Raw genomic sequence first — 487,587 nt, 5'->3', positions numbered from 1 at the left:
CACCGCAAAAGTAACTACGTTTGTGGCCGCGGCGTTAAGGGAACACGTGGTGGCGTACGCGCGCGAGCACTCCGCCAGGGCTTAAGGGATGCGAATCGGTTTTCAGGCCTTGCCCCGAGGAGGAGACGTCGGCAGAGGCGGCCGTCAAAGCGGGAGAGACCGTTTCATCGCAATAGAAAAGCGCATAACCGCACGGCATAGAGAGGCTCCGTGGCTCACAATGCCGGTCACATGTCACCATCCTCTTTGAACTATGCCGACGGCCTCTTTCTTCTAGTCTCTCGCCACTACACATCCCCACTGCTCACCCTGTTCGCTGTCACAGCCAATGAGCACCTCGTATGCTCGATTTCGGTCCCGATCGGTTATGCCTGCTCAATGCGAGAGAGGTAAGCGAGCTCGGAGAGAGGGCAGATTGTGTCCGTGCTTCGAAGAGCACGACCTTCCAGCTCCATTGCGTTGCGGTTAGAACTGAACGAATGGAAGACTGACGAATTAGCAGGGAAAATGTTTAAAGTTTAAGTTGTGAAGAGTCGACGAAGAATTTGGTATGGAGGACGTTGGATGGAAGAGAGTTTGGATTTTTTTCCAGAGATTTGGGCTCGTTTTCGGACACGTACGAACTTTTATTGGAGAATTACTCCAATAGATTTGTATTACTCATTTATTTATTTGACTGTTGTATCGATCTTATGGTTGTATCAGCAAATATTTATATAATACTAATAATTTAACAATATAGAAGTTATATAGAAATTAGAGCAAAGTGACTTCGAATTTGAGTAATCTTAATTTACAATGTAAATCGTAATACATGGTGTATTTTTACATCGTAAAAAAAAAATACAGGAGATTTTTATGTGATCTTTGATTATTACAAACCGAATGAGACTTGAGTGGGAAATGAAAGGTTTTTTTTTAAGAGAAGCATTTCTGCACCTTGATAGATGAACTACTCCTATAACTAATATTGACGTTAAAAATTAAATTGGATAACGCTTTGTCTTCATATTCTAAGGTCCGAAAAAACAGGACGGGCATCAAAGAAACCCATCCCTTTCGATCCTAAGTATCCACTGCCTAGTTTGTTCGCGAGTGGTAGCAAAAATCTAATTAAAAATCCTGACTGCCAAGCGGAGGAGCAAGCGCTAAAAAGAGCGAAGCTTATAAGGACAAGAGTCTTCCGGCACGGCGTGTGCGCGGGTCCGCGAGTGGGAATATTCAAAAGATCGGAAGCTGCCTGTGATGTCCCGGCATGGCCATGAACGTGCTATGGAAACGACCACGAATACGGGCTTCCACGCGGCAGTGCGCGCCTTTTTTCACGGATAAAAACCGCGTAATCGTATACGACGACCGATCATGTAATGTTTTCGCGAGTCCCACAGCCGCATCGAGAAATCCGCCGGCGCTTAATTAGCCGACGGCTTCGTCGGCTGCTCGAAACCGTGCTTTGATCACCGACTGGATTATTCCATCGGTGGATCTTCCTTTTTATTTGCATTCGACGTTTCTCCTCTTTTTTCTACCTGTGAATTTTTTACTGTGCGAAAATAGCTGATTCTACATATAATAAATCGAAGACTCGTCTTTTGACGAGCATCCAGTATTTTATTTACAGCATATTCCGTGGCTTCAGCGGTCTCTTATAGCTTTTTTAATATTCGAAGTCGTAATTTAAAAAATATTGCAGTATACGTAAGGAAATAAAGAAGGTTTATTATCGATGATGCGGTCGTATTAATAAACATATTATTATATCCTACTTCGTTATACGAGAAGAAGCAGTAACATAAATAAGGTGATTAAAAATGACATAAATGTATATTGTAAAAAATAAGAAATTAAAATTAGTTATTGAACATTCTATGTCATTCAATTACTCGCCATCGTATGAATCCTCTTTTATTGTCTCGAGAGATCAGGATAAATTCGAAGTAGCCAGGTTTTCGCGGCAAATAATCATACAGACTCGTATATCGGCGCAATAACAAAGAAAGGATGGAATAATTCGCGAGCAACATCCAATTAATAAAGATTACCGGACCGGTTTGTAAAATTGATAAGAACCTGGTTCTAAGAAGCCATTACGATAAGGAAATGTCCACGTCGCCGTGATCGGCATTTGTCGGCTCGTCAGATCCGACCCGACAAATTCGTTCGAAAGGCATTTCCATTCGCGTGCACTAAATCGGTGGATCCTGCGGAGAAGAAATCGTTAAGAGGCGCTTATAAATGAAGGAGATTTAAAGACCGAGATCAGACGATAGCCGGGGCCAGGCCGCTTGGCGCTTGCCGCTCCAAAACAAAAGCGAGGCCGATTACAAAAGCCTCCCTTAGAATACGCGAAAGGTTACGCGACGGGAATTATTTAAATTTATTAATAGGATCGGAGAAGAACTAGATTTTTGCATAGAAGAGAATTTAATTAATTTTCGCTTTTTTTTTTGTTGTAGGCTGTTGGCTGGTGTCATTCGAAATTAATAGTCTTGGAAGGAGTTCTGTAAATAAATATTCTTTGGTTATATACATGTTTTTTGTATGCTGCTCGTGCTGATGAATATTTTGACTCGTTTATAATTTATGTATAACGTGATCATATCCTGTAATCTGCAAATTTCACGAAGTACGAATTACAAAAATTAATTGGATGAAAATAGGAGGAAAATAAAATTCATCGATTTCGTAATTTTTGCAGTGAAATCATCTATAGTGCTAGAAATTAGAACACGAAAATTAATTAAATAAAAATATAAAGAAATCTAAATCCATCAATCTGATACATTTAACAATACACTTAGTTTATAATACATTTACGTAGGATTATGAAAACAATTATTCTCTCGATTGATAATTATCAATCATGCATTAATTGCGTCATAATAAATATCCATATAAATACTAAAAGACAAAAAAGAGTGATTCAGTCTCAGTTCATTAAGTATCAGTTTACGATATTTACGTCCTGGGTTATATGTATCGTTTTTACGGAACCCTCGTTATCGAGAGTGAAATCCACAGCATGGCGGCGAAAGTAAAACACGTGGATCGTTGAAAGAACGACGGAATTCAGGTGGGAACGATAAAAAGGGGAAGCGGCGATCGGCTTAAATCTACCTTAAAAATTCCTGAAGCACGTTCACTGGATTACGCCCGGTGGCGAAGTTTGGACAGAAGCGAAACAATTATGGCGCCTGTTGGGCCGGATTAGGGATACGTAATGCTCGCAAAAACGGGTCAACGTGGCAGCAGTCACGTGGCAGTGATTATCTCTCGATGCTTTGCACACGTCTGCCGCTTTTTATCCACCAACGATGCATTGCATGTCCACCGGCCTCTACCGGACGGTCGAATGCCTCTACGACTTTGTAATTAAGCCTCCGCGTTTCCTATCCTCTCGCATTGTTCACCGTCTCGTTCGGTATAACCGGTCCAACGATCTTAAATTGTTTCTTCCTCTCTTGTTTATCTTTTTATTTTGCCATATGTACGCGTGTATTTTTCCTTCTATTTTTTAAATTGGTCTTTTGAAGAATTTTGAGTAATACAATAGATAGAAAATAATGGTTTAAATACGTTTGATACGATAATAAAAAAGATACTTTACATTAATAATTATACAAATTATTAGTCTGAAATATATAAAACCTTACTTTTCTTACATTTATTTAAAACATTTTTCTTTTCTAACAAATAATTTTATGTTTATACATACGTTCTAGTATATCGTTTTAAAGCTGAGAATTTCCTCTCCAATATGTGATTTAATTCTGTAATATCTTTCAGTATTCAATAAAACATCAACCATTGAAAATCGTACATTTCGTGTTACAACCTACTAATATTTAAAATAAATAGATGTAAATTGACTTTCATACAGCTTCTCACCGCAAGATTAGTAAATACTACCGCGAACGAGGTACTTACAAAGCACACAACGACAGCCCATGTTCCAGTATCACAGCTCGACGCTTAATCTCGTTAACGATCATGCAAATAGCATTAAAAGAGACCTTGTTTCTTCGCGACTTAAAAGAAAGCATGAAAAAATGCTGTCAACCAACAAGTGTCGTGTAACCGTTTCAAGCCTTTGAAACCTTAAAACGTGATGGCTTACAGGTTACGTTTAAGCGTATTTTAATAACGATAAACAGCATAGTGGCCGATAAGCGCGAGGCTCCCGTTCTCTTGTGTAAACGTTATGTGGGTGACCGGCCCGTTCGTGCAAACAAGTAGCTCGTGTTGGTTCCCTGTAAGCTGCTCCCCAACAAACTACCTTGTCTTGGCTTCTTCCTTTGTGGCTGGCCGCCTCTAGGCCGGTGGAGCACAGTAGACACGTTTTTCGCTCCCTAATAAACACAACTGATATATAATATATGCCTAGTGGGCCGGTTGTATCCAAAAGCGGATGTCCGAGAGGAGAAAAAAAAAAGAAAAAATAAGAAGAAAAGACACAGGGAAAGGGAACACAGGGCTGATATACGATGCATCGTGAATTACCATAAAACGATATTTCACTTTTTTAGGGGATACGCCGCCTTCTAACTGGCCGCCATAGCGAGGCGATATTAAAACGAGCAGAGAAACGAAAATAATAATCGGGGCCGATAGGAACCCAATCTGGATAGAGAGAAAGAAAGGAGAAAGGAAGGGTTGGCTAATTGAGGATTGCTTATCGGTTCGCTCTTAACGGTCGTAAGAATTGGATAATTTTGTTTCGTTCGAACGACCAGGAAAACTATTTGGGTCAACTTAGCTTTTCAATTATGGAGACAAGTTTCTTCCAGAAGTTAATAAGAGTTTGTTAGAGAACGAGAAGTAATAGAAGAAACCGAGCTGTCTCTGCGAAGTTTTGTCTTGTTTTCGTATACACTTTTAACTTGGATTTCGTTCGAACTTGGACGAAGTTATTGTAAAATGGTGACAGGTTTGACACTTGTTAACAGTGGAGATTACTGGAAAATTTTTAATAACGTTTCTGGTGCTTATTAAGGGAGTACAAAATGGCACAGATATTAATTTCCGTTTTATTTTTGTTGTAGTCTGTTATTAGATTTCACAATTTTGACCGACGACGAATTAGAAATTTTACGAAAAATTTCCACGTAGTTAATAATAACAATAATATAATTTCCAGATTTAAGGAAAATGTCAATAAGACTGTGATTTTGAAACCGTATACGAATTTTGAAAAATTATTCAGTACGCGCCATTTCTGCTCTTGTGTTCTAGGATGAAAGCCTGTCATGTACAAGTTACAATATACTTACTGTCGTACGTGTGTTTAGTAAAGAATTAGTTAATATGCAGCATGATGTTTATGCTGAGCACATTGAATACTATATGTTTTCAATTTTATATTATAATAGAGTGGATTTAGTTTGACAGTTGTACTGTCAGATGTACATTTATACATATGTACATTTACAGATTGGTTTCAAACTGTACCAATATAATCACGATAATCGAGTTTTATTACAGCACTAATAGAATTTCACTGTAGTCGCGATAGTATCCATGTCCTTGAAATCATTGAATTCGATGATTTGTTCGAATTTCCATTTACATTATAACGCACTGCAATAACGCACTTCAATAAACAATATATATATAACAAAAGCTTAATTATTACGTCATGTATTATTATTGATAAATATCGTAGTTCAAATATAATGAAAAAATGTTAATTGTTTAATAATTGTAAAAGTACGAACACTTCTGTATATTTATAGAAACTTCCTACAAGTGTTCGAATATTTTTTCCGAGCTACCGTATACATAGCCACAAAAAAGACCGACTAATCATTCTCCGTGGATGATGAGGAAGTTCGACCGTCTCGAAATCGGTGCACGAGAGCCGATTCGCCGCGCGGTCGAATCCGTGACGCCACTTTCGGTACAGGGCCATTACTTCTCTTACTTTTTAACGATCCGTCTGGACGCGCGGTGCTTCGGAAGAGGAGCTCGCGCTCTCTTGGAGGTTCGCCGCCGAGGGAAGCACCCCGCTGCGATAGTCTGGAGTCCCCTTAACAAGCGGCGATACCATCGTGAGCCTGGTTCCCCGGGACTCGGCTTTACATACCGCTGCGCGGTGCCGCGCCGCGTCGGGACGCCTCCTACGCTCGGATTCCGACGGTGCACCGTCAGCTATGAATGAGCGTGCCCATTCTTCCGCCGCCCAGAAATTTTCATGGCTTCCTGCGTTACGCTTCTTACTCTGGTTCCCTTCAACTCGACGCGCAAATTGATGGAGTTGACGAAGAAAGTTCAACGTTTTTTTTTTAGATTTTTTTTGGAACTGGGATGGTTGCGAAAAGAAAACAGTTGAGCTCCATTTGAGTCTTTCAGGAGCCACATCAACTAACTTGTTTTTTAATTTTTTATTTATTTTTCAGCTTCTCAGAAAATAAATCGCTAGTTTTTGTAAATTGACGAAGAAAGTTTAGTGTGTTTGCTTCTTGGACATCTTCTGAGATGGTTATGAAGTAGTACGGTTAAATTCTACATTGATTAACTTCGTTTTCTGTATACACTTTTCAGTTTCATCGCCAGAGATATGTTAATATTAATTTCTGAAAAAAACAATCTACTTATTTTTATAAATTCCTCTGTCTCAAGGAGATGGTATAAGTAATGGTACATTTTTAGATAAATCGTTCAAAGTAATGCTTATAACATCATTTTTTTCTATCTTTTAATTTATAAAGTTTAATTCATGGTTCATTTATCCGAACGAAATTTTAGTTAGTGCTCGATTAAGTGAACTATCTATTGAACCTACTGATCTGAATAAGGCAAATAGACAATTTAGATAATACAATAGCAGTCGACAGTGTATTGAATTTTGAAATTGCTTTCCTATAAAAATTAGGAAATATGACTTATCACGTGTATTATCGTTATAGGTTCATTCACAGCGATTTTGCATCGTTAAACTTCCCACAAAGTCTAGTGACAAACAATTTTCTATTTAAATAATCTGTCCGCTACAATGACAAGGTGGTTACATTCATCTTGTAGAATTTAGTTCTGCGTAGAATCGGAATATGTCGAGGTGTTGGGGGATGCCTGGGACACCTTCGAATACATATTATTCCGCAGTGTGTATTCGCAACAAAAGACGCCGCGCATAGTTTGCTTAGATCACAGGAATTTCAGCGTGGGAGGTGGTCTATTAGTATGCAGAGCGAAGTGGGAACACGAAATATGTTGAAACTATTACTTTATAATTTAGAGCGACAGCTATTAAACCCAGACATTTGGACGGTCGACGAAGAACCTGCCGAGAGTAAATGGAAATTAGTCTTTGCCTTTAGAATTTCTGATTAGTCAGCGTTCAAGTTAAACTTAACTACGTGAATATGTTTAAACATACGTATACATAGGTATGTTGACTATAAATGCATGCTTAAGAATGAACTGCTGACCCGTTGCACACGAGTGACACGTGTTACTTTTGCATTTACGTCAATTTCACACTGCGTTCTGATGATAGTATGAAAAGTTCGTAGCGAACCTCAAGGAAAATTGAAAATTAATGTGTTACTATAGAAGTTAGAATTTTATCAAATTCAATTGTGAATAATAAAAATGTTGTTAAGTTGTTGAAATAATAGGAGTCCGATTGTAGCTCAAATGATTAGACACTAAATAGAATTTCGTTCATACAAATAGTTTAACAGCAAAAAGAAAAAGTATAAGGGGGGTTTATATTAATAGTAGTAGTAAATTTATTATTATTATTTATTATTATTTATTATTATTTATTAATATTCTGCAAATTTCCGTGCAAGATACGATTCTTTGAAAATTTTCAAGTGTTCAATCGTTTCGCAAAATGATCGTTATAAAACGCAATGCATCATCGTCTATCTAACGAAGAAACTAAACAATAAGTGAACGTGCAGCATAGTCCAGTCGTTTGTTATTCGTTTCGCCGAAAGGATCGTGTACCGATATAACAGCGGTGTACTCACGAATTCGAGCGAAAGTTTCTTGAATCCCTGAACGATTCCAGCAGGTAGGCTTCCTCGAAGCGAAGTCCAACTCCCTTACCAGGAAGCCCAAGTATAGAAAGATTCCGGAAGTTCTGGAGTGGTGCCTACCGGGTGGTCTTGCTTCTCTAACGATTGCCGTCTGTCATAAAGGGCGCGGGGCCGGTGACACAATGGAAAAATCTGACGAGTCCGCCGGTAATTCCATGGTTAGTGAACGACTACGAAGATGCTGTTACCAGGACAACATGAAAGTGATTTTTGGACAGTTACAAGAAGTGGGAATTCTTCGTAACGCAGAGCGCTAAGGATTACCGAGGATTTATTCGTTCGAAGTTCTAGGATATAGAGAAGCTCTAGAATATGTAAAAAAATTTTCGTAAAAAGAATTTCGTTGAAATTTAAAGAGGCATAAACGTTACTTTCTATTGCTTACAATTTCTTTTTATTTTGAAGAAAATAAATCAATAATTCTGCTCATTATAAATTCTCATCCATAAAAAAAAGATCTCCAATCACCAAATTATCTAACTGCTGAGTTAACAACCGCTACTAGCTACGCTATTAACTTCATCCCATACCTCCAATTCCAAACATAAACACGATACACCAAAGATTAACAATCAAGCAGAAACTAAACGTCAGTTTTCCGCGCAAGCCCTAACCAAACCTCAGCACCATTAGCCCCATTAACAAGATAAACAATTCATCGCTACGATCCTCCTCCTCTAATTCCACCCACTTCATCACGTTGCCAACCCTTCAAAAACCAGTACCATCATCCTTCAACCACCCCCTCGAGGTCTCTTCATTCATCCCCTAGCGAGCACTCGTATCGTCGGCAAGCTCGGTTCAACTACGAAATTGATTCCACACCACCGCAGAGACACGATGGAGGGGCGACGTATGAACGAGAGGAGAAGAAGAAGAAGAAGAAGAAGCAGAAGAAGAAGAAGAAGAAGAAGGAGCTGAAAAGTCTGGATTCCCTCTCTCCCGCTGGTAAAACTCGCCAGGAATTCCTGGGCCACGGCCGACTCGAAACCTCTTGGTCCGACTGGCGGAGTCCGGGTCCTGGCTACGGGGGCAAGCCTCTTATCCACGCAGGATCGGTCCGTGACTTTTGTCGGTGCGCGTTCCCCGGTCCTCTTTGAGTAATGGAAGTCGACCGAAATCAATTTCAATTCCTACGAGCCGGCGCTCGCTTGCCGTGCGCGGTTCCCTCTTTGAGAGAGGCACCGTTTCAGCTTCCATGCGCGCCTCCCCTTGCTTAACACCTTTGGATTTTATGTGGATGGTCTCTTCGCTCGCCGATCGGGCGTAGGGTACGTGGACGATTGGTATGCCGACAATCTCGCGAATCCAACTCTTCTTGGTACGGAGCCGACTGATACCGAGTCTTCGACGGTTTATCTACCGATATCTATCGCTCAGAGAGGGTTGAGACGTTGGTGCTGGGAAAAGGGTTAATGGAGCTTTCGTTGGCAAGGAAGCGGGGTAGATTTAAGAGAATCCGTTAGGTTCCGCTGTATGATCAGTTATGTTTCTTGGATTCTTTTAGTAGAGATTCGCTTTTAATTCGTTTCACGGACCACTGGCTTTTCAGAGGAATTTGAATCTTCACTTCATCACTCGTTAAACACATTGTCTAATTTGGTTACTTAGACACAGTGCAGAAGTTTGGAAGATTTACTGTTTGGGTACCTTCAATCGGGAAAAGAACCTTAGCAAATGGATATTGTAATTTAAAAAATGATTATGTATTGTTGAGGTTGACTGATAGAGGAACGAGTGGATAAATTTGTAATAGAAAAATATATTGATATAAGCATAGGTACAAGTATAAGTATGGTACAGGTATAATGTATACTGATTCATATCTTCACTCTTACGGTGTTACGATACAATAGGAAACTATAATAGGGAGCACGTTTATATATTTATAGCAAAGAACATTACCAAAACGTTAACCGTAGTGTGTAGCTCTAGCTGAAGGCTACAAGAAACAACAATAGAAATCTACTTATATCTCTTTTGTTTCTAGACCTTGTAACCCAAAACAAAATTTATATTCAAGGGCACAATAATATGGACCTCTCCTTATTTTCAATATTTTTCACAAAATTCTATTCTCTTCGTAACAGCGGTCTCTTGGTCACGGATATTGAGAAGAAAAGTTGTAGAGTTTTTCTTGAAGTAATTACTTCAACATATATTAGATTAAGTTTTATATTAGCAATAAATACGTAGATATTTGGGAAATCAGTGGAGTTCATGTTAACGTCCACCATTTTTTCTCATCTATTACAAAATTGACAGAAATCAATTTTTCTTCTTATGTCAGGAATCTTCACTTCCAGCACTTGCGCCAGGAAAATTTGCGTATATACAACATAGACTATTATATCTTAAAGTAGCTCTCAAATGATCTTCTTTGATATAGAATTTACTGATTCTCTACATCGTTTACCATTTCAATTTCCCAATTTTAACTATCATTTATTGATCGACAAGATATTATCTCTCTGTACAACCATCTAGCATGATCAACGTTAAATTATCTCGTCGAGATACCAAAAACAAGCAGATGCAATATCGTCGGGCAAAGACGAGGACACGGTCGTACGATTCTATTTAAAATTCGGCGTGGTCGTAAAGAAGAACAAGAAAGTCGTCGGTAGATCTCGAAGAGGGTGCCGTGATTTCGTACACCTGTTGTTTTTCGCCGTGACGCGATAAGATCGCGAAGGAGCGCGCGAGCGCGTAGCATCGGCAGGATGCTTCGATCGGCCAAGTTAGCGTCGCCAAGATGAAGATGTATCGTAGATAACACGTCGGGTACGCATGCATAACGGCGGTTCGGATGCCCGTACTATAAAACTTAATTAAACCCTCGCAACGATTTATTCTGGCGTCGATTAAGGGGATTCCTTCGATAATCTGAATCCGCTAGCCGCTTAAATCCCCGCTCGTTTGAATCGCATCCGACTGCGGTTTCGCTAGCCGCTCGTTCCCTTGGATTTACCTCGATACTCCGCGAGAGAGATGTGTTTTATTGCTGGAAAGCATCGTTAAGGAGAAGGTCAACATGGTGTTATTAAAGCGAAAGATTCCCTATGGAGAACGATTCGTAAATGGATGGAGAAATATGTAAAATCGTATGCGAATAGCGTCGTAGTAAACTAGGCGAAATTGTGAAAAATATGGGATTGCAGTAACAGTTGCTACGTAAGGTACAAAAAAAGAAAAAAAAAATAAAATTAAACATCGCTAAACTAAATTGTGGCGTATTTTACAACTGTACCACACTAAATTGAAAAGAAGCAACTTTATTGTTTATACGTGTGTGGTACGTTGAACGTATGTGGTATGTTGTAATTATTTGTATTCTTTTCTTTTTCTTTATGCGTATCCCTATAATATTACAAATCCTTTCTTTCAAAATTTCCAAATATTTTTCTGAAAGAGATTGTAGCAAATATAATTACAATTTTATTCCAAATAAATCAGACACCATAAGTTCTTAATTTAATACACTTTTGGCGCAATATGTTAAAGTGTGCAACAACCTCTACATATATATATATACGTTTCAGTCCGCAGATTTCTCATTTATCTCATAGTCGGTAAACTCGGTGAAATATTCACAATGTTCAGCTAAAAACGTGACACGCAACTGTTCAGTTAATAATACACCCACTTCCATATCAGGCTCTAAACACGCGCGGCTCATAAAAGACGCGTCAGTACAGCCGTAAAAAGAAGAAAGTTTCGTTTCATGAAACGCTCGCGATTATGAACGTCTCGTTGCAAAAATACCGTACAGTTAACAGCTCGTTCGGCTTCCGTAAATGTTGCCTGTAATCGTGTTACCCGCTTTAACTACAGCTATGAAAACGAGTATTAATCGATGTCCTTACACCTTTATCACCAAACTGCCGGTAGCTGTTGCTTATACGACTTCATACTTCGGAATCCATTCCTTTCTGACGCCACGAATTAGTCGTAATGCTTTTCCGCATTCTGGTCATCTTGACGTAGTGAATCGAATCGACCTCGGCATATTTTTCGAGCAAAAAAGCTTCGCGTTCAAGAGCCTTAGTAGACGACGTACTGAATGGGATATAGAAAAGATTTAAACATATCTTTAAATCCTAGTTTTCTTTCAATTAGTAATTTAAAGATTGAAATAATTCTAATTAACGATTTTAAAGATTCCCAGACGTAAATCATGAAATGAATTAATACAATTATTCGAGATACATTTTTAGATTAAATTCAGGTCGTTCCCATATCTCTCATCTATTCAGCTTTTAGTACCGTGTCTATTGGACATGCTTAAAATTAATACAATCGTATTTCTAGAAAGAAAAAAACTTCCAACATTTCTTTTCGCCAATAATTTTAAAATTATACGATTTTTCATATTCGAAATTCATGCTGTTTGAAACCAGCGATTAAAATGTCCAACTTATGAAATGACTAAAAGGAGAAAGAAGTACAATCTTTGACAAACAATCTTCGATAAATAAAGAAGTCACATCAAAACTTTTACTCTTATTCAACGTGCTAACGTAGTTTAAATAGTTTCCATTATTTCCCAAAATAAATGAAAATACAACACTGGAAGGATAATTCAGTTTTTCAGAGAATTATTGGCGTCGCTTCAGGGGCCAAGTGTCCATCGACTTTTCTTTGACGCGAACGACGTCAGGTCGGTAAAGTTAAATGTGTCCTCTTGCCAAAGACCAACGTTTACGTCCCTTGGTAATAATGACACAAAGATGCCGCTTTGCTCCCAGGGGATGCTGGTATCAGGAAACCTGCAGGTGATTTCTAGGGATGAAAATTTCCTAAACCAAGGGCACGGTTTGTCAATGCCATTGTAGCCGAGTCTAAATATTGTTGAATTTCTTTCTTATTGGACCTACAGCGAAGATTTCTGCCTTCCATGACGTCGCTATTCTGCGACTAGTCGAGAGAATGACGACTTTATGCGCGACGGCACAGGATGGTCTTGACGGTGTCCTTCCTTCTCCTTCTTTGTTCTATGCTTCTTTAAATATTACCGACGAATTTGTTTTCTTTCTGTTGTCCTTATTATTGTAGATTATCAGTGGTTATATTATATGATTTTGTCGTAAATGAAGCAATTGTTATCGAACTTAATTATACAGTTTATTTGTTAATGAAGCCACAGAAATTAGTAATTGATACTATGAATTATAGTAATAATAGTAGTAACAAATAAGAAACAAATTTTGAAAAATTAGAGATGAGAAAAAATTTCACAAAAGATAAAAATCTTAAGATTAAAATCTGTTACAGTGTGCGTAATCTTCATGAAGAATAAAATATCATGTTGCAAAAATTAGCACTTAAATTGTTCACCCTCAATTTGTAGCATAACCAGCTTAATGTATAATGATAGAATGATCGACAGTTTGCTGGAATTTTAGTTGATCTTGCGATCGTCGCTGTGATTATTGGTATTGTTATCTTTATCGAATTTGTCGAGGATGTCGAGACGAAGGAACGAGCCAACGATTGAACGAGCCGTGGATGCCGCCCGACCGATGCCGCCTTCCATCGAACTCGTGCCGCTGCTTTTCGAGATTTTAACGGGTTTCGTCTCCGCCCAAATGTTCACGGCGAATTTCAATTCTGCTACCAGCGCCTCCCATGGTGTAACCTGCAAAAACGTCCACAAGAAACTGTTACAAGTCGGTCCATTGCTTAATTCCATACTCTCGAATCTAATTTGAATAAAACCCCGATTAAAAGTATTGCTGCTGCTTTAATTAATATTTACCAAGATAAGAAAGAAATTACAATAATATAAGTAAGATAGCGAGTCATCCAAATATGATTATACAATCCATTGGTTATAACTTATCTCATTTAAAATTGTTATTAACGAATTTTGTTTTATTCCTTAAAAATTATTCTTTCTACGAAGTATTCTAAATCGATGGTAATCGAACACTATTGCAAAATTCTGTTAAATAAAAATATTCAATTTAAGCGAAGCAATATACTTTAAAATGCATTTAAACTTGCAGAGACGGTCAAGATAATCTAATAATTATTATTTGTCATTTCCTTCTTCAAGAATAATTTAAAGACAATTTTTATGAGAAAGAATGATTCCTTCGCTTTCTTATACACGCGACGCAGAGGAAAATTTATCACTGGTTTCGGGGTAAAAGAGATCCAAGGGTGAGATAACGGTCTTGTGAGCAGGAGGAGATGCGGCTGAGGAGACTCACCTTCTCCCTCACGGCGACCTTTCGTACATTCCACAGGAATTCAAAGACAGCGATGATGAACGAGCCGCAAGTTCCGATCAGAAGGACTAAGAAAACACCACCGACGTTGGCTATTCCTAATTCACCTGACGATGACGGTTCTTGTTCGGCTTTCGTGCACAACCCACCGCCCCGATCCACCCACCATTTTTTCTTCAGGTCTTGGAGCACCCCTTTCTCTTGCAGCGTCAATATCGCGCCGTTTATGGGTGTTCTATACTCAGAATCTAACGAAAAAGGATCATATTTCAAAAGATTCGCACCGATATGATTTGAAATAACATTGAAGGATTGTGGTACATACTCCGTGGCAGGGCGATACCATATCCTTTATTATCGATAAGACCTCCAATCTTGTCGAGTTCACAGTTTCTTTCCATTCTGTACTCGATCGTGGTAGACTCCATAAGAAAAGCATAGTCGCGTTTCTTCAACACTCGTTCAACGCCTTCGTCGTTCGTTTTCGTGAACACACTTGGTCTTGCTTCCTGCATGGTCGCCCACATGCGTTGATATGTCGTATAATTGGAGTCCTGTAATCGAAATGACATTATTGTTAAACGGAGATAAATATTTAATAGATTGCGGATGTTTGTACATTTTTTAAATTTAGAAACTTAAAAATGTACAGAATGTACGTAATATGCAAAGATATATAAAACATCTCAAGTGTAGTATTCGCTATTATATTTCCTGTATGAAATGAATTTTTAATTACGTTCCACTTCTTTATATGTTTTATATATGAACTATATGTTTTATATATCTTTGCATATTGCACGTGCATACTGTATATTTCTGCGCATTTAAATAAGTAAATTTTCCATAAATGTACAGATATTCGCAGTCTAGATATTAGAATATTCCGAAATGTCGGAAGGTAGAAATTTACCCTGAAGAAAGTGGACGTGGATCCACCATCCACGGCTCCGTATCTGACTTTCGTCTGTTTAGCAAGATCTTCGACACCTTGGATTGGATTTTCTTTCTTGTCGTACGTCAAGAAGGCGGCCAAATTGGCAGTATACGAAGAAACCATAATCATAATGAAGAACCACCACATACCAGCCACCATTCGAATCGAAGGTGTTCTAAGTGAAACAACAGAAATACAAGAGTGATTGGAATTTGAACGTGTTTGATCCAAGTAGGCTGACAGGAGTTACAAATGTTCCAATTGAAACTAATTGGATAGATCGATGTGAGTTGGAGTTGATCAAAATGAATTTATACTAGTTGAAGCTAACTGGAATCAGAATTGGTCGAAGAAGGTCGATGGAAATTGCAGTTGGTCGAAGTTGGTTGATTTGATTTGGGACAGTTTGAAGCGGATCAACGTAAATTGGGCCTGGTCAAAGCTGACCAATGGAAATTGGAACTGGTCGAAACGAACAGATGAGAATTGGAGCTGATCAAAGAGGATTGACGTGAAGTAGAACTGATCGAAGCTGATCGATGCAAATTAAACAGGTTGAAGCGAGTAAGAATGGGTCGAGGTGGATTGACGCGAGTTGGAGTTAGTTGCATCGGATCTATGCTCATTAGAGATCATTACAGTCAAACGTAAAGTTAGTTTTATTTAGTTCTTTTTTATTTGTAAACACAAATATTTCAGCTTTCTTTCATTTATTACAGTTTAGTCGACTAAATATCTTAATTTCCTAAAATTACAGTTGCATTATTCTATTTTTCGTATAGTTTTATATCAGTTCATATTATCACGAAGATAAACTTTTATGTTTTCGATAATGTCAAACACAATAGATTTACGAGCTTAGAATATAGTATCTAATAGAATCGAATTCCAAAATCCAACTGTTACATTTAAGACTGATAAACTCCAATACAAAATGGTTTATGATCTATGCTTTTACAAAGATCACGCTATGAATTTTCGTTCAACATGAAATCTGTCTACGGTTCAGCCAATCGCGGTCTACGTCGTCTAGATAAATCGTCCGGTACTTACGAGATGAGTGGATGAAGCATCTCGACGATACGCTAGAAGCGCAGAAGCGGCGACAGAGACAGCGTGCATCGCGTTTTCCTAATTAAGCGCGAGCTAAAGAGCCGCGTATGCAAATGACTCCTGTTTGCCGAGCATGGCGCGCGTGCGGATATTCTGTGTCACGCGAGCGTGTACAGGACGCCGAGTAAACAGAAACAAAGGACATTGTTTCCTCGCGAGGCTAGCTTGCCTTCGCCGACAAATGGATCGCGATTAAATTGCCGCCGCGCGAAATCGATAAGCGATACTCCCATTTATTCTACAGAAATATTCCACGAAATTTTGGCAACGAATTTTTTCTTTTGATCCGTGACTCTTTAATAATGTAAAGTAAATTTTATGGTGAATAGTAATTGCATTTAATTACACATAACTATAATTCCAATGCGTAATTTTAACAAATGTGCGTACAACAGTATATCTACAAATTTAACGAACAATTTCTATTGCGATTATTTCACACAATGGTGAAAAGGAATTTTCTTAAACTCAAGCCGCTTTTTTCTTAATATCTAACACACAAGTTAGTAATTGATTTGTAAAGTAGTTTACAACAGTTTTTAAATTATCTTACCTACAGTAGAATAAATGAGAGCGACTCATCAACCCGCTAAAATGTAATGACTAGACTGCAGATGTTTATGTAAGCATTTATGTGAAATTGAAGCGTACGAAAATCTACAGAATACACATAATGCGCAGATGTGTATATAAAATATTCAAGGTATAGTACCTTGTTAGTTACGATATTTGTATAATAAATCTTTAGTTAAATTCTATTTCTTTAGCGCATTCAGTTATGCATATATGTGCATAAACATTCGTAGTCTAGCAACGACGATAATACATAAATTATTCTACAGAAAATCATTTGCTGACATCGATGTCATGGATTTTTCTCAAAAATAATAAAAATCTTACCCTTAGACCATTTCTCCTTTAGATCCAAGTCGGTTGTAAAAGACATTCAAATATTACTTCTATGCAAATCACGACGATTCATGCTACCTTCGCGTAGCATAAACAAGCGGCTAGGAGGCAGTTAGGAGGATTCACCGTTGTTAGCCGTCAGCATCGTCGTCGTGGTCGTCGTCTTTAGTCGGAACGTCGTCAGTATGTAGCGAGCAAACACGCGCGACGTTACGAGCGGAGAGTTAGCGCCGTGCCGGCGTTAATAAGTGGGAAGCCGCCTCAAATATGTCCGGCAAACAGCGGCTCGTTAAGCTTAATTGTCGTGAAAAAAAGAGGATAGCTGGGAGACACGGGAACGGCTGCGGGGGAGAGAAAAAAAGGGCCGCGTCTGCTTTTGGCACCGTCTCTGTACACCTTTCTACAAACGATCCGCAATATTTTATTTCCTTATTTTCCTTCTAGCTTCTTTTAGTTATCAGAATATTTTAGCCTTTGTGTTCAGAGGAATTCGTCTCGTTTCGACCGTTTGACGCGGTCTCTTGCTACTTTAAGCCAGAGATTCTTTTAAATAGGTTTTTTATTAAATTTGACTATCAAATCTAAATCTTATGTAAACTTAACAGTGTATTGATATTACAACGAGCAAGTTCATTACAGTATTCATGGAATACAATTCGTGGTGTGTTTGACAATGAATATCTTGAGAAAGATACGACATACTTTCTAAAATATATTAAAATTCCGTTTGCGAAAAATTTATTTTGTGTTGAATAGTTATTAATAAACCAACAAACGTCCAATTTGCTGGAACTCTCGCGAGTAATTTCAGAGTTGTAGTTACACAAGGCAAAACAGACACAGTAGCATCTCTTTGCGGTGGTGTTGCGGCTTGTGTTTCACGATTATCGCACGGCTTTGCATGCATGTAAGACAGGCTGCGGTAGCATAGGTGCTTTGTTAAGTTTGCCGGTTTTGAACTTACTTGGGGAGTATATCAGAGCCTTGTTGTAGCATAGAGCCGACAGTGAGCCACATAGAGTTTTTCAGGTCGAAACTATTTTCTAATTCTTCTGGGTCTGGATTGCAGGGATGCGGATTGTCCCATTCGCCTGGCGCTATTCTGTAAATAAACCTTCTTTTTAAGCACGGATTCCTGTAAGCGCACGCTATTCTACTTCTTTAATATCGTTCTCTTAGAAGTTAATTTTGTTACACTTTTCAGAAACATAAAAAACGTACTTTAAAGAAAATTTTATTTTCAGAAAAGGAAAACTTGGTTTATGTAGGATATCTCAGTATTTAATAGCCAAACTTTGTCGGTATATACTACGGATATAATCAAGCAAGACATCTTATACGAATATTGGTTATTTAAATCATTACTGAAAAGTTACAGTAAAAGTACGAAATACAAAGAGACTTCGATCTCCGACATAAACAACATAAACTTTTATGTGTGAATAACTTTAAAAAAGAAATATATATTAAACAAGTATAAAAAAGAACAGGTTGATTCACTGAGGCAAACCAAAATTAAAATAAGCTTTATTGAACAATAAATGCAACTTTTTATCGCGATCAGCTTCCCATTGATATAAACGGTAAGATATTTTGAAATGGAATATTAAAACTGTAGAAATGTGCCAGAATCCGAAAATAACAGGATCCCCATGCTTGGGATGGGTCGGTACGACATCGGGTTGGTACGGGTCAGGACGGGTTTCGAAAGTATTTCGTAATGCGAGATTGTCGGGATTTGCTAGAATTTCGGGATTCTCGAGAATTATAAAATTATATAAAATAGAATACGGAACAGAGATAATAACGAAATATGCATGATAGATACAATATTTTATAATAAAACATCTTTATTATTTCATTTTAGTACTTTATCATAAAATAATTTATTATAAAATATTATATCTCTCGCATATTTCGTTATTATCTGTTCCATACTCCAGTCTGTATAATTTTAAAATTCTCGGGAATCTGGAATTACGAGATATTTTCGGGTTTTCAGATACCTCTAATTGACAGCTAATGATTATGTTGATTAAATGTATTCTTGTCGTATAGCATAGTAAGTACAAGTCTGTTACTGTTCTCTTTGTATGTTGTATTTTATAAGTGTAATAAACACTTATAACTGATAAGATATATATTTATATGTATAACATTTTTTGTTTGTTTACACCTATCTATAGAATATACTAACAAAGTTTAGCTATTAAACCCTGGAGCACCGTTCTTGTATAAAGTTCTTGTTATCTTTCTTTAAAATCTCACCTAGCTTGCACAAATAGCATTATCGAAACAGCTAAGAAAGCGGTCGCCATGTAAATCCAGACGTCGAGTGACAGTGGTGACAGGAACGAGAACAGGTCCGGTTCTTTTTCCTCCGGTGTTCTGTACAAAATGCTGATACCTGACTTGGACATATCGGATAAAATAGCAATGTCACGAGATTTATTGCAAAAATAGAACGCGATAAGAAATTAAAGATACCGTACCTAGATTCATGAAGGGCATCGTGAAATCGACCGCATTTTCTCGCTCGTACGTGATTGTCAGGTCGCAAATAGCTAAATCCGCGTCCTGAAAGGATTTCATACGCTTTTAGTTTGTCTTGAATTTTTGAACTTTCTTTTAAATTACTAAAGGAGAGAAAATAATTTTTTGTATACATATAAAATATATATGTATAGATGCAAAACTTCAAAATTATACGGAATGATATAGATATAGGTTATAAAGATAAAAATATTTATTCACAAATTTATCGTAATATTTAGAAAATTGGTACAGTAGAGTCGGATGTTTCATATGAAACAATCTGATTAATAGTAGTTGTTTTTCAGTTTTTTAATATTGTCTGAAAGATATAATAAAATATAATAAAAAGTAAAATTTAGTTTATTTAGTGATATATGGAAATCTGTTGGTCACCATACGCCTAGAATTAAAAGTGAAATAAAAAATTGAAATCTTTGAAATCTTTGCATTAATCATCTTTAATTACATAGAACGTGGTTGCAAGCAATTACGTACATGATCCAGCAGACGTCTGATTAAACCGTTCCATTGCTTCGTTTCTTTATCGTACTTGCCGTAACTTCCATCCGGTACTAATTCGAACTCATATTTAAATTTCAACAGCTTGGCAATCTCGTCGATGAGATCAATGCAGAAACCCTCGTACCGTCTTTGGTCAATCAGTATACCTCGATTTGAACCTTCCGGCACTTCCATGATATACGGTGGTCCCTGATGAATTACAGTTAATTAGCACGTTCGAAAAATATCAATATTACACATCTACACGCTCTTTTTCACAAAGCTTCTTAATTAGTGGTTTTGTCGCCAAACGACCATATTGCTTCTCAAACAAATTCAAGTCTCGGTATTTTATCAACAAGAATATTCTAATAATTACAAATATCTAAGAATGTCAGAGAATACTCACTACTTTAGTAGTAATCTTGAACTTCTTCAGTTCAATGGATTTGTACAAGTAACGTTCACGTTCCTTTTCGCTTTTGATCGAGTGAAGACCATCTGGGCGCCAATATCCTGTTTGTACATTTTCACCCGGTCTCACGTCTATAATTTGTATTTGGAAGGATTGACGTCGACCATTTTCGTCGATCGTTATTGGCCCTGTGAGCTTCCCTTCGAACTTTCCTTCGTCGGATAGCTGTAGGAACCGTGGCCATTAAATCTATGCTTTATTTTCTTATTAACATAAAGTGTCAGAAAGCGTTCGGATGACTTGTAACAATGGTTTTTGTTTAAAAATTACATATGGCTAGCTTGAGTGGTTGTAGGAACTGAGTTCCATCAAATTAATTTTTGAAAATTTACTGACATTGACATAATTCATTAACATTTATTATGACAATTTTTCGTTTTTATTAATACATTAGTACATATCAATATCGCGACAATGAAGTTTCATATTTTTATTATAAATCTTCTTAACGTTAAACATACCTAATTTATAGTGAATTTCTTCTTCCTTAATACGGTTGATAATCGACGATAGGACAAAGTTTAATGAGTGGCATTGGCAATTTCAAACGAACAATATTTCATACGAATGTCTCAGGAGAAAAGCATGATGATTACGTTTTTCTTGATTTCTTTATCTTATTAAAAGGACTTTGAGCGGGAGAATTTTCAAAGATGCCGGTCTTTTATAACTAGTTGATAAGTTGATAAAGTTTTATGATTGTCAAAGGTACAATTATTACCAGCAATATTTTGTTCGAGTAATATTTTGGAAATCTTGAAGGTAACAAAAGAACGCATATTTAGATCAAAGACCAAGTGAAAAGGAAATTTTGTTAACATGGAATTAATTAAAAATGTATTAAATCCTAAAAAGGTTTCTCTGTAAAAAATAAAAGATGTAACTTATTGTGCTCTTCCCCTATAGTCTTCATATGAATCAATTTAATATGTTCGTATGTACGAGAAGGCTTTACCTCGCGCATTAGGTTGATAATGTCGAGACCTGCGCTGTATTTCTTTTCCCCTTCACAAGAGAGCGGTAGCGGGTCAATATCTACAGACATGTTCCTTGCGTTTAAGGTCTCCAGCGTGTTGTAGAACATGAAGACGGCATCGTATAGAATAGCGGATTCCACCTTTGCCAAGAGAAAATGCACGATACCGTTTAGTAGAATCAGAGGATACTTGACTATCGTTAATAAAATATACAGTTTGCAATGATTCTATCCTTCCTGGTTATTACGATTATGTATGATATTGCGGAATATCGTGACGGAATAAAATTGACACTTAGTAGCTACCAGTTTTAATAAGTAATTGTAAAATGTCGTAATATTGCTTCGTTGTTTGAAGAACACTTTATCTTCAGGTTATTGCATTTTTAAATTACAAGTGAAACGAAGGAGATTCCTTTAAATTAATTCAACTATTTCATAAACTTTTGTAACAAACTAATTGTACACTCTAATAAAATTTAAATGCTGTCATACGAAATTTTCAGCTGTTATTTCACTATGTGGACATAATGTTATTATTTATCGAATTTTCGAAATATTAATATTTTCAAATAAAATATTCAAAAAATAGTAAACCCACACCATTGAACGTATTGCAAGCTCATAAATTATTCTTCGTTCCTTTTTTATAACTTTAGACTGTACAAACTAATGATACAACCATCTTTCAAACACCTCAACAAAATCTCAAACGAAGATCTTCATGACTGTGAAACTATCTGCACCATAGAGGAATTCCTTGACCTAAAACGCAAGAACGTTAAAATTACCTTCATATCTCCAAGAAGACCTGCAGTCAACAGTCACAATAATTTCTCGGAACAGTGAGAAAATTCCAACAACCTCGATCTTACACAACTTGAAGAAAGAATCTCAGTCATCAGACATGCACCGTAATATTTGTAATTCAGCAAGTTTCGTTCTACTGTTACAGCGGTTCTTTGTAACGAGAAATGAAACATTAAGCCGTCCAATTTCCCAAAATTATAAAACAACGCGCTTAATCGTTTCATGGGGGCCCGTGTTAGCATATGGGAGAAAGGGAAACGATATTGCGAGCGTGTAGTAACGCCTCTCTATTCAGCGAGGGGCCGCGATACAAAGTGAATTGGCGGGAGCTAATGAAACGAAAATTAAGGCAGGCCGTCAGCTGCTCGGAAGTACCGTGTCGCGGGTAGATTTTCAGGAAAACGGAAGGCCTCACGTTGTTGTATCCTCGAAGCGGAACACGCGATACTCCACTGTACCATGGAGTTAATGAAGAAATTACTTCGAACCTCGAGGTCCGATAGACCACCGTTTAAGCGACTCTTTTCTTATGAAAAACATTGTGGTTGAAAGTTTGGAAAAACGTACATGAAAATTGATTGAAGAAATTGGGGATAGATACCGAAGAGCTGTTTGTAACTTTCTTCTAACTCACTTTTTCCGATGTGGTGTAATCTCTATTACACCACTTAGAAATAAGTCTCTACTTATTTCTAGCTTTTTAATTTTTTTTCTATTGATTTCATACTAACTGTACGTTAGAATTACTGCAGTGTTTTATTGCAGTGAATACTTTGAAGAAGAATGTCGTAGGAAAGGATGGGCAAAATTGGTTCAACGTTTTTTATCATATTTTTCAATATGTACGTATGCATTAATTATAAGTAATACATAGATTTATTTGTATTGTTTGTTTGAAGAAACTCTCGAAGATACCTTTATTTTTCAAGCTAGAAAGGATCAGTCAAATAATTTCACCGTGTGCCTTTTTCTGTTTTCTCTGTTAAGAACGATAAAGACAGACACTTGATCGCAACGATATCGCACGGCAAAATGTCGCTCGTGGAGTTTCTGCATAAACGTAGTATTGTTGAAAAATAGGTATAAATAAAGTAACATACATATGGTTTTGTCAAGGCAGAAAACAAATTGTGACGAATTTTAATTAGAACGGAACTTCTAATGACTGAAATCTTACAAGCTTGTTGTAAGTTGATATATGGCTAGAGAATATGTTTGAATAAAGAAATTTTTAATTTGCTGATTACAAGAAAAGTCTTCCCCTCGTTCAAGAAAAATGAGACGCAATTTAAGGCTTTATCGAACGTTCATTTATCTTCTGCTTTTTTGTCGTATCGACTGTTATGTCCATGGTTGTTCTTTATAGTTCTTTACGTGGAATTTAATATTACAGAGTGCAGGATAATGGAGAAAAATTTAAGGAACGACAAAATCAATTTTCATTTAATGTAAAATATATTGGATTATACGTACGCCATATTATTATCAATTTTTGAAGATGAAATTCTTAGCAAATTTTAAATTCTTAAGAGTAGTTCATAACATATATTAATTTGATTAAGAAAATATTATATGAAACGTCTGAGCTATAAAATTCTACAATCTCAAGAAACATTCTTGAGAGCTTAAATCAAGTTATTTTAGTCCCGACAGTGCCAATTCATAAAAAAACCATCATGTACTCTACGTTCATTGAGTACCAAAAATATCAACACCTAAAATATGCATTTGCTATATATGAACATCGCCATCAGAAATAACGACGATTACTAAATTCATTTTTAAGAATTTCTAAGAATAAGTTTTAAGAATATTAACACCACTAAATTAATAATTTTGTTAAAGGTTTCTATTACTAAATAAAAGAAAGAAACCATTTTTCAAATAAAGAGTAACTAAATGAATTTGTTCTGAAATAAAATTTAAATTACGTGAAATAAAGAACATTTAAATTTTAAAAAGCAAACTTTTTATATTTACCCAATTAATTCCTTCTGCGTCATTTTCCCGCAAGTTGAGTCCTGTAATGTTGGTCGTTGTTTTATTCCGCACTTCCCAGATGGGTAATTTCGTCGAGTCCTACAATTCATAGAAGTATTGAACATAATATAACAATAGCGTTGAAAATATAGAAAGTTATATATGCTGCAATATAGAACAACTATGACATAGAACAAAAATTAGTCTAACAATTTAGCTTAAGTCTTACATTCTTTTAGCTTAAGTTACACTCCTCCTTTGCAATTACGCGATATAAAAATTATTAGATTACAATCGACGTTTGTATATGGGCCAGAGAACACTACAAAAATCACAATAATTTCTAATACTAAATTTGCATTTATTAAGTGACATTAAAAATTAATTTATACCGAAGTAAGAATTTTGTTTGTCGTTTCAATTATATATTTATAACGCAACTAAAAGAATACAATCTAACCAGAAATTTGTTTCATCCTCTAAATGTAACGAGTACATTAAAATTTCCTATAAATGCATAAACGTTCATGGTCTATTTATGACAAAAAAAATCTCGGTCAGTCCACTAACAGCGAAAATAATGGAGGTGATTAAAACCTGTGGTTCACCCTATATACTATGTTGCACGCAAATTGTGTATAATTCCTAGCTTTAGTCGCGACATAATTTTAAAAAGTGTCAATTGCCAGCCACGTCCCATTTTTACTTGGCGGCGGAGCCAAACCTCCAAATAGTGCGTCATCTATCTCGGACGTTTCGGCCAATTCACGCTGACCTCTGAAAACGCGATCCATCATAGTGTACACGCGTCTCAATGGGCTCGACCTGATTCGACGAGGAGCGATCACTATACACCAGCAACCGTGAAATCTGGAATCTTAAGCGGACCAACGTTTGAACGGTCGTTCGCCTTGCTTCCTTGTTATCTCGATGCAACAAGCGGGAAATAACTTGGGAACTCTGTGCTAACTATAAGAAGTGTGTCTGTAAACGGAGGCCAGACGTATCGCGGAAGTGCTCTGATGGTTTGTTGACTAACTGGTTTTTTTTTAGTAATTTTTGTTCGGAAAGTTGAGAAACTGTAGATAAACGTCTTTAGGCGATGCCTGGTTCTTGTATAGCGAAGTAATCAAGGATGTTGATCGAGGGTTCAATGCTGTGGGTGGAGATAAGAAATTATGAGAAGGTGATTATGATAAAAGATGAAGTGAATAAAATAAATTGTACACATAGTTACAATTTACAGTTATTAAATAAAAGATATTTATAAAGAAATACGTTTTCTTCCTTTTTCATTTCTTTGCTTCCCTTTCGCTCTTTCCTTTCTCATTTCCTTCTTCCCTCCTTTACTTTTTTGTGCTTTCCTTTTCTTTCCTGCCCTATCTACTCCTTTTTTCTTTCTCTTTTTTCTCTTAATATTGGACGATTCACTTCCTTTCTGCAATTTCTTTCCTCTTTCCTTTCTTCTTGCCTTCGATTTATCTTTCGTTTCCTTTCTTGTCATTCCTTCCCTTCCTTCCATTTTACACTGTCTTTCGTCAATAAAGAAAATTAGTTTTCATATTGCATGTACAAATAAATCCAGTTGTACCTCTCTACGATCGTAGTTCACCGAATTACAACTTTTTGGTCATAAAATTAGTACATTTTTAGACAGGAGATGATTTTGTTATGTTTCTATCTATTGAGAAATGGCAAAATACGATATGAAATAGCGCGACTTGGGTCAGCTTCGCACTAACACTGTTACACTCTTGTTGTTACCAACCTTCTTGTTATGAAATGTAATAAGCTTCCCCGATACTGACGCCAAGCTATCTACAATTACAAAGTTGTAATCTTCTCCGAAGTAATCAAGTCAATCCTTTCATTTCGTAAAAACAATTTAAATAAACTAGATTATTAAATTTAAATTAAATTAAATACCCGTCTAATAAAAAACACTCGTTTCCAAAAGCTACCATTTAAACAAATTCTATCTGAAACAATAATTTCAAATAAAATTCATAACTAAGATTAAACTGAAATAAATAATTATCCAATAAAACGAACCATTACCCATGAAGCACTGTGTATTTCAATAAATTCTCTCTGAAACCATTAATCTAAAGCGGTCAGAAGACAAACACGTTGTTGTTTAACTACATTCTCTGTGCTGTGTACAACCCTTCCCATTCCATTGAAACTATAATTAGAACATATTTGCTGACTCGTAAAGGTCGACCCTGCGGAGAAGGAGGAGAAGGTATTCAGGGTTATCGAAATCGTAGCATCGCATCGGGCCGGCAGATACAGTGACGTTGATGTGGGTCCACTTGGTGTCTCGGGTTTGGCTTTAGCGCCGTTCAACGAGGTGTCTTCCACGAATTTCTCGACAGCCTGGACAAATATAGATGCATCGTGAAATTCCTCACGAATTCATACGACACGACACGCCTTTTTCCTCCTAATGCTTCGCCCTCTGTATACACAGACAAATTTCGAATATTTGCGAACGCCAGAGAGGAGCGTCCCTACAACTTCTGTCGAACTGTCGCCGTGATCAAAGTGCTTCATCTATAGCTTAAAGCTAGAACATGGCAATTTTAAAGAGGAACTAGAGAAAAATAACCGGCGGACGCGTTTGAATGAAAGTGAAAAGGAAGCCGAATTTTTGCTTATTTGAAGTAGAAGAAAATTTTGTTATTGTTCAAGGATGAAAATTTACCTCAAACAATTTTATACAGTAGCGGGCAAAAGTTTAAGACGAAATGGAAGAAATAAATAATTGATTTACTTTCCATAAAAAATATAAATACAGTGTTATACTTTTGATATTAACTAATTAGACATTTGTTTGAACACTTACAAAAAAAATTTCATTTTGATATTTTGCTCAGTAGCTAAGTTACAAAAAAGGAACGAAATCTGTATAATATTTCGTCGGTCAAAAGTTTGACTACATAAAAAATATTAATTTTTGGTAAGAAAATATACACAATTTTTGTTGAAATTCAATATTTTGTCCAATATCCGTTATTTCTTATCACTTCGGTACATTTTCTTGGCATAGAAACTATTAATTTTTTACATTGATCTACCGTAATATTACTCCAAGCTGTTTCAATTGTAAAGTTCATTCAAATTTTTTGGTTTATAATCTTGTACTGTCTTTTTTCCACAAATTCTCGATTGATTTAATGTCTGGTGATTGCGACAGCCACGGCAGCAAGGTAATATTTTCTTCTTCAAGAAACTGTTTCACAACCCGAGCCGTGTGCTTCGGGTCATTATCATTTTGAAAAAAAAAAAAAAATAAAATTATCACTCATATTGTTGCGTGCAAAAGGCAACATTGTGTTCTTGAGTATGTTCATGTATTGAAAACGGTCCATAATTCCATTGATACGACGTATCGGACCGCCTCGAGAAAAACACGCCCACACCATAACGTTTCCACCACCATGTTTAAGAGTTTTTAAAACGCACTGTGTTTTCAAACTTTTGCCAATTTGACGTCTAACATACCATATCCCATCAGAAGAGACGCGATTGAATTTCGATTCGTCCGAAAGCAATACCTTTTGCCAATCTTCATTTGTCCAATGCTTATGAGCTTTAGCAAATTCAAGTCGTCTTTTTCGATCCGTAGAACTCAGCAGTGGTTTCTTTTGGGGTCTTCACCCACTTAAGTTAAAGTCTTCTAATCTTCTCCTAACAGTTCTAGCACTAATTTGTGTATCGTTTTTGTAGTTTATCTCCGCAACAATATTATTTGCACTACGAAAACGATACTTTTCGCTCAATCGATGAATCCGGCGATCCATTTTCGGCGTTGTTTTCCGTGGTCTTCCGTTTTTCGGTTAATCGCAATATATACCTGCCTTTAAAAATTTATACCAAGCTTGCTTACAAGCCGTTTCTGACCTGTTCACTATATTTGCTATTTCGGTGAAGGTTTTACTTTGCTTTCGCAGCCTTACGATTTGTTCCCTTTCGTTTTCAAGTAAATTCTTTGATTTACCCATAGTCTGTTCCTACCTAAATGAATTTTAAGCAATAAAAGGTACACTAAACAATAATTTTGACATTCCAGAATCAAAATGTTCAAAAACTGTACTCATACTCACGTTTTACACAGATCGTCTTAAACTAATGTCCACTGTTTATCAGGCCTGTAAGTATGAAACCGGAAGTTGCCTAATTTGCCGGAATGGCCCTAGCTGATAATGTAGTTATCACTAAACTGCGTCATCGATGCCAAAAGTCTTTGTTGACATCTCACAAACATTTTCGACTCAGAACAATACAAGTTTCATACAACAGCATAGTTTATAATAGCGTTGAACATGTCAAATTTTGTGCCTGGAAACTACAATTTGCGGATAGCATTGATTTTCTGTTACCATTTGAAGAAAACTGCTACAGAATCGCATCGAATGCTTGTCGAAGTTTACGGTGAGCATGCTCTTGGTAAATCACAGTGCTTTGAGTAGTTTAAAAAATTCAGAAGTGGCAATTTTGACGTGAGGAACGAAGAACGTGGAAGACCACCGAGAAAGTTTCAAGACAGCGAATTGCAAGCATTGTTGGATGAGGATGACGCTCAAACGCAACAACAACTCGCTGATCAATTAAACGTGACACGAGAAGCCGTCTCCATACGTTTGAAAGCCATGGGAAAGATCCAGAAGGTGGGAAAATGGGTTCCACTTGAACTGAATGAAAGACAGCAGGAAAACCGAAAAACCACTTGCGAAATGCTGCTCACTAGATACAAAAGAAGGTCATTTCTCCACCGAATTGTGACTGGTGAAGAAAAGTGGATATATTTTGAGAATCCTAAGCGTAAAAGATCATGGGTAGCTCCAGGCGAACCAGCGACATCGACTACAAGACCAAATCGTTATGGACGGAAGACAATGCTGTGTTTGGTGGGATCAGAAGGGTGTGATCTATTATGAGCTGTTAAAACCTGGCGAAACCGTTAATACTGAGCGCTACCGACAACAAATGATCGATTTGAATCAAGCTTTGCGTGAAAAATGACCACAGTATCAAAAAAGGCAACACAAAGTAATTTTGCTTCATGATAATGCACCATCAGATACAGCAAAACCGGTCAAGGAAATGATTGAAGCGTTCAGTTGGGAAATACTTTCGCACGCGGCTTACACACCAGACTTGGCTCCGTCCGATTACTATTTATTTGCATCGATGGGACACGCACTTTCTGACCAGCATTTCACTTCTTACGAAAATGTACGAAAATGGCTCGATGACTGGTTTGCCTCACAAGAGCAACAGTTTTTTTTTGGCGTGGCATCCACCAATTGCCAGACAGGTGGGAAAAATGTATAGCTAGCAATGGGCAATACTTCGAATAAAATATTTTTAATCATTTTCATACAATAAACGTGTATTTTCTATACAAAAATTCCGGTTGCATATTTACATACCTGTACAAGTGCTAAGCGGTATCTAACTGTTGTAAGTTCTACATTGTTTGTATTCAACAACTGACGGTCTGAGGTTGTGAAGGTCAAACATACAGCTAGGTTATTTCAAAGAGACAAACCGAATAGAAGGACAATATGCGTATAAGATGTTTGTAATCCGGTTTACAAATCATCGTTTTAAACTTTTGTCCGCTACTGTAGATAGATGTAGTTTTTATAGGGCGAATCACATAAAATGCCCTTCACGTTCAAGCTGTTCAGAGGTCACATTGACCAACTGCATAAATTTAAAGGTAGAGAGCAGTGATGATCTTTTTAAGTTTATTTCACAGTTTACGATTATTTATACCACTTCGTAAAGATTCACCGATTGATTTTTGGGAACGAAAAAGATGATTTGAAAATATTTAAAGACAATAAAAATATAAACTCCTATTATCTAAAAAATTGACACTTATATATATCGTGTCAGTGATATGTATCGAACGATTCTTTTATCTAAATTACCTTCCATCGTTTAACCTAAACAATCATCTAAAATTCCCACTCTGAGAGCCTAACCAACCCCCATGCATCACCCTCCACCATCCACCTTCATCAAACGTATCTTTAAAAAGACACAGCGCTAGTTTCCTTTTCCAGTCGAACTCCCCCGTAAATCGCAAAAGTTCGTAACTTTCCCTGAAAGTTCGCATTGTCTTTAGATACATGCACAATTCGACAAAAGGGACGTTTCTACGCGTCTCCCGGAGGACGTCGATACGTTGTTCCGCTTTGGAACAAAAAAAAAGCGCGGAATAAAGAAAGTAAGGAGGGTGAAAAAAGAAGAAGAAGAAGAAGAAGAAGAAGAAGAAAAAGAATAAAATGGAGAAACGATATGCCTCGCGCGAAAACCCTCGACGCGACGCGAACGTCGTTATTTGTGAAGGTATTGTTACGTGCTCGATGGTAATGCCTCATAAAAAGCGTATTCCGCGGGAATGATGGCGAACGATGGAATGTTCAGACGGCACGCTATTACCGGCGTATCGTTGAAAACAATTACTCACGGCGATTTATGGCTACGTTTAATAAAAAGCCTGGCGATTTTAACCAGCTAATGCAGTCACTACGCCAGGCGGTGAACGTGACCGCAACGCGTTTCATGGATTTATTAATGAAATTCCCTGGGAAAGGCCGCCATCAAAAATCCGTGTTCGATTCACGATTATCTCTGCTAATTGTCCGCGGTTCCAGAAAATCTTTAGGACACCAGTGACTGGATACGTGTCGATTTTGGATGAATAGACGAGATTATTGGTATTATTGGCTTGGTTGGAGTGAGTTAACACATTTACTGTCCACTACGATTAATTCCTAGTCGATAAATCTTGTCCGTGAAGCGAAAGTATTGTCATACGAACTTTCTACGGACACACGCCTAGCATATTCTCTTTCGTTCCATGTGTCGAGGATTGTAAACTTGAGGATTGTAATTTGACTATAAAACGAAGCCATTTTTGCGCGCGTGAAATGAACCTGAGATCCGTGTAATGTTTTAACGATTAAATACAATCTTGCAAGAGTTGAAACAATTAATAGAATAGAAATATTTCTAATTATTGGATAAGTCAATTTTTAAATGTATTTAAATTTCATAAAACGCGGAGTTCCCAATTTTTACACTGTCTACCCAGTTTCCGATTTAACGCGCTGTAGATTTTGTTGAATTATTTGAACAAATGGAACTGACGCGGGCGTTGTAGAATCTAAAATAAGCTCGCAAAACGCTCATTGTTCAAAGTCGTAAATTTCTCTCCATCGTCTAAACTTCGTTACCTCTAAATGCGGACAAATGAATTTTCCGAAACATATCCGTTGTTAAAAAACGAGACCACGAAACGTAGGAAACGTATTTGCAGTTTCTTGTACGGATAAACAGAAGAGAGCAAAATGTTTGTTCCGTTTAGCCGTTCGCGATTAGACACACTTTATAACTATCGTATTAACTTACTCTAAAGATAAACTTGTAGTTAAGCATGTTTAAGGAAACACATATAAGATTGGTGATAGTTATCAATCATTACCGATATTATCATAGATTTCAGAACAATTTGGAAACTTCTACATTTAATCCGAAGTTTTAATTACTTTCACCATAAAAATGGATTTTTCTCGATCTTGTAAAAACCGTTTTTAAACTATGTTACAACGAACAGACGATGTAACCAGGGACAAATTTTCTTCCACTTGTTATTTTATTCTATGACTAATTATAGGAAGTCTACTTATCTTATAAAGAAATTTAATTAACAAATAATAAATTTGATAAACTTACTGTTAATCCTGAAAAATCTTAATTTTCATTATGATAAATAAAAGCTTATGAGTAAATTTCTAAATCAAAATGCTCTCGGAACTTGATCTACGAAAGACTAATCAGCAACCCCATGTTATTCTACGACTAATTGTAGGTAGATTGGGTCGATCATTAGAGGGAATAGTTACAAGTTTCTCGACAAGATCTACGCATATAATGTAGAATGTGGTGTAATACCAGGTAAGTAATTAAGAAATTACAGTAGTCCGCCAGCAGCTTGACCTCCATCGCCTGATAGAGCACCTCGATGATGTTACTCGGCTTGACGTCGATAATCACGTTGCAGATGGACATTGCGCGAATCTCCTTCAGAACTGGTCGATTATCCACCCCTTCGCTGAGTTTCTTTATCGTGATAGCGCTGTCTTTCGTTCGCTTGAGTGACAGAGCCTTTTGAATCCGCGATAAACCGTCGTTGTCTTCGTACACAGCCGCGAATGAGTTCCATTTCATCGATTCGACCACGTCAGCGATCGCCTGGGGAAAATATTATGTATCCTTTACTGGGAATGATATTCGATTTCGGTCGGGTCAGTGTTATTTCCGATAGAGCAGTTAAGTTCGCACATATGCTGCTGTTAAACGGTTATAGCAATCCTCTAGTGCATGCACAATAGTGTACTTTTAATAGTACACGTGCAGTTGTGCAAGTGAAATCATACAAATTTAACGAGATATAAGCAATGATGTAATTGCAGCAGTAGAAATGCAATGCTATAAGTGCAAGTGCGATATTATTGTACAAATATAACGCTCCAAATACAGCAGTGCAAATGTGCGGATATTTATAGAAATTTATATTTTTGGAAGCACAACCGAAGAGATGAAATCTGCGTAGAGATTTGTTTTACTCGCTAAATTTCGTAACGAATGTATTGATGTGTTTAAAAATCTTTCGAAAACATATTCGCAGCCTAGCGACGAATAAAATGTAATGGTGAAGGTGCAGTAATGTAACGACGAAGTAAATGCAATATCGTGATTGTAATAGTGAAAATGCAACGATATAAGTATTTAAGAAATAACGATTCAGCTGCAAAAAATATACAGTAAAATCGCGATAGAGTATGTATTCGTGTTTCTCTTTTTTATTTTGTTTTTTCAATGAAACTGTGCGCTTTTTGCGCAACAGATGTTAAAAGAAACGCTATACACGGAGTAGAAAAAAAAAAAAAAAAAAAAATAGAAAAGCAAACGTGCAATTGCGTTCCGTACCCTGAATATTCAAGTGTTACGAGAGTTTGACGTCACTTAGCATTCTATTCTAATTACCTGCTAAACTCTCGCGTTTTAATTACCTCTATGTTAAAAAAAAAGAATTGTTGCAATATGTTCGTGTATTGTACGGAAGAAAAATGAAATAAAACTTCATTTTACACAACAAACATTTCTATTATACCGTAATTGTCTTTTTGAATGGCTTAAAATAGCGAAAAAGCTTGAAAACTGGATTTAACTTGGTTAATTGTTCTACATTCACTTAGTATAATTTTGTTTTCTATCTTACGACAGATGATTCGAATATATTACGTACGAACATGCTTGATGTTTATAATTTGCTATTTAAATAGCAATCAAAGCTGCTAAATTGCTATAAATTTAAGTAATTAATTAATTTTGATTCGCTTCAAGTATCCAATTGTGGAAAATGAAAATTTATATTATTATTGCTATTATTAAATGCTTTTATTACATGTGCACATATAATATATATATTTTTATTATTTATTTATATTTTCAATGGCAATATCATCATTAATAATTAACGAATATACCGTGAAGCTGTTACACGTGAAATGACCAATTACCTTCAAATGGTTTCACGTTTTACAGGAGGTAATGTTAAACTTTAGTATATTGTTAATTAATCTCATACCAATGATACTATGCTTTTATTCGACTTTTGAATGAAATATTTCTGCCGTCTTCTTGATCGTTTCAATGATATTTACATACCCTAAATTATGCGAACTAGTATTAATTAAGCTAGATTAATTTAATATTACTAGTTTTTTATAAAATATTGCAAATTTATTGCCTATTTCCAAGAAGTTTATATCTTCGAATTTATCTATTCTCACTTTCAACAATTTCATATTAAAATACATTTCTTAGCTACTAGAGACATAGAAACCAGGAAATCGACAAATATAGATTTAACACGTTTTTCCTGCGTGATCTCCAAATGAAATGTCAGAAACATTAGTTTTCCGTGAAAAATGAACGTAAATGTTCGAATTTGTGTTTAAACCTAGTAATTTGTCGGGTATTAGTTACATGTGGATTGTTGTCAGTTGAGAGAACGTCGAACGTCGCAATGTCTGCGATAAATTAACGAAACTACCGTCGAGTTTGTTTGAACAAGCGAAAATCCAACGAGCGAAAATTCGGTTGTTCTTTCCTGTGGCAACTGTGTAAAAATGCCGCAAAAGGGGCATCACGATAACGAAACAAAAACGAAAAAGAAAAAATATATATACATATCAAACAAAATAAAAGCCTCCAAAGGTTGCAAGGGCCAGAGAGAATATTGAAATATTTTTACGCCTCTGGAGGGAAGAATTTTCTGTTAAAACCGTGATATTTCGCGATCAGCAACATATGGTTCGGAGAAGAATCAAAAAGGGAGCGTCGATGCATTTTGTAATGGTTTAAAAGTTCGTAATTATGGAGTTCAAATGTCACATGAATTTACGAAAATGTAAAAATATATATTTATATTTTATATTTATAAAACATTTTAATTTACGATTTGCTATGACTATATACAGTGACTGGTGGAAATATTTGAGTAATTACCGCAGAAAACTTTTATCGATATATACGTCATATGCATTTTATGAAACTGTAATGAAATATGATTATATATCAGTTAATATATCGATAAAATATGAAACCAATATAAAAATGTATATTTGACATAAATATGTATTTTATACCTTCTATTCGCATTTGTTTCAAACTTTTCGAGTATGGTCGTGATAGTGACGTCGATGAGACATTACAGAACTAACGAGATTTCAAAATGTTTTATACTGCAGATATGAAACATTCATAGAAAGTTTCTATACCTAAATGTTCAAACACTTCTGTTAGTGGATGTATCTTCAAAAACGGGAAAAACTTTAAGAAGCAGGCAATAAAGTTGTTGCTTCCATAAATATTATCATATCGTACAATTCATTAAACGATTCCCTTATTTCCTAAAGATTAATCGCCGTTAATATTCTTAGCCGCGAACGGTCGTAAGCCGTTTATTGTTCATCGATATATGTATAATATTAATTGCTGCCTTTTTCTCCGGCACAAGACTTTTTATACGTTTCATGCGTTTAACATTTCCTTTATAATTTCTTATCCCGTTTTTTCTTTCCGACATATCGATGCATATTTTTGCATCAAGCATGAGCACCAACGTACTGTATCAATTACCATGAGATTTAAATTTAACTAACCTCGCATACATACAGGAGCAGGAACTGCGCTTAAAAAAATTTTAATTGCGCCATAAAGATAAAGAAACGTTAAATAATCCTTTACGCTTGTCACGCACGTTCGTCGACAATTTTAATTAGACTTAATCGGCGAACCCCGTTCGATTCGTATCAACCCGCGTTCGTTTGTTTTTCCGACGCTGTGTCCATGAAAAGACCGGCAGAATAAAAACTCATCCGGCGTCGTTAGCCGAAGTTTGGTCTTTGATCGCGCTCATTAGCTTCGACTAGCCGGTTTAATGCACCAGCTACTTCAATCCCGCTCGATTTGCCTCATTAAACGAGTAATTTAAAATGCATCGAAACGCCACCTCCGCCCTGGTGCTCGCCCATTTCGCTGCCTTCTCTTCACCCCATCATTTTTTCTTTCATTGGTTTTCCTTTCCGAAGGGTTCCTGTCGCGTCGCGTCACCAGGTAAAAGTGACGCGGTGAAAGTTTCCATATATGTATACAGTGTGTTAGAAAATGTGGGTGATACTTAGAATTTAGAACACGTGGTTCTAAAAGACGAGGTAAGATGCACAAGATTGTCGATCGAAGCTTATTTTACAAAATATGTATCAGTTACAGTTTACAAGTTAATTTTGTATGAGAAACACTCTCGTAACAGTGCGAGTCAATAAATCAGCTGACGAATCTTTATTTCTATTTTACTCACATTTTATATTTCTTTTTCAAATTATGTTGATATCTCACGTATTATGTTGTAATTACACTGTGTAACAGGCATCGTATAAATACTTGTTACATATATTAGAAAGGGAGTTATTTGAATATCGATTCGTGTCTGAAGTCGTAAAAACCTTGTCTAATTAGTCAGGTTATTTGAATTCAAATGACTTGATATCAAGTGACATGTCAAATGAAAAGAAGAATAGAAAATTGAAAGGATATTTGAGGACAACTAACTAACAGATTTATGCTCGAGTTGCTTGAATTCAGATAATTTGACTAATCTGAACGAAGTTTAACTTGCAAATTTAGATGAAAAATAATAATCGACAAATTCATTTTAATTAATTTTTCGACGAAAATATGTTCCACGTCATGAGACAGCAATTAACTTCAGCCCTTCCGACGCCAACACTTCGATTTTCGCTTACCTTGCTAACCATGTTGCTGTCAGGGAACACGTTGATCGTCATCGGTGTCGGGTTCTTCGGTTCTTGGCCTTCCTGCAGCTCCTCGTTCTGTCGCCAGAAATAGTCCATGTGCGGCACGTCGAACCGTGCCGCGATGCTTGCGACAATTCCGTAAGTGTACGAACTCGAAGGACCGAAGATTGCTGCCACACCCTCCTCCAAAAGCTCACAGGCTGCAATGTTAAAGCGTGTTACCTCGGCTTGTCCGGTTCACCAAATTGCATCTTGTAAAGTGCACGAACGGGGCTATCTTGGAATTGGCTGCGGGACGAAGACCACTACGTAAGTTGCTATTCGAGGGAACGCGATAACCATGATGCTCGAGATTTGATAAATTTTGATCAGGTTAAATCCTGGTCGTTTCAAGAATATGCGTAGAAATTTTACATTTTGTAAGCACGGCACAAAAATGAGGAAAAAATAAAATAATGGTAGAAAACTAAATAAGGGTAATATTATTATACTGAATATATGAATTTTAATAATTTCCTAATTATCTTTAAGACTCGATTCATTTTCTATCTTAATATCGTAACATTTATAAATGACGTTTTGTATACAATACTTTAGTAATTAATGAATTTTTGTATTAGAATCCATTGAAATTTGTTAAGAAACATGAAATACACTGAAACTTTTCGTCCGAATTCAATGACTTTGAAAATGTGTATAATTTCAAACGAAAGTTAATTAATATCTTATTCTTCGAGTTCTTCGATATAAAAAGAGCGGTGCTCGATAGATACAATCGTATTAAAAATAATCTTATTACGCGCTTCAATTTCAAGGAGACAACAAAAAAAAGAGAAATTATTTAAATATCGAGTTGCATCGCGAGGCACAGACGTCCAATTACGCTTTATTATCGCTCCACCTCTCGATCAGTTCTCTTCGCGACAGGATTTAACGTGAAATTTATCGCGTCGATCGGATTCAAGGAGTTCGATCGCAAGAAAATCGTAGACTATCTTACTCGTTAGATTCTGTTCGTTTAGCATCGACGATGCTCGTCGCGTTTCCTCTGCAATTAACTGGAATTAAACGTTTAAATTTCTCGCGATCGATCGGTCGTATATGTTCGCTTGTTAATTGGTTCATTAGCAGCTTTGAACCTTTCTAGTCAGCTGATTTTGTCACGCGGCTATCTCGAATGTAAACTAAAAACGATTCGTAGTAAATGTACTTCCATTTAAAAGTCTTCCTATTAGGGCAGTTATTATAAAGCATGACTCATAATTTGTGGTTGAAGTCAGGGAGATTCTATATGACTTGGAATAAGGCAAAAATCGAGAGTAATGAAATTCGTTTGGAGACTGTTTGTGAGAAAATCGAGTTTGAAATTTCAAATTCTAGTATATGCGAATTTAACTAATTTCCAATTGAGTAGGAGTGGCTATTTGATAGCAAGTAATTCTATATACAAAAATATTTGTACCAAATTTAATTACTTTGTTTGACAATAAAGAAAATATTTGATGCTAAATTGTGTAATTAAAAATTTGTACCTTACAAGAAATACAAAGTTTCATTAGTCCTGTTTCAGTCTTTGAAATTTTATGTTTCAATCGTGTTTTAATCGTAGAGTATACATTTAATATTGAAATAAATCAATATAAACCAAATACTCTATTAAAGAAACAGCTAAAAACTTATTAGTTCGTGTGCATAATTATTAGAAAATTCTTAATTTAATTTGATTTAATTTAATTTTTTCGTCAATTTCCTATCCCTTTAAACAGCGTAGGTGAACGGAGATTAGGAAATACTTATGAGCAGTATGACTAGTATGTGCATATATATACATATATGTAGATATATATATATATATGTATTGAGTATTCATACAAACCAGCAGCGGCGGTCCTGAAGCTGTCGGTATTAACCTCTACCTGCTTTATGATGGACTCCAGCTTGAATGCGGGTGCGACGTGCTCGAATTTCGTCTTGTATATCGCCGATTGAAACGCAGCTATGTGCTCCTCATCGCCTGCATGAAAGATTGCACCTGACAACAACAGAAAACGTGACGTATCATCCGACCATTTTACCGGAGTCATTACTGGCAGATTATAAAGTCTTTTTTTTTTTTTAATTTCGGAGAGATTGGACAAGTATAAGATTTCAAAGAAATAACATAATTTCAAAATAATGTTTGCCGTTTAATATTTCTAAAGATTGCTGTGAGATTACCGCTCTAGTTTGTCAGCCTGTTGGTATCTTGGTGAATATAAAGTACGAATCTTGTTGCGTTTCAGGGACTGTTATTCGGGCGTTGTTTATAAATAGCATAAAGGAAACTGGGTAGATTGTGGTTTCATTTCAATTATGAGTTTCTTAGAAATTAAATTTTCGCTGTGAGAGAAGTGGCTGAGAACGAAATTTTTCAATGAACATATATCCTTACAATTGTGAGGAACAAAATGAAAAGTAGAGTAGCCGTAAAGTAGGTTAACTAGAACATCAAATTTTACGATATCGTAATTCTGCAGTTTGCAATTCGATTCCCAGTTTTGCATCCGTATATCAGCCATCTGACAATTACGAACTTTTGAAGTAGACGCGATGAACGTCGAAAACAATTCAATCAAAGGCAGAGCAATCGACTCACGTCAGGATGATCAATACGAATCGAAGGACAATCGAATTGATTGTTTTGTGAATGGTATATTAATATTCCATGAATAGCAAGATCAATTTCTCTTCAATTATCAAAAGTGTTTCGATTACCTATATTGATTGTGAGTTATGGGACTTCGATAAATCATAGAATGCAGCAAAGTTATGGTAGTTGAAAAATCGACAATTCCCTTAAGAAAACTTACAGTTAGCAACCCTTTAATATTGTCACGTAGCGTAAATACAATTTTACACGTCATACAAACGTGTCCTTCCACTTCGTTCAAATTCAGTAAACTAGAGCGACGAAAAATCAAGTTGCCTGCATTTACATTTGATCGGAAGTTGCAGGCAGGAAAAGGTCCCCAACCCTCGTCTGACAAAGCCGACGTCGACGTTTCTAATTAAATTCCGGCAGCGTGAAACACGGGATCGTTTCGTGGTGACGCGAACGAATTTTCATTCGACGAAACACCGGGGAACGATCGCTTTCTCTCGCAAGCGTTTCGACGTCGTTTCAGCCGAGGAAGACGACGACGACGACGACGACGACTTTCGAACTCGCTCGAGCGTGCCGGCGAAAGATTGGTCGAGATCGCGATGGAAGGCACAAGCTTCGACGAGATTGGACAATTTCTCGCCGGTGAAATCGCTTTCTTCCGGTAGAAATTCAACGACGTGCGAGCGAACGCCAATAAAAGAAACAGAAGTTTGAATTTATCCCGCCCGGCTGCTCGAGATCTACGGCTAATTCGTGTTAAATCGTTCTTCGTGGTTTCGATCACGTTGTTTGCTATCACCTCGTGTCTCGAGATTTCCTGTTTTCAAGTGAAAGGTAATCGATACAAAAGGATTTGGGAAATTTTCTGTGAAAATATAGGAGAATGATTGTAGTCCCTTGACAGGGTATTAAAATGACGAAGAATTTCGAACGAGCGATTTAGAAAACATTTCTTTACTCTGAAGATTCATACATTTATAACATCGGATGTAAAAAAAATGCGTATTGTTATCTTTTTATAGGAATAATTGTGTCGCGTATGATGATGTTTAAGATGCGAAATTTATACGACTATATCTGACTACTTGCACTGACTACAGTTTTGCCTAACCTTCCTATAATCCTTTTCTCGGGCTGCGAGAGTTGAAACGTACAAATTGTGAAAGGATTAAAATAGTATATTTAAAATTTCAAATGAAAGAATAATTCTTAAATATACTAATAAATTTTCATTTATTTCTAAGAGTTGTTTGAATTTCTGTAAGTGTGATAATATTTATGAATGAATATTTATGAATTTGGTCGAATGAAGATTGGTATAATGAGCATAGTAGATAATCCGTCAGATAATTAGGTACATCAGGTAACAAAAACATAAATTTCCAGGACAATGTAATATCTCAATCGATACAATTCAACTCTTCCTTCAGACATAAAAAAAAGGAAAAAAAAAACTAAAAATGTTGAACAATCTTTAAGAACATGTGTTTAAGAACGACAACGAATATTAAACATCGCTAGGATTATTCTAGTATCTACATTGGAGTAACTTACGAAAAATTGTATAAATGTGATAATTCGAACGCTGTAATATTTCAGCAAGATTCCAGTAGCGTGTGACGTCTATTACGTTAGCAAGTAAATCGCATTAAAAATATTGCGCGTCAGCAAGTACAAGTGGAAGCACGCGTCAACGCGGATTTTCGCGGTAAAAAGTCAGAACGCGTAGTTTTCACGAAATAATCCAAACAGATGCTCAGTTACATGCCTTCTGTTTTAAAACGAGATTGCGATATTGAATTCTGAATTACGTATTGTAGTTCGATATATTCTCATCGTTCTCTCGTTCACATTCGATGACTGATCAGTTTGAAACGTATAAAATTTTCGTAACAAAACAACGTTCACAAAGGACCAGATCAATTGCCTGTGTGTATCTTTTGTTTCATAGTGGCGCCAAATAAATTCGTAGAAAGCATTCGAGACTGAAGAGATACGAAAAAATCAGTGGAATGTCAAAAAGAAACAATGTCAAAAAGAAACAAATATTTTCGATGAAATATCAGTCGTTAATTCGAATCATTTAATGTTTCAACATCGAACCAGACAAATTTCTGTATGCATAACACTCAGATAAATCTCGTTTCATTAAATATTTTCAATTAAAACGAATTTATTAAACCCGTTTTTTTTCTTCCGTTATTTGCTGTTTCGCTACGATTGTCACGGTGTTCCGATTGAAATTTTCGCGCAACCGATACCAACTTTAATCGAAGCACCTACAGGCTTGATGAAAAATTCTGTATAAAAGAAAAACGGCGCCACTGCGTCGATATCGGTCTTCGAAACGCGCTCATTCGTGTTTCACGAATTTCGAAAATACTTTAACGCTGATACATTTTTTACAGGCGATCAATTTTTGATATACAGTCTTGTCTACAGATATTAAAACATTTACTGGTTTCATACGACGATTAATTTTTATATGTCGATTCTGATAGTACTGTAACCCAATTTGCGTTGCAAAAGTTTCAACTGAATTTGTTCAATAAATCTAAATGTGTATGTAAAATAGTTTAAAACGTGTATGGGGTCGAATAGTAACAAATATCATAATAATACGAATACTAAAATTAATTAAAAGCGGTGATCAACAGATAACAAATATAGGCAAAGGATTAATTTTATCATATCAGAAACCGATGAAATTAATTATTACTGTAATATTGAATACGAGTTTCGTACAATTTAATGTTCCGGAAATGATACAAATTCTTAAACCCGTCAATAATTTCATCTAATGAATTTCTAGATTTACTTTAATTTTCGTGAACCTATCGGTACGATACGTCATGCGATCGTTTGCATAATTTTTTCTATTTTTCACGCGTACTTTTATACAAATCCATCGACGAAGAATATCGATAACAAGCAGTGTACGTCGGTTTCACGGTCGAAACTATGTCCCATAGGAACGTTCGAAATCTATCGACGTTAATAATAAACGCGACGTTTAATGCATATTTTGTCATGCTAATTATATATTTGACATGTTACTGGATTGTTATGCACGCCCGCGCGATCTCACGAGTATATAGAATAGGTTTGGTAAACGGGATCTCGACATCAGTCATGAAGATAATTTCAATCATTCAGCTAACACAGGATTACGCGGCGAACCCATCAGCCAGTGGTCAAACCTGACTGACTGGCAGCCCACTACATGTCCAGTTTCATATCGATACTTAGACACAGACTCCATAATCTCCGGCCAACTGTGGTGATTCGACGCCCATGATGGGATTACGCCGACAATAATGGCTCCTGATTGTCGTGAAATCAATAAGTGCTGGTGGATTGCCACGTTTAGTGTTCCCAGCAATATTGTTTCTACAAGAAGAATCGTTAAGATTCGATTTTCTATCGGGTTTCGAAATAGAAGACGAATCGAATGTCAGACGATTGAGAATTCTCCGATGTAATATATGGCCATTTATATGCGGCAAATCATGCGGTAGAAATTCGTAAAAATTGTAATAATCGCGATAGAGAGAACGATGAAAAGATAAATTAAAATGAAAATGATTTTCGGTTATCGCTAGATCGTTACATAAAAATGTGAGATAAAAGTGAGGGAGAATTGGTATGATTATTTTTATGATAACTCGATCTTTACCTTGTGTTACGTGCGCAAATAAAAATTGCGGAAATAGAACGTATTTATATATAGCGATAGAATAAGCATCTTGAAACAATTTTGTGCATTTCCCTTTACCGGCTTATCCGCTTTGACCGCCGTGTTCCTTTTTTCTTATCTTGTACTTAACATGCATAGAAATTTCGACGATGAATGTTGTTATTCAAAACAGGGTGCCGTGTTTGTTCTTTCCTTTTGGTGATGCCACGGCACGTGGGTTTGATGTAATCTGATTTCCATGAGATTAAAGGCGTTGCAAGGAGCATGACGAATCGAAAACCTGGATACAATCTGTCTCAATTTGCTGGGTTAACATTGCGTTCCTGAGTCATATGGCGCCGTAAATTCGAGCCTGTGACACGAGGATGGTGAATGGTCTGGTATATTGCGAATCAATGGAACGTGATGCTTCTTCGTTTAACGAACTAGACATTTACCGTACTATCATTAGAGAGAAAAAGATGGAAGAGAATTAATTAACGTTTATTAAATTTCACAGTAAATGATGTAGGGATTTTATTTATTAAACAACTCAAACCGGTATCGTTCATTACGATAATTTGAAGGTGTAAAAGTATAATAACATAGTAGAACAAACAATAAAATAATAGATTCAGTAAAAATATTATTTACAATAAATAATTGCATTAAAATCTCGACAATTATTCCTATCGCTATGAAGATAGTCACGAATTATTGTATGCATTACAATAGCGTAATCATTTCTAGTAAATTATTATTAATCTCCTATTTCCTCAACAACTTTGGTCTTTACATTATATCATGAGAAATTTATTATTCTACTCCAACGTTAATCTGTCATTTTACGTATACGGTGCTACGTACGCGATATTGACTTTCTGCATGTTACACTCATTGTTTGATCACATACACTTCAATTAGCTGCGACACTAACATGTCATACCAAACTGGTTAATGCATCATGTCTTCTTGAAGTTCTCCGTTATCAATGCCTTACTTGAAGCCTCGACAGACAATCACTTAAGACTAATTTATTATAAATTAAATGAAACCCAGAGATTGATCGATAATGAGAAATAACTCGAATAGCTTCCAAAATACATTTCAAGAAATTATAGGAAAATAAGTAACGCATGGATTCATCGCGAAAAGATTTGTCGAATTTTGCAACATCCATTTTCAATATAATTAATTATGATGGGCAAAATAAAGATCATTTTTAAATGTTTGAATGTAGACAATAATTTTCATGCTCTTCTTTAGGCGTTATAGCTACGAATATACATAATTGTCTATTATTCCCAATTAGATATAGTTTCTAGTGAACTTTTAAATAAATAAATTGATAGATAGTAAAGATAAACGTTGCTTATAATCGCAGAAGGGTACATACGACTTCTAGATACCATGTACACTTTTTTCACGAAGTGTTACAAATTATTGCAATTTATTTTAAATTTACAATAAATATTGGGCCTTCGTCTGATTTTTAACTCGCCATGGAAACTATTTTTTGAGAATTCATTAACCGTTTCAAAGCACGTATTATCATTTTTTGATAAAATAAATACTACACAGTACATCTTTATCATCCTTATAAATATGTTAAATATTATAAACTCATTACGAGAGCGATTAATGAAAGTAACAACCCCTAAATCTACAATAAACACGGTCGAAATTATTATGCAATGCAATTAGTTGTCAGAATGAGTTAATTAGCATTTATTTACACCGGTGCGGTGTGGCGTGTTGGAAACACACCGCGGGCCAACCAAAGCATAGGAAGAGGCTCTCGCAAATTCAACTGCTCGTATTTCGAGCCGATGTGTCGGTTGTTTCGCACGACTAGAACCTAAATGCTGTCGGTATTACACGGAAGAAAGGATGGTTGCGTGGTTGCGGATAAATCCAGATTTTCGACGATTAGAAACAGTCGACGACCAGGACGGGACGCAACGACCAAGCTGCATACTGGTTGTACGATAAATGTGAACTTACTGGAACGTCTTAACGTCTCGGAAATTGTTCTCCAGCAGCTGTGGTCAACCAAGGAACGAGCAGCGCTACAGGCAAATTGTAATTGTAGTCGTACTGTGCACATAAGATAACGTAAGTAGACGGGACAGAGTCTCTTCGAATGAATAAAATACATCGTTCTTTGTATTGGTGATAATGACAAAATCCGCAATCACTTAGTTGCCAACCCAATACGTGTCTAGTGAACACAAGTGACAAGTGACAAATTTTTTATGTGGGAAGCTTCGTTTGTCGTTAATATAAGATACGCTGATACAAGACTGTTAAAAAGTTGTAAATATTCTTCATCTTCCTATTATGCATCGTTGAACAGTAATTTGTCAACTAGGAACACTAGTGGATTGATAAATTACAAGTAATAGGTTATAGACTTTGTTGTTCGTATTTTACAATTTTATATCCAATAAGATAATTAGATAACTTGTTCGCAAAATTTACTACGAAATTGCAGTTTGTTATATCATTAAATTTGTAATGCAAGGAGATTCTTTAATACCTATATCTTGTAACTTGAGACTTCTAAAGTTTCATAGACAAAGAGTACTCGTATCTATTATTTCTATCGTGGTTCCTTTAATGGAAATGTAAAAACTGCTTCGGGAAATCATTACAAATAATTTACGATAACGAAATATCTAGCGTTTGATAGTAAATTGAATTTTCCTGAAGACTATCCGAATAGAAGAATGGCGCATCAAATGGAATCATTTTTTATGGATTCGCATTAAATTCTACACGTGCTGGATGCTTTGGGTGGATATCAGTCGAACGAACGTATCGTTCAGTGATCGATCATTCGCTTTTCCTTCTCTCACTCTTTTATTTCGCTGAACCTGCTCCATTCGCCTTAATTCCATTACGATTGATCCAGAATCGTGAATCGACCTGGAATCGATTAATTTTGACCTTGGATCAATCGACGATATATCCTGTCTGGGCGTGCAGATATTTTCGTAATGAGAAACTCGATAAAATTTCGCCGAATTCATGTAAAACCTCGCTATGGATAACTGAAACGATAACTTGGATAAATTAAATACAATCGACTGATGGAGAAACATCGTTCGTCGAAACAGACCGAACAATAAATAATGAAAGTTAATAATATGTGTGAAATTTCGCCAATGAAGCATGTGAATTTAATTAAAACGCTGTTATTTTTTCGCTCTCCTCTTGGTATCAATATGTAATGATCGGTTATGAACGAATTTATGAAACGCGATAGAAAATTCGATTGGTTGGTCGTCGAGTGCTTTTAATTTATTAAAACGGAATGTTTTTACTAAATTAATTCGTTAAAACACTGCCGGAACGTGATGGCTTTAAAATTTTAGCTTCTTTAATGTATTTTCGACCGAACCGGAGACAGCAGTAAATATTTGACGAACCGGAATTATAATTCATACAATTCCCATTCTATTGTTAAATACCGGGATTCTCGACCGTGTGTGAATTAAATAACAAATTGTTAATTTACAGGACATACCAAACTGTACAAGAGGACAAAAGCAAGAATTTTCACAAGGAAAATAAAATGACAATGCCGATAAAGCGGAATTAATTGAATTCCGAAATTATCCTGAAAAGTGTGACTCAGTGTGTTCTTACACTATACATAGTCTCTACACGTATAATCGTTTGTCTTTCAAAATAGAAATAGTACCTTCTCGAGATTCGATTGTTTCAAATAGCAATGCGCCAGTACTTCGTTCTGGAGTTTGAAATCCGCTTGTACAATATAATCTGAATACTTTGCAAATATAGAAAATAAAACATCACCTCTTATGAATAAGGGCAACTCCCCCGTCGAACGTATTAACGACTTTTATCTTTATTTTGAACATTAATAACAAAGAAAAATCGGCAGAAAATTGATTTTTGCAGAATAAAGGGAGAACAATGGTGGTCTTTGGAACCACAATATCCCGAGGCAAACGTGAATTTCATTCACTGTTCCGTTTGACCCGTCTGCTCGCAAAACGAGCCGTGGCACCTAGAAACTTTTCCATTCGAAGGCGAGGCGTTTGCAAGCGCCGCCACCGTAATCGAAAACGGAGCGGCGGCTGATCGATCTGCACCCTTTGTCTTCCCTATACTTTTGCCGGGCGAAACTTTCATCTCCTATCGCGTGATAAAAGTTCGGTCCAGCGACGGGCGATATGGAAAATCGATGTTGCGAACGTGACGTGTATTCGGTTGGGAAAAATCGACTAGGAACCCCAACCGATGCACCTGTCGAGGACTGACGCTGTTCAACAGGTCTTGCGAAAATTATCCTCCGTGTCAGTCAAACTTTTTTGCAATTATGAACGTTGCTTCATATCTCCTTGATACTCTCTTGGTTATAGTGCAATTCAAACGAATTAAGTTCGATATTTGACGAGGGAGTGTCAAAGAAAGAGATCCATTCCGGGAAATCGTCCATAAATATGTATTAGGATAGCTACTGATTTCATATGAAAAATGATAGTCTAAATTAACTCATACGATTTTTGTTTTAATATTATGGATACGTAATGATATCGTCATAATGTTATTATTTGTAATCACTGCAAATAGTAATTTTTCTATCACGCTTACACTAAATAACAATAAATCTCTTGTTTTATTTTATTAACTTTTAATTGCAAATATGTTAAAACAAGTTAGAATAATCATTGTTATTTAAAATAAATGCACTTGGAAAATTTACTTCTTGTAAAATATATTAATACTCACTGCGATTATTTTGTATTATACTCGTAGAGTATTTTTATGTGGCGAACATTCGGACAAGAAAAATAGAGCAATTTCCTTTAAAGAAAATGTGCAATCGCATCTCACCACCGTGTTTCGAAAACAAACCACGAAATCTACAAAATACACGGATAAACTTGGTTATACTGTCCTAAATAGTAAATTTTGTTAAATTATTGTTCTCTTTCGAACAAGAAGTTCTGTTCTCCCTCTCCTTTTTACAATAATAATTCATCGCACACACGAGCAACCAAAACGAAAGAAAATAAAAATTTCTAACTTACTTTATAAGACGAAGAAATTAAAATTTTATTATGCCAAGGCGTCCGTACGAAGTCGCAGCCTTCATTAAAATGTTATTCAGTAATTAAACATTCCAAACATGAGTTTCATTTTTCTTCTTTCACTGTTTTCATTCGCCGCGTTAATTAAGCGGAATATTCGTACGGAATAATAAAAAAGGAAAGACGCGCGTTCGAGAAATGTATGTAATAAATACACGGTAGCAAACATCGTGCGAACTGCGAACTATGAAACGAAATCACGCGCTTTTTCTCCATTCTAGTTTCGCCTGTGTCCTCGTTGATACGTTGCGTAAACGCGGATGGATCTTGGTGTCACGGTTGACACAGGTCCCGGCTGTTTTTTCATCCACGGAACAATATTATTCCGTCCAGAGGAGCGTCTCGAAAAATCGAATAATCAATATCTACAACGTGATTCGCCATCTCTGTTATGGAAATCGACCACATCCGATATATCGTCTATACGTATATCTGTAGATATATCTATGTGGGTCATCAGCTTCCGGTGAATGCGCGACCCTCGTTAAATCGATTGAACATACGATGAAAATATTTGCGGTCAGTATCCGGTCCGCGTTTGCGGTTCGAAACACGCTCCCCTGTCGATTATTTCACTTTAATTCGTTGCAAAAATCGACCGAAATTTAATTATTAGAAGGGTGTCTCCGCAAATGCGACGAAACTCTTTGATCGACTGATTTGATTGCATTCCTTTGTGTGTCTAAATATATATGTTAAACATGTACATATAGTAGGTTAAAAAAGAAAAAAGAAAGACGATGACAATGTTTGATTACTTTAGGCGCTTCGTACAAGACAAATGGCTTTCAGGAGGGGCAAAAGTTATACCTTTTCTAGTGTCACGTTGCGTATACAGGGGAGAAAGTAACAAGTCATTAAGAGGATCTGGCTTCGTTCAAGTGCAAGAAAAACTTCAGCAGAAGAAAGTGAACTGCTGTCAACCTTGGCTCAAGAGTTCGCACGTGGAGATAAAGTTTCGTGGAAATGACGATACTGCTTCACACGTGTCACCATATTTTATAAACGTCTTAATGAAAAGAAGAAACTTCGTGTATAAGTGATACTGGATTTTCTTTTTTGATCTCCGATTCCTATTTTGATATAGTTTATTTCGCCTGACGAAAGAAGTGTAAAATTATTTGAGACGTTTTAATCTTGCTGTATTGTAGGACAGTTTGCAAGTAGTTATTTTATAAAAGATTTTAAAGTGTTTTGTGCAAGTATCGTTCTGAAGATTATAGAAGACAGGTCAGTTCCAGAGTCACAAAGGTGGAAAGCGACCAAAGGATACGGATCTTTTGTTACCTCTGATACATAATCTACGACGCAAGTTAATAATTTGCGGAGCCGGCGAGTTTACGACTGCATTAAATTGCAACTACATCGCTTCCTGAACGAGCAGAGAGTTAACGGCAACCTTTATGGCATAGTCCTTCGTTTCAGTTGTACGTACAGCCCTCTGGTGATAGCGAGAACTATACGGAAGTTTTCTAAGAAAATTGTCTCACGTCCTCACACGGTTGGCCGTTTTTCGTTCCAGCCGGAGGTGGTCGAAGAAATTGAAAATAAGCGAGACGCCTTTTAGCTGTCGCTGCTGGCGTCGACTTACACTACTTTAAACTTCTTGATGAAATGCCATTGCCATCACGAGCAACGTCGCTTTCATGAAAATAGTAATTTAAGGTTTACATATGTTCGCAAACACCTTAAATTTTGAATTGCATCATCTGTTTGTTGTTATTTAATGCTTACACAAATCCAAATTTGTCATTACTCTTTGAATATTTTTTATGCTTTTACATATAGTTGTGCAATATTTCTGTGTACTTTTCCAGTTTCTGTATATTTTTCAGTTTTCCATAAATCCATTAATATCTGCAGTGTACTAACAATATTAGTCAATCGACAAGTGACAAGCCGTAAATTGTACATTTTTATTGATAAACAATTTTTTACAATTTTACGGCATGATATTGAGCAAAAGAATCATCCGACTTGTAAGTCATAAAATTCTCTTGTTAAAACTTTACTCGTTTTAATCCCCTGATATATTACTGTTAACTAAATTTATTAGCACCGGTAACTTGCACTAATTGTTTGTCAAATTTCAGTAGACTAGTTAGCAACATACGAATTAAAAAATTTGTATCATAGGTAAAACTAATAACAAGGCAATAACATTAAGAATTAATATTAGAACTTCTTCGTAAAATTTTATGAGAACTTATATACATACGTGTTTTACTCGAAACTAAACTTCAACTACGAACTCGATTTTGCCCAACATGCTTGTCATCTCCATTCTACGCTGGAGAATTGTTCGCACTTGTACGAACTGCTTAATAATTGCTAAGCTTAACTATACGTACTTCGGAGAGTACTTCAGATCATAGCGTCTGGTATCTTGAGAATTATTCTTACGAACATGCTTCTCTACATATTGCTCTATAAATCGTTAATATTTCAGACTCAGCTGAAAATTCTGTTACTTTAAAATAATAATAGAAGGATAACAAATTTTACTACATATAATCTTGTGATACCATAATTTTTACAGTATCAAAGAGAAAATATCTGTTAAATTAATCGTTCTCGGACACAACCACGTCATTTTCTACACTATTTTTTATACGAAATAAAAAAATTCACTGATTCGTGCATAAAAAAAGAAATGTAATTCTGCTTCAGCAAATATCAACAATATAAAAAATTCGAAAAAAGTGATCTCGAGGGAGAAAGTCAAAGATCAGAATTATTCATGTCGCTGTTCAACTACTGCTTTTTCCTGTTACAATTTTTTTTTATTGATTAAAGCAACTAAAATATTAACGAATTTGAATTAACAAAGAAGAAATGTTTACTCTAAATCTTAAAAATTCCCTCGTAAAAATTCGTTATGCGTTGCATTGAAAAAAGAAAGAGAAGGAACTACTTGGTGTACAAAAAGCAGGAAGCTGTATGATGTAATTCTAATGGAGTATAGTTGCGGGATTTGCTTAGTTCAACTCGGTCAAATCGCGGGGAAGTTAATTTCCGCAGGACACTAGTTGAACCGCGCACTCGTTCATACGCTAGCCAATGGTATCTTCTGTTAGATGGAAAATCAAGCACACAAAGCCCCGAACGCGGACGTTATTGCTCTGCACGAAGCTTTCGTGCTTCTAGCTTCGCGCACACTTCATAACTGCTGTGTAATTGTTTGGGAACGGAAATTATGAAAATTCGTGCCGCTATCTGAACGGGTCGCAGCAAATTTAACCGAGAGAACTTTCGACTCGCGTGAAACTACTTCGACCATTAGAATCCGATAAGACAACGTTATTTGATCATCTTTATTCATCAACCAGTGAAAATTCATTTTATATCGCAATGATTTTTTATGGGGAATATGTAAAAAACTTTAATTACTTCTCGGAAAAACTGTCACAGGGAAAGATTAATGTCACCGTCAAATTCCACTAACAATGATAATCACCCCGAAAGAAACTCATTTATTAAACAATAGACTCATAAATCTTGTTTCAGCTTGACAAAATGGGCTAAATTTTATTTGCTTTTTTCATACATAGCGGTTACTCTGAATTAAACAAACCAAATGTGATCTCTGTTGTCTTTTAACCCCGTGGTGATCCTAGAATTTCTATAATCTTGATTTCGTGTTAACAAATAAAATGAATTCGTAACGTGTAAAATACTGGCATTTTGTACATATAATGTTTAGGAAGTTCATAGAATGCATGTCGTTTTCAGGCAAAGCATGAAATGCCTGTGTTATTTTAATATATTTGTGGCGGATCGGTACCAACAGGACGCCGACAGGTCGAGGCATCAACGCGGCGCAACACCTCCCGGCCGATCCGCGGGTACCAACCGCCAACACCAGAAGGCTACAACGACGACGACAACGAGTCTGTCTATCTCGCTAGCGGTCGAATATGCGGGTGCACGATACAAATACCACACCTAGCGAGACTCCCTCTACGTCTAAGGCAGGGACTACCGGGCATAGCCTTACTGACGAGTCCACCGGTAGTCCTGGGACGAAACGCGAACTCTCTTTTCACCTAGCTCCAACCACGCCTCCTACATATTTTATACTTTCCTTAGGCATTGTATATGTCGGAGATGAAAGGACACCCCGGAGCCTTCCCTTTGGAACTTCGGGAAAATCCGTAAAATTGTAATGTGAAGTCTACCATAACCATAATTAAACAATTGTCGTCATTCTATCCAATTGTATTTGTTTGAGATTTGTGATAATGAGCTTGGGCTCGAGGCGACAATCAGTCACTGAACGTAGCCACGGTCACGGGATGAACGCTTTGTCTAACAAAGGTATGGAATAATTCTATAACTCTCCTTAAAAGAAATATTTGTAGCGGCACGCGACAGTAAACATTCCAACGGTTTCTGTTCCGTGGCTCGCCACACGCAGACCCTATTCTTTGGTTATGATGGTTACCAGATGCTGACGCATCTCCACAGTACATGTTCAGCTAGCCTGAGGGCCGTTATAAATATTAAGATTTAGTTATCTAAAGTCCTTTGAACAGACAAACAGTCTTTGTCCCAACTACGGGAAGATAGGGGAGATCTATTTTTTCAACGAACGACGCTTCCCGCTAGCAACCTTCCCTCATGGACGGCTAACATCTTTTTCTAACCAATAACATGGAAATTGGCCAATTAACAGCAACGTCAATTTCCCTCACTTTCCGAACGAAGGCTATCCTCGACGAATCCAATGATCTCGTGTCCTTAGACACACCCCATCATAGTTTTCCTTTGCAGCATCATCGCGACGGAAAGTCATTCTCTCGTGAGATCGTATTAGCGAGTAACTTATCGTCTTGGATATTCCAACTTATCGGTGGATATTCCACGTTTTAACAAAGAGTTAGTTTAGTAATACTTGCACCGTAGCCAAGCAAGTCGAGTACGACTTGGGCTTTGGAAGAAAGCGCATTCTGTTATCCCGTTGATCGCGGATTCGTTATTGGACCTAGGATCATTGTCATTAGCTTCTCGAGTATCTAATTACCACGGTTACGTGTCAAATTCTGTAATAGTCGTATTTGCACTAGGCAATGTTTTCTCTATTGCATAACAACAATGTGTAATCCAAATGAAGATTTGTTTCACGTCCCTAACCCTAATCATAATGTGAACCCGACATATATAATACTTGTGGAGGCTTACGTGTAGAAGATGGTTGATCGTGAGATTTATTAGACGAGATTGCTCGTTGTTGAAACCGTTAAGTATATTTAAAATGTTAAATAAATAAATACAGTTACTGTTCGCAAAGATGCTCGTACTAACGGATTCGCAAAGACAGTGTATAAGTCGCAAAATAAGATCGTTAATAACTCATTGATAACTGATCGATACTCGGTAGATACTCGTAGATACTCGTAAATACTCGTAGATACTCGATACATACTGATTTGCGCGACTAACTGATAACTGATAGATAACTGGTTCTAACTGAACTGCTTACGATCGCGTCCGTTTATTTACACTGGTCGGGGGAGAGCTGGAAAATTCAAATTCGTCTTCGCTTGACGGTTGCACGTAGCGGCGATATTGTTTAGCCCGGAGTTTATTATTACGTTATGTGTATCCTAACGATATTGATACTCCGAGGCAAAACAACAACATGACTTGAATTGTCCTCTAGCTCATGTGCCGCTACATACCTAGGCATTATACAGAACGACGAGCAATGTTCAGGCAAATGGAAAAGAGATATGAAAAAACTTTCATTGAAAAGATATGTGGCAAAAACAAAGTATATGGGCAATGAAAGAAGTAAAGCACAAAGAATTAAAATACAAAGTACAGGATCTTCTTACTGAAAAAGTAACAGAAAAGGACGAGAACTGCACATAAAAGGATAGTACACTTCACTCATTTTGATAAAATTTAAGCATCTTGTAAAACTCAACATACTAAACAACTATATCCTATGCATATAACCGCCGCTTGGTTTTAGTTTCTCAGATATTCGGCAAACACTGTCGATGCCATTACAGTGAATTCTACTTATAATTGTGTGTTCGTGACAATTATGCGTTATGAGTTAGTATTGGTTGTCGGTCGCCTTACCGCGGCCAGCTACCAACTCTCACAAATACGTTGCTACGGTAGTACAATTATAGGCAAAATTAACTGTGATAGTACAGACAGTTTTTGCGAATATCTCGGAAACCAAGACTAAGCGTCGGTTACATTTATAAGAAAAAATAGATCAAAATCTTCACTAATTATAAAAACGTCTTTAAGACGAGAATTTTATACTCTACCGGTTTGCCTTTTGGCAGTTCGTAGAATGTCCAAGAAATGTGTAAAATATTAAGTGTTTGATACTTTGTCGTTTCACTTATGGTATTCTATAAATTTTCTAGACGTTATATAACATAATATAACATAAGACGTTGCCGGTAACATACATCCTAAATAGTAAAATATTTTATTGTCGTGACCTTTAAAATGTATCACTGGTGTACTTTTCGGCGAGGTAAGGGTCGCGACGAGGATGATCAAAGCCGCGATCGTGCTTATTTCAGAAACAGCTGGAATAATAGGTCGTGTAATTAGATCCATGGTATGTAATTGTTGCTTTGTCACTATAGCGCGGACTAGCGGTGTGGCCAGTTCATTACACGTCCGGATAAGCGACGTGCCGTCCGCTCCTTCTTCCATCCCCTTTGAGCTCTCGTCCTCTGTTTCGCTAAGCCCTTATCCGGGCGTAGATTACTGAGTTTCCAAGTCGATGTACCCACCGCGTACGGCAGAATTTAATCGAGAACCAAGGCAAGTTAACGCTAGACGAGAGGTTCAATCGCGCCGGTTTGACGAACATCGAGCTGACGCCTGTCTCGCCGCGAGACGAGAAACAAAGGGCGAATCGGATAACGAGGGATGGAGAAGATAATGATTTGGATCAGAACTATAGTTTGAGAGTTTATTTATTTGCCAACTGGTGATTAACTGTCGATAGTGCCGATCAGTTCGTTGATGAACGAGTAATAAATAAGAAAATTAAGCAATATGAAGCTTGACTTTGTCTTGCAAGAAATTCAAGGATAGTTAAGAATAGTGAAAATGGAAAAAATAAGTAATATTATATGCACTATTATATTCACGATATTATATGAGTAGTTATTCAATCTTAAAGTACATCAAACAAATCTTAAAATCATAATAATTTGTTAAAAATCTGTAAACATTTGGAAACATGGGATGATAACTCAGCTTCTATCCTACGGCATTTTACGTACTATTCAAAACCTACCGTAACACATTGACTCTCGCCATCATAGATATTGAGTTTTAGAAGTTCGATAGCGAGAAAATCGAGTTCTGTAGAACTACGATATTCTATATCAAATCCGCTGGAATCAGATCGTTTATATCAAGATCCACGTTTTGTAGACACGCCGTATTTCATAAATCTTGAATCATTTATTTTACACTACGCAACTGTATCGGTTACGAATTTTCTACGCTGAATTCTGTGAGTTGTGATCTGTATGTGTCGATATTATAAACACAGTGAATCGTTTGTAATGGAATTCACCATTTCAGGTTTCCTGATATCATCTCCAACGTGCGGTCGTCTTTGAATCCCTGTAAAGCTGAGTTGTTTAAGTTCTACAGCACCTTTCGTTCGCCGTGGGGAATCAAGTTGAGTTCATAGCCGTATTTAGTGAAGTTTGTTCACAGTAATTCTGTTTATTCGCGAGTTCACTCAACGGTGTTCAATTATAATAAAACAAAACGCCAAGAATTATTGTTCATTTTTCACAAGAATTAAAATAAATATGGTTCATTTAATAAAAGAGTTGTTAATAGAACGAAAGAATTATTCCGGTGAAGAAATCTGGGTAGGAAGAGGGTGTCAATATGTGAAGTTGTTATCTCGGCTCGTTTTAATTGAAATTTTTTCAACGGCTGCGCGAATGAGTCAATAAGCATTGGCAGCAACGTCGCGTATAAATTTTATTGAAATTCATTCGGACAAAAAGTGAATTGTTTCGCATATACCGGGAGAGGGGTCAAATAAATCGCCGGTAATAAACGAGGCGGCACTTGTTGCTTTTAAAAGGCATTTAATAAAAGTTTATCAAACATTGTCGCATCCTGCCTCCTGGAAGCAAATTTCCTTCCATTAAACTTTCCAATTATTCCACTACGTATTAATTTATACATTGCCAATTTTTATATTTCATATTTTATCTAGCAGCGGTGAAAAGCCGAAGCGTTTTCATACACATTTCAATTCTGCCCCTCACGAAGCTTGTATCTTACTTTACTTGTATTTTCCCATTTTACATCGAAACGTGACTTCAGAGAAGTATCGATATTAAAAAAAAGACTACAAGTTTAATCTTTCATGTGCTATTCTTTTATCTAAAATTTTTAATTAAAACAATACTTCAATACCTTTTTATGAAAATTGCGGTTCTTCTCTTCCAGAAGTGGTGTTGAATGCAGAAGCTTGGATTTAAAAAAGAGAGGTAAAGAAAGCAAGTATAAGACACGGATAAGTAAGAAAAGAAAGGGAAGTACATTTCATTTGAGACTTTGCTAATGGTCTTATCAATAAGACTTTGGAGTAAATCCATGCCTTGTGCGCTACGACAGAAGATTAGGCCAGGCCAATGTATTTACATGGACAGAATGGCTAGACGGCGACTTTTAAAAATTTACTATAAACTTTTCTGAAAACTACTGCATTAAGACATACACTGCTTCGATATATTAAATTTCCTCCTACCACGATACAAATTAGCAGCTTAACTGTTATATTCGGTTTGACGATTTTCTACGTATGCCACGTGACGTGATCGGCCGACAGTTATCTACAAATACACTGGTTATAAACACTGATAAACTAGAAGTCAATAAACTGATTATTATTGAATTACTAGTATAATAGCTTAATTCGGTGTATTTTATTTTCCCATAAAATAAAAGTAATAGTACAAGATGGGTATGAGAGCAATACATTCCGTGAAATACATTCTCAACTTGTTAACGAAAGCATATTACGTTTTTATTATTAGTATTATGGTTAGTAGTCTGGTTAGTATTCTATAAAACACGGAATCTTCGAATTCTCCGTGAAATTCCGACAAGCATTGATGACATTCAACTACCAACGACGAACCCATCCCGCTTGCTCTCGTCTATATTGTCGGTCGGTGGCAAACAAAATTTGCATAAAGCTGTTAATAGTACCGGATAATGGTCCAGGACGGCTGAAAGCATCGCCGTGGCCAACGAAGTGAAACTAGCCCGAAGTGTCGCGGCGCATTAAGCGAGAGTTGCGTCTGTAAAAGGGCTACTTTGAGGTCTTAACGGCGTTCTCGTTGCCTTTCACAGGATTTCTAGAGCTTGTATATGAAAAATAAAATAAAGCCGACGCAGCGTATCCCGCTAGTCTCAGCCCAGATCGTCGAATCGATAGTACCCAATCGACCGGAACCTTTCGCGCGCTATTCAAAAGGGGTAGCTGAGAGTGGCCGCTTGTATAACTCGATAAATCCTGTACAGACATTTCGTAGATTGAATCTCGCCTGGCTACGCAGACAGATTAAATGTACATAGAAACGTCTTTATTCGTTGGCTTTCAAGATTTCTTGTATTCTGGTTCTATTGTTCCATTTGTTATTGTCTACGAAAATCGCACTGCGGATATTTATGCGAAACCAGACTTTCATAAATACAATTAAATAAATTTGGTATTTTTTAATTTCACACAAATCCATATAAATTCGCAGTGATAATGTTTAGTTACGTATTTCAACCGAACAGTCAAGCATTATGGAGCTTAAAATCGTTAACAATATAACGAGTTAGTTATTCTGTGATAAATTAATGGAACAGCTTGGAAATATTTTTACTCCGATTTTCTTTTCTTGGTTCTTTTACGTTTTCCCATTTTCGCTACAGAAATTTTTGAGCAAATAATAAACATATAGACGAACTATTAAGAAGATTTAATGAACACTCAAACAGCACACTTTGGTCCGATGTTTTTCTCCGAATGCACAACATTTGGAAATCTCGCCGTTACCACTTAGCCGTTTCGAATTGCTAATTAATCCTACAATTTGTCCACGACGAAAATTGCATAACACATTTTAATGACGCATCAACGTTTCAACCGGCCTCTTTATGGAATCATTTCGGATCGTCAACGAAAAACCATGAAATACCACGTTATTGATATCGTTGCTGGCAACCGTGGCTAGCAGCTCGAGATAATATAATCTCGTATTAGTACACCGATCCATTTAATGTTTCATCAATTAAAACAACATTACAATGGCATAAATTGTAAAACATGGTTGGTTATTATGTGGGATAGTCGCACCGGTTGCTATGGTAGTGGGTGCAGTTGCCTATGATAATCATCCCCTGTGCCTGCTTTATTTATAACTACATTAAAATTTAACAGTATTCGACTGGTATAGAGCGTGGCCTCGTAACCCAATGTTACTAACCGTGTCCACCTTGAATCTTTTAATAGAAAAATAAGCAAACATCGACAGAGAGTCGCAAGTCCTGTGTGCGACCGCTTGTGAAAATTCCTCGTGACTTTTTACGAGCGTCCTCTTAAAGAGACTTTTCCTTCTGGAAGGAAATTTACTCTCGTGTGATAGCAATAGAAACATCGTGATAGATCTTTAGAGCTAAAGCTAAGAACGCTTTATGTATGCTGGAAGAAAAACAAACTATATGTACTTTTACATTACCGCTTATAAGTATCAAGACACTTTATTCGATTTTGGCAATCGTTTACGAATATTAATGAAATGTAAAATCTGTGAATCAATAGCCTTTTGTCTTTCGAAATTGAAATATTGTTTTTCTGAGATTCAATTATTCTAAATATCGAATTACTTATGCTGATACATATTCAAATTCTATGACACTTATTCTGCAAGTTAAACACTTTGTAAATATAGAAAATAAACTAGTGTATTGGTAATGACTTGTATAATTTATATAATTTATAAGTATACATATATTCGATTGAATTTCATCGTTAGATAACTTTTAGAACTTTGAAACATGCTCAAACGAATGTAAAATAAGTATAGATATTTTCCTTACTGAAATGAAGAAGAATTAACGCAATCTCGTAATCCCAGTCGGTATCTCATTAGCGAAATGTTGCAAATAGAGAGAGACGTTAAAGTCACGAAAGTCGCAGTATCAGCAAGAAAAGCCATGTTACTTTAAACATAAACTTTTAAAGCGGTCATAATCCCGATTATCATTTGTGAAATAATCTTGGACAGCATCGTCTCCCTTAAACGATCGAATAAAACGGCGTTGACTATTTCGAAGAATTTTATCTTTGATCGTTATACCATTCGAAAGAAACCTTTACCAAGAAAATTTTATAAAAAGATGTCGAACTACTTCGTCAAAGAATTTTCAAATGACGTCGTTGTTTTCGATGGTATCGTTTATAGCAGGTCATTTCATAAGTAATATTATCGTTGATACCAAATGAAAATAAAGAATTATCTGTTGGCAATTGATAAGCGAGGAATCTTTCTCTATTATTTATAACTCTTTATCTTGAAGTTTTCTATTTCAATTTTATAAAATTCTGATAATAACAATTTTCATTTAAACTCACATCCATTTTACGCGTACGCAAACAGTATTATACACTTATGAAATAAACCAATATTAATATTAGTATCTACAACCAGGTACTCGAGTATAGATTCTTACATTGCTTCTATCAATTTGTTATTTTTTAATAAAAATAGCGTAAAATCACTTTGAATTCACATTATTCGAACATATTTACATCGAAATTTATGCAAACCTTTGAAATATCAAAATTTCAAACTAATTTATTCGTTTGTTATTTATTGTCATCACATAACGATAGCCCCATGTTGGTTGCTTGCATAAGAATTAACAGCTATGCACCAGATTTTTCTCTGTATCGAAAGTCAAAAAAGCATTGAATCGAAAGAAAAGACAGCAAAATGTAGATCTCCTTCAAAGTGTTGGAATAAATAACGAGAGAGTATCCTCATTATCCTATGACGGATCGTTTTCTCCGCTCAGCTCTATTCATTAGTTCGCTTCATGCTTAAAACATTCAGCGATAAATGAAAGAATCGCTCGAATAAAAGGAAGAATCACGAAGCAAAAAAAAAAAAAAAAAATGAGCTTTGTTTTACCTCCAGCAATTAAATACCCTCGGCGAAACTTCGACAGCTTTTGTAACTCGAATTTTTATTGCTTGCCTATCAACGTGTTCGACGAACATCTGTTATTCGATGCCAGCTGGGTCTCTTTCATTTGCTGGAACAGTACATTCAGCAACATAGATTTAAAGAGGCAATGTTGCTCGGTTTTCGTCCATCGTCCAATTATTTTCGCTGATTTACTGCGTGAGGTTTGCGTCTTCAAGCGCGGATCGGAAAGAACGTTTTGGATAATTGCTCGTTCCCTATCGCTTGAGAGAAGTTAAGTGCGGTAAACAAACGAGCATTCGCTAGGGGCTGCTCTTTAACGGACGATTTTCACCTTGGCAAAGAATAAAACGGATTCGTTATGATTCAACGCGATGATGTTCATTCAGTTGAAGAAATGAAAGAATTTCGTTAGCGATATATCTGCATGAAGCAGATCGTTGTATGATGTAATGTGAAGAAAGATCAAAATGACATATCCTGTCGAGGAATTAAACGTAATAATTTGATTGAAGAGCTGTCTGGAATTTTAATATTCCTTACGGGTCTAATATTATTTTTATGATATGAATTTTGATTTCACAAGGCTATTGAGATATTCTGAAATCAAACTGACTAATTCTTTTCTTGGGAAACGTTTTAAATTCAGTGTTGAAATATGCCATTGATGTTTAATGTTTCGAAATGTAATCTGATCAATTCTGGCTTTTGGAATTTTATTTGGGATTTTGAATTAAACAGGCCGTTCAACTAATTTCTTTGAAACATCTTTATTTTTGAATACCATTTTACTTTTAATAAGATCCTTAACTTTCCTTCTGCAACCTTATTTTTACTGACGTCGTCTGTATACTGGGTCGTTTAAGTCCATACTGTCTCCTTTTTAGGTTTTTGTGCCCTAAAAAATCCTCCGAAATTCTTGTATCTCTTCCAAGTTTCCAGAGTATCAACGAAATTTTTTTATTGTCACGTGTTACCTCAATTTATTTAAGCAGAGCAAAATTTAAGGAAAAACATGGAAAAAATGAAAAAGTATCTTAAGATTACTTATTCGAAAACGATCAGTATGCAGATGAAGGATTAAGATACAAACTTCATAATGAAGAGCAAGTTCAAGTTCGCAAGCTAAACATTTCTTAGCTCTTGAATTAAACAGATCAAAACGTGGAATTATCTTTCTTACAAAATTAATCAAAACGACCACTTATACTGTGTAAACAACAATCTTTCAAGCGAATCACGTTTTCGCAGTTTAACACTGGTTTGATGTTATTCTAAGGAGGAAACTTAAACCTGACCAGAAGGGTTGTCATCCCGGCTGTCTGTGGTGCCTTTTACCGTGTCCTCAAAAAAATCCTCGCCGCCACTCCCGCCCCTTTTTCATCCGCTCGAAAATACCAGGGCGAATACGCTTTTAAACGAGCTCTTTCTCCGGGAGTCGTTTAATTTCATTCGTTGGAAAAACTCTACTTCCCCTCGCGGATTCTTCCGCCGTTCCCCGCTTCCTCCCTTACCACTTTTCCTGAAGGTTCCTTTGACGTGGTTGGGAAAGCCCAGATGAGGAAAAATATTTCCTTTTAACGGCCACTCGTTCAAACTTCGACGCCCAACCGTTGAAAAATCGGACCAGAGATTCAGTAGTTCAGCCCGTTCGACGTTGTCCGCGAATGTTCAAGCCTCATTAATGTTTTCTCACGGAATTATTTTCCTCTTTCTTTTTCCTTCTCTCTTTATCTTTCTCTCCCACTCCGTCTGTCTGTTTGTCTGCCTGTCTCTCTCCCCCCCCCCTGCCCTTATCCCGATTTCCTAGCCACAGGTCCTGGTCTCGACTTACGTGCTTGTCACGAACAAAAAGCGCGAATTGCACTCTGATTCCATGAATATCTAACGAGTGTCAGCGAAGCGCAATATTTTTCTCTTTTCGACAGGCAAAATTTCACCGGTGAACGATTACCAGGCTGTTGTTGTTGGAAACATCCTTGCTGGAAAGTGTAGCGTTTCACGGCTGGTTCTAGAACCAGTTGTAACGCGCTCTGCAACGCATTAGGCTTTCGATATTTTGCTATCGGATCAGCCAGAGGAAACGGCTTTGCGAAAAGAGTTTAGCGGCGAAAAACAGGGATTTTGCGTGCCGAATTTAATTTTGGTAGGTATGTTTACGGGACTAATAAAAGTGTTAAACAAATCCAAGACTTTTATGATCGTGAAGTGAAAAATTGACGAAAACGAATCAGTTTTAGTTAGGTCAATTCCGTTTGGGGTTAGATTCCAAAAATTATGAAACTTGACAGTGGTTGAAGCAACGGGAAACCGCCAATTGAAATGTGATGGATGGTGAGACGTGTTGCTGGTTAAATTAATAACGAGACGAGTTGATTTCGTTAACTATATTTACAGATATTCTAAAATGTAAAATACAAAGTTAATCGTAAGTGTTGCTCGCTCAATGATATTCGTTACAAGATTGCGCGATACTGCAGTACCGATACTAATTGTTATGCTGATTCGTTAGACTGATTCGCTATATTCATTCGCTCGACTGATGATCTTGATGACTCGATACTGATATTGATTCGCGCGACTGACTATGTCTGGAGAACATGGTCGTCTATTTATACTGGTCGGGGGGGGGGGGGCGGAAGGTTTGATCTTGGCTCCGGTTGACGGTTGCACGTAGCCGCGATATTGCTTTGTCCAGAGTTTGTTTATTACATTATGTGCGTCGTATAGTGTTAATCCTCTGTGACAAAACAACTACGTGAGGCATCTTCGAATCGAAACGTCCTGTGACGCATGTGCCGCTACAGGAACAGAATAATGATAATACGAATCTCTGAAATCTTTGGACGTTTCGTATAGAACTTTCTCGGTTTCCAATCATATTTTCACACGTACAACATATACAACGTGCAGTTTTAAATTTAAGTTTACAGCAGTTTTAAGTTAACGTGCAAATTGAAATGGAGAAAACGTGTTTCTACAGAAAATGATCGTGCTTAGTGTATCTCGGTATAAGTGCGTTTCTTTAATTTCTCCTCGTTGTACTTATATACAGTTTTACTACAATGTTGTTCTCATTTTTGTATAGATTACCAAGATTTATAAAGCATCGAGGGCGTATCTTTTGCTTCAGGAGCGATTAAAATTTCTTTGTAGATTCGCCATGGTTGCCGGAATTTTCAAAGAAAATGCTCGGAAAGGGAAGCATGCAGAGAGAGAGGAAGAGAAAGGGAATATACGCCCAGCGTCCTGCAATTTTTCTTCTTTGATACGGGAATCATCTGCGCTTCGCGCGGTACGATATCCCAGAGGAAGAATGGAGGGTTGCGCTACGAAGGACTGGTTTAATTAAACTTATAACTATTATCCACAAAGTCGAGCTTAGCCGTGCTATTATCGGGCCCGCAATAGAGTGACGCAAAGGGAGTAAAGAGCGGCAAGAATATAAGACGAAACGAGGAACTTCCGTATCTCCTTCGACGATAATATCGGCGAAAGAATTATAATGAAAAAGAATGAAAGCTGGCGACGATATTATTTTTCGACGTTACGCCATATTCCTGCCACCCTCCTTGCTTCTTTTCTCAAACCGTTATATTTAATTGTAAAAAGAAAAAAAAAAAGAAAAAAAGAAGAGAAGAGGGAGAGGAAAAGAAAAGCGGAGAAGAACAAATACAATTAAATTCCAGTTCTCATTATTAGAATTTTCTGGACGCCTTTAACGACATCTCTCGTCGTTACAGACAAGTGAAACGCTTTAAACATTTGCATACGCATAACTAGTCGGTTATAAAAATAAATCATTCCACCCTCTTTCACCATTCCGGGGGAGCGGTATTCCATGAAACAAATTTCATGCTTCCATCGCGCAGGGAAAAAGTCTCTGGCAGCGTAAATACAGACATGGTTTCGGTTTGAAATTGAATGAAACTTTTCTCGTTAAACAATTTCAGCTATGCAGCGCGAAATACTGCTTTGATAGGTAGACAGAGTCATAGTTGGATTTACGGGAAGGTAGGCCCTTTGTAACGTTGATCGGTATGAATAGCCGGTGATTGGACTAATCATTATCCTTCATTAGGCGCTCTATGATCAACTCTTGTCCTCGGGATATCTATAATGCCTGTGAATTATTCCACGGAGCAATTACAATTCCCGAGGAGAAATTGTAGGACAGGCGTGAACCAAATTGTTATTAGGAACTTCAGTCTCCAAAGGTTAGGCAGCTTCGCGATTTGATATTTCCCAGCAGCTTCTCCTATTCCGTCTGTATCGTTCCCAAACAATTGTATTCTCCATCTTCCTCCTTGCAACGGTGCAACAAAAACTTTGCGAAACTTTGGAACAAGTTGTACGCGGTGAAAGTTCCGAGTTGGAGCTAGGAAAATTTTTAGAGGGGCCATGTAATCAGTATGGAAGGGATTCCGGTTAAGAACTTTCAACTTTTTCGAATAGAAAGAAGTCTTGTGAAAATTTTGATAAGTAGATGGAAAATGTTTAAAATCTTTTAACACGACATAATGATATTTGAAATTTCAAATTGAACATCGATGTTGTGAAAATTTGAAACAAGTCTACGTGGAAAGTTAAATGGAACAGAAATTCCCTTAAACATTTCGACCCTTGAAATATGCGTGTTTCGGTGAACGTTTTTGACCCCCCGTGGGACTGTACATATAAGTATATGGAACTGTGGGACTGTATATATTTTCTACGCTTTTAGTATGTCTCACACTGCTTTTGTGGTGTGTTAAACAGTTTTTTGCTTAGGCAGTGATTGCGTTTGTAGAGTTACAACAGAGATGTTGCTTGTTTTACACACATTATCAAAGGTTCTGTATGATTTTGAAGAATCTTTAAGATGCAAGATCTGTAAATCATTCTGTTCTTCGGTTCATAGTACAAAGTCATTAATCTCTTACAGAAAGAACAGGAAGTGGATAGAAAAAGAACGAGTCAAAAGAGTCAATGGGCGAAATCAACGATTAGCTTCGTCGATGGATTTCTCTAAACGTATTCTTCGTCCGGGATTCACAGGTCATTCCAGCAACACCGACGTCCGTCACCGATGTCAGCAGCAACCAGGCCGTTTCCACATTCACCGCGACGATATATCACACCTTTATCTACCGTTGAATATCGATCAAGCCATCCTGGCTCTGTCTCGTCGTTTCTTCGATTTCTTCTCTTTATCTGTCCTCAGTGGACAACTTTATTTCTCCCAAGTGAACCGCGAGGAACCATTTCGCTAAGCTGGAATCGTTGGCTCGACTGGCGAACAACTTCTAATAACGTTATCAAAAGTTCACGGTTAGAACGGGACGAGGAACGAGAGCGGAAGAGGGGCAGTTTTCTACAGGAAACGCCAATGAAAAGGCGTCTCTCTATTTCCATTGAATAGTGGCACACGCATACCCGATCCGGTTACACGTTTGAAAGGGAAGTAATCACTTACTGAGGGAGGAAGGGTATTTTCGCGATGGCATGCGCCTGAAAAGAGTGGTCTACCTTCGTGGGAAGGCAAAGGAAGTCGCTACCTGGCGCGATGCTCGTCTCTTCCGGATGGTGGAAGCCCCGAAGCCACAGCCCCCGACGGTACAGGAAATCGACGATGTCTACGATACAAGGCTGACTGGCTCATGCCGCACGCGCTCCTTCAATCGTTTCTCGTGATTCCTTTTCACTTGATTCCCTTCCTCGTGCTTTCTTTGTGCTTTCTCTGTTTGCTTTATACCGATATCAATAAACATCTGACGGCTTGATAACATGAATGAGCTCAATGATGTTTTCAAGATATACTTTGACTGCTTACTGTATAAGGTGAATTGTGGCATTTTATAGAGTATTGGTGAAAAAGTTTACGATGCAGGAAACTTTCGTGTGACAAAGTGCAGTGATAGTCAAATCTTGTCGTAATAGAGATTACGTATGTATCGTCTGTCGAGAATTGTTGAAAATTGTATCCTTTTGTTGTTAAATATTTACGTGTGCATACATTCATGAAAGTATTTCAATGCTTGTCACAGAAAATTTTCACAAACATATAATACGAGATATGTCTAAAAAGTAATCAGGTTTCGATTCTCGGAAATCCGATTGTATCAATGCTGCGATGCTATTTGTGACGCAGTATCCTCTACTTTAGCTTTCAATGTTAATCTGAACTCGATTCAGTTAACACGAGCGATTTCGTAGCGAATTTTATAAAAGTGTGTTTCAGTAACGCGTTGTGGAAATGAAACTGCGTCGTATCGTGTAGTGTCTTACACTGCACTCTCTGTAAATGAATCTTTGGCCAACAAACGTATTCTTGTGGTTGCACAGCCTTCACGTTCCTCAGAGTTCAATCTACATCACTATTATTTTTTTCGCTTGAGCTTTTTCGAAAATTAAAAATCTTAATCACACGACATCACTTTGAAAATGTGGACAACACCCAAAAGGTTGTAACTGACCAACTGAAAGCAGTTTCGCTAAAAAAATTCCTTCGCTGTTCCCTGGAGTGGGAGAACCGCTTCCGGCGGTGTATAGCTTCCCAAGGGAACTATTTTGAAGGGTACAATGTACATTTTTCATTAAATGATATATAAACATTTCTACAGGACCAGTCCCATTACTTTTTCGATACACCTGGTGTGTGTTATGCATCAGCTTTTAAAAATGTCATTAGCTGTAACGAGACACGATTATCGTGGTCATATGGATGAAATTTGAAATCAATTCCAAGATATACCATAGTATACGTACAACATGTACCTAATTAATAATAATTGATTGGACAAATACTGAATAAGATCCGCAATTTGGTCATCACTGATATGAAAAAGCGTTATTTTCAATCGAATTTCGGACGGCTCATCGATCGAGAGATTCACCTCGTTGAAATATTAACGACGATAAACTATACGTTGACCTGAATTTTCCAATAAAATGTGAACGCAACACGGGATAGTATCATGAAACAATAACACAACTGGATCAACGAATAAGTTGAAATGGTTAGGTTCCGCTAGCAATCTGAGTTACGAATATTAGCTATGTTTGATATTTCCCACTTCGAATAAATAAATCAGAATTTATGTATGCGGAGATTGAAAAAACTTTACCCGTTCGATGTTAAAAAGCGTTACAAATGTATGTATCTCCGTGCAGTATTTTTACAGTTCTGTTTACCGGCGTACGAAATAGAATTCGAATATCGTTGCAACCATAAAAAATGTATCGCGCTGAAATCGAAGAGCGTGAGCTTCAAAATGCACTACACGCAAAATTTTTTCTTTGCCACGAATTTTTTAATTCTTCCGTCGTGTATATTGGGTTATTCGAATCAGTCAACTTTCAATATTTTAAAATTCAACCTTGAACTTTGCATAGAAAACTCAAATTTGTTATATATTATGAGACGTTATTAATAAATAATATGCGTATTAAATCGTTGCCTATAAAATGTCATAATACATTTAGTCTAAGCAATTCCCACATTCGATGATTCGATGTACCTTCTTGGTGATTAACTACTTTCATTATTCCATACTTATAAGAATTATCGATTCTAAGATTCACAAATTTTTTGAACGTTGTGTCGTATGTTATGGTTCCTCCGTTGTACTTTTAAGCTAATTTATGCGATAAAAGATACATAATTATATTTAAATGGGTAAGTGATATACCCACGAAGTATTACACAAAATCAATAGCATAATTTATTATGCATGCATTTATTATATACAGATTTATAACCAAATTTGGTAAATTCTACCCATTTGGTAACTCTACCTTAGCCTGGTATTGTGAATGTGACAACGAAATCGTGAAATCGTTGTCAGAAAGGACTGGTTAAACTTTTAGAACGGTGTGGATGGGTTCCTGGATTCGCTTGTTTGTTACTTTCGAATGGAATTACACACGGCAGACCGTAAAGCTGCCTGTTCGAATGGCAGGCGAGGACGTATAATTTTATACACGCGACACGTCGTACGCGAATATAATCCTTATTTATAGTCACATCGCGCTGGCACGCTGAAACTTTTCACGGTTCGCCCATGAGGGTTTCTTACACCCTTCGAATGACCAGTAATTCTCGTGAACAACGCTGGCTTTAGTGGAAAAGGCGAGACGTGTGCTGCCTGGCTTGGGGCTCGTAAACCAATGAAAACTAGTCTCGCATGGACGCGCTTACGTGTCTTGTTCGCTAATAATTCAATCTCGTTCGTACGCCACGTGTCGCTTCAATTTGTAGATTATTTCGAAGGCAAAACAAAAGGGCGAAAGAAATATTGATAAATACTCGCCACTTACATGTTTCTAGTCACGTAGTTCATTCAAGAATTATTTATCTTCCGACGGATACCTATTTCGTGGATTATGTAATATGTAATTATATTTTCGTCCGATCTTCTGCTTTAAGTATTTATATCGCTCTTTTTTAAGGAATTATGCTAAGTTATTGATCGAAATTGCTTAAATCTTTTTAATTAGAAAAATGTATTATTTCCCTGATAATACATCTTTATTATTCTATTAATAATCGGTAATAATAGCGACATTAGTTTTCAAATGTTAACATTTCAGCACAATATGTACAAAAATGTAACAAAATATTACGAACTTTAGAAGGTGAATAATAATCGTCTATACGCAGTCCCGATTCAACGATGAGTGACTATAATTAATAAAAAGATCAATAAAGTATTACTAATAATCCTATTAACAATAATACTAGTCTTTAAGGATTATCATTTACATTAAGCTTGCACATACAATAAATTGCTATGATTTTTGACGAGCAACTATAGCCATCTACAGCAAGTATACTACGGACATTCAACGATGGATTATAATGACTGGTATTAACGAAACGGATAATCAACTGAATCATATCTGGGACAATGCCGATATTATTTATCTATACGTGTCATGTATTCTGGGTATTGTCTAATTTAAGATGACAAAATGTACAATTTAAAACGATAATAATAACAAAAATGATTGCTGTTTTAATTTCCTGCATCCCACTGGCTGTAAATTTGAGTGCCGCTTATTAGGGTTGTAAAACAAATTGTTATTGCGGCACATTTCGGCTGGGTGTGCATCATCGAAGGATATTTCATTATTTGTACTCGAGTCGCTCGATAACGCTGCATTGATGAATGGGATTCGACTTGAGGCACTAGAATGGCCCATTCATAGTCAGCCATACGGAATGCAGCCTCGCTTAACGCAAGGAGTTGAAACGGTTGTTCGAATTTGCGGTCCGTGGTTACCGTCTATTTATCTTGATCGCGGATTGCGGTTAAAATATCTCAAAAATGTTGAAATTAATTATTGGATGGGTTCACGGTGCAAAGAATAATCCCAGGTAGGAGAGATAGTCAAGTCATTGCGGGTTTGAAACGATGTCATAATTTTAAGAAGACGATGATTAATGACTGTATAGCTTTTTATTGGCTTGTATTTTTTTGAAGTATCTTCTAACATATAATTACCATCGACATTCTCATTGCATCGATTATGTATATTGCATCCGAAATTTTAAAAATCGAAGCCTACAAATCCTCAGTTGCATCGAATGAAAACATCAGGTGTTGTCAATGTATTCTGTACACGTCTCTGAATATTGTATAATGATGTTTACTTTTTTTACAATTCTTGCATTAATTAGATCATAAAGCTCGCTTATTAGATTATTCAAACTGTGCTCGATGATTCTTTTGTCGTGTGACTTTACTTTTCTTCCATCGAGGCAATTTTAATCTCTGCGAAGAGGTTATTTTCCATTATATACATTGATGTAACATTAAAAACCTTCCATAACCCTGCGCTGAAGCGAAACTCTAGCGGGTATCACAAAAATTGAGACTGTAGCCTTTTATCATTTTTATATCGAAAGAGAAATACTTTTCAAGTAAAGAATATGAAACGTGTAATACAAACTCGAGATAAGAAAAGGGAGTTGGCGATCCGAAATTGATTTCCTCGGAGGCAGCTTTTTAGGCTACGCATACGGATATCGGAAATGCCTGATACAAGAAAAAGGGAAGCGTATCAAATATTGGAAGTTCATGTTCGATCGTAGCAATACGTTTCGTCGACGTAGCAAAAAAAATCATTCAACATTCAAAAAATTTATTCAGTCTTACATTTCATGCTTCTTTTCTATATTACATGATTAATACTAAAAATGAACAAACATCTCTTCAGTTTCCATTAACATATTCACACTATCGTAAGACTTTCAAATACTGCAATTCAAAGTTAGTTCAAATTTTCAGTCCTTTAATTACACAGCCTTATACTACCTTAGAGAGCCTATTCAATTTTAATTAAACATACATCCTTTCGTTCTAGAAACGGGCCGGTGAGAACGGACGGCAATGAGAATTCTGCTCGATCGTTCAACCAGAAACTTTAAATAATTTCTTGTCAGAGGAGAATTACGGTAGCCGTATGAATCAGCTGGTACATACGCGTTACACGTATGTTGAGGGATTTTCAGCGAGGCTACTCAACGAAATATCCAGTCCGCGTCGCATTCACCATGGTGGTTGTGTATACGAATGTGTGCGCGGCTCGGTGTGTACATATCATGGTAAATGCAGCTACTGCATACGCTAGAACAGACCTCTTATGAAACCCATCCGTTCTTCTCTAAATATTTGGGCATTTTCATAAGGGGAGTTTCTACTAAGCCGGCGCCATGACAAACGCGCACTTCTTCGGTAACCTGCGGCCACGTACGTGACTTCCGTGAGAGCAGTCGTGTAATACGCCTATAAAGTGCAAACACCGTCGGTGTGCTTGCGGTTCTAGTGTGCGGTCACGTTGGGACACGTGCAATTTACGTTTTGCCTCTCCCCGATCCGCCCGCTATCGGACGTACATTTCGTTCGACGAGTTATTTGCATTGGATGGAAATGAACTGACTGAAAAAACTCTCCCTGTTTTACTGTTTGATCTTATACTGGAACTGAAAGGTGTCGCGTCTTTTGTTCGGAACACAAGTACGTAGGCACGTGGTTACGATTATTGCAGAAATATTTTTACGCCGCCTCGTTCTTTTGGAAAAAACGAGTTTTTTCCAGTGTGTTCGTTCATCTTTTTTAGGAGCGCATAGAGGACGGAGGGGGGATGCTTTGTCTCGACACTGGTAGAAATTTAATTTGCACCCGCGCATGTTCTATTTTACTTCTTCGTTTACCTTTTGCTCGACACGAAATTCGTAGCACACGGTGTTTTTGTCGAAAGTGACATTTTGTTGTAGATTTTTCGCGTACTTTTTTTTTGAGAGGTTCTGTTTTGCAAATTGCTGCCGTTACTGGAATTCTCGGAACTCAGTAGATTCGGTAATAGTTCTCATCGAGATACGGGTAAATTGCTTGAATGGAAAAATACGTTGACGAGAAATTAGATTAGGTTAGGTTCGTTAATATTTAGATTTTTGTTTTTGTTACTCACCAATTTTAATTGTACGCGGTACACCGGGAGTTCCTGGAACTACTGTCAACAAAGCGATAACGATGACAGCAGCATATTTTGAATCCACGCTAACAGCCATTTTGTGATCTGAGGAAAACACATATTAAATAATTAGCGGATAAATTAATTAGAGATAGTACTATTTTTTTCTAGTAGTGCAAAATAATGTTAAACTAAATATTTTGCAAAACTGTGCTATTTCTCGACAGGTTAGATTCGTCTGATGCAACGAACGTGTGTTTCGTAGACAGTTATTGCAACTAGTCATGAGAGTTACATTTCATTCAACGTAAAATTGTTTTTCATTGCGACGTCACAACAGAGTTTTTAGCGAGAAAGGACCCACAGAAAAACATAGCGTCAGGTACAATTGTGATTTTCCAGTAAAAGTCGATATCCGCTTTTTAAATCTTGTAATGGTTCTTGTAATGATTTATGTATTCTCATCCTGCTTTCTCATTTGTTTGTTCGATCTCCTTGCTCGAACTATTCGAGCAGAGGTTTTTAGGGATAGAACTGAAAATTAGAATTTTTTTTGGTAGGTGGTGAAGGTATTAAAGAAGTACCTGACCAATTTCTTCAAACTTTAATAAAGTTACGAATGTTAAATTTTCAGATAATTATGTATTGTATTTTGGTATGGAGTAATTATGTCATTCAATGTGAACTAATTACGGATGGATAAAGTACGGATAAATACGAATGAATTTCAGATATTATTTACTCATTTTCAGAAATATAGTTTTAAATCTTAACCTTTATTAAATAAAGGTATTCATATTTTAAGTAGTATAATCTTTGATATGTCAGGCAAATACCTATTTTATTAATATAACCATTACTTCTACTTCTTTCTAACATTTTTTGTTAATTTTTCTAACAATCTACGTCCAAATACTTGAATATGTGAAAAATATAAATTTGTATAATACAACTAACGATTCCTAGAGCTTAAAAATTAATTTCAATATTTTAATTTTTCTTCAATTCGAGCAAGATTTGTAAAGGTACAACGAATATCATTATGATTAACATTTCTCAGTATAATTACTAAGCCATGAATAATTAATTTCAACATTCAATAGCTAGACTTCCTGCAAGAGAAATAGAAAATAATAATTATCTCCTGGTTTTAATAAATTCGTTTTTGGTAAATCTCAGAAATAAATCTCAGTTTTTCTTCGTGTTCTAAATCGGTCTATAAAATTTCACACACGAAGGCAGAAGCGGAAGAATGTACGACTTGGTGGACGACAGCGCGCGATTTTACGATTCGAGGATTTTTCTGATTTCCGAATTTAAGAGGCATTGAGTACTTGTCACGTACGGTTTGCGTTCGAACTCGAGTGAAATCGGTGCACTCTTGTGTCGATGGAATGCGCGATTTCCCTGGCATCAATCGTTCTGTGTGAAAACCTGTTTGATCGCTCAGAATGATCGGGAAGTATTTCGGGTAAATACGTGACCGCACATTGCCCTCGGTCGTTTGCTTCTTGTCCGGTGGTTTACTTCCTTTTCCAGGATAAACCCTTGATCTCACATTCCAAGTTTCTTTTATCATTCTTTCGGTTCTCTCGCATTATATTTCTTATGTTTGTGTTAATTCTGTGATTGATTTCTTAACTATAGACCGTGTGAATTAATTACCTTCGTTTCCTATAAACTTATCTAATTTACTATAGGAAACTTTATCCAATATTGGATTGTATTATTATCATTTGCACTTGCATTCGCAATATGAATATGCACTTGCACTTGCACTTGTACTTGCACTTGTACTTGCACTATGCACCTGTGCTTGCAGAATACACTTGCATAGGCGCTATAAACTTACTCTAACACTTACACCTATATCGTAACCCTTGTACTTACACTCATGTTTGCACATGCGTAAAGCACTTGCTCCCGAACTTGTATTTGCATTTGAACTAGCATATACATTGCGTAGCTACTCTTGCATTATTTACTACTTCTATTATGCACTCGTAGTATGCATTTGCACTGACACTTCTATTTGAACGTCTACTTATTAAGTTCATACATAATTATGCATAATTGCACATGTACACACACACACACACACACGACACATACACACAATATTTGTAATGTATGCAGTACATGAAATGTGTTGTATGCCTGCAATATATACAATACAATTGAGCAAATATTCACATGATGAAACAACGAAACAAATTATAATATGTAAAGTCTAGAATGAGGTACGATGAATGTCTCATTCACTATGATACGTATCATTATTTTCTTGTTAGACCAGCGGTTTCCAACCGGGGAGGCGTGGACTATTGGCATGTTCATACCATAATATCTACAAATAAATAAAACTTCATATCGCAACGCGTATATTTATACCAAAACCTTGTTATTATTCTATTAATTGTAGTTTATTGTTTCCTTGTGTAATAAAGTTTTTATTATTTAAAACGTATATATATTATTATATCTGTTAAAAGAATAATAGGTCGGAAGGCGCGGAATAAAATTTTTTTTCAGGGAGGCGTAGCAGCATAAAGGTTGTGTAAAGTCGACCAGTCGCAGAGAGACGCGATCGCGAGGAAGCGCGTCAACGGGAGTCGTATATTCTCGTTACGATTATAATAATCGACGCCACGAACAGATCGATCCCCTTATTTCTGTTGGGATAATAGGGGTAGTTGAGTTGGTATAACACTGCGGTTAATAGGTTATAATGTATATTTTATTTCCAACAACAGATTTCACTGATTATATGAATATGTGGAGATACTCATGAGTTAGGCTACGATGTCGAATTAGAATATCTTTCACAATCGGGTTCAAAGTGTTCGACTCGTATAGGTATTAGCAACTTGTCGAGTGGTGACTAAGTTTTTGATTCTTTTCGAGTTGGTGTTTGAATGTTGAGTCCTTCCGAGTTGGTGTTTGACTCTTCTCTCGCCGAGATTTGACTGACTGTTCGCTCTCATGTAATTACGGAGGAAAGCTGGGTGTGGGTGTGATTTTTGAACGAAGAAAGCGGATTCGTTGTTCACACTTTTCGTTAGGAAAAGTGAGGGTAACGATCCGCGATGCCCATTGGTTATAGCCAACGTTAATGAATGAAGATAGGAGGAGGAAACCTCCTACGAATGTGGCTCGTGTGTGACTTGTTCATGGGAAAAGCCTGCTTTTCCCATTAGGTTTGTGAGAGCGCACAATAAACCTAAGGATTGCTCTAAGGACCACCCATAAACCGAAAATGCTTACAGGATTAAGTTAAAAGATTCAGTTTATGGTGGGGCCTTAGGTTTATTGAGGGTCTGAATGACGGTACGCGGACCCTTGGCGGCCAGACCACGAGGGACGTCGCACGGACCATCTCACGCGACGTAACAGGTTGCAAACCGCTGTGTTAGACGATATAATCGATCCTTGAAAGTGACAATAGAAAAGTATGTCCCTGAAAATTCAGAAATTCTCAGATTGCATAAACCTTTCTCAACACTGGTACAAGTCTTGAAAATAAAATACGGCCTTTATGCAGCCTCCAAAAGTCTCCAACTTTTTCCGTCAAACGTTGTCAATATATTCTATAGGTTCAAACAAGGAAAGAATGTCATATAAACATATGTCATTGGAAGGATTGTTAAAGAATTCTAACAAAAAAATTATATATGAAATACGAACGTGCGTTACTAAGGTACAAAGTATGAATAGACCAGAAACATTTATATCTAGTAGCAGTGAAAAGGTATCGTAATACACCTATAACTCCAGCTAAAACTCCATTTCAAAATGTTCAGCATTACTGTCAATACAACATTGGCATACAGCAAAAAATTGAATTTATTACTCTTTGAAGTTCTCGTTTATTACTCGTGAAGCTGGAATCATAAAAGTATTACGATACTTTCTGACTACTACTGAATGCAAATATTTCTGACTTATTCATATTTTGTACCGTACCAACGCACGGTCGTTACCGCTCTTTTCATATATCGCTTTTTGCTATAGTTCTTTAACAATGCTCCCAGTGATATATGTTCATATGACTTTTTTCTCTCGTCTTGACTTACAGAATATGCTAACAACGTTTGACCGGGAAACGCTGCGACACCCCCAGTATAAGGATTTAACACATACAGAACTTTTAAAACTACTTCCAACTTAAGAATCGAACTTTCGGATCTTTAGAATTAGCATTTTTGTGCACAACTCTCGAAAAGTTTGAACTACGCACAAATCAGAACTTTGAATTAAGCAAGAACTTTACAAGTTGAACTTTCTGAACTTTGGACCTTAAGACTTTGTGAATTGTTGGAACTTCCGAATTTTATATCTATAGTTCAGAGTCAGAAATCGTAAGACGAGGAAACTGGAAGCTTGGCTTGTGATCCGTGCGCTGCAACGACGCGTAATCTGAAGCGGAACCTGCCGGAATTGCAGCACAGTGTAAATTTGAATGTTTCAACTGCGAACATTTCACGGTGGAAAACGACCAATGGTTTTAATGTCGGTTATTTAACGACGAGATCGCGTGACAAGTTTCCTCCGCGGCTGACGTTCTGACCCTCTTAAAAATAACGAATGGCATCAGTGCGCTCGTTGGTTGGACCCGTTCGCTTAGAGTTTGCGTTCGTGAAACGTATACAGGTAGCCGGAAACCCGTCCCGTCCGACGAGTCTGAATGGAACAAATTGAGGTAATTCATATCCGTAGTGAGCGCGAGCCGGGCCGATCCAAACATTTCACGCGATTTTTAATTAAGTAATGAAATCCACGATTAAAAGGTTCGCGGAAGAGCAGATCCAGGCTATTCCTAGGGGAGTTGATATTGGAAAGCGAACTGCATCTATTGAATGAGAGCATTATAGGAACTGCAATCACGTGGAACATAGAGAATCTTTTAATCGATTTAAAATTTATCAAAACGACTGGGAACGGTTGAATGCGAGCTGCGTGCTTGTCGAACCTCGCCCTTTCATATTTTCTAGCATTTTCTTCTCTTTTCGTATTTCATCTGTATTCCTTTGTTTTATTCGCAATCCATTAGATCGTGTAATAGATTCGTTCGTATTTCTTTAAAAAAGCATATCTATAACATTGATTTATGTAATATATATGATATATAACGATATGTGTATTCTTTTGTAGGTAGGTCAGGTAACTTATTTATCCTGTTTTTTCAAAGTCTTCGTCCATTTATCAAAAGATATAATGCATATTTTTACATTTTTCAGATTATTTAGTGATTATTTGTAAAGAAATTGGAAAAGGATATTATTACTTTAAGGTTATATACTACTACGTAGTTTGTGTAGAAGTTTCCCAAAAATATTTTTAATTTCTATCATGTTGGCATTAACGAATTGTAATCGCACAAGAAGAACACGTCCGAGTGCGTAAAATGGATTAAGGGTGTGCAGGAAACGCGTCAGAGTTTGCATTGTCGATTATTGAAAGCTGGCCGAAAACAACTTCCGTATTCTCGTCGAAAGTTAAATGAACTAACTCAGTCAAAATTTTATTTTTTCCGGACAAATCGTGCATTTTACGTTTCGATGAGAGTTACATTTCAATAATACGATTCAGGATTCCCTACAGAACAATGTGTTCGGAAATTTAACAAAAAAATCACTTTAATTGAAAACGTGTAAACCGTTTCGCAAAATTGTTTTGCAATTTTTCCTAAATTTTATTTTATGTTAATATGATATTAATACTCGACACCACCTGTACTTGGCACAATGTTCCAAAAAATATGCAATAAATGCAGAATATTGAAACTTATTAATATAATGAGTAATTAACTGTCTCGATACTTTTATGATATCTGTGAAACCTATACTTGCACCATACATCATATAATTTTTATACCTACTTTCAGTCTTCATTCCAAATTTTGTCGATATAATTATGATAATCGTGTCTCTTTACGATCTAAATGAAACTTCAAAGTGTTTCGCGTAACGTATATAATATATTACACGAATACTTTCGTGAGCCAATGTAAGCTACAAAGAAAATTCAAAGTGAAAGTTAATGCCGAAGTTCGAAACCATTTGTTTGATTTCGATTGGACGCTTCAAAACGAACTTTCCTGTCCTCACCGATGGAAACGGAAGGGGCCATTTATTTAACAGAAAAGTTGGCCATTCACGAGTTTTCTGTACTCTGGCGAAAAATACCGGCGAATTGATTCGAGCTCGAGCGAAAGAAGGTCAAGATGAAGAAAGCCCGACAGGCGGTCTGAACTGGGTGCGATTTTTATCGGATACAGAAACACCCTCGGTCACCCTTTGGCTCGTTGAAAATCTGTGTCAACCTTCATTAAAGTCGCTGTTCCGTCGGTAGGGAGCTGTTGGGCACTGTAATGATCTGCGAACGGTGAAATTCATTCAATTGACACTTTTCAACCCTCTCGAGTTTTTTTGCTTCCTCTTGGGTCATTGCAATGCCGCCGGCCACATCAAGTATATCGATCGACCGTTCGTATCTTATCGCAATTATCATCGGCTACATTTGTTCTTCAATAGTTGTTTTCAAGTGTGAGAATCCTGCGTTGTCGACACGACCGAATTCGGTATTCGCGAGTATTCACGAGTGAACGAGACGGATAACGTGAATCAATGATTCTATGTGAAATTGTGGAGAATCCGTTATGTACATGTAGATTAGATACATGTATAATGTATATAGGTTGGATATGGAGCATTAGGAAGCTAGAGTTGTGATTTGTAGGCTTGGAGAATTGAAATGTCAAATCTAGAATCCACACATTGGAGAATTTGTGACGGAGCTCGAAAATTAAGAAAATTTTGATAAATTATTACTAATAACTAGACTGTGGATATTTATAGATTTTTAGGAAATTCGTGGTTCCAAAAATCTACGAAATGCTATTGCAGGAATATATAAAATAATCAAAGTACAAGGAACACTTATTGTAATATGTAATAGACGAAACAAATTTCTATTTAGAACCTATTTCTTTAGTTATGTTCATAAAAATATAAAATTGCATAAACATTCTCAATTTACTAGCAGGAACACTACCCTTTTTAGTTAAAATATTGGTTCAAATAATTACAAATTATTGTAGTGACTGTCCTCCTTAGTTAAAATGTCCTGTATAAAATGTCCTTTATTCATTTATTGAAGAACAAATATAATTTGTTCAAATATTTCAAGTTCTCCGTTTTAACTTTGAAATAAAGTTACGTTATACAGGTTGTTACAGAGTAGCGATCACATATTTCAAAATTGAACGAAGAGAAAAAAATGCTTACTTAAACTTAATTAAAATCTTAATTTAAAAGGGTAGAATAAATCAATAGAGAAAGGATATCAATAACTGTTGATAATAGGTGCAAGATACATTGCAATTATTGGAATATTTCATGTAATTCTTTAATTTAATCCAAACATGTATTCAATTAAAAGATTTTTAATAATTGCTTCTTTTTTCTGATATGATACGTATTATAAAATGGGCTGCACTCCATTTAATTAATTGTGATTGAGATTCTTACCTAAATTACGAGAAAAAACGTTTATTCTCTGTAATTTCGCTCATATTATTCGTATATGTACATATACGTTTTTCCAACATATTGCAAGTCGTGGATTAAAGTAGGACAGAGTTTTATTAATTTAGCCATGTATCTCTCTAAAAGGAACAACGTAATTATTCCGTCGCACTATCGAAATAACAAGAAAAATTCTTTTCACGTGAAATAAATTAACGGTATTCGTTTCAATGCATACCCAACGATCTAGCAAGCGTATAATCATAATTCCATCGTTCGTTATCGATGATTAATTCCTGAAATTTTTCAATGCCTTTTATCCCTTGATTTATTACATTATACGTATACAGTGTGAAGGGATAGTCTGATAAAATTAATGCTTGCATCTCATATTCTCGTTGATTCGTCTTTCGCTACTTATACTACCGTTCGAAAATATCCGGATATTTTAGCCGATTGGTGGCAAAAGTAGATGAGTGTTGACGAAATATACAAATTAATAAATAGCTAATAGTTAAAAGCAATATTTATTATTTAAAAACTGATCAACGGTATGTTAAAATTGAATACGTGATTCATAAAGAATTCTGTCAGGATATTTTGATAGAAATTTTGTTAAAAAATTATTTTTTTTTTACACCGTAACGTGTTTCGCACTTGCAGATACCATTATTTCATTGTATATCTACTAATCTTTTAAAATAAATGTTATCATATAAAAATATAATAATATAGCAGAATAATAACACTTTGTCACCGCTGCATGCATCCAGCAGTGGCATCGATACCAAACAGTTGGCGATGTAATTGGCAATATAATCATTATTTATCAACACATAGTTTTTACTTGTGATTTTGTAATTAAATTACATTTTATTCAAAATAGGTGAGTGCAGGGATACTTTTAACTGAATACCACTGTACCAAGCAATGTATCTTGATGAAAACGTAACTGAAATCGATGTGCAAGATACACGTGGGAATGAAAGTGAATCGAACCATATCAAGGAACAGATTCGATGTTACCCTCTGGGTGTAGCCAGTTATTGCGTCGATTTTTTCGTTCTCTTCTACTCTCTTAATTGCTCGTTTCCTTTTATTTCGAATTTTAGAATCTCGACGAAATTGAAGTTTTCCGCATTTATAGAGAGGAAATTTTTCTTGTTCCTCAATTACGTGTTCCCGTTTTGGAACTTGAAATTGCCAGTCGATAGTTGAACGGGCATTGTGCTTCTAACGCATTCTTCGTGCTTCATCGACATGTTCGAGTGGCTGAAGTTAATTGCAGTATTATTCGCGAAATGTCTGTGCGCTTCCTTTCCTTTGATAAAACTTGAATGCTGGTAGAATGACTATCGTTCCATGTTGTAGGTTTAGTTATGGAATGGGGAAGAAAGAAATACGGTTTTATTTAACTAAACCCACATCGTATGTTTGATGACGTGAACGTCGATGACATAAATTTCGACTATGAAAAAATAATGTGTTTCCATTGAAATATCGTAAAATATCAAACGTATCATGAATGAATATATTGTATAAAGAAATCTATTTCGATCATTAGAATTTTTCTTTGGATTTTAGTGTTATACTGAGCATATTAAAGTCAAATATGTTTCAAAAATTTGATCGTAATTATCGTCATGATAAAGTAGAAATTGAAACAGGCTGCCGTCACATGTACTTCTTGTCTCCATCGTTTAAATAACGATTTCAGTCGTATATCACGCGATATAACACGAGAAAGCTAACGGAAAGACAACATAACTGTATTTCATACAAAGCTATAAGCAAGGCAAATGGCAAAAGAAAGTGAAGAAAGTTCTCGGTGAAACATTCGTTATGAATTATGACTTAAAATTCAATTTCTGATCGAAACTTTCGGTAATTTTGATTCGATGCTAGTTTAACAACGCGATTGTTCCTGACATAGCCAACAGAGTTGTGATAAGTTTCATCGAGATAACGACTCTGTATTGTGTGCATTACTTCTATAGAGAAAAGGCAATTTATTATTATACATACTTGACTGATATTAAATTCAGAAATTTAATAAACTAGCATTAATAATTCTGTTAACTTCTACTAATTACTATACACTAAGTGAGTTCATACTTCGCAGAAGAAAATTCTCTTTCAAGAGCGACTCAACGAAACGGGAGAGTCGGAAGAAAAGGATATTCGGTGAATTTCGATTGTAAACAAAACCGCAAATCCGTACTAAGCGTTTTCCTTTCCAAGAGCATAAAGCGTTGCAAACACTGCCATATTCACTGTGGTTGACATCAAAGGACTACTTTCACGCTCTTTTCGCGCTCTGTGTACTTTGTCGCAGGACAGTCGTGGAGAAACGGCGCGCGGCTGACTAGAAACTTGTGAAAATTGCTTTATATCATCCACTCCTTCGTTTTTCACCAATCTTCTATCCTTTACTACTCGTTCCAAAGAAATTATAACCAATAATATGCGATTCTTCGAAAAATCGTTTAATTAATTATCATTTTATTCACGGCCAATTTTATCGAAAGCGGATTTTGCGTATAATAGTCTCGATCAAAATTAATAGTAACAAGAAGAAAAAATTAAGTTTCAATTCAATGTTGATTTAATGTTACATCGGCATTTAATTAAACAATGAAATAAATGACGATATGATATTCCAATTCATAAATTTAATTTATGATGAAGATCTCCCATGGGTATTGAAACAATATCATTTAAAAGGACGCTGAGTTTATTGGTAACGTATAATTATTTATACATTGCATCGAATCAAGGGTAACGGTAAGCGAACTATCTTTGTAGCAATTAAAATATAATTTTGTTTATTACCTGAGATACGTCGTATCAGCGTGAAATTACGCTTGAAATCTAATCAAATCGCTGGACAGTATTGTTATCGGAATGTTTTCGCAGGAAAGGCGCAACGATACAACGGTTTGTAGAGAGATCGATATCCAACCGACTCGTCGAATATTACAGATATTTTTATCGTTTCGAGACCGAACTAACAATCGTACTTTTATTGTCGTCGACAAGGCGGCGCACGACAAACACAGGTCCATTTTTGCGTTTCATAGAGACTTCCTAAAAATGCCAGTGAAAAGTCTAAAATTGCCGTGAAATTTCTACCGGTTTCAAACCTTTGGCAGTGCCATTCGCAATATTTTTCTTGTCAAGTCAGGCCCCAAAGAGTGTTACTCGGCACGTTTGCCTACGCTTTCCAGCTATTTTCTCCCGCGATCGATATTAAATCTTACGCATTGTTCCGAAAACTGGCTGTGCCATTACAACAATGCCGTTTGCTCATACGAGTCGAAATTTACGATAATAGGGGCTGCGATGCAACATTGTTGCAACGAGCATTGTTGCATTGCGGCAAATCTCTTTTCTCTGCTGTTCTCGCATACCGGTCCTTTGTCACGTTCAATGTTTGGAAATGAGATTTCGCAAGATGTCAGAGCAATGTCTGCAATTTTGGCCAACAATCGCGTAATGTGTTTCGTTCTTACAGAACGAACGTTCTCTTTAAATATTTACTTGTTTACTCCGAAACATGGGTGCAACGTGATTAACCTAGTCTGACTATATTGCCATAATTACATTTTTTTATTCGATTCACCGGCCAGGATATGCTATCCTTCTATTCGCAATTGACAAATTAAGTACATTGCATACTACTACATAATCGAGATGTACAAGTATTACATTGATGGATCTTTCCGTACAAATACTCGATATTGTTCATAAGTGCTAGGATATTTATACGAAATGTGATAATTAACGTAAAATATCAATCTGATATGATGATCAAGTATAGATCTGAAAGAACTAATCTGCTAATAAGAATTTTATATTCATGCATGGTTGCGATTCGATATACGTAAGTTCACGAAAGTATACGATTACTTGTGAAAATTTGCATGATATGATTTCGCATGATACGATTATCATGATCGAAGTTTGAAACAAATCCAAGTTTACGATGCGGACAGCACATCTGCTATTTTTTAGAAGTTAGAATTTTTCCACATTGCACATTATAAAGTTTACGATTCGGACCACGTCGACGATTTAATTAACGTTTTAAGCGCTTGACGGGTCCGCTCAGTAGCAAACGACGTATCGTAAACTTCGATACCAGATGAGAATTCGACAATAAATTATCAGACGATGTCATTAACGGGATCTTGCGCTATGCACCCTCGACCAGGTACGCACAAGACGCACCACTTGTGAGATACCCACGGACATTTCGACACTCAGGACACGTTGACGAAAACACACTCCTAGATCAAACAACACTTCAGAAGACACTTCAGGAGACACTTCAAAAGAGACTTCGAAGTAGACACTACTTCAAAATCACAATCATACTAGGAGACTTCAAAATCGCAATTATTCTAGAAGACTTCAAAATCACAATGATACGAATACTTCAAAATAAAGATCCAACAAAATCATAATCATACTAGAACTCTTAATGAATCTTCCACCTTGGGCGATAATATCGTTCAAGGTTCGCGACCCCAACCGAACAGTTACAATTTAACTGATAGCCAACTACTAGTTGAGAGGTCGCAACAAAAGTATTTATTGCAAACGTACGCTTAAATCAAATTCATGAAATTATTTAAACGGTCAATTACCTATCTTATGATAAAAAGTTTAAGGCAACTGTTAATGCTGTGAATTTTTATAAATTACTAATTCTAAGTATATGTTTGAAGTAAACCTTGTAACCAGTATAATCATGGCAATCGTGGCCCATCACGGTGCTATCGAAATTTCAAAATGTTTTATATGACACATACAACGTGAACATAAAAATTGTCTACGTTAAATATTCATTTACTTTCACGAACCAGTGCATGATCGTAGATATATCTAGGATCCCTTACATTTTCTTGATTATCCAATATATCCGTGAGGGTGTAAAAAGAAACGTAAAAATCAAGAGATAGTAGTCCCAGTAAACAATACACTGCCTAATTTACTTTTCACCTATAAAAATTAAACTCCGGAGAAGATTACAAAAAGGAAAGGAAAAAAAGGGTGGAACAAGAAAATATCCCAGCCATGGGAACTGCCGGTTAAAAACAGGTGGCCGATACGCTCACGATCATAAAGTCGACTCTTCTTTTTACGCAGCAGAGAGTTCAGCTAGCGTGAGATACTCGCGTTCGATCGAGGCTCGATTCGAGCACTGGACTGGAAACGGCCAACACAGCACAGCAAGCCATTGGTCTCGTTTCGAGCCCTTCTGACCACTGCTACCCTTCGCAGAAATTGAATCGAATATCGGACTTTAGGTTCGTCGAGCAACCTTCACTGGAATTTCAAGTCCTCCCCTTTCGCATTGCCTGGATTATGAATATCACGATTTCTCATGGCCGCAAAATCAGAGGAAAAACACCGATCGTACGACGGGAGAACGTACGAGGGCGTCTCGAATGCTGCCGATTCGAAAGAGTGAAATGGCAAGGGGCACGAGTTCACGGAGAATTTCTAGAAGCTTTTGATCTTTACGGTTACCGCCAGCTACGCCGAGTGAATTGTTACAATGCAACGAGGGAAATTGGAACTAGCGATGTCAGCGGACATGAAAACAACAGAACGCGAGAAATTAGAATGTTCCAATTAGCCGGGGTGCAACGCACGGAAACTGGCTTCTAACGCGGATAAAGTCGAAAATAATTGGAATAGGGGAGGAGTTCTCCGCTTATATGAATTTTCAGTTCCTACGGAAGAACGAGCAATTCGTGGCAAATTTTTTCTTATTTGTGTTAGAAATACGTAATTCGGATTCTGCTGAGTAGCTAGACACCGCGCAAGTTATATGGCCTGTAAATTCAAAGATCAAGCTATTTTTTGAAAAGTAATTTTAAGTCTAAAGCTTGATCTCTTCTGTGAGTTTTCTGAAATTTATCTTTTAAAAGTTCATTGTTTCGTTGGTATTAACTGTTCCAAGTTCCTTTCCAATTAGAAAAACCTAAAATCAGCATGATACACTTTGAGGGATCTTATTCTTCTCGTAAATAATTAACAAATATTTTCGGTATGTTCAAGTTCTTGTTTCTCTCTTCTTTCATCGCTTTAATAATTCATAAATGGGCAACGTAAAATTTGTTATGCGTTTTCACAATCGATTTTATATAATCGTGTTCAATAAAATGTATATGATACCACAAATACTGGAAGATGGAGAATCGATTGCAAGAACTAATCGATGATACAAGAAACCTAAAATTGACGCAGATGTGCTCTTTTCATTGAATCTGTCGATTCTATAAAGCATTATTTTTCAAAAAGGCTTTGATAAATACCAATTCATCGTAGCTTCGAAATCTGTCGTTTTAATCACGCTCATGTCTCTGCATTCCACACTGCCAACACCAGAAATTTGTACAGACCTCTAACAATTTCCATTAACAAAGAAGATTGTTTGTTTCATAAATTTCACAACAAATTCTCGCCAAGTTCTCCAATCGATTCGATCGCTTTTTCCCATTCGTTTTTTGATCAATAGATACGTTATTACGAGGCTCGAGTCCTTTCGTCGACAATTTACATTTACCCGATCCGTAACTAGCCTCCCCGTGCTTATAAGATATCGATAGGCCATAAATTTATCGGTAATAGTAGCTCTAGATGCGCCACTTACGGGCCGAACTGGAGCTTAATTGCAGCTGAACCCAACATAATTGCCGAGTCGAAGGAACGGGCGAGGAGAAGCTCGGCTGAACGAGTACGGAGAACGGGGCTCGGATATTTCCCCAGAATTACGTGGATCACGATCGTTAAAAAGGCAGATGTCGAGTGTCGGTGTTGTTAAAGACGTACTGACGGCCTCGTTTCGATACGATCGACGCGATCGAGTGAAAACTCGCAGTTATCGACAGGCTGGTGTTCTGGCGCCTTTCGATGAATCTTCACGAGTATCTGCCACGATTTTTCCTGTTTCTTCAATGCCATTCTATTTTATCATTTCTAGCTTGTTTATTTCGAAAGTATTAAATACTCTTCAACCTAAATTTTATTCCGAAGAACGAAAGGAAGAAATATTTCAAATGCTCGGTAATGATTGTGCCAAATAAAAGTAATCTGAGGGTGAATCGTTTATTCGTTGTTAGATGAAATTTGTATTGAAAAATTTTTCGTTAAATATCGCGTGTCATGAATCTGCCACGAGCATTTTTTTTTGTTAACAAAGCGTTGGTGTATCTCGCTTTTACATCGAATGAAACTTTTTGCACAAAACGTTATTCTTTTTAAGCGAAATTTCACCAACTGTATCAGCGATCAAGTGAAATCGTTTTGTCCGATCTGTTCTTTTAATCTGCGCCAACATCGAGACCAGATTTTCTGCATGATAAATCGCAAACAATATAATCGCAGTCCAATGAAATTTCGTTTCTACCCGAATGAAACTGTGTTCACATATTCCACCCAACGAACGTTATTCCGTTACACTCGACATAACTAATAAAACAATAAGAAATATTATTTCTTTATTATTAATGACTTAATATCTAGTATTATATAATTGCTTAATATTCTAGCTATACCACAAATAAATAGCTACATATCACAGTACCAAATTTTACACATGAAATGAACCTCGAGTAGATTCAAACGAACAATTTCTTATTTCATTCGATAAAACTAATAAACTAACAAGAAATATGTATTTTCTATTACATAGAACTCGAAACTCACTTCAATTACCCCACGAATATATCCAAATACGAATTCCAAACACGAAACCAAAAAGCAAAAGAGACACTTACCTAATTACTTGCAGTCATTCATACACCGCGGAACACGCGGCTCCCTTCATCCTTCCATTTCTGACCGTGTGTTCAATTCGAATACAAACTAATCAAGAATATTCACCGCGTCTCGATTTCAGCCCCAGAAGATTCTCGAACAGCGAGACACCTCGAACAGCTACGGGAAATCAATGGGATGGTGGAGTATCGCGTTCGGTGGCCTCGCTACGAACTGATTTAAATTTAGCATGGACCAGCCTAAATACACAGCTACCGACGTCGACCGTCTCGACTCGCCCCGAGAAATACCTCAACACGCGTCGCGATTCTCCTCGTGCACATCCGAGTTTATTCATTCGTTCGATTTCCTTTTAGTTGTTCGATTATCGTTCGCGGGCGTCTCGATCAAATTAACAAGGCACCGAATTACAGAGGGGAATTGCAAAATTCGATTAAAAATTCCCTTGCCGGAGGCACTCCAATTATGAAACTATTATGCGGTCGAAATGCTTTTAGTTGTTGAACGTAAAATTACCGAGTCATTGAATTATAAACTGCGCCGGGGCTTTTTGCGCAGCTGCGAAACTACAGATACGCAAGAAACCGCGAGAAGCGGGAAATTAATTGGACGCCACGTGGTTGTGTTACGACACATATTTATTTTCGTCAAATTCATCGGTTTCGTAGAGTGAGGCTAAGAGCGCGTTCATTGGGTCGGCTAAGTAAGACGAGACAAACATAATGAACGAATGTAGATAAATTTTGGTAAATGAGAGGAATAATAAGACGTGTGAACTGAATCTTGATAATGAGGCTCGAGAATGAATAGGTGTGTATTTTGCTCAATCGATTTAAGGTGTTGAAATGTTATACCGCGGTAGAAAAATGGTAGTATTTCATCCTTGAATGTTGTGCACTACATTCATCGGGCGTAGAAAGAATATGAAATTGAAAGTAGAAAGCCGGACTCATAAAATGTAGCTCGAATGTGTCACAAACGCGGGGAGGGCAGAACGAGGAAGTTGAAAAACTGTAGGAAAAATGGAGGCCTTTCCAACGAATCTATAAAATGTTTGAAAAATGGCGTAAAGTAATACCGTAATAAACATAAGAATGAAATGTGGCCAAGAATTTCATTATGAACACCCCGTATATCAAGCAATGCATCTAAACGTATGTGCTTCTCAAGAGTGCATAACCTAAAAAGGATTTTACATTTTACCATCTATTCTTACGTTCAAACCTCTCGACGCTCGATAAACCGAGCTTTCAACTCAAAATCCTGACACTTCAGCGGTGTGTGAAAATAAAATTTTTATCGCTAATCAGGTCAAAAAGCAGTCGCTCGGGCAGTATCGATCTGAAAATGAAGATCACGTGAGAAAGGCATAAAAATGAATTGGAATTTAAAATTCTTCTCATATAAAAAAGAAATATGACTTATAATGTAACATCGTATAAATGAAATGACTTAATAATAATATTGGGTTGTGACATAAATTCGTCCAGTATAATATATGCGATATGTTTATAAAAACAGGACGAATTCATGGTATAACACGATAAAATGATTTGTAAAATTACTCTTTTATAAAAAATAATAAAAACGTATTTCATCACCTTTCTTCGTAATCTTCGCAATCTTCAAATATAAAAACGATTCACAGTCGAAATCGTAACCTAATTTATCAACGATATTTTACAAAAGATATTGTACGCAAGAATTTATACGACTAGTCCAGAGAAATTCAGCGAAACTGGAAACACGAAGAATACAGCAAGCACCGGAGTGTTTTCGCATTGTTGGAAACACCTACGGAGAGCAATTAAGTGGCGATTACGAAGGATTTCCAATGATATGTTTCATCTATTCCTCTCGCGAGCCTCTGGAGTTGCACCTGGATATTATCTACTTATACCACGCGACGGTTAATTGCAATTTCATTGATTCCCTCGGTTGGGATGCTGACACGCGTTAATTGGTTAACTGCAAAAACAAACACGCTCGTACGCGGTGCGATGCGTTTCTATCGACGCAGTCCCAAGTTAATTGCTCCAGAGTGAGTTGGGTTCCGCAGTCATGCAGTGTCAAAGTTAAAGTAACTGTGGCCCTTTAATAGGTCCGCATATGCAGGAAGTAATTTAACGAGGATTACGATTTTTTAAAAAGGCGTCGCACCTTCGCGTAGGAAATTCAAACTCGACCAAGTCTGCGGAAAAGAGCCTGCTGGAATTACACGTGACAGAAGTTCGCGCGTCGATTTTAAGAGCGAAAACTTTCATAACGGCCGGAAAGGGAAAGAAGTATTCTCAAAGGCGTCTATTTGTCGCTACAATGTAAATTATTTTTCTAGACTTGTGCGGTGGCGTTATTTGATACGTGGCAAACGACGTTAAAATTATTCGGTGAATATAATTTCTCCGTTGCTCGTTGAATCGTTGCGACAAGGAAACGAAGCCGGAAGATGTCACGAAATTTCATGGATACGCCATTCATTCTATAAAGCCGGCTACAAACGTCCCGGTAAGTCTGTCAGTTATGACTGCACAGACACGGTTGCGCAAGTACGTGTGTATGATAAAACTGTGCAGTTATTTTAGCCTGTGAAGGCAACCGGAGCAAATATGAAAAAACATTCGATATGACTGTGCCAAAATAGCCTGTACACTCCGGAGCGTGCGTACCAACGTTTGTTAATTGTTGGAACGCCGTAAATAAAAGTTCACAATTTACGCGTAATCAAAACATGCAATAAGATACGAAATAATAATGAATGTACGAAATTATGTCCCCCACCCATCAAGAATGGGTGGAAAAATTCGTCGAAATTTACAAAAGCGAACCGTACTTACGGAATTTGAAGCGCAAAGATTGCTAAAATCGTGTGAAAAAAAAGCGTATTCGAAATTCATAATCAAATTAAAAGAGCTTGACGCTTCTGTGATTAGAAGAAGCGCAGTAAAGAAAATAAATAACATTTGAAGCTGCTATCGAAAAGGATTAAAAAAATGTGAAAGCATCATCGAAGTGGGGGTACAGATTATATGTACGAACCAAGATCTACTATTTTAAAGTGCTGAATTTCTCGAATGATCAAGTCATTCCTCGAAATTCTCGATCAAATATTGAAAGCGACGACGATAAAAACACAATTTAGACAAGTTAAATAAAATAATTTAATTATTTATGAATATTATATATACATTATAGCAAATATATCCACTTTAATTCATGAAAATATTTTGCTGAATGAGGAATGTTACGTCGCGTGAGATGGTCCGTGCGACGTCCTTCATTGTCCGGCCGTCAAGGGTCCACGTATCGTTATTCAGACCCTCAATAAACCTAAGGAACAATCATAAACAGAATCTTTTTAACGTAATGTTTATAACTTAATCTTATTCACTTACAGGAATCTCTAATCCTGCAAGTATTTTCGTGTGAACAATGTCATTCACGAGCCACGTTGGTAGGAGGCGTCCTCCTTCATTAACGTTGGTCATAACCAATGGGCATTGCGGATAGTTACCCTCACTTTCCTAACGAAAAGTGGGAGCAACGAATCCGCTTTCTTCGTACCTAAAACACACTCACACCGAGCTTTCCTGCGTAATGACACGAGAGCGAAGAGTCAGTAACAGATCGAGTAACAGATCGAGTAACAGATCGAGTAACAGATCGAGTAACAGATCGAGTAACAGATCGAGTAACAGATCGAGTAATAGATCGAGTAATAGATCGAGTAACAGATCGAGTAACAGTAAGAAGTCAAGTCATCACAGTCGCCAACACGAAAGGAGCCTCAAGACGTACTCACTCGTAGTTTGGCAGTCAATATACACGCAATGGTATCCAATATTAAAGTTATTTAATTGTTGGAAATATATATATTATAACCTGTTAAAATCAGCGTTATACTCACTTAACCACCCCTATTATCCTAATCGAAATAGGGGATCGATCTATTCGTGGCGTCGATTATTCGAATCATAACGGGAATTTACGACTCCCTTTGACGCGCTTCTTCGAGATCGCGTCTCTCCGCGAACGGTCGAAACAAGGAATGTTCCCTTTATTTATGAAGCAATTTACAATAATCACTAAGAAAATATCCTCTTTTTCAGCAGTATTAGCTGTATTTCATAGATTTCTTCGATCAAAACCTTCCATACTAGTCTTTTGTGTGAAGCTCTGATGCAATAAATCCATCTTTCTTATTTTCTCGATTAAAACATTCTGATCGAGAGTAAAAATTCTGCACCGATTTAATTAAAAAATTGTATAATACATACTTACCATTACAACAATATTGATCTTTTTTTAGATCTACAATTATGTATTAATTTTGTCGACCTTCATATAATTATAAAATTCCAACCCATTGCTATTTGGAGGAATGATCTCAACATGTTTCCCATCGATTACTCCAAAACAAAGCGAAAAGTTCCACCTTCCTTAAACAAATTTGGCTTCATTCTATCATTCTCCTTCTGTGCGCGGAAACTAAAAGGAACGAAATATATATATACTGTAGAAATATAGCAATAAATCACTTTATCCGTATAATTTGTCAGCATCAGTTCCATTAACTTCTGCATCTACACCTGAATACAATCATCCAACACAACCAAACAGGAGTTTATAGATATCAACGTAACGACTAACGAATAAAGTACTACTAGCTGTTAAAAATCATTTTAGGTGTCCACCAAATGAAGAGGTTCATTTTGATATCTGTGGGAAAAACGTTGTCATGAAATTACGCGGTCTGTCTAAACAACAAAGACTTATATCAGAGAACATTTGTTTCAAGCTGAAATGAGCAATTTAAATATCCCACCAATTAATTTGTCAGGACCAACAGTAACTCCCACACTCAGACCAATGCAATATTACCAACAACAAGTGTACTTTGCAACTGCCATGTCAGTACATCCTTCCACTTCGGAAAATTCCGCAAGCTCGTTTGTATCTAATTTTAATACTGATATGTAAAGTAATAAATCTTAGTAAAAAGAAAATTATTTTTTTTTCGTATCTTTAAATAATCTTTATTGGGAAAGTCTTAGATGATACTATTCTTGAAAATTTTGAAGTAACTTATTCCAGTAGCAAGAAATCTTAGAGTCGTAGTTAATCTGCCGTACGGTGAAATGACGTTTCTAATAACAGTACCAGTTTTTTAAATTAATGGAATAACTAAAGAGGGGAATATTACATTGGTTCTTTCATTCGTGTGTAAATAACTATGCCAATCTTTAGGTGGAAACCGTAATTCATTTAACAAGATGTGAATAAGCTTCTCTCCTCTTCAGCCATTCTTTACACCATATACGGTGATACATAAAATTTTCATTATACATATAACTGACATAAATCTTCAAAATTTCTTGTTTAACTTTTCTTTAGGTCATTTTCTTAAGTTTTCTACAGGCACAGATAAAAAAGTTGTAAAACACGATTTTTACTTTTTTACTTTTTTCTTCTCGACTCCGACCAATTGCAACTTTTTCAAAATTTTCGTTGCTCGTCATGCTATAAACTACTCCTTCCAACTTCGCAAAAAAGAAAAGAAAAAAAGATAGAATCAAGTTGTTTGGACCAATTTTGGAAAATTTATTCCGTTTTAAAGTGGGTATGAATACTTTCTACACTCACTGTATCACGTTTTATTTTATGTTTAACACGCCTTTTTGTAGCTAATAATAAGTCTAGTAACGCTAAGATATCCCGCCATCACACGATGCCATGTTCAACTAAACTGACGGGTTTGCCATAGTGTGTGGTTGCTCTACGGACACCAGGAAGGCTTGCAAAGCCGTGCCTGTACAGCAATAACTGACAGACTTACCGGAACGTAGCCAAGTTAACGGTGACTTTTTGTTATGACTAGTTTAGGGTTCGTGATTTTGCAAAGTATATGTAATAAATATCTTGTAACTTCTATATACATTTTCAGATTCATAACATAGTATTCATTATTTAATTCGTAAATTAATTCAATAATGTAATTGTGATGGTCTTGTCTCCATATATACATAACTTATATATACATTGGATGTCCCATTTTAATCGGTCTAAAATCTAAACTGTACATTATTCGAAAAAAGAGTTTCAAATAGAACTTGTCCTATTTCGAGAGGGATATCTGGCGATGGTCGCAGATCTTATCTAGGTAGATGCACTTTCGAGACTTTAGGGTAGTCTTTGTTTTTCTAAATAGTACGATACATTTTTTTAGACACCAGTCAATGCAGTTTACTATTCCCTACAGAAGAGTATACATGTACTTGACTCGAAAATTGATTAGTTTAAAAGATATCTGAAATTTAATATTGTAAGACTTATCGTATGAATGGCAAGGAAATTTGTATTAGTTTTTATTCAATAATAATATGTGGAGGATTGGTCGTTGTTAGGTTGAGCGAAATAACGAGAGCAAAATATTGCTGTCGCAGTCCGTCAAATATATTTTGAATAAATAAATAAATGAATTATTTACAGACGAATTTGTGAGTCGTTGGTACAAATACAAGTCGCGGAATAAATACTGGATAAATACTCGGAGAAACTCTGTAGATTCACTTCGATACTCATTTATACTCGTTGATGCTCTTCGATACTGTTCGAAAACTCCTCTGCTCGCGATCGCGTCCGTTTTTTTATACTGGTCGGGGGAAAACCGGAAAATTCGAATTCGTCTACGTCTGACGGTTGTATGTAGCGGCGACATTGTTTTGCCCGGAGTTTATTTGTTCTTACATTACTTGTAACCTAACGATCTTGATACTCCGAGGTAAAACAACAACAGGATTTGAATTGTCCTCTGACTCGTGTGCCGCTACAAATACTAATATACAGTTGGTAACTGGTGGTACAAGCGGAAAGGGGGCGATTCTACGCGAAAAATGAAGTCGAAAATATACAATAAAAATATTTTTTTAAAATTTTTTTTTTAATTTTTCCATCGAGACAACGATCTACAGTGAGATCCGTTATAACATACCGCACGCGTACCGAGTGAAAATTCAAAGTCGATTTTCTCGAAAACAAAGTTTCAAACGAAAACTTTTTATTGTATATTTTAGACTTCTTTTTTCGCGTAGAATCACCCCCTTTCCGCTTGTACCACCAGTTACCAACCACCCTGTATATACAAAAATACGAATATATACATAAAACAATACATATAACAAACAAAAAAAGAATTTTGCAAGAGTAGCGATTATTCAGGATCGAGGTAACCTAGCTCCAACCAGTGTGCTCCCATGTCTCTCGGGGATTCTCCCGGCTCCTGGTCCAACAGCAACCTTGCGGTCATTGCTTCTTCTGGGGAAGGGTCGATGTTCACCAGACATCCTGACCGTCTCAACATAGTAAGTTGGGCCACACGGTGTCTCAGCGCTTGGTTCACTTGGTCGCGCACGTCTGACAGGCGGATTTTCCTGGCACATGGTGTCATCCTCGCAAATTTTGTTGACCACCAGCGACTAAGAACGACTATGAACAACTAAGAAACGACTATGATGCACTATGGTCGACTATCTCGCATTTTTCCTCGTTTGCCTTTTTATAGGGTGCCGGGGTCCTCGGAAGAGCAAGTTTTCTTCCGAGGTGGGGATGGAAGAACCCGTAGGCAAGAAAACAATAAATCTTCTCTTCGAAGGCCCATGGGTTTTTTTAGTAAGTCCCAGCATTTATTCTTTTACGTCATCTTGTCCTCAGACGTCATTTCGCGAGCCATGTGACCAACACATGTGCTTCAACCCTGGAACTTTCTCTACGGCCATGGGCCGCTACAATAGTAAGCATCTCGACTCGTACTATCCCGACACGAATCTCTTCTCGAAACCGATCGTTCGTACGTTGCAAGATTTCCATCTTCCGGAAGTCTTACTCTACTGAGTGGCTCACTCTACTACTCGTTCGCTCATCGTTTGAACTAAATGATCTTTTTCATTTTTCTTACTTCACACTTTTCTTGTCCTCGCAACATTTTATAACAGTGTTAACAATATACAGACAGAATATATAGTCTTTGTTTTTGATACGCCAGTGTCAGATATCAATTGTTGCTTTTCGTTAAAATAAATATACAATTATTAGATGCTGTTTTTAACATGCCGAGTATCTAAATATATAAAATATTCAAATTTAATTTTCATCTCTGATGTTATCATAAAGGACTATATACAGTTAGGAGATATTGATAAAAAGGATAATTAACATTAACTACTACAAATAAAGAAATATTGGAGATAAACGTATAATATAAATGATGGAGATGTAATTGTTTCAGTTTAAATTTAGTAGAACATTTGATCCCAGTGATAGCGAAAAATAAAGAATTAACAGTAGGGGGAGATTATTTTATCATAACGTCGGAAACATAATAAAAATATCAACATTTTCATCGATTTGCACCAGGTGTCCAAATACTTATGCGTAGTTTTAAAACCTTATCAAAGTGGCACGTAATCCACGGCACGTTGTCGCACAGCAGTATGGTTCAATTTGCAGCAACAACGACGTTTTTCCATACTGCCGTCCCGAGAGAAGTTTCGCTGCGAACGTAATTTCCTCGGTTGGGGTAGTTACCAGCGCTAACTTTCCGATTGTTTCACCGTGATTCACATTGGTTACTGGCCGAAGGGGCGGCCCCGTTGAATTGTAAAACTTGGATAGAAATTTTGAGTACCGCCGCGCCCTAGGAAAATTAAAGTCCGTTGTACTATATCACCGACTGGCTCAGAATTCTTGTGCGAAAGTTTTTGCGGCGTATTCCGTAGCCGCGGAAGTTTGCGGGAACCAACGAGAAGTTTTCCTCTGTGTGTTGCGTAATTTTGTGTGCCAAGGGCCATACGAGGAAGAAAACGGCAAAAGAAGGCAGAGAAAAGATAAATGTATACATAGAAATGTTCGATTAAGTACAGCCAAGAATAGGAGGAGGAAATTAAACACGAGAAGTCGTGCAGCAAAAGAACTAATTGCTTAATAACCGAGAACGACAAAATAAATGAAGTCACACTCCCGTGTGAATATTGTATTCCACGCCGCGTTAATTCAATCTTCAATTAATCATTTGGAGTTCAATTGGCGCACAACGATCTTGTTACCGTTTGCCAAATAATTTTGATGTTTCTTTTGTCGCTTTTTTAAGGTTGGAAATCTTGTGAAATTAAACATTACTTGTTATGTGTAACATTAATAAATCAAGATAAACGACCTATTATTTGTTGTTGGTTTGATAAAAGAGTGATGTAGTTAGAAAGAATACATTTTTCAGGAAATTACAGACACGACCATTTAATGGTGAAAAATAATTCTTTCTATTACGATTTAGATAATAATCTTTGAGTTTTGAAAATATCTAATAATCTTACTATTAAAAACAGAACTGAAATAATTTTTGAATTCTGAAATTCTGTTTATTAAATAATATAATTTTTTTTTAGATAAAATAATGAAATTGTTCACTTTTAGAGTTGATACTTACAGATATTTTAAAATAGGCGATCTTGTAGCGAATCAACGATATGTATAGAGTATAATTATTTATATGGAGACATGACTGAAAGCTAAAATACTTCAGCTTTTCAATGAATATGAAACAATTACTTGAAAATTATACAAATTCTACAATAAATATAATTTATTGAAATTTTGTACCATATTTGTTATAGCACGTAGATGTATCTTTCTTTTTATGCGGTTTTAAATATTTCTTATTATACATATTTTACATTTGGACCAGTGTCAAGATAACACGCGTGGTTGTTTCAAAATGTATCTGGTTGGTAGTAGCAGTCGTTTGTCTGAAACTTTATGTACTCTATCCTTTATCTTCCGTTGAACTTCGTGAGAAGTGGAAAACAGTTGAATTCCCAACGACAGTAAGTTGAATTTATTATAATGTGCAGTCACGTATTTAGTTATACGAACTATATATACTATTTCTTCGATCTGATACCAGATGGGAGCTAACTAAATTTTCCTTATCTGTTTCTGGAACTTCAGTGTGGGAACGATTTACGTCGCACCGAAATCAAAACGGCATCTTGCTTTCTTCCGTTTTAATCAACCAGAATAATTAATAACAACTTCACTTTGTCAACAATAGTTAATAGAAAATATGCTACAATGAGAAATACAGTCGAATTAGAAAAAAGTACGAGATTCGTATATAATCTGAGGTGGATAGGTCGTGATAGGTGCGAAAGAAACACTTGAGTATATTTAACAATATATATTTATTAACATATACTCTATATGTACATTTTGCATAGAACTCGCAATTACTATTAGCGGTTCGCGATTCGCGATTACAAGTTCGACTTTTGGTCGATGCGTTTCGATGCACGATACAAATTCGGATGATGTGTGGTAGCACTCGACAGCAAATACCATCACTCGACACTAACTAGAATCGGACGACGGCAGCGCAGTGTCTACAACAAGGTAAATTCCCCGTTACTTTTCAGTATTTACAATAGTGACTTACTAAACCTCTTACATCTCAATACATCTACCCATAAACGCTCCATAGCCTTCGCAGATGACCTAATCATCTACGTAACAAGCCGCAAAACCAAAACAATAAAAACGGAACTGCAAGAACTTTTTGAGAAAATTAACGATTACTACAATACATGGAAACTAAAAACCAACGCAAGCAAATGCGAAACCATACTGTTTAGACCCAAATCAAGCAAAATCGGCCCAATAGAAAGAGAACACGGTACAAAATTTCAACTAAAGGAAAAAGCAAACGAAGGGGAGCTCATACCACACAAAAACTGTGTAAAATACCTAGGCATAAATATAGACGAAAAATTAAACTATAAGCAGCACATCGAAATACAACTCTCCAAAGCCAGCAAAGCATTCTGGCACACAAAAAGATTATTCTACTCCAAACATCTCAACAGCAAAGTAAAAATCCTGTGGTACCAAACACTAATCAGACCGATCATAACCTACGGCTGCCCAATCTGGTACAACATATCAGCCTGCCAAATGGAAAAAATTCGCATATTCGAAAGAAAATGCATCAGAGCTTGCTTGAGTACTTACTCAACACAGCGGATTCAAAAAATATGTTAAAAACAAAATAATCTACGACCTAGCCAACATTCACCGCATAGACTGTCACATCTTAAAATTAATAAGAAACCACTTCGCGCAAACGGCAAAAATAAAAACAAAATAGCTTAATCTTCAGTTGCTTATTCCCAAATGACGCATATTACAAAAACACTCTGGTAACAGGCTACATCCCCCCAGAAACTTTCCTATACCTAGACAAAAAACACTACCTCCAAGACCAAAATAATATTCCAATAATTTATCACATAAAAAGAAAAATAGGGGCCAAAACTATACTCTACGAAGAAAATTTAAACGGACAAACCGCAGACACTAGGTGGAGATACAACATGGCTCTCCCTCTAAAAGACACTAAAGACAAACACGAAAAAACAAGAAAATATTGGTGGATACCGAATCCATAATAAAATAATAGAGAAAATCATTAAACCGACAGAACTCAATTCTGCCCCTGTATAACACAGGTGTAATCATTGTAAATATTGTAAATATTGTAAATAAACCTATTTAAAATCCCCCTCCCCCTCCCTATCATTCTGCCTCACCCCAAAGTTATACAGCACCCAAAAAGTAGACTACCGAAGCGTCTTGTTTTGCGACCAAGTTTTCAGGACAGAAAAATCAACCAAAAACAAAATTACATAAAAGCTCCGCTCCCCAGCGGCTTAAATCCAAAGATTAGATCTTAACACAAAAAAATGTAAAGCGCCGACACATAATATAGTATGGCTATGTCGTACCGTTGCGTATCGGTACTTTTGCCTAACACATATTATCAAATTCATAGTTTATTGTGAATACCCAAATGTATTAATATGTAACTTGGTTTTAATAAACGAAAAAAAAGCGCCTTAGGTTACGAACGTTCTGGACCCAGGTTCAAATCCCGGCGACCGTGTTCCGATTTTTCTTCCACGATTCTTACATTAGAAGAAACAACGGTACCCCAACAGCGACATCTACATCCGCAGCAAAACCTATCTCAGCCAGCGGAACACACACCAGCGGAGTTACACACAGCCAACAGTTAGCGCACTATCACGACCTATCCACCTCAGATGATTGCTTAAGATGTCGAGAAACTCGGATCAATTATTACTGCTAACTACCAACAGGCGTCTAACGACTGACTTTCCGTCACGATGATGCTGCAAAGGAAAACTATGATGGGGTGCATCTAAGGATACGAGATCATCGAATTCGTTGAGGAAAAGTCTTCATTCGGAAAGTGAGGGAAATGGACGTTGCTGTTAATTGGTTAATTTCTGTGTTGGTGGTTGGAGAAGGATGCTAACCGTTCTTGAGAGAAAGTTGATAGCGGGAAGCATCGTACGCGAGAAAAGCAGATTTCCCGTATCTTCCCGTAATAGGTGATAGATTTAGGGACTGTTAAGACAAAGACTATTTGTTCCATTGGAGAACCTTAGGTAAATAAATCCTCAGATTTATAGCAGGTCTTAGGTTAGCTAAAAATATTCTGTGAGGATGTATCGACATTCGTCCGTAGAATTTTTAGGGCCTTTGTGTAGCGAGCCACGGGACAGAAGCCGTTGGAAAGTTTACTGTCGAGTACCGCTACAAATCAGTAAAATGCAAATTTTTTATAGATTTATGAAAAATTGAAAGATGCAAAACACAGAATGTATATATTAAGTTGTAATGTTTGTCCCTTTTTCTAAGCTTGAAAAGCTACGAAATTTTAAGCGTATCAGAAAATAAAGAGAATTTTCGAAAGGCAAAGATATTGTACAAAATTGTGAACATTTTCTAATACGTACGAAGCCAGGACAAAAAAGATTACGACACAATAATATACAGAAATATATAAATCCAAAGTATGATATTCATTATAATATTTAGTAGGCGAAATAATCTTATTTATTCGCTTGCAACCATAAAAATTACAATTTACATGTGCATTCGAAGTCTAGTAATTACTCTATGAGTTGTTTCGTTATATACTACTAATGGTAAACGTTTCAAAGCTTCGACGAGTTACAAATTTATTCGATTATCTGACTGCGCTCGCGAAAGCGATAATTCATTGATCGATCATGCTACCAAATCTACGCGTTTCAGAACCCGAAAGCACCGTTTATCCACTAATAATTCGCGGTTAATGAATTCGCAACGAGCGAAAAGGGAACTTTGAAACAGAAAACATTTAGTCGGCGGCTTTTTCACGACGTCATCGTCGGTTTGTTTATCTTAATTGAAACTCCATAAATCGAACAGTAGAAGCATTTTTTAATGCCAGATTCGTGTGAACCACCGTTCATTTTTCTATCGATTTTTATCCTGTTTCACGCCACGGGACGAAATGACAAAATAACCTTAAACGTCTATCGAAAAACGCGCGCATATTGGATGTAACGTCTTATTGATGGCCGAAGCTGGCGAATCTTTTTTGTTTCGTAAAACAGGCACGCTCGTTTAACTGGTCGCCTTAATGGCTTCTCCACGTGCAAACACGTTCGTATTTTTCACTATCAATCATCGGCCAATGCTCTTCTTCACAGTTCTGTATCGCCCAACGTCGTCATCTATCAGAAATGCTAGACCTTACGTTGTCTATTGCTATACGTCTAATTTTGCTTCGTAGATTTAAGTTTATCACTTTTATGACTATTAGACTGCTGATGTTTCTGCAAATTTTTGAATATTTTTACCAACGTAAATAAACAAGATCTTTTTAGATATTCTTTTCGTACATTTTCTGTATTACGTGAGCTCTATGAATTTTTTGCACGCTTAAATTTTCCATAAACGCATGCATATTCGCGTGTCATTTATGATAGAAGATCAGTTTCTGTAACGAGTTCTTTTATCGACTGCTATTTTATTTAGAGAAGGAACGTTTTGAACGATCTTAAGAGAAGTTAGCGTTGTTATCAACGATACGAGAAACAAAACTTGTATTCGCGAAGAATTTAACACCTTCGAACAACCCTCTCGGTGGTGGCAGGATTTAAGGACTTGTAAATTCTGAGCAAGGGCATAGGTCGTAGTGAGGTAGCCACTTCAGCGGGTAAACTTTCGTGTTTAAGATCCTCGCTCTGGCTCCCGAGTTTCCCCCTTGCTGGAGGAAACGCGTTAAAGAAGGGGAATATGAAATTCTCGTGGCCAGACTTTATGGCTTCTACACTCTCTTCTTTCCCTTTTCGTTTCTCCTGTCTCGCTTATACTATTATTTCATCGAATGTCTTCTTTTCTCCCGCTAACACCAATGTTACCCGTTTCATTTTTTCCCGCGTGTATATCTGTTTCTTCATACTAACCATCTCGAAGTTTTTATCCATCCTTTTCTTTCTTTCTTTTCCGGTACACGACCATGACTTTCTTTCTTCATTCTTCCCCTTTTTTTTCGGGGTACATTTTATATTATCGTTCTGTATCTTCATCTCTATCAACTTTTCACCGTGCACTCTCCCCCTCTGCAGTTCCATTTAATATTTATCCTTACAGCCGCCCCCTTCTCGGTTCTCCGTGTTTTTCTCATTTTCTTCACTCTAACAATGAGTTTCTTTCGCCGTTTCTTTAATTTTCATCCGTGTCTCTCACTCTCTATCCAGCCTCCTCGTCTCCATATCTCTGAGTACGCCTCTGCTCTCGTTCCTTTTCCGCCTTTTGTTCCTTAATAGTCGTAGTTCTTGATGTACGTGCCCGGAGCACGACTTAAGCGCGAGACCGAAAGAGCAGCGAAATTTTTCCGTGTCGCTGGGCAAAAGTCCGGCCAGGGAGAGATTGACTCGTAGCTCGCGCTTTCGTGGCTTTTAATAACAATCATTTTCCCTTCCTCTTCTTCCTGCGATGTCTCGCGCTCTTTTCGCTCATTCTGTCCATCGCTTCTTTCCTTTCTTCTTTACCCTGCGTTTTTTAATCGTATCCGTCGCGCGGCTTCTTTAAAATCGTTTCCCCGACGGGGCTCGTTCGTCGAATCGCCAAACCGGCAAATTCGACGCAACGCGTCATCTTAAACGTCTTGTGAAATATCTTGCGAGGTAAAAAATTGCACGATAATGGCATAATTTCTCGAGGGGATAGGGGAAGACCGGTGCGTTCCACGGATCTCAATTATTCGCATACGCGAAGAACAGTACGAAACGGAACTGAGCGATCCGATGAATTAACGAGAAATTGGACGCGAAATTATAGGGCATTTGTCGAATGATGTAAAGAATTTCTATTGTTTTTGCGCTGCGGGCAGTGAAGTTGTCTACGTGAATTTTTTTCCCTTCTCAATGTGGAAAGTTTAGGCAAAAACATTGAACTGGCTCACGAAAGTATCTCAACATTTATCATAAATTACTTTTACGTATTTAGTATGTGTGTATATGTATACACATAATACATTAAAAGTAGCATTAAATATTTCTGTAGGCGTTCGAATATTTTCGTGAGCCATTGTATTGGGTTGGCAACTAAGTGATTGCGGATTTTGTCATTAGGTGGCAATATCTATTACGTTCGTTTCACGAACAACATCGAAGGATAATTATTAACGCAAACGAAATATACACGTTGACGTGGGATTCGCGTTATTTAAGCATTTATAACCAAATTAAATATTCCTGTGTACAAATCGACTAGTCGACAGAATAATCAATTGCCTGAATGCTATATTCATATTTTGAATATTGAGTTATTTTCCAACGATAAATCGGATGGTTGTAATGATCGCTACGTGTTATTCATAATTGGGAAATTAGTAGGAGATGTTTGGATTGTAAAGCGAAAGCTAAGCGCGCAAAGCAGGGGAAAATCAGAAGTTTTGTGCATAGTAAGGAAGGAAGGAAGGAGGGAATGCAATACAAGTGTTTATTCGGATCGCAGGGCGAGCAATTCTCAAATAACCGGCGAACAAACGAAAATGTTCTTCTATTTGATTGAACTTTCTTTACTTTCAAGCTTTGCCTTCTTCCTTCTTTCATTTATGATAATTTTCCTTCTCGCAAAATAACGTAATATTTACAGCCAGTTACAGACATCTATGTACGCTCACCGAAAAATCACGCGTATCAATAACAATTCTTTGTTCTCTTCAAAGTTAAGAAATGTTCCAATGATAAAAAGATACAACTCGAAGATAATTCAAACAAAACAAAATTAAAAAGCGTATGTATGAAGAGTTAAGAAGAGTTATATATGAAATTTGTAAAATACAATTTTCAGCCGTATTTTGAGCAACACGTCGTCATATCAAGACTCACAGAATTCATGGAATTCTTCGATTAGTTTCATTCTGAGAAAAAATTTCCCTTCATTCTGTTCGAAAATAATAAATGTTAGGTAAACTCTGATATTAATCGTTGATAAAACTGTATGTGCAAAACGAATCATGAAAAATGGTTGAATATAAAACGATCGTTGAATGTAATTTATAGAACGGTTTGTTAAAATCGTTATCGCTATCGTAACAATTCTACAAATTACAATACGATCAATTCGTATCGAAATGTATCCAGTATCTTTGTCATTCAGAATTTATGGAAGACAGTACTTACAGCCGTGAACGCTTTGCAGTTCGTTAACGATCGCGCAATGGGAACCGTATTATTGTGCTGGCAACAATTACTCTGATATTTTATTGCAGGAATAATTATGTAAAGCGAACTAAACCGTGAAGCAATTAATGTACACGCTGCAGTTGCAACAAATGTCTCTTGTACGTTACATGCCCGCGTGTCTATGTTTGTTGGAACGTAAATTTATTAGTTAATTACAGTGGCACTATGTTTATCAAATTCCATTTCGTTTACTATTTGTGTGATTTATAAGCGTTTAATTAAAAAGTCATAAGTACCCTATCAATTTCCCCTTGTACATTATTTAAAAAGCGACCTCTAACGTAAACAATACAAACTAACTTCTTTTCGTGAAACATAACAGAATTTAAAAAAGAAATTTTTTAAATTCAACCTATGAATCCATTTCTGAGTCTTCGTCCTAATTTGCAAATATATTTCTTCACGATGATTTAGTTTACGTAGTTTCCGCGAATAAAACTGGTAAGTAATTGGCCATGTTTTATTGTATATTTTGCAATTCAACCACGAAGCGCTTGCGCGATAAATAAAGCAAGAGAAATATGAAGAACGATATGGGTGTTACGTCGCGTGAGATGGTCCGTGCGATGTCCCTCGTGGTCTGCCCGCCAAGGGTCCGCGTACCGTCATTCAGACCCTCAATAAACCTAAGGCCCCACTATAAACTGGATCTTTTAACTTAATCCTGTAAGCATTTTCGGTTTATGGGTGGTCCTTAGAGCAATCCTTAGGTTTATTGTGCGCTCTCACAAACCTAATGGGAAAAGCAGGCTTTTCCCATGAACAAGTCACACACGAGCCACATTCGTAGGAGGTTTCCTCCTCCTATCTTCATTCATTAACGTTGGCTATAACCAATGGACATCGTGGATCGTTACCCTCACTTTTCCTAACGAAAAGTTTGAACAACGAATCCGCTTTCTTCGTTCAAAAATCACACCCACACCGAGCTTTCCTCCGCAATTACATGAGAGCGGACAGTCAGTCAAATCTCAGCGAGAGAAGAGTCAAACACCAACTCTGAAGGAATCAACATTCAAACACCAACTTCGAAAAGAGTCAAAAACTTAGTCACCACGCGACAAGTTGCTAATACCTATACGAGTCGAACACTTTGAACCCGATTGTAAATGACATTATAATAACCCACGAGTATCTCCGAATATTTATATAATCAGTGAAATCCGCGGCAACAATGACAAGCGTAGACAGACTCACCGCCTTGCGTCGAATCCGAGGCTATTATATCGCTCGACTCACATGTTTATCGAAATGTCTGGACGAATACGAAGAATCCAATCATCAGGGAGAGTCTGACTTAATAGTTATTGAGAGGCGGCTGAAAGAAGTTTGGACGGGATTTGAAGCCAACCACCACGAGATACTAAAATTAGACGAAGAGGAACATACCTCTCGGCCTCGAAATAGCGGACCAGTATGATGATTTAGTAATGGGGGTAAGCCGTCATCTAAGTTGCGTACAACAAGCATCGACGTCGATACCGACAAAATGTGAATCAGGCACTGGTTCCGGGCCGATATCAACACCACCATGTAATCAAACACCACCCTTGTTTCCGCGGAGAGGTCGAAAATTTACTCCAAGACCCACATCTAACACTCAAGGACAGAGGAAACAATTTCAACGAAAGCCCACGACTTCGAAAGAGATCGACTCACTGGTTACGTCTCCATCTGACCCAGTGCGTCACGACTTGTTAGTCACATCCCAAATGAACATTTTTAATCACAAGACACAACCAATCCGATGTAGAGCTCTACTAGACACCGGCTCAACCATGAACTTCATGATCGAAAAGTTTGTCAAATCACTCAGCTTAAAGCATTGGAAATGTTCGATCCCAATCGGAGCCCTTGATACCCTAAAGACGACTGCAAAGCTCCATATCACGGCCACGATAACCTCCATGGAAGGCACATACAAATGTACATTGACGTTTTTGGTAACACCGGCAATAGCGACATTGGTCCCAGATCAACCCGTAGATCAATGATCCAAATACCCAGGAATCTCCAACGAGCCCATCCAAGATTCCATAAGCCTGGCCCGATCGACATCTTATTGAGCGCGGGATCAACACTTTCATCACTATGCGGCGGACAAATTATCAATCAATCAAACGATACCGACTTGTATCTGCAAAAGACCCGATTCGGTTGGGTCATCAGGGGGAGCCTAACTGCTCCATCGACGTCACGCAACCACAACGGATCTATACAGGGACCTCACTATCGTTGGTGAAATCGACGAAGTGTTTGTGACAACGACCATACGCAAATCCACGTCATTCCATACTACCTGACAGTGAACCGTTAGGCTTTGACCTGACCTTTGCACGTGTCCCAACATTACATTTTGCCCATTACCTAGGGCAATCAGGATCCTTTCCTTGCTCCTCAACACCGAAAAACGCAACATATAAAAGCTGCAAACTGTGATACTGTAAATATGTGCTCTCGATGTTAGACATTACAGAAACTACAGAAATGTGTAGCCGTGAGTCTTATTGAGATATGTATAATTTTGTGTGCTAGACTAGATTAGCCGGGTAGTAGTGACAAACGTATGTGAATATGAATGTGTGGAAGTATGTGTATGCGCGGCGTCTCGAAAAACAGATGAATGTAATTGTTCCGTTGGCAGTGTGTTATAGTTGATGGTGAGACAAAGAGAGTGCTGAGACGCGTGCAAATGTATATCGACGAAGATCCTGGCAATCGTTTATTAAATAATTCTAAAACTATTTTAATAGGAATTGTAAGTGTAACCTTACTGTTCCTTTACTTTTATTACGGCAATTAAGATCCACAATTCTTAAGAAGTCTTGCTAACTATAGTCATCTACAGGGTGGTTGGTAACTGGTGGTACAAGCGGAAAGGGGGTGATTTTACGTGAAAAAAGAAGTCGAAAATATAGAACAAAAATCTTTTTTTTTTTTTTCAAATTTTTCCATCGAGACAACGATCTACAGCGAGATCCGTTATAACGAGACGTGATGAAGTGCACGCGTACCGAGCGAAAATTCAAAGTCGATTTTCTTGAAAACAAAGCCTCAAACGAAAAAATTTATTCTATATTTTCGACTTCTTTTTTCGCGCAGAATTACCCCCTTTCTGCTTGTACCACCAGTTACCGACCACCCTGTATATTATTTCCATTTTTGTTGAAGCTTAAAGATAAAGGAAAAGCAACTGAGAATTCTATAATCAATTTGCATTTAGTTATAATGAAATGCCTCGGGAACACCATGGAGGTCATTTCAAGGCTACGATGTTGTAAGCCGTTGAACTAGTTTCAATATCGTTCAATTGAAAAAATAAATGATATATTCAGTCCAAAAAAGTTGATGATTTTAAAGTGACTTTTAGGATTACTATGAAGGAAGAAAAAAAGGAAAGTTTTTCCTTTTTTACCATCAACTAAAGGTCCTCGAATAACGTAATCTCATTTTATCTATGTTTTCCCATTACCAAATAACAGTGAAAATAACCCTCATATTTATGTAAATGGTAGACGTTGTATATTCAATTTTTTTGTATTATTTAGGAAGAGAACAATATTGATTTTCAATAGAGATTATTTATTCAACATAAAGGATTGTGAAAATTCAGGAGCTTTCAGGATGATCCAATAAATATCATTTCACGCAGCATGTATCGGTCAGAGACGTTTCCATCGTTATATCTGAGTGAAACGAAACGAATTTACTACGGATTCGAAGGCGGAATGGAAAATTGTTCTATTTTCGACTTTGCGCCCCAAACGAATACGTCGGATTTATAAGCGTCGATTGTGTCAGGACGGCATGGCAGCGGTTCATCAAAAAACGATTCAGTTTATTTTTCTGTTCAATGATTCGTTCCAAAAGGTTTCCTTTATTCCTGGGAATAACGTTAACCGTAGCCCTGGTTAACCTTATCATCAGGTGGTAGAAGGTGGCGCCTAAAGAAATTCGAAACGAAATTCGTTTGAAAGTATTTTCTGGCAAATATCCCTTTACATGGCAAGTTTCGAGAGAGGTTTTTAAATTACGAAAGCTAAAAATCGAGGGGCGACAAATCATGACAAGAATTGTGTGCCGCCAGCTCATAATAGTCGAAACGATTCTGTGTGTATACATATGTCGCCGCTGGATTATAGAAGTCTCGCTGGCTGAGAAAAGTTAGCAACACGTAAAACCGACGCTCGACCCGTTTTCAAATTAAAACCGCGTTATTCTTCCTCGTTACGGACTTGCTGAAACTCGTAAAAACGCATTCCAATATTTTGTGGCCAATTTAAATATCCGCACGTATCTTTTAAATTTACCTGGCGGATACGTAAAATGAAATATTTTGCAAGGTACCTATTAAAGGTAAAGTTAGAGATGTTTTAAAACTTTCGTCGTTCGTAATGTTGGAAGGTGATTTATTGAAAATAATGTAAATATAATATATTTGTAACTAATATTTCAATGTGCTATCTTTTGCGGTAATTTACTGTATAATAATATTTTTATTTATTAATATTTCAATTTGTTCTATTCTTTTACGTGTACATTTTTAGAAAAATGTAACTATATCATATTTATATTTGCTAGGATTGAAATCGAACCAATTGAAATCGATTCTTTTCTATTAATTTTTAATTACACGATTGCACAAGATTCTAATTAAACGACTCGATTAATAATAAGTTGAGAACGCTTTCCGTGGCTTATTATTCTGTAGTCGCGCAGAAGATATAAAAAAGTGTTGTGGAAAATTTCAAGACGTTTAATAATTCTTTAGGTACAGACGACTTAAACCGTTGTTTTGTTTTTTTGAAATAAATTGCCACGCGTTCACCCGGTTCCCGTTACCCGAATAAAGTGTTACGAGTTGAAAGACTACAGGTGGAAGTAAATTGCGCCTTTTGATATACGTGTTTCTCGCGGACAAGCTTCGACGATTTATCTTTAGACCTTCTACCTTTTTACGGTTTGTCTTTATATAAGTGTCGAATTTAAGATCGATGGCCATACGCTGTTCCGTGCCCCTTCACCTTTTTTCAACAAGCAAACGCAATATTCATATATTTTATCACAATATCAGGCTATATTTAAACGTAAATTATTCAACGAAAATGCATCCAATTCAATTTTGTCTACGTTTCTACAGGAACAAATCGCGATCCAACCGGCCATTGTCTAACAAGATTAAAGAGCATTGGTCGTTTAAAATTTCATTGAATTCAATTCACCCTTCCTCTGACTTCCGATTTTCATTCGATTATCGTCGAAACCTCCGATCTTAAGTCTCAATTCGATTTAGATTAAATTAGATTCCCTAAAAATTTCGCTCGAGAATCAGAAAAGAAACACAAATCGGACGATACTCCTAGTGAACGTTTCGAACTTCTATAGGAAAGACACGTAGCATATTCTTTATCGCGCAATCCGCGACGAAGGCAACGAACGAAGGAGAACTCGCAGTCGGATTCGCAAGTTCGCGCAAAGTTTTATACGCAGATTAAATTGTACGTCGCAGGTAATCCCATTTCAACGTAGGTTAAAAATTCCAACTGCATCGAGTTCTCTTGTTCCGCAATCCTCTTATCCTGCAATATCGTTACATTAGTACGCATATTCTACGAGTTCAATGTTTACGCGGAGCTCGCTCGATGAACAAATGAAAATTGCGAATACGCCCAACATCGAACGACCCAGGGACTAGCTGGGGATCGAATAGAAAAGCGTGAGTAACGTCGGCTTTCAAAGTCTAAGTAGTTGTCGCTCGTAACGTTTATCACTCTCTTTCTGTTCCCTGTCCGTTTTGTTCGCGATTTTCTACTCTCGATGCCTCGGATGAGACTATTATTTCTCAACGTTTTTAACCATTGAGTGGCCCATGCACTGAGTTATTGTTCGGTCGTAACGGCGATCCCGAATAAAAGTCCTCGTGTCCATACAGTTTCCAACAAAATCGTCGAAAAACTCGAACAAAGTTTCTTTTGAGCGGCAATATTAATGTTGCACTCAGACTCGCCTTCCGTTACCCCTTGAGACCGTTGTCAACTGACGCTGATACAACACTGAGTATTCCAGCAAAGCTGTTGGGTATCGTTACACAAATAGCATGGTTCTTCCCAAGATTTTACTGAATCGCTGTGAAATCACGTCCCGCTACAACCTTCGGTATACCGGTTTCCCCGAGGTGGTGTCATATATCTTGGAAATGATCGATGGACCTCAATTTTTCTGCTACAAATAACGTTATACACCATGGAGTTAAAAAAACAAGTGGACGATATTTATAAGATGTGGCTCTAGACATCAAGGTAATAGGGAAAAAATTCATGTACGAAGATATCGTCCCAGACTTATTTTTCAATTTATGAAGAATTTGATATTGACCCTGAACCAGAGAAGAAGAAAAGTAAAAGGTCGTCGAAAGACAACTGCGAAGGTAAAGTAGCTGCATCGAGCAAAAGTAAATTATATGCAGAAGATAATGAATTGCGTTAAATAATGAAATTTATTATATAATATTATATAATATTGTAATAGTTAATAGAATATCAAATAGATTATTGATTACTTGCTGCACATAACGATTTCGCCGCATTAATATTACTCTAATCAAGCCTATCCAGCGGTACGAGCTAACCAAGAAACCCAATTTTCGCGTAAAAATCTCCAATCAAGGTGACGTGTAATAAGAAGACGAGTATCACGAAGGAATTCATGGTGTTAACGAGGGGAGGAGACTTAAAATACCTGTAACAGGGTTCGGCGCTTCAATTAATCTCGGCAAGCTGAGTATCTAGTCGGCGTCTATTCGGGGTTGAAAGGAGGGGTACCCATCTTTAAAATACCTGGTCGCATTCCAGCGCGGATTCCGGCCTATTTGACTTGCCAGGAAGTCGAGGAATGCACTTCTGCAGGGATAGCCGCGGCCGCGAAAACGAACAAGCTCGCCTCGGCAAATTGAAAGCCAATATCTTCAAGTGCTTCTGGCCAGGATATGAAATGTAATAATCGACGATCCCACCCAGGAACGAATACATCATCGTCGTTTTCGTTAGTCACGCCACAACGGCTTTACTTGCGAACGATAAATTTCTACGTCCACCGACCAAACTACCGCCGAATTCACTGCAACTACCATGAGGCGAGCACTCGAATATTAAACCCCTGTGTCTGGTTTTCGCGCTACACGTCGACGAATTCCTAGTGCAAGCGAGTCGGCGACGAGCAACGCGTGACGTAACTTACATATTTCTTGACACGTGCTCCCGACATGAGTTCCGGAAGATCATGAGATACATGGGCCAACTGATGGAGAATATGATTCATCCCTACGTGTAGAAATTGTTCATCGCATTCTCACTTATTTCGTAGATTGAATAAGAAATGGGTGGCAACTTTAACACCGGTTTTCTAGTTTGTCGTTTTATTTATTTCCTTATGTCGTCGGTGGTTCAAAGTGAAATTCTAAACTTTTCATAGATGTAAGAAATTAATTCTATTGATGAGTGATAAAGAGTAGGTTCATTCCTACGTGGAATGGAATTTATTCATTGTAATTCCAAATTATTTTATAGATTTTTGAATAAAAATTAGTTGTCGATTGCAACCTCGATTTTCAAGGTTCTGATAGACATAGAAAGTTGATTTAACGCTTCTTCAAAATCTTTTACCTTGTTTATTTCTACATGCATCATGCTTATTGGCGAACAATATTCGAATGATTTACTATGAGGTCCAGTGGAAATTGAATTCGTATAATATCAGATATCATCGATGATACATTTGTATCGTCGTTGAAAGGAACGAACGGATAGTTTTGTAGAATCTTGACAGAATTACAAGACTGCGATAACAACTGAAGGTGCAATAAGTTTTCCGAAAGTGGAGCACGAAAGCGATCAAAAATACGACTTCCGTTCTGCTACATCCCTTTCGCCAACCATGAAACACGTACTAGGAAACGCCACGAACCGACTACGAAGATAGCATGAGTGATTTCATTACGTCACGAGATAAAACCCTTTTTACGGATCGCAAGGTGCAAAAATCAAAAAATGAGAAACATCCTTCTTTTATTAAAAATTTTGTTACATCCCAGAATACAAAATTTAAGTATAAAGATTATTAATAGAGATTATTGGTAAAATTTATTGTACAAAGAGACTCAAGGATAAAGTAATATACACACATTCTTAAATTAAAATAATTACAATTTAAAATATTAACATTAGTCGAGCGAACTTTTTACTACTTGATGAATAAAAATTATATCCTGGTAGAAAACTATAACGTGCTGTCGAGTGTACACAATGCACTTCATTGTCTGTCAAAATTACTCGCATCAACCACATAAACTCATTAACAATGAGTTAAACAATCTGCTTTCAAATATAGGTCGCGCGGAAATTGTTCATAATTAGGTTCGGCGAATTATACAGTAAATTACTTTTGTACATATAATGTAATCTAAATATCTCACTTCTTCAAATAACATTATCGCCTATGACATAGTATTTGCAGCGGATTGAAATATCAAACTTGCTTTCTGCGTAAAATAAAATCTGATTTTTCGTGAGGAAACACGGGTGCGAAGGAATTTCAGTAGCGTTATACAGACGGGCAACCTTCTCAGGGGTTGTTTCCGGCCCGAGAGGTACGGAATGTAATAAAGTACGATGTCGAAAGCAACAAACTATATTCGGGGGTTCCTCGACGATTTCAATCTCATTGTTTTGCAAGAACGTCGCATTAGCGAGTCCGAATAATTTGCCGTGAAATTAGCGATGTTCGAAGCGAAAACTCGAAATTACCGGGTTAATTAAATTTGTACACCTGTGCATTAATGACGGACAAATTATCTAATATTACCAATAAAGGGTGCAGTTAATTAGCTACGAATCTAATTACGTCCGATAAGTTAATTCATCCTTACAATGAAACGTCAAATCAAATTACGATTAGTACTAATATCTAATTATTTAAGTAACAGTAACTTCTAACTGATTAAATTTTCTAATGATTACATTCATAATTTTCAAGCTATGTTTAATAATTTACCGAGAATTTTGTTAAAAGCTTGTTCCAGTTTCTGTCATCTTGACAAGATTTATCATATCATACGATTACGTTTCCATTTTGTTCACGAAACAGCCACTCTTTCTTACTGTTTCAAGCTTTCAACGTTTCATTCAGCACGCCCTTCCTATTACTCATTGTCAGTTACCATGTTGGTGACTCATGCAGTTCTTAATACTTACAGAACCAACTCGGATATAAGCGCTATTATCGGAACATGATTTAAAGAATTTCCTCCTGCATTTAATGCGGAAGTGTCTTTCGGTGTTCTTCTCAAATAAGAACATTATACCAGCTTTTCGGCTTGTTTGTGGAGTTCTACAGTGGTGAATTGAACACATCTTCTATCAAAATTTTGTGCTTATATTCCAAACAGAATAACTTCTCAAAGAATGATTAGATTGATTTTATTTTTATTTACTTCGAGTTATTAATTCAAAAGTAACTATTTAATAAAAAAAAAGGGAAGCATTAAAGAGAAAGATAATAAAAGAATTTAGCACTCATTAAAAAAATTGTAACTGATCTCGAAATTTCGAGAAATCAATAGAAAAATGTCGGATAGTGCACTAAGTGGTCTTCTACAAACCATATGCAACATTCACCTGAATAAAATAAAACCATGGCTTCCTGAACTATCCCAAAATGGTTGTGTGGTGGACGGTGGGACGTGTTGTTGGTTAAATTAATAACGAGATGAATTGATTTCGTTAACTATATTTACAGATATTTTAAAATGTAGAATACAAAATCAATCGCAAGCGTTGCTCGCTCGATGATATTCGTTATAAGATTGCGCGATACTGCGGTACTGATACTAATTGTTATGACTCGATACTGATATTGATTCGCGCGACTGACTGATTGACTATGTCTGGAGAACATAGTCGTCTATTTATACTGGTCGAGGGGAGTACCGGAAGGTTCGAACTTGTCGCCTGTTGCCGGTTCCACGTAGCAGTGAAATTGCTTTGTCCAGAGTTTGTTTATTACATTATGTGCGTCGTACAGTGTTAATCCTCTGTGGCAAAACAACTACGTGAGGCATCTTCGAATCGAAACGTCCTAAGACGCATATGCCGCTACAGGAACAGAATAATGATAATACGAATCTCTGAAATCTTTGGATGTTTCGTATAGAACTTTCTCGGTTTCCAATCATATTTTCACACGTACAACATATACAACGTGCAGTTTTTCCATATATTTCCATTATATACCTCATCCCGCACATCAGTTCTCAGCCGTTCAACTAACAACGAATTTCCTTAAACGAAGATAGATCACATAAATAAAACAGACAAGTTTAGTATGAACATTCGATCTTACAATTATTTGATACGGTGGTTCAACGTTGTTCGTTTCCTTAAAAAGAGAAGCGTGACAAGACCTTGCGCGATGGAAACGCGCCAAAATGGATGCGCATGTTTGTTTTCATTACACCGAAATGTCACGTATGTCCAGGCTTGGCTTTAGCGGCGCAAGTGATATAGTCGCAGTGAATAAGCTAAAGCGCGCGTTAAACTCAGTCAAGCGAGGAGTGGCACGTGTGCGGAAATCGTCCGAACGCGGTTAATCTTCGTGGCCTGGCCGTATATTTACGTTCAGCGTGCCTCTGATCCACGAACAATGTTGGATCTTGCGCGTGGAAATTCTGCGTTCTGGTCGCGAAATTATCGCTCCGTTAACAGCTTCATACACGAAGCGTTCCATTAGCGTTTCTCAGCACTGAATCGTATTGAAATCGCCCTGATACACGAACTGTGCCACGTTGTAATATTTCTAATAAGGTTGTAAGGTAAGGTTCTTTGCGTTACCTAAACTTCAACATCTTAACTTCAGTATTGAGCTTTGTTCAAAATAATCAAACTTGTTGTACAGTATTAATTACATTTACACTATTACACACTGTTAATTACACTTATTAACTTTTAATGTATTAATTTATACGTATACTTTAGTTGTACAGCAAGAGAATGCGTCAAAAACGGATGATTTCGATTTGGATAATCGTACGGTAGGTATATAAGGTACCGTGGAGGAGCTCGTGAGTATGCTATAGCGGTTCCAGGGTCTCCCCGCAACGCGCTAGGTACGACCATCGTGGTGTTTTAGTCGGTACGAGCCCGACACTACCCCGCTGCTTCCCCCAGAAGAGCGGCGGAGTGTCCATGAAGATTTCTCCACGTAAAAGAAGAAAAGAAAAGAAAAAGTATATAGGGTACTAAGTTATAAAAATTACAGTTGAAAACATTAACATTACATGCTAATATTAGCCGAACATATTCTTTTATTTTAATGGGTAAAAGTTACATTCTCGTAGAAAACTGTGACCGACAAGCTGTCAATTAATACAACGTATTTCACTGCTTACAACGCCACTAATACGAAGCTGAACATGTAGTCTGTTTTCAAATAAGCCCTTTATATTATTTGACAAGTCAATTAAGTCCTACTTCACTGAATTTACGCCACTGGTCAGTTGAGAGGCTCAAACGTAGATGGCTTAACAATTATTGGGAATCAAGGCAAATTGCTTACAATTAGCTTGACTCAAATAACCGGACTTCACTTTACAATAGAAATCGAAGAAAAACTAGTATAAGAAACATCACAGGACATGAAAGGACTTATTGTTCGAGGTCAAGAATTCCTTTGTAAATCCACTGGCCCTTTGAACCGGCGAATCTTCTCTTTTTATAAGATTCAGTATTTTTTACTTAAGTTCCTTAAGACGGAAAATTTCTCCGAGATAAAAGATACGCCCGAGTGAAGATCCCCATTGCATTGCAAAGGAAAGCACGTCTAGCTACAAAGAAATCTAGTCCGCTTCTTGTTCCTTGCTCTTCGAGATTGCCAATTTATTGGCTGCGGAAGCGTTTGAGCAATGGACAGTTTGAAAGAAAGGAACGGTAGGTACCTTTGCTCTTAAGCTAGTTAGTAATTATCTTAATAAGTCTATTTGGAGATTGTAGTTCAGATAAATGTACGTGTACTTGATGTTAGGATAAAGGATTTGCATTGTACGTGAACTATTTACTTATGTTTCTATATATACAGGTTTATTCTGATCTACGTGACATGTTGTAGGAATTGAATTAGATGCGTTTCTATGACGATCGATTATGGATTGTTTATGTTGTGTGCCATAGAAACGGCTTTAGATAACGCTAAACTAATCTATACAGTTGGATCTATCAGGCAAGGACTTATGGACCTATTGATCGAAAGCTCGCTAGCGCAGCGTCAAACTGTCGAGTTTGATACGTTTAGTACGGTAACATATGTGAGCAATAAAATTTCCGTTTTAATCGTTACGATTTATCGTAAATGTTTACAGCTTGATATTTCTACCTTTGAGTCACGAGAAAGGTAAGATGAAATAGCCGCAGTCTATCGAATCAGAACCACATTCAGAACGTCACTTTCTCAACGTAACAATATTATGTATTTATATAATATATAATTATTATTGAGATATGTGTAATTTTGTGTGCTACACTAGATTAGCCGCGTATCAGTGACACACATATATGAGTATGAATGTGTGGGAGAATGTGCGTGCACAGCGTCTCGTAAAACAGAAGAATATGACTGTTCCGTTCGTAGTGTTATAAAGAAGATGGTGAGACAAAGAGAGTGCTGAGACGCGTGCAAATGTGTATCGACGAATATCTTGGAAATCACATATCACATAAATCTGAAACTATTTTGATATCAATTCTAAGTGTAATCTAAGTGTTCCTATACATTTATACACAATTCTCAACAATTATATATTGGGTTGGCAACTAAGTGATTGCGGATTCTGTCATTACAACATAATTACCACTTAGTTGCCAACCCAATAATACCATTTATACAGGGTGGTTGGTAACTGGTGGTACAAGCGGAAAGGGGGTGATTCTACGCGAAAAAAGAAGTCTAAAATATAGAACAAAAATTTTTCGTTTGAGGCTTTGTTTTCGAGAAAATCGACTTTGAATTTTCGCTCGGTACGCGTGCGGTACGTTATAACGGATCTCACTGTAGATCGTTGTCTCGATGGAAAAATTAAAAAAAAAAAAATTTTTTTAAATGTTTATTCTATATTTTCGACTTCTTTTTTCGCGTAGAATCACCCCCTTTCCGCTTGTACCACCAGTTACCAACCACCCTGTATATTATATATTTATATAATGCCATTGAGAATGTGTAATACCTGCTCAAAGTACCTACTTTTTATTACACCGAGACAATAAAATCTAAAAAAATGAGAATATAAAGTATGGTACATAGAGATCACATCAGAAAGGACACGAGTTACAATCGAGCCAAGATGAAAAACACCATCAATTATTAACATCATTTATATATTTAGTATCTTAGGAATTAATAAATTTCAATAATACAGCGCGCTCACGTCTCTTAATTTGATTAAAAAAGTGAAAGATATTGAACGTTTTAAATGGTCCTTTCTCTACTCGTTTCCACCGATAAATCCAATTAGAGTTGCTAACTGAACGTGGTATATAAATTTCCAGAATATTTAATCGAAACTAAAATATACTAAGAAGTAAAAAATGTACTAAATGTGGAGGTTAAATTCTGGGCTTAAAAATATAGAATCAAACACCACGTCAAGATCAGAGAGCGAATTGATTTTCCACGAGACGGAATTAAACGTTCGCTTTGAGATTTCATTGTAGCCACCGTTCTCGTGGCCGGCACCGATCTTAACCAGGGTAAAATTTTTATCGCAGTGTGAAACAGCTGGTCAACTTCCGCTTCGCACGATTACCCACGCTGCAATTTATGGAAGTTATAAATGTTGTGCCGCCACGAAAACATGAAAAGCCTATATGCTTCTAAGCGAGAATTTACGTTTTTAACTGAACGCTATAGTAATCGTAAAGCGCATTGGTTTAATGCAGTTTGCATTTTATGTTTCATCGTGATAACTAAAAATATATTTATACGCAAATCGGCTTTGTACATTACAAAAAATTTTGAACATCGATTGGCGAATTTCATTTTCCACAGATGTTATTTACGGCGCTACGGAAATAAAAATTTAGTGCAATGTTTGTCTCTAGAAACTGAATTCCGAGATTTAGAGATGTGAGGAAGCATCGACTAGTTGAGATTATAAATCGAAATGTGAAAGAAGAATTTATAGATACCAAAGGTTTCTGGGCGAACGGATATATCTTGACAATGTGGAAGTTTATCTGGATTGAGTAAAAGAGATTGTAAAATAGAAAGAAAGGAAGAATGTGTGAGTAAAAGTTTATATCCTGTAGAAACTATGTGTGCGGGATAGAAGTTAATTGGAACTGAGAATGGAACAGATTTAAAGTCGGGTAGCAACGACATGGCTTATAAAAATCCTACGTTAACCACATATTGGATCATTCTTTTTTAAACCCCGAAACTAGACCTATATTATTTGTTATGACCTTTCGTTTAAAATTACCTTATCTTATTTTCGTATCTTATGATCTCACCACGCTTAACCATTCGATTCGCTGTATCATCAAACACCTTCGAAGAATCAAACGTGAGATCGTCATAATATTTGCGGGGCAACAAGCGCGTATGTTGAAAACCACGTGCATCGTGGATCTCGTTATCGATGATACTCGACATCCGAGATTTTTTACAACTCACAGCTCGCAGCCTCCACCAAATACATACGCATTCCCCGTATGGAGAAATAAAAAATAGCCTAGCCTTATTTCTTCTCTCGTACGATTATATTCGCCATCTGCATCCGGATGGAATTTTAACGCGGAGGATCGTCGCACCGTGGAGTATTAAGCCCAAAATGCGGAGTAAAATTTTTTACTTGGTTTCCAACATAATTAGATACACACATGAAATGTAAATATAAAAGAAACATAAATATAAAACATAATACAATTTTGTACGAGAACGCTCAGGAAATTTAAAAAATGAAGAAATAATTTATTATTCATTACCATATATATTATTCGTATTTTTTCTAGTATAGAATTTTCATATTAAAAAAAGAAAAGATTTTACTGTTAATTTTAAGATGATTTTATATTTAATAAATCATTAATGTGTGCGGAAAATGCTTTTTTCACTCTTGTAAACAAGTTCATAGCATATTATCCATAACGTACTAGATATCCCTACAATCTCCATATCTTATAAGAAATGAACATACTTTTGTTTTTAAATGACTTTTAACAATATAGATTCTGTTTAGCTTTTTCCACCGTGTATTTCGCGATCGAACCGTGTCGCGTGATGGATATATGTGAACGAAAGATTCGTTCTCCTCGTTACCGATAATACATCTCAGCCGCATATATCCGGTACCTGCAAATTACGTGGAGCCTACCTATACAGTTGACAGCGAACACATCCTTCTTCTAGGTTTCCTATTTTCCTCTTGATATTTATGCAATCTCTTCGACCGCGCACCACCCGATATGGCCGTAACGAAGCGGATTTACAGTCGAAGATAAGTCGTCGACCGCGCGCGCGGGGGCGTTCTCCTATCCAGGAAGTTATTCGCGTCACCAGGCGATAGTTCGTCGGGAGAGTCAGCTGAACTTACAGGCCATTCCGCGCGTCGCAGTTTGCGCGATGCAGTCTCTGGTACTCCGGCCTCGCATCGGTTCCACGCCTCGCCAAGATTTATGAAGCGCGATAACCTAGACGGTATCCACCGGAGAGAACAGAGCTTGGGACACTGGATTCGCGCAATAGAATGCTCTCAGCGTGTCTCTTCTGTCCGGAGATGCGACAAACCTTTCCGTCAACTGCCAAAGTTGTACATACTGCGGCGTTTCTTTCAACTGGGGTGATTCCCGATGTGTCGACGTGTTACTTCTGCTTGTAACGATGACACACGCCTACAGGGATTTCTTGCAAACGTGGCACTAAAAGAGAGAGCTTTTTCTTCGATAGTTCTTGAAGTTTTTCGCGGAGAATACATATTTGTCTTTTCCCTGTCGGAAACGTTGAATGACAATATTTTTTTCCGATTGGTCAAACACGCAGTCTGTGTGATCGTATTAACCCATTACAGTTTTCATTTGGGGATTATACAGAAAAATTTTGTTTTTTATCATGTTTGGTAAAAACTTATGTATTTTGTATGAACGTATTAACCCATTATGGTTTCCATTTAGGGATTATATGAACAAATTTTATAAACTTCATAACGATCATGATGTGCATTAAAAATTTGTTTTTAAAATAAATAGCATTCTGAAGACATATTCATATACTGAACATCTATATTTATACTGAATATCTATAGGATAACTTAAAAATAGAATGTAATAATAATTGGATTAATAGAAGGTTCTGTTATTTCATCGAGTTCTTTTTTTTTGGAAAGAAATCAATTAAATTTCAATATAACATCGCTATGTGGCAACTTTCTATATGGCAATTAATTTATTTCGTCACTGCAGAATTCTTCCTTTTCATTGATAAAACATTCAAACAACTAAATCCAGAATATCAAACATTGTTTCAATCAAAAAGTTCTACAAAGATATAAATAAGGTACCAATCTATCCGAATAAAGCTCTTCTTAAATCATCTGTAGCACATAATACAATGATCTAAGATATCATTTATTATAGAACAATTTATTGATCTAATTTTCAATAAGAAAATTTCTCCAGCAATATTTTCTTCTTTTCACAATCTTCTTTCAATAATTCATATTTTGGCAATTAAGATATATATACGCTTTAACGTTCATAATAATCTGTATGCTTTAGTCGATTTGTGATAACGTTATTTAAATTTGACAAAAATTTGTACAAATTGATGATGAATTATTAATTAGAAGTAGAATTTATTAACTTTGTATGAAGTAAAAAATTTTGTAGCAGATAGAGTACATTTCAACTACCTGTGATATGTAAAAATTTTCAAATGAGGTTGTAAGCATACAAGCAATATTCCTATTAATCTAATATCATAATCATTAACATGGTTATTATCTTGCTTGTGAAAGTCATGTTGAAATATGTTTCCCTTTTGATAGGTGCAAATAAGGTAATAAAGTGAATTTAGTTATTGAGGTTTCATACGCGCACATACATAGATGGCCATGTATCGAACATAAATTCTTGAAATGAAAGATATTCGGAATATTTTCCAACGGCGTAGATCATATTCTCGATCAAAACACTCGATTGTATTCGTTGAATACACCCGTGTACAATACCGTGAAAATCACGTACATTGCTGCACCTTATTTTCGTGTTCCGTCAAGCAAACGGAAATGTTCATCAAACAAGTTTCCAACTAGTGTTATTAAATGTCATTCATTTCAGTCTGTAACCTTTTGCATAATTGCTTCGTTTTCAACTCTAATTGCAAAATATTTTTCGAAAGTTTCCTCGACAAAAAGAAGCAATTATCTCGTTGTAATTTAGTAAAGCTGCAAATTCATGAGGCAGTCGTTTGCAACAAATTACATAATAACGAACTCCCAGTTGTAGAAAAACGAACCTTTTTATCTCCCACGTTTAATTCCGCATCGAATATCGTCCCTCCTATAGAAAGAACTACGACAGCAATTCACGGAAATATTCGAATACTCATCACAGACAATTTTTATGATTATATTATGTGCGTTATACGAAACATTCCGCAATTTCATTGGTACTGTGATGAGGTACGCCTGCGATTATATTCAATTACATTATTAAAATTTGAAACCAATCTGAAAATTTATATAGAAGATATAAAACATTCCTTGCAAATATACACGTAGTAAAAGATTATTATAGAATAATGATCATGAACATATAATTAACGTCAAAAACGATCTTACTAAATATTGTGACTTACTGATATATTAAACAATTGAATGTCGAAATACTTCAGTGATTTTGCAAAGTATATGCAATAAATATCTTGTAACTTTTATATAGACTTTCAGATTCATAACTTAGTATTCATTATTTAATTCGTAAATTAATTAATTAATGTAATGATGATTTGTCTCTATATATGTCTTGGATGTCTCATTTTAATCGATCACAAAATCTAAACTGTACATTATTCGAAAAAAGAGTTTCAGATAGAACTTGTCCTACTTCGAAAGGGACATCTGGCGATGGTCGCAGATATTATCTAGGGGGATGCACCTTCGAGATTTCAAGATAGCTTTCGTTTTTCTAAATAGTACAATACATTTTTTAGACGCCAGTAGATGCAGTTTTTTATTCTCTACAGAAGAGTATATAGGTACTTGATTCGAAAAATGATTAGTTTAAAAGATATCTGAAGTTTAATATTATAAGACTTGTCGTATCAATGGCAAGGAAATTTGTATTAGTTTTTATTCAGTAATAATACTAATATATATACAAAAATACAAATATATACATAAAACAATAGATATAACAAACAAGAAAAGAATCTCGCAAAAGTAGCGATTATTCAGGATCGAGGTAACCCACTTCCAACCAATGTGCTCTCATGTCTCTTGGGGATTCACCCGGCTCCCGGTCCAGCAGTAACCTTGCGGTCATTGCTTCTTCTGGGGAAGGGTCGATGTTCACCAGACATTCTGACCGTCTCGACATAGTAAGTTGGGCTACACGGTATCTCAGCGCTTGGTTCGCTTGGTCGCGCATGTCTGACAGGCGGATTTTCCTGGCCCATGGTGCCGTCCTCGCAAATTTCCGTGGCAACAACCGATTCAAACTTTTGTTCCAAAAGAATAGCTCTGTCCCAAAAGCTAGCATCCTCAAAATTTGCTACCACGGCGACCAGCATGCCTGATCCCAAACTTTTAGCCTTCGGCCAGTACGCCATAGGCGGCACGAGCATCTTCCAATTGAGCGTCTCGGTTATTTTGGGCCATTCTTGTATGCGAACTCAAATGATAGTCAGCATCTCGGCTCGCACCACCCTGACATAAATCTTTTCTTGGAATCGATTATTCGTAAGTTGTAAGATTTCCATCTTTCGGAAGTCTCGTCAAAAATTTTGAATGTCAGTATTCCGCTATGCTGATTTGTCTAGTCACTTCTCGAACTGAGATGACGCTCTGGATTTGCCGGAACTCGGACCGCCCTTGTATAGAGGGTGGATGTCATCTTATATTTCGAGTTATAGTGGGACTACAGTGGCTCACTCTACTACTCATTCGCTCACCGTTTGAACTAAATGATCTTTTTTATTTGTCTTGCTTCACACTTTTCTTTTTACATTTATAACAACATTTTATAACAGTGTTAACAATATACAGACAGAATAGTCTTTGTTTTTGATACGCCAGTGTCAGATATCAATTGTTGCTTTTTGTTAAAATAAATATACCATTATTAGATGCTGTTTTTAACATACCGATCCGTATCCTTATAAATTTCTAAAATCTTCAACCTCAGAATGTCGCTTCAAAATAGAAGACGAAGAGCTATTTGCTACAATTCAGAAACATACTCAGATCATGGTAATATACAAAATACGAAATCAAAAAATTGAAAGTTTTGGGCTTGAATGTGTTACAGAAAAGTAAATAATTTACTTTATTTCACACATAACAGCTATACATATATATTACACTCTGAAGGCCTCGATAACCTTCCTACACGCACAACGTCTTGTTGTCAACAGACTATTCTAGATTCTTCTAACAGCTACCAACCGTCTTTTGTCTCAACTGAGACCTGGACGTCCTCTGACGCTTACACACACATTCACATGTACAGTGTAAATGTATCATCTACCTAACACGTCTCCTTACATTTATACTGTACACTTAATTGTATTTACATGCTTGTCGAATTAAGTAACAGAAAATTTATCACTTATTGCTTTATTTACATTCCTCTTATTTTACATTCATCCATGACCTAAACCTTTCGAATTTCTCCCTACACAGTGCTTTCGTAAAAATATCCGCAGTATTTTCGTCTGTACTTACTTTGATTATATTTATCTTATTTTCCTTTATCGTCTAGATTTATATTGAAGACCTTCATAATTTCTCTAATAGACATTAATTCACTCACCGCTTCCGATAGGGCTACATACTCTGCATACATCGAGGCTTTTGTCACACACCTTTGTTTTTTAGACTTCCAAACGATTGCATTTCCATACAATTTAATTACATATCCAGAAGTAGATTTCCTATCTAAATGATCTCCTGCCCAATTAGCGTCCACATAACGATCTATCGTTTCACATTTTTCATTCCTTTTATAATGTAACCTCAAATCCCTAGTCCGGTACAAATATTTCAATATTCGCAAAGCATATTTAAAATGTGTCTCGCTACAACAAACTTGAAATCTACTTAGATAATTTACACACTATAACTTATATCGGGTCTGGTATTTGTACTAATATACAGCAATGCACCAATTAAATTCTTGTATCCAATGTCCTTTCTATTTATCTCAGCTTTCTCAATTTTTAAATTTGTCTCCATAGGTGTACAGTACAATTTGCTGTCTTGTAATTTATATTTCTTTGCTAATGATTCAACGTACTTTGTTTGGCTTGGTGTCATTTCATTTTTGATGTAATCATACTCATACATATTTATTCTAAGATATTCTTTTACTTCACCTAAATCTTTCTTTATATTTTGTATTCCTTTTTTGTTTTTACTACAGATTAACAAATCGTTTACATATATTAGTAAATAAACAACATTTTCTCCCTCTCCAAGAGTATATAGGCACAACTCTATGTTATTCTTCTTAAAACCTAATCGCGTCACATACCTATCAAAACACTCATACCAATCCCTCGGACTTTCTTTTAACCCACTTTATATCTAATACTTCTTTGCCTTTTACCCTTTCTACCAATTTCCAAGTTTTATTCTTATATAGACATTCTATTTCTTTATCCATAGCCTGTTTCCAATCTTCACTATTTTCACAGCAAATTGCCTCCTCAAATGCATAAGAGATATCTACTCTACAATAATTTGCGTGAACCTCACTACTGTTTTCCTTTTCTGGATACCTTATTGGACTTCTCTTATTACGTGTAGATCTCCTAGGGATCTTCAAGCTATCAGAACTATCTGGTTACATATACCTCCGAGCTCACTTCACCATTTAAAAAGGCAGTTTTTATGTCCATTTGCTCAATGATTAATCCATTTTGACAACAATATGATAGCAATATCTTAAGGGTCTGATTACTCGTTACTGGCGAATATATGTTATCGACTATGTTTCTTTGTTGAAATCCTCTCCAATCTCTTTCTGCACACGATCTGTAGTGCCGTCGACTCTCTTAAGTACATTTCGTCGAACTTTTTCATTATTTTATACGCTGTTTTTTCTTCATTAATATATTCTAATTGTCTATTTGAGATGGCACTATAAATTATATTTATCGCCTTCACATCCTTTTCGTCCCAGTCTGGATTGTCTGTTTCGGTCTTCACTCTAGTTATAACAATATCACATTCTTTATACCTTAAAAACATTGTTATTCTCTTCTTCCACATCCCGTAATCCTCACCATCAAATATCGGTATTATAATTTGCGATCTTTCCATTTTAATTGATTTTCTATTCTTTACTCAAGCGTTCCTACGTGCTCGAAGTATTTTTCTTTTATTTCATATCCTTGGAACGTTTCTTCCCTTACTAAACTCACCCGCCGAACTAACTCGCAAAACTAAAACCCACGCACTAAATAGCTTGCAAAATTAGTAACCACGCTCTGCCACCATGTTACGGAAAAGTAAATAATTTACTTTATTTCACACACAACAGCTATACATATATATTACACTCTGAAGACCTCGATAACCTTCTTACACGCACGCTTGTTGTCAACAGACTATTCTAGATTCTTCTAACAGCTACCAACAGTCTTTTGTCTCAACTGAGACCTGGACGTCCTCTGACGCTTACACACACATTCACATGTACAGTGTAAATGTATTATCTACCTAACAGAATGTAATGTTTTATACAATTGATTACAATTTTATACAATTGATTAGATTTAACAAAAAACATCGTTGTGCGTTAATTTAAAAAACTACTGCTGAGATAATGTAGGTGCCAGCAGTTTTAAGGTGAATTTTCAATTTCAGACTCCGCAGTCCTACCTACGTCCTTCTAATACTAGAATTTTATAATTTTTATTAAAGCACAATCAATTGAAATTTTGTTCTGTAAATTCATTATATTTCTTTCTATAATCTTTTTTCCGCATCTTTATGTCTTTGAACAATGACGCTCAATTTCTCACGAGTTTCAAGTACATTCATCTCATTTCTAATGACCTTCCACTACCTTACTTCATTTTCTACCTGCAACAACAAGTTCGATTCGACGTCTCCGTTAGATCCAATTAACACGGGTGATAAAGTAATTTACCCACTAATCTTTCCAAACAAACTCAATTTCACGACAGGGGCTTCATATCTGTTCAAATAATGAAAATTAATTTTTATGAAATTTCATAATATATATTTTGTACAGTATGTTGCACTAAAAAGTTTCTGCAAATGTTCAAATACTTTCGTGAGCCACTGTACTGAGCTCTGTTGTTCGTTTCTTTGTTTGAATGTGCTCCTTAATTTTGGTAACTTTTATACACGATTTATCACTTTGCAAAGCACACACTTGACGGCTATGCAAAATTGACATTTCACTGTGACCACTTTTCGTCGGTTAAACGACTCGTATCGACAGAAAGTCGAGTGTCTTCAGACTGTTAAAACGTTTTGCTTTTTCTCGATAGTCGTTGCCGAAGTGAAAGAGCAGATAAAGCAAGCAAGCCTGTACGTCGCTCCCGGGCGAGCGCCAGGTTGGTAGTAAAACGGACTGGTGGAGGAACTTCGACAAATCCACAGCAAAATTCTGCGTGCCCTAATAGAATCTGCGGTTTAATTCGCGTGTAAAAGCCGATTTTCCATGGACCGCGTATTTTACAGTTTCAAAATAGTTTCAGAAATCCTATTACGTCGATTACGTCACACACAATTCTCCTGCGATAGGAAGTTTCGTTCGATTGTAAGAGATAATTCTTTTTTTCACGAAACGATTATTAAACACAATGTGCGTGTAAAGTGGACTCGTAAAGTTCTATTTTCCTCCCTGAAACTCCATTTATTCCGACGTTCAATTTAAATATTATAGGCTCCATGTTTTATTTTATGAATGAAATGAAGTTTTTGAAGGATTGTTTCAGATTTTATACCAAATATGATGAAATGGCTTTGTGCAATATTGCAGTGGCCAATGTGACCGTTGCTACATCACGTTTGGAAGGTTGAACACGAAACGTAATTATAGGATCATTTGTTTCGATTCGGAAAAATCAGTGAGATAGATTTATGGGATATCCGACAACGATTTCCTTTTTCTTTCTTAATCTCTCCCTCGTATCGTTATTTTTGAAAAGTTAATCAGGCAGAAAAAGTATTCGAACGTACGAGCTTGAATATATATATATTCATATATAATCGCACGTTCGAACACTTTTATATGTCGGGTTATGGTTGGAATTTTGGGCGCGTAACAACTCTTCACGTGAATTAACCATTGTTTTACACAGCCGAGATTATATTTACATGTATACACAAGTCTACTACAAAGATTAACAAATAATAAGTCTAATGAATAATAAGTTTAACGAATAGTAAGTTTAATGAACGCTATTAACAATATTTTTTTGGGTTCAAACGAATCCACGGTCAACGGGATAACTCCTTACTAAGCGTAAACTGATCTTAAGCACAGAAATACGATGGTTGAAAACTCGACGTGTCACTCTCCAAGGCAATCGTAATAATGCCAGCTTCGTGGAGATTTTTCTCGCTGTACGCTTGCATTTGTTTTCTATACTCGTTTGGAAGCATCGAGAAGGTTCCAAACGCCGTTGCTAGGCAGACTCGTTGGAAGCATCGAGAAGGTTCCAAACGCCGTTCTTAGGCAGTTTCTGCCTGGAGTTTGATTAGTAATACAATATATGACCCATTGTATCAGCACCTCTGAGGCAACATCACACGTGGCTAGGCCCGCTCCCGAGGCCGCATGCCGCCACAACCACATTTCTCGGAAAACCCATACAACCACTCCAGACCTCCGTTACGCAAAACGTCCATCCCGTGACCGTAGCTACGTTCGGCGACCAATTGTCACCTCGAACCCAATCTTGCTATCACAAATCTCGAACAATTACAGCTATGATAGAATCCAGGCTAGAGTACTAGAGGATGTTCCCAAAATTTCCAAGGAACGGCTTCGGCTTTCCTTTCATCTCCGACATATATATACAGGCTGGTTGGTAACTGGTGGTACAAGCGGAAAGGGGGTGATTCTACGCGAAAAAAGAAGTCGAAAATATAGAATAAACATTTTTTTTTTTAATTTTTTTTTTTAACTTTTCCATCGAGACAACGATCTACAGTGAGATCCGTTATAACGTACCGCACGCGTACCGAGCGAAAATTCAAAGTCGATTTTCTCAAAAACAAAGTTTCAAACGAAAATTTTTTATTCTATATTTTCGACTTCTTTTTCGCGTAGAATCACCCCCTTTCCGCTTGTACCACCAGTTACCAACCACCCTGTATATAGATTGATATATAAGATCAAATTTGGCTTATGAAAATCGATCGGTAAACTACGAACATTTATGGTCCCGTCAAGTCACACAAGTTGCACAAGTCAGAAGTTACGGATTATTAGTATTAATAAATTTTCTTGCGTAATTGTGACAAGGCTAGCATTAAAATCTCATTTGACGTAGAACTAGAAAACTGTAACAGTGAAGTTTATAAGATATTAAATATTTTTAAAGCACGTACATATAAATATTTCGTACTTACTCGATGAGAAATTTCAGACGAGACGAGCACTCTTTGAAACCTTGAAAGTCTGCGAGTTCTTTCAGCCTTGGAACTTTCGATGGCCCCGGAAGTTCTCCAACTTTCGAAACCTATAAGAATGGTAGAGTTAAGTTGAAATTCCCACGATAAACGAGATTATTGTAGAAAAGTATGAATATTAGCAAAGATGATGAAAATCGGAAAAGATAGTAATTTATACAAAATTCACGATTAAAGTGGATTTAAGAAGATGATAACACGAAATGTAAAAATAGATTATTACGATATTAAATATCGTTTTGTGCATCAGGAGACGTTTTTATCGGGTAGCGGTTTTAACAATAAACGCACAACGTCTATAAACACGAAAAGAGAAGGATCGTACGCTAAGAAAATGCCATTAAGATCGATTTATCATTGTCTTAATTAGAACGATTAATCATGTCGGGTCGTTTATTCGATCGCAGCTTTAATTATCCCTCGTTAACATAAAGGTACTCTGTTCTGTTTCGTAATGTCAGCTCCGCCGGTATCCTGTACTTAATCGACATTCTCTAACGAAGTTTTAATTTTCACTCGCTCCTGTCGCTTTGACAGCTTTCCCGCGTCTCATCCTCGCCAATCAACGCTAACAATTTGACACTTAACAGGCAGAGGATCTTTGGCCGGTTTTGAGAGTGTAGGATATCCAAAGAAGAGAAAGAAGTCCTCAATTAGCGTGATTGAGCTTTCTCTAAATGTATTTAGTGCGGATACCGTCGAAAAGTTTCCAGTGAAATTACGAAAGGCTGAAGATGCGAGACGTTCTCGTTCCGTGTGGTAATGAACCAACGATCGATTTCTCGATGACTCACGGAGATTCTTGTCTCGGCAATTCTAACGATATATTCTTTTGAGTGTTGTTCACGATCTCGCGAACTATTATTCCTTTTTTTTTCAAATTTTCTATTCTTACATTTCTTTTCTATTGAAGAACAGGGAGTGAATGAAATAGAGAGCTTGAATAATTTAAATTTGAGACACGTACAATCTCTAATTAATAGAAGAAGTACATATTAATCAAATTTTTATGAAATGCGTTAGAAGATCCCAGAATATCCCAGAATATCGTGTTTCGTGTTCGTTAACGCATATCGTTTTGTGAAAATATCGCTGGAAGTTCGACATAAATAGCAAGAGAAAATGAATAGCTCGTGATTAAATGAACGACGCTGGGACCGGAAATACTATTGTGACAAAAAAAATTCTAATTGTAATAAATCCGACGTCATTTTCCTCCTTTGATATATAATTTTATTGTAAACCCAAGATTTTCTTTTTTTTTGTTCATCTACAGTTTCTATATATATATATATATATATATATATATATATATATATCGACGAAGATATCAAATCTTACGTTCACCTTATCGAGATCAAAGATACTCTGCGGTAGACAGTTAGCTCAACTAGTTGATTTAAGGTGTATGTATATATGTATACATGTACTTCAAAATCAAGGATTTCGGTCGAAGTTCATCAGCAAGTACGCGAACCGCTCAACGAATCTGTTACAAGGAAGCAGAATTCAAGCTCCGTTTGATGTCTGCGCCTGAGGTCCAATCGCTTTAACTATTAATGAGGCCGCTACAGACGAGCCAGTTAATCGACTACAGGAATTTTCTAATCAAACACAACACCGCGGGCAAATCGGAGGAAATTGACCATTGTCGTAACGTAACACCGATCTCGATACTATCGCCCTGTTTCATTTATTCCGGAAGGGATGAACTATATATATGAATACAAATCGCTTTCAAAATTGAGTTTTCGATCAGTTATACCCTTTGCGATTAATTATCTTTTATCTTGTCTCCTTATCAAATTTTTTCGAGCAACATGCACGAGTCTGCTGTTTCCGGCGTGTTAATTGCCTAATTAAGATTGGGGTCCAGCAAGTTAGCGACCAAAGAAAGAGAGATAAATGGAGGACAGTGGATAGAAGATAAGGTAATGCCGTTGGCAGGAAAGCAAAAGTTCTCAGCCAGAAAAGCCAGAGTGGAGCAGCAAGTGGTCGTATTCTCAGGACTGGGGGCAACTTCCAAAGGACCTCCGAACTTCTTCGATCCGCCGAAACTCTACAGGAGTTACTGGAGTGTCCTCCGGGTCAGCCTGTTACCAGATCGTGGACTTTGTCGCAACACAATTTTCCTCTGAAATTTTCCGCGCGCATGGCGACATCGCTGTTTATCGTGACTTTGGAAACTATCAAGGAATACTTTCAAGTTCCCCTTCGAATAAGGATCCTGATTAATTCCGCCTTTGTGTTTATCTCTTTCCTCCATCATTTCCCGTTCTTTCAATTTTCGAGCATGATGAAATCCCATCAAGGGTAAAATGTTATCAGGTTACTCGTACAGATTAATTACTGTTAAGTACTGAAGGCATTCGAACGAATGTTTGAGTGTGTCGGAATTACTATAAAATATACGCGATATGGATAAATCGTGTAAAGACGAAGAGCGTAACGCGTTTGCCCAAGATTCTAATTAAGATCGAGCGATCGTTAGCAGCATCCATCAAGGACACAAGGTCGTTAGAGTTAGAGCAAATTTAATTAAATCTAACAATAAAATCGCCGGATACGATGAAATCGAATTACTGTAGATTTTTCGCGCGATATCCTGAGATGAAGGCCGAATATTATCGGACTGGACGCAAGAAGGAAGCGATGTGCTCCTTCAGAAATCTCTACTCAGCTTCTAGCATATCCGATCAATTTTCGACATTAAATAGTCGCCAGGCATCGACGTCAGATTCTCGGGGCGTTGCGGTGCAATCACCCCGACACCAGAGTACTCAACGGAGAGAAGTGTCTCTTCCGGAATCAAATTGTCGGGAATAGGCCCAAGCTCTCGACGATCTTACGGTAGTTCTCGAGCCACGATCATCGAACTTTCTACTCTCGCGAAACTTCGACCCTTCCACGGAGTTCTCCTGTCGTCAACCCTCTCTTCCTGCTCATCTGTCTTTCTCGTTCTATCTTCCTCGTTCTCTCCCTCCCTCTCTCTCTCTCCCTCCCTCTCCCTCTCCCTCTCCCTCTCCCTCTCTCTCTCCCTCTCCCTCTCTCTCTATGATGCCATCTAACCAACGACACAGGCGATGCGGCGACCGTGCCATTCGAACTTTCTTTCCGCAGAATTGAATCGCCACCGAATCGGTTTGGCCCGGAAACATTGCGGGCGAAGCATCAGAAATTTCTGGATCTGGTGCACCCAACTTTTGGTTTATCCATCGCACCAAACCAAGGCCCTCGAAGATGGCGGATGCCACGGAATCGAATTTCGGACCATGAGGATCATTTCCCAAATAAACAACCTTCAACGATATATGCGTGTTCGTAAAAGGAGAAAATGTTGAAAATTTTCAAAATTTGGACGAAAAATAAAAAGATACGTGAAATATCCATTTTGAAATTATTATTTACTTTCGTGAGTGCTTAAATAATATATCGTTTTTAAATTCCTAATGCAATTGAAGTCAGACTGATATGATATTCACATAATGCAAATAATAATACAAATAAAAATTAAGACAATCGTTAATAAAATATACGGTGATAGATTGAGATATTACGTACATGGTACTCTAATGAAAATTGTCTTTAAGACAAGCATCAAACATATAACAAATACAAAATATTAAAACATAATATTCAATATAAAAATTACAGTAACAGGCAAAACGATCTTGTGATTGTTTTGAGCAATGTATTGTAATATCGTAAAGGAGTTTAATTTTAGATCGGTCGAAAATAGAAAAAACTGTGTATGTCGTCCTTCTGTGGTTCGTTTACATTTAAGAGCGCCTATGTGACTAAAGTCACCTAGTTCTTGCAGAGGTATGAGAAAAACGATAAACAGCGTTAGAACAAAAGGACGATTTCGGTTTTCAAGGAGGGGTGACCGAGAGGTCAGAATATGCGAGTCGAAAAGCGAGTGTGTTGCGAGGAGCAGAGTTGATTGAGATCGAAGAGTAGAGTTGAGAGAGTTGATCGAGTTGTCAGTGTTGTAGAGTTGTTAGAGTTGCTGGTGAGAGAGAGAGAGAGAGAGAGAGAGAGAGAGAGAGAGGGAGAGAGTGTTAGATTCGTTGACGAGTATCGCATTTAGTTTCAATTAAACAAACGTCGTTTTCTGTCCTATTAATACTTGTATATTTAATTCGCTATTAATAAATTGTAAGTAATCGGGAAAAAATTTATGTCTTAATTTCCACAATACTACAGTATTTTACGTTTTGATTTAATATAGTATATCGATCTAACTATTATCGATAAGAATGGCTGTAAAATGTAATCTTCCTCTTGACTGTCACTTTTTTGCGACCGGGATACGGACTGATAGGAAGATAAGTACGCGTGATGAATTCTGCCTTGTTTCGAGAACAATGGTTGAGTGGTCTCAATATGATGTCCTTTTTCCCTTCGGCGATTATTCACCTTTTGTTGTTCGAGCTATGGGTTTTTCTCGTACGTCACCAGGCTTCGGAAAAAGCGATTGATAGAAGAAGCTGGTTAATATAAGGGCAATAATTAGAGCGTGCATTCGCGTTGATTAATGGGTTGTACGTGACATAACACATTCTGAATGTTTTGTACGTGTAGACAGAGCAAGAGGAAGTCCTATTTCAACGTTAAACAAGCTTATTGTAAACAGTTTTCGTAACTGTAGAGAGCTAAAAATAAAGATGTTTCTTGACATTTTTTTAGATTTACAAAAGAAACGAACTGTTTCTGAAAAATAAAACTATAGAACTTTCTAAACATCGCGTCGCCAACGTTGCTAAAGTTTCTCGATTTTCTTCGACGCTTTCGTCCGATCTTTTCCCCCAAATTTCACGAACCAGCTGAATTTCATTGGTCGTTGCCTACCCAAGCATCCGATTCTTTTTCAGAGGAAACAGATCCTCGACTTTGCCGGAGGATCTTTTCCCTTCCAATCGTTCTTTCCCCTTTTACTTTACGATGCGCGATCTCCAGAAGCTTTGAACAATTCTATACTGACTTTGTCGCAATTTTTGCGAAGATTTATTTTAAGACAGCTACCTGTTCCAAGAGCTCACGACGATTTTATCCCTTTAAAGGCTTTTCCTGTTTAACGAATCAGTCTCTTGGTTCATTCATTTCTACTTTTATATATTCACATTGTGGCATCTCCAACTTTATCTGTTTTTTTTTCGAAGTATTCTTTACACTTATGTGTAAGAAATACAAAATTATGTGTAATTATGTGTAAGTTACACAAAATGATATACCTGTCAATCAAACTATCTGTCTCCCTCTATTGCCTATTCTATGTATTGCCATGCTTGCATTATATTTGTTGGCTTGAATTTTAGTCAGCTTTAGATATAACGCAATAAATCCCATGCATCACATGCGACGCAAAGAACAAAAATATGTGGATGATTCAACTATCGTGTATCTCATATGATTCAAAGAACAGTAAACGTCTAAATGATTAACAAAATACTTTATTACGATTGTTGCCTCTTCCTAACTTCTTAATTCCACATACCAAACTCAATAGTTAATCATTTCTTCTATTTCCCGAAAGATTAATGCCGACAATAACCACGTCTATCGTAAGACAACGTTACAAACGCGGAAATAATCTTTCCTTTCCCATCGTACAATGATGCGTAGCACTAGCGAGAATAGGAGAGCGTAAAGTGCATTGCGTTTCGGCCTGGACTACTCCTTTCGACTTTGTGCAACGACGCCAGAGCAATTCGTAAGCTCTGCTCACCCGCGCGGATTATTTTTCTCATTTCCGTGCCAGGAAGTGGAATGCTTCAAATCTTTCGTCTATTTTCGCTCGTTGACGAAGCGCCGGCACTCGAAAGAACAGATTCATTCGGCGCACTCGAATTTCTGCTTGAAACGCTTTCATCCACCCTAGTAGAGGCATCACGGTGAAACGGAATGCCTCACCGGCTGGAAAAAAAATATCGCCCTCTAATTGCGTTACGAGCTCGTAATCTTCGGCAGTGTAACCAGAACGATCCACGATAATAGCATTATCAGAAGGAGAACGTTGTAAAACGAGCTCGTGTTCCATTAAAGATAACTTTTCGTTTAATTCCTCCTAATTCCTCGCGATAGTTTGTCGGGAAGCTAACCCCCGCTCCAGTCATTTTCAGCCACGTTTTCTTCTTTACTTCGCTCTTTCTGGTCCTAGCGTTCGCGAGGTTTAAAATGAAAAGCGCGTATCCCCGCCGTGTTTGTACACCAACGTAAAAGCAAATACGTGTATCGAGGATGATCAAAGTTTACTTCCGGATTCTTGGGTCGTTTGTACCACTTCATCGACGAACTTTCGACACCTTCTACTCGAGAGACAATATTCCAGAGACGCTCGCGGAAGAAAACGACTCGGCGAGTTGTCACGGAGATGCGTTTCGAGGCAAACTTCGATTAAGATTCAGATGTCGATCCAATGGAGTAGTTCCGTGGCCAACGGGGAGCTGAGAACTGCTGAAACTGGATCATCCTCGGAATTAATGTAATCCTATCCTTTCCTCTTCCATTGATGACAATCTCCTAAGAAATAGCTGCACTCTGCTTTCTCGTCGTCTTATTTCAATACATTTTCAAGCGAATATCAGGATCCCTCGCGATCTTTGACCGTCACGTACTCGTGGAACGGCCCTAAAGAAACCCCCAAGTGTTCCTTTCGTGGTGGAATTGTTGTTCTTCGCGGGACTCCTTCCCTGGCGTATACTTCGATCGTTTGACCGTTCCATCATTCCAAATCATTGTCTTCCTCTTTTCTTCTTATAAAATCGTCCCGATAGTACAAAATCTACATAAGGCAGTTCGTCATCGTCACCTATAAAGAAGTCTCGTGGTCTCGTCGCGAAAGAGGGAGCTGAATCGTGCAACGATTAAAATTCAGCCACCGATCCACAGGAAACATCTCGTTGGTCACTGGGGAATGAGAAGCCATCGAAGCAGGCATCGGATACCGACAGGTCGACTCTTTTCACCAACAGATAGTCGAGCGGCTACGAGAGCGATTCGTAGCCTCCGCTCGGCTGAAGCAAATGGAACGCGGCACAGGGCCTTTCCTGTAGGATCGATAGAGTAGTGGGGAGAGCCAGAGACTACAGGAGAGGAAGAGAGGAAAAGCGTGGGATCAACGCGATAGGTTGGACAGAGAACGATATAGGGAAAACGGGAACGATGCTGGAAGAGAGCTGAAAGTGGGAAAGAACGATCAAGGGGGAGAGGGAAAACGCGAGGGGTGAAACTAGAGGAATATAGGAGAACAGGTTGGGAGGGAATATTGGTGCAGGATCGGGCGAGATGAGGGCGCTTTAGCCGGCGGTTTCTACGTCGCGCCATCGTTGCTACGAGCGGCGTCGGCGTCGGCGTCGGCGTCGTAGTCGTGGCCGTCCTCGTTGCCGGCGAAAGCGGCACCAGACCGAACACGCAGCTGCCAAAGGCAGACTCCGCCGCTCGGTCCAGTTTGCCTTCCGCTCTCGTTTGGCATAGTACCGTCAGGGAGGTCGTCGCGTTTCATGCTGTCCGTCAGCAACTAGATATCGTAACCTCGTATCGTATCGTGTCGTGTTGTGTCGTATCGTTCTCGTTTCCGTTTTCTATTCCACCTAATCGGAGCCGGTCAAATGGATAGCTCGCGTAGAACTAATACGATCCGGAAACAATCTCGCGCTGGTGGATAATCGTGTGAAAGAAAGTTGTCGTTTTTTCGACAAGGGTGATTTTGTTCGAACTTGTTCCTTCTCTCATACCTAGTTGTTCGACGAAAGAATCAGCGTGGTCCGCGTGAGCTGCGGAATCTTTGAGGTTCATACACGTCAGTGGTTCCTGGTCAACGTGATTCATAAAGGTACAGGACTTCATTATAATAAGATTTTTTACTGTCGCGATCGCGGTCTACTTTCGTTGTAACGTGATTACTTTTGTCATAAATTATCTGTTTCTCTGTGTTACGACGTCTACTTTTTTTAGGTTTTAGTCTTTCTTCGGTAAAGGAAAAATGATGTTTCTTCTTTTATTGTTTCAACGTCATCGTTGCAAAAAATATCTACACGAAGGGCGCACGAACTGAAGAACAATTGTCGCAGTAACGTATTGACGGATAAGAGGTTTTCTTTCTCGCGTGCATCGCGGTTGCGAATCTATAGAATTCACCGGCTGATTCAGTATTTCTCAATTGCTTTCTGTCCCACATAGAATGGCTTACCTTGATTTTCGCGAAACCGATGCGGCGGAAGTTTGTATTCCAAGTTTCCGTGCTGTCACGGTATCTGCTTTCAGGTGTTTCGTTCCACCGCGATTGTTCTGAACATTGTAAAATATTTGTTTTGCAAATGAAAAGATTCTAATAAAGAGTGGTACGAAATAGCGCGAGTCGAAATACGCCAGTCCACGAGTTTCTTATCATGTGCTTCTTTTTTTGTTTCGTTATCCGTTCGAAAAGTCGAACGAAAACATCAAAGTTGACACAACCTTCCGACGTATTTTACTAAAAGCTTCCCGTGTTCTGTGTGTACCGAAGAAAGCTGTCAGGGGCAAACATTTATATCCCACTGAGTAAATCCAACGCGGGGAATATGATGGATGGTGTACGATCCTACTAATCGAACGTTGATACACTGATCTGACGTCGTCTGACAATTCTAGCTGTCCACGCGATATACGATATATTTGAACACTTTTAATTGTCCCTGAAAGAAACCCTATCTATTCAACGAGACATCCTTGAACTAAAAATTGTCATTCTGTTATTTTCTCGATATATCACTATGAATAAATCACATGAAGTATCCAAATGGATGGTTGAAATCCATTAGACTTTGCAAAAACTAAACGCAAGTAGGAAGAATCAGGATATCCATTATCAGGATATTATGCATTCTCGACGAACGATTCCAGTTGGCCGGTAAAAAGCGCGGCTTTAGATGGAAGTAGGATAAAAAAATTCTACTTTCTTCCCGCGTATAAGCCGGCACATATATATATACAGGCCAGTCACCAATGCTGGACTTATGGTTTTACAGGACCGTTATGCATTTCAATGAATATTAACAGGATGCAATTATTGAACGTAAATTGGAACTGAAACAACTGCTGTTTTAACGCCCTACTCGTAACTTTTGCAGAATTTTCGAGCCGCCAATATTCCGCTCATTCGTACATATTCATTTCCGCATATAAATTCGCTTTGCAAATCCGTTTGTACGCTTTACCAACTACTTTCAGACTAACTTCGTGAGTCTCGACAGGATTTTCTAGATCGGTGACGAAGTTACCTCGTAGGGAATACACTCTCAAGCTGTTCTTTACAGCTGAACTTCCGTGCCTCCGTGTCCCGAATGAGGAAATCCTTACTTCTTTACGGTCCTTCTAATTGTTCCCCTTTTACTTGGTGAATCTGCACCCGGCATTTCGGCATTGTTCACCGAACATTTAGCTGGACGAACGGCGGTTGTATTCGGAGATCGATTAATGTTCGTTCGTCGGACGTATTTGTCACGATTGTATTTTCCAATCAACAAGTATCAATCGACGGGTTTATGAACGAAAATTTCGTGCGTTTATTTCTAAGATTAATGTTTTAACGTTCGACGAAATAATTTGGCAGTCATTTTGCGGGCGATAATATACGTAACGTGGATCGAAGGAATAACTTGATAGATTCGCTTTGTTAGTGACTATATTATAAGAAATTTCGTAATTTAATACGAAAATGTCTCACCTATACAAGCTGGCTATAATTACTCGAACTCTGCTGTCGATAATGTGCGAACGAACTGTAAGAAATTACTTGGAAGTATCAACGATCCATTTTTACTTTATCGAACGTCACTTTCTACTTTCAGTTTTGCTTAATACCTAAAGAGTGTCGGTCGATTAGCCGCACCTGTCGGCTTCTATCTGAACGACAGTTTAAAGCCATCAACTCACAATTTCAATACATAATTTACCTGCATTTCAATGGGCTTATCATCGCAGCTAGCGCATTAACTGGCCAATCAGATTAATCATTCGATATCACGGATACACGGATATCAGTAAACCGGAGTTGATATTATTCAATTACAAACGTGCATGTGGTATTTAACTAAAAATCAAGAAAATGCTGGTCGATTAAACGGAATCGTGCCGTAAATTATGCGCATGATCATGGTATCGAAAAGAGTTACAAGAAAAAGTGTTGTTGTTCAACATCAACTATGAGAAACCTTTTCGTCGAGTGAACGATAAGTCATTGTTTGGAGGATCTGTGATTCCCGTACAAATTGAAGAGAGCATCGGTCGAAACAAGCAATGTTCAACTTTCAATCTCGCCGTCGTCCACGCGAAGGGAACCGCAACATTTTCGATGGCACAGAGGAGTGCGAATCAAACGCGGTCCTGGCCGAGCTTTAATGAATTTCACGCGCTATTGTGCTCGATAGTTTCGCCCGGTCTCGTTTCAGGGCGAGAGTTCATACCTTCCTGACCTCGATAATCGGAGTAATTTCGAGGCTGGAATGGAAATTGCCGCGTTTCGCTGCCGTTTATCGAGGAAAAAGGTTTCAGTGACGGTTCTGACACGCGCGGAATGATAAGTAAACGGCTATGTGTATCGCGAGAAAAGGAATATTCGGTCCACACCCCGGAAATTACAAGTGTACGTCGGCGAAATTAGTATTCCAGCGAGGTATTTAATTCCAAAATTCCCCATGGCTTGCGCCACCCCCGTGAATGGCGTGACTGCAAAAGGGACACCCCATCTCACTACTATGCTGTTTATTTCGCGTCAGTCGTGATATTAACAAGCCATTTGTGGCTCTCCTCGATTTCATCGGCCTTTTCTGGCAATTTCTGACCGTGCTGACGTTTCCACCGCTTCTGTCTCGTTGATACGCGGCCACGGAAATTGTTTTTGTAGCAAAAGCGTCGAACGAATAGCATCGTTCTACAGTTGCTTGTCGCGCCTCAATTTGGAGGCTTGTTTTTCCACCGGGAGGCATCGCGCTTGTTTTTCCACCGATGTCATACCGATTCCTATCGTCGATGATGGATATACAGAATGGACCGTGCAATTGGGATCTGTTCCTTCTTTCGTTGCAATTAGATAAACATGATAGCGGAGGATGTATTTCTTTTGTGCGAATAATAGAGTATATGCATTATGGAAATGTGTAATATTTTTTAAATATAATTCAATATTTTCCTTTACATAGATCGAGTCATAAAAATATTGTACGAAACACATGAAAAATACCCTACTATTTAATATCCTACTATTAATGTTTGTGCAATTTTAAATTTTTGTGAATAACTAAAGAATAAGTGAGAATGATAATCCTCTGAAAAGAATATTATTATATAATAAAATTACAGGAAATTATCTTTTTCTTCTAATATTTTATTCGAATTGCAATTAAAAAGGACATGCCTCTTATCCTAGTTGTACGAACTACCTTATACTTATTAAAAATGTAGTATGTACGAAGGATATTTTGATGCATAGTTTGTTACATCTGGTCGATAATGAATTCACTGATTTTAAATGGTTCCAGAGCAACGAAGTGCTGCTATTTCAAAAATAATTTCGTTGGTACATGTTCATGCGCTGATTGAGACATCTTAGGACTAAATCCTTCGATAATGGAACGTTTATTTGAGAAATAAGCAGCTAAAGTAGCGGTCGATCGCCATAATTCTGTGTATCATATCGATTTTCCGTTCAAATTCCAGCGATTTACACGATCCTTCAGCTCGCTTTCTCATTTTTAGAAATTATCTTGTAATGCGTTGTTACGTGCTCCGCAAAGTAGACAGTTTCAATTACGTTAAGCTATGGAGGATCTCTAGAATTACTGGAGAAGTATTTCGAGAAGAACTCTTGAAAAGAACTATAAATTAGAGTTCTTAATAACGAACCGTTGTCGGTTCTTAATTATTCGAGGGGAATAAGGAAATGATCAAAAATTAATATTATCGTGAAAAGGGAAAACAAAATGAATTTTATCGATTACGAAATCGGTCTGGTGCGTGCAGGCCGACTTTACCTGCCCTTTACTATCGTAGAGCGTGGCGCACGCCGAAAGAGCTTAATTGAATTTCTCTTAATTAACTGCTTTCGCGGCGCTACGATAATTGCAATGCACGAACTCTCCCATTACCGTAATTGTGGGTCTAATTAATGTAGTCCTGGCGTTCTAGACCCTCGGCAGGCAAGCAGATTAAATTTTTGACGAAACGTTCAAGGATTGTCTCCGGTTTATCGTAAGCTTCTTAAATCACTTTGCGTCGATTTCATAGATATTTCACGACTTCGCGATGATCAAATCATAATTTAAGCATTACACGAAACATTCTAAAAGATCCCTCGGGTCCTATTAGTATTTTATTCAAATAATTTTTAGTTTAAAAAGAAATGAAGGTAGTCTAGTGGTCTAAAAAAGAAAAATGATGAGAAAGAAATTCAAATAGTTGTACTTATATTTCTTAAAAATTCCTATGATAACATCATTTATTTACATGTATAATTAAACAGATGAAAACTAGATAGAAATTTGTTTTGTCTATTAAATATTATACAGAGCACTATAGTTTGAATACTTTTTATACCTTTGAATATTACATGTATTCTGTGTATGTTTGCGTCTTCAAATTTCTCATAAATGTATAAAAATCAACAGCTTATTCATCCAATTTAGCCAGCAGCATTCAAAACCGCCATTTAAGGATTCAGGAGGTGAATAAGTAGATAAATATGGCTAAATTAATAGTGTGTGCTGTTAGTGGGTAAATGGAATGAGCGAAATGATGAGATGTACTAGGACGTGTAAACAGTTTTATCACCGGTACACGGTGACTAGTTTCCTGATGCCAAGAAAAAAGTCCGATCATATATTTTGCGGGGAGTCGAATGAAACTCGAGGGGAAGAAACGAAAAGCTGCACGCTATACTCGATATACTTTCACGAGAGAACGAATAGAGGAACCATCGTATTCGACGAGAGTCTAGTACGAAATGGACGATTACACCGAGTGCTGTATAGTCGACATGGAACGAGAGATTTATGGGACCGCAGGAATTGCGCGGTACGTAACTGGAACGAAAAAATGCGAAACTATTCTCGCTCGGTGACTTTGCCTATTTCTAGAAACTCTGACAGAATGGTTGTATGCGCCGTGTCCGTCCGTTGTCTGCTAAATGCAGCTTCAAGTTTCGGGAGGATTGCATCGCATAACTAATTGCGCGACAAAGAAAGCCGTCGTATGTTTGGATATTCACGGAAGACAATAGCATAAAGACAGTAGAACACATAGTATAAAAACGTATTTTATACTATGCGTACTACTATTATGCGTACTAGTTCTACAAAAAAGAATGCTACTTTAGGAAAATAATTTCAGTGAAACTTAATGAAAATCTGGTTAATTACTTTTATCATTGGATAAAGAAGAGAAAATGAGGATTCTGTATACTACGCGTCTCATAATTACTAAACCACTAAAAAACTTTAGTATGAAGATCAAACGAAGAAAACCGAATAAATATATTTTTGTCGATATTCTTATTTATTTATATTAATATCACTCCATGGATAAAAGATAATATTGATAATATGATATATTCGACTAAAGATGATTCTTTTTAAAAACAACTGATTGACAAAATTAAAAAAAGAAGTTTATTGGGAATTAATATTTGAATACCTTTGATAGTTTTTGGGTGGTAGATGCTCTTGTCTGGATTATGTTTCGATTTTTTGGACCTCAACACGCACTTGGGAACGCAAAAATCCAAACCAAATCACTTCAAATGTGTTATTATGGGCAATGTTTAGATTTTTCGGCTTGCAAATGCATTTTCCTATGCTAGATTCAGATTTTTCGGCCTGCGGATGTGAAGAATCCAAACCTAATCCTGAAAGACGCAAGTAGGATATACACATAAGGAAATTCTGGACCGGGAAGTGGTCGATTCTAACTGAAAGAAGGTGTCTTTTAGCGTCGTTTATTTCTTTTTTTTTTATGGAATTTGTGGAAGCCGCAATTTGCAATTATTTAATAATAATAGGATCCGGCTTCAGCGGGTTGCAGAGTCATGGCGCGCAACGGAAGCAATAAGAAAATTCGTTAAAACGTGGTATAGAATTTCCTCTTTGTTACTGCGAGGAAATGTTAATATGACGCATACAAACTTTTTACAGTAAGTGTTCGCTTACTTCCGCGAGTCACTGCCATATTCATATAAGAATTGACAATTCCGTGATAGTTTTACATAGTCATGACACCCAGCGTACGCCAGGTTTTCCCACCGCTGTCATTTTTCTTAGTTAGTCAAAGCTTTTTCACACGGTGATGTAGATGATTGGTTGAAAAAACTTGAAAGACTTCGGTTACGGCGTAGAGAAGACGTTGCTAACGCGGATTATTCGATACGGAGAGTCATCAGCAATGGTCGATTGCGATGGAACATGAATTTAACTGGGCCCACAGGTTCGTGTTTCCCCATTCATTCTCTTTTCATTTATACGTCGATGAAGTTCGTCGAAATTGCCATTAAAATACGTCGCTAACGATTTTTCAAGTATCCGCTTGTACGAGCGCGCGAATAATCCTGCGATCCAGCCGAAACGATTGCACGCTCGCGTACTTTTACTGTTCCATCTATAATTACGCGACAGCCGGTCTGGGTTACATTTCCATTGGGAAATTAGTGTCGTTAGATGGTAAAACTGACGCTAGTAGTCAATATCAACGGGAAATGTCGGTGGAACGCGTATGGAACGCGACCGGACCAAATGTGAGCGGCAGTGATATAAACTGGTAGGTAATCAACGCGTCGCGTCGCTCGCCCATAAAAGCGTTGTTGACTGTGCTTCGTATATCGTCTCGAAAATAATCAGTAGGAAACAAATGGATTCGTTTGAATGTATAAACTGGATAAAGACCCGTAAACTCTGTCTGACCGGTGCACGCGGCGCGCGTCTGCTAATTAAGATCCAAGTCATCCCATGCAGCCTTTGAACACTATTTTTCTGAATTCGAAGTACCGAGGGCGTGAAATAAATCAGGCAATCCTTTTAATTGAGCGGAGGCGAAACGATTAAACGATTACTCGCACCCCGACTGTCCTCTATTTTCCTCTTTTTCCTTCTTTTCCTTCCGTTTTTTAACCTGAATTTATTTTGATTGTTCGTTTCAAATGTTTTCGTCGGATCGAAGAGCGGTCTGTCTCTCTCTCTCTCTTTCTCTCTCTTTTTTTTTTTTTTTTTAACAAAGCATTCGCATGATTGTGCAGAAAGGCAAAGTTTCAGGTAGCCGTGTGCCATTTCTCGTATTGCTTGATTGTAAAATAGTTCTGTGGAACGTGATTTTTCTACGTCACAAACCGTTTCATGTTCTCTGATATTTTTATTCGACCCGTTGAAACCCGTTGATCAGCGTCATCAAGCTGCTTGTTTCGAAATAATGGTAGAGAAATGCACAAATGAGTCGCCGTATCACGAACGGCGTCGAGAATTGTAATGCGCTTAATATTTCGTTAAAAATGTTGCCACGTTTAACATGAAAAAAATGTGTTCGCGGAAACGCGGTTTGGATACATTAAAAAGTACATATATTCAAAGTGGATGGATATGGAATACGTAAGCAACCTACCGGGAGAGAATAAACGTCGGTATCTCGAAAACGCGAACCTTCAGGCTACAATTTCAATTTGTCATTCACTGTCATCAATACCTTCCCGCCGTCGCGGCGACCAAATTTTTCATAAGCCAATCTACCGAATGCGTCACGTTCGTTATCATATTTTTGTCAACGATACAGCGTTTTCTTGCTAAATATTTATCACAATGTAATCCATCAAAAGCTTTAGAAAAATTGTGAGAATGTATCACTTTCCTTTGTAATACCGTATATCAAAACCGGGTAAAGCATGTTTTTACAGGAAACGAAAAATCGTATTTCAGACGTCGAAATAAACAGAGAACGTATAATTTAATTCCATACGACAAAACGTTTCTTTTACATTTAATTAAAAGCATGTTGGAATTGAACGAACCTTTACACTTTTCATTAATACAGAATTTAAACAAGATTTCACAATTGTTTTACTCCTCAATATTATAATTATCGGTATACTAATCCTCGAAGAGCTAGTTGATGATATGTACACGTAGGTACATAATTATTAAATCCTGTCCTATGTAATTTATATGCACAATCAATGATAATTAATCGAGTAACTAGAAGCATTGATATCGATGACGAATTAGCGGCCGATTATTGAAATTTGACGAAATTTTGATGCCAGCCGTACTTAACAATCGGTCGTTTGAATTTCACACGATAAAACATTTACGAATAGCATATACATACCTCTTCGATTATTATTATCGATAAGTTTGCTACAGTTCAATATTTCTGACGAGCATTTGTGTTTCAATGATCGAAGATCTTTTATCACCAGTAAATGCACCATTGTTTCAACGTTATTAAAGTAATGATTTGAGCGGCAGCGTTTTAATGAGTTCGTTTCGGTATAGATTTTATTGATTCCTGTGTTTCACAAATTTCATATACTAGATTATATGTGTATACGTTTCGTATTATCCTTAACTTAGTCTGTGTTTGTCAATAAAAAGAATAAAAATATATAGTATATTTATAAAATTCTAAATTTATTCTGTTTCAGTGCAGAAAGAATTTCTTTCCAAAATAATTGTTAATTATTTGCTGACATTTCTTTATGGAAATATTTCATGTATGTTTTACACTGTTGTTTATTTAAAAATTGATAAAGAGGATTTTTTTATTATCCATTTCTTCTGTTAAAAATTATCGGTATTTTTGGAAAGAGATCCAGCACTTTGAATTTGTTGAGTTGTTAGTGATTTTGGTGGTTTAACATGGATAAGAGTTTGTCATATGTATAGGTACTTGATGAAAAAATTGTTCCCGATATCAAAATACATCCGATATTGTAACATTGATTCGGCTTTATATATGCAAATATATGTTACACATACTTATTTATATATTAAATCAAAGCGGATAACTCTGTAATTTCACTTTTGAAAGCAGTATCAAATGTTTTATATTTATCAAATTAATTAACGGAAACGTGTATGCAGGAATATCGAATACTGGAATTTCACTTCAACATAATTTTTACGAGAAATTTTTTGCAACAAATAATTTGTTTAAAATTTAATGACGACATAATCTTTTTGCATACATAAATTACCGCTAACACAAATACGAAACGTATCTTCATAAGTTTTTATAACTAAAACTTCACCAAAGTCATGAAGCAAACATAGGGGTGAAATTTCATTTTTCAAAATTTCAAAAAATACAGCTCGCAACCTAACCCGCAACGCCTCTTTTCTATTTAAACTCTACAAGATTTAAAAAGATCCCCTAATGAAAATTCATTCTCATATCGCGAGGATTTTATTCGAATTGAAATATTCAATTTTAAGTGGACAAACTTGAAAATAAACACGACCCAATTTTCCTCGAGATTATAATTTCATTTTCTTTACAGAGATAACTGGTAGTTGTATGGGTCAATAAATTTTTTCCTACCGATTTTTACGGAAAGAAAATTTAATTAAATATCGTTGCGCTTTCCTTTGACAGTCGGTATGGATACACCGCCGCATTCATTTTCACAGTCACGTATAAAAAATGCAATTGAAATTCCATTTTCATTAGGCGTCCTCGATAAATGGTCACTACGCAGGCCAGAACCGACATTCACTTTCCGAACTGCATATTTCACGGATTAATTAAAGCGTTTTGCATGTAGGATGAATCGAATTCAAGTAACTACGTTGTATTTTTTACCTAGGGTCGCTAGAAAACCGGAACAACCGGTTTTAAAAGAAACACTAGCATTTTATTTAAACTTCATGCGTTTCGTTTTATTATCAGCATCGTGTCCCGTTGCTTTTATTAGATTTTTTCGCTATCGACTCATTTTTCTACTCACCGTTCCTCTATTAAATATCATTTTTCTTTTTCTTTCTAACGAGATTGTTTCCATTTTCATTTTATCGAAATATCATTTTTCTTCCTTCGAATTAAAAGTATCCATCTTTCTAGCGTAAGATCAACACATATACAATATGTAGCAGCCCACGAAAATATCTGAACATTTGTACAAATACTTTAACTTTAATAAATATATTATGTGTGTTATACGAAACATTCTGAAATTTTATCAGCATTCTAATGAGACACGACTATCGTTGCATTAACAAAGTTTGAAACATATCTGAAAATGTATGTAGATGTTACAAGATGTTTAAAAAATTACTATACTGTGTTAATAGCCATCTTAAGCATGTAAGTGTTAAAGATAATCTCATTGAATAAATAATGGACAATTGAATGTTCAAATACTTCTATGATATACTGTATATTACAATTTAATTAAAGTACAGGTTACCACGTAATTTTTCCGTTTCATCATCGAATTTCAACCCGTTCGGCATTCGCCATCAATATTTTCTTACTCGCCCATTTTTTCCCTTCTTCTCTTATTACCTCTACACGAATTCCTCTATACAAAACATTTCGTTACAACGGCGCACACTTGTTTCAATCAACGTGCACGCCTACCAAGTCCATTCATTTATCCTTTCACATGCCCTTCAAAAAGTTCTCGCCCGAATACCGAACCGTGGATCCAGGCAACTGTTCACAAAGAATTCACCTGCAATTTCCGTTGTGGCACGGCCCATTCGCGAGAGAGAAGGCGGCTTTTCAATAAAGCGAAGCGTGACTTCTGCACAATGCTGGTGCGTAGATACTGTACACACCGTACCATAGGGCACTCATCCCAATAGAAGTGGACGAGGGCAAAAGAATGAAAAGGTGTGCAGGGGATGTGGATTGAGAGAGAAAGGTAGAGGGATTGAACAGAAGCGGTACACTCGATATATTGAATTTCCACTTGGCCCACGACCACTGCCACTGGGTCTTTCGACTATCGATGCACGACCGCTTGTTTCGATGGAAAACGCAACGGCTGATTAGCGGGAGAAAAAAATTGAACGTAACTTTTACAGATGTTAGTCGAGCGTGGCTAATATACAACGACAGGACCGATGTTATTGAACTTTGAGAGCATTGAAACGTTGGACAAACGAACGATCACGCTGGTTCTATTGATACGCATGTTACTGCTTTCACGATTAAATAAGCACGCTGCTAGATCGGACGGAATGATTGGTTAGTGATTTTGACGCATTGAGTTATAACGGTGTGTGGAAGTTGATTAATTTCCACGTATACCATACCACCAATGAAAAGACACAATGTATACAACCTGTCTATACAGTTTTATTTTGGTCTTTTTCAGATAGCGCCACTTAGGCCTTCTGATAATACTTGTTAATGATTGGTCATCGAAATATTTCAGCAAGTTCATCAAAATTGATTATTAAAATATTTGAATTCGTGTTACGCAAAGTTTCATTTGTGTGATTAGATGTGTTTGGCAGTGTCTATATAATCTTTGTTAAAGTAACATTTCAATACTATTGCTTTGGATTGTCAACTAAATTCTTGTTTTCATATCTTGCAATAATTTGAACTATCTTCTTATTCACCGAATTTAGAATCTGCATTAAGAAATCGCGCTTAAGAGGTTTAGCTCTTGACACACAAACTGACGTAACGTGAACTAAACAGTAAGTTTACAACTAGTTTTCACCCAAGAATTTAAAAGCTTCAATTCTCGGCTACTTGATGCACGAATTTAAAATTATGTTAAAAGCAAAAGAACGAAATTATTTCCTTGAGAATATAATTTTGTATCAATTTCCCCCCTCTAAAACTTCGTAAACGCACAGTGTACAGTTCCGAACATGGACTTTTGCCAACGTAGCGCATTATAGATTTGTATCTACTTTCGTAAATTGCCATATTTTAAACTGCTCCCTTTTCGAATCCATAGAGATAGAGCAGAGAGTTCGATTAAACGTGGAAGCTAAATGCAACAGAACCGGAAGGTTATCGAACGCGCGGAAGCAATTGAAACGTCGCGTCGCGTCGAGTAGTTGTAGTAGTTTCTCGACCTTCCACTGTTACTTGCCGAATTTTGTCGAACGTTGTTTCCACGAGCGGCATGGAAGCTATTTGTCAGTCGAACCGTACACTTCCAATTCGGCTTCGTCTCACTGCCTTGTCCTCTTTTTTCCTCGACCACCGGCGCGTGTCTACGTGCTCTCATTAACGTTATGTATCGGAATCTTCGCTAATTCGCTCGCGCTACGTTGAATATTCATTGTTTGCGATTGGAACGAGTGTAAATAACTACCGAGAGGATACACTCTCGGCATATTGCATTATTTACCGGTTTCACGTCTGACTAACCTCCAGGGAAATCTTTAGTAAGTATTTAGCCGTGACCCCGGCATTGACGTTGGTCAGAAAATAACAACAATGTCCACCTACCTAGCCGCCTGGCTATCACCACGGGTAATAAGAACATAATGTATTCCAATGCGTGCATCTCAACGCGAACTGCATTATTCTTCCAAATAGCTTTCATTTTTTCCCCTCTTTCACATCCTCATTATTTTATTTCACGTGAGTGCATCAGGTAAAAGAGTCTCGCAACTCGCCACCACTCTTCTTCCTGCATCAGGGGTATTCTTCGTGTCTGCCGTTTCTTTCCCTTCATTTCTTTCCTTCGTCGAGCGAGTTTCTTAGTTCTCTATTACATTTTCGGCCCGAGAGACAACACCAGCTGTCCATATTAATATCTCGCTCATAAATCCTTATCTTGTCGCTTGTCCTTGGTCTTTCGAGACTATTTCATCTCACCACCTTGCGAGGATAGAATCTTCCCTTTGAATTTTGTTTCGTCGTCTTTCACGTCATATTTACTTCTCAGACTCATTTTATTCGTCTTAGTAAATGTTGTGTCACAGATCTGTAGCGCAGATGATATATTTTAAAATGTGATAGTATTGCTATCCAGTGATAAAATAATATTTATCTTTATCTTTTGACGATATATCGTTGATTTGTTAACGTAGAACGTGTTTAAGGTACAGAAATTCTTGGGTAGCATTAAAGAAACTGCTGACGAATCCGAGCAAAGAATTGAATTTGTATAGATATTCATGGCCAACCACGCAATTTTCATCTCGTTTGTCCCTTCCTCCGGTACTGACGCAACTTTTTCATTCGACGCGGCCACGAGGCCTGATTACCCTCATCTACTTGCAACCACGAAGTCCCCTCGTGCTCTGGTTCCGTCAAATAAAAGAATAATAAGCGTCACATCGGCGCGGATTACCGGTCGTAACCAAAGTTCCTGGCTTAATCCTTCCTTTTCTTTCTTTCACATCTTCTCCGTCTTCTTTTCTTTTTCTATCTTTTTTCTTTTTCTCTCTTTGAATCAGAGCACCGGGATAAAATAAAGAACCAACGTAGAAATAAAAGGCAGAAACACCCATGCAGGAGAAAAGAAGAGGCAGAGCGAGGGTCAGAACAGAAAATTGCATTTTAACTTAATCGCGGAGCGGAACTTGAAACTTCCACGATGAAAACGGCGGAAAAGTCTCGACGCCCTGTAATCGAATGATCGGGCATTAAGTCAACTATTGGCTAATGGACTGGGAGTGCTCGGTAAGAAAAGGTCGCCCGATTTCCTGTCGGTTCCTTAGCGATCGTGTCCTGCTCTCGTTTATTCTCTTGGCCGCTTTGAGAAAAAATTCTCTAAATTCGAATAACGATAACGAAATTAAAATATGACAACTCATTAATATACCGCGAATGTCTATAGAAATTGATATTTGTACAAATACAACTAAAAGAATGGAACTTGAATAGGAATTGGCTTCATTTCTTAAATATTATAAGAAGTAGTTTAGTTCAGATATTTTATATATTTTTGCATATTTTTATAGGTACATTTCTCAATACTAAACATTCACAGTATATTGAGTCTTCTTATATTTTAAGAAAATCGATTATCACGTTCACCTGTGTTATGACTAATTCCACAGTGGAGTGTTATTATTTAAGCCTTTCTTAATAAATCGGAAATGAATATTGTTTCTTTAATCGATGAAATGTAGCGCTAAGGGCAGATTGGAATATTAAGCACCAATATAACGTCTGTTCTATTTCTTTATGAAATGGAGAAGGACACTCGTGACGAATAAGACGTTGGACTTTGTGTCTGAATCTGCAGAATTCAAGGTCCTCGGATATGAATTTTTATATTGAAAGTATGGATAGGAAATTTAATAAAGGAAGATAATCTGACTTTATTAAGTTACAAAGTATAGTAGCGGATTAAAAAATTGAGGAAATAAGCGGCAAGGAAGAAAACCATAATTTTACAAAGAAAATTTATATTTTATAAGAGCAGCGAATAGATGAAGAATGAATGCCTCCTCTCATGAAAACGTTAATGTTTCTCCTTTTTGTTATTAATTACTACTCGGGAACTACATCACTAACATAAAATTAATTATACATGTGTTATGTCAATAAATATATATATACATACAATGTGTCTCCCAAATAGAATATATAATACATAGATATTTACAGATATAATAATATATTAGGTTGTCCGAAAAGTTTCTTTCGTTTCATAAGGTGATGATAGATGAACAACAATTTATCTTTTATGTTATTTTATTGAATTAGGTATAATCCGTTTCGTTCTATTTCTATTATTACGTTCGTGCATAATTCAATAAACTAATATAAAACAAAAAACATTGTGCGTCTATTATTTCCTTATAAAACGAAAGAAACGTTTCGGACGACCTAATATAATATACAAAAAAATGAAAATTCTTTGGAAATGTATTAATTGCTTGTCGCTAACTTTTCCATATACGGCCATGTCAAACCAGTGAGATAAGCGTTGTTCTACGCCAGATAGCATTCTCGTTACTAGCATAGACAAATATTTGTAGATGGAACCCACCAATCGTCGGTACGTGAGATTTTGATTCGATTTAGGGATTCAAGCTGACATTATACGGCCGGCATAATTTACAGCTTGGACACCGCGTGCGCACGTGACGAATAATGGGTACAGATAGGAACGTGTCCAATAACACGGTACGTTGTGCCTGTTTGTAAATCGAATGCATCGGTTGTTAGCCGTAACCACTGTAAGGGATGTTCGAACGGACCATCAAGCGTTGATGCTGTGCTAAGTTATCTGAGTAAGACCGTAAAACGAAATCTCGTAACTTCTGCTCGTATGATGCTTATATATGTCTTTGTCTGTATATTGCTTTCTGTCAATTCTGGCAGCCAACGTGTATGAAACTCCATAGAATTCCGAAAGAGGATAATATTCGCTGATAGATGAATAGGTTAAGCGAAGATTTCAATGCTATTATTGTAACAATTGGCTAACTTATCTGCGTGCATAGTCATCTCACAGTCGAAGACATAGCGTTTTGTTAACTATCAGTAATTTTAAATTGTTACACTTTGCAAATAACAAAATCCTAAATAAGAGCTGCAAACATAGAAAAACTGCTCCAATTGTGAAAACTCTGGACCAAACAGTTTGAATGAAAGCTTGTGTTTAGAAAATGATCCGAACTATTTTTCTATATTCTGCAGTTAAAAAATTCATCATGCATCATGCATGCTTCAACAGTTTCACCTATCGTTTTTCCTCTCGGCTGTATTAACAATATGCTGTGTCAGACGTAGCAATGCAAGAAATTCTAATCATTCAATAGCGGAATATGTTCCATTTCCAACGGAAAGTTTTGCTGAAGCAGACATTACGAAATATCCTAGTAATAGAATTTTCAGTTGGTCGAAACTAGTTGGAGTTTTGGCTGTTCACCGCATTTACATGTTTCCGACCTGGTCGTATATTATCGATTCACGCGACACGTGTGACTACGTATGTTTTCAAGATGTCGATTCCTCGAAATTCGTCGCGCTCGATGTTTTATTAAATCTCCGTTTGCATGTAAATATCGGAAATTTGCCAGGAAAGTTCGCGGTAACATCGTGAAACCGAAACGAACAGGGAAACGTCGTCGTGAATCGAGTTACGGTTTCAACAGTGCGCGAACTTCCAACTTCCAATATCGTCCCGTTGACCTCTCTTGTTCGACGTGTACGATCCATTGTATAATTTTGCCTCGACTTACGATTGAGTCGGTATGGCCATCCGTGGTTGCGGCGTCGATAAAGCGAAAAGGCCCGAGACTGCCGGCAACGCTTACCTTCTCAGTAATAAAACGATAACGTTGCGTTCAAACGATGTTGCATCGTATTCAACGCGAATTACATATTTCCCAGCTGAAACTGCAAATATTAAACTCGCTTGTAATATCGTTTCTCAATGTTGTAAACAACCGCAACTTGGATCATCTTGTTGAAAATAGAAACGCTTCTACCTTTCGAGTTACAACAAGAAATATCTTCTATGAATTCGAGCGCGATTTTATATTTCTTCTTCGTCCTCCTTTATTTTTATGATAAATAAAATAAAAGTTTCGAAGAATTGTCTGAGAAGATCGAACCTACCTTGCTTCTTCGGCGGATTAATCATCCGTCTCTCATGCGTAGAGAGCGATTCAATTTGTCGTTAATGCGATTTATTTGAAGTTCCGATAAGTAGGTGATAAAGTGCTTTGGGAACAATGCCGTGAGTCACGGTTAGCTCGCTCAAGCGTTCATACTATTCGGAGTACGTGAAAGTGACAAAAAAGCGTAATCGATAATCGAACTGAGCAAGTAACTGTATAATACCGCTTCTTTGATCAGCAACCGTACCGTAATTTGTACCATGAAAGGATAACGAAAATTAGGCCAATCGTCGATTCTATATATGTAATGTCACGTATCATCGGTACATCCTATTAAAAATCTCCACAAAATTTCGTTAACTATTCAACTAAACTTATAATAAAATATAAGAGTTGGTTTATTGTAAGGTTCTAAATTAAAGCGTCAAATATGGATATTTTTGTAGCGACATTCAGGTTACATGTAGTACTCTACATCTTTTACTCGGAACTCGATCAGTGCTAAGATATAGTTTACATTTACGTAGTTCTAGGGTTTAGAATTTTTATCTTTGTAGGTTTTTAATACAAAATTTCTTTTAACCTCTTTGTTGAATTATATCTGTTCTTTTTTAATAATTACTACTATTTAATAATTAATTTATTATATATTTCTTTAATATTAAAAAAATTATATGATACATCATTTTCAGTGATTACCATATATCATTTGTAGAAATTAAAATTGCCAATAAACAGTGCTATTCGCAGGTTAACCATCCTTCTTTGGGATTCGTTGAAGGAAAGAGTGTAAAGTCTCAATCTATTTCTGTGTTTTCGATTTTTACAAATACCAGGGTGTTAGATGCTAGCCTATGTTGCCAACTATTTAACATATAAGCAATATTCATTCTATGAAGTTCTTCAGTCAATTGTAATAAAGACTTTTTCTTAGCACTATTTTTTTGAAGTATACTTTACTATAATAAGATTGAGACTCAAAAAAACTTTTTCATTTGAAGAAAGATATATGATATTAGGATATTTAACAAGAATTCTGAAACGAGAGAACCAACCTTGAGCGTTTAAAGAAAGGAGGAATTCCAAGAATAGAGAAAACAATGCAAATGCACAAGGAAAGAAATTCTAGAAGGGAAGAAAATAACGCAGGGGAATAACGTTTCAGAAAAAAGAAATTTTACCGATAAAAGAAAAAGAAAGATATGGTGTAGGTGCAGCAAGAACAACAACGATTACGCTATATTGTAAAACAATTCGACGTATCTACAATTAATTGTGTAATTAAGGATGCAATTAGGTAATATTCAGGAATATTTAAATAACGACTTTAATGAGAATTTCTATTAATGAGCAAGACTTATACATAACCATGGTTCAATTTGACTTTGTAGATAGATTCTAGGTAAATATTAGTCAATGAACCAAATACGAAACTAGTTCCACGTAAAATATTCACTGCATCTAAACGCTCAAAATCACAGAATACTCAACGATGAAAATTAATTTACCAGAGGATGTATCGATACCAGAAAGCTTGATTAATGAAACTCTCTGTTAGTGAGAAATTCCGGAAGACGTAGTACCAGTAGCTTAAAGGGTGTGCAGTCTTCGTACGTGTAGCAGGTCTATGAACATAATGTACTTCCACCTCGTACTAGGGTATGCTTATAACCGGCTTAAACGGGATTATATCCCTATTGGGAGGTAGGCAAGCGATCGTGCAAGGCAGACAGTATGAACGGAGGGTAGCGAACAGGAAGTAGCATGATTACGTATTGAATTGAGCAATTATTCAGCGGATTGCTAGATTTCGCGATGTATATACAATCGTCTAGGCGGCCTGTGTACGATATTCGCACCTGAACGCGGCCTACATACCTTCCTGTGCGTCTCGATATAGCTGTTTAAGTGTCCCCAAACGGTCACTGATTCACGGCTGGCATAGCCATGAAATTGGTCTGCTACCGATATCTCTCTCTGCCGTTCACGATCATTTCACCGATAAGACCAGAATTACGTCTTCTCTTTGCTTGGTTTCTTCCTCTACGCGTCCTTTTATTATCAATTTCTAACGTGTACGTTATATGCATACAACGTACATTGGTTAATTCTTGATCAACGAGTGTGAAATGAAATTTAATGCCTAAGACATTTCACCAGCTCGATTAAATCGCCTGCACAAGAGTATATTATCGGACGATTAATTGTGGGACGGTGGAAGGCTCTTCTGCAGCGCAAGGCTAGGGGTTACGTTGTTTATAGCGATGAAAGTGGTCGGTCGAAATGGTTTAAGATGAGCCAAGAGCGGAGTGATCCCAGGAAGGAAGGAGCTCTATTTGATCTTCGTCTGTATGTTCGAACCCTTCCTGTATGTTCTGGAGGAAGAAGCTGTCGATGCTTTTGGACGACCAAGAAATCGATGAGTCGACGGGTTTCCTAACTACTACATACGTATACGTACACACACATATGTAGGAGTGTACTATACATTTCGATTGCTCGAACCATCTCTTCAAGTTTGGCTGGTACGATTTACTCAAGAACGGACGTTTATTTTTGGAAGTTGTTCTCGAAGATTTTCTTATTTTCGCTTGCAGAAGTTGAAGAACCGTTCCCCAAGTCGCGTGTAATATTTACCAGGGAACACTTTGAAGCGTTTGCATAGATTTCTCTGTAAACTTTTCCCATGTTGTGTATAGTAACTACTCGGTAGCTCCGGTATTTTTCATCGATTATGCTATACCCGAACAAAATAGGATGAAACTTTCTTGTTGTTTTTAAACTGTCAAGGAAAGTTCACATTTATTCCACCTATCCATCTTTGACGCATGTTTCCATCGCGATATATCACGGCTTACGTCGATCAGTCAAACATATGCTGTTTTAACGATTTGGCTTTCTCGTCAACAAGGAATGATGTATCCGTTGAGTAAAACGAATCATTTCCTATCAAAAAGCACAACATTGTACGGAATCGCCAGACTCTGTACCTACCGAGCGTACAGACGTTTCGAGTTCAACGGCGCGAGGAAGAAGAAACTGGTCACAGAGGATTTAGATTTACGACGACAAATAATTTATTCAAATCCTTCCTCTGTTTCGGCTTGACTTCCTGGTTTCTTGGTTTGGTTGTTCCTGAATAGACACACAGAAGAAGAAAACACCAAAACCGTACCGCTGTCGATTCTTCGTTCCAAGAGAGCGGTAAAGCTGCAAACAAGTGGACGAACGTGCTAGGCATAGAAAGAGGATTTTCACAGAGGTGTTCATCGTTTTGCCGCACCTATCCATAGCCAACGACTGAGCTTTTGTTCGCCCGCATCGACGGTGGCTTAGTTTAACCATTGATGTTTTAAATATTCATCGATCGTCGCGCTTCTGATGAATTTCCACCCGATTAAATTCATGATTCGTACTTTCTTTGTACATTTCTGTTTATTCCAGTCTTCGTTGACTTCCGACGATTCGATTGTCACTTCTGCAATTTACCTAAAGATGCATGCATTTCAAGGCGGAATGTCAATATGCACCGATAGTTTTAATGTACTCGCATAGAGTTATCGTTAACCCTTTCGAAGTTTATATTCTTCGAAATTTTTTGCATAATTTACATTCAACGGCTTTAATTAATATCTCAATGAGCAATTGACATACTATGTGACACGATCATAGTGCAATAAGCAATTCATGTAAAAGTAATAATCAAAAACCCTTGACCCAATTGCTTTTCAGAATTTCGGAATTAATAACGTATGTACGTTGATATATTGCTATTAAATTAACTTATAATGTAAAAGACTATGTTTCATATATTAAAACTCAAAGGAATCGAATGAAGTAGAATATCAAGTCCGCATAGTATAGGATCGGAAATAGTTAACACATCATCAAATCTTCATATGAATATCCTGATTAATTTAAAAAATACAGTTTGAACAAGATAATTGTTCCAAACGCACTTCACCTATGTGGTATTAATAGAAACGATAGAAACTCGAGACACGAAGATATACTAGGACGATAATTGAGGCGTATATATCGAATGCTTGTTAAAAAATAAATAAAAAATTATTTGTACCGTTTCTTGATGGTATTTATAAATCAGAAGGATAATCAGTAAGAATAATAGGCGATGAATGAAATGATAATGGCTTACTTTTCCGACTGCACCCGAGATTTCTATCGATCACAAAATAGAGAGGACAGGATGATCGTTAAGAGCGTTTAAGCGTTCCCACGAGGATTCAGGATCGGTGCGGCATCGTCTCGTGCACAATTCCACTGGTGTTCCATGCGTAACCAAAACGGATCGGCAGATCGGGCTTCCATGTTTATAGGCGTGCAGCGTAGCGTATGCTCTTACTGTTCGCCACCTGTATTCCAGTGTATTCACTCGGTTTACCCTGTATCCGCAGATGTATCCGCAAGCGCGTCCTTGTATACGTTTCATCGAGTGGCTCCAAGTAGTTACTATCTCTATAGTAGTTACTAGCTATCGTCGCCGTTGTCGATCAGGAAGGAGAGCTTGACACACGGCAAAGTGCATCTCGCACGGTACATCTAGGTCGTCCTATGTACCATCTCCCTTGTGTCGATGTATAAGGGCTGTTTGAACGACTTAAAGATGGTATAAACAGGAGAGGCAGCGAATAAGTTGATTGTACTTGATCTTTGATTTTTCTTATAATATACCTCTTTCGAAGAATACGAATAAAGATCGTTATCGTATTTTAGTATTTTTAAGAAGTTCGCGAGTTATTCGTATTTTATGCATGGTTCGTTGCATATCTGTATCTTGGAACTACTTTCCATTTCTGTTTTCTTTTCCTTTTTGCTTTCTAATGCACGAATATACAGTAAATATAAGGAGTCGTGTAATAAAATTCTGTTGTTTTTCATGGAAACGTTATTGCAAATAAGAAAATGTAATATTTTTACGCAGCCAGAATTACGAAATTTTAGTAGTTGAATACTGGCTTTTTTCAGAAACAGAAGATAGCTTTGATTCATTAGTACATTGTTATTATATGAAATTCTGACAACGCCACTCAACTTGTAAACACACGAGGGCATCGTTTATTTTGTTCATGTTCGTTAGCGAAGAATTTGCTAGTACCTAGTTGTAGGCTGAAAAAATACATGTAAACGGAAACATACAATCACGTGAAATTTTGTTCTATATTTCGAGTGGATTGTCAGATACGATATTGAATATTTTTGTCGATAACGGGAAAAGATAATTGACGAATGTTACAGCCAGAATTTTTAGTTACACTGCCTTTCTCTCGAAACATCTTTTTGTATCGTAACAAATACGAGAGTAATTAAGGATGGTAGAATTAGATGGTACATCTTGTATAAAGTATACCTAACACCAAATTCGTTCTATTCAAAAAGATTCTAATCTTTGAATAAAGATCTATTCTGCAATGATCAATCAAATTTGTCTAATCAAACGGACAAACTTAGCTGGAAATACATAAGCTGTCTTTTATCCACGTACCAACCATCCATTAATTCCCTTACAATTTTTCAACTTCTCTATGCCCACCCTAAAGGTGATCGACTTCGAACGTGACTTTATTTTCAACACATCCATACAAGTCTATCATACTTCGGATTTTTTCAATGAACTGCATCTACGTGGATATTGATTGGCAATATTGCTACCAATACGGAATATGCTCCCTATTTCCGACGTGTTGACGCTGTTTCATTCGTTTCGATATGCGGTGTACACACAAGTCGTGTGTATACATTTGTCGAGGGATGTGTGTTAGTCAGCGTAGATATAGCATCGATTCCTCGAGAGACCAGAATCCTCACCACGTTACAAATCCTCTGACGTAGCAGGTGACAAGGATCGATAGATTAATTAGGTAGAGAGGTACAGAGTAAGGTAAAGAAAGATGCTATTACATTCATTATGCATAATGCACATTTGCTATAATATTTTGGTAATTCTGCGAATTAATAGAATATTTTGCCGTCTACATGGAAATGAATAAGCTATGTAAACTGTCCATATAGGTATACGTATTTATGGTTATGCATAGATCTATCACTATACCTGCTAGAGTATACAGATTCAGAGATGCGCAAACGTATGTACACACATGCATATTTATGCGTGTACTCGAGGGTTCGACGTATTTCTTGAGCTTAATAATTGTTTAATCTGTATATATATTTTACCAGATCTCCTAGCATTTCGAAACATAACTATGTTTTTTCTAATTTAAAAAATTAATTTAGGTGTGATTACGGGCGCTTAATTGAGACATACATAGAGATATAACTGTTATTTGAGCATCGAGTTTAATAGTTTTCTATTTTTCGTATAAAATAAAATTCAGTATTTACTCTGATAAAAACATTAAGCTTCTGGAATTGACGTTGCAAATGTATATCAATGTAAATAAATTTAATTTATATGGAAATTATACTTTCATTCTCTGTAATTATTGCATGGAATAATGTAATGAACAAATAAAAGTGTACGAACGGCGTATGTATTTAAAAGTAAAACAATCTGGAAAATTGACTGAGCACTCTTCAATTTAAATGTGCGAAATAATCTCATTTCATCGATATCATTAAAGTGTATTATTTAATCCAAAACAAAAGCCGCACAAGTTGAATTAGGAATCATTAATAGATAATTTATTAAAATATACAAAAACAAAATGTGATTTGATAATAACTGTTACATTATTCAAATCATGAATAGTAGAATCTAGTTCAATGGAACGTGATGGTTTCTTTCTACCGTTCCTAATTTGTAGAAATTATCGGTAGCAAAATTTAATTTTTAAATCTAGATAACCTAAAGATTATACGAATCTCGAGAATTTGAAAAATTCTATAACTCTTGAGAATTACAAGAAACTAGTACTTAGAATGTTGCGAGTGTTTTAAAGGTATCTTTATGATCTATCATTTGAAAATTTGAAACATTTTCCAATTTTTTTAAATTACGAGGAGCTAAATATCTGAAAAATTGCGAATGTTTTTGGAGTATTTTTTTGATTTTACATATTCATGATCATATTCTATATACTTAATTTTGCGAAAGATTAAAACAGTCGCAATTATTTCTAGAAAATTCTAAAAGTTCTAAGAATGAGTTAGGTGTATCATACTTCACAAATATCAAATTGGGTGAATTTCATGTCTTATTCGAGTTTCATGAGTGTAGATTTGAGTGCATGGAGTCTAACGTTGGTATTTGATCACTAAGGTAGCTAGCTTGTATCGTATTAAGTACAGGGTTTAGTGCATCGTGTTCTATATAGTCGATTGTGCGAGCTTGTATCAGCTTGCAAGTGTTTAAGATGATCTGTATTAGGTTCTAGAGTAGGATCGCCAATATTGAGTCCTATGTAACCAAGTCTGCTAGCACGGAATCCCACGAATTTTTAGTCGTCTGTATTAGATTGAACTTTCACATGATATAGATATCATAGATTCAATATTTCGAACAGACATAAAGTTTCAAATAAAGAAATTCTAACAAAAAGTAGAATAAAGACTGTTCTTCGTACATTCTAATTGTTGAAAGTGAATTCTGATTACATTGTTTAGATTAAAAAGCATTTTTATTTTTCTAATTTTTGTATATTATTAATAAATTGAAGTTATTACGTTACACTGAGTTTTATAATCGATTGTGTCTCATTTTTATAAAAAATGATCTTAATCTTTTGCACTCGGAAAACATTGCAATATCTCTTTTCATCAACTTGATAATCAGACGTACTTACGAAACAAATTTGCTTTAGTAATATTTTTTATGGTAAGAAGTATTAACTTTTATCATTTACATATGTATTACTAAATTATATTATTTATCAGACTTTAAAACATTATATTATCTATAAACAATTGTCTAAATTACATTTTAAAGAGTAATCATGAGAAAAAATTCATTATACATTCTAATTAAAATATTGATGAAGTACCTTCGACAACAAAATGTTCATTGAAAAAATTAAGACGAGTTCTTGTCATTATATCATTTTCATATATGGTACATACATATGTATACATATGTATTTGATGTTTTACTCCTTCCCAAATATAATACTCACGATACATATATGAACTGATGATGTTAGAATATTTTTAAATACAAAGTTCGTGTCTAATAATTTTGTAAACTGGATACATTACAAGATAGGACATACATGACACTAAAAATATTGTGCGAGCACAAGTGATGTACTAAGTGCAAGAGATTAAGGTAATTCATAAAAATATTACTTACTTGATAAGAAGACTGAAGAAATTGATTGAAGAACATTCTCCTTTTTTCTACAGCACTCCTTCATAACAAAACACACACAATTATCCACGAAAATACCACAAAACATCACAAAAACGCCATGAAAGGGTCTTTCAACAAATCACATGTTATTAAGCCTTGTTGTAACTAGCGTTAGAGCTATCGATACCCTTCGACAATCGAAACAATCACTTTCCTCAAGCGGCCACTAGATGCCACTGTCGCAGGTATCGTTACGAATTTCAAAGGAATCACGGTGCTCGTGCAAATTCGTCGATTTTCGTTGCTGCGATCAACATACATACGTTTAATTTACCGCTCAGTCGACTTAAACATTCCCTAGTGAATTGTGTTCAAGTTCATCAAAACAAACTTAGTCGTATTTTGTTTTATCGGCTGCGATTGTGTACCTCGTGCTATTGCGTACAATATATATATATATATATATGTATATCTTCACACGTCTCGTTGACCGTAATATATTATGGAGTTTCGTATACTTCATATGAATCGCGACGTGCAACGCACGATGACATTCCCGTACACTGTGTTTCTGTGTAACTTTATCATTTTCTCGTGTCTTGTGTATAATAGTGTTGTTTAGCGACCATATGCAGACGGTGCCAGTTACGAAGATGTTTTAAATGGAATTCGCAGACAACGAAGGTGGCGTTGCTGTAGCAGTTTAGTTTCCCGCGAATTCTCCGGCGACAAACGATAAGGATATTACTGTGTTTATCGCAAGAAGTACTCTCGGTTTTGTTTTACGACGACCATTAACCTATTTACGAAATTAGTGCGTAGAACGTTATGGAGGATGTTTCGGGTCACTTGTAATCCCTAAAGGGAGTAGCACGATGGCAAATTTGGAAAGTTAACGACAGTGTAAGTGGATTAAAGAAATCGTTTCGCCCGTTTCGCCCAGAGAAAGTAATTGTTTTAACCTGCCGCGTGACTGGTCGTTTCGTAACTAGAAACGGGGATAACTAGACGTCGTGTCGGTGCACGGAACGTTAGAGCGTCATTGTTGGCGAGCTTCGTGATCGTAAACGCTAGTTTTTTGGCTTCACCCTGCTCGTAACGTTACGCCATGCCCCAGTAACCCGAACTCTTATATACTGATAGCTGATTGGTGACGAGTCTCAACATCGATTGGCTCTCTCTGCACTAACACTATCGCGAACATAGCAGAGTTGCGTGTGTAGGTGGATATGGCTATTTGAAATTCCATTCCATCTTTCTCTGCTTCTTACTTTGCACGGGGATCTACTTCCGTTAGGATTACGATCCCTGACAGGAAAGTTTTCGCATTGGATGAGAAGGCGGCAAAAGTAATTGAGAGCAAATACCCGACGAAAATATTCGACAATATTCTCCGATGAGTAAGTTATTCTTTTCATAAAAGCTATGTTTAATATGTTATAATATACTTAACCTTTAAGTACAAACTACTTGACTCCCAGAAGGGTATCAATTTTTATTTCATTATTACAATCTAGTGATGAATTTTTAAAATCAGTATTTAGTTGAATTAAGAATTTATTTACATTTTTTTAATTATATTCATAAAGATATAAAATTATTTGAATTATATGTATGAAATATTATTACCTTTCTTTCTTGAACAAACTAGTTATATCAAAATGAACTTTTATGACGCAGAATTAATCAATAAAATTATAAAATATGTATGATATTAATCCACTCAGAAGTCAAATTGATCAATTGCATCTAATTTAAAATTTCTTAATTTTAATATTAAACTGCATGATGACCATAAGTATTTTAATACTTCAGAAATGAAGCGATTACTCCCGATTGAGTTAATCTAAGAGAGTGAAAGGGAGAGAGAGAGGGAGAGTTTGACTTTAAGATGGTTCAAATATTCATGACAGTAATAAAAATACAAACGTCTGTAGTTAAAGGTTGATTTAATTTTTTGATTCGTTATGCGATAATAATCGTAGTTATAATATACGGGAAAAATATTTTCTCACATACTGTTTCCTAGAATTTAACATTGGTAGAGAGAAACGTTGTTTCCTCATGCTCCTAAAGTTATTTCAAAATCACTTTGTGCGTTTTAAATGGAATCTGAAATTGAGGGGAAAAAAATATATGCTTCAAAGCAACTTTCGGCTGTGTACGAAAGCAAAAGCTATCGAAATGGACTAGAAGCGAGATGCTTAGTACCTTGTTTATTCAGAAAACACGTTCAGTGTTTACACACTCCATCCTAAAATATAGATATAGTCCGTTAAGTCTCGTTAAATTTATTTTCTTATGTACTTGTAGGTAATCTAAAGCTTCTTGGCGTTTGTTTTATTCCCTTAAACATGCACGCCATGTTTTATTACTTATATAAGCGGAAAAAGAATGTGCTAATCCGATTATCGAGCTAAAACCACTTTACTCGATTATGCCATCCATCTTAACGACATAAGTCAGAAGAATACCCTTTTATCATGTTCATAACTCATTATCTACTTTATCTCACTTTTATTTTACAACATGATATTTTACTAAATATATACATAGTGTTTTACCAAAAGCCATTCCATAAGTAATGTTGGCTTTTATTTTACATGTTCAATTTGAATAGTAAGATCAAACGAGAAAGTTCTGCAATTTCTAGCTGGAAGTAATAAAATAATGTACTACAATAATTGGAAAAATTACCATGTTATCTCTATTAAATGTTTTGTAGATCCAATGTCAACAAATTTTTACTACCTTTGACATCTTAAAATCATATATATAATCACAATATTACTTATGGAATTACCTACCGTTGTATACATATGTTATACATATCATAGACAATTATATTTTACTCTTACACTTTGATTCTTCTTATGCCAGATCCTTTTTTACTAACACTTGTTCGCGATGCGATAACCAGCTATCGACCTTCCCCCTCCCCTCCCCCACCCAACTGTTCGTTCTCGTTTTTGCTTGTCACTCTGGGAGTAGAATAGGTATGTTTTCTCCTTTTTTTACTTTCCCTCGCGACAAGTACAAAGCGGCCCTATTAAGCCATAACCCGTCGGCGACGGTTTTACGTCTGCTTTGCAATTCCTGTAAAAAAAGAATATGGATATACAGAAAAATACTGCCGGCAGTTTCGGGAAATTGCGGAGTGAGAAGGGTGTGGGAATGTGAACGCCTCGTGGCAGATAGTTTATCGTGAATTTATCGAAATAGCTTTCAGCTCGAAACACCTTCTCGTGTTTAGAGCTTTTTCTCCTGCTTTTATTATCACCGACCCTTGAAACCCTTGTCGACCATGGATGATTCCTTCCCTTCAGGTGTAAATCCAGTTTTTCGCGATCATGATGACGTGTTATAGTCGCGATAACGCGAAAGATCGTCGCACCGAAGCGAAATACGGAAAATATGCATGTGCATGAAAATGCGCCTTCGCTGTCCGGCGGTTTCATGAATTCTAAAGGGCGAGAGCCGAGAAAAAGGTCTAAAGAACATACGTTAAATAACACGTAACGCGAGTATAGGAAAGGGGCGAAAACTGTGAAAAGGCTCGTTGTTTATGCTCTTTTGAATCATATATTTCAATGAAGATACTAGACATTAAAAAAAGGGGGTTGGAAATAATCATTGTTTTCAAACCGTTTCGTTGAAATTGCTTTTTCTGGGCTCACGAACAAAATATAAACTGTTATAATTTTTGTTAGTTAATACGTTTTATATTTACCGAGGAAAATGCTTGCATGAGAGAAGAGCGAATATAATTTTGAAAAGCAACGCAGTGTGTAAAGCAACGCTGTGTGTAGAACACGCTATTCAGTTGGGACAATATTTTGTACGTTTATTTCCGATGTGTATGTCTACTTGCACACATTGTATTTATTATGCATTTATTATTTTACATACTGCTTAATTAGGACCAAGTATATTGAATTCCGTACCATGTAATAGTGCTTTCATACGATTGCGGAAATTTGATACTATGAAAATAAAGTTTACAGAATCTACCAGAAGGACATTTTATTGGAAAATAAAGAAATCTGCAAATACATTTTGTAGCTACTACGTGTATGTTTTTACGTAATTCTACTAATTTATTTCTTTTAAAAAATTCATCTCGAAAGATCTTTTCTAAGAGTTAGAAAGGGAAAAACGTAAAGAGTTACATTCCTTTAACCCTTTTTTCATGAAAATAGATACTATTTTAATTTTTGTTTAATCCGAGATCAGGCATTGAACGACGTATTTACAATAGCAGGAGTTTCTCCTGCAGTTTCCTCTCGGTTAGGATCGAAGGTTAAGTCAATGCATTATATGACGATTTGCTGTATTCAATAGGGACGAAGGGTCAAGTTCGATCTAAAGTGAGAAATTTATTTGCTCGTAAAAGAGCAATAAGAGAGTCGTTCTCAGTCGTTTCGGTTGTTTTTCCAGAATGAAAAAGTGTGAAGAATGCGTTTGTAAACTCGCGACACTTGTCAGCTGTTTTCACTTTTCTGTGGTTGAATTGTGCTTACCTGAGATGACAAAGAAACGCGGCTAGGTGGCTTGATTCAGCTCGTGGGAACATTTGTTATTCTAACATCTTTCTCAAGAAAAGCCCAAGGGAAACAACAGAGTTTCGGATGAATTGATCTCTCTCTTTGAACGGAAAATTATTTCCTATCGACGAATACTTTCAATCATCCTGTTGATTGGATACGTTATATACAGCAATTCGTAAATAAATATGCGCTTTAACGACCGTTTAGTGTATTGTTTGCATATGTTACACTTAGTTTCGATGTTGAATTAGATGCTTAACAAGTATTACATTGCACATTTTGTTATTATTAGATGCTAATTAAGCATTTTACCTGTGATTAAAATGTCCAATATATGCAGAAATGGGAATGTATGGGTGACCGTTTCCATTAACCATAAGCTTGCTACATTTAAAGAAATAACAACGTATCTCTCTATCGCAATATGGTATAATGTGTTTGGTGCGATACGCAAATGCACGGTAAAGTTATAATGACCAAGTCTGTCGTATGGCAATGAAGGGATTACCAAAGAGCACAAATCGAATTCGTTGCCGAATTTATGGACTCAGCAAACCATGCTGATATCAGCTTACTGAAAGCAGCATAGAATTGCATAGGAAATTATTCGACTACGAAAGATCCAATTGTATCGTGTAAACGCAAAATCGTTTTCCTCATTACCGCATGTTGACAATTCATTGTTGTTTGAAGTTTCTACGCAAATCTAATCCTTTCTGTTCGTTACGACCGTTCACGGAGAGACGCGATCGCGAGGAAACGCATCAGCGAGAAGCGTAAATTCTCGCTATGATTTTGATAGTCGACGCCGCGAATCAGTCGTTCCCCTGTTTTGATTAGGATAATACAGGTGGTTCAAATGATTGTAACACTGAATTAAGTTAATATAAGCTTCTATTTTTAACAATATTTAAAATTATAATTAACACGTTACAAATGATTTAACGATGATACAACTAGTTTATTTTTATAATTCGACTCGACTTTATAGCATTTCTCGACGTATTCGTTTGAGTAAGCGACCATGGTTTTATTTCTCTGTACCTCCCGATGCATTCGGTTTGACTCCTCGCATGATACTGATTGCCCTTCGACTTTTTCCTTTGTCTTCTCTTGGAAATGACCCTCACCAGGCTCGGGTTTCGCGACCGTTCGCGCCTATGATCACGTATGCCACCTTTTTTGTGTGTGTTATGTAGGTAAAATAACGGACCGAAGGCGAATCCATGTTTTTTAGAACTCGCTGCTTGACGACGACTATGCGCTTATCGCTACATTGTGTATATTTCGCCGGTCATGTAAGACGATCTGTCTGCGACACTGTAGTACCAAGGGAGACGGTTAGGAACACGGCCTATAGTGATCCTCGGGGCGTAACACCGTTGCTAAGATATACGAAAATAACAAGAATCCAACGTGGCGTACGAAATTTAATTTAGTCTAATTATCAAAATGCTCCGCTCTGGAATTACATATTCATGTTTTGTTTCTTATGCACATACTTTTTTTTTTTTTTTTTTTTGTTCTTTTATATCCTTTTCATTCCTTGTATAAGATAGAAAGGTAACAATAATTTTGAATGTGAAGAAGAATCCATGTAATCGGCGATATGTGTAAACCGGAAATATGAACACGGAAAAATGGTAGTACTATGAAAGTTCGTTTCTGGATTAATCCCGAGATTAACTTCAGCTGGAGATACTGGTACCGTTACGTGCCAAAGAGAAGGTGATACAGGAGATTGAACGTCCAGACTAATCTCGTTCGAAATTAAGCGGCTTATCTTTCCTTGATTTAGTGTCCGTTTTCAACCACTTAGTAAATTCTTCGTGAGAAAAGTTTCTGTATCACCAATGGTGTTGAAAAATTTACACACTCGTTTCCTATGATGTTCTTCACATTATTTGTCCCACGAGAGAACTTCAAACGTTTGAAATCTTCGCTAACAAACAGTTCTGTAATCTTTCAATCCACCAATCAAACTGTTATTTCTCTTTACCGTGTTCTTCAAATTCGACGAAAAATTGTTTGATATCGTTCGTCTACGATATTCTTTCCCAAAAACGAATATATAAACATCATATTGGAAGAATTGAAACTTTATCCTTTATAAATAGAATCCTTTATAAAATAGAAACTTGTTATTTCAAACAATGTTAATAAATGTTTTGACAGAAGTGAATCACTTTGTGATTCGAAAAGGTGGAAAATATTGAAAGTTTTGAATGATTCTAATTCAATAACCCGGGACCGTAGATAGTATTCAATTTTAATACTGGAAATGATTGACGATAAAAGCATAAAAAATGTACCAAAAAACGATCAAAATGAAAAAAACACGAATAAATATATAATGCAAGAAGGAAAACAAACTTCTGCTCATGTGTTGTCAAAATAGAAATCGATTAAATTCTCAAAAACTGTACCGGCGTAAATTATGCATAAAGATAAAAAATTCCAAGTTGGTCATTCTGCTTCGGCAATACTACTATTAATAAACGGATATTTCATATGTTATGGATCAGTGAAATATTAAAGAATATTAAACGAGAAGTATTTCATGTGACAATATTTTTACAGTGCGTCGATTTTCGATATAGCTTTATCGGTTGTATGTATACTTTGTATATTGCGGAAGATTTAAGTATACCTGGCTCTATACGATTAATTCGTAAAATTAGTTTCGCTGTCACGTTTTTTTACGGACAATGATTATTTCTGGGCATTTTTGCAAACAACACGGCTGCTTGATTTTTAGTTATTATGAGTGTGTCAGGTCAAATGATTCTAGCTATTTTATGCACTCAATCCGCTACGCTTGAAATGTACGTATATAATTTGATTGGAAACTGTCAAACAATAGTGGCTACATATGCGAATGTGCATGTATGCACATAGGGTGGATTTATTGTTCGAATCGCAACGGATCTAATAGGTGAACGGAATATGTATATCGAATTACATTATTTCTGGGACGATGTTTGCGTATGGGGTCGTTGAAGATCATCGATATATCGTATGCGAAATAATACCAGATAGTTCGAAATACATCGAAGGACGCTAGTTTATGGTTTCTGCGTGGGATTATGTGGCAATGAATGGCTGAAGACCGAATATTGTTGGTTTAGGAAAATAGATTATTGCTATAGCTTGTGAGGAATTCTGATTTGCATCTCCTTCACAGTGGCTTAATTATCCCAAACCAGTCTATACGATCTTTTGTCTTGTATCCTAGATACTGTAGATAATTTTGTTTATTCATATGTATAAATAGAGTTTGCATGTATTAGAGTTAGTAAAATTCCCAAAGTGAAAATATTAAAAAGTATTAATCCAGAGATACGACATACTGTAATACATATATGAATAAATGTACATTACATGTATAGTAGCGTTTTGTCGATACAAGGTTTTACTAAAATTTTTCCAAACAAGATACAGATATATACACATGTATATTTAAATAAGCAATATTATATTATCATTAACGCTATAATTCACACATTTGCTAGTAAATTTCATGCGATTTTCGGTTCGGAGTTCAGTTTCGGCGATTTTACAATTTCTATATCAACAATCTATATCACTTGCATATTTATGATAATAACCACTTGATACATTCAAACACGTAGTATGAAATAGTTCAACATAACGGGGCTAATTAATTTGCATCAAGTAAATTACTGTACAATTCGTAGTATTTGCATTGTTCTGTTTAATCGTCTGTAATATCGTGTCTGTCAATTCAACAAATCATCGATCTTCTTTCTTGCTTTCAAAATTCATTAACACATATGACATTTTACGCATATGAATTACCACTATTGCTAAACAACATTGCCATTTTTATATTTAATACTCTGCGATTATCTTGCCATCGGTTTTTATTCACAACTATTACGAATAACTAATGCTAATAACTATCATCCGTCACTGTCAACCTCACGATTGAGCACAACGAATGGAGATGTCTGATAGTATCATTTCATGTACCGAATGGATGTGGGAATAATACTATTGGATTTTGACACGGCACATATCGGCCATAGATCTATTCTTGCATAGGGCGAGCGCGTCCTCGAAGTTTTGCAACTGATAGGCGGCTGATCGATGACTCGATCGATAGCCATTATCCGCCTTAATTCCAGGTAGTCGAAAGTTTTTATTCGGATAAGGGCCATCATGAACAATGGATGCACAAGTAGGATCAACGTAGCTCGATATTTGCATATCGATCTTGGTTCAGTGCAACCGCGTGGAATACTTAGCCATAGTATTAATAACTCTGATGTAGTTTTCTGCTAATATCTATTAAAAAGTACTTATAAAGACGGGTTTAAGAAGTTAAATAGGTTTGTCAAGAACAAGTGAAGAACGACGGTTAACGATCGTCTACAAAATGACTATGATATTTTCGCGACAGGTAATATCTTCCGAAAGTCATTTATCAAATCTGACTTAAAATTCGCTGCATTAAAAATATGGATTTCTCCTTTTCTTTTTTTAAGCGAGAAATATACTCTAATTATACGTTAGAAATAATAAATTACAAGTAATTCCGCAACGTTTACATCGCGTTTCCTAATTAGTGCACTAACGTTTCTCTTAGCTATCACGGAAGCAAATTGTTCCTCGGCACCGTTAATTCTTTAACGTTGTTCCAAGTAAAAAGAAGGTTCTTACATTGGAACGAGGCGACGTCGTAAGAAAGACTTCTTTAACATTTTTCTAACTCCAAGTCCGCGACTCGAAGTGAAAGTATGTCGCGAAACAGCGCTCGATGTCGCTCATCCTAAGAACGTGATGAAATTAGGAAGCTGAGGCGTATCCCAGATGCGATGCAACCGTCGTCCAGTCTTTTCATCTCCGCCACTTTTTTTTCCCTTTCGCCTTTCTTAAATCAACTCTTTTTCGCCTCGCGTTGTTTCATCTCTGTCGAAAAATTCCGGGCGGAACGTCATTGTCATGCTTCGCGGACATCCTTTTCCCACCTACATCTTGCGCCGTACGCTTATGTACAAATGGAAGAAACGTGGAAACGGGTACAAGTACGTTCAAAAGCTTCTTCAGCTTGGCGTGTCTGATTTTTCATCGTAGAACCTTTTTTCTTTACCATTACTTACTTCAAAATAACATGATCACAATAGAAATTATTAACGTAAGAAAGTATAGCAGGACATTTGGGTAAAATATCTTTTATAATATCGCGAAGGAAAATTGGCTTTTCAACATATTTTATTATTACCCTACTTTTTTAATTACACAAAGAATGAAAAGTAAAAAGTGTTACGGAGAAATGACCTGGATATTACATACTATCGTTACGCGAAGCAAAATTGCAGAGTTTTGTCGCAAATGAAAGTTGTATGTGTAGATGCCTTCTGAAACAAACAGTGTAAGTCGCTATATAGGGACAGTTGTATTTTCCGAGTGGATTGTACGAGTACAGGAGAGTTCTAGCGCCAACTAACATTCAACCCTATTCGTATCCTACGCCATCGTCGACGGCGACAAATACGTCGAGCTTTTTTTTGCGAAGCACATCATCATTCCGCTAGCCATCCACGGTTCCATTCGTATATACTTGTATGTACCTTTCAAAACCTGTATACAGCTTTATTCGTCCTCGCGATATCCGGTGCATTTCGTTCTTGGCAGCAACCCTACGGTTCCATTTTCTCGGCGAATTGCTTCATCGAGCAGAACGACTTTTCAACATTGTGACCGATTTCGATTCATTTTTTAGATTCGGTGCAGAATGTCTTATCTGTCGGATATTATTAATCATGATTTCTCACATATTGCGAAGTCGACTATTTAGCAACATTTATTTTCAACATTAACATTTATTTCCAAATACTAGGTATACATTGGTATACGATAGGTTCTTCGTTTTATTTTCCAAAAGTGATATATAAAAGAAGTTTAATTAATGTTCGGTATAAATAAAGGGAAACACTACATTTACATAAGATTAGTTAAAATTCCTTAAAATATCGCTTTTGCAATACGAAGTTAAGAATACACCGGGTTCAAGACTTTCGCATACCACTGTATCTACATTTAATAGCAATAATGGTAATGATTTGTTACAAAAGCTATAGAAGTTTACAAAGTTCCTGAAATTTTAAAAATTCTACAAACTCCTAGTAATTCTGATAATCCTTAAAGTTTTGAAAGTCTAAATGTTTCTAAATTAAGATCTGTCTACCTGTCGGTAAATCCCTTTATAAAGATCGTTAGAATAACGAACATCTAATTAGAAGTTCTATTCGTCGAAAAAAATTTTCGTTCTAGCGAGGAGGAAGTCCAGTCGAATCCAGAAATTTCTGAATTTTGCAGGGTGTATTTTACTATCTGCTGTTCAAGGAAGCGTGTATTATATCGCTCACTTTTTTACATAAATATTTAATTAGATAAATATTTAAACCCCCACAAGTAACAAATATTTTGAACTTTAGAAAGGTTTATCGTAAACAGATATTATTAGCTGTTTACGATACGAAATAATTATGAATTACCAAATGCGAACTTCGTATTATAAATCACTGTCGTCAATAACATTGATCTTTGTCATCGACTCTGGCTGTGAATACAATGGTGATCGGTCATGTCCAACGGAAATTTGGGCAGTTCTGTTCGTTTCTAAGGTGAGACCCTGTTTATCGGTTCAGACAAAGCGACTGAATCTATTCAAGTACCTAGTGCATGCTTTCGCTATTAACGCGACCTTACCGATGAGCCATCTGTCAACCTCAAATTTCGTACGTTCCACGGTGGTTGTTTGCCAAATTCCAACACCGTCTGCACGGACAATACCTTCACCATTCCTCGTCTCGTGTTTACTGGAGAAGTTTACTCCAGAAACTGGGAAGCTTCGAGTTCAGTAGTTGTCACGCACATGTTAATGATTAAAACATTGCTCGACATTGTCTCCGATGTGATTTATCTTCGATTAGAATCGCAAATCATTTCTCTCTGCGCCATGCTTTTCGAATATCAATGCTTTTCGGAATGCTTTCACTCAGTGATCCACAGTATTACATATCCGTGTTATTTATTTATTTCAAAAATTATAGTACCACGTGGTAAAATATTTAATATAAAATTGTAGTTTATACTCGGAGCGCAAGTGGAGATTTCCTCAATTCTAGATAATATAAATGGAAATTGTATAATTTTACTTTTTTGCTGGTCCGATTTATTTTTGGATCGTGGCGAACCGAAAACGGTATATATGCGTTACAATGAGACCTTGCCTGTTGAAAGCTTAACTCGTAGTGATCATATATCATTCTTGGTTGCAAAGCTTTTCATCCCCTTTCTCATAACTTTTCTTCTTCTTGTTTTTAAAACAGAGCTTTATGAGTCTGGGATATTAGATTCGACCAGCCTTTCTCGCCCACATTCTACACTGCCCCCTAGTTTCCTGTAACGGATTTTGCTTTCACGGCATGGCAACGATTAGGGGTTTCCGGTTATAATCCATGAAACTCACGACACTATCCCGAGAAGTGAATTATAATTTCGCAGACATCAAACGCTGCAAACTGCTGTCGTATTCCCATGCAAACGGAATCCAATAGATACCGGTAGTTCCTGAATTGTCTTACTCTGTCGTGGATACCTAATGTTTCGGCGTAGTAATGAATTTTGAAATTCAGGCTATGGATATAATCCTTCCTTCACTAAAAGAGGTGTGCACGTTTCTAGCACGCGTTGCTGTCGCACGGTTTGATATCAAGTTAAACGTTAATGATGCTCTACTATTATCGTTAACTATTATAGTATATACTTTAGGTATTATTAGTATTATAGATATTGTATTATAACGATATCTTTTCATCATTCTTTTGATATATCACCGAGGCGATAGAACGACGCGGAGGGAGATTTTATAAAAATAAAAAGTGTGAAGAGTGATATTTCGAAGGAGGGGGCAGCTTTTCACCGGGTTAGAAAAATATGACCGTCCTCTATGTCAAACCGATAATGGCCGCCGAAAATTGCTCGGGATCGGCGTGTGTAAATGTCACGTGGAAGCTTCGAAAAGAGCAGAAATTACGATACGGCGCGTGTTACGTATACCCCACGAGTTTTTCGGCCGAGCGGGAGCTGCGTTTCGAGGAGCGCGTTTATTTTGCGATAGCCGTAGATAAATATTCACAGCACGGTTTATTCTCACAGCCGCAACGGTTATAATGCACTACGGGACCCCGTGTTCGTGTTACACGCGAGATAATGGACCAGAACGCGTATAACCTATGCCGGTGGCTATGTACAATGCGATTTATATGAATCATAAATAGATGCGTCATGTCCGTTGATCATAATTTCGACTCTTCCGCGCGTTCTTCTCTATACGTCTCGCTCTCTTCCCCTTCACATTTTCAAGAGGAGGAAAAAAGCGTGAACCAGGAAGGGAGGAAACGGGAAATTCGTGTTTTATGTTGCTTTCAGCTTTAGCACGCGCCAGGCGATCATTAAGGAGTAAGTGGAAAAAATGGCACAGAACAGATAGAAGCGTCTGTAAATCTTGCAGCTGCACATGGGGATAACGATCTGGAATATCGAAATAACGTTTGTACCATCAGTCGTGCTTTATTAGAATCTTTCAAATAAATTTTTACCTCTTTGTCTATATTTGATCAGAAAGTGGTGAAAAAATTGAGACAATTAAAGATCTGATTACGATAACGCAACATTTTATTAGTCATTTCTGTTGAATTCTATTAAATTCGTATCGTGGTCGTTATAAGGAATTGCATGAATTTTCTCAGAATTTTTTTCTCTTATGATTTCTTCTTCCACTGATATTATACATATCAGGTAATTTTGTATTAATCCACATTCCGGTAATCAATCGTCCCATTAATCAGCATTTTAATAACAATCGAGACTCTATCGTATTTCAACGTTTAAATCACAAGCTGTTAATTACTGTTCGATTTTCCTGTGTACATCTCGTTGTTTGTCATGAAACGAAAATATGAATAGTATATGACTACAGCTAATTGCAAGACAGACATTCAGTAATGGGATTACAACAACGCTTTTATATAAATTACGTTGGATAAATTAGAAAAGTTATTCTAATTTGAAGATTGAATGGGATTGAATCAAGTTGAGCGTCTGCTCGATTGATTTGAATATTCATAAGGACAAAATCTACTAGTTAGTACTTTAATTAGATTCATGAAAGTCCTCATCTTTTTCTCTTTTTGCTCCTGATAGAATTAACGAAGTGTAGATACGTTATCCCATAGAATATAGATTAACTATCGTACAGATTGTTTCTAATGCTTGCAAGCATTTTCAGTCGTGTTTGATGAAAATCGACTTTGCAAATACTTCACTATAAAAATTGATCGATGAGATGCCATTACATTGCTCCCAATTTATGGACTTACTGTCGCAAAACAACAAAGTCGCACAATCAATCACGCGAACGTATCGGTCGTGGCACGGCAAAAATATTTTCGCTAAAATTTTTCAGATTGCTAGTGACATATGGCGAAGATTCTGGTTACAACGATGCAGCTGTTAGCTTCCCACCGTTTTCCAGCTGACTTCTCAAGTACTCAAAAACTTTTTAATAAAGGACCAAATTCACGACAACACTTCAGAAAGAAATATCTCAAGAGCAATTCTTTTTCTTTTCAATGTAGCTAGTTCTACGTTCCTTAATCTATTTTCCTAGAAAGTTAGCCGCAATATTGAAACCTATTTTCTACGTACTATTTTCTTGCGACTTTTAATAGAATTCGACGATTACCTTCTAATCTACATTACTTTCTGATATAGCGCAGTAAACTTATCAAGTATATGTAAATTTGCCTAATATATGTTAGACAGAAATGGACAAGTGATAAGAGATTATTCCGCATGCAGAGATACACGAAAAATGTAGAATAAAGCTTTTTCGTTTAAGGCCTCGTTTTTGAAAAAATCGATTTTGAAAATTTATCAAGTACGTATGTTCACACTGTTTGCACTAAAACGAGGTCTTAAAATGAGAAAACTTTATTCTACATTTTCGACGAATAATTTTCTTAATTAGAATTAGACAAATTCATGATAAGTCTTTGTTGAGGTTGACTACTAGAGGAACGCGTGGATGAATTTGTAATAGAGAAATATATTGAAGTAAGTATAGATATAAGTACAGGTATAGTGTATGCTGATCCAGATCCTCACTCTTTCTGTGTTATAATACAATAGAATATGATATGGAGTACGTTCATACATTTATAGCAAAGGACATTACCAAAATAGTTACCTTGGTGTGTAACTCTAGCTGAAAGCTGCAAGAAACAGCAAAAAATCTACTTATATCTAGCTCTTTTGTTTCTAGTCCTTGTAACTCAAAATAACATTCATATTCAAGGGCACAATATTATGGATCTTTCTTTCCTTTTAATTTTTCGCTTCACTAAATTCTATTTTCTTCATAACAACGGTGTTCAGGTCACGAGTATACAAAAGAAAAGATGTAGAGTAATTACTTCAACGGTCTTCAAGCCCGATTTTCTCAAGAATGAAGCTTCCAGCGCAATTTTATTATTGCTGCTATAGAATTTCCCTGATTTCAATTGTGCTGCGAATTTAGGAGCGCGATGTATATTCGTTTGAAACTAACGAACATTTCAATCGCAAAATTTCCTAGATATTACGCTGGTAAATCCATTCACCAATTCCAGCAGTTCTTTTCGCGGACCTATTTTCCAGAGATTCGAAACTATCGGAGAACGTATAACATGTCGGACAGAGCACAGAGCATGAGAAATTGTACAGGGAAAGAAACAAGGCTGCCGTTCTACATCGAGTACATAATGCTTGTAAATATGTATCTGTTTCGTGTACAATGCAGCTGCCACCGACGCTAAACCATGGCGCTGACAAATACAACGCTATGATATGGGTTTGTACATCGATGGTATAGCAGTCGGATGCCTGCGCTCGTAAAATCCGACGTTCTCACTCGCGCGAAGTCCGGAAATGGAAGTTCAGGTGATCTTGAATTTATAGAAGGAAGCGAGGAGAGGCTCTCTTCGATTTATCAGTCGATATTTCGCGTAGCTAAACCGTTTCGTTTTATTAAAATCATTGAAATATTAACGAAGCGAACGCAAGAATATCGAAACAAACGAAACGTAATAATCGCAATTCTTGGCTTAAATATTGATTTCTAAAATTTGATGGAAACGTTAATTACCAATTACTAAATGATATATCGAATATTAATATTCGTTGCACGAGTAAATGCAGTTTCCATAACGGTTCGCTTCGGTCTGTTTCCAATATTTGCATTAAAGCTTGTAGGCTGGAACGCTGAAAGCTTCACACGTTAATACGCCTCGCATGGACTGTGGTCAGCCCCAAGGGAAGATTGAGATTTATGAGCGCGTAGTGTGTGAGGAATCCCCTACTGGGAAATAACCAGCGATCACTTCGTCTGTCATTCGGTGAATAATTGATGTACCTGTTCTTTGTTGCATTGTCATCTTTTATAAAGGTGTATCGCAGAGGAATCATTTCTCCGCAAAGTTGTTTCTTTTTCACATTCCACGTGGCCGTCCCTTTTTTAAATTCAACGCTGTTCCCTGACTAAAGCGTCGAATCTTTGAGGTTAAATGTCTGTGTTCATCGACATGCGGATTTATAATACAGGTGAAGGCCATTCGTCTTTCTTTACAACTCCTTTATTGGATGTGCAAGAAAAAAATTAGCTTATAACGGAGTGTTCTGTTCTTTGATTCGGTGTCAAAGTACACGACTCCGTTTCCATTTTTGGATTTCACAAGGATTCTCATTTTCCTTCTTATTATCCTTTTTATGCTACGAGCATATAACATTATTTGTATAAAAGATCAATTAAAAGTAGGAATTGTACGAAATTATACAAATAACCAACCAATAGAAATAATATAAATTTAGTTGAAATAATATCGAATCAATTGTCCAATATGTATATATGCGTTTGTATTTTTTTTTCTTTATTGACGTTTATAGCGTAAAATTAATTAAATTAGTCTACGCGATAAATACACTTATATCTACTGCAAACTTTGACATAACATGGCACTCGTTTAACTTGCTCGTACTATACGATGCAAAGATTGCGTCGGTACTTGTATAATACAGTAAAAAGAGCTCGTATAACACGGTATGTACACGATATTCAAGAATATATTCACATTTTCACAATGCAGCTAAACTAGAAGTCGTAAAAGATCATTAAAGAATGTGCAGTGGGAAAGAAGTAAATCGAGCAAGTACGAGATAAACTAATTTGTGACGAAACATTCTTAATTTATTCATAGTTGCAAACTATTATATTTGGTTATTTAAGAATTTTGTAGTGTTTTTGATAGCGGGCATATTTCGCCCTGGCTTTAATCGGATCGAAAAATAATTGCTCATCATGAAATTTAGTCAAATATTAACATTATTAAATTCAGACAAATATTGTTTCTGGTCTGAGAGAGAAACAGGAATTTATTAATTTAAAATGTTTTATTTTTCAATGACATAATATTGGATTTTATCTGAAATGTTTAATTCCATATAAATCAGTAACACAACCATTTATTCCTGTTCCTGTAAAATATTTTTGATGGTGAAGTATTAAAAAAAGTACCTGCAAGATTTAAAAGAGGTTATTGTTAAAAAAATGTTTTTGGAAAGGATTCATGATTTATTTAATTCATGAAAGGAAGTCATCGAAAAAACGAGCTACATTATTCAATAAAATGGCATTTAATTTGTCTTAAACTTTGCTACGAGCTTCTTATGTCTATTTCGTGAATAATTAAAGCAATTATTGTACTTTTCTCAAACTTCTTTCTTAAAAAAAAAAATTCATCTGTACGGCCGGTGTAACCCGCGATGAATATTCATGGCATTCAATCCTCTTTAAGGCTGTCTATTCCATTTTGAAGTCATAGAAAACGACTTCGCAATGCTATGAATCCCTTAAGCTTCGGTCAAATGTCTTTCCAATACGTGCATAACAGCATACGCGAATCGATTTGTGTAAAGAGTGGTGAAAATACATGCCAGCGAAAATATTTTACACCTTTTCCTATACATTTTTGAATTCACTTTTTTCTACATATATTTTTCGAATTCCTTATATTCACCGGAAATTATTAATGTTGGTAAAGTTGACAAAACTCAATTATAGCCGAAAATCCTGCTGTTAAAATTTTATATTATCTATTATTATTATTATTATTTATTTATTATTGCTTAGTCCGTGCCTTTCGGTTTTGGACGAGCTTTCGGTTTTACATCTGTTTTACTTATTTCGCTTCTTATATATCTACCTCCCATCTTATCCACTCTATTATATTGCACTCCCTTAATTATTCGATCTCCAAAAACTAAAAAACTATAATAATAACTAAAAACTATTGCAACTTTTGGGCTTTTGCCTCCTTGCTGTGCTTCCTTCTTGTCATTCCTCCCGGTCTTATATTGCCCTTCTCTTCTCTATTATTGCTTTTAGTTCTGTTAGTCCTTCTCCAGTCTCATTTAGTGTTTTTCCTATGTCCTTCGGTCCTCCCGTTATTTCGCATTCTTCTATTACATGTTTCAGATCTTCTTCTTTCCTTTTACATAGTCTGCATCTTTTTTCTCCCTCTTCTTTCCAGTATTCCCTTGTTTTGGTCTCGTTTCCATATCTAAATCTTGCTAATATTTGTTTGTCCTTCCACTTCATTCTCCCTTCTAAGTACTTTGGTAACTCTTCTTTGGTATATTATCTATATTATCACGTAAATAAATTGCATTATATGTTATGTAAAAAGCAAACATAGATCTATGTTAAGCGAAACTCACGAAAATATAGGTCAGCTATACAGGTCAACAAAATGTTAAGCTCCAAACGATTAATCATACCGCCATTTACACATAAATTATGATTATGCTTAATATTAAACGAGGTGAGAGTCGTTTACGCTATGAAGGACGAAAGGTATTTTCCAACTGCGTGCACTGATTCTCATATTATGTTCATTTCTACTTCTCTTTGTCTGACCATACATTTATCGACGTCACTCGTGGCTTTATTTCAAGATACTGCAGATACCACCGACCTTGTTCCTTTTTACGTATGTGTGAGCTCTGCCTCACACAACCAAAAATGACCACATACGCAAACACACGTTTACAGAGAACAACGGAGTCGCTGATGATAATTTATGTCGAGACACGCAATCGCTGTGAAGCGTAGTTTCAAAAGATGTATTCTTGTAAAATTCTCTTTCAAGTCCATCCTTTCCAGGAAAAAACTGAAATTTTAAATCTGTTAGCTACTACCGATACGCTATGTCGAATAGTGATTTTGTCCTTAACGAGCAAGGATACATTTTTAAAATTTTGAGGAACGTTGTTGTACGAATGATACGATTGGTACGAAATTGCCAATCGCTCAAAAAATTCAGTGACGCATGTGAAATCGTAATTTCTCTCTGGTGATAATTTTCATAATATCGAATGTATTTTCATTTAGAGTTTTACCATGGAACCACGGTATTTCGTCTCTCGTTTATCCTCTTTACGCAGTAGCAGATATAGAGCAATTCACCTGGCCAGCATTGTACCTGTTTACGCGTACATATCCGCGCGATTACGTAAACAACATAACTCGAATCCGTAATTTATGTTCCGGCTGCGATCGTTGCTGGGTGGAATATTTGAAACGTTTCCGGATGATGTGCCTTCGGATAAAAACTTCAGCGGGAAACGGCATTAATCGTTTCTCATCGTTTCCCCCAAAATTGATTCTCATAAATTTCCGAGACTTACTTCCGTGGCTTTGTTATACAAATTTTACTGGTTTCTCTTTCCTCCTATCAAAAAAGGTTGTTCCTGTGGCATATTTACGAGGCAGGTTAACGTCGTTACTTGAGGCTAATATCGTCAGTTTCGCCAATTAACATTCGTAAATACTTTCGCAAAAACTGTCGTAACTGGCACGTAGCTCTGAGGTTTAAGCAAACACGTGAGAAACTTTAACCAGAGGTAAAGGGACGAGAGGTACCTGGGTCTGATAACGATTGCGACGTAAATTAGACGCGAGGCCTCGTTTATTTCGCTAACGTGCGTGCGTGTGTACGCGTAGCCGGACGCGGACAGCGTGAACGCGCATAACAGCCGCGCTATCTCACCGAAATAAAGTACGAGCTAGATTCAATGAGTAGAAGGCTAGAGGGGCGGGATGAATGAGAATAAAAGGTAGGCCGGACTAGACAGACAAGCACGTGGGGCCGCGAATTAACTGCTGAAAAGCGGGTATAAATAAAACGCTGTGGTTTCCGCGCGAATTGTGTACGCCCTCCAGGCTGGGTCGTCGTAATTCCTGTCGTCCAATTGGGAAAATCGTTCATGAATATTTTACGACATTGCTTCCCGTTGCCCGAGTGTACCGTTCTCTACTCATCAAAGTCCTTCTTTCTCTTTTTAATTGCGCTCTTTTTAATTCTTGATTTTACATACGCGTTTAACTTGTCAGAGGCACCGATTCGATTGTTTTTAAGAACGATCGATACCGTTGATTCTCTCGATAATTAATTAGAGCGACACAAAGGCGCAAATGCCATCTTCCCCAACCGTTTACGTTTAATTTACCGAGCTTAATTCGCTCTGTCATTCTACTTAAACAGTGCGGAACAATGTTTTCTCGAGTATCGCGTGCATCCGTGGCCGTGTTTCCGACTACGGAACAAAGGCGAGCGCAAGAGGTTCACGCAGCTCAGAAAGAACCCACTCGAATTGCCCCGAAGGATAAACGGCCGGCGAAAACGGCGAGCTTTGTCTCGTTGACGACTCGGTCGACGACTAGCTCGTAGTTGCTTCCTTCCTTCCTTCCAGGGTTGCTGATTACGTGCCTACCGAGAAATCCGACGAAGTACCGGTCCGGCTAGATTAATCTTGCCAGACTCGTTGCGCTCGAGAGCTTCATCAGCTAGATTTACTTCCCTGTGACACTCTTTTTTTTGTTTACTAAGAGTTCTTGTATAGTAGTATTTTTAGAGCTTGGTATATACATATATACAAGTATGAGGAAAGATACGGGTGAATGTAAGCAGAGTAAGAAACACGGAATTGCTGTAGAGACATCTGAGAAGAAGCAGAATGTCTACTGCTAATCGATATGCTAACGGATTCCTTTTGTAGGATTATCCAAATTAACATAGTTAGGCGTTTCAACGACTTCAAATTTGGGACCATGGCGTTTTTAACTGAGTATAATGAATACAATCACGATTATTCTATAGTTTATACTCCTGTATATAGCTCTCTTTTCTCATTGGTTATATTGGGTTGGCAACTAAGTGATTGCGAATTTTGTCATTAGGTGGTAATGATAACTCAATTAGTTAGTATAACCAAAGCGAAAAGGACCAAAGAGAAAGGATCATTACCACCTAATAACAAAATCCGCAATCACTTAGTTGCCAACCCAATATTTCGATCTACGACTTGATAGTCGTGAGCAAAACCTCAAAATGTCCACGATGGCGTATTCCTCGACACGCGTATCGGTGCATACGCGTTAACTCGCCATCGAGGTGCTTTTCTGCTGCCGCGGAGAAACTGGTTTTGTGAGAAGGTGGGTGTAACGTGTAGCGGTTGAGTGACACAGCTGAGGCTTACATGGTTCCACTTTATTCGCTTGATGAAGCGTTAGGCTTGCGAGAACGTTCATCGAAACTGGTAGACTCGTGCCAAATTCGCGACCTAAATCGATCTTGTCAATTTAAGGCTATTGCCGGTTAATGAACGATCATCCATGTATACAATGTAGCGTAGATGGCTATTGATCGAATACTGAGTTTCACTATATGGAAAATTTCAGTTTTACTTGTACAGTAAATTTTGCATTTACTTTGACAGTTGCTAATCCCTTTAATGCGACGGGGCGTGCTCAGGAATTACACGGAGAACTAATAAATTATACTTAACTGTTTTTAATCTGGTAATGGGACGAGAATATCTCTAAAGAAAAAATTATGAGCACACAGTGTTCGTATTACAGAATAATATTAATTCATATTAATTATTCGTTCTGTATAGGAGAAACTTTATGCCATGTTTATTTCTATAATTAATTAAATATATTCTGTGAGAAGTTGACAATTATTGTTCGTTAATAGAGATCTATTAGAGAGAAAGAGAGAGAGAAGATTCAAGTGCTTTAATACGTGATCAAATTGCCATAAAGGATATCTTGTATGGAAATGAGGTGCAACGTGTTATGAATACTAAGTGTTATGAATGCTTTTCAATATTACTGCTGTTATTTAACACATATGTTTCAAATCAGACAGTCTAATCTTGTTTATTGTTTATTATTGAATAAAGATGTCTGAAAATCACGCTCTCATTATGTTATATTGAAAATACACTTATGGATACTTATGATAGCATTTAGAAATATAGTTTTTACTACACAAGTTGTTTTATAAATTAGGAAGATTATAGATGTGAAAGTTTAAATGTACAGTTTTGGATAAAATCTTTCGTTTCAATCGTTTCATAACGGAAAAGTTAAAACTTGTCGTAATCTATTCCGGATATTTTATACTTCGTTATGCAGAGATAACGAATATACGATATTTGTTGGTAAATGTAACGGGGATGATAAATGTCCGCGCAGGGAATATTTCAATCGAACAGAGACAAATCCAACGAATATTGTGCAGGAACTCGAAAGAACATAAAACACTTCCTCACAGAAGTCTTTTTTCAACGCGTCTGATGGGACTCCAGGCTGAATGAACTGAATTACGTGAAGTTGTCCTAGCACGGATTTTCCCTGTATTCCATTCTGCTCGGTCGGTTTTGCTCGTTTGCGTTCAAGATCTGATATTGGTGTTCGTGAATCGTGCCGGGATGTACTAGTGCCAGAATCGACGCGAAAGAACATTACGAGAGGACAGGAGGTTACGCAGTGACGTTGACCTACGATACCTACGATCTTTCCACGATTCCGCGACAGTCTTTCTACATTTATGTCCCTCGATCGTGAACGTCTCATTACTCTTTCGAATTTTTATTTCTACTATCGCGTTACGATTTTCCGATTTAATTAAAAGAATATTCCGGAATTAATCCCGTATTTCCTAATAACCTTACTAAAATACAATTTATGTAGTTCATCCGAGTACCATTAAGGTCGTTGTGAACAGGAGAGCTTGAGATGAAAATTAGAAAGCTTCTCAGTATCAGTTATTCTTTATATATTAGTAGTTTCCTGGGTTAATTTATATTATTGAATTCCACTTTTGCATCGTGAATATGGAAAATAACATCAAGAATTTATTTAGTACTGTCTCGTTACTATTTAATAACTTACTTAGATTTTACCAGATGAAGTTTGAATAGATTGTATTATTTGCAATTTGTAAGTTACGTTATTTGCTTTTTATTAAATTTTAGTTGACTTGATGTGTTACGACTGCTTGGTTCCCGCTAGATTAATCGTAATTCGATAATCGATAAACATTTTTCTATAATTAACAAATCCTCAGAAAATGAAATTGATCGATTTGCTTCCCAAGTGCTTCAAATACTGCGACTATCCATGCGGTCAGTCAGCTGTTCCGTGGTAACGATATTCTATTTGGTCCTTTCACGTTTTATTTCAAATTGGCTGTGCGGAGTAGCCGTTTTGAACGTTGCGTCGATTCGACCCCGCCCAACCGTTGTAACTACAACTGACATCTTTATTGCTCTTCAGTAATCCTCCGGAGTATTCCAGGCGAAATAGAGAGAATTCCAACGAATTCTATAATAAATTTTTACGCCAATGAAAGCAATGCTTACAGACAGCACGTCTGGTTGGAAACGCGTGCGGATGCTTGCCAGGTTCGTTGGCTGGCCAGTAGAAATAACGCTCGTACTAACGCTGGCAGCTCTGTACGTTACCAGTCGGTTCTACTTGAAACGAGAAACTGACGAAGGCAGGCGGAAAAGGGATACTGATTTCCTACGATGCGGTTATCGTCGATTTACATATTCAGCTTTAGACCGCGATAACGTTTAATAAATAAGCGGAACGGCAAAGTTTCACAGCTATAATACATTAAGTTTGATGCTTAGGTACCTTAATCTGAATTTCCAGCGAAAACCACCAAGCCTGTTAATTGCGAACGGCGATATATATTTCGGCGTGCGATAAACAGCCGCTTGAGAACAAGCTCGTGTAAGAGGACTTATTGATGCAGAAAGCGTGTACAAAATCACACGGTAAATTGGCACTGTGTAAGCGGCTGCGAATTTATAATTGGAGCATTTTACGTGCGCCGCGTCGAACTTGCAAGCAGAGTTATCGGTGGATCGATAATATTCGCGATAATGGAATATGAGATTGTAAAGTGTTGCATAAATATTAAATGTGATGTTTTTATTTAAAAAAAAAAGAGGTTTAGCTTTTAAGTACACTAGCTCACGAAAGTATTTGATCCCTTACCACAGAAACCGATTTGTGTTCACATTGTATGTGTTAGTCGACTTTCATTATAGTGCTAATGAAATTTATTTCAAAATGTTTCGTATAACACACATTATATATTCATAAAAGGTGTCTACGGGTATTTGAATACTTTTGTAAGCTAGTGTGTATCAAGCTTAAATTAGAATGCATAAAGTGAAAGATAAGTTGGTATGTAGGGCGCGGATATTTTTGCATTTATGAAGAATTTAAATGTGTAAAAATATACAGAATCTTTAGATGATAAAAAACTACTTTGTGTAGAAATACTTTCTTTAGTTGTACCAGATGTAAAATTATTATTTGAAAATTAATGTTGTAAAATAATGTTTTTACTGTTTGTCTACTGCCGATAATTTATACTACAATATATACCTTTAGTGAAACAATACGTGTAGCACGGAACAACTTTAATGAGATTTATAATAGCATATTTGATCTCCAGAGCGTGGAAATTATTCTGTAACATGTTCGATCATCGCTATCCTTGAAATACGATAAGCCTAGCTTCGAAAAAACTTGACCATCAAGATCAATAACTTTCGAAGCTATAAGCTACAATACATATCAGCAGCTATGCAGAATTTTTCGAATATGGGACTACCTATTCCGTGTATATCTTGTTAATTATGTGTGCACTAAGTAAATTAGCATTTTAAAGGGTCAATGTTGCGATGATAGTAGTGTAAATTACTGTTATATCGCTAACATTTTGCAGAGTAAGAATTTTAGTGGTGGTACATAGCGAAAAGTTATATACCTAAAATAGATCGGCTCTATTAACCATTGTTCTTCTCAGTAATGTGTGTATAGTGGCCTGGAGTGTACGATAACAACTTGATACTCGAAATATATTGGACCTTGTACACGTGGTATATTTGGGACTTATGAAAAGTACACAACGAAATGGGACCGAAGGGAATCCAACTATCGCACGAAGTAAAAGTTAAAAGGTTTAAAAACGAGCTAAACTCGACAAATGATAAGAAAGTAATATAGTAGAGAAATATAAACAAGGGGAAAAATATTCGTGAAAACGAGTGTTCGAAAAAAATATTATCGTTGTACCATAAAAGAATTCAGCGAAAATTTATCGAAAATTTATTAAAAATTCAATGGAGCATTAAAAATTTATTTGTACAGAAAAATTCAATGGGACAATAAAAATTTATTTATACAGAAAAAAGCAAAGAATCAACATATTATGATTCGACGGTGATGAATCGTATGCATTCGCGGTGTTTTCGAAAAGGTTGTTTGACGAGCTCCCGGCGTTCATTCCTGTACCAAATATCGATTTGTTCTTCTATATCTCGTTTCGACAAATTTACTCATGACGCTCTGTCATCTTGTCGATCGTGTTCTCTTCGGCTTTCATCAATTTTGTAATCGTGTCACCGGCAAAGGGATCTCCTTTTCATGCTCCCGTCTAGCTCGTGATTCCTGTCATTTATGCCGGTACTTTTAATTAATCAGGAGATACTTTACCTACTTCTGCCTGCATATCGCTATATGCTTTGATTCCGTTATGTTTCTTCACGCTAGCGTGTCGTATAATCTGCATTCGAATTGAAGTCACCGTACACGAACCTCCTCATAATTATTAGTTACACACCCCGGATGGATACTTGTTTCAGTATGAATTCTGCGAATTTGCTTCTCGTTATTTCGCGTGATAATTTTGAATAAAAATTAGTGTTCGGCCGCCTCTTTAATCGTAAACACAAATTTAAACGCTAAAATAAAACGCTTGATATCGAAAACAATTGGCTCTCCCTTTATCAGGAAAATTGAAGTTAAACTCTTCCGAATGTTTAAACGATGCTCGATCCTTTGATCTCTGCGACAGTAATTCAGAGCTACGAGCTTTCAATTAATTCAACTTAATCGTCCATTTTGCTCGATTGAAAATCGGCTTTTGCCCCGCTATATCGAGTATTTACCCTGTTTTCGTCGGACAGCAGAAACGATGTAGCAGCTCATGGGGTCGCAGATATTATATTGAGGTGTTGCGAGAGATCTATTCTAATTTCCATCAGATAGCCTACAGATTTCGACCTAATGCGGTCATAATACGCTGCGTGGATTTAATTTTGGAGAGCCGAAACACTGTCGAAACTAAAGGTAGAATACACGATTGGGGCAAGAGATTTTATGCGGGACTGTTAAACCATTGCGGGAACATGACCAATTTTCCTTTTGTTATTTGGCTCGGCCAGTTTTTGTCAGCTTAGTGAATTGCCCGACAACGTTGAAATTAACTGCCCGCGGCAAAGCATTATAGCGAGTTAGTAATTTCAATTGCAGAGCAGTGAAAATCGGCAAGTATAAATTTGCGCGATTTAAATTGAAGGGATCGCGTATACTCGCGCTGCTTACCGGAATAAATTGTTCGCCATCGCTCGGACTAAAAATCGAACGCGGTTATTTTACTGAAACTGTTGCTCCGCAAAACTAATTACATATTCGCCGTGTAATGTCGCCTGTGAAAACATTTCTATGCGTTTATACGAAGCAGTGGTTGAACTTCAAAGGAAAAGGAAATTAGATAATTTATGCTATAGTTTATAGAATTTTGTAAACACGCAGTATACATGTCTGATCATAAGTAGTCGGACACTTGTAGAAAGTTAAGTTGACCTGAATAATCGTTAAGAAATTATTAAAATCTTTCAATATTATTACCGCATTTGAGATATTGTTAATTATGTTATTGTTATAATTAAATGTTATAATTATGTCATATTATTAAAATAAATTTTTCTTCCATTCTTTATTTATATTTACAAAGGTTCTCTGTAACTGCTTTAATTACTCTCAGTATTGTTATCACTAGATTTCTTATCATATTTATCGTTTTTTGAATTTATGACTGCCGTGAGTGATCCTACCAAATAAATTCGGATTTTAGACAGAAATGCCTATCCAATTTACTCCAGTTTTTTGATATGATTTAGTTTATAATACTACGAACTGTTAATTTATTATCATTATTCTATAATTATTTTTCTAGAATTATTCTATTCATCATTGTCTTATAATTTTTGCATATAGTTTCTGTCTACTTTGATCGTATATTATACGACGCCATTATCCGTAGTAATGTCAAGTCAGTGACGTCAATTAGAATTGTGTTCCTTTTATTTCGATTGGAAATAATTGCTTTGTGATCGTCGTTTGGACGTGAGAAATCGAAATTTCACAGAATGATGGCTAGAAATAGGCCACTGTAACTGGCATCAATTAAAAGTTCACGATAATTGTGCACGATGAACTGCTCTAATTGCAACGTCGAACGAGTATCGAAACGGCGGACATTTGAAATTTCACGAATTTTTGGTCGACCAGTTAAAAACTTGATTTTCGTTGGCACCGATAATTATATCGACGACGAGCGTATTGCACAAAAATTTGTGCCAACTGGAGCGCACGTGATTAATTAAAATAATATCGTGTCAAGGACATGCATGTACCATTGTAACTGTTGCGCAGGTTTAGTAATTAAACTTTCCGATGAGTGGCAACCAAAATTTTCATTTGACTTCATACTCGAGTTTCATGAAATTCGATACAATTTGTCAGAGTTAATTGCATGGTATTGTTCGTAAAAAAACAATATGATAAGCTAGGGTTACTAGAGTCAATAAGACTCGAGATAAGTTATTTGCTTTCGTAATTTGCAATATCCGGTTATAAATCATTTTTAAGCGATCTACGTTTGACAGTAAAATATTTAACTTATCATTGGCCTAATAATCAATGAAATACATGATGTGCATTGACAACTCGGTGGCCATTTCTACGAGGACACAGCTCGGGATGTCTAGATAGGACAGACAGTTTCTTCTGAAAATGTTTTACGAGGCTATATCTGATACGAGTTTTTCCCGCAGTGGTGTCAGAGCCGCGACCGAGTAACCCTGGTAAAACCAAGATAGATCGGTCGAGTCCTACGGCTCGCGACTTAAATGGAAGGCTCTTAGCAAGCTACGGATATAGAAACGCGGTTTCTATTATCCGGTCGTGTCGAGATCTTAGCCCCCGTGGGCGACGTCATTCGGAAATTGGAAAATATATCTTCATGGCAAAAAGGTTAACTCGATATAGCCGAGTGCAAGCGAGCGCGGCGAGATTTTTCCAGGAAACTGCTTACAACCGTTACATTTGATTTATTACAGATGTACGCTTTGCCACGTTTTGGCAGCCGTGCTACCGGAATTAAGTACCCCGTGATAGCTTACCCAGGATCGTATCTAACACGCCGTGGAATATTTATCACGATTCCCAGGGAACTCGATTAATTGTTGAAATATAGCTGCCCGGCTCGTTCCGATCCTTATCCTTCACCGGTTGATCAAGTAGTTCCTTAGATAATGGACTGTGAACTTGCAACGTAATAATAACGTACAAGGGTAATAAAGGAAAACGTCATTTTGAATTATGGAGTGCGCAGATGTTATAGTGTTTTCTTAAAACTGGAGGATCGAAGAATACACATTGTTGCCCAGAAGTAGGCTGCTGAATTTTATGTAAATTCACATATTTGAAAAGATTTGTTGCGTCCTCTAAATTATAAAGAGCACTGGGTATTTTGCATATTTACGTCTGTACATTTTTTATCCGAGATAAGTACATTTTTGCTAATATTTGAACACTTTGACGCACTAGCAGTAGTGTGTACATTTTACTATAATCATAAAACAAGAAATCGGGAAAGAGATATTTTAGCATAAAATAAAAATATCGACAGTAGAAGAAGCCTCTTATGGATCTCTTGGATCTACATACTTTCTCAGCAATTCCAAAGTTTGCTCAGCACCGAATCGGCTGCAATTTCCTTCCTCGATTACTGTCTCGATACGATGTTTCTTCAATCGTGCCAAATAACAGCCTAAACAGACGAGATACGCTGTTGTTTGATTTACAACAAGTTGCAGACACCTTCGTACGTGCATTCTTATTTATTTTGTCATTCTCACGATCGTAACGTTGAAACTGAGATTGAAATCTCTCCTAATTCGAGAGCTAAAATTACTTGCTATCGAAATGACAATCTTATTTCCTTATTTATCGCTTGAAATATAGGAAATTCTCGGATGAAATACGAACGACATCGGGAAATCGTTTTGAAATGCAACTTTTCATACATAAATGGGGAAACACCTCGTGACCTCTTTTCCATACCGCAGGAATCTCTTAGCAACGATAAAACTCTTATTTTGCTTTGAAGAAATCGACGCGGTTACCTAATAGCAATTCCAACACATCACGATGAAACATGACATTCAGATGTGGCATCATAAGCTGTAAACATTTTTCTTTCGTTCCGGTGTCTGCCTCTCCTGCCATACATTATCCTCTCCTTCGCGTTTCCACTCTCTCGCAGCGAGACTCGTACGTTCCTTCCGTTTATCTGCTCCTCTCATTCAGCGCGCATTTCTCCAACTGTCCAGCAAGTCTCCAAATCTTTCTTTTCTGTCTACAAATCTTTCGAAGAAAATCGTCCACGTCTCACGATCACCACCTATGGTGCTACATGGCCGTAACTTCATTGTAGATTCGAATTTATATTATATATACTAATTGCGAGCTACCAATGAAAAAATAAATCGCAAATGTAGAATAAAGATCTGACATATGTAGGTCCCTTTTTTGAGAAAACTAACTTCGAAAATCGACTTGGTACACGTATACCAAATACAAATACACTTGGTTTTCTCCCGAAGAATATTTCAAAAGGTGTCTTTCTCTCTACAGTGTTTGCTACTATTCGATTTTTCAAGTATGCCGCTGTACATACTATTTCCGGCTAGTACTTTTTATGTATTTTCGCTTCTGTTAACAAGCAACGCGCCATGTCCATCACTGTTCTATTATATCTTTCAGCTATTCCGTTTAATTCATGTACATAGGTTGGACAATTATTTATTATGATACCTTTATCCCTAGCAAATTTATAAATTCGATTGTTTAAGTATTCTCTTCCATTATCGCATCTTAATATTTTTAACCTCTTGCGCGTTAAGTTCTCAACTTCATCTACAAACTGTACGAGAGAATCAAAGACCTCATCTTTTGATTTTATACAATAGATCTTAGCTATTTTACTATAATCATCGATAAATGAAATAAAATATTTCTCTCCATTTAATCCGGTAGTCTTAAAGGAACCGCACACGTCCGTATGAATAATTTCCATTATCTCCCTAGCCTTAATTCGATTATTTTTGAAAGGTAAATTATGCATTTTACTTTCTATACACACCTTACATTTCAAAAATTCCTTTTCAAATTTATTCGGTATACCTGTCAGTAGCTGCTCTTTACCCAAAATATTTAAGTATTTAAAATTTACGTGTCCTAGCATCCTATGCCATCTTTCCTTTTTACTCATACCACTACGTTCGCGAATGCTTAAAGGAAAATAAGATAAATATAATTAAAGTAAGTACAGACGAAAATACTGCGGATATTTTCACGAAAGCACTGTGTAGGGAGAAATTCGAAAGGTTTAGGTCATGGATGAATGTAAAATAAGAGGAATGTCAATGAAGCAATAAGTGTTAAATTTTCTGTTACTTAATTCGACAAGCATGTAAATACAATTAAGTGTACAGTATAAATGTAAGGAGGCGTGTTAGGTAGACGATACATTTACACTGTACATGTGAATGTGTGTGTAAGCGTCAGAGGACGTCCAGGTCTCAGTTGAGACAAAAGAATATTGGTAGCTGTTAGAAGAATCTAGAATAGTCTGTTGACAACAAGCGTGCGTGTAAGAAGGTTATCGAGGTCTTCAGAGTGTAATATATATGTATAGATGTTGTGTGCGAATAAAGCAAATAATTTATTTTTCCTTAATACAACTTGATAAACTTCTGCCTATGATATTTTACTAAATCATTAGTGTATTTTAAAAATAGCAGGGATGTCGAAGTTTCAGAGAATTAGAAAATACAAATAATGAAAAAAATACAAATATAATAAAAGAAATTGATAGATCGACCGAAAGTATGATACTAAAGTAAGTAACGCCCATGTTAATAAATACAAGTACGAATAGAAACAAAAATTCGTCAGGACGAGACTTGTAATTCGTACACGCGTACCCAGCAGATTTTCAGAATTGTTTCTTTCGAGAAACCAGAACCTTGTATATAAGCTCTTTACTCTGCATTTTCGACTTATTTTTTCATGAGGAATCGCTCCTTATTATTCGATTTTACCATCAACTATCGGACACCTATATATGTAATATGTCTGCGTGAATCTATATCTTTTCGAAGTTGTTCATGTGCATCTGAGAAGATGCGTCCGGTGCAAATCGTCCGAAACGAAAATATCGGCGTAATCAAGACTCGATCGACGGGATGGGTTCAGTTCATTGGCGAACTCCGCTGTCACAACAGATAGTCGGTAGACCGTAGCTATCGCATGTGATTCTTAGCTTTCCTTGGTGTCGCAGTAAGGCGCACTAGGAATCGAGCCGTAGAGCACTGCGAGAATGGTGAGTCGTAGAGGCGGAAGGTCGGGTAATAAATTTCGTCGAATTGTGACGGCCGCCTCCTACTTTCACGACGCCATTGTGCAAAAGAACAGATAGAAGCCGTTTTCGCCAGTAGGCCAGGCGTGTACGCGCGAATGTAGGTGAGTTTGCGGTACGATAAAATAGTCCTATTCGCAAAGGGGAACGCCAGGTTCACCGAATCATTGTTCTTGCTGAATGAACCGTCTGCGAAGGAGTATTGTGCAATATCATGTCGGAAACTGTACGCATTGGCTCGACATTCTAGGTGTAGCATGTTTCGAATCGCACCTGTATCTGTCAGAATAGACATGTATATTATATACAGTGGTTCATAAAAGAATTTAAACACTTATAAACATTTGCTTTGAATATACATGTTACATATGTGTGCTATATAAGATATAGTGAAATTTCACTATAACTTTAACTTACCTCACTGTAGAGTTCTTTCGATGTGTGGAATAAATTTTAGATACATTCAGCCAGTGGTAAACGGTTTCCGGGAATAATCGGATTTTTGTGAAAAAATAAAACAGAAAATTGAAAGCACTGCTGAATTTGCCACACAATAATCGATCGAAATTGGGGAGACCACGGGAAAGCGATAATAGCTACAGGAAGTAAAATTTTCAGTATATTTGGAAAACAAATTTTGTGTCCTTGTTTTTACTGAACTTTCTAAGGACATTAAAGCAATAAACTGGTAGAGCACCACTTCATGGAAAACAGCAATTAGCTAACTTACACTACTAAAACTCGTTAATCCCTCTGAGATTGTCTTTCGGATGCTTTCCTATACATTCCTTCCGGTTGTCATACTACAATATAATATTTCTCCTTAAGCTCTGAGACATGTTAAAATTTCAGTTTCGATTTCAAGTATACTATGATCACTCTTCCTGATCTCTACAATCGTAATATCTCAAGTCGGTGTTATTAGCGTACCGAAGGGTCGTTACGCAAACAATTTATGTTTGCGAGAAATGGCTTCAAGTTGATAACAAGCATAGTTAGTCCTGTTTAAATTTTGACGTGCATCTAATTGTCGACTAGGCTAGATATCGGCAACGGTTAGACTGTGTTTATCGATAGAATGGGAGTTAACAATCATTGAATTCGGACGTGATCATGGGGTTATAGACGAATAATACGATAGAATAGCTTGTCGCGAAGGTTCGTCGACTCCATTGCCCACCGGTAAGGGTGGGTTATCCTGGCAAGGTAAACGGCGCGAGTAATTATTGTCAGAGAGGCAAATGCAATTTCGAAGCGGGTCACGAGATACTACTAAAGCCCACAAGGCAAACTGGCTCCGCACTTTGACCCTTTCCCTTTCTTCCGCGTTGAATTCCTGCAACTCATTCGTTTCCTTAATAAAACCACCTGTCTCGTACCCTCTCAATACTATTTTATTTCTGACTTTGTTTCCGCGACCCTGTGACTCGGGTTAAAAAAGTGTAAAGTGCTTTTGTAGTTAGTGCACCCTCTATAATACATAGTTAATGTTTGCTTAATAAAATTACGGTCGAGAATTAAGTCGAATTTAACATTCATTTCTCTTTCATTTAGTAGTTAGTGTCGTTTTCAATGTTATTATTAAAATAAAATTATTTTTTATGCAGATAGTTATGAGCGTTTAGGCTTGTTAATAATATTCTAAATTTTATATTTGGTGAATATAGTACAATGAGATGGATAACGAAGTAGTAGGAAAATCTGTAGAAAGATTTTCATTCAGAGCGATATTAATTGTTCGGAAACCACAATTTTATAGAAATAATAAACAAGAATTTACACGAGAAACGGAAAAATAATTTTAGTCAACTATTTCTGGAGATGGAAGAATCGTTATATTTAACCAAGCGTCGCGATGCACGATTACAATTTCAATTTTCTTCAGCGGAAGTCTGAGTATGGTCCGTCTCATTTTACTGAATCTTCCGCCCGATTGCCGAACTTTTCTCGTCCGAGTGAGTTTTCCAGTTCCAACGGCAGAAAGTACAACCCCCATCCCTATCAGAAGTGAATTCTACGATTCGGAACCAAGGGGAAAGTGGAGTTGGTACAATATGTTGGCGATTTCGAGCTATCGTCGAAAGACAATAAGAACGCGGATGCACGAATGCGCGCCATCGTGGCGCGTTTGTGTGCCGGAACGTTCTCTTTTAATGTCGCATTATGGTTCTCTTATTGAACAGCCAGAAGTGCTTCGGTTGTTCGTGTCCAGTGTTTAAGATGCGCTCTGGCTTCTGCAGCATTCGAACTCTCTGTTTAACCAACAATAAATATGTCCGTACGAGTTTCCAAAGAATATAAACAACGATCGAATGAGCAAGTAAAACGTCGTGTTCCCTTCTGAAAAACATCGAACGGAGGTACACGGAGTATCCAATGATGTTACGCTACCGTCGAGTCATCAAGGAAGTAGTATTTCATCCGACAGGAAGAAAAATCAACCTTTTATCCAGACGATAACTTCGTTGCTTGTCGGAAAGTTTCACGAAGTCTGTTTCTTCCCGAGCTTAATATATCTCGCGCGGTATACTCGTTCGTTAAGAATACTTTAATTGCCTCGTGATAAATAGAGTGGTAGCTTACAAGCATCTTCTTTTTACGAGCAGAGGGTGGAACGTAAAATAAGGGAAACTTGTCTGCGTTCCAAGATTCAACGAATATTAGAGGGAAAGCTCAGTTGTGAAAGGTTAAATTTTATGTTTTCGGAAGTTTTTCGTGTGATACGATTAAAATGAAACGCTTGCTTTGATGAGATACGCTTTTTATAGGTAACCATAAAAGTAGAGCATGTAACTTTAAATATTTTCTTAACACGAAACCACTGAGTCCTGTGTGTGAAGGATCAAAGGTTTTCGTAATTGGAATCTCCAAGAATACTACGTAGAAACATTTATTCTTTAAGTCGGGTAAATCAACCTGAAGGTTCCATATTACCGCGGTCGTTTATCCTTTAGAGGGGAAATGGAAAATCGCGGAGACTAGCCAAAGAGAATTACTGCAGCAGTGCTGTGGTAAATGATGCATTACCCAACATCTGATCTGATTTAGTACCCTCAATCTCCACTGTTTACGTTAATTGCTTGCGCTTTGATTAGGGAACCATCGATCGAGCTAACCAGCGCCGTCTAAAATTAATGCGAGCGATTCGCGTTTACGCACGATAATGTCAGGAAATGATGGCGCATCTTGAGTCGGTCCACGAAATTAAACCGGTTACCCGCTTAATTTCTGAAACTGTTACTCGTTCAACCTTCTTTTCCTCGGGGAAGACGAAGAAGGTCAGAAATCTTTCGTCCGTAATTAAACCTTTTGCCAGACTGTTCCTCGAGTTAACGAAGAAGCAGGGTTTCAAAAATAGATAAGTTCGCGGGGTTAGTTGCCGTGAGGTATAATTGATCTTGGGTAATGCGTTGATTGATTACCTATGCAGAGGTTAATTCGATTCTGATTGGAACTGTTTAACTTTTAATTGGAATCCACGATGGCAGGGAGCAATCTGTATTCTCGGTCGATGCTCAATGAGATTACTCGAGTCAGTATAGGAGCTTGAGATATGGCCGACTCGTGGAATTAACTTTCTCGGTGGTTTATCGGTTAACATCGAGTAACGTGAAATCAACACAGGATAAATCAACGTAATTTGAACGGCATTGTGTCGTTTTCCGCTACGATAATTGTCCGGGTTGGCACTATCGTTATTATCCATCAAGGCCGGCTATTAATCCTCGGACGAGGAAGTAGAGAGTCATATTAACTACGAGGGCTTCGATCGATATCGTATTTTACATTGCCCTGTCAGCAAATACTTCTTCTATTTCAAGAAGTCAACACCTTTGCTCGATTGATACATCGTGTTCATACTGAGATAATTAATGATCCTACACCAAAGAACGGATCTATGAAAGATCGTTTTTTATTTTATTTCTTTCTCTCTAACAAGATAGCTTGTAAAGTTTCAGAGTTTTAACTTTTTGCATTTCTTTCCACCAACGTGGTTAAACATTAATTAAAAATCGAATGATAAAAAATTTACAAGTAGTTTATTTATGTTTGTTATAATTAAGAAACTTTACCTGTTATTGTATTAAATATTAATGTAAAATTTACATTTTATATAATAATGTTTTAAAGTATGATGTTATGTGAAATATCTGTTCGAATGACTACAGACTTTGACTGGATATAACATTGTGAATGCAAAGACTGGGAAAACGTTAAATTGATTATTAGGGTTTAAGAAAATATAATAACGTTATAGTAACGAAAAATTGTGAAATAACGCTGAAAAGACACACGATAATACTTATGATAGTTGATAATATTTCATTGATATCTCAATCGGTGAAGTTTGATAAGTATCACTACTTGTCAAGAAAACAGGAGAGAACAATGATATGAGGCAGACATGCGAAAAAATGGAAAACCTGATGGCCTAGGAAGCGTAGGGAGGATATATCATTCGTTTACATTCGTTTTGGACAAAGCAGATAAAGTATCGAGTGTACGGAGATAGAGTTTGCACGAGTGTATGTCTGACTGCACATCTTGATTCGATTCCACTTCAATTTATAGACGGTTTGCGATAACCTATGATTTACGAGGATTTTAGAATCATTTCGATTTTTCGATAATTCCTAACGCTTGCATCACCAATAGAATTGTCTTTTAAATCGAAATAGAAATTTTAACTAGAAACAAATTAATCATCGTAAATAGGTGTATCAAAGAAGAGATAATAGAAAGTATAATCTAAAAACAATTTGAATTTTATTAGGTTGTCCAAAAAGTGTCTTTCTTTCGCAAACGTGCTTTTTACAACAGTGCACCTTCATACAAACGTGAAACAAAGTTTGTAAAATGTCGCGGAGTTTATCTCAACAGAACAAAATGGACCGTACGTAATTCGATAAAATAATATAAAACAAAAAAGGTTGTCCGTCTATTATTTCCTTATAAAACGAAAGAAACTTTTCGGACAACCTAATACAAGAGAATAACGATTTCGTACCTACTTTGTAAAAAAGGACACATATTCTTTTCATATTCTACCAATATTCTACGTAATATTTTATTTTTATACGTTCATGATATATACTTCAGGCGCGTCTAGCATGTGAAAGAATTATTCTCACACGTATGGTGGAAAGTAACCTCACGAAACAACTAGGAAAACTTGGAATCGAGTCGAGAAAAACGCAGCCCGAAAGAAAAAGAATAGCTACGAGTGATTCTAAGCATTAGGTAAATAGAAGACAGTGTAATTCAAGTTCATTCTTTTTCTCTTGACCCGTTCACATTTTCGGTACATTCCGTGTTTAATTTTGCCAGTATCATTCTGGTTGTTGCGTGGTAACCGTAAAAACTAAATGCTCGGACATTTCCTTCTGAAACTGTTCCATTAACTCGGCTGAAAATACACTTTGAGTCGCTGCACTATGCTCCTCTAGATACGTTTTCCCGTCAAAAAGGGATTACCTTCTTCCTTGTTGTCTATAAAATTTGCAGGATTTCTATTACAAGAAAAGGTCGCGAACAGATCCGATTTAGATGAAATTCTGTAGGCTTGAAGAACAGCAGCAAATTTAAGGCTTAAAATCACGTTCCAAAGTTCGACGCCTTAAAATGCTTTTCAACACGTTAAAAGAAAACGCTACAGTCAACACACAACTTATAAAATATACAGGGTGGTTGGTAACTGATGGTAGAAGCGGAAAGGGGATGATTCTACGCGAAAAAAGAAGTCGAAAATATAAAATAAAAATTTTTCGTTTGAGGCTTTGTTTTCGAGAAACTCGACTTTGAATTTTCGCTCGGTACGCATGCACTTTATCACGTCTCGTTATAACGGATCTCACTGTAGATTTTTAAAAAAATTTAAAAAGAAAAAATTAAAAAAAAATTTTTTATTCTATATTTTCGACTTCTTTTTTTGCGTAAAATCACCCCCTTTCCGCTTGTACCACCAGTTACCAACCACCCTGTATATAAATACTTGGTTCGGCCATGTTCATTTAAAAAAAAAATATCGACTGTGCATATGACAAAAAAGATTGCATATCGTCGTTATATACACTAGGATTTGAAAGTATCTGGACACTTTCACAATATATAATTGACATAATATGATATATGATTGATATAGTTTAGATAGATTGATAGTCAATTAGTCAAAATAGATTAGATAGATTGATAGATTGATAGTCAATATAATTCAGTCAACGAAATGCAGTACAATCTAGTAAAAAATTACGGATAAAAGAATCTGCAACAATTTTACTGTTTATGATCAAACACGATGATGATAAAATTTCCTTTGGAAGATAATATGCAATAACAAATGCACATATTGTATTTGAAGTACTTTGTTCCAAGAATTGGCCTAGCTTCTTCTTTCGTTTCTCGCTCTCGACCGAACTAGTGGGCTATTTGCCATGATTTTCAGTGTGGAACGACCCGATATTATCCAACGTGGGTCGTTCCTTTGCGACTGCTACGCAAAAGTAGCACGAAAAGGGAGCTCGATGATATTAATGGCGCCACCGTGAGGCAGAATGTAGAAAGACATTTATAAGAGCAACAGACAATGCAGGGCAATAAAGTTGGCGTGGAAATAGCTCGGTGCAATTGTGCCTTGAGAAAACTCCTCTAGAAAGGATTTACCTAGACACCTTTAACCCAACGATATTTTTCCAATCCATACAGATAATGACGAAAGTTTCTTTTAATCGTTCGAATGAAAAAATACATCTGCACGTTGCGCACAAGAAAAATATCCATCGAGCGAGGAAACTTTCTCGGCCATCCTTCATTAAACCCCTTCGCGGAAATAATAAATCCTTTCGATCCTTCTATTCTATAACACGATTCGATATCTCTCACTAACAAACAATACAACGAATCGAACGGCGAACGCGAGTGATAATAGCAATTGTGACTTGGATAGCGATTCAACGGAAACATTCTTTAATATAAGCAGCGACCGGGCATCTGGAAAGTTTTGTATTTCAACTTTCGAATTCCATTGAACCGTCGAAAGAAGCTTAATAAAAAAGATAATCCGGAATCATGGATCGCACGATGGGTGGAAAAGAAAAAGAGGCGTATGGATTTTTGTACAGGGTACGCGACTGGCCGTAAAACTCGAGATATTGCACGGTAGCAAGTGATTTCTTAGTCAGGCAAATTCATTAAAAGTTTGATTCTCGGTTCTCGCTTCGGATGTGCCCAACGTCGCGGCTTCGCGTCGCCGTCTTTCTCCTTTTATTCCGTTTAGACGAATAACGACGTTCAACTCATTCCCATTCTTTGCGCCATTGTTCGGTAAACTTTTAATTGCCCCGTGTATATAATCGTCTGAATGGATTTTCGGAAGTTAATACAGCCGGTCGCAATTATAATAGACACTCGTCGGTGTGTTTGTCTCGTCGGACCTCTTCAACTAGAAATGAATTACGCTGTTGTATTACATCGATGGAATTGCTGTTTGAGATTGTTGCATTAGACGTCGAATGAATATTAACGATGTGCTTGTTTATGTATCTTCGTTGTTAGATGACGGTTTTCTTAATGTTAATATATCGTAGATTTTATTTTACAATTTAGTTGAAATATTAATATATCGTAAATGTGTTCGTTTTATTCGGCTCTGTATTATCGAATATCCAATTAGTTCAATGTAGAATAGGAATGAAAGGGGTGAGAAAAAGTGAACATAAAAACACAATACGTGTCTTGTTTTCTGTATTTTGAATTTTACAGTAATTCTATATCTGTATCGTCTATTATATAGATATTGTTTCAAATGTTACGGAATAAGCCACTATTTCTTTAGCAACCATACAAATTTCTGTTCGATGTATTTACAGATGATTGCATTTCCTGTTATCCGAATGAATTCCCGCCAGGACAGAGGAACATAATTTAAACGATTTATATTCATTCCTTTGATAGAAAATCATATGAATAAAATTATTGTCGGGCAGCGCTTGATGGAAGCATCTATAGTTGATTGGGCGTTTAGCATAATTTCAGTTCGCTACTGCTTAAGCCGATAATGCTCAAACCCAAGGTAGATATTCGAATGGATGTGGTGCGATTTTGTGTATCGACTATATATTACATATTTGCAATACCGATATATTCAAATTCACATACTATTACCATAAATTGACCAAAGTGTCCAGATTCATATGAACGATAATATACTTAACATATTAACGACACGTTTGCTATAAATCTTGCTAGTATAGTTCATTTATTACATGAAATATTAATCCATCAATCTGCAACGACGTGATACTTCATCTCTCGATTGTAATCAATTTACATTTCACTAATGGCTACGTGTCGCGATCGATCTATAAGGTCGAGCAACCAGAAACCACGTATCGAATCTATATTGGTAAACCGCGAATAAGCATCGTGAAATAACTTCAGTAGCATGGACGATTTTTCACCAACGGAATAAATATCGTCGCGAATTATGTATTTACTCGGTCGCCGTGCAATTTGTGCACACGGACGTATCGAATATCGATATCGAGCAGCGTGGCTGTTCGAAAAAGGCGGGCTGGCAGTCTACTACGGGAACACTAAAAGTCGAGCGAATTCGTTTCCAGCGTTCCAACGTCGCACGTGTTCAGGACGTTGAAGCAGCGGAAAGGAACGTGCTGCTTGCCCATGCCACCACGCTTTTATTACCACGACTTTCATGGTCCGTGACAAAATGTTATCCGTAATTGAATCGCTAATAGTTCAGCCATAAATTATTTTCGTTTCTTACTTCTCTCTTTCGTAAACTATCACCTCACCAGTCCGCAGTCATCGTAAAATCTATTATTTTTCGGCTATCAACTTACTAACTCGATTCATTTTTTATTCTTATTTTACTCTTTACAGTGTCATGCTGTCGCTATGAATACAATAGTCTCATTACAGTGTTAATAACATTTCAACAAGTTTTCTATAATAATTGTTCAAATGCATTCTTGAGCGACTCTTTGCCCAGAATACTATTATTTCAATGTTCATTATTCCGATTCTACAAACATTTCATTCGATAGCATAATAATATTAATCTAAAAGTGAATAGTATCGTATTTCATGTGAGTTATTATATTCTCACTACATTTTCTTAATCTTTTATCATAACGATTCAAATTTCGAACGCAATCTACAATTTTCATACTATTCTCCTTTCTTCTATCTGTGATCCGTGTGAGAAAAGTACACCAACACTTCGTCGCCTGGGTATTCCCATTTGTCAAGATAATACAGCAAGTATTCATGTCCATCGATGTTCATCGGCACCGATAAATGACGCGGGAACGACTCGAGGCCGAGAACTCGCTCGTTTTTGTTCGTGAAACGTATGTCGCACGTTCCATTACTTACTTTCACGGAAGATATATGACCGGTGATGTTTCTCAGACATTCGCGACGTTTCGCATTCAATTTTATTTATAAACTACGTTGGAATCCTGATCAAGTTGACTGTGTGCGACCCTTGACTGACACAGTTACAGCTTTTCATACGGTGTTTGCTCTTATACCCGGTATTGTCTGGCATAGTTGCACCAACGTACTCCCCAGAGAGTGACCTCGCGGTTACGGACGACAGTTCGTCAACGTTTTTTCTCATTCTCGGTGTTTCGTTCTACAGGATATCACAAAATATATGGCAGATATTCATAGGATATTCAACTCGATTTTAGACATTAAAGCAATGAAAAATGTTATGTTAGCACATGCTCCATTTTAAGTGCCTCGTTCTAAGATTCTCGAACTGAACAAATAACATAGGATACGAATAGAATTTTGGTTAGTATATTAGAGCTATGCGGTCGGCATATATTTCTGGCAGTACTCCCAACTAGTTGGAGCAATAAATAATTACATTTTGAAGATGAATTTTGAATTTTGACTTCGGCATCAAATTTTAAATGTCATCACAGTGATGACATTCAGTATCCAGTTCATAGAAACGTGAAATATGAGTGCCATAAAGAGGAAGATTCGTCAGTTGCCAGGATTGGTACCAGTGTATTTCCAGCATCAAATACTGTTATTTGTAACTTGAAAAATAGGCCTCTCAACGACATTTTTATATATGAACCATTTTCATCATTTTTTCTTTTTTTTTTATGTCTAGAATCGACGCTGTAAATATTCCCAGCATATTTTGTGATATCCTGTATACCAAGAGGTCGTTTATCCTCCGAAACTCCACTTTCAGATAAACAGGAACGGAACATCGAGTTTTTATCCGGGACTCGAAGATTGACGGTACACTGTTTGTCTTGACTCGCCACGGAATCGGCCTTGTTTAGCTTGCATTAAATTTAATCGACTTTATGGTAATTTCGTTCGTGCTACTCGTTACCATGCACACGCTTTCGCATTCGGCAAAACACTGTTTCGTACGTTTCAAATATACTGCGCGCCATTTCTTGCCCATCTGTACCATCGCCAGTTCGATTCGTTCGTAATGGCAGGTTTTACATCGCTGCAAAATCAGAGAAGGGGTTGGTTAAATATTTCACTCGCTTTGTTGCCGCTTTATACGCTGGTTACACGGCTGGTTCTTTTTCCGCTTGGAAATTGAGATACTGAATTATTGCTGCATACACAAACATTCTACGTGTTGTTTTTTAATTTGGGGAAATTTTGTCGAATTCGATGTAGTATCGCGAAAAATTTAAATATGCAAAATGTATTCAATGATATATATTGCTTAGTTTATATATTTTATAAACTCGATAAATGTTTTCAAAATGGTATTGGACGCGCGCAATAATGTATTATTGCCACTTAATAATGAATTTTTCTTATTATTGATTGTTATCTCATATTTGTGTTTATATTGCTAGAATGATTAAAAAATAATAACCGTAACTGTGCTTTCGGGTTTAAAAAGTTTTAATTTCAGTCGTGGCTTTGATAACACGATGTCTCTGGCTTTAAATGTGATTTTTCACGATGTTGTGTAACCCGTTTTTCTGCCACACCTTGCCAACATTTTTCCCTTCCGCATCTCGCTAACGCACGTCTATCCGCCTGACCGTCAATCAATTTATTTGACATCTACCCTCCATAGAACAAACGAGGGTCACCGCTTCGACGCTCGAGTTTACCGTCTGTTCGAAAATTACGTGCCTTCATGCCGTCCAGGAATATTAATCAAATATTTTAATAATAAGCAACTTCATTTTCGCAAACGTTATCCCTCTTTTTATAAAAAAATTTCGGATTAAGTAAATTTTTTATTTTGAAGTGAGAATTCATGAACTTTGGTGATTACTGAACTATAAAGAACATGTAATGGCTCACGAATGTATTTGAATACTTATATACATTTTTTAAATAACTTGCAACTTTCTTATACATTCTCAGATTGGTCCCAAATTCTATCGGTATAACCATTATAGTCCCATTACAATACCAATAAAGTTTCAAAATGTTTCATATAACATATATGATACATTCATAAAAATTTTCAATGGTAAGTGTTCAAATACTTCCGTGAGTCATTGTATGTTTGCGCGTTGATAGAATTTACCTACGTGTACCGGACTTCTCAAATATTTGACGCATCTGGCTCATTAATTGATAAACTTTGGCCACACGAACGGTACCAGCATTAGGAAGATGAATGTTTCTAATAAGCAAATCTGTAATTTGCTGCCCGCTATGTTTTACAAGTGTTCTCCTCGCTTTCTTGTTCCGATTTTAACAAGACTCGTGTTTCGAGCGAGCCAATCTAACATTCCTCGTTGTTGCGTCGCATCGTGATGACAAACTCGAATTTATTACTTGACAAGGACGACTGTTACATAATTTGTAACAGCGAACGGTTACGTTAATTAGAACTTCCGGCCATATAAGAAAATTTCCTTGAAACAGGAAATTTGATTAAATCCATCTCTCTCAGTCTCCCTTTATTCTCTCTCTCCTCTGGGCTTCCTAGGATGAACGCATGAATTTTTTGCGAGGCAATCCAAGATACTCGTTCTTTCCTTACTCGATAAGAAACTACTCGCTGCTATCGAGTGGTTTATCTTTCGTTGGACGCCATTTTTCTTCAACTTCCAATACACCATAGACGAGCACAGCTCTCTCGCTCGTTGCTGTCGAATCATTCGTCGTTCCATACTCGTTCGTTTTCCCCTCCGACTGTTTGTTCGGCTATACGTTTGCTCGCATCTGGCTGGTCATCTATTATAGGCGAGATACCTATCTGCCATGAGTCTGGTCAAACAACAACGGTCCACATCGCTTGGCACCGTTTCGAACGTGACGTTCGCGCGAAAATCACGTATCGCGAATCGGTAAATATCTAACCGGGGTAGTTTTATTATCGTAAATGGCCGACCCAATTATCGTTGGATCAGCCAAAGGTTTACGTTGCAACGAGAGGTTGTTTGCTGTCGCAGCAACTCTGCCGTCGAATCAGTCACACTGCGCTTTCTGCCTCTCGTAATACCATAGAGCGCCATGGGGCGTTTATTTTACGCGTCGACGGGCTGGCTAATGCGCTTTCGAAAGTTCCAGAGGGCCGCCGACGTTTCAATTGGAAACATACTTTTAACCAGCCGTGATGGATGCGCAACAACAAGATTATAGAGAGATCTGCAATTACGCCTGCTCCATCATTTCGAACCTCGCGCTTGCGAAAGCTGATGGAACGGTCTGCTAGAGTTACGTGGATGAATCTGCTATTAACGCTTGGTCAGCTCAGGTGAACACGTGAAACAACGGGTTCAGACGCGTCAATACAGTACGCTAGGATCTCGTTATACACATCGATGGTTATAAGCATTAGGATAATGTATGCGTCTTTGAATTGACTCGAAAATCATAGTCGTGCATTAATTTTTGTACAATTTCATAGAATCGATTGTGTTAATTTAAAAAAGCAATGTATTTTACTTTCTGCGTTCCGATTCCCGTATAACATGAAATTTGCATAACATGGAACGTATCTCTCAAGTTATAAGAGATTCTCTTGCACGCTGTGCTTTCACGTGCAACGTTCGCTTCGAAAGTCTCGATGTTTTAGTACGTGCATATTACGAGCGTTACAGTGACGCGCGAAGCGCAATTACCGAAACTTCCGAATATCGGGTCGGCGGATCCATGGTTTCATGGTTTCCTGGAGTGCAACTGCTCCTATATAACGATAGTTTTGATTTAAAGCGGGGTAGTTGGATTATTAACGAGATAGCTCTGTGTTTCGTATTCGTTATTACAGCTATCGGCATCATCACTTGCAATGGATACGGGAATGTAAATTTTGGAGAGATTTTAGGGTTTGATGATTCGAAATCGCGAATTTTTATAGGATAGGAACTACCGTTGGATGGGAGTTAGGAGAGGTTTTCTATCGGTGACCTGGACAGCGTTCAGTAGGCGAAGATAATTGTCCGATAAATATGTGATTCGACTACAAATCTTGGTCGTATTAGAGATTAGGATGTCTCGTGTGTTTTTGAAATAAAAGAATAAGATATCTCTTTTGATGGAATCTATATTCTGTTTTACTTGCAGTATACATTGATAAAAGTATTCTAGTATCTAGTTAAATTTACTTTATGAAAAGAATTCAATTTCCGTTGAACAAGTTGCATTGAATGTTTTCGGACATCAAAGCTAGTAGGAGGGAATATAACATTTAATTTAGGACAGTTTAATTAGTTGAGTTCCGAGATAGCGAACTACCAAGGCAATGGATAATTTTTGCCTCTATACAGGTACAGCTGGCCGTAATTGGTTCGTTTTAACAGTACGAGCACCATTTTCATTGGAAAATAATCGCATACGAGATATACATATTTGTCGATTGTCGTATGATCACGAATCATTGTGGAGCATTCAAAGAAGGTATTATTGTACGACAAAGTATCTTTTCTTTAAAAAAAACTTAAGGAAACAACTCCCAATTATCTCAAAATTTAAGTTTCTTATTTTTACGATAAAATTATTATTTGACAGCGGAAATAAACTGCTACCAAAGTTCGCTTATTCACTATGGGATACGTTCCGATTAAATATATTAACGTATACTGATAGGATACGCGAAATACGAAAGTGGTGGGTGGCGTGACCCCAATTGAAACTTTGGTAACTGTAAATTTCACCAACAGCTACAGCTGCGCCTAATGAATGCAAAGGTTTAAGCGTAGAACACGTATTCGCTGTACAGCAACATTTTTATGCGCGTTCTCTTCGTAAGATTATTATCTCGATCTTTCCACACAGAGTTACCTTTTTCATTAGCTAATTGCTATTTAAATATTGCTTTCAGTTAGATAGCAGTACGCTAGTATATAATAATATATTAAAATATATAAGCAATATATATACAGGGTGGTTGGTAACTGGTGGTACAAGCGGAAAGGGGGTGATTCTACGCGATAAAGGAAGTCGAAAATATAGAATAAACATTTTTTTTTAATTTTTTTTTTTAATTTTTCCATCGAGACAACGATCTACAGTGAGATCCGTTATAACGTACCGCACGCGTACCGTGCGAAAATTCAAAGTCGATTTTCTCGAAAACAAAGCCTTAAACGAAAAATTTTTATTCTATATTTTCGACTTCTTTTTTCACGTAGAATCATCCCCTTTCACTATATCTATATATATATAGTATATCTATGTTTCTTCGAGCTATCGACTTTATACATTTTACGGAAACTTCATAATTTGCTTGTAGTTTGAATGTTTTGGATTCTTTACATAAATTATATCGAGGAATTACAGGAAGTTGTTTGCAATATGATTTATATAAAAATAAATCTTTATTACTTAATTGAAGAAAAATGTTTAGATAAGGGGATATATTCTAATTTAAGGATTTTTTGTTAAAAGAAATATTTAATGTTAATTAATGAAATCGACATTTCATATGTTCTGATTAAACACAAGGGCATCTTTAGCTTGTTATAGTGCCATACCATTATTTACGTACGAACGACGAAGACTAAAAAGGGAGAACGTAAAATTACGAGTTTAACGGAATTGGTTTCCCGAGTGAGGTTTCATGGAGCACGAAATTCTCGCTGATTAACATTACCAATGCAGGTTAACTTTACATTGTGCAAGTAGCTTCTACTCTCGCAACGGAAAACGAAACGAACGAACATAAAATACGTTTATCGCATCAGTCAAGAAATTCCCATGGTACAAACGAAGGAAATGCCCGAAACTATGGTCGGCGATTAACTACAATTAAGAAAGTAAGGAAGGCGGAAGTTAAACGGGCAACCGGTTCGAAGGAATTTAATTTCGAACGTATCAAAGTTTTCTAATAAAATAGCCCGCGGAGAGGGCTGTTTAAAACTCTCATCTACATCTGTTCATCTAAAAGTGGCAATATGTTATTCATTCGGCTGGTTAGTAGCAATTATCTCATTTGCTATTTATTTTAACGAAGTATTTCGAATTAGGTAGATGTTAATTTACTTGAAACGCGTTTAATCCACCTTTATGATAACCGATATTATAAAATACGATGTAGGTAGGTACTGCATTATTCTGAGAAGACATTTTATCAGTCTCGCATGTTTTATATTGAAATTTCCATTTATTTATGCTGTAATTGTTTATCACTTGACTCATCGTTTCTTCTATTATTTTTACATATTTTATTTTTTTGGAATATATCCTATATAGTATACTAAACTCTTTGCAAAATGCCATGCAGTTGCAAATGCAATGCATTAATAAAATATTTTTTTAAAGTAATATTTTTTTTAGTTAATGTACGTTATCGAATTGTACTCTTTATTTACTATGGATATGAATCGAAATCTCAAGGACTTTCTTAAATCAGTATCTCTTTTTCCATTTAGATCCTACAATTTTGTGATATTTAATATTACACACATACACACACACTATTCCGTTTTTACATTACGACATTTTCTTTTGTGTTGCCGATTGATGTAATTGTTAACTATAAAATATCAAAAAAAAATAATCACTTATTATGAACTACTGCGAAACAACGAAATACAAAATTCACATAAGTGCTTATAGCTATCTACTAGTTATTCAGTTGCAGAATTAATTACGAGAAATAATTCAAAATTAGTCAATAAAACAGATATTTTTCACCAAAACACCGTTAAGCCCACCAATATTATCGAACATCAGTTGTAGAAATCTCTCAACTCTTGAAATACAGAAATACAGAAATCAACTCTTGTAGAAATACACAACTTTTGAATTTTTCTGAAATTTTGCTACGGGCTTTGAACGACCATATTATCGTAATGCATTTCCTCTACCGTGATGGAACAATATGTTTTCTAATAACTTCGTATTTACGTAAGTCAGACGGATAATTACTCTGTTTGCTCCTTTAGCATGTTACGTAATAAACGCAATTTCATATTACGTGTGTTCAAAAGCATTGACGGCGATTAAAAGCAAACTCCAATGCTAATTAATCGTTTAATCATCGTCTTTCAAAAGGAGTATCCGAAGCACGCGTTTGAATTGTTCGCGTGTAGAACGATTGCTCCATTCGATTGTTTCCCATGTGCTGGACACATACTCACTCGCATTTTAAAAGCTTGAGATGCGACCTGGGCCAAGCTCCCTATAAAACAATCGTAATGTTTAATAAAAAAAGAAAAAAAAAAGAGAAGCGTTAGGAGGGAGAAAAAAGAACGTGCGTTCTGTTCGTAAAAAGCCTGCAATTAGAACACACGGTACAGACCACAATGGCGTAGGCAACCGGTATTAAACGACCGTGTCTCGTTCCCTTATTGTATTCCATTGTACCGTAGTAGCCCAATTTTGCTATTTTACGGACAACGGGTATGTATGTAGACTCTGGCGAAACCGACCGAGAGGGAAATGCAATTTTGGGGGAAATCGCTAAGGGGCCACCGGTCGCGTTAGTTGGTTACGAGTGTAGCTGGTTCATGATGTGGGTCAGCCGAACCGTAGGTGGCACGCATCGCTGTCGAATAAAACACGTATGCGACGGTCATATAAACATGTCATCGTTCGACCGCATTTTCCGCGGTTTACTCTAACCAGCGGACCCGTTGCATCTACAAAAATTTGTTCTCGTCGTAACGCGGTTCTGCACATTTTCACAATGTCCACAATCGAGTCCAGTGCTGACCCTTGTTTCTTTCTATCTTTATTTCGTTAGCGTTATTTGTTTGAATACGCGTAAAGTGAAATGTTTCTGATATTAATCATAAAATAAGGCAACCATGAAAGAAGGTAACGTTTCTGATGAGTGAAATTTCCCTCTAACGTTACATTTCCTATTTTAAAAATCAATGAAGTCGATCAAATACAATTAAATGTTTTGTTACTACTTAATATTGAAAAGTAGAAAAACAGAAAATATAGTAATAGTGAAATGTAGAAAAATTATTGTTTGTATAACATTGTGATTAGTATTATCACGGGTCGATAGAAATAAAATACAATTACAATAAAATTGATATGAAGTAAAATCTTACGTGAACAAAAAACCGTATTGTATTAAGATGAATATAACTTGAATATTTTAATAAGGTTCGTAGTTCCTAGAAGTTTATTTATTTGTTATCGTGGCTACTAATAAAGGAATCAGCCCTTTTATTTTTGGATCAGTATTTTACGCAATTTCTATACAATTTCTTTTGTATTTCATAAAATTTTGTAAAGCGTTTTTGTTACGTAGAAGAAGTGTTTTCGTTATGAAAACAAAGAGGTAGGATAACAGACTAACAAGAAGCATGGTAGATAATTAATCAACGATAAACGGTTGAATTTCTTGGAATGCATGTAGCAGAAGATTTGACCCGGTGATATAAAACTGAGGAATTTAATGCACGCTACATGAACGCTCAGCCAATAAAGTACGCCGTTGTCACGTCAGGAGAAACTTGGCAGATGTATATATATGCCGCGTGCATTGTACGCGTGCTTTTCGTCAGAAACATTGTCTGCTTGCTGCATAATCTCATGTTATAATTCATTGTTAAAACAGTGACGCTTCGATGCGCTATATGATCCATTAGACGCAAGGAAGGTGTGGAAAATGAGAATCTTTGTTCCAAATATTCGATACAGAATTAATATTTGTAAGGAAGGAAGCAGTAATATCGATACATATATCACACATGCAAAGTCCGGCTGAATAACATGTAAAAGCGAGCTCGACGTAATTTCATGTAGAAAAATAAGAGAAAAATATAGAACAAAATCTTTTTATTTTTGGTTTAGTTTTTAAGAAAATCAAGTTTGAAAATTTATCACGTATACGTGGCTAATTAAAAAATAAGTTGAAAATATGGAGTAAATTTTTTAAGGCTTCATTTTCAAGAAAATAAAGTTTGAACATGTTTAGTTAAGAGTCAGGCTAGTACATGCATATGATAAATTTTTTAATTTATTTTTCTCGGAAATGAAGCGTCTTGTGAAAAAATCTTAATCTACATCGACCTATTTTTTCATGTAGAATGTCTTCCTGTCGGTTACATAATCCTGTCCAGTCTTGGATTACCCATGTTCAAATATACTTGGGAAATTTTCAAATTCGATTGTCCCGAAAATTGAGTCGAGAATGAAAGTATTTTATTCCACATTTTTTTCTTATTTTTTACAAGGAGTCACGTCGTGCCCGCTTTTATATGTTATTCGTACGGAGTCTGTATATCCACGTTCCACAGGAGCGATGTTCTTTCGAGCGGTGTGTAATGTTTCAGTGGGAATGATAAAGTCGTTTTATGCGTATAATCCGCAAAAAGGAAAATCTGGACTATGCGTTTACAAGCTTTCCACACAGAATCAAAACAAGATTCGTCTACGTGGAGCGAAATGGAAGCCAGTCTATTTCCTGCACAGGAATACGGTAATAGGATCGTAATGAATATTTTCCGCTCGGATGAGTTTCCATTGTGCAAACACGGAGAGAATAATTTCAAAGACCAGACTGTGGCATCAAATATAAAAGTATCATACCGTCAAATTGTCTTTAGTAACATATCTGCTATTACCTTCTATCTTAATTGGAAAACAATTTTTGATTTTTGTCAACGTATCGAGTAACATTTCCGAGTGCATTTTAACGTGACTTTTAGAAAATTCAGCAAAAGGTTGGGTAGAAATTTCAGTTAATGCAGTCTGTAGAGTACGCGTATGAAGGAACAATACAACAATAATAATTGGATGGCGTTACGTAACAAGAAGTTAGCCCGTAATATCGGACAGCTTCTATAATTCAATAAAATAGTCGTTCCGTACAGCGGCCGAAATCACTATTTGCTCGAAAATGTATCGTTGAAACGTGCGTGGCGCAACTTTCGTCCATTTCTGTTGCAGTTCTATTGAATTATACCGATTGTTTGGCATTGTAGTTCGTTGCATAATATTTCACTGCCACGTTCGTGTGCAGGCAAAGCGAATACACACAGAAAACTACGTTTTTATATTCTTCGTAATACCAACGATAACGGTTGCGTTGTGTAGCATTGTGGTAACATTTGTACATATATCGTTACATAAGAAAGTGTTGTAATGATACAAATATTATTACGATAATAAAGAGCATGATAAGAATGGTAGAATTTTGAAAAACACATTATTGATTACGATTTCGTCAAAGAGAACTGTTTTTTCCTTTTTTTTTTTTTATAGAAGTTCGTCGACATATTTATGAAATCCATTCGATTGATCAAACGAACACAATTGAACGATATTTTTTTCAAAAAATTAACACCGCTTTCGCGAATATGGTTGACGTGTTTTATCTTCTGTCTCATGGACGACAAATCGCTTTATCGACAAGCCCGTGCAAAATCATCGTTATCGGGGCAATCTATTTTTCCAGTCAATAAAGGGAAAGCACGTATTTAAGCGATGTCAGCTATGAGTTATAACAAATTTTTTCGTCCTTAAGTTATTTTTGGTCGCGTTGTTGTTTAATCAGTTGTTTAACGGACGTTCCATCCTGATAAAACGCTCGTGTCCAATTAGTAACTGTTACTTCACTCACGACGTCATCATCGATTTTGTAATTCGAACAAACGAGAGACGCGAAACGGATGGTACATTACCAATTATACGTCCCATCGTAGATTTGTTGTCTTTTTCTAGATGTATTAATTTATCGTTTTAAATTGCACAAGAATGAAGACAATGGACTGCGGTTAAATAATGCAATGTACCGCTATATATCGCTAGTTAAATGAAATATTTTGAAATCTTTAACAAAATTAATTTGTCGATGTAGAAATTAAAATAAATTAATTATGTTTGGGCAAATGTTCAGGTAAAATTAAAACGCGGGTTGATGAACTTTAAATAGTCGATATTATCGTTAATTAATTTGTTAGCGAAAAATTTTTTTACTTCCTGCTTTTTGCTTTTGTTGGTTAATAGCTAGGTATCGTACGATACTTTAGGTACGTTTCCATAGGAGGGTAAACGAAATACAGATGGAAAATTGAGATTGTTTAAATTATTCGATGATATAAAAAGGGTTTCGATATTTCCCTGCAAATGGCGTTCTGTTTGGTTCAATTTTCTTATTCTTTTATCACCGGTACTTTTTCCATTAACAAATTTAAATTTAAGAAACATTGTACGATTCAATACGATTTGATATTTCTTTCACTGTGTTTGAGAGCAAGGAACAATTTCTCGATATTTTGTGGTATACAGCTACATTAAATATGTTTACAAGAATATAGATTTGATATTGTGAACACATATTGTATATAAGGAATTTAAATTTTTCAAAACATTCATTAAATATAATGCCTAGTACATACAAATCATGTCACATTTTCTCGCCACACAGTTGCCAGTTTAAACATCTATCTAACAAGAAGGATTCTTATGAAGAATTCTTATATTTTATTTTAATTAATTTAATATTACATATCAGTTATTCTTATCTCTCTCATCTCTCCACATCGTCAAATATTTTCTTTAAAACTTCCATTACAAAACAGTGGTGAAATTCTACATTTTCGATTTCATATCTCTCGGCGCTGCATTAAAGTCTCAACGGAGGTTTTCTATCTGCGAGGCGATCTTCGCTTTTTTTGGGATGAATTTAGTACGGGGAAGAGTACATACGTGCTAGTCGAGTTTCGTGCTTTCACCTGTAAATGGTGGCACGCAGACGCCGCAATACCCAGCATCCACATATAAACTGTGCATCTCGGTCTTTTATGAGCCGTCGTCGACGTGCATCGTTCCTTCAACTTTACAAGGTTGCCCGACACTACTGGCTGATTCGACGTGCAAGACATGCTATGCTATGGCGTCTTGGTGGCGAACTATTTGCTGATATAAAAATTCCTTCAGGTTCTTTACGCTGCATCACTCGGACAGTGTCTTGGATGCAGAATGCATTTGGCTACTGGCTTCCCAAGTCGATGTATTCGGGAGTCGTTGATATTCATTTCTTCTTTATTCGATTTCACGAGCCTTTATCTTCCCGTTACTACAAATCTGTTTGATTTCCACTCGTGATCCTTTCTTTCGAATACCAGAAGGGAAAGATCTGTCAAGTATTATAGAAAAATATTTTTGTCCATTTTCTGGTTTTGGTAGTATTTATATAATATATGACATTAAATCCAAATTTGATATTTTGGAGTTATCCCTCTAGGAAACGGAGAATGTAAATTATAGGCTTTAATCATTGTTGATGTGTATTATTATATTATTATCATTATAGTGTAACAAATATCTAAAGATGAAATATTTGGAGAAAATAACGTTTAGAATAAGACGAAATTGAAAATTAAAATGAAGAGAAAATGAGGTATACTTTATTCGCCGTTCATGTAAGGAGCAGTATTTCTCATTGCTACTATACGTTCGGTTCCATCGATCTGAAGAAGGAATTTTATCCGCAAGCAAGAAACCGATCGAACAATCGAGCTAGAATAAAATATGTGTCAGTGACGGGTTATCGGCCTTAGCCGAACGCTTTGTTGGCTAAAGTCCACGCGAAATCTCTACAGAATGCATCAGAAGACAATCGATACAAGACGCAGATTGTGAATTCGTTTCAGCCGGTATTCTTCGGGATCTTCGGCAGTCCATCAGGTAGCGTCACGGTTTATTCCAGTCGTAAATCGTGTTCCATGTGACTGATTTTTGACTTCATACATATTCAAGAGATTCCTCGACTCAACGTTCTCTGCTCGCATCTGAAACCCCATGTACAACCAGCCTCGCGCAGCTATTACGTAAATTATGGCGAATGCGTGCACCTTCGATGCGCCAGTATTTCATAGCTCACCTGGCTCAGTCGAAAAATCTTCTTTGACCGATGCAAATGACAACTTTGAATAATTGAGGTGACAGGAAAATGCAGTGTGGGGAAATTCGGTTATTTGCGGTTAGTTTACACAGTAAGATTTGAGATAACGTGACGTGTTTAAAAATGAAGATAGAACAATAATTCAAACAAGAATTGGAAATTTGAAATGTTTGATAAAGACTGAATTTTAAAATTAGTCTTCTAAAGAAACGCGGACTCTGAGTCGTCATATCTTTCTCACGGAACAGTCTCTTTCTTCCCTGGTAGGAATTTTAAACCTTTTCCGTGTATAAGTAAAAGAGAAAATTGAATTACAAGTAAATACATCCCCTCGCGATCGATTCCTACTTTTCCTTTTCCTCTTATTCTACTAACTGATATAATCTTCACAATTCTTCTTTACCATTATCTTCGATTCTCGCTTTTTCTCGGCCTTTCCTTCTCCTTTATCATTCTGTTACGTAGGATAATCAATTTATCAAGATAATCACCCGCATAGTACTTGTTCGAAAAATAAATCTGCCGCGATTCGAGCGTGAAGCTGCGATATTTCGTACAGCTCTCTACCTGGTTTGTTGGCAAAGAGATGAAGTAGTCGGCTAAGGATTACGTAAATACATGGTTCCGGATCTAACAAATCTTTGCGCCATTTAACGGCGATCTGCGCATCGGAAATCTCTCGGTGGTACGAGTAGCCAAAAAGTTCGTCGATCTGCGTAATTATTTTCCATGAACAGAGAGGTTAAACGAATGAAAGAATAAAACTCTAAACTAACGATGCCTGACAGATAAAACGAACATCTGTATTTTGAGTCATTTGCGAAAAATTGCGCAATCACAACGGAATCTCTGATACTATTGGTTTTTTTTTTATTTAAATACGCGCGATCATTTCCATTCGAGGTATCGCTGAAATTTACAACCGTTTGAGAATTATGTCAAATATTTATTTCACTGCTGAATGACGTGATCGAATTTTAGGATTCCCCGACAGGGGATGACGGTACGCGTTACACGTTATTTCTATTCTCTCTTTGTCGGCAAGTGACTCATCGCGGGAAGGGAAGTTGGGATACGGAAAAGCGATTTCAGCGACATGGTCCGGGTGTTGAGATGCAAACGAGAATGGAAAGATAGAGAAAGCGTAAGGAACATTGTACGAACGGCGGCGATGCGTTTTTCAAGAGGAGAAAACGTTTGCGAAGAGGGCACGAATACCTTTCTCTTCTCTCCTCAGCTACGAATGTATGGAAAAATATCTTTGTCCTCGATTCTTCTTTTCAAACTCGATTCTTCCGTAAATAGAAAAGAACTTCATTAAGGTAAAGCAAACGAATAGAAGAGGAAGTAGAGATCAAACACAAAGAGCTTTTTAAATAGTAAAACAATTTTACTGGATTTAACAATTACAAACATCGATTTAATCGCATTACGCTATTCCACTATACGCAGCTATGACGATTGCAAGGAACACATTCATTTCAGTTTGATTTACCCGTAACATCGTAATTAAAATACATCTTGTTAAAAATGAGAAAACGTGTGAATACTTTTTATTTATGCATCGAATCAACTTTTATCAACTACTTATCTTGTCGCTCGAGAAACTAGCTGTGCTTAATCAAAGAGTTCCTGTAAGTTCATTGCTCTCTGTAAAGCTCACAAAGAGGGTGTAAAAATAACACGTGGATATCTCGTTCGTCGAGGCGTGTCACGGTAGCTCCCCCAAGAATAAAACGTCCCTCTGTGCCAACTTACAATCTTCTGATCGAGAAAGAAGTGTTGGAACGTAAACCTCGTTATCCATTACGTGAAGAAACGAGGTGAACGTAGGATTAAACCTGGATAGCCACCGCGCTGTCCACGAAGAAGGAAGGAAGGAAAACCGAGGGTGAGACGAATGATCCGCGTTTGCATAAAAATTTTATGCACCCATGGATCGCAAGAGAGGATCTGTGCAAAGCTTAAGGTACAAAGGCAAAGGAGATCCATTAAAATTCAATCCATACGTTCGAACGACTATGGTGTTAGAACTATCCCTTTTTATTGTCTCCTCTCTTGGTACAAGCCTTTTCTTTCGGTCACGCGATGAATTCTACTAAGCTTATTCAGTAACCAAGATGCATCCACGCGGTGGTAACTGGCTATTTGTCCGCAAATGTCCGTGTGTGGTTGAACCTGGCTCACATGGAACTCGAAACGGCGAAAACCAATGGGGAATTCGTGACAGAGAGATGACGGTTGCTGGCGTGTATATCCCTGTTGCGTGATATCGTTGGATCTCGGACGTTTGAGCGTGTATCGGAAATTTCACGGATGTGCGACAACGTGTGGCCTACGAACAAGCCACGTCCAATGCGCGCGAAAGATACCAACTCACTGAGACAAATCGATAAATTATGCGGAAAGAGAATTCGGTCACGAGAAATTAGCTGATAATTGGCTGATTTGTTATGCGCAGATTAAAGTCGCGGTTCGTTTCAATCTGATTTCTCGCTGGGATTTCACTATCAACTCTAATTTCGTCTTGGGAATAGTAAATGGTTGAATTGCCGAATATTACGGCCTTTCATCTGCAATTATACGTGAGCTATTGATTAAAAATTGTTTAAGATACTTTTCTAATTAACTAAGAAATTTATCATGATTCGAGTTTATCTTCTCTAGGACTAAATATTTGTTAGGTTGTAGGAAAAATATCTTCTTGAATTGCTTTTCTTTTAACGGATGACATAAAATTCTGAGATAGAATCAATTTTACCAAAAACAATATATTTATACGTTTATCATTTAATGAATTTCAGATTTTCTTGTTTCACAAGAAAATAACTTTATTAAAAGAATGGAGTTATTTGTTATTAACAAAATTAATGATTTTTATTGAAATTTTATTATACACAACTATTTCTAGTTCTATTATATCACTTATACACATTTATACACACACACTGTGTATAATATATTTGACTAGACATTATAGGTCGTTTGTCGTAGTGTTAAAGATTAAAATACAATATTACTTGTACGCAACTTTAAGAAGCAAATTAATTCGAAGTAAGCGAGAAAGTATCTTGAATTGATGCATAGTACCAAAGCTTTTCTCAATCTTCGAGAAAAATTTTAGAAATTGAAAGATTGTTGCTTATCTCCCGTAATAAACCAAACGCGTGTCTTTGAACTTCGAATTGAATAAGCCGCATCTGAATTATTTATACATTTCCCGCATTCTAGGAGATATTGGGAAAAATATCAATTGCATATAAATTTCTACATCGTTCATCGTAATCTTTAAAGCTTCCCCGATACGCGTTTTTGTGAATTTCCATGATGCTATGATGCCAGGCTCAGTGAATTGTAATTTTCAAATTTATGATAACGATTTGTCGACTTTCGAGAATTGGGCAATTGCCGGGGCGTGCATATATCATTGCCCGTTCGTTGCTCGTCTATGCATTGAAAATTTACGAATGTGCCCCAGTGAACGAGTCACGCCATTCACGATGAATGCCACTCCACCATGCTGGCGAAGAATCAGAGAAGAAAATGATAAATTATGCAGAAAGAGAATTATTGGCTGCCAAGACGGGAAAATTGGTCGGCGATGAGTGTCTTGGAGTACTCGTAGTTGAATACTTGATTCCCTGCAGACGAATTCGCGGGACTTTAAATTTTCACTTCTTAATTTTACGTGTTTGCACGCGTACTCGATCTATGTTCACTAAAAACCTACCGTTTCGAGTAGCATAGCGTACGATCGGTTCGATTTATTTTGATATGCAGGAAATGGTACAAATGGAATGTACTCCATATGAAAAAAGAAATTGAAGACATGGAATAAAAGCTTTTACGTCTTTGTTCTGAGATCTTTTTTGGATAGTTCTAGCATCGTACTTTTTATATCTATGAAAAAAGTTATGTTTTATTAAATATTAATATCATCTATTAGACATAGAACGTAATGGGAAATACACAGCGAAAGGGAATATTCGTGGACGATAAATTTTATTAGAAATTCTTAAAAATGTTCGCCATTCTATTAAATTCTGGTTTCGTATTAAATTTTTACGAAATAACATTTTTTCTATAAAGTAATAAAATTCATTGTACGTCAATATCTTGTTTCATTGTCTGTTCTCCACTACAATAAACAGAAATATATGTGAAGACATTAATTTACAGCAAGAACCATCAAACTGAGATGTAATTAAATGCATACGTTTTTGGAAATAAGGGTTCGGATGATTTCATTCGATTTTTTCGACTTATATTCTCATATAGAATGATCTCCTCCGTATTATTTACGCAAACGATGAATTTCCCTTTACTCGAAATGTAAGTGGAATACACATAATTTACTCAGCCCACTTTAACAGACTTTTCTGCACACGCAGCATCACTTTCATTTGCTGATGTTCTTATACGTATTGACTACGAGATTATTTGCACTTGATTTACCTGTCAATATTTATCAAGCTATCTCGGTCACGAGAAATCGTAGTCCACTGCGCTGCAATATCCAACGTACTATAATAATTCTCAATTTTTCAGTGCTTACATGCAAGATATGAATTATACTTTATCCATTGAAACAAATTACACGTCGAAGTCTGTAACTCTAAGCGCTTAAGAACGTATTAAATTCGTCGCGCTATTTCGTTTGCAATTTCGTGCAGATGGTTTCGTGTAGATCGATAGTGCGAGTATCAAACAAAAACAAAAACAAAAACTCGTGCGAAAAAAATCCAATCCACGATTTTGACTTACTGTATCTTTTTTTTCGTTTCGTTTGTTTCGCGTTACATTCACCCTGTTATAGATCACGTTCGTTTTTCTGTTTATGGAGGATTTCCGATCAGCGGGAATAGTCGCGGAACCGGTTACGGATTGAAAATCATTTTTTGGAAAAGGGAGATCCAGCTGGAAAAGTGTAGACTGTGCAAATAGAAAAAATCACCGCGAGGATCTGGTAAATACCAGCAGAAAGCTCCATCCGCAGGTCGAATTTAATGAAAAAAAAATTTTTTTCCCACCGTGCCCACATGAAATTTCAACGCCGCGCCGCCAGATTCTGCTCACATTCACCGGGTTTTATTTTCTTTATTTTCTTCGGCTGTTGCGTTACGATGCCATAGTTTTCTCGCCTGCCACGCTGTGGAAAAACCTGTACACGTACCTATACATTGTTGTAACCGCGCGTCCACATTGTATGCTCGCGAGAACAGCCTCGAGCTGAAGCTTAGAAAAAAGCGCGCCAGTCGTTGCTTTTATTTTCCACTGGGTTTATTCCGCGCTGTTTTACTTATTCTTCGACATCGTCGCGTCTTGCTGGCTGCTGCTCTGTGACACCGATTTTTTTTTTAAGTCCGTCGTGTAGGACGATGAAAGGGATGCTCTTCAGTGGTACGGCTTTTAGAAAATGGTATACTTCCATGGACGTGTGATTCACTAGATTCAATTTATACGGTACATATAACATTCTTCTATTCAATTATTTTCTCCTATTTACTAAATGAAATTGTGATGTATGGTATAAAAATGTTGGATTAATAGAAATTTAATGATAGTTTTATGAATGTAAAAGTAAATTAACTTACTATAGTGTGCCCATCTGCTTTGCCTTGTAACTATTTGAATTTTGTATAAACAATTTTGCATACAATTATTGCGCAGTCAACAGTAAATTCTTTTACTAATTCTCAGATTTTCGAATTTCTGTAATTCCAGGATTTTTATGCAATTATAGAGAATTCGGTGGTGCAAAATTACACAAAATTCACGTAATATGAAAAAGATACATAAAGTCCAAAGTAATTACGCTTTAGAATATTTCGTAGTATCGAAGTATGACGATCGAGAAAACGTTGACAAGCGATCGATAAAAACTTCAATCCTATCAAACATCGAATCACACCATTACTTCATTATCCGCTGTCCTCTTTTCTGTTTGATGACAACAGGCCGAACGGGCTCGGTATCGACTTCTAATCCGTGGCACGCCGGTCGTTACGATGTCATCGAAGGGAACGCGAACCCTCGCTCTCTTTCTCCGCGCCAGAGGATATATTCTAGGGCCGGACGCGAAGGTTTTGCGTACTGCATTTTAATGAACTCACCATCCCATCTTGTTTTCCAGCGGTGTGAGTCTCTCCGCCAGAAGGGAGGCGCAGGCTCCCGTAGGGGGCGCAGGGGGAGGCGGTGGCGTCGGAGGCGAAGGGGGAAGAGGCGGTGGGGCGGACCGGAACCGGAAATGGCTGCGAGGTGGCTCCTGCTGGCGCTCCTCGCCGCCCACGCCGCGGCTCTTCCTGATATCATTAGGATAGGTGAGTATCTTTCCAGTCTCCCTTCTCGAGTTAAAAGGCTCTACCTCTCTCGCCCTTTTTCTCTCTGCTCTAGACTCTTTTTCTTTTTCGTTCTTTCTTTTTCCCTTAGCGTTTTCTACTCCGCTTTTCTCGTTCGTTTCATTTTCGCCGACCATTTCACCCCTGGGCCACGCGGCAAATGACACCACAGCGACGAAATTGTAATCGATACGTCCCTTTACCGACAGCATAGGAATTTCGGAAGCCCGACAAGGATTTAGAATTGCGATTACACGGTGAATTAAAGGGACGATCGCGTAATTCGTTAAGCAGAACGTCGCTGCGATTAACGCAGATGATCGGGCAATATGATTTAAGCGGAATTAAAGAGATAGGGTGCTCCGGAATTTTATTGAAAGTGAGTCTCGTGCAAATCCAACGATACAGCTTGATCGGCAAATTCTTTTATTCCTACACTTTGTTTTTTACATCATGCACCTAAAGTCATGTAACCCCCTATCAACTGCTTGTTCCTGTCCAGTTGAGAATTAAATTACTTAATTAAGTGAATTCATTGGGTAAATTCATTATATTCGACGAGCCTTCAAGCCGGACTTTCTCGAAAGCGAAGTCTTCAACCCTATTTTCTGACTTTAGAATTTCGTTTTATTTTAGACTTCGTTTGAACCACAAATTTGCAACCACGATATATTTTGTTTTTTCACTTCCTCTATATCTGGAAAATTTCTTGCGTATTACTCGGGACGAGTATCACGATACGAAAGATTAATAGTATCGCAGGGAAAAACGTGGCCTCGCTTCTAAATGTCGCGCAAGTAGAAACACTCGTGCATAGTCAGACAAGCAGAATCACGAACGTTCCCGGAATGCAGAGACTGTGAATAACGCTGTACGCGTGATGTCCGCGTTAAAGTGATAGGTCATGATCACCTTGTGATTCCAGCGAACAATAGTGTCTGCTCGAAGTTTAACGTTGCAATCTAACGTTGCAATGAAACTATCGTGCGGACGTTATGCAACTTATTGTCGATGAATACGTATTGTGTCGCTTTACACGAAACATCCTCTATGCGTTTTTACTTTCCGTTTATTTGTTTATCACTGTGTCAGATTTGACAAGAGCACTTGCAAGTTTGAACGTATATCGGACAAAGGTCGTACACTACTGGCAACAGATATTAGGAGATTTACGTGTTGCGTTTATTAGAGAGCTTCATTTCTTTGTATATTTAGTATTTTACATTCTAAAGTAATATAATTAATTTTCCACACCATGATACAGAAAGTCTTGGTTACGAGGAATAAAATGGATCATAAAAGGAATAAAATAGAGACCAAACGAAAGGAAGCGTTAATCTTGGCGGTCGTAAATCTCGGTCGATTTGGCTCACCACGGCACGGCGTCAAGATAAAGCTTAGGCTTGTCGTAAAATCTTGATCTTCTAGTGGAACTAGTTATCGTTAAATAGGTATATATATACCGATTCGTCGAGGCTCATCAACGAGTGAATTGTTCCGATGAGGGGCGTTTAATCGCACGACGATGGAGTTATGATCCGGCATAAAAAGAACGCCGATACCATCGATCTACGTAAAAACGAGCAAATCTCACTCGAAACTTTATCTCAACCAGTCGATTAGTACTCGAGTGCGCGCGTGTGACTGTACTCCGAGCTCAGTTGCATTTCGATTCGCCCTTTCTCTGCTATTTTTCCTGATAAACCGTCGCCGTTTCGCCGAATTAATAGGGCTTGAATATTCATTGATTGTTAATGAATTATTTCGCGTCGTCCCCTCGCGCTCGACAACTCTCGACTGCGAAACAAAAACGGCAAATTGATACCGCTTCGATACGCCGCGCCAACCGTATATCCGGCTAACGTTATACACAAAACACCGCGCTGCCGGTTTAATTACTCGCGCGAGAAATTTCCGGCAGGTCGTAGTGAATAGCCGCGGAACAAGACTAGCTTTAATTTCGCCGTTGCGTCTGGTTAAAACCGTCGCGAAATTATTGGTAATTAAAAAAGAGACATTGACTCACACTTTGCTCTCGATCCGCACTGCCGAGCGTAAGCAAAGATTATAGCACAGAGACATGATAAGTAAATTTTTCTTGACTTTCTGATGTTCGCTTTATAGTTAAACAAGAGAATTCTAATATGCAATTGATGTACAATATAGCGTAGGATTTTATTATTTATTTATTTAAAATGGATTAAACAGGAAACGATGGTTATTTAACGTGAACTAAATACAGTAATGTGCTATTACTAAGACAATTAAATAGTTAATTTACAACCCTCGTCACCATGGTTCCAACGCACTCTTTTACGCGGAACACCCTCCTTGGCAACGCTGACAACACTCTGACTTCTCAACTCACATTGACTGTTAATTCGTCTTTCTCCCTTAAGCATCCCTTTGTCTTTTCTCATAGCCCCACCACGTACGTATTTCGCAACCTGTAGGTCTTTTTTCCGCGTAACTATTCGACTGAAGGACCGACGACACATTGATGTGCCTGTCAACACTTAGGCTTTCTCGCGACATTGTTTATGGTTCACCCGATATTTCTTAGGCCATTTGTCCACGATATTACAATAGTGAATCTTAAAACTATGATTTATCCTTCCATATAGTCACATCATAATGAAAAAACATCATAATGAATATGAATGTATCGAAACGCGAACTTATTTGACGACTAACAGATTCTTAAGATTATTTGCATTTTAGTCTCCAGATGTTTACTGTCAAGACGACAGTTTATCAGAATCTACTTTAACTGTAGCTTTATTTAAAATTGCAGTACTACGTTTATTAGAGTCTCTTGCTTTTTTATGAGAACACAGTACTCGAACTATGTCCCATCTTAAAGTTAATCGACGGCCGACCTTTAACGAGAGACGTAAATCTATCGCGTAAATTCTATAAATTGTAGAGTCAGGTTGGCGCAGCTGGTTTGCTAAGTTACTTTACGACGCGCACGAGATTAAAATCAATTTATGGCGCCAATTCCTTCCTCCTATCGCGTCGAATTCGGCCAGGATTGAACTTGTTCGACGTTTACGCGGTCGAACAGGAATCTCGAGGTTTTCTTATTCGCCGAACGCTTAACGCCGCGTGAATTATTCATCGGCAATATTCTTTTCCTTTCTCGGACGCAAGTATCGTGCGTTATTAAATAACCGTCGTCGAAAAGATCCTTCTTGCCATAGTTGGACTTTCTCGAACAAATCATAATTTCAAAGCGAGGTATCGAGGTATTCTTAAATTCCTAATTCTCATTGTGATCATATAGTACCAGCCGCTCTAACTTCGTTCTGCTTCTCTTTCCTTTATCCTTTATCCTTTTCATTCTATCTTCCCGTTCTTTCCTTTTTTTGCCTCTTTTTTCTGGTCTACTTTCGTTTTATCTGCCCTCTTACGTTCATTGCATATTAACGTCGCGAGAACTGTGCGGCCGTTCTCTTGTTGGCAACTCGAATTCGCTGCATTTTCCCTGAAAGGTAGCTGCCTTCCCGGTCGAAATCGGGGATTGCGGTGTTCTGGAACGACTGAAGCGATCAGTCTGAAATTTCTAGAGAAAGTTTAACTTACCACGTGGGTAATTCATTATAATCTCTCAATCCTATCGATCCGTGTTCAACGAACTGAAGTAGGGATATTTCGCATGAAACTCTACTAGTTAAAAATGAACCAGCAAAAAGATTAGTTAGAAAATACAAAGAGACGAATCCGATTAGACCGACGAACTACAGCGACACCGATGTCGGTTAAAATTTGTATTTGGTTTAACTTTGCTCTAATATCAAGTTTTCGATCGAATTGGACCGAATTAGTATTCAGTCCTTTATGGATGGTAATGTACGTGTAAAGCTACAAGATATTCGGTAAATTACAGAATAGAAAATGCAGAAGATCTGCTGTTCGTCGTGGGAAGACAAAGGGGATAAATATTTAATATTTGAAAGGTGTGCGCACGCGGAAGATAAAGTTCTCGACTGCATTATTTTCCCACAGGTGGGACAATCAACCGATGTTGCGGATAGATAAATAAAATGAAGAAGATACACGCGGTTGGTCGGAGAAGAATAAGAAATACCACTCTCACGCTTTGCTCCCGTCAAAGTAGCGCTTTAATATGGATGTGTGATTTCCCAGGTGGGCTGTTTCATCCGTCGGACGACAAGCAAGAAGTGGCCTTTCGTTATGCCGTGGAAAAGATCAACGCCAACCGAGATATCCTGCCCAAGTCCCGTCTCAGCGCCCAGATTGAGCAGATAAAACCGCAGGACAGTTTTCACGCTTCGAAGCGAGGTGAGTCTGTTGTTCCATTCCAAGCGTTTGTCCATTCTACGATTAAACGCGGCCGTTTCCTCTGTAAATGTCGCGGTTTTCCCGTATACTCGACCGATCTTGTTCCTGTTTTCCCTGGTGACATCATTCCAGTATCAAAGCGCTTTCAATTTCGGCGCGGGTAAACAGGTCTGCGGAGATTATCTGATCATTGCAGTCACGTTCTACTTCCGACCCCATGCGCCCTGTTTTCACCGTTGCACAGTTGCGTCGTTTAATTTCGGGGAATTACTGGTCGAAAATGAAACAGCGTTGCGGTTGCTTAGGGAAGTTAGTGTTGGTAATGTGGGGCAATGGGATTTCATTGAGGGGGTGAAGAATATGTAGGAATAGAAGTTGAGAAACAATATTGATCAATTACGTGAAGTGGAAAATAGAATAAAGGGACGATGTTACAAATATTTTTCTTAATTGACTTTGGGATTTACGTTTAGTTTTCTTCTTTTTTTTGCAATAATAAATGACAATAAATTTGTTTATAAAATATAATTCATAGATTTGTTCAATAAATTCGCAACGGTAAATTTGTTCGTAATAAATTCAATTTGTGGAAGTAAGTCGGTTTTTTTTCTATAAGTTGTATTAATGACGTAATTAGGTAACATAGTCGATAAATTTGCAAAGTAATCAGGTAAGTAATAGTTGAAATAGAGCGAAAAATGAATGAATCGTCAAATAGTCGTGAGGTGGAATGCGGACTGGAGTTTTCGTTATCATCGTTAGTCGAATATACGCACCGCAAGGTAAACAGCAGAGTTCTTGAGCTACTTTGACTCTTCAATGCTAGTTAAAGTTTAATCAGGTAACGTGGTAATTACCTCCTTAATGGGTATCTTCTTGCTTGACATCTTATAACGTTGTCAAACTGTAAACTAATCGAATTTTTGTATCTTTATCGGCGAGTCAAAGATCGATGTTTCAGAAGAATTATGCTCCGCTGTACATGTGTTGCAAATTACAAGGGAACTGGATTTCCTTCTTCTCTGTTGGCTCGTACACGCGCAGTTATGTAGATCAGTTGAAATTATCCATGATGTACTTTCGAAGACTTTCCTCAACCATGAAGATAATCCAACTTCTATAGAATTTTCCTGTGGTCGCCGCCTGTTTCGTGAGCTACCTGGAATCTGCGCCAACTATTTTCAGAGTTCACGCCCCGTTCTGACATGGAAAATAGAGTTGCATTTCCGCGCTGCAGATCTTTCGTGCCAGTTTGCATCTGACTCTCGTCAATGTTGCGTGTCCCGCGCAAGGAAACTTTCTTAACAATGTTATCCTTCTGCATATTATTTTCCGTAGTTGATACGTTTCGTAACTCCTTTATTTTCCTCGTCTTTTGTCTGTTCTTTGTGTTCCGAAGATTACGAACTTCTAGCAGATTAAGAAATAAATTTTGGAGCTGAAGAATTTTAAACATTAAACATGAATTTTAGACCTGAAACTAAGCTGCTTTCTTTAGTTAAAATATTTTACCTAATATTCTTTTACTTTTCGAGATACGTTGAAATATTTCAAGTTGCCAATGTTTTTTTCTTTTCAGTATGTAAAGTTCCATTAAGCTGTTATGAAATAATGATTAAACAAGTTAGAGTATACGAAGAAAAACGAAGATGCTATAAATAAAAGAAGTTCTATGCAGTTTCGAAACGAGGAAGGCGGTAAAGAGAGATCGAGACAAAAGGTTCCAGAACCACAATAGAATTAAGCAGTTCAACCAGCTTGATTGTTCAGCGAGAAAAAAGATTCGCTGTTCTATGTAAACGCTGTACATCTGTCGATTCCCATCAATCGAATAACAGTGACTAATTGAAACCAAATATCGTTAATTTCCTTCGATGTTAATTATCCTAACAGGGATCGGCTCGAGGCAATCGCGAAACGAATGTAATTATACGATCGAATGGCTTAGGAATAATTGTTGCTGAAGTGACAAGTGGAAACTCGTCGGAACGCGAAACGTCGGAAGATTATTAATCGGTTACAGAAATGCTGCAAAACACGATAATTATTTTCGCACGCCACAAACAGCCAAACTAATTATCAAATTAAGCCCTTCGATTTATTAAGCCGAATTATGTATTAGCTTTAAACGTACATAGATTACCGTGGTCGTTGGCAACGCGCAAACACAGCAAGTCACGCGTACACGTTGTAACTCGATGGATAGAGATTTGGCGTCGTTCCACGGGTTCCAGTCGTAAAGGCAATCTCATTGACAAATATCCGTTTGTCGGTGACGCGACGAATTCGCGGTCTGGAAAAACAGGCCGTATACAAGCGATGCGAACCAGTAAACTGAGTTAATGTACGATGACATTCTCTTACAATAGGAAATGATATATGACACGTACTGTCATCGAGAAAGAAGATAAACAAGTTATTTTTCTAATAAATTTGTGCAATTCTAGTTGCATTATTATTTTCTGAATTTATGGTTAGAGGGATAGATAATCTCTGATACAAAAATCTCATTGAGACAGGAAAAAGTAATGCACATCGTGTACTGTCTGCTTTTATATCAAATAACTTTTATTATAACGATGTTTTTTTACATTCAACGTTGTACGAGACTTTCCAACCTTTCTAGTTAAAAAAAAAAAAAAAAGAAAAAACACCCTGTAGAGTGACTAGAAGATAAAAATTCTATGAATGGCAAATTTCCATTTACATTTATATAGTGAAAACTAACTTAACTTCTTCTAGCGAAGAATATCTATGTCCTATTAAATATACGCACATTATGTATTTACATACCTGTGATATACTTGACACAGAGCAAGATGAACATGAAAGAACCCTATCAAGATCTTATTAAACCCTGTCATGTAACCTAAGTAGATCTAATTTATTAGACTTAGTAGATTGACGTTCGAACTGCCGTCGATACCTATCGTTCACTCTGTTCTTTGAACTTATTATTACCTTCCATTTTTTCACTATGAGATACTGTAAACCAAGGAAAAATCAGGTGTTTGTAACATTTTGTCATATGGGTAATATAGAAATTAAAGTATTTATTTTAAATATCCTATGGTTAGCATAAAATTATATTGTTTTGCAGATATCGCAGTGTGTAAAATATTTATCATTCCTTCTCTTTAATTTATATTTATTATCTATCAATATTATCCTAATATATATACATATATATAGCATAAGAAGCATTAATAGTCAGGGTTGTACTAGTTAAAACCGTAACACATATTTGTGAAAAACAGCGAAAATCTCGTTAAAAATGTACAACTCGTACTACCTCTAATGTTTTTTTTTAATGAAACTTATTAATTATTTCTAGAGCAGATGCCACATTCCTGTACCTACCCCGTTTTCACAGAGGTTCGAGAGAAAAGTCAATGGTTAAACGTGACTATATTTAAGTACATATTCCCTATAGATCTACATGGAAAGGGATTTCCGAATTCGTTTGCTTCGGTTGTTCGAATTCGACACGGGTTGATCCGTCACCGGGCAACGAACTTTCTTTCATTTCGATGAGCAGAAAACGCGGATGGTCGTTCAGATGTTCTTCCCTTTACTGTGTTTTTACGATATGACGAAGAAACACGACCGAGTGTCGGCTCCTTTGTTCCGACTCGTACCCTTTTCGCGCGGTTCCACGTAATACAGTTTTATGGGCTGCGGTTCCCTCTATTCCGGAATTTCTTCGAGATGCTCGTTGCTTTTTCTATCGGAAAACAGCGGCGAGCAGAGAAGGGGCCGATGACGGAGACACATGATCCGATTATTCGTGATCAGACTTAAGTGATTGTGATACATAATGCAATAAAGCGCGAATGCCAGCGAAACATTGAAAAAGAAGTTGTCAAGATTGAATAGCGAGAACGCGGTATTTAATTTCAGCGACTTTTTCTTGATGAGATTCACAGTTTTACAATTAATTCCATCCGGCCAGTGTACATGAAATTTCCTAATTTTAAATGCAACTGTAAGTTTATACGATTCAATGCATTGTTCTGACGAATAAACTAGTTTTTTTTCTAGATTTATAAGAATTGCTAGTTCTACAATTGAGAAATTCTTGAAACGAAGTCAGTACAGTTCTTTCATTCATAATTTCTTCAAAATATTAAAATTGTCTATCAGGAATAGAAGACGTCTGTAACTTTCTCCAAATGCTTTTCTGTGCATTCATAGGATGAATTAAATTCCAAAAGATTTTGTTTAATACACCGAACACATTCGAAAAAATTTTCTGTGGTAAATGTTTAAATATTTTCGTGATTCACTATATACAAATCCAACAAAATAATAGTCATTAAGAGGGAAAGTATCGTTTTACTTTAAAAATTTCAAGCTCACCACGTCGTAGCTACCAGCAAAGTAGATAGACTCATCGAAAGTAGATTTATGTAACTCGACAAGATGGAATGGTTCCCTTGTTGACGCAATTTATTCTGTTCTCGTTCAGCCAATTTTCCAAAACCTTGCACAGAGACGAAAAGTTGGTAACAGGGGATCGTGGGGACAACGAGCTGCTAGCGGATCGTGTCATGGCTAGAAGCCGCTCTTCTAATTTCACCGTAACTTTTAAGGTTTCTTTCCCTTGCCGGCGCATAGTTGCCAAAGTTCGGCCAACATATTGGACCGCTGAGAAGTTCCCAACGCTCACGGCGATTTCGGTTAGCATGCTCTTTTCCCGTCTGGAACTGTACACTGTCCAATTAAGCATAATGGAAGGAAAACATTGTTCTCAGACGCGGTTTCACCGTTACACAAGAACCCGCGAGGACGATAACGCGAGTCTTCCAACTTTACGATAGCGTCCCCAAGAATGGCAGAATTGCTTCTCTTCGTTAACTTTCCACAACATATTACTAGTTCTTTCTTTTTTCTTCACTAACCGAGTTTAATTAAATTGAATCCGGCCACTAGTATTTATATTGAACGCGATGTTTCATTAAACGATTGAAATTCAAATTCAACGATCGATTGAAAATCAGCGATTGAAATCAATCAACGTGTATACAGGATGTCTCATTAGACGATTTACACGCAATTAACTCTCGACTTATTCCAAAATATATTTCAAGTAATACCTACTTTCATGCTGCTATTATGATAAATAGAGACGTTCAACAAAGATAAGATTCAAACAACAATGAATGAAAATTCTTGAATACTGTAGTGAGACACGATTACTGTAATTCAAAAACATTATCTTCAAAATCTCAGAGGTGCGTCCACCTTGGTAAGATTTGTGAGCGTCATAGGATGTTTTTCGTGGAACAAAATAATACGCGAAACATTTCTTGAAATGACGAATATTTTAGTAATATTTTAGACACTCTGTATAGAATGTCGAGTTAGTAGATTAAAAAATAAAGAAACACGGGCGACGAAAATTACCGTACCACTGATCAATTTTTAGAGATCAGCTCGATAAAATGAGCGATGGCGTATAACGCGATCGCGTAAACGCAATTTCGCTGATCAGCTTTATCGGGACGATCGCGGAATTAGCCGAGTTTTCGGCGTAGTTTAATTAAAACATAACAGCTCTCAAACAATTTCCTCTCCGCAAATCAAAGTTTACAGCGTTTACGAGCCCACCCAAGGTACGTCATTAAATTAGCATCACCGTGTATGCTTGTTTATATCGTCAAAAAGAGGAAATTAATCCCGATAACGCGTATGTAGATACAAATATAAACGCGTATGTAGATACAAATATAAACGCGTAACAGTAATAATCAGAGGAAGAACAGAAAGGAAAACGTGAGCGTAATCAAAAATACGATACGAATAACGACGCGGGATTGAAATAATCAAACGATAAATCCTACTGAGTGAAATCAGTCAGCAGGAAAGAATTATCGTTCGCCGACTGACGATAATCCCGATGTTTCGAGCTTGTACGATGGCCCGTGCGTGTAATTCCGTCCCGTACGAAACACCGTTTCGAACATTTACTCTGTCGTTTATATTATTCTCCATTAACAGCTCGTCGATTTGTGGGCGACGATTAAACGCGGCCACGACCAATCCCGTGAGTAATTACATGCTAGCCAGGTGGCATACGTCGTACTCATTAGTAGCAATGCAAACAGCAGTACCATACCAACGCGGTGCGGCTGCGCAGCAAAGAATGTGGTTTCGATGCGACGATTTGTCTAACCCACGGTCTTTTTAATTTGATCGTAGATGATGGGTAAACGTAGGATATGGAGGAAGGCTTGCGAGCTATAGAGATTTTGTTTTATTAGAAGGTATTTCTAATATAGAATTTACTGACGGTTAAACACTTCAGGAGTCCACTTAACAGGAATCCAATAATTCTCTCCACTATCTACAGTTATTCGATCACATAACAGTTTCACATCCAAATAATAGGTTGAACAGTTTATATAACAAATGTGTCTATAATATCTCGTTATCGTAATCGATAGTAGTTTATTTAATCGAACACCGAAAGAAATTCGGGACAGAGGAAACTCGCGTAACTAGGATAAGGTTCAAGCTGTCGAAGCTCTCATCGCCGTGAACAGGGATAACAGGAGATAAGAAACGGGGGAGGGGGAGCAGAAAAGTAGCGAGGTAACAGCTAACATGAATAATGTAAACGCTTTTCACGATAGCGAAATGCTTTTTATTCCCTTGGACATAAGGCGGGTATCTCGATGCGCTTGACACGGTGGGTGGACAAAAATGAGAAGGAAAGAAAAAAGAAACTAAGGTTGAAAGTGATGATAAAAATAGAGAGAGCAACCTTTAAGAGGCGCGAGTTGCGTGTAGCAGGAAGTCTGCTGTTGCCGGAAATTGTCAGAGACGCTTTCAGTCCCGACCACAAGGGATAACTGAGCTTCTAACGGAGATTCGATTTTCTCGTGGAACAACGGCAGCCCTAGTTGCTTCTGAATATGCCACTATCGTGTCAGATGATTGTGAGTACGGCTAATAAGCAAAGTTTGAACAGAGTGCTTAGCCTGACCTCAACGAACAACTCCACGAACATTGTTCCGTGAAGTTGCGTTGGCCAAAATAAAAATACCCGTGAAGATGTTACAGCAAAAACAATCGGAAATTGTTAAAAGTTGAGATTCGGTAAAAGCAACAAGATTTAGGTGGAACATCCGTTAATTTTTAGCATATTACGGTTAAATCACTTAACAAATACAGTTTCTCACAAAAGTATTCATATACTTCATATATGAGGCTATTTTTATTAAAGTAAAATGTTGACAAATTCCACCGTACAATTAGTGTGTTTTATTCCAAGACGACTAAGAATTAATTTATTATTGCTTTGTATGTTAAGAAATAGGGAATAAATATGTTGTACGTTCACGTTTTATTTAAACAGGAAGTCTTTTGCTCTTTGCAACATAACCGAATTATATGTTTATGGAGTACATTTCAGAAGAAACACTGAAAGTATGATTATACATAATATAAATTGTCCTAAATATTTCTGTTGTAATTCATCTACGCAACAGAAGAAGAAACCATGCTCGCGTGTAAATATTGTAACGAATTAAGGGAACACGAGGAACCTTGGAAAGTGTGTGCTATTCGATTAAATTATGACGTAAGCAACTTCTTATTAAAATGTTGCTACAGTCACGGAGTAGCGACTTTTAGTTCAGATGCACCACAGAAGTGAGACCCTTAACCGCCATAATTCGCTTTTCATGCGATTACGTGACGTGTGAACGCGAATTAGAGTTACGCGCAACGGTAATTACGGCTTTGAGCTTTTCAATTACATCGCTGACACAACCCCACCTGAAAACGCTATGTGATTCAAGAAATAATTAAACGGCTTCTTTTCTTGTAATCCTTGAAATCGTTCTTATGCTCACCTTTCCAGTTATTTCAAATCGTCTGCTGTTTAATCTCTTGCTTTTACATTCGCTAGACTTTCGTTCGTATCGTTTCATTTCTTATTCGTTATTTCTTCATAAATGTTTTGTAACTTGCATTGTCCACGTAATCGAGGAATGTATTATTCCTCTACAACTTTCAAATTGAATTATAATTTCCGAATATTTGGCAGAGAAAGTACCTAGATGAAAAGTTTTCAGACTTGATTAATCTCAACTCTACATAAAATTTGTATTTCCTCATAAGGAATTTTCCAATTTAATTGGTTGTCGTTAGAGTGTGGCTATCTATGCATTTATGATAAAGATCATAATCAAATTTAATGAAAAGGCGGTTTTGAGTTTTGATAATATATGTGTTTGACAAGGTAATTTCTCACATACGAAAAATAGAAAATGTAACATGTCTTTCCACTCTTTAAAAGGTGAAACAAATCTATACGAAGACTGTATTAATAGAAATACAATGCATGTACAATATAGACACCCGAATTAAATTTATTTAATAGATTATTACTAATCCATAAAATAAATTTACACAAATTCTTACCAATGTATATACATCAATATTAATCATTTCATAAATGTAAATTCTGCAGAAAATAATCCACTGATCGCAACCTGAAATTTCCTAAAATCAACGTTAAGATATCACGTTTATCTGACGAACGATAATGTGGCAGAGAGATGACAATATCGTGTAGAATTAAACATTCAACGTTTAAATATTTGTACAATCTCCATAGCCCTGATTCGGATAGAGATTCGCTTTTCGTTGTCGCGTGTGATTTACAAAACGTATTGCGACTCGATGACGCGTGAGTGTTTAGCGTATAGCCGGAAGCTGTTTGCAACCAAACACACGGGACTGATCCATAGCTGCCGCGATTTTGCGCCGGAATAAATTGGGATCGAGTTTCCCCGAGACTCGTGTATACGCGGAATACAATGAACTAGATAAACGGAGCGGAACATGAGAAAAGAAGGGTTGTTGCTTGAAATTTGAGCGGAAAAGAAACAATTACCCACGAACATGGCTACCAAAGCGAATAGAGTATAGTCAGATTCCGTCGTATCGTATTCTAGGGAATTTTTCTCCGCTAAGCCGATGCAACAATCTCGACTCGTATTCGGATAAAGTTAACGGACACAGAAACATTTCTTTCTTGTAATTGACAAGGAGATCTCATGCTTGATGCTGCTTAATCGCCGAATTTATTCGTTATTGCTATGCACAAAGTTACGAAAGTATCTGTGGACAGCTTTTATGAACGAAGAAGAAATGAGGGAACGAAAAGGAAAGAACGGATGGAAAAGGAAGGAAAATAAAGCCCTGAAATGTAATATTTATCTTTGCTTCTCCCGATGCTGGTTTAAACAGTAATGACCTAATATCTATAAACGTAGCACTTTTATAGCCTACCTGCCAACTGTCCGACTGTAAATCTGCTTTGTTACATCTCATTTAAGACCTTTAACCATAAACAGCCAGTATCTCATTTGAGCTCTGTGCAAATGCCTAACTGTTAAAACTCTGTGAATTTGAACTAATGATTTCAACTATATCCAGTGACTGCTGCTTTATTAATGATATTACTATTATTGAGTTATTCGTTAACGATGTATGTTCAGTGGAAAACTTAGTTCATCTCAAATTTAACTAAACTGGCGGATGTTAAAATATCTCTCGCGAATTTTCAGTTTCACAGTATCACAAATAGCGATTAAGAGAAAAGAAAAGTTGATATTTTAATAACAGTTTAATTTGTTTCTAACATTCGGGTTCGTTAGCTTCTACATTTCGAGTTGTTCGCCTATACCATTTGTACTTTTTTCTTGGTCGCAATCTGACGTTGGCTACCACGCCACCGGATCTTGTTCTCTTCCATTTTCGTTCCGGTACGAACTGCACGGTCCTCGCGCTTCCCTAAGAAATTAAAACAAATTTACGACGCTGGAAAGTTCGCTCGGGCAACCGGCTTTCTCGTTATTTAGTAAACCTACTTGGAATTCTTGGACGTAGCTCCGGGGCTGGCAAACCGTAGACCAAACTGGCATGACGGAGGTCGAGCCATTTGCGAGATAATATGACCCCGGCTGATCCTGCATTATGAAGTCGTATCGCTTTAAAATGGAAATAACAGTGTAAACATAGTTGTAGTTTGGTAATTAACAACCTTAACGGATCTCGCGTAAAATGGCGTGGCTGGACCTGCGCGAAATTCGTCGCTTATGCGGTCGTGGAGGAATATGCGTACCTATGCGGATGTTGTTCATTAGATCGGCGAGAAAAGCGAGGCGTAAGCGGTCCATTTGCATTTTTTCCGCACAGCTTTCTTGATTAATATCCCTTTGGGAGCGGTTTCTACAACAATTCTTAAACGAAGTCGACTGTACCCATACATTATTCCACTTTCCACGAACGTGCCACGTTAAATGTAACGTTAGTCAAATTTTAGAATTTAAAAACCTGTGTATTCTGGTTTCGCGAGAAAAAGTAAGATAAACTCGCTAGGAATTACCAAGTGACAAATTCTTCGAATACGAGAAACACTGTAACACCCTTTTATCCGGGAAAATTATCCTTCCAACTTGTCACGCTCTCCAAAGTCAGAGAGTGTAAAAGTAGTATACCGAAAAATTGATCGCGCCGCGGGAGGACGAGAAGTTCTTGCCAAAGTTCCGAGAGAGTCGTTACAAAGCCGCTTACGGGAATCCTGCTAAGACGAAGCACACCTTCCTATGATCTAAGGGTTGTCGCGTTACACGAACCTCCACTCTAGTCTGTATGCGATCGTATCGCTTTGTATCGCGTTCTGGCAACCGTTTAACGCCTTTCGTCGTAGTGTTCGTTCTCGTTATCGTCTCGTTGTCGTCTCTTTCAACACCCGTGATGGTTCATTCGTCGGCGTGTCACACGCGATCATTTTCGCCGCTTCGTAATAAAGCGACAGGTAAAGTTTAACAAGATAAACCAATCCAGCGGATTACAGATTTAGACGCACAAGCAAGCGCTTCTGGCGTCGCAAGCGTACCGGAAAATTTCCAGTGAATAAGGGATTTCATAATGTTCCGCTTAAGTGCAGTCTAGGGGAATTCTCGTTGTAAATTCTGTGTCCTAGAAAGCTGTCTGTTAATTAACAGACCGGTGAAATATGCAGGGATGCTTTACGGCTTTTCGGCGAGTTTCAAGACTTTTCCGCGGACCTACTTTCTCGCACTCTTTTGTATTAATTTAACCGGATGGCGAAGTTCCACGCTCACGGCACGTGATCCTTTCTTCTTCCCCTCTTTCCTGTCCTTCCTCTTCCATCTGTCCTCTTTATTCCTTTTCCTTATCCCGAATTTCTATCGTCGTTGCGAAACAAGACGACACAGAACGACGCGGATGACTTACGTAATTCTCGGAACACGAACGCTTTATCGAGGAAGTTGGCTGGTTGGTTCGAAGCCCCTACCGATAGAGAAGTTTTGGAATTACAGTCGCGATTATAGCCGGAACGAGCGATCTTTGGCGGTCGAAGTTCGAGATTAGAAACTCGCTAAGCAGCCTGCAAACATTTCACGCGTTCGCCGTTTCACGGTTTCACCGCGTCGCGGCGAGGCGGTGGCCTCGTTCTCTCGTTTGAAATGGTTAGAATGAGATAAGGATATATAGAGAATTCATTTCTCCGAGAGTTTCATCGAAGAATTTCCACGATTTCCGGCACGTCCGCGCCATTTGTGTCCCCGTTGCGTGGCGTAATCGATGAATCGAAGCGGTCGAGAGTCCGCGTGACTCGGCCGGTCATGTGCAAATCAGAACTCTCGCCGCAATTAACTAACGGGCAATATCGCAATTCGTTGTTCCGATGGCATTGTCGCGTGCCCCGACCCGTGACTATTTATTCGCGGTCCACGAACAGAATTATGCCAGTTGTATGGTCATGCATGATTTTATTGATTTGTTTATCTAAACATGCAAATGAGATCGATACGTTGAATCATAGCGGTTTTGCATAAACCGCGTTACAACGGAATTGTATCAATTTCTTTCAAACCGATCGTTGATTTCGATAAGATGCAATCTAATGGATATTAGTGTAGTATCACGTGAAATGTAATGAAAAACCATAAATATGAAACATCCTTTCAAACAAATCTTTAAACAGCAAATGGCAACTTCAAAACATCACATATATTTCGTAAAAGTAATTTTCACATGATTCAGTGCACTTTTCCAATGGTTCGTTTATTGCATCATTTTAGATTTATGAGAGATCAGTTTTAGGATCCAGAGTCATATAAAAACCGATTATCAAAAATTGTACAAAAATTTAAAAATCAATAAAAGAGTAATAAAGGATATCAAAATACACGCCAGACACACGCAGTCAAATTTTAATTATAAAAATGGGGGATATACATCAACTAGTGAGCACTCCAATGGTTAAAATAGTTTGAATCTTTCTCGCAATATGTTTTTGATTTGTATAAAAAAACAGAATGTAATCTGACGGATTTTTGAACCATATTATAAATAAATATAACTATTCCGATGATTTATTCCTCTGCACGAATTCTGCTAGATAAAGAAGATACGAGCACTCGTTCGAGCAGATAGAAATAACGATTCGGAATATCTAAACGGCGCGGCGTCTTAATAGGGCGTGACTGGCCATCTAATGAACCCAATCAATTCATCCTATCGACGAGAAAGTTCAGGGAAAATTCGCGTCGCTTGCATTCTGATCGTCACCATCGTAATACCGACTGATTTCCAAGTTGAATTTCAATCGACCAAGCTCCATTTATTTCATTCTATATCATTGATATGAAAAAGGAAGGGAAGTCATACTACGAATATTTGTTCCCATTCTGAAGCAACAAATTAAAATGCGAAAACGAGTTGTAATGAATCGTAAAAACACGCGTGCATGGTGCAGACTGTATCCTTGTCAAGAAGTTGGAGCACGTACGTGCTCGTTGTTTCGATACGCGGGTTCGTTAAATCATTTTCCTTTTTTCTTCTCGATCGTGTATCCGACCGAATATTTTGTAGAATATTCGTTCAGATCGCGCACGTTCAATTACACAGTTATTCAAACGGCATCATCCACGTGGTATTTCTTCGGTGGCTGTTTGCATTGAAAAGTCGATAGGAATAAATCCTTTCCTGTTTATTGAACGTGGAAAAATCTCGAATTTACAAGAGAACACCTTTTTTCTCTCTCTTGCGCAACTTCGTTGGTTTTTTCGGTTTCGTATACTTCATCGACCCACTTTACGCGTTATAGATTGAAATTCATCGAGCAGAAGTGATTTGTCAGCCGGGGGGGGATTTGGAATGGTAAGAATTGAATTTGCGAAAATAACATTGGAAACAAGAGAGAAAAATTCTCTCTTCTAAAAATTCAATCTTCTGCCTGTGTTATATTGTATGAATTTAATGATAAAATAAGGAATTTTTAGTTGCAAAAGACTCGTGTACTCTTTGAAGATGAATCGCCCCATTTCGCTATTGTTTCATTATTCTGTAAATTTAAAATAAATGGCATGACGAACAATTCTCTATCCATTTATATATCTAATAGAAATGCGCGTCTATGTCTCCGGGAAAACATTTTACCTAATGAACTTAATTATAATAAACAATTGTAAATTGGAAAGAAAACTATTCGCTTCAACCAAAAGATTTTAAATGTTGTTACCACTAACTAAAGTTCTTTCAAATAAGTAGAGTAGTAGCAAATTAACAATAACTTGTCAGCCTTCTATCGACGTTCGTCTCTTTCTCGAACAGCCACGGTGCGTGAAATTAATCGATATTTTCTCTCTTTATCCTTTCACTTCCCTCTCACATCGCCGCTTCGTAACACTCTTCTTCTACTTTTTCCAATAAAACGTGGGCTGATTGAAAAATACCTGGGGGAAAACTTGCGCCGATTTCCTATCACGCAACCGCAATTATCAGTTCATACGGACAAAAAAGTGGTAAAAAATCTAGTTTCGAACTAATATCAACGTACAGAAATTTTCCCCGATATCACATATAGTACTTGAAAGAAATATAAATAATAATACGAATGTAAATTTTATCCGTGTTCATCGCGATCGTTACGAAAGAGTTTCTTCATTAAATTAGTATGATGAATTCCTTCTTGACTTTCTTATATATCGCAGGTTTGGCACAGCCTGTACAATTTATTCCAGTGGAGTTGAACATTAATAAAACCGGCTTACCATAACAAAAGAACAAGATATCCGCGGCCTTTCTTCTATGCGTTTTATCGTTGGCGATAAATTAATGAAAAAACAGTTCTCCGATGTTGGCGCGGCTAGATTCAAGAATATTTTATTACCAGAGACCGAAAGAATGAGCTTCAATATTTTCTGGTTGCCGGAAAAATTACCAGTCTACCCGAAACCCGTCAAGATTTACAACTACCGACAAGTTACTGCGCCCTTACATGAAGTTAACAACGTTACAGGGTAAAGAATCGTATAATTCTTCTTGCTTACATAGGTAGTTGCATCGAAGGAGGTATCCGAAGGGCCATGCGAGAAAGGAAGATCAGGAAATCCGTGGAAATTTATAATGGAACGCCATGATATGGAAGGATTTTATATTATCTTGCTGAAAATCTCGTTGTGACAGAATTAAAAATATCTACACTGTGTTTTCAAGTTCAAAAAGTAATCATCGAAGTCCAAATATTGAAAAATATTGATAATATATTTAATCATATATTATCGAGGATTGAGAATGAAATAAGAGGTTGGATATATTATTTATATTTTGTGTTATTCGTAGTTTATCACTTGAATGATTATTTATATTTAGTATAAATAATATCCGGTAGTAGAATCACGATATTGATTATAAAATACTACTCTTGCTATACAAATACCATGACATACTTTTTCAAATGCAATTCTGCGCGAACCACCGCGGGGTGAAATTTACATACAGAAATATTATTCCGCTTTATTTAAAATTACTGGCCAATTCAAAATGTGCGAGGACCGCAAACGTGATACGTCGCAAGAGATCTTTAGAATTGCTAATAGAAAAACAGTAATGGAATTTTAAACGAACTTTGAAATTAATATCGAAGCGACTTCCGCTCCGAACACGTTTTTATCGTCGCCCCCTCGATTCTTCCTTCTAATTATCCTGATTCCATTATCAAAGGAAAATGTTTACAAGAAATAAAAGCTTGCTCCTCGTTTAAACCCATCGTGAAGGGGATCTGATTAATTGCTTGTGGCACAATGGTTATAACTGCCTCATTTCATTGTATTTCATCACTGACGAACACTTTTGTTCTTGAAACGTTTAAAAGAAACTTTTCTCTCTTCGGTTGAACTCTTCGATTATTTCCGTAAGAAGAATAATAAATTACGATTGCGCGTTGACGAGAACGAAAGGAAAAACAAAAAGACGGATAAAGAACGGTGGAAACGAAACAGGAGAGACGTTAATCGGATTGGCGGTGGGAAGCGTAGAAAGTTTGGTGGTAAGACTTCGTTGGAGGGATATTGAATCAGTGTTAATTAATAAACATCAAGAGCACTGACTTCTTGCTTCCAAGTTCCCCTCTACTTTTTGCCTTTGCCTTTAGCAGGAAGGAATTGTCTGAAAATTAGAAACTGAAGCATTGGGATACTTTATTAAGTATCGAATAGTCTGTTCACTTAAGAGGAATGAAGTTCTTGGCAAGTGGAAGTTCTTGCTGTAAGATGGTAAGTGAATAGTAAAGAAAAAAAGTTATAACCGAGAAGTCACGACTTTGAAGATTTTGTAGAAGCTTCCAGACGTCGTTTCCCCTTGAATTCCACGAAATTTTATGAGCTATAAGAGAGGAATATATTTTAGGAGTACTTTGCATACGTCTACGTTTGATGATCTCGCATCATGAATGCGCGCTTTGTATATTTAATGATTAGAAAGTAAACTAGGTTGGAGGGAACGCGACGATCAACTGTCTGTTTGATTTTCTCATGATATGGCGTATAGATCATAGTATTCTAGTAGTATTCTAAATATTCATACAAGTAATTTCTCTATCAACCGAGAAAGTTATCCACGTTGATAAACGATCTTATTCGTTTCATTAAAAACCGTTCCATCACTTTGAATTACTATGCAACAAAAAACACCTTTGAAAAACATATTTTCGTTTCCTTTTCGTAGTTTTTCCCAGCTTGCTGATGGATTCCATGCAAATATCTAACGCGTCGCCGCAAAAACCGCGCGCGTTATCGTGAAAACAGGTCAGAAGGGGATTCGTTAAAGCGTTCGAATACGAGAAACAAAAGGATACCAGTTCGTTCGGTTTGTGACGGTTCGCCACGGTCCCCAGGAACGGGAAGCGGTCACGACGCACGCAGCGTTAATCCGCAATTTTCCGATGCAAATGCCGGCCGACGCAGCTATAACCTAGCGGCGCTTCCCCGCGAGAGATGCGGCAAGAACAGAGGCGGCGTTTCCCAGCGATTCGCTTGTAAATCAATGTCGCGCATTCCCGCGGATGCGTTCCACGTAAAAAATTGCTCGATTAAAATCGCGAGCAATTAAAGTGCAGCATACTTCGAATTCCGTTTTATCCAAAATCTTGTCCTATCGTTGTGATTTTATTCTATTTCATCTTATCTCGCCTTGGTACATTGTCTATCCGATTGATTTGTTGTATCTTATTCTAATAGGCAAAATTTTGATATCAATCTCTCCTTGTTCGTAGAATATATATTAGAGATTATGTTTATTCAGTAGCGGAAAATTTTCTTGTATGACTTTTTTACATCACTTGGAATAGAGTTGTAGTTCGTCTTAGTAGATTATCTTGTGATCTTGTCTTCTTAGATTTGTAATTTGTTTAAATTTTGACAAAACTCTTTAGTAACAAAAATGTTCAATACTCTGAGTTTAAACTGTCGAAAATGAAACATTTAAGAGCAATAAAATAAATGAATTTGCCAGATGAATGGATAGCAATCATAAATAACAGACAATATTATATTGAACCAAGTACATAACAGAAATTTCAGTTAGAATAATTCATTTCTTTCCTTTCGTTTCTTTTTCTCTTTTTCTCCATTACCATCGTATATTGATGTTTAAATATCCTTGCCGTTTCCAACTTGTTCTTGTTTCCGGTTATAATTGTCCTGAGCAAGGGAAGAATTTGTATCATTATGTGTGCTAGATGATTTAATTAATTCGGTCACATCAAATTGCTCATAAACTGTTACTCGTAAAGTTAAATTACAAACAAACGAAACCTCGTTGAATCGGCATGTAATTTTCGTATTTCAACGAGAAGATTTCGCAATATGGTTGTGTCGACAATAATTCATCGCGTGTAAAAACGATTTTGTTCGCCTCGTCGAATTCACCGCGATTTTAGTATCTAAATACGAGCGGCTGACGGCGGTATTTGCTGAACACGCTCTCGTTACAATATTTCTATGTCAGATTATCCAGCAACGGTGCATGAACGATATATTAAGGTTATACGTGTATTATACGGTATGGTTACGGTACGGATCCGTTTTGACAAACATTCTTCCGGATAATAAGATCGCATTGTTCATATATAGCGTAGCGGGTCCGTTCCGACACGTACGGAATGCCACCGACACCGGCACGACAGAACGTTGAAGCATGCGTTTTAAACGAGATCGTTCACACTATCCGTCACCGACCGGTACGTGATGGTCCGTACCGCATAAATTCACCTTGTGCATTTTGCTTCAAACAGTACGATATAATAATTAAATCTGCAACCAGTGAAACAAAATATGGAGAACGATAATATCTGGAAAATTGCAAGAACGTTCTCTACGTGGCACGATGAAAACTCGCTGTATTATTTAACGTTTCTCGGATAGGTGTATCTTATATCAACACGATCTATGTTTTCAAGGAAAGTTAATATTTAGGAGAGAAGTTTGTTCTGTTTAATTTTCTTCATTGCTCAGATATTAATTTTAAATTAAATTTGAAAAAGAGGATTCAGTATATTGCTGCATATTTATATTTCCTCGAATTCAGGCCATTTATTGGATATTTTCAGACCCTTTCAGAAGTCAAACCGATCTGGCTCCACTCTTTATTAATTTCTTAATTTCATTACGTAACTATACAAGTAATATTCAGTTGTCCAAGTCTACAAGTTCGTTTACTGAAAGAAGATGATATAACGAATAAGGATGAATGATAGACTTTAATAGACTAATAATTGACTTTTCTTCATTTTTCAATTTACGAAGTTCATCCATATGGAATCGTCTTATGGAACCGATGACTTCTGAGTCGCGCAATTAGTATTATTTTATAACGATGAATGTGTAACACATTACAAAATAATCTTTCTATGGAAATTTCAATTACCCCAATAAGAATAAAAATGCATTCCGTTATTTCTATTAACTTTTAACTTTTCACTAAGTAACAAGACAAACCTACGTTTTCATACTTCACTATAAAGCAAGAAGAAGTCTTTCAAACCACCATACTTCGACTGCAATTTGTGAATGTGCGATACGTGAAAATGCAGAACTGTGTACTGTAATATATATATACAGAGGCGATTGCAAAAGACGAGAGAAAGAGAAGACGAGAGAGGAAGAAACACAACTTCAGCCTCTGTTAATCTTCCGCAGAGTTTCAACAGCGCGGAATTTACATAGCCGCGGGATTTTTATCGCGCGAAAGGCCATCCACCCTCCGCTTTGGTGTCGTCGTACCCTTTTGCACCCTACCATGACCAGAAACGTTCGCGGTGGAACGCATCCACCGTGGCCTAGCTCGACTTCCACGCAGCCAGGGAGCATCGATTTTTCATTAAGCTACAGCTCCGCGGACCGTCGCCTGCTTTGCATACACGCTTACTCGCGCTGCTTGCCGCATCACGGATTACGATCCTCGTTTCGCCAAGTCCTTTCTTTCTTCAACTTCTTGTCAATTTCTGCTGCCTTTTCTCACAATTTTTACTGATTCTTCAGTGACCAGGTACCTCATTATAGAATGATTTCCAAGAATTATTTCGATTTAAAGTCCTTACGATTCCGTGGTTTTGCATTCGTGGGTGGTTTGCTAGATTTTTACACTGATTTTAGATTAATGACAATTTGACTCTCTGTCTGTAGCTTCTTCTATTTTCTTTTTTTATTTATTATTATTATTATTATTTTCTCGTTTTTGTTGGATCTTATGGAATTAGGAGAGTCGATTGTGTAGCGAACAGAATAATTATTTGGCAACATGGATATGTTAACTACATACTGTGTATATTAACGAATATGATTTTACTGCATGGTGACTGTTTGAGTATAAATACGAATATGACTAATTTCTCCTTCGAGAAGTTTGAAAAGTTCTTCTGTACAGGAGGCTAATAAACGATATTCCAAAAGTTCCGGAACACTGCATTTTCAAGTCCGTAGTACAATTCTTCAGAACCAAATAATACGGTTTAGGGCAACAATCCGTATCAAGCTTTCTTCGAAACGCAGACCTAATTGGTTAACGTTGAGGTTTAGACACAATTGTTGATCCTGAAATAAATTCGTCGAACCGAATAATCGAAAGAATTCCGATCTTCAGCTTATGATTTCATTTTATTCCGCTCGATTTTTCAATAGAATCAGCATATTTTGCTACCGACGTAGGAGAATATTGGATATTAAGGGTCGTGGATGATTCTCCGCAACTTAAATATTTCTGTTCAGTTTATTTAATGTCCTTTGAAGACTCAAAATACAGCTTTAGATCGAAAAGAAGATTTGCTTCTGCTTTAAATCTGATAACGTCAATCATATCTCGCTACTTTGAATCAATAGTAGCTAGCGTACAATTTGTAAAGTAATACAGGAAATTGATTCATCCATCCAACATTTAGATTCTCAAAGGTTAGCAACTCGTTCCACATTACGTTTCTCAAGCTTTTACTTATCGGCAGGGGAATATAGTTACGTAGCCAACTTTATTACGTTTTATTACGCCCTGTATCGATCACTTTCATAATTCATCCGTTAATATCGTTTAATCGTTGGAAGTTCGAAAGCTCTACGAATGTTGTAAATGAGCGCACGCGTTTTAACGTGCGACACAGCATCGTAAAGCGAGCCTTCCGTCGTCCCTGACGCCAGGAAACGTTTTAATGTTTCCTTTATCCTAACATGTTGCCGGTGAAACTTCGAAATTCGTTGGAAATTTACGACCTGGGGCGAAGTATCGAGAGAGTCGGCGGGAGAAGCGAGCGTATACGAAACCGATAGTCTCAAAGGATTCATCGAGGAAGAGGGAGATCGAGTCAGGGACGTAGTTCGAATCGCGGAAATTTTCAAGGGAAGAAATTCCATTAGCTCCCCCCTTCTCCGTCTATGTAGTTTTCAGTTCTCGATTTTTGATCTGCGTCTGACGCGACACGACGCGTCTAAAAGTCGTTCGTGAATCGCACGGCCGACGGAACATAACGGGCACCGGTTGTAAGTTGTAAAAACTTTCTCCTTTTCTCGCCAGTTTATCACCGCGGGCGTTAGCTTTCGAATTTCTCCGCGACTTTATGGTAAAAAAATTTCAGTTGGAAACGTACTGTCGTGGAATCTACACATACAAATGATAAACAAATGGTCGTTTAGTTCGTTGATTCCATATGCTAGGAAAAACGTGAATGTTCTCCCTCGTGGGTGGTGAATGGGTCTTGTTTCTTGTTATTTCGATAGGATTATTATTTGATATTGTACAAGTGTTGAAAATATTTACTATGGTTGTATGGTTGGTATGGTCATTCCAATGTTTGCGAGATTAGCGACGAGTTTGATTTCTAACGATCAAAATTAAACGTCAACAGTTTAAATGAAAAAATTCTAATTCTAGTCGATTAATCCAAGATTTCGTATTTGAAGTTCAAATTTATAAATATATTAAAACATTTAAATTCAGGTTATTACGAGTTTAAATATTAAATTAAGAAGTTCAGATTCGAGAAATTGAAGTTCGAATCATCAACGAACATTCAAATTTTACAGGAAAAGAGATTTCAAATGTTCCATAATGTCACATATACTCATGAAGAATTCTTAACGGTCGACAAATGAAGGATACTAATATAAAACCGACATCCACCTATCTAAATGTTTTATCCGGCTAAACTGGATAATAAACGAGTTCTACATGAAAATCACCCTTAGCACATTAAACTGACACATTCAATTTTGGAAGTAGTAACGTTATCGGCTGAACGCGACGAATAGAACGTTTCCCCGAGGAAGTTTTATCGTCGAGTCGCATGGGGAACGACGCGTCGTAAGTTCCATTTCCGGCGGTTTTCCTTTGGCGGACAGTCGAGACAAAGACGTTATTGGCATTAATAATTTCAGTCCAATTCGATTCGATCCATTGAAATTCCCAGGAAGTTTCTAGGCGATTTCCTGGCGCACAGTTGCACGAAGTCTCACTCGATCGTAGGCCTTGTCTACTTGTTTCTGTACTTGTATCCTTTAGACACTTCCCGTAATATCAGCCTTATCGTCAACTGCAAGATGGATTTTGCATCGAAATTGTATCACTAAGTCGTTCCTTATGGCGATATGTTGCAAATTGTCAGCGTGAAATATTAGGTTGTCCGAAAAGTGAAAAAAGAGACACGTGTCTTACAATAACGCATCTTTATACAAACATGAAACCTAATCTGTCGAACGTTGTAATCTTTATCTTGACAGAACAAAATGGATCATACGTAATTCGACAAAATAATATAAAACGGAAAATGTGCATCCATTATTTCCTTATAAAATGAAAGAAACTTTTCGGACGACCTAATATGTGCGTTTGAGAAATTGTTTCTGTTTTGAAAGTGATACGTAGAATCAGACATTGGAGTAGAGTGAAAACTGGTAATCGAACGGTTCATTATGAAGCTGTCTGATTAATATTAATTAGAATAATCATTAATTTTTTTATAAGTCGACATGTTCTTCGGAGCACTTCTGCAAATATTCGCGGAATTTATGGAATAAATAGATTGCAAATTTAAATTATGTACTAAAAAAGCTGACTACCATAATCCTTAGAATAAAACTAACTCCTACAACACATCCTTCGATCTTAAATATCGTGAACCGTAATGTGAATTCATAAACCTTCAGCTCTTTTACTTGACGGTACGACAATTTTATTATTGCGCATATTTTCAAAAATCAATTTTGCTATTATAATATAACTATTATACACGTATAAAGATCGTAAGGGGCCAAATCGTTACACAATTTTTAACCAATTTGCTACGCAAATTACTTTCTATCAGAAACGAGCAGGTTAGACAGTCGGATACTTTTGGCTACGGATCGTATCTATATGTACAGTTTCGTGTTTATCCAGTAAGCAACCAAGTAACACGCGAAGCGCATGAGATTCTCGACGAAGTTGCACGGCAGAATCAGTTGGATACCTCGAACGTACGATACGCCCAGGGACTGTCAGATCCCCAAGACACGCCCCGCGATATAATAGCAGTTGTGCCGGCAAAATCGTAACGGGGTTCCTGCAACGTCGTCTCAATTGCACCGGCGACACTTCAGATACACAGGACGCCGTAGATTGCCGTCGGTACACTCGAGTGAGTACCGTTGAAAGTAAGACGCGCACGTAAGTAGGTACATACACGTACTGCAGCATCCGGTATTCGAGGCTGATGCTCCATTTTCCGGGGCGACGGAACGCTGGCGCTCCTTCGTTGTCCTAAAACCGTGGAGCGTAATACAGACTGGAACAGACGATCGTGGAACTTGCTATTTTCGTTCATTTAATTTGGTTACGTGATTGAAAAATAGTCGCTTGAAATTTATTAAAGGTCTGGGATTTGAAAACGTTTTAACGCTGAATCGCGTGAAGAAGAATGTAATTATTTTGTGTTATTGATATATTATGATATGTTTATGATATGTTAGTGAATGATATTTGCAGAAGGAAATTGTTAAGGCTTGCAAGGTTTGCAAGGATTTTAAATCAGTTAGTTAGTCAATTAATTGTAGTTCTCGTGCGAATTTGTAATAGCTATTTCCCAGAGCAAATAACGATAATACGTCATTTATTAATAATTCGATTCAGTTCCTTCCTTTTGTTATAATAATACTGCTCTAAGGGAACATTAGCTGACGTATATGCACAAATTCTTTCAAATTCGAAGCATCATTGTAGAAATATCACTAGTTAGAAAGGGAGAAAAGTATTCGATTGGTAATTGGTCCATTTTTCTTTTTGACGAAAAGCTTTGATCTCATTTTAAATCGCTTAATTAGGAGTCAGATATGTTAGAAATCTCAGAAAATGTAATTTCTACTGCGATATCGATAAAATTGTAATCGTCACATAAAAAGAAGAATTCTGCAGTCGATAATGCAAATTAGTGGATTGTTGAAAGAAGAGAAAACTGCGATTTTATTGGTCATTTCATTTTATCTATTATGGGGAGTCGTGATCGTGCCACGAGACTGAATAGTTGTCAAGTTTTGTTCATTACGGTTCTAAAATTTCTGCAGCTTAAATTACGCAACGAAGCAAAGGACTAACGTAACTTCACTACAACTTTAAGAACATCGTTACTGGCGGATGGAGCGTATGATGAAACTGACTTGATAGTTTCGTGTCTCCATTTATGCGAAATTCTGGTTACAGTGTGATTGAAAACTTGTCGATTATATCCTGTTACGGTAGCTATAAAGTGTACCTATAAATTTAGAAACACGAAACCATGCAAAATAACGTAGCAATTTCATTGTGTAATAAAATGTTCACGATTTTAACGATACGACAATTTTTACAAATTGATGATAAGTGAGAAATCTTACAAGCGATAATTTCCTTTTCCCTGTTTGTTAAAAATTTTTATTGAAAAATCATCGCCTACGTTTGCCAATTAGAGTTGTATAATATTTACCGTATAAAGTATAGAACGAAGAAGAGAACTAACGTAACTTCACCGTAACTTTAATGGTATAATAACAATCATGATTCACTGGCGTATGAGAAATATAATGGAAGACGCTCGATAAAGTTATGAACTATACCCTCAACAAGAATTAAATAAACTATAATGTTTAACAAAAACTGTTAATTCAAAATTAATTTGCTTCAAAGATAAAAGTAGCTCTAATTGCGGATGCCACTGGCTTTTAATTTAATTAGATGGGCATACACAGAAAGTATTCTGTTGAGGATTCGTAAATTGAGAAAGAGGAGGAAGGAAGCTTATTAAAAAGTAAGAATGTAATCTTGTATAATTTAAAATTCTTGTAGAATACGGACAATCCTTTTCTCCCGCGTATTCAAATAACTAGAATTTAAATACAAAAATCGAAATTTCTAGTTCAAAGTTTCCAGTATTCAACTTCGCTTCAGGTATTCTTCTAATAAAAGTTAAAACCTTTTACTTGCAACCTGCTTATTCTTTGTACTTTTATAATTTGGACAAAATTACAAATAACCTAATTTCCTTAATATGTATATCTTATGCAAGTATTTATATTCATATACATACATATAGGTATTTATGTAAGTATATATGTACATTTTATGAACTACATGGTACAACACACGCTATTCAATAACGACACAGTCAGTTCTTCTGAACTGTATTATTTAATCTTTTTTAAATCGTGCTTCCCTTTTACAATAGTCAAATAATCCACCATATAATCCACATAAAAGACAGTTTTAATAAAATACGACAAGTTACTTTTATCTAATATGGTAACGTAGTCATATTAAAATAGATAAATGATAGAAATCTTCAATCAAAAATACGGCAACGCCAGAAATTGCTTCGCGATCGAATGGGTCGCATACATTTGGGCCTCTCTAAAATAGCACACGAACCAAGAATTTCACACTCAATTAATCGCTTGCTTTAGCAACATAAAGTCACACTTATGATAGATTATGAACCGTATTTGAAACGAATCTTCCTCGTTATTTGAAATTTCATACCACTTCATAAAATTGGAGATAATTGGATCCAAGTTAGGTATAATACTTCAAGACCTGATTGTTAACTTTATCGCGTGTAGCCATAAAATAAACCCGCGAGGCGAAGGTTTAACGGCACAAAATCACGGATCTACAAACAACGAGATTTGCCACGAACGTTATTAAATCTTACCATTCTCTAGCTTTATTATTTATTTATTCTCTAGCTTTCACGCGTACGTAACTACAGCTCATATCTCCTACAGCAAACATCTCGTACGTATACGTATAACATAGTACGTATAATTAATTTGCATAGGGTACAATGTTGCAGCGTTTGATAAACGCGCAAGGGTTGGAGGGCGTCGCGTGTGTAGGCAGCTAAGTTTCGAGACAGGGTCAGGGTTAATGTGGCATGTCAGCGACTAGGGTGCGGATCTTGTGCACAAGGGAACTTGCGTGAAACGCAAGTAGCTCAACTATAAAAGCAACAGTTTGTGTGGTGGCAACGATTCGAAGAGGTCTCCCCTCATCAGCGATAAACGTTAATTAACGTTGAACCAAATAGTCGAGGAGATACGTGTCGCGGTGGCCAGTAATTATACGCCATTAACGATCGTCTGCTAATTACAAATATATTGCGAAATTAATATAATGAACGGTGTCTATTAAACCGCGTTTGATTTCGACTAGTCCAAAACTGATATATTGTTCTCGCGTCCTCAGATCGAGATCGTTTGTTGGACTTCGTTCTGCGTCGCATCGAATTTTTGTGACCTCTTTTCAATATATAATAGCTTTTGACGAGTAGAATTTGAGAATACTAGTTTTAAATCATTATTTTAAAAATTGTTTTTAAATTTGTTTCAAACTTTATCCGATAATACCGTTAATGAAGTATCAAAATGTTTCACATAACATACATAACGTATTCATAAAAAGTGTGTACAAGCATTCGAATACTTTCGTGAGCCACTATAACATGTACTTATATGAATAGCTTTGGAAATGATTTCTGCGCTTCAAGACTAGTATTTTTCTGGTTTTTACTCGTGAAAAACTATCATGTGTTATAAAAAAAAAGTGATAAATTCGACGTGTCCCAAGTTTAACCCGGCCATTTGTTGCGCGACGAGGGCCAGCGCAGTTCGAATTAATTTCGTCTAAAGTTAGTCGGGATTGTTGGCGAAAGTTCCGCGTCGTAGACGCTTCGGACTGAAACTGGACGGTGAAGTTTCGCGAGGATCGAAGATGAAATGCGAAACCCTCAGAAAGAAAAGGAAAGAAGGCATGGCAGGCCAAGAACGATAATTAAAATGTTACTTTCTCCTGTAACGAAATGACGTAGCCGTGTTGCGCGGCCGTTTTACGAAACTTTGATAATTAATACGATTTACGTTAGGTGCCGGCGTTTTGACAAACGTAATCTCTTTATTCGCTCAGTATCTTCTTCCACTTTTTCGTTTTGCCAACTATACCTGGTGGATTCAATTTGTTCACCTATCTTTTAAGTCCTCTCGATCTCGAAGATAAAATTCCAACCTTTTGGATAGTGAAAATTCACTTGCAATTAACGAAAGTATTCTTTTTTGGTGTTTCTAAGTTATCAACAGCGAATCAACACGACTTTTATCCGTTTCGCTATGACTATTTCAATTATTTCGATATCTTAACATATAATTCTTCTGCGCATCGACTTAAATATTGTATTTTTTCTGCACGTTATTCCGTATTTAAGTTCACCAGACTATATAAGGGTCGTTAAACCTTCCTTCACGAAGTTACATTTTCCATGGTACGCTCGCTTGAAACGTGTAATTCGATCATTATTCGCTTCCATGGCTTCTGTTCCCTTTATCTATTCGTGTGTGTGTTTAATCTTTTGTATTGATATGTGAATTGGAAGTATACATCTCTGTATCTACATTCCAAAAGTTTTTTTTTCTTTTATTCTATTATCGTATCTCATCACCTATGCAATCAATCACGGAAGTTGACATACGCTCCAAGAGATATGTGTATCTGATTTATCAAAAGAAAGATGCAGTTTATTACAGAATTATATAGAATTACGCGCCAACATAAATTGATTTTGAACTTGATTAGAACATATTGAGGTAATTCGAGGATAAATTAATTAAACAAATTTTTAACGCTTTTAACCTACAGAAGTCTTGCAATTATACCAGAAATTCCCGGACCTTTGAGTTTATCGATGTTAAAATGATTGTGAACTATTATTGACTCGTAACCTTAAAATTCTATGTTGATGTTAAATATACTTACATAACAGGTGTATACTATACATATACACTTTTATAAAATTATATTTTGAACTTCTCTGTTTCTTTCCTTATTGATAACAAATTGTTATTTTTCACAAATCTGTCTAAATGCAAATAATAGAGAATTTGACGCTGAAAGCATCGCTACAGACAAAGTTTTCGTTGTAATATTTCAAATTAAAAAAGCGTATGTAAATTCTCGTGACATGCTGCGTCTCTTCTATGTAAGTAAAATTCTGTTTCTGGAGAGTCAAATGAAAGAACAGGAAAGACGTCAGCGTGAAATTAAACAATGTTTCCAAGTTTCGCAATTTTATGAGAATTTCGTGATGACAATTTCAACGAAAGAGAGAGAAAGAGACAGACAGACAGACAGACAAACAGAGAGAAATCGTTTCTTGAAGCGAAATAAACCGAAATGTTCCAGTGTTGTTCGCATCAACAATGGTTGTTTAACGAAACATTACACGGACGATATAGTACTGAATTATATTTTATACCGTCGTACCGAATGTTTGCGACTACAATACAAACAGTTACAGTACACCATATAACAAGCAACGTATTTACAAAATATTAATGTTTAATTATGCCGCAATAAAATTTCTCTAGTTGACAGAGGTTAGTAAACTCCGCGTTACACATGAAAACACGGGTGAAACTCGAGTGCGTTTTCTCTTTTGATTCGCGCGATTGCTCTTTTTTTGTTGGATCGTCTCGATAACGATTCAGCGATTGTTAGAACGTTTCTTTGCGTCTCGCTTATACAAATACGAGAATCGCTCTTTATTTCGATTTGACATTTATTGCAAATTTTATCAAAAAAGATTGTTCATGAAAGTCAAGCAATTTAAACAAAATACTTAAATCCGCAAGCAATTTTTAAATGCTACAATTAGAGGGACGAGAAACAGAAAATATGATAAAATGGTAAGATATGATTGAGAAGATAAACTAAAGAGTATCTATACGTACGTTCTGTTTTATTGAAACTAATTACTTTATCGAAACTTTTATTATTCAGAATTTTTATTCTTGTCCTCGATCGTTCTTAAACCTCTCAGATACTCTTGACTGAGTCCGCATACATTTTATCATTCTCAAGTATGTTGCAAATATTTCGCTAATAAGTTGAAAGAAAAATGTAATTTAACTTCTGCACGTAAACTTATCTAATTATCCAGAATCCTCTTCTATCATTCAATTTCCTTGCTTCCGACTTGACTGATGGCCCCTGTCAAGCAATTGTAACGAGTGACTCTGCAAAAACGCATCAATTCGCTCATTCAAATGCTCGGTAACAGCAGACTTTATGCTGCCATATCGCGGACCAGACAACGATATTACGAGCGCAATTTCAAAGCGCCGCAAGCATGTCCCGCAGTGATTCGTGTCTCAGAATCCAACAAGGGCTGAACAAGATGAAGAAAAACGAGCACGCTGCTCTTCCCTTCTTCCTTCTTCGCGTATGATAATCGTGTTGGCCGACTTCGTGCATCGATTCACATTCGATTCAGGCAAATTCTTTTGGGAGAAAGAGTTTTTTTTCATACAAAACTAATACTTTGTCTTGTGAAAGTTTATTTTGTCGTGTAAAAGCCAATACAGTTTCGCGGATACCGAGAATACCTTAACAACAGAAAAATGAAATACAGTGAATTAATAGAACGGGAATAACTAGAACATTTGTTAATGGAAAATATTTTAAAAGAAAGATTAAAAGACAGGAACAAATACTGGGTTTATCTTCAAGAACTTTATCAATTTCTACATATATTATATTATAAGCATTTAAAAATGACTTCTTGTATGAAAACAATTTTATTCTATTGTTCTGTTTCGTTTTGATTATATCAAAACAGCGTGTGTCACTATAATGCAAATATTTCGCTTTCGATGAAACATTGTTACATATTCGTACACGATTCAGCAATTCGCATTATTAACGTGTCACAAATTTCTACGGTAAAAGATTATAGGATCATTATGTTCTTATGTATATATAATTCATCATTTTCCTCTTCTACCAATTTTTGCATGATTATAAATGAAAATTAACGCTCGGTTATTCATTTTTTTGATAATCCAAACCAGTTATCGCGTCTAATATAAAATCAGCAGCTATATTAATATGTATAAACAAAAGTGTAGATAATTTTCCTGCCATTTCAAGCAAGAATGGTTCCTGAAGGATACTCGGATACAGATGGAAATACAGATTTCCGCATGGAATTTATACGTATCGTACCTTCTACATACCGCGAAACACGGAGGCTCGCTATAATGTGACTTTACATCAAGACGCAGAGCAACATCGTCCGCTCGTGGTCCCTTTCTCGCCCGGATATATACGCATTCCTCTGCTGTTTCCGCTCGGGTTGCTCCGATAGAACGGGAACACGTGCGGCTGGCTCTTGATACTCGGATAATGTCGCGTAAGAACCATCCCTCCTTCGGACAGAAACGTAATATAACTGAGACATTGACCCGGCGGAGCAAGAAGCCCCATGGATTTAATATGAATACTTGAGCCAGGAACCCAGAACGAATAGGTATGGAAGTCCCGGGACCTATCATATTTTTCAACTTCGCCTCGAATGCTTCGAAGATATTTGTATTCGGGACGGGGCTTAGAATCGGCCCGGTTGGCGCGCCAACAATTTTCAGAGCGCCGCGAGTGTAGCGGACTTTCATCGAAATCGCGAAAACGACAGCTAACCGCGCAGCTTATTAAAAATGTTCCGCGTGTCCCTTGTCTGCCGTGTTCTTCTTTTTTTTACTTTTTATCATAGAAGTGACACTAAATAAATGTGTAGCTTTTGAGTGAGACATGTTTTTGCTGGAAATAGTTTACGGACAGTTTACATGTGCTTGCTTTGATAAAAATGTTCTCTGTGACGTGGTGCTCTTTTATTAGAAATGCTCTGCTTGTCGTTCGACCACTACGTTTCTCTTTTCATTTTTTATCATGGATCTGACACCTGATAAATTTGAGCTTTTTTTGGATGAAATGCGTTTCTGAGAGAAACACATTATTCTGTACGTTTTCTTTACTATGCTTGGTAATGGTCTTTTAGATATGCTTCTTGTTGAGTCTACTGTTTTCTTCTTGTTCTTCCCTTGAGAGAAAAAGAATGCGCATGAGTGACTGAAAAGTGTCTAAACTCAGACGTAATCGCTCGCGTTAAGTTACATGATAAACTCGTGAGTTTTTCACGGAATCTGGATATTTTTTACTGTTTTGAAGCGTTGTATCCTGTAAGCGGAAATTTAGATTTATTGCTCTACGCGTTTGTACGATGGCGCTTTTAAACGATAACTTAAAGGAAACTTCGAAAGTTTCATATTCTACTTCGTCTACGAGGAGATATTTTCGTACACGAACCTTTCTCATTGTCCTTGATATCTAGAATCACACCTTATAAATATCGCTCACCTCTTTCTCATTACCCTATATACGTAGAAATACAAAAAGCACAGTACAAAATGAATCGATATGTGCCATTTTACAACAATTTTCGGTAACTTTATCCCAAGTTGTTTTACAGAATAACAAGAAGATTTACATATGTAGATTAATATTTCGAATAAGGAACTAAAAGCAATTAATCTACGCAAAAAATTAAATTTTCAATTTATTTCTGTCTTTTGTCGTGAAAACATAGTCGCAAATTGTCGCGTTAATGTTATCACGCTCGACTCAGAGCGTCATTTTCAATAACCGTGTGAGCAGTACGCTTAACTGAGACTCGCACAGAGGATGTAGATAGCGAGGACGTTGTCTTACAATGTGGCTGGAATGGTCCCGGAACACTATGCGGATAGTACGTAATAATCCATGGTGTCTGCCGTGGACCACGTTTGTCGGCGACCCACTTCACCTACACTGCACCTACCACTCCTGGTTTGTAGACTTCAGTTTAATTACAACGCGTGTTAACGACCATATATAGGCCGCGGTACTCCAGGCTCCTCGAAAATTGTCGATTACTGGTGACCTCTTCATTCAATTGTCGAGTCGTTCTCTCGAAACCAGCCAAATACTGAAAGTTTCGTGATAATTATAACCGTGTGAAACATTTTACAGTTATTCTGATTGTTGTCTTAACGAATTCTAATTTTCAACTAGCATTTAAGTTCTTTAAAATGTGATATGATTCATCAGGGTGCGTTTTATTTTCAATATAGATTCTTTAGATCCTCAGAATGTAAACATTTATTAAAATATGCTGGTGCTTGAATTAGGACCACGTGTAGAGATTTGTATTTCAGGAAGATTAACTCACGTTCAGCTCACTTTCGCGAGAAAGAGTGGGAAATATTGAAAACTTTCAGTTCAAGTCCAATTACCAAAGACTATAAATCTTCATAGATTTTCATGTAGACCCCATAACGGAAACGCCATAGATTCTAATATACTGTGTGTGTGAACGCAGACAATAGGCTTGTTAAACGCTTGGGAAGAGTCCAACTAGCGTCTTCACGCTCCGTAGCGCAGCCTCTATTCCCTTAAACGTTATAACTTTTAGTTTTATACCTTAAGTGAACTTGCTCTATCATTCTTTCTTACTAGCCTACAATTTTCACTTATTTACGACAAACATATCAAAGTATAAAAACAAATAATTGGAATAAGAGAGGGAAAATCTTTATCAAATTAAATTAAGTTCTCATACATCAAATATCGCTCTAACTAGTGTTTACATACCTATCTTTGATTCAATAATCGCGGTCTTTGATGTTCTGCGAGAGTTTGAAACAAGTTATAAACCTAGCGTTGATTATTTTATGAGGCAGAGAGAGGTTCTTCTCGAGAGAAAATCACCAACGGTTGATCAACTCAAAGCCAATTACCGGTTTTGGCCGTCTACCTTGATTCAAGGCTTGGTTTGGTGGATTTGAGATTCACCTGGAATTTCTGCGCCCAGTTGGCTTAATGTCAGATTAATGCAAGCTGATGTTAAACTATAATTTATTGTATAACCCAGTTCGCTATTACATAGAATTGTAAGCGTTACAATATGATTTAATGTCATCCAACTAGGATGACATGTATGATTTATGTTTCATTGTTTGTTTCGTTATCAATGATGTCGATTTTCAGGTGAAATTTATATATTTCAAAACTAACAAACGCTTTATACAATTTTTGTTTCCAGTCGGTGTTTTTTGAATATGTCGAGTTAGAAAAATTTCCAATATATGATGACTAACCTACTTTTAAAGGATCAGCCAAGTTGAAGTACTTGCCATTATGAGTGCATAATGAACGCAGTCATAAATGTTCTATATTGTATCTATTACTACGTTTACGTGAAGACCACGTCCTGTGTTCTAAACGAAACTGTGTGAAAGTTCGTACTCTTTCGTGGAATATAGTAAGTTCATAAACTAAGAAATTAAATAGATACAACAAAGTGTAGACACCTTTAGGAGTTTTAAGAGAATGCAAAGTGAAAAGATCTTGTATTTGAGGTTGCGTGAAAAATTCTGTAGCCAAATTCAGTAAATAACTACTACCAAAAATCTAATTCAATTGTTAATTACCGACCCCAATGAAATATTTAAAAAGAATAGTGTTTTGAAAAATACTTGACCTAAATAGTTTTTGTTTGTAATCATCCCTCCTTTATTTAGGGGATGAAAACAATTCTTGAGAATCGCAAATGTATTTTTTAGAATATCTCGGGAACCATTAGAGTAATGGGAAAGATTAATCTGTCTTTAAAAAATAACACTGGTTTCAATCATGTCACAGACCATGCAGATAAAGCGTAAAAGTTTGAAGATTAAATTGAAAGATTATAACTTTCAATTTATCCTATTGCAAAAAAAATTATTACACGATTTAAAAAAGTAAAAGGTTGTCCTGATATTTCGAACAAATCGGAGAATAAATTTAATCGTGGCTGGAGTGCAAATGTTCCTCGTGTACAGTCTCCATTGCAAATATCTCTGAAAATATGAAAATTGAAAAAAGAGAAAGGGTCACTTCAGCGAGCTTGTTTACAGTCAGAGAGTCGACCTCCTGTAGGAAATTGATCCTGAATGAATTTTAATAACGTAGTTGCACTCGTCGAGTTCGACTACTTCACTCTGCCCTTCGCTTTCCACGTTGTGTCCCATGAATGAATCTCAAACTCGATATTCATGCGTTGTCGGTGTTCGCCGCAAATAAATGACGTATACGCGACAAGAATCACCAGTTGATTTACAGCCGTGGAATTCGTCGTTCGTGACCACGAAACATCGACTATGGATCGATTGAAGAACTTACATCAGAAGGTTGGTGGCGGGTTTATCGTGGCACAATTGATTTTCGTCGACTGGCAGTTAACGCGCGCAATACATCGTTAGATCGTGACACGGCAAAGAACAAAAGCGTAGAACGATACGTAGTCGTTGTTGAAATTTCGAAAGAGTGAGGGGAAAAAGAAAAATGGAAAACGGTTAGGGAAAGACAAGAAAATGGATCGTTTATTAGTCCCATTTTCCGAGGCAAACGTTCGATTTTCTCTGTTCTTAGTGAAACGTTACAAAGTGACTCTTTTTCCTATCCTGTTGCGCATGATGTGATACAGGAGGCAGCACGGGAAGCTAATAAACGAGGAATGGTAGCTGGAGGACTCGCATTAAATACGCGTGCGACTTTCAAAGGCGGCGTAATTAAAATGGCGAAACTGCTCTTGATCAATTTAGCTGGCCCATTCTTTGACACCGTCCCAACTGGAACGCAATTTGTTCGCGTTGAAAGAAGGCCTCCCACCATTAGAACTGCCTTCCAACTAGACTTCTGATTCTACTGAAACACTTTAACACACATTAATCGACAGTTTTGACCTACGTCTGCCGTGATTGATTCCGTTTTGCCCTTTGGATAGTGTTTCTTGTGCGATTTTACGGCCGCAGCCAAATTGGAGTTTAGACGAGCTGTTACAGCCTCGAAATATCGTTGGATTCAACGATCGTGACTCAAGTTTACAATGTTTGTTCGTATCCGTCGAAACAACGTTTGTTGGCGCTCAAGAAACTTGGCGCGCGGACACCCACAAGTGGTAATGGTCGTTTATGATCGGACGCACGTAGACAGCGTTCCACTGGTAAAAAAATATTCATCCGCGTTCTATTTTTTATATCTCGTTCAATATCAGAACCTTTCCAATAAAATTGATACATCGGCTTAGTCTTTGTTCACGTAACACATGTTAGTGAATAAATACCAGAAACTTTGAATAATTGGTTAAAATGTTTCTTTGTGCTTAGTTGTACGCTATATCATCAAAGTACAAAAAACGAATAGTGTTTGTTAAATTGAATCGACTTGGATACTTTGTGTAGAGATTGTAATAAAATCGTAAAGGTTTCTTTGTCGTTGGCTTAGGAAGCTGGTTGAACGATTTCAGAAAGCATCATCCAGCGAACATGAAGAGAATGCGGTGTTTACATGGGCCAAACATGCGTGCATCGAGCTGAAGCGGTTAGTGTGCTAAACGATCGTCTGCTTCAAAGAGAGGCGACCCGAGTGGCTCGGTAGCCGCAAGTGGTGCTTGCTCTATTATGTTTTTGCCAATATATCGATCGTCGATGGTTCAAAGATTAAACTACTATATAGGAGTGCGGCGTGTTGCATATTATAAATCCACCTAGTCAGTGTAATACTTGGAATGGGACTACTTGAGCGTATTATCAATATTGAAAGAGAATCTACTGCGTAATACCACGCTAAATATTTCATCGTATAAATCACGCGGGAGATAACATTTTCGTATTATTAAAGCTGTATAAATCATCGGAGGAGGGATCGATGAATCTTTAACGATAGAGGCGAAATTCGGCCACGATCTTGGTTAATTCGATTTTATGTCATAACCAATGCGGAAATAAATAATTGAAGAACCATATACGATAGAATATTAATTAATCGGCCAATCGACGCTTTATACATACGCATGGGCGTATCTCAATTATCCGGCCATATAATTACACATGGAAACAGTCAGAACAATTTAGCCAGATGAACCTTTATCAATTTATCGACCTAACTTATTATTCTAACGAACGGAACGTCATAAATACAGTATCTATAAATAAGATATAATCGAAGGAGAGAAAGAGAGAGAGAAATGATCATTCATTTAATATAAAAAACTCTATTTATATTATCTGGTGGAATCAAGGGGCAAAAAAATGTTTCATCCAATTTTCATATTATGGAATTTTGTAGAGCAACGACGCACGTTTTTCACAGTGATCGTGAAATCTGGTGAGAAAATACGTACATATATTCATCTCGGGATCTGCGCAAGGGCTGAACCCCGGTCATACCTTTCAGCGTATGTAAATATAACCGTGCGCCCCTCTATTTGCATACCACGGATTCTGCTGGAAAACCATTCCTCGATCGGCGGCCGATCAAAAATCGTCTGCTCGAGCATTTTGAATATGTAATTCCTGGTAAATCTTTTACGCCCGCGCGACACACAGCATATTCGCGTGTCCTCTTTTGTCTCTATTCTTTCCCATTTTTCTTTTTTGAATCCGGACGCGCGATCGTCAAATATCCGACGCCGCCGCTGGCGATTTTGCTCGTGTCCATAACTTTTCGTCGATGTCGTTTTAATGGCAACGCCGTAGGGCAAAATATCGTATTTATACGGAAAATCGGAAACTCTGGGGATTATCTGAGAATTGCATCGCCAAACGTTGAAATTGATATTTGTTCCCAGTAAAATATATATATATATATACAGGCGAATATATAAATAGATATATGTAAATATTTCTGAAAATTTAACCGAAATTATTCTCCGCTGATGTATTTCATATTAGGAAACAGTAGAAAGAATATACTTCGCACAAATTACGAAAATAGAAATAATTTTACTTCTGCGTTTATCGCCGAATAAAAAGCAAGGTTATGGTATTTTTCCTTATCAAACCCAATTTATCATTGAAAGCTTATATCGTAATATAACTCGTGGCTTCATAAATTTGATTTAATGCAAGTTAAAATCATTTCCAATGTTCGATATTGTTATTTTACCCAGAATTATATTATTCACTTTTGATAATATAATGCTTTGAAACCTTTATCTCAAGCTTAATATAATAAAATCAGATTAAATTTCACGGTTTCGGCAAATTTCAACTCAAAGTCAGTACTATCGTACGATAGCGTTGAAATATTCCTCGATACTCCCTATATCCTAACAATTCTGTCAAAATCGATTCGAATGAAAAATCATCCGCGGTATCCTGTCAAAATACGACTTATCTGTCCCTGCCAGTGGTTCTTATTTCAAGAGCTATAAAAAACGAAAGGTCTCGCCGGATGATCACCGATGAGAGGTGTATCTGGTGTTCCCGCGAGTCATCATCGACCTCGGGAAATAATTCGTTTTTCACTGTTATCTGCTCGACCGGTGGCTAGGGAATTGAAATCCACCGAAGTAAATTGGTTTCGCTTGGATCCGTTTTAATTCCGGTTTATACGGGTTGCGATGTCGCTTGAGGTCTGGTATCAATAATCGAGACGCGAGCTAATGCGGGTAAAGCGCTTTCGCGGCTGACGGATTCGGATCGGAGAACGGTTACCACGGTTTTGTAAAACGGAAACTCGGAGCAAAACGCGATAAATCGCGCAACCTGGTTCGCCCGGGCTTCGTATCGCGCGTTCCGCGGCCGCACTCCAAATGAATAAATTTCCACGCGACAAAAGTGCTCTCCCGCGTACCCTCGATCGATCGCCAGATTTAACGGGTGCCACGGCGCCGTTCGCAATGAACAATCGAGCCCCGGTAACAACCAGGCCCTTTTCTTCTCCCGATAAATTTAACGGGGCCGTTTAATTCGAGGAGAATCGTTTCGTGCACCAAATTTGCCTCCGATCGTGTGGAAATCGTAAATGACAGAGGTTGTCAGTGATTTAATTCTTGCCGAACGGAGGCTGGATCATTGTTGTCACGGATGTCGAATATTTTATTTTATTTGGAGCTTTCCGAAGCTATATATGACAATTGAATTTGCTTGAAATATAAATCGTTCGTATAGTTTGATAGAATAATAACGTAGATGTATTTTAGATAGAAACAAATGTGAAATATTTGCATGAGTCAGAGCCGAGCCAATCTCCGCTATGCAAAGGACGAAGTATAGTTTTGGCACACTTACTCGCACAGTTAAGAATTAGGTGTTAATAAATGTAACTATTCTTGACGATTAATATACACTATTTTATTCACTTTAGTACATCTTTAATTTATGAATCTGTTAATACCCTTAAAATACTTTTTTTTGATATCTTCAACCAAATGTGTAATATAACATATTTAGGGTTAATCGAGAAGTATTTTCTTTGAAAGATTACTTTTATGCTCGCTTAGGCTGATGTTTGTAAAAATTGCGTAATCCAGTTTAGAAGATTAACGTGATTATTTTAGTTGTGTGAGAACTTATTTTTGTTTCACGGTGGACTGAAACGGAATATGACTAGGATACTTTAGTTTAAGCGTGCAGACGGAATTGGAAGGGTAGAGACACGTTTTACGTCTACGTAAATATCCTCCGGTAAAGTGGAAATTACGAAGATAATCTTCGTTGTATCAAGCATTACGCTAAGCCGATTCCAGTGAGCTGATTAATGATCTTTTAACAGGTACCTCTAATTGCTACTTGCTGCGCACATATTTCGCCGCGACGTTTTAATCCGTAGATCATGAAACTGTCGTAACATAAATTACATTTAATTCGTGAAATAATGGACAATTTAATTATCAATGCAAAACGATGAAGAAAACGGACGGAATTTTAATAACAACCGTTATTTCTCGTAATCGTAGTCGTAGATACGTAGCCGTGTCTCGCTATATTTCTAATGAAATTTCGATATATTTTATGTGGTACGTACAATATACGCATAAAAGTGTTCGAACACTTTCGCAAGCCTCTATGCAGGCGATAATGTACACATTCCTCCAAAGCTTTCATGAACTCACTAAAAATCTCTAGACTACGCTTAATTCCACCAGTAACGGAGACTCGTAAAATGGCAACATGGTACGATTAAAAGCAGCAGAATATCGCAATTTGTTTTATCGTCACCGTTTTGATGTATGAATAGAAGCAACGCGGCACTGCCGCTTGCCATTGCGTAGTCTGGCAATCATTCAGCCGCCATTTTCATGCGGCGCTCGTATCGGAAACCACCGGAATGATACTCACCGTAACACTGGCATAAAATTATCGGTACACGTATAAACATCGTAATTCCTGCGCGACCACGAGGCAGCCGGTCGTAGACGCGTGATGGCCGCGCTTATATTTTACTCGAACGAAAATTAACGAGCCGTGGAGTAAATAAGCACTTTGCTTACGATGCATAGCCGATGTTGCACAAGTCTCGGGTCATAAAACCCATAAGCCGTAGCCCGCACGGCGGACGTAACCGTGAAAATTCCTCCAACACGTATGCAGGACCTCTTACCCTGGTTTATCTTGTGTGGACGACAGGGTACCACGATACACGTGTATCACGATCCTTGTATTTTCACGAATCTATGATCACATCCTTTTTTTCCGTTGTTTCGAATATCCACAAACACATACACATGCGTATGGAAACGAGTAATGCGGGAGGCTTGTTTGCTGGGAAAATCGGGATTTTTTAGAGCTTCGTAGAGCTTAATCCATTAACCCTTCAACAGCCGGGCGATTTTCATATGTAGCGATTTTCTGTACAAAAACGCGACCGATTTTCGATCTTTTATTCGTAATTTAGAGATCATTTCATATTTTATGTACCTAATTCATGTCTGTGATCCACTGTACTACTATGAAATGTATTTAATAGTATAATAAATGGAGCAATACCTATCAAACTCTGTATTGATATAACGTATGCACTTAACGCGCCTCGATAAAGGGCAGTTTATCAAACCAAAATACTGTGTAGAAAACAAACCCTATAACATATAGGAATGAACGTAGCTTTGCTATTTGGTGGGCGTGCTTATTGAAAGGTCGATAGTGCTGACTGTTTCGATGTTGCTAATTTTCCTTCGCATACTCTGCATAACCGCTATTATTATTCAAACATTCATAGAATGGTGGGGCGCAGACATGGAACAAATTCCAAGCGCACACACGGTTCGGTTTTGACTTGTTGGTAAATATTTGAATCGACCAGACATCCTAAAATCGACCCACGGCGCGTATGCAACATCTGCTTGAAATTCTCTGTTGAATTGTAATTGAAAACCACACGTGGAAAACACGACGAGTTCGCTCAAAGTTCTAGAGATGTATTATTGGCTAACAGTATATTAAACTTTAAAACTATTCTCTGTAGAAGCGAATTGTTGGCACGCATAAACACGATCGCGTCTGTCTTCGGTTCGATCATTTGATATAGCGTTAACGATTCCATATTTCGAAGTCCTGGAATTAATGGTGAAAAATAGATTGTGTCTGGTTCAATATCCGTGCTGGCAACTAAGGTGACCGTAAAGTCGTTCTATCGGCACATAATAATAAATCACGCTCGCGTTAGCTTTTGTACACCGTTTACAACCATGCAGGATGAAATAAGTTTCTAGAAAATAAGGTTCGGCCGTGGCAATTTCCTTGGGCGAGGAGAAAAGGAGAAAGCTCTCTACAGCTGGGACCCTCCATTTCGGCGGTCGAAGTCACTTGATTTATCGAATGGGCAGCAGCAGGGAGAACGATACGTTATTAACCGTTGACGAGCTACGAAATGTGGGCCACAGAGCGTTCGAGGTTCATCAGGAGGCTAACGGTTATGAAAAATGCCAATACGATCGTTCCTCTCGGAAAACCCTACCTTCTCGTTTATCGGCGAATTTCGTTTAACCGCCGGATATCGTATTTATCTTTGTACGTTCGATTGTCGATCTTGCGTCATTCCCACGATTGCTGAATTTGATTTGTTCCATGAATACTTCGGGAAAGGGTGGCTGGCAGAGTTTTCGAGGGTGTAGGCGACGAACGCGGATTACACCGCAATATAGCTCGCGTGAAAATTGAAATTCAGCGATGTAACCCGAGCGAGGGGAACACGTCTCGAGAGTGAAATTTCTCCTTAGTGGTGGAAACTTAATTTTGAATATTCACCGGAGTAATATGACTCGCGAGTAAACCTTTTATTCCAGACATTTCCTCGAAATGCGCTCTTCAGATCGTTGTCATTTTGATTTTGATGCATCTTACGTATTTTCGATCTCGACGTTACCTCCGAAACTTTCATTTATGTGAAATGGAAGTTCGAAAAGTGTTTCATCCTATCCTTCTCCTGGAATCTAGAATTTCTTAGTTTCTGTTTTAATCTTATTCTTGGTATTTTCATACCTGTCCGGATTTTTTAATTTCTTCGTCCTACTAGATTCTGTTTTAAACAGCTGTTATTGTTAGCGAGGTTTATAAGGATTACTCGCATTTCTGGCAACTGTCAACCTACGTGTACAGCTTCAGCTTGTAGTTTTGATTTGTTCAAGATTTCGAATATATCTGATTAAATCGAAGCGTTTGCGATAATATGACGCGTATTCGAGCGATGGTTCGTGGAACGCGAACAAACGCGTGTAAGCTTCATGCCCTTTTTAAATCGTCGATATACGGGGATTTTCATTGCGACATTTCATGCGTCGCTCATACGTCAACGTCGCTATCTCGTTAACTGTCGAAAGGACGAATTCGATACGACGCGACGTTATAAATATAGATTTACAGAATCACCTCTTCTAACGCTGTGGACATGATTTAAAGCATTCTATATTCAAAATTACAAATTGATGAATGTTTGATTTCTGAGAATCAAAGTATGCAATTTTCTTCAAAATATTTAGTGTTCATTAGATCAGACACGACACTCTAAATGCTTATTTTATTGTTGGCACAAAAATCTCCTTACTACAAAAGATTCGTTGACTGATAATGGAATATGAGTGGGTGCGTTGTTGCGATGTATTATTTTCAAGCAAGCAATTACTTATCTGGGTCCTTCTGCACAGATTTACGAGTCACAAATTACCAGTAGTAATAAATTTTCTTGCGTAACAGCAACACGTTGGATAATAAATCAAACAAGATTTTACAATCTACAAATCATATAACTACCCTATTTAACATAAAACTGTAAAATTATGAGTAAGAAGTCTGTAACCTGCAACTTGTAACTTGTCAATTCACTGATATTACTGATAAATTATTGTGCAGAAGGGTTTTGATGACTCCATATCAATAAAACTAATTAAACCGAATATATATAACATAAATACTTTAATAAAATCCATTGATTCACATTGATTCGTTCATTTTCCGTTGGAGTTACGAATTTGAGTTACGGAGTTAGCTCAGATCACGTATAGAAATGTAGTAAACCAAGATTCGATATTCGAAGTATAAAAATTCTCTCGCATAGTTTCACACGAAATAAACCGTAGCATATTCAATATCGTGCTACTTTACACAAAAACCTTTCACTTCATTTTCTCGAGCAGGAGCTATTTCAAAAAAATCAAAAACCCATCGCGCCACGGTAGCATCGCGTTCTCAGCGTTGCCAGTACACCGTAAAACAACAATTTCAAACGTTATTCCTTCCAAGCCGCGCACCTTGCTCGACTTAAGTTCACGACTTGCAACCCTCAAGAACCGACCCTCCAAATATCGCACCTTTTCACTCGTAGAACAAGGTGCGGAGAGCAGAACCTCTCACTCCGAGCCGAAACTGTTTACGACAGCAGCGGTGCGCGCGTTTAGGCATCTATTTGCAAAGAGAGCGCGGCGCGGCGCAACGGGGCGACGATAAACCGTATCCGAGACAACCAGCAGCCAAGTGGAAATAAAGAGGCGGTTGGAGACGAACTTTATCCGAAGAATAGCAAGTGCTCGTTACTCCTGTTTCCTACGAGCTGTACCTTCGCACTATCATTCTCCTTTTCTTTGTTTCTTCCTCTTTTATCTGTGCAACTCTATGGATCGTGTTTCAGGCTTTAGTATCGTGTAGTATGTTAGTCGTCGAGGACCTTGATCGTTATCAGTTTCTTCGATATTCAACACCTGAACATAAGGATAAGATTGCAGATAATTGCACGAAATTTTGAAACCCTATGAATTCAGGGTAAGATAGGACTATTTCAGTGAAACTATAAGCAACTTGATATGCAATTCTTGGAATCTGATTGTATTTCGTTGTTCGTGTTTCAAAATTGTCCTTTTATTTGTTTTCGATGCTCCTTGTTTCACTTTCTTTCGTAAGAAAGAAATTAATAATATCAGTTTACTTGATTGTATTATGTTTAACTTGATTAATGTCAGTTTGCATAATTAACATCCTTAATACTTTTTGGATATTCATGACACTGACGAAAACATATATCTAATACCAAAAACAAATGAAAAGATCTTAAAAGATTTTAACGTGGAATTGGCAAGTAACATGTTGAATTTTATAGTTGCTCTTTCATAAAAGACAAGAAATATGACTCGCCATATTTTTCATTTGTACCCGAAATTCCACTTTCTCTTCGTGTCAGATACTGGTGGTATATGATGAGGTATAACAAGTTCAACTATCCTGTACGAAGTTCAAAGTTGTATTTTACAATATATTGTATCTTACTTAACTCAGATGACTCAACAGATTGTTGCCCTCATATTATTGCGTCGGTCGAAGGCACTTGGTTCTCGAAACAGGTTGTAGAACTTGTGTATGAGTTTAACGAGCGATGTTATCATCGTCTGTTGTATAGGAAATTGCGTCGGTGGAATTTGTCCGTCTGCTTCGATCGCTAACGGTAGTTTTATTCTAATTGACGAGCATGGATGACGATGTTGCAAGCTCATAGATGGTTCAGGATGGGAAACGGGTGCGTTTCGATGCGTAACGAGCGCGGGAGACTATCGAACGAAACGGTTCGTCGCTCGTCGCGCCAATAAAATCTTATCATTCCGGAACATTGTGTTCAGAATTACGAGACACGAGGTTCGATTCACCGAATTCGGTGACCCCGTCTTTATTTCACCAACTCCTTCGAAGCGTGTCGCGCAACTACCCCAGGTTGTTTGCCAATGGGGTGATTCGGGTTTCCAGAGAAGTTTAGGATGGACTGAGCGTGGCTTGCGACACATTGCGATGAAATCGTAGCACCACTGTTTTCGATTCTGGCGCTGGGGTTTGTTTAAGTAGATTGGTTTGCTTCCTTTTTCTTTGGCGAGTTTCTGAAACAGAGCCCAGTTAAAATTATTTGAAGTCGCAGCGATAAAATAGGTTAGGTTTTTTAATTAACGTTTCTACTCGCGAGTTTCTATATATGCGAACAGAATGAAAGGTAGAGGTACGATATATTTCAATAGCTTCGGTTAAAGGAACGAGATCTAATTTAATAAAAGGAGAACACTTTGGAGAGAACGGTTTCAATTCCGAAACTGTAATATATTACACCAAAAAACACGGCAACCTATTCGAACGAATTAGAGTAAAGCTCGTGTTTCCTGAAATTCACGTAGCTTTCTAGGAAGATATTTGGCAGATGCGAGTTACCTCTTCAAATTACGACTTGCAATTCTACATGCTCTAGTTGCACCGATGTAAACTCACCCCCAAGTCTTTTTCAACAATGTAACCCAATATTGCTTTCTACATTTACATCGACGTTACTTCAAAATTATCTGAAAATGCCATATGTAAGAAATTTACAAAAAAAAAGCACAAGAAACTGAACAAATTATAAGTATGATCAATATATGCGCTGCTACTGATATACATTGACGAGTAAAAGTGTAAACACACTTTGCTGATTTTATGTAAAAGGCGATACTACGACTAATTTTTCAAGTGATCGGTAAAAATTAGGCAACAGTAACTACGAGCTACGTCTGATTAACGAAATGTAATAGTTCATTTTCATTAACATTAATAATGTACAGAATATTTTATAATAATTGTGTTTTGAAACAATGTTTATAGTTTTGCACGTTTCGTCAGAAACGTTTATGGTAGCATGTAAATGTCAGGGAAACGAAACTGTCAATAAGCACTGATTGTCCACTGTTTCGCAGTCAACTGTCCCACACCATTGTTAGATTACTTTTCAGTTTGATATGATTAATCCAAGAAGGTATAATGCGAAAAGAGCATTATTTGATCATTCTACAAAGTAATTTACCTTCTGTAGTTAATTTTATTGGATATAATGAACGTGATGTAGTATTTCAACAAGACGGGGATCCTAAGCATACTGCAAAAATAGTTAAAACCTGGCTAGAAAATCAAAATTTTTCTGTGATGAAGTGGCCAGCACAAAGTCCGGATATGAATTCGATCGGAAATTTGTGGTCCATTTTGAAAAGAAGTCTGGCAAAATATAATAATCCACCTTCAGGTGTTCATGAATTATGGGAAAGAACACGACAGGAAAGATACAATATTGAACCACAAATAATTAAAAATTTAATTAACAGTATGCCTCGTAGATTAAAAGCATTAAAAAAAACTAAAGGAAAGTGGACGAAATACTAGGTTCAAACCTAAATTCGACGAGTATAATTAAAGTGCAAAACTGTAAACATGGTTTGAGATGTCCATTTTTGTAAACTGTTCTGTACATTATTAATGTTAATGAAAATGAATTATTACATTTCGTTAATCAAACGCAGCTTGTAGTTACTGTTATCTAATCTTTATCGATCACTTGAAAAATTAGTCGTATTATCGCCTTTTACATAAAATCAGCGGAGTGTGTTTACACTTTTGCTCGTCACTGTATATGTCGCGGCATTTTGATTATCTGAAACTTAATTGCTAGACTTCGAGCGATAATTACTGACACAACTGTTGAATTTTTATGTATCTTAATAAAAATATTTAAGAAACAAATGAAATAGACAGCAAGGAGGATAAAATAAACACTGTTAATTAAACTAAAGGCGTCTCATATAATTGTATTTAAAAGACGAAAACAAGGCGAAAAACACAAAATATTTCGCCATGCCTTGAAAAGTGGAAAAACATGCTAGACAGGATAATCTTAACTAAGGAGGCTAACGAACGTTCGAGTCTCAGAAATTACTTTCCATTTAAAGGAAAGTCTGGTAGCCATTTAACGATAGGCACTCGTACCGATACGAGTACAATTGAACCGTCCAACCATCGCATTAAATTTACAGTACAAAGGACTGAGATCTCGAGACTTTTCACGTTAACACGTCCAGTTAATTCTCAAAAGTTTCCCTTGTGGTCTGCTCGAGCAACGAAAGTTTCAGGCGAATGAAAAGAAACGCGATGAAGGGGCGCAAAGTTTCGCGAGGCTGGAAGCTCGATACGAGTCGATCGAGCAGAAGTGACTGCGAGTGGGCCGATCCTCTGGCTGAATTATGTACTCTCATATGTGGGTCGAGCTGATATACGGCTCGCCCTTCTGAAACGTCATTCTCTTTTCATTGCTGGCCGTGCACGCTTCTCCTGCAAGTGGCACGGCTCTTACTGGCCAACCGATCCTAAAGCGGATCCTACAACGATACTCTTAAATCACTATGTACAAACCATATCATGCGGTAAAGGATACTCGTGTATTTCTTTTTTTGCGAACAATTTTATTTAACCCACTAAAGACCAAGAAATGATGGATAAATGCACCTGAAGTGACTCAACTTAAGTAACTGTAAGTAAAGTCACTTGCATACCATTTTATCAAGATATAAGCAATGTATTATAGTAATAGATACTTTTCAAAAATTACATACATCAAAGATACAAGAAAACTTTTCATAATTTAAAAAAAAATAGATTATCGTATATATAAATATCAATTCTTTTTGTGTTATAAATATTAGGTTGTCCGAAAAGTTTCTTATGAGAAAATGACAGTTATGAGGAAATGATAGACGCACAACGTATTTTGTTTTATATTATTTTGTCGAATTACGTACGATCCATTTTATTCTGTTGACATAAACACCGCGACATTTCACAGACTTGGTTTCATGTGTGTATGAAGGTGCGCTGTTGTAAAAAGCACGTTTGCGAAAGAAAGACACTTTTCGGACAACTTAATATATCGATTTTTTATAATTGTATAATATCGTATAGTATTGTATAATATTAACGAAGCAATACCTATGCCATGTTTTCAGTAATGTTATGTTTATGCAACTTATATATATTATTTTACAGTAACGGTATTCTAATCTTTACCAATATCAAGTCAGAGTTTGAGCTTGTAACTTCTGATTATAACCTGGCCAATACCAATACCTGGCTGTATCAATAGCCAACAATCTGAAGTGGCGCCGTCTGGACACTCTAAAAGTTGAAATTTTTACATACGTTATTTAACAACGGTCCTGCACATGAATTATAATGTTGCAACGTCGTAAAATACATAGTCAACGCGTTTCCGCTTTTATCGAGGCAATTTTTCGGCGCGTTTAATTTTTTCTTTTTTTTCATAATGCCGTATCGTTGATATGCGACCGGTTCTCCAGTGGAGGCGCGATTTAAATGATCGTTATAAGAAAAGTGGCACACTCTTGAGTTTTTATTAGGAGGCATAATGTTAAGCATGATGCTGAGGCACGAGCTTCGAGCTGACCGTTTATGGTCGTGAATACCGGTGCACGAGAACCACTTTGCTTCTATCGGTATTTCTTCGCGGAGCGATATCCTTTGCGTCGATGCTGTCGCGCTCTCTTCGAGTCGGGAGAGCCTGTAATTCACCAGCATGTTCGAATGCAAATTGCTTCAGCTCGAGATGACATTCTTCCGAGACGTTTGGGTTCCCATAACTACATCGGCTTGTAATTTGTGGACTGGACGGAAGAGATTCGGAGTTAGGTAAATGGGATTGTTGATGACGTAGTTGTAGACTGTGTACTATAGAAAATTCGCATGGTTTACCGAAGATCGTGATAGAATCATCTTTTTTCGAGAAACATTGTTTGTAAGAGGAACGATTTTCAAACAGAGTGTTCCTTCTTGTTGACGGAGGAAACAAATGTTCAGTTTCCGGTTAATTGGACTTCAACTATTTTTATGTGGCGCTCAGTTAAATCCAATCTATTGTTAAGTGAGTTTGTTGTTATCTACTTGTGTTTTAAATTACTAATATAAACATTTGTAAACTGTTTATATAATAACTGTGACGTTTTCCCATTATCGATTTTTAATTGATCGATTGACAGTGTAACTAGAAAACAAGCTGCAACTGAAAGTTATTTACAATTTCTATATGCACAAATATTTTTTGACCAACCAATTTCGAGCAAATTTCAAGTCGCAAATACTTTATAAATAGGATAAAAATGATAGTTTCTATATGGGAAAAGGTGATAGAAAACAAAAGAGAATACATTGGTAATTAAAGCGAGTATGATATTTCTTCTTAATTTCATGTCAAACTTCTCATAAAGAAGGGATGAAACTAATGAAACGATCCAACGTCAAATACTAATAATAGTCGGATAATTCAACATTCGCAGAGTACTGACTTTAAATTACGGTTTTTAGCCGCAAACGACAGACTGATTAATGGGAAACAAATTGAAGAGGGCTCCAGAAGTGGCGATGATGCGGCCCCGGAGTTAATATCAGGTTATCTAAAGTCGGCGACGGTTCGTTTGAACGAACGAGGAGACATCGGTTGCCGTGGTGGAAAACGCCTTGAGAATAACTTCCAACCTTTGTAATAGCACAGCCAGATAAGAATTAAATTGTTTCCGCGATAAGGGAGCGAGGAAACGGTTCGGAACTTGTCCGTGAGGCAATTCTGACGAAGTAAGCGATATGGAAACGAAATGAAGTTTAGGCATCGTAATATTATTTAGCCCTGGGCGTGTTTTCTTTGTGCAGACGGCGTGCGTTTCTTGTGCACGACGTTTCCCTCCTTTTACGTCGCTGAATTTATACGGAAAATAGAACGTCGAGGTTCTTGTCTCTTTCTCTCTCTTTCTCCCTTCCTCCCTTCCTCCCTCTCTCTCTCTCTTTCTCTCTCTCTCTCTCTCTCTCTCTCTCTCTCTCTCTCTTAGCCCTTCTTCAGCTCACTTGAATCGCTTCCGAGAAAATCGTTGAACGTTTTCACATTGCTACGACGCCTGAATTACCCAGACGAAGGAATTTGCTTGAGATTCTGATAGAATCACCTGCTCACTCACTGTCGCCTCGTAAATTTTCAAATTCCACAATATTAAAACAAAGATCTCAAGTTATGATTTCATTCTTGTATAATCATCATAGTTGAGAATAATAATAAAATAAGACTTCCAAAAGTCTCGAATTATTTTCTTCTTTTCTTGTCGCTTTCAGGATAATCGCTATTAACTTGATATTTTGTTTCTTTATTAGAAAACAATGCATGCGAAATTCATGCATATTTGGGCTGTTACTAAAGCCCCTAGAAAACTCGGATAATTCCAGACTTTCAACCAAGCATCGCGTAACGTACGCGTTTAGATCTTTTAATGGACATAGAGAGGCAAAAGTGGAGAAAAAAGTTCGTACGTGTATCCGCATTCGTGAATGCTCAGCGACTTTTAAAACACACATTTCTTTCTTCGGCCACAAAATGTGCTTCTCCGCTTTCAAAATGTCTAGCTAAATGCTCGTCAAATACGTTTCCCCGTCTAATTTTGCTAGAAACGTGAAAATTGTTCATTAACTCGATAAAATTTCATGTTTACACGACAAACAGCGACGAAAAATGCTTTTTTAAAATACGTTAAAATACATTTGGTTTAAAACAAAGATTCTTAACCTTTTTAGGCTACGAATTTTTTCGTAGTCAGAGAAAAAATGGCTTTTTAGTACTTGTGAATAAGAGACACACATTTTTGCAACTATATTCGCGAAGGAAACGTAATGCATTTGAATTTGACATCGCTTTTATGAAAAATAAATGCATATTGAAAAAATAAATTTATTTATTTGAGTTAATTAATGATCTTACGCATATGCAATATCGAGCATGAAAAGGTGTATCTGGAATAAAGAATGAAAGCTTTTAATTTATGCTGTGTATCAAAGTCTTCTTATTGTTTTAATATTACGTACAATTGTATATAAGCCACACTTGTGACTAGAAATCTGTTTGAATAAATGAACACGCTTGGCATTCTAATGGGGAATGCAACGTGACATAGGTATATGTATTTAATTACTACTGCATAAATGATCAAAAGTAATAGTTACTAGAAGTTAATAATTACTGTTGACTTTCAATACAAATTTATATGCATACTGTCTTTAACAAAAATCAAATTAAAAAACAAAAATATTCCCTTTTTGATTAAAATTTCGCCCAGTAAATTTGTTACATTTATTACGAAAACATTGCTTCTTCCATGTTCAAATGTATAATGTATTTCCATGCACGTGGACGTTACATTTGTACGTGACACTTAAAACGTGACGCTATCCTTGTAGCCATTTCTACTCGATGCAAAATAGTGACAGAAACTGGCTCATCATCCGATGAATTAGCTACGCTCCTCGTTATGTAACGAAATATGTTTCCCTACGTTATATAAATTGACGAAAATGATACACATTTCATTTTTACGGCTCAGCGTTCCTCTCGTTAAAAAAGAACTGCAGAAAGTGTGGTTTACTTTCCCATTTCTCCGCCAGACATTACCTCTTTCGAGTTTTCGTAGTTTCGCGAAAGATCGATGTACTAGGAGAAGATCTTGCACGCGATGCAACATTTCGTGGAACATCGATTCGTTGCAGCATCCCAAGAGGAAATTAGTTTCATCTTCACCTCTTGTTCGTCTCTACCTTGGGTTTTTCATGGACGCGGCCGCCCTATCGGCAGGAATGGCGCAACAGTAGATAAAGCACGTCTTGGCGCGACAATGGCCGTTTCATTTAAGAAAGGACGCGTCCTCGCATGTATCGATCCAACTGTGGCCGTGATGAAGAGCCGTGGCAGGTCTCGGGTCATTCGTCGGATCGACGTTAAACATAAATCCTGCTTAACGAAGCCATTCCTTCGCTAAACGCGATTGAATCACACACGAAGCGAGACTGTCTGTTATTGTCGCTCGAAAGGTCTTCATCGGCTGTAAGGGGGTAATCTCTTTGCTTTCGCGAGAATTGTAATAAGTCTTTTAAACAATCGAAAAGCTTAGAACAAGAGTTACTCTTGCTTTTACACGTATCTGTTTTTCTTGAGAAAACGAAAGAATTCTCCAGTGTCTTTAATTTCTGTTTAGTCTATTTGCATTCCGAAATATACCCGAATACATTTTCTAGTCAGGCAGTAGAGTTATGAAGTTTTTATTTATCACGCAGATACGAAAAGAAAAATAAAATTCTTTAAAATAAAAAATAAAATAATTACCAAACGAAGGATAGGTGATTTTGAAAAACTGGAACAATTCACTATTTGGTTCGTTTTCCTAGAAATTCTCCAATTATTCTATAAAACAACAATTTTCGAAATTACCAAACACATTTCCTAGTTTCGTGGAACTTTTACAAATTCGAAAATTAGTATTCCGTACTCGAGAAGCGGTATCAAAATCACATTTACGACTCGTCTGAGAAAACAATCCGCCACGTTCCTAGGCACAATAGTCAATTGCTCATCGAGCACAGTATAAGGAAGGTTAGAGGATAATTTAGTGCTCGTCGCGAAGAGAAGGGAACACGTTCTCAAGAATGTTTGACATCCTACAGCGTTCTCGATCGTCTTCCTTATCTGTTCCTTGATATATCTTCCCCTACACGGAACGAATATCGTTCCGACTGTCGTTCATTGAACTGCCAAATTAGCATAATTCCTCGTTTCGGATAAACGAAGACGATTCTCCAGGCGTTGGTTGCAACGGGGACACGAGAGGAACTTCTTAGTGATCGATTTAGGTTGGATTGAGGTCGCGAGAAGGAATAACCGAAAACGGCCAGGTTTTTCAACGCAAATACATCTTAGATACGGAGACGCGGGAATTGGATGGAGCCAGTTACAACGAACGATAAAATGAAACAGAATTGAGTTTATTCCTGTTAGTATATTTATTCGAGTGTGCGGAGAGATATCCGAGTTATAATTTTTTCTACGAGGAGCTCCTCTTGATAAGATATCGATGTTGACTATCCTCTGTGTATCGATGCAATTTCGCCGTGTTCCAGAAAATAGGGCACACGCTTCTCACGATAATAGGCAACAATGTAATCGTTTAATCCTCCAATGATGGTATTTGTCAGGCGTGACGCGGAAATTGCAGCATTTATGAGCTGTTTCTTCTTCGATCGAGTGATTGTAATTGGAAAATTTTTCTCCTGCTTGATTTTGTAAGAAAGGTTTTGTTCGGATAGTAGACTCCTTTGTAGGTTAGATATTACATTTGATGAATTGGATTTATGAATGTGCCAGAAGGATACGGAAATATCATATTAGATGAGAATATAGAGGACAGAATCAAAAGTAACGAAGTAAGCAAAGTTCACAATTAACCGATAATTAAATCTGATACATGATGTTGAATTCAAGGAGGATGCACAAGCGTATAACGCTGTTAATTTTGTTACATTAACTCAAATATTCAACGGTACATCGTAGCCAAATAGCTAAAATCTAATACAAAGTGGTTTATAGCACACGCAACTTACTATTCATGTAAAAAGTCAATAACGAAGCGACAAATAAAAATGAACGGAGCAGCACAAGCAGGATTTACAACGCTACTCCTGGTATCTGTTCAGCGAAGAAAACTGTTCTGCGCGCGTAACGCAGTGAATTAGTCGTAATTCAATTTTGGCCGCGCAACGATACAGCACGCGATTAATTATGCGCCGTATTAAATCTGAAGCGATCTAATCGCCGGCCTGCCACTGCTAATTGCTATTATTCAATCAGAATTTACTCGTTGGCCAGTAAATGGCCGGCGGGAATAGCTCTAGTCGAAACTTTACGGCGGTAGCCTGAAGTCCTTGCTTAGCGACAGTCTCCCTCCCTCCCTCTCTCTCTCTCTCTCTCCCTCTCTCTCTTTCATGCCGCATGTTACAAAATTATGGCGGTTTTACGTGTAAATTAGCATAAACCGCATCACACATATACGTTTCGGAGTTACGGATGTTGCGGCCAGCAACGAAGTCATACTTGGGTCAATGAATCCAGTCTGTACTTTCCACGACGCTGTTGTTTTCACTGAAAAGTCGCCAGATCGAACAATACTTATTTCTTGGTGCGTCAGAAACTGAAGTAAGTGCCAAAAATGGAAATTTCGATATCTACCACTTTTAGAGATTTAAAGGGAATATAAAGGATAAAAACTATCTAGATAAATTTATTTATTTATACATTATAGTTTCACCTTTCTCGCGCACAATTTAAATGACATTTATGATAACTGTCGTTGCGATAATCCTGGAAAATCCACTGAAGTATTTTAGTATCTAGAATTTTTTTCATCGTGTTCCGTATTTTCCATCTTTCCTCGTGCCGAGGAAACCATTTTCCAATTTTCTGAAATTTGCGTCGTTTATCATTCTAACAGCTCATTCGTTTACAAATGGTGTTACATCATACAAGATGACAGAAAGACATTATTTTATTCTCATAAAAGGTAAGAATATCAGTGAACATGCATACGTATTGCTGAGAAATAAGATTGTTGTTGGGAACACAGATTTGCTTATGTCTTTGTCCCGAAAGAAATGTCGAGCTCGTCAAGACTTCGTAAAACAAGAAACCTCAACGGGAAGAACAAGAAGGCAAGCAAAAGGCGGAACCAATCCGTTCGATCAGGCATTTCGCAGCGGCGTACATTGTTCTGAGTCAACAGCGAGTCGAGTTTTAAAGGCGCGATACTGCGTGCATCAGATATCGCGAGGATACGCGAGTTTTTCAATCGAGCCACCGATCAGGATTCAATAGGGCAGAAGCTATAAATGTCTGGAACCACGTTCTCGTTCCCCCTTCCATTCTCTATTTTTCTCTTCCTTTCGTTTCTTCTCTCTATCCGCTCATAAAATGGACTACCCTATTAACCGCGCCGATATCCACTGGCCGGAAGCGATGGTGTTTTCGTGGTCGTATCGTTGACTATTATGTTACAGATATTTAAGGGATTTTATGAAGGTAGACGCCCGCGAAATATCGATCTATCGATAAAACGGTCTTCTCGGGTTCCCGCGGAAATCTGGGGAGAATAAGTAGAGTAGCGTGTCGTATCTTAACCGGGTTATCAAAGCCTGAACGAAGCGATGGCGCGACAAAATTTCGAGGTTACGATATTCGCTATACGAAATCTCACAACGTGTCTTTCCGATCCGGAAGCAAGTTATAATTTTCATTATTTCCTTTTACTTGATTTCTTTTTTCTTTTTAAACGTTTTAAACACCCGAGGATTTTTTTTGGAATATTATTTAGCGAACAGAGTAGCGTGTAAATAGAAATAGTACTTGTGTCCTAAGTAGCGTGTTTTTGAATCTGAGCGTGTATATTGTGAGAATCTATTTCAATATTGTTTGAGTCAGACATCTGGTAAGAATCTAAGATTTGTGTTGATTAGATTGAAGAGATATAATCATGAAGATGACAGTGAACGAATCCGTGTTTTACAACGACCAGGTTTGTTTTTTTTTTTTTTGACCTTTTGTTTCATTTAGGATTACGAATATGTAATTTAAAGCTCTTAGCAGAGTTCTATCGTGAACGAAAGTTACAAAGAGAAAAGACAGAAACGAGAAGAGGAAATGTACAAAGCATGGCCGTCACGCGGTGAATAAGAATTAAGGAGTACTCGTTTAAAAGCGAAGGGACTGGAAGGATCCGGAAGGATCCGGCAAACCGGGAGAATTCGTGGTGAAGACAAAAATCCGGAGGATAAAGTACGAAGGGGAAAAGGGAGAAAGGGAATCGTGGAGCTCTACAGTAGGTTGGTGTACACACAGACGGCCTAATCTTGAATAAGGAACGAATACGGAAGAAGAGTGGTCCGCTACGTACTGGAAAACCAAGTGGAACGGCGAGTCGACCAACAGACATACTGAAACACTTGAATGGATCCGACGGAGAGAAGCCTCCTGAGGATAAAGACATATATCGTTTCCGGCAGAAGGATTGTATCTTTCCCAGTTCGTTCTGCGCTCGAATAATACGTCGAGTAATAATTTCCCCTTCGTTCTACAAACGCTATTCTTTTCGCGAACGCCGTTCCAACTAAATTACATATTACAATTATTATTTGACACAATGAAGTTTATGCGACGGGACAAACGTGCTATGGGTATTCGAAGAGGCTCCCAATTTATCGCGTAAGAATGCTCGTGGGGAAAAGAAATCTAAAGAAAGCTTTCCTTCGTATCGACGATATTTGTGATGAAATTTTGGAACCATTTATGTAAGTGTTTTCTGAATTATTTAGTGGTAAATTACATTTCTTTTCAACTCTTCTGTTATTCATGATACTGATGGAGATTTAGGGTTAGTATTTTTTATATAAGGAATAACGCACAAATTTTGTTTTGATTTATTAATGGAAATGACTACGTTCCTTTTGTGTCTTACATCTCTGTCAATTTCAAAAATTTGTTAATAAACAACAAAATAAAGGTTTCAATGAATATTCCAGATGTCAAGAAAAAAGTTAAATGAAAAATGTATGAAATACAAGTACCTGCGATTTCATAAAAGCTATGCGAGCTACGGAAGCAAATAAATGTAGCTTTCTGAAACTAATAAAAATGTATAATGTACCATGATTTAAAGAATCGTGCAAATAATTAAGTTTCACAACTTAGTATATTTTGTTCTAAGAAAATAGAAGCCCACATTACTAAATACCAGATTGCCAATCTGACGATTGTCGGTCATTGAATTTCCTAAGGAGAGAAGTCATTAAGTTTACAAAATTCATAGCGTTCAAATGAAATTTCCTAAGTTTATTCTTTTTTATTTCTATCTGTATCTTAGTCAAGATTTTCCAAGTTAAGAACCAAGATAGGTATCCGATATTACTACGACCTGCTTTATAATTACTATCCGTATGTCGAACGTTTAAAGGGAAACTCGAGGAGTTAGATGCAGTTGGACTTCAGTTTAGGCAAAGGACAAAAGGGATGAAGGGTGTTTCTCAGGCTGCACACAGCTTGCCAACTGGCTTTGATACATTAACAAGCGATAATCCTATCAACTCGTAAAGCCGGGATGATACGAACTGGATTCAAGCAGGAAATACGTGGTCTTGCTGCGAGATATATCGTATTTCTTCCGCAGATATGTTGCAAAATACATATTTCAAGGTATCGCATTCGTTTCCTCAGCACGCGTAGGACGAACGATGATCTTATGAATGCTGAAGCGCGTTTCCCTTACCTTATCTTTGGGAGTGTCTTTTCTCCTTGATTCTGCCGAGCTTCCAGCGGCCACTAAGTAAAAAGGAATATTCGAAGAACGAGGAAAACTTTCTTCGTAAGTTTCCTTCCGTCTGTTTCTCTTTTCCCTCATCTTCTTCTTTTTGGAAAGACACCGACCACCCTTTATTCTTTGCGTTTATTTGTATAAAAGGACGACTCTTCCAGAACAGTGAAGAAAGTTCGTTTCGAAAATGGAGAATCGTGCGCACATTTCCAATGAACAAACATAACTTGGTTAGATAGAAACTCTCCAGGTGTTTCGTCCGAAAATAGATAAAAGGGAACACGTGAGATTTTCGTAGAAACTTATGCTTCTGTAGCGAAGCTTATAATCTAATTGTAAAAGAATCTTGTTCTTTAGTAGCAGTTTTAGAATATTAGCGGCGCTAATTATTTGTATCCTTAGAATCTTTTAGTTCAATTTAGTTAAATTACAAAAAGAAGCTATCACATTTATTGGAAAAAGAAAAAGTTCCAATAAAATGATATAGATATTTTGTCGATAATATTAGAATGAGTATGTAGGTTAAATTTGTACGAGATGCTTTTAAAGATCCATTTCCTGGATTCTCATCTGATTTTTTCCCAGAAAGGATACCGTCAGCGGTGGAGATCCGTTTTACCCGTTAAAAATTATAATGAATACCCTGCTTTACATATTTTACGTATTATTCATTTGGATATTTCACATATATAAATGTGTCAAAATCTACAAATTACATGTGGTAGATAGGTTCATTCTTTAAAATCCACTCGTTCTGGAATCGCCGCAATACGTGCAAAGTTATTCTCCCTAATCATTTCGACAATGTTGCGAAAAATTATTTTGCTCGTGGCGCGTTTGCGAACGGATTTCATGGTGATGCACTCGAAAAGAACGCACAGGGAACACAGCGAAGCATACAAACACATACCGTTGTCACCGATAGGAAGAGCTTTATTCGTCCGCTGCCTTTTGATCATTTATTCGATGGAAACCCACCTAATGTCCCCTGCAGGCTAGATTTTATACCACAAAAGGATCGACCAAGGGTTTCGTGGTTCCCTGTGGTACTTACGAACATCCTCTATCAATCGGAATCTCTGTAATCGGTCCGCAAAGTCAGCTTCCAAGTGGAACACAGACAGCGACCACAGAGGAGAAAAAAGAAGTCGAATCTCAAAGCAATACCGGACAATGCTAGCGGCGTTTAAAGGTTAAAGTATGATACTCGGTATATTGAAATTCCAGATGCAATTTCATTGGATGGTCCGATCGGAACCGCGAATCCGTATATGCGAAAACCGTATAGAAATCCGGATGGTTTCGTATTAACGAAAAAGAAGGAATTCCACGTTTGTGTATTCTCTGTATTGTTCATTACCAACGAGGAAAAACATGAATAACAGAAAACTAAAACCACATACAATAGCCATATTACAAAGTATATTGTGGGAAACATGTGCAAAATTGTATGTTTAAGGTTCTAGGTCTAATACTTTTTAGTCTACGAAATACATCGCATAAAAATCGTATTTAGAGTATAGACATAATCGATGACTTCCTGAAATATTTGCCACGAGAAATAATATTTTACTTAATTGTTAATAGTTTGTCAATACGTTAGAATTCCACTTATGCTGACATTCCTTTTTATTATTAAGTTTATTAGTACTATTATATTATTAAGTAATATTCGTTCACTCTCAGTGTTTAGGTCTTCTGAAAAAAAATCCTACTAGAAATGCTGGAAATTGATCTCATAAAAATTTAGCTTATTCACAAAATATCGATAAATTCATTGGGAAACTTAAATAAATAATAAACAAATAAAATAATAAATAAATTCATTGGAAATTTTCTTAACTTTTGCCATAGACATTCCAAACAACTTAATTTTCCTTGATACGACTAAGGAAGGCCGAGAATTGTATCATGTGGACACTAAATACTCACGAAAGATTTGAAGAATTTTTCAACTGACTTCTCCTTTATTATAAAATGCAATGCTACGTTTCCTTAAATTGTTCTCAACAAAACCGATATATTCTATTCACAAATTGATCTTTGGTGCTGAGTTGAGGGTAAGTGGTTCAGGAAATATTTGCATGTCACCTTCGTTCGGTGCCTAATTCTTCTTCCCTTACTGCTTATTTATTAATCTACGAATTTCGGTTTCAATTAATCTACGAAAAGAAGAATGTAGCAAAATAGTTTATCATTAATCGCAAATTACTATGGCTGTCCCAACTTCTTTTAAATCTTTCAAAACGAATGAAAGAGCTTGCGTGGAATAAGGACCGAAGCCGCGAGGGAATTCAATGCTCTTTGCATGTACATAATTAAAGCGTACATGGCAAAGAGATCCGGTTGACAAAATCGTCTAAGATTAACGCGCTTAACGAGCCAGAAAATTGAAGAGGACCCGTTACGCGAGATTCAATCGTACGAATAAAATCGGAAAAAGAATAATAAATATAAATACGGAGTGACACCTTTAACGAGGAGCGAATCCAATTACAAAATGTTACCTGTCACGACTAATTACGAGTGACTGGCGTTTGATAATCTGCTTCCTCGTAGTCGGCGCGGCGTAACGCTATCCCGTTATGAAACGTATTAAACATGATATACATTAACGTGATTATCTAAATATCTTGTTAATTAATGCTGCGCCGTTTCCTCGAAGAGGAAAGTATTCTTTTGCGGATGGTGAAAAATATAAAACATAAAATACCCTAGAGAAAATTAAAGTCGGCATCAGCTTGTGTTACGAAACGTATGGAGCAATGAAGTGTATAACATTATTATTATGTAATTATTACGATAGTTATTTTCTTTCAAGTTTGAGAATATTTTTATGTTGATAAATATAATAATTTTATTGAAAATTTTTATATGAGCTTCTGAAAAGCCAAACTGATTAACTTAATTAACTTTCTGAATGTCTCGATTTCATTAATCATGCAAATAATTAATGTTCAATGTCTCAAAAAAAGAATAGTTTATTTCTGTAAATTTTACAGACTGGGTATATAATATACTGGTGACATGTATATAAATGCATGTATGTGTATGTATAATATGTGTTTATAACGTATACTAGTCGGCACAATATAGTATAACATACATATTAAGTCTACATGACGGATTTATATGTTCCTACAATTTACGCGAAATCTAAATTAAAGAGTCAAGCAGCTGAAAAGCGGATAATCTAAGATATATAACTCTACAGAGATAGCAATTACGTAAACGAAGAAAACAAAGTTTCCATCCTGAAGCAATTCGCTCTGGTAAACAGAATAAACTTTATCCTACACTTTGGTAATTTATTCGGAACTCCTACGGCAATCAAAGTTGAAACTGATGACAAAGGAAACATTTATTTGGCAAATTAAAGACAGAAAGGGATCGATTAAATACGTTGGATAGGAAAGATCGTAACCGGAGCGATGTCTCGTTTGCCAAGCGCCATGGTGAACCTTTAAGTCGAAGATGGGAAGATGGGAAACAGGATATAGGGGAAAGTTTGTACGCTGGAAGTTTCGGGAGTTTGGCTGATTAATCGATAATGGCAACCGAGTGACAGTTACGTTATGCGCTCCAACAGTTCAAGCTCTTTCTTACACGATTGTACGATACGAATGCGAACGATTTTCTTTATTTTATTACTCGTGTTATTATGCAACGTAATCTTTTAAGAGCATAAAAGTGCATTTTGGAAACTGGGGAAATAATATTTTGAATGTTCGTGATTTTATCCTTTCCGGTATTGCGATTTCAAACAAACTTTTATCGATTCCGAATATTTGCTTCTATTTACGTATATACTTACTTGGCGAACAAACTACATACTGTGATTCTATGGCATGAATTACGTACCTTTTTAAAGAGTATTTCTGAAACACAGCGAACTTGATATTTGATAAATATTATGAAATCAATAGTAGAAAGCTGGGAATTCTCGATGTGAATTCAACACTCAGAATTTATATATCAATGCAGTTTTTCATGAATTAAATCTCAACTATCTTCTTTTATGTATAATACAGTAGAAGCTCGATTAACCATGGTATGGAAACTAATTTTGCTTATACGAGATATACGTTACAATTGTTGTTTAGTTTCAAAACAGTACATTTCTCGTTCAAGACGCAGAATATAACGCAACAATTGTAAGTTTCAGTCGGCATTAAGATCTCGATTAATCGATGCTTTATTGCGTACATTATAAGGCGAATTTTATTCGATAATATCAGAATGTACGCAAGTTAAAGATTTATATAACCAAACCGCTATATTCTTCACGATATTAATCTTAATAATCTTTTCGCGTTCGACCACGTTAGTTTAAAATATTATTAACACAAATGTATTAATTTTTCTTAGAGTTGGTCCTAATTTTTACATCCACAAATATTTAGCAAATAGATCTTTAAGTTAAACTTTTGACCATCATTTCATTTTGAACATCAAATGCCAACTAACAAAACTAACAAAAATGTAATATTCCCGGATGATATTTCACAACCTGCTTTCCTCGAACAATCTTCTTAAACTAAATTTAAAATCACCCATTCTCAACACCCGTTCTTGAACTCTTCAACTTGTGTCATAATTCACATACTTGCAACATTACATTTTTCCAAAAGTAAACTCCGTTTTATGAAAATTGAAGCAATTTGCGCGAAACTTGAACGAGCAAATAACATTGTGTATAAGTGTACGTATCCGTGTACATAACGTAGAGTCGTGTTTGATTTCAGTGTGCCACTTGCTGCGAAGCGGTGTAGCGGCGATTTTTGGGCCGCAGAGCGCGCACACCGCCTCCCACGTACAAAGCATTTGCGACACCATGGAGATTCCGCATCTGGAGACACGCTGGGACTACCGGCTCAGACGGCAGAGCTGCCTTGTCAACCTTTATCCGCACCCCACCACACTCTCCAAGGTACGTACAAACTCTCAGAATAATACCCTCATCAAGGCATCACCGAGCACCGTCGAAAATCTTCGCGTTCTACGTTTCCCTTTTCTCTGGCTTGTCGACTAATCGTTTCCTTCGCGGTGGAAAGTAGACGCGCTCGAGTTCCAATCGAGTTCCCAGTCACGTTAATTGGCATTCTCAGACGCGATTGTTACGCTCTTCCCCGATAAATCGACGTGGATAGACCAGACTGATCGATCGAGATGATAAATGGGTAATCTAACGTCTTGCAGGGAATTTTTCGTTGATTTATATACGTTCTTAGTAGATAAAGGATTTTTATTGAAATAATTTCGGTAGTAAATTGATGTTGAAATTTGATATTAATCAGAATTGATTAAGATGGTACAAGCTTGTGTGGTTTATTTTTCAAAAGTTTTAAATCAGGATTTTCATTAACTCTTTATTGCACAATGTTGTTATTTAGTAATACATGTAATTTATTTTCTATCGACTTAGTTCAACATTCTTTCAATATCAGTTTAAATTAAAAAGAATCGTAGATAGGAATATATGACATTCTGTTCACTTGACAGACTGTCGGTTCTCTTAAGAACTTCATACCACAGTTTCAAATGTTATTCTATTCTACTTACTATGAGATTCGATAAACATAACACTTGGCAAGAACAGCGAAATGGAACAGTATTTTCATTGAAGAAGTAAAGAAAATATTCTTAAACTTTTTCTATCAGAAACGATACACACACACATATATACATATGTTTAGACAATCGTAAGTCGGAAGTTGGGACAAAAGAAGGAAAAGTTTTCGAATTTCTCTTAATAAAAGGAAAGTTCTTAGCGGGAAGTGACTAAAAGCGGCGGTCTGTTCTCGACTTAAGGAGGCTTTCGTCTCGTATCTCGAATGGAATCTTGCAAACGCGTTGTCTAATATTTGCCACTCTCGAATTTTCCTACACTTTAACATTTTTCCTGTCGACTACCACTGATCTATTAGTATTTGCTTGCTCAAAGATGCGTCTCTTGGAGCACCTATTGTCACGAAAAATTTACCTCTGCTACGTTTTCTCAAGAGCGAACTTACGACGTTCGAGGACAAGTCCTCATTGAAGCGCCTTCTTTAGATGGAAGATGTAAGAGGTTGTTAAAGATATTAATGTTGTTACGTGAACGAATGGAAACGTTCGAGAAACGAATTTTTCTAAAAACAAGCAACACGTGTTACGTTAACATTTTCAACCATTTCCTACCAATCCTGTTACTTTCATTCTACAAAATTTATAATTTCACTAAAATCGCAAGTAGCCTACAAAACTATTTTGACATTGCGTTTAAATATAACTAAATATCATGATATTAAATTACATAAAAATAATCACATAAGAATATCATGATGTCATAGAATGTCGTAACAAAAGCCATGATTTTTAATATTATATGAAAATATATTTTAAGACTTTGGAGACTAGTTTATGAACAAGACTTCGTATTTACTTCTAACCACAAAGAAATTCTGTATCTAGTTTAAGAGACGTTCGTATCAGAAACTTCGAATTCCAATTCGGATTCAAAAATTTTCGAGCTTTTTCCTCATCGTTCGATGTTGATTATCGTATCGTAAACTCTTGTTATGGTACAATCAGTCCATAAAACTTTGAATAGGTTTCTTTCGATTCCTTGTAAACCACTTACGCGTCGTACGATTATATGATGTTGATCTTAAGATTCCCAATTCGAAAGTTAGATTAAAATGTTTACAATCTTGTTTTTACAAAATCACATAAAGTTTTTCATAGTTGAACAATCCTGTTTTATCACAGCACGTAAAGTTAGTATTACATTTTTACAGAATTTTTGAAACAAGACATGTAGATAGAATAGGGCAAGAGTGAATTCTCTAAACTTGGAGAAAGCACACTTTGGTCTTTATGATGGCTTACGGCAGTGCTATCCAAGTTAAGCTTCGGAGCTTAAAATCTTTCTCTGCTGTGTCTCCGCTGATATAGCGTAGAAACACCAACTCGTATCTGTGCCCTAGTAATCATAGCTTAATCGACAATAAGATTTACGTATTAATTAATTAAGTCCAAATATATCAAGTTTCGTATTATTTGATACTACGACCCTATCATCTAAACGCTGATAAAAAGGCTTCATTGGAAAGCACTTTTCGATAAATATTTTTTGATAAATAATTTCTCTAGCCATTGAATATAACATCTAATTAAAATATGAACAAATTTTATCTCATATTTTTAATGTATTTTTTCAAAACGCCATAAAATCGCCACCTTGTTGTTTGGACAATGACTATTGGGACACTCTGTACATGATACAAATGCGTATTCGTGTACGCACTTACCATGAAAATTTGTTGGCTTTTCTTCGTATCCTAGCCAGTATTTTTACTCTGGTTCCGCCTCTTTATAACCAGTGATATTTCATCGACTCTCGGAGCATTGTTTTAAGTCTGAAAACCCGGCGGAAGTCGGTTTCCACCAGCAAGTGGTACGCAAACGGAATTAATATGATGGCTCGAATATGGCGGGTGTTCTAATGCAAACGATACGATAGACGGAACTTTCTCTATTTTATTTCCACCGTCTCTCTTATCCTTTTATTCGTTAGCTACGCATTTTCCTCGTTGAGCGGAGACCATAAACGCATCAGCTCGCAGAAATAAATCTCCCGGCAAAACACGGATCGCCGACGGGGTGAAGCCGAACATTAACATTGCTTTACTATGGACGGCAAAACCGAAACAGGATGTTTTAAATTTGAAACATGGCCGAAAACAATGTTCGTCGAACAAAGGGCTGACAATAACGAGAGCTTTATGTTAACCGCGGCAGTACACGACTCGCGACAGTCACGCTGGAAATTAACACGATATTTCGATAAAACATACACGACCCGCTATGCGAAAAATATTTATATTCCTTTGCAACATTTATCGAACCATTTATCTTTGCGTATAACGCTCTGATCACTTCAGTCGACCAGATTCAATGTTCATAGGCAATGTTGATTTTTCTGAGTTATATTACTTCGCTTTGCCGAACGACGGTGTTCTATTTTTTCAATACTAAAGTATAACACGAATTTTATTCCAAAGTTTTGATTATAATTAAATATATTATAAACGCGATGAGAAAAGTATATAACAATTAATAATTTGACTAAATGGGTTTCTCAAATAATATGTTTTAACGTATTGTAAATAAAATGTTAGTATTAACTTGTCTCAAAAATTATACTATTGGCTTCGACGAAACTAGCTCAATTTATCAGGTATTTTTAAAAGTCTTAAATTTTTAAATCTTATATACTAAAATTCTTTTGTTTAATCATAAAGTGACTTTAAGATAAAAGAAATCGACAACGATATATCTACCATGTTCTTTTCTTGTAATCTCTGTATGTAAAATATTCTTTTCAATATTGTTGTATTCTTACGGCTTACTATTGCACATTTTCAATCTATTTCAAACTCTAAGAAGTAAAGCTACTTTGGAAACGAAGTTTATCGCACGGTAAAACTTTGATGAGTAAGTTGGAACTGAACGTAGAACCATAGATAATGAAAAATATCAAGAGAAGAGTGAACAAAATTGAAAACATGCTACTTGTATCAGAAAGAAACCGGCACTTTTTAACTAACGAACACCAGATTCAAAGAATCAAGGTTCAAAAATTTCGATAGAGATACACGGTATCGTTCTATGGTCAATCAAGTTACTGAAACGAGCAGGCTACAAAGCGTTTTCAGGGTGAAAGAGAAAAATTTCTAATCTGCCACGGCTCCCGATTTTCGATAGAGCAACGCGGACCAATAAATGATGATTTCCGGTTGCGTGGTCTGACTTTGAAGAACGTCGATCAAAGAGATCAGAACAATGTCACGGTACAAAGAGCGCAGGAATTACTGCGTCGCAGTAAGAATTTCAATTATAGTATAAACGCACTGTACGACGAAATTGAACTCTTGCCATGTGTTAGACATCACCAACCAACTCTCTATATCACGACAACGACACTGCAAATTCTTCAAATTCTAAAATGTTTCGAAGGTAACGAGCAATTTTAAGAAATATATTTATTTGGCTGCTTTGGGATCGATGTTATTCTGAATTTTTATTCTAATAGAATATTTGGGAAGATACCTGTTAGACACCACTAACTTTCTTCATATTATGGCAACGATATTACGAATTTTCGAATTTCGAAATGTTCCAAGACTAATTTTCAAGAATAATTCAGGTGCTTATAACAAAACTTATCCTTGTCAAATTTTTTTTTGTTTTATATATTATGTTATAATATCTCTAATAGTTAGAAACCACACTCAATATGATTATACACAATATTGATATTATCAAGAATGAATTAGTACTTTCTGCAAAATCAATTTTTGTTATGAGATTTACAACTTCATAATTCAATGCAATATAATTACAGACATACTTCTAGAAATTGCATAATTAAATTGTTCAAAAGAATTCAAACGTATTAAACAGGTATTAAATACTTTTTTGCTGTCCTGGAGAAAGACAATCATGAACAAGATCCACTTTTTGTTAAGAGCCGTTCAACTTCAAGAGACATTTTCATTCGACTGCTTTGATCAATTTTTAAACAGATTCAATTTGAAACGGTAGAATATTTGGGAAGATAGCCGTTCAATGAGAGATACACGCTACAATGTGCATTCGTACAGAATTCCTTTGTAAACGCATGCAACATTGTCAGTTGGCCATTTTGTATTCCTTCTCTGCAGAATATAGTGGCGTATTGCTACGTTCTTTGTTCGAAATGTCTCTGCTTCCTGCAATATTTATCTGTGCATAAAGATATGTTGCATGTTTTCACTAATAACTCGATTTAATTAAACATGATAAGTTCGCTTGACGAGGTAGCGAGTTATTTTTTCATTTAGCAACAAAAATATTCTAGGATTTTCGTTGGAAATGTTTCGAACAGTAGAGGGGCGGGGGGCGAGAAAAGAGACAATTTTGTTGGAAAAATCGAGCTAAACGCGGAGATGGTACTAGGAGATAGAAAAAGTACTCAGCTCTGGTTCGAGCTCGTAATAATTGATGAACTCTAAGTAAATCTTTGGAAAATTGGTTGTGATGAAATGTTCAGCTCAGGCGTAATACGATTAGCTTGTTAAATTTTTAATCATTGGAAATGGTATATTTGCATCCAAATCTAAAGTTAGATACAATTCTAAATAATGTCTATTCTACTTCCACGTTGAATTTATTCCTTGCCACGTGTGACTCAGATATTATATCCTTGTAAAACTAAATATAATTAATATAAAAATAGTAATAATAAAAACATAAAGTCCACTTAGTAAACTATCTACATATTTTAATTAAAGAAATAATTATTTGAAATATAATACATTGAAAAACTATAGTAATTAAATATTGTTACGTTATTCCAACATAAATTATCCGAAAGAAATCTTCGTAAAATCCGAAAGCTAATCAGAGATGAAAATTCCCCTTTAAAAGCACAGGAAATACAACGTCAACTTTCTTCGTGGCGATGCAGATGGACTTATCTCCCTCGAAACTGGTTCGTCGAGTATTTATGAAAACCGTATCTACGGAAGCGCGGTCCTCGGAACTCCGCTGGAAACATAGATTTCCTCGACTACGAGGAAGAAGCAGCTGGCGTACGGCGAAGCCGGTTTACCGTGCAAAAAGGAAGAGGAACCGAATCAGAGGGAGTTTATTTGTAGCCGGTTGTCGGCAAATTTTTCGCATTTTGGTCGACAGCTTGTAAGTTTACCGCGATGAAGAGAGAAGTGGCTTGTAGGACGTCGAGTCTTTTCAAGCGCCTAGCCAAGGTGATTCCTTTGACTATGTTTTCTCAGTCGATGCTTTCTTCCAGCCTTTCGTGGCCTGGATTTGCAACGGAAATACAAAATTCAGTAAGAGGAAGTAGCTCTGTGATTATGTGGAAGGAAATCACTCTGCTCGAGGTCTTCGACCATGACGACCGAAATGTTTTCATTCGGCGTGCTTGGGTATCGAAATGATCGAAGGTAACGCGATATTCATGAGAGAAGAAGTTGAAAGAACCAACGCTGCTGCTTGCTTTAATTCGAAAGAACTCGCTCTTCCGCCGTAATTCCAATCGCTTTTTCCTACAATGTACGAAAAGAAGGTGATTAGTTCGTGGAACGTTTGAGAAAGCACTGAGGTTGATGGAAAGTGAAGTGGTAAGAAAGTTCTTTTGTTCATTTGGCAGAATATTTGCCCGATGAATCGAGAACGATAATGTAGTTTTAAAGCTCGTCAGGTTCAATGGAAGTTTGTTAGAAAAGAACATCTTCTTCTAAGGTAGGCAAAAAGATAATAATGTAACACCGGTGACTGCAATTTGCATTCGACGACAGACGATTCGCTAGAAAACAACGGCAACGCCGACAGTTCTCTGCAGAAAGACACTTCTTCCAAATGATTTTTGCTTGCATTGTTCCACCGTTGCAGATAAGGACCAGAGAGCAAACATCTGACGAACTCGTAATGATTTCGTAAAAAACATCGTGGAAAAATAAGGTCAAATCATAGTAAATCAACTCTGAAACAATAGCAATATTTTTACTTATTTTCTAATTCATGATCCTTCGTTTTAACTAACCTTTCTCAAGAGAGCTGTAAAGGAAATATTGCTATCATATTGCATCTTTTTGCAACTCTATGATTTGTAAAAATAATATTGTCATTTATATTATATTTGAAATAACGAAATGGATATTGGTGCAATATCTTGTACTTTCATTAATAATAGTCTTCATTCATACAATCAGTACATTTCTACAGTGATATTTTTCAAATTCCACAACTTCAGTAACTAATTTCATTTATAATTTGCTAGGATTTTCATTTATAATTTGTAATAATGAAATGGTACACAAAGTTTGTGGAATATCCTGTACATTTACTAATAATACTCCTCGTTCATTCGCAATTCACTTCCACTGTTTTTCACATTTTTTCTAACTCTACAACTTTTATAAGTAATACATTATTATTCAAGATGATGGAGATATTTTAGATGACTAAAATGTATATAATACCCTGCGCATTCGTTTATCTGAATTTTCTGTCATTGTACATTCCATTTCTACTGTGTCATATGTTGATAGCACAAGTTTCGTCATCGGTTAGATAACGTTTTCATCAAGCTGAAACAAGATTCGGGATTATGAACGGTAGTCGTCGTTGCTATTAAGATATTATCCTGTTGACGGAAGCAAGCGGTGGGTAGCCTCGTCTTAAAATCTTGACCGGCTCTGTTTGCCATGGGCAAAGCTATTTGCGTTTCGGACATGCGGCCTATTAGACTTGCGCTTATACCGTAATACCGATCAAGTGCTCGTCCTTCATGCTTCGCAATCAGTTTTGCTCGATCGAGGGAAATTGGCCTCCTCGCAAAAGACTTTCGAACAGGAAAATTCCTTTGACATGACTGACTGCTTGTAGTCCGGCATTACACGGCTGCATGAACACTGTTTACAGAAGCGCAAGCATACAGTCGCGGCCAGTTCGCAATCGTAGTTCACATGCAGATTCACTGGAGTATTCGGACGGTATACTAACGAACCGTTTTAAATTCTACGCCAAAATTTCATCTCCGCGGGAATTTCTCGTCGAGATAGTCCGAGCTACTTTGACCTTCCTCCAAGAGAATTCTGCACGGTTCCGTGACTATGGCCGAGATCACGAGAAAACACGGATGCTTGTATTCAGTCTACTTCAATTTGGAGTAATTGAAAATATGTGTTTCGTCGAGATGAAGAGTCGAGAATGGAGTTATTGATTGTAGACCTATTCCTGGTCAATCTACGAGTCTTGAAAACGTCTATTTCACGTCCGTTTAAAGTCAGAATATGTTACGATTTAATTACAATTGATTTGGTTATGATACGATATGAATCCTGACCTAAAAACATCTTATTAAATAGCTACTGTTAATTATGTTAATGTAATTATCGTTTCTCGAAAGTTTATTGTAATTGTAGTAAAGCTAACCTCTTCTCTAAGACTTCCATAAGATGTTTTGCACTGCCTGGCTTAGGTTCGCAAAGTTTGTACTGTTTTCAAGCGTGTAGATATGGCCCGTAGTTTGCATGTTCCATTTTCTGTTCTATTTTCTGCTAAATGTATTTCAACTTTATGTATCTTATCTTAACTTAATAACTTTTAATATGTTAACTTTTCTTATTACTCTTGAGTTTATTTTTGTTCTTTACACCACAAAGAAATTCCGAAGACGCTATTAGCTATATTATCTATTATCTATGAAGGGATAAAACAAGAAAGAATAACTTCTTACCCTAAGAGGAGCGTCGATTTTAATAGAACTCTATCAAACAAATCCTCGTAACTCAAGAACTACGATTCCTTCTGTATCTTCTATATCTATCTTGCCAGAAGTTGTTTCCCAAATCCCCTTAAAACGTGGCCGAGTAACTTCGACGGAATCCAAAGTCTGAACTTGGAAGCTCACTCTCTGTGAACACAGCCCCCTGGAATACGAGGCAGAGACGCGCGTCGCGTCGAATTCGTTTATGGTCGCAAGCAAACGCTCGCAATTGCTCGGCGTGGAAGGAGAAAGAAACGAGCGAAGATCAAGTCAACAGCGCGGGAACAGAAAACCTTCTTACGGCTCGACATTATGGTAATCTGATTGTTCCACGACTACACCACTATCGTTCATCAGCAATGAACCGCCGCTACGTATATCGACCGATATACATATATCCGCGTCGCTCTAATGAACCGCGAGAACCGGAATTGCCGTTGCCGTGCCAATGATTTAACGGGTCTTCCTTCTGACCGATAATGGACCGTCTCTCCTCTTCTCTTGGATACCGACTGGACCCCATGGTTGCACGATCGTTCGAATCAGCCGGTACGTTCCCGTTGAAATTCAATTTGTACCGTTTCGTAGTCGAGCCTTTGCTCGTTACGGTTCACCTTCATACACATCCGCAGCCCATGTAGCACCCACCACGTGTACACACGTACACGTGTACTGACACACTCGTAACCAGACCACGCTGGCCCTGCCGATAAGCACTTTCAGGTCGATTCAGTTACTCGTGCAAGGTAGAAAAGGTGGTTGCTACCCCTCGACACAAAGAGTTCATCCTGTACTTTACTTTCGTTCCTTCCTTTTATCTCCTTCGCCTCTTCTTCCTTCGACAATTCTCTACTTCGTCTCTGGTTTTTCGTCGTCGTCGTTCGTCGTTTCTTCGCCCGCGAAAAGAAATAGAACACAGATATACACGGACGCACGTCTGTTCTCGTTTATTTCCGAAAGTAGTTACTAATCAACGGCATTGAAGGAACGCGCGGCTGAACACGAACCACGTAGCCCCTGGCTTCGATTGAAAGCCGATTGGTCTGAGTCTGTCTTTCTCCCCCCCCCCCTCTCTCTCTCGCACGCTCTTTCTCTCTATCCTTGGGGAATGTTTGCGAGTAGTCATTTGCCGTGGCTTATTCGACCGCCGTCCATTTCGACGCTTTTTTTCTTTGTGGCTGTTCCTACGCTTCGGTCACGCGGTAATTGTTCGTTGTTCGTACGTCCCACTGTGGCTATGGTTTTATGGTACTGCTTACAAGACGATTTTATTGCTGCTTGTTGTTCATTCCCAATCGATGGGTGTATACTTCTGGTTATAATAATCTGTACACTTTGATAGATTTATAGTAAGTAATTTATAATAAGGATTATGGACTTTCTAAGAAAAGTGAAATTAATTATCGAAGTTGCCTTTATTATCTCTTTTCCTGCAATCAAGGGACTATAAATTTAAATTATCTATTTAAAATGTCAGTAATAATACATTACTTAAAAATCTTTTCGTAGTAGCCATATTCTACTTGTTTTACATAGTACATTTTTCTCTAAGCACTAAATATAATTTTAGGTATTTTAGTTCGTGATAATATGGGTATTCTTTCTGTCAAATTAGGAGTTACACCAGTTCAGGTTTTCATTTTATGTCATTTCATTTCAGAACAAAAGACAAAGAGCTTTTCATATAAAATGATTTCATAATTTCTGGTAATGTTTTTGTTGCAATATCATTTTCAAAAACCAATTTCATCACGTTTTTATATATACATATAACTGTAATGATAACAAGGAATAAAATTATTCCAAATGCTTTTATCCGTAATTTCATAATCGAGTTATATTCTGTCCAAGATTTTAAATGATATGACCGATGCACGCTTTATTACCATCATTTCATTATTATTAATACGAGCAATATTTTTCGTTATCGAAATATTCCAATATATTTTATCAATTAAATGGCAGTGTGTTTTATAAAATGTATATATTATGGTGTTATGAATATGCATAATTTAATTTAAGTTAATTCAAGTTATAAAACGCGTACGCACTTGCTTCTGTTTCACGTGTTAATAATTGCAAACGAATATATAAAGATTCGTTTAAACTTGAACTGTTTACAATTCATATGTTATTATTATAGCCAAATATAACATGCTATTGTCCATTTAAAAGACGTTGAAAAGGCATAGAATATTTTAAATATACTTTTGTTTTCAATAATTACAATTGTTTGTTTTCAATTTATCTTTCTTTATATAGTCGGGCATGAACGAATCTTTAAAAAATACTTGTACGTCGAAACTCTAAATAGCTGCCATGAAGCTTGCTTGTCAGGAAACATAGCTTGTTATTTGAAATTTCTACAGAACGAGAACGACGTTGAAAAATTTTTTATCGGTTATGTAACTTGTTCCTTGAAGGAAAAGTTCATAAATCGTTGGCAACCAAAGTATTCGGAAAATAATAAACGACGTACGGCTTTCGCACAAGCGACCGTTTATTTCCATACTACCTGTCGAGGAATAAACCTATCTTTGTAAATAGGATTAGTTTAAAATAAGTCGCAAGCGAGTTAGGCTTAGTTAGATAATCAGGTAAAGGAAGAGCATTGTTAAAAAAAAACGTATTTTTACACCTAGGATTAACGTAAACCAAGCTTCTTCCACTTAGATGTAGAATGTAAATTGTTTTACATACATCTCCTTTTCATAAGATTTCTTTGAAGAAAACACTAGGTATGTATTGTACTTTGTTTGGTATTTTAAAGAATATTTGTCATTTATTAACAGTAAATTATTATAAAATATATTTAATATTTAATAGTAGTATCATTACATGTGATCGAATAAAATACCTAGCAACGAACAGTTCAATCATGATTAATAAGTTAAAAAATAAGGGAAAGGCTCTGTGCTGCAGTAGAAAAGGAACGTTTATGATCAGACGCCAAGACGGACCATTACTATCAGACAATAAACATCCAGGATCGATTCAGTACTGTCTAAAATACTATCTCTATACCATTTTTTAGATGCTCAAGGTTTATCGAATACTTTTAAAATTGAAATGTACCACATTAAATATGATGACCACGGAGAAAAAACATAATAAGATTGTAAGACACAACACACTGTAAATCAGTTTCATATTATAGTACCAAAACCGTGCCTTTTAGTCGATTGTGAGATTAAGCATGTGTTTTGCATAATATCGAATATCTGTCTCAAATAGATCAAATTTATTTCTTCGAAAGCTTCATCGAAATAAGACTTAATCGAAACACTTCCAGGAAAATTTACCATGCAATGTTGCATTTTTCCAAGGATTCTTCGTAAATAGGCCTAGATGAATGTTATCATCGTTGAACTCGCGTGAGAACGAGGGCCACCGGGAAATATAAGAGTAATGCATAACGCATATACCGCAAAGGGGCGACGAGAGATCACGCGATACCATAAAACGATTTTATTCCCTGGCGAGCGAATAACTTTATCATGAAAGTGGCTCGCGTTACGTCAGACCTCGATTCTCCCTAAATAGACCACAGGGCGTGACAAAGGCAAAAGAGGTTCAGTCACAATCAAAACATCGAAGCCATATCGTCAGATGTTGGAGGATAATCTCGTGTATACGATGAACCGTTCTGTCGGTCGGTTCGCGGCTTTTCGCCGCTTACAGCCGACGATTCGCCTTTGCATTCCTTTCCGTTCCTCTATGCACAGCTGCGTTTCTCACGGTCTCACCTCGAATGCCGTGTTGCTCACTTTTAAACACGACGACGACGAGGCAGGTAACAGGGCGAATGCATTATTTACGATCGCGTTGGCTGAAAGAATCGGGATTGTGCTTCGAATTGAATTAAAAGGGGGCATTCTTTCGTCGATTTCACTCGCCTTGCCCGGTGAATGTTAGCTGCCTTCGCGAAGTTCGAAAAAAGAAAGATATAGTAAGGTAGTGTTAGTTGAGGAACCTAAGCTTCGACATCTTAAAATCCGATCTTGAATTTTGCACGGAACAATCAAACTTATATGGATAGGCTCACGAAAATGTTCCAACACTTGTACACAGCTGTCATGTGTGCTATATGAGGCATTTTGAAATTTCATTAACAATATAATGAAACGCGTGTATCAATTATTTTGGTGAAAACTGAAACGAATTTGAAATGTATGTAGAAGATATAAGACATTTACTACGAATATACATTTCGCAAAAACTAACGGGGTATTCGAATAATTAATTATTAATTATATTTGTTAGTCACAATATTTAGCGAGACTATCATTTAACTATATATTTCAGACTATTCGTGCTATGTATATAGTATTTCTCTTATTAAGTGTCCGGTTGTAACTTCCAACTTCAACAATGGTTTCAAATGTTACTAATATAATTACGATAATATAATTACTGATATAATTACGATTAATGTCTCATATAGTGGATATAATATATTCATAAAAATTTTCTGTGGCAAATATTCGGTAACTTTCCTGACTATGCCATTGTTGTCGCCTGTAACTTGTTCATAATTATATTTTGTACATAATTTGGCAAATTTCGTGGCAACTTATTTTGCTTGACTCAAATATCCTTCCGTCGAATAACTCTACCTTGCTCTAGGGTGGAATGATGTGAAATCTAACTGAATTCGAGTTGCGATACCAAGACAAAGCCGATGAAAGAAAAGGGAAGGATGCAGAAAAGCGTGGAAAAATGCAACGATCTAGAGCGAAAGGAAAATGCAGAGTGCATTTTTCCCGCGGTGGCATTAGGGAATCCGAATAAAAGGACATTACTTGGAGGGCATTGTTTCAGAATACGACTTTTGCATCTGACGGCCGTAAAGGATTTGATTTACGCCGAATAACTTCTGAACCGTCCGAGCGGCCACGTTCACCCACGCGCACTTTTCCCAATAAATTTGAATTAATACGATAAACTCCACGGGCCGTGAACCGGCCGTTGCGAACGGAAGCTCCTTTTTCTTGAAAAATAAATTATCCGCGTAACGCGATATAAATTCACGCCCTTTTTACGCTGTCATCGAGCGGCCTCGTTTCCCACCGAGCAAGCTTCGAAAAAATGAACGGTGTTTTCCTTTATTTTTTATGATACCAAGATAACAGGATGGGAACCTAAAGAATGCCAACGAACTACTTTTCGGATTGCTATTATCTGAAACATTTTTTTCATATATTTTTATAATTTTCACTGCGCTATTTTTGCACGTTATTATTATAATTTCCAATATATGCATATATACTGACCACAGTAAGCTTTTATATATATATATATATTGTGTCTGTTATATAAAACATGTTGAAATTTCATTAGCAATATAATGAGACATCATTACCGTGATATTATACTGGTAAAATTTGAAACGAATTTGTAGATGTATATAGAAGTTGCAAGATATTTATTTCAAAATTTTCTTATGGATGACTGACTGCTTAAATACTTTTAGGATGCCCATGAAACTTGGATACTTTATATGGATATCAGATTTGTTTTAAAAATTTGCCAATATAAGCATGACAGTAGTGTTTCATAGCAGTGCTAATGAAATTTCAGAACGTCTGGTATAACGTACATAATATATTCATAAAAGATATCTACGAATATTCAAATACTTTCGTATGATACTGTATATTGAAGCGATCCTTCCGCTTTTGATTTTTTCGTGTTTTAATATAACTGAAGATATGAACGTAAATCGCAGAAGTTATGTACAACAAGACAAACACTGTATTACGACAGGTCAAGTCGGGCAAATTATAATCGAAGCTCTGGTGACAGCAACTTGTTATTTTCGGGAACATCGGGAAATTCTGGCACGTGTGCCCGCACAGGAAGGGACGATAAGGGCCTCGAACTTTCCCTAACGTTCTGTCTAACAGCTTCAACGACCCGTACAACTTTGTTTGTTCAGGAAACTTCGATTTAACCATACAGTAGGTAACGAATTTCGCTATGACCGTGCCAAAATGTATTAGTGGACATTAATTTCGTCCCTAACTGACAGAAGAAAGAGTTGAAGAGCTTCCGATCAATATATTACGTGCACTATTGGCCATAAGTATGAAATTTGAACATCTGGCCTCTCTTGCGCGATCGAATCAACGTTATTACCGGTATTATAGAAATCATAAATTATCCATAATCTGTTAGTGTTAATCGATTGTATAATCGCATAATAATGTCAAATTTCGTAGGAAAATAAAGATTTACAAATGAATATTATAAATTAAGAATTATAAAATTATAAAAGATCGTTTATCCAACGTCTATCATCTAAACAGGTCTTTATATGTCTAAACGAACACTAGAATAGAAGATATCGGAATTAATTTTATCCCATAAAAATTTCTACTTCTCTTTATTGTTATCTTCTCTCAAAGGATTCAAGATAAAAAGTATAGATCATAGTTTTCACCACCTTGTATTTTCATATTGTACATCATACCGACAAAAAAAGTTTTTAAAACACTTGTTTTTTCGTTGCAGCAAAAATTTTAAAAATTCGTGGAGTCTCTCTCGTATTTACCGCATACATTACATTTTTTTCGCTAACATGAGCAGCATATTGCTGATTCGCGTAGAATCTCGGTAACACGGGAGTTTCTAGTTAGAACCGAGCCGAAAAAATACGCTTTCCCGTCGAAATAACTCGTCTTTACAGCTCGGTATGTAATAGGCGTATTAAAAATAGGATGGCGCACGATAAAAAAAGGGGATTGTACACGTTAATCTTAATCCTGTAATATAGAGGATGGCGCAGGTTGTATCGAAGTTGCCACCTTACGATGTCACATTACGCGTTGCATACGTTACGGCAAAGGAACGAACGTACGTACGTACGTATGTACGTTTCTCGTTGAAATTCAAAGATCGCGGAACGAGAGTCAAGATAGAAGTCGACAGAGAGGCGTGCTCTGAGTGCTCGTGCAAGTTCCATCTTCTCTTCGAAAGTTTCGTCCTTTGATACGCGTTCTACGTGCAAAATAAACGTTTACGTTAAATTGTTAATCGCCTTTATAACCTTAAGGAGTTTCGAATTGTAGTGTTCGTTACGTGCTGAGATATCTATTTCCATCCTTATCTGACTCTTTTTCCTTTCATTTCCCTTGCTCGAAGATTGACACAAGCGGAGCCAATTTTAAAGGAAATTGGTTTGAGATAGAAAGATTGAAGCAGAAAGTTAAATTAAATCAAACGTTCATGTTCGCACAACTAAATATTGAATTTATTTTGTACCATAGCATGGAATTATTAAAATTCTCATGCCCACCAAGACATAAAACTATGTATTTCTTATAATCGATACCAATACACTGCACATTTTTATGCACTTTGGAGATACAAAAATAAATAGTATTCACATAAAATCCAAAGTTACATAAAATATCCAAAATGGGTCTGTACCTGTATTCCACTGTTTTATTTGTGTTTATAAAGATATAAAGTTGCATAAAAATCCGTAGTCTAGATGCGAGAAATATAGAAACAACAATATTAATGATCAAGAAACAATTATTATCCAAATACATTTTAATTTTCCATCAATTTATTACACTACATAGGAAAGGGCTAAGTCATGTTAATCACCCCTGACAAGTCTTACGGAAACAGGAAGGAGGATGAAGGTACGCATTCATCGAGCAAATTAGCCAACTAAACAACTAATCTTGTGAACGTTTAGTCAGACTAAACGCGTCGTTTCCGTGTACACTACAGTCACAATTGCCCTCGGTGGAACTGGGACACAACAGTCGGTACGAATTCAAGACCTGGGGCGAGGTTACTTGCTGAATGAAAACTAGATGTTGGGAATGGAAATGTGCGTCGCGTTGGTCGCGAATAATGTAACACGTAGTTATAGACGAGAGGATGAACGTCTATTGGCGTACGCAGAGTGCGCCACGACGGAAAGTGAATGTATCTTAATGCGAAGTTAGCGTGAGACTTGCGCTAGTCTCTGAACGGGACGCGTTCGTAATCTTCGTTCATTATCCTGTCGCCTTCAATTTCACAACGTAAACTGTCTTTCGCTTCCTGTCAGTTGCATGCAATATTATTTCTTGCATTATTTGTTGTTTCGGGCGTATGACTAGGTCCTCCATTTATTGCCGTAAGAAGACGCTTGTCCTGTGACGAGATTGTTCACAGAATTCGAGGTTATTATGCTCGTTTGTTATTTCGACCCACTTGGTTTTGGGCGGCGTCTGAAATTACTGTTTACTTGTGGTATATATCGTCAAAGGAAATTACGTAAATGTCATTATGGCTGAAATTTCATTCTAATGCATTTTTGTAGTTTAGAAATTAATAAAGTTGAACAAATGTAATCAGATAATTTGCTATTATTCAATACTCGATGAAGACTAACGGAGCTGTTGTTTGCAATTATATTATATTCTATTGGAACAAAATGGATCGTACGTAATTCAATAAAATAAACTAAAATAAAAAATATTGTGCATCTATTATTCCCTTGTAAAACGAAAAAAACTTTTTGGACAACCTAATAGATATCATTACGATAGTATCATTACTGGATAATAGTAGTAGAACAAAATTCAGATGGAATAAAATTTCATCTGTAGTAGCCTTTAACATATTCGCTGCTACTAATAATTAACTCACCTCTGAAGTTGCATTCATTCTTCACCAGAAATCTCTTTAGTTTAAATAACAATGTTTGCCACAATGCACTGGATACTATTTTCTTTGACTTTCTAAAGTTGTTTTATTGAACACTAATTGTGTCAGTAATATTAATTTAATAATTAAGTCGACGCAACGTACGCCAGGGTATCAATGAATATGTTAAAAATAATGCAGCGTTTCTTTCAATGCAAAATTATTTTTTGACATCCTTGTACTTGCTTATTGAGAGGAGAATTTGATTAAAAGCTTTTTACCTACGAAAATGATTTAAATGGATTGACGCATGGATATAGTTTTTAAGATTTAATCAGCCAATTCTACGAGATTTGATTATAGATTATGCAACACACGTGTTACGATTGTATTGCAAAATTGCAAATTTATTAGAATATAATGAATGCAATTACAAATTGACCTTCATTAAAACACCATACAATTAAAAGTTAGCTATCACACTTCGGATCACAATAATAACATCTATGTTCACTACTGTTAGCACCGATAAGAGAGAAATAATATGGGTCATGCCCTTAGGCGCTAATAGAGTTTATTATTATTAACTGTAATATCGAATTTCGTAACTGTTACGTACAGTATTGGATATCAGGCGGATATACAATCTCGTGGACCTCATATGACTTTATGATATGTGCAATGATGGCGACTATCTATTGAAACTACCTCCTAATTATTAATTAATTACCAAATGCACCTTTCGCTACGGCGACTAAAACTTGCGAATAATAGGGCGCGATATGGTGGTTTTTTTTTTTTTTTTACTCAAAAAACAAATTTGATTGAAAAATTAAATTAAAGGCATATTTTATCTTCAATAATCGTATTCATAGCCAATGAGTGGTGCGTACACCTTATGAAGTCATTAACGCGTACTTTAAATGTTCTCCAACCTTTCTGTTCTCATCCCCCAATTAACTATTCATTTAACTATATCTCGATTTAATAAATTTTTTTGTAGATTAATATTCTTGTTTATGTTTGTGTGCTGGAAAGTACACAGTGAAACAGGAAAGTTCAAGATAAATGTTAGTAGTTCAGAAAATGTATAATAGTGAAAACATTTTCCATTTTGTTGAATACGTATAAGCCTGTTTTTTATATTAAATCTCTGTGAGATACAAAATTTATTTTGCTACAAAGTAATAAAATTTATCGTGTGTGAATATTGTATTTTATTGTATACTCTCTATTACGCGATACAGTAAACACAGACAAACAGAAACATTAATCTACAGCGAGATCCATTCATTTGAGGTATATGCAGTAGTGAAGTACAAACATTCAAAGCAAAAATTTCGAACTACGTGCGTAAAAATCTTATTGTATATTTTTTAGTTACCTCTTTCATATCAATATCTTTTCGGTTGTGCAATCGATTGCAAGACACAGATTTTTTTCTCGCATTTACTAAAGAGAAAAGACCTATCAACTAATATCTATCAATTAATAGAAAAAGACACAACTAGGAAATCATTTACTCAGAACTTTGTCGATAATTAACTCGTAGATACTTCATGATCAGTGTTGACACGAACATTTTCGTTTCTCGCCAGAACCGAGTCGCATCCAACCAACCACCCGATAATTTTATTAGCTCACATAATGCTCGTAGAATCCATTATGTACTTAGCAAACGAAACAATTATTTGCCAATACAAGACATTAACAATACTTATTACCGAAGAGCATAATTCAGATTTTCATCTATTGCTTCTATCTATTTATTGCTTCCAAGCGGGAGAGTTTGCTTAAAAAGCAAACGTGTTTTATCACACTTCTAAATTTTCAAAAAAATGTGAAGAAATTCTGAAATTCCGCTAACTGTTCCTTAAGTCAAATGTTTAAAATTTATCGCCAAAAGTAGAAATTCGAAGGAAAGAGTTCCAAGAAGATTGAATTTTGCTTAGCACCAACGACTCAATTTACTCACAATGAATTACTAATATGTCCAAAATAAACCAAATATTCATCAGTATCCTCAAAAGTAGCAAATAGTTTGCCCGAATGATGTATTTATATACAGGCGGCCTGAACAAAACTTATGACACCGAATGGGTAATACTTTATCGAATTTTCCCACTCGGTATAATATCCTCCATTCAAGAGAACGATAACTGTCGTGTTGGAAAAATTGCGAGACTAATAAAAGAGTCGCGAATGCGGGACGTTGCGCGCAGACAAGGCAATCGTACTAGGTACGAGCAAACGAGCATTTTCTTTCTGCGACCCTCGTCACGAACACGTTGGCAAGGGGTTCGTTAGCAGACACAATGATGTGTTATGCACTGTTACATACGTTTTATGCATGAGTGTAAAATCATAATGCAACCAGGGTTAATGGCTCGTTTTGAAAGGAACGAGCGGGCAAAACAAGAAATCGCCGATCTTTTAACCGACCTTTTATGTACAGTGTTTATGATGCAACATCGATATTATCATTTTGCGTCTTTCTTATATCATGAAAGGTGTGCTTGCTGGCAATAATAAATATTATTAGGACACCAGGGCATCTCTTGAACAATAATTTAACAAACTAATAATGTTATTAAATTGACAGGTTATACATGTAGATAACAGATTCCTTTTTTGCTATTTTATAATTTTTCTTATCCTAATAGGAGAGATTATATCAGATAACATGTAATTTATAGAATGTATGTGAAAAATTTAATTTCTTCCATTTTTAAACTTGCTAATGTTATGTAAAGATGTTTATTAATACCGATAACAAGTAACTTGTGACTTGTAAAATTTTGCCCGTAAAAACTCGTAAAAACAATATTAGTTCAATTGTGCAAAACGACATTTAATACAGATTTAATACTTTTCATTATTTTTATTTCCTTGTTATTTTGAAAACTTTTTCATGTTACTACACGCAGAAAACTAAATTATTTATAATATTTGTACCAGATAAATATTCTCCGTGCACTTCGATATGACTGTAAGGTAATTAATTTTTAAAATAAGTTCTCCAATAAAGCACGTTTTCAGTTTTCTGGTATCCATGGCCAGTAGCGTAATGTCACAAAACATCGCAATATGTTCTATTTGCGGAAACCACGCAAAAATGCATTGTTAATTGAAATTTCATTGCTCGTTCTTTGCTACGAGATTTTTAATTAGCATGTTTGTAGAAATAAATTGCTTACTGCAGAGGTTCTTACTTAAAACTGTTTTATGCAAAACATGAAGGAGGTTGTTTCGTTTTATTCGAAAAAGGAAAGAGATGAATAGGAAAAGGGTAAACGTGAATTTGAATTATAAAGGCTAAAATAAGAATTGGACATAAAAAGTGACTCTCCGTTGTACTTGGAAATTGTAGCTGTTAATGAACTGTTCGGATTTCAAAGATACGATTAAAATTCGGTTAATCCAAAGAGATGAGATTCTCATCCGACTATCTCAAATGCAATTCGAAATTGTATTATTTAAATTTAACAACGACGTGGCTGAGAGCTGAAGCGCGTCATGTCAAGAAAAATAGAACAGAGGGAAAATGTATGGAGGCCCTCCGCGAAATGAGAAATCTTTTTCAATCCTTTTAACGAGGTGACACACTTTTGGAACTGAATGTTCCTCGTATGTTCTAGCGGTCACATTGAGCAAATCTGTTAAGAAAGAAAAGTCATAAATCGAGATACAAAATGTTCGTTAAATTTTAATACACATATTTTAATGAATTCGATTCTTCTTGACGATTCATAACATCATATCAGTTTGTCCAATAAACTCATGTAGCGATATTTTTATATCATTCTTAATAACTAAACTAAATTAATATTACTAAACTAAACTAAACTAAAATTACTATTTGTTATAATACCATGTGGATACCTCGTCGAGGAAGGATTTATGAAATACATCGAGATTTTTTAGCATGCAATGGCAACGATGAAATATAAGACAGGAAAAATCAGTGATTGTGTGTCAATCCCAATTTACCCATAGAGTTCCGCATAAAGTTACTTTAGCTTTAATACATTAACTATATTTTTCGTTTTGCTCTTCCTTACAGTTCCATTTCGCGTTCGTGTTATCAAAGTATGATGAAAACCAACGCAGCTTGCTCAAACATCGGCGTTTACATTCATAAAATTTCTTCCATTACCGGATTAAACAAAAGTGACTTCGTCGGCCAATATCTTTTCGACTGTAATCGGAATGTTGGAATAAAACAGTCGGAGAGCTGTTAAAACGCAGCGGTATTTATTCAAATTAGTACGAAACATAGGTTCGAAGGTGTCTAAAACGTATTTGTTTCGACGCTGCAATTGACTCCACCGGCTATTGTTCGTTACGAGTTCGCGGGAAAACAAAGGGGTGTCATTAACGTAGAATTCTCTTACCGTACTTTTATCTGTATTTTTACGAAAGGTGTTATACACGCATTGTTGTTCTGTTTCCATTTAACACCGAAGACTTGGGCGAAAATGGACTTTGTTTCCTTTCAAAGAAACCTCCAGCCTTTGTTCTATACCGTCTATACACATTACACAATCTCAAATCGTAAATCTATCCGAAATCCTTCATTTTTCTGTGCTATACAAGAATGAACAATAGCACTTGTTTAAAAAAAATCACGTTTTATTCAGATATGGTTAATGTTTAGATCACCTTATTCCAACGAACACTCTGATATACAGTGACTCGCGACATTGACTTGTCACAGAAAACTTTTACATGTAGTATCGGGGAAAAGGGCCTAATAAATATGGAGTTAACCATGAACAATGTCGCGAGAGCCGAGGCGCCGTCGGGTCCATAAATGTGTCATCGGTCTTTTCAAGTGCATAGTTTCGTAGAAAAGGCCTACGTGACCCTGGCCCCGAACGTCTGTGGAACACGCGTGTGGTGGGCCTAGGAAAAGACAAAAGGGATGCTAGAACGGCCAGAATGGAGAAGTGCAGTGTGAGTTGAGAGGTCACGGAGTGTGAATCGGGAAGTCAAGGCGTGTGTGATAATAATACGTACGACGATATTGTAATCGGTTTTTGTTATTGAGTATCGCTTATTAAACTACACTAAACCCTAATTAAATCATCATTACTTGTCCTTACTCTAAGATCCATAAGTTACTACATACATATATATTCTGTGTGTTATATAAAACATTTTGAAATTTCACTACCATTGTAATGAGGTACAGCTGTCATAATTATATTGGTAAAATTTGAAAGCGATTTGAAAGTCTATGTAGAAGTTGCAAGATATTTATTGCAGACAAATATTTAATAAATGATTGGTATACACCATGAATGAGCATCTTATACATATAATTGGTATTACAAGTAATTTCATTTTTATTGAGGATCATAAATATAATTAGTTGTAGTAAATATCTTATAATTTCTATATATATTTCCAAATTTATTTCAAACTCTACCAGCATAATTCTGATAGTCGATTCTTATTACAGTGCTAAGGAAATATCAAAATGTTTCGCACAACACGCATAATAAATATATTGATTTATAAACGACTGCTACAAATGCTCGAATATTTTTTTAAGCCACTGTATGTACCTATATGTATTTCTCTGTAGTCGCGTTTTACATTTTTTATGTCTATTTCATCCCGCACAATTTACCCTGTTATTGCGGGACACGGGGACTGCAATCCCTGGCAATTGGTGATACACGTTCTTCTATTTTTTTCTCCAAATACATTTTCATAAACTTTCATCAAACGCTGCCACGAATTCGCGATAGGAATTGTGGAACACAAACTAAAAAAAAAGAGAAGAAGAGGGGGGCGAGAGAGAGAGAGAGAGAGAGAGAGAGAGAGAGAGAGAAAGAGTGAGAGGAAACAAAAAGAATGGTTGGTAAAAGGGACAAGTATGATTGACGGGACTTTCATTATGAAAAGTCGCGTCAGGTCGTGGCAAAAGATAAAAGCGTATGCATTTTCGCCGGAGCTGTATGATATCCGGATATACTATAGCTATAGACGTGTCTGGAAAAGTAACCGTCTTCTGAAGTATAAGGCACTCGGTCACAAACGTGCCTGAAATGGTAACGTAATGGCGATGATAAATTTCGCTTCTCTCCCTCTGTCCTTCGTCGCCAACGGCCCTGGACTTGAATTTCACCGATACTGTGATAAAGGTAGACTCGCGTCGTGGCTTCGTCGCAGTGCACTGTTGAAATATTTCCACGTAATTTACATCATCTGCGGAATTCGCGACTCTCTTACACGTCCACGTTTCACGCGGAGAATACGTAATGTCCAAGCACTACCGCTCTTCGCTCTTCTATTTTACAAATTACCCCGCTGATCGTATCGCGAAATTCTGCAATGGGCTGACTTTCCTGTGATCAGAGTCGCTGCACTGGAACCAGGTCGTACACGTGGTACACGTTTTGACTTGTGAGAAATTTTATGGGTAAAGTATGTATCCTGTGTATGCGATTCTGCAGACGTTGGTTTTTAACGAAGGAATGACGGTGGTGAGTTCTTTGAAGGATTATAAATTTGCAAGGATTAATTGGAGTGAATATGGAATTTCTTTGGAACTGTAGAGTTAGATTAGATTTATGGGAATAGAACATTGATTGTACTATAAATAGGGAAATCAAAAGAAATGTATTTTTTGTTTCTATGTTACCTATGGTACTTACATTGTTTCCCTTATTAACTTTTTAATTCGAAATCGGAATACTTGTACTTAAATTTTAAGCTTCTTTCAGATTAATTGTTCCAAATCACTTTGCCTATGCAGACGTGTTATTTAACTTTGAGTGAAACATCTTTTCAAGTTTGAAATTAAGTTGTGAGTCTTCCATTTATTCGACTTTACGTATGCGCTGTTTTAAGTATCCATTTTTTAATTAAGTATCCACTTCGAATAAAGATACTGGATTAATATGAACAAAGGTTTGCAAACTTGGCTGATTAATATTTTGTTCCTGTACTTTAATACTTATTATTTATTATATATGTCGGAGATGAAAGGACATCGGGGCTTCCCTTTTGGAGTGTTGGTAAAAACCCCAATACCCTAGTACAGACTTTTACTATAGCTACACTTAAGTAATAAAACTAAGAAATAGTTTTAATGTTCTAATCCGATTTTATGACGATGGGCTTGGGCTCACAACAACAAGTGACAACGGGTCACTGAACGTAGCCACGGGAAGGGACGTGTACCTGACAGAGGTATGGAATAATTATATAGCTCTCCTTAAAAACAAAGATTGACCCGAGAGGTGGGGAGAAAAATATAAAAGGGCAGTTCCACTTGAACTGCAGTCAGTTCATTCAGATAAGTTTTACTTGTACGTTGAGTCATACGCGTATCACATCGCATTCGTCATCCCGTTGGCCGTGGATTCGTTATCGAACCTGAATTTGTTGTCATCAACATCTTGACCATCCGATCGCCGCTATTACTTGTATCCTCTTGTAATAACCACATTTGTACCAATACATATCAGCTATAACCGCGATGGTAAATTTGAGTGAAGGTTCGTCAAACGCCCAAAACTCCAACCTTAACCCGACATATATAATCCTTGCTTATCGGTTTAATATGGATTTGCGACTTTACATTTTTCTCTCATTTCCTACGTTTACCTCTCGCTCTCTTGACCTCATCGTTCATCCTCCATCTGCGTTTTCATTTATATCGTACATACATCTAAAATTTTAACCTACATTTTAATACAAATCAATACTGTAAATTACATCTCAATATTTCAATACTTCAGTGAATGATTCACTCAATATTTCAGTGAATGATAATTCATGCGAATACAATGATATAATGAAACGAATCTCCGAAAGTCCATATTACAATACCAACATTACGACCAAATGAGTATTGAAAATTGAAAACACATTCACTTTCATCGCGTATCATCGAAATCCAATACATTCACTTTTATCCCATTTGCATATCATTTCTCGAGCATTCATTTAAATCTACTTCTTATAAATATAGCACAGATAGTATTAAACTCAACGTTTCTTTACCCAATAACAAAGAGAAATCACACGAACGCAACGGATCATAATTAATGCTATTTGAAACGGAAATCTCTCTCCTTTAAAATGCTTTTTGTTTCGTATTTATAGGGCATTCTGTTTCGGAGATATCATCGTTTAAAGTGGAACGCCATTTCGGATGCGTCGCTATCGTTGTCCTTTTCGCGTAATCGGATCTCTTTCTCGCTCGCACAGTCACTGACCTAGTCCAAGTGGACCGCTCGTGCGGTGGTCAGTGACGAACGCTGAGTCAGCGGTTTTTTACTACTACTAGCGCCACTACTACACGCGATCCGCAACGTACGCATTTCCAGAGGAAAAAAGTGGGTCACGACGTTTCGAGGAATCTCAATTGTCATTCAGATCCTCATGGATTTTGAACGTTTCACTTTGTACCGTTGTATCTCCGTAACGAATTGATATATCAACGTGAAACAAAATGCGTTTTATGGAATACTTTTTCTTTTATTAACCGAGTGGCTTTCGTTCGAATATTTGCTACATCTTCTGGTCAGATATTTTTGCCACAATTAACGTTTTGTTAATTGTTGTCAAAAGGGAGTTTAATTTTTTAAAAGATCTGTCGTGTTGGTTTGAGAATTACGAATGTTTTTCAACTTGGCTTTTGTAGCCAAGTTGATGCTCTTCCGCTAAATTTGTTCTTTTCGTTCATTTATATAGATATTATTCTTTCAACGTAATATATCAAGCTTTATTAATATAACTAATTGTCGTAAATACTAAACCAAATACAAATACATTGAAGAATATGCAATTGTTCAATTTTATGCAATATCTTTTTAATACAACAATCGAGACTAAATTTTCAGACATAATAAAATGCTATAATTATAAGTATATAGAAATATATAAAAATCTTTCACGGTTTTTGTATCAGTATACCCAGATCATTAATGAAGGTTGTATGGTTCTACTGTAAATTTTAAAAATGTATGTCATACCTCTTGAACCTTTTTAAACATTGAAACATCACAATTTTAAAAATCGTTTCTTTTCAAAAATTCAAGTACCTTAGCTTTAAAAATTATAACTGTTTAAAAATTCAAAGATCTTAATTTTAATTAAAACTTCAATTTCCTGAATGCAAAGTGGAACAGAGCAGAGACTAGACGCATTGAACTGTAATGGTAGTTAAAGATCAAGACAGTCTCATTTCGCGAACCTTAATTACGAACGTTTCTTTCATTTACGATGATATAAGACCGCAGCTTTATTTCGTCTTAAAACGCATTTCCTTTATTGCAATGAGTACAGTGTGTTCTAATGTCGTTATAAGCATCAGGAACAATTAAGGTTAAGCCAGATTCACGATACAGGCGTGATTCCTTTGTAGTTTTTTAAATTAAGATTTCAATACACGTTTTATTCCGTGATTAGGAGCGCTTATCATTTCTAAGAATTAATATTATTAGAATTTATAATTTCTCTCTATTTCTTATTTCAGATTTGCATATTATCTTTCCAGGCGGGTAACTGCAATATAATTTTTGTATTCGTGTTTTGCGATTTTTAACGGTATCGTGCACGTTTAACATTATTCTTTTACTTAAACAATTGGAATATTAAATGAATAGTAATAAAAGTATACTGCAAAAATGTATAATTAATGTATCATTTAATATGAGAGAATAAAATGATAGAATAAAATTTAGTCGATTTTACAGATTGCTAATCAAATTTGGTCTCATTGTATCCTGTGCTCTGTGACTGTATAACCAGGAAAGATCTTAGGATGGTTATAGAATCACACGAGAGAGACAGTTTATTTTCTCTATCACAATGAATACAAAGAATTGTAATATCGTTATACGTCAGACTCTAAAAGGTTATCAAATGCGTAGCAACTAATTTGCTCGCGTCGTCGCACCAATTTCAATTTTCAGATTCGATGACACCTTAAACGGAATTGATCGCACGGCGAATAATTTATCATTCGGAATTAAACGAAAACGTTTGGGATGGCAGAGTATTTTCAAAAGAATAGCTAGAAAGGGAAATATAGGAACGGAATGAGAAAGGGTGTTACAGGGATTACCGAGATTGCGGGCCAAAAGGATTATTCAGATTAGCCGGTAAAATATTCGGAACGAAAGATTTGCTTTCCGACGACGACCTCTCCGATTTATGCACCTAACAATTAACCTAACCTCCGCGTACACTGCTGAGACTGACACCTCGAATGAATTGCTCCTGCGATACGCCTCTGCGAATGTTAAAGTCCTTTACCGTAGGGAAAGGGATGGCCATTTTTTCGAAAATTTATCTACTTCAAATTTTTCCCAGCTAAAGTTTAAATAATTGGACGAAATGAGTTATGAAATGGATGAGAGGTAATCTACGTTAAAAGAGGTTAAAAATGACAGGAAATTTTTAAAATAAATGTTATGAAATATTAAATATTTGAATAGATGATAAATGAGCAATACAAAAGCCAATTTGTATCAAGTTTATCATAATTATTTATTTCATTTTTAGAAAAAGTATTGAAGCACTTACACGTTATATTTATTAGTAAATTCAAACTTTATTATATTTTGTATAGTATTTTACGTTATAAGACATGTGTAATACGAATAGAACGATCGATTTATGCTAAAATAATAAGGAAAGTAAAGCAATGAAAAGTATTCAACGTGTCTCAGATTTTATGTATCATATACCAGCTATTCTGTATCGACAAATTTCACAATTACGTTGTCTCTCCATAACTATTCATAAAAGAATTCCCTACGTATCTGTTAAATCAACTATGAGTTATTGTTTTAAGTTCGTGCCTTTAAGATACAGCCAATCGTTTAATTGAATTTTTTTCTTCTTCTATTGTTCGACAGTAAGTTCTTGTAAACACTGAATATAAGAAAATGAACGAACAAGATGCTAGGTATTTCTTCTTTATTCGAAGTTTTCAGAAAAAGTATTAACTTCGAATACTTAAGAAACAACTTTGTATATGAAATCTACGAAAACATTTCATATTTTATAAATTGTTTCTTTGAAATATTTGTTGCAGCAAAAATAAAAAGGAATTTTCAACAGACGTTGAAGGTGCCAAAGTATTTTATCGTTTTTGAGAATGGTTCTTGTTATCGGTCTTCTTAATAATTATACACACACATATTCTCAATATCATAAAATAATATGTTAAATAAATGAATTAAACATAAATACATTTTTATTGGCATTCATACATATTACAAGATAATTAATTATGCATGTAAAATTTAGAAATTATACATATAAATATTAAATGATTATATGTGTGTTTCTTCCATATCAACACAAATTACCCCAATCTGTACATCACAAACGCTTCTCGCAAATAAAGATATCATCGTACAACTATTACTAAGCACTAAATCGAATTGAACAGGTTCAACCATACTACTACAATACCAAAAAGAATGGAAACGAATTTCCTCTCTAATCTATGCATCTACAAATCCGGGAACTTCACAAGAAAGCCGCAACGAAGCAATCGAGAACGTTCTACAGTAACCGCGTTAACAAACCCCAATGAAATAATTCGTGGCTACCGGTTCAGACGGATCGTACGATCTATGTATTCGGAAACGAAAGCGTTTAAAGCAGCGAAAGGTAAATTAACCGGCGGCGTCGATGTCGGTCTACCAAGTTACCAGCGCGGGAGTACAACGTGTATTCGGCAGTGGAAAACGTGGCCGTTCCTGACTCACGATTTGCACATACTGGCTGCTTGCAAAGCGCGAAAGCCGAGCGCTCGAGTAGAAATACCGGGAATAGTTGTCACGGTCAGATTTACAGCGTATTTTCTACGATTATAGTAGACACATGGTATGCCCTTGGACAATTCCGATTCACGGCGGATTTATTCCTCCCCAGATGGTTGTTTCGTTTCTTTTTTCTTGAACTACACTAGCTCCATTGCCTTGTATTTGCATACACATTTCCGAACAGTGCACGTTCGCGTTTGTCATTCCGTATCGCAAGTCGACCACGATCTTCATGCACCGTGCGTGATATTAATTCCCTGTGCTCGTGTCGAGGAAATCTGGGTAAGTCTCGCGCTCAGACCTCGAAACGCTTTCACGAGCTTGTTGGGTGCCGTTCGCGCGCTCGAAGAGGCGCCAGCTCTTCCACGTTACGCCATTGTCGAGAACTTGAGTTAAAAGCGTCTGGCAGTTTAGTACGCGTGGATATTTCTTAAATTCATGTTTGTGGTAATTAGGGTAGCTGAGGATAATTTGCAAATCAAAATATCGTTATAGCATTAAATTGAGTAATAAACTCATTCCAGACTTTTTTTTAAACATGCATTGAGTTTTATTACTCTTATATACGTAGAATTTATCTATATACAGAGTGTTCTAGTACTGATGGTACAAATGGGATGATTTTATAATACATGAAAAAATATAGAATAAATTCTTTTCACTCGAGGCTTCGTTAAAAATAATTGCTGCTTCGGAGGAAAGAATTTCTTTATAACATTTTCCGGATCTTTCAAAGTAGGAAAGTTAACAGAAATCCTCAATTTAGATGAAATACCTGGCATCCTTAATATTTCGTAAGAGTCTAGAACTTAAGGGGTCGCATTCCAGGACAGTAAATTGCTTGCTAAATATTGGAGATTAAATATTTCCAGGTCAGTAAATTAATATTCCTTACTCGTATTAATATGTTAATCTATATGCTCAGTATGTCCTTTTCATTAAATTCCCTGTGATTGACATGTTCAGAATGCGCCAAAGCTGGAACGTCTCGTGTTTGTAACTGTCTCTAAATACTTCGTGTCTATCCGTAGCACATAGGTGACCCGAGACTTCGTAAAAGCATCTTGTAAAGCCAATTTCGAGTATTCGTAGATCTGTTCGAAAGTTCGCTGCTTGAACACTTCCACTGGATCCTTCTGTACAATTCGAGACATTGCTCGATTGCCATGTACTATTTGTAAAACACGCTTTACTGCCTTCAACTACGAATAGTTCAAGCTAGCAAATATTCGTTTCTCAATAATTTAATAATGAATCTAATTTAAAGGGCATCGTGCCCATTCGCCCTCTACTTATTGCTCTAGAAATATTGATAATACGTGAAAAATGAACGATATAGACGCCGAGGAATTTAATACTCGTTGCGCAGACAGTGGAACGCGTTCATTAAACGATCAGGTTTATGACGTGTCCTGTCTGTCGCGCATTCACTGATGCGCATTTTTTCCATCAGAACACGGTGTAATCAGAATCCTGATCACTCTTGGAAATTACAGACACATCGCTCCACGATGTCATCGTTGATTTCTAATTATCGGTTTTTATATTGGATATATTAATATTAATACCGGGTAATTGGCACCGCATCATAATTGTCACGTCAAATCATTTTTATCAGACTCATCGACTAATAAAGGAGAAACTAAAAAACACGAAATTTAAGAAATGAATCCGACAGTTCGGAGCTACGAGTTATAAATTACTGGTATTAATAATTTCCCCTATAGATATAATGAAACGAAAATGTATAAATTATGCAGATCGGTTAGTTAGTCATCCTCTTCAAGAAAAATGATAGAAAGCAATTTATGTGATAGAAACTTATCTACCCATGTCACTTATCAATTTACTGCTATTATCAATTAATAGAACATTATATAAGAGGTCACAGATAGGCTAATTAATGAAAATCTCAGTTAAAACAATCAATATCTTTCACCCAACCTACAAAACCAACAATCCATTGTAATCCACCTACCATAACATCATTCTACCCCCATTTTTCAACCCTTAGTTTTTCTCAAAAGAACGAGTTCCCGAAGAACCCTCCATTAAACGAGTTGTCTCGATCAAAGAAAGGACTCTTAACAGTCTAAAAAGCGCCCGATCAAAGATAAAACGAGATGGTCTAAAAAGCTTATTCCAACGGCAAATAAAGTAGAAACCGCTGAAAAATTGATGCAGTCTCGAGCACTGGCAATCGATGGTTTAGTAAACAAGCCAATTTGAATTTATCCTCGAATCCTGTGTACGCTAGCCAAGGTACTTCGTGTTTCGTTCAAGATATCTTAGGCAAAATCTGGGAACGAGTTTGCGCCGCATGGTGGTTGCTGTAAAACCTGAAAAGCATAACCTTTTGAGAAGAGGGTGGGTTGTGTGAAAGAGACTGAAAGGGGTGGAGAAAGAGAGAGAGAGAGAGAGAGAGAAAGAGAGAGAGAGTGAAAGAGAAAGAAGGCGGATACTCCGCTCCATACTGGCGAAAGTTACTCGCCGGAAAATATACAGCGGCGCTTTTAGGAAGTTCGGATTATCGGAAAAGCGGGTTCGAAACGCGAGTTACCGCCAAGGCGGATCCTCGTGAAAACTCAGTCGCGAAGTTGCTTCCTGGGTCTCGATTCGGCCATTGCAGAGAGCCGGCCGGCTGTAATAGTCGTTTTCCACGTAAAAGCCCAGCCTTCCCCATAGAAAAGCTATAGCCGGGGCTAAATACGCGCCAGGCCCGCGCACCCTTGCTAACTTTCGAAACATCAGCGGCACAGTTGCCGAGCGTAGAACCGCGGCTCTAAACTTCTTTAACTTCTGATCGATATTACCGGACCAGACCTTTTTCTAGTTGTTCGTGAAACTTATACACCTGCACGTTTACGAAACATCTTGTTGCGTACTGTGTTGTGCGAAAGTCTTGCAACATCTGTTGCGTTTTATTATCACGATTCTTCAGGGTTTATGAGTAAATGTTATTTTTTAAGATTCTTGCCGTAGCAAATTTTATCGTTATATATTTGGAAGAATGAAAAGGCATAAAGAAATTTTTACACAACGCACCACATAGCAACATCAAAAGTAATAATTTTTATGAGCATCCAAATTTATTATATCAATATTCTTTATTAAAATGGTAGGCAAAAAAAACAGATTTATATAACCATAGTTTGAACAGATAGTCAGACGAATTTTTAATATTGCAGAAGAAGAACCAAATGTTATTCGAAATACGTAATAAATATTTAGTGTAACGAATTGTACCTAATGGGAAAGGATTTAGTGTTAGTTGGAATTTGGAGTAGTGAATGTGATATGTTGAAAAAGAAGGATCAAATGCTATTTGCAATACTCAGTAGACATTTAGTGTAATGAATTGTTCCTGTTGAAACAAACGGGTTAAATGTTATTTGGAATACACAACAGATACTTTGAATTTTACATATGGAAAATTGAAACGTCCTATGAACGACACCATGTTGTAAAGTATTATCATGTTCTACGAACAAATTGCGTTGCAGGATATCTCGACCTCATGAGAAAAATTTAGATAGCAATGTTATCTAATCGGTACAAGTCGAGGAATAATGATAGTTGACACTGTGTTTATTTGCACAAAAAGAAGTAGCTGGACCTCAGAAGTGAGTTCTGAGATGATCAATGATAGAAATGGTTGAAGCGGAAGATAATAGTAACGACGGGAATTTTTTGCGATTTTTCCATTTTTCATAGTTTTTCCATTGTTCCGGCGAAGTCAAAATTCCGTCTCTGGGAGCAACATAAAGAGAAGATTCTTGCGAAATAGTTGACCTTATATCACGAAGTAAATAGTTGACTGCGAACCACGAGAGGCTTTATTAATTTCTGCGTTTTCGTGTCCTCGACATTAAACCTTGAGTAGCTTCAGAGTCTTCAGTCACTTTAAAAAAATATTTAATGCATAGTGATTTTACAATTGAATTACGAAGTTTCAATTTTTTCAATGTAATTCCAGTTCGAAAATGTTTCAAAAGTGGAAATGGTAAACGATTTAAATGCCAGAAATAAAAATTTCAATGGTAGAAACTTTCCTATTAATTTTGACATTGGAAAAATAGATCTATAGGATTAATTAAATTTATTCAATATCTACATATAGGTAATTTTATTCATAGCTTCTTATTATTCATTTATTTTTTGCCTTTTTTAATCTTAATTTACTTGACATTTGACATCATAATTCTGTCTTGTGACAGTCTTAAAATCTAAAATAAATTCTAATTTCTATGATCTCTGTATTTCTATCATCTATTTTCATCGCACATCAAATTTGAAATATACACCTCTTTTTCGCTAAAATCTCATTTTCCATTCTCTTTTTTTTTTTTTTTTTTTGCACTTACATCGTTTCACCATTTTAGCTTCTCGTTTGAGGATGCAGATCCTGGATATAATAAATAATAGAGAAGATACATTGCAGTACGAAGAGTGTTCCATCGAGTCAAACTGGAATGATATCTACTATTAAGCTTCTTGCTCGGGAAATCAAAGAATGCAGAAAAATCGACGGTCGTGATCGTCGTCATCAGCGTTTCTGTAACGGAGAAAACGAAACTCGCGCAAAGATATGACTAAAAGTATCACCAACATGAAGATAGGACGTTGCTACATGTATGACCATGATATTTTATAGCATCTCATGGCCGCAATAATGGCGTCCATAGAACATCCGTGATAGTTTCAATTTATAGGTAACGTTATCGATATTTCATCGGGACGGATTGCAATCTAACATTCCAATGGAATCTAAAGTGAAAATTGATAATTGAAGGGCGCGGCCGGTTTCCAGACCGTTACGTTCTGTTAAAATTAATTGCCGCGATCGATTTGAGTTTGGCAGAGGACGATTCCAAGAAGACGAACCTCGATTAAAATGTATAATATTTATCGTTCGAGTTTAAACCATTAGTCATTCAGTTTTCGTCGTTTATTTACTTATTTAACGTGGTAATGAGATATCATTGATTATTACTTGTTTCTATAGTAATTGTACCGTTACACATTTAACGTTAATAATACCAATTAAATCGTCCTCATCCATTAAAAAGAAACTAGTACATATATCTACATTTTTAGTGTAAAAATTACAAAATAGAATGTTATTTCCATTAAAAACTAATCATTGAATTACAGATAAATCTTTACTTGTAAACAATCTGAACGCGTTTTTAAATATCAAGATAATTGTGAATCATCTATATTTAGATATGAATATCTAATAGATACAAAAATTACAGACGAATGTTAAGAATGATATATTAAATGAAAATATATTAAATATAAGAATGATATATTTTAGATGAATATCTATGAACATAATTTTTTCCAAGAAATACGCTCTTTGGGATATTTGTATAATAAATGTATTTCTCTCAAGAAAACTAGAAATATCATTCGAGTTATATTTTGAAGAAATCTATCCGCCTATTGTCGTAACATAACGATATATGAATTGATTATTATCATATCTAATTCTAAATCAACTCTTATTAATAATTCATATCATACAAATCTCAAACCTAATTCATTGTCAGCAAAAAGTTCACTAATAAATCTTTTAGAATGTAGAGTCTAAACTAAATCTTGCCACAAAATCTTGGAACAGTTGTACCGCATAAGATACGGCCGAAGAACTAGAATTACAAGTTTCCGTTTTATTAAATCGAAACATCTTCCATTCAGACTCTATAACCTTGCCAGCAACCGACTAATTTATCAATCGCGATAAAGTCGGGTGTGCTCTCATTTGCATGGTGCATCGTCGTGTTCGTCCTCGCACGGTCCATTACACCTTTGAAAGTTTGAATCGCGTCAGAAAACTCGTACATGCAAACTAGTTCATGGAATCCGGTATTACCGGGAACGGAGTAAAGTATTTCCTAGTGAGACGACGGATCGTCGTTCGAGGTTCGCGATTCTGGCTAATAAGCGACTACTGTGTTTCAGGCATACGTTGATTTGGTGAAAGCCTGGGGCTGGAAGAGCTTTACCATCATCTACGAGAATAACGAAGGGTTGGTGCGGTTGCAGGAGCTCCTGAAGGCACACGGACCCAATGAATTCCCTATTACGGTCAGACAGCTGAGCGAGGGTTCCGAATACCGGTGAGTTTCCTGACTTTAGTCGCTTTAGGCGAAAGAAACTCAAAAGGCAACGGTCGATCAAGGAGATGTTGTGTTTGCTCGATAAATGTTCGACGTTTCCTCTCTTGCAAATTTTTTGAAGCTGAAAATGGTATACCATGTGTGAAGAGAATGAATGCGAGGTGGTTAGAAAGAAAGAAAGTTTTATCTTAAGTTAGATTTTTGAGGTAGGATTGGATCAAAGAAATATGTGTAGAGTTATGATTGTAATAATTGGTGTTAACAATTAGACTGCGGATACTTACGCAATCTTTATGTAAATAATTACAGAAACAAGTAGAAATTTGTTTTATTTATTACGTATTATACTGAGTAATTTACTTTGGATATTTTATTGTGGATTTATATTTATATATTTATATTGGATTTTCCAATTTTCCTAGTTAAACTCAAGGAGCATAATCTATAAATGGAGATGAAAAATGCGACTATGTCTGGCATGTTTTTTTACCTCTGTTAGAAATATTTAGAGGACGAAGGTAATAATTTCGAGTGCTACTTTATTTTTACAACGCTGAATAGTGCAACTCAAGGGACCATGAATATTCTTGATCCCCTAATTTTCTAATTATACCAGCTCGTAATGTATCAATTTCAAATTCATTCTAAATCCCCGAAACCCAGTTTCTCAAACAAATTCTCACAAAGTCCTTAACCGCAGTGCATGTTCCAATTAGCATACGGTTATAAATCAAGACTTCCGTTCTAAATCTAAATCTTGCTTGAAATCTAGCAATTTCCATCGCGTTAAAATTTGCTGTTTCTTCTTAGCGTCTGAATCCTTCTTAACCCACGAATTACTTTCCTATTTAAATATGGTTTTAGAAAAGGAGACGAGATGTCAGCAGTTATAGGAATTAGATTATTTGCTAGTACGATGATTTAACATTGGACAGCCGCGAGCAGTATATTCAAACATTCGAAGCCAGCTACTTAAGTATAAACGGATTTCGAAGAAAGCTCACGTCATAAAATTAAGCTTCGGTTAAATCTCGTTACAATAACACAATAATAAAATTGTTTGTTTTAAAGCGATAAATATGTATTATCGACTATATCTAGTTCCTTGCAGTTCCGTTATCGTCAATTGGTCGTTTTAAAGCGCGATAAACGACAAATGGAATGGCGTACTCTGTTCGTGAATTTAATCGAATTAACGCTCGAGTTTGATTGCATTCTCGATATGGCTCATGGATGCACGTGTCGGACTCTAATTTCGTTGGCGTCTCGATGAAGTGCTTTGAAATTGTAGTATGACTGTTTACGAGATTTATCGATTTCTGGTTTCTTCTAAATCTATCGAGGTTTTTTTCAAAAATAATTTTAGCAGGTTATATTGAGGAACTTTTAAAGGGATTGTAAACCTATTGTGCATTATCAAAAAGATGCAATAGAGTTTTTAAATTTATATAGTTGTAAATAGTCATCAGTAATAAGTCACAGAACGTTTGCTTCTAAACACGAATTGTAATGAAATCTTAGAAATTCAGTTTTCTTTATACACGCGATTGATAAATATCTATTTTATTTTATAACTAAATGTGCTGTAATTTATGCTTATCCTAAGTATACTAAAGAGTAGTAGTGTATATGTGGGTATTGTCTACCGATTCTACATATTGCATGATGATGGCAACTAAATTTATTTTGCTGATTTGAAAAATTATCCAAGTGCGAATGCACACAGGATCGTACAGAATGATTGATGACTACGGTTTATTAATGTCTATAATATACTATCTAATTCTCTATCTCTGTATCCTGTAGTCTGCATTATCGTAGATTATAATATTTTAAAAAATCTCGACTTCTAATAGCACGTTACTTCCCAGAATTAAAGATAAGAAACAATAATTCGAAGAATGATGTATTCGATGAACTCTTTGATGTGTTTTTAACGTATGAAAAAAAAGATATGTCATCGCTGATTAGACGACGTTCATTTCTGTCACCGACAAGCTATCCCGTCAACCAACAAGTTCTTTGAAATATGATTTTATCTATTATTCACGTGATAAAGTTCTGAGAAGTCCTATTACGTTACCCAGTTCCACGTGAGATTGTCGTTAAGTTTAAAAGTCGGATTTCACGCGACTCCGACATCTTCGCTTCAAATTAGTTGGGCGAAGAATATTCGCGAGAAGCTCCGTCGTGGTGAATTCGGCGATAAATCCAACAGCGGCCAGGCGATCCATCAAGATCACACGTAAAATACAGTCAATCTATCAAACGTCATGCAACATAACTGACTCTGCAAATACACATTCAAACATGCTGTATCGTACCACGTTCCAATTTTCATTTGTATCGGTAGTTGTACCAATAATAAATGTAACATCAGTATTGATATTATTATTATGTACACATATATAATCATATAATACTTGTAATCGTATATTATACGACTGAATAATAGGACATTTACTTTTATCTGCTGACTATGAGTCTTTGGGATTAATCTGAATTTTCATTTTATTTTGTTAACACATAATTAGTATAATCTATCCCTCTAATAGATTAGTTCATATTCTATGAAAAAGAAACAGTAATGTTTACAACGTTTCCTTAAAACACCGACCAGAATCTACCTCAAACTAGAACTACCAGAAATAAAAAATTCTTCACTTCTCGATTCCTAAACTACATCACAATGATCAACTCATACTCGTGTATGCTGATTCATATTAACATACTCTTCTATCTATCTAATAAATTATTGGAAGCTGTAATTGTAAGTAAGAAATAAATCAACCTCTACAAAGTATCTTTAAAACGCCTGTCCGCTAATTGGAATCAATCCTGATATGCCATTAAACCACGAGAAGCCATCAGAATCAAGAATTCCTCCTTCCACAGTTTCCAAACCACATTGCGCTGTAGTGATCAGCTCGCAGCCAGTGTTCGAAACTACGAAGCATAATCGTAGAACCTGGAGACACGCGTTCTGTTGAAAATTCAGCGGTCCCGATGATCGACGTTGTCGTTGCATTAGCGTGACGGCGTGCAACAGCAGTTGCGTCGCGATCGATACTCGTATCACTCGCAGAGAATACACCATTACGAATTAAACTCCTCACCTCCTCCTCTCTCTCTCTCATATACACATGCATTCTCTATTGGCAATCCACAGACCACAATGATCTTCTTACTCCTCTATGGTATGGGTGACGTATCGATCGCAGCCTAGAAAGTGTGTCAACTGCGCTTCACACGGCGAATAGGGCAAATCTTCATCTCCTTGCCCGCCATTCTGTCACCGATACGAGCTTGCACACTTCTTAAGAACCGGGCACACCTATGGCTCTTATACGCGCCGGCTGTCTCGCGTTCTAAGCGCAAAAGAAGGAGCCACCAGAAGCGTTGCATTATTCATAAAACCACGGGCGGCGCTGGCTTATTGCGCCACAGAGACCAGAACGATAGGGATTTGAATAAATTCTGTTAGATGCCACGTATCTATTTCACCGGAAAATTCCCTGCGTGCGTCTCCACGCTGTCGCTAATATCGAATGCATTGTGGGGAAATTGTTTGGCCGACGTAGGGTCAATGGTGACCTTTGTATGGGGTCCTGTGGGATACTCGACCATCTCTATGCATGGTTTCGACTTTCTGTGGATATACGATCGGTTTGTACGGCCGTCCTTTGGTTGCAATTATTCCTTCCTCTAGGGGAGGATGGAATAATTTGTGCGAGGTGGAATATATTATATAAATATTGCTGTTTGAATAGAAATTGACCCTTGGATTTTCGTCGGAGATTTTTTTCGTCAGAGATTTTTATTAATTCGAATTAACAGGATATTTGGAAATACGTGTAACATAGAACGAAGAGAGGCGCCTGTAGGTATCTATAGAAATTGGAAAGTTAATATAAAGATTGGAATTTCAGCCTGAAACATGATACGATATGATGAAAAGCGTGTCAGAAATTTTTGTAAGAGTATCACTGTGAAGGCGATAGGATTTTATCGAGCGTGTCAAGAGTGTTTAGAATAGGATGATAGATGTACGAAGTAGATAAGTACATACCTGGTCTAGAATGTTATAGGTACGAAGAAAGGATATTTGAACTGAAAATAAGTGATATAGATTATTGTATGACAAAAGAATAAGATTATTATTATAAAGATTTTAGATAGAAATGGTTAAATGTCTCAGAGAAATGATCGTATAAAATGAAAGAAGATATATACGTGGAAAATTTTGACAAAATATCTTTGTCGTATAAAACAAAAGTTATGATATAATCAAATTGCTATTACTCCATTATTATTTTCATTATTAATCTACAGATATTATTAATCATTAGTTATGTGAAAAGCTGTTTGCAAATACATATTTCTACGATACAATAGTGCATTGTTTACTATAGAAAGTTCAATGCAGGTTTCTTGTATGACGTAATAACGAAAGAGATTCTCCTGTCAGTATGTTTTCAGGTACTAGGCTAGCGTGCATTCACATGTTTGATAATATATTATATAAGCTCCGATCAATTATTTTCATATTATTAAATGGCATTACGTTTTCCCCTTTTGTTACCTTCACCTTGTCCATCAATAGTCTATTGCACGAGGCATTGTCTTAAATGCCTCGTTAAAACTTCAGCAACGATTTGCATGGAAGTTTCGATACTTTACAATGGGCCAATAGATTCGATAAGAAAATATAAGATTCTTTTCTTTTCAGCTTCCTTTTTCATTCGTCGTGAAAACAACTTCGTAAATTAGGTAGTTGGACCCTTTTGTGGGATATTTTACGATCGACTTTCATGAGATCGTAAGAGAAAGATTATCTTTTTACTGAATGGGAAAAACGTTCGGAAAATATGATACTTCCAAGTAGGAGCCGTTTGTATTGTTAAACTTGGGTCAGATTCAATGAAAGTATAATAAATTTCTTGATGTATGAGCTATATAGAAATCCGCCGGATCATGGAAGTTACGTTTTACTTCTACAACTCTCAGGCGAGGGCTTCTTCAAATCTCCATTTTTATTTCCGTAAAAGGATCTACTCAAATTTTTCATGTCTCCTAGAAGAAAATAATAGCGGTCTTGGCATATAAAATAGTAGTCTATCATCATTTTTAACTTATAATTATTATATTGTTACATAGACAGAGCCGTTTACGGCCAAATCTAATTTACTTACTACTCTATCCTTTGAAAAGATCAGAAACACTTCTGGGATACTTATCAAAGTCTCCATACTCCACATTATACAAAAATTCATCACGTCAAATGTTTGATACCATTCTTAATATAAATAAAAATTCGAAAGGAAGAAATATAAAGGCAGATCAATTCATTTATGATCTATATATATTTTACATTTCCTGAATAAAAGTTGTCACATCAACATTTCTACAAAGCATAATTAATTAAGAGCAATGTTATTCGCACAGCGTGAGATCGCATCAGAGACAAGTTATTCTTTCCCAATAAAAGGAAAACACAGAAAGCAAAGAGCACGCTGTGTCCAAAGCTGTAATCTTCCTTAGTGAACAAGCGTCACGCAGATTTAGAATAATGGGAACACGTGTGAATTCGCGGTCGTCGATCGTGCGAGAAAATAGCGCAGCCGCGTGGAAACGGTAGTTCTGGAAACGGTTGCGGTTTCAAGGTGAATAGACAATCGAAAGTGCTCGAGTAACGCGACGCTGCTGGCATTCGGGCAGCAATTGCTTCGTCGTTGAATCGACAACGTCGTCCATCAAATCGGAGCGTCCTGACCAGACTGGATGTAGACGTGGATACTCCTGATGGGTATTTTACTGGGGCTGCGACGAAAGCTCGTAGCCGACAAACGGGCTCGGTGGAAAGCTTGACTCCGGAAATGGCTCCTGTGGGAGGTGATCGAAGCAGCTCTCCCTGATTGTCGATCTGTTTCCTTCAAATGGATCATTCAACATTGTGAACGATCGAATGACGGTAAGCTAAGGCTTTTGGCCTAATTTTCGAAGAATGGTGAATTAATTTTTGCGCTGACAGCTCTGATCGTGAAATATTCTTTCGTTATTTGATTTTATACTTTAGACACTTCATTCGACAGTCTACTTTTCTACGTGAAAATTTGTTGTTGCACTTGAGAATTGGTCAATAACGTATCTGCACATACGTAGCTACTAGGAATTTCTAGGTCACTGGATCGAAATTATAGTTTACGATTGGTTGGGTTATCGTATTTTCATCGGTCGTGTTACTATATTATTTATTTTAATTGACCTTTCATTGATCGCATTTCTACTTTATTTATTTTAAAAATCGTTCAACTTTACATCTGTGAAATGTTAGAGCAATATGATTCATGGAGCATCAATTTGTCACGAGCAATTAATCAACAGCATCCAACAGTAGTAACGCGACACTCGAGCAAATCAAATCACCGATTCCAATCTAGTGTTCTCCATTCCAATGTAGCGTATGTATGTTCCATTCGTCTGTGATTTTCCTAAAAAGCATCCATCGGCTCTGATCAGATCGTGTCGCGATCGTAATGGAAGTAACATAAGAGCTCTGAGAGGGTAGTATGGGTCTGGTGGTAAATCCAATTCGTTGGTGCCTTTGCCAGCGGAAGGTACGGATGCGCACTTCTAAAAGAAAAAACTTTACCGAGGAGTGCCTTCATTTTGGTCGGTGGATGAGCGTAATTGACGCTGGAAAACCTGGTCCTGGCTGGAAGAAAAAGAGGAGCAAAAAGACAAAAAAGAAAGAGAAAAAATAAAAAAGGGAAAAAATAAAAGGGCACGAAGGTATCTCGGGTTGGATACTCATCAGAAACGTGTTCCCTTTGATCAATCAAACCACCGTATCGTTTCTACAAACGTGACGTAACATCTGCAGTGGTCCAGTCAAAATACGGCGTTCGACTTCCCTCGACCAGTGGCCATTTTCCTCATTTCCAAATTTAGGAAGATACTCGAAGTTGCTCGAGATACGTCGTTTGAAGTCTTTGCTCTCAGTTTATCGTGCTTGCCGTATACCTGGGTTCGGTCAAGTCGAAACGAAATCGAACGTTTCTTCTTCATCGTTTCTTCCCTCTATCGAAACATTTCAATTACTTATACCGTTTCAGCTAACGTTTGCGTCTTCGTTCCCTTCGTTCCTCTCCATTAATGATTTTCTATCCCTTTTGCAACCGTTAAACCGTGAAAGCCCGGCGTTGATTTTGTTTTCGCTCTTTATACATTGGATTAGGGAATTATTGAAAGTGGACTAGAATGGTCTCCATTAGAACGGAACAGGTTTTTGAAAAATTTGAATGATAGATATTCAACGATCGTATGCTTGATTATACGGCGTAATTGTATTGATAGATTGATTAGATATTAATATTAGATGGATTGTTCTTCCGTTTTTGATATTGATATGACCTTGTGTATTTTGTTTATTTGAATCGTCTTTGGCAATGCGTTACTGGGCTATTAAGACGTTGATAATAGTAAAATTCAAGAAGCTAATACGTTTCTAATAACATACAACACTGAAGTGTTCGTGAGATCTAAAAAAAAACTTAAACACTAACTCTCCATCCAATACTTTCATCTGTCGAGATCCTTACGAATACAGCTCATTTCAATCACTCTTGGGCAGAACATTTTATAAATTTGTAAAAATCATTTGTAATTCTACAAACTATAGGAATCTGTAACTTTCGTCCATTTCCATATCTATAACACTTTCTATAAGCTACTCTAAACAAAAGATAAAATCAAATTGTAATACTTTTATGTAATAATAGAATTAGGAAGCACACACGTACGCAACATATATAAAGTATAAAGTACGCACAATATATTTCAGTGATAAATGTGTTAAGATAGAACATCGCTGGGATAGCTGCACGATGCCATAACAGGAAATCGATAGAAGATCGGAACAGGAAAGGGACATTCGTTGTGAAAATCCAAACTGATATCGGAACGTCGATTTCGATTATGGTATCGGACATGTGGTCTCCTGAAGTCACAAATGATGGTTCTCCGTGGTACTTTACGATCGCGATAAGTTTTTAGTAATTTCTCCCCACGGTAATAAAAGTCCCATCGAAGAAAGCAAAAGTATTTATGCCGTTGTGTAGACGTATCTTGGAAAGGCGTGGACGCACGTTCGAATTCTCCTGACAGAGGAATGCAACTTGGGAATTTCGAACGTCCTGTGGTTTCATCCCGCAAACTTTAGCAATATGTCTTTTTATCAAGCTCCAGGGAAGTATCGAACAGAGAAGATTTACTAATATCGCGGTATATCGCTTTTCCGAAGTTGCAACGAAGGAAAACGAAGTTGCGATAAAGGAGTCGCGATTAACTCTTTAAACTACTAGAATGGATACGAGGATCTGTAATTTTTATTGAATTATATTGGTTAAGAATTGTATTATACTGTAAGATTATACATACGCTCTATTATATCTTGTATCTATGATATAAAAGAAGAAAATTATAATTAGCACAATGTTAGGATTAACATAGAATAACGTTTCTTAGTTACAATATTTATATAGTGTGATCTTACATTATTGCAATTAAAGAGCATGTTACAATATCGATGACGAAGTCAATTTAATTTATTTTATATTATTTTATAAAAATAGAGCAGAATGGTTTTTATTCACTTCACTCTAAAGAAGATAATTCACATCGCAGAAACCGGCAAGTATGATATTAAATATTTAGTAATTTTGAAATATTTGAATTGGTTTTAGAAACAAGGTTTATCTCTCGCTATTGAATTCAAATGAATTATAATATAAAAATCGGAAAATTACTCTGTGCAACGTTTTGAAGGCTGATGAGAGTTCCTTTTCCTTGGTCACAAGCTAAAAGGACGACGTTTCGTGCATCTGCATGTTATGAATAGGTATGAAGCGGTCGAGTGGCGCGGAAGCCGGATCTAAATCTTTTTTATGGAAATTGCGACTTAGATCTAGGGAATAGTGGAGCGTGAAAAAGTTCCAAGCTCCGCCGGAATTCCGATACGAGCAGCGTGTTACGTGTACGTGTACGTGTATGAGAAAAAGGAAATACGGGGGAAAATCAAAGAGTGAGACACGACGATAAAAACGGAAAGCTTAATCGACCTCATTGTTACGCTCGAGTTAACGAATATATTCGCAGCCGTTCCTTTCTCATTTTTCCGATGAACGAATCACCACGATTCACTTGCAAGCCCTTTTAATTTAATAACTGCTGATTCGAGCAATTATGCAAGTTACCATCGTTTATATTTCATTTACATATTTAATCACTTAGTAATTTTCTAAAAATTATCAAAATTCACACAGTTCCGATTTCCATCGATTTCGATTTTCATTAGAATTAAAAAGTTGTACAATTGCGAAAATTGTATTAATCAAGTTAACATATTTGAGCGCTTGGAATTTTAACTTGGGTATTAATTTTAAACTGTACTATTTTTCCGAGCTTTTGAATTTAAGAGACTTCTAACCCTGAGATAGGAAATTTTCAATTTCTTTTGTTTCTGGCGGTTGCAGAATTGAATTCTAGGAACGTTAATACCACAGCTTTGAGGTTTCAACGGCTCTCTGGCCCGAGGTTCTAGGTTCCCGATTTCTTTCGTTTCCCACCGACTAGCGACTGTAGATTTAAATTCTAAGACCATTAACACCTGAGCTTTCGAAATTCAACGACTTTTTAACTCGGTCTTACAACTTTCCGATTCCCTTTGCTTCTAATGGTTGTAGGATTGAATTGTGGTAGCATTAATACCAGGGTCTCCAGGTTTTAACGATCCTCTGACTTGAGCTTGCAGGTTTTTGATTTCTTTTACTGGCAGTAAATTTCAATTCTCAGAAAATTCATATATTAGCCTCCGAATTTCAATGATATTTTAATTTGGGTAAGCAGATTTGCGCGTAAAGATAAAAAAATTACAATTCTAATAATATAAATATTGAACTTTGTAAAATTAGTCTGAGTTTTAATTAGTAAGTTATTACACCAGAAGGCTTTCTTCCACGACCCATTCCTACTTCAACTACTCTTCAGTAAAATTTCTTCTCCCCAGAGGAAAACGATACTCGAACAAACAGCAAAAAAAGAAAACGAAGAAAAATAAAAAGACGCGCGTGAAAACGTGATTTCAATCGAGTCAGTGTATTTTCACTATCCATCCACAGTTTAGCTTCGATGTACTTTTATTTGACCCAGTTTGCGCAACAATATAACTGTCTTCTTGTCTTGTTCCGCTCCTCCATCCCTCGGCCTTTAGTCGTTTTCTCAGAGGGAGGCGCGTCTACTCCGCCAAGAGCAAAACAAAGGAGGCGATTAAACGGAACAGCGAATCCGTCAGAGGGTTCTCAGCTTCCATCCCACTTGGTGTTACTGCCTCCCCTTTATTTGTATTAGTTACCCCATTCTTCGACGGTATTGTTATGGGACAAGCCCGAATGTCCCCTCACTGCGAGTAATTTTGTCGCAAGCTGCCATTCCCTTGATGTTACCACCTACAGGGGTGAAATTTACTCGGAATTTTGAAGACTATAATCTACATTGCGTACTTCCAGTTATTCTTCAAGGGATTGGAATAATATTTACGAATGTAATATCTGTGTTTGGATTATGCTTCGCGGTGAAAATCCACGGTTGTTACCCTCCGTTTTCGAGAAAATGTAATTATTCATGTATGTATATATGTATACAGTATACATATATGGAGATTTTAGGTTGCGTTTCAGGGACGTTCAATTTGGAAAAGGAATAGGATTAAGATGGGAACGAATATACAGGTGATGTAGTTTTATGAAAAAGGATTTGGGGTTAGTAGATGGAATTTCGAATGTTTCGCTATTTTGAATTCGGTTTATTTTTGACTCTTTTATTGTTAAACAATTTTTACTTTTGATAGATATGGTAATTTAATGTTAGTATCAATATTAATACAATTCGAAATTAATTCGATATTTTTCTCGTGTGAATCCAATTTATTAGATTGTCCCAAAAGTTTCTTTCCTTTTATAAGGAAATAGTAAACAACATGTTTTGTTTTATATTATTTTATTGAATTATGTATGATCCAGTTTGTTCTATTGGAATAAAATGAAAGAAACTTTTGGGACAAGCCAATACTTTCCTTCGTTTATTTCTGATATTGTTATCGTTAAAGTATAACGACTTTTATTTCTGGTAGATTTAGTAATTTAATCTTGGTACCAGTATTATTAAAATTCAACATTAATTTGGTAATTTATTTCAAATTTGCGTTATCATAAAAGTTTCGCAAAAAATATTAATACAAATGAAAATCTCGTGTTAAAATTTGTTATAAAGCATGAATGGCTTCTAACGAGAACTACATTCTCTCATGTCTCTATTCCCACGTGAAAAAAACATCAGTGTCTGCTGTCCCTTTTTTTCAATTTTACACATCGACGAGAAGCCGCATCGACGTTGAAGTGTTACAGGCTGTCGATCCTCCATTCCGATTTCCCTTTCTTGCTCCATGAAAAAAAGGGGAAGAAACAAGGGAGTTGAAACGAGAAACGTTGAAAGCTGTATCATCGACGGTCGTTTCATCGAGAAACCGATTTTTCGTCGATACGCGTGTCGAGAACGAGGCGTTCGCCTCGTTGGCTTCACGGCTCACTGCACCTACAGCGTTTTACGTATAGAATCGTCAATCGTGAAACAATGTAGACTCGAAACGAGTCGGCTTTAATCAGGTTGAGATTGAAATTAGCGAGAATAGGTTCGATGAAGGAGCCTCGTCATTTGGATAATTAAATTTCATTTTGATGAATTAGTCGTTCGAAATAGAGAAAAGTCTCCTTACGAGGTTTCTACCGTGAGTCTCTTCCGAACTCTCATCGAGAGGGAAACAATGGCAACGTGTCTGAAGAGACTTTCAATCTCGTGCTGCCGAAGTTTCGAGTTAATTATCTCGTGGCAAACAAGCCGTCGGATGTGCTTCCTTTCTTCGCGAAGAGTTGAATAACAGCGACGGTGAGTCCTGCCGACTGCAATCGGGAAGATGGAAGATTAAGAGTAATATTGACTGTGTCTAACCTACTTTTCTAACGAGCTGTACCTTACCTTCGATCTATACTTACCTATGATTCAGATATTCTCCCTTCAAACCGTACCACGTATATCTACAAATTTCGAGATCCACCATAACGTCATCAGTTCTATGTATCACGTGTCCATGCCACAAATCTCAAGTCCGAATTGCCTTCTATAAATCAATTACCATGAGCGTTTCAATGTCTCGGAACTGTTGCCACGAACATTGTGCATCCTTCGACAAACGAACGCTCGATTGATCACGGGAGAGATCTGTTTCATCGAGCAGACCACGAGGTCTGTGCTGAAAATCGCAGTCACCTATCACGACCTCGTCATTCACAGTAAATTTTGGCCCAGCCACAGTTCAATACCGGTCAACTGTACTGGTTAGTTTACGTGAGGGAAACTCGCCGCTGTCTCAACAAGCTGTCCAATATGAGATGACAAAGCGGTGAAGCAGCGCGCAATGTTTAAAATGTTGGAAAACAGTTGCCTGACCAAGAAGTAATCACAAGTTTGATTCTGTATTACCTATTTTTAGGATACGTAATTTTCTATCAGATATCTTTTATTTATTTATTTTTTTTTAGCTTTAGCTTTCTAAGTCCTTAAGGATTCTTAAGTAGAATATTATTTATCTATAAAAATTATTTACACACTCAAATAGGATATCCTGTAGTTACATAGTCATCTGAAAGAGTACCATTTAGCGTTCACATTTCATCCTTTGTATAAGATGACAATCAAAGTGAATTTATATCATCTTACATGTCGAATTTGTAGAAGAAGGTGTATAGTTAAGCTGTTTTGCAATAAAAAGGTTACAAAAATTTGACAGCGTTTATAAATATATGCACTCAAATATGGTCAATTTTGAAATACATGTAATTTGCTTTCTCAAGTGAAATGATATGGATTAGTATGAATTGACTAAAATTTCTTTGCTAACTTATAGCTCCGGTTAGTAGTCTAATTCTTTTAAAAATCAACCGCTATTTTTTGTAACCTTCCCGTAACATAATTTTAAAATTCGCGGTCATTGCGTGAACTATACAAGATGTCTCATAATAGAGTAATTTTTGCCTGAAAAAGCATAGTATCTGAAATAGACCTTTTCACAGTCAGACAATCGTTTTAACGCACAGCGTAACGCGAAGGGCACGATGGTGAGGCACAGGGAGCGAACGACTCCTCGTTCGCCTTGCGGGCCATTTCTCATTTCAGTGCGTGGGAATGCCGTTATAGACTCCTGGAAGGATAGGAGCATGCGATGGTGAATAGGACGTCGAGACGGCAGCTAGAAGAATTCATTCGACGTGGGTAACGGATGGGGCGAGAAAGTTTGCGCGGCAATAACTCATCGTTCACACCTTATTTACCTAGACCTCTTGCCAGTGGAGCCGATCGTTCTCCGTCCCTACGCCTCGTCGGGTCTCGCTGGATTCAATTTTAACAGGCGCCACCGTTGAAAAGGAAAGTCGATGCCTCGTGCTATCGAGCATGGCGGTTGAGTATACATCCAACATGTTAAGAAAAGAGGGGGAGGGGTGAAAATATACAGGAAATAAATGGTGTTGCAGTCCGTTGATTTCGTTTTCGAGTACAACGACGAACACGTGAACACGTTATTTATACCGAGGGAAAATCGAGTTCCTTTCTGGATGAAAAGCACGACATGACAGCGACGACGAAAGGTCTATATTTTTGTATACGTCGTTTGCCCAACATTAAGGATTGATGCTTACCCAACGAAGCTTCGAAGAATACTTCGATAGCAATAATGTGGAAGTTTCCTATTTTTCACACTGTATTATATGTTTATGAATAATGTATTCTAAATTACATGTTATAGAAGACGTTTTCGGGAATGGTTGTTTTCGTTGACAGATTTCACAATTCTTTGTCTAATATTTTACAAGGGCTGTTCCTATCTGTAAGAGATTTCACCCTCGTTTTTTGCTCGATTCTTTGGCTCAATCATTTCGCACTATCCCGGCGATACGGTTCGACCTCGTTGACCTAACGGAGAACTATGGATTGGAAAGATGGCGTGAAAATTAATAATTGAAGAAGCCACCGACTCGTGCACCATAATTTTCATCGGATAGGTAACATAGATCAAATTGCACGGTGGAACGGGGTTACCCGATAAAGCAGCTGTCGCCGACAGATAGACTCTTCAGACTCAATGATTCGCCCCTCCTCTCATCTAATTCTCATTTCTTCCCTGTCCAACGAGGGGATTCTGTTTTCATTCTGCGACGTATAGTCGTCTTAATTTATATGGGGTCTTCCACGTTGCTTTTCACGTTGGTGGGCCATCTCTCGAGCCAAGGCAGACCGCGAACTTCTAAGATTCTGGCCGTATCGATTACGAGGGCAATTTCTTTTTAACGAGCTCTCGATAGCATCTCGAAAGAGTGCGATCCAGGGGCGACGAGGAGTGGAAAGACGCTGATTTAGCGCAAAGATTTAGAGAGAAACGATTCTTCGAACCCCTTCCCACCTGGCTATATGGCCTGTAATCTCCTATCGGCTGGTAATCTCGATCAACATCTTTGGATTTTCGCCGGAAGCGGTAGAGACGCGATAGAATTTTTCATCGAGGCTGCCCGTTATCCACCGGTTCGTTCGATTAATTAGAAAACTTTTCTTTCGCTGATCCGCTCGACACTTTTTGCCTCGAGAACTTTAAATTACCATCCAACAGTCATCTCGACGTTCCGTATCTCTTAGACTTGTAGCTACATATTTTAATTTGTTGCATGTATTTTGCTAAAAAAATTTTCATAATTAGTTTGTTGATTTGTTAATGATTATTTCGGAAGAAAATTTTTTAAAATATTTCCGTCATGAAAGAAGCTATAATCTAACGAGTATAGGAATAAACAATGCTTTTATTAAACACTCGTAACATTCAGTTTTCTTCCATTGCTATTACTGAATTATGTTATTGCAAGCAGTATTTATCCATACTACCTATATTTAATATTCTGTGTTTATTCGAAACATAACGTCAAAGAACAAATGAACTTATTACGCAATTTCGTACGTTTAATAAAGGAAAACAACGAGCGTATAAGGTGAACGTGGACACGGGAATAAACTAATCTTTATCTTGAATAGGATGAGAAAGGATGATAGTAAAGCATAAATGTTTGTTAGACATTTGATATTACGGATTATAAAAGCGAAGAAATTATTCTATACAATTCTTTCTTGTTTTATTTCACAACAACTTAACGCGAGACATTTTGATGATAGAGCCTCTAACGATCTCGCTCATGATTTATGCATGAGAACGTTGTACGTTTCATTCATACTGTTGGATTTTTTATCGTAAATGTCATTTAGAATCTAGGCGATTCAATATATATTTATTATGAAATTTGCAAGAATGAAGTAAAAGCTATTTCGAAATTACGCGATTCTTGACGACAAATGGTTAAAGCGTGCCTGAAAAATGTTGCAAGGTCGGTAACAGGGCAGAAGATACGTTTAAGCGTCTGTATTCATGGGATTTCATTCTCTTGGAAATGTTCAACTACAAAGTTGAAGCTTTTCCCTGCTCTTAACAACAAACACTAAACCGAGAGTAGACACATCTGACTGCAAAAATGCGAATAATTATCAACCTACATAACTCTTTCGTTTCCAGAGAGACAAAAACAGGGTTGATATACGAACCAGCAGTTTCCTTGCTACAAGTATCTCTGCTAATGAGATAGTTTTTCTAGCGTTCATCCGGCTCTAACTAGTCTTTTCGACTGCACTCGACATTTTCTGTCATAGCTGTATTCCTTTGTAATTCACGCCTGTTTAGTTACACAACACCTTCTAAAAGTGAACCTCCTAAAAGTATTTTATTTGGAAGGTAGCATTTGTCAAACATTTAAAGAGTGGGCGAATATTGTTGAAAAAAAAATTGGATATTCGAGTCTAATTTTACAAATTTTTTCAAATGTTGCCTTAACGAATCGTTCTTATTTCTATTAATATAATAAATATTTCGATTTAATCAAGTATGAAATAATTTATATTATATTATATTTATATATATATTTATATAACAGCCTTATAATATTATATTAAAAATTGTAATTATGTTCTCAATTCATAATAAAGTTGTAAAATTGTTCTTAATGTGTTATTTTAATTTTCCATAGACAAACATTATTGTATTCTGTACAGGGAAAGTTGTTTATGTTTACACCTAATGTTTTTACTGTCTTAGGGTTTCTAAAAAGGTTAGAGCTTGAAACTTCAAACTTCGTCCTCACACCGTTCCTCGCTTCAAACCCTGGGATAACCATACATTCTTCTTTCGCGCCCTACTTTCAAACACTTGCTCCTTCCGCGTACTTTCAACGTTCGAAACTCCGTCACTCGCAATAAACATTCACACGGAATTCCTATTCCGACATAATTTAGCTCCCAGGATTCTCAGGATTCCAGTTGTACTTGGGAAATATAGGATAGAATAGAGTGCCACCCATTTAAGTAACAACACGTGCCACAACTTTGTAAACCGTCGCCTGGAACACCGGGTATTCCCTTCGAAGGGGCCCAAGAAGACGTCAGCCGCTATAATAAATCGTTGTTGCGCGGGATGCAATGCGCGGAACATCAGCGTTGAGAGGCAAGGATGCACCGGAAGTGGCGCATGACGATGCATCACCTCGGCGACCCATGTACACGTCCTGCGTCAACTCGCAAATACCTGAAGATTCAGTCGAATCGGTCGTTTGTCTTCGCTACTGGAATTTCAAGTTTCCTATGTAAAAATGTCACGAAAACCCCACTTTACGTGTTCTTTCAAACATTCACTCGTCTAATAAGAAACCAGTATGCAAAAGAGCAAGGAAGTATGTTGCACTGTCGTTACAGGGCAATTCTTCGTAATATGCACTCGTCGATCTCGTATTACTTTATCCGACAGTCGAAATTTGAAGCTTCCAGGGGGCTTTTTTATACGATATATGTGTTCGAGCGGAAATGATGCGAGAACCAAGAGATCTTTCAGTGAAAGACGGTGTTTCTAGTGTCGTTCGAGCTGAACGGGAAACGCAACGCAGTGGAAAAGGTCAGAGATAAACAATATCGCCGTGGAGACATTGGGGAGCCGGGAAGAGAACCGTCGCGCAAAGGGTACCTTTTATTGGGATATTGAACGACGAATTGGGGCGACGAACGTAGTTGCACGTTCGACGGGCTGGCAATAATTTCTTGACTTCGATTTGCATTCGTTTCGCGCTCGAGTTGGATACAGTGTGAAGATTCTCTACCGTGAAAAAGTGCGCTGATGTTTATATTTGTGCAGCCGCGTTCGTTGTAGATGGTCTTACGTAGCTAGGTAGTTGGAATTTTAGAAGTGGAGTTACTAAAATGAATTCTTTAACGAATACACAAATTTGAAAAGTAAAGTCATCTTCAATGTATTAATTAAGATATTAACGATGATTGTCCACTTTACGATAATGTCATCGTATGCCCCCTCAATATTAATACAACACTAGAAATAGTCAATGGCTGAACAAATTCGAGGAAGTTTTTTCTTTACTTTATCTTAAGTATTCTTGCGACATTTCCTTGTACGGCTATGTCCTCGTTAAAGAAATAGCAGTCAACCTTGTAATTTGAATAATATGAAGTTCCTAATTGGAGGATTAAAGAAGTGTACTTACCAGTTTGAAGGGATGAAAATGGATATTAAAATGTAATTTATAAAATGAAACATTTTCGGTTTGAATATTTAAAACCTACTAATTGGAAGACTGAAAAACTTTTGAGCCATATTTTTAAAAATCGTTTTCGTAATCGTTTGATTATCATCGATATTCTCATTTCCATGAAGCTACAATTCCTGGAATGGTGACGGCAAGCTACAAATTTGTTCCTAATCCACGGTAAACCCAGGATTGTTCACGCATTACCGCCCGTCGAAACGTGACGGCTGCATGATTTATTGGAAAAAGCTTTCTACACGGTGGTGTTCGCATCGAACGCGTAGATCCCGGAATAAAATAGCGTGGACATGGTATTTTCGCGCTCGCGTGAACTTGAAAATTCCACAACCACTGGTCCACGTGAACCGTTCGAGTATTACCTGTATCTATTTCAAGAATTTTCGTCTCATCAAAATATCTCCTCTTTATATAATATAAAAGGAAACATTCTCGGATGGAAATTTTCCCATTTTAGATGGAAGTATTCCCCAAGATTCACGGGAGAAGTTCATTTGATAAAGTGTTTGCTTGACAGATTCGAATACTCGAAGATCATATTTTATTCATCGACACATGTTTGACCGTCCAGATTTATGATCCCGCAGGAGTCCAGGTTAACCGTCTACAACTTTTTCTTACTCTCAGAGAAAGAGAGAGAGAGAGAGAGAGAGAGAGAGAGAGAGAGAAAGAGAGGATCGAAATTCAAGCGGATAAAATCTATAAGTCTTCTATTTTACACATGGGAATATGTGGAAATGAAACTCTCCAGAAAAGCAATAAGCGACTTTCATTAATCAATTCATTCTTTAATATTTTCGAATTAATCATTTGATATCGTACATGAACGCGTTGTATTTATATAAGAAAAGAAATTCTGTAGTTACAATGGATAATCTCCGATTTTCGATTCGAGAACGTATTAATTAAATTACTATCTTTTCTTCCACACTATATCTTTTTAAATTTTTGTAATATGTAGAAACAAGGATATGTATAAAATATAAAACATATTCAATATATTTGTAGTTAAGCGATCAATTAAAATTGTGAACTAAAAACTAAACATCAATTTACTTTCTGTGTCTTTCCTATTAAATTCTACAGTACACTAAAAATCCAAAGAAATATTTTTATTTTATCAAATCGCACAATCTGTTCGTACAATCTCAACCAAATACAAGTGTCTCCTTCTTAGATATAGAATGTCTGCTTTTTAGACCTCTTATTATAAAACTCCCAGGTTCCTTTCCTCAGATTATATATTTATTTCCTTTGATACTGGTGTTGTACTTCATCCAAGGAATCGAAGTCATTTCTTTTCAATTGATTGTACCACTTCGAAGAATCTGCGAAACAAGCAACAATCACGATCAGTTCGAATCCAAAGCCAAGTTCCTGGTTGATAAAAAAAGAGACGAAGACGGCGACTAAAACAAAGACAAAAGGATCGGATCTCGTTCGAAGGAACATTGCCCGGAAACGTTGAAGAAGACGAGCCAAGAAGACAGTGCCAAGAACGTACGCAGATTGCAATGGCGATATACACGTGCTAGTTCCAAGACGAAGTAAACGACGAAGAATGCCTTTCAGCCGCTCTTCTCGATGGAATGTCTTTGCCACGCCTGTTCGAAGATGAGAGCAACTCTGGCTGGAAAAGTTTACTCTGTACCCAACCCGATCGCGCTAATGAGAGTTTGAACGCGGCCCTGCAGCCATCCGGTCGGGACGCAAAACTCGGCCGGAAGTAACTTTCGGAAATTTGTAAACTAACTGATGGAAACCTAATTTCAGCCGAGTCATCTTGAGCGCCGGCGTTTTCATCGGAAACGCTGTCCGCGCAGATGCTACAATAGCCAACGAAATTCGGAAACAGAGGTTGGAACTCGAGGAGAAATATGCAATGTGGTTTGATTTCTTTTTGTGCCAATTGGTTATGTATTTATTATATGTTGAATATTTATGCACTTATGGCAAGTTTTGAGACTTAGTAGGTGTTTTTATAGATTCTAGGCTCTTTTATGTAGTGACTTAGTAGGTAGCTAGTAATGTTAGTAATAAATTGACAATTTCTATATAGCTTATACTTCTCTATCTTATAATTTCATAATTTTTTGTTAAATAAGGTTAATTGACCATTTTTTTATCAGTGAACTTGTTACTATTCTGCAAAGGTATTTTTCTTTCGAAATAATGGGCATATAAAGTATGCATATGTATATGTATGTAGATATTGTAGATGTACATAAATAAGGGTTATAAATATTTTAACACGTAAGTTCTTTTTTGAAGTATGTAATATGAAAATGATTATATTTAATCTTTTGTATTTTATTGGCGATTTCAGAGCAATACGTAAAACTTGATTATGAAAATCCTTTCTTACCTTATTGATGGGAAATGGGAGAGGTATGAAGGATATCATATAAATAAAATTGTTAAACAAAATGCTTAATATTAAAAGGTTTCATTGTGAAACTATGCTAGAATTATCCATTAATTGTATCATAAAAATTGTTAATCACAAAAATTCATTGTGAAACTATGCTAGAATTATCCATTAATTGTATCATAAAAATTGTTAAACTAACAGAACAAGATATATTATATTTTAGATATATTACAAATATATCTACATCACTAGAGCATGAAATTATAATAAATGCACATTTGTTTCTAAAACATCAATTTTTCATCAAAACCATATGGTATGTCGGTCACATATTTATTCAGATTTGCATGTGGGAAAAGACGCGGATGAGCTCTGTGCTCTTGGCTGACGAAGTCTGGGATTTCCTTCGGAAGATTTCGCAGGAATGAGACTCACGGAAAGAAATCACGATACATGGATAGCTAGGGAGTTTTATTCTGATATAACTCCTCGGAATGTGAAAGAATGCCGTAGTAGTGATTTTAACAAACGAATTGCTCGAACTACCATTGCAAATAGAACAAATACGTTTCCATTACGTTTCACTGGTTAAACATTGATCGAACAATTTGATTGATACAACTTCGTTGGAATAAAATAAAGTAGAGCAGATGGATGGGAACCGTCGAGCCATTCAGATTTATCGACGATCTTTTCAAGTACTGTTCTACAAGTTGTAGCTACTATGAATGTAGAAGTATAGCGAACAAGAAAGTACAATTACTTTTCTGTTTCATGGGTCATCATCAATTAACTTCTACGTTCTCCGTACTATCATATTTCATTAAATGTACCTCATTTGCATGTGCAAGCTTTATTCAATATAAGAAAATTGACAAGCTGTACTGATTTTAAATTGCACTTGTAAATATTATTTATTTACATTCGAGATATAACGGGTTTTATCGGAGTGATAAAATAATACTATAATTATAGACATAATTTACAGGACGTACACTGCGAGCAAAGTGATATATTTGTTATAATACTTAGACAACGAAACAAATCTCTATATTTTCCATTTCTTCTGCTATCTTTACAAAAATATAAATTATGAATGTCCTCGGTTTAGTTATAATTATTTTTCAGATCTATTGATACACCCGATCCTATTATAAATAACTCTATATACATATATTCTTAATCTTTAAATTATTCTTAATCCTTTATTGTATTTCTTCAAAGATTGTATCCTAATCCATATTATTATATTATTTCGTCCGTTGTTAAAAAGAAATCCGTCAAAAAAGAGTCGAAGCAAAATGAATTCGTTTAAAATAAAACACAATAACGAACGAAACATCAATATGATCGCAATCCGTCGTAATCCTAAAATAACATGGCTCAGCAAAACACAAACAATGTTGAAGAAACTATTTTCACAGTGGTGCAGACATTGTCGAAGCAGAAGTCTAGACCTTCCGACTATTTTTTCTGGCCTTCGTTAAATCTTCGATTGGACCAATATTTTCATCGACGAGCTTTCGGTTTATTACATTTGCAAGTATACGTAGGGGGTGGGAACGCGTGTTATCGGAAAGTCGTTAAAATCAGGGACCGCGACAACGCGGAAGTTGCATCAATTTTTTTCCGCTTTCGTCGAGAGGCCGATATTTATTGTGCAATAGCCGGCTCACCGCGTCGGTACATGGTGCTAGGATATATTCGACAAAACGCCTGGCAGTCAGCAACCAGTTATTCTCTCCAGTAGCCTCGTCGCTCATGCTCCATTGGGAGCTGTTCGCTTATTCCAATCCAAACGGTGTTACGGCATGCACGACTCAAGAATAATGTCATCCTCGGCTACACTGCTCGAAACTAAAAGAAACTTCGAATCAGAATCGGAATTTATTCTTGAATCATTGACAATGTGTTTATCCAATTTTTCTACTACGTTATTTCTAAGTTCTTTAATTCGAGGTAGATCATTCGAATGCGTTATAGAATCGCTATTCTTTACCAAGAAAACAGAAAAATGGTTTAGTACCTCTCATATCTATGCTACATATTTCAATTTTTTTAAACAAAATATTTGCAGCATTACACAATTGTCGTAAACGTATACGTAATTGTATCTCAGAAGAATTGTATCTAATTAAATCACGATTAGATCATGAAGTTGTTAAACTCGTAATAATGTTTTTGTTATTAATAATAGACTATTTCTTATAAATACATTACACCTTGGTAGCATTGAACCCTTTAATTTTAATTTTGGTGATGCGTATTTATAAAAAAAATTGAGATAGTATAAACTCGGTTTAACAATTGTGTTAATTGTTAATTAAACGATATGGTAAGATATTTGAGATATTTGAGATATTTGAAAATCTTAAAAATCTTTATCTATCATAATTTTTATAATATAAATAACTTAATAACTTTATAATATAAATTTTTATAATATAAATAATTTTATAATAATATTTTTATAATATAACTATAATTAATACTTTTCTACTAAATTATTTCTGACAAAGTTGATAAAATCCTTTGAAACGGCAAGTCACGAGAAGCGATCCTTAGTAGCGATATAAATCACAGATGAGAAAGAACGAAGAATATCGAGATACAACGTGTATGATGAATAAACGTACGATACGAGAAACTTGGTCGGGATTGCGATTTTCTTTTTCCCTCCTAACTATTGTCGAAACTTGCAGAAAAATAACCAGTTACCGTGATCGAATAAAATCCGAGCGACGAGCAAAGTAGACAACCAGAATAAATTGCTTCTCTCATACCAAAACACGGTTTTTACTGAAATCTCGACTTTTCCTTCATTTACCTGTTACGTGTGTCTCATGGTACTGCCTCGTATCTAAAAATATGTCTAACAACGTAACCGTAAGTGACAATGTTAGAGCGATGCCTTAATTGGTAATACGAGCTTCAACAAGTTACTTCGTTGCTTTAGATGCCACGATATCCTTGATATCCTTTTGTTTTTTAGTGGGGTAAGAAAATATATAGGTTTCATAATCTGGAATAATAAAGATGCATTACTCAACAAAATTATATAGAAGATCTTTTCTCTTATTTAAATTTATATAACTGTTGAAATTTAATTACATAAACAACATTCTACTCAAGCTTCTCGAGACTAACGAAAAAATGTGTTCGGAATCATTTTTACGATTACTGAGTTGTTACAATTTTTTTTTTCACTATTGAGATCTGTTGGAACATGTGATAATTGTAATATATCATTGTATCGTTAAAACAATAATATATAATGTTTTAAAATAATTTATAATATAATCAATATAATATAATATCATTACATACTGATCATACATAAATAATTATTGAGGTTGGATTATGTTTCAGTCTATGTATCTCAACTCGAAAATTACATTCAACTTATTTTTTTTAAGAAATAAATTATATTGTGTACTACTTTGTTTCCGTTCAAAGATCCTCCATCACATCATCCAAAGAAAAAAACATTCCACTCTCTGATAAAAGATAAATGTGATTTTCACATCACGTTCAACATGGTATAATCCTTTCCATATTACGTAACTTTTCTGGAAAAAATACTTCCTTTGGCACTACCCTGTTCTTTTCCACATTCTATATTTCATATCTTCAAGCTATACAGAAAGAGTTATAAAAATCATGTTTCATAAACTAGAATAGAAAATTATCATATACATGCATATACATGTAGAAAGAAAATGAAGAAGAATTTTAAGACTAGAGTTTGCAGGGTGTCAGGTGAAATGTATGTTTGATATGAATTAGGTCTCGATATTACGCATGTGATTACAAATATTATACACACTGCGTATGCTTATGCATTTGCGGAAAAAGATATATGAAATATTTTAAATACTCGTCATAATATTTAAATGTTAAAACAAATTTCTATGTACTTTCAATATATGAGAAAATATATGGAATATAATATAATATATAATATATTTTATACACATAATATATAACATACATATATAAATATATTATAATATTTGTATATTGATATAAATTGTAATATTGGCATATAGCAAACTGTTATTTAACCCATAAACTACCTATATTTAACCCACACCAGCGAAATGTTAAGATATAATTTTTATCGGGTACGCTTTATACCCCGAAAACTCGAATTGTAACAGTCAAGAGAAAGTGAATAGGTAGCTAAGGTCAATAATAAATTATGCACGGTGACCAATTCATACACATAAATTTTGTCAGTCATACGTGAATCCGTGTTTCGAAGGGCTTATCTGCTAAAAAATAACTGCACGCGTTCACGCGATGTATTTATACGATGCACTTTGTCACCGACTCGCCGACCCAGTAGTTATGCCATAGTTAAGCGGAGGCACGTGCACGCGCATAAAGACGACACTGGGACCAGGCCCTCTCGTTTGTCACGTTACCTGCCAGCGAAAGCATCTCTGACAAATATCAAATGCTGCGTTCTCTTTGTTCACTGGCGTCGTACGAATCGATTGCTGGGAAATTATTAAGACTTCACCTTACAGATTTTACTCAGTCGTCTGAAAATTTGAATTTTATAGTATAGTTTTATAAGAATATTATTAATATTTCGAGTGGATATTTTACGTTTTTGGAATTTGATTTATTTGTTGCTTGCAACATGTGCAGATATCAGAATTTTATTTCTATATATCTGTACTTTTAATTATATAAATTAGTGCATAGAAGTAGCAAAAAATGTGAGCTGCATACAGGAGGCCAACAATATTTTGCAATTCAGTCACGAAATGTGCCCCAATGTTTCCTTACACAACACTATTGCACAATGGAACTGCATGATACATTACAACATGTATAACATTAAGCAGTAAAATTGCACCTTGTGTATTAAATTTTAGAATCAGTTCAACTGCTCACGTCGCACCCCAAGTTGGAACCTTAGAACTAGCACACATTCCAATTAATCAAATTTTGAAGGATATTTCTGAAATAGATTATATAAATCCACAATATAATAATATAGTGCATGTATTAATAAATAATGGACTCATATGGACTTACATTTTTATGTATTTGTGAAAGATTTGAAGATATAAGAGTACACTGTATACATATAACATATACATATAATAAATATTTTAAATGCATGAAATTTCTATGTAAAATCACCAATTGATCTACCGTAATAATCCTGCTTAGAATGATCAAGAAACCAGTAGCACAGCCAAAATAAACTCGGCATAACCATATACAGCCACATTCACGTAACATCAAAACGTCGTCCAGTTGACCAAACGGAAGAATCAGGTTCCACTTTGCTTACTCCGTCGGACGAGTTACCCTGATTAGATTAAAACGGTGCAGGGCGCGCGTAGCGGTAGAAATTATTCACCTCGTTTTAGTCGACATTCCAGCGCAGCGGTGTGTAATCTGGTCGGCATAGGACAGGAAGAAAACGAAGGATCCGGCTAACGCGACTGCAAGTGCTCGCTGGTCCTGACAAACCGGGCATACCAAGAATCACGTTTCATCGTTGCTCCTGTTGGAAATATCCCGAGTACGTTCTTCTTAAGCTCTCTGCGCATCGCTCCTCGGAAACGTCGTGATAACGAGTGTCGAATAATAACATTACTTTCGCGCAAATGACTCGTGTCTCCTCTGGCTTTTCGAGCCTTACTCCTGGGTTCATATTTTTCTTGCACGATTACGAATGGTAATCCGCTTCCGCGAAGGAAGACCTACCAACGAGGATTGTAATTTCTAACTCGCCGCGGCTTTTAGGAAAACAGCTTCCACGCGCTCGTTGGATGGGCTTTAATTCGCGCCAACTCCTTTGAATGCCATTACCTGGATTTAACTTACAAATCGTCCTCCACCTTGCCGACTTTTCTCCTCGTCTCAAAGTTTTCGGTTCGTATTTTATATCCTCGTCGTGTTATTCGCTACTTCGATTTTTGAGGGATCGAGTTAGTGGAGAATTTGAGAGAGCTTGCTGTTTGAACTTGCGATTTGTACTTTTTGGATTTTGAGTCTTTGTAGGAACATTGGAACATTGTGGAAAAATATAATATATTTTTGGTGTCTTTGATTGCTTTTGCGGTTGCTTCAGATATATTGGTATATGTATTTTCAAGGAAACGTCTAACCAGAATATCACATTGGTCGCAAACATTTCGAATTCTGCGTTAACGAGAAAATCAAAATTCCATGTAACGTGCTCCGAAGTCCGCCTATCTAATTACTTTACGAATTGCATTCGCAAACACACGGACTGGTCTATGCAATCGAAACTAGCTCGGCAACTTTGAGAACATTGATTGAAACGAATACCACCGAACTCGATAGTTTGAGAAAGGATTCAGGCAATTCGATCACCATTATTTGTATTGTTGGTGGTCTCAAAACGTGTCTTCTATCGCAAACCTATCTATTCGCAATAACATGTTTCATGGTATGTACATTGTATATACGTACATGTAATTAGATTACAGACACATCTTACATATAATTTAATTAAATTTAATTGCTTTAGAGTACGAACCTCGCTTTTTATTCAACGTTAGATGTTGTTTATTTGAAAAAATTACTGGGAAACTCATCATTATATGTTACTTGGCAATAACATTGTAACAATATTTACAACATTTAAGGTACTTTAAGACTAGTTTATAATTAATAAAAAAGCAGTAAATATACAGTTCTAATGAAAAATTTTTTGCTACTTGAAATTAAAAAATCTCCCGTATAATGCAATCACATCAACGAATGTCATCATTTAATGTACAATCATGCTACACCATTCCATTATTATACACTTTCAAACGATAAATTTCATCATTGCAATTTACTCACTCATATAACTAAATCAACATTCTACAACGCCTCTGAAAAAATTCTTGCTTAATATCTTATGCTTCATCTTTCGCTCAAAGGGAATAGAGTAACCACGCGACTGCTAAGAGAAGGAACGTTTCGTATTCACCAAAGTGAAAGACCTTGCGGCAGTTTCCGTCGGAACATTCAGGGTGCGGCAAGTTTTACCTACGTAGGCAGTGATCAAGCGGACAAGCACTTGTCTTGCTTTCGCTTAATACACGCTGGTTTCCGGCGCTTTCCCGGGAAACTTGGAATTCCTGCCGCGAATAAAAGCGCGCGATCTCGAGCGAATAAAATCCCTCGGGCGAACGTTTTCGCGGCAGGCAAAAGAGATATTTATCTTGGTTTTCGCGTGGCTCTCACCGTGAGAGTTATAGGGGACGCGAGAAAATTCGTTCTTCTCGCGTCTCAACGTATTCCAGCGGAAGAGAAACTTTGGCTGCCCGGAATACGGTTTCTTTTATTACTGGCCACGTACGTCGTGTTCCACCCTTTTCGACCCTTTCGTTTCTGCTCTACGGTTCTGGGTCTTAATTTCGAGCGTAGCATCAAGCTTTCCACGCGAAAACCGTTTCCTACAGAATTCTTCCACCTCGATTTATTATTACGGCGCACGACGATCCTGGCATCTCCTGCAGAGGATCATGCTTTCATACGTAACCTGTGAGCTCCGAATTTTGCGCGTGATCACGTAACCCTGTTCTCGCGGCGTTCTTCTGTTTGGAGAGAACTTTTGTGGTCATGAGGTAAATTTTTGAATTAAGGTGCAGTATTTTGCGGGACATACAGGTTGAACTGTATAAGTAATTACGTTAAATTCTTTTGTTTGTGGAGAAACTAAAGTCAGTATTATTTATAAAAAATGTAGATGTGTAATTTTGATGTCACATAACTTTATTGAGAGTTAAAATGGCTGTAGTACACTTTTTATTACCTATCTTTTTCTCCAAAATATTCAAGACTAGTTTGATTTTCTACAAATGAGTGTTCAATCTTTTCATAGTACATTTCATTATGGGTAAACTATAATAGGTTAAATAATAAGTTCATTTCCAACAAATTGTACGTAGTATTGAAAGTTCCAACAAAAAGAAGAATCTTTGAACCACACTTCTTAATAAAAGAAAATTTCAATTAAATTACGTGATTCATTCTGTACATCTTTTAATAATTAAAAATCGTTTTTAGTAATTAAAAAATTGATACAAATGATACTAATTGATACATATGCCGGCTTAAATGTATAATATAGTATATTGATAAAATATTACGCTGGAAGGTAAGCAGCTCTTGGAGAATCCAGAGCTGTATACGATATAGCTTCGTAAGCGAAAAACCGGAACTCGAGCTCCAATCTTTCGACTCGATCGACCGATTCTCTTCCAATTTGTGAAGTTCACGTGCACTTCTCAAAATTCTCAGACCTTAAAACCCTCCTGGCAGTAAGATATTCAAACTAACGTGCCAGGTGTTACATAAAACTGTCTGTCCGCCCAGTTCCATGGTTTCTCCAACGAACAATCGCTGCAGGTTATCTCTCAATACACTCTCTCAAACAACTTTTACACGAGTGTTTCTCTTCATTCCACATAAAAAAACATCTAAGAAAAAATAAACAATTCCTTGATGCTGAGAGAAATTCCTTAGAAAAGCACAAAACGTAATTGAAAAGCTTATAATTCTTAAGAATAATTATTTATAAATATTCCTACTGATTATTATACTGCGTATGTTTATGCAAATTTAAATTTTTATGAATACGATTAAAGAAACAGAACTTAAATCGAGATCTGTTTCATTGTCTAAATATCATGACAGATACTTTACTTTGAATATTTTGTATATTTCTATATGTCACATGTATTGTGTTCACTTTTGTACCTTTCAATTTTGCAAAAGTGCATAAAAATCCACAGTTTACTGATCACGAATAAATCATGTTAAACTAAAAATTGCTGATATATCGATGGTATAGTATGTTGGTATAGTATAGTATGTACTGTCGATCAGCGGAATAAATCAATTTTCCCACGTCTGTTACAAAATCGACAAAGTAGAATCATGAACGAACAATTGGCAATAAAGTAGATGGTTGTGTCAATATATAATTTGTACATTAAGTAATATTAATATTTGTAAAAGTCTAGATTATGGTAAATGAAGCCACCGTTAATGATGAACAAACTATTATCAGGAAAGTCTCGTGCGATTCATGAAAAGGAAAACACAACGTACGAGATGTCTTTGTAACTAACAGGACGTTTCTCTCTTCTAACGCGATGGGTGATTAACTTGAAAACTAAAGGTTGCTTACTGTATCTGTATGTCTCTGTTGCACTGTTTCCATGGTTTCCAGTCGTTCTACGTTGGAACGTTGTCCACGTTGGGAACGGACACGCCGATGAAAGGTGAAACAAGGCGAAACCAGCAAAACGAGGTAACAGACAATTAATGCCGGTTGGATAAACGTGTACGTTCATCCCGTGGAAACAACGGGGACAGTGTTTCCTTGTTCGTCAGGAATTCGACGACTGATTCGCACGTCGTCTGTTCACCGGTTTATTTCACGCGTGATCTATCGATCCGATTAGTACCGTGCTATATTCGGAAGAATCGTTGTTCGTGACAAGTTTCGTTTATGCAATTGAAATGCAAGAGATTTTGCAATCATCTCGCGTATATTTCATTTAATTGGATTGTTGGAGAGAAAAATTGATTAATTTGTTTAGAAACGAATTTATTCATCATATTCTTGTTTTTGTGAGAAAGAATCCAACCTCATAATTGTTTAATTAATTTAAGCAATACTTTTTATGGGTGTATTGATAATTAGCAAATTCTGACAGTACAATAGGCAAATTTTCCTCATTAGCAGATTCTCGAATATATTTGAAAAACCATGAAATAAAATTCAAACAAAATCCTCCAACGTGAAAATAGAGTTTCACCAAAATCCTCACCTGCGGAAATATGAATTGTATCTGGGTTGGAATAATTAAGTGAATGAGCACGAAACGCGTCGCGACGAGGAAGTAATTTAACCGTCTTGTCGATTGGAAGCGTCCTTCTATCCACTGATTTATTTCCGCCAACAATTTTCGAACAGCGCCGCTTCCGGTCAACGAAAATCGATATCCAATCGTTTTGTGGGCATTTCCAACGACATTTTCAACTAACTAACGTTACTTAGCGATCTACAAACTCAGCGTCATTTAAATCAATTCATACGATACTTAAACTAAGGATCTGAATGATTTCTAATAAAAAAATATCTCGAGCAAAAATTTATTAGTATCAAATGAAGCACTTCTCGATGTAAAAAAAATTTCAAATGTATTACTTTTTATTATTTAAATAGCATCATATATTTTTCTTGTAATATTCTTACACGCTAAAAAGAAGACGAATCCAATGATATGTAATATGTATTATTTTAGATATCTGATATTACAATAATATGAATTCCTGAATTATAAGATCGTCACCGCCATATAACATTAACATTCCCAAAACAAACGAATCTCGTACATTATTACATAAAACACATTATTATTTCGAGTTCTTTTCTTTACTTGCATTGTTAAGAATATAAATTTACGTAAACATCACAGTCTTGTTATAACTTTCTAATGAATCATTTATGAGCCTATATTTATATGGTACCTTTTTCTCATTTTCACTCATAAAATACTATAACATTTAAAAGCAGCCACGACGTAATTCCTTATGTAAGGATAAGAAAAATAGATGAAATTAAATTTTTTCATTCTCGGCTTAGTTTTGAAGAAAATCAGGTTTGAAAAGTTATCAAATAGACTTGAACATGGCTAATTGCATGCTAGACAAGATCAAATAATCGACAGAAGATCATTCTACGTATAAAAATAAACCGAAAATGTAGAATACAATTTTTTCACAAGACGCTCTGTTTCCGAGGAAAATAAAGTTAAAAATTGATCATACGCATATACGAGGCCGATTCTTAACTTACCATAAACATCTTCAAATTCTATTTTCTTAGAAATGAAACTTTAAATGGAAAAATTGTATTCGACATTTTCGACTTATTATCAGAATAACCACACGTAGAATAACCTGCTGTTGTATATCTAATCCTGTCCAGTCCCGAATTAGCCATGTTCAAGTATACTTGATAAATTTTCGAACTCGAAAGAATTTTGTTATATATTTTTTTCTTATTTTTACACAAGGAACCGTGTCATGCCCGCATTTACATATTATTCGATCGGACACTGTATCTAATGTACGACGGTCATCTTTAGAGGATGTCAGAAAGCGGAAATTAAGTTTCCACCGACATGCACGTGAGAATCCGGCTGATATTAGAGACGTTCTTCTTTGGTCGCCTAACCAGTCGATAATCTCACGTCGTACGGCTCATTTAGCTGGTGCCGAGATTTGCATAAATTCAGTCGAGAGATAGAACAATATCTCGTTGCGTGGAGAAGCGAATATCTGCGGGAAGATTGAAAAAGGAAGAAAGATGAGAAGACCGTGTATCGTTAATGTTACGTGACGGTAATCCTTGGTAAACAAGTTAATTGAAAATAAACAACCAGCGTGTATTTTTGATGATAAACAAACTTCATCTCGCCGCTGATGCGAACTACCACTTTCAGCAGCATTGAAAAATGCTCAGGAAATGCATTAGCAATTCCAGGTTACATGGAAGAAAGGAGAAAGCTAAAAGCTTTTTTTCTCGAACGATTTAAGGAATAGAAATAACATGTCGCGCGTACATTAGCTGTTTGTAGTTTGGAGATTATTATGGGACGTGTCTTTTAAGCACGGAAGATATTATTGAAGCAAAGCTTCTCATTTATGATAATGTAATCCGATTTGTGCCTGGGTTATTGGAATTTCAGACACTTTCCACGGAGGTTCTAATTTATTCTGATGTTCATACTAATTCTATCTATTACAAAGGAACAAAAGTTCTCTTTCTCTCTTTCTGTCTTTTTCTCTCTCTCTCTCTCTCTCTCTCTCTCTCTCTCTCTGGGTTGTTCTTGCGGAATAACTAGGTATTTTTGGCCAGTTGTCTGATCTTCGTATACGTTTCGTAGAAATTCGGCTGTAATATGCGGATATGCAGCGAGAAGACATTAAACTGCATAATTTTAGAGAAATTTACGATCTGATAGTGCACATGAGCATTCAAAGTTTGACACTATTTTTCAACATTTGACTATGGCTTTTATTCAAAAGTCTAAAATGATATTTATTAAACGTAAGACGCCCTGTGACAAGTTAAGTACAAACACCTAAAGAAATGTTACATGTCTTTACGTAATTCATAAAAAATACAGCGTCGTAAATATTTTTCATTTGGACTTCTAATTACAGCAATTGGAAAAGTAGGAATACTTCTGTGATACACTGTATTCGTCCTTGACTACTACATTATCCGATTTGGAAATGAAATTTGATCAAATAATAGGAACATAAAATTTAATGGCAAGCGTATAAATGTGGGACAAAACAAAAACAAGTAGTACATGAAATTATAATAAATAAACAAAGAAAATTTCAAATGTAGAATTATTTAAACTAATCAACAACACTAATTTTCGCCGCATTAATCGGAAAGAATGGAGAAAAAAGGTAAATCGTAATACAAACAACTAATCTGAACTGCTCGAAGGAATAGTTAATCCACAAGATATTGAATGAGTCACGTTCTTTTGATATAAAGAGCAACTTCCTTGAAATGATTTCGCCGCATTCAGCCAAGTAGACGGTCCTCGAGAAGAACTCTGTGAATCGGTTTCTAAATCGATTCGATCAGACTTCGTCCGCCGGTTCGCCTTTTTTAAAGGAATCCTCCAACACTGTGGAAAAGTTTTCGCTAAATATCAAAGGACTTCCACTTCCTTCTTGCCGAAGGTCTTTGCCCTTGATATAATTAAGCTCGGTTACGTTACGCGCATCCTCCAAGTCCTCATAGTTAAGTCTGGGTCCTCGTGCCTGTCTCGAGAGGGCGTCGAAACGCTTCAACTAGCCACCAGATCGATGCCAAACCGCGAAACTGTTAGACATCCGATTATTCAAAATTAAACAACTCGAGTGGAAAGACTGACTCTGTGTCGCGTTTTATTTACCCGCTGCTCATTTCGTATACAATCCGAAGAGTTCTTCGACACTGAACGTTTCGACGCGACGTGTCAACGACTAAATATACTACATCAGGAAATAGTGTCGTCCTTACCTACTGAATTTCAGGTTACTCGAAGCATTCAATATTTTTCAAATTTTCAGCAGAATTCGAAGGAGTAAAGAAATTCTTTATATAATTTAAACAGCCAATTATACAATAAAACGTTTTATTTCTATCCTTTTTTCTGTAATATAAGATTTAAAAATCCATTTCTTGTACTTTGAAGTATCATAAACATAGAACGGCTTTCAAAATTCTATTTGTTATTTAATTAATCTAATTTTTCTGTTTGGTATAAAAATATTCTCTATTTATGTGAACACCGTCATATTTTATATCTTTGTTAGTTTGTCAAATTTTATCTTCAAATTAAATAATGTAGTGGTCGAGAATGTATACAGAATAATTTGACTTTGTAAGAAAATCAGATAGATTGTCTGGCCATAGAAGGAAGAAAATTTCCTTCAATGATACAGTGTAGAAATAAATCAAATAAATTTAATAATTTATGTATATACTTTTTATATATGACTTTTTACTTATTTAAAATAACCTACATGTGGAAACTACTATACACGTATCTCATTCACACATGACATATTATCATAGTTGCAAAAGTAAAGCTTTTACTCGAGGTCCAAATTCAATCGTTATCAGTTATCGTATTCCCCTCGTGACATTTTGCCCAAAACGTTTCATAAAAAAAAAAAAGAAATAAACTTGTTGATAGTTTCATTGTCAAGTTAATCGCTTGTCCCATCTGATGGCTTCTATTTAAAAAACTAACCGTTCAATATTTCAACACAGAAAAATATAAAATTGTTTTTTATTTATCAAAATTTGTTCTGCGTCGATGAAGAATATTGCAACTATTGAGTCATAATATTAGATTAATTCCATTTTTTATACAGCAATTGTTTATTCGACCATTCGCAGAGAGACGCGATCGCGAGAAAGCACGTCAACGGGAGTCGTAAATTCCCGTTACGATTAGATAATCGACGCCACGAAATGATCGATCTCCTTATTTTTTTTAGGATAATAGGGGGTGGTTCAATTGAGTTCACACTGATTTAACACGTATAAATTAATGTTTATTTCAACAACTTTGTAAAGAAGATAGTTACACTGATGCGTATGTATAAGTTAAGTAAGTGATTGATTTAAGGGTAGAAACCCGGTAAAGATATGTTGACTATTCTAACGATGAAGAATAAGTAAAGTGACGATGCTGTGTCGGAGCAAAGCTAGTGATAAGTGTGTTTAACGCAAGGGACCATGGGATTTGTTGATGACAATTTTGGTTAGGAAAGTGAGGACAGTAGACATTGCTTCTGATTGGATAAAAAAAGGTTGGTGGACTAAAAAGGGTCTTAGCCGCCCTCGATAGAAAGTTGCTAGTGGGAAGTATCATACGTGAAAAAAACTAACTTTCCCGTGTCTTCCTGTAGTAAACAATAAGCTTTAGAAACGATTCAGTAAAGAGATGTTTGTTCGGTCTGAAGGACCTTAGCAAGAAAATTCCTGAGATTTATGATAGGTCCTTAAAACTATTGAGGGTACGCAGTAAGGATGTGCAGACATCTGCTTGCCATCTTGCCCGCGGTGTGTAGCCTAGAGTAGGTAGCCATAGAAATATTTTTACTCTAGGTAGAGTGTCGTCAGACGTAACAGCAGTAGAATTTTTACTTATAATCCGTATAATAGTAGACTTATCGTACATAATGTATTTTACTTAATACTAATATATATACTATATATACTAATATTGTATCACAGAAAATTCTATTTTATGCGATTTGCCTGGATAAAGAAAAATAAATAAAATGTACTTTATCATAGCCCTTATCTTGTATATTACACATTCCAAAATTCTCGAGTAGTTCTACCTACCTCTGAGCAGTGTGCATTAGTGGACATTCGCTTAGAGCACGTGAATTTACGGTGGTATATGTACTTATGGCCGAGTTCCAGAGTCGTTGAGACCGCATTTAAAAAAGGATGGTAGCAGGAGAGAAAAAGTTTAAATGTGGCCGCGACGAATCGTATATCACGTTTGGTCGACAATCGAATGCGATTAAATGTTACCCCCACTCCGGCGTCTTCCATTACGTAAAATTGCGCTATCCATTTTCCTAGAGAAACGCCAGGTTTTCTTAAAGTTTTTCTTTCTATCAACGAATATCGATTGTAAAAGCTGGTGGAAAGGTAGGGCTGACGCAGAAAGATTCACCTCAAAGACGCGTTTCCTCGACAAGAAAAGAAGTGGAGGAAGTCCGTCCTACGATTCTCTCGAACGATTGTTTTTGAATCCTTGTCCACGTTTGTCTTTTTCCAAGAAAGCGAAAGAATATTATATTACAATAAACTACTATACACGTAATGTATTTACACTTACAATTATTTCTTGTTATTTCTCTTCCACAAAAGATTCTTATTTCTGGATTACTATCAGAATAAGATATTCCTTCAGTTCATGAAAAAAATAGGTAGAAACTTTTTGGGTGGATTTGGTTGCCAAGAATGCTGCTGATATTGCCGAACTTGCAAACCGAGAAAGGCGAGTCAGCTCATCGCTCTGGTTACCAATCCTTGGATATAATAGTCTTTCTTCTTTAAAGATTCCTTATCTTGTTACACCTCGTTTTATTTGTCATAAAACGAATCTGGCAGGAACTAACACTGCTCTAATGGAAACTGATTTATTTTTCGAAACCTCCATCTCCTTCATATCAAAGATGATATGGTTAATAGATTAAGAAATTAATTAAATTACGAGACCGCAATTACCAACCAATTTTTTATAACATCGATTCCACAATGTATTGCGATGAATTTTCATTATTTAAAATACGGACAAATTTGACAAGTGTTGTTTTTGTTACGAGCCGCTCAATTTCTAGGACAACGGCGCATGAAATTTAACTTCCTCTCCCATAACGATGGAAGTTTAGCAGAACTGTAAAATGAATTTGGAATTGTCGGGCGAGTTGCGTGGCCTAATTTCGCCACGGTTCAGACCAGTGTCCATTAGACCGTTTGATACGGACTATATTAACCCACCGTCGTTTCGTGTGTCGACGCGCGGTCGGTTTTGAAATGCGGCTTGTGAATAATTCACCGCGTGTAAATAATGTTAGGACAATTAAAGTTGCGAGCCGCGGGCGTGATGGTATGGCAAATTGTAAGCAAAGCGATTGTTATTGAGACGCATAGAATCTCGAGAGCAAACCACTCGATGCTTAGATTTACAACGCGAGACATTGCTATTAAGAGCTTGAAAGGATTGCAATGAATTCACGTCAGTTGTACATAGAATGGCTCCTGAAACGAGTTCCAATGAGTTGATGTATGTTCGGAGTATGCTGATGCAAATTTTGTGCAAATTTTGTACGTTGAAAGAAGTTCAGCGTCAGAATTAGTCGATGCGAGTTGTAACTCGTACTGTAGTAGATTAATTTGAATTCGCGCGAGATGTAACGCGTTTAAAGCTACTGGAAGTTGATTTACATACGTTTAATCAATTTTTAAAAGTAGTAAGCTTCCAGTTTTGTAGACGATAAAATATTGGGTTTACAAGAAACTTCGATTGTAATTAGAAGCTATAATTCATTATAAATGACGTTTATTATTACATAGATTACTTTACGATATAATCTTGTACTCGTCTTTCTAGCAGTTTTTTAAAAATATTCTTATTTGTCATTCTTATTTTTTATTATTTTCTTTATTACAGATAATTGAAGACTGTTCATCTAACACATATAGTACATACAAATATTTTTTACTATCAGATTATCATAAATACACACATATATAAAATACCACGAAAGGAATACTCATAAGTAGTATCAGAGTTTTAATTGTAAGTATACAGAATTACTACAAGCATAAAGAATTAAATCTTCTCGCTCAAATGTTTGAAACCATCATCCATATATGTTATAATATAGCATCCTTACCGTAAATTTAAAGCAGCTGTAACCAAGTTATTCTCTCGTTGAAATATGGTATCTACTGTACTCGTAAAGTACACCTACAGTCGTAAATGCTTTTTGTTCGCAAACGTGTATCTTTGCACTGCTCCTAGTAGTGTTTCCTTGTCACTGCTCGAAGAGCAAAATTTTAATTAATAAAATTGTAAAACTGTATTGCTGAAACCTAAACAACAATTTAAATTACACTGATAAAGATAGTAAAGAAGCAATTGTCTCATGGAAAATATTTTATTAAACATCGTATTAGAATTTTTTTATGACTCCCGCTTATACGCTCCACTGTCTGTAGACGCTTTGCACTTGTTTTACACAATTTTTAAATCTTTATTTGTAATGTGATTTCGCCGCCAAGAGGACGACGAACTTCATCCTTCTTTCCCCAGTCAATAGAAACTCTTACGCACTGTGTGAAAGGAAATCATACTCAACTTACGTCACTACATTCCCCTGTCTAATCATCAATCTTAACTCATAACCATAACTTCATTAGTCACACCATAACGGGCGCGTTGATTACCGTTGTAACCATTATTCCTTCATCTATCTCTTATCTGATCCTTTCTACGACTGACTGGAGGGTTCATTGAGCGAGAGATGCAGGCGTCGAACTTTCTTTCTTTCCTTTAAGATTAAAAAATTCCGTAAGACTGGGCTTGTCACCAACGATTTCTTAGCGGTATCTTTCGGTCGCAGCCTATCCTCCCGAGAGAACGACTATCTCGAAAGATATCTGGAAAGCCATCTACAACGCTGACGAGCCGAGCGAAGTAGTAAGAGAACGAACGAAAAAAAGGAAGAAGAGAAGAGAAGTAGAAAGCGACAGAACGATGAAAGCAGAAGAGAAAGAAATATAAGAGACGTTGGTCGGCTTACGCTCGGTACCAGAACTGCTCGAACCTTTCCAGAATAAAGCCTCGATGATAGCATTAAGTTAAAGGGAAGAAACGACAGAGGCGAGGAGATCCGGATCGTATGAGAACTGACGACAGGAGGAACGACGATGAGGATAGAAAAAGGCGAAACCAGTGCGCGAACAGGTGCGCTAGGAAACCTGGTTCGTTCCTCTGTAAACTCATATCGATTCCTTATCATTCTCAATGCAAACTTTATACCTTCTTGTTCCTGGGTATTGCGCGGAATAAGCTCGGCTGTCGACGCTCTCGATCTTGGATTACCTACCCTGCGTCTTCGATGACTACGTAAAAGTTCTCAGCAGTGTGGAAACGATCGATCGGCTTCGAGGATCGCGAGACTGGCTCCTGGCTGCTTTACGACGCGTTGTAAAGCGAAACGAACCGTTGTGTACTGTTTAGCCGAGCTTCGGATATTTGGCACCGTCAACGAGGTAATCCCGTCGCGCGTAAAAATCGTCTAAGCGCATTTTCTTGGCGCCACGGTGACTCTACGAGGATATCCACTGCCCAGGATGCGCGAAACTGTTTTTGAAATAAAAGCACAAAGCACATAGTCGAAACGCGCGCACTTATGGGCAATATTTAAACGGACACCGTGTCATAAAGTGGACATGCATTTTTAAAGTTACACTGCTACATCGTGGTGCTTCAACTAACCAAATTGACTCGCTGCTTTACGATGCACGATTCAAGAAGAATTGCTTCAGCCATGCTTTACAGCGTCTAGTTGCTCCTCCAGGACGGTGAAATAAGATAAGATTTACGCGATAGTGGACAATGGTAAACGATGATCCAGCCACAAGGAATATTCGTAATTGTTGAATGATTGCTCGTAAGTTGGTCCCTGGAGTTGTGAAAATTTCCCATTGTCGCCCTAGAATATGATTATAGGTATGATTAAATATGATTAAAGATATTAATCTTGTCTCTACGCATTGTTTTTTATATTATATAGCACCATCACTAGAGTGTCTCACGTGTCTTCTATTGATAAGATTATTATTACTTACAGTATCTACTATATGTTAAAAAATAATTTGGTTATAAAACCTAGGTATTACATAAATAATTATAATAATAACAATTATTACTAATATACATTATTAATAATTATATTGGATAAAGTGGCTTAAGAAAATGTTGGGGAATGGAAAGTATTTTTTAGCTTGAAAATAAAGTATCAATTATTTGTAGTTACTGTGAAGAGTTTTAAAGGTGGACTTATTTATAATTTGATTAATCTTCTGATAGGGTGTCAGGGTTTAGAGATAGAATCTTGACGTGTAAAGGGTTGAAAATGTTACTCGGGGTTTCCTTCTGTTTGGGGTTGGTTATAGTGAATCGTAAAGGGTTTATCAAGTCAGAAAAGGAATTTGGGGTGCGTCCGTTGGGAGGATTTAACAGATTCAAAACCGTGATTTGATGAATAATTGAAATGTCATAAAGAAGGGTTGGAGAAGTATGAGTTTAGAACGTAAAATATATGAGAAGTTTGGTATTAATATAAATCGTGGTCAAACTCATTAAAAGCTGTTGATTTACGATATCAAGAAATAATTCATAACATAGGAATTATCTGGCAGCATATTAAACTTGAATTTTTGGAAATCCACTTTAGAATCGCACAGGTTTATGGAATTACAGGAATATTTATTTTGGATTCATGATAAAATAGGGTACGCAGATACATCGAGCGAATTATTTATTCATATAATAATTATTCAACTTGGTGGAATATTAATCAGAACCGTGCATGCGTATTCAATACCGTGCTTCTATTGATACAAGTATTCATGTTGGGATTTTAATGTAAAATAAACAATTCCCACATGTAGTTGTGCCAAATTTGTAGTCAAACGTTATACAAAATACATTATGTATCTCGCATCATGCTACAGCTACGTTTCAATTCTCTTTAGTAATGTTATTACAGTATCTGCTTGAAAATTCCTCTTTCCCTTAACTCTTTTATGTTTTTTGAAGCCTTCAGGTATCTCAGGACAATTGAATTCACGTGAATAATAGTAAAGAATTTTAACAAAGCTTTTGAAACTTTTGTGTCTGCTCCGAGGACTAGGATTAATATATAAACCAGTATTGTATCTGCGACGCAAAAAATATTCTAAAGAATACATTTGTATGGAACATGTTTTACGTAATATTTATCCTGGAATAATGCTTGAATAGAAAATCTTCCATGAAAATGTTAATCGACAAGTATTATTTATTCATAACTTTGTGGAATCATTTGCAAAATATATAACTTTTTGTAAACTGGCTATCATCTAACAATGATAGCATTGTTCTGAATATAATAAATAAAGTTCCTAACTTAACAATCAAATTACATTAATAAGCAATTCGCTTGAATTGCTACGACGAATCTTAAAACGTGAATATTTTGAAACATATAAATATAAAGCAAATAACTCATTAACGTGTCCATGTTAGAACTACTATGTAAAAGAAAAATAGATTACGACATACATTTACTAAAACATTCCTTACCTATTTCAATAAAGACTTATACATACAAAAACCAGATAATATATCACGTAGAGTCATTTGCATTGCTAAATCTACAATCTGCTAATACACGAACAGTAAATAACTTCCAACAAGTTTCCTCGCCCATATATCCAGTAAAAATAATTAAGAACGATGTAATACAAATTCAGGCTGCTTTTAAATCAGCCAGCATAATGTCGCCAGCTTTTACCGCAGTTCCTCGAGTCTTACGAGATTACGCGAGGGACGAACACCAATGAACAAAGAAGCCTCTCCAGTCTGATTTATCATTCCTATTCAAACTTCTTAATGGCCGTATTAATAGGTCGTGAATCGCACAATGGAGCAGTTTGGCCGGTAAAACTGGAGGGTCGTTACATTTCAACTCGTTAGATCTTGCTTACTTACCACTCTACATTGCCTCGCGATACACCCTCATAAATTCAACCAATCATGAAGTATTCTTCATCGTACGGTTTCCACATCATAAATGCCACGCTTTTATACTTACCTCCGCCCAACTTTTGCCGTTTACTCCGTTCGGTTTCTAATACAATGTTTCTGCACATTGTTTCTAGTTTTCGTCGTTATATGGAAGACTCGACGAAAGCTAGCTGGCTCGAACGTTTTATTCATTATAATCATTATATACGCGTACAATAAAATATTGTGGTGAGATTAAATTAGTTTTCGAACACACATAAGTGATACTCTTGTTAAACCGTAAAATTAGTTTGTTACTTGACAAGTTTCTTATCTTTAAATTCCTTAATTTTATAAATATAGGGCAAATTGAAAAGTGTTTTATAAAGATAGAAATACTTGCGATGTTAATACAACCGGTGTAGTGGTATCTAAACAACAAGTGTACATATAATAAATATTTTGATATTTATACTTTGTATATAATGATGATTCCACGAAAAGATAGTAAGTGGTCTAATTCATAATGTATATTCTTTGGTAACATTCGCATAGTGTTATTACAAACTGACCAACGTGTCCAGATAACTCACGAAACCTACAGTACGCGATTCTAAGAAGGTGACGATTTTCCTTTTTCAAGTCAAAGGGTACTTTTATACTTGGCTACCTCCAACTCTTTCTTTTTCCTTCGTTTTGCCTGTAACGAGATGTTTCTGCACACTGTCTTCAGTTTTCATTGTTGTACAGAAGATTTGACGAAAGCTACCTGGCTCGATTGTCGGCCATCGTAAGAATAGCTGCGTTGGAGTACCGGAACGACGCACACGAAAGAGACTTTCCTCTGAATTATGTAAAGGCCCATGAAAAATTCGCGCAATGAGCAGCAGTCCAAGTTGCGCCGGGCGCATAAGGAGATTCGCATTATCGTGCATGTTGAATGAATGGAGGCGAGCGGAAGGCCGGGAAGAGGATGCTCGTGTTATGAAATTTTGATCAAAAGTACATGGAACGTAGCTCCGGAATCGGAAGTTATTTCGTCCTCGTGGGAACGGGTGGACCGCCAACAGAATGCGTGCGAACTGCATTGTTGGAATGGTTATTTTCACGATTCGCAATCAAGTATCCAATCCGATGTTCTTCTTTGTCCTTCATTTTATACTTTCTTCCTCCCTCGTCTTCTCATTTTTTATCCGATAAATAATTTACAAAGTTTTGTGAAGTACAAGATGTCCGGTTCGGGAGTACACGCGCTGTTGCTTCTTGAAAATTATTTATTATAATCTGCTGAGAATGCGAAACATGGTTTGTTTGAAAGTTTGTTTATTTCGTGATGAAAAATTAATGAAATATCTCTGAAGTTTCTCTTCCAGTGTTATTCATTATGTTAGTTCAGTGTTATTAATATAATTTGACTAGATGGAACTATATATTTTTGTTACTATCATTTCGTTACATGTATCAAGATAATAAATTCAACCATGTGTATTAACAATATAAATTACTGTTCCATATGATAATAGCTGTTAAAGCTAGCTCCAATAATTCGCACAGAATGCACCATTTAACATACATATAGTTGCAAAACAATTAATTGATCAATAGCATGTAATTTCTCCGATAATATTACCTTTTTTTATATATATTTTATATCTTGGCGATGAAAATATGACTTATGAAAAGCTCCAAATATAAAATCAAATATTCGAACGAAATCTGACGACAGAACTTTCCAGTCAACTTAATGGTACTGAAATTCTAATGACAGGAAATCTAATTGTAAGTGAATCTGTATGAAGAGTAGCAATATGAAATTAACATTAATTATTACAAAATTGAATTTTATGATTTTTTCATGCGAAAGACATAATTTTTCATTCATAATTATTAATTTTTTGATTCTCACAATACATATTCGCTATTTTATTTGTCTCGATTGGTCATAGAAAATATGATGTTCTTTAAAACTTTCTTGAGGATCAAGGATTAGGCAAAAAAGAAAGAACCTTTATGGTGATTTATGCAAAGATGAAACGTTTCTCTCCCTGTAATGTACAAGATTTATTTTACAGGGACGAGAACGCAACAGAATATTCTATCAACTACAGTCGCTTCCGCAGAATTACCGTACTAGCATCGCTTTCTCGGAAACATCATGTTCGAAAATTACATGAAACGACCGTAATATTTCCAAGTTCGTAAAAAAGGAGATGGCGTGAAAGCACCAGGGACTGCTTTCGCGAAGATCCCGTGCGACGCTTAAAACCGAGGAAGTCGCGTACCTAAAAATTTCATTATAAGTCGCGATATACCTAAAGGATTTCAGTAACTTTAATCCGTGCTATACACTGTGCCAATTTTTCGCATACGAATTATGTGAATATACGAAACACGTTTAGCTTTATTGAAAGTTCAAAATATGAACATCTTCTTGCGATACAATCAAAACTCAACACATGTTGCAACGAAAAGATCCGATATGGGAAAATGATGTTGAATATTAACAAGTACGAAGAATATATCCAGTAACACACTAATATTATTTTCAGAATTATTGGTATACGTTACATCCCACCATACAATCTTAGTATTAATAGCAAAATTAGCGAAAAAATATCCGCCCATGAAGCGCGGGAGACGTGTTATGGTTCCGCTTTCGCCACATTCACACATATACTAACCTACATTTTACCTTCTGTTTCAGGCCGTTGCTAAAACAGATAAAAAACTCGGCCGAGTCGCACATTGTACTGGATTGCTCTACCGAGAGGATTTACGACGTGTTGAAGCAGGCTCAGCAAATAGGAATGATGAGCGACTATCACAGTTACCTCATCACCTCTCTGGTGAGTCTTTTAATTAAATGAGAATGCAATTAATGCTGGACACGATTCCAGTTACGTTCAACTTTCCCACCCTCTCCACACCGAAATCAGCCACTCCTTTCCACGACAGAACCTATCTCTGAAATTGGAACTGTCATGTCAGACACGCGAGTTATGCGTATAAACTAATTTTCACGGGTTTGCCTCGTTTATCGTCTCTCAAATTTTCTCTGTGCTTTTCGATGGGTTCGGAGGTGTGCGCTCGTGATCAGAATCGATAAGCGTCCGGGCCAAAAGGGTAGGAAATTATCGATAAGTGAGCGAGAAGGAATCGATAACAGGGTGTACCAAGGCTGCACCAAGGCTGCAGAAGCGTAGATTGTCTTCCATCGATGTTTGAATCAACGAGGGAACGTTCTAGATTACACTGTCCCTGGTATAATGGAACTTTCAACGACATGCGCATTCGACGACGCCGAGTGACGCACAGTGGTTTTAAAATCGTAAAATCACGAATAAAATTTATAGCATTACTATTCAATCCTTATGAGTGGACTGCGAATGTTTGCATAATTTATGCATTGTATTATTGGGTATCGTTATTATAATACTCTATGCTTCTTCGTTTCTTATATTTTATGGATATAAATGCTTTTTATATTACACAGAATAATCAATTGAGCCAATACATCGAATCGGGCATATTGGTCGTTGAAAGTGTCGTCGCGAAGCGCTATTGCAACGCGCGATAAAGTTGTTCTTTTCATCAAGTTTGTTCTTTTCATAAACGAAGAAAATAAAAAAGCGTGGGTATTATGAAACGAAGGAACTGCCACTGCTCGCTTTTATCGAGCATGTTTTATCCGTGAATCTGCTTTTTTTTCTCCTTTTTTTAGTCTATAACGATTCGCGTCAAGTTACAATGTACTAGAATCTTTTATGTTTAAGAAAGACGAACGGTATCTTGTTTTTTTGCTTGTAGAATGGACACAGAGAAAATGGAATTTTTTTTTATTTTTTTACACGATCGAATCTGTAAGAAGAGCAAGAAGTCGTCTATAGGATGGATACTTAGCACGTAACATTTTCATAGAAATAATTACCATTACCGTAACGCTACTGATGTCTCGTTTCCTGTCGGTGGTAATCCTCAAAAGATCTTGCTCTCTCTCTTTAATTTTGCTGAAAACCAATTATCAGGGGGATCGTTAGAGTAATCACAGACTTCAGCCTTCTACTTAACGGTACTTCCTTTCATTTCTTCACTCATTGACTGACTGTTAACTGACAAAAAGTCTCGATGCCTCTGCCTTTTCCTTTTCTCCCTATATGGATCTCACAAACAACACGAATAAAATTAATGACGTTGAATTTATAAACTCAATTTTCTCCGAAATAAAGCTTCGAATGTACTCTATTTATAGTTCTCGATTTTCTTTTTATTTTGTGGCATAGAATCATCCTGACTTTTATTGTACCATGAATTTACCACCACAATGTATAAATTCAAGATTTTAAGGTATACCAAAGGATACTTTGCTCGTATACGTGTGACTGTGTGTTTACACGGAACACAGGTCCCTCGTTCGATTTTCTCGATCACGTTCCTGCATTAATGCACGTAAGAGACCGATCCTCTTTGTAGTTGTTCGCGCAAAGAGAATATCCCGAAGGTTCGAGTAGTCTGCACAGATTTCTGTGATTCGGATTGTACGGGACGGAAGGGAAAGGACGAAATCGCCGTACGTGTTGTCCCAGAATAGCTGGAGGCGCGATTTGTGCAATATCACCGATCGTCTCTCAATATTCTTTCTTTCTCAACTTTTCTCTCAATGGCATGTAACAGAGGACCAGGGGTAGGGGAATAAAATTCTCCGGAGATGGATGCATAGAATCGACATATCGTGTCGCGAGATCCCTATTTTTCCCTAGTTTGCGCCAAGAAAGTACTGTGCATCGCAAGAAATTTCGTCTTTTCTTACTGATGAAAGTTTCAGATGAGAAACATCCTGTTCTTTGTTTGATTCTTTCTAATATACAATAACGCGAAACTAGGTTTATAAAAGTATTATGGAGCCTGCGTATTCATAAAAGTTTGTTACGGTAGTGTCCAAATAATTTTTCGTGGATATTTTAAAGTCTTTTTTCGTGGAGAGAATAGTATTGTTTTTATTTACCTTTAAATATTTCTTAAATATTTCTATTTAACGTGGAGAACAGTGTCAAGGGAAGCTTAAATTTTCAAACATTTTCGCATCTTTTGGATGATTTATCTCGTAAGACAGAACAGAATAGAATAGAATAATCGAGGCGCAGTCAAAGTGCAAGTGAACTCACGACGCGTAACAATATTTTTCATACGAAACAACGTGTATAACTCAATCAAGTCGTACATCTGCTTTCTGGTTTCTCTAATAAGATAGCGCATTAAGAGCGGCATGACAAATTGAAGATTGCACATGGACGTCCGACAGATCTCTTCGACAAAGGTGAAAAAAATACTAGTCGAGATTGCTGAATTACTTTATCTTCTGTAATTACCGATGAAAAATGTTCAGCATAGTCTTTAGACCGAGGTAGAACTGTGCAAAAGTGTGTTCAACAAGTTATCGCAACACATAACGAAAGTCATCAATTCTTCCGATACGATATCATCATACGTAATCTTACGCCACATATACCAACCCAAGACATACTTAATAGTTTCTCTTCTCTTATTCCTGTAATGCTGACATCATTCATTGCGCGTTATCATCGCGAATAAACGATTTATCCTGCTTACTTGATTGTATCCTATCATTCCTTAATCATCAAGTATCGAGTTGACTGATATTGAACCGCATTGAATCACTAGAAAATTATTCGATCGCGTAATCATTTCAAAGTAACATTTAGCTAAATAAAGTAATGTATTATTTAAACATTTATTTCTCAAATATTTTCTTTACATAATTCTATTCAAGAATAAATAAGGATATGCGTTGTTTGGATAATAACATTCACGTATATTTGAGAAATAAATGTTTAAATAATACATTATTTCATTTAGCTAAATGTTATTTTGAAATGATTACTCATTAAGTTTATTTGAACGAGCAAATGATCTCCCTACAAATTATCTCATTAGTTAAAAATGAAATGAAATTATTTCGTTGTTTACGTATGAAATTAAGTAATCTTTATTTGGCTTATATTTTGTAGTAGGATAAATCTTTATGAAAATAATATTTCAAACAGTTTCTGATTTCATTAAATCAATATCATTAATTGCATCAGAAATACGAATTTTCTCATTACATCTCAGAGATACATGTTCAAATACATATTATTGAAATTAAAATAATTTCGAGAGCAAATCTCACGATTATTCGAAATTGTCTATTATTACTATAAATTGTTCACCTAATTCATTCTAAATCTTTTCAATAAATTTTAATTCATCATTTTCATCTCACAGATACTTTTTTACAAAATCCTGTTGTACTTTCTTCAGATAAATGGCCATTAATCATCTACAACGATTATCACATTTTATACGATATTATAGCATATCCAGATATTTACGAACGAGGGTGTGCTTCCTTTCGCTCCTTTTCATCCATGACATACGTACAGGAACGAAGGCAAGATAGTCTCAGTTAGTTTCAGCAACTATTTCCTTTCCCGCCGCGTCCTAGGAATATTTAGTCGAGCGCGAAATAACAGGTTGCACAGCGAAAAACATCGGCGCAGATTGTTCGCCGGGCCTTATAATTATAAATTACTCGTAATACAGGGGCAATTTGTAGCTCTCCTCGTCCACGGTTCGCCTTGCAATTATTCGGTAGATGCGTCTAGAAAATGATTCACGGCGCGATCAGAAATGAGGGATAAAAGAGTGCGGTGTTCTGTGTATGCTGCATCCAGAAATTATTCCATGGATATCTGTTCGGAGTTCGCCGCGGTCGTTCTCTCGAATTGCTCGTTGTAATTGGAAAATTCGTTAGCTCGAGGCCGTATTCTTCTTCGTAGCGTGCATTTATCAGGTCAGCTCATAAATAACGTTGTTTCTTGCGTTACGGTAAAATGAAGACGGATATCTTGTTTATGCGGCGTGCATATAAAATGCTTTTCGATGCATCTTGGAAGGCCACGATCTGTTTCGAGTGGATGCTGCTTGGGAAAAAAAGAATTGCAGAAATGAGACCGTTGTGAATAGGATTCGAGGATTAATACGGTCTGTTAGGTGATGAACAACGTGCTTCAGATTTTCCTGAGGCAGACAGGACTGTAAGGGTTACACAGTGGTCGATACTATCATTATGATTGTTAATTGGTGTAGCTTTGAGATACATATACCTCTGTTTAGAAATAATAGAACACTCGTTAAAATAAATCTTTGAGAGAAAGAAAGAAATCATTTGAGATTTATTAAACTCCTTAGGATTAGTATTTCAATTGAAATCGTGGGGTAGATAAAGCTTATGTGTACAATAAATATATATGATTAATTATGTTATAAATAACAGAAACAAGTTGGTTTCCTTCAAACACTGATGAATTTGTACGCTCACGTAACATTAGTAGATTGTCTACTGTATCTATTATCCTTTGATTTTATACATTCCTTGACTGATTGCGAGAGTCACGTTGAACTTTCAGCAGACTGCCCTGAATTTACTATGTAATTCACTTAAAATTTTCTCAATGAAATTTAAATTAAAGCATCGTGGACGTCAAATATAATCCTTAATTGATTATTTTCCCACAACAGTTGCAAATAACTTTTACAAATTTCTGTTGCGTATTCGGAATTGTTATTTTGCCTAAATACATGCTTCTACCCGAATAATCGCCTTTGTAATAAATTGAGTCAATTATTACGTTTTATATGGGACCAGCAGGTGTCCCAACACTTATGGACGATGTATATTCATAGTAATGTGTTCGAACATATTTATTATTATACATTAATATATATAATATAATATTACATATAAATATATGGTCATATATTTGGCAAGAAACACTTTGCACAGATTCAGCAAATCTTATAGAAATTGAAAAGTTCAAAGCGTATCTTATCATACTTTGAAAAATTGTGCATTTAAAGTTAAAGAGTATTATCACAAATTTTTCCTTTTTAAAAAAATTTATTAATGCTTAACAGAGACGACAAATTTATTTATTTTTGAGCTTTTATAGTCTTTTTCTATTCTATTTGTTTCCCAATTTTAGTGTTATCTTATTTTTCGCTGTAATATCTAATAAAAAATGTACTAATATTAATAAAAGCTGTATTATAAATAAAAAATAATTATACTGCTTAACTGATACACCACACGCAGCTTGAGAAATTATTTATAATTTGTCTTGACGTTTTAAACGCGTTCGAAAATATCGCGTTCGCTTACCTTTATCCAATTCCCGTGAAAAACGTTCAGCCAAGCCAGAAGAGATTTCCTGCGCTTTCGCCGTAGTTGACGATGAGAAGAGAAAGAGAGAGAAAGTGAGATAGAGAGAGAGAGAGAGAGAGAGAGAGAGAGAACCGTTCCAAAGTAATTAGCAATTTATCGTTGTCCACGGTTAGTCGAGCTTCTTCGAAGCATCGCTGACCCGGTTGAGTAATCGCGATGTATGTATATAAGTCGAGTCGCCTTATTATGTTCTTGAGATCTAAAAGTTATGTTTACTCAGGCTTGCCGTCGATTTTATGGTTTTAATTGCAATTAAAATCACGCGAATATCTTAGTCGTATAATTTCTCTTGTTGCGTTACTTTTAATTTTAAGAAGCAGTAATTACAGATGATATTAACTCTAGACGCAAGCATAGCTGATTTTTTTGTACCTGAAGAAATTCTTCTATTCTTTTTTTTTTATTTTTATCCAAGTGTTTAGAGATTTTTAACTATCTAATGTAGTAATTAAAATCTATTAAAAGTTGAAACCAGACCTGTGATTGATTTAACTTTAAGATTGACACCTTAAAAGTCTATAAACATTACATAGGAATTGTATAAAGAACTTGTAATAATCTAGCTTGTCAGTTATTTAAATCCATCAAAACGCGCAAGGCAGGAACTTGTTAAACATTGAATGCCTCCTCGAACTTCCTGTAGATTATTGATAAATTGTTAGAGCGCTGTCAAAACTCATTGAATATTAATGCATACTAAACTATGTAATAACTAAATTATAGTAGACCACTGTTGACACGTTGAAATTGTTTAATGAATAAAATAAAGTTAATAGCACAAAATATGTTAAATGTAACACTGAAATATTAGAGATATTAGAACAAATATATGACTGTAATATAATAAATTTTTAATTTTAATTGGACCTTTGCTATTTGATATATGAACCTTAAGTTAAATATGTACATCTAAACTCGTAATCTTATATTCTGCATATCAAAACGCAGACATTTCGTGATATTTCATATTCAAACGGACATAAACACTGTATTACACGTCATTGCACAGAATCAGAAAATTATGCGAACGTCAACTGAATATTGCATCTACTATTATACCTGTTAGCTATATCTATTTATTACAACTACGTGCCCTATCGTGAAGGTTCAACAATACATAAATATTTCTGTCCAACGGAGGATTCTTCGCATCAAATTACCATTTTCAGTCTCGAATAAGCAGTAATAGCCATCGTTCCCCAATTTATACTTTAAACGATCCCGGGAATAATTAGCAATTCGCAATTTGCTCCGCGCGCGAACAGACACAGCAGAGCGAACGCTGCCCGCCAGTCAGCAATAAGTGATAAAAAGTAAATAGCCTGTGTAACCTCGGTACAATTTATCTCGGCCGTGTCTAGCAGATTTCAATTTAGATCCATTAAAATGTAAATTAGAGACGGTATTTGTTCAGACGCTCGAGGTCGACGCTGGGCATTGTTCCCGCCCCCTGGTTTCCGTGTTCGACGCTACGCCCGCGGGTGGTTAGTGTTCGCCACCGAACAGGGATGAAGATTTGTCGCGGTGTTGAGCAACAACCCTTCCGGCCATTGATTTTTAATCGTTCTGCAATGTTACTCGTTAGCCAGCCGCGACGTAATTGTATATTTATCGCGAGGATTTGAGCGAAACAAGTCGATCTTATACGACCGATAACACGCGAAGCCACGATCAAACAGCAACATGTGTAGTTTAACACGTCTAACGTGTGCGTTGTGATTTAAGAGTATAATATGCAGTTTATGAAGCTTGTTGTTCTCCATGGTACTCGATTTTCAATATTAATCAAAAGTTTAAGTGCGATATTTTTCAGCAAAATTTTAGTATGTCAGTTGGTTGGACGGAATGTTTTCTGTGACATTCTGCAGAGCCACGGGACGGACGGAAAAATGGTGTTGCGTTGTTCCCTTGTCAGCTGCACGTGTTAACCATTGTACTGGTAATCGATAAACGACTCAGAAGGGAAATAATTGCTCTGTGATCGAGTGGCCAATCTCTATGGATAGGACGCCATAGTTAATACATGATTTTATGGAGCGTCGGTGTTCTTGGAAATTGAATAATAATATCACAGCAATCCTAAAAAGTAAATATACATGTATGTAATTCATATACGACACTATATTCCCGTAATCTAGGAAATAATCTCGGATCACGTTCGAGAAACAAGCCAAGCGAGAAAGAGCCTGGTATTACAGAACATTTAATCAAACTTTCATCGTTGATAAACCTATCGAATAATTTTCTCCCTCGATTTTTCCTGCGGGCCGAACAGTATTAAAACTCGATCCCCTTTATAAACAATGAAATTATCAATCGTTTGTTCACGAGCGAACACTTTCTCGGCGCTGATCTCTCGTTTCGGTCCAGTGTCAAGTAAATATCGCTCGATACTCATTACGTTGGCAATATCGTGCAACGTCATCATTCACTGGGATGAAAATCGAACGATAATTAGCGGTTCGTATGAACGCGTTAAACGGTTTGATTCGAGCCAGCTAATATCAAAGAGACAAGGAGTTAATTGCCACGAGAATGAGCAAGCGATGTTTTTTTAAAAGGAATGACTGCAGATCGGTCTTTTAACGAGCTAGGTGTGCGGTAATTTAAAACTTTTGAAAAAAGTCGCCGGATGGAAGTATGAGGACGATATTGCAAGCGGACCACACAGAAGAGCGGACAGCGTGGAAATTAATTATGACGAATACCGCGTGATTGTAGGAGTATTTCAACGTTCTCTGAATAGAATGTTGTGTATACGGCGACAGGAATAGTCTGGAAGTTAGGTATTTATTTTCATTTGTATCATGTAACTGGCCCTCCAACTAGATCCTGCTAATCTCCTTAAGAAACTATTGGACTGATTCATTAACGCAGTTCGCGCTTAAAGACAAACAAAATTAATGATATTTTAATCGTTGAGAAATTTGATTGACGAAGCACAGCCGATGAACCGTAGTGATGCTATTAAATTTCGTCGAATCGAAACAAATAGATTGGACACGAGTCGTGCGTCGTGTTGATATTGTCGATTGACGAACTTATAGGGAAAATAAAAGCCAGTATATAAAAAGGTAAAGCAAGAATAGAAAATAAACACTATCCCGTTCGTTTGCGAATAAATTAAACGGTGCATTAACTTGCGTTGATTAATAGGAAATTATTCTTCAAACGTCAATTTAACACCAAGAAAAACCGAGTTCAACGAATGAAAAAGGAAAATAAAATCAAGTAGTTTGCTACACTGTGCTGTTTCGATACGTTTGGTTTTCAGTTTAAAAACTCCTCATTTGTCGAAAATTTTCTTTTCCATTAGTAGCCCGTTCAGTTTCTATTTTTCTCTCTAAGCAACCTTGTTGCGAAGCATTGTGCACGTGATATAACGTTTCTCGATATAGAACAGCTTCAGAGATGAATAAAAAAGGTGAAATAAAAAACGAACTTAATTGCTCTTTATTACCGCATAGCATCTTTATTATCATAGTGCGGCAGTGCTTCTGCCGCACCAATAAAATCCACGGGGCAGATTTACGCCGTCATTAATTCAAACTGAAAATTCACGACAGTGAACAACTTCCGGCCCGTTCGCCATTTACGAAATTTATTAAAACGATTTCTTTCTTTTTTTTCATATTCTAACGCGCTATCTCGATGTTTTTTAAATGAGAGCTCAACGAGTTATTCCCCACTGACAAGGGATATTACTCAATTAACGACTGAACTGCATAGATTTTTTATATGGTTTTAAAGGCGCTATTAAAGAAATGCTATGAAATACACATTACAAATACATTGCAATAAAAGAAATATGATTAATCACAAGAGTTTTAATATGGGCATGGAAATAATCTTTTTAAAATAGTTGATAAGTTGAAATTTAATATTAAGACAATTATTAAGACAAACAATATTTAAATACCTTAATATCGCAATGAGCAATATTTTTCAAATTGTGGAGAAAACTGAAACACGTGTTTAGCTCCAAAACCAACTGACAACACAATTTTGACATTGATTAAGAATGTATCGAGCTTTAAAATTGTTTCTTTATAAGAAATAAAAAATGTGATTTATCGCCTGTAGTCATCAAATTATTCCAGATGAAGGTCGTTGTTGGTCAAAAAATCTTCATACGCAGTATCTTCTCGAAACGTTTCGTTTCTCGTCGACGTCATGATGTCACGTAGCGAAGAATGTTTTACGCGAAACTGCACAAGAACGCGACGTTTCGCATTCAAAGTGTGTATGCGGCATTTTTATCTAACTCTCGAGGATGTTTTGCTGCAAGACAAGTGAAGATTACGTATGTGATACGCGTGGCTTGGTGTAAATCACGGGAAACGATAGTTATCGATCGTCGGTTCACTCGATAGTCGCCTGCTTGCCTGTGTTGGATACTTTTTATACATGACTAGCGCGAAAATTCTGCTGCTTTCGTTTGTCACGCTTTTGGTGCTAGTATGCCGAGTGACATTCCACGTCGCTAGTTCGACGGTGAGCGACATGGATTGAAAAGGAATTCTGATTTTGCATATCATGTGATATGAAATGTCCATTTCCTTCGGCAAAATAAATATGATTTTGCTGTTTCAAAATGAGCTTATTAATGTTGTAATGGGATATTAGGATTTCATATTATCCTAGTAAAATTTGTTACTATAAGTAAACGAATAATGCCTTATTTCATAAGATTACTTTTAGTTATAGTTTTTGGAATTTTTTTAAATCTTCATACTGATATATATCATAATTATATAAATATAGTAGAAAATATGAGGTAGATTTTCAACGGTAAAAATGTTTCGCGAACGCATATAAAGGATTTGTGATCAACTCTTTAATAATAAATAAATATTTTATTACTTATTATATTATTATAAATTTTTATAAAACTTTTAAAGTCTCAGTTTATAAATATGAATCTTTCTATTCTTCTATTTCTATACACACAGATACATTTTCTTTTTCTTATTTTCCTATCTATTTCACGTCTATCTAAATTTTGTATTCCCGAGAACTTTTCATTCGTACTATAATTTCAAGCATTTAATATAAATATAATTATTTTTATTTTGCGCTTCTACATCATATTAGACTTTCCTTCTTTGGTCTCGCATTTAATGTTCCAAATAAATACCTAAACGCTCTTAACTAGCATATGTAATATAAAATTTATTATTCACAGCGAATAGTTCATACGTGTAGAAGATATAGAAAAAGGGCTTTAATCGGTCGAAACAAGAGAAGAGGTTCTATAAATTATCCAAACAGTTATTTCAAGTATCGTTCGCGGTGATCAAATTAAGTACTGTTTTCATTAGATCGTGACGATCTATATTTTACAATGATCTACTGAAATTGGAAGCGCGTCGACGGGTACTCCGTTGAAATTTATGTACATTCGACCTACTGATTAATGAACAATTACGCGAAATCAGCTGTTCATTATCTGTCAACCAGTATGTTAAAATGGTCATAATTCGATGAATAACGAGCACTCGTATCGACGTGGTCATTTTTCCTCAAAATTACCACTTTCCGTTCGGAATAACGGGTCTGTTAATTATGGAAGACCGGTCAAAGCACAATTTATTCCTGGTATGAAAAATGTACGTAAATACTTAGCAATGATTTAACTCTTCCTTCCTTACGAAAGTGCTCATAAATTAAATTATAACAAAATATATGTACCTAGTCCCAGAATAGCGTCATTTTTGCTTTAACAGTTTGCACTTAATACGTACCTACATAGAAATGTTTTCATGAATATATTCGAAGATTTGCAGACACCTTTATGAATACGAGTATATTATGTACGTTATATGTATAAAATACTTTGGAACTTTATTGGCAGCGTGATAAGAATATCATGATCATATTGATAAGATTTGAAATAAATCTAAATATATATGTAGAAGCTATAGGGCATTTATGACCTAAGCTTATACGTTTCGTACAAAAGTTTACAATTACAAAAGTATTTAAGCAGTCAATCATTCATTACGTTAATAAGCTTGAATATTCAGTGGGACTATCTGTAAGATTTATGATATTCTTAAGATCGTCGTTGGAGCTGTATATTAATTTTTTACTAAATGTACGTTTTGCAGTAAATATTTTATACCCTCTGTATACATTTTTAGATTGGTATAAGTTTACTCATTATGGTAGTAATGAAATTCCAAAATGTTCCAAACACACATGATATAAAAGATCGTAAAAATCTTCTATGGTAAATATTCAAATATATTCGCAAGCTACTGTAGAACTAATGGCTGACCGCATATTTCTCTAGGATAACTCGCATTATTCGCAAGGAACAAGGCGAAAGCAAGAAAATACGGCAGTATTGGTTGGGTAGAGTGCTCGACGAACGGTAAAATGATGTTGCCCGAGGTGTAATGAATTAATAAACGAAATACCTGGCGTAAATAAGTTTCATGCAACGAACTGTAATTGCGCTTTGATGCCAGCTGTATTCAACGCGCGTATATTATTACCGATAAAATCATAGCGATTCTATTACATCGGTCTAATGATCACCGACGCAATATACCGACAACGAAAAGGAGAAATAACGTGGAAGCAGCGTTCCTCTGAAATTGAACAAACGCGACCGTTAATGGCGACCGACCGACCTACCAATCTATTAACCGTTAATCTTCCAAAAACGGGCGTTATTTATCGATAATGGCGAACGAACGACGTAGGAATATCAATCTATTAAACATATATCTTTTGAAAATCGACGCGATGAATCAAAATTGGCAACCGGTTGGCCTACAAATATCAATCTATTAGCCTCATATCTTTCAAAAATCGATGCTATTAATTGATAATAACGACCGATCGACCTAGCAGTATCAGGCTGTTGGGAGTAAATTTTCCAAAAATTGATATTGTTCATCACAGTTGAAGACCGATTGGTCTAGCAATATCAATCTATTAGCCTCGTATTCTCCAACAGTCGATGATATTAAAATCGATAATGGCGAACGATTTGCATCACGTAATTGAAATGAGTGGAATTTGAGGGAAATGTGGAATATAAATGGGAGACGCGATGATGCGACCGCGGTTAAATAACTCGATGGTAATAAGGAGTCAGAACTGGTAGCGCGGTGCTACGTCTACTAAACGCTAGTAATAAGAAGCTTAATGGCAGCGGGTACTATAACCACGATAACAATCATCATAACCGTAACAGGCATAATAACCGTAATGACCAGCGAGATGCGATAATACGTCGGCGTTGTAGAATTCGGGGGTCATGTCGAAATTTGTGGCCACGAAATGCGAGACTGCGTCTACGCGAACGGCCATAACTTCGTGTCTTCCTGAATCAATGTTTCATGGAGCGAGCTTAATTTGGCGACAAGCATTTCATTGACTCGTTAATGCGTGTTTCTTATTGTCTTCGATCCTTAAGATCAACGTTCGAGAAGATGATAAAATTATTTGCTGCATTTGGTTGACTCGAAATGATTAGTTACATTTAGTTGGTGAAGTAATTTGTGGCACTATGGGAGATTATGTCGTTGAATATGAGATTGTTAGCCCGGGTGTTATGGAGGAAGATTTATCATATACGTCTACTGGAGATCATGTGTCATTGTTAAGGATTATTGCTCGGTAGTAAAGGACATTCCTCTGATTTCGCTGTAGCAAAATTTAAGATTCCAGTAATCTGATCAACTGATTGGTACTCGTTATGAACGATAATTACATTCTAAAATAAAATTTCTATACTGGTGAATTGATAATGAGTTGCATTCATAACTACATACGAACTTAAACCCACCATTAGCAACACCATAAACAACAACCAACCAACATCATACAAATTTCCTTTATATCAGGAGAGAATGTCTACAATTTAGATTTGATAATTCGCCAATGTTCGAACAACCTGAATAAAAGTTAGCAACAGCTCCCAGCGATTTTCTTTCGGCACGTCAGACCCTATTCAGATACGAAACTATTGAAATTCGTGTAATTTTATCGATCCGAAGCGAGAAAGGAAGGCCTGTGTGTGTCGCTGGAAGCAATATCACGACGTAAAGAATGAACGAACGTCCCGAGGCGAGGCGATGATCGATCACCGGTTCGAATCGATCGGCCACGGTGCCTGGTGTATCGCGAGGCTAGTCGATCGTTCGATTGTAGGGGACAGCGGATCGGGAACCGGCAAACTTATCTATCCCGGCCAGGACACAGGACAAAGGATAATAAATGGTCGTGGCTGGCTGCTTGAGCATTCGAAAAGGTGGACGCGGCGCGGAGTTGTGCTTTGAGGCCGGCCGACTTTAAATCACGCTGGCTGCCACTACGATGTAGATAGCTCGGTGAAGAAGCTGCTCGCTCCATTCCGCACTCGAGATATCTCTATTTCTGTTGATAGGCGTCGCGTGTCCGGCCAAGTAATATCTGTCGTGGGAAGCGTAGTAGTACACGTGATTACGGATTGAGTTATGCGAGAGAGAGAATTGAATCGAACGATGACACGGCGATCATGAAAGGGTGATTCTTTCGACTCTCTCTCTCTCTTTCTCTCTCTCTCTCTCTCTATCTCTACGCAGAATGTTATTGATTTACGAATAGACGGGTGTTTAGCCATTTATGGATAATATGGAGGCACAAAGAAATATGTGAAAGCCACATATTATCCCGGAATATGTGTATAATGATATGAAATGGCAGTTTTAAGAACTCTGAAATACTTAAATCTTGACGAAAGTTAAATCTTAACGAAAGGTATTTACCAATTGATATTTTGCTTCCAAGTGTCTATCTGTTTCACTATCTCTTGCAAAAATAGCAACCAACATTTGCAAAAATTAACCTGCCATGGAGTGAAACGCTGTTTCTTCCGAAGGAAGTAGGAAGAAATCCTAAATTAACGTAGTACAGCTCTGAATGAAGCTAAAGGTTCTTATGTACTCAAAGATATCTCAAATTAGATGTATCTGTCATTCACATTAATAAATCTTACGATTTTACAGTTACGTTTGTCGTTTGTACTGAATATGTAATATATCTTCCAAAGGATACAACTTTTCACAACCAGAAAATAAAATTTCTTTTATTTTTATTTTTCAAGCATTAATGAAGTTTCTTCTCGTCACATTAAGATTATAAAAATTATTCGACCACATATATGTATCTTCCATCTGGAACGACAATAATTCCAAGTATCGGAAATATGACAATTTTTCTCATCCGCAGATATAGAAGCTTCTATAAATCTCAGAATTCCTGGCAAACGTCTAGTGTGGGCGGTGATATTAAACGTTTATCGCGGGGAGGCAATAAAATTCTTGGTCGAGCAGCATGCAAAAAGTCGGCAATCGGTTCAAGAAATTCATAAAGTGAACCGAATTCCTTGCAGGACCTACACAGCGTCGATCTGGAGGAATTCAAGCACGGCGGGACCAATATCACTGCCTTCCGATTAGTGGATCCGGAGAAGCAAGACATACAGAAAGTCGTGCAAGATTGGATCTACGGCGAGAAGCGTTATAATCGAGAACTCGATATGGGACAGAGTTCCAACAAGGTACGACAATATATCGCTTAATATTACGTATTAATTCGAATAATTGTCATTGGTTATACATAGAAGCGATTGATCGAGTTACTAAATTTCGAATATTCATCATATTGGATATATTTCTACTATCCGCGGAGAGATTGATTTTCACGATAATTAAATTTTTATCAAACCGTACCCATCAATTTCATCCCGTATTAGTTCGGTCGTTTAAACATAGCGGTAATAATTTAAAATCGTGTATAACCATTTGCAACGTTTATTGAAATTTAATTAGTTCATTCTATTTTATTTGAGACCCATTCTGATTTTGATATTATATTCGTTTGTATGATTGAAGAACATTCCCGCAACACGGGACGTTTAACAGAAGTGTGCCGCGTACAAATTCGCTGAGTTGAAAACAGTTGTTTGTTTTCTCATGGCGCGGCAGCGCGCATAACGTAAGCGCGTTACGCCGACGGAGCACAGACAAAATTTTAGCGTGCACGCGTGCGAACTTAATTAGCGCCGCGACGCGCCGCGTCGCCTCGCCGGCGCGAAAGATTTTAACAGTTACAGGCTTGTGGTGTCGATGTAATTTTCTCGCTGAACGAGCCTGCTCGAACTCATCAGACCTGTCCCGTATGCATGCAAATGCATAGATTGTTCCGCGTCGCACCAACGGAGCACGCTAGCCGCTTGCCACCGCTTTGCCCGTTGTAATAACACTCTAATTTTACATTCTTCCCGCACAAGCTAGCTTGACAGCTACATCGATCTTCCTCCAACTCGCGGAACGTCCGCTGCAAATGCAGCGGGTGTTACCCGTTCGCTTGTTCATGTTTGACCGAGAATAAGCTGGAATGTGCTACATAATTCGATATTTCGCCTTTCGAAAACTTCGAAAAGTGCCACGGGAAATTGAATTCCTGATATATAACGTGTATAGGTGAAATGTTGGAGAAATGAAGGCATTGAGAAGATGAAACCGCGATTAGTTTCCCGTTGAACTCTTTTACTAAAGTGATACTTTACTAAAGTGATAAAGATATACTTTACAAAATTTCGGGTAATAAATAAGTAATTTAAGCATTGGTTTGGAATTTGGCACTTTTTGATTTAGTCATCGAGAGAGTAGTGTGTAATGCAAACGTGATTTATTATTTCGATGGAATCTAGTTGCTATTAGAAACATCATGATAAAATTGGGAATTTATAATAGAAAAATGTCTTATAACTTGTTTGTTATTAATTAATAAATTATATCACATAAGAGGGCACAGGTCTAAGCGAATTTGTCTATGTGATACATGTTTTATACAATTTCCAATTCCTTCAAGTTCCTATAGGGAACTCTGCAGACTGTATTCTCTAATACAATTTTCTATTTGTGAGAGTTTTACACAATTACTTACAAATATTTTAAACCAATTGGTTGGTTAAACTTATAGGCAGTACTACACTGTAATATGAAGGAAGCTTCTCTTGTACAAGAATTTGGAATTGAAACAATGTGACGTTAGAGAAATGTAACAGTTCCTCGTGATTATGTGATTTCTATATAAAATAAGAATTAAATGTAGGGAGTTGAAATCATGGAAAACATCTGTCTCTTTGAAACAGAGAAAAGAAATTTAAAACGTTCGCAGTTAAACCTCTTTGATATTTTAGTTAATTTGAATTAGTTACTCCACTCACTTCCATAAAGTTACGTTGGAATATAACTTCTTTTGTAAAGCTTCATTATGAAACAGGGAAGAAAACTGTTCAAGTAACGATTATAAGATTTTACAATGTGAATATTTCTTTCTACCGATTTCAATTTTTTTCATCGTCGACCTCCTTGCAAGACAATATGAAATATTTGTTTCTCACTGTTGTTATCGCCACAAGAGATTTTAAATACCCCTGAAACCTCTTTATCGTGACCCTTGTTTGACTTTCTGGCTTGTAACGGTCTTGATTCCCTTAAGTTCCGAAACAAAGTCGCTTTCAACTTTCTGCTCTGTGGAACCCACATAAATAAGTCGACAGTCGACTTCTTTTCAGTGAAACGGCGGACCCGAAAGAATCCGGTGCATAAAGAACTTTGTCCTGCAAATTACAAAGCTCAAACTTCTTATACACTACCCACTGTTTTACAGGTAACAAATCTCGGACGTAGATAGTGCAACTTTTCGAAAACCGCTGTTAAATTTGCCTGGTGTTACATTGACTACTACTACTTATTTATGCAGCCACAAATTTATTGGTTTAAAACTTTCAATTTGACAATTATTATTGCACTTCCTTCCACAGTCATTTAAATTTATGACGAAATTTCCTAATTCTATAAAATTTTCGTCCATTTTTTTTTTTTTTTTTTAATGAAATTGCAACGTTATTTCAATAATTCATTTTCCAAAGATATTTCTCGAGATACACGCATATTTTGTTAATTCATATATTTGCAAATACGAATAAAGAAAAAGAATTTAAATTGATACTTTTTAAAATATTTTTACATATTATATGCATTTTATACAGATTTTCACGTGTAAATTTCCCATATACATATGTATGTATAAGCACAAATCGTATCGACGTCTATATTACATTACGTTCAAATATGAGCTCAAAAGATACATTGAATTTTATTATGAATAAATATTTTCCGATATAAATGTTTTATTTTGCGAAAGTAAGATATTATTATTGCTTTCTGGCTAATAAATTTATCGCTTAAGGCATTAATTTCATTTTAGAAACTTTCTCAATTTCAAATATTTTAGAAATTTTATTCTACGTAAAGATACATGTAAAACTTTATAATTCGCGAAAAAGAAATGTAGGGAACGAACGCTGTTTCTGGTTACAATACTTCTATAGGTCAACCTAATTCGTAGCCAATTTCACTGCGGTATTCGATTGATCGCGCGAATTTCGTCGCGGAAATTGCCTATGCAATTTACCTACTTCCTCCGTGTGTTCCTCATTCTGCCGCATATAAACCCGCTAACGAAATGACATCGTATTACGTGTACGAGTATATATGTATGATCCCCTGAATTCATATGTACGTACACAGCGAACGCACATGCACACTCGCTAGTATTCCCATTAGGTATCCCTATTTTCTCTGTTTGCTTCGATTGGTGAAATGCGACTAGGGAAATTACTAAAACGATTGATGATACAATTGAACGTAGAAGTAAGGGTGCTAAAATTTTTAGCCTGCCGGATTCGCCGGTTCATTCGACATTTTATTCAAACAATTTTGCAATTGTAAGTAACAGAATGTTCCAAAATTTGCTCCAAGTATTTTATGCTGTTTAATATAAAGGTAGAAATTTATTTCGCTCGAATTTTTGCTCATAGCGGTAAAGATAAAACGTGATTAGTAAATGAAAAGGAATTAAAATTTTTTAAAAAGGGTATTATGTTTGTCACATATTACTCAAATTTAATTTGATTTTCAATTCTTTCATGAATAAATACTTTTAGATTATATGGAAATAAATTTCATTTTACGAGTTATTATTAATGGCTCTGATGAAACTCATCTTTTGTTTTCTCTTTCTTTTGTACAGAGAAGGTATAGTGCATTAAAATTCAGTCACTAACTTTAACATTAATATTATTATGTTATTGGACTATTATGAATTTCGTGTTATCTCTTAATAATTGAAATCATACCATCATTTTTTTTTTATTGTTTTTCGAATATAATATATTCTTCAAAGTTCATGTTTGTTTAATCGTCTTTCGAATATAAAACATTCTTAGAGTCTTCTAATCATTCTATTTCATTCTCCATTCATTTCATTATCGTTCCACTTCATTATCATAATTTTTCTCGCATGCGATAATCGCCAACGTTCAGCTACAATCCAAACAAGTTCAGGACGAAAGTTACGTTCCTAATTGTTAGTCGTTCGACCGATTCGTGAGCCTGCATCACGGAGGCAGATTATATCATTGCGCGCATCTGGCACGGCACCAACCGCGGAAAAGTTGAGCAGCAAATCTGAACGTTCGGTCATCTCGTGGGAAGCAACATCTGCCACAACCGAAACCAGCTTTCACTCCCTTAAAAAGGTTAAATTGCATCGACGCCCTCACGCGTTCGCACGAACTTCGCCGTAACTTTTTTGTCGACGCACATTATATGACGAGTCTGGATATGGATGAATTTGATGGAAGACCCGCAACCCTGCATTTCCGGATCATGAGGAGCAAGGGAGAAGATTGAAAATACACGCAATCATAGATCATATATATAATTTAAATCGGAATGTGGTAGCCTTAATTTAGCAGATATTTGCTGATAGCTATCTTATATTATCTTATATAATTATAGCTATAATATTATCTTACATATTTTGTCTTTCATGACAAATTTTAAATGAAGAAAATTTTCTAATACGTCGTACCCTTTTGACGATCCAATAAACTGATTAAACTATCGACGAAATATTACAAACAGTCGAGTTCCACCTAAAAATTGATGCAAATACGTAACGCGAGAGGAAGAAAATATGTATTTTATTGTTATTTCATTATTTCGTCATGAATGCAATTGTATGCGTTTGTGTAGAATATTTTCTTCCAAATTTCCAAGCTTTCACAAGTGCATCATGGTAATGCATTTTAACGTTCAAAAGTATACAAATCTTATTTACTAAAATCCAATTTCATTTAGTCTTCTCCAGCTTAATATTTTGTTATTCGTACCACTTTCCCGTGGAAGTGACTCTCAATTACAAGATTGAATAAAATATTCCGAAGGTATCTCAACTTAGAAAGAAGGTTGCCCTTTGGATAAGAGTAGGTATTACGTGGGACTGACAGAAACGCAGAAAATAAGATCACAAGCTCACCTATGAAAACGCAAACAATTGAACGAGATCAGCGGCCTAAGGAGCAGTTAAATAATGGAGGCTGGAACCGCTGGAAGGCACCCCGGGGCATTCTAAGGTTGCCGAGCTTTATATCTTTTTACCTACGGTCTCTCTGCCTTTCCTATAACCTCCATTCATTTCTTTTCCCCTTGGAGAAGTCCACGCTTGTTTGATCCCTGACCCGTTCATAACGCGGAGGAAACGACCCGGCGGAAGTCAACGATGGGTGCACTTGAGGATGCACTTTTTTCGCCGGGACTTCGTTAAATTCGGATCCTTCGTAACCGTTTGGGAGAGACAACGTTTTGACAAGAAAATCGGCTAGCTTCTCATTGCTATTCCCTTGCTTGCGAGAAACGGATAGAACCGACGAGGAATCGATTCTTGCCACGCACCCGGAAGCCACAATAAAAAGCCACGTCGCGGTGACTTACAAAGGCTCTTCTTGTGAGACAAGCCAATCCATGGCTGGATTCGTTGCATTCTCGTCCGGAGGAATTTATTACGGATCGTGTTTAGCATTGCGAAATAAAAATCTGGCGAAGAAAGTGGAGAAGATTAAGATGAAGTTCAGACCTTATGAACGAAATATTTTATAATTCTGACGTTGACCCTCAAATGTATCACTTTTTAGACATATGATATGGTATTTTGAAACTATTAATTTATGTAAAAAAATCCTGAAAATAATTGTATACTTCATTTCTTTCCTGTAATATTTTTCACTTGAGTAAAAAACTGTAGTGCACTTGTAACATACATATAAACAGATTAAATATCGTGTCCTCCCCTTTAACTATACAATTGCCTATAATACTACATCGATAAAAATTAATCAACCATGATACGTTTTTGAAATATCGATATTGAAATGTATCGTTAGAGAAAGTAGGAAATAATTTGCCCTAGCTAACAGGGCATTCATTACTGTGATCAAGAGGGCCACGTTATACGTGGTAAAAGTCGCGAAAGAGATATTCAAGTGGAAGACCACGAGCGAACTTACTCCGGTAGCTGTGCTTCATAACTGAACTGATTTATTCATTGAACATTCGAAGAAGTTCCAGAGCAGGCCGGGAGTTCCAACCCGTGACAGCGAGACAGAAAGTACCAGGGGAGAACGTACCCGGTGAAATTTGTATTCTCTCTACGTACAATTAACCCGATTTATTTCGCTAGAGCTTCTTTCCGCACTGCCCTCTCTATTTCAGAGGAAAATCCACCCTAAAAGGAAGCTAGAAAAGTTAGAAAAAAGAAAAATCTAAAAAGAAACGAAACAGGAAAGCTCTGTAATTTCCATGGAGCGGAGAATCGAACGGAGTATTTCGATTTCGAGTAAAGGTAGCGAACAGTTCAGCGAATACGAAATCGCGTTTATTGTTCGTCGTAATTCAGCTCAATTACACGGTAACAGAAAGTTGTTAGTCGTGAAACGGAGAAAGAGTGAAGGCAGAATAATTAGAGCAGGGAGAAGGAAGGAACATTAGGGATCTTGGATGAAAACGAGCAACGAAGGCTAGCATGAGTTGCATTAGCGATTCCGTACGAGTCGTTGGCTAGGAGAGCGGCGACGAGTATGTAAATACGCGTGCACATGGATGCAAGAAAATTGAGCGGATGTGAGTAAATGATGGTACGTGACCGATCTTAGGAGCGTTCGAAAGAGAAGAAATCTCGCGGCTAGAAGGAGGCGGAGGCTTGCTTAGCAATCAGCTTCGGAGATGGAGCACCGACTACGAGAGAAAAGTTCGTGTTTTCTGTGCTGCGAAATAATTTTTGTTAACACAGTAGCAATGGTTGGTTTTATGCCGAGTTTATGACACAAACGTGGCTTTTCTGCTATTTAATTTTAGGCTTTTCTGCTATTTATTTTTAGGCTTTTAAAGTTTCAGATTTTCTATATGCAATTTTACTAGAAGAGGAACTTGTAAAAGCTAACTCGTATACCACTAATTGTTTATTAATCAGCGCTCAATCACTCCTGTCAGGATAAATTTTTCGTACATCTTATCCCCTTATAAAGAGGTCGAAGATGCGGATGTGACACTTTTCTTCACATCTTGACAGTATGATAACCATAATAGAGCAGACATTAAGCTTGATAGAAATACCACATGGACTTCATTTTGCACTTACACTTATCTTTGTAATCACACATATCTTTAACAACCATACAGTCCACATTGTTATTTTAAAAGTCGTTGATATCGAGCTACACGTGTGAACATTGACGGTACAACACGTATTTTCTGCGCTGCAAAATAATTTTCGACAATGGCGAACCTTATATAGAACGGTGTATTTTCTCCTTCATAATTTTTTTTGTTTTTTGTTGCCCTAAAACTTCTTTTTAGTTAAAAAAACGTACGATAGAAAAGTATAGATCGAGATATGCACCGTATTGAAAAATTCATCAGGTAGAAGCAGGTCTGGAAATAGTTCCCCGGAATTCAGATCGTTCTATGGATAAAAAAGAAATGAGAATGGGTCCTCGATGGCGCGTATCACGGTTTGCGCAGCCGAAAGATTCGGCTGGATGGAATCCGATAATAAGCACGCGTGCCTTCGAATGCGTGCGTGGTTTCGATAAAATCGGACGAGTTGAAATTTCGTCGTCTCTTTTTATTGGCCGATTCATGGAAGCTTCCGTGGCAGGATACGAATAGCGAAACCTTTTGCGATTCACCGGTTACCCAGGCTACATTCTGTCCCGCGAAATTCAATTTGCCCTCGAACTGGTCCGCGAATTTCTTTTACGACTGTCGAGCTACGTCTACTGGCATGTGTAGCATCGATATAAAGAACTACCTTAATGTTCAATCCTAGAACCATGTTACTATTTCTGTAATAGTGTTACACCAGTTTCTATAGCCCCTTCATTCTAATGTTTCGAGTGTTTTCGAATTTTCTGTATTTATCGTTAAGCATGAATTCAATTAACCTGGCTTTGAAGTTTATATTCATACGGGTACAGTTAGATAACTTGGACTCGTTTCCACTTAAATAACTTGCTTTTAGAGAATTATATACGTAAGATAACTTGGAAGGAAGTGGCAGTAGTAATATCTGTATTCGTTTCTGTTAAATGTTTTAAAAAATTAAAAAATAACATTAAGAAGAAACGATTCAAAAGATATTTGGACGAAGAAATGAATTGTTAGGAGTCATCTGGGTCTATGTGAACTCCATATCCTGAATTACTTCATTCTTATTTTTTTATTACTATCTCTGTTCTACGTACTTCAAGATTGTTCATATAACACATGAATTATATATTATTTGAAGATATTTTACAATTGATGTAATATGCATATACATATACAATATTACATGAAGTACATAAATTATTGCAAAGGAATCTGTCGATGAAGAAACAATAGCAGATCCATTTCAAGAACTTTTTTATTTCTTATACTGATAAATCATATTAGTTCAAAGAAGACTTGTAATAAAAATACCAAGAAACCGAATTAACCTTCGGCATAGTGTATCAAATATTTTAAAAGAACTTTGTGTAGTATATGGTTGTACTTTTATTTGAGAAAGTAATATTTCATATGGACCAACCTAATACGTTATACCAAATGCAAATTTCATTCTGAATTTCTATACAATAGTTGACGTTAAGTCGATTCCACAAAGGTATCGTTCCGATTTTCGAGTTTACTAGATTGCTAGCGACACGAACTTAACAAAATCATAATTAATTAGGTGCACGTGACAAATGATCAGTATATCCGTTGAATTACAGATAAATTGGTACGCGCATATTGCTATTGACAACTGTAGTAAGTATAGATAGGAAATGCCTGTTATTTGTCGTCTATCGGTACTTACACTTCGATTCACGATCCTTCCACCGCGGCACGTGAACGTTTTCATTTACCGTATTTTCCCCGTGGTTACGGTCGCGAGGGGGATAATTAATTTTCGATCACGTCTGCGATAAAGAAACGTCGGCAATCGTTGATTTCCGACACTATGATCGATTCTGATCGATAGAACGTGGACTTTTGCTTCTTACAATAAAATACGTAGAACCTACTGACTAATTTTAAAACACGAAACGTTTTCATCTAAGTATCCGTTTTCTGGCACCTAACGTGCAATTTGAATGTAATTGCGACATTAGAACATCTGCGTATAAAATTGAACCTTGTCTTTTTGTATCTAATAATTGGATTACGTTAGTGTAATCGTCATTTAGTTGCTTTGATCGTTACTCGTTTCCATTTTTTTTTTTTTTTTTTTCGTTTCTCTGTATATTGAGAAAGGTTCAATGATTAATGCATTGCTCGAAAAACATATAAGGAAATCGAAGAAAAAGATAATATATAGTGGTAAACATATAACTAGGTATAAATATTTATAAGACTGTAACTGAAATTATTTCCTTTTTGTAACAATAAAATTTCCCTACTTCTGTTTATGTTTTAAACCTTCTTTTGGCTTCCATTGTATATGTATACTTGTTTAATGTTACACTATCATTATTAATCTTAGAATAGTAATTTTATGACTACACGAAGAATCTGTAATCGAATAATGAATATTTTTGTTTCATGCACGCCTGCAACAGAACAACCTCACTTGCATAAAGGTAAGACACAACGAGTCTCTGATTAAAATTACGAGCAACTAGATGTTATATTAAAAGTATTAAAAAAAGTTTTCCCAGGAAATTAAAGGAATTGTGAAACTAAATTCTTGAGATTGTCATTTTCGAGAATTGGTAGGTACTATGAATTTAAACGAACTTCCAGAAAATTTGTACAGAGTGTCTTCACGTTAATTGAAACTTTTATTACAATATGTGTGTTAAGATATAGACTATAATAATAATATAATATAATAATTAATCAGAGTGTTTTGATATTTCCTGACTGTAAATTATTAATAAAGAGGAGATAATGAAGCTGCCAAGCGATTACCTTCGAGCAATAATAATTTGATTGTTGTTACATTGATAAAATTTACGAAGAATTTCCACAGCCATTCCATGCCGGTTATGCTTTCAAGTTTTTAGAAATATTTTGAATATTTTATATTAGCTTAATTACATTAAAGAAAAAGCCTCATGTTATATATAAATTCAATCACAAAAACTCAATGTGAAGTTTCCATGTTAACTAGATTACTTAATTTTGCCTTAACTATCCGATCATATACCGCACACGCGAGAAACATACCTGATTCTCGGTTAAATGGCTCCAGGAATGATGCCTCGTAAAATCCTGTGAAGATATTGTATATCTCAAAGGGAAGAAAGTATAGTCACGATACAAGCAAGGACGTTGCTTGTTGAATGATGCTTTCAGAAGATTTTGATCGCAATTCAAGAAATTTAAATGCATTAAGTAAAGTTTACTATTATTTGTTGCAAGATCGTAAAAGTCTTCACAATGCTGTCTCGTTTTTATCTAACACAGATAATATAAAGAATAATACAATTTATTTGTTATGAAAGAAAATTTCAGCTGAATGTAATCTTGTATCATAGAAATCGATATTTCAAAAATGTAATCTGATTTATGTGACACGGATTTTTATGTAAAAGTTATTTTAAAAATTTGTTCGAACGATTTATTAATTATCATGAGAGTAATATGTTTGGCTATTGTCTCTGAATCTTGTAGACTGAAACGTCATTGATGTACGACGCTGTGCATTTATTTGCGAAAGCACTGCACGATTTGGATACATCCCAACAGATCGACATCAAACCGCTTTCCTGCGAGTCCACCGACACTTGGCCCCACGGATACTCCCTCATAAACTACATGAAAATCGTGAGTATTTGAGCTATAATATCGCAAATTATGTATAGATATACTTATCGTATTGAATGTAGATAAAAGATGAAAAGCTATGAATGAACTACGCATGCGCAGTTAGATATTATTTTAGTGTATTTATTGATTTATATTTTAGGAAGTTGTAGTTGTAGAAAGTGGAAAACGTTACGAATACTAATTTTAAACGATATATTGGAGGATAAAGGTAGATTTAAAAATTAAAAGTTAGAAAATATTCTGAAGAAATTTGGTCAATATTCTGCTGAAATTTATGAAATTTCATAATTCTATGAATTCAAGAGCTGAAAATAAAATAAAGATTTGTTCCACCCACTAAATATGACAATACGTGCCTTAACATGAATATTTCATATACATATGTTTGCATATTATGTTTTTCCTATAAATGCAGAAACGTCCGTAATCCAGTGATTAAAATAAGACATATGTTATAATACCCCGCCTCGATTATTTTATATATATTTCAATATTGTCTGCATTCTATGTTATTATATTATTCCATTTAAAAATTGTTCATAAATGTATATAAAAATTTGCAATGTAATAAGTAAAATAAAATAAAAACTTGATTAACCAACCGATACGATAATATGTCTGGAATAAATGAAAATGAAAATAATAGTTAATGTTAAAATGCGTTTAACTTGTCGCGTGGAAATCTTATTTCGCGCGTTCCATTTATACGCCTGAGAAGAAACCAGCATGTGTTTGTACGATTGTTCGCGAGGGAGATGTTCAAACAAAGCCAGCTGCTTTACGATGTCACAACGGATGGGGAAATTCCATTGGAGCCTTAATCCTATCGCGATATCGTTGGAAAAGCTCCAATTGAAAACGAGTCGAACGTTCAGGAAACGATGTTCGCGTCACGATGACGTCGGGAATTCGATATACCGATGGGAACGTCGGCCTATGACGTAATTGGTAAAGGGAAAGAAAGGAATTCTCTGCAGTGGAACGCGGAAATTATCGGGTTAGCTTGCTGCTTTCGTAGCTGCAGCAATTTTTTCTCCCTCGTCTCTCATGGGCTTTGCGAAAACACTCCTCAAACCGCTACATCGTCTCGCGGGATTACGAAATCCAGTTTAAATTTTCAAAACTGCGAGCAATTTACGATGCGCGATGTAATTAAGTAATTTTATATAATTACGCTGTATAATTTGTCGCGTTCACGCCATTTCCGTGTAAATTGAGATTTTCACTTGGATTTTATCAGCTATTAAATCCATTAATCTCATGGTTCGTGCTTTATTGTAAATCGAAATTTCTTATAATAAAATAAAACGGATTTCACACTTGGATTAGTACACTAAACGAATTTAAACTTCCAACACTGTGATTGTTTCTTTTTCTACTTTTGCTAAGCTATAGAATTTTTCATTTTGGTAGAATCAAATACTTTTCCATTGAAGCATGTCTTTTAATGTTCTTTTTGTTATTATTTTTCTATACTAAACTACTAAATCAAGACCAATCCAAGATCAATTCAATAACCAACCATTCCAAGAAAAACCACAGCGAAAACATTAAAAACATTTCATTTACTTTTTATCGTATCTCATTCATACTATTTCCTATATTATCTCAAAGTAATCGAATACTTTTCATTAAAACATCTTTTTTGAATTTTTTTTATTGCCATTTTTCTACATTAAAAATATTTACAAAAGTAAGAGATTAAATCAAGATCAATTCTCGCCAATTAATCTAAAAGGAATCCAAATCAGACCCCACCGCAAACACTAAAAATCTTCCACCAATTCACCTTTCCCTTATACCTCATACATATTCACCATTTCTTATCGCTACACAGGAACCAATACAGCCTGAGTTATCAGCCACACGAACTAAAACCAACCAACAGCAGTGTCCTCACAACTATTTCCCAAAAAATATGCATTTCTGCACAGCTGCACAATCAAACGAAGAGTTCGCGCGACCTACGCTTCTGCCTACTTAAACTAGCCGCAGATAAATAAGCAGTATTGATACGAAATATGCAAAACAGGATAGTTACGTCGCGTACAAGCAGCCTAATTGCGCGGACGCGTAATTAGAGGTTTGTCAGTGGCGCAAATCGTTCGAAAGCGAGCTCACCACGACAAAAACGTCCCGTGTAACAGATGCGACAATGTTCCGTTGTCGATAGGCATCTTGCAGCCAGCTGTGGTGTTTCTATCGCTGCAAACGCAGATAAAGAGACAGAGAGAGGACGAAGAGACCATGAGAGGTCGAGAGAGATAGCTAGGTTAGTAGGTTTATCGGGAACGTATCATGCAGAAGGGGGAAATTAATTTCGCGGAATTATGATCATCGATCGGCCGTCCAGCCAATGTAATAAGCCATTATAACGATATGCTTAATCGGACTGTTTCTCTCTGTTTGGGATTCTCTGCTTATTAACGAGCGCCACGAGTGCCGCCATGTGCAAATGCAAATGTCTGTGGGAACTATGCGCCTTCATACCGCACGCGGACGACACGATCTTTCCACGGTTCCCGATTGTTCCACTGAACAATGGAAAGTTACCTCCCGAGTTAAACGAAGCCGTCACTCCCATTGACAAATTATAGTTCGCGGTTTTGTGACCGTGAATCCTCGATGACGTCCGCGGCGACCACGAATGCGGTTAGGCGAAGTTGAAGTCGACCTAGTGACCTGCAGTTTAAGACAGTGGATTCTGGTTCTATCTTCGTAGGAAGTGCTGACAGGATTATTAATAGGGAGATGGAGATTATTCCTTTTGGAATATTAGAAGCGGAGTGTTGGGGGTTTAGGTTTGGCGCTTGGTAGAAGGGAGAATTATTTTGAGATAATTGGTTTTGTCCGTGTTATTTTGTTATTCTACAACGTTTATAATACGGAGGACAATATTTGCTATTTTTGGGTAACTATTGTATCTATTTCCATTTTATTGGGGTATTTTACGATAGATAATGGTTAAGTTGACGTGTTAAGAAGCGTGCATAAGAGTAGGAGAATGAAAAGAATGTTGAAGAATGAAAAAATATGGTCTTAGGAAATATTAATAAAAAATGTACGATATTCAAATATATAACGTGGATATATAGAATATATGTCCTAATATGATGTCCGGGTTATTAGGAAGAAAGTAGTTATTCATAATGTAAATATTATATCGAACCATTCTAAATGAGTTTCTAAAAATTATGTAATTTAAACTTGCTGTAAGCAGTTAATAGCAGTACGATTTGTTCGGTAGAAGACAGGTTGTTTGTTTCTCAAGATGAGTGAAGATAATAATGATCGAAGCTGAGAAGACAGAAGAGCCTTAGAAGCAGTCATCATTTAGTGAACGAGCTTTAACGAGTTTAGACCGCTACAAGAATATATTGTTAAGTACCATGCAACACTCGAGTAGATTGGGTGTTTTGAATATCATTGAAATTCGTATTCTAATCGTTTAAAACATCAGTATCTGAAACAAAAAGTTCTCTCGATCGAGTAGTTAGCACGATTCAGGTTCGAATGGGCTACGAGTACTCCCTTTAAAACCATCTCAAGATAACATCGTTTGAAGTTTTAACGTTATTGTTTAACAAGCAGTTTTAATTGGGACACAATAAAATGAAAATTGAAAATGTCCGTGCGCACAAAGGGATTCTTCCTGTGCAAATCCTTTTTTAACGCAATTCTTTTTTATCCAATACAAATATAATTGGCATAAATCTATATCGCAGAAAATTTTCAGGATATAACACAGAGGGAAATAATGAAACTACCATTATTTTTCCAAATATGGCACAAAAGGAACAATGGAACAATATAAAGAGTAATGAATAAGATATATAGAACATTGCAACAATTAGCACCGTAAACAGAAAATTCGATTACCTCAAATATCAACCGGATCAATAACGAGTCGTTGCTGCAATAACTGTATCTCTTCCCTGGATATCTGGATATTTCCTCTTATGTTTATTTTATTTTTTTCAATATTTGCATTTGCTAACGATGTCTGCTGTTAGTGTTATCATTGATGAAACATGAGTTCGCAAACGTAGCCGTGTGAATATCGCACGATCTCGATTTCGGTGTGAAGCGATAATAATATTTGTTGAATAGAAAAACACTTCTCATCAGGTTGGTTGACTCATATCGCAGTTCTGACTTCAATTCTACTAATTACGCGGCACGTAACCGGGAACAGGCGGCGCTTTCGAACGCGAAACACGAGCGAATGCAATTTGCCGCCGAAAATTTCGTATCAAGGCTGCCTTGGTAATTATGCAGGTAATGGCAACTTCCCGCTAATTTTCCTCTGGCTACGCGGCTCGATTCAACACTAAAATTTATTGGAAATCCTCGTTGCCACTCGATCACAGTTTCATTATGCAATGATTCGCTTGAACAGATCTTGAATATTTTTCCAGTTGTAGGGGGCAATTTTCGATTCGATAGGAATAATCAGAAGCAAAAACAAGAAGGAAGATGGGTTCACGTGGATCGTTTCACGCGTCGATCGCGGGGCTGAGTTCAATCGCGCGATATGCTCGTGATCCACTGATTAGAGCTAGTCACCCAGAATTTCGTGTTTAATTACGCCGGCTAGCTCAGTTACGCAAATGTGCGGTTCATATTGCGTCCGCTCGATCAACCAGTCGTCTCCACTCTAACGTTTCAAATTTCCCCCATTTGTAAATATTGAATACCGTTTACCTTCGTAAAATGGAAAATTCGATGGCTGCAAAGGGCTTGAATATGGACTGGGAGTGTACCAAAATTAGTTAATTTATTTGTGTACATATATATACATATAGAGATATGAGGAAAATCAAATTTTTTGAAAGTATTTTTCGATAGTAATTATAATATCTTGAAGAGGTTGAAATAATGACTACGATTATAAACAAATGCTACGCGCAGAAATATGATGAGTCTATATTTGTTAATTTTCACATAGTGATTAAGGAGAGGTATTTTAATGTAATTTAGTTGTAAAGAAAATTGTCCTGCTGAGTGCGAGAAAAAGTAGGTAGCGGGTAATTCCAAATTATAGTTAATTAATGAGTTTTTGATCCGTGTCTTTCCTCTTTCATAAAATCTTTACTTTTAGAAAAATCGTATTACCTACAGGATGAGAATAGCAGTTAATAAGTGGTGTCTACGAGTATCATCTTTGTTTTCCTTCGAAAATTGTCAAGAGTGTTTAATATTTGTTTCTAGGTCGAAATGACGGGGTTGACAGGAATTATCAAGTTCGATCACCAAGGATTTCGCTCAGACTTCATTTTAGATATCATCGAACTGAACAACAAGGAGGGGTTGAAGAAGATAGGAACCTGGAACAGCACCAAGGGTATAAATTTTACGAGGAGTTACAAGGAAGAGTACACTCAAATCGTGGAGAATCTTCAGAACAAAACTTTCATTGTAACAACTATACTGGTAAGTGGTTAAAAGATACTCACTGTTTTAAGATTTTCACGATTATTATGAAGTGTAACTATTAGAAATTAATTAAACGAAATATTTTCTGTTAAGATAATGAATTCTTAGAATATATAGAAAATTGTTCTCAGCGCGTATACGTTAATGTATTGTAAATAATATTTAAAATTTATTACACGAATAGAAGTTGCGAAATTTTTTCCCCAATGTTGCAAGATGAAATCTAGGTTACGCGTAGATCTACGAAGCTAACATGACGTTCTCGGTCTTTAAAGCCGGAATTTTAAAATCATAGCTAAATTAATTACCCATTCGCTAATTAGAAAGCTTTATTACCTAGGATCATTTTCTTACGTCATTATTATACATTTCCTAAAATCTCGGGAACACTCTTTTACATGAACGCGAACATGTTTAAACGAACAGGAAAAAATAGATCGTATCCCACGTTCACACACACGGAATTTCTAATCCTCGAGTCAACTTTTCAAAGTAACCAGGACATTTCATCCTCGTTTTAATCAAGTAAAGTGATTTCCCTCAAATCTCCTGGTCCGACCTCCATCTGCGCCGGTTCTCTCATCTGAATTTAAAAAATTGTTCTCTTCCTCGGTGTTTCAGCATTCCACTGCCACGTAAATCATTCGTGTATCGTTAAAATCCTGACTGTTTGTTTTTTCTGAATGAAAAGGAAACAGAAACGAAGTTCAACGAACGCCGCGCGGAAGTGGACGCACTTCCTTTTCCTTTTTCGTTCGTCGCCTTCGCCAACTCGTTAGCTTTTCTTCTCTCTTTGACTCCCTGTCTCTTTTCCCTAGTACTACCGTCACCTCTCGGTACTAGTTCTTGCCACGACGAAGGAAACCAGAAGGAAACCAGAAACGGCGAAGGGATACGCGATTTAATTGAAGTTTTCATGACGAGCCAGCCGACCGTGTCACTTATTTTCGCGATAATTGCGACGACAAGTAATGCAGTGCTCGTGAATGTATTAACTGGCTAAGAAAGTTGTCTTCCTTTGGAAGAAGTCCGACAGAGTTGAATTGGGTTGAGTTTTGCGGTAGTCGAGATAAGGGTGCTCGTTGCGCATCCGACGAGACACCGAGCCGCTGGAAACTTAAACAATCTAACGCCTGGCGTCTTTAAACGTCTAAGCACCCTGTATTTACGACGAAATTAATCGGATTATTCGTCGACGTGCTTGAATAGTGGACCACGTTAATTCGTTGCGCTCTTGAAAGTTACGCTCCAGTTTCTGCGAGTTAAAAGCTATCCTCTTGTTGACAGAAGTGGTATTAGAGAACGATAAATTATTAAGGACTGTTAGACGTACAATTCTGTTCTAGCCTCTTGAAACGATGAAATTTTTCGCTCTATTTTCTTTACATTAAACATTTGAAAATTATATTCATCTACGTGTATGCTGTATGGAATCGAAAATACTCCATCTACACGAGTGGATACGATGAGACTTCTTATAGAAACAAAATTAACGACGAAAATAATATTTTTTCATTTAAGTCCTAATATTATAGACCACTGATTTTGAGCTAATTAATAAAATATTCTTGATAAATTAATCTATATATATTTTTTCAAATATGACAATTTGTAATAAGATAATTTAGATTATTAGATTATTAAGATGAGTTATTTTTGTACATCATTTCCCCTTCACGCGTACATCATTTTTTTACGAAGTAAAATTTCCATTTTAAATATACATCTTCATTCAAACTTCCAACTAACGTAATTACATATCTCCAAAGTAATTTATCATCCCCAATTATTCGTTTTTATTTTCTTAAAAAACACAAAATACAAAATATGTAAATATATAAATATTTCATAGCAAGTCCACAAATTTGATAAATGAACTTCGCAAGAGTTACGAAATACGATTACGATCAAATTTTCCTCCAGAAACTTGCTTCGAAGTTTTTCAAGAATCGGCCACGTACGCCCGCAACATCAATTTCGAGGAAGCTTCTACGAAATTCCACGTCAGTGCCGGCATTTAGTTACCGCGTTTCGCGTAAACGCGTCATTTCGCGAGCGACACGCGGAATTCTAAACGCGCGGAGCACCCAGCCACCCATTCGTGCAATCACCAAATAACTCTGCGAGTTTTCATCTCTCTGCGCGTGCAGGGGTTATCATCTGTTCCTCGCGTTCCATCAAACGAGCCTCCTTTTTGAACAAAGAAAGAAATCCTGTCGACACGAGAGTGCAACCCTTTCAATTGCGAACACGCGCATGTATATTCAATCTCTTGCTCGCCGCAAATCACAGTTCTGTGAATTAAACAGTGTTGGGGTCCGAAAGAAGCTTGTGTGACTCTAGAATTTTTATTACTCGTCGAAATATGGTTAGTTTAAGTGCAATAGTTTCACATATGCATTGCATTTCGTTGCTGTGTACAGCCAACAGGCTGTTCATATCTGTATTTGTAAATATCCAAACATGTTCACGTCGTGCTTTATTACCTTGTGTTTTATTGACATTTTCGTGGTACTCGACATGGAATGCTGTCAGAATGTTTTATCTGGTATACCTTATAAGCATATCGTAGAATTGAACGTTGCATTTGCTAGCCAATATGCGATCAAGATGAAAGAATTTGTTAATTAAAGTCACCTTGATCAATTACACAAATCATTTTACGATTTTTCACCAAATCATGTTATATTGATTTTAATCGATAAATTCCTGAATTTGAATTGTATATCTGTTAGCAATGACAATGTTCAATCCTAAAATAACTTTCCAGGTTCTTGAATAATAGCGAGTATTAGTATCTGAATAGTAGTGATAATAGTAATAAATAATAATGGCAAGCAAAATATCGGGCGCATTGTTTTATGCATCTCAATGAGAGCCGAAACAAAAATGTGTTCTACGCTTGACGCACAAGTAATTACAATTGTAAGCTCATAGTTTTTCAAATCATCATAGATCTGTTTGTCCGAAAATTCAAAATACTTCTACTTTTACTCATTTATAATGTAAATTTTACAATCACTCCACAAGCTTTCCAATACAAAGATATTATACAAGATGTACCACTTCTTCCAGATAAAACATTGTCAAAAATGTTTCATATATGATATGGATATGATTATGGATAATAAGAAAATTTTATATAAACATAGATAGGATATTTTAAATACTAACCTTGCAATTCAAAATACACACATATACACTGTCAAAGAATCTCTTATTCGATTACTAGCATTAGCTTACTAATCTCATAGAGCGCGCCGTACTGCATGAGGAAGGACTCGAGCGAAAAGCTGACCGGGAACGCACAGTTCGAGGGCTACAGCGTCGACTTGATTTACGAGATATCGAGGATTCTCGGTTTCAATTATACGTTCCGTCTGGTACCGGATGGACGGTATGGCTCCTACAACAAGAAGACGAAAGAGTGGGACGGTATGATGAAAGAACTGTTGGATCAGAAGGCGGATCTAGCGATCGCGGATCTAACCATCACGTACGACCGGGAACAGGCGGTCGACTTCACCATGCCGTTCATGAATCTAGGTGAGCGATCAGTTTGATCTACGATTCCAAGAAGAACCTTGCTCATCGCGTGGAATTGATTTAACGATCGTAAAACTCTACATGTAACGGGGTTGATTGATTCTTGAGATATTTGAAAACTCCATCACCGGATGGAGCAACATTCGATGGTATATTTTCTTTCAGTTGAAATTTTGTGGAAAATTTTGGATTAGAAGAAGGATCAAAAATGTATAAAATGGAATATGGATATTTTAATGAGAGTAATTAATTTTTTTACTAACCGTCTATAAAAGAAATTTGTTCGGAAAAATTTTAAACATATATTCAAATTCTTAAAAGTTCTACATTTCGTACATATTTCATTTTTAAAATTTATTTTTATATCATTTTTTTAAATATCTTTTGTACCATTTTTAAATTTTGCTTAATAGCATCTTTCCATTATATCATAAACAACATACGAATATTTTTGACGCTATATATTCAAATTTTACGATGGATTTACACATGTGATCTAAAATTTACAGGGATCAGCATACTGTATCGTAAGCCTATAAAGCAGCCACCGAATCTGTTCTCATTCCTCAGCCCGCTTAGCCTCGACGTTTGGATTTATATGGCGACAGCTTATCTAGGCGTCTCTGTGCTGCTCTTCATACTCGCCAGGCAAGTAAATCCATCTTACCAAGCTCCGATAAAAATATTGTACCGACATCGGTGAAATTTTGCATCCGAACTACATACTCGATAGGAATGAATCTCTGAACGTAGTATACTTTATCGTTCGGTTTCGTTGTATTGAGAACTCGACAAATCTCCCGCGTTAATTTTCAGATAGAGAAATAAGACAAATTAACACGCTCACTGCCCAAACGTTTTATATTAATCAGGTATTTTTCGTTCACATTCCAATGATATGCCTCTCAATCAAATCGTTTATCTGTCTCCATTGCTCGTACTGTAGATTGTTATTTTTCTATCAAACAAAAATTAATATAAGATCTACTATTATGTTACTTTTTTTAAATCATACTGCACAGGATGTATCATTTTAATATAAAGCTTTATTTTATTTTACTTTTATTAGTTTCTTCAATGAAAGATCTGGATTACAGTGGATTTTCGTGGAAAATCGATCACCAAGTTACAACTAACTCTTAAGTTCTTAACAATTGAAATATCAATAATCGTTATAAAAATATTTCGATAGTGATCTTCGACCAAGACTTAGAACTCATAAATGATGATATTATTAAGCTTTTTATTGTTTACGGGAAAAGGTAACTAAAGTGAAAGTTATAAAAATTTGAAGAAAACATGGTGAATATGGATCCATTTGTAAGCAGCAATATTTTTCAGAATGCTTAAAGAATTACACCAAGTAAGTCAGTTGTGATTGATTTCATTTGTAATATATTTTTTTCACAATTTATAGCGAACGAGCAATGTTTTTTCTATTTTATCAGTTCTATTCATCACACGTCTTAAATAAACGCCATTCACCAGTGATTGTTTCCATGCATAAAATACGCTGCATATACCTACATGAAAGATACCCTATATCGCGCGTGATGCAGAGGACACGCCCGAATCGAGCGGTGTGAATCACGAATGATGTACAGGACAGTGAACGTGCTAAATCGACCGAACGCTACAAGAATTATTAGCGATCCTAGCCTCGATAAACTCTGCGTATTCACCTCTGTAAACAGATGTTGCGTTATCACAAGGATATTGATCGTAGAAATAGAATTTCTCCTATACGTTCGCTGATAATCTGCATACATAACGCACAAGCATTTAATTCACGGTGACTCGCGAGTATCTCTCTCGAAGATACATAGAAACTCTAATTTCACGGTCGACGTGGTTTCGAAGTCGAGCACGAGTGAGTCCGGTTATGCGAATAAAAGTAACGTATATACATACATATAAGATCAACGCAAACGAAGGAAAGGAACAGACGTACACGCTGACTTGACTCGCATTCCGTTCGGCCTTCTTTTTCTGCTCTGTCGACGCGGTTAATCTTCGTACGTAAATGGCGAACGATCCGTGGTGGAAGGCAGATGCATCCACGCTGAAAAGGATCAGACTGTTGTCTAGAGTTGATCAGTTTAGATTCACCCCGTACGAGTGGTACAATCCTCATCCGTGCAACAAAAACCCGGACCATCTGGAGAATCGCTTCAAGCTGCTCAACTGCATGTGGTTCACCATCGGATCCTTAATGCGGCAGGGCTGTGACATTCTGCCCAAGTAAGCCGTTAGATTGGCATCACGGTCGCTTGATCATTTCCTTTTATCTTTTATTCTTTTCTTTTTACTTCCCTCTCTTTTCTTCTTTTTCGTCTTTTAACCGTCGTTTACGTTATCCCCTCGTCTTTCTTATTCGTTCTATTTTGCGTCTCTAGCTGGTTTCGTTGTGTATTCGACCTAAAAACACGTTGTTCTCCACCGCCTTTGAGCGGCGTGTCGTCGACTGAACGCATGTAAATCGAGAGCGATGACTACGTAACCGACGATCCACTTTCGTAACGATTTACTTGTTCATGTCCCATGAACGCACAGCCTTAGAATACTCGAGCTCGCCTTTGCTGCAGGAGGATGAATTATTCAGCGGACTGATTTCGTGAAACCGCTTTTAGCTGGCCAATTGGGATCGGTTGTTGCGGGTTACGCGGATTCGACGAAGTCGCTTGCGATCGGGATCGGGAGTTCGATCCTAGGAATCAGAATCGTGTTCGATATCTGAAAATTATTCTAAGGAGAGATCGTTGGGATTTAACCATTGTTAGAGGAATCAATTTATTGTTATCGAGAAGATTACTATTTCGGAAAGATTCATATAGGAGATCGTGAAATTTTGTATTGTTTAGTCGTATGTATGGAAATTCGTATGAAAGATATTCAAGAAGCGAAAGATTCGATATTGTTGTTTTCAGAAGACTATGTCGCGGATAAGATTGTATAAATTATAAATTGGAAGACAGTTTAATAATTGAGCTTCTTAGATGTTAAATTGATTCTACATATTTCGTAAATATTTTTGATAAATTGGATTAATATTCAAGTTTTTGAAGAACAACTAATTTACTCTTGCAAGTTAATTAATCGCGATAATAATTGCAAATTTCAAAATATTTGTAAAGAAGACAGTTATAATATATAATTAACTTATTTTATCTTTTAATGTATATAGTTGAGCAGTATGGCTTCTGAGCGGATCAAATGCCGCATAAGTTGTGTCATAGGATTTAGAATGACCTGGCAGTCTCTCCTTAACGTGACTAGTACTTACAGATTTTAAACGAATATCGATTAACGAGCGGACAACGATCCTCAGAGTCGTAGCTGCGTCTCCAGATACAAAAGAAAGAGAACATACTTGGAGATTGTCTCGACGAGAATATACTCCTATTTCATTCGATACTTTAATAATGTTATTCTGTTAATAACGTAATATTCTTCTTTAATTCTTGGATAACATAATATTAATTACGGATAATATTATTTCAGACTAATACTACCAGTTAAAGATACTGCAGTAACTTGAATAATCAAGTTAACTATAATCATGGTAATAATAATCATGGTAACCATAGATAATGAGATAAATAGTCAAGTTGGTAAAGTGGTTTTAATAAAAAAACAAATGAGCTGAACATAAAAAAAAATCTTGCTAAACATTCGGAGATTTAGATTTCGTAGGACTTTGCTTTCATTGAAAAATCATAATATATCCCGTTCCTTAATGATAGTAATCAAATACCGACGAGGAAAGACAAAACTATGCCCTCAAGAGAATAGACCTAGAAAAGAAGAAAAATGCAAAATAAAGGTAACCTTAATGTCTTCTTAACGCTTCCACCTAAATCTCTAAAATCCTCCGCAATGCCGAGGAGCTCCCGCACAGGAAATGTTTCTGTGTAATTCTAAAAACAGAGAAATTGTTTCAAGTTAAAGATAAAGTCTTACGTGGAGTAGCGAGTACCGAAGGAGTACCGGAAGGGCATTGATTGGACGCAACGAATGTCTGTTTGCTCGGATTAAGTCTTTGTCATTATTCAGTATACAGCTAATTTTTAAAATTTTTAAAACTATTATTCAATCTCTTCTCTTGTCAAAGTTAAAAGTTAAGGCCTAAATATTAATTTATAATTCCCAAATCCTATATCAATGCAGCTGATGAATTATGATTGTATCACAGCTCGTACATTAGACACTAGTACTTGCACGGACAATACAATAAACGCATGACTTTTTCAGATGTAATTTTTTAAAGAAAATGCCAGTTTATGTATCATGAAACTATAGAAATCCACTTTATAAAATCTATATATTTCATTTATTTAATATTTAAAATCCATTTTAAAAGTATTAAAAATACTCCAAAAAGAGGACAGTTTATTTTGGGGGAAACATTTATTCGCGCTTATAAAACATTATGCCTTAATAGTGTGCTATATTAGGAAGTACAGGTATGTTACTAAATAGCAACACTATGTGTTTAAGGGTTAAACCCGCAGCTCGGTACATGGTTGCGCCATCAATCAGTGAACATAGTATTTCCCCTTCAGCCTGACCAGCACCCTCACCTTGTTGACTTTTGGGGTAGCTTGATGAGTTAGATTAACTGCCCAAGCGAATAAGATTGTCACAAATTCGCTAATTGAGTCAACACGTTCAACACATTTTATAAAATATTGGAAAACTTAAATATTTATAGAATTTTTTATCAGAATTTTCAAGTAAAATTTGAAAACAGAATTTTGTATAAATTTCAAACAATATCTGCGTCGCATCAGTTCGTTGATTATACATATAGATATATCAAAGAAGTCTTTATAAATGCTAGGGAAATTAGTATAGGTAATAAAAAATCAGTCAAAAAAGTTAGAAATTATAAATGAATGCTACACTGAACAAACAAAATAAAAGAAATCAATATTATGTTGCTTTATGACTTGTTCATATTTGTTTTTTTTTTTTTGCATTGATTACATGAAACTATTTATTTACGTACAGAGTGCATATATCATAAATATGAACAAAATTCAAATTGAATGCGAAAAGAACATTTCTCTGTGCTTGTTCATCAAATCTCTATACGATACTACTTATATCTAAGTTCTCATATTAAATTCGGGTCTCAAGTAATCCGACAATTACGAACGCGAAGATTATCAACACATTAAAATCGATTGGATCCGTGGTATCACGCGCGTGCTGCGACTCTGAGGTCTAATCCTCTCCCTTCTCCTTTCACGTGTCTGCAGGTTCAGCCCTTACGAGTGGGAGAATCCCCATCCGTGCAACGGACAGTCCGAGGTCCTCGAGAACGAGTTCACCCTGATGAACTCGCTCTGGTTCACCATAGGCTCGCTCATGCAGCAAGGCTCTGATATAGCGCCGAAGTAAGTGACACGAAGAAAACACAGCTAGTCAAACAACCTAATAATAATATATATCTCTCTGTACTTACGTGCTCGTGTATAATACGAGCGTGATATTTCCGTTTAATTCGTCGCGAAATTGCTTAATGTCAAACTAACATAAGATAGAGACAGTAATACATACGAGAGATTAGACAAAGAATAATTGTCGAGCGTTTAAACTGCTTAATTAACTAATTTAGTCGCGGTCACGGTTCACCTAGGCATAGAAAGTGATAGAATAAGAGCCTTCAGGCTTTTACGTATTGGGTTCTTATAATTAACACTGTTACGCTTAACATTGTATTCTAAATAACATTACTGTTTCCGACTGCAAGCGTATCCAAAATGGGAAGGTTTTCAATGTTTGGGAACTGACAATAAATATCAGTATCAATGTGTCCTTCGGTCTCTGATGGAACTAAATGTAATGCTAGTGGAGAGTTGGGAACATTTTCCTCTGGAATACGGCTTATATGCGGAAGCCTCAAACAGTATTGAACGCAGCAATGTTAGTCTACAGCAATACTAAGTGTAATAGTATTAATTATGAGATGATAGAAGTTTAGTTGGGATAGGGAAGAACGAGATTCGGGGCCGTAGGTGCTAACCCAATGTTATGTGACGATATCCTGGATATGCTATATCGTAGGCTTGCTGCAACCGATCACGTTCGCGTGTCGAAAACTTGCCGACGTGCTTTGCTATCGCTAGAGCTAGCGCTCTGTCTCGTCGACAAAGACGGCAACGAACACGACCACTACGGCGACCATTTCGTTTAGTCGAAGTTGTTGCTGCTCCCTAGAGTCCACCTCCAGCCGAGAAACTGAACCGCGAAGTAACTGAGAACACCGCGGCACAACGATACTTGAAGGGTCTGATAAGTTTTCGTGAAGTTTACAAGGCGTGTAAAGCCGTAAGATCAAGAATCAGGATTTGATTTAGGTAATTCGGTTAATATAGAGTAGTTTCGGGAAGCAGCAACAACTTCATCGCATCGAACATTCAACACTTTCACTGTTAGATGAAGGATCATCATTTGTTATCCGAAACTTCCTACGATACGGCCCCTATCCTCGAACGGTTATCGTAGTCTCTCTTTTATTAATATTAATTGTTGTTATGCGTAGAGTTGAAGAAAAGGTTGCGCGAACTGCATGAGACGCTGCAACGTAGAAGCTTGATGTATTTATTGTTTTTTATGCATTTAGATGACTCTGTACATATTGGTCATGGTATTTCGCGTGTTTTGAGCTTTGTCTCGATAATTTTGAGATATTTTTAAATCAAATATCTAATGTCTCTCGAATATCACGAAGATATATCGAAACTTACGAAATAGAGAGTAAAATCTTTGTTACATACTTCTTTCCAATGTTACACGTATATGCGCTTGAAGTGTGTTTGAAGGAATAGAAATTCGATCTTTGAACAAATATGAAGTGCGGTTGATTTAAATTCATGCGAAAGATACGCATTTCGAGTCGACTATCGTTGTTGAAAATACCGATTGCACCGCTTGAATTCTTCTTCCCAGAGCCGTGTCAACGCGCATAGTGGCGGGCATGTGGTGGTTCTTCACTTTGATCATGATTTCTTCGTACACTGCCAACTTGGCCGCGTTCCTCACCGTCGAGAGGATGGATTCACCGATCGAGAGCGCCGAGGATCTTGCAAAGCAGACGAAAATCAAATACGGGGCTCTCAAAGGAGGCAGCACTGCGGCCTTTTTCAGGGTAAGATCAGATGAATAACTTATGAGAGAGCACTATACAAACGTAAAATTGTCTTGAGTTATGTACGTTACCGCTCGTGAGTATCTGAGCACTTTGGTCGATCTACTTTGTAGTAGTAATATATGAATTTTATCAAAGTATACAAATTCGTGGTAAATTAATAATCAGATATCAATAGATAGATTCTTGTGGAGTTACTAAAGTATCTATTAAAAATATAGCTATGATATTTTTTACTATTTATTATATACACTTTTGTTCATAAATATTAGGACAATTTTTAAATTTATTATGTAGGACGTGATAATTCCTACAAATTAAGAAAACAATTGATCAATCAGAATTTCATATTTATAGAAAATAATTTTATTTAAGAAATTTTTAAAAATTATTTGTAAGAGTCATAGTTGGTGTAATCGTGTCACAATATTCTATTAATAAATGTAGCTACGATGATTATTTAAGAAATGAAATTATTGGAATTCAATTCGTTCTTAATTTTTTCATTAAGATACATTTTGTCAGAAATAAATAACAGTTCAGATACTTTTGAACGATGGTGTAGACCATTTGCGTCCATCGATGAATCGTGCATATATCAAACAGCATGTGTTACGATGTTGAAATTGTATCAGAGAATGGCTCATAAGTAGACTGGAGGAGCATAACTTCGCGAGAAACGAGAAGAAACACGAGGGAGAGCGCGTGTTGCTTGAGAAAACATCGCGGCCATTATTTAACGTTAATTCCCGTTTAATTTCGGTATTATGAAACTTTATTGCAACAGATTACGCCAGAGGAGGAAATAAAAACACGGAAGCAGCACGATTTCTACAAATTTTCTTAACTTTTTATTAACTCATCTGCTGCATTAAGGAAACGCTATATTATAAGCGCCTTCTTTTTCTTTAAATATTATTCTTTATTCAAAGATCATACAACAGAAATGATCTATATTTGTAAATAAATAAATGTTCACATTTCACATTTTATACGAATTCCAAGTAAACTACAGAGTGGTAAAAAGAAAGGATTCAGCACCTTAAAATTAGAGAGCATTCACCAAATGGAAGGGAAAATATCCTAATATTATTAATAATATATTGATATTAATTTTCCAACCTGTATTTATTAGGAATGTTTTCTTCCGTTTGGCTCTTTCGCCTTTACTAGCGAGTACAATTACATTCTGTATATTACGAGCGACTATGGTTGTTCAACACATTTTCTAATTTCATATCTACCACCCTGCGTAAATCCCACATGTGAAACGGTTAATCTTTAAGCGAGAAAATTGATGAAAAAATGTTGAATCCAACAGAAACGAAAATGGCATGCGTTATAACGTATCGATCGTCGCGATAGGGGTTTCGCATGATTTCCGGTGAAACCGCAGGCGGGCGTCGACGGGTGTAATAGGCCTCCTTGAAGATTAACCAATTTCGACCGACGTTCCACCGTTTAATGGCACGCGTGCTCGACCATGAAATTCCTGGCGTGATCTAGGATTCCAATTTCTCGACGTACCAGCGTATGTGGTCCTTTATGGATTCGGCAAAGCCGACGGTATTTACAACTAGCAACGTCGAGGGTGTAGAACGGGTGGTCAAGGGGAAAGGCAGCTACGCGTTTCTAATGGAATCCACCTCCATCGAATACGTAATCGAGAGAAACTGTGATCTTACCCAAGTCGGCGGCCTCTTGGATTCAAAAGGATACGGCATCGCCATGCCGCCAAGTAAGTGAAACAAGTTGATATTTCTATAATGATTCTATGGAAAGGTAAAAAGAAAATATAGAATACAATTTTATCGTCCGCGACCTACCTTAGTTTCCGAGAAAGTCGACCTATATGCACGATTAGACGTATAAACTCATCGATTGGATAAAGTGTTAGCCGATTAAAGCGCAGTCGAATAATTCCTGATGAGAGATAGAGGTGCGGGCTATTTCGGTCGATCAACGCGTATATCCTTGATTTATGGTTCATCCCATAAACGGCGTCGAATCGGAAAGATAATTTTTCATGTTGGTTCCGTGAATTTATGGAGGAATTAGGATGCCGGTCAGTGATCGTTTGCAAGAGTTCTGATCAATTTATGGTGAATATTTGGCCTAATGCGAAAAACAGTTGATTAATTGTTATCGTTAATGGGTTTGGTCAATGGGACGTGAAAGATGATAATAAAGTCTTAGACGTATGATTGGCTTGCAATCATGTCGTTTAAGGATATCTTCCTAACCAGTAATTGAACCATTCAGATCAACTCTATAAATTGGAAAGTAGATAAAAGTGATAATACTACGAATTTTATTTTGGAACATTTATTGTGGAACTTACTATTATTTATATCGTCTCTTTGCAGTAAATGAGCTTATGAAAATAAGTCATCTTCTCTTGAGAATTGCGTAATAGCGTACTTTCTTAAATATACTTTTGATCTACACGTGTAAAAGTTTTTACAAAAAAGTTCATTTTTTCCGAGATATCATTACGAAGGAAGATTGATTAACGCCGCTTCTCCTAAATTTCGTAATTTTATCAACCTTTCCGTTTCAATTTTATTTATTACGTGTCAAATAACGATAACTAACAATAAATTCTAAGGTAAATTTTTTGTAAAACGGTGTTGAGAGATATAACATCATTCTTCTCTATTTTTAATGTATGTAGTTGATCAATATGGCTTTTAACAGTTCAAATAATGCTTGCATTTCCACAAAAAGGAAAGCAAAATTGAAATTCTTCTATTATTCGAAAAAGCCAAATGCCTTCCATTTGTTGAAACAAAAATAAACGAAAATTCTCTGCAACCCATTGGCGCATCCCTCCTCCATATTTGCAACTTTCTGCCAGAGCGGTGCAAACATTTGCAAACAAATACTCTGAAAATTCGAAAATACTCCACCGTTTCTCTTATCCCCGGGTCTTCGAGTATCATATTCTATTGAAACCAAGGGGTGCAGTGTGATGGATGGAAATCAATGAAATCGCACGAGTCTCGCGTAGATACGACGCGACGAAAACAATAACATCGATTACGCTTTCCAAAAAAGTTTCATGCGCGCGATAAATGCCGGCCGGTAGAACAGGCGCTGTTCAAAACGACCTTGGAACTTCAGATTCACCATACAGAACGGCCATCAGCGGAGCCATCTTAAAGCTGCAAGAAGAGGGGAAACTGCACTTGCTGAAGACGCGCTGGTGGAAAGAGAAACGAGGCGGAGGATCTTGCAGGGTGAGCATTGAGCATGCAAACACGATTCGAGTTTCTCTTATTTTCCACAAGGACGAGAGTGCAGTCGATAACTGTACGCTCGAAAATTCTGATCTCCCACGAAAGTGTATTTCGTTCTGGTTCCCCTTCTACAATGTTTCCAGGAAGTATACGAGAGCTCTAGAAGGGATAGACAGACCGTACCGAGAGAAGACATTTTCATAAATCCGTGAAATCATTGCCAGAACTATTATACGGCTATTATCTGCCGGTATTATTCCGCTTGGATGAATTCCCGTGACTATTCGTCGCTGGAATTTGTTGGCTGAAACTAGCACGGCTTTATGTGGTATTTGTTGTGTAAAGTTTATTCTTTTTTTTTTTTTTTTTTTTTGAAAAAGGTGAAATTTCATTGATTTTAAAATTGAAATTATTTGATATGATAGTGACTATAAAAAGAGTAATGTATTGGTGTATTGAATAATTTCTTTGTGAGTGAAGAAATACTGAAGCGAAATTTAAATTTCTTCGTTCGTCTAATTACCTTTCATTTCATATTAAACTGTTTTATAATAAATATTATCGTTTCCGAGATAACGAGTGTAATTTGTTGCAAAATGATAATTTTTAGTCAAAATGAAAAACCGCAGACTCAATGGACTTTTATCAAAGTCATATAAATTGTACAATTGCACTTGTATGAAAATTTATATTCGCGTAACAGAATGGTTGGAAAAATTGACGTTGTGCTTGAATGTAATTTGACGAAACTAAAACGAAATCAATGGAAAATATATGTCGAACGTTTAACTATTCTCCTACCTGAATTGTTCCCCTCAAACGAAACAAATATTTTCATATAGATACCCCTGAATTTTCGAAAACGATAGAAGATTAAAATTGATGAAAAATATATCCATGAATAAAAAATGTTACGCATTCATACATTATATGAGTTGTTTACAAGCCAAAATAGTTAATTCCACTGTTTAAAATTTTGTACATTTTTGTACCAAGACACTCGATTGATGTCTATCTTATATACATAAATTCATCAATTTTTCCTACTTTTTGTTACGCGAAGCTAACCACTTCGCCAATAGGCGATTCGTATTATTCTCTTATAAATGTTTCTCTTTTTGCAACAGGACGACATGTCGAAGAGCAGTTCAACAGCGAACGAACTAGGACTGGCAAACGTAGGCGGAGTATTCGTAGTTCTGATGGGCGGTATGGGCATCGCTTGCGTGATCGCGGTATGCGAGTTCGTCTGGAAAAGCCGGAAGGTCGCCATTGAGGAACGGGTGAGTGAGGTCAGATAGCACGTCGAAGAGGGCGTGATCGCGCCTGAAGTAACGTCGTCCAACACGCACCTCGATCCCGATGCGATCTACCCCGATATACCGCGCGAATACATCAGTTGATGTTCGCGTGATGGTGGAGTTCCTCTTTAATGGTCACGGTGCACCCACAAAACCACTCGGGTCTGATCGGCTTCTCGCTGTGATCGATGGAATCACGACGTATCAGAGGGAAAACCAGTTACAGACTCGCGAAGCGTCTTTGTTCTTGAAACGATTCGCCATTATAATTGTTTGGGGTTCTAATTAGAGATACGGTTGATTGATATCAAGGCGTTAATTCGCTCTTTCCGTCCTCGTCCGTCTTCCATTTCCTTAGTCGTCTTTTAGTTCGAAGAAATATAGGACTCGAGATAAGTGAAAAGATATTGGGGCGTAAAGCGTCTTTGTTCTTGGAAGAGTAATTATTCACAGACTTTGGTAAACGGAAGTTACGACGCTAATTTGGTGTTCCAAGTTTCCACTTGTTTTTACGATGCGTTGCTTGACTTCGTTTCTTTAGTCGATTTTAGCGGATTTTAGTTGTTGTTCGATTGACATGAATTTATTTCAAAGCGAGACTTCACTGTCCGTTTAGTACTAGCGATGTTTGAATTGTGATAGTTTCGATTCGGGGAAATGGGAATTCAGGAGTGGACGTAGAAATGAAATGGGAGAGAAGAGAGTGTATTGTTATGAAACACGAGAGTGTAGTTTATTTTTATGAAATAAAAATACAATTTCACGTGTTAAATAGGTTGCGAAGATTTCGACTAGAATGACCAGTCACCGTGATATTTTAATAGTCAATTCCCATGGTAATCCACTAAATGAATTTCATTGAATGCTGATTGCTGATTCACGAACGCGGATATATTCGGAAAAATGTTTGTTCCGCATAAAGCGAAGAAAATTGATATACAAAACAAATCGAATAAAAATAAAATAGATATTGGAAGAGAATTTCATTAAAAATTCCATTTATGTTCGTCCGTTTTATTATTTTACACTTTTATTTATATTATTTATTATTATAGACATTTTATTATTATTTATATTGTCTCTATATTATTTGCAAAACTAAATTTCCAGTTAGAATATTATACTATTATACATTGTTGTAACGATCACAAAAAATAAAATCGTTCTCATCAATAATTTTGTAATCAAGTTACATTCTGTCAGAAGAAAACGGCTGTTCACATACTTTTGACAAATCGTGTGTGTACAAATAGAATAACAACGATCAACACAACATCTTTTATGTCTTACCAATAGCTCATAAACAAAATTGGGAATGGAATTCATTGACGAGTGCGCGGTTTATGAGAAGCACGGGGCTACAATCGATGAATTTCGTTCACAAAAGAAAATTCCAGTGGGCTTAGCAATGAAATTAAAGCGCGGCTGGGAGAAACTCGAGCGGAAAGCTCGTACGAAGCTCGCGTGTCTACAATATGTATTTGAGCTGCCGTTTGCGTACGTTCAAGCGGTAAGCAAACAGGCAAGTATTTGAGAAGGGCTCGTCCACAAATACGGATATGCAGCTTTGCGCCAGTGACCTCGCGTACCCGAGAGCAAACAATTCCGTCAGCCAACAAACGTCTGGTATTGCTGTTCGCCTTCGGAGCCGCGCTACTTCAGACCGCAACAGAGTAGCCGCGATACTTGCTCGAGTTTGAAGATGCTAATCGTTTTACGTGGACACGAATGTGGATCGAAGATTCCAATATCCCAAATTAACCATTTCCAAATCATATGTTTTTTTATACTCATTTCAACTTAACAATCAGTATGAATTGCAAAACAAATATTTTACGACGATTCAACAAATATTTACAATGATGAACTGGTTTTCAAAAATCAACACGTAATAATATATTTAGTATGTCAAACATATTTAAAGATTTATCTTTAAATTATTTACTTTTTAAGCTATTGGATAAAAAAGGTCCATCTAGATTGATACAAAATTATTGTAATAAAAATTGGGTCAGTGGTGAACGAACTACACGTTTTCTAAGCGTTTGAGTAGAGAAACGAATTTCTTCCTGTTATGAGAAGTTTCTGTATACTCTACAGTGTACACAAACAAAATTTTGTTACTTCTTTCAATTTACTTTAGAATTAGCATGACTTGCTGGAAGGGTCTGATTGCAAAGGGTGCTGAAAAATTGTAGGGGAACTTTGCGGTAGATATTGAGGAAAAATGGCCTGTAACATCTCAAGTATAGCTTAATTGAAGTGTGTCTCGAGGTTGTGTACTAATACTTTATCAGAGTAATACTTTATCTTTCAAATTATATCAACTAAATCCTCTTACAGTACCATTTAATTTTACCCAATAATGAAAGTATCTGTATCTCCCATTTTTGTAATGCTGCAGCCTACCCCAGTTATAAATAATGAAACCTATAAATTAATTGAATTTAAGGACTTCAAAAATTGCAGAATTAATGAAGAATTTAACATTTAACTCTTATGAGAATTGAGGATTTTAATACTCTTCACACTGTATTTTCAATTCCTTTTTTCTCTTTGTCTAAAATTATTCTTGTTTTATCTGATTTTGATAAATCGTTTGTAAATTTCGCAATTACACTCTCAATAATCTTATCTTCGATAGAGTTCGATCTTCGGTTCGACGACGATTTTATCACGTTTTCCATTTTTCACCTACGACGTTCAGCGAACTTTAGTTTCTATCTATTTACGAGCAGTCCATTCGTTTCCAAACGTCCCCAATCGGGCAACTGTCGTTACTCCCGCTCGAGTTAATTTTTCTTATCAAAAACAAAAATGCTTCGCGTGCACCGCGTCGATCCGACTAATCGATCTGATGTGCCACCTAACGCAATCTTACCCGAGCATTTTCGTGTTCTGTTTTAGAAGCAGAAATCCTCGGGGAAACCGATCTGCGAAGCTTTTACCGATCTACACTAGCGGGCGATCCTGTAGGGATTCGTTCGCGAACCAGAAACTAAAGTAATATAAAAACGAACGAAACAAAGATAGAAAGACAAAAATGAACGGAACAATAGAGAACGAACAGAAATACGAAACAGATTCCTATGCCCGAGAAAAGCGTATCTGACCCGACGGACCTAAGGAGGAACTCCACCACATCAGTGATCGAGAACTGTGTGAAACACTGACAGACACAAACTGTAGAAAGTTCAAACGAACGTATAATCAAAACGAAGGAGCAACGATCCTCGACCTTTCCAGTTCTTTTTTTTCTCTTATCCCTTCGAGAACCGTAATCTCGACCGACAATCTAGCCAGAACGTTATCGGCGGAACACTACCCAATCAATTATTATCGGGTAACGTACGGTGTCGTTGGAATTTCATTAAGTAGAGAGAAAGGGAGAAAGGATGGAAAGAAGGGAAGAAAAAGAGAAAAAAAATGAAAGAACGAAAACGAGAGAAAGAAAAAAAAGAAAAAGGAACAGTCCAAAGGGAACGTTTGATTTAAAACGATCGTTTTCTTTTCGTCCGCAACATCCCTTAACGACAGAGCCGTGAAATGATGCAGATATTGAAATTGGAAAGGTTAACGCGTTTGCCATTTGCTCATATCAAAACCTTTTTAGATTAATTGTCGACCGACTTGAAGCCTCGCAGCGAGAATGAACGATATCTCGCGCGATTGTTACATATAAAAGCTAGAACAAAAAAAGAATGGAATATATAAAAATACAAACGCGATGTGATTTCTTTTTTTTTTTCTGTTTCTAATGAATTCACTGCGATCGCGACTGAATCGTACGGTGAGGAGTAACGAACTGTTTACATGAACAATCACGATTTTATACCGACTAGATAATTAATGTATAGCGTCAAGTTGCAAACGTTTTATTGTATGTACATATTGTGTAGCTCGAGGAGTGAATCGCTGTTCTATGTAGAGTCTGTAAGCTCCTTTTGTGAATTAAATAAAAAGAAAGATGAAAAATCCGTCTTCTGAATATGATCGAATATAATCGAATAATGATATGATAAAATTTTTATTCCACTGATAGAAGCTTGCAGACTCTACATATTTGAGAAAAAATTCAATTATGCGATAGAAGATTCTATATGTCTCGATTCGTATAAACTTGTATGATATGAAATGAGAAAAAAAAAGAAAGAAGAAATAATGAGAACAGTGATCGCAATCGAAACGTAGGTGTTAAAGAATGAATCACATGTACGGTTCGAAAGGACACGCGCACGATGTGTGACAGTTTAGTATGACATTGTTAGTTGTGTCGCAATGTTTCTTGCCTCTCTTTCTCTCCCGCCATGGATACGCAGGAGGTGAGCAACTTTTCTTTTCTACTATGTATCTGCTACTCGTTGTGTCATAGCACTTGTCGATTGACAGACCGTAGAGCATGAGATATTTCTTTCCGAATAGCTGACTTTTTTTGTCGTTCGGTATACCGCAATGTTGGAAGTGGAATTATTAAACGAACTTTTACGGAGGAAGGAAATATTTACAAGAATCCTTCGGTTTATTCATCTGTTGGGTTTTTTAAAGTTTAAACATTGTTTTATGTGTTAGATAAATATATATACATATATATATATATTCTATATATATATATATATTCTATATATATATATTCTATATATATATATATATATTCTATATATATATATATATTCTATATATATATATATATATATATATATATATTCTATATATATATATATATATATATATATATACTTTTCTATATATATATATATATAGAAAAGTTTACAAGAAACTAAAAATTGTAAATAAAAATGAATGTATTGAAAAATTGTTTCCATTTTCATCGTTGTTATTTTCTTGTTATTAATTAAGCAAGGTAAAAAAAAATAATTCTTGTAATGCAGTATGGTGTGAGTAATTTTCTTAGTTTTATGTTCGACTCCTTTGCGAATTGAATTTTTTATTAATACTTTATTTTCCTTATTTATAGCTTATGGCTACCGTTTTATATGAAAATTTATCAAAAACAAAGCAGATTGTTATAAATTATTTGTTGAACATCGCACGAATAATTATAAGACACAAACTGGTTTACTATGTGTGCTTGATTCCTTGTATTTTTTCCTTCACTTACTCACAGCTTCTATGAAATAATTGATTATTAATTAAGGTTGCATGCATATATCTAACAGAATTGTTTATCTCGAGAAAGTCAGCTTCGTGCTATGACGCGTCGCATAAACCCAATAATTTTAGAAGAGCAATATGCTTGATGTCCTCATCAAGATGACTAACTCAAAGTTTCTATTCTACTGCAGAGTCTTTAAACTTGTTTTCTCATTCTTGTAACTACTTCAGTTAATATCATTGGATCGTAGAGTGTTCCATGAACCCAAAAATCTTAAGGAAGCGATATGCTTTATAGTCCTTTGTAAAATGTCTGGATTAGAATTCCTATCTCATCGTAGAGTCTGTAAACTTGTTTACTTACAGGTATTCCTCATAAGATACTGAACTTCGAATCTTCAATTGGTATTGTTGAAATACAAACAGTCTATAGGAGTTTTCGTTAAGTTAATTTGTTTTTTGAGAATGTACTTTATTTTAATTTGTTTCGTGTTTATCCTGTTTTACATAACAAATACAGTGGTGATCCTCTTACAACCCTCGCATAAACATCAAAAACACAATTCTCGACAATTCTGGTTAATCATATTCTTCCTACGTATACATTTTCTAACCGAATTTGTATTATCTTAATATTAAAGCAGCACATGATCGTAAATGTATTTATCGTGTGAGATATAGAATCTAAATTAAAATTAAATTTATCGCAAACTATTGCAAAATTGAAACGCGACGTTTCTAACTACTATAATTAGGAAGAAGCTAGTTTTGTCCAAAGTTTGTAGTCATTTATTTCCATAAAATATGTTATCTCCAAAAAAAGGACCTACTATAAACAAAATTATGTACATTTAAAAACATTTCTTTGAACATATTCTTTGCCAACTTCTTTCACTCTGCTTCAAACAACCCCCATCACGAAGGAACTACATACTAGCAGCCCGCAATCACTCTAGGACAGCATACCGATAAAAAGTTATTGCGCCAATAAAACTTCGTATCTCGACTATATCAAAACCAGGTTAAAATGTTTATGTGCATATTATACTATACGTACACGCGTCATCGCACTTGGCTGACGAAACTTCGCATATCGCGAAGAGAGCACGATTAAAGGGATGCAGCGGATGTTTACTGGAACTTTCCAGAAGTCCATGTGCTCGGAGATGGCGAGCGAGTTGCGTTACGCGCTGGATTGCGGGAACGGGACAAAAAAGTCTGCGAAGAAGACACTGTGTAGTCGCGAGAGGCAGGAATCGAACCTATCGATCGTGTCCGAGGAGGGCAGGTATCCGGTATGCAACAAGTACAGACACTTCGTGGGGAAAGCGCCTTTGACCTGAAGCTACGAAGCTGAATCATCGTCGAAGGGAGAAGAGCAAGGTGCACGGGACTAATCGAACTCGCGACTCGATGAACTATAAAGGCAATCGACGAACGAGAGATACGACGAGAGAAGCAACGAGGCGCGAACTAAAAGTTTAGCGCGAGATGAAAACCACCCACCTTCTCCAGTTGCTTTATCCCTCTCTCTCTCTCCCTCTCTCTCTCTCTCTTTCTCTCTTTCTGTGTGTGTATGTGTATAAGTCTGGTTCTTTCTTTCTTTTTTTTTCTTCCATTTTTTCGTTCTTTGTCTTTACAAGTGACGCGAACGAACGAACATGGCAGTACTTCGACTAGCACTTTATACAGTGTACAGTGTACAGTCATTCAGTCGTTAATTGGAGCTCACTGGAATTTATCGTGCCGTGCGGAAGACAACGATGCACGCTGTTTGAGCGGAAAGATTAACGAGCAGTCTCGAGATCCTTTGTCTTTCGTTGCGCCACTCGTGGCAAAAGAGGGTGGCCGTCGTGAAACGAAACCCAGCCTAAGCGGCCGCGGCATGAGCTGTCGCCACGAAAATCTAATCCTTAATTGTCACTGTCTTTGCGATTTTATATGTGTATGAAGACCACATGAAAAATATATGATAAGTCCATTTTCGTTGATTTTCCGACTTTTATGAAACTTGGTGGCTAAAAAGATGTATTTTAATATGAAATATTAGTTGCAGAACCCGCGATACTTATTACGTGACGAAAAATATTAGCTTTGTTGTTATGTAACTTTAGCTTAATCGATACTATTCTACACAAGTAATATTTTTTAATTTTTGTTAACGTCGTAGAGCGCGATGGAAACACATATGTAATCCTAAAATCAAATACAAACACAGTTTTAATCCGGGATTACTTGACAACTGACTGATTTTTAAAATTGTTCTTTTCTGCACAACGGAAAAAGTATCACATCATATTTTTCATATCTGTAAGCTTCATACACACATGGCGCAGTAAGGAATAGGGATGATTGTGGATTCGATTAATTTTGTTAAAATTATGATTGAATGTATGTTCATGAATAGTTGCCAACGATGTATTAATTTTTAAACAAAATTCGTCGTTTAAAATTGGTTATTTATAACTTTTTATTCGAATCCGAATTTATAGTAGAGTGAAATAATTTAATCCTGTAATGGTATTTCCATATTTTATCAATTTTGTTAAAATGCTTCGAAACCTCGAATGTATTTAATATCAATAGACTAATATCAGAAACGAGTAGCGGATACAGGAAACGGCAATAATTATTGCCCATGCCCGTATATTTCTCGAATATATTAGAAAGCAATTTATGAACTCACTCCCATATAACTTAATTAAATATTGAAATTAAATGATCAAATATGCGATGTCTTCCGCACGATATGTTACAATACAAATGACAAACTTTTTGAAGAACGTATGCATGTCAAGAACAATCGAAAAAAGAGAGAAAGAACAAAAACTGTGGATTTTGTAATTGATGCATATAAAACGTTACTTGAACAGCGAAGGAAAACGTCATGGAATCCAATTCACTCCATTAGTATGGACTATGCCGTTCATTTTTAAAGAAAGTATCTACATTCGTGATCACTTGAGAAAAATATCACAAGATAATTAACACTGTACAAATTCTGTCTCTGTCTGTTCGATGACGTTTGGATACATTCGTTTAGTGTACATAATCATAATTATCGTTAAGATTACGAACTAAACTAAACGTATCTATTCTATGGCATTGTATCATAGAACGTTCATGGGGAAAAATCTGTTCATACGACTTCTAAAAGTATGTCTTCGTTTAAGTATCATTTCGATGTTGTAAGATAACGTGTCCTTTGGTGCAAAAGTTGTATGTAGATGTTTTATCGAGTGTAGATAGAATAAGCGATTTTACATTTTTATGTTATATTCTAGATATGCTAGGAAAGTGACACGATTAAGGAATGCAAATTTTTAGCAAATTTTATTTGAAATAGAAAATTATTAATTATTTAACAACGAAAAGGCTTTTTTCTTATGCAGCTTATACTCTGGATTTTGAAAAAGCGTAAATTTTTCAGATGCGTCACTCCTCTAGCAAATCGACGATATATTCCGGCTCGTTGTTTCGCTAACGAATTTCTCGACCTCGTTATCATGTATCGCAGGATTTCATTGATCTATCTGTATCTGACTTCGGATATTCATTGATTCAACCGTATACGGCATTAATCCTTTGAAATCTAGGGCAGATTCATGTGTATTAATTGAAAGTTATTACACATATTGCGAACAGAATAGGTCAGAGCTGCTGATAAAATAATAAAATCAGAATACAATACTTACTGTTTAAATATTCTCAACATACTTTATACATTTTATAGCAATCTGGATTTAGATTTCTAATTATTCTTCAAAAAATTATCTCAACTAAGTATTCAATTATTAATTGAATTATTAAACGCAGTACGAAGTATTACACGTATCTACATAATTCTTAAATCCTCTTTAAATCTCACAATACTTTCTAAACGTTTCATACCTCGTGAATTCGTTATAATATTAAATATTAAATTTCCTTTAGAACGTGTCGTATTTATTTGATTTTAGACCTGGCAAATTCGAATAATCTTTCAAAAAACTAACTCGACTGAAAATTCAATTAAATCTCCTTCAGACCGAGACAGATTTCAGTAGCCGGTCGCAGCATTGCAATGTTCCTTTCTTAAGCGTCCAACGATTCCACGGATTAAACTGGTTAACAGAGTTAATGGAAAGCCTGTTTGCAGCTGGTACATCGCCGTTCATGAACGCCCTGGACTGAGCAGTATTAATTTCCGTCTTCCGTCTCTCCTAAGGCGTAAACACGCGCGAATATCGTACATGCACGGGATGCTGGCTTAGCCTCTCTGGAATGATCAATTTCCGGATGCAGATAGATCAGTGGAATGAGATTAGCGGCGAAATTTGGGCGTTGATAATATTTCTGCCTCACCGCCATGCACCATTTTTTAGAACAACGTACATATGCGACAATCGCGACTTTTGTTTCTATTTCTCTTTCTTGTTCTTTGTATATTTTTTGTTCTTTTTTTTATCGTCGACTCGTTCATCCATCGATGTGTGTACACCAAATCGAATCGTTTTTAAAATTCGTACAAAAGATGCGATACAAACCCGCATGGACGACATATTCTCACACGAGTACATACATGCGAATAAATCGTGAATTATACACGTACTTGTAAATATTATCTGTATCGCGTACATTGCGTTTGCATCGTACCGAATTTAAGAGCCAATTGATTATACTTCTTACATAAAGTGTACTACGAGCATCATATTAAACGTGAATAAAACTCATCGTCTGTAAATTCTCAGTGGGCGTGTTTTGTTTCTTACTTTGTCTATCAGGTTTGATTTATTTATCATTTAGAGAACCTAGAAGAATGAACTTCGTATGCACGACCTTTTGCAACTTTTCAGAAGAATTTTTTTATTGAGATCTTAATTCATATAGACAATAAAAAAGTCAAACACTGATTGATTCTATCAACATTTATTGTTTAGCTTCTGCAACATTAAAACTAATTAATAATTTATAATATACGGTATATTTATATGTACAAAACGAAAGATTCGTCAGTCATAAAAACTACTGACATTTGTGCTATATGATTAATTAAAACACATTCTTCTTCAAATTTAAAAAATTCACAACATTATCAGCGATTTACTTCCCGAATATCTCCATTTACCTTTAAAATTTCACTGATGGTATAGTCAAAAGATTCTCCTTCGTAAGGTTATTCAAACATTCGTTTAGTGCGTCCTGTGATCGATTGTCAGGTGTCAGGTTCCTCCGGTTTCAATTGAGAAAATTATTCCACGCATAATGTACTTAACCCACGCCATAATCCCCTCGTTGATTACGTCGGAGAAGTTCTACTTTACCACGTAATTGGTTCTCGAGAAGTTGTACTTTTACATCAATTGCCACAGCCTTCACTCTTCGTTCTTTTGATTAGAGAACTAAATCCCAAACCGCTAACGTAACTAATTCACTAATGTATCCAAGTTCCATGGCTTTTACCTTCTCTTTGCTCCCTAGGACGCTAACGGAGCTATTTAATTTACTTTGCTATCTCTCCGCCGGTTGTACCTTCTTTCTCTCTTTTCTTCGGTTTATGTCTTCTTATCCTAGCTCGCTCGCTGCGTATCTCTGCCTTTTGTACAATTAATCAGTCATCTTTTTCTTGATGTTCTTCGTTCGAAAGTTCGTTTTTAAACGTTTTGCTGCGTACGTTCAGGGGTTGATTAATTGTCTTGAAAATTAGGGCGAGAGAAGAATGAGAGAAATAGATTAAGGAAGTAAATGAGGTTGTGAATCTCTTTAGATAAGATAATAAACTCTATAGAGTAACTTTTTCTAGTTCTATTGTTCTAGATAGAAAGAAAGTTATTGGAGACTCTGGAAGAAAGGATTAAATATAGATACTTTAAATTGGAAAAATAGAAAACAAGGAATAACGAGATAACGTATCATTTTAATTCTTTCAGAAGAGAATCATTTTAATCTTTTAATCTCGATAGTTTCATTATTAAGGAAATCATTTGAAATTTGCTATATCCATAACAATTTGAGGTATATAATATTCATTACATTAAATACTACATCTTATGAATGTCCTTAATTAAAATTCATAAGACAGGAATCTTTTAATCGAATAATCCTCTTCGTTTTGTCTCCAATCCATTCTATCTTAAAAGATAACAGAAACATTTGATGTTTCCATATAAAAAATGCTCGAGATTTCTGACCTAAAAGTATCGATTCACTTCGTCGAATTGCCATCCACAGTGCGGATATAAAAAGGATTTTGTGCCATTTTGTCGTTTGAAGAAAGCCGCTGTAGAAACCGTGTTTTGTCTGAAAAGACACTTTTTCCGGAAGAAGCCGAACACGCTATCAAAAGTAACAACAGTTTGTCTCGTCGTTACGTCGCGTTCGCGTCACGTACCGGTTTATTTTTACGGTGAATTTAACTACATCTCGCTGTACACTGTTTATTATGGTGTCGTCGTCAGAAAATTCTTTAACTTTTTCACCCTGGAGCTCCGTTTCCATTGAAGAAACAACGTTAATGTGATATAAACGTGTAAACGTAATTTTGACTGAGTGTAATAGACTGTCTCGAACGTAATAAAAATTCTGAAATACCTGCTGCGCGATGTACATATTAATAATCACAATCAATCTTTCACCTAATACAAAATCTGTCCCGCTAAAGAAAGAAATTTGTCTTCCGTTTTTAAAATTATTCTTTTAAAATTATATATTCTTACATCGGTAATTAAAAATCTAAATTGGAACAAGATTTTGAAGTATTCTTTATAGCTTTTAAGCGAAGTTAAAGCGTTCTTTAAATCTAAGTAGATCTTCTATTCTCAGGAATCCACTCGTAACTAGACGACTCGGCCAATGTCACAAACTTTTCTGTTTTACTAATACTTTTTGCAAACTTTCTAACACTAAACGGCTAAACGCAGAATTGCCATGAAAAGAGGCTTGCGCGTAACCATTTCGTTATAAGTTTTATTATAATAATATATTATTTTATTATTAATAATAGAAACACAATTTTCTTAATGTTTTCGCAAAAAAGAAATAATGCGTCAAAATTGAAAACCATTTATTTAGTTAATAATTGCGTTTACGCACCATGTAGCGTGGAAGAAACAAAACTGCAACACTTCTGTCCAAAAGATGCCTACTTGAGAAAATGGCAGCGTTGTGTCTAACAATAAATTAAGTTGGAGCTCTAGATGCCCGCCATATTAGAGTGAAATACACAAACGAAATCCAAGTGGCTTGGAAGGGAGTCCGCGTGTGCGCAGTGAAATGGCTGGTAGGAACCGGCGTTCGGAATTAGAGTGCATGCCGTGAGTTTCGTTCTGAAAAGCACGTATATCAAACTTGTGTTCCAGGTAACCAGCCGTGTGTAATCGTAATTTCAGGTGAGTTTCCTTTTCTTGTCACGCTCGTTGTATGGACAGCCACATTGTCCTGCCCGTTTAACCTCTGACCTCTTCTGCTTTAACTTTCGTTCGAGAATATAACGCACGGCGTACCATGCTTCCACCACGTAGCGTGTCTTCGATTCAATAACTTTTTAATTTACTTTTCCAATTTACTTTGATGGTATACACATGTGTTCAACATAACAGTAATGCAATAACGACTCCGATAACTCAATAATTTCGCTTTTTTAACAATGTTTCAAAAGTATTTGATACCATCTAAGTACGTAGAGTTATCGTACATTATTATATTCGTATACTGGATGGATGTTTCTGATTTGAGCCTAAGGCGGATAAAAATATCCATTAACGGAGAAAGACACAAGTTCCCAGGAAGATCAGACATAGTTTAGGAAGATCAATTTTTTATAATAGTCACGAAGGAAACGTGGCATAAGTGGTGAAATGTTTGATTTGAAAATAATGTAGGAATGAAATTTGAACTGAATCAAAAGATATAAATGCTTCTAAATATTGAGGTATATTACCAAATATCGAAAGCTTGAAAAGTAACAATGTCGCTTAATGTATCAACTGCAACTAAAATATCGGAACTCTTTCTTAAGAGCTGTATATTTTTTTCATGATAGATATCTTTGGTTTGAGTTGAGTAATAATTTTATAATAATTTTATAATTAAACAGTATTTTTATAGCAAAATAATATATTTTTTCACATCATTGCCCATTGTTTGGTCTATCTTTCATTCTGTTAAATCATGTAGAAATGAAAGCGCAACAGTTACATCAGTAAAATTACTTAGAATCTTGTAACGAAGTTTCCATGATTATATTGATGTAGTGTATGGCCAGTACATTTCTATGCCAAATCTTTATTAGTTTATCTCTACATGAGAAAAAAATGATACACTTGTATCACTTTCTCACTGAGCTCTTCTTATAAAAATATTTTAATAGAACTCAAGAGAAAATCGAAAGAATTTTCGGAACGCAGTATTACGTAAAATGAAATTTAATGGAAATATGCGACATCGAGCGTGCAGGCCGATTCCCTTGAAAACTGCAGCCGATGGCGATTCGATGGAAACTATGTCACACCGCTTTAAGCGACAAGCGTTAGTGACGACGACGCCCGGCGTCTAAATATAACGGGCGTCGTAACGCGGCACTCGAAGATTTTCATGTGTTTTTCAAGCGATTACGGCCGGCTGGATATGGCACATTGACACGGAACGGGTGTCGCGACGCGCTTTGACGGATTATTCTGTGGATGTTTGCGTACAATGACGCTACGCGAAATGACCATGGCGATGAATGAATGGAAAAAAAAGAATGCGACGGTGCACATGCGTTTGGCAAGGTGACAATAGCATGACGCTCCGCAATAGCATCGCGTGTTCCATCCGCGCCGCGATGTTTCGTGACGAGAAAATACGCAAAAATCATCTCCGCTAAAATTATCTCGTCGCAAATGCCGACTGACGTTCCCGTTTTTGTCGATGGTGGCTGTCCGAATCGAAATTAATATGTAAATGTGTGTGTGTAATGTAATATGTAATTTCCGATATGTAATGTGTAAATTAATATGTAGGATTACCATTAACTCTACCATTAACTCTAAAAGCTCTGTTTTTTCTCCAGTTTACCGTAGGTATTCCACTAAAACGAAAAGCTCGTACCAGGAATATCAAATATCCAATAATACAGATTTTTCCATTAAAGTTTAACTTTAACCAAAATTTGTCCAAAATTCCTATGAACACTTCGATTTACAATTCTTCATTTTATGAACACCATAAAATACAATTTCTACTTTATTGTTTTACTTGTCTAATACTATACAAATATTCATTAGTCTAAAGCTTGGAAAAGAAAGTCGTGGAAGAAAGTCGATCTTAGAGCGTCGAGGGAGAATCTGATAGATCCTTTGATAGCTTCAAATAAATAGGCGAGCTGAATATTGGAGGATTGATTTTAGACGGTTCTAAATATTTACGCGAGCTCGAGAATTCAAGCGTGTATACGCTTCCCTGCTGGTTTACAGTACGTCGGATAGTTAAGTGCTCGTTCGAATCCCAACGGTTTGCTCCAGCCGTTGAAACGGGTGTACCATGGTCTTATTGCAAATAAATTCGCGTCAGTCCGGTTGGTCTGGCTGTCTTTGAAGCTAATCGCGTCTTCATGGACCAGGCTTTCATGCCGACGATTTCAGTTAATCCCTGTTGTTTTGTTGAGAATGTTTATCGTTTAAACTCGCTCTGAATCGCCACAATGTTGTCCCGAACGAAGAACAACGTCGTGCCTCTGTTTCACAAATATGCAATTTTTATGATGTTTTAATGGTTTCTGCTTACTCGAACAAGATTTGATTAATTTAAATTGTTTCTATTAAAATTCTATTTTCCATTCTGTTTCTATTAAATTGTTTCGAACGAATGATATACGATACAAATTAAACTATTGCCTAAATGAATTGTTTTTTCGGCATACATAGTACGACAATATATTTTTATAGGAAGTATTGAAAATTATATCGTGTTATAAAATGTTTCACGAAAATATTCAACTGCCTAAATATTTCATGTTCACGTGTGCATAATATGGAATACGTATTATATATTATATTATATACATTATTTTATGTCTAGCTTATAAATGACACGTCTATCCAATTCTGATCTTATAAAAGCCAGTTAGGAGGATAAAAATATTATATTGATATTTGCTTGCAAATCGTTAGAAGAAGATTGTCTTGTTTCATTTTTAACGCAGAATACGTCGCTATCGTATTGTAAAGAATGACCACAAGATGCTGGACAAGTGTCTTTTATTGATCATCTTTTCCTGCGTTCTGGGGTCCTGCAAAGGCGCGAGTGTTAACGTAGGTGAGGAAACTTGCGTGATTATGCGGAACAGTCAGTTGGACATGGAAATGTTTCTAACTAGAGAATAAATCTTATTTCAAGTTTAAACCAAATTAATGCCCTCGAGTCTCGTTCCCTCAAGTTATTTCTCTTGCTCGAATCCATGACTGAAGCCGTCACTGTTTCCAGCTCACATTCCGCAAATATTAATAGAACACTGCCGCGTCCAAAGTCACACGTGTCTTCACATAATTCTTTTAGGAGGATTGTTCGACACTAACGATGGCCTTCAACGCGCCTTCGAAACCTCTATAAAGAGAGTGAACGAACAACGGCACATGAGCGATGCATTTCCAAATGTCTTTTTCGTGGCAAAATCCAACGAGATTGATACGGATCCGTTCAATGTGTCGCAAATAGGTACAGTTATCGTTGGAAATACGTTTTCTCTCTTATGCAAAAGTCACAGTGGCAACTAATCATATTTTTATACGATTAAATATTTGCAGCTTTCTTCCAACTCACGAATTTTTCAGAAATATTTTATCGAATAAATTATTTGGAGCATTAAAATAGTATAAAATATATGATATTAAAAAAGAGGAGATAAATATCACATAAAATTTTAATTATTCCAAATTCATCAATATATCTTCGGCAAAGTATTAATAATTCCCAGAGTAAATACTTTTTAAAAAGTAAAAACAAATTTAAATCAATGTTAAATAACTTCGTATCTTTATATTCATTTGTGTATAAATAAATAAGAGATTTTCGTTTACGTTTTGTGACTTTTGTATAGTATTATATACAGCCCGACTTGCTCATTAATTCAAGAATTTCTTCTAAAATATTCAGTATGCGAATTGATGACTGAGGGGGTAGCTGCCATTTTCGGTCCGAACAATAGATTTACCTCGGGACACGTGCAGAGTATGTGTGATACCATGGAAGTGCCGCATATTTATGGCAGATGGGAACCCTCTCAAATTCGTGGCATAGGAGTAAACTTATTTCCATATGCAGAAACTCTCTCTATGGTACGTAGAACACAAGAACCTTTTATGTTTTTTCGGCTTACATATTTATTATTTATTTCATAGATTTTTATGAAATCACATTTCGGTAACGTGCACCGCAATATCAATTAGTGTACTTATATGTATATTTTAAGAACACTTTGATAAGGTCTTTTTGGTTGAATACAATTATTGAAAATAAATATAGTTCCTTAAAAACTTAGTTTTTAGAATATTTACAGTACAGTTAACGGTACTTGATTCATTGAATGAGTAGACACTGCTGAATCTATAGCTTTGCGCGATGTTATAATCGAAGGTGATATTCCGCCAGGTCTTCAATAAAATCATAACTGATTTTGAATGGAAGATTTTCGCAATATTGTACGCAGACACCGACAGTTTGTTTCGTACACACCGATTGTTGGAACACTTAGATATAAAGGCGCATACGATCTTTTTATACAATTTAGGAACTGGGCCAAGTTACAGGTGCATATTTCAAATGAAATTCGTAAATCGCATTTGAATCCTCTTAGTTATGAAAATTAATAGGTGACTACATTTTACAGAAAAGTGATGCGAGAGATCAAAGACGAGGAGATTGAGAACATTCTTATCGATTGTTCGATTCATATATTGGAAGAGGTATTGAAACAGGCACAGCAAGTGGGAATTATGTCGGAGAAGAACAGAATAATAGTAACTTCCTTGGTAAAATAATTTCTTCCTTATCTAATACATTGTACAATTAATTCCAAAAAATATTCTTAGATATTATGCGACGTAAATAATTTCACGATCAACTTAGTTTCTTTTATATAGAGCCCTTTTATATATATACCTTTATAGTTATATAAAATTTTATATACTCGGATGTTACATATTTAATCTCACGTTTATTTATTTCTCACTACGATATGCTAACAGTCTACTTCTAAAGATTATTACCCTTTAATTCATAGGTCACAATGTGAAACTAGAACCAATTACGATTTCTTTTCTTACAAACAAGTAAGACAAAGTTTATATAATATTGATACATAAATTGTGGAGACTTCATAAAAAAATATCGTATATTTATGAATACATTATACAGGCTAAAGTTTCTTCCAGGATCTTCAGACGATCGATCTAGAACCATACCAATACTCAGGAGTGAATTTCACCGGGGTACGTTTAATCGATCCCGAAAGTCCACTCGTAACAAGCGTTGTGGAGATGCATAAATACGAATGGGGTTTGGACGATCCTAGCAAACTGCGCGTTGAACCCGCGCTCATGTACGACGCTGTACAGCTTTTCGCCAGAGCTTTCAAACGCTTGAGAGACACCATTAAAGCCAATGTGAAAACATTACCTTGCGATGGTACAGTGAGCTGGGAGCACGGATTTAGTCTGAATAATTTTATGCGAGTCGTAAGTTCATTGCACCGATAAAATAAATATTTAATTACTGTTAACCAACGATGTGCCTATATCCAGTACGAAATTTCACATTTGAAATTATCATGGATTCATTTCAGAGCGAAATGGAAGGTCTGACTGGTTTGATCAAATTCGACACCGCTGGATTTCGTAGTAATTTCCAGCTGGATATAGTGAGAGTGACGGAAAACGGACTAAAGAAAATCGGAATATGGAACAGTACGAATGACGTGGAATGGCTATTGGAAGCTCGTCCTCAGAAATCTGAAGAAGAGTTGAGCTTGCAGAACAAAACGTTCCTCATCCTAATTGCAATCGTGCGTAAAAATACAAAATTACGTTTTTGAATCTTATTCGTGAGATCTTTGATCGAAATGCGAAATTATCGCTATTATAAAATAGTCGAATATCACAAGAGAAACAATTTTTAAGATATGTATATCTATTGAGACGAGAGAAATAATTTTTAATATTTTACAAATTGGACATGACGGATATAATAGAGATAATAGATTTTTAAATATAATCAGAAATTAACGAAATTATACAAAAACCTAAAATCACGTGAAGGCAATAATTCATAATACTTTTAATATCCTTTAGATTGAAAATAAAACAAATAACAGATTAGTAACTGAAATGGAAAATTATTTATATTATTGAATAATGCAACATCGTACAAAGGAAATAATATACAGTCCTTTTATTATGCTTCGAATGAGAAATAATAAACCTTTAATTAAAATATATAATTATTAATATCATTAAATAATCTTATGTCATGCAAATTAATATGCTTCGAATGAGAAATGATACAAAATATGTTTACTTTAAATGTCCCTTTTATCACTCATAAATATAATCTTTCATTCTTATAGAATCATCCCTATGGCATGTTAAAACAATCGGCCGATATGATGACAGGAAATGATCGCTATGAAGGGTTCGGCATCGATATTATTCAAGAATTAAGCAAAATGTTGGGTTTCAATTACACGTTCGAGGTTCAAAGAGACAACGTGTATGGATCATACTCTAAGAAATTGAACAAATGGACGGGAATGCTTGGGAAAATAATCGCCGGTGTTAGTAACGTTTAAATGGAAATGGATAGTATTGTTAAATGAAATGAAAGCAAAGTTAAAATATGATGTCCATTAAAATCGTGTTGTAGGAAGCTGATCTGGCAATTACAGACTTAACTATAACTGCAGAGAGAGAAGGGGCGGTGGACTTTACGATGCCTTTTATGAATTTAGGTATATCTTTGAGATCATGCGAAATTTATGTGAAACGTTTTAAAATATTTGAAGTATTTAAAGTCCGTACTGATCGATTCCGTAAATTGAAAACTAGAAAATCATGAAAAATAGCTTCCAAAACTTCTTTTAGAGTTTATGATTAATTACGTCATTTTACGCCATTTTTACATTATTTACGCCAAATCGAATACTAATAACGGGTCCAGGAAATTGTGAATTTTGAAACTGAAGGTTGAATTCGTGGGCAATTTGTAAAAATCAAACTGCATTTCTTTATTTTCATTACTTTCTATTTCTTTATTATGAAATACAGTACAGTCTCGATTATCCGATTGTAATGTGTACCAAAACTATCTCGGATAATCGAAAACTCGAATAATACCAAAGGGTCGATAAGGCCGTTAATAAATTATGCAATAAAGTTATAAAAAACATTTTGATAATGTAATATTGTACATATATTTAAATTTAATGAACTATGTAATTGATTGAAAGTTTGATTAACTGCGTTAATTATATCTGACTATTAACAATTTTGTACTCTTTATGTTAAACTTTCAAAAAGAACGAAGATAGAGGTAAAGTTCAAAGTATCTCGGATAATATGGAATTTCGGTTAAACGGGATTCGTATAATCAAGATTCCACTACAAAACTGACATCAGAGTATTTGTTATTCAATTCGCTCAATGAGATATTAAATGAGCCTATCACAGGGCAAACTAATCAGTTTCTTTTTTTAAAAGTTGTTGTATCTTATTATCATAATAATTATGACTCATTCTTTAGAAACAAAATGATTAACCTCGATGCAGTTAATCAATTAGTGTCCTGGTTATAATTCTGGTTTCATTTGTTCCTACAGGAATAAGTATTCTGTATCGAAAACCAACGAAGACGCCGCCCAGTTTGTTTTCCTTCTTATCGCCATTTTCGACCGGAGTTTGGTGGTACTTAATTGGAGCTTATATATTCGTGTCTGTGGTACTATTCATTATCGGTAGGATATGCCCTGCAGAGTGGAATAATCCGTATCCTTGCATCGAGGAACCAGAGGTGCTTGAGAATCAGTTTACCTTTAAAAATTCTTTATGGTTCACCATTGGTAGTCTTATGCAGCAGGGTTCCGAGATTGCACCCATGTGAGTGGTATTTTCGAAATTTCCAATTTTTTTTTTGTATTCTTATATTCGTATATTATATTATTCTTTTATTTTTTAATTTTCTCCTTTTTGTTGTTTTTGTTCTGTATTGTATCAAACAAAATGTTAGTAATATTAAGATAATATTTATCGTTGGTATTATTATTTTACTATTTCTATCTTTTTTTTATTAAACCGTTTTTATCATTTTATATTCAATTAATGAAAGCTTGCTCGCAATCAACATACATTTGTACGATATTAATGTAAGATTTCTACAATCGCACAGAGGATTTTCGACAAGAATGATGGCCACTTCATGGTGGTTCTTCTGTTTGATCATCGCCAATTGCTATACTGCCAATTTAGCCGCGTTCTTAACCGTCGAGACAATAGTATCACCCTTCTCAAACGTCGAAGAATTAGCAAGGAAAAAGGCAATTAAATACGGCGCTAAAATAGGAGGATCTACGTTCATGTTCTTCCAAGTAAGTGTCCAACTGAATACGTAACATTCTTTTTATATTTGATAACGTAACGTGAAGAACAGTAAAAATTGATGAAACGGTTGTCAGTAGCAACGAATTTTACAGAATGATTACAGGCTACCGATGTACTTGTTTCAAATGTAAGAGATGTTTATGTTTTGATCAATTTTACCGCCTGATTTTATGCAGATGCTTCACTTAACTATAATTAACTGTCTCTCTGTAAACTTGTATTATTAACGAATCATTCCAGAAATTTCTCATTTAATATGTATCCAACAGTAGAGTATGAGTTGATAAGATGAAAAAACATTTTATAAATTCTGACAGTTATGGTACCCTAAATATAATAGTTGCAATAGCTTGCCTATTTATTGTAGAACGCACAAATCCTGTTCCTTAAAACCACGCTGTGATATCACAAACATTTTAATCCCGTTTGACGCAATGCTTAAATAGATAATATAGAACCGAGTGAAATTAATACATTATTCCCCTGTAATATTATTTACATTTAGGTTGAAATTAATTTATAGACCTCCATTGATATTAACAGTTTTCTGAAAGAGTGATATATTTATATTTATGATAAATTTAAAATTTATGATATATTTAAAAAAAACTATCTATTTGAGATGTCTGCAAAAATTGACTGTAAAAATAAACTATATAAACTCCCTAAGATGGGAGTTCGGTAATTACAGAATCGAATTATATTATATTAACAAAACTGATTTTAATAGTGAGGAATACATATAAATAATATTTTATTCTACATCAAAATTCAAAGATGCAAGATAGCTTTTTCCCTGTTAAATAATCGAGTAACCTCATAATAACTTTTTTACTTCAAACCGATTTTCTAGAAAATTCACTTTCCTTAAATTTTTATAATATAGGAAAGAATAATAAATAATTTCTCTTGAAGAATTTATTTTAAAGCATGCCACTCTTTTAGCAGACTGATAATATGAAAGATCATTAATAATTAATATAATTGGAAACGTAACAAATTTTCATAACTGAGAACTCAATATAACATATTGATTTCCTCATTGTTCGCATAAATTACTCTGAATGACAGATTACCGGAAAATGTAACATTAATTTCTCTATCTCTATCAAACCGCTCATTAACCGATCAAAACGAAAACAAGCGTTAGGCAAATGAAACTTGCAGTTATTCATTCTAACTCAGATTTTTATAAGAATTATGCATTTCAAGGATTCCAACTACTCAACGTACAAGGAGATGTACAAATACATGACGGATAACGCTGCAGAAGTATTGCCTTCTAACAATGATGCTGGGTTGACAAAGGTGCTCAGAGAAGATTATGCGTTTCTAATGGAATCCAGCTCAATAGAATACATCACTGAAAGGTACTGCAACGTGACTCAGATCGGTGGACTCCTTGATGCAAAGGGTTATGGGATTGCTATGAAAAAGGGTAAGACCTTAAATGACACTTACGACTTGTCAAATAATACAGGCAAACCTAACGACTTCAGTAGTCACACAACAATACTATTTTACAAATAGTTAGGAATAGATAAATTTCATTCACCGGTTATATTACAACTTTAGTTAAGTTATTAATTTATTCAAGTATATTTAATTATTAATTATTGATAATTAAATATAATTGAATTTGGTTTGAATGTGATAGTCAAACAAATGTTAGTTGGCATATTAATTTGTTTGCAAGGATACGACGATTGAAAATTGAACATAAATTAATTTAGAGTTCAAATGGTGATTACAATTGTATTTTATAACGAAAAATGTACGACAGTTAATATTTCGATTCAGTTTGAATAGAATATTTTTATTGTTTTGCTGTTCCTACAAATTTCTAGAAATTTAATAATGTCTAAAATTCTTTATAACTAATGATATATGTACTAATTCGTTTGCGTCAATCACAATATATAATTGAATTACTGCCGGGAATATTATCTATATAAAAATGAAATTTGTATACTGATTCATAGGATCGCCATATCGTCATCCATTAAACACTGCCGTATTAAAGATGCAACAAAGCGGCTTGATAACAGAATTGAAGAAAAAATGGTGGACGCAGAAACGTGGGGGTGGAACATGTCGAGTACGTATAGATAAATGTTTCAATAAAATGAGATAAGAACGAAGTCGAGAAATAAATTATGCGCAAACGTATGAATTTTATATGATGATATGCGAATGATACGTAGGAAGACGGTGGTCAGAGCGCCGCGGAGGAACTGGATCTCGACAATGTGGGTGGCGTATTCCTAGTATTGACTGTAGGCGTTGCTGCCTCCTTCTTTTATACTGTATTCGAGTTAATCTGGGAAGTTGGCTGTACATCCTTACGCGAAGACGTAAGTACAATAAAATCAATCTGATTCGATTATTGATCGGTTTTATTAAATTAGATAAATGTACTTCAGGTTTCCTTTAAAGAAGAACTAATGGCTGAACTGAAGTTTATTATAAAATGTGATAATTCGCCTAAACCAGTGAGAAGAAGAAAAGGATCATCAAATAGAAGTGGAGAAGATAGTACTAGAGGTTGTACACCCCCGTATGGATTTATACCAGTGATTAAAACTTCCAACTCTGATGATAAATAAGATATGTGATAAAACAATATAGTAAATGTGTAACACACGTTGTACTAATATATTATTGTTATACTAATATATTAAGTAATGAGAAATAATGTTACAAAAATATAAAAGCGAATGAAGGGATTGAAGCACGATGAAATCTCAGTTAACTCTCTCATAGATCATAGATTACGATATATCTAAGACATATAATGACTTGTGCTTAATATAGAATAATAAACAAAAAATATAAATATATTTATAATAATACTAATTTTTGCACAGAAGTTAAACATATATATAAGAAATGTTTAATTTTACAGTTTATAATAATTAAATCAAATGTAAAAATGTAAATATTGTTCTATGATTCGTTCTGTGATCCTGAGCTTCGAATGTCAAATATTAATTCAAGCTCCCAGAGAAAAGAAAGCTTTTAAGTTGAAAATACTCATAGCTTTCGACTTGACTTTTAACTTTTAGGTGCCTGCCAATAAGATTACACACCGTGGTTTTATTTTTAGTTATGTTTCTATAACTGATTTTTAGTACACAGTGAAAATTCCGAAATAATTAAATTTTAAAATAAAGTACAAGTTTCACAGTAAAAATTGGATACGCAAATTACACTATTATAAAATAACGAGAAACATCATAATTACCTTATAAGTCAGTGGCATTAAATCCTGCTGAAGTAATCCATATCGCAATACGTTATTAATGTAACTTACGAATAATCACAAATAATGTAATTATTTATGAAATTATTGAAATCGTATATGCAAACTGCTGAGATTAATATTACTTCATTAAATTGGTGCTCCAAGATTAAATGGCATAAGCAGTCGCGCAATCCTTCGAAGCGCATTAAATTATCTCACAATTCAAGTCAAATACATCAGTATAAAATACGATTGTAAAAGAAATTCCATGATCTTAAAAGGGTTTTGGTTTTTCCGGTTTTTACAATCTTCGTCGCTTATCGCATTATACAATTTAAAAGAATAATACAGGTCCAACAAATTAGAATTATCTCGGTTCTATTCGTTATCAGGTAATGTATAGAGATCTTTCTTTTATAGTTTTAAATCAGATATATTCATTTCCTACCCTTTAATTCTCCCCTTATCGCTGCTGACAAGATGACAAGCCACGCAATGGATTTAATAATTGGTTGCAAGAACGCGAGTAGAGTGCTGCTATCTCCTACGCGATGCAGAAGCGTGTGGAACTTTCATCGGTAAGGTAGCGGCCTAATCTGATTTTCAATCGACGATACGATTTGGGTTTCAACTACTAGTTTGAAAGCTACTCATACGATAATCAGATCGAATTGAAAACCATTAATCAGGAAATGAATAATTCATGATGTGAGAAGTAGATCCGATCATCACGAACTTAACAATCGCCGTTGGACGCGGAGATTCTGTTGATTTTCAGACTTCATTTATGCCTGATAAATAATTTTTTACGCTACGTTTATCGCATTTTGGCAGCTCGATACATCTCTGCTGTCGCTACATGAATTAGCAGCTCTGTGAGATAACGAAGAGATAACGAAGAAAAGAAATGATGGATTGTGAGTGAAAATGAAACGAAAATTAGTTTTTTGGAGTATTTGGAGTATTCGCTAAATTAATTCATGGTTATTAGATCTCTTATTGTTAATTAAGAACAGAATAAAAATACGTTGTCATAATCAAAGTAGTTTCTTTAAAATTCTAGCAGTTGAACGCATCTAGATTATGTTGTAACAACAAAAGAATAGCTGACTAAAGAAAAGTTAGATATTTTATGTAAAATTGTACGATGTCGAAATATGAAGTGAAAGATATCGTTTTTCTTTTCAATACTCGACACGATTTTCGAGAATATGAACCAAGTTTGGCACAGTTCGAAACTAAACTAATTGTTCGTCGTCCGCTAAAAGTAACTTTTTCTTGCGCCCTACAACTATTTTCAGATTTAGCAGGAACGAAGAAATCTCTTCTGAGATCGGACGATAGCATCCTTTATCCGTTCTCTTATCCGTTTTTCTTAATGAATATTTAAAAGCGTTTGATCGGGTTGCATTCCCGCGAGATTCAAGGTCTTTTTACTTAATTGGAAGAATATGTCCGTCGGAACAAACGAACCCATATGTTTGCATTAAACAGGCTACGGTAGAGTCCTCAAGGCACGTTATACAGTGAAAGACACTCCCTTCTTCGATGTCGGAAGTGTCTTCAAGTGGGCAACCGAACTCGTTGACGAGTAAGTTAACCAGCTAGAGGCAAACAAAACAGCTATCCGCCGTTCAACATTTCGCTTTCGTTGGAATTTCAACGAGGACAAAGGCTGCCACTCGATGCTCCTTTCCCCCTTGATCATAACCACCACATGCATCATGAACCTTGCCGTTTTTGCAGACCAAAGTGAACGATGGTGCGTCCCCTCGAAATAGCAACGTATTGCTTGACGTGCAAATATTACGTTAGATAGGAAAGAATCGCGTTTGCTTAGAAATAAGCAAAAATATTTATTCTCCGAGTCTGAATGAGCAGATGTTTACCGAGAATAATATTAACGCTACATGTTTTCAAACGTGTGGTTGCTCACGGAAGTACTCGAACACTTGTAAACATCTTTTATGAATATATTATTGTATGTTATACGACATATTTTAAAATTTCATTAACAAAAATTGCTTATTAAATATATGTTTGCAGTAAGTACCTGTTACAACTATATATTTTTTTTCAAATGGGTTTAAGTTTTATCAGTATAATCATGACAATCGTGTCTCATTACTATAATTTGATGATTTTGATGATGTACTAATGAATTTCAAAATATTTTATATAACATATGGACGTAAAGGTCTTTTATGGTAAGTGTGCAAATACTTTTGTGAGCCAACGTATTTATAATATTTTAAAGAAGAATTTTAAACGAAACGGAAATCGAGGCAAACTTAGGGATCAGTATAAAGCGATGTAAATTTGTATCATAGGCTTCCTTGCTTTTAGATGTCGTTTTTGCATTCCTCTATTAAAATGGAGATCTATAAAACAGCACGAAACTCGTCCAGCTACGCACGTATTCATTTGAAACGTGTGGAATAAAATAAGCTTTTATGGTTCAAATAAACTTAAATAACTTACAAGGAAATGGCAAGAACTGTGAAATCTCGAATGAATTGGCTGTATGTGTATTCAATGTTTTAGGTTAATGATAAAACAGGATCCCTAAAGGATTTGAGTGCATGGTCCTTTGTTTTTGAGGAATTAATCGAGAAATTATGTTCTCGGTGCAGCAATTTCTTGTGTTTTAAATATTTCTATTGCAATGCCCACTCGCAAAATTGTAAAAATATGCAAGAATACTGTAATAAATAAAAATAATCAAGAATTTATGGAAATATTTGATATTGAAAGAATTTATAAAGTAATACATAAAAAAGGTCGTATAAATTTTTCGAAAAAAAGAGAGCTGTTCTATCATCAACCTAAAGCATCGAATGCACATACAGCCAACTCATTCCAGATTTCGCAGTTCTTGCCATCCCCTTGTTAGCAGTATATGAGATTTTTTTTAATGAATTTATACATTTACATATTTGTTGGTTATAGTGTTATTTACAAATACATTTAACATCTAAACTGTATAAAGAACTGTACAAAAAAGGAATCCCTTCTTAAATCTCTCTGGGACAACTCATCCCTAAAAATCTTCTTCTTTTGCTAATAAAAAATTCTTCCGTATACCAAGAAAGATTCCCGCTATTCCAATTAACAATTGTAACGGGAAACCTAAACTCACGAAACAACAAAACCAGCTCTAACGTTTCGCACGATCAAGCACAAGGAGGAAACATCAGAAGGTTAGTCCCTGTTGGAACTGTAAAAAGCAAAGCGTGTCGATTCCCTTGGTTGAACTTTATTTCCAGGAACGGTCTACATTCTTGGCGATTTGAGGCGTTCCGTTCCATCGCCGAAAGCCGGCGTTTAATGCCGGGAGTTTACGAGGTTGCGAGGAGCCGCACCGATGACACAGACGCTCAGGAATCCCGGGAGAGTTGGCGAGTGGTGGCGGCACGACTTTCTGCGGCGGTCGCGTCGGCCCACCTTTATAGACGCACCTTTGAGACGCCTATTCAAAGGATACACTATCCTCGAGCCACCTTGCGGGTGGGGATACGTGCCGGTCGTGAGGTAGTATTAAAAGGCCATTAAACGGTCGGACATGACATATGGCTTTGTGCGTATGCGCGCGACCCTTGGCGATTCTGCTTTGCCGGCAAACGAAAGTGCTGCTCGCCTGTCTGCCTACTACTACTACCACTTGCCGCCTTGCTAATAAAACCAAATAAAATAAGCAGCTGCCAGGTTACCGCTCTTTTTCTCTCTTTCCGTTCTCTTTCTTTTCTTTTTTTAGTAATCATAATCGATCAGGGTATATCTCACCGATTCCAATGATTTTCAAGTAGAATTTGTCAGGTTCATGGTTCTAAATAATTCCATTTTAGTTTTCCAAATATTCATAAAAACACTATTGATATTCTTAAATGTAGGTTAGATTTGAGTTAGTTTTATATAATTCCTTTTGCCTTTCAATCCTTATCTTTTTACGTATGTGTTCTGTTCTGGATATGGATTGGATGCTCGTGAGACCTGACGTCGTAAAATTCGCAAGATCGCAAGCCCCATGGCGTTTCATCTGGTCACGATCGAAAAAAGGAAGTCGATCGATACCTTCATAGTGTCTTTGATGAGTCATCGAACACTTGAATGCTCGGGTTAATGGCTTCGGGCGCCGGGATTCTCCTGCTGAATCGATATCGAGTAACTGGATGCGAGGTTCCGGAGGTATGGATCATATAAGAGCCTGTTTTGCCTGGTCCAATTAGTGAACCAGATTTAACAATCGCCAGAGTAGCCACATTCTTTTGCGTTAGTTTCTTTTCGGTTCATTTTTTATTTGAGTGTTGGTGCATGTACGTGGTTCCAGAGGAACAGGTGTTTTAGTAGTTCTTTCCTGTGAAGATTTTATGTATGTGATTACTGAATGGTGGAACTATTCGGAAAATGTAGCTATTCTGACATAATTCGACACGGTTTAACGAGCACCGATTTGTTCCAATTTATTATCATTTTCTGCTTTGTTACTTTACATATTGTAATAAAACTGAATATAATCTGATACTTAAAATTCTTGGAAGTCTTGATAAGTTTTCAACGCTAGAGTCTCGATATTAAAGTTCCAATAAATCTGGAAAATCTAGTAAGTTTTTTAATCTTGAAAGTCTAATAAGCTTTACAGTCTTCAACGGTTTTCAAGGCTTGATGGGTATTCAATATCTAATACTTGTAATCTTTCATATTATATTTTATATTGTATCATTATATTATGTCTTCAGTGTCTTATATGGGATATTGATAAGATCTTCAATATCTTATAGATTATGTAAGATGTATAAGATATTTCTTTATGAAGGTTACAAAAGATCCTTAGACTACTACTACAACTAGGTCTACGAGCGAAACAAAACTTTACTTTAATTCCATCAATGAAATACGAATTTATATAAACATCTGCTTTCGATGATATATTGAGAATTTTTCTCTCAAACGACATTCTCCATCGATACCACAATTAGTCATTTTGTATGAAAATCACAACAAATTCCTAAGCAAAGTCCCCCATTACTCGTCATCAGGAAGCGAAACGAATAACTGCAAAATTAGAGAGTTAATCGACGATGAAGGAAAATTAGTCAAGATTTACGTTCTCGTTTCAGTGACAAACTCCCATAGACTCTGGTCGACGAGTCCCAACGACCTAATCCGTGGAATCTCACGCAAGGTGTACGGATCCTGGTATTCGTGAAACCTTCGAGTCTGCTTTTAGCAAGGCTTCTCGTTTGCATCGAGGACACCGCAGATATATCCAGATTATCCGGTTCTTTATTGTCCGCTTATTTTAGACCATACCACGCCGTGTTTCCGCGGAATGGCAGCTATTCGACGGTCGCGTCATCGTTTCTCGAGAACTTGTCGCGTTAAACGCCCGAATTTACTGGATCATACTCGTTCCATTGTCTCGAATTTGATAGGAAACTGTCGAAAGTTTTCACCGATAGCGAGTTTAAGTGAAAAGGAAACGCGAGTTTGACGTGAGGGAACGTAACAACTATAGGGAATGGAAGACGTAATAAAGGGGATAGTTAACGTGGTCGTAAAGACTATTCGTATGACGGAATAGAATATCAAAGCTTTATTAGTGAAATGGGTTTCGTGGTAAGCACATGATAGTGTGCGTTTCGCGAGAACATGGCTCGCAGCGTTTTATTGCGTTCGACATTTCTTTTATAGCTTAGAATTGTTCGTGAAGTGACGTCGGTAAAAACAGACGCGTTAAGTACACAGATAATCTTGAGGTTAACATCCGGAAAAGGAAAGAAATAATAGGAGAGACGTTAACCTCGACGTTAATCGAAGAATTTGAATTAACTCTACATTGAGGTTTTTAATCTCTTAAATATATAGAAGCTGGAAGTGACCATTTTCATATATCCTTATTTTCCAACGAAGGATGTTTATTGGATTCTAAATTGTTATTATATTATCGTTATATTACGTATAATTACTATTATTTTATTTAAGCAATATTACAATATATTATGTCAAATACAAATAAAAAAGCAGCTACTTAATATCAAAAGCGAACATTCGAGAAGCTAAGAAATGTCGATTTCCATGATTCTCCTCAATATGACGCGCGCGTAATGAATTTAAATTTCATCCATGTCGCGCGTTGACTTCGATTTGTCTGCGCACGCAGAAAGTTGCGCGCGAGGACGAAACCAGTTTTTTCCGGCACCTCTCCACGCGCGTTAAACGCGATATAAAAATCAATACATACGATATTTCATCGAGTTAACAACGTTCCATGTAGCGCAACATTTCGCTTCTTCTTTTTACGATGTTCAAACGACTCGCTACGTTCTGTGATGCCAGAATAAGGGGAAACATCAGACTGGCAAACAGACCTCACCGCGAGGTATCCATGAATATTTTACCTTAACGAGTGCTACTTTACATATGAACAACCGAACCATCAGATTAAGAAATTATTGCGACCTTGGGCGACCTTCGTACTAATAACTCGCTGGAAAGCAAATATCTGTAGTAAAGCGAAAAAATGGGAGCAGAGTTCAGGGCGACTCTTGGTATCTCGAGACCTCGAGGTCACCAGTTGTTTGCTCTTGGTATGTACCGACAATTTGTTCCCCTCTGTAGCCTACTTTTAATGGCCGCATTTATAAACACGAAGTCGCCGGTTATTATCTCTGGCAGACTATTCCGTTCAGCAATTTCGACGTGAACCAAATGTGTAATTTAAATAATGTGAGTTATTACGCCGAAGGATGCGTATTTGTTTATTTAATAATAGCAAAGGGATCGGAATGACACGCCTTCGGACTCTTTCGGCGTTCGTAAAGAAAGACCTGGCTTTGAACGCTTGTTTCGAGTAAATCTTAGAATGAAGTAGTTTCGGTTACGATACGAATATTGAACCTGTGTTTAATCTTGCTAACTTTATGGTTAAGACGTTTACGTTTCGTCGAATGCTTGCGCGAAAGATACGGTGATTTTTCCTGAATGACTGGTGGGAGAATCAAGAATTGTAATACACCACTCGATATTTCAAACGACAAATTAATTGTGAGTTATCATCATTATTATAGGAACACACTTATTATTTGCAGGATCGATAAAATCACTTATTATAAAATATGATATTTCTTCTGGTTAATCATCTTCCCGTTTATGGAGAATAACAATAAAGTTTTTATTATAGCTCCTTAATTTTATGGTAACCTACCATTATGTATTTAACTCTGAATTTAAGATTTTTGAGATTGTTTTAAAATTATACGATTGGAAGTAATCGTAATTTCACAATAGGTATAATACACGAAGAGAATTGAAAGCCTGAGTCAAGCCACCAATATGGTGATGACCTTTTCGTACGTAAGTACATCATGTGACGTTAATTCGTCCAACCGTTGTTAGTGATGAGATTAACATGTTTATTCGGTTCAATATATAGAAAGAAGCACTTCTGTATCCGGACCTCCATTTACCAAATATTTTAATATCTGAACAAACCTGTTATCCGAACAAAATATCCGCTAGTAACAAATGCTTTTTTCTGTCACAGATACTAATGTCATATGTATTATTATATGTATAACAGCATAAACAGGAAACAAAAATGACGAGAATATACCTTCTCACTTAAAAAATTTATGCAGTTTTGGGCTCAAACGAATATAAAGTCCTTAGATATTAAAACAAACTAGCAATTTCCCCAATCTATATGCGAACAAATAAAGTTTAAAACTAGAAAAGTGATCGTTCTATTATCCGAACATTTTTGTCTCCCTATTAGTTCGCATATGGAAGTCTCTACCGTGTTTGATCCCATCGTTAACTACCACGTAGCTATAACTTCCAAAGGCTACACAGAGAAGACGACACGACGTGTTTCTCGCACACGAGCTCCCTGACAAGCGAGTCTGACGTGGCGAACTCGCGTTTCCCGTCCCCGTTCCGGTGGCTAGAGGAATTAAACGGTATGACGGGCAACAAATTCGAGCGGCTATTTCGACTCGGAGGAAGAAGAGAAGCGGAACGTACGAGATGGAGGAGAGATCTCGACGAGTAAAACAAGATTAAGTGACGGCCGAACGTGGACAATACGACGTGTGTCGCGAGCAGTGGCTGTCGCGTTGTCACGGATGTCGCGTCACACGGTTGAACTGTATAAATCGATCGCGCGAAAAATAAGTCCGACGAGATTTCCTCCGCGCTGTCGCTGCACCGGAATTCATCTATAACTCGCGTGTGACAGTCCACCGTGTATTCTACATTTCGAGTGTGATGCATCGTCGATATGGGAAAACGATTACTCATTTTCTATCGATGCTCTTCCTTTTCGAACAGGCCAGATGGAACCGGTGGGCGCTTGACATTCTGCGGTATTTTTTGGTATTTGCTATGCTTCATGGAACTGTTAAAATATTTGCGCATCAGTGTGGGTGCTTGAAAAAGTACTTAAAATTCTAGTTTCGTAGCTCTTTAGCTAATTGTAATCTATGCATGACACAAGCAGGTTTCTTTTACAAAGTATCAAATATAGCGATCATTAATCTTTCTTATATGTATCACATAATTTTGAGCTATGATTTATAATTTGGTAATATAATAACGGCAAGTGAATTAAAACTAAGTCGATCAGTGAACACGTACGCAATAGCGATCAACCACAGTCGAATACCGCAGAGTAAAGGTTAAAGTGGAATTATTCATTTCAGGGAATAATTCAACGGAGAATATGAGGATACTTTGCGTGCTAAATCTCGTTTACAATCAGTTAACGGTAAACACCTACGCGCAATTAATGTGAACGATTTAGATTGAGAACTTACGAAGATACGTCAAATGTCGGTGTATGACGGATCGCGTAAGTCAGGTCACAGACGGCCGCGTTATTGTAAGCGTAGAAGGCGAATGTAAATTTTACCCGTTGGGATTCGAGTTGACCGTAGCCGATCCAACTGGTAACAAGTTGCGAAAACTCACGTTACTGTCAGACAATGTTTTCTTCGTACGACCCATCGTACCACACTCCATAGTTCCGTGCTTCAGCGAATAAATATATCGTTGCACCTCGCTCGTTTCCAATCGCCAGGTTGTTTCAAACACGCTAGAAAAAGGGAATTCCACGTTAGATCGTTGCATGATGAGATTCGTGAAAGATACTCACAGTTGTAGAAACCTGCAACACGAAGAGAACATGTTGCGTTATTTTTTAGACAAGTAAGATGGGTAGAAGTTGTTGGTATCGATTTATAACGGACTTCGTATCTCTATTTCGTTTAATGATATATACAGCAACTTCGTCCACCTGAAATGTCTTCGTTATTTCAAAGAGCAAGCGAAAAGCGAAGGTTACTTTTTTTTAAAGTGGAATCATATGTTCTTTGATACGTTAATCGGTCCAATCTCAATATTCTCTGTAAAAAAGTGTTAAGATATTTATGTCGAAAAACTATCAGTTTAACACATATTTTAACTTTAATATTTTAACTTATATTTTAACAAGAGCACCGCTTTGCGTTTTTCCCTGTCTTTCTTACACATATTATGTATTCCTTTAAATCTTGTAACTTTTATTCGAAACATTTTCGCGAATTGTTTGAAATAACGAAGATATTTCAGGTGGACTAAATTAGTGGGACATCCAATATTTGTTTATTAACGTTTCCTATTATAATTGAAAATATGCAGAAGCTATTGAAATTCTCCAGTAGATTGTGATAATGAAATAAAAATTCTGACGTTTGTAGTGCAGCATTAAGTAAGATATTTAAAAAATTAAGGTGACGAACAAATATATATAACCTGATTCTAATCTAAATGAAATAAAATTGTCTTTAATACAAATTCAAATTTTATAAAAAATCTTCCTGAAAAGTTGATTGTGACCTAAATGAAAGAAGATATTACGAGTATCTGTAATGAAAGCTCCTCTTAAGAAATTTCAGCACAAATTACAAAAAGGAAAAGTTTGATTGTATACAAGCAATGCACAGTGAAGCAATATTAAAGAAACACCATGGCATATAAAGTAGTTTTCAATTAATCGAACTGACAAAACACAAAAGAATGTTTCGCCAAGAGGCAAAAAAAGATGTACGAAGCTAATGAAACGTCTTAATAAAAGCTATGAATGCGCGAGCCATTATTTAACCGGTATATCAACCGATCCCCTCCCATTTTTAATTGATCAAACCAATTAAAGACCCCGACCAGTGATCAATGATCCATGAAGCGCGCATAGATATCCTGAAATAAATGATTAACCGTAAGACATGTATCAATATCAGTACGGACCTCTGATGAAGCTAGCTGCAACGTTGCTGAAATGTCAGTGGAATGATGTACCATCGGGGATAAGTTGGAAACTTATCGAGGTATGAAGTGTCAATTCGAAACTCGAATAACCTTGGTGCAAGTAATTTCAAACTTATATACCCGATGTTTCAAGTAACGCGAGCTTGCGTACAAATCCTTAGGGAACTCTATTCTTTTCAGGACACCATGTGTTCTTTGAAACAAAGAACTTTCATCCGATGCATATACATAGTGTCCCAGGAGGAAACAAAATAGTCTAATCAATATGTTTGGTAGATCATTCTGAATCAAACAAGTCATATACGCTATGGATCTTGAGATCCATTCGTTTATTTATTTAACAAGAGAAATTCTGCATGTACGTAATCGGAACAGAACAATAGTTTATCCTTTAAAGGAAGTGTTCAAAGTGATGATCCTCCACTCATATATTTATTCAAAATTTTAATGGTCGTTGTTACTGTCTTCTATAAATTTTATTTCTGACGCCCTCATTTCCATTGCGTATTGTTAATTCTGTTAATCCTTTGTGTCCGCCTTTAGAAACACTTTATTTCTAACTTCAAGCTTACGCCTTATGTAGTAAGTACCTAAGTAAAGCAAACAACATTTATTTCGAAAACGTATGAGCCAGAAATCGTAGCATATACAGGGTGGTTGGTAACTGATGGTACAAGCGGAAAGGGGGTGATTCTACGCGAAAAAAGAAGTCGAAAATATAGAATAAAAATTTTTCGTTTGAGGCTTTGTTTTCGACAAAATCGACTTTAAATTTTCGCTCGGTACGCGTGCGATACGTTATAACGGATCTCACTGTAGATCGTTGTCTCGATGGAAAAATTAAAAAAAAAAAAAAAAAAATTAAAAAAAAATCTTTATTCTACATTTTCGACTTCTTTTTTCGCGTAGAATCACCCCCTTTCCGCTTGTACCACCAGTTACCAACCACTCTGTATAACCATTATGATTCAGAATGATCTACGAAACATACAGGTAAAGTTATTCGATTTCCTCCTAGGACACTTCACACGTAAAATAAAATTTTCGTTCAATATGCGGATAATAGGTGCAAAATAAACTTGAAATAAAAAATGGAGAAATTCGTGTAATATTTGAATATGCATCGACGTGTACGATTTACAAACAGAATTCTCTGCTTTCTGGACCTCCTCGACCGACACTGTTCCTCTTTAGAAACTGATCGCAGGCGTAATTCCTTCGATAAGAAAGTTTCGAGCGAGTCAGCAAGACGTAGGCAAGCGGAATGATTCGTTTAGCCGATCGGCGAGCTTCGGATTCGCCACGGCCGGGCCGCGCGCGCATCATTTCCGTAATGTAATTCTCAATAAACAAAGTTTCTCCACGGAAAACTTGGCGAATGGCCATTCATTACGCCCGAGCGACACGAACCTCGCGCGATGTTCGAATTGCTAGCAGACACGAAAGCACACGCCGGGACGAGGATCTCGGCTGCCTCGAACGCCTCGAACGAAATTGAAGCTTATCGCGGTTTACGTTGCAATCTCGTTTTAACCCTCGACGATCGCGGAAGCGTGACGAAAATTTAGCCGCATCACATGCAAGTGGAGTAGGAAGCGAACTATCAGCCAGTAGTGTTCAAGAATCCGTTGGATTGTTCTGGAATATGATGTGATACCGAGTGTAAATAGAAAAAGACATGAAAATTGTTTTTTAAATACACCGACTCATAAGAATTGTTGAATATTTATTATAGAAAACTGTTATTTCCATATTGTATGTATTACATAAATCATTTTGAAATTTCATTAGATTCAATGAGACACAACTATGAAACCAATCTCACATATTGTTTCCTCTTTCATATTAACGCTACGTATAGAGATACCTTCCGCTACAGTTTCTCCAAGCCTCATCGTCTTCATTCTTACGATCACCTCAGGGTACAACCCACTTAACACAACTGTACACTAGTTCCGCATCACAAACCAAGATACAAGTTATGTTATGAAGAAAATTACAGAGTAACCAATACAACTATCTCTTGCAAAAACGTCAAACATAATTCTACACGAAAATCACAGAGTTACTACATATGAAATGTAATTTTTTTGAAGGTTGAATTTGACGAGCTAATTCTATCTATTAGATTTTAATCCATAATTAATTACCAATTACATTAAAAAAGGAACTATAAATCACTATCAAATTATTAAATCAATTTAACATATTCAGTGTTAGGTAGATTTATAATAAATACAGCAGAGTCTGCTTATATCAGCCATATTGAATAACCAGAATATTCCTGTTTCTTAAAGATGAGCTTAAATTTGGAAAAAGTGCGATAGAAATGGCTAGAAATATAAATCTAGCATTTGGGAAAAGTAAAAGACATTGTTTATTTTACGTAAACAATTTTTTAATACATAAATTATTTCAAATAAACTATAAATGTGAAGAAATTTTGTAATAACTGCATTTCATGAATTTTTTAATTCTGCAGCTTAAAATACTAATTTCCATAAATCTATGATAAGTAATCCGTAATATAATACTGATACAATAAATAATCTATAATAAACGAAACCATTTATTCATTAGAAAAATGTATCAAGTCACACAAATATGACAATTATTCTTATTAAATATAAAAAGAAGCTACATTTCATATGCACGGACCGTGTAAATCCTCCCCTGATACTCCCAAAATACCCCAACATTTCATTGAAGAAACCAACCAGTCAACGCGTTCGCCTACATCAAACTCTTTTAAGCCTAAACCATTCTTTACATATGTATAATATAATATCGTATATCCATACCAAGAAAGTTAAATACGTGAGAATAGGTAGAAAGGGTACCACTGTTCGAAGTGAGCTGAACGTTTTCTCAGAAGGTACACCGACAGTAGATTATCCCTGTCCGCGGCAGCCAGGGGACGGTAGTCGTGGACCAAGACCAGGCAAGATAAGGCAGCCGTAATTGACCATAACTCAAGGAAATGAAGCGGCGAACGGTACCGAGCATCTATATTCCGTCGTTGCTCGAACGTTAGGCGAGTTAACCTTCGGCCTGGATGCGCATGGACGTCGCTGCAGAATGTTCTCTCCGCTTCGCGATATCTTCTCAGCCGCGCGTCCGGCTGGCTTTTTCGAGAAGCAAAGAGTACGACGAACGATCACGATTCCCCTTCAAGCGGATCCATGGCTCGAAACAATGCCACGGAATCGTGCACTAGCCCGAGTTTCGTCCGGACGGAATTATACGGCGTTCCACCTCTTTTTCATCGAATGGTTACTTATGGTGAAAGTGAGATCACCATGGTAATATTTCGACGTCGAGACGTATGAAAGATGGTTGCCAGTTAATTACGTCCGGATAATTGGGGGAAGAAGAAAGGTTTATTGTGACGGGTCGATAGGTAGATACCGGATGGATAGGTTTTCTTGTTGGGAAAGTATAGGTGTCGGCTAAGGGGAAAGAGTTATTTGGAAGCAAGGTTGACTCTCGCCGCAGCCACTGGTCGTTTGTTGTAGAAACATACAATCTACTCGATTTGTTACTGTACGGTCTTAACTTCGAAATACATGAGTACGTGTAACATATGTGTATATCGTGGAATTTAGAAACTTGTGTTCTTAATGAGAATTTGTATATGTAATATACAACAATACTGTGGCACTGCAAAAACAATGTTTATTAGCAGAATATGTTACATAATTATTTTTTTTCATTAAATAGACATTAGTTTTGGAAAGCAGAAAATCAGCAGAATTATTATATATGTTGGAATATATTGTTCTTACCAAACTAATTTCAAAATTTATAAGAATCTGTCAAAACACCTCAGTATATCGTATATGAACTGTTGCATGTCATAAAATTATGTATATATCACATTGTGATAATCATAATATGTGTATTCTAGTACTTAAATGTGCACGAGAGACATAAAGTCGTACGAGTGAATAAATCAATATTTGCAAAGGACAGATTTTTATTAGAGTTAGTTTTTAGTGAAAAAGATACTTTTTTAAGAGACCGTATTTTAGCACTCACGTTTCGTAAAGTTTTCCTGCAATCTGTGGACCGTAAGAGATAAAGTTGTTGACCAAGTTTTTGGATCGATTCTTCCCCTCTTTGACTGCCCAGGGAGTTTGTCAACAAAAGATACATAAATAGTACATTCCTATTGATAAGCACTTCGAAGTCTGCAATCTATAAGATAACGCGCGAAAAGAAGAATAACGTTCTTATCGAAAACGCCCTGTTTCAAAGATTTCCTGTTTGACAAATACGTGTAGGAATATCTTTCGCGAGAGATATGGCGATCCTGAAATAAATCCAAGCCGGGTTTCGAAAACCCTGTCTGCGTGCAAGCAGAAACCATTTTTAACCCTTCATGAATATGATCATGACCGTCAGATCAAAGAATAATAACAAATATCATAATACTTATATCAACCTTGTAACGATAATAGCTTTAGAAGAGGATTTAAATGTGTTGATACAACTATCAACCTGATAAAAATCACATTATTAAAAGCTTTATTTTCTTCATTAGCATGAGCTTGACATATAAATATTTTATCCTAGTTACTAACATGTTACACGCAAAAACAGCCTAAACGCAACTACGGCACGATGTGTGTTATATGCATATATCAAACGGCGACACGCGAAGAAATCCGGTCATGTGTTACGTACATGCGTCGCTTGTTGTTGAAGGGATAAAATTACTACTGGATTTAATTACACATGTTACTACCAGCAGAAGAATGCAACGAGAATAAGAGTATAATTAACCTCGCTTCCCATTTCAAGAGATCTACGTTCCCATTGAAACTCGACAAACTCGTACTTCCAATAAGATAACCCTTTAAACTTCACAAAACACACCTGTAAATTTCGCACGACAGAGAATCAGGCTTCTTCGCGAGTACAGGTATTCGAATCGTGTTGGTATACTTTACGTTGGCCGCATTAAAAGGAGAAGTTTGTGCAGACTGGAGCCGCATAATGATCCAGTCCCGCGCAGCAATAAAGTCACACGTTCGAGCGTGAAATCTGGCGAAATTAATGCTGCGATAAATTACACGGTGCTTCGAGCTTACACTCGAACCGGCACAGCTCGTCTGTTTATTTTTGCGCGGCCGAAATCGAGCGATGACGGCAGAGTTCCTTTCGATTAAGGCCACGATTACATTCGCATTTCTTTTTTCTGTAATTGTGAGAAGTTTCTTGCATCAGTAATAAGTACATCTCCGTACAAAAGTTTTGGCACAATTTTAACCCTTTGCACTCGAGGACTTTTTCGGTCGGGCATAGCAGCTACTCCGAATGATTTAGCGTATACGTGACGCGCGTCTTACAGCTAGAGTAAAATGATTTTATATACAAGTTAACTTACAAAAACATTATATTTTAATAATTTATCTATATTTACATCTTTGAAAATATGATTTTGTGATATTAATTTCTGTATTTTTCTTTTGTATGATAATTTATAAAGCATTCGCCAAGATGCATTCTTGAATATAATTGATCTCATTTTTCAACAGTTCAAAATCAAGTTCATCTTCATTTGAGCTAATTTCACTTTCGAAAACCATTTTTTAGGGTTTCTAAACTATAATACTTTTACCATGATCGTCGAATCCGAACTAAAAGCTCAATTACAATGTATCATCTATACAACATCATTACAATTACGGATAATTATCGTTATATTTAATAATAAATGTCTTCAGATTCATCAAAAACGGACGTCAACTTCACACAGCCGTGTGATCTTGATCGTCTTGCACGATAATTTACTAATTAATGATATCAGCAAATTGACAAGTCACAAATTGTAGATTATAAATTTCTCTCGTATAATTTTAGTTTTAGGAGGCCCTAAAGACATTAAAAAAGCGTGTGAACTATGAATGAGGGAAAAATCAGAAAAGCAAGGAAAACAAGATGTACGAAGACGAAACGAAATTGACAGGAAGTTAATCGCGTTTGCATGCCGATTTCATGGAAAACTGGTTTGATAGTGCTGAATTAAATCGGCGATGATTAATATCTCGGCATTGGTCACCACCGCCTGCTATCTGCGACAACCGGATGTAATGCACACCCTGGAATCGCATAATAAATGTAGATATTTCCGATTACAAATTGAAACATCCGCCGACAGGTAGCCCGAACTCGGCCCTGGCAGACGACGTTCCCTCGGCCGAGGTGAGATTGATTTATCGAACAAACTGATCGAGGTAAAAGTAAACCGGTTCGGCAGACGAGACGCGACGATAATGTCGTCTGGAAAAAGTTCAGATTTGAAAGTGTGACATTGTCTCAGAGTTTGGTAGAAGTATGCACAAATCTTAAAATAGAGCGTTGTATTGCGTACGTTAGCCCTGTTAGTTAACCTGTACGAACCTTTTAGAAGTAAAACCGAGCAATTTCTTATATTATAAACTTCTCAGTTTCATTGTCCAGATACACGATTATTTAATTCCTGAAAAATAAATAATTTATTTCCATATATCTTGCTCCGTGCAACATTTTTAATGTCGTATATATACGTAAACTAAAAAGGATAATATCTGTTGTATGTGCGATGCAGGTATGCAAGGAACGTTACGCAACTCTAATTTGAACGGAACCGGTTCGTGGATCCTAACTTCGAAACATTATGTTCGACCAAGTTTACGACGTATCGATTACCATCGAGAGTAGTGCACATCGATTTTACAGACTAAAGAAGGTGAATGGTAGTTGAATGGAGGAGTTTAGAAACGAACGTAAAACGTACGCATCCTGAATGATATATATATATATATATATATATATATATATATATATACAATTTTGACAATATTTACTTTGACAATTGATTCTAAATTCTAATTGAATTCTTTATTTAAATCGTGTACGTAACATAGAATTTTATGGAGATTTATACGATCTGCGTTCGATTATAGAATATATCATAACCGAGGTGTTATATAATTCTATAATCGAACGCAGATCGTATAAATCTCCATAAAATTCTATGTTACGTACACGATTTAAATAAAGAATTCAATTAGAATTTAGAATCAATTGTCAAAGTAAAGAAGAAAACAATACGAATTGTAGAATTACCAGATTATGTAATCAATTGAAGCCATACCCCGTTACCTATTAGATCGAATAACAAATAAAAAATCTGCTATTAATTATTTCTCATAAAAATATCTACTTTCAGAAAATATATCATTAAACCTACGATATTTTCTCCTTACCAATTATGTCATATTAAAGTTTTCTTCCCCTTAACCATCAAGCCATCGATATCAAGAAATAAAAAAAGAATGCACGTATTACGTTTTTCCTGTGATATAGTCTTCGACTGTGCCGATGTTATAAAATCAATTGTGCGTGATATCGATCGATTCCCCCCGATAGATTCCATAGCAGAACCATATGGTTGGAAAACCTTACAACCCTTAACAAACATGTAAGTATACAGGGTGCCCCAGTAATCATAGCAGAATTGGTGAGGTAGTGGTAATGACAAGAAGCAGATAATGAAATAGCAAGAACAGTAGTTTTAGTACACGTGTACAGAGCCGGTTTTCAAAATCAGTTTCGTCGAAATCGAAGTATCACGCGCAAAAACATTATTTCACCGAATCACTCATCGCTACGTTGTACCACCAGTTGTTATCAGACACGCTGTACATACATCTCCAACCATTTGCCTCTATCGCCGACCAATGACGATTACAAAAAACGTAATTACAAGCGCCGTTCCTTTCGTGGAAAGGACGTATCACAGCCGCATCACAGCAACAGGCCACCGTCTTAGAAATCAATTTAACATTTTTCCAGCGGGCGATCTCTGTTGCCGGCCGACAGCCGCGCGCGGACGACTTGATAATCCGAGCGAGATAAGATCGACTGTCGGGGCCTCGCGGTGATTGCGTGGCGAGCGAATCGTTCGAACAGAAAGGTGAACGTTTCCCACGACCCTGCGAATCCTGCGCGCCGGATTCTGCGGCTGCACACACCATGGGTAATAAGACGCACACGCGAAACCGTGTGCATCGCCTCTTTGGTTCGATTCAGCTAGAAACGATAGTCGGAAATATCGATGAGTAAGCTAAGCTCCAGCCTCCAGTCGAGACCACGTAAATTCGCTTTCCGTGCATCAAAAACGCAGTCGCATTTCGCAATTAGCGTGGAATGCGAGAAGGAGAAAACGAGGGTGAAGCAAGGGGAGAAGGGACAACACCGGGAGAAACGATCGACGTCGTAAAATTGCGGAACGAGAACCGAAGATGCAGATGCGCAAGCATCGAGAGAAGATGCTCGGCTTCTTCGAAACTCCTACGCGCTGGGCGATTCCCAATTTGGTCTTCGTGTGCTCTCCCGCTATCCCGTTAATCGCGCTCGCTATCGAACCCACTCGCCCATTACCGAGCATGTGGATGTTGCAGTATGTTGGAAGTTAATTGCTGGCGCGATGTACAGGTTGCTTCGGACTCGCGTTGGTGGATACATAGTTGCTCGTTTGGAGAAGGATAGGTTTGAGAAGTGTTCTATTGCACTCTTCTTTGGTTCGGTAAATTTGATTAATTATACGGTTTTAATGCAATCGTGGAAAGTTTTAGAACGTGAAATTGTATAGAATGGAATAGACATGCCGGACGAAGAACATAGCAAGTCACATTCCTTGACTTTTATAGAGGAACAATTTTGAAATTCACTATATTGTCAAAACAATTCTACAGCAAAATTATCTCTTCTTTTGATTTTGCAATTAAATACGTGCTTGACATTAGGTTGTTCCAAAAGTTTCTTTCGTTTTGTAAGAAAATAACAGATGTGCAATTTTGTTCTATTTGTTTCAATAGAACAAAATGGATCATACATAATTCAATAAAATAATATAAAACAAAAGATGTTGTAGATCTATTATTTCCTTATAAATGGATTAATATGAATTAAATTAAACTAGCATAGCAACTATACTAATATTGTCCGTTTCTTATAAGACGTCTTACGAAAAAATTTATTGTCTATTTCCAAAGGGCTTATTCCCTTATGGTACAGTCAGACAAATATTTTAATAGCTGTAACATATATTCAAATATTAGAAAAAGTGATGAAAACATACTTTTAACTCTAGAACCAAATAAAACGATAATTTTGATAACGTAGTATATCTTGATACTGTGCATTGAATTTTAAATCTTACACTCCTGCAAAATTCGAGGAATATATCTTATCACGTTTCCTCTTTTAATCTTCATTTATAAATCGTATCCACACCATCCTGACGTTCCTTTACAACCATGTATTGAAGGTTACAAGGCGATTAATGAAAAACGATCGTACGTAAAGCAGTACCGCTGCGATCGGTCCCTGGCTATCGAACCTTCGCCGAATGGAAAGATTGGAAATATTACGTACATCATAACATGGTATGCAATTTATTAGGCGGTCTCGATTCATGTTAATTCGCACGATAAATATCAGACCATTAATTTAGCGGGTGTCGTTCATTTTTCAATTACGGGTAGCTTTCGCAGTTTGACCGATCCGATCGGCGAGAACGAAACGCGGCTCGTTTTATGACGACGTCGACGCTCGTCCGCGTTCCTGCACACGCCCGGTGCGGCCCGCAAATTTCCGTGGATAGCGAGCCTGTCGTAATAATATACAATTAACCGAAATTAGGTACCGCGTTACAATAAGCTTGCCTTTTCATCTACAGCCGCCGCTACCGCGCCGCTAGAAAAGAATCAAAGTGGCCCCTCCCTCTGCTGTCTTCTCGGACCTATCGTTTTCGTCGAAACGCGAATTCGTTCGTAGACCCGAAAGAAACTCGTAAATTCTACGGCTATAGAAATGGTTCGTGAAAGTGTTCGAACACTTGCAGAAACCGTTTAGGAGTATATTGTGTATGTTGTACGCAACACTTTATAATTTCATTAGCACAAGTAACGAGATACGATTACTGTAATTATGTTGATAAAATTTGAAACAAATCTGAAATTCTGTAGAATGTTATAGAATATTTACTGGAAACGAACGGTCGATTATTCATTATATTAATAAGCCTTAATATTTTCAATGGGATCATTTTTAACACTGTATGTTAAAATAGCTGTTTATACTGTATGTCAATTTTTTTTAATAAATATATGTTTGCAATAAATATTTTGTAACTTCCATATTCATTTTCAGATCAGTTTGAAATTGTACCAATATAATAGTGACAATTATATATCATTATAATACTAATCAAATTCCGAAATGTTTTATGTAAAAGTTGTTTATGGTAAGTGTTTAAATAATTTTGTGAGCAATTGTACATTTAACGTGCGAAAGACGCGTTTCCACGATCGTATTGCTCATAGTCGAATGATGAACTACTTAAAATTTATTCGAAGAGGAATGGAGGAAAAGGAAGCTGCGGCTTTGAACGCGAATTCATGAAAGGAAATAATAAATTGAGAGCGTGGGGTGGACGCAATTATCAAGGATACCGGGCGGTCGTTACGTTCCCCACCCGTCGCAAGAAGTTTTCGTACTATGTAACCGGATTATTCGACGCACGTTTCGTTTCGCGTGAAATCTCAGATGACGGAAGCACGGAATTAACTGAGTCTGCTCAGATATATAACTTCTCGATATGCAGACTTCCGTATAATTACTTTTGTGCATTAAGAATTTATTGAACCATAGTTGGGAGACCATGAATATAGAATCTGTTATGTTGCAGCTTTCATGCCAGAAAATTATTACAGATAAATGACAAATAACTATTATTTATTAAAAATTACTAGAATAATAATCATCGAGAAATATGGTGCACGCCACTACGGTATTCTAGGATTCTTCCAAATTTTCCCATTTCTATCGTGGACTATCATCCTCCCCGAACTTTACCGATGCTTCAAGTTCCCTAACTCTTCTTTATTGTTCCCATTTCAACTACGTTTCTACGTTACATTACGTTCAATTCGTTCATTCGAAAAATCAAGCGAACAAGCGTCTCCGAAAGAAGATTCGCCTTTTTCCTAGGATTTCGAGGTGAAGAAACGAGCACCATCGAGACAACGGCCACGTCAGATAGAGGCACGCAAGCCGTCAGCAACGTTGAACGGCGTAATGAGATTCGCAAATGACGATACCACTCGATGTGTTCGGAAGCGTGTCGATTTGGCGCTGTCAAATAAATTAATGAAAGATCAAGATGCAAATAGAGGTGGTTTTAAGCAGCAACACGCGAGCAACGAGGCAGCAATTTTCTGGGAGAGTTTCAGAATGTCTCAGACAGTGTCATCTTGTCGGATTACACTTCTCTTTCGCATTTCTCTTTAGCTGGTTCACCCGCCTTGATTGCTCCCGTTAACGACAACTTCAGGGAAGATTGTAAAGGTATATGGAAGGACGAAGTACAGTGAATCGCGAAAGTATTTAAACGCTCACCATAGACAATTTTTATTAATACATAGTGTTCTGATATTTTATTAATACTGCTATCACAATTATAATAGTGGATTTTTAAACCAATTTAAAAATGTATATATGTATGTAGACGTTGCAAGTTATATACTGCAAACATACACTTGTATAATAAAAAATTAGTTTTTAGTATAAAAAGTGGTCTTATATATAGAATCAGTGCTATCATTATCGAAGTAATTTTTACGTGATTTAATGCATCTTTTCATTCAACTAGTCTTATTATTTTACATCCATAAGAATTATTTATTTCTAGACAATTCTTATAGTTTCTTCATATGCAATTTCTCTCTTTTAAGTAATTGCAGAATATTAAAAAACTTGTCTAGTAATAGTGTATTTTAATATGGTATGTTAAAAGATGTCTTCAACAACTTTTTATATAGTTTTTTTTCAAACTTAAATACATATAAAAAAAATCATCGAATTATATAAAAGTACATGACGCAAAATATAACTTATACATTGTTCTTCAATATCGTGTGGTAACGAACATTAAAAAATTACTGCATTTTTCTCAAATTCCTTAGAAACCTAACATATTCGTAAAAAGTTTATACAAACGTTGAAATACTTTCGTGAGTCGCTACAGGAAAGAAAAGATCAGAGTATCCTTGCCTCTTCTTGGCTTTCTGTCTCATCGTAGCTAGAGAATGAATCCTTCTTCGAAGACAACGACGAAGACGACGAAGTCGACGACGGCGACGACGAAGACGACGAAAGGAAGAAGAGCGGCAAGAAGCTCGAAGCGTGTCGTCGGCCGATTCCACGCGATAACGTCGTTCCGGTTCTCGAAACCAGCGTGCTGGTTCGCGCGTGAAAGAACACGTTTGCAAGACGGCAATAAAATATTAGGCCCCGGTCCGCTGGTATACACGCCGCGCCGACAATCTTTCCTAGAAAATTAAATGCGATGTTTTGCTCGATCAGACTTCCCGCCGCGTTTTCTCACGAGTCACTCTGTCGCGCGAGCTTTAAATAGGCCGTGAATGGCAGTCTGCACACGATGCTCCGAAACAATGGCAAAGAAGGATGGGCGAGTTAAGTATAAATAGTACTAAAGGTGTGTCTTGTACGATCTGCTCGACACGACTTGGCTCTGGAACTCGTAAGTCATTGCGGTCACTGAAATTGATTAAATGATAAATGAAGGGTGATGACGAAGGAGATAGATATTAATTTTAAGGGAATTATTGTGATCTATCATTCTATGATTTTATTTTGATTGAACTATGTTGTAACTTATACAGAAGTAGGGAGGATTGAAGTCATCATTTTACTATTTTCGAAATTCTTTGAAAAATACTGATAGCCAATGTTGTCAGTTTTTACTAATTTTTGTGGAAAATTATTGAAAAAGAATTTTTATCTATGAAATTATTATACATACGAATCTCGTTCCTCTCGGTTGTAATTGTAAAATATCGCTCTCTTTAATCAGTTTGTTATTTCATTCGCAAAGACATTTTTATAATAAAAAGATACCAAGAGTACTTTTATTTTATGTATTTGTTCTATATTATTTTAGTAACATTTTTTCACATATGAAACTTCTTAACATGTCATCTTCCCATCAAAATCAGAAATAGCTAGCAAAATAAAATTCCTGTATTCTATTATTGATTGAAACGAGAGACGTAAGAAAATTTTGAGTTTTTGTAAAAAATAGTACTATCTTTGCTGATCATCGTACCTAGAATAAATTGTGGATACTTGATAAAAAAATGTGACAAAGAGTATCTCGTTCAAGAATACCTTCAAGATCAGAAGTTCAACTTCCTGAAGTAAATTGATTTCACCGTAAAAGTCCATAATGAATTTCTTAAACACAAGATCACAAGGACGTCAAAGTACGCTTTACTTTTTCTACCATTTTTAATGGCTCGTCTCTGGATTCATGGCACGCTCAGCTTAAAATAGGACACGATTTTGTCGAAGATGGCACACTTCCTGCCTCGCCTTTTTCTTTTACGAAGGCGCTCGCTGTTTAAAGACTGTATTTGCGTTACGTAGCTTATTATCTTAGCTCAGAGGTTGACTAATGTAAATTAACGAAAGCGGAACTGAGCTGTAGTTGAATCTTAAAAGAGTAAGCTATCTTTTCGCTACTTTCTGGCTGATACGTTGAAAACTCGTGTTACGTTATCTGGAAAATTTGAGTCTTCAAGTACCAACCTACTTTTAATTAAAAAAGGAAAGATCCTATTTAAATAATACCTGTGTTTAACTTCGAAGGACTATAATTTATTTAATATATATTCTGCGTGATGACTCGGGGTTCTGTATTTCAGTCTTTTTGTTTAATTTATTCTCATAATTGCTTACAATTTCATTTTATCCCACGTATGTATATGTAAGTATATATAATAAATTCAGTTGAAGTAATTGATTAAAAATTCTTGACAAGAAAGATTTGATACAACTCTCCACAATCATTTATATAAAATAGCCTTGAGAACTAATATTTATTATCCTACATCGAGATCTACACTTTCATTCAAAGAGGTATACGGATCCTTGTCTCTCTTTGATAAAATTATTTACAAATTATGGATACATAACTACAATGATTTCATCCTGTATAATCATTATAGAATTATATCCTTTATAATCACTATTGGTTGAGTTGATTTTTAAAAATCAATATATAATAAAATCAATATAATAACAAAACTAGCACCTTTTCTTTCGACAAACATCGCGATTCATAAAACCTTTTCTCCAACTCATCTCTAATCAATTTTATCTTAAAATAATTCTGTACGAGAATCTAAGAGAGAAGAGAGAAAATTTCTAAGAAGAAGGAAGAAACAAATTTTTTACTTTTTGGAAATAAGTAAAAGTACAATAAAAGAATTCTAACGATTATCGCTGCCATAACGTTGATCGAATAAAGCTAGGACAGATATAGCAGTCACCGTCATCCTCGCAGACCATTCATAGTCTTGAATGACCAATTTCGAGACGAGGTATATATTCAGATCGCGTTTGCTCGCCTCGAAGGGCTTGCGTCGTGTTTCACTGACGTTCGTTCTAGCCTTGTTAGCGGTTCAACAATGTAAATCAATCGGAAAATAAGGCAATTTACTCTGGCGCAAGGAATTAATAACCAATTAGACGCGGTCTTAAGGCCGCGAGCGGTGTTCAACGATTTCCAGAGAGTCGACCGACATGTTAAATTACGCTTTTTTCTGCTTGTATAAGCATTACTGGCGGCTACTAATTACGTGAAGTCTACACAGTGAAAAAGTGAAAGAGAAAGAGGAAGAAAGAGAAAAGCGTACGTGATATAGTCTTGTACCTTTATGCTTGGACAATAGCTGTATTAGTCGCGTCGGTCTTTGTTGAAAATTACCGAACCATCCAGTAACGACGATACACGTGCGATCAGCTTTTCCAATTTTGCGTTTAATTGGATGGTAAATGCGTTCATGCAGCACACGTTCTGATTGTGTGTTAATTTCGCTATTTGCGACTCGAATGTTAACGTTGTACATTGGTTCAGCTCGCCTATATTCTATATGTACGTAACAGGAGGTAGTAATAAATTCTTTAATCTTTTTCTTCTTATTAGACAATTGTTATTAATTATTTAACTGCTTCGACCTTTTTTGCTTCTGCTTGCCTGCGTTAATTGATTGTCGGGTTCGTTAATGATTCCACCACTCCATTGACTCTACTGCTTGAATTCGTTTTGCTTCTAATGATCAACGTTACTTTAGTACCTTTTCAATTGCTTATTATATTGTTCTGAACTATGCATTCTGCAAGCACAGTTGTTGTATATGTGTGCATGAGACAAATTAGTTCTTTCAATTACAGTCTGAGTATGGACCATCAACATCCTATATCCTCAATGTACATTATCCTCAATCAAATGTAACTTTCTTTAGACGAGGGAATATCTAATGATTCCAAATTAATCAATCAAATTACTGAACCAAAGTTTCAATATAGAAACACCACTTCCTCTAAACACATATGACGCTCAACCAAATCCAATCTCATTCAAATCATCTAGAAAAATGTAATTGCTCTAAGAAATGACCAAATTAATCGATCAAATTATTAAAAGTAGTAAATCCAAAGTTTCAAACAGAAACACCGCTCGCCAAGCAATTAGAATTCCATTACGTCGTTTCATAAAGTACCAGCGATCTTTTCTTGAATCTACGTGCTTAACATAATCGTCATTTAATCATACACGTGTAGTGTACGTCCGTTTCGCGTCTTGCAACCTACAATTTCCACTAACAAACAGTTCACGGAATTCTCACACGAGAGATCGGTATCTTTCGTCCGCGTTTGAGCGGTGCACGGGTCAGTAAATCGCGCGGCGTGACGTTTCGCGCCTCCACGGCCATCAGAAACAGCTGCTTATGTGCCGTTAAACGTCACAGGGATCGAGCAAAATCTTCGTTGATGCCGTTTACACGCGGCGGATCGCGTACCACTACGTGCTCGGAAGTCACCGTGCACCGTGACTTCTTATCCGGGATCTCGGACGATGGTAACTGTTCATTTGTCGACGAACAGACCGCACGACAGGGAACGTGGCCGACAATCCATCGACCTAGTCGCAAGAACGGCGATAGTAACGACTTCCGGTACGTGAAAGGCAACTCTATGGCGACTGTCTTATGGATATTTTTCGAAGCATCTCTCTTTGTGATGCGGATCGATCGTTTCGTGTAGAATGAACCTATACATTATAGGTTCATGTGATTGGGTAAAAGGAGACTCTGATGCGAATTTTGAGAGTGAATTTCAGACTTGAATACGCTTATCGTAAGGAAAACCCTTTATACATACCATTGTTTGGATGAAAAGTCGCATGGAATGGTAAAATTAACAAATATATGTATGTATAATAAATTTGAATTTTTTTATCCTCTTGTATGAAATATTTTTGTCGAATACAGATAAACTTTACAATATACTGTTCCCTTTCCATAGCACATAAATCTTTTAAATTGTATAGAATTGTCAAGTTTGAACAAGAAAATCTATTATAATTAAGTTGCAGAAATTTATCTGGTGATGAAAGAAGAAGTTTTATTGTCCTATCTATACATATTTATTTTATCCGTAAAACATGTACAGTATAATTCTTTGCCTTTTGGCATTATTTCAATTCCAAAACAAGTCGCGAAAAATTTGTTGATGGATTAACAAAATTTAATTAACATAAAACAAAAACATAACTGAAAACTGCTTCCCAAGAATCGTAATTCCACTGGACGATGTTGAACCTCGTTAGTCTTGATTTTATGCCATAATTTTATCCATCCTACTTAAGCCATCTTACTTTTTACTGACACAGGTAATTGGATTCTAGTTTCCTTGAAAGTTCCTTGTAAACATGTCTACGTCAATAGTCCAATTACTACTTCTTACTGAAGGATTCAATAATTTTTACAACATGACGCTTAAGAAATCTTATTAGTTTAACAGATGAAATTTATGTAGATTATCGCAAGAACGAAATGTGTAAGAATCGGTATTTCTAGTATTGTAGATACTGTTTTCCTTCTTTTTCACACGTTTAATCGGAAACATTAAAACGATGGATCAATTAAAGACAATGAAGCAGCAGAAATTCCAGGGAGATAAATGGTCCGTTAAGTTAATCCACTAAGGAACTCAACCCGTTAAGTTTGCACAGCCGAAGACTGGCGGCTCTTCCATTGCTTCGTTACGATCCGAAAGGTACAATGGAAAAAGGAAGCGGCTGCCCCAGAACATTTCGATCTGAATGACACTGTTAACTTGGAAAATCAACAAGGAGAAATACTCTAAATTACCTAACGGTGAGACATAACGGACATAAAATATTAATTTCTCGAAGCATTTGACCGTTACGGTTATCGTGTTTTACAGATAATGAGTTTTACAATTCATGCCTCTCACACGTAGCACATTGCAATAAAATCCCCAGGCAAAGTTCGAAGGTAAGATAATTTGTTTCTTTGAAATTTCCCTTTAAATTATATTAATATTGATACACGCTATTATGGGCAATCACGCGATATATGATATGGCAATAAAGATGTAATTCCGCTATAAATTTAAGATGCAACACGTTTCTTTGCTCATTAAAACTACAGATAAATAATAATTCCTTTTCTGACTTATCTTCATTCCATCCCATATATTTATACTTACTTAGTTAGATCTTCTTGTACGATAATTTAATTAATTGATAATATTTAATTAATTGATAAGTTATAACTTTTGTGCATAAATCATCTTTACAGGTTTATGTATTTTATGCCAAATAGGACAATTAGTTGGTTTGTAATTCATAAGGTGGAATTGTATTTGCTTTATTATCAAACTGTTGGCTTGTAATTTAGAAAATGGCTTTTAAGATTTCATTGATAATATTATTCGAACAAGTTACATGGTAGAAATTGGCGGAAGTGAAGGTCCGGAGCACCGACCCGACATGACCTGGTGAAATTTAGAGCATCGAATTAACATAAACGGGAACATCGAATTTTGTTTGTGGAAGGTAATTTCGCAAACATCCTGCATAATATAAATACTTTACGTACATCTCCAACAAGAAGACCATGTATCAAAAGCAACTAGTTGTAGCCGCGAGTCGTTGAGGCGAAACGAGAGATCCTCGAAAATGATAAAGAAACGACAATGCGTCGCTATCGTTTCGTCATCGATCCCAGGTTCCCTTCGGGAGAAAACTGTGGGCGTTGATTGAGTGCACGCGAGTTGATCGTGGCTAGTCGTTTTTCTTTCGCGATTCGGAATGCCAGCATCCCATAATGCAGACAAGAAATTTACTAGATCAGTGGCTAGTTGATACGATGACATCCACGGTGGTTCTACAGTTCCATGGTGTTCGCCCACTAACGATACAATCAACGTATCGCCGATCCATCTAGTTGTTATCATAATTAATGACCGTTCGCTTAATTAACTTCTATCGGACAATTAATGGCCTTCTTGAATTTTATTACTCGATAATCGTTCGTCCAGGAACGTTGTAGTCAAGCTCATTTAAGATGTATGACCACGTCTACTAATACCTGTCCGTTTTCAGAACCAGTATTATTTTTTCTTTGTTTAAATACGTTTATTGCCGTATAAACTTTGCAATATCATAACAAAATAAAATAAAAGAATAACATAAAAATTAACAAAGAACTATCAACCCAGGAATTTGTAGTCTCTACATACGTGACAAAAATGGTAATAGGTATAAGGGTCACAGCATGAATTTCAGGAAATCCTAACTAAACATTTTTACTGCGGATTTTTGTGACATCCATGTTTTTGAGAACGTCGTTAAAGAAGTAAAACCTCGGTAGAAAATTAGTTTATGGACATTTTATATATTTTTTCATATTATGTGCTTTTTTTGAAATTTTGCACTTCCAAATTTCCTACAAATGCATAAAAATTCGTAGTCTTCTGACACCATATTGTCTGTAATACGCTTTGTATTTCAATGGAGAAAAACGCTAGTGAAATCAGAGCCAACATTACGCCGTAAGTCCTCCGGCCGTGTATATTTAAGATCGTTACACAATGACGAGACGTTCGTGGGATCGCTGAGCGAAATGATCGTAAATTATAGTCGAGCTCCAGGCGGGCAAAAGATTGCCGATTTCGGCCCGAACGGAAGCCTAATTGTGCGTGTAGCAAAAACATTCTAGTCGCTACTAATTGCTACCTGGTGAGCGTATCACGGGAGAAAGAATGTAAATCACGAGTGGCCTCGTGCACGGTGGCAAATGTATGTATTATCCTCTGCATAACGGTTACACCTGCTTCTATCTTTTTTTGGGGGACCCAATTCGGCTATCTTTTTTATCTTTCATCGATACGTTCGATAAGCACTTCATTCTTATTCGTATTTATAGAGCGGTTAGATTATTAGCCTACTGTGGAAAGTACAAGCTATTTATAGATTGCGGATGTTTATATAAATTCATGTTTTTGGAGGCGAGTAAAGAGGTGAAAATAAAACAAAGATTTGTTTTACATATTAAAAGTAGTAGGCAATGTTCTGTTTTTAATATTTTATATATTTTATATGTTATTTGTAGTTTGAATATCTTTATGCATTTTATATATAAAAATCGATAGTTTGTTTGTTAAAATACTTGGTCAAGAAGAAAATTTGTAACGAAAGATCTTGACAACTGTCTAAAATTTTATTCACAATGATGCTGTGTGTTCTGTATCTATTATGTTGTGTATATGTTATTTACTCATTCTTGTTTCAACAAGCAAACAGACTTGATATATTTTAAAAACTTTAGCATATAATCGAAACGAGAAAATAGCGAGTCCTTTGTACATATTCTCTTCGAACTTAGGAAATTTTTTTAACGGTAACGAATTGTTACAATGAAACGTTTCGTCGTCAATTTCAGCTTAAAAGCCTTTCACAAGAACGTGCGATGGTAAGAAGTTAATTAACGTATTACCTGTCTGAAATAGTTTAAAACTAAATTAAAGTCATCAAAGCAAACGAATCGTCGTAATTCAGATTTCAAAAAACCGCGAATCAGTACCTTCTGTCCGTTTCAACAAAAACATCTAATTCGCTTCATAAATTCATCCAGTCGACTTTATTCTCGAACACCAGTCATATTGCTTGCAACAAAAATACCTGTTCCGTCAGAACTTGTTCCATTTCTACAATGCAATCTCATTCTTCGCGTCTCTGCATCGAGACTCTAACGGTCCACCAATTTTACCAACATCGTAAAACTAGATTCCAATCGATTTCAAGTACGGTCGTTTTACAATAGTTACAGCCGCGGACAAGAGAGATAACCCGATAACAATCCACTGCGAACGGCTAAGTTGTACCGAAGACACTCTGCATAGAAATTACAAGCACGATCACCGTTGATCGACGTTGAGATCGAGGATCGGTATCGCGAGATCGCGTCGTGATCACAGTCGAAGGAAAAAATCTTGATACCGTTCTATACGAGAGTCTCCTGGTGATTGACTCGGGAATTTACGTCGTAATAAGGACAAGTTGCTTTGTATGGACAGAAGCCTTTAGAGTTTTCATTTATTATGGTTTTTGTAAGACTCAGAGGCTAGGAAGAGATTCCAATGATATTTATTAATAGAATCGTATGTGTGAATTTTGATTTAACAAGTTAAATACAATAGACCTTTCAGCAAAGTTTAGGAACTCTTGTTTTTGATCGAATATATATAAAGAATATAGATTTCCATTTGAACATTTAATTAACTTTTCTTGTTGTTTCTTTACAACTTTTGTATAAAATATTTTTTGATACTTTGAGATATCTAACAATTTTTAGTTAAATCGAAAACATTGTACATTATCTGTAATATTACAATTGTGAAGATTAAAATAAATTTTGTTTGATAATTAATTTAATACAAAATAATCAATTAAATAAATAATTAATATAAATAAATAAATAGTTCATTTGAAATAATAGTAATTTAAATTCAAAGTGATAAAAATGACACCGTAATGGTAAGAAAATTCAAGTATGTCAAATTGTTTCGCAAATATCAAGATGCATCGCGTGTTAGGTTTACGCTGGATTTAATGTATACACGTAGAAGCGGAACAATAAATGGACGTTGTCGGCGAGATATCGTGGCATTTATTGGTTTCTGAATTTTATTGTAGTGCGATTGCAAACGAATCGAATTCGGTACGAGAGGAATGCTAAACGCTTGAGGCGAAAACAGATCGCATTCTTCGAAATGTTGCGTTGGATGATTTCTTTTAACAACCCGGATTATTGGTTTAGCTTCGCTTTAATTTAGATTGTGGTCATTTATCAAGATAAGGAATTAAATGGAATGTACATGCAGTATAAGGAATAAATAAACTACTAAAAGCAATTAATGTAACTAATTTCGATTACTAATATTATATCATGCTGCTTTCGATAAGGGAATGAGTTCGTTTAAATTGAATCTGAAATAGTTTGAATTATGGAGATGAAACTATAAAAATTTCCAAAGATAAACATGATCTAATTAAAGGAGAATATTGAGCGATTTTCTTGCCTCTCTTTCTAATAGATATTTTTAATAACCATCGTTAAGAGTACGATATATTGGTACAAGATATTAAAAAGTTATCGGTAAAAGTATTATGAATTGACCGCATCCGTTAAACACAGCAAAAATATCTTAATGAATATATAGGATGTTAAAAAACTTGTAAGTATAAAATGTGCCGGTTAAAAGGATTCATCAGAGAAGATAAAAATGTTTTAATATATGCCCGGAACTAACCGGTTTAAGAGGAATTCAAGTTTTTGGCCTGCGAGGCAATCACCTGTTGTATGCTCCAACCTTAATCCTATTCACATTTTTCACCACCATTCACGACAAATACATCCAATTCTGTTTTTACGTTGAGGAAGCTGTCTAAAAAAAGATATAGTGCGTATGAAAAGATAAAAAGAATAATGATAGGTTGTTTTCAAAGGAATTATGTAAAAGTCTCCAATTAGATCTTTATTTCATTTTTATTCATTTGCATGCATTTCGTGTTTCATGAACTTATAAAAGCGATCATGTGCACACGTATATTATAGAACAAATTATCCTTCGTAAAGAAAATAATATGCCAGTAATTAAAAAATCCAAATGGGCAAAAAATGATGGCTATGCTAATTAGATTCTATTTGTTGTCTCTTCCTGAGAATAGATGTATTCGTTTGTGTAAGAATGGAATAAAATTGCTTGTCCAAGTTGACGTTTTTAAACATTTGCAGGATTCATGAAGTACGTAATAATTCAAAACTTTTCACCGATAGTGCATATATATATAACAAAAATTTTTATTCTTCCCAAACATTCATCCAGCTTTTCTATAAATCACAACGAGGAATCGATCGTTTATTTCTCCGTCAGCTAAATAGATTCGCAGTTCAGCTTCTTAGGTAGGAATGTCTGTCTACGAAATACAACCATCATGCGTACAGGCGAATAATGATCGTGTTCAGAGCAGCGCGGCCGGCTTGAATGCTGTCTTAAAGAACCTTTAATTATCGTCGAACAAAAATATCGTCGCACAGCAAAATAACACATAGTACCCACCAATTCATCTAACCGCGGCAATCTTCGAAAACATTTCACTTCCAGGTATTCCCGGTTCTCTTAATCACTCTCAGGCTACACGCCATCGGACCTGCTATATTTCTTCTTAGTTCTTTAACACCGATGTTCCCAACATGACGAGACACGTGGTCAGAGGTCGGTGTACCGTCGGTGTCTCGATACTTGGAAAGCTGACAGAATGTTGCCTATGTTCACGATAATAGACTTGTTTCCACGAGAGTTTGTATAAAAGACTGATGGAGTCTCCGTGTTTCCAAAGAGATGAATATACGCTGTAGGAACAGTGAAGGGGCCACAGGATTTCTGATGAGTTCAGCCTTGGATTCAAACACGAAAGCATGTTATTTGATCAAAAGGAAATGATGGAATACAGTAGACTTATTGAGAAGTGGGTTAATTTTCGATCATTTGAAGTTGCGCGAACTTTTTCTTGAAATAATGTTCCGTGATTTCCTGTTGTTAAGTATATGCTTGACTTTGTATGATTTGAATTGGTATTCTATGAACTGTACGTTTATATTCATCTCCGTTTCTTCAGTATGTATTTTTCTAGGTTAAATAAAATACCTTTTCCAATGATGGATATTTGTCTAATTTTCGTTTACAGAGTAAAGATTGTCTACTTGTCCGTTGGTACGTAGATTTTAATATTCTTCTTGTGTTCTTTCTCTTTAAAGCTCGAAGATAGGATTCTAGTTTCCCAAATTTTTAAAAAATCAACAAGTCTTTGAATTTCTATTTTCTTGAGTGTTTATATCTTCCTTTAAGTTTTCTTGAAACTTCGTCCATAGGAAACAGTGATAAGCACAGTTAGAAAATTCCGGATGAAACGCAGGAAATGCTGTACGTGCAATCCTGTCGCGTGTCTTCTTCCGCGATGGAGCCGATTTAACGATCGCGCTAATGATTGCCCATCTTTTCTGCGTGTACACGTGCTTTTTTCTTTTGTCGTGAGCACAATACCAACTAATCAAGTTGCTCGTTTGGACGCGCAGTACGTATGGAAAGCACGGAAAGTGCTTCTTTTTTACCAGTCATTCCGTTCCGTTCACCACACGACTATTCGTTACTCCTTCGTCAGTTCCTTGCATTGATTTCACAATGGCGAATAATTATGCGTGAACTCGCTTTGTCATCGACTCTTCTTGCCTTCATGACGATCCTGTCGGTTGGATGTTGCGGTAAAAATCATCGAAGATGTATCGACAGGAATAACGAAATTTCGAAACTACTAATTGACGAGCATGTGTTGGATTCCTTTATCGTATTTATATAAAGAATGCAATATGTTTATGAAAGCAAAAGTCTCTAATGTTTGGACGATAAGAAAAAAACTGAGTATGGAATAAAACTTTGTACAAAATTATTTGTTAAACTGTACATAAAACTATAAGTTGTAGAGCGTGGGTGTATCGATAGATAAAAGAACCAATTCCTGTTCCTAATTTCTTCTTTCCTGTTTCCTGATTTCTTTTACATAGACCTACACATATTTTAAATTGATTCAGAACTATGATTATTCCATAAATACTTTCAATATAAGAACCAATCATAAGCAGATAAATTCAAACCATTTCATTTCCTCGTCACGTGACTCATACTCTGCACAATGAGAAGCGGAATTCCCATACTATGAGAAAACGAAACAGCGCTACCGAGCGTACGCCAAAAACGAACGAAGCTAAACAGCATGGAACCAACGGCAAGAAGTCGACGTCAACTGGACGCGTTTCAGTTTCCCGCGACATCGTTCTGACAGCCATGAAGAATCGTCGTCATCCACGGCCAGTCGGTCCGGCATTATAATGAAAATTTATAGCAGCGCGCACTGCGACGCTATTGTAGCTAATACCAGCGCCGTGGCTTGTCCGTCGCAAGAGAAAAACTTTCACACAACGAAAGGATAAGGATCTATGAAATACTCTGAGTAAATATCGTTGATCTCTGTGCTTTAACGATAGTTATGCGTATTGTCCGTAGCCGGACAGTTGGCTAGACCAACGAATACGGATCTGATTGGTTTATAATAGTATGTTACATTAAACTTCGAGTCTTGAATCTTTAAAAGAAACTTCACGGTTTAAGCTATAAGTTACGCCACGACACTCTAGATTCAATGTATATGTTAATTTTATTTGCAGATGTGAAACTTTCGGCAATTACATGTGTCTATTTTAATTAAATCGTAAAATTTGAACTTGTGAATGTCGGAAGGATACAAACCTGCTATTTAATCATCTTCACTAACACAGTTGTTGAACCTATCTTTATGGTTCTATTAGATTTATCATACACAACCAATCAGACCCACTTTTCTTCCAGGTGCCTTCTTCTGAATGACCAACAGTACATATCTTGCATCTGTGTTATTCAACTGACTAACTTTCCAACCACGTATAACATATGGTAGTCGATACCTGCATTTATCTTCGACCGCGACAAATAACTTCATAATGTTAATCCTATGGAGAGAGTCGCTTCGTTAATTGCATTGGGGACAGATTTGATGAGACGAAGCTATCGAGCTCGATAGAACGACACGCGGCGCCAAATGAAAGGAACTCGTGTGCTGGCCAGCTGTTAGTGTCTTTTTAAGCATTTAACGGATCGTAAGAATTTATGGGCGGATTATAATATCGCCAACCAAGAAGATAAATGTTCGCGTGGTGTCGCGTCGTGGCGAACGACGAGAAAAACGGACGTGGCAGGAATAATAAAAGCGGTCACTGTGCGTTCTGTTCCCTTTCGCTTTCATTTGAACTTGTGGATAGATTGAAAGGGAATTACAGATCGAAAATTGAGATTAAAAGTATGTTGATTTATTTTAATGTGTTCGCTATATCCGAACCAACAGGAAGACAAAATTTGGAATTGAAAATTTGTTCAAGGGTACAAGAAGCTCTATTATATTTGAGTCGTTTAATGCAAAAATGGTATAAGTCAATTTTTTGCCTATTTGGTTTAACACCACACCTTGAAAGCATAACCTTCATTCTATTTTGTGCAGAAGTGGTGTAAGTATATCTGCATTATTTTCTCAGTGAAGAGAAGAATAGGTGAAAGTGACGACCATTCGACCCGTTACAGAATTTTTACTTTATCCCTCATTGTCCAGTAATCAACCTTTTCGACTTATGCCACTTTTCAATTAAATGGCTCATTTGTAGTGAGAGTATTTACTTAAACGTGTAATTTAATAAGGTTTTGTTGCATGTGTGATAAGCTGGTTAGTTCGAGTTGAGGAATAAAATATGAAATGTTGGATGGTTTGTAGGGTTAGTGGAACGCAGCGTAATAATTTAAAAGAGACGTAAGACATTCATGATTCCGTTTTTTATCTCCAGACGAAAAATATGAAATCTGAATAAAGTAAGAAATATGAGATGCACAACGTGGAAATAAACGTGGCCCGTTACTGAATACTACAGAGGTATGTTATAGCGTCATAAATAATTCCCGGGCAACGCTAGCGCTAATATTTTCTTATGAAAACCTATTTTTGCAAGTCGATGTCCAACGAGGACCGTTTCTAACAAAATAATTTGCGAACGTGGCATCTAGTCGAGCAGAAATTCCGTTGTGGGAAAGGTTCCGAACATTTTTCGTACTCGTAGCGCAAAACAGTTCCACGATGGTAATAGGAACGATGCCGTTAACTTTATCGCTGTTGTCACAGATAACTGAGACACAAATAAGATGTCGTGAAAATCTCCATAATTAGTGGACAAATATAGTTGTAGCTATAAATGAAATACAAAATTATAATAAGAATGAAACTTATTATCCTACATACAATCAAATACAGTATTCAAAAGTATTCAAAATATAAAATTCTGCAATACCAATATAATTCTCTAATAGAAAATCAAACATACAATATCACTGTACAAGATTATAATAGCAGTAAAAATTACTATCCCATAGATAATCCAGAAAAATTAAAGATCAAAGAATCCTGTTGATTAATGTTATACTTTTTCGATGAAAGAATAATCGAAGTCCAGCAATATGATTATGAGCTACATGGGATTTCAGGAACTTATATTTTTATGTATTTTTTCTTCATAACCGTAAGACTAGGTAATAAAACTTTATGACCTACAAAATGTTATTGGTCCATCCACTAATGTTACTTATTACTTAATAACTTATTGTGCAAGAGGATTCTGATGTTCAATCCCTGATAATTTTCTCATGCTCCACACTAGATTCATCTGACGTTTCTAATCTAGTCTGAACGCAATTCGTCAACCTATCCACGGGATGAAACGATAGAATCTCACATCCTTCGGGCATTCTGGTGCAGTTCGTAAACAGATACATATAATTTGGTGAAACGTGTTAGATAACTTTCGTAATAACCGCCAACGGGCGACTGTTTACAAAGGAACGTTGATGGCGAATCGCCTGTATGCCGATTGAGGCACTCTAGGAACGTCGATACGAAAAAGGCAGAGGATTTATGAGTTCGCCAATGGGTCTCAATCGTGATTCCAGAGATTTGTTTCGCGATAATCGCTCGCAGGTATCAATTTTCGCGCGTCCTCGCGATTACTCTTCTCGATACACTTTCCTCTTCGACCAGAAAGAGAGTTTACATTGTGTCGCCTAACCGCGTGCACGTGGCCGTCTCTAACGCGTGAAATCTCACTCAGAAGTGACTTAGGAGTTCTGAGAGCCGTGCAATTCCTGACCGTTACCTAAGGGCGCGGACTTCATTTCTTCGGCAATGAATGCTAACACGATCGATAAAGTATGGAGGACTGGAATTTGAGAAGTTAATTTTGTTATTTACGAGCTGAAGCAAATAGAGTGAGAATGAAAAGTTAGTATGCAGCTTGAAGGCACGAAATTTATTCAAAAATTCCTATACATATGTTGCATAAATTGAAAATTGGTGGAAAAAATATTTAAATGTCCTGTATCATGTATCTCATGATTCATTCCATATATACATGGTCAGCATACTAATTTCCATTTGTTCGATTATCTCTATAAATTATGTGTGTATGTATTGCCATTATTACTTCATATCAGCTTCAGCAAAAACAAACGATTTTGAAATACATCACATGAATGTGTGCAGTTATCATAGAAGTGGAAACTGAAGGAATGGTGGCGGTTTGTATGTGCCAGAGCGAAGCTTATCTTACGAATGATCACTTAAGAGGACGAAGAATGTTCCCTGTTTTGTATTTCAAAAAGCTTCTGCTGGTTTTGTTCACGCGGCAATGTATTTACTGCGAATCGACTGGAAAATTGCGATAATAGCAGTTTCGTGACCATTTGTTCGCAATGAAATGGAAACGTTTTGTATTCCTTTCCAGCTACGTAGGTAATGGTCTTTAAACATAAAACTGCGTGGCTTTTGTTTCATTAGTTATAGTGGAATTCTTTTGTTGAGAAGAGGATACAATAATATTTCGAATTGCTCTCTTTCTTATGGATATTATTATTTGTAATAGAGTAACGCATGAAGAAATGTATTTCGTTTGTACAAATATTTTAAAACTGAGTACCAAGCTTGTGCTTATGGTTTAGTTCTTCAATAAAGATTATATTATTTTAATAAACTGATTTCTCAAAATAAATATTAGAATTATAACAGCATCCTATTAAAAACTACTTTATCATGTAGAGAATCCTTATCACAAATTAAAATTTTGATTATCGAAATAAAAAGAGAAGTATAGTGGAAAATGAACATAATATCAACATGTAAAATCAATATTAATTCTACAAAAAGCACTTGCATACTTGCATGTTGCTATAATAATAGTAATCGCAAAAATAAACGATCTGAAGCCCATCATTTCAAAAATTCCACACATATTAACCACTTAAAATTTCATTATCCCGGACATACACGATCCTAAAACTACATCACATGTCGCGTCACGCTGTTCCCATCAGCGAAGCGATCTTTTAAACACCGAACTTCATTATTCCCGTCAAATTAATTCCAAACAAGATACAGCAGCGTGGCGAAGGTGTATCTAACCACGGATCTGCAATACCGTGGCCGCAGCAGCGAGCAGTCCCATAAAACAGCACGATACAATGCGCTATCGTGCACGGTGGAGCTGCAGCTGGTAGAGAAACACGTAGTCAGAATAGGCGACGGGCTCGCTGTACTTTCGTTCCTTTACTTCGATCAAAGAATCGACGTGCTCGTTTGTACGTCCGGATGTTGATACACCGTTCCGCGATGCATGTTCCACGTTTTACAGGGAAACAATAACGCGAATCCGTACATGGTATACGTGGATCGTGGCGGGTCCCCCCCCCCCCCATGGAAATACCAGAACATTTGGTGTTCGATACGCGTATTCGTTGAATAGTTCTTCTATTTGTATTCGAACCGCGTTCCTAAATCCTTCCATTCGAGGTCCAAGCTGCGCCTCATAGTTTGCAAACTGTTTACTTACGTACTGGCTATACACTAAGAGTATATGACACCTGGAAGTACGTGTGATATATTTGATAATCGTGACTCTACATTACTTCACGATCCTTAAGAAGGTGTGGCTAATATCAGTGATCGACTTACTAATGGATTGTGTTTTTGTAAAATTTGCACCTGCAGTGTTGTTTGTTATGGAGAAACTTGAAGGATGACTTCATTGAGAGGAAATACGAATATCGAGTGGTTCAGAAAGTTTTAAAATCGGAAAAATACGAGGATAATGTAGGTCGATGGAAATAAGATTTCACATACTGTGTTTCTCTGTGATATTTTATGCTATCCACTGGGTAGCCTCATAATTACTTTATCAAGAAATCTTTTTAGATATGAATTTTGATACCATTGGAATTTTTTTTTTTTTTTAGATATGAATTTTGATACGTTTGGAGAGCTCATTAAGTACTTGCCTATCAAATTACTTGACACGATGATTTGTGATCGTATGGCTATTAAGCAACTTTTTGTCCTCGACTTTTGGTTTTAACGAGGAAAAAGATTTAACATTTAGGTTTAAACAGATTTGGTAATTCTCGAAAACAGTGGCAAACATTCACGTCATAAATTTGTAACTGAATTTAACTTTACAACTGAACAGTGACTAAGACCAAATACAATAAGTTAAACTGAATGAACTTTAGGAAAATCGATGCAGGAGATCATGGCGGATTAAGGAACGGAGAAAAGGAGGAGGAGAAAGTAATCAGAGTGGAATCTTGGTTTCTATGTTTGCTACGAAAAGTTGAAGCCCCTTCGGATGATTGAATTAATTAGAGGCTTTTGTAAGATCGGATACTTTTAGGTAGATTTTCTTCCTTAGACACGTGGAATTATAGAAATTGCTGATCGCAAGTTTTTAAGCTTTATAAAAATATGATATCAGTAGAATTTTAATACTCAATCGTGCATGTTTGGTGCCACAGAGGTATTTTTTCTTTTTTGCTTTATTTCACTGCTGAGGAAATGACCTCGTATGCACAAAATGGTATTTTGATAAATTGCCTGCAGCTGAACGAGACATGGGGCCTCTAAAGCCATTTTTCCCCTTAATACATTGAACGTCACATCCTTCAGAAATAGGTGACACTTACTTTCGTCCAAAGATAAATGAGCCGTAAAGTGCATCGATCACAAAAAATTCGTAATGACCCGAATTTTGTTGACCGAGCGCCATTTTAATATCTGCGAACATGAAAAAGTGGGGCAATCGCGTGGAAAAATCTTTAAAAAGTGATGAAATTGTTCATAATTCTATAGTTTGACATTATTGTTAACTATTGATTTATACGCGCAAAATACGATTTCATCAAAAAATTGATTGCAGTTTGCGATACTTTATCTCACAAAACGTGATCAACTTTCTCGTTACAAAATTGTCAGATTGATTAATTAATACAATTTCATTCAAATACACTGTACAAAATATCTCAGTACAATTATTACACGTACAAAAATTCTACTAACCTTCTCTACATTTTTGGCTTAACTGACAAAAAGAGCAGCCATGCCAGTCATTGCCCCAATCCCGAATCCATTGCGCGAGAAATAAAAAGGCGAGCAGGCAATGATCTCGTAAATAAGCGCGGAGACATTGCTACTTTCTCGAATCGACTACACGCAATAAATTGCCAGCAACAATGGCCGAACGAGTTGCAAGGGGACACATAAATTGGTATCAAGCTCTCAGCGCTTAATTCAACGCAACATTCGTACGGGCCTTCCAATCCCACGCGATGTTCACCCGGAGCACACGATGTCCTTGAGACAGCGATATTGCGTCGAGTCGCCGGTCCAGACCACATTTAACGATAACGAAACGCGAGCAAAAGGTGTGCACACACAGTGTCCACCCGTGCCTCCTCTAAATCGTTGGAACAGGTACACCAAGTGACTACCTACAGGAACGAACCAATCTATTTGTCGTCCGTTGCTAACCCCCACCCTTTCTTTTCTAAAACGGGAAAAACGAACGAAGATTCGTTAATATGTAGTCTCAGGGATGCGAAGGGACGCGACGTCGCGACTTTTTCGAAGCATGTTGCAGCGTTATTAGAGCCGGTATCACTGGTTACGCGCACGTGATTCACGGTTACCATTAGCATGGTTTTTACCACAGCCATCGTATGGTGGACACGTTTTCTTCCTTTTGCCTCTTTCAATCACGGCGAGTTTAATAAGGCGCCGTTGAACATGTGAATTTCGCGAATGCGCGAGATGAAAAATCGAGAAGTCATTATCAGCCTGTGAAACACGGCGTGTTCAACGTGATCGTACACTCCCTCTCATAAGTATCGGACATTGAAACAAGTTAATGGTCCAGTACACCTGCTGATGTAATACAGAACGTGATAATTATTCCAGATTATCAAGGATACGGTTAATTGGTCAAAACTATATGAAGATTACAGGTGAAAGATATGATAATTGAAAGTTTGTTGATTTTTTAATGTTACTTAATAGTTAAAAGCATATTTTTACACCTTCTGTGCGCAAGTTGCATCGTTTATGTCCACGTCTAATTGTTTTACTATTCTAGGTTCTCAAAAAATCTGAAAGAACTCTAACATACTAACTGCCTCTACTGTATCGCACAAACGATTTTTGAGTCAAGCGTTTAAATGATATTTCAAGGAAAATAAAAATTTAGTTTGAAGAAATATATGGGCGAAATTTCACTGAGTGCGTAAATGGTCCAGGTTTCTATGAATCGTGGGCTATGACAAGTTAATAAATTACTATTAATTTTATCTTATATTTCGCAAGTCTCCTAATACTTATGGATGGAGGTGTACACGCGAGGAAAACCCGTGAATAGAATAATGATTTTATAAGTTGTTGTCTTGCAACGTTTCGGAGACATAGTGAGAGTCCACTGTTTACGTGGAGCATAAGTATAGAAGGCCGCATTGAACTATCTGGCTTCTTCACTCGAGAGCGCGTACAATTAGGATCGTATTACATGCGTACTGGTCTTGTCGTTTTGCTTGCCCGTTATCGAGCACTATTGACACCGTTCTCCAGGAGGGAGGATTAGCGATGTAAATTTTCCACGAGGCCAGACAAAATTATCGAGGCGCGATATCGTTGTTTGGATGAAATGATAAATGAGGACGAAATAATCGACGCGACTTTGAGAACAACCAGCATTAGTAGATCGTGAAACATTTGTTGTGTCGATGCTTAATTATTTGGTTCGTGTCGTGGATATCTTAATTAGTGAATTTGAGTGAAGATATGGTATTATGATAAAATATGTGTTCTGATGACGTCGAATACCTTTTTTATACATGTAATAAACTTATTTAGGAATATCGAACATCAAGAAAATTGTTTTACAGATAAAAATAAGACTAATATGTGTGATATATGTGGTAGTTATTTAAAAATATTGAATATCAGGAGAATTGTTTTACAAATAAGAGGAAGAATAAAATGTTTGAAAATGTGATAATTTTGTGTGACTGTTTACAGTGAGAAATTAAATATGTAGTATTGACAAAACTAAAATGCGAGGACGTACTGAGTACTTGAGATTAGAATGTTAAAGAAGAATGCATGGTTACTGAAGTTTTTGGATGGACATGATTGAATGTATCCTGGAAACATTTGCACAATTTCATTAAAGTAGCTAATGAACATCGTATAATGCAAAAAGGAGGAATTTGCTTGAACTGCGTGCCTGAATTATTAGTTTCTGAACCATAATCGTTGAGTTCTTATATTGCGTTGTATCTCGTTATGTTGTACTCTCATATTTCAATATTATTTCAATACTTTTAATAATAGTTTTACTTACCAAAGTAACAAACATACCAAAAGAGATTAAAATTCAATATCTAAAACCGTCTTCAAACAAGGATCAATATGGCTGATAAATTTATGAAGACCCTAGGATGTCGTCACGCGAGTACAAGGCATAAAGAGAATTTCTATTTAACTAGAATAGCAGGACAAGAATCCACGTTTTACTGGACTGGAATTCAAAGCAATCAAAGCATCCGGGTCGCGACGGATTCTTTTTCCTTCCTAATCTCAATATCGAAATGCCTACCATTCACGACACAGGCGGACAGATTTTCGCGTGATATTACGACGATTGCACGCGGGGAAAACAGAACGATTTCTCTGAATGACGCGACCTGAATTCGCGGAGAAACACTATCGTGGATATCCTCGAATGGAATTCAAGGGACTGACAATGAAATTTGCTCCCGGAATCGTGCGCCATTAAAAGTGATCGTTGCTTGTTCGACAGCCGTGTAACCTGTGGCGCGTTGTAACTCACGTACGTCGGTAATAATTTTCTTGCACCACGTAAATCCGACCACGAACCACTTCAAAGATTTGTTAGCCGTCTCTACCATTTTGTCAGAGGCTGGGATTGTTTTGTGAACGGAAGCCACGTTGAAATACCTCTGGGGTTAAGTCCTATATCTTTGTTCGGACGTTTATTGCATCGATTTCTTTATCGAATTGAAGATTAAAGTTAAATTAACAAAAGCTGTTATTTCTGATTCTTTTTTAGTCAATTTATATGATTAAATTCTATTGAATCCACATTAAATGGAAATATTTATTATGTTAAATTTAACTTAATAATAATAATCTAAACGTAACTTAATTTGTTATTATTTTATTTAGGTAATGTTCGTTGAATATAGCAATGTCCGCTTCTAGCATTTTGATCTTGTATACTGATAGAACGCATGTTTCTTTCTTCAAACAATGAAAGATTGATATAATATTTCATTTAAATAATTAAAGATTGCGTTCTTTGCTCTCCTACGACATATCTTCCAAAATTTCCAACCGTTTTATTGTTCAATATTTTAATAATCAGTAAACTGTATTTAAAAAAAATTGAATTATCATGCTATTTATAACAAATAATGGCTGAATAAATTTATCCTCCTAAGAACTCTTCACCTAAAATTCATTATATCCAAATTGATTACTCTCTGTCCCATTTAACTGCCAATCCATCAATCAATGTTCTATAATGGGTGGAACAACCCATAATTTACTGTGTTAATGATAAAATAGAATTCATTTGTTTACGAATAGAATAAAATCGAAGGATATCTCTCTCCGCTTCTTTAAGTTTGCCTTCTTAAAATCCCGCGAACGCGCAATAGGAACTGAAAAGAAGATATCTAAGAAGTCTCACTCGTGACTCCACAAATCATAGGACGTCTCCCGCAGACGTGAATTCAAGCTACCTATCACTCCTCTCTGTTATTCACTGGCGTCAGCCTCAGGCATACAAACCATTCGATCGAAACGTGGTCAATCGATCATGAAACTTGTCCACGCTTCAAAAAATGCGTCTTACGAAGGAAGAGAAACAACAAAAATAAGAAGAAAGACAGGAAAGAGTGAAAGTTATACTTTCGAGCCAGTAAACTTATCGAATTTCCTGCCCTAACACGAACCTTGGAAACTCCACGTTTTAGGAATGGAAAATTTATTCAAGCGCGTACATTTACGCCAGCATGTTCATCTCGACTTCGAATTCAAATGCCAGTCGATGCGACACCATAGTGCGTGAAGGACGGTGTGCTAAGTCGAATCCACAATTCAGAAGTTCTCCTCGAGCATGACGGGAAAGGTCGAAGAAGTTCACGCGTGTACGTGCACCGCTGCTTTCTATGGCGAATTGTATATGGGGCTTCGTGTGGAACGCGACATTTCAGTTCGCTGAACACGTATAAAATCACGCTGGGACTGCTGCGCAGCGTCGTCCAAGTTAGGCTACTGTTATTGCCTGAACAGTTACGTAACCGATGAATCATTTCGTTGAGATGTGGTATTTTACCGATCGAGTTGTACGTATTAACCTTCGCCATGTGAAATCAGTATCGTATATGGACGAGATCGTGAGGATAATGAACTGTGTGCTGAATGGTGTAGAGTTATGTGGCTCTGCACGTGGGAAGAGATGCTTTTGATCCTTCCTGGCGCTGGTCGATTTCGTATCGCGTGACTGACTGCAGCGAAATGTGTTTCCTAGACGTTCGTTCGGGTGTTAAATTAAGTAAATCGTCGACGCTTAGGCAACACGCAAAAATAGTCGGTAATTCCATGTATTTAAAAGGAATTATAAATTGTTTAAAGAATGTATTAAAAAGATCAATTTTTTTAGAGAGTGATTTGTAGTTTCATTATAGTGTTAAAACAACTAAACGTTCCTAAATTAAACTAAACGAACTAAACGTTCGAAGCTTAAATAATATGTAAATGTAAGAAGTAAATACTTGCAAGTAAATAAACAGAATTATAAATTATTTAAAATGATCGGCCGGCGAAACAAAATTTCCTGTAATACCAATCGCAATATCAAACATCCTGTTCCACGCTTTCGACATTAAAAATTCATAAATTCTGGGACGACACGTTCCAAACAAGCATCGATTACAATATGTCGGAGACGTGATTGCAAAATTCCCCCATCTAAAATTAACTCGAAGATAGGAAAGAATTCCAGTTGAAAATGGCACATAGCTATATACAAGGCAAAGTATCGATCGAAATTTCATGAGTTCCCGAGCTCCACTTACGATATTGAAAACAAAGTAATCGACCGATATTCGAGTGGAAGTGAAAATCGATCGACGCTCGTTAGAAACCACGGAGAAGGAATTTCTTTTCCGTGTCAAGGAGAGGAGCGTGTATAACGTAGGTACGGGTTGCTTCGATGCCAACCTGGAGAAAGACGAGTGTAAGTACGATAACTGGATATATTTCATCTCTTCTCTCGACATTCATTGCACGTAACTATGCTCTTTATTCGGCGGACGCGGTGAGCACACTAGCTAAGGTATCCCAGTGAATATTATTCAGACTTGAACGCGTAACGACCACGATTCCGCAGTCGAACGTAAAATCGTAAAATTCCATTGGATCGTGTACAACGCAGCGTACTGTCTGTTGGAAAGATGAAGATTCTGCTTTGAAATTTCGTGATTCACCATGTAATTAGGTATGACGGTTCTTCTTTCAGTAAGGAGCAACTGTGCACGATGTTCTTTGTCTGAGGAAAATTTTTTTATCTAGTAAAACGTAAATAAATCAATTAATGGAATTAATGAAACAGGAAGAATCTGAATTTCAACGTCATAAGCGATCTCCTAACTCGTTAAGCCAAAGATTAGAATATATGAAACTAGATACACTGAAAACTAAATAACGAAACTTTCGTTGATACATAAGAATTCAATGATATATATCACATAAAACCAACTATGAGTATTAAATAAAACGGTCTTAATTGATTTATATGATACTTCAATATACATATATTAATGATAATGATGTAAGAATTATAAATATAAGTTTTGTGGAAGACGTAACATCTACATCAAACCTTCAATGAATAATTACAGACACAGTAATTAAAGAGAACACCAGTATTTATGTAGCACACTATCAATTCTTGCTCGCATTCTGATAGATCGTTCGATATAAACGCGATGTAGAATAACGACGCGCTCTGATCATTTTATCTTGATATCTTAAAAGCTGTTCAGAACAGCCTTCTACGCTACTCTTCGCAGCATCATTTGTGTCAAGCATTATTCTTTTTACTATAGCAAATAAGGAGCTAAGGAATGCGCGAAGCGGTTAAAAACAGTTGAATTCGCCCGTAGAGCAGTCAGTTCTTCAGGAAGATCCCACACGTTGATAGTAATTTCAGCGAGAACGTAGCAAAGCAGAAGGCGCCCTGCACGTCGGAATGTATTACCCAAGGCTCGAATCGCGAAGATTGAAAGAAAATAGTGTCGATTGCCGGCCTTTGCGTGGGCTAAAACTCACCCTAGCACAGAACTCCGTGAAAATTGTGGGCTCTGATGATTCTGCATAATGTCTTTCCATCCGTTTCTATGTATACGTGAAGCGATTCAACGCCCGGATGAGCATTACGCATCCCCGGATACAGAATTCCATTTCAACCTACGACCTATCGTTCGTATCTTCCAGGAGCAACCTAGTAGAATCTAAAGAATCAAGTATTTCTTTCGCAAACGAATCTTCAATTCCTGTTCTACGATCGCATCGACCTCGCGGTAATAAAACATATGCCTAATACAGTGACGTTTTTTCTCCACTTTGACGAAGAAAGAAAAATGTATACTCTCATATTAATCTTTAACATATTTAATTGGAAATGATTGATATTTCTTCATGAAAGTTCTTGGCAAATAATGATCCTTTAGTCGTTACATTATTAGGTCATAAGTGTCATAAATCTTGCTGTTCTTTTTATTGTCAATTTTCAATAAGTTGTTGTTTTCTATCCGAGGGCGACATTTTTTAATCATCTATTTTTTAAATTAGCATTTAACGTTCAATAAAGAAAATGGCGAAAAGAATAGCGAATAGAATCTCAAAACGATATGACAGAGTAGTGGTAACATAGTACTTAAATAAAAGCTCCAATCAAAAATATTTAGAACTCTACGTTCTGATGAATTTCTTCAAAAAATAAAGCAGCAAATGCAACAGAGAATATTAATTTACTATGATTTCTTAATATCTATTGTAACAAATTTAATCCTTTGAACTCCTATGTCAATTCTGCTCCAACATTAATTTTCTTGAAAGTTGTTCCTGTATATAATCGAGTGTGACTCAATATCGCTTCAGGCATTCTACGTAAATTTTTTCGTATATATATAAAAAAATAAAAACTTCAAAGGATCAGTCCTATTATCTTTTTATCGAAACAAACCAACCTTGCAATCTTTACCCTACAATACACCAACGTCGAATAATCTGTTACACCTCTCAGGGTCGTCTGTATAATACGAAAATTCTAGTGTAGCCTTACAAATTTCCGAACACCTATACTGAGGATAGAAAGATTCGAAAGAAGGCTGATGCACCGAGGTGAAAACGAAGAGAAAGGGACGTTTTATCGCAGAAAAGGGAATAGATCGTGCGACGTTGATAACAACTTTGTCCCGGACCTTCGACCCTTAGCACGACGTTCTCGTGTTCCACGTAACACGTATCGAACGTAGGCGATTTAGGTGGCGGATAATGAGTTCCTGGACCGGGGTTATATTGTGTGCGACTTATAAGGATGCGCCAATCAGCCTGGCCACGTATATACGTGTACACAAGATCGATGTATCGGCGCGGATAGACGAGCTGCACTCAGCTATTATTCGTAAGTCGTGATCCTGGGTCAGGCTACAGGGTGTTCTCTATTACTCGGATTCAATACGATATACAGAGATGGAAATAATGCTTAAACATGTTTTCTCTGAAGTCCATTGTGGCTCATTGCTTTAACCGATGATTTACCGTGTCATTTATTCTAATTGTGCTACTGTATCAATGGCATAGAAGACTTACCGAGACTGATATTTCCTACATTCGTTTTGTGAATATCAACTCCTTCTATGAGTGATGTCTTCTCTTATTTTGTAGTCCGAATTTCTAAGGTAAAGTTAAGAGGAAATTGTTGAAAATTATAATTAGTAATTACAAGAGTTGCAAGTGACATTAATACAAGTATACTTGAATTTTGTATTATGATTTCTCAAAATGGTATTGTGTCTCCCACATTTGGAATCTAATTTAATTTTTTGCATCGAAATTGCATTAATTAAATTTTGTATTGCTGTTAGTTGATTTAAAAAATATAGTTATCCATTCCGAGGCATATTGGGTAAAGTGAACTGTATTGTACAAGTTGCGGAATATAGTAAAATTATCTTTCAATTACCTATCAATTTAATTACACATCAATTAAAAAAAAAAAAGAAATTCTCTACCCACGAGTTAGATGACTGCTTCATTTTCTTCTAAGCAAACGTATCTCTTACTCTGCTTTTCTTATTTCTTTGCGTTGAATGTAACTTCAGTATACATTATAACGGTTTATGCATATTACATATGAATAAAATGTAAATGTTTGACTTTGACGACTCGAAATTACAGGACGTACGTAACAGAGAGTAAGATTGGAGGCACGTTCTATAAGAAAAACTATAGTTCTGACAAAAAAGTCGACTGCTAAAAAAGGATATAGCAGGTCGACAACCTCGATGGACTGTTGGCTATTCCATAACAGAGAACGCATTCGAGCTCTCTAAGTAAAAGAGACCTTCATCGACTGATACCGAAACAGGAATACACGCGGTAGCAATAATGTTATAACCTAGAGCAACAAGACATTAACTATCACTTTATACATCTTAACTACCCCTAATTAAAAACTTATTTATGGAGGAAGTAGTCTATCCGCACTGTAAGCGGAATAGAAATTAAGTCGCTTCTCGATGTCTCTTCCTCGATAAATTAAAGTGAATAACTGATGTGATTAAACGATACAGGAAAGAGAAAGCCGCACACGCTTAAATTGCTGCATTGCACGTCAGTCAACTTTAGAATATGGAGATCATACAAGGAAGATACAATAAGTATATTTTTGTTAATTCTTTGATTCTAATTCCTCTGCATAACCGAAGAATCGTATTTTAATACGAGGCAATTAGAAATGAAAACAACTTGTTAAATCCAAAGATAGGCTCTCAAAAATAATTTATATCAAAATTTTATAAAAAACTGACGGTATAAGAATATCTTCAAAAGATCTTCAATATTTTAATACCATAAGAGAGCGGGAGAAGATATCTTTAACGCAAAAATCAAGTAAAAGGACAATTTTGGGAACATGGGGTTAATTAACAATGTATTCTGAATTTTATAAATGGTTCCCTCTAAGAAGTGGAACACATAAGTGTTGTTTTTCCGTAGTCTTCATATTACGAATATTATGAACTAAAGGTAGAAGCATTTGAAAAAAGGAACGCTTCGGTACATATTCTGGTCTTTGTGACTCAATTGCACACTTGAGACTGTTGCGTGCAACGAATCGTCGCACGTTGGCTACACGCGGAGGCACGGTGATAAACTGCAACGCGAAAACCCTCGTCAGCTTTTACGAGCGATCGACAGGCTTCGTGTTTTATTGCACACCCCTCAGATATAGCAGAAGGAAAGTTGCACCCAAGAGAGTAGCACAAAGCAATTCCAGGGTCCTGAACCCACCTACATAACGATCTAGCTAGTTACCCACACAGGAATCTCTGTACAAATACAGTTTCTACGACGCGACGTGTCGCGTACCTACACGTTACCTGGCTACCTTCCTACGCATGCATAAGTAAGAGTACACCTATAAGAAGAACCAACACATTCGTTCTTCGTATAACTTTCTAGCTAGTAAGCATAAGTGTAAGCCTGCGACGCATTGCTTGCTTCTTCCTCCTCTTCGTCCTCCTCCTCTTCTTCTTCTCTTTCTTCGTATTCTGCTTCTTCTTCTTCGTGTTCTTTTCCCCTGGTATACTATATCTTCGGTTATCTTTGCCAAGGAAGAATCGTAAATTCGTGCTCGCGGGCTAAGTTGTGCGTAAAACACTCGACGCAGCTTCCTGCGATGATTTACTCGATCCCGTCCGTCGTGCCTTACGGACGGCGTAAATTGCGCCCGCGTAAACTCGCATTTTTCCAGCAGATATCGCCGAGGGATGCCTAACCATGCTGGAGATCCTGCATGTATCTGAATGTTTTGGTATCCTTAGACGGCTCTAATGGATTGCACTGACGAATCTAAGTGTATTTCCGCTTTCAAGAGATTCATGGGATAACACAGCGTGAGACCCTATGTTATTCTATTTCTAGACTCGATGTTAAAAGTGTCTCGTATATCGCAGAAATGCATTCTGTGGGATGAACAGATTGTGGTTCGTTATGTAAATTCGAACTTTTATGAAAATAATCGATTCTACTCTAATTGTATCGTCTTTATCTCTAGAAATATTGTACTCTATTCTGGTTATGCGTAATGTATTTGTTTACGTGCAATTTATAACTTTGGACTTGCAAAGATCTGAAAAAATTGCAAAAGAACTATTCAAAACTCCATTACACCATATAATCATTTGAGGAATCAAATGTTTGGAAACTTGTTCCATAAGAGGAAAGAATCTTCCCGAAGAATTTCAAAGAATAAATGTCACTTAACACAAACCTAAACCCAATTTACCAATGAATAGTCTAAGATCATGTTTAAGTTCCTCTACCGCTCTGACGCAACTTCCTGTCCAAACACATTTTTTGTAGCGTACAATGCGATTACACCAAACTTTCCCTTAATTACGATTGATTTCGTTGAGCCTTGAAAATATACTGATACTTTCGTAATACGGTTCACTGGTTGATTTCATAACTTCGTGATTCATCATCAGTTGGAAAGCTAGGAGATGTAAGTCACGTTCAGGTGTGTACAGTGTTGGCAACCTTTCGCCAGTGTAGCGGTTGAAGTTAGTTTCATTAGGGTCAGAAAAGGCAGCGATGCGGTAATAAAACGTTCCAGATGCACGTGCATTCTGGCGATATCCCTTTATCGTCGAGCTGA

General features: G+C 36.5%; 3 protein-coding genes across 5 annotated transcripts; 2 read left to right on the top strand and 1 right to left on the bottom strand.

Annotated features, from left to right (window-relative positions):
• Positions 1-12,533: 12,533 nt before the first annotated feature.
• Positions 12,534-161,765, bottom strand: LOC138182836 (glutamate receptor ionotropic, kainate 2). 2 transcript variants are annotated; one of them, XM_069119105.1, is made up of 16 exons: positions 161,711-161,765; positions 72,037-72,144; positions 38,798-38,953; positions 36,910-37,121; positions 32,489-32,788; positions 24,515-24,613; positions 21,704-21,865; positions 20,683-20,913; positions 20,268-20,483; positions 19,730-19,814; positions 19,506-19,644; positions 18,202-18,339; positions 15,192-15,390; positions 14,604-14,832; positions 14,261-14,526; positions 12,534-13,683 (listed from the first exon to the last, which is right to left on the bottom strand). In XM_069119105.1, the coding sequence occupies exons 1-16, from the start codon at positions 161,748-161,750 to the stop codon at positions 13,447-13,449; spliced, it is 2,817 nt and encodes a 938-aa protein (XP_068975206.1). In that variant the 5' UTR covers positions 161,751-161,765; the 3' UTR covers positions 12,534-13,446. The 2 variants fall into 2 exon arrangements, with proteins under 2 accessions (XP_068975206.1, XP_068975207.1); XM_069119106.1 differs by lacking the exon at positions 161,711-161,765 and adding an exon at positions 87,356-87,844 and having other exon boundaries at positions 12,535-13,683.
• Positions 161,766-161,948: 183 nt separating this feature from the next.
• KaiR1D (Kainate-type ionotropic glutamate receptor subunit 1D) lies at positions 161,949-422,715 on the top strand. The gene is made up of 18 exons (XM_069119110.1): positions 161,949-163,114; positions 221,730-221,916; positions 226,084-226,239; positions 286,480-286,664; positions 321,467-321,624; positions 365,389-365,530; positions 380,354-380,521; positions 389,957-389,977; positions 391,014-391,166; positions 396,381-396,602; positions 399,860-400,151; positions 400,661-400,799; positions 402,255-402,392; positions 407,106-407,304; positions 408,811-409,042; positions 410,428-410,543; positions 411,671-411,826; positions 418,105-422,715. Exons 2-18 carry the CDS (start codon positions 221,844-221,846, stop codon positions 418,297-418,299), a joined length of 2,745 nt encoding a protein of 914 aa, XP_068975211.1. The 5' UTR covers positions 161,949-163,114; positions 221,730-221,843; the 3' UTR covers positions 418,300-422,715.
• A 1,481-nt stretch (positions 422,716-424,196) lies between these two features.
• LOC138182837 (glutamate receptor ionotropic, kainate 2) lies at positions 424,197-435,442 on the top strand. 2 transcript variants are annotated; one of them, XM_069119109.1, is made up of 16 exons: positions 424,197-424,323; positions 427,119-427,231; positions 427,472-427,630; positions 428,069-428,250; positions 428,564-428,721; positions 428,802-428,943; positions 429,355-429,648; positions 429,756-429,974; positions 430,536-430,742; positions 430,832-430,916; positions 431,784-432,060; positions 432,350-432,548; positions 433,774-433,999; positions 434,544-434,659; positions 434,766-434,915; positions 434,985-435,442. In XM_069119109.1, the coding sequence occupies exons 2-16, from the start codon at positions 427,156-427,158 to the stop codon at positions 435,165-435,167; spliced, it is 2,673 nt and encodes an 890-aa protein (XP_068975210.1). In that variant the 5' UTR covers positions 424,197-424,323; positions 427,119-427,155; the 3' UTR covers positions 435,168-435,442. The 2 variants fall into 2 exon arrangements, with proteins under 2 accessions (XP_068975210.1, XP_068975209.1); XM_069119108.1 differs by having other exon boundaries at positions 429,346-429,648; positions 434,985-435,441.
• The last annotated feature ends 52,145 nt before the right edge of the window (positions 435,443-487,587 follow it).

This window comes from Bombus flavifrons, chromosome 8 (assembly GCF_040668555.2).
Source record: "Bombus flavifrons isolate JBK064 chromosome 8, iyBomFlav1_principal, whole genome shotgun sequence".
Taxonomy (NCBI): domain Eukaryota; kingdom Metazoa; phylum Arthropoda; class Insecta; order Hymenoptera; family Apidae; genus Bombus; species Bombus flavifrons.
This window is presented reverse-complemented; position numbering and strand designations above follow the sequence as displayed.

Excerpts from the sequence above, each read along its gene's own strand:
- LOC138182836 (XM_069119105.1), bottom strand. The coding sequence starts at position 161,750 with ATGTTCTTCAATCAATTTCTTCAGTCTTCTTATCAAGTAA. Across the intron at positions 32,789-36,909 it reads ACAGCAACATGGTTAGCAAG|GCGATCGCTGACGTGGTCGA; the intron begins GTAAGCGAAAAT and ends TATTTTCCCCAG. Across the intron at positions 20,914-21,703 it reads TTATCAACCTAATGCGCGAG|CTATCCGACGAAGGAAAGTT; the intron begins GTAAAGCCTTCT and ends CGGTTCCTACAG.
- LOC138182837 (XM_069119108.1), top strand. The coding sequence starts at position 427,156 with ATGCTGGACAAGTGTCTTTTATTGATCATCTTTTCCTGCGTTCTGGGG. Across the intron at positions 427,631-428,068 it reads GTTCAATGTGTCGCAAATAG|TATGCGAATTGATGACTGAG; the intron begins GTACAGTTATCG and ends TAAAATATTCAG. Across the intron at positions 428,251-428,563 it reads ATGCAGAAACTCTCTCTATG|GTCTTCAATAAAATCATAAC; the intron begins GTACGTAGAACA and ends ATATTCCGCCAG.
- KaiR1D (XM_069119110.1), top strand. The coding sequence starts at position 221,844 with ATGGCTGCGAGGTGGCTCCTGCTGGCGCTCCTCGCCGCCCACGCCGCG. Across the intron at positions 226,240-286,479 it reads TTTTCACGCTTCGAAGCGAG|TGTGCCACTTGCTGCGAAGC; the intron begins GTGAGTCTGTTG and ends GTTTGATTTCAG. Across the intron at positions 380,522-389,956 it reads TGGGACAGAGTTCCAACAAG|AACAACCTCACTTGCATAAA; the intron begins GTACGACAATAT and ends CGCCTGCAACAG.